The 487587-nt window shown below is 38.0% G+C and overlaps 1 protein-coding gene, 3 long non-coding RNA genes, 1 other non-coding gene and 1 pseudogene across 10 annotated transcripts; 3 read left to right on the top strand and 3 right to left on the bottom strand.

Annotated features, from left to right (window-relative positions):
* Positions 1 to 6741: 6741 nt before the first annotated feature.
* LOC123574768 (U6 spliceosomal RNA) lies at positions 6742 to 6848 on the bottom strand. Its single transcript, XR_006699968.1, has one exon. It is a non-coding gene; the product is annotated as a U6 spliceosomal RNA (small nuclear RNA).
* Positions 6849 to 11404: 4556 nt separating this feature from the next.
* WDR72 (WD repeat domain 72) lies at positions 11405 to 251453 on the top strand. 5 transcript variants are annotated; one of them, XR_012416259.1, is made up of 22 exons: positions 11405 to 11449; positions 39874 to 40038; positions 50085 to 50191; positions 56306 to 56384; positions 57615 to 57789; positions 58473 to 58549; positions 60062 to 60181; positions 61483 to 61628; positions 62010 to 62106; positions 66581 to 66722; positions 67404 to 67649; positions 70909 to 71129; positions 73261 to 73456; positions 100429 to 100625; positions 149831 to 150648; positions 151554 to 151616; positions 152417 to 152508; positions 156477 to 156547; positions 156632 to 156711; positions 169371 to 169566; positions 243243 to 243347; positions 248866 to 249305. XR_012416259.1 is itself a non-coding variant. In XM_065547944.2 (21 exons), the coding sequence occupies exons 2-21, from the start codon at positions 39886 to 39888 to the stop codon at positions 248919 to 248921; spliced, it is 3348 nt and encodes a 1115-aa protein (XP_065404016.1). In that variant the 5' UTR covers positions 11405 to 11449; positions 39874 to 39885; the 3' UTR covers positions 248922 to 251453. The 5 variants fall into 5 exon arrangements, 4 of the variants coding, with proteins under 4 accessions (XP_065404016.1, XP_015308332.3, XP_073854589.1 ...); XM_065547944.2 differs by lacking the exon at positions 156477 to 156547 and having other exon boundaries at positions 67404 to 67631; positions 248866 to 251453; XM_015452846.4 differs by lacking the exon at positions 156477 to 156547 and having other exon boundaries at positions 248866 to 251453.
* LOC123574960 (U2 spliceosomal RNA) lies at positions 114002 to 114164 on the bottom strand (annotated as a pseudogene).
* A 244-nt stretch (positions 251454 to 251697) lies between the features above and the next one.
* LOC141407382 (uncharacterized) lies at positions 251698 to 291215 on the bottom strand. The gene is made up of 4 exons (XR_012416260.1): positions 291098 to 291215; positions 257745 to 257797; positions 257099 to 257197; positions 251698 to 251809 (listed from the first exon to the last, which is right to left on the bottom strand). It is a non-coding gene; the product is annotated as an uncharacterized lncRNA (long non-coding RNA).
* LOC141407383 (uncharacterized) lies at positions 252834 to 257155 on the top strand. Of its 2 annotated transcripts, none has more exons than XR_012416262.1 (3): positions 252834 to 252943; positions 253628 to 253727; positions 256993 to 257155. It is a non-coding gene; the product is annotated as an uncharacterized lncRNA (long non-coding RNA). The 2 variants fall into 2 exon arrangements; XR_012416261.1 differs by having other exon boundaries at positions 252892 to 252998.
* Positions 291216 to 313770: 22555 nt separating the features above from the next.
* LOC135971639 (uncharacterized) lies at positions 313771 to 315684 on the top strand. Its single transcript, XR_010587885.2, has 2 exons — positions 313771 to 313812; positions 313958 to 315684. It is a non-coding gene; the product is annotated as an uncharacterized lncRNA (long non-coding RNA).
* The last annotated feature ends 171903 nt before the right edge of the window (positions 315685 to 487587 follow it).

The raw sequence follows: 487587 nt of genomic DNA, 5'->3' as shown, positions 1-487587 counted from the left end.
TTGCCTAACTCAAAGTAACAAAAAATCTCTTCTATGTTTTCTTATAGAAGATTTATAGGTTTGTGTTTTACATTTAGAACTAAGATCCATTTTGAGTTAATTTTAAGATGCAAAGTGTAGGTTAAAATGTATTCATTCATTAATTCATTTAGTGTACGGATGACAATAGTTCTAGCATCATTTATTGAAAAGACTATCCTTCATACAATTACATTAGCACCTTAAAAAATAATTAGTTGACTCTACACATTTGATCCTGTTTCAGAATGCTGTTTTGCTTCACTGATGTATATGTCTGGCTTTTTACCACCACTGCAGTGTCCTGATTACTGTGCTTGATAGTATGTTTTGAAATCAGAGAATGTGAGTTCTCCAGCATTATTCTTTTTCAAAATTGTTGACTATTTCAGTTCTTTGCCTTTTCTTATTATTTTAGAATGTCTGTCAATTTCTTTGATTTTTTAAATTGACAGATGAAATTATAAGCATTTGTCATGTACATGATGTTTTGAAATGCATAAATATTGTGGAGTGGTTAAACTTGCTAATTAACAAATGTATTACCTCGCATAGTTATCATTTGTGTGGTGAGAACATTTAACATCCACTCTACATTTTTCAAGAATATATCATCATTAACTATCATCATTGTGCTGTATAACCTCTCCCGTACTTTTTCCTCTTTTTTAATTGTAATTAGGTATACTTTTGTCAGAGGTGTTTGAACCAGAGCAACTCCATCTTGAATAGGGGCTGGGTAAAACAAGGCTGAGACCTACTGGGCCGCATTCCCAGAAGGTTAGGGATTGTAAGTCGCAGGATGAGAGAGGAGGTCAGCGCAAGGTACAGGTCATAAAGACCTTGCCTATAGAACAGGTTGTGGTAAAGAAGCCGGCTAAAACCCACCAAAACCAAGACAGTGACTAGAGTGACCTCTGGTTGTCCTCACTGCTCATTATATGCAAATCATAATACATTAGCATGCTAACAGACATGCCCACTAGTGCCATCACAGTATACAAATGCCATGGTAATGTCTGGAAGTTACCCTGTATGGTCTAAAAGTGGGAGGGATCCTAAGTTCTGGGAAGTGCTGACCCCTTTCCCGGAAAACTCATGAATAATCCACCCTTGGTTTAGCATATAATCAAGAAATAATTACAAAAATACCAACCAGTTGCCCTGGGGCTGCTGGACCTATGGAGTAGCCATTCTTTATTCCTTTACTTTCTTAATAAACTTGCTTTCACTTTATGGACTTGCCCCACAGTCTTTCTTGTGCAAGGTCCAAGAATGCTCTCTTGGGGTCTGGATCGGGACCCCTTTCTGGTAACGCTTTGGCTAACATCTCCCCGAGCTGGCTCCACTCTAACCACTGCAGCCTGTAGTAAACACTGTTCTACTTTCTACTTCTAAGATACCAGCTTTTTTAGATTCCACCTATGAGTGAGAGCATGTGGTATTTTTGTCTTTTTGTGCTCGACTTATTTTACTTCACATAATGTCCTCCAGATTCTTCTGCGGTTTTGTAAATGACAGGATTTCCTTATTTTTTTTACAGCTGAATAGTATTCCATGATGTATGTCTATCATATTTTCTTTATCCATTCATCTGCTGATAGACACATAGGATGATTACACATCTTGGCTATTGTGAATAGTGCAGCAATGAATATGGTAGTTCAGATACCTCTCTGACATACCGATTTCATTTTCTTTGGCTATGTACCCAATAACGGCATTGCTGGATGATATGGTAATTTTATTTCTGATTTTTTGAGGAAACTCCATACCGTTTTCCTTAATGGCTATACAAATTTGCAGACTTATCATAGTGAAAGCGTTCCCCTTCCTTCACATTCTCATCTGGTCTTATGTCTGGTCTTTTTGATAATAGCCATACTAATAGCAGTGAGGTGAGATCTCATTGTGGTTTTGATTTGCATTTCCCTGATGATTACTAATGTGAAGCATTGTTTCAGATACTTCTTGGCCATTTGCCAATAGACATTTGAGAAATGTCTATTCAGATTTTTTGCCCATTTTTATTGCTTTTTAAATTGTTATTAAGTTGCTTGAGTTCCTTAAATACTTTGACTATTAACCCTTTATCAGATGTAGAGTTTGCAAATATTTTCTCCCATTCAGTAGATCGTCTCTTCATTATGTTGAATGAAGTTTTTTCCTGCTCCCTAAATTATTTCTTCCCTTTTCCTTTTCTATTTGGGCATCTTGCTCTGCCTCCTCTTCCTTTTTCCTTTTCTAATTGATGTGTTTTGATCTCTTTCATATTGGAAGTTTTCTACATAATTCTGGTGATCCTTTGTTTTTTATTATAATATAAATTTAAAGTACTACAATCTGAGTTGGCATTCTTCCTGTAAGGCATGGATTGGCAGATCCTTCAGAATCATATGTATGCTTACCCATTTGCTTGAGAAACTTGCAAATGTCATGCTTTTGAGGACTTTTTCTGGAATCATTCAATTTCTTTTGAGAAAATGTCTCCAGTATCCTGTACAGGGCCTATCTGCCTAGCTGTCAGCATTCTTATAGCTGATGTCATTATAGCCCTGGGGTCCCTGTTCCATATGTAGACTTTGTCCTACTCTCCCTCTATTGGTTGGGCAGAGTCTGGGTCTTTCCATTCCTTTTGTTGGTGAAATGGGGTGAAGTCGAGCAGACAGGTAAATGAACTTAAGCATTTTATCATGGATAGAAACAGAACCCTGGGAAAGCATTAGAGGTGGATGAGAATAAATACCTTTTCCTGAGGGCTCAGAAGAGGTTGCAAAGAATAATCACCACAACATCTGAGTTTTGAAGTAACCTCCAGGCAAACTGATTAATGAGTGGGAGGCAGAGATGGACAGATAAAAGCACTTCCATGAAGAGGTATCTGTGTAAAATCAAGAAAGCTTGGAAAAGTATGGTCCATTTCTGAAGCAGCAAGGGCTTCAATGCCATAATGTTTACAATTAATAAATGGATTAGAATAGGGAACTAGCACTTTATCTAGTTTAAAGAGAAACAATTAATTTGTTTTTTTTTAAAGGATCTAAAGCTTTTGCATTTTTAATTCTAAATTTGAATATTACTTTATTTGCTTAGTTCAATCTGCACTAGTTAATGTATTTCAATTCTATCACTTGCTACTTGTATCTAACAACACATCATTTAACATCTTTGGTTCTCAATGGTCTCATCTGTAAAATGGAGCTGCCTGTATCAGTCAGGGTTTTTAGTTGTGTGCAAAATAAAGCAACATGCTAATCTAAATTGAAAAAGATTTTATGAAACAGTATTGGATCTCTCCTAGGAAATAGAAAACTAAGTTTGAATGTTATGCAATCCTGACAACATCCAAAATCATACTGCAGAACTAGTACCATCATTACTGCCACCAGCTGGGCATAGACACTGGATCCTGCGCCACTGACACTCTGCTAGTGTTCTTGGATGCAGTCACTAGACACACTGCACCATTGCCTTTGAAAACCAGATGTGGCTGTGGTGCTGCCGTCTCCCTCACAAGAATGTGTTTTGTCTAGAGCTGTGGGTCTGACTGGCAGAACCTAGAGCATGTGTTCGTGCCCTACGTATAATGGAATATTGAACAGTAAGCAATGCACTGTTCAAGAAGAAGTTGTCTTCTCCAGGAAAAAGTAGGCTCTGACTCCTAAAGAGGGAAGTGGGTTTCCAACCACAGAAAACAGGGGCAAAAATTGAATCATCAACAAGAATGACCAATGCCCACAGAGTTTAGGCTACCAAAAGGTTTTTAGAAGATACATGACATTATAATACAGAAAACTTTGAAAATGCCAGATATTATTACCATTATTGTCATCCTTAGTGCATCCTCATCAAGGAAGGTTCTTGAATAAATTCTGTATTAGTTATTTATTACTGTGTAACAAATTACCCTCAAAACTTAGTGGGGAATATGTAATAATAAAAAGGACTTTATTATTGCAGAGTATCTAGGTGACAGGGATTCGGGAGTGGTTGAGATGTGTGGTTCTGGTACAGTGTTTCTCATAAAGTTGCAGTCAAGATACCAGCTGGGACTGTCAGCCTGACTGAACCAGAGGATTTGTCCACAAGCTGGCACAGTCACAGGAGGAGACCTTGGTTTCTTGATGGATATTGGAAATAGACCTCTGTTCCTGGGCCTTTCCATAGAGTTGCTGGAGTGGCTTCCCCCAGAGAGAATGACCCAAGCAGCAGAAAGAACAAGGTGGAAGTTACATTGTCATTTTACAATCTACATTTCACAGTTGTTCTCCATTATATCTACAGTGTTCTTCTTGTTGGAAGGTAGTCACTAAGTATTGCCCACAGAGAGAATTAAGGCTTCTCCAGGAGGAGGAGTTTCAAATCATTTCTGGACATATACTAAGCCAACACGAGTTATTTTTATAATTTCACAGATTGACCAAACTAATTTCCCTAGGCATGATTTCTAGTCATTTTTGTATTACAATATGTCAGAGGATCTTTCTGATTGGAAATTACCACATCTTCTCCAAAAATATTTATTGTATCTGGCAAAAATCTTTTAGTGCTTAAAAGGAAGTCGGGTTCATACTGCATAGCATCTTAGCAGCAAAGAAACACATTTCAACTATAAATGAAATATTTGTCCTTTTGTTCAAGCATCTGAATCCTGCAGTATAGAGACTAACAGATTATAAAGCAAGATGTCATTGTCTGGCTAGCCCTACTGATGTGATGGGAGGAAAGGTAGGAGACAGTTTTTGTAAATCAAGGCACTTTTCTGGGAACCACAAAGTATTCTAGGCACACAAACTTGAGTGTCTTCAGAGGCCAAGCATGTAGTATAGATGGGTGCAGACTACAGGGAGTGGCGAGGCCTACAACATTCAAATGTCAGTTAAGAATAACAGCACCAGTCTGGGCGTGGTGGCTCACACCTGTAATCCCAGCACTTTGGGAGGCCGAGGTGGGCAGGTTACGAGGTCAGGAGATCGAGACCATCCTGCCTAACACGGTGAAACCCTGTCTCTACCGAAAATACAAAAAATTAGCCAGGCGTGGTGGTGGGCGCCTGTAGTCTCAGCTATTCTGGAGGCTGAGGCAGGAGAATGGCATGAACCCGGGAGGCGGAGCTTGCAATGAGCCGAGATTGTGCCACTGCACTCCAGCCTGGGCGACAGAGCGAGACTCCGTCTCGAAAAACAAAACAAAACAAAACAAAACAAAAAGAATAACAGCACCAATACCAGGCCAACCAAACAAGTCGCCTTCCAGTGTCCAGTTTGGCTTTCAGCTGCCAGTTTGCTCTTCCTGCTGATGTGTAAGCTCTAACTTGCTTTCCTTTGGGAGAAATAAAGATGCAAGGAACGAGCAAGTTAAGGGAATCCTTGTGGTTCCTTTCTTTTTGTTCTTCCTTCTGTCCTAAACTAAGGATTAACTGCACGTCCCCTTCCATCACCTAGAGAGAGAGACAGAGGGCAGGCTCTCTTCATCCTCTCCCAACTGTTACACTGAACACAGTCTTGCTGTCCAAGGCAGTTGGTCTCATATGCATCTCCTCTAGGGGCATGTATTAGGGGCGCTGTGTTTCTTTAAATAGGATGTCATTCCGAGTTTACTATTAGACCAGTTTTGATCATGCTGTGTTGAGGCTATCTGTGCCTCGACAGTATAGAAATTCACACACTGGAAACAAGGCCAAATAGGCACAATACTTCCCAAAAATTCTTTGTAGTTTAGGCGATAACATCAATGTCTGGGTTTGAGATATTAGTGTACTATTCATTTTTCTTTATTCAAAGGAGAAAAGGCCTTTTCAGAAACATTGCTTTAGAACCTCCAATTTTACTTAACCCCATCTTGAATGGCAATTCCAGAAGAGTTTTTAATGACCACTTCTCAGGCCAAGGATTAAGACCAAGGAAAAATCAGGAGGTTTTACGGCACTTACAAACTATGTTGGTTCCTTGCATTCCAAAATGCAGTTCGTTCAACAGTGTGATAAGATACAATTTTTCCTTCATTTAGTCTTCTATTCACTATGTACAAAATAATTACTGAGCAAGGAAGTAAGATGGTGAACAAACAGACATAGCCCCTCATGGAGTTAATAGTCAATTTAGTACATCAAATCTGAAAATACTGAGAATATGTATATTTAATCCCCAGTTAAATATTTCCTTGGTGGAGAAATTGGCTCTCACACACTGATGGAAGCATTTACTCCAACTATTAAAAATCAACTTGGAAAGATGGATGGAGAGGCATAAAAAATAGGGATACATTTTGATTTAATATTCCGCTTCTGGATATCTGTGCTAACAAAATACTCCACACAGCATATTTTAGTTAAAATTTGGAAACAAATGCCCAGCAATTGGGAAGCAGGCATATTACAAAGCATCTATTTGACGGTCTATTATGCGGCTACTAAAAAGGATGATTATGAAGACAGTGGAGCAACAAGGTAAACTTCTTATAATGTAATGTTTAAGGAAAAGGATATAAATTGTATCTGTATAACATTACAAATACATAAACAAGTACTTTTTCAAAGAGGCAAGAAAGAAATACACTGAAAAAAGGATACTAAAGGTTGTTTTAGATTGCTATAGTTTGGGATAAATATTTTTCTCTTCCTCTTCTATATATTTATTTTAATGTATATTTAATCTTGGAAAACAAATTATACTAAAAGTCCAATCCTTTGTTTTTTTAAAAAAATTATGATTTATTTCACTTTGGAAAATGGAATGCTTCATACATTTGAATGTCATCCTTGTGCAAGGCAGAGGCTGGTCTTCTCTGTATCATTCCATTTTTACTGTATGTGCTGTCGAAGCAAGCACAAAGTGAGCTCTTCTTAAAGAAGTGGGGAAATTATGAAATTTCATCTGAATGGGTGAGGTATCAAATTGCATATCATGTTGTTTTTACTTTAGAACTTATGGAGGTTTTTCAGTTATAATATCATATACTATATGAATAAGAAAACAAGAAATGGAGGGAGGAAGGGACAAACTATTGCTATAACCAATATCCACTGTGTCAGGACCCAAGAAATACATATAGGTTGGTACACAATCAAAGGTATTATTTGTGTGCTGGAACTTTCAGAAATGAAGCCTTAGAGACCTCTATTTTATCCCAAAAGGCAGGCACTGGAACAGCCCTGAGTCCAGTCAAAGAAGTAGCAATGAATAAGATGGTATAACAAATGAGGTGGGCGTGTCATTCTGTCAGTTGCTTCCTCCTGACTAACCAAGAGCACACCATAATTGTGCTTCTGAACTCATTAATTTTGGCAAAAGGTATCTTGGTCTACCTAATTCAGCTTCTCCATTTAACAGTGAGGAATCCGAGGCAGGTTCACATTATGATTTTAATGGGCATTTTTGCTTTGGGGAGGCCTCTTCATTTATAAACAATATTAAAAATTATATCTTACAATATCGAATTAAAAATACAGACTTGGGTGAGCAAGGACTTCTATTCTAAAGCAGTATTGCAATGGAGAGAAAGTGACTTTCAATAGGAGGAGGAGGACTATCACAATTGGAAGAAAACTTTAATCCTGAGATATGCAAACCTCTCAAAGGTTAGGCAGAAAAGGTCTTTTCTTTTCTAGGAAGGAATAAACAATGCTGGAAATAACAGGATGTTGAAAAGTGGGATGAGTTAGGGTGAATGATCTTACGGTAGAAAAGAGAAAATTCTACCCTATGATCACCCTATTTTCAGGAAGGGCTCTTAAGGATGGGTTGTATGATGGCTCAGGCAAAGGGCAGGTCAAAGCTCAGGGGCCAGGGGACAGAGAGAATTCTAACTAATCTTGGGTCAAGTCAAGGTAGCAGATATTTTGTCCACATTGGTCAGTGGTTGAAGCAGTTCAGCTAATCATTAATGATGCATAAGAATGAAACAGTGGAGCGTCTATGTTCAGCTTTGTCATAAAAAAAAAAACAAGGTTGGCATCAGCAAGTCTTATCGAAGTCACATGGGGAGGATCTTTCCTTGTATAAGCTGTTTTCTAGAACACTAACGGGTGGGAGGGTTCCTTTAACCCTCCATGTTTTCCAGGATCATAGGACTTGGGTAAAGTTCAACATGTTCAGTGACTACATTGGTACAAAGACCAATACATTAAAATTATATATTACAAGACTTTCTTTGACTTAAAAAATGTTCTTTTGTTCTTTTCTCTCTGCCCTCATTGTGTGGGTCCCCAAATTATCATGGATCCTGGGCACTGTCCCTAATGGATAAACCAGCCCTGATCTGAGACACAGCGAGATCAAGGGTCTCTAAGACCACTCAGATAACTACGGCAGAGCTCAGACAAGAGCAACTAGGTCTAGACCTCTTTCTACACTTGCAACTATGAAGACTACGGAGAAGGCTCTGCTCAAGAGGTAGGATGAAGGTTTGGGGATGAGGTGATATGTGGGGATATTAACTTTGATGTAAGAACCTGCAGACTTAGAAGGAAAGGATTGGTGAGGGAAATTCATTAAAGAGTTGATGGCTGGGAGTGCCTTAACCATTGACTGTCACAGGCACATCATTCAGCAACATTTATTCTGTATCTCCTGTGTGCTTGGTGCTCCTGCCTTTACAGAGCTTACAGTCAAGCAGGGGAGGCCAATGCACAAGCAATGGTAGTCAGTCGTGACAAGTGTAATGACAGAGGAAGCAAGGTCATTAGGAGTGAGTAACAAGCACACCTAACCTGCAGGAGGGAAGTGAGAATCCAGAAAAGAAATGAACCAGTCCCAGAGGATGCAGAAGGCGAGAGGAGTGCTCTAGTAGGAAACATTGCATGCAGGAAGACCCAGGATATGTGAAGTTTAAGAGATGGAAAACCAGTGATCTTCCTTGGGCCTGGCCAAATGTCCTTAATATTTTGGAAACCAGGTATCAGTGAATAAAAGGAGGAGTTAAAATCTCTCCCAACCTGCTTCTAGGAGTCTTAGAATCCAAGACTAAGGAGTCAATAGGATTTGGAGGGTAAAGTCATGTAACTGAGAAACCTTAAAAAAAAAAAAAAAGCAGTGTCTCCCCACCCCACATTTTACTAAACCACCCAGTCATTCAGTTCAGGTACTTAGTCTATCCACAGCAGGCTAGGATGCTGGTTTCATTGTTGAATTTTTCACCCACTGTTGATACTTGTAATGTCTTTTCCCTATTCAGAGGCTGCATTTTTTGTTTTGTGGGTTTTTTGCTTTTGGTTGTTTGTTTTTGATAGAGTCTTGCTCTGTGTCTCAGGCTGGAGTGCAGTGGTACAATCAGGGCTAGCTGCAGCCTTGAATTCGCAGACTCAAGTGACCCTCCTGCCTCAGCCTCCAGAGGAACCGGTACTACAGGTGCGCAGCCACCAAGCCTGGCTAATTTTTGTATTTTTTGTGGAGATGGGGGTCTCCTCCTATTGTCCGGGCTGGTCTCAAACTTTTGGGAGCAAGTAATCCATTCACCTCAGCCTCCTAAAGCGCTGGGATTACAGGCATGAGCCACCATGCCCATGCAGTCTTGAGGAAAACGTCCTTCCATCTCTTATCAAAAGATCTTGGGTATACTGATTTCTTTTGTGTATATACCCAGCAGTGGAATTGCTGGATCATATGGTAGTTTTATTTTCATTTTTTTGAGGAACCTTCAAACTACTCTCCATAGTGGTTGTACTAATTTATATTGCCACCAACAGTGTATGAGGGTTCCCTTCCCTCCACATCCTTGCCAGCATTTGTTATTGCCTGTCTTGGATATGAGCCATTTGAATTTGGGTAAGATGATATCCCATCGTAGTTATGATTTGCATTTCTCGGATGATCAATGATGTTGAGCACCTTTTCATATGCCTGTTTGTCATTTGTACGTCTTCTTTTGAAAAATATCTTTTTGGGTCTTTTGTCTATTTTTATATTTATTTATTTATTTAGAGATGGAGTTTCACTCTGTCACCCAGGTTGGAGTGCAGTGGTGTGATCTCAGCTCACTGCAGCCTCCACTTCCCGGGTTCAAGCGATTCTCCTGCCTTAGTCTCTGGAGTAGCATCGACTACAGGCACACACCACCATGCTCAGCTAATTTTTGTACTTTTAGTAGAGACAGGGTTTCACCATATTGGCCAGGCTGGTCTCGAACTCCAGGCTGGTCTTGACCTCAAGTGATTTGCCCACCTCGCCCTCCCAAAGTGCTGGAATTACAAACGTGAGCCATTGTGCCCGGCCTTTTGCCCATTTTTAAACTGAGTTATTATATTTTTTCCTATTGAGTTGTTTAAGCTCCTTAGTACATCCACTATGGAGAACAGTTTGGAGCTTTCTCAAAAAACTAAAACTAGAACTACCACATAATCCAGCAATACCGTTGCTAGGTATATATCCAAAAGAAAGAAAATCAGTGTATCAAAGAAATATCTGCACTCCCATGTTTATCGCAGCACTGTTCACAATAGCCGAGATTTTGAATCAACCTAAGTTGTCCATCAACCAATAAACGGATAAGGAAAATGTGGTACATATACAGCGTGGAGTACTATTCAGCCATAAAAAATGAGATCCTGTCATTCACAACAACATGGATGAAACTGGAGATCATTATGTTAAGTGAAATAAGTCAGGCACAGAAAGGCAAACTTCACATGTTCCCACTTATCTGTGGGAGCTAAAAATTAAAACAATTGAACTCATGGAAGATAGAGAGGAGGAGGATGGTTACCAAAGGCTGTGAAGGGTAGTCAGGGGTGGGGGAGTGGGAGGAGGTGGGAATGGTAAATGGGTAGAAAAAAATAGAAAAAAGGAGTAAGACCTACTATTTGGTGGCACAACAGGGTGAATGTAGTCAATAATAACTGTACAGTTAAAAAATAACTAAAAGTACAATTGGATTGTTTGTAACACAAAGGATAAATGCTGAGGTGATGGAAACCTCATTTAACCTGATGTAATTATTACACACTGTTTGTCTGTATCAAAATATGGCATATACCCCATAAATATATACACCTACTGTGTATCCCCAAAAACAAACAAAAAGCAAAACAAAACAAACAAAAAAGGTTGAGGCCTCGTCTCTGCTAATGCCTGGGGTCAACAGTTCACGTCATCTGGGCTCTTTTGATCTAATCCCCGCTAACTCTCTCCAGCCCTGAGAGGACAGGCAACCGCAGGCTGCTGGCCGGCCTTTCCCAGCCGCCACCGCAGGTGAGAGAAGGAGGGAGGGAGGCGGCGGGTCAGGGCAGCAGGAGGGGAGAGCGGGTGCGCCCGGCCCTCGGGCGGCTAGGGCCAGAGCTAGCCGGGTTCGCGCGCTGCGGGGGCAGGACCGGGGCGGGGCCGGCCGGGGCTGACCGGGGCGGGGGCGGGGCCGGGACCGGTGATCCCAGGGGCGAGACCCGCCAGCTGCCGGTCCGCAGCCCAGGCCTCCGCTGCTCCGCCGCCCCTCGGCTCAGGTAAGGCAGGCACCCCCAGAGCTCAGGTCGGGCTGCCGGGTCCCAGGCTGGGGGTCTTCGTTTGCCCCTGGCTGGTGCAGCGGCGCGCCTTCCCGCCCTCCGAGCCCGGCGCAGGAGGGGACGGCCCGCGCTTGGATACAGCTGGGTGGAGAAAAAGGGTGGGCGTGCGCAGCGCTGTCTCTAACCCCTTCCTTTTGCTCAAAGTTCTTGCACTTGGAAATTGGAAAAGTCCCTCTTCAAACTCTTTTCCAGATGTGGCATCAGGAGTGAACCAAGCCGCTCATCTCGCAGTATCCCTACCTGTGCTCCTGGGAGGAGTCTACCCCAGATAACGTTTAGGGACCTGCCTTTCACTGTTAGGATGATTTCTTGGAACTCGGGAATCGATTGAATTAATTTTATTTATTTATTTATTTTGTAAAACTTTAATTTTAGGTCGAATTAATTTTAAAGCTGAGTTCAGGGGCAGGGAAAACGACCGGGTGGGCCTAAGCCTGCTGGGGTGTGACTGCTTGGGGCTGTGGGGACGGAGGCTGGCAAAACTTTCCTTGCTCTGCCACTTGGGCAGAGTCCGCAGTAAAGACTGCGGGGACAAGACTTTCGCCACTTGTAAGGTTGGATGAGAGGCGGGAAGATAAAGGGGGGACTGTCTGTGCTGACAGAATCTGGAAAACGTGATGCACTGGGAATACTTCCTTTGGGAACAAGTGCTTCCTTATACCATCTTCCTCACTTATTAAAGCATTTTTGTATCCATTTCAATACAGTTAACGATGTTCTGTTAAACAAAACGTAGGTGTATGGTACATCTGTCTTTGCGCCTCCCCCCACCGCCCCCCCCCCCGGTTTTGTGCTAAGTGAGTTCAAGGTCAACGATTGGAGACTAGGTCACCTGTTGGGGATCTTTTTACCTGAAGTGTTTTCCTCCAGCCCTTCCCATTGTCACCTGCCAAAGAGCCATTCTTTTCTTTCCTGTTTAGCTCTCACCACTTACAAACCAGTGAAAAGGAAAGCGACCACTTCTGTCATGCAAGTACTTGTGGTTAAGTTGGTCTTGTGCAGCTTTTTTGTAAACATCACTTGTTCCTTTGTATTTTTTTTTTATTCCTTCAATATTAAAATGTGCCAATAGAGTCTTCTGTAAAGAATGCAAAAGACTGTAGGAGAAAGGGGAACTGCCATTGAAGGTGTCTAGTAAAGTGATTATTTTTGTAACCAAAAAAATTAATATTCTATATTGCGTTCCAATGCTTTCACTTCTTTTGGAAAAGATATTTTAAAATTATAAGTATTTTGTCAAGAAAATATTAACTAGGCTGGGCGCTGTGGCTCATGCCTGTAATTCAAACACTGTGGGAGGCCACGGAGGGTGGATCGCTTGAGCTCAGGAGTTCCAGACCAGCCTTTACAGCATAGCGAAACTTCATCTCTACAAAAATCAGCTGGGTGTGGTGCTGTGCATCCGTCTACTACATAATCCCAGCTACTAGGGAGCCTGGGGGAGTAGGATGGCTTGAGCCTGAGAGGTCGAGGTTGCAGTGAGCGATGATTGCGTGCTTCACTGCAGTCCAGCCTGGGTGAGGGAGAAAGACCGTGTGGAGAGAGGGAGAAGGGGGAAGGGGAGTGGGGAGGGGAAGGAGGGGAAGGGAGGGGAGGGGCTCTTAAGTTTCTCCCTGTGTGTAAAATCTTCCATTAACTGTCTCTACCCAATGAACTGAATGCTTTAGAAATCTGATGTTCTAGTTTACACATGCCTCCTGGAATAGAAGAGTGCATTTGACTTGTGAAATAACTTAAAGGAACCTTGAAAGTAATGGTATCAGTAATATTTTAAGATTTCAAGTTTGTTGCATTCAGATACCTTTGTAGTTTGACAATTCATGTACTCGAAATTGCTGTTATTTAATAATAATAATGTGAGTAATAATGTTGCTCACAATAGGGGGCGTCCTTTATGAATAATTCTTTTAATTTTTGTTGTTGTTGTTGTTGAGATGGAGTCGCACTCTGTCTCCCAAGTAGGAATGCAGTGGTGCTGTCTCAGCTCACTGCAACCTCCGGCCCCCGGACTCAAGCGATTCTCCTGCCTCAGCCTCTCCAGTAGCTGGAGTTCCAGGTGCCCGCCACCATGCCTGGCTAATTTTTGTATTTTTAGTAGAGATGGTGTTTTACCATGTTGACCAGGCTGGTCTCGAACTCCTGATCTCAAGTGATCCACCTGCCTCGGCCTCCCAAAGTGTTAGGATTACAGGCATCAGCCACCGTGCCCGGCCCTTTAGGAATAATTCTATCAGTATATCATAAAAGGCACCTTTCTGGAGGCCTTTTCTGTATGTATGGTTATTTTTTCCCAGTTGTTAAGCTTTGTAGATTCCGTTCTTCTGTAGGCTGAATTGGAAGCAGACAGCTGTGGTGGAGACCTGGACTAAAAGTAGCTATCTGTGCACTGAGGTCTAGCCCCAGGTCAGCTTTGAAGTCCTTGCAAGTCCTCCTCCTAATTAACTTTGGGAACCCAGGAGTTTCTTAATTTACATGTGTCATGTTTATCTTCAAAATGAGAGAGTTATCTTTAGTCTAAAAAGACATTTGGGCCCCTTTGAACTTTCCTAAAAAATGCAAATTTTCATTTACAGAGCTAGATATCATTGCTCTAGGGGAACACTGATTCTAGAATTTGCTCTCATTTCCAGAGGGTATCCTCACATGCTGACCACCACCTTTGCCCCACCTAACCAGTATAGTGCAGTGATTAAGAATGTGAGTTTTTCCATAGACTGATGGATCTGTTTGTTTCCTAGCTCTGACCTTAGGCAAGTTACTTATGTTTTCCAAGACTCATTTTCTTCATGTTTAGAATAGTGATAATAATGCATGTTGATATTATGAGGACCGCATGAAGCAATGCCTGTAATGTAAGCAGCACAGTATCTACAACTTAACATATAGTCAGTAAATGGTAGCAACTGTTTGCTTTGACACTGACTTTTCCTTTCTTTTTTTTTTTTAACAAATTTGAAATTTAACTGGGAGAAGTGTAAAGCCCTACACAATAAGTGTTTAAAACAATAAGCAAGTACAGGATGAGGGAGATGTAATTTACTGAACCAATCAACTTTTTGGTTAATTGACATTTGGTTGCTTGTGAGTGGGCAGTGAGTTGTGAAGGCCCATGTATTAGTCGTTTCTCATACTGCTCTAAGACTGGGTAATTTACAAAGAAAAGAGGTTTAACTGACTCACATTTCCACATGGCTGGGGACCCCTCAGGAACCTTACAATCATGGCAGAAAGCACCTCTTTAAAGGGGGGCAGGAGACAGAATGAGTGCCGAGCAAAGGGGGAAGCCCCTCCCTTATGAAACCATCAGATCTGGCGAGAAGTTACTATCACGAGAACAGCATGGAGGAAACCATCCCATGATTCAATTACCTCCCACTGGGTCCCTCCCACCCCTTGTGGGGATTATGGGAACTACAGTTCAAGATGCGATTTGGGTGGGGATGAAGCCAAACCATATTAGTCCTGAAAGCTCATATGATTTTAGATCGCTTTAGTATAAATGAGAATGCATATCTATAGCCAAGGATATTTTTTTTCCATCTGTCTTTTGCTCTTTGTGTATACTTCAGAGTTCCTCTCAAGATGAACATTTACAAACTGACTTGTCTGGGACAAGAAGGAGGAGCAAAGAGAGGCGGCTATTGAAGCCATACCATATTCATGCATAACGAATACGTTAAGTCTCTGGCTCCCCTTTCCACATTTTTTATGTATTGTTATATGTAAAGCTCGCTGCCAGCAGAGTGCAAAAGAGAAGAAGGGACCCCCCCCCCCACCCTGGCCTCCTGCCCTCTAAGCATACATTCATGGAATAGTTCAGGTAACAGGAATAAGTAGAGCAGAGTAATAAGTGCCCTGATAAAAGTAGCAAAGGGGAGGCTGGGAGTTGAGGAGTGCTAAACATCCACCAGGGCAAGCTTAAAGCCGTGAAAATTTAGTTCTAGTTTTGAAATTTCCAGTTTTGTGGACGTTTGCCAGGTGTAAGTACTGAGTAAAAGCACTTCAGGTCAAGGCAGAAGTTTGTGTGAAGGTATGCTGGGGAGAGAGAACATGACAACTGCAAATCATGGCAAACTGTCCCCTTGTGTCCCATCTTTTACTGACTATGGGACCTTAGCAAATTGACCTCTGAGCTATAGTTTTCTCATGTGTAAAATGGGGATCTTACTATTATTTTACATTATTAGGTAGTGATTTAATCTTCAAGCCTAGCCTATAAGAGTATCTAGCTCACAACACAGTTGGAAGACTTAGTTGTATATAAAACACTAATCTACCTGGTGCAACCAAAGTTGTGCCTTCCATCCCTCTCATTCTCTTGTTTAGAGACAGGGAAACACTACTCTAAATCTAGATGGGATTTAAGCCTTTCATGCATATTACAAAAGCAGGCCAAGAAACGTTTTAACTGTTCTGGTTGTTTAGAATGAAATATGAGATTATATGCTTCCACCACCACTAACCTTCTTTTCCAACCACCGTAAACTTTCTTTTTACTAAGGCTATGTTGTTAGCCTATGTTTTGGGGCCAGGCTCTGTGAAAGGAGTTCCTCCGTCTTTGAGTTGTTCTCTTGCTGGATAAGTCCACATTCTTACATTTACATGGTAAGATCTGTGGCCATTTTTTTGGGCCGTGTTTCCTGCTCCAGTCATTGCTTCAGTTTGAGCTATTGAACTGACTCTAAGAAAACATTTTGGTGTGGAGGGTATAGTAAAAACTGATTCATTAGTTTGGAGCCCTAACATGCAAACTGAACATTTTGGAAGGAATTGGTTATAGAATTTTACACTTTTGTGATTTTCCTTTAGTATTGTTAGCTTTTAAAATCCATCTATATTTGGAAGAACTTGCCTTGAAATTCCAACTTGATCATGCATGAGTTTTTCCTCTTGCAAAGATTGTGCCAATTTGCTGAACAATTAAATACTTAGAGTTTTCTCCTTTAGGTCATTTTCTCTACATGGATTTCAAAGAGAAGACCTTATGCAGTTTTTTTGCAATGCCCTCAAAAATGGAAAAATTCTACATTCCATGTAGGCAGTAGTAGACAGTAAGAGAATTTAATTACTTTAGGCTTTGGTCATTTGAGGTTAGGGTGCCTGGGTAGGCCTGTTGGCTATGGAAGGCCCAGATCAGGCCAGGGATTGGTTCTTCCTAGATCATGAAGACCTATCATGAGTAAGAGCTTTCTGTGGGAATTGTTCTTTTTGGTCATTCATTCATTCAGTATATTTTGCTTCAATTCATTAATTAATTTGAATATTTCATTGATCGTGTTATACATGCGGATGGGGATGCCGAGATAGATTCAAGTCTCCGAGATAGATTCAAGTTCCTTAGACTCTAATTTGAGTAAGAATTACTTTGGATAACTAGTTTAAATTTAAATTCTTGCACTTTATCCCTTAAAAGCTCGGATTCATTTCATCCAGTGCGGGGCCTAGGAATCTGCATTTTAATAAGCCTCACAGGTGATTCTGATGCTGCTGGGAGCTTTCTTCTTTTTTTAACCAATTTTTTTCCCAGCATCAGTGTACACATTTACACAGACTTTTTGGAGAACAGTGTAATCTCTCTGTCTAGGGCTTGTTATATCTGGTCAAATATCTAGACAAATCTAAACTCTGGTTCACTCTCTGCTTTTAACCAAGTCATTGTACCTTTAGGTTGCTTTATTAATTTATAAAATAGGGACTTGAACTAGATGTCTGTAAATTTCCATGCTGTTCCTTAATTTGATGCTTTTCTTTGTTTTAAATATAAATCCAGCAAAAAGTATGCTTTGAACAGTCACAAATTAAAGCCATTCTTTGAATAAATGCACTGTTGAGTGATATCTACCCAAAGTCCTGTGAAATCCATATTCTTCTTAGGGTATCAGTACCCCTACTTTCTTTGTTACCACTTTCTTATGTTAAGAGGAGTCATGAATTTTAGAATGGGGAAGTGAGAAGGTGTGGTTGATAGAGACTACCTTTTCTATTAGAGACTGAGCTATGCCTCCCACTTTATTAGACAGCATATGTAAATTACCAGCTGAATATTTCAGTAATTGGACTTCCTTGGAGAAACTCTTCTTGATCTCCTCCCAGCAGGGTTAAGTGCAGCTTCTGCTGCACTCTCTACCTGCTTTGTGGGAACCAGGCCTACCCTTTCTCTCCCTGTAGTAATGGAGGCCCCATGATCTGTCAGCATCATGGGACAGGAAGGGGGGCCTTCATCTCATTCTCAAGAGGAGAACAGAGTCAAGAACACAGTAGGTCCTTCATAAATCTGTGTTAAATGAATTAACTGCCACTTCCCAAACCACTGTTAAGACAAAATTGCTTTATTTTCTGTAATGCATTGCATAGTTTTCTCCTCTTTCTTAAATGTGCAAAACCCTGTGCTAATTCTATATGCCCGTTTTTGAGACTCTATATGCCTGCTTTTGAGAAATACAATGCATTTAGCTGTAATTATTATTTAAAATTGAAAATAAAAAGAATTTGTAATAGCATCATCAATTTTCGGTTAAGGGAAATAACGAATGTGATCCCTACTAGCCCATTATGTCACATAGGCACACTGATAATTATTTCTCCTCTTCTTGAGGAACTGGAATATAAGCATTTAAAGTATCTTCTTTATATGCATTTTGATTTCCTATTGAACAAAAAAAATATAAACAGGAAGGACTTCATTCTTTTTTCCAGTGAGATCACAGAGATAAACCAAGTTAGAGCAACTCTCTTGAATAGCTAATAGCTGTCGCCTGGGGAAGGAGAAAATTATTTTCTGCCTTCCATGTTGATGTATATAGAACATGTGTTCTGAGTAGCTGCTATTTTCACTGCCTCTTTTTCCAGTCGAGGTGCAACATAAACTATTTTAATTAATATTGTGTCACCAAAAGGGGTTGAAATAGCCAATTGAATTCTGCCAAGATAGAGTCTTTTGATGAAAACATATCTTTATTGATTGTGGATGAAGAAAATCATTCTTAAAATGAAATCCAGAGAAAAATCATATCCCTCAGAGAAAATTTCTGAGTGGCAGGCTAAGATTAACATCATAAAATTGAATTTGTGCTGCAAGCCTTTGATGCAATCAGCAGCTGGGAGATGCTGTTGCCCTTGCTGTGCTCTCTCTGATTGGGGTGAATTATTGTGTGGAATGAAATAAGTGTTTCTTGTGTCCCTCCTCCAAGAAATACAAACAAGGTATTACCAGGTAGTTTCTTGTGAGTTAAAATGGGTTGGATCGATTCCAGGCCTCTCAGGCTCTTCTACAACTATGAACTATAGGTGTTGGATATTTATTTATGCCTTAGGGACAGAATTTCTTTATATCATTGGACAGTGACATCTTTGGTCAGTAGAAATCAAGCAGAGAAGAGGGATCCCCTTTGCCAGGGTTTCTTTTTTTTCTTAGAATAAGCAGAGGCCAGGATGTTTTAGAAAGTGCTGTAGTGCCACATATTGCCTGGTTTTTATTGGCCTGTAGGTTCAGGCAAGCCCTTTCCTGTGTCCCTCTGCTACCTCTTATGTCATAAACTGCATTGAAATCACCCCAATGTGGAAATCTCACATTGTGTATTATGAATCATTTTCCATGACACTAGTATTACAATGAGCTTTGTAGTGTTTTTGTATTAAGTTCTGATGCTTCGAAAACACTCTGGCCCATGCATATACTTCCACATATATAATGAATAGGTTTTATAGATTAAGACTCTTAGACTAAAGAGTGATTGTGGATGCCATGTCACTCTTAGACTAAAGAGTTATTTGGCATCCTAACCACCCTTGTGGGTGAATTTAAGTTGTGTTTGTTTTGTTTTGTTTCATTTTCTTTAAAGAAATAGGTGGACTGGCTTGTCTGTATGGAAGTGTAAACAGATGATGAAGTCATCATTATGAACTCTTATTTTCAAGGCCTTTAAGAAGTGGGATGGGCTTTGAGGTCATACAAATCTAGGGATGTAATCCTAGCCGGGGGATTTAGATTTACCAAGTCTTCTTTTCCTAATAACAGTAATGGTAGGTGTGTAGATTACTTGAGAAAATGCATGGGAAAGCCACCAGCACAAGGTCTACAACACAGTTGGCATTCAGTAAACACTTGTTGAATTGAGCATATAACCCTGTGCCTTAACACTGAGGAAAAGAAGCAAGGACAGTGAAGACAGAAGGTGGGATGTGTTTAGGAAGAAGGGAAGTAGGAAGAGCCAGGACTAGAGAAAATTTTGAATAGTAAAGTGGTGAGATAGGGACTATGAAACAGAGGTGGGGCTTGCCTTGGCTCATGACAGAAAATCCACAAAGATGTTCACAAGGGCTACAAAGGCTACGGTTCCTTCAGATTATGAGCCTCAAATTCTGTACTTCCTCTACCACTTTTTCCAGACCACCTTGGGATTCTGCATTCATAGCCTTGCTGATGAAAGTCTGTTTTGGCCTAGCTTCTGCTAGAATCCTTTAGTGCAGAAGATGAGTTTAAAGTCTTCCCTGGCAGGTGTTCCTGGCTGGTAGGACAGAGTCAGAAAACACCAGAATTGTGGGCATTAGGGAGGCTTCTCCAAATAGGCCTTGTCCATATAGGCCTATATTCCTGCCTATGGGAGTGCCTGCCATTTGCTTATTCTGGGAGGAAAAAAGGATTGTTATAATTACAGTGGACTGACTTCCAGTGTCAACTTGTGCTGAAACTGAAAGAAGGGAAGTAGATGTCAGGGCCAAGGAAGAAGATAACTAGTCCTTGGAAGAACACAGGATTTTTCCACGAGAAGCCAAAGTGTAAGGGATGACCCATTGACAGCCATGGGAGTGAAACTTGCTTTGCTGTTGTGCCTTGGAAATGCTTCTACCAACCTCCTTTACGCTGGTTCTTTACTTACTTAGGATTTGACTTATAGGTTGTGAATTCCTAGAGGGCAGGAACTTGTGTTTTTTCGTCTTTCATTTAGTAGGGCTTTACTAGATACTAATTATCGAATTAATAAATGAATACATTCTTTTCTTAAGGAGCCGATAATGTAGATGGAAAGGAGATTTATTACACAGAGAGGTAAAGAATAGATTTTGATATATGACCAACTGTGTGATTCATACTGAAATTTAAATATATGTTTCAGGAGTTGGTACATGTGTTACTGAGATCTACATTCTGACTCAAAAGAAACAAAGTCTGTCAAATGCTGTATTACTTTTCTAGGAATGTATAACAAAGTACCACACACTGGGTGACTTACACAACAGAAATGTAGTTTCACAGTTCTGGAGGCTGGAGGTCTGAAATCACAGTGTCAGCAGGGTTGGTTCCTTCTGAGGCAGAGACGAAGATTCTGTCCCATGTCTCACTTAGCTTCCAGTGGTTTGCTGTCAATCTTTGGTGTTCCTTGGCCTGTAGAAGTCACCCCAACCTCTGCCTTCACCTTTACCTGACTTTCTCTGTGTGTGTGTCTGTCTGCACATTTCCTTGTTTTATATGACAACCAGTCAGACTGGATTAGGAGTTCATCCCAATCCAGTATTACCTCATCCTCAATTAATTATATCCACAATGAACCCCTGTCCAAATAAGGTCATACTTGGAGGTACTCCGAGTTAGGGCTTCAACATATAAATTTTGGATAGGCTCAATTCAACTTATATTAGATGAGAATGTGGTAGATTTTTGAAAAAAATCAAAAATTTTTTTAAATTTAAATTATTTTACTTTGCCAATTTGATACTTTTGAAGTTTTATCTTTATCTTTCCTACTTAATTCACTTCATAGATGGGATCTACTGTAAGTTATGAATGATAGAATGAAGAATTATAAGTGACAAGAATTTCATTTATCTTAATATTGTTTACTTAGCAGGATTTACATACAGATTTTGAGATTTTAAAAGCCTTCTGATAATAGAGTAATATTTATTGAATGCTTACTAATTAATTAATGGTTTTCAAGGATTATTTACTCACATCAACCGTATTAGATTGATATTATTTATCCTCATTTTATTGATAAAAATCCAACACAGAGTTGTAAAGTAACCTTCCCAAGGACATAGATTGGTAGAGTTGGCATTTGAATCCAGGCTCACTGACTGGAGGGCCTGACCCACTGGTACATGCTGTCTCCTTACTCATTACAGCCAGGTGCAATAGACAGTTGATCCCCTTCCATGACCAAATAAGCTCATTGGGTCACAAAACCAGCAAATGTATAAGATTTGTGATTTAAACTTAGGCGTTACAGGCATATCTTGGAGATATCATGGGTTCTATTGTAGGTTTGATTCCAAGCCTCTCTAATAAAGTGATTATTGCAGTAAAGCAAGTCACACAATTTATTTTGGATTCCCAGTGCATCTCAAAGCCTATTAAGTATGCAATAATATAATATCTAAAGTAATAATGTGCATATTGTGATTAGAAATACCTTATTGCTAAAAAGTACAAAAGATCATCTGAGCCTTCTGCAAATTGTACTTTTTGCTGGAGGAGGGTCTTGCCTCCATGTTGATGGCTGCTAATTGATTAGGGTGGTGGTTTGCTGGAGTTTGGGGGTGGTTCTGGCAATTTCTTAAAATATGACAATAATGAAGTTTGCTGCATTAATTGACTCTTCCTTTCATGAAAGCGTTTTTTTTTTTTTTTTTTTTTTTAAGGAGTCTCACTGTGTTGCCCAGGCTGGTCTCAAACTCCTGGCCTCAGGAGATCCTCATACCTCAGCCTCTTGAGTAGCTGGGATTACAGGCATATGTCACTGTGCTCAGACCTTTTGTGAAGGATTGCTCTGTAGCATGTGATGCTGTCTGATAGCATTTTACTCACAGTAGAACTTTTTCCAAAATTGGAGTCAATACTTTTAAACCCTGCTACTTTACCAGCTAAGTCTGTGTAATATTCTGAATGTTTTGTTTTCATTTCAACTATGCTCATAGCATCTTCACCAGGAGTAGATTCCATCTCAAGAAACCACTTTCTTTGCTCATTCATAAGAAGCAGCTTCTCATCCATTTACATTTTATCAAGACCTAGTAGCAATTCAGTCCCTCTTCAGACTCTACTTTTAATTCTAGTTCTCTTGCTATTTCTACCACGTCTGCAGTTACTTCCTCCACTGGAATTTTGAATCTCTCCAAGTCATCTATGAGGGTTGGAATCAAGTTCTTCTCAACTCCTGTTAATGTTAATATTTTGACCTCCTGCTGTGAATCACAAATGTTCTCAAGGCATCTAAAGTGGTGAATTCTTTCCAGAAAGTTTTCAATTGACTTTGTCCAGGCATATCGGAGGAATCTCTACCTATGGCAGTGGTAGCCTCACAAATTGTATAGCTTAAATAATAAGACTCGAAAGTCAAAATTACTCTTTGATCCATGGGCTGTGGAATGGATATTATGTTAGCGAGCATGAAAACAGCATTAATCTCTTGTGCATCTCAGAGCTCTTGGTTGACTTGGTGCATTGTCAATGAACAGTAATGTTTTGAAAGGATTTTTTTTTTTTCCTGAGCAGTGGATCTCAACAATGAGCATAAAATACTCTGTAAACTATTCTGTAAATACATGTTTTGTCATCCAGACTTTCTGGTTCCATATACAGAGCACAGGCATTATTTTTAAGGGCCCTAGAATTGTTAGAATGATAAATGAGCATTGGCCTCAACTTAAAGTCACTAGCTGCATTAGCCCCTAACAAGAGAGTCAACTTGTCCATTGAAGCTTTGAAGCCAGGCGTTGACTTCTCCATTCTAGTTAGCAAAGTCCTAGATGGCATCTTCTGCCAATAAAAAGGCATTTCATCTACATTGAAAATCTGTTGTTTAGTGTAGCTACCTTCATTAATTATCTGAGCTTGGATCTTCTAGATCACTTTCTGTAGCTTCTCCATCAGGACTTGCTGCTTCATCTTGCACTTTCATGTTATGGAGAAGGCTTCTTTCCTTCAATCTCATGAACTCAGCTAGCTTCCAGCTTTTCCACTGCAGCTTCTTCACTTCTTTTAGCCTTCGTAAAATTGAAGAGAGTTAGAGTGCTGCTCTGGATTAGTGTTTGACTTAAGGGAATGTTGTGGCTGGTTTGATCATCTTTCCTGATCATTAAAACTTTCTCCATATCAGCAATTGTTTTGGTCTCTGATCATTCATGTATTCACTGTAGTAGCACTTTCAGTTTCCATCAAGAACTTTTCCTTTGCATTCACAATTTAGCTAATGGGCTGGTGCAAAAGGCCTAGCTTTAGACCTGTCTTGACTTTCAACATGTCTTCCTCACTAAGCGTAATCATTTCTGACTTTGATTTAAAGTGAGAAAAGTGCAACTCTTCCTTTCACTTGAACACTTAGAGGCCGTTACAGAATTATTAATTGACCTAATTTTAATAGTGTTTTGTTTCAGGGAACAGAGAAGACTGAGGAGAGAGAGAGAGATAGGGGAATGGCCAGTTGGTGGAACAGTCAGAACAAAAGTTTAATTTACCAATTAAGTTTATCATCTTATATGGGTATAATTTGTGGCACCCCAAAACAATTACAGTGGTGATATTTATGATCACAGACCACCACAACAGATATAATAAAAATGACAAAGTTTGAAATATTATGAGAATTACCAAAATGTGACGCAGAGACATGAAGTGAGCACGTGCTGTTGGAAAAAATGGCGCCTATAGATTTGCTTGAGGCAGGGTGGCCACAAACCTTGAATTTGTAAAAAACACACAATTATCTGAGAAGTATAATAAAATGAAGTTTTATTCCCTCCCCTGGGGGAAATCCTTCCCAATTTTGACTTCAAGCTCTAATTGTGTTCCCTCCCTGGACACTCTTGCATATACATTAACACAGCACCTATCACACTGTGGGATGACTTAGGGCAGGCCTGCCTCCTTAGACACCAGTAAACTCCTTGAGGTTTGTGACTTTCTTTGTCTGTCTTGTCCACATCCCTAGAATCCTTGCACAGTCTCTGACATGTAGCAGATAATGAATATTTTTAAACTAAATATATGTAAACAAAGGCAAAGGGACCAAAGAAGAGAAATCAGTTGAAGTCAAAATAAATAAGTATTAATAAAGGAAGTAATTGAGTTGACAGAAGATGAAATCTGGAATAAAGGTAAAAGTGTTATCAGAAGAGACTAGTATGAATATCTCAGAAGAAAATAATCTTAAAAATAAGATAAAGTGATGGAATGTTGAAGTAATGAGGAAGCTCATGTGTGAGAGACTTGATTTTCTTGGTTAATTGAAAGAAAGGATCATCAACTAAGAGTGCTGGGATATGAGGAATTACCTGTTAGGGTGGAGTTTTGAAAGGTAGAGGAAAGGATTTGACTATGACAGAGGATGAAAGCCAAGTTTCCCAATGTGATTTTATTTAAATACCAAGTATTTATGTTAATAGATAAGTATTTCTTTTAATGTGTGTTTTGAAAAATATAACCTGTACATTAAACCTCACGATTTTATGGACACTTATGATTAAGATGATTCCAAAAAAAATATACTTATATAGCTTAATTTCTTCTTACCTAAGTTTAATTAATACATAAGGCAAGTTAATTTAAAGAGAGATATTAGGCAAACAGTTTTCCAGATTGTTTTTGGATATGGGAAAGAAAAACATGACTCGAGACCAGAAATAGGTTTGCAGAATTTATACACACACAAAACAATTGTTTTGTCTAGTAGCATGAATACTTAGTTAAAATTAATCAAAAGATGACTCCCTGGTAGATACTTTGAGGACAGGGATGGTGTTTTTCTGTTCTTTGTGTTCTCTGCAGCCCAACTCACCACGTGGCTATATTTAGTTCTCAATACATATTTGTTGAATTTAATTAAGAATGGTCTAGGACAATGGTATTTTTTGTTTTTGTTAGCCACATCTAAGTAAAAAAGAAATGACTTTCACTGTAAATAGAGGGTTAAATGTGGTGTAAGCTAAATACATATCCCCTTCTTAAAGCCTGAACTTTGAGCTTTAGACAAGGGGATTGTAGTTTCTTGAGTTTGTTTGTTCACTAATTGAATATAAATAAAATGAAGTTACCACCCAGAAAGAATTGAATTGTTCTCTCATATTTCTCTTACCACATCTAATGCTCATCTCCTTGACAATGACTAGAAGTAGACACACTTGGCCTTTCTTTGAATGTGTCAGCTCTGTTGCACTACAGCTTATTGAGAGAGGAGATGAAGTCTGAAGGTAATACTCTGAAAATCTTCAACTCATAAGTCTGGAAGAGCTGTGAACTGTGATGGAAACCTCATCCATGTAGTGAAAGAGATGTGATTTCTTGGCTGTTTTGCTTTATACATATTCCAGGTCATGAGTGTTTGGAATTCAGAGATTAATTTGCACATCTGTTTAATTCCTCCTTTGATCTGTGGGCTGTTTCAGCTTTGACTTTACCTGCTAAGGTATTCTCTATCTAAAACACGTTATTTTCTAGAGTTCACTAAGTAGCAGTTAATTACTCAGTGACAGCATTTTTGTAGGAGCTTAGCGTTGATGTTGGTTAGGAGTTAATTCTGAAATAGTCATGTTCTAGTGGGTTGACCAGACAGAATGTTATGTGTTATTTAAATATGCCTTGGACACTCTTTGACCTCGTGGAATTTTTTTTTTTTTTTTTTTTTTACCTTTTCTAAGGAGTGATCTAATTACAATCTGTTGATAAAATAATAACTTCGGCTTCAGGGGCATTTTCAAATAGATTTTGGGTGGACAGGGCTTCTGCTGAGACCCATGCCAGCTTGGACTGGCATGTTCTCATGGACTGAAGTCAGGCTCTATGGATTGCAGAGCCTGCTTGCTTCATAGTCTGCTGTGGTTAAAGTAGATCTCATTCTGGCCTACCTGAACACCCAGTTACTTTCTCCGGCTTTCTTCAGTTTCCTTGAGTTCCTTTTTCCTTCATAAAGCTCAACTTTGCCCTCTCCCAAGCTGTTTCCAATTACTAGCTAGCTGTGTGACACTGGCCAAACCATCTTACTCTTCTCTCCAATCTATTCATGTGTTTTATCAAGCTTATTAGGGTAAATTTATAATGCATTTAATAAACTGCCTACTTTTAAAGTGCACAATTCCAAATTGAGTGTACAATTTTCACACCAAAGCTCTTTTTATCTCCACCTAAACTCAAAATTTAAAAGCAAAACTCCCTCCTGGGCTAAAGAAGACCAAGGTATGTTTTCTGGAAAAAAAAAATCTTTACGTAATTCATCTTTGTCCCTCACAGTGCCTATGAGTTTTGAAGAAAGTAGGTGGGATTCTTCTCCACTTAAGAGATGGAATTCACAGAGGTCACATAACTGTAATCTCGGCAGATCCGAGATTCAAACCCAGGCCGATTTTATCTCAAAGCTCATCTTATTCACTGCTCTACTATATTTACTTTCCTCTTAGTGTTTATTCTGGTTAGGATGTTATTGTTAAAATGCATGCATTGTAACCAGGGACTTTATCCTTGTGTTTCTAGTGGGCTGTCCTCAGTCCAGGGGTTTGAGATTTGTCTGTGTTTGTGAGGTTGGTAAAACAGACTCAGTGTCTGGGTGTGTCCCTGAAGACAGCTATTTATGACAAGGGTAAACAATTCCAGTGTCCAGTAGACACCACCCACAAAACCACATTTGCATCATACTCATTATTCTGCTACCCTCAGACAAGTCAGAAAGATAAACACAAATTGTTACGGGGAAGAAGATGAAGGTGGGCTGGAGGACGGGAGCTGTGATGGCGTGTTGTTGTTCCTTATTCTTGCCAGGTATTGTGTTTATGGAGAGAGGATCAGGAAGTGTCCGTTTAGCTTTTAAAGGCTACAAAGGCCATGTTGGAGCCTGGATGAATGAGAGGTTTATTACTCTTGTTTTGTTTGACTTTTTTTTTTTTTAAGAACAACCGAAATATCAAAGGAATTTCACATTGCAAATCCCTAAGAATTTCTGATGGTCAAGACAGGGGAGGCCGGGCGCGGTGGCTCAAGCCTGTAATCCCAGCACTTTGGGAGGCCGAGGCGGGCGGATCACAAGGTCAGGAGATCGAGACCACGGTGAAACCCCGTCTCTACTAAAAATACAAAAAATTAGCCGGGCGCGGTGGCGGGCGCCTGTAGTCCCAGCTACTCAGGAGGCTGAGGCAGGAGAATGGCGTGAACCCGGGAGGCGGAGCTTGCAGTGAGCCGAGATTGCGCCACTGCACTCCAGCCTGGGCGACAGAGCGAGACTCTGTCTCAAAAAAAAAAAAAAAAAAAAAAAAAAAGACAGGGGCATCTTTGCAATCATGTGCAAGGAGCAAGTTCCAGGTGGGCTGTCGGTAGACCTGGTTCAATTTCTGTCTCAGCCACTCATTTCTTTGGTTACTGTGGCCAACTAACCAACTTCTCTGGGCCTTCATTTACTCATCTGTAGAAGGAAGGAACAGTAATTGTGATTTACAAGGCTCCCTTTTGTCTTCAGCTTAGAGATACCAGAGACCCTATTATGCCTACAGGTCCCAGTTATATTTGAATTTCAGATGAACAGTACATATTTTCTTATAAGCATGTCTCATACAATAAACAATATTTTTAGTGTGACCATGTCCCAAATATTACATAGTATATGCTATACAAAAATTATTTGTTGTTCATCTGAAATTCAAATTTTACTAGGCATTTTGTATCTTTATTTGCTAAATCTGGCAACCCTAATTTTGCTTGAAGTCATTGATCATCGTAGAGTTTAGAAGTAATAATAACAAATTGTGTATTTTCATAGCCAAATATTCCAGCATATAGCCACTGTATTTTCAAGAAAAGAAATTGTAGTGTCTTTACTGTAAAAATAAAGGAAGGAAATCTCACACTCTCAAAGGTATTTCTAGAAAGTGATAGTCATAATTTCTGTCCACAGTACAAAATTATAGTGATTCATTGCCTCATCCAGTCAATTCATTCCATATGCTGAGTGCTGATTATGAACAAGGAATAGTGATAAAAGCTATCTACACAGAGTCACCTATACTCCCATCAGTTCTCCAAGGTAGTTATTTTTTTTTCCATTTTATAGATAAGAAAACTGAGGCTCAAAGAATATTTCAAGTTTCTAAGGTGTGGGAAAGGAAGGCAAAAATTTATCTGACTCATTCTATTAACATTTTCTTGCCTTTTTTCTTTACAATAAAGTATATTTTGAATTAAAATAATACAAATAGTGGTATGCTGGATACAACCCAATGAGGAACCCAGAGTCAGAAACCTTGTATTTCTGTGTATTTTGTTAGAACACGAAGAGAGGAACTAGGGTGGTTACGTTCCCCAGAATATACCTCTCCCAGAGCAACACTATGCTGTGATCCTAGGAAGGTCACACCACATTTCTCCACTTCCTCATCAGCAAAATAAGAGTTCAGCATTACATTCTTCATGCCTCTTCCTATTTCTAGTGAACTCTTGCTTCAGTCTCCAGGTCAAACACATCATATAAGAAATATTTACTGAATGTCACCTATGTGGTAGGCAGTGTGCCAGGGACTAGGGATCAAACAGTGAAAAGACATACCCACCTTTTTCCAGCTGTAATTTACAGTTTTGCAAAGTGTCCCCACAGTGGTGATTTGAGAGGCCCTACGGTTTAGGAGGTGATTGGGAAGTTAACGTTGCTAGAGTAGGTAGCCTATTTCTATTTCTGTTTTAAAATACATGATTTAAAGAAAATTTCATGTTAAAACAGAACAGTTTGGGAGCTGGCAGGTCATCCTGTGAGTGTGCAGCAGTCAGTGGCTATCAGCAGGACTCCATCACCAGGAGGTTTATTTCTTAAATGTGGATAGGGTTTTGTGAACTCTATAATGGTTTGAACCCTCTATGACTTTAAATTATTTATATTTCTAGGCAAGTTTTACTTAATTCAATGCTTCCCATCCTTCCTCATATCAAAGCATAAACATAGAAAATGATTATTTTTGTATACCCCAGGTGGAAAGTTTCAGTTCCTCTCACCGCTATAAACTCTTCATAGCTCATTATGTACCATGGCATGCTGGTGGGAGGCCCTGATTTAGTTAATTTATATTGCAATAGAGTGTTGGTTATAGAAAGGAGCACAGGGAACTCTGTTATTAAAATCTTGTGTCAATGAGAATGAAAACAGAAACATTACTGTAGATTTACTACAAGAAGGTATTCCTTTGATCTGAAGAGAAGATTCATTTGATAAAGATTTTTTATGGGGAATATCAAGCTATCACTAGTATTTTAAAAATCAGTATTAAAACCAGAAATCCTAATGATTTGGAACATTGGATATGGCTTTTTCTAGAAAGTAAAAATATTCATGAACTTCCTGTATTTTGAATGACTAAAAATCATTTGCAAGTAACAATTTGTAACATCTCTTATTTAGAAACAAATGTGGAAATTATAAACATGAACAGTTTTACTTTATTAACTATAAAAGGTAGGAAGTCCCAAAATATATCACAAATGCTGTTTTGGTCTTATTTGATATATACCTAAATTTCAATCTATATTAAATATGTAATACTAAAATAACATGTTTAAATTTAGTATTATGCTTTTATTTCATAGTTATGTATAAATTGCAATGATCTATATATATATAATTAAACTCTATAAAATCAGCTTTATAACACTTTCATAGTTATTACACCTAAAATAAATTTTTTCTTAAAATTATTTTTTTCATTATGCCACCAAGATATGACAAAATTATATAAATATATAATGTGAAAATGGTAGGATAGATATAAATGCAACTACATAACTAGCAAGTAATTCATTACATTGTTTTTTTACCTACTGGCTGTGAGCTTCCTGAAGTCCATTCATCCTTTCATCTTGAGAATCCAGTGTGGTATCTGAGTAGGCTGCAGTCAATAATTTGTGTAGGAATTATTTGAGAGTTACTTAAGAGAAGTTTTGTGTCTGTATGTTTGGTTATTTATATAATTATTTCCATAGCTTTATTGATTATATGATAAAATATTCATTACATTGCTTATTTGTTACAAAATGCAATATCAAAATGTACTTAGTACTAAGATGTACTAAGTAATATCTATTAGTATTTACCAAGTATTTACGTACAAAATGTAATGTACTACAATGTTGTAGTTTGTCCTGTGACTAGAGATCCCCATGAGAGAAATTCATTTGACCTCTATACTATAGGCTCTAACTTTATCCCTATCTGTGGCTATGATGCTTACTTTTTTTGCTTAGCCAAAAGGCCAAGAAGTAATGCTGTGTTTCTTTCTCAGTGTTCACTCATTTTTCTCCAGAGGAAGTATTTATTTTGAATTGCCTTTAAATAGACCAGATTTAAAAATTATCCTACAAAATTCTACCAGCTTGCTTTAGACACCCAAATATTATTGAGGTACTCAAATTTAGTATACAATAATTATAAATTGAGGGCTATGATAGAGGTTTGTAATCCCTTTCCAAAGACTTCTTTAAAACTTGTCTAGACACATAATTATTTGAAACACAACAGGTGTACTTCTGTCAGGAACGTAACTTTCTCCTCCGCACCACAGAGATTCTAATGTAGAGAATTTTTAATAAAGTGATTTTTTTCCTATGAGGTTTATTTTCACTTAGAAATTTCTAGGGAATTATTAGGGATAACAGAAGACATGGATTTACTTTCTATCCTATTGATAGCAAGGCACTACGTTTCTGGGGTTACTTTTTAAATTTTACTGCGAAAAAATTAAGAGTCTGGAAAGAGTGAATTCTGATATGTGCAAGCTTTTAATCAGTTCTTTCTCCTTACTGTACAGTTCATTTGGTCTTTCTCAGAATCTCAGAATTAGAGATGATCTTAAGAATTATCTAGATCAGGCCAGGTGCGGTGGCTCACGCCTGTAATCCCAGCACTTTGGGAGGCCAAGGCTGGCAGATCACTTGAGGTCAGGAGTTTGAGACCAGGCTGGCCAACATGGTGAAACCCCATCTGTACTAAAAATACAAAAGTTAGCCAGGTGGTGGCAAGTGCCTGTAGTCACAGCTACTCGGGAGTCTGAGGCAGGAGAATCGCTTGAACCCAGGGGGCAGAGTTTGCAGTGAGCAGAGATAGTGCCATTGCACTCCGGCCTGGGTGACAGAACAAGACATTTTCTCAAAAAAAAAAAAAAATCTGGATCACATTTCTCATCATCAGCTTTCTTATAAGTGAGGGGGGGATTACATTAATGATCCAAGGCCACTTGCTCTAAATCCTATGGGAGTTTATGAGTAAAATATGCAAGGTAATATGATGATAGAATAGTGAAATGTAGGCAGCTCAGGTGATAGTAACCTAATTTTACTAATTACTCTATTTACAATGTGGTAATAAAGGTTATAAGTGGCAAAAGCAGCCCTGGAAGTACGTCTCTGAATTTCAGGTATGTTGCACTACACGTAGCAATCTGGATTGTTCAAGATGAATTCTAGTTGTGATTTGATTTCTTGTGGCTTTGGCCTTGGTCCATTTTGTTTTCTAATTTGGTTGTGTTAGGAATCCTGTGGCTATAAAGGTTTTCAACCTGTGAAATGCTTTGATTTACTTTCTCCTCCCTCAACTCCAAATTCCTTGTATTTTAACAGGTATGTAAACATTTGCAAATATTGGAATGGGGGATGTTTTATCCTACGTAAGTCTTTAGAACTATATTGAATGTTTTCATTCCTTCATTAATTCAGCACATAGTTACTGAGTGTCAGCTTTTGCTGAAACTGCTCTGGACCCTGCGATTATAGCAATAGACAAATGAGACAGAAGTCTCTGCCCTCAGAAAATTTACGATCTACTTAAAGTGAAGTTGAAGTGAGTTTAATTTTAATAAGAATAAAGCAAAAGTGTCATGGTGAAAAAGTTTGACATGTGGATTATCCAGAAGTAGGAGAGCCAAAATGAAAATGAGAGTAGTAAGTTACAAATATTACTGTCTGCTCTACATTGTGTGCATGACCTCATTTCATTCTCACAACAACCCTGTAAGGTATCTATCATTATTATTTGCATATTATAGATGAGGAAACCGAGGCTCAGAGGGACACGGTGGCTCAAATTTAAGTCTAGCCTGATTAACGTTTACACGCTTAATCCACTCCCTCTCTTTTGGTATACAGAGCTTAAAAATAATGAAAAGAGGAATTTATTCAACCAATATTTATTTTGTCCCTATCTTCAAAGCACTGTTCTTCAGGCATTGTAGGGAATAGATCAGTGATTAAGAAATGATTCCCATATTTCAGAAGGAATGTAGAAGTAAGAAGCATCAAAATCGGTTGAATCAATTTTTTCAGTAGAAAAGAATATTTTGTACTATGGGATAGGCACTATGCTATGTAAGGAATGATCTCTATCCTTGGGGGAAGTGTATCATTTCACTGAGGGAGACATCAATGCAGAGCAGATAATTTTCAGGGAGATACAAAACCAGAATACAGGTGGCCAGTTATTCTGTAGACAGTGTTGCAAAGATTCAAATAAGAGAAGCTAATTTCCCAGAGCAATAGGAATATAAATACTGCACCTCAAGAGTTATTTATCCCTTAGTGTAGTGTTAATCATTACAGATATATTAATTCCCGGCAAATGTTCCTCGGAATTTCTTTCTCCTACTGTTCTACTCAGCAGGCTAGATGAATTTCTTTGGCTAGTTTCCTAGGTAAAGTTTAAAAAAGACACAAGTCCTTGGACAAGAGCCAAAGTGCACATTGACCATAAAAAATGCCCAGTTTCCTTTGGAGCAATATGACCCAGGAGCTTTCCCTTGTGTACCACTTTTTAATTCTTGGCTAAGCACACATTAGCCAAGCCAAGAGTGAAGGTCAAATGATTTTTGTATGGTGATTTTCATAGTCTCGATACTAAAAGCTGTGGTGAAAAGAGCAATACAAAGTCAGGAGCAGTATTTCTTGGAGCAGAATGTTAAAACACGCCCATGTGTGTCCTTCTCACTACCTGCTTTGCAATCTTCACTTGTATCCCATTTATCTGGTATTCATGAGAGTGAGCTTTTCCCCAAAGGTGAATTTTCCTTGTCAATGAAACTTACTATCTATTTAACTCTTGTCTTAGAAATAGTTAAAACTGCTAGTTTCTACTTCCCCCACTTCTTATAATAGAGTATATTGGACATCTCAGCATCTTTTATTCAGACAGGTGGTGCCATCAGAGGCAGTAATTGTCCCGGGCTAGAGGACTGCGGAGCCCTCAGGAGTGATACAGATTTAGGACAATTTGCTCTTACACTAAGGGGTCCAGGACTGCCAGATTCTGTGGCTTTAATGGCAGGTTTTCTGGACTTTTTGATCTCCTTTCTCCTTGCTGATTCACTCTTTTTTGTGCTTACATCAGTTGAAAATCATTATGTTCCTACTTTCTTTACTTCATTCTCCTTCTGTCTCTCATCTGTTGATTTTAATATAAATGAGCTGTTAAATGAGCTGTCATTTTACTTAGGAGAATTTGTGTAGGTTTGCCCTATGTGCTTTCATATATAAGAATGTATCTGTTAATTCCCCAAGATTACACCTAATATGAAATTTTTGCTGAAGTAAATGTGTATGTGCATAATTTTACATATTTTATTCCATTTTAATGGTTACAGGTATTTGTGTTTCTATTTCATGTTCACTCAGATTTAGTAATCTATGTTTTCTGGCTGGGTACAGCGGCTCATGCCTGTAATCCCAGCACTTTGGGAGGCGTGGAGGGCAGATCACCTGAGGTCAGGAGTTCAAGACCAGCTTCTTCAACAAGGTGAAACACCGTCACTACTAAAAATAAAAAATTAGCTGGGCATGGTGGTGGGTGCCTGTAATCCCACTACTAGGGAGGCTGAGGCAGGGGCAGCGGCAGGAGAATTGCTTAAACCCAGGAGTGGAGGTTGCAGTGAGCCTAGATCGCGCCATTGCACTTCAGCCTAGGTGACAAGAATGAGACTCCATCTCAAAAAAAAAAAAAAGGTTTGTGATGTATATTTTCTATAAGAATTATTTCACTTACTTTTCCGAATTTTTAACATCAAGTTAATAATATTCTCATTTAAGATATTTGAGTTATACTCATTTTCTCTGTATATTATTTTTGATGTTTTTAGGGCCTTCCTTATCAAACTTGCCATAGATTTCCTCATGTTATTTCTCTTTTCAACCTGTGTTTGATTTGTAGATTATTTCTTTTCTGTTGCTGTTTTTATAGTGATGTATGGTTTTGTCTACCTTGTTTCCTTTTGCATTCTTTGTATTTACCCTGCTCTTCTTCTATATAAGATTTTAGTTTGGATGTTATTTACTTATTAATTTGCTGTCTTTTTTCTTAGTAATGTATGTATGTATGTGTTTAAGGCTGTAATTTTTTTAATACAAAACCTACATTTGGCAAGTTGTATTATACAAAGTTTTCATACTCTTGAGTCTTAACTACATCAGATTTATATTATGTTTTCTTGGTAGCCCAGGGATCATTTAGAATATTTTTTTTAGTTTCCAAACATTCAGACAGGGAATATTTCAAACTTTTGTGTTACGTGTATGTTGCAGGAGTGGGAAAGGAAGCAATTTCAGATTTTTATTGATTGTGGTTAGATAATGTTTCCTAAATGGTATTAATCCTTTTAGATGTTTTGAGACCTGTTTTGTGGTCCAGAAGGGTCACGGTTTTATAAATGTTGTATGCATGGTTTCATTGAAACGTATTTTTATTTAATTCGTAGGTGCAGGAATCCATACATTTTCATGATGTTACTAATACAAATTATGTGGTTCAAGTATTTAATATCCTTAATTTTTTTGTCTGCTTGATCTATTTATTACTGATTGAGACATGTAAAATCTCTCTCTGTCATAATTTATCAACTTTTCTTTGTAATTATGCAATATTGTATTTTACGTATTTTGAGACTCTGCTGTTGAGTATCTAGAGACTGTTATCCTTTTCTGGTGAATGACTTATTTAATCACTATATAGTGATCACCCCCCCCCCACAGTGGTTTTGCTTTAAAGCCCATTTTGTCCAATATTACATCAGTTTTGTTTTATTACCATTTGCCTGGTACATTCGTATTCACCTGTTTATTTTCAACCTTTCTGTGTTAATATTTTAGGAATCTTTTGTAAGTAAGATATAGTGGGACATATTCTAATTGAGAATTTTTGTCTTTTAACTAGTAAGTTTAATCCATGTATTCATTCATTCTGTTGCTAGCATTATTGATTTTGATGCTCAAATTGTCCATGGTTTGGCCGGTGGGAGCTCCTTCAAGCAGACTTCTGCGTTCCTTTGGTATATCCTCACTCTTTGAGCACTACCTTGTTTTAACAGCAATTTAGTCCAGTATCATCTTGTGTTTCCCTGCTCCAGGCCTGGAATCAACCAGTTTCCCAATAAAACCTGATTCCTTTTTAGTGGAGAATAGTATTTAGAGATGCTACGTAAGCTCATTGCTATTGGAGTGTTGCTTCTCCCAGGACTCCAGCCAACAGAGATGGCAAGTCTGCGTGTGTGTGTGTGTGTGTGTGTTTTACATCTACCTTTATTTTACACCAATTCCTCTAATTTGACTCCAGTATCATAGGGATCATTCAAGTGTTTTCCTTTCCATATTTCTAACTTTTTTTTCTAACGGTAAGAAATCTGGTTCTTGTTATAAATGAGCAATATAGTAATTATTTGATCAGTCTGTTATGTAACCAATTTCCTGTAAATGTGCTGCCCTGTACCCTGTGTGGATGCCCTCCTCATCATTTTACGGCTTTAACACTCCTTATGGACCTGTCAACTGCCTAATGTGTGAATATCCTGCTTACCCCTGTATTCCTTTACTATGTCTGATTACACTTTCAGGCAATAACCTTTCTGATCCTACCAGTGTTCTCAGGATGCTGAACATCACCCAGTGTGCTTGCATGCCTTCCTATCCTCCTTGGGCTTCAACACTTTGTGCCAGACCATGACTGTAAATGGATGTCCTCTTTACCCTGCCCAGGCTCTGGCTCCTCACAGCAGGGCCACTTCCTTCACTGTCCTCACCCCTGTTAGACTCATGACAATCCTTGTTGATGAACCTCATTATGTGAGCTCGTTTCTCACTTGTTCCTGCTCCAATACCCAGTGCCATACAGCCCTGTATACATTGTTCCTCTTCACCCTGCTTAGGGGCTGCAACTCACATGCGGTTGCCCCTCACATGCGGCTGCCCCCACATTTGGACACCTCACTCACCATCCCTGGGCTCTGACTCCACTGTCTTCCTATCCTGACACCCTCCTCATACTATTTGAACTCCAACACTCCACTCTTGCTCTGTTCTGTTAATACTCGATGGCTTTAGGAGTGAATTAGCAAAGAAGGGAAAAGGTTCTATCATTTTGGGAGCTTATATTAGATAAATATTGGGTCTTTTCACTTAGCATTTATATCTCTTAACATCTCTGATTAGTCTTAATGTTTCTGAATTCTTTTTACTCAACATTTTCAGGTTTTTTTGTAATGACTTCTTGCTGTATTCTGGGACATTTCCTGAACATTGTATTGAAGTTAATTATTCTCCCTTCACTTGAGCCTATTCTGACTTGTCCTTTTGAGATTTGTTGTATTTTAACGATTATGTTTTGTTTCTAGAAGTAATATTTGTTTCTTTTAAAAGTCTACCTTTTTGTAGGCTTTTTTTCTTTGGGTTTTTAATTTCATCTGTTTGTCTGTTTATTGATTTATAATAATTTATTACATTTGTTCTGGTTTTGAAATATGTTTTAGATTGTTCACTTATTATTAGTTCCTGGGGTGCTAATCTTTCTGTTTGCTCATGGTTTATCTTGAATGTTTTGTAATTTTTTATTGTAAGATTATTTGCTACTGGGGCCACTTGTTTTACAGAAATCCCATTCACTCTTGATAGTGAGAGTGTCTTTCAGAATGCCTTAAGTAAAACATTAAACAACTTTATTGAAGTATAATTGACACACACAATATTTGTGTGTATACATAAATGCATTTAAAGTATAAAATTTGATTAAGTTTTGATATATGTATACACTCATGAAACCTTTACCATAATTAAATTAATGAACTTATCTACCACCTTCAAAAGTTTTCTTACTCCCCATTGTAATCTCACTCTTCTCTGTTCTTTCTTTCCCTGAGCAATCACTGACCTCTTTCAGCCAAACCATTTTTCATTGTACATTCCCACCATCAGTGTCTGAGTTCCGGTTGCTGTATAGTCTTCTTAATACTTGTCATTTTTTTTTTTTTCCCCTGTCTTACTCTGTAGCCCAGGCTAGAGTGCAGTGGCACAATCTCAGCTCACTGCAACCTCCACCTCCTGGGTTCAAGCGATTTCCCCACCTCAGCCTCCCAAGGTGGGATTACCAGTGTGCGCCACCACGCCTGGCTAATTTTTGTATTTTTAGTAGAGAGGGAGTTTTACCATGTTGGTCAGGCTGGTCCCGAGCTCCTGGGCTCAGGTGCTCCACTAACCTCGGCTTCCCAAAGTGCTGTGATTACAGGCCTGAAACACTGCGCCTAGCCATTAACACTTGCCATGGTCTTTGAAAAAAATTTAGATATTCAAATAGGTCTGTAGTCTTTCTCACAAGCCTCCCAATAGTATCATTGAACTGGAAACAATTTTGTATGTATAATTATTCATACAAGTATTATATATAATTCCAGAATCCCCATGTGAAGAAATCCTTTCTAGAATTATCTGTAATACTTTTTTTTTTTTTTTTTTTTTCACTCCCAACCCATTTGTACTTCAGGCTTGACAGATTTTTCTTGGGAGATTTGGAAATATGCTTTCTTATCTTCCTGGGGTAGTTTTTCTGTTCCCCTTTCATCGAGCAAGGCCACTTCTGAGAGCTTTGCTTCCTATCCTTACATAGGGATTGACATTGCAAACTCCTAGCCAAAAAAGCCACACACTAATTTAGTTCCAATACTTATTGTATCGGTTTTCAGGTTTCTCTTAGTTTTTCACTGCTTGGGATTTTCTAGACTTATTTATAAGCTTGGTCATGAAGCAGCAACTTAAAAATAGGTATAATACATTTTTCTCTGTGTTTGAAGCAGAAGAAGGTCCATGTTCTGGTTACAATATTATTGAAATCAGAACTCTCTGGTTAGCTTTGTAGTATGATTAATATGTATAATCCTGGCATTCAGAATTACAATGCTCAGAACGTTTCCTATAGAAACTTTGGCTTCGTGGTGCTTGGATATGGCAGTTAGAATAATGCAAGTGTATCATAGACTAGATAGACTAACATATTGACCTAAGAAGTGAAAATGGGGAACTAGATACTGATTTCCAGACAATGGAACTACAAGGAAAATTTGGGTTCGTAGTGTCAGTGCACACCCATGTTTATGTATATTTGTGTGTGTAGACATATATAATTGAACATTAGAAATAACGTGTATCATAAGTTTTAAACATTTATAATGGTATTTACCCTTTTGGTGGTTTAGCAACAGAAATCCTGTAGGACAGAAGGCTGTCATTTTCTTGACTTTCTCAAAGCAATATGGGAAGTATGCTTGGCCCTTTTCTCCTCTCTTTTTGATATTTTTAATGGGATTAAATATATAATGCTAAATTGCCTCCCAAAATTGTTTGTGTTTCAGGAAGGAATGACCATTTGGGAAGAATATTTAACTCAGTGTTTCACAAAATGTAATGCACACATCACTGAGTGATACTTTGGGTGGTCATAGGCAATGTTTATTTATCCTTACGTATTCATTTTAACCCTTGCAAGTAACATATGAATGTAGTCATTTCATAAAGATTATTGTTTAGGAAGATACCAAATATAAAAATAGGTAAAATAAAAATTATTACTAAAATAGAATATGGCAGAAATCATGACAGTCATACATGAATCTTTGAAGACTAGGAAACACTGTTTTTATGGAAAAGATTTATTTTTTTAATAGCAAATTCACCAATTTCAGGTATTTATTACCTAGATGAGGTAACATTTCTAGGGAGAGAGAGCTTGCAAAGCTGGCTTCAAATTATGCCCTGTAGACAGCTGTATGCTGCTTGAGAGACCCAGCAGGACTTTGTAGCAAGTTAGATGTAGCCATAGGAAGAGCTGGGTGTGAAGTGAATAGACTATTCCTTTCTTTCTCTTCATCAATAATAAGGAATTAGAAGATAATTCATTCTTGTTTGATGAATTAGCATCATGCATGGTAATTTCAGTGTCTGATGACTACTTTCTCTTCTAACTGATGGGGAAGCACCCTTTTCCATAGCCCTGGGAGAACACGTCGTTGAAGTTTGGGTCATCATAAATCCACTTTGTAATATTATCAGTTTCCTCAAATTTCAAAAAGGTGACCATATATGCTTCTTTCCTTCTTTGTATTTTCAGGATTCACCCAAAATGAGGACTTCTCTGCAGGCAGTGGCACTCTGGGGACAGAAGGCCCCTCCCCACAGCATCACTGCCATCATGATCACTGATGACCAGCGAACAATTGTCACTGGAAGTCAAGAGGGTCAGCTCTGTCTGTGGAATCTCTCACATGAACTAAAGGTTAGTGAAAGCTACTGATACTGAAACAGACACCACTCACAAAATAGGCACAACTTGCATTTTCTGTCTGCAATGACAGTGGAAGGTTTGCGTGATTGTTAAAAAGATGCTTATTAAAGTAATAAATTGATTTTACTTCTGAATTTTGAGAAAATAAAGTATATGGTTGATCAAGCTCATGTTTGAAAATTATATTATGAATATTGCTAATCTTAGCTACCAGCTAAGTGTTATCATCCTTTAAGCTATGCTGAGTTTTACTGTTTTATATCCTGAATTATATGTTTAAGTAACTGAACTACAGGCATGTAAGTATAATTCTAAAAATTATGGCTCATTAATCTAAACAAAGGGCACCCTTGAAAGCCACGATTAACTAAATGAGTAATATCTTAATTATCTGGGTGTTTCTACTGGTTTGGCCTGCTTGCTATTCTTTTAGTCTCTGCCTGCCTGTGATTTTTACAGATCACATCAAAATGCTCTAAATCCAATTTACTATTGTCATCCTTCTATTTCAGAACCTGACCTCACCTAGGATTTGGCCCATTGATTAGCAATTAATTGTCCCTGTCTCAAGTCATAAACATTTAACATATCGGAATAGATATTTGCTTAACTCTAGCAGTCTCTAGACCCAATTTGAACATTTAAACTAATGATGTAGTTAAAGTATACTGCCCTCATTAAGAAGCCTTTTAAAGATCAAAGACTATTTTTAGCCTTTAAAGTTTGTCACTTTAAAACCTAAATTAACAATTAATTGTAATTCTATTTTATAGTGTAATTAATTAACATCTCCCATCACTGAACAGTTCTATTACAGGACTGCCAAGAACTGCATAGCAGACCAGCTCAGCTCAATGTTAATGAACGTTCTTGAAGGAAGGATGGGTATTATTGCAACAGTTGTGCTTTAAAAATAGTGGCCCCCTTTGAAAATTAAAACATTAATTTTCTATTATAGTTTAAACTCCGACTTCTAAGTGACTAAAATGTCTTACTTATTTTCAATGTTTAAATGTATTATTTTCTGGGTGGAATAGTTGTGTTATAATATGTAGGTTTACTATAAGCTTAAGAAATCTGGAATTCTAGCATCTTCATATTTATAAAGGCATTGCTAATATTTATTCAACATTTGTTTAGCATACATTTGTTGTTTGCATGGTGTAAATTGTGTGGTATGGTGGGTACTCATTCGTAAGTTCAAATGTGAATGATAAGACCTGGTGCTGACTGCCCAAGAAGTTACAATGCAGTACAGAAAAAAATGGGCTACTGTGGCACAGTTATGATATAAGGTACTGTAAGTAGGGAATGGTCTGCACTCCATATTCAGTGGAGAAGTTATGCCATGCATCTCCTAGGAGCAAGTCCTCTGCTTGGATTCAGAGTAGTGGTGCTTATGGGGGGCAGTTTTCCTCCCAAGAGACATCTGTTACTATCTACACACATTTTGGTTGTAACTATTGAAGGACTAGAGATACTAATGGCATGTAGTGGGTGGAGCCGGAGATACTACAAACGTCATATAGTGCACGTGACAACTCCTCACAATAAATAATTTTTCCATTCCAAATGCCAAGAGTGCTGCTACAGAGAAATCCAGGGATAGAGATATGGGCTGGGAATAGGAATTAGATTGGTGAGAGTGGAAGAAGCAAAGTTATTCTACATTAAGGAGACTGTCTGTGCTTGGAGGAAAGGGAGGAGCTGTCTGTTGCCTTAACCTAGGTGTGAAAAAGGATCAAAGAGAGGTAAATCCAGAGAGGAAGACAGGGACCTCGACCTGGAGAAGTTTAGATGACAAGTGAAGGAATTTATATTGAATTCTCGAGAGCTATTGAGGAGATCTAAGTTGGGGATGAGATCAACTTTGTGTTTTTGAAATTCACTGTGAGGACATTGTGTAAAAGTTAATTACACAAAGAAGTTATTGATTAGTATGAATGTGAGATACTCCATGTGAAAATTTTCCTGAACATTTTCTATGGCTAACCATAGAGCCAGATTGAATAAACAGCATCTCTTATTTTCCCATGAATCTTGCCCCCACTTTGCGACTGATCAACTATTAGTGGGAAAAACTCCAGACTGAAAAAAATCAAGGGCATTTTTTAGTTCTCAACAAATCCTCTTGTTATCCATAAGGTGGTCAAGTGAGTAGATTAATGGGTTAATGATTAGTGGTTTAATTTTATTTTTGTTTAAAAAATGTGTATATAAAGGAATAATTTGGGTAGGGGTAGAAAAAAAGGAGTCCTTGAGGACACAAGAGACTGTAAAAAAGGACATAACTATATGGGTGATTGAGTCACTGTAGGGCAGCATCTCAGGGAGAGGATGGTAGGAAGAAGAGAAGGAACTCAGGCATGGGATGTTGTAAAGTGAACAGGGAGCCATTTATTTTCTCTTCATATTAAATTTGGAAAGTTCTTTCCCCCTCCAAAAGTACATAGGTAAGAGAATACATCAAGTTTTGTGGTCTTAAACACTCGCTTGCCACCATGCAAAATGGAAAAACAAACCAGGGACACTTATTTGCGCTGTCTTTAGGCAAACTACACAGGTACTTTTTGTTCTAGGCACAAATCCTCATCCAAGTTTCTCAGAGTCCAGTGCGGGAGACAGATTTGTAAATCGGAAGTTGTAAGGCACTGAGACACTTTCCATCTCTATGAATTTGACTATTCTACATACCTCCTGTAAGTGGAATCATACAGTATTTGTCTGTTTGTGATTGGCTTATTTTATTTAGTGTAATGTCTTCAAGGTTCATTCATGCTGGAGCATATGACAGTATTTCCTTTCTTTTTAAGTTTGAATAATATTCCACTGTATGTATATACCACATTTTCTTTATCTGTTCATCTACAGATACATACATGGGTTGCTTCTACCTTTTGGCTATTGTGAATGATGCTGCTATATACATGGGTGCACATGTAGCTGTATCCTTGCTTTCAACTCTTTTGGGTACATACTGAGAAGTGGAATTCCTGGTTCATATAGTAATTCTATTTTTGAAATTATTTTTAATTGACACATAATTGTACATACTTACGGGGTGGTAATTCTATTGTAAATTTTTTGAGGCACTCCTAGGGTGGCTGCACACTTTGCATTCCCTCCTGCAGTGCACAGAGCAACCAGTTTCCCTGTATCCTCACCAGTGCTAGTTACTTTTTTCTCTTTTTTTTGTAATAGCCATTCTAATGGGTGTGAAGTGGTATCTTGTTATGGTTTTGAATGGAAAGCCTTTCTGAGAGTGATGCTTGAGCTGAGTTCTAAAGAATGCACAGGAATTGAAGGTGAGTTTGCAGACACAGGGAATGACAAGTGCGTGTGAAAGACATGAGCATTTTGCCTTAAGGGAACTGGTAAAAGTAGTTGAGTAGACCTGGAGCATACATAGTGAATTAGAGGTGACAGGCTCATCTGGAAAGGACAGGATGGGTCCGGCATGGAATCCCACAGGTTGAAGGGTTTATAAGTTTTGTTATGTTTTTTTCACTAGATAGAGCTAACAGCACAAGATAATTAAAAGCAGTGGTGATTTTGAGGGCTTTAGAGGATATTTTGTGTGAGAAGATGGCATAATACGATTCAATTGTATCTGGATTTTAGAAGATCACTTGCTAGCAATGTCAAGGGCATATTGGAGAAAGGGGGAGATGACATCAGGGACAGGGACTATGGCTATCAGACTTCTACTGTAATTTATTCAAGAAAGGTTTTGAGGATAAACCAACTCAGTGGCAGTGAGGATGAAGAGGAGATGAAAACTGGAAAGACGTTAAGAAGAGAGAATGGACAGAACTGAGAAACTGATTGGATGTAGGGTAAGGGAGCAGGAACAGCCAAGGATCTTTCCCAGATTTGGGGTTTGGGAGCTGGGTGGGACTGGTAGAATGATGGTATTATTCATTTGCATATGGGATAAAAGGGATTGGAGAATAGGAATGGGGAGGGAAAAAGGTGGTGTAAATTCTGCACATCTCAGAGTGCCCAAGTATTCAATAGGGGATTGAAGATGTGCCTCAGTCTTTCCTTGACCATGTGCAGTGGGATGGCAGGGTGCAGGGGAGCTAGAGAATAAGTGTCTCCCTCTCTTGGGCTTCTCACTGCATGCCTAGGTTATACATGCTGTCTTCGAGTCCAAAGTCTGACTCCCATAGCCCTCTAGTTTCCCCAAAATTTCGTGAAGTCTACCAGTGAGGAGCTTCTCCAAATCCCATGCGAGCAAATTCCTTACTTGGATTTTCTTGTATTGATTGCTGGTTTTCTTCACACCTTTAAGTGTAGAGAAAGGTGAGGTGAGTATCCTCTCAGATAGACTCCCTTAGTATTGCTATGTTCTGCTCTTCCGCCTGTCTAACACTCAGAAGGAAACAACAAAATGAAGAAGAGGACTGGGTGGAGAAAAAGAATGGAGGTCGGAGTCAAGTGCCAGCCCTGATATTTACCAATTCTGTGATATTGGGCAAAGGACTTACATTTTTTGAGCTTCAATTTCCTCACCTGTGAAATGGGGATTTAAACACTGCCCTGTGATTATGTTTTTGTCTGGAATATGGTAGATGTTCACTGATGTGGTTTTGGCTGTGTCCCCATCCAAATCTCATCTTGAATTGTATCTCCCACGATTCCCACATGTTGTGGGACGAACCCAGTGGTTGATAATTGAATCATGAGGCTGTTCTTTCCCGTGCTGTTCTCGTGAAAGTGGGTTAGTCTCACAAGATCTGATGGTTTTAAATAGTGGAGTTTCCCTGCCCAACCTCTCTCTTTTCCTGCTGCCATCCAGGTAAGATGTGACTTGCTCCTCCTTGCCTTCCACCATGATCGGGAGGCCTCCGCAGCCATATAGAACTGTAAGTCCATTAAACTTCTTTCTTTTGTAAATTGCCCAGTCTCAGGTATGTCTTTATCAGCAGTGTGAAAACAGACTAATACATTCCTCAAGTTGTGTGTTCTTCTCAGTCTCCTATTGTGCTGTTGGAAGTACCTGGAGGTGAGGGTGGTGGTCAGGAGGAACCAATGCTTCATAAAAGTAGAGCTAATGGACAACAGGAAAGGTCTCCTGGATTTCACCATGGCGATGACTAAGTGTGATTGTAGAATTTTTAAATTTTGTTATTCTTCATTGCAGTTCTACAATATGGCAAATGAGGAAATTTTAGTGAACTGTCATAGCTTATTCAAATATATATGGGGATTTAGTAATAGAATGAGGACTTTATATGAAAGGCCATGATGTTCTGTTCTGATATTTTGTCCATGGTAGATTTTCTCTGGATGAGGGAATATCCTTGATGTTCCCTCATTTATTGCTTAATTTGGCTTTTAATAGAATGGAAAGGGATTAAATCAATACGCTCCCTGAGCGTAATGACAGGGAGAGATGGTATGTTGTTCTCTGAGATGGAACCTTCTGGACTTCTCAGGTAAAAGGTAGAGCGAACTTGAATTGTGCAGGATTCTAATCAACCACAAAACACTTCCTGTAGCACTAAAAAGTTAATCTGACAAGAGACTTTTTAAGAGGGAAATATCTCTGATTATGGTAGAAATGATATAAAGGCAGAGAACAATTACGTCATGAAATAATTTGTCCGATTAATATGGGTGAGTTATCATCTATGTATGTTTGTATAGTTCAGAAAAAACATAATTCATGTTAATTCATTTGGAAAATAGATTTTTATTACTCACAAGATATTTGGTAGCTATTCAAATTCAATTTTTGGTCTTTTTATTTTTTTGAGACAGAGTCGCACTCTGTCGCCCAGGTTGGAGTGCAGTGATGAGATCCACTATACCCAGCTAATTTTTGTATTTTTAATAGAGATGGGGTTTCACTATGTTGGTTAGGCTGGTCTCGAATGTCTGATCTCAAGTGATCCACCCGCCTCAGCCTCCCAAAAGTGCTGGGATTACAGGCATGAGCCACCGACCGCACTGGGCCAATGTTTGGTTTATTAGTGACAACTCCTTCTCCATCTGAGGAGATCTTACATGTTTTCTGTTTTGTAGTTTAATTTTTGTCATCTTGTTTTACAAAATAACGAAGAATTTACTTATTTCACATATGAGATTGTGGGGGAATTAGCCCTCTGTGCCATATTTTTAAAATTTTCATGTAGGAGAAAAACATTGGGTGTTTGTTTTTTCTTGAGATGGGATCTCACTCTGTCAGCCAGGCTGGAGTGTGGTGGTATGAGCTCAGCTTGCTGCAGCCTTGGCTGTCGGAGCTCAAGTGATTCTCCCACCTTAGCCTCCTTAGTAGCTGGGCTCACAGGTGTGTGCCACCATGCCCAGCTAATTTTTTTTTTTATTATTATTTGTAGAGATGAGGTCTCACTACATTGCCCAGGCTGGTCCTGAATTTCTGGACTCAAGTGATCCTCTTGCCTCTGCCTGCCAAGGTGCTAAGATTATAAACATGAACCACCATGCTTGGCCAGCATCGGTATTTTAAAGAATCATTTTAGTTAAAATTTTGTTGTTAATGTAGAAAGGTTAATTTTAGTGTTCCTGATGCAGGAACATAAAGAAGATCTTTTTAAAAAGTATTTCAATAGACTATTTTTGAAAGCAGTTTTAGGTTTAGAGCAAAATTGACTGGAAGGTACAGGGAGTTTCTGTACATACCTGATCAGCCCTGCCCCACTCCCAACACACATGTACACACAGTCTCCTTTACCATTAATATCCCACACTAGAGCACAGCAGTATATATATTTTACAACCAGTTAACCTACATATAATCAAGTATTGGTTCACTCTTGGTATTGTACATTCTTTGGGTTTTGACAAATGTATAATGACATGTATCTTTTTTTTTTTTTTTTTTTTTCCCTGAGATGGACTTTCACTTTGTCGCCCAGGCTGTAGTAGAGTGGCGCAATCTCGGCTCACTGCAACCTCCACCTCCCAGGTTCAAGCAGATATACTGCCTCAGCCTCCCAAGTAGCTGGGATTAAGGGCCATACTACCACTCCTGGCTAATTTTTATATTTTTAATAGATATGAGGTTCGTCCTGATAGCCAGGCTCATGTATCCATTTTTATAGTATCATACAGAATAGTTTCATTGCCCTAAAAATTCTCTGTGCCCCATCTATTTATCTCCTGCTCCCCAAATACCCCTGATAACCACTAATGTTTTTATTGTTTGCTAAGTTTTGCCTTTTCCACAATGTCATATAGTTAGAATAATAAAACCTTTTCAGATGGGCTTCTTTCATTTAGTAATACACATCAACGGTTTTTCCATGTCTTTTCATGGTTTGATAGCTCATTTCTTTTTAGTGCTGAATAATATTTCATTGTATAGATGTACTATAATTTATCTGTTTGCCACTTGAAGGGTATCTTGGTTGCTATCACATTTTGGCAATTATGGATAAAGCTACTGTAAACATTTGTGTACAGATTTTTGTGTGGACACAACTTTTCAACTTATCTGGGTAAATGTCAATGAGCGTGATTGCTGTGTTGTGTGGTAAAAATATGTTTAGTTTTATATGAAACTAATGAACTCTTTTCCAAAGTGGCTGTCCTGTTTCACATTCTCACCAGCAATGAGTGAGAATTCCTGTTGCTCCACATCCCGGCCAGCATTTGATATTGCCAGTGTTCTGGATTTTGGCCATTTTGATAGTGTGCTGTGGTTTCTCATTGTTTTTTAATTTGCCCTTCTCTTATGACATATGATATGGAGTACATTTTTATGTGTTCACTTGCCGTCTGTATGTTTTCTTTGGTGAGGTGTCTGCTCAGATGTTTTGACAATATTTTAGTCAGGTTTTTAACTTTCTTATTGTTGAATTTTAAGAGTTCTTTGTGTATTTTGGATAATAGTCCTTTATCAGGTACGACTTTTGAAAATATTTCTCTCAGTCTGTGGCTTGTTTTCTTATTTTATTGATCTTTTCTTATTTTTTAATATAAATAAGAAAGGTATTTTAATTTTATAAATTTTAGGTAATATAAATAATTTAGAAGTGAAAATTGATGCCTAAAGTTTTCTCCGTGGTAACTGGTCTGATATTTAGTCTATGACTAATGGAATTTTAGTCATTTTTATATTAACTTTATTGAGCTGTAATTAACTAGTAAAATTACATAGGTTTAAGGTATACAGAGTGATGATTTGATATATGAATACGTTGTGAAATGATTACCACAAATGATATGTTTTGGCTCTGTGTCCCCACCCAAATCTCATGTTGAATTGGAATCCCCACATGTTGGGGGAGGGACCTGGTAGGAGGTGATTGGATCATGGGGACGATTTTCTGCACGCTGTTCTTGTAATAGTGAGTGAGTACTCATGAGATCCTATGATTTAAAAGTGGGTGGCACTTCCCCTGTCACTCATTCTGTCTCCTGCTCTGCCATGATAAGATGTGCTTGCTTCTCCTTCACCTTCCACCATGATTGTAAGTGTCCTGAGGTCTCTCGGTCATGCTTCCTGTTAAGCCTGTGGAACTGTGAGTCAATTAAATCTCTTTTCTTCATGAATTACCCAGTCTCAAGTAGTTCTTTATAGCAGTATGAGAATGGACTAATACAACAATCCAATTAATTAACACATCTCTTACCTCACATAATCATTTTTTTTATGTGTGTGGCAAGAACTCTTAAGACCTACTCTCTTAGCAAATTTGAAGTATACCATACAGTATTAACTAGAGTCACCATGCGTACATTAGATCCCAAAACTTATATATCTTATGTATAATTCAATGTTTGTACTCTTTGAGCAACATTACTTCATTCTTCCCTCTCCCCCAGCCATTAGCAGCCACTAATTCTATTTCTATGAGTTTGGCTTTTTAGATTCTATATAGAAGTGAGATCATATAGCATTTGTCTTTCTGTGTCTGGATTATTTTATTTAGCATCATGTCCTCTAGGTCCATCCATGTTGTCACAAATGGCAGGATTTTTTTCTCTTTTATTTTTTTGGCTGAATACTATTCCATTGTGTATATAGTCGGCCCTTCATGTCCATGGCTTCTGTATCCATGGATTCAACCAACTGTGGATTGAAAACTTGGAAAAAGAAAAGAGGATTGCATCTGTACTAAACATGTACAGACTTTTTTCCTTGTCATTATTCCCTAAATGATATAGTATAAAAGCAATTTACATAGCATTTATATTGTATTAGGTATTATAAGTAATCTAGAGCTAATTTAAAGGATATGAAAGATGTTCATAGGCTATGTGCCAATACTATGCCATTTTATATTGCATACTTGCACATCCTAGGATTTAGGTACCTATGTGGTGAGGCATGGGGTGGGGGGCAGTGGTGTCCTGGAACCAGCCCCCCCTGGATAATGAGGGATGACTGTATGTGACACATTTTATTTATCTCTGCATCCGTTGATGGACACTTAGATTGTTTCCGTATTTTGGCTGCTGTGAGTAATGCTCCAATGAACATGGGGGTACAGATACCTGAGATACTGGTTTCATTCCCTTTGGATATATACCTACAAGTGGGAATCCTGAGTCATGTGTAAGTTCTATTTTTATTTTTATTGAGGAACCTCTATACTGTTTTTAAAAATAGCTGCACCAATTTACATTCCTATGACCATATAGGGTGTTATGGTGGTTTCAAAAAGGGTAATATTTTCTCTTGTATTATTTTGTAAAGTTATTTTGAATTCTGAACTCTGTATTAATGTGCTACTATTATTGAGGGGACATTTTGTTCATAGGAAGCATCAACACAGACTTATTTGTATTCACAACCTAGCTGTTGTAAGACAGGTCTGACAGTCATGGAGGTTTCATGATGGACACCAAACCAAAACAAACAAAACCTGTCTACAACACAGTTCATCTACCTAGGAGTTTATTAGTCTGTGGATGTTGATATTCCATATATCAGTTTTCTGGAAACTTGTATACAGCAAAGACATAACAGAATTTTCTAATCAGAATTGTGAATACTATATTGTTGTGTGTTTATTCTTCAAACCGTTCACAGTTATTTAAAAGCTCACTCTCATTATTTTCAGATTTCAGCAAAAGAACTCCTGTTTGGTCATTCAGCTTCAGTAACATGTTTGGCAAGAGCAAGGGACTTCTCTAAACAGCCCTACATTGTTAGTGCTGCTGAAAATGGGTAGGTATGGTGTGTAAACTTTGTCCCCTTCTCCATGTCCTTCCCTTTTTAAAAACTACAGTGGAGTACAATTTTAGTGCTGAAGGAAACTTTTGTGATCCACATGTGCCTCTCACATATAGGAACATTTAGATCTTGAAAGTTTGAATAACTTGTGTGATGATCCCAAGGAATGTAATCAGTATTATGAACCCTCACTCAATACTCTTGTTGCTGGATTGGGACCAAGATAAGCATCTCAACATGCGTATCAGAACTTGTAGCACTCTTACTGGGTAAAGGTTAGTGACCAATGCCTAGTTTTGTAGAATCAGCAATGAAAAAGTCTAGGTGTCTGTCTTTTCTCATGTCGTAACACACTTGGAGCTCTTAAGCAAACCCATCCAAGCTTTCATAGATTTACAAAACAATTTAATAGTTACAGTCTTCATGTTGTACCCTTGTCTGATGTTATTATGAAACTAACAGGCCGGGCATGGTGGCTCATGCCTGTAATCCCAGCACTTTTGGAGGCTGAGGCAGGTGGATCACCTGAGGTCAAGAGTTCAAGACCAGCCTGGCCATCATGACGAAACCCTGACTCTATTAAAAATAGAAAAATTGGCCTGGGCATGGTGGTGCATGCCTATAATCCCAGCTACTCGGGAGGCTGAGGAGGGAGAATTACTTGAACCCGGGAGGCAGAGGTTGCAGTGAGCCAAGATGGTGCCCCTGCATTCCAGCCTGGGTGACAGTCTCAAAAAAAAAAAAAAAAGAAAAAAAATGATAAATAAATAAATAAAAATTTAAAATAAAAATAAATAAATAAATAAATCTAACAGAGGAGAGGACTCAATTATCAGTAGAATGGTGGCAGAGAGATGGAAAAGGAACATAGCTAGTGATTTGGGTGCAGTTTCATGGGAGCAAAGCTTGCCCTCATGAAATAGGACTTACCTGTAGGAAAAAGCCCCACTGATGGAAGAATTACTATGAGCTAGGCTCCTGATGAGTTACTTGCCAAAATATACTCAGGAATGTGGTATCAATTCAGTATGCATTTGTTAATAAGGGATTGGGTTGCTAGTTGAAACAAGATAAGCCTCTCTTTGTTTTTAATCCAAAGAGAAATTATACACTTCTGAATTCTGAAAACCAAAAGAATAATGAGGAATCAAGGTCCAGCTTGTATAAACAGAATAGTTTAATATGTTGGCTAGTTGAACAGATATCAAAGAGATACCTATTTTCATAGCTTATAGTAAATCATTAATTGTAATATTTAGAGGGATTGAACTTTGGCTAAGTCTAAAGTGAAATGTCCTAATACATTCCTTTTTTAACCTTTGCCTGTAGCTTTCATTCACCAGGACTGCCACAAAGTCTGCTACACATGCTGAGATATTTATTCCCAATCTAGAGAATTTTGGAGATGGTTAATTTTTTTCTGGGGCTGCATGAAAAATTGAGAAATACGTAGTAGCTAACTGAGAAAAAGATCTGAAAAATTACTGAGTTTCACCATCAGGTATTTGCCCATAGTGATCTAACTCCAAAAGAGAAACTAGGGGTTAATGGATATATTTTTGATGAAAGATGAATTCAGCTGTATGAGCCCTGTAAATATTGTTAAAGAGCCTAGGAGTCTAGTTTCAATCTAACTAGCTGTCCTCCTTCACCAAGTTGATGTGAAGTTTCTAGAACTTTGTTCTTTTGAGGTTTCTAAATCTTATGCTGTGTCTATAAGATACTTTTTAGGCAGTACCTACGTTTCAGCTACTGTGTACTTGGCAAGTCTTAACTTTATTCACTGGAAATTATTACTCCTACTAGGCTTGCCCCATTATTTTCCAAACAACAATGCATTTTTAGATTTGAGAAGTCCCAGATATTGGCTATGGACTTAGCATTTTTGCCTTCATGGTGACCAGAGGGGACGCAGAGTTGCTTTATGGCTCAGTGTTTAGTATTTTTCCCAAATTATTATTTTATTTGTAGGCATACATCCTCAGATTCAGTAATCACAGAAAATTCTAGGATAATGAAAATAAACCATTGGCGATCTGATGTTAAAACAACAGAATGCCAAAGAAAAAGAGAAGATCCTGTAGGTAGACAGTGAGAAAAAGCAGATTATTTACCAAGGAATGTTAATTAAGCAGAGAGCTGACTTCCCAACAGTAATGACAGCAGTGAAATCCCTTCAAAAAGTGGACAGAAAATATCTGTCCGCTTGGAATTGTATATCCAACAAAAACACTTTTGAAAAATTGGGGCAAAATAATAAACCTTCAGACAAACAAAAACTAAAAGTGCTCACTACGCCAACAGAGTCTGGATAAGTATAATAACACATTTCTAAATGATGTTCTTTAGTAAGAAAAACAATGATTTCAGAAGGAAGGTTTGAGATGGAAGAAGGAATATTGAACAAAAACCCGCAAAGTTGTAGAGACTTTTTAAGATATAATGATATTTATATACACCCACTCACACATACGCGATTCCGGTCAACAATAGCATATAATAATATAGTAATAAGATCCCACACATTCTGGTGTTCTAGAGGTGGGTAAAGATGTTGATTAACTTTAGACCTTAAGCTATATTTATATATTTACATTTCAAGTATTGTTTAGTAGCTACAAAAACAATAGACAAAAGAAATAAAAGATAAAAGAAAGTGTATGTAACTTTCAATTTAAAAAAGAAAAAATGTTGTTTAATTCAAAGAAAACAATTTTTTTTAAATGGGACAAATAGCACAAAATAAGCTAGTTGAATAAATCTGACTAAAACAGTCATTCCAATTACGTATTATCATATGTACACAAATCAAAATAAGGTTGGTATAATTGTATTAATATTTTATATAGAGAGAGAGTTAATAAAATTTTAAGGCAAAAAGCCTTGGCACCGATAGAAAGGTTTATTACTTACCAATGAAAGTATTAGTAACTAGCAAGAGATGGCCCCAGAGAAGTAGGGCACCAGGACTTGGAGGCTGCTAGGGGAGTGCTTCTCAATCCTGAGCATGCACCAGAATCACCTGCAGAGTTTGTTTAATTACAGATTTCTGGGCACTGCTACCAAAGATACGGATTTAGTAGATCTGGGCTGGGGTCTAGTAACTTGTATTTCCAAAGCATTCCTAGACAATGCTGATACTGCTGGCCCAGAGCCCATATTTGGAGTAGCAAGTACCCACATTTGGGCAGTAAGAGAAAATGTTGGGTCAAGAATTATGGGAAATTTATTAGTAATTATATCATCCATTGAGATAGTGAACCAAAGAGGGAAGATGCTATGCTTCATTTTGAACATGAAAGGGTGTGATCTCCTGAAAGTCATACGGGTGGAGATGTCTAAAAGCTATTTGCATATAGAAGTATAGAGCTTAAGTAAACAGGTCTGAGCTTCCAATAGCATAATAACAGTACCCAAAGCCAGGGGAGTAGGTAACTTACCCAGAAAGAGAGTGAAATGTAAGGATGTAAGAAAGTATAAGACAAATATCTGGGGAAAACCAGCACTTAAGAAACAGACAGAGGACGAAGAGGAAGCTGAGAATGCCAAAGCAAAAAAATGAAAGTATAATAAAAGACAAGGGAAAAGAGTTTGAAAAATGTAATAGACTTCCAATGCAAGATGGCAAAGCAAGCATTCATGTTTATCTCCTGTCCTTCCATACACTTCATTAAAGTTTGAGCAAAACCATAGTGTTACAAGCACACAAATATGAAAAATAAGAATGAGGTCAAGAGAAAATAATGTATTTCCAAAAGATATAAAGTGTGTGGAATAATGGTGACTGATATATTTATCCATGGAATAAATTTTTACTGACGTGCTGAGGAGGGGATGTAAAGTTGAATATGACCAAAAAATGCCCCTTTTCAAGGAATTTGTAGTGAGAATATAACAGTTTTCTAATGTTATATGTTGTAGATGCTTTCATCTGTTTTCTTTTCATTGAAATAAGAATTTAAGAATTTTTAAGCTTTTAAAAATTCTTAAGATTTTACAATTTTTTTAAAATTTAAAAAAATTTTTAAGATTTTAAGAATTCTTAAATTCAATTTTTTTATAATAGAAGGTGATTTTTGCTATGTACAAACTTAGGTGACAGTTTCAGAAAATGAAAAGAATATGCTTTTTAATAGTTCAATTTCATGTCTTAGTTTTACATAAGTAACTTATGTGGTTCCAGGTAAGATGTCAGCATTCCATTTGATACACCACAAATTTACTTTCTTTTATTAAACAAAATTGACAGGCAAAGAGCAAATTTTTTCTTTGTGACGTATTTTCAGATTTAATATAGAAAACAAAATCATAAGCAAATAAATAGGGAAAGCAAAGGGATCCAAGATGGTTTAAATACATTAATATTTTCAAAGGAACTTTTACCAGTATCCAGGTTCCAATCCTGGAAAATGTGAATTAATTGGCCTGATTTGATATCTTGCATGGTCAGCCATCAGTATTTTTGAAAGTTCTCAAATAAGTCTAATGTATAGCTAGAATTTAGAGCTACTGGTTTAGAAATAGGCTAGAAACAAGTCAACTGACCGTGCTTTTCAAAACCACACATGCCAGGATCTCAACACAGAGTCATGGAATTCGAATCTCTGAAGGTAATATTTGGAATAGTATCAGGTGGTTGTTGATGCATAGCTAGAGTCAAAACCCTTGTTAATAAGCTCAAATCCCTTAAAGAGCTAAAATTTTATAATGTTGACTGCTTAAGGTTCAATTATTTTGCCTTTGAGATGTATTTCTTGATTTTATAGATGCATTATTAGTTTGTTTACCTTTGAGATATATTATTTCAATATCTACCTTCTTCCCAATCTTATTTTTTAGTACATACACACAGACACACACACACAGATTTTTTTCCTCCTGTTTTATAGAATTATATGTCTTTTCAGGTTACCTCAAATCTTTTTGGAAAGACGTTGGATATAAACAGAGAGAAAATACTATGAATATTTCGTGTCTATTTCTGGAATATGATTTCTTAACCTCAGGGCTAATGGCATTTAGGAACAGATAATTCTTTGTCGTGGGGGACTGTTGTATGCATTGTAGGATATTTGGCAGCATCCCTTGCCTCTCCCCACTAGATGCCAGTAGTGTGTTCCTAGTTGTAACAACCAAAAATATCTCAAAATATTACCAAGTGTCCTTGGAATGTAGGCGGAATAGGGGGAAGCAAAATCGCCCCAGTCTAAGAAGCACTAATTTAGAAGATTGAGTTCCTGTGTTTGGTTAGAAAAACAAAAAAACCTGCAAATCACCAAAGGCATACAGTTGTTGACATTATTAGTCTATATATTTTGTTTCTTAATATAATAGTGGTATCTCCTTTAAGGCCTATACAACTTTTGTTTTATAGAACATGGAACATTTTGCTTATGTGTTAAAACTCTCGAGACTGAAGAATATTACCAAACAATTCTGAAACAGTCATTCTGATTTTTGGGAAGTCATATAAACTACCCTATGCTGGGTCTACTTTGTAACCGTATTTTAAAACTGTGTCTTTGTAATATGTAAACCAAGTAAGAGTTTTCAAAATAATAATATTTTTCTAAATATTAGGTGCCAAGGATGATTTCAGGATTTCAAATCAGGAGAAGCCGAGATACACTGTTATCAATGATAGACCAAATGTAACCTCTTGGTGGCACTGTTTGTTTTTACAAAAATGATACATTGGCCTCAGAAGATGCAGCACTTGATGCATTATGATTTTCAGAATATGTAGTTTAAGTTCAGTGAAATAAAGCATTTTCAAGAGGATACAGTTTCCACTGAAAGATTGTTGTCCTGTCACTAACAGGCTGTGATAGCTGTATCTCCACAATTTGTTGTAGGCCCGGTTGTCTCTACGGTAAGGTTTGTAGGCTGGCAGCAGGGTGTAATTACCCAAACAAAAAGATACAGATACAGTATGTCATCCCTGCTAATGACCACAACATTGTCTTGCCCAGTAATCTGTAACAAAAAGCCACATAAATGATCAGCCTGCACTTAAGCGCAGCACTAGAGAAAAACTTGGTGGCGTAAAAATTATTCTGGACAATTGAGTGGAAATGACAGAGAATAATACAAAGTTATCTCTGCTAGGGAGATGTGTGTTTGGAATGTCACCAGTGGACAGTGCGTGGAGAAGGCTACACTTCCTTACAGGCACACTGCAATCTGTGTAAGTACGCTCACGTCCTTCAGGGCATTTCTAGATTCTGCAACTTGTTTAGGGCATTTGCAAATACACTTCTAAAGAAACATCTTTGGAGAATATTCTTTGCTTGAATTTTTATTTTGTCATGAGGGTCAAATATCACCAGTTATCATCTGCTATTTTGGCATTTTGCTTTCCCAAAAGGTATTATTCAAGCAGATTTTTTCCCCTGATTCTTTCATTTTTGTGTCTTTCTAACAGATTTGAAAGACAATTTCCATATATTGCCTTAGTACCACAAAGCATACCCATACTTGTGCATGTGTAAAAATTCAGTTTTAATGATGTGCTGTCTTATAAAGAACAAAGTTTTTTTTCTCCCTCGTTTCCAATTTTAACCCTTATGTTTTGGTGGATAGGTTCTTAATTTCTATATATATAATTTTTACAATCACTTCCCAATCTTTAAGGCAAATCTTGGCTTTTAGTAGATGGTTTCCAAGCATATGTAGTGTGGTTGCATGATTCCAATGGTGCTGACCATGTTTTTAAACGTTTTATACTTTTAGTGTTGATGATGTGCATTTCAGCATTCACAAACTCTCCTCTATTTTTTCTGGGAATAAAACCCTGCACAGAGAGAGCTGGTTAAAAGTAGAATGCTTTACTTGATCTTTAATAAAATATTTCCACAACTTATTTGGCATAATAATCCTCAAATGCCCTTCAGACATTTTCTCTTTAACATACAGCATTGTTGCTACGGTAAGGAACTTGGGTTTTGTTGTTGCTATTAATTATTTTTCTTTAAGAGACAGGGTCTCGCTGTGTCACCCGGGCTGAAGTGCGGTGGTGCTAATGACAGCCTCAAACTCCTGGCCTCAAGTGATCTTCCCACCATAGCCTCCCAAAGCACTGGGATTATAGGCATGAACCACTGTGCCTGGCCTTGTTGTTGTTTAGTTCCAAGTTGCACTCCAGAAATAATTCAGTTATGAGCTTGCCATGATTTAGAATAGAATTACTTCTTCCAAGGGATCTCTCTTTCTCCGGAAAAATCATGAGATGCAAATGAGACTCAAGTGCCCATAGAAGTTTGGAATAACTGAACTAAGAGAAATTTTAGTTGCTGTTCAGTTCAATACCTTAATTGATCATATGCTAAAACTAAGGTCTAGAGAAATATTCAATGTAGCCAAATTATGTTAATTTCTAGTGATAATTAAATGTTTGCTTTGGTTTCCATATGCATAGTATTACCACTGCTCATTCCGGATGACAGGAGAAGGTTGGCTTCTTTGTTGTGGAGAATATCAAGATGTCCTTATAATTGACGCCAAGACTTTGGCTGTTGTTCACAGTTTTAGATCATCTCAGTTTCCCGACTGGATCAACTGCATGTGCATTGTTCACTCCGTGAGAATTCAAGGTAGTAGTTAGATATTATCTGACACTAAAGAGATTGCATATAAAAATATCTACTTTTGAATTATTTGTCGAATTATTGGGCAGGAATTCAGAAAGAATGCTTCTTTATGTTTACCTATTAATGAGGATATGTCTGTAATACACCTGATCAAGAAGAACTAAGAACACCCATGCCGGTGGTTCAAAACATTGGAAAGTCAGCGAAAGGTTAAGATGAGGGGGAAAGAGGTGAATCTGTGCTTTTATCACCAAGTTCTGCTTGTTACATTTTAAGAGTGACAAGCAGGTTTTGTTGTGGATTAGCAGGACTCCTGGAATTTTGCCCTGCTGTATCTTCTAGATGTAGTATTGATAATTCAGTTTCTGTAATGAGTGACTGCAAAGGGAAGTGGAAGTCGGCTCCTCACTTACTTCTGAAACAGGAAGGTGCTTGTTACGATGATTTGCCATGTGATTCTGCTTCTAGTGGTGCTCTTCTTATTCCTAGGAATCACTTAGAAATGTTAAAACAGATTTGGAGCACGATGTAAAATGTTTATTTTTTTCTAGTTAAAAAGTGACTCCAAAGCTGAAAATTTTCCATCTACACAGCCCTGCATAATTCTTAAATGACTATGAAATGATTTTTACCTACCCAATTATATCCATGGTAAGCTTATATCTGACTTTTTATTCTTTTCACAGAAGATTCTCTCTTGGTGGTATCAGTAGCTGGTGAGCTCAAAGTATGGGATCTTTCCTCATCTATCAACGGCATTCAGGTTGGCTTGGGAACCCTACTCTTTTTTCCCTACAATTTCAAGCATATTCATTGAAATTTATAAATTATAAGGCTATTACATGCTTATTGTCAAAAGTTCAAATAACATAGAAGTGTATAAATTCTACATCCATTTATTTCCCCCATCCATCTTCCCAAGGGTGAGCATTGGGTACAATTGGCTTGTATCCTTCCAACCTTTTCTCCATGTATATACAGATGTTTTCATTTACACACACACACACACACACACACACACACACAGAAAGATTCCATTTTTAATTTTTTAAAAATAGCAGAACATCTCTCTGTTCCTTACAGCAGAAATCCTCCTTTCTTCTAAGTATGTGTGAACAGTGGCAGGCAAATGACTCTAAAAAATTGAGGGGCATGTCCCTGGGGAGTCCAGTATATTCACCTGTTCCCTGGCATCAGGCTACAAGTTGAGATGATGGACGAAAGAACAGCCATACTATGTGTGCCGATGACAAAATTATTTAGGCTTCCCCAAGGAGCTCTGGGGTCTTTTTAGGAATTTATTGGTTGAGGAAGCCTAGAAATTGTGATGGTATGCTGAGCTCAAGAAATATACATCCAGCATTATTACAAACTTATGGAGAATGTAGTATTTTATGTCCTGTGTGTTGGCAATTCTTTCCTTTTTTTATTATTTATTTATTTATATTTTTTTAGCAATCAAAATACTAGGCCAGGCACAGTGGCTCACACCTGTAATCTCAGCACTTTGGGAAGCCAAGGCAGGCAGATCACCAGAGGTCAGGAGGTCAAGACCAGCCTGTCCAACATGGTGAAACCTCGTATCTACTAAAAGGACAAAAAAAAAAAAAATAGCTGGGAGTGGTGGCGTACCTGTAATCCTAGCTACTCAGGAGGCTGAGGAAGGAGCATCGTTTGAACCCAGGAGGTGGGGATTGCAGGGAGCCGAGATCCTGCCCCTGTGCTCCATCTTTGGTGATAGAGCAAGACTCTGTTTCAAGGAAAAAATATAAAATAAAATAAAATACTGTAGGTTTTTTTGGTCATCATTTTAGATTTTTTTGTTTGACCTTTCTGCCATATCTAACAGTCTCTAGCTTATTCTTATCTTGACATTCTTAGCATCCAGCTGTAGTTCCTCACAGAATCTTTGTTGAATGGTTGCATGTAATGAGCCCTTGAATCTAAGTGGATTTCCTGATCACAACTTTTTTTTTTCAAGAAATACATCCTATATTTCTTTAATTTTTTAAAAGACTTTCAGAGGTACATACGTAGGTTTGTTATACAGGTAAATTAAGTGTTGTGGGGGTTGGGTGTATGGATTATTTCATCACCCAGGTACACAGCTTCTATTGCAAAGTAACTTCTTAGTTCAAAACACTCAAAAGGAAACTCAAATACTTTTCATTTTATAATGTTGTGATCTACTTGAGATGCACAGGAAGTGGGTCCTCTTATGGCTGTATGTGAATTACCTGGAACTAGTACTAAAAGATTTTCTTTCCTTTTGAAGGAAAAGCGAGATGTCTATGAAAAAGAATCAAAGTTTCTTGAGTCCTTGAACTGCCAGACAATACGATTTTGCACATATACTGAGAGACTTCTGTTGGTGGTGTTTTCTAAATGTTGGAAGGTATTATAAAATCACATAATAAATACCAGTGATGTACAAGTGTAATTTGTTTTTTTTTTTTTTATTTGTACAAAAATTAGAATATGATTTAAATATGATACAAATTCTCTGTAACAGTATTACCAGAACATGGAATGATGTGTCTTTTATGACTGACATAACAGTTTTTTTTTTTGTTTTTTTTTTTGTTTTTTTTGGATACAGAGTGTCACTCTGTTGCCCAGGCTGGAGGAGTGCAGTGGCACGATCTCAGCTCACTGCAACCTCTGCCTCCTGGGTTCAAGCAATTCTCCTGCCTCAGCCTCCTGAGTAGCTGGAATTGCAAGTGCACGCCACCATACCCGGCTAATTTTTGTATTTTTAGGAGAGACTGGGTTTCACCATGTTGGTCAGGCTGGTCTCGAACTCCTGACCTCATGATCTGCCCACCTCGGCCTCCCAAAGTGCAAGGATTACAAGCATGAGCCACCGTGCCCAGCCTGACATATAAGTTTTTAACTCTTTAATAAAATTAGGATATACTACTACATATTTAATATCATGCTATATGCAACAGTTTTGTATCCCAAAATATTATATATGTAGTAGTATATCCTAATTTTATTAACAACAGACCATAATAACAATAAATATTTAGCTCTAAATTGTTTTCAAAATTTGGTGTCTATACTTTAGAACTCAAATATACTTCTCACTTATATAGTTTGATTATATTTTTAGATGTTTTACTTTTTCTACTTTGTCACTGCATTTGTTTTAAGAGGGACAAGTTCTGGTGAATATGTTCACTGACATTTCCAAGAAGAAAGAAAAGCTAAGTTGCCATCATTTCATAACATTTATTTTTCTTTAAAGTTTTGTATAACTGGCTCAGTTAACAAAACTGTACAGTCTTACTTGTATGGTGATAATGTATTTTTGAACAAAGATTTAGAAGTATATGGTCTAACAAAAGATTTATGTGATATACATTTTTTATGTGCATAATAAATTTTCAAATGTAAAACTTGGAGTACTCATTATGGAAAGAATAAAATTACTTAGAAATTTGGGGATTTGGGGTTTCTATGTTTAGTGTACACACTCTGGAATATAACCAGATGAAGTTTATCTACTGAAACCTACCCTAAGATAAATATAAGTCAATAAGTGATGGTAAAAATTATCTTAATATATGAGTACAGTATGGTCTGTTATCAATGCTTACTATGTTGTTATATTATTACTATCATAATTCATATTCATCTTATTGGCAGACTGGATTTAAACCTTTGATAATGCGCATCAATTTCATATTTTAGGTTTATGATTATTGTGATTTTTCCCTTCTGCTGACTGAAGTTAGCAGAAACGGGCAGTTCTTTGCTGGTGGAGAAATGATTGCTGCCCACAGAATCCTCATCTGGACAGAAGATGGTCACAGTTACATCTATCAGCTGCTGAACAGGTGGGCTCAGATGGGAGCGGTATACAAAACATTCAGGTAGAAAATGAACTTTGGGAGGTTTATTATGGAAAAATCCCTGCATGCTGCCCATGATCAAAAACCAGAACAAAACAACTTTGGCACTAGAAGATTTACTCTGGGCTTGGTAGGCTTCAGCCTTTGTACAAAACAGCAGGGGATGGAGGAATGAGATTAACCATGTATAACTTGTACAGCTGGTGCTGGGTTTTCAAAAAGTCACTTGTAATTATTAACCCAACAATTTCTAAGTAGAGTTTAGAAACTCGAACGGTACCATCCGGCTTTTGAAAGTGGGAGGGGGAAAAGAACGAATAAAGAACCTCAGAGTTCTAAACTTTGCTTTTTATTTTTGCCATGCAGTGGGCTTTCAAAAAGCTTATACCCTGCTGATGGAAGAGTGCTTAAAGAGTCCATTTATCCTCATTTACTGTGCTCTACTTCTGTGCAGGAAAATAAGGTAATGCAAGAAAAGAGTGACTACCTCAAAGCTGTTTCACTCAGTTTCTTGGATAAGTGTTGCTTTGTCTGTCAGAGTCAGGCTTGAAAAAATTGAATTGAAGCATCCCATCAAGTTGTTAATGAGAAAATCAAGTTTAATTGTCAATGGCTACCAAAGAGAAAACTTTGTCTCTAAAATCTACTATGTTTAAGTCTGTGTTTTAAGTTTATAATGAAACAATACATATTTACTATAGGAAAATTATAAATGTTGAAAAGAAAGGAGACATTAAAATTCATAATTTCACCACAGTAAATATTCACTGAGTTTTTTTTTTTTTTTTTTTTTACTTTGTTGTATTTATTTACTTATTTTGATTGGAAAATTTTCAAATATTTGGAAAAGTTGCAAGAGTATTGCAGTAATTATTCATATACGCTTTATCTAGATTCACCAATTGATAACATTTTGCTATATTTACTTTCTTTCTCATTCTCTCTCTGTCTCTCTGCATTTGTATGTCTGTGTGTATATGTACAAGCACATACACACACACCACACATTTTTTTCACTGACCCTTGTGATAAATGGTGTGACAAAACATTGTTAAACATTTTTATGTATCTACTCCAATTTTTAAACTTTATGGAATGTTTTATATTCTGTTTCTTTACTTAATCATATATTGATATCATTTTCAGATGTATTTAGCTATTGTTACGAATAAATTTTCTTGGTAAAACAAATATAATTACGCTTTTGGCAGAGAGTTGAGAATATAATTGTGAGCTTATTACTTGACTGAATCATACCTTTGACACTCTAGGAAGCCTGAAAATTTAAGCAGTTATTTTATTTCAGTAGTGTTATCCAAAGTGTTTTTTTTTTTTTTTTCCTAAGCCTTTGGACTTTGTCATCAGTTAATTATCCAAAAACGTATTTCATGGCGAGTGGAAGAGTTTTGAATTATTGATGTGTCAACCAGGGAAGAATGCTACTTTTAACAGAATGATGGTTTGCTTAATTAGGCAGGATAGCTGTTGGAAATCCTACAGCTCAGTGATTGTCGCTTTAACATATCTGTGAGGTTTTGTTGTGAAAACTTGATTAAGAAACTGTCAGCCAAAAATTAGAACCCCAAGTGCCACTGGGACACAAGCAAACTTTATAATTATGGCATGCATCAAAGGACTATTTCTAAAATTACCTGTGGCAGCAATAGGTTTTGCTGTTGATCACAAAACCAATACTGGGGCTTCCTTAGAAAGGCATATTTAGTTATTTTTTTAAAGGATCTGCTCTTTTCCTCCTTAGCTTTGAATGCGTTTTTACAAAGCACAGTTTGCCCTGAAAGCCAATGATCAGTTGTGCCTTTTAGGGGCTTCTTGTTCCTGAAAATTTCAATGTTATATATAACCATGAGGAAAGAGTACAACAATTAAAAAATAACTAATCTCATGGGAAGTTACCTTGCTTTGTTTCTCAAAATGCGAAGACATAAACTTACAGGTCTTTTACCAATAATTCTTGTTTAAACAACCATAGATGTTTCTGTATCTTAAAAGTGAGAAATGCCTAGAAGCCAGTGAAATGTGAATAGAATAATTGGAAACCGGAAAAAGTTGATCTGCCTGTCCTTACTTGCCTTTTATCCAGGGCATAAAGTCAGACTTTCTTCCCCTTATTCAAACATCACCAGTGTTCACTAAATATAAGAGTCCTTAGTCTCTCTTGCAGTTACCAAGTAATGAAGGCATTGTGGTAGAATGCGGAGATGAATTTGATACATTCAGTGAGCTTAGAAAGGACTGCTCTGTAAGCAGGTAGTATTGTCCGGACTCATTTTTTGGAGTGATACCATAGAATTAAATCTCCAGGTTTGACAGTAACAGGTTCTCAGAATTACTGTTTGTAATGCCCATGTACATATCTGCTGATGGAGTTGCAGTGGTAAGAATGAGGATTCGTCTTTCCTTCCAATAGCTACATGAGGATCTCCCTAGCTTCAAATCACAGCTGGTAATTGCTGAGGCCTGTGGTGCAGGGATTCTGGCTGTTGAGATAAGGAACTGGGTTTCCCAGGGTCTCAGCCACAGAGTAAGGCTGCTGTACTGAGATGGGAATAGCTGGGATAGAAACAGCCTAAGGACTGCAAACAAAAACTGTGTGTGAAAGAACTAAGAGTAATGGTGATGATGATGATGATGGTGATGACGATAAAAACTTCATTTGAGTCCTTATTATTGTCAAACATACAAACGACCTCATTTACTTTAGTTGCCACCAGGATCCCATGTTGAAACTGATGTTCAGAGAGGTGAATTCCCAGGATTTAAACTCAAGTGGTTTAACCCAAATCCAGGTATGGGTTTTGGAGTGAGTTTCTCAATTGTTCTGAGAAAAGAATAACCAGAATTGTTAAAATTGATTAAATAGGGACTAAATGTCAGGGACCATTCTGTGTACCTTATGTTTATCTACTCATTAATCCTTACACCAATCCCATATAGCAGGTGCTTTTATTAGTCTTATTTCACAGTTAGGGAAAATGAGACAGTGAGGTGTACTAAATTGCCTACAGTAACCAACTTGCTCTTTCAATAGAGCTAGGATGTGGTAAAGTCAGGATTTAAATCCAGGCAGTTAGCCCCAGGGATTTCAGTGCTAGTGGCTATGTTTTATTACCTCCTGGATGATGGAAACTCTCATGATGAACACTGTGATGGAAAATTGGAATTCACATGGTAAGGGACTATGAAGAGGTTTTCAGGTGAATAGCAGAACTACAGGGAACTGTTTGGGAGGAGGAGGAGCGAGTGACCAAGGGGTGAGTGTGAGCAATTGAGAAGCGGCAATGTGGAAGGTGAAGGCAGAGGGCATGAGAGCAACAGCGAACTTCAACTGCAGGGACAAAGCGCCAGCTGGGAGGAGTTATGCTGCCACCAACTTGAGTAACCCACCAGCCTCTTGGAGCTTCCTTTTCAAATCAGAATAAGCAGGGAGTTGGAACAATCAGTTCTAAGTGCCTACAAGGGTGGGAGAGTTTGAATAGCCAATTTAACCAAATTTTATCAACCCATTTCAAATAGCTATAAAAATCATGGCTGTAAGACACCAAAGTGCCCTCTGAGTCTTAAAAAAAATTATTTAGAAACTGACTTTATTGGAACCATTTTCTATGATGCTCTTATTTCTTGGGACTATAGGGAATTAATTACACATCTTGGTTGGATAACCTTGGATTGGTTTCTTATTTTCTGTCATAGTTTCCCTATTTTCATATCAGGATAATAGCAATGTTTACTTAACTACATAGCTTTGTTGTGAAGATTAAATGTAGCAATATCTTCGCCCTTAATAATCACTAATGAATAGAATTTTTCACTAATGTGTCTAAATCCACACCTTAAAGCATGTATTTTCTGACTAGGAAGCATCACTTTCCTGGACTTCTTTAATTCTAGCAAGCAATTGGCTTTCTTAGGATGACTTTTACTTCTGCACCAAAGAGAGTTCAGGTTTTGTTTTTGTAATTGCTTGAATGATTTTGATCCCTTAATATCTATGTACCAACCTGCCCGAAGAACAGCTATACTGCCCTGAGAAGGATCAGGGATGCTCAAGATGCATTCACTAGTGAAGGCATAGCTTTAAGAGCACTGGTGCCCAATATTCATATTCTCCTTCAGCAAGATCATAGATTATGTATAATATGTATAATATTATACATAATTTATATAATGTATAACAGTATATATGTATATACACACACATTATAAATTATGGAATCATTTTCCTTTGTGGCTGCTTGAGAAATTGGAAATCAAGTATGTTAAATCTGAAAAACAGTCAACAAAAAGTGGAAAACATGGTAACAACACAAAATTACTATACAAATATGAGTTGTTGCTGTTTTAAGTGACAATTAGAACTATAAAGGAACTATAAAGAAATTAAGCCTTCTTAGTGAACATCTTTAGCATCAAGACATGGGTTGCTGAATCAGAATGACTGGACTCAAAGCCCGTTGCTTCCTCTAATCGCCTTAGACAAATCAATCTCTTCACTTCACAGGAAAACACAAGTTTTCTTGTTTGTAAAATGAAAACAATGATAGTATCAATTTTATAGGGTTATTGTGAGGATTATTTAACTGAATATGTAGAAAACCCCTTGCAGTAATGTGTACACATAGCTATACACACACACACACACACACACACACACACACACACACACACGGTCAGTAAATGTTAGATACTTTTATTGACTTTCTGAAGTCTATGACTTTGCTTCTTGTTGTTTAAAGCCTCTTTAGTCCTAGATCACAGATTATTTCATTTAATTTACTTGGAAATTTTGAAACAGTGGGAAATAAATTGAAAATATTTACTTCAGTTATTAAGTCTTGTTTCTCCATTTAAAAACAGTGGCCATCTCTCTATAGTTAGAATATTTCCTACATAAAAGCCCACTTTTTGTTTCGTAACAGAGCCGTCCCTTTGTTATGGGCTACATGAATGAGAGGAAAGAGCCTTTTTACAAGGTGCTTTTCTCTGGAGAAGTCTCAGGAAGAATTACTTTGTGGCACATCCCTGATGTTCCTGTATCCAAGTTTGATGGTTCTCCTAGAGGTAAGTCAGTTTCCATTTCTAGTCACATGTCTTCTGAGAACAAATTTCTAATTAACTCATTGTTCTTCTAAGTTGAGCAACAAGCAAAATTTATTGTGTACTATTATGTATTAAATGACAACATAAAAGCAGGTATAAACACAAAGCTTAGGCCGGGTAAGGTGGCTCATGCCTGTAATCCTAGCACTTTGGGAAGCTGAGGCGGATGAATTGCCTGAGCGAAGGAGTTCGAGACCAGCCTGGGCAACATGGTGAAAACCATCTCTACTAAAATACAAAAAATTAGTGGGGCGTGGCGGCGTGCACTTGTAATCTGAGCTACTCGGGAGGTTGAGGCAGGTGAATTGCTTTAACCCAGGAGGCGGAGGTTGTAGTGAGCCGAGATCATGCCACTGCACTCCAGCCTGGGTGACACAGTGAGACTCGGTCTCAAAAAAAAAAAAAAATTAAAAATTAAGCACACACACACACATGAACCTTATGGATCTTATATATTAATATAACCAATATAATTCATGTTAACATCAATTGAACTTAACAAGAGATGAATGCTGGCAATATGAATCTGGGATAGGCTGTAACACTGTATTCATATTTTTGAAGGGAGGGTGCCTTGATATTTTCCATGTCTATGATGCATTGATAAACCAAATTTTCTTTTTATCTCTGTTTTCTTTTTAGAGATACCAGTAACTACCACCTGGACTCTTCAAGATAATTTTGATAAGCATGATGCTGTGTCACAAAGTATTATTGACTATTTCTCTGGGCTTAAAGATGGGGCAGGAACTGCTGTAGTCACTTCATCAGAGTATATTCCAAGTCTTGATAAACTAATATGTGGCTGTGAAGATGGGACAATTATCATTACCCAGGCTTTGAATGCTGCCAAAGCAAGACTTCTAGAAGGTGGTTCTTTAGTAAAAGGTCATTGAATTTTATTTGACCCTACTTATTTGATTTATCTAAAACTGCAATTTCAATGAACTGCACTAAAGAAGATTTAGGGGCCTAAAGAATTAGCTGGCATTTGGTGCTAAATATGTACATATTTTAATGTTGAAGTAAAACATACATATAGGTTTTTGTTTTTTGTTTTTTGTTTTTTTTTAATTCCCTGTAATCCTAGCACTTTGGGGGGCTGAGGTGGGTGGATCACGAGGTCAGGAGATTGAGACCATCCTGGCTAACACGGTGAAACCCTGTCTCTACTAAAAATACAAAAAAAAAAAAAAAAAATAGCTGGGCGTGGTGGCGGGTGCCTGTAGTCCCAGCTACTTGGGAGGCTGAGGCAGGAGAATGGCGTGAACCTGGGAGGCGGAGCTTGCAGTGAGCCGAGATCGCGCCACTGCACTCCAGCCTGGGCAACAGGGCAAGACTCCACTCCATCTCAAAAAAAAAAAAAAAAAAAAAAACAACTCAGGCAGAAGGTTATATAATAAGAAATGAGTTTTTCTCTTTACTTGATCTTCCAGTTCCTTTCTCCAAAGGCAACTGCTGATAACGGTTGATACTCTTCTTGAAATTTTCTACGTGTATACAAGCACATATCAGCATAACAATATACAGTCTTTTAATTATATTGCACAAATAAAAGTGTATTCTACACGCTTTACTAGAATGTCCTTAAACAAATCTAAATAAAATATTTTGGAGTTCATTCTTTACGAGCTGACTTTAAATAATTAGTAATAATCAAACTTTAATTGCCTATTGGTGTGTAAGTTTTCTAGTTTTTAGCTGCTATGGACAATGCAGAATTGATTATCATTGTATATACATATGAGTATATCTGTATATTAATTCCTAAGAGTAAAATTACCAGATCAACATTTGCTTGCATTTTTAATTTTGAAAATATATGTAAAATATTCTGTAAAGAACTTTCATCAATATGCATGCATTTTCACTAATAGCCTATAAAATGCCTTTTTGCCCCAAACTTTATCTACCAACTTTGTGTGCTATTAAACTTTTTAATCTTTGCTAATCAGGAGAAAAATAGTATCTTCCTGTTTTAATCTGTATTTCTTTGTGAATGAAATATACATGTGTTCTTATATATCTTTCTGCATTTATGCATTACAACAACAAATGCCTATTAAAGTAAATTGTCTTATGTAAGGGAATGAAATATAGGAGGTGATTGAGATTTAGGATGTGTATTAAAAAACTGTATACTATTTTATTATTATTATATGAATCGTATTAGAGCATAAGGTCCTTAAGGGTAAGGACTAAATCTCAATTAAAAAAAAAAAAACTTCTTATATTGCCTACTATTGTTCTCAGCTTACTTTGGCTACTTACTAAATGTTACTGACTTGGGCTTCAGTGATTGACTGAAGTGGAGGAGTAAATGGCAATGAACCAAACAGAGGTAATGTACTGGTATACAGCTAAATGGCTGCTGTTAAAAGTTAGTGAAAAAGCGAAGACCTAGAGTTTTTATCCAGGCTGATTTATCCTAATATCCAGAAAGCAAGGAAAAGTCACATTTAACTTGTAGCAGCTCAATGAACATTCATCCTGGTTTTTTAGGAGATACAAAGTGAGGATATGCCTGATGGAATAGAAGTTTCTGAAGTATAAGAATAATTCTTTGAGGTTTATTTTCAGTGTGAATAAAGAGAGTTTGTGGTTTATGGTTCTTTCCAATTTGGGGGAGTTTAGCTAGTGATGAAGGAAGAAGCAGTGTGGCTGGTGGGAAGAGTAACCCCCTAGCACAGTAGTGTGTCAGTAGTCCTGTACTCTCATACAGCTGTGATTTGAAATGCCCATATGCCTACCGAGTGCCAAGCAGAGTGCTACAAAATTATAGACATTCTCTTATTTATTCCACACAACAGTCTTGTCTGAAGTAAGAACTATTATTATCCTAAATTTTCAGATGTAACATCTGTGGTTAAGAGGGAAAAGGCAACTAGCTAGGGTAACATATCTAGTAAGTGATAGACCCAGGGAAAAAAAGACAGATTCATTTAACAGCAATGCCGTACTCTTAAACATTTTACTTTGCTTTTTCACACTTGGATGCAAGTCACTTAACCTCTCTGAGCCTCAGATGCATTATCTGTAAAGCCAAGAGGTAGAATTAGGTAATCTCTAACATCTTTCAAAGCAAAAATATTTCCTGAAACTTTTCTTTTCTTGTATACTAGACTTAGTCATTCTAATTTAAAGAATGACGGGCTGGGCACGGTGGCTACCGCCTGTAATCCCAGCACTTTGGAAGGCTGAGGCGAGTGGATCCCTTGAGCCCAGGAGTTTGAGATCAGTGTGAGCATCATGGTGACACCCTGTCCCTGCAAAAAGTACAAAAATTACCTGGGCATGGTGGTGCTCACCTGTGGTCCCAGCTATAGGGGGGCTGAGATGGAAGGATCACCCGAGCCCAGGGAGTTTGAGGAATAGAAGTTTTGTCTTATGGTGCCATGATTGCACCACTGCAGTCCAGCCTGGTCAACAGCGAGACCCTGTCTCTAAAAAAGAAGAAAAAAGAAAAAAGAATGAAAATAACAATATTCACAACTTATTTTTGTGGAGCCAAATGTATGAAGTGTTCACTCTTTTAGAACAGTGTTTACTATTCCATGACACTGGAATTGGTAATTTACTAATGTCCTTAAGAATTAATAGACTTCTTTTTCTTTCTTTCTTTTTTTTTTTTTTGACAGTCTTGCTCTGTTGCCCAGGCTGGAGTACAGTGGCATGATCTCAGCTCACTGCAACCTCCACCATCCAGGTTCAAGCAATTCTCCTGCTTCAGACTCATGAGTAGCTGGGTCTGTAGGTGCGAGCCACTACATCCAGCTAATTTTTGAATTTTTAGTAGAGATGGGGTTTCACAATGTTGGCCAGGCTGGTCTTGAACCCCAGACCTCAAGCGATCTGCCCATCTCAGCCTCCCAAAGTGCTGATATTATGGGCATGAGCCACCATGCCTGGCCTAGAATTAATAGATTTTGAACAACTAACTGTAGTGCTTCATCAAAAGCATACTCTGGCTTCTGGTGAGGCACTTGCTTTTCAAGATGATCTAAGGGTGTTCACTGGTTTTCTTAGCCAAGTGCATGCTTTAATTATATGTAATTTCCTTATGTTAAAATTTTATAAAAGAGAATCTTGGGATGATTTTCTGAACAAAAATAACATCTGTATTATTTGGTGTTTCATTGTTTTTCAGATTCTCCACCTCATAAAGTTCTTAAAGGCCACCACCAAAGTGTCACTTCATTACTTTACCCACATGGTCTCTCTTCGAAATTAGACCAAAGTTGGATGTTGTCTGGGGACCTAGACTCATGCGTCATCTTGTGGGATATCGTTACTGAAGAAATTTTGCATAAATTCTTTTTGGAAGCTGGTGCAGTAACAAGTCTTTTGATGTCACCAGAGAAGTTTAAAGTAAGACAGAGTAAAATATAACACCTAAATTTGAAAATAGAATACTTAATAAGACAAGTAAAAATGACCCATATTTCCAAAGAAAAGAAAAATATGAGTTCTGTGTACTTATAATACAACTGGATGATTCATATATATTTCTAATCTTTCTATATGAATTGTAGTATTATTATAACTTACATTATACAGATAATTTTGCTGTAAAGCAAAGATTTAGTCAATGCTTAGCTTTACAACAGCCACTTAATTCTTTCTCTTCAAGTACTTACATCTGGTTTTTTTTTCCTCTAGTTCTATATCTTCGTTTTCAATGAAATTATCTTTTAAAAATAAAAGTAGATACTCAAGGCAAAAACAAGCCGAACAATATAGGAATCTATAAATTAGAAATTAACTTTTGCCTTCAATAACTTCCATTTTGTGGTGAGCCGAGATCATGCCAGTGCATTCCAGCCTGGGCAACAAAGCAAGACCTAGTCAAGAATTTCTTTTTATAACAATATTGATAAATAGTTGCATTTGTCGTGTGTGTCTGTGACAGCATCTCACTTTGTCACCCAAGCTGGAGTACAGTGGCTTGATCATGGCTCACTGCAGCCTCAACCTCCTGGGCTCCAGGGATCCTCCTGCCTCAGCCTCCCAAGTAGGTGAGACTACAGGCATGAAGTCCAGCTACTGTTTTTTATTTTTGTTTTTGTAGAGACAGGATCTTGCTTTGTTGCTCAGGCTGGTCTCCAACTCCTGGATGCAAGGAATCTTCCCACCTCTGCCTCCCAAAGTGCTGGCATTACAGGTGTCAGCTATTGCGTCCAGCACATTTTCTTCTTAAATGGGTTTTTATTTGCTTATTCATTTATTTAACAGAGAATGAGCTTTAATAAGTTTGTGAGCATCTACCTTGTCAGGGGCAAAATGAAATCGCTTTAGGTAGAATTTTCTTATGAAATGTCAACTTAAATTCAGCTTTTATAAAGTTGACTTAAAAAAAAAAAATGAACAAACAACTTTTGCATTTCCTCTGTCGTAAAAGGACATGGTAACACAGGTAAAATGATTTTTTAAGTCAGTTAATTGGCTTATAAATATTGTTTCTTGATAGTCTATTCCTAACCATAAGATTTGTGTTCACATGGTCTGTGTGTGTATGTATGTAAGTTTCCTGGAGCACGTTGGACTGCCTGCTCTAGAAGCTGTGGGATGGGCAGGTTCTCCAGGAGATAGAATGGTTAGGGAAAAATGACATCTGATTCATTCGGCAAGTCTAGGCTCCAGATCTATCACACCTGCCATTTTGTGATTTTTTTTTCCTTACAATTTCTGGAGTCCACTTAATAAAGAGTTAGGAAAGAAAACATGTACCCTAGTACTCCCCGCATACCCGCCTCCAGAGAGGTTAATGATGAGTAATGGGTGTCTCAAGGTCTCCAAACTGATGCTTTCAACAAAACAGCCAAAATTCTGGCTAGATCATGAGAATCCACCTTGGATAGTAATTGTCCTAACCTGTTCAAGGTAACCACATGCTGACTTTTTAAAAAGTATCTTAAGGATTATTGTCCTGGGAGCCTATTTTTGGTCCTTATGTCTTTGAGGCTGTACATTCAGTTGGAGCTATCTAATGCTTACCTCTTTTAGATTGTGTCTACACTGAGTTTCCTGTTTGGATTAGAATCTGTATAGTTCTGGGAACAGCACCAAATCACATTTTGAGGCTTTAAGTGGAAAATATCAGCTCATGATACCCTTGGGCCTAAGCTTGTGTCTACAAATAGCTTCTTTTTGTGGCAACAAATTAGTTCTGGGGTTTATTTTATTCTGCATTATTTCCGATGTCTGCCTCCCTGCCTGAATTTGCTGAGTGATGGTCAAGTCCTTCATTTATCTCATAAGTAGATCTGTCCTGGATTCATCTTGTGACCTTCCTGAGAAGTTGTTGAGCTTAGACTCGACTCAGTGTTTAAAGCTCCCCTGTAGAGGTTTACATGGAAAGGTGCTGTAGAAAGCAGAAATATCCTTTTTGTAAATGGGGCTTTAACAAAACTTTTGTATGTTACTGGGAGGAAAAAATCTGACTTACTCATAAAGAAAGCATTTGACTATTTACTTATATAAGCGTGTTGTTTTTTCACAGCTAAGGGGTGAGCAGATAATTTGCTGTGTATGCAGTGACCATTCCGTGGCTCTCCTTCACCTTGAGGGAAAGAGTTGCCTCCTGCGTGCCCGGAAGCACCTTTTTCCTGTGAGGATGATAAAATGGCACCCGGTTGAGAATTTTTTAATTGTTGGATGTGCAGATGACTCAGTCTATATTTGGGAAATTGAAACAGGTAAATTGAAATTTTACCCCTTTCATTCTTTATATATTTATGATGTACAAGCATTTGACCAGATGGAAAGTTTCAGAGAAGACGCGGTGATGACCTCACTTGCTTTAACCTTTGTTTGGGTTGCATTTAATGGCTTCAGTTAAAGGCATGTGTGCAAAATAAAACACAGCAGCCTAAGTCAGATCCTGGCCAACTGATGATTAGCTGACAGGGCAGTGCACAGGAATGAGCTGGATATTTCTGGAAGCTAAAAATAAAAACATAAGTTATCTACTTTAATTATTAACAAGAGAGAAATTTAGTGTCCTACTGGTCTCAAATTATCATTAAATTATGCTTTCTTCAGCATGCTCACCATCTCAGCAACATTTTGAGCTAATTGATGATCAGTAATAATGGAATATAATTAATTATAAAACTCCAAAAAGTTGAGTCAGGAAAACTGAAAACTGAGTGGCTCAATTGAACTTTTGATATCATATCATAGAGAATGTAGAGTTTGAACTTTAAAATTAAAAAAAAAAAAAAACTACTACATAACTAAAGATTGAGAGTAATACATTCCAGAAAATGCTGGAATATATCAAATAAGGTGAGGTAATTAATGAACATGAGTCAGGGGAGTTCGTTTGAGAGTACATTTCACTGAATCTATAGCATGATTTTTATTGATTAATCAGTGGTGGTTTTATGTTGGGTGTTATTAACAGACTGGGATAGTTTATAATATTATAGTTTAGAGCCATACTTCACCAAAATAATTGCTATTTTCTTTGCATTTGACTGTTGTGTGTAAGTGATGATGACTAATGTACTAGTGTTTAGAGGGTGCAACCTCATACTGCCTTACATTTGTAAATTGTTTTATAGCTTTGATGGGCTTTCCTGCTCATTTTCCCCTTAGATTCTCACAACTTCTGAGGTAGGTTGGAGAAGTATTATTCACTATTTTATTGATGAGGAATTTGCAGATGTGATAAATAAATGTACAAGACTGTACAGCTAATAAGTGGTGAACCAGTTTGAGGATCTTGCTTGTTCTTTGCACAATATACACAAAATTAGGAGAGTTCTGGAATTCTTGATCTGAGCAATACAGTTAAGTATAATAGATAAAATAGGCCGTAAAGCCTGGGCTTGCCTCCAGAGCCTGTTAATAGGACCTCGGATCATATTACATTGCTTCTTTGCTTGTCAATCTCCTCATCTGTGAAATGGGATAATAATACTGCCTTCCTGTCAGGATTAAATGAGCTAATACCTACAATGCTTGTAAACAGTGCCTGCAGGCGGTTAGCCCTTAGTGATGGTTGACTATTGTTACTATCAACAAATGCAGCGAAGTCTTGACTTCTGCTTGTAAAATAAAGCCTGTAAATCACATATGCTTATTAATGTGCCCAATTGCATTTTCAATTGTGAACACTTGGTAACTAAACTTATTTTTCATGGGTGATAGAATCCAGCAAGAATAAATAAATATCTGGGCACCCCCCGAGTGTTCATGGTCCCCTTTTCCCATCGGGACACCCTCAGGCTATGTAACTTTTTATTTATGTATTTTTTTGGCAGAGTGGGAAGTAAAGCAAAGCCAAACCGTTAGTACTTCCTGAGATTATATTTATTCCCATTCTGTATTTTAATTTTGTTATTTCTCTTATATACTCCCTCAAATACATAACCAAATTTTGAAGAACATTTGAAAAATAGATACAAAGAAAAACAAATAATCCTATCCTACTAATTAATAAGTGCTATTAATATTTTGATCTACTTTCTGTCAGGCATTTTTCTATGTCAATAAATAGATATTTACTGTATTTTAGTCTATATTTTATTTCAGTCACAGTCCTGGCAGGAAACTGAAGTCAACCCAGATGGGTCAAATGAAGAGACTTGAATGAAAGGACTGTTTATAGAGGTGTGGGCAGGGATTAGGGGCCAGACAAGGAACGGATGGTGAGCGCTCCCAGCACCCAGGCACTGGCAGCATCAGGAAGCTCTGGCCACCTCTAGGACTGAAGCAAAAAGAGGAGAAAACATTGTTGCTGGGACCCAGTGAGAGTTGAAGCTGAGGAGGAGTGGTCACCCCATGAAGTCATAGAAAAGAAGCAGCTCCTGCCAGAGATGCAGGACTCACATAGAGAGGGGAGGGTTGGAAGAAATTCTTTCTTCTTCTGCAGTCACCTCCATTAATTAATCCACTGAAAGTGAGAGGGGAAGGGCATTCAGTTCTAGGCATCAGCCTCCCTGTGCACAAAGAAGGAAGGACACAGAGGGTAGGAAAGGTTGGAGTGGGTTGTCACATGGACAATAATCGATAGAGTTGTCATTATGGACATACTAGGCTTTAATTGAGGAATCTCCTATAGTTGGTTATTTATACTGTTTTCTATAAACAAGTTTATTTTAGAATTTCCATATCAAACAATATGCACAGGTTTAGTGCCAAAGTAACCTACAGAATATAAGTTGTTCATCTTTTGGTTATCTGTATTAATAGTTTAAAAACAATCTCAACTCATCTTAAGATGGGCTTGTAATTGGTGATGATAGTATTAGTGATTCTACCCAGACCTTCACATTTGTGATGGACCTCTTCACTTCTTAAAGCACCATCCCATTGACCACCTCCTTTGAGCCTCACAACACCCTGTGAAGGTGGCTGGTGGCCCAACTTTCTATTATCACATTCATTTCTTTTGAATAAGTTTATGTTGTTCCTTTATTCTTGTGTCTGGTGTTGCCTTTGTTGTGTTTTGCCTTTAATCTCTGCGATTTTAATTTTGGTTACAATGTAGTGAATTATGTTTTCTTTTCCAAGTCGGATTTCAGCTGGCTAAGATGCTTCCATCATGTTTACTGTCCTTGATTTCTGTTTTATTCTCTACTTGTAAAGGTTGAATGGTCTGAGATCCGGAAGTGTTTCCATTTAAATTTTCATAAAGCTAGGGGGAAAATACCAACTAAAGCCAAAACAGGCTGAAAACAGCTATTTGAAGGTGTGGAATATACTAGCTCATGGATGTGCCTGGCACACAAATGATGAATGAATGAGTGAACTAATTAATCCAAATGCTCTTGCCTCAGTAGATTGAGTATGAATGTTCACCTTAACATTGGCCAATTGTGGCTTTTAGATCCTGCCCAATTGTAAGCAGGTTCTTAGCTTTCTGCTTCAAGTCTTCCTTAGGGATTTGGAGTTCACGGGGCATGTCTCACCTCCTGAAGTGAAGGTCTGTGTATTTCGTGTTCCAGTCAATTTTTCCCGGGCCTTGGCCTTTTAGTTTTGCTATTCTCTCCATAGGGTTCACACTTAGTTCCATGTGAACAGACTTACTCCTACTTTCATTTCTCCAGCACTCTGCTCCTCTAACTACGTGAAGGAGGAATAAATTGACATAAAGGTATTTATCAGATCTTTCAGCACTAGAGCAATTCCAGAGCCCACAGAGAGAAAATAGGAGGTGTTAGTGGGATAAGAGTTTTGAGGAAAGGGGACTAGAAAGAAAAGGCAGGAAAAGGGGCTTGAAGCCAAAAGTAATTAATTCTCAACTTATCAAAAGTCTGCCTTGGTGGGCGCTTGGGAAGTATGGGGTATAGCATAAGTCCCTGTGCCACCTTTCCTTGGTTATAGAGGACAGGATGTGAGGCCTCTTCCATTTTTCACAAATACTTTATAACAGCCTATTCTCACTTTACTTATGAGTCTCTTTGGCAGAATACATAAGCATATTCGACAGTCATGTACCACTGTGCCTATTTTATCTTGGACTGAAAAGGGGTGTTTCTTTCTGTGATAGGTGGCATAGTGAGATGGATGACAGGGTAAATTTTGGGATCGTAGGTGGGCACACTTATCTCTTGGAAGTGGCAAACAACTGAGGTAAAGAAATGTTTGTGTGACACTGAGGGCCCTCATCTTCTGGCTAAAAATGTAGTGCTGCCAGTTTAGGAGTGATGAGGGCATCTAGTTTTGCTTATTGATTTGCCGGATGTCCCACGATGTTTAGACCTGATTAGGAAAGGAAAATATTGCAGATGTCATTTTGATTAATATTTGAGCTCCCACAGTGTATTTGGCACTGACAACTCTGGGCGGCTTGGTCGCCCTCATTGCTGTGAGACACAATAGGGGTAATAATGTATTACTGATTTTATTTTCCCTAAATTACATACCAGAAATAAATCTTAGCTCTGAGCTAATTATTCTTTTAAGAATTGAATTGAAAATAATTCTGAGTACTACTCTTTTCACCGTAGTGGATTTACATAGCAGATAATTTGTCTAATGAATATCTTATGCGTTATTAATGTAACTTTCTATTGAAGGTCTTCTGTTAAGTGTACAAGCTATGTTGGGAAATACGCCATATTAAGTAATTGCATTGTGTGTGTGTGGGGCGGGGACAATGAAATCTTGTTTGCTTAAAAATAATACTTTTTAAAAATATCTTAAGATGGATCAGAAACACTTTTTTTCCGTAGAGGGCTGGATAATAGATGTTTTCTGCTTTGTGGTCCATAGATCTTTGTTGCAATTACTGAACTCTCCTGTTGTAGCATAAGCGAAGCCATAGACACTACATAAAGGAGAGGGTGAGGCTGTGTTTCAATAAAATTTTACTTACAGCAACAGGCAGCAGGCTGGATTTGGCCTGCATCTATAGTTTACAGATCCCTGAGAAAGATGGTTGTTTTTTTTAAAGACATTGATTTCATAATAACTCATTCTTAAAGCAGCAGAAAACGTTTAATCCATTAGACCTCACTGTAAGCAGGACGGGCATAGTTATACCCGTTTTCCCAGTGAGGAAACGGAACACAGAGAAGTTTTGTGAGTTTGAATGTCCCCAGAGTACGTGTTGGCACAGGCACTACATTGTATGTCTCCTTCTTCCATTCTGGTGTGTCCTTCACTTATCGTGCAATAGGAACATCTCTTGCAGACGGAGGTCACCTTTTGAGACTGTCAAGCAGGGAATTAGATAAGAACAGCTTTGCAAAGAAAGGAGATGGCTGCCAGGAAACCTGCTACAAGATCTCCTAAAGGAGAGGGTCTCTGGCTGTCTTTCAGAGCTTGACTCTAAATTTACACGTAGTTCTAACGGCTCTGGTCATCTGATTTCTCAGATGACAGATTAGCCGCAGCAAATTACAAGCGGGGAGGCTGTTTGTGGCGGGCACTCTGATAGCAGAAGCGACAGCTGATGGGAAAGGAGGAGAAGCAAAAGCTATGTATCACTGCTCAGCGCTGTCTTTCTTGTGCTCATAGGAAGATATGTGCCAAAAAATAAAAATGCTGAAATTGCTCCCCCTATTCAGCAAGCTCCCACAGATCTCTGCACAGACTATGCGAAGCTGCCAGTCCACATCCCGTGACTCCTGTTGGAGAACTGGGCTGGCGTCTTCCCAGGTACTGCTGGGGCTCCAGGAAGAATATTTAAAAGTGTTATATCCATGGTGGATTCCGGACCTAAGGACATCTCAGAAGCAGCTTGGGGCTTGGGTTTAGGGGACTGAAGGCTTTGACCAATTAGTAGGTAGAAATCAGGGTCCAGGGGACTCTATTTTTGTTCATTTCTTCCAGTTCCTGCTCAGGTAATGTGGACTGTGTAACACTGAGCAGAAAGCCTCATGACTGTAGCATGGCATGAGCACCCAGCCTCTGATTATGACATGGTTTCTGTGGGAAAATACACTCCAAGTTTTAAAACAAACGTTTTTTATGCAGAGCATTGAAACAAAACCTATTCATAAGAAATTAAGGAAGTAAGGAAGAAGATTCGTTTCAGACTTATTTTCACCACGGGTGTTAAATTTTCTTTCTTTTTTGCCTTGCCAGCAGGAAGCCAAAACTTCCATCTTTTAATTTCTTTTTCTTATTAGAATTAGTAGTAGTTAGCTGGAAAATTATTCAATTCACAATACTGCGAAGTGGAGCATTTGTTCTTCCACGTTTTCAAAGTGCATAGGCTTAGAAATAACTAAATTAGAAAGTTTTTAAAAGAAAAAAGAAAAAGATAAAAGTATAAAGAAATGAGTTTTGTCAACCAATAGCTAATAGCTCATGTTTTTCAAAAATATTCAGTGTTTAATCTTGTCCTATAGATTTGAGTTTGCTTTAATAGTTTACAGTGAGGGGTATGTAGAATATGTGCAAGACACAGTTTTTCAGAATATAGCCATGTTTGCCTCAGTAGACTAGAATTGTGTAGTTAAATTCCTACTTTGCCACACCAAAATATCATACAAGTTTACTACATGGAGAAGTAATTTGCCAGTTCACAGGTTTTACTTGGTCACCTTCTTTTACGGCATATAACATCTAGTATTCCCATACATATAAAATAACACTGCAATTTACACTAGTGACCAACTATACCATTCTGAGAAACAATATTGCTTGGTTTTCTCCTCAAGGTCACCACTTTGTAGATATCAGGGCAAGGTTATGTTGTGTTGACAGTCTCGTCAGCATAACCAGTATACGATTTTCATTATAGGTATGTTAAGGGTAGGTTTGGGGTATGCCGCATCCTGCAGGTAATAGTCTCTCTAGTATGTCATTTTCTCGAAGCCACATTATTTTGTTGTGGTAGATTACAGATGGAACCCTCTTGGGATGATTGGTTTTAGAAAAGAAAAATAGGATACATTAAAGTATAGAGCGGGATTTTTCCTGTATCACCTTTTCCAGACCTCTTTCTTCTTTACTATAATAATTACTGATGTTATTACTCAACATATATTTTTAGTTTACTGACCATTTTTTGAATCTTTGTTTCTGTCTCCTTTGCCCTAGTTATCACAGTGCAAAATCACAAATGCAATTTGTGATTTTGATTCATGCAATATTGTACATGTGCACGTTTGCATGCGTATGCACATGCTTTTGTATATGAACTTTGCAGTTTAGCTACGAATATTTACACAGTTGTCAAAATTTGATCTCTTAAGTAGGTGACAATGTCCAGAGGAGTTATGTACATGAGCCCTGGGAGTCAGCTTGCCTGGGTTTGAATTCTTGTTCTACTCTTTTTATTCTATATTAAATAAATCAAGTTTGAACTCCTCAAAACACTGTCTCTTAATGGCAGCAAGGGCTGAATAAACATTAACTATTATTTATTATAAATCCTTCATGAATTACAGTACTAGTGTGTGCTAAGGATTCATTATTCCTGACTCCTTAGCTCCTTCTCTCCATTCTAGTTGTGCTCAATAATTATTTCCTGTTCTGGTGAAATGCATACCACTGTGAAGGACACTAGAAATATCGCATATGGTTTCCCTCCTTAAAGAGCTTTCAGTGTAATCAGGGAAAACTTGTACCTCTGAAACAATTTAAAAAAATATAAAGCAACATATAAGAATGTGGCATATGGAATATACTAAAGTATCCAAATGTACCGATAAGTTTTCCTGTGGGGAGTTTTATGACTTGTTCCCATAGCACAATGCACTTCCCCTCTCATACTTACACTTCTGGGGTTAACATCTGTCTTTCTCACTAATCTGAAAACATCTTGAGGGCAAGAATTCTGCCTGTATTGTTCACTGTTCTATTTCTAGAAGCTGATATGGCACCTGACACATAGGAAGAACTCAACAAATATTTATTGAATGAAAAAATATTTAGCTTCCATGAGCACAAGTAATGCCATGTGATTAATTATTCACCTTTAATCTGTCAAACTAATACTATTGCCTAGTGTTCAAAGACAAGATTTTTCCACTATTAACATGTGCAGTCTTTGGCAAATCCCTAAATTGATCAGAGACCTAGTTTCTTCATGGTAATAATGAAGATACTTAACACACAATGTTTGCAGAAAAGATGTATGAAGTTACTGTATGTGGAATACTGGCTTTATTTTTGTTAAATATCTATCTATCTATCTGTCTGTCTCTCTCTCTATCTATCTATCTATCTATCTATCTATCTATCTATCTATCTATCTATCATGTTTGCTGTAATAAAAAAGAAACCTGAGCAATGAAAGAAAAAAATGGATGAAGTTTACAAAACTTAAAAACTTTTGTGTATCAAAGGTCATTATTAGGAATGTGAAAAGACAATCTACAGAATGGGAAAAGTAATTTGCAAATTAAACATCTATTAATGGTCTAATACCCAGAATATAAAAGGAACTCTTATGGCACAGCAACAAAAGACAAGTCACTCAATTCTGCAAAGGACATAGGATTGGTCAAGGTGGCTCATGCCTGTAATTTCAGTGGTTTGGGAGGCTAAGGTGGGAGGATCACTTGAGTCCAGGAGTTTGAGACAAGATTGGGTATCATAGTGAGATCCATCTCTACAAAAAATTTAAAAAATTAGCCAGGCACAGTGGTATGTGCTAGTAGTCCTAGCTATTCTGGAGGTCGAGGTAGGAGGATCACTCGAGCCGGGCAGGTTGAGGCTGTAGTGAGCTGTAATTATGCCACTGTGCTCCAGCCTGGGTGGCAGAATGAGACCCTATAAAGGTTATCAACATCATTATTCTTCAGGGAAATGCAAATCAAAATTATAATGAAATTCCATTTCATATTCACTAGGGTACTTATAATTTAAAAAGTGGAAAACAAAGAGTATTAGCAAAAATGGGGAAAATAGGAACCCTTGTACATTGCTGGTGGGAATATAAAATGGTACCACCACTTTTGAAAACTGTATGACATTTCCTCAAAAAGTTAAAAGTAGAATTACGAAATGACCTAGCAATTCCACTCCTAGGTATATACCTAAAGGAAATAAAAACATACCCACACAGAAACTTGTATATAAATGTTTACAGTAGAATTATTTATAATGGCCAAAGTACAGAAACAACCTAAATGTCCATCAGTGGAGGAATCTCCATAGACTAATCTCCTGTTAGTCTAACAAATCATAATATACACATACAATGAAGTGTTACTCAACCCTCAAAATGAATGAAGTACTGATTCATGCTATAACTTGGATGAACCTTGAAAACATGCTAAGTGAAAGAAATCAGACATATACAAAAATGCACATATTGTATGATTCTTTTTATATGAAATATCCAAAAAGGGCAAATCCATAAAAACAGAAAGCAGATTGGTGGTTGTCAGGAGATGCGGTTGTGGGAGGGTGGAGAATGGGGAGTGATTACTTAATGGTATGGGGTATTCCTTCAGGAAGATGAAAATGTTTTGAAACTAGAGAGATGGTGGTCATACAACATTGTCAATGCACTCAATGCCACTGAATTGGGTAGTTAATGTATGTTATGTCAATGTTACCTCAGTTAAAAAAAAAAAAACAATATACAGTAAGTATAAAGACAATTCTTAAAAGTGGTAGAATCTCAACATTTGCAGAAAATGATTGTTAAAAGTTGGTCTATTATACTTTCAGTGTTTTCTTTCTTTTGTATATTAACATATGCAAAGATATGCTCATATTTATTTTCATATTGTGATTTTAAGATTTTGCTGATTTTAAAAATTAATTGATATCCTTTATAATCATATTTATTTTATTTACAAATGTTAAATCACTACTGGGAAAAAAGGGTTCATTGACATCCCCAGATTGTTGAAGGGGTTCATGGTATAAAAAAGTTAACAACTCCTGTTAGTCTAAGAGATTTTGAATTACTCGATTGGTAGCAGTACAGTGGGAAGTAATAAGTCAAAATCTGCTGTTTTATTTGTCAGGCTGTCTGTATTTGCCGTCCATATACTTTTTAAAAAAAATCAGAGCATATATATATGATAGATAGATAGATAGATAGATAGATAGATAGATAGATAGATAGATCATTGATTAGGTTCCTTCTTCCTCTTTCTCTCTCTCCTGCATGGTTCTTACCCGAGTAATTATAAATTAATATATCTTAATATTCACTGTATTGTGTGTGTGTGTGTTTAAAATCTATTTTCTATGGGGAAATAGATACATGTAAAATACATAATGTAATGTAAGAAAGAGAAAGAGCAATTTATAGTAGCCAAAGACAGTTATTTCATAGGATTCAATTAGTATAAAAATGAAAGTAAATTTTATGTCGAGAAGATACTATCCTTATTTTTTTAAATTTTGTATTGATACATATTTATTGGGTACATGTGATATTTTCTTATCTGCTGGTATGCGTAATGATCAGGTTAGGGTATTTGGGGTTTCCACCACCTTGAGTATTTATCATTTCTATGTGTCGGGAACAATCAGGTTATCCCTTCTAGCTACTATGAAATTTATAATACATTGCGGTTAACTCTAGTCACCCTATTCTGATGCCAAACATCAGAACTTATGCCTTCTAAGTATGTGTATATACCCTGATATGGTTTGGCTCTGTGTCCCCACCCAAATCTCATCTCAAATTGTAATCTCCATGTGTTGAGGGAAGGGAGGGACCTGTTGGAAGGTGGTTGGATCATGGGCGCAGTTTCCCCCATACTGTTCTCATGATACTGAGGGAGTTCTCACAAGAGCTGATGATTTTAACAGTGTTTGGAAGTTGCCCCTTTATGCTTCTCTCCTACCACTGTGTAAGGCATCCCTTGTTTCCCCTTCACCTTTTGCCATAACTGTAAGTTTCCAGAGGCTTCCACAGTCATAAAGAAATGTGAGTCAATTAAACCTCTTTCTTCCATAAACTATCAGTCTCTGTTATTTCTTTATAGCAGTGTGAAAACAGACTAATACAGAGAACTGGTACAAGTAGAGTGGAGTACTGCTATAAATATAACCTGAAAATATGAAAGCAACTTTGGAACTGAATACCAAGCGGAAGTTGGAACAGTTTACAGGGCTCAGAAGAAGACAGGAAGATATGTTAGGAACTGGAATAAAGGTGACTCTTGTTAGGCTTTAGCAAAGAGTCTGGCAGTATTTTGCCCGTGCCCTAGAGATATATGGAACTTTAAATTAGAGAGAGACAATTTAGGGTATCTGGTGGAAGAAACTTTTAAGCAGCAAAGCATTCAAGAGGTGACCTGGAATATTCTGCAAACGTTCAGTTTCATGCGTCCATGAAGAGATGGTGGGAAAAAAAAATCAGAGCAAATATACAGTAATAAGAAAGAGTTTGACCTTACTATGAACCAAATTAAATCAAACAACTATTACTGCATCACTGAAGAGCGGCATGTAAGTCTCACTGTATATATATTTTTTATTTCAATGTAGAGACAAGACCCAGTGGACATCTTTACATGCATGTGCATGCACAGACATGTGAGTGCATGCTCCCACCCCGCAGGCCCACCACAGTCATCATCTTTCATTCCATCTGGTGAATATGGATCTCTACTGTGGTGAAATTATGTAATTGTTAACTTGATCTTATAGTTTTACAAACTTTTCAAAGTAAAGACATTCCAAGGATGAAGTAGTAAAATGGTCTGCATGGAGTGGTTTCTGATATGCTTTGTAAAATTCAGGTATCACATTGAAAGGCTGTCAACAAAACAGGCACATGTAATTTTTTTCCCCAAATGTAGAGTTTTTGTCAGTCTTTGTCAGTTACAAACATTAGAAGAATTACCTACATTTTATTACAAGATTATACTTTATATAAACATATTTCTATATTGTTTTTAGGTATCCATGACTTATTTCAAAAGTTCTACATCATTTGATTCACTTTTTTTCAAGTGACCCACACACAGGTATTTGTTTGTGTGTGTGCATTTTAATTGAGATATTATTCAACTCCACCTTTTTCTGGTTCTCCTGGCATCCTAATATACATTAGGCATATTATTGTGGTATTTGCAGGATGTCTTCAGAACATTTTGTATGCTCAGAAACAAATAGGAAAATCAATACAATCTCATTCTAATGATAAAAATAAATATTGTCTGCCCTTAAAATTACTTTCACCAATTAAGTCCCACCCTTTGCTGCCTTTATTGTTTCCTTTGGCAGTTGCTATCTTCCTGGGTTTTCCTTTAGTAAAGAAAATACTGGCTGTAATCAGGTTTAGGGATTCCTGTGGTCTGATTACACTTTTGGATTGAGTTCTGGCTGAGTAGTTTGTTATGTATCTGGTATCTGCATTTAACATTTATGGGGGCTTCACCTACAACAGTAGAAAAAGAAACATATCAGGATGACTGCTCTTTGGCTCCTCCCTTAACTAGGCCCTTTTTGCAAGCATTTTATATGACACTTGGAACGTTAGTGGGTTTCACAGCTGCAACGTTCAGTGGAAATAAACCCAAAGGAGCCATCTGCCCTCCCCACGCTGCCTTTTTTCAATTTCCTAGCAACTTCCCAGTAGCCAGCTGCCACAGAAACAATTGGAAACGCAAGACTCAGTGGACTGTAATGATTGTTATTCTCTGGGAAAGTAGGTTCTCTGATTTGGCTGAGAGATAAAGGATACCGGATGCACTTGATTCATCTGACTGTATCAATAATATCCAACTCCTACCATTTACTTACCTGTTAGGATTTTATGGGAAGGGTCTTTTGTGTTTCTAGGGATGAACCAGATGAAAACAAATTCAAAGGTCAAGTCCTTGGCTTGGCAGTGGCAAGCAGAGAATTCGACTCAGGGAATGTCAGACTTTATCTTCTGTGCTGCAAATAACGTTGCCTGCTAATCTCAGCCTTGTCAATGCATCCCAGGCATAGATTGGCCCACCACTTTCCCCAGTCCTTTTCACATTTGAGGGAAGCAGGTTCCATTCCACTTAGGCCCATGTGCTGAGAAGACAAAGGACTTGTGTCAGCCCTTGGAGCGTCTGAGTACCCAGCACTCCACTGAAGGGCACACAATGTCATCTTACAGTTCATCAGCTGAGCAGATCGCAGGTTGTTTTCGTAAATTTAGTAAATGAATTGTACTTTCTGCTAATAAAAAAATTTAGAAAATGTATGGGGTTGAGGTTCTAGGAAGATAACTAAAATAAGAAAATTTGATAAAAACAATTGACTTTAACCCACGATTTGCCCTGCAGGTTAACTTTCTTTGGTCACCACATTTTTCTTACTTCTAGAAGTATCAACCGTAAGTCAAGTTTGAAAATTACAGTTACATGTTCCTTATTAGAGGTCTTTCATTTAAAAAAAAGAACTTCTCTCCTTTTCTTACAACCATGATAGTTTTCTTAAGCTTTGTCTGTTAGCAAAGTTATCTCCCATCAATAATTGTGTAAAGAAACTTGTGCTTCTTTTAAACACTGAATTTAACAGAATTGTTAGTACATTATGATCTAATCATTGAGGACATAGACAAAACAATCAGCCAAGCTTGGGGTTGGAATTGCATGACTAAGCATACTTGTATAGATATAAATAGGAGCTAAATGCATGAGTTAATATCCTATATTGTAGGAAACTGAGCATTCTATTAACCCATCTTATCTCAGAGAATATTTCTGGTTAGTTCTGGCCATCTCGCTACCATGGATATAGGCCTATATTTTCTTAGCCAAAATTTATAAATCTAAAAATCTCTGAAAATAAAAGTTTTTAGTGGTTCGTGGTAAAGCAACATAACCAAAATTTAAATTGTATAAGGTTATTTATTTCACTAAGTATAAGTATTCTTCCTTTTCTTGCTTTTTTTTTTTTTTTTGCTGCAGATATATAGCATGTTTGATTACTGTCTGCTCTGTTAGACCTTGCTCCAGTTATTATATAATATGCATATATGCATTATTTTATCTCTCCAAAATCTGAAAAATCGTGAATTCTAAATTCATATGGTCTCAAATGTTTTGGATAAGGACTTGTGGGCTTCTATTATTTTTCTCTGAGATTCTTCCTAAAGTAACTGGTGGTTTCCTACAAAATGCCATCTCTACTCTGTATCTTTGCCTCCCATTGATTTAATACAGTTTAATCTGGCCTTTGCCACACTTTTTCCATTGGAACTCTTCTTCCTATACCTCACTGCCAAGTTGAGTTGCCATGCTCTGGGTCACAGGTACTTGTCTGCAGTCACTCTGCCATCATTGTCCTTCTTTCCTCCCTCTCTCCATCCTCAGCCTCATATGACACTGCCTTCTCCTGATGGCCAATGGTCCCTCTTTCTCAGACTGCCCTACTTCTACATGGTTTCTGTATATTATTCTTTGGTTTTATTCTCAGAATTTTCTTTTTCTTTGTATTTTCTTTGGGCTATCTTATTAACACAGATGCTTTTTTATTATGATGATTGTGGTAAAATGTAAACAAAGATGTGGGATTTTTACATAACATAGAATTTACCATTTTAAACTTTTTGAAGGGTACAGTTCAGTGGCATTAAGTATACTCATATTGTTGTGCAACCATCACCACCATCCATCTCCACAACTTTTTCAACTTATTTAATGAAACTCCATACCCACTGAATGGTAATGCCCCATTTGTCCTTTTCCCCAATCCCCTGGCAACTGCTATTCTACTTTCTGTTTCTATGAATTGACCTACTCTGGATTGGGTGTTTCATATAAGTGGAATCATGCAATATTTGTTCTTTCGTGACTGGCTTATTTCACTTAGCATGATGTCTTCAAGGTTCATCCATTTTGTAGCATGTGTTAGAATTTCCTTTTTTAAGGCTGACTGATACTCCATTTTAGGTGTATACAACATTTTATTCATCCATTCATTATTTGATGGGTTGCTTCCATCTTTTGGCTGTTGTGAATAATGCTGCTATGGACATGGGTATACAAATATCTATTCATGTCCTTGTTTTCAATTACTTTTGGTATATACCCAGAAGTCAACACAGGTGCTTTTGACTATGATCTATACGTTATGAGAGGTGGGGGATAGAACCTTGTGGCATAGGATAAGCAGCCACACATACTGGGGTCTTTACCAGACAGGGAGTCTGGCAAAAGGGAGGAAGAGCAAGTTGTTCTCTAATTCAGAGTTGGGTAGGACAAAGTCTGATGCCAGAAAGTCTCTGTTATGTAAGACTCCCTCTATAGTGGAGATAAAGTATATGCACCTGTATACAAAACACCTAGAGGAAGTGGCAGCAGAGATTATAAGCTACAGAAATAAGGATGATAGTGAGAAGGGATAGGGTGGAATGCTCTGGGCAAAGAAGAAGAGGAAGGAAATGGTTCTATAGAATTAAGAACCCACCGAAGACCACTGGCTATATAGGGAACCTGTGTAGCCGTTCCATGGAAGTCTTAATCGTGCCTGTTTCTTAGCCCCAATACTATCAATAATGTCTAGTGATGGTCAGATTATTTGAAAGATAAACTCTTGCTACATTTATTTTGTAAGCCTACAGTAAAACATAAAATTATACATTTTCAGAGGTGGCAAAATTAAAAAATAAAATGTTTTAAGGGCAGATGGGTTGGGATCTTTCTAATCTTTTACATGAACTATTGAAAAATTTCCTGATTGTCTTGCCAATGAAGGTCTTTCTTCAATTCTGTTCTCTGTATTGCCAACCAAACATTCCCTGCTTTAAATCTATCCCTAAACCTGCCAGTCCCCATGGTCTCTGGTGGAAATATAACTCCACCACATAACATTATGGCCCTTCCTGTCTTTTTAGTTAAAATACTTTCCCTAATCACCCTCCCAACCACAGGACACACTAATACCCTGTCACGTATTCTTCCTGAACCTCCATTTCTTTGCATTTTACTGGATTGTTGTAAAAATTAAATGGCACTTAAAAATACTCAATTAGTGGTAGATAATGGCAATTTTGATGATGATCATGATGATGATAATTAAAGAAGAGAAGGATGAGAAAACAATATTTTATCTCTTACATGTGCTTCTGTATTCATCTGTTCTCACACTGCTAATAAAGACATACCTGAGATTGGGTAATTTACAAAGAAAGGTTTACTCGACTCACACAGTTCCACGTGGCTGGGGAGGCCTCACAATCATGGCGGAAGGCAAATGAGGAGCAAAGTCTTGTCCTCCATGGCAGCCAAAGAGAGTGTGTGCAGGGGATCTCCACTTTATAAAACCACCAGACTATTCACTATTATGAGAACAGCACAGGAAAAACCTGACCCCGTGATTCAGTTACCTCCCACTGGGTCCCTCCCAGTACACATGGAATTATGAGAGCTAAAATGTGAGATCTGAGTGGGGCCATAGCCAAACCATATCAGCTTGCTTTGGAAATAGAGTGCTTTGAAGGGAACTTTTTGATGTGGTATATGATTGTGGAATCACCAGCTATTTAGAGAATATCTGAATGGCTTATAGTACTTAGGGTGTAAGAAAGGAGAAGGAGTTATAAAAAAGTATGAAATGTCTAACTAGCCATCACACTTATGTATTTGTATGCATTTAGTTTTATATTATGTTTAAGAAGCAAGAATTTCACATATAAAGTAGTAAAGAATGACTGAAATATTTGAAGTCTAAATATGTTGTTCTGAATAAAAGTACTGCCAGAAGCCCTGGTGATGTTAATTTCCTATTGTGCGTAACAAATTAACACAAACTGAGCAGCTTAAAACAACACCTATTTATTGTCTCACAATTCTGTAAATTGAAAGTCCAGGCAAACTCAACCAGCTTCTCTACTTAGGATCTCATGAGGCAAAATAAATATGTCAGCCAACAGGGCTCTCATCTAGAGGCTCTGGGGAACAATTCACTTTCAAACTAATTCAGGTCCTTGCCAGAATTTAGTTCTTTTCACTTGTCGGTCTGAGGTCCTTGCTGGCTGTGGCCAGGTGTTGCGTTCAGCTCCTAAAGGCCATTTCCTGATCTTTATTCATGGCCTCCTCCCACTTCCAAGCTAGCAATGGCACATCAAATACTTCCAGTGCTTTAAATCTCAACTTCCTCTTGTTTGAGTGGCTGGAGAGAACTTTCTGCATTCAAAGCGCTCATCTAATTAGGCCTGGTCTATTTGAATAATCTCCTTATTATAAGGACAACTGAGTAGAAACCTTAATTACATGTGCAAAGTTCCTTTTGCTCTTTGATAATCCCTGGAGGGCTATCCCATCATATTCAAAGGGGAGGGAATCACATAAGGATGACTGTCACTGGGGATTGTTAGTATAAGTCTTCCTATTACACTGGTGGTCAGGTAGGACAGTCCTATCTTTCTGGAAGTCCTCACTGGTGAGTGAGTCTATAGAAAGGAAGTGTGAAGAGATGAGAGAGCCTTTTGAGATCACTAGCTGAGGTAATATGGTATTGAATTTTACAAGTGGCACTGGGGAGCCAGGACTATAGTTAGGGTACCCTGAGCCTTGGTGCTTTCAAAACAAATCCTGACATGCCTGCTGGAGCGTTAGTCACCCATTATTTGCCTAAGGCAAACCACTGCCATGTCCCAAGGGAAAAGTGATTACAGTTAAAATGTTTTTATACTCCCATCTCTACTATATCCTTCCTCTCCAAAAAAAAAAAAATAACCAAAACAACTCTCAAAGGACTTCACCCCTTACCCAGCACTTTATTCAGGAGACCATACCCCAATTTATCCTTTCCCAATACTCTTCCTCTTTCCAGGAAAAATTCCAAATCAACTCAGCAAGAGATTGATCTGATTAAATAAATTGACACCACAAGCGTATAAATGACAGACTCAAATCTCTTCAAGGATATTATATCCAATAAGTAACTTGACCTGCAATTGAGAGCATGAGGGACAAAATCTACTTTTGAAATATTTTAAAATGTAAAAATAACATGCCTAGTATAATAAATTTAAACAATGCAATGGGATGAATGAAATTTTGAAATACTCAGAAGCAGTATAATTTTATAGTTTTGTATATAGTAGATAATTGTAGAATTAATTAAATATATTATTCACGTTATACTTAAGAAACACTTGACTGTGAATATCTACCTCTTAATTTGGTTGTAAATTGTGTTTAGTCTTAGAGTGAGGTTAAAAATTAAAATTGAGTCTTTTTTTTTTTTTTTCCGAGACGCAGTGTCGCTCTGTCGCTAGGCTGGAGTGCAGTGGTGCAATTTCAGCTCACTGCAACATCCGCCTCCCAGGTTCCAGCAATTCCCCTGCCTCAGCCTCCTGAGTAGCTGGGACTGGGTAATTTACAAATTACCCAGGCTTGCGCCACCATGCCCAGTTAATTTTTTGTATGTTAGTAGGGAAGGGGTTTCACCATGTTGGCCAGGATGGTCTCGATCTCATGACCTCATTATGTGCCTGCCTCGTCCTCCTAAAGTCATAGTAGATGTTATGCTGCTAGCAAGTGTTTAAAAAGAGGGATTTTTTTTTTTTTTTTTTTTTTTTTTTTGAGACGGAGTCTCGCTCTGTCACCGGAATTTTTAATAAGTAGATACCTTATCAAGAAAACCCTAGTTTAAAATGTGTCGAAAATTAATGCATTCTTTGCTATCTTTATACATCTCAGCAACTCTAAACCTCCATGTGTTTCAGTTCTTTCTGTTTCTTTCAGTTGTCCCCCACCACACCTCTTTATTCCATTTTTCTGGAGGTCAGTGGTCAGGATTAGACGTGAGGGCTGAGTGTGGCCCAGCTGATGAATCCCAGCGTTGCTGTGAATGTGCTGGAGGCTGTGGCAGAGTTGGGGTTAGGGTTGTGGTGGTTAGGGACTTTTTAAAAATGTATCCTATATACCCTGCAGGTATAGAAGGTTGATGTGAAGCCAATCTAAGTTTGTTATCATATTAGGGCCTCTATATAGTACAAAATGAGCCAAGTCTTTGACATTCTATTTTATAGCTGAATTTATTGTATCAACTCCATTTAGGAATGAAGGTAGGTGCCTTTATCCCTAATGTAATGTTTTAAGACTCATTCCCTTTCCCCACCCTTCCATTATTTTCTAGTTAGCTAAATTTCATACTTCCAGGGCGCCTGTGTGTGGTGAGAACCGCTGTCAGTTATACATTTCCTGGACTCAGATGCAGTAACTGTGAAATGGTTTTGTTAGGAAGGAGGCACTAGGTCGATCTCCATACATGTTTCTGAGCAAGGCGATGAACTTCATGAGTAACTAAAGACAAATGATACATTGTACGACAGATTCGATGGTCAAATATTTTGATTTGTGGAATTTGATTATAACTGTCAGCGGTTTTGTTGAAACCTGACTTTTTTTTTTTTTTTTTTTTTTTTTTTTTTTTTTTGAGACGGGGTCTCGCTCTGTCACCCAGGCTGGAGTGCAGTGGCCGGATCTCAGCTCACTGCAAGCTCCGCCTCCCGGGTTCACGCCATTCTCCTGCCTCAGCCTCCCGAGTAGCTGGGACTACAGGCGCCCGCCACCTCGCCCGGCTAGTTTTTTGTATTTTTTAGTAGAGACGGGGTTTCACCGGGTTAGCCAGGATGGTCTCGATCTCCTGACCTTGTGATCCACCCGTCTCGGCCTCCCAAAGTGCTGGGATTACAGGCTTGAGCCACCGCGCCCGGCCTGAAACCTGACTTTTATGAATTTGATTATCAAATTTGGTAGTGAGGTCATTTTTTAAAACTTACTCTGTTTCAGAGAGAGTCACTTTGAAATATTGTGCTCTTAATCACTTGCCCAGTATCATAATGGATTCAGTTAGAAAATGCCTACCTAATATGGAAAAGATCTAATTCTATAATGTATCCACTCACGTGTTCTTGCTATTAAGCTTTGTTCATTTAAATACAATTATTTGCTAAATAATTTGTATCCTGTTATGTGATTAGTGATGAATACATATGCTTTTTTTTTTTTTTTTCTTGAAATGGAGTTTCACTCTTGTTGCCCAAGCTGGAGTACAATGGCACATTCTCATGTCACTGAAACCTCTGCCTCTGAGGTTCAAGGGATTCTCCTGTCTCAGCCTCCTGACTAGCTGGGATTACAGGTGTGCACCACCACGCCTGGCTAATTTTTTGTATTTTTAGTAAAGACGGGGTTTCACTGTGTTAGCCAGGCTGGTCTTGAACTGCTTACCTCAGGTGATCTGCCCACCTTGTCCTCCCAAAGTGCTGAGATTACAGGCATGAGCCACTGCGCCCAGCCCTATATATATATGGTTTTTCCACAATCCAATAATAAACAGAATATTTAATTTAAAATGTGTTCCTTCTCTATGAAACAAATTTGTTTGAGATTCGTTGGTTTACAATATATGTGCTTTGGATGGTCTGGGAGAATTTTATATTTCTATAGAAATGCTGTTTCTACAATGTTCTTCTTTGGAAAGACACCATGAGTTATAATAAGCTAATTAGTCTCAAATATATTTATGTATAATTTTAACATAAAGAAAATATTTCTGTACAACATGACAAAGTGTTAATCCATCTAGGTCATGTTGTTTAGTCTTAATTTCCTCTTGATCATTTGCAGATGGATTCATCAAATGACTATGATTTATTTTTAAATTATTTCTCTCCCTTTGAGGATAATAGCTATTCTTTTTTTTTTTTTTTTTTTTTCCAGAGACTTAGTGTACCTAGTTAATTTGGGAGGAAGTATGTAATTTAAAGGTATTCATAAGTTGATAGTAGGCTAGGATACTTGGATACTTTTGTTGATTTTGGAAAGTAAATGTCAATGGGAGTTGAAAAAGTTTCTTTTCTTTTCTTTTCTTTTTTTTTTTTGAGACAGTCTCATTCTGTCACCCAGGCTGGAGTGCAGTGGCATGATCATGTCTCACTGCAGCCTTGACATCCCAGGTTCAAGCAACTTTCCCACCTCAGCCCCCTGAGTAGCAGGGACTACAGGTGTATGCCACCACACCCAGCTATTTTTTGTAGAAATGGGGTTTCGCCATGTTGCCCAAGCTGGTCTTGAGCTCCTGAGCCCAAGGGATTAGTCCGCCTCAGTGTCCCAAAGTGCTGGGATTACAGGAGTGAGCCACCACTCCCAGCCAAAATAAAATATTTAAGTAGAAGACAGCAAATAATAAAAATATGCACAAATTTCAAGGAACATAAAATCAAGGAAACAACTTCTGGCTGTTTGGAAGGGAATTGAAGTGTAGAATGTGATGGCTCCTTCTTCTCCTTCAGCATCTTCTGCTCTGTAGTCCATGAAGCAAGAAATGGCTAGTTCATAGGTCAAGACAACACGTCACATTCAGAAACTGACTCGCTGTCTCCAATTACAAGTTCTTGTGCCATCAGGAGTGACCTGGCAACATAGCTGAAAGCTGGGACAGGCCTCAGGCTTGTGAATGGCACTGTTTGCAGTGTTGGCCTCTCCTGGGCTCTAGGGTCTAAGTTTATAGTGCATATTTCTGGCATTAAATCTTGTCACACTGAGACCCTAGTATGCTCTGATGCTTTACAGCCACCTCTTTTCACTGCCTCAGGGAAAGGATACAATTATTTAACTTCTTCAGTGAATATTTAAAAAGAACTGCTTTGTACCAAGCTCATGGAACACATACTTGCCAAAAAGCGTTTAGTATCTGGTGGGGAAGCAAGCAAATAAAGGACACCAATTACAAAAGTGGTAAATGCTGTAAAGTGAAGAAGCTGAGATAGAAAACAGTACAAGATACAGGAATCTATTTTAGAAAGGCTTCTCTGAGGAAGTGAGATTTTAAGCTAATACCTGAAGGATGTGCTAGAGCTAGCAGGAAAAAAATTGTTTGTTTTCAACAAAAGAAAATGAAAAAGAACAATCTAATTTGTGAATAAGGGGAGGCTGACATGGGAGAAAGCAGAGCAGGGGTGAGAATGTGACTTCTTGGTCAAGGAGTTTAGATTTCATCCCAAGTGCAGCGCCAGTTTTAAAAAAAAATCATTAGCAGGTTGTTGATGTCATATAATCTATTAAGAAGTATTATCCAGCCTTTAATTTATGCCAGACCCCATTCTGGTGTACGGAAGAGGATTAAAAAATAAGTCAAATATATAATCCTACTCTGAGTTTGATTATAACGTAGCCTGCAAGGAAAGGCTGATTGAGGAGGTTCAAGTTTCAGGTAGGAAGCCCTGGGGGCCCAAGTTGGCCATATGCCCAGTGACCTCAGGCCTAGGTGTCGGGCAGACTCTAGTGCTTGGGGGCCAAAGACGTTTGTTAATCAGCTCACCAGCAGCTGAGTGAGGACCTCTGTCATGTGACAGAGAGGGCTGTCATATAGCACAGCATTCACTGTGTGCTGAAACCTCTAAGCCCTTCTTATATCTACTCAATTTAATCCTCAAGTAACTCCATGAGGTAGGGATTATCATTATCCCCATTGTACAGATGAAGATATTGAGGCACAGAGATGTAAAGTAACTTGCTGAAGGCCACACAGCCATCAAAGGTAAAACAAGGATTTAACTACAGGACAGTCTGATGCCAGAGTCTGCTCCTAAACACCATGCTGTGATGATGTGTCCTTGTTGTCTGCCTGGACAGATAGGAAGAACATGGGCAGGGTTGTGCATGGGGTCATAGAGAAGGCTCTGGTTTTAAACGTAGTTGATTAAGTACGCTGTGGGGTATGTTGAATTGACAGGGAAAGCAGTGTGTACAAGTGAAAATCCTGTCAATACGGGTCTGGGGATCTGCAGAGATTATCTTGGCTGTTTCTTATATTTCTGTGCACTGACTTTTCGGAAACTATGCAACTTTGGAAACTGATCTTTCCTTCATTTCTTATCAAGATGTTAATTGCTTTAAGCTATCTTTTCTTATGATTAGCTCTGCTCTCTAATGCACTATTACACAGTTTAAGATTAAAACAAATTATATAAAAATCATATTAAATAAATAATAGAAAAATACAAAATATTTATTGGAAAGCATTTTATACAATAAAGATTTTACTTACAATAGATTTTATGGAATATTTTTGCACACCTACTTTGAAGGAGGAGATGTAATGTAACTTTCAGTAGTACTTAACTCGCCTATGTCTCTACACCTTTCCTTGTCATGTTCAGATTGATTCAAATGAATAATAAATATGAATTAACTCCTATTCTTGATGTACTATAATGAAATAAAATTCTAATTATCAGTGAGTTTACTTTGGAAAGAAAAGTTCTCCTGAAACTGGAAGTTGAATTAAGCAATTTTGTGAATCTTCGGTTTCTCACATTTCTTTAATATCTGGAAATAGTAGCTATTCTGTATCTTGCCCAAGGCAGTATATTAGAGTTGGAAAAGCATCGCTTGTTAGAAATCTTCCTTGTGGTCATGCCTCCTTTTTTTTTTTTTTTTTTTTTGCTATATATGTTCTCTAATAGTTTAAGTATATCTCTGAAGTGGTATAAAGTTCATAACTTTGGAGACATATTTAAGGAAACATTCTGCATCATAAGTGATGTATCGTAGTGTATTAATCAGGGTCTAATCAGGAAAGAAAAATGATGCAGTAACTTAAACAGAAAATTTAGTATAAAGAATTATTAACTAGCATAAAGAATTTGAATATGAGAGATTGACTAGTAAGAAGAGAACTCTAAAGAATATAGGAATAGCAGATGTGAAGGATGACTCCTAGCCTTAGAACTTGTGCTAGCTTGATCAAGAAACCAAGAAAGACCCCCCTTTCCACCCTCCAGGGCTAAGTTCCTGACCTTGCTAGAGAGGGTATGGTTATATGTATTGAATGGCAAAGACGCTGCTATGGTGTAGTTCTGGTGGAACTTTCTAGAAATATTCCCTCGAGGGTGCCAGAGAAAGCTGTCCACAGGGAGATGTCTTGCTGGAGGCACTGTTACAAAACTGCCCAAAGAGTATGCCAAAGACAGTGTTTGGATGCAAAGTGCTGCTGGGCCAGCTGTCATGTAGTACCGACACCTTTACTGGAGAAGCCACTAACACTACTCCAAGAAAAGTACACCAGAACCAAGAAGAAAAAGCCCTTTCTTCCTCCCCTTCCCCTCCCCCTGCCTCTTCTTCTTTCCCTTCTTCTTTCTTGCTCCTCCTCCTTTCCTCCTCCTCCTCCTCTTCCTCCTCTTCCTCCTTCTTCTCCTCCTCCTGCTTCTTCCTCTTTTTATTTTTTTTATTTTTTTTGAGACACGGTCTGACCTTGTCGCCGAGGCTGTAATACAGTGGTATGATCACAGCTCACTGCAGCCTCGACTTTCTGGCTCAAGTGATCCTCTCACCTTAGCCCCCCAAGTAGCTGTGACTACAGGCACATGCCACCATGCCCGGCTAATTTTTGTATTTTTTGTAAAGACAGGGTTTCTCCATGTTGCCCAGGCTTGTCTTGAACTCCTGTGATCCACCTGCCTCACCCTCCCAAAGTGCTAAGATTATAGTTAGGATGGGATGAGCCATCACACCTGGCCTTAACCCTTTCTTCTACTTGGTCTTTCCAGCACCCTCTGTCCCCAAAGGTTAATATTTCACCAGCTGATAAACAAGAAAATATTTATCAAGCCCATATTCATTTTCACAAAGCAGGCAGTGAAGGCTGAATTTGAATCTGAGGCAATAAATTGATAACTAGCACATGTGGGAATGCCCACCCACTGTCAGAATTTTGACCAAGGTCTTTCAAAAGCTGCCATCGTGAACCTATTGCAAAATTAAATTACTGCTTTGAACATGTAGTTTACTTGTCTGTCTATATCTTTTACAGAAATTGATTGACTCTAACCACTCCTTATGTCATGTGTATGCCTTAATCAGTTCTTTGAAACAAAATATTCATTATTTTTCTACTATTTTATAACTAATCTTGACAGAAACTCTTGTACACAAAACCAAATGTCTAACATTTTTAGAAGGGGAGATTTTTAGTTTTGGGTGGAAATAGCTTAGGTGTTACTTTAAATATTGCAGCTTATCAGTTTTCAGATGTTTCTTGCATCTGTACTACCATTAGGTTTTAAGGAAGCTCTCAGGGACCTGGACTGAGTCATTCTTATATACTGTACATTGTCATCATCTGGCATGATGGATGGTACATGGTAGCATAGTAAATACTCAGACAGATTAATTATCTGCGCGAATGAAAATGGATTACAACTACCTAAATTTGTAGATAAACTATTCTCATCATTAAAAATTACAAGAAATAGTTGTGTTTGGGTCAGACATCAGGTATACAATAAAACATGGATATATAGAATGTATACATTTTGCATAAGGCACATAACAAATGTATTAAAGTGCAGTAAGTTCTTTCCCAATCATTCCTAAAATATGGAAAAAATATCATAGCTTGAGGAGCCACAGAGAACTTGTGAGAAGAAAATATTCAGGATGATACCATTTTCAAAGAGAGACTTCTCAGAAAGACAGTAAATTTTACCAGGTAACACGGTTCCAAGTTCTGGAATGCGGTAGTTTTCAGGAAGCAGTAATAACTCTTATCTTTGGTTTCTGAAGCTTTTCTTATCATCAGTCTTGAGAGGAAGGGTTTTCTTGATGTTGCTGTCAGCTTCATTTGTTGATCTATAAATAATTTTTTCTCCCTGAAGTGTATCCTTCAGAAAATAGATCAATATTTTTTCCTAATTTATAAAAATTAAAGTCCCAGAATATCTAGCTGTTGCATACCGTTGTGACAGACTTTGTGTTTATTCTTTTTTAAGACAGAGTCTCGTTCTGTCACCCAGGCTGGAGTGCAGTGGCATGATCCTGGCTCACTGTAGCCTCAACCTTCTGGGCTCAAGAGATCCTCCTGCCTTAGCCCTGTCTAGTAGCTGGGACTGTAGGTGCTCGCCACCCTGCCTGGCTAATTTTTTTATTTTTTGTAGAGATGGGGTTTTGCCGTCTTGCCCAGGCTGGATTCAAACTCCTGGACTCAGGCAATCTGCCCACCTCGGGCTCCAAAAGTGTTGGGATTACAGGCATGAGCCACCACACCCGGCCAGATATATCAATCTTGATGGAAAAGGAAAGCTTAGAAGAATAACATGTTTATAAGTTTGTATGATAAGGATGTTTATTTATGAATGTAGAAATGTTACAATAAAATTATATTGTTAAGGGACTCGAGATTGAAGTTCTGCCTGTTATTTGAGCAAAGTAACTGTTACTGGTTCAGCATCCATGGTGCCAACTAATGGTAGTCTAGTTGTAATAAAAGAAGGCTATAGAAGAGTGGGAGAGAAATGAGAAAGGATAGAATCATCATAATCTTCAAATATATCTACCAATCTTTTTATCTAAAGACATAGTGGCCTACAATTATTATTTCTATTTTCTTATTGTAATTAATTTGATATTTTCTTAACAATATAAATAGTACATCTACTTCTTTCTCACTGGTAGGAAAGAATATGAAATAAAGTCTATATTTAGGTATTGTTTATTAAATTAGTATTCATTGGTGTCTTTATTCAGTAGGAAATAACCTATATATTTAATATAGTATGAATAATGCAAATGAACTCATAAGAGACAGAGAACATGATTAATTCATATTTATTGATATTTCACTGAGTGTATGGCATTGTATTTTATAAAAACATTGAACTATTTGTGAATTGGTTTCTGATACTTTTGGTCTATTTTATACTTTTTTTTTAACTTTAAATTGAACTTGACAGCACTCCTAAATTCTGAAACTGGAAGAATGACAGAGGCAAAGGATTTTTTTTCCCCTTCTAATAACGTAAGAAATAAAAGCCAAAGGATATAATCACAACAATCCCAACAATAAAACAACAAAGCCCTGCGGGGACGCTTGGGTGAGGGAGGCAGTACACAAAGCATCCGTGTTCTTACTTGCTCCATTCATTTAAATTATATGTTACCAATAGAAACATTTCAAGCCTAGGAACCCAAGCAAAGCACTGTGGGTTCTCTGTTGCTTGTGAGTTGGAACACTAGGGGACAGCACTAAAATATTCCATAGTTATGTGTTATTGATCACTTGCATACTGTATAATAAGTTAGAGATTTTACTATTAAAGACTATTGAATCTCCTGTTGATTTCAGTGGATGAAGAAGCACAAAGAGGAAGATGAGCTTTTCAAATCCATAAGTTCAGCCTTTATGAGCAAGTGTTTTGAATAATTTAGAAAAAGCTCCCAGGCTATTTTTCGGTTGCAAGATACTAAGGCACGATAACTTAAAGGACTGTGATTCTTCTGTTAAAGAGTGTTTTGTTCTGTCTTATTCTGTTGGGGTAAATATTTTGCTGACATTTTTACTTCTTGTTTTCCAGGCACTTTGGAAAGACATGAGACAGGAGAAAGAGCACGAATTATTCTTAATTGTTGTGATGATTCACAGCTTGTGAAGTCTGTACTTCCCATTGCCTCAGAGACACTTAAGCACAAAAGTATAGAACAGAGATCCTCCAGCCCCTACCAGCTTGGGCCATTACCTTGCCCTAGTCTGCAAGTGGAGTCTTCATGTAAGGTAAGTTCAAATCAAGCTGATATTCACAAAGAGCATTATCAACTGAATAAGAAGTTAGATGCATTCATAAATACATGGCACTTAAGTATCAGCACAAAAACAAGAACTAAGAGACTGCTACATCTACCAAGTAATCTTGGGTGAATCAGTGTAACTTTTTGAGTGACTATTATACTTATTATGGCATGATTTTTGACAAAATAGATTCTGGCTTGTCAAAATTGAGTCCATTTTATATTAACCCTTGAATCCTAGGTCGTTTTCCATAAGGAAGGGAAAACATTTATATTCTGTAGTTTGGATCTATTTTTATTTTTCGGTTAAGAGTATCTGACCTCTTAAAAATGCTGATTGAAAATAAACAAAAAAAGATCAGAAAAACTAGATCACAGTATGGATAATTATTTTGATATACCCAGTATCAGTAGGATCACTAACTCTCTAGGATTCTAAGCCTCAGTGAATACACAGTGATGGAGTTGGCATTTATTCTCATAAACCAAGCCAACCAGCTTAGCAGAAATTTGGCTAGCTTTATTGTTTTTTATGTGTAAATATGATATAGTAATTTAATCTGATTTCTGTAAGGGATTATTTTCCATCTTTTTATATTTTTACCTCCAAATTATCCCCTCAACATACTGTTGTAACAATGCCATTTATATGTACATATCAAATGTATTTTTTCATGTAAACATATTTTCATGGTATTAATATGTAATTTTTGTTTTTAATGGCTGCGTTATGCTCTATGTGGTGTTTCTATCATTGCTGGTATAGATCCTTTCTCTATGGCTTGATACATGGCTTGGTTTTTATGTTTCACTTTTTAAATAACACATCTATGAACCTAAAGCTTTTTTCATGCAGATTATTTGAAGGATATATTTTTTGAAGTGGGATTGCTAAATCAAGGTTTTGCTGATTCTTAATTACATATTGTTCATCTTTTCTGTTATTTTAATGGTATTATGAAGACTAGTAATATACTATTAATAAGGACGTAGAATAAGACCTTATTTTATCTCATGTGTATGTATATAGTTAGGCAAAAGAATATGTCATCATCAAGAAAGGCCAATGGGCCATTAAAGCCATGCCTCAAAGCAGCAGAGTTGGGGGCAGGGGTGCTAGCATGTAATCTTTAGCTTTTTAGGTTTAGAGACCTGGTTTAGATTTTTACAAGTGAGTCTAGGATTTGTCAACCTTGTGAGAACTGAGTCACACTAACTAAATACCTACAAAAATGAATATATAAACTAGAATGACAATTCTTTTATTGGCATTCTGGTTGTTGCTTGGTACATTCTCACTGCAGCAAAGCTGAGGCCAGGGGAAATTGTAACACAGGGTTTCTTCATGGGCATGGAGTCAGAGCCCAGAGAATATTCATTCATTGAGCTCTGACAGTTGAATGTAACCAATGCTCTCAGCCCAGCAGAGTACCATCTCCCTTGGCCAAGGCTGATAATGCATGGAAAAATTTCTGAATTTTGGATTTTTCTTTTTAAGACTCCATTTAGAACACCTGCTTTTGTTTGTACTTTCCTCCTTCAGATATTGAAGCTGGTGATTAGGTGACGGCTTTTTTTCTTTTCTCATTCAATCCATTGTCTTTAGGTTTTTGAAACCTATTTTTCCTATTCTTAACTTGAAAAGGTCATTTTCTAAGGACAGTTATAGAGATGCTTTGAAACTTCAACATTCACAGCTGAACATAAGGTGGGAAATTGAATCACACTGACAGTCTTAGGTATCATAAGGCTGTAGTGAATAAAGCCCAGTGAGTGAGCTGAGCCAGCTGCCAAGCATTCCCATCTTGGTGTGTCTTTGTTGCTCACCATTCATAACAGAGTTAGCATCTTATAGTGGAAATTATATGCTAGAGTAGTAGGTGAGAACTGGGGGATGTCTCCTGACCTATGCCTTTAAGATGTCTAGGGTCTGCAGGAGCAAATCTCATTCATCAAGTGTCATTTTTACTAGTTTAACTCCCAGAAGGTAAACTGACTGCTATGTATTTCACTCTCTTGAAGAGCTTCATAGTTACTCTTTAGGTACTGGTAATAATATATATAGATTTCATTTTCTTTATATAATTTTGTTTCTTCGTTGACTTCAAGAAGCAATAAAATGCCAGAATCTTGTTTTCCTACTTACAGGCTGATTTCAACTTTATTTTCTTGCTTTTGCCCCTTACCTTAGATGACTACAATTTCAAACTTTCATTCTTTACATTCGGAGATAAACTCAATTGGACAGGACTATCACCTTTTTTGTCCTATATATTATACTTCTCTTATTATTAAATTTAGTGCTAATTAGAACAATATTTTTTATGCTTCTCCTAAGTTGTATCTTTTTAAATTATGTACTGGATATCTTCATGATCTGCTATACACTTTTTCTCTTAGCATTTCATCCTGATAGAGTTAGGCTGTTGAGATTGTCTTATTTATTTATTTATTTATTTATTTTTAGAGGCAGGGTCTTATTTTTAGAGATCGTGCCACTGCACTCCAGCACAATCACAGTGCAGTGGCATGATCACAGCCCACTACAGCTTTGAACTCCTGGGCTCAAGCAATTCTCTCGGCTCAGCCTTCCATGTAGTTGGGACTACAGGTGCACAACACCATACCTGTCTAAATTTAAAAATGTTTTCGTTTAAAGGCAAGATCTCATTTTGTTGCCCAGGCTGGTCTCAAACTCCTTACCTCAGGCGATCCTCCTGCTTCAGCCTCCTGAGTCTCTGGGATGAGAGATGTGAGCCACCGTACCTGCCAAGGTTACTGTATCTTAGTCTTCTTTAATTTACAAATTTGATAAGCATGACATTTTATGGGTGCTGATACATTCCCCATTCTCCTTGTTACTAATATGGTAAAATGCTTCATGAGTTTTCATAAGAAAAAAATTAATTTTAAGAAACCAAATTTGAATCATGCTCATTGTATATGTGGGGAAAATGAGGGACAGTATGCCTGTGAAATTTAAAACTGTTAAAGGTTACTTTGTATTTCAGGATTGTTTTTGTTTGTGGATTTTAGTAAGACACAGGTGAAATATTCTCCAACAATAGAATGAACTGTTTAAACAGAAGACTAGCAGCGGAGACTTTTGTGTTTGGCAACATTTGGACTTTATTAGAATGCTGTATTTATTTTTTCTTGTTGCATTTGAAGCAAGTACATATAGATCTGGAGAAAAGTTTAAAAGAGAAAAACAAATACAACAAAACATTTTGAAAATAATTCCAATTTGAAATGCTAGAGGAGTTGAATTTGTGCTGCTAGACAAAGAATATCTCTGGCATAGGAAAGGAAGGCCAGAGTCATAAAGGATTTAAAGGAATACAATATCATATTAGTGATGGGGGACTGCTTTTCTTAGATTTATCTAAAGATAAGACAAGATAGAACCTGTTTAAATTGCAATGGAAGGAATTTAGTATCAAAGTAGAGAATAAACAACCATCCTAAAATCATCTGTAATTGCAGAAATCTTTGTAGCTTCATCGTATTTTAAGGGGAAAAAAACCCTATTTTGTTTGTTCGTTGGTTAGTTGCTTTTAAATTCTTTTTCTGCATTTCTTTTCTGTGAAATGAAAAAGGGTAATGTGGATTATTATTTGGGGCCTATTGTAGTATCCTGGAAATGTCTTTTCTTTAAAATTGATTTTCTGTAGAATGGGTCTCCCAGCAGCTCCTTCTGGTTTGCTTTTCTAGGGCTTCACTGTCTAAAATGGTAGCCATTAAACATTTGTAGCTACTGAGTATTTGAAATGTGGTTAGTACTGCATGTTAAATTCTATTTTGGATATATAGGATTAAATGAAATGTATTACTAAAATTAATCTCACCCATTTCTTTTTCCTTTTTTTAATGTATCTATTAGGCAATTTAAAATTACAAATGTGATTTGCATTCCACTTGTATCGAACAATGATGAACTAGACCAGGAATAAGTATTTTTCTTTTTTGTAAAGGACCTGCTATGATTTGGATATTTAACCCCTCCAACCTTATGTTGAAATTTGTTCCTCAGTGTTGAAGAAGGGACCTAATGAGAGGTGTTTAGGTCATAGGGCAGATCCTTCTGAATAGATTAATGTGGGGACCGGAGTGCATGAGCTCCATCAGTTTCCAGGAGCATTGGATGCTAGTAAGAGCTCCTCTCTCTCCTGCCTCTCTTGTTTCCCTTTTCACCGTGTGATCTCTGCACACATGGCTCTGGTTCACCTTCTGCCATGAGTGGAAGAAGACAGGCCTTCACCAGATGTCCTGTCTTCCAGCCAGCAGAATCGTGAGCCATCTAAAACTCCTTTCCTTATATATTACTCAGCCTCAGGTATTCCTTTATAGCAACACAAAAATAGGCTAAGAAAGGACCAGATAGTACATATTTTTGGCTTTGCAGGCCAGAGTTTTGCAGCTATGGGTACTCAACTCTGCTTTTGGAGCACAGAAGCAACCATAGACAATTCTTCAACAAGGGTGGTTGTATTCCAATAAAAACATTATTTATAAAAACAGGCAGTGGACTAGAGATGATGCACTGGTTGTCGTTTGCCAATTTATGATCCAGACAGTCTTTACTGGACCTGGAGATCATGAGGCCTGAGGAGAAATTGGCAAAATAGTCAACACCTCCCTTTTCCCTCCATGTCTGTATTTTACATGAAACAACTTATCCCAACCTCTTCTGAACTGTGTGTAATGTAATCCAAAAGAGCTTATATCAAGTCTAATCTGTGACAAAAACCAGGAACTCACATGTGTTTGGAAAACCACCCTTTGAAGAGAAACAAATTTGTAAGTAATGGCTCCCAACTTAGTTGGATTTTTTTAATGGAGTTTTCTTTAAATAATGCGCTTATATGTGCATTTTTATCTAAGCATATAAAATTGATTATAAATAAAGACTACACTGCATTATTTACATTCCAGTTGAACTTTCTAGAAATCTGGTTGTATATATTTTTAACCTTTAGCTGACCTTATGGTGATGTCTCTCTGGTACCATTTGCTGAAAATTTTTATTAGAGCTTTATTCTGATGCCTCTTGTGAAACGCAGCTGGTGTATGGGTCGACCACCAATTGAAATTTGATCCCACTACTACCTATCACCTTATCAGAATGAAAGGTTAGTTCTTTCATATTTTATGCCACAAAAAAAATAACCAAAATAGAATTAGTTTCCAAATTGTGACATTTGAAAAGATCATCTGCAAATGTACTTGTAAAGCTATTAAATAATAATTCATCATGGCAATATTACATGTTACCACGGTTTTTATTAAACTACCTTTATTTTAATATTAAACTTGTATAACTATAAAAAAGAACAAATATTTATTTTAAAACAATAAATTGCATTATATAGGGCTAAATCATCCATATAGAATGAAAATTTTCCCTTGTTGATTAGTAAATTTTTGATTTATTCTTTTTCATATAATAAGCAGCATAGAACTATTTTTCTAATATGGAAAATATTTTATACCAATTTTTTATAATTTTAAAAGAAAATAGATTTTTATTTTAAATTTCAAACACTTGATGAACAGACAGTCGTTTTCCTCTGTAAACATTGGATTAAGATTTCTGTGTTAAGTATTTTGATTTGGTGAGTCTCAACTTAAAACTGTAGTACCTAAATGATAATATCCAGCCTAGGAAGATAGAATTAAGAAATAAACGTTAGGGGAGAAATCTACAAGGTCATTTGCTTTTTGAACACATAAAGTGATGCAAGTTTTTGACAGTGTATAACTGTTTATCATAAGAATTTTATAGATAATTTTACATACTGTAGGTTAAATAAAAATTTCTGTAATAACTAATCCTTTTTTTTTAATAACTGCTTTATGAAGAATTTCCCTTTTTTCATTTTGTGGCGTGAGTTTAAACTTTTTCCGTTTTTAAAATATTACCTCAATCACGATGAAAGCTATGAGGAATATGTCACAGCTTTGTTTCAAAACAAATTTAGAAGGTCTGAGTGACTGTGAAAAGTAGGAAATGCACCATTGAATGACTCCAGCTGTCCACCTCACACCCAGAAGCAACTCCGAATTTCCTCACAGGACTTCAAAGCCTGGCTTGTATCTAAACATTCGTTGGCCATGTAAATCACAGGCACAAAGGGAGAATGCTCCTATTTCATGGTGCGAGGCTAGTTTAAGTCTGGCTTTGTGCAGCACGTGCCGGTGGGGAGTGCCAGCAACAGAAGGACTCTGTTCTGACTCGTGTGACAAATGTAGTTAACACCGGATCCATATTAATGTTGTCAAGTTCCCTCGATGTATTTAAACAGATTTTAATTATTTTCAGCGTCCAAAGGCCTGAAATATATAGCCTAATAGTTCTTCAAAGAAAGCTTACTTAATGTGTGAATGTAAAACCTCTCATAAAAATGAAACTTTTATATTGGCCTTAGTCATTGACATAGGTTATTCATCAAGTCAGCAATTTGTGTGGCAAAGTGCCATTTGAATAGTGTATTGTTAGGATACTTATGGTCCACTTGACAAGGGCTCTTGCTGTAAATAGTGCAATTTGACTCCAGCTGTTAAAGAGTGGCTTTGACAGCAGCCAGATAGAATGGAGATGGCTTACTGCACTGCCGAAAAATCAATATTGGGTTCTTGTTCATAGTAACCTGTTCTTTTCTCTTCTGCAGATTTATAAACGACTATTAAGGGTTTATAAGTGGAAGTTTAAATATTATTTTAAATGTAATTCACTTTACGTTTCAAATTAAGACTTGCGATAAAGGGTACAAATGGAGAGTTTTCAGATATTATTTCCAAACCCTGGCTCATGTTTAGTCACAATTACAGTTAAGTTTAATTTGGATTCTCTAGCCTCAATAGAAAAGAATTTGTGTAAAACATGGACTCAAAATTGTGTGCCTATTGTATATTGCCAGCCCAATGATTTCTTCTTTTTGATTTTCCTTATCAATTTGTCTTCTGTGTCCCTCCCCTCTTCTCTGTGTGTATACCTTTTTGTATAGATGGCAGAGTTCTTTGTGGCTGTGCCCATAGCAACACCCACACATGTTGACAGCCAGTCATGTCTCCAGTGTTGTTTTCCTAAAGCAGAGTCTTGCTGGTTTTGAAGAATTTTCAAAGCAGTTTTCAGCACTACAAGGTTGCTATGATACCTGACTGGCAGTAATGGATATTGAATCTGTTAATTACAATAACTACACACAGGGCTCTTTTTTGACTGGGTTTCTCTACCGTTGCGAGCTGTTATGTTTAAGATACAGAGAGGAAGTGAAGTTGTATATTTAAGATGAGAAAAAATGCTCCAAGGTAAAATCCTGAAATGTAAAAAAAAATTCCAGGTATAAAAACCTTTTAGCTGACTATTGCTTTCCCAGGACTGCCGATATAATTTATTTAAATCATTTCTAGTTTTGGCTGAGTTTGATTTTTAGTTTTTATTATTGTTCCTGAGAGGACATAAGTCCTCATCTGAAGTGTACTGAGCAGGATTTGAAAAAGCTGCATTTTTTAACATGGAAAATGCCAGTATAACGTGTACTTTCTCAAGTGCCTTTTTCAATGAAGTCAGCTGTTAAAATAGCTGTCTTTCTATTACTGATCAACTCTGCGTTTATTGAATTTATGGCTGAGATAGCAACTGAAAATTCATAAAGCTGATAATATAATTGTGAGCGAAGACCTTTAAGGCTGATTCAAGGTCGGCGTTATTATTTTTGTAATTGCTGATGGGCAACCGTGATTTCTGCCAGAGAAGGGGTTAGTTCTGCTTTGGGTTAACTGGTTTCAAAACATGTTCTCTCTACCGTTATTTCTAAAGTAAGATTTTTCACTGAATAAATATTTATATCATTTATTTAGTACTAAACTTAGCTTTAGATTTATTTCAGTTTCTCTCCCCCCACAATATTTCATTAACTCTATAGGAGACATGGAAATCTAAGATTATAACTTTCTTCTTGGATTAAATACTCTGTTTGTAGTTATCAGTTAATTTGGAAGGGGAAGTTCTAGCATAGAAACATGGAGAAAAGTTAAACATTTTAGGCATTTTAATTTTGTATTTAGCTTGATCTAGGGACTGTGTTAGCATAATTTATTAAAGCACATCTTTACATTTGCCTTCATTTACATTAATAATTTTACAGATATTTTAGAACCTATGAATTCTGTAATCATGTTCATATGATATTATGCACTCAAAACTATTTAGCTTATTTAGACTTTTTTTCTTCCTTATTTCTTTTTTCCTTTTTGCCCGGACTGGAGTGCAGTGATGTGATCTCAGCTCACTGCAGCCTGCGCCTCCCGGGTTCAAGCGATTCTCCTGCCTCAGTCTCCTGAGCAGCTGGGACTACAGGCGCCCCCCACCACAACCAGCTAATTTTTTTGTATTTTTAGTAGAGACGGGGTTTCACCGTGTTAGCCAAGATGGTCTCGATCTCTTGACCGCGTGATCCGCCCGTCTTGGCCTCCCAAAGTGCTGGGATTACAGGCATGAGCCTGTTTTTCCTTTTTAAAAACATGTAGCCTCTCAAAATTTGTTAAGATCCTGCTTCTTGTAGTACCCAAAAGATGACCCTATTCCACCTACTTAAAGAGGTTATTATCTGTTAGGGTCCAAATTCACTCCAGTGGATTTGGATGCTCTGTTATTGAGGAACTTGTTGGTTCTGATTAAAATGATTATAAATGTGACCTCTTCAAAATGTGTTTCTATTCTGTTTTTTAAATGACTAATGCACTGGATGGTATTTTCGGGAAAAAGGATGAAGTTTGTAGAATTTAGATGTTAACTCAAAGTATTAGTTGCTTATAACTGGAAAGAAATGGAGGAGAATAAAATCTTTCTTGTTGAAAGCTGGTAATATCACTTCTTGACTGAGAGTACCATCTGGACCCATTTAAAGCAATCCCAACAGGAGCACTACTTCTGTACCAGTGACTTCTGTTGAAACTGGCCCTAAGAGAGCAGCAAATGCAAAAAACTAACAGGAAGCAATTCTCAAAAAAAAAAAAGCATTTATTTTCATGGAATAGTTCCCCTATACTATTAAAAATAAAATGTATTAAGACTTTATCTTTATTTATTGGAACTAAGAGCATGAACTTATTAAAAAAATATATACAGCTACAATTCTTGTCCATTTTTCTGAATTCGGTTTTAACAGTGATGTCCTGAAGGCACCACCAGTTCTCTGCATCTCCAAATGACATTTATTTATTTGTAATTTTCTTCATACTATATAGCTCATACAGTTCTGCAGACAGCTTTAATCCTAAATTAAAATATCCTGCATAATCTTTTGGTTCAAGTGTGATTATTCCTGCCAGATATAAAAATGATCCTAACAAGCTGCCGTGAGCAGCAGGGGCTTTCTTATGCACGTATTTAACCCCATGCACAATCAAATGGGACTGAAAATGGACGTTATTCTATTTCTTCACCTATTGCCCAAAACCTGATGACTTTTAGAAAGCCATTAAGAAAGCTTACAAAGCCAGGCACCGTGGCTCATGCCTGTAATCCTAGCACTTTGGGAGGCCGAGGCAGGCGGATCACGAGGTCAGGAGTTTGAGACCAGCCTGGCCAAGATGGTGAAACCCCGTCTCTACTAAAAATGCAAAAATTAGCCAGGCGTAGTGGCGGGTGCCTGTAACCTCAGCTACTAAGGAGGCCGAAGCAGGAGAATTGCTCGAACCCAGGAGGCGGAAGTTGCAGTGAGCCGAGATTGTGCCATAGCCTGGCCGACAAAGCAAGACTCCGTCTCAAAAAAAAAAAAAAAAAGAAAGCTTACAAAATGCAAAGTCCTGCTCACCTTCATTACTTTGTGTTCCTAGCTCCCACTAGAGGTCTCTTGTCATTATATAAAACGTGGCCTTCTCCATTGATTCTCTGGTAGCAGATGTTTTGTTTTCCTTTTTGTTGTCTCTCAAGCCAATCTCTGTTTTACAACAACCATAGCATGACATTGATCATGTAATCATATGGCAAAATATGGAAAGAATAGTAGGGGTCCTGTCTCTTCATGTGTGATTATCTTGTGGCTCAAATGAGAAAATTATTTGACAGTTGACATCTCCCCAAATCTAAGAGGATACCTGAACATTGAACTGTCACATCGTTTTTATTATATGACTGTCAGTTGAAAATTGTTAATTGCCAAGGACCTATCTTTTATTAAACCAGATCAATTATAAAGTCAAGTTGATAGAAGGTAACAAATTGTCTTTAAGATCTCTTTTTTTTTTTTTTTTTTGAGATGGCATGTTGCTCTGTCACCCAGGCTGGCGTGAAGTGGCCCGATCCTTGCTCATTGCAGCCTCCGCCTCCCAGGTTCCAGTGATTCTCCTGCCTCGGCCTCCGGGGTAGCTGGGATTACAGGTGTGCACCACCATGCCCAGCTAATTTTTGTATTTTTAATAGCTATGAGGTTTCACCATGTTGGCCAGGCTGATCTTGAACTCCTGGCCTCAGGTAATCCACCCGCCTCAGCCTCCCAAAGTGCTGGGATTACAAGCGTGAGCCACTGCGCCTGGCCAAGATCTCTTTAGCATATCTTTCTTTTATGACTTTAACATTTATGTATGCTAATGATCAGCTTATAATATCTTGAGACATATTTTTAGTCATTAAATTTCTGGTGTTAACAAGAGTGGAATTAGTAAGGTAGAAGCAGAAAACTAACAGTTCTGAGTGTATTTTGTCAAAATTTTCACTTTTTATAATTCAATTAATCATGACAAATTATGCCCACAATATACATCTGATTCAAAGGATCTACCCTTCTATCTTAATCCAGATAGCACATGAGATCAGATACAGAAAATTCAATGAGTTGTGTGGCGAGGAAGTGCCCACATAACACACAGTATCTCAGATGATGGTTTGTTTCACTGTTCTTGTGCACCTACCACAAAGGCCCAGCTATGGGGCCACAGCTTGATGGTTTTTTTTGCCTTCACCTAATGTTCTATGTCCATTAATTCTAGGATCAAGTTTTTGTATTTTAAAACATTGAGTTATTATATTTTATCAGACTTCAGTTTTGTAACGAAATAATTATCAAAATCTGTTTGTCTTTCACTAATGAACAAAACCTAAGGATTTGAGCCCTTATTTCTCTATCTGTATAATGGGTATATTACATGGGTATTTAATTCACAGACAAATAATGAAGTATAATGGTACTAAGTAATATAATCTACAAAAGTCTCATTATGTATGAATGATACATCATATCTCTTAAATCGTTTGCAGCCCTCTTGCGGTTACCTGATGTCTTCTTGATAAATCATTTAGTATGGTTGCGTTTAATTCTTGTTTTCAGGATATACTGAATTTCATTCAACATGAACACATACATCATATTATAATTAAAAGTTTCTTCACTTGAGAATTAGAGCAGGATTTGTCAGTAGTTCATGAGTGATACTTGGGAAAGAACTCTAATTGATTTTTACTATCCACTGGTAATTTTGTGTTGATTTCCAGACTGGGTGTATTTATGCATAATCAAACCTAGGAAAGATCCACTTTAATATTTCAGAATGTTCATAAAATTCAAATTCTATTTAGTACTATTATTTTAAAATGTATTATATCTCCTAAACTAGGAACTCTATCTATGATTTTCTTAGCAAGAGTATCTTTGGAATTATAAATTTGATTTTAACACTTACCGTGTGGGGCAGGGGATGTCCTGTAAGGTTTACACATATTCTTCAGACATAACAATTTCCAGTCTATTGAACTTATGTAACTATTTATGAAATATTCTTTTCAACTTCCACAAGCATGATGGAAAGAAAAGAAACTAAGAATGAGCATTCCATTGTTATTAATCTGAGTTGCATTCACCCTTGTAATAAAAACCAAAATAAAAAATCATACATTAAAAAAGATGAAAAACATCAACTACAGGTTCAGTTCCATGACCCAGATATTTAATCCCCAACTATTTGGCCTCATTAAAGAAACTCATATTTCCACTGATGTTAGTCTTTTGCCAGAATGTTTTCACCCCAATTCTGTACCTTCAAGTCTAACTTCGATGTCAGTTTACCATTATGTAGGTAGCAGCCTACTTTCTGTTATTCTCTTTCTCAGCATCCTTTTTATTTCATTTTGTATCTTCCCTACTCTCTACTACAGTATAAGTTCACAGGGGACAGTTACAGTTATGATCAACCTATTTTATAACTTTATCATGAAATTCTCATCATCTAGCATATCTGGCACATGGTAGGCATTCAGAAATATTTGTGGAATAAACTCATGAACTGTAAACTACTGAAGTCTAAAACATGAAGAATAGATGGCAAGAAAGTAAAGAATGCTTCCGTTTTTGAATTGTAAGAAAAAATATATATAAATGACTGACAGAAAAAAAAAAGTGTATTTATTTTGCCAGTCAATTGTTTTGAGTCCAAATCAGGTTTACATGTGACTTGATTGTAGAGGATAGTGACCTAGCAAAAAATAGTCAGTAATAGCAAAGAGGCTGTTGAAACACAGCAGCAAGCTCCACTGATATTTAGACATGTCTCAATTAATTCAAAAGTTTATAAGAAAAAGTTTATTAAATAGTGGTGATAAAACTTAGTATGTCCAGCATTATTAGTGAGAAATGATTCACTTGGGGTAAGGTGGGCATAGAACAGAGCTGATAAATACTCAGAAAAGAAGATTGAAAGGCAATGTGGTTAAAATGGCTTGTTATACCAGCAAAGTGCATATTATTACCCCATTTACTTGCCCTTAAATCTTAGACTTCTTTTTCTCATAACAAAGTTGTCTAAAATAAGCACTCAAAAATAGCCTGAGGATTGCGTTGTATATCAGGAGCCTCTACTTCCCTGAAATAATTACTTTACTAAGCCCTCTCCTCAATACAAAACCCCTGAAGCCAGCAACAATCTAAGCAACAGGTTTGTAATAACTTTCAGAAACTTAAGCGTAATAAATATGAAGAGGCCGGATTTATGTTTCATTTCCCAGATGCAAAGACTAGTACAATTCCGCTTCCCCCAAGTAGCAAACATTGCTTCCTGCTTTTGTACATCATTTGAAAACTGCTTAACTCACCCTCTCATCAGAGGATAAGGAGGAGAGAGGGCTGATTACGTTTCAACATGTATGACATTAAATGCTTTTAGGTAGCTCGTTGTGGGAACATAGGGTGGCATACTGGATTAGCAGCCCCAGGAGAAACTGAGCTTCGTAGGATTTGTTCTTCTTCCTTGTCTCTGAAGCCCCCATTTAGATTCCCATGACAAGGCTCTTCCATAATTTCTGGTACCCCAGTGCTCTTCCACATGGGTGGTGCTGGTGACTCTATTCTCCACACTTCTTCCTGCCCAATCTCATGTACTAGAGATGTTCTCTTTACCTAGTCACATCCTACCCAGACTACAGCATGTGCATGTACAATTTACCATGAACATGTTAGTTAAACAATTTATATTAAACTGATAAGAACAGATGCTACATTTGATCTTAGCCAGAAGGCCGAGAGGTGATTGATCAATTTTTAAATTAACTATGGACTGGACGCGGTGGCTCACTCCTGTAATCTCAGCACTTTGGGAGGCAGAGGTGGGCAGATCACCTGAGGTCTGGAGTTCAAGACCAGCCTGGCCAACAGGGTGAAACTCTGTCTCTACTAAAAATACAAAAAATTAGCTGTCATGGTGTCACACACCTTTAGTCCCAGCTACTCGGGAGGCTGAGACAGGAGAATTGCTTGAACCTGGGAGGCAGAGATTTCAGTGAGCCGAGATCGTGCCACTGCACTGCAGCCTGAGCAACAGAGCAAGGCTCTGTCTCAAAAACAAAACAAAACAAAACAAACAAAAGAACAAAACTATAGATTGCCTAATTATTTTACCACTATTTATTTATTTTCTCAGTTAGGCCTAAAGCTCCTTGAGAACAAAGAATTACTGTGTCTGTATGTTATATAAGTTTTGTAGCATGGAATGCAAACAGAATACTTTATTCATTCAGCAAATATTCATTGAACATCTACTATGTGCCAGGCACTCTTCTTGATACAAGATCTTGGTGCCCATGGCACTTACATTTCTAGTGAGAGAGGATACATCACAATTAAAACAAAACAAAACAAAACAAAAACACAAGACTGTCAGGTAATGATAAAGGCTCTGCAGGGAATTATTGTTGGGCAGTTTGATAGACAGCCCTAGGGGTTTACTATAGGCTGAGTGGTCAGAGAATATCAGAGAAGGAGGTAGGATTTATCCTAAGTTTGAATTGCAAGAAGGAGCCAGAAATTCTCCCACCTTACAGAGGGGAGAATATTCTAAGCATAGCAAACAGCTACTGCAAAAGGTCTAAAGTAGGAATGAGCTTGATGTAGATAATGAAGTCAAAAAGGTCAGTGTGACTCAAGAGAAGTATGGGGGAGGGAGAATTAAGAGTCAATATTGAAAAGTGAGGGAGGGATAGAATATGTTGGGTGTAATAATCCAAAGTAAGAAGCTTGAGTTCCAGGTATTAAAGGGAGTCTTTTCACAATTTTACTCAAAAGGAGTAACATGATTTATGTTTTGAAAAGGTCATTTTGTTTGCTATGTAAAAAAAAAAAAATTGAATTAGAGAAGAGTGTGTGTCTGGAAGAGGAGTCTATTGCTTAGTTGAAGCAAGAGAAATAAATTGTTAGCTGGTGTTTGTTTTGTTTTGTTTTGTTTTAACATGAAGTTGGCAAAAACCATGGTGTGACATATGTGCTCTAGGTGACCTATATCCGGAAGTGCCAGTGGGAGGAACCCCTTTAGATGGTAAAGCTAACCCTGTCTGTGGTATGCAGGAAGTCATATTAGGACTACATCTTGATGGATGAATACGATTTTGCCATAAGGAACAGCAAGTCCAAAAACCCAGAATATGAAGATGGGGAACAAGTAGGAGGTTAATGAGAAGTTGGTATGACTGGAGATGGAATACAAAGTGAGACGCAGTGGAAGGTAACTATGACTTGTACCCCTGAAGAAAATAAAAGGAAGTCTTTGAACCTGGACTTCAACTTCTTATTTTATTTTGGTAAGAACACTTAACATGACATCTGCCCTCTTAACAAATTTTTAAGAGTGTATAATATATTATTGCTGACTCTAGGTACAATGTTGTACAGCAGATCTCTAGAGCTTACTAATTTTACTGGGCTGAAACTTTATGCCCATTGAATAATAAGCCCCTAGCAAGCACAATTCCACTCTTCAATTCTATGAATTTGACTATTTCAGATATTGCATATTGGTGTTATCAGGCAATATTTGTCTTTCTGTGACTGCTTATTTCAATTAGCATATGTCCTCAAGGTTCATCATGTTATCACATATTGCAGAACTTCCTTCTCTTGGAAGGCTAAATATTATTCCATTGTATGTATATATCACAAGGTCTCTATCCATTCATCAGCTAATGAACTTTTAGGTTATTTCCACATCTTGGTTATTGTGATGCTGCAGTAAACATAGACATGCTAATACTTCTTCAGGATCCTGATTTTAATTCTTTTGGGTAAATACCCAGAAGTCAGATTGCTGGAACATATGGTAGTTCTATTTTTAATTTTTTGAGGAACCTTCATGCTGTTTTTCATAGCAGCTACACCATTTTGCATTTTTACCCACAGTGTGCTAGGATTGCAATTTCTCTACATCCTTACAAGCACCTGACTTTTGTTTCATTTTGGTTTTGTTTTCATTTAATGATAGCCATCCTGAAAGGTGTGGGGTGGTATCTCATTGTGGTTTTGATTTGTATTTCTTTGATAATTAATGACATTGATCATTTTGCATGTATCTCTTGACCAGTTGTATATCTTCTTTGGAGAAATGTCTATTTAAATCCTTGGCTTGGTTTTTTTATTGTATTATTAGGATTTTTTGCTATAGAGTTGTAAGAATTCCTGGACTTGGACTTCTGGGAGCAATTTATATTTGTGGTGGAAAATCTCATGAGTAACAAAAACAACCAATACAGACTTAAGATAGGGTCCTCTTTTAAAGTGCAACTTAATGGAATTAAGGGAATTTAACACATACAATTGCTTTCTTTATATTTATATTGCATTTTTGCCCAGAAAGAGTATTTTGCATACATTTAAAATTCCCATTAATTTAGAATAAGCTAGGGGTTGGCAATATTTTTCTCTAAAGGATCAGATATCAAATTTCTTTTGGTTTTGTGGGCCATACAATCTCTGATACATCTACTTAGCTCTGCCTTGGTAATGCAAAAACAACCATAGCCAACGCATCAGTAAATGAGTGTTTCTGTGTTCCAGTAATATTTTGTTTACAAAAAGAAGTGGTAGGCAGGATTTGGCCTACAGGTCTAATCACAGTGCTGTGATTAGATTGTGTTATAATCGAGTATAATAGGCCACAAGAAGAGGAGTGTGGTAGCTTTCTACTGGAAAGAACTATATTTTGTTATTATCATTAACAGATTTTCTTGTAAAGCTCCCTATTTGCTGAAAATTATAACTGGTTTGCTCAATGTGGGAGCCCTGGTTTGTAAACTCTCATTTGGGTTTTCAGAGATTTTTGTCTTATTTCTTCTGCTTCTTACTTTTTTAAGGTAATCTACAAGCTTGATCTTGTCAATCAGTTGCTAGACATGTGAGAAGTTATTGTGGTATGGTTGTTTGAAAGAACTCATATCCTGAGACATTTCTTAAATTTTATATACTTTTTTTTTCAGTGAGCATACTCTCTGGGTATTGATTTCAATTTAATAAGTATGTGTTGAATTGAATTGACTGAAATATCTGGTGGCCACACAAATATATACCCAAAATAAGCATTGTGGTTGATTATTCGTTATGTGAATACACATACAAATCACTCAAAAGAGGAGAAGCACTATTTTAAAGAAAAAATTGTCCTTTGGTCTTCTTAGTGGTGAGCCAATTCTGACTAAGTTGTTTTTCCTTCAGACCTCTATCTTTACTGACCTTTTGGCCAATTATAAGCTTGTTAGTGTGATGCTTAGAAAGCCTCAACATGATACTGCTGATTTCAGTGTCATAGATGGGAAACAGAGGTGTTGGGAGTAAGTAAAATTACATGTTCATACCACATCTCTTTTAATTAGTTTTCATCTCTAGAGGGTGAGTACAGAGTAATTTAGTAACACATACTTGTTATCTTAATTGACAAAAACATATAGAGAAAGAGGTGAAAACAAATGGAAGGAAATAATTGCTATTTAAAGAACACATGAGAAGTATCTTTCCTGCTACACAAAATTTGACTTATTAATGAATTTTTAAGATTTGATATTGAGAACTTTTATTCTATTAGTGCCATTGAATTTTTATAGGATGCAGAATAGACCAAAGTTGGATTATGAAGTGTCTATTCAAACAGATGTGCCATTTGTCAGAGGTGGGGAAGTTAGGGGAAATTTGTTTCTGTGTCTTCGAGTAGTTTCCAGGGAAAGCATAATGCACATAAGCACGAGAAATCACATTTCATGTAGTGGAAGGAGCACTGGACTAGGAGTAGTCAATTTGGGTTTTAATTTCAACTTTGGCATTCCAGTATTTGGGTTGAATAAATGAGTGGCTATATGACATTGAGTCAGTCACCAAACCTCTCTTTTCTCTACCTATCTATTCATGTGTATATTGATATCAATTTGGATAATATCTATATCAGAATAGGCTACATTATGCTCTAATAAGAAACAGTGTCCCAAATCTCATTGGCTAAAACAGCTCAAGTTTATTATTTCTTTTTCATTCAATGTACCAACCTGGGGTCAGAAGGGGTCTCTGCTCTTCATTGTTACACAGAGACAAAGCTAATGAAGCAGAATCCATGTACTCGGAAAAGGTGGAGAACTGTAAGCATTTGGTAAAAATACCGATGACTGAGGAGAGGGAGCCTGAGAGAGGAAAAAAATACTAATGATTGCACAGATAATTTCTAGGGCTCTATATAAAATTATATGAAATTGGGTAGAAAAGTGTGGTTTCTCTTTAGATTCCTGCTTCAGAAAGTTAAGGATCTCCCTAGGTGTTATAATTATGGATGATCTAATTTTCTTTTGATTATCTTTATTATTGAATTCTGTGTAAACAGTATTAGTATTGTTTATTAAAGGCAAAAATAATATAACAAAAGCTATTTTTAAGTAATGAATCTCTTTCAAATGTCCCTTGCTTATCTTTTTTAAAAATTTATGAATGTATATAAATACCTTTAGTTTCTTCTATAATTCAGAATTTGGTGTCTGAGTTAATATTTCACGTTCTGTACTATTGTGATTTCATAACAATTGAACACATCTTTTCCATTTTTTACATGGAGTTATATGATTTTCTAACCTGTTTGTGCACAAAAATAATTCTGATTTTTCACATTTTATTCTTGAGATCCGGTCAGACTTACTAAGCTTTCTACTGGAGTCCCTGCCATGGGACTAATGGAGTCCTTACCTTTGCATTGTACCAAGAATACAAGGATAATCCTTTGTGTATTGTCTCTAATACAGGCAATACCCTACAATTTGGGGGAATATTTTGGCTTCAGTAATTTATCAACAAAGACCCTTCATTAGTCCCTTTTTTTTATTTTTGGTTATGAGACTTCCTTTTTATTACACCTATTTGGCCATACCTTACCTTCCTTGCCTTTTTTTTTTTTTAACTGTCCCAGAGCTTTTATTTGACGTTTTCTATCGTTTCAGTATTTCAGTTCCTAGAGAGGATATTTTGTTGTACATTTATTTCTCAGAATTATTTATAAAACCATGGAACTTTAAAGCTGGCATTTGGTTTCAATCCCTTTCCAGAAGCTGAGGATACACTTGTGATTGTGGTTCTTTTCGCTGGGGAGAATACATTGGTCCCTGGCTTTTGTCTCTTGTTTGTTAACCAGTTCTCAATACAAGGTGACCTGAAACAGTCTTCTGGCCTCTGGCAATTTTGTTTACCTTCTTTCTTTTCTTTTTCTATCCCTCACTCCCTCCCTTACCTTGGTCTTACAACGTTTTTCAAAAATGATGAGCAGTTTGTTTACCTCTGAATCCATTATTGTATTATTTCTCACTTACCTGCAACTGAATCTGCATCACAGAAATTTAGTTGATTGCTGAGAGATTATTTTGGTAATGTGATAAGAGAATACAAATTGCAGGGGTTTTATAAGCACGACATATAATAATAAAACTTTCAAACAATCTAGCAGTATTTTTATAATTAGGACTTTGGTTATTTTTCCTTTGCTATGTACATCAGAAGTTTTTTGAGAAGTAAAAATAAACTATCTGAGAGTTTAAAAAGGAACTTAGTTTCTTTGCAGTCATTTAAAAAATAGATGTACAGAGATATAGTTATGATTTACAGAACAATAGTCACATTTTAAGTGGTACAGAAACATTGATGCTTTTTAATAAGCCAAATCATCACCTTATTCCTGTAAGATAGGGTCATCATACATCCAGGTTCACTGGGACAGTTTTGGCTCATGCCTCTTGTTCCAAGGTAATTATTAATAATGCACCATTTCACTCTAAAAAGTAGCCTGGTTTGAACAATAAATTATATAATCACTTTATTTAAAAGAGACTAACCTTTAAGTTAAATGAAGAAAAATATATATGTGTGTCCTACTTAAGGTTAATCTAGCAATTTCAAAATATTCAAATAACCGTGTATGATATACTAACACAAATGAGTTAAAGAATATAAAGCTGATGCTTAATCATTTTCCTTTTACATTTAGATATGCAAAAATACTAGAATCTCCTAGCAGTTAAATGATATAGTTTAAGAGAAAAATCATGCTTAAGGCGAATAAAAATCTTAATTTTTACTTCATCCAACATTTACAGTTTTAGTTTTTCTGTGTTTGGTATATCTTTCTTAGTACATGATTTTAAAAACTAACATGCAAAAGGTTCATTGCACAGTAAATGACACCCTTCATTTTATAATGGTTTATTTATATATGCATTAAAAATGTAACTGGATAACCCTGAGAACTGCTTTACAAAATTCTGCTATTCTTCACACTTAAAACACAAAACCTATAATTAAAAAAGAAATGAGCAATTTGTCCATTAGCCAGAGTCAGATTATACACTTTAAATCTGGAGATTTTGTAAACACACTAATAATATTTTACAAGCCTAAACCAGTTTGAAGCCTGAAACACAATTTCATTTATCTTTATATTCCAAGCTTTATGATGTCACAGAAAGTGTCCATCTGTTCAGCTGAGATTGCTTCAAATAGTGAGTGGTCAGAAAGACTTAGATGATAAAGGTCAAAGGAGCCTCTTGACCCTGTGATACTTGCCAAAGCAATTGGAGCATCAGGGCTGATATATAGTTAGATACAGTTCGCTAAAGCAGGCTACACTTTAATTGGTAGTGATAGCAAGAATACACAGTAAAGTCACTGCTGAAAGAAAACAAAAAGTATCCAATATAGTAATTTATTACCAGTCAGTGGGTTTCACGCACTAGGTTGTTTTACCCCTGCAGTGGTGAGAGAAAGCAAAAAGGTACTCTAACACTTAGCTGAAAATGGATGCCCTGCTGATACCCAAGATGCGTAGTGGCCCCATGATTGCCCGTGCCATTAGCTTGGTAATGTTGTCTCTATTGTAAACTCAGCTCCCCATGTTCTTCCTGTGCATCAGCTGCAGATTGAAGGCTTTCTCCTTTGTCTTCTATTTGCCCTGCCAATCATGCTGCTCTCCACCCGACCCGATGGAAGGAGACAGTTTTACTGCCAACAACTATCTTCAGCAACCTAGGGCTCAAAGAATCTGAAAATGAATGGTTGGCACTTTCATTTACACCTTGCTGTTTGATTTACGCGTTGTTGGGATTTTTTTTTTTTTTGTTCCTATCATTCCACCAATGGTTTCCAGATTTTTCATATCTTTGCATAACTAGTATACACCTGTATGCTTATGGCTCCCTATGAAATTAAATTATTTGTTACAAATGTTGACATGTATTTGGTGCAGTATGAGCACAGCTCTTTGTGAATATTTTTTATTTAATCAGTTAAAAAATTCTTTTAAAAATAGTTACTGGTTTCTGTCAATGAAGATAAAATTCCCATGGGGAAATATGAACGAGCTCTTCAATATCTCGATTTTTTTCCTTAAACATCTTAAGAAAAACTATATAGCACCAAGAAAAGATAAACTAAAGCAGATACTTTCCTAATTGCAAGCACAGTTGCAGTAAAATAAATCTTATTTCACATTTCCAGTCATATATGGGAGGTGTAGTTTGTGTTTTTGGTTTGTGTTTGTGCTTAGTTAAAATATGGATACCTTTTCAAATATTTAAATTGACTTCAAGGATCACTCGATTTCAAGACTGATGGATACACTGTTTTTGTCAAATCACAATAGAAATATATTCCTGAAGTAATTACAGTAGAAAACAATATTAGCTTGGCATTTACAATTAAACACTAAACTTGATTTGGATTTTCTAACTGAGGGCTCAAATAGTATAGAAAAAGTATGTTACTGTATACATTTTTCATGGATAAAATAGTCTTTTATACATTTTGTTTGCATTTGTAAAGTTAAAATTAGATAATATTGTGATTCTATGAAAATGTATTTTCTTTCTTTCTTTTTTCTTTTCTTTTCTTTTCTTTTTTTTTGAGACAGGGTCTTACTCTGTCACCCAGGCTGTAGTGCAGTGGCGTGATCAGGAAATATATTTTCAATTAAAGTTTAAACACTCTAGGTTAGATCATGGAAATGGTAAGTTGTTGAAAAGTATGTTATTTTGTTTCTCTTTCTACACACACACGCGCGCGCGTGCACACACACACACACACACGTACACGTACGTTTCAGTTTTTAACTTAAGCAAACAGTATCTGGAATTTTTCTGAGACTAGCCCTAGGTATATGAGGAGTTAGAAAAGACCAGATTCAGGCTGTCCTTTACCAGCTGCTTTTATTGTGGCCAGGTTCTTAGCATTGTATTGGGTTACCCCAAGGAAAGTTTGATGAGGAGCATGTTCAAGCCAGCTCCCATCTATTTTAGAAACCATGGTGCTTTGGACATCAAAACAACTAGGGACTTTAATGTTTTAGGTTAGAATGAAGCCTTACCATCTTTTCAAGGACAGAAGGAGAGACATTTCAGAAAAAAAAAAAACTCCTCATAGCGTGTTTGTGTACTGTGAGTGATGGTTTGACTTCCTTAATAAAATTATTTATTTAGCTATTACAATATTAATTAATTGACTAATGAATTAGTTAATTTGCTGCTGGAATGGAGACTAGGCACTCATGCCTAGTCTTATGCCTTATGTCATAAATCTTCACAAACCAAGGAATTCTTAAGTCAATATCTATATGTTTTCAGTTTTATTATTTAGGCTAAATAATTCTAAGGTAAAAATTGTATGAAATAATTTTAGCACTGGATAAATATTAATCTGTCATTACATTTATGAAGAATGCTTTTGCTTTTTTTCTAACTTGTATTTTCTACTTTAGAATCTTCAAATGGACAAGGCAGCAGCAAAGGAGAAGCTTATAGATTAGGAAAATGACTAGCTTTAGGAAAGAGGACAAAAAAGAGGTAAACCAATATAGGACTCTCCATCACTAATGGAAATACATATTTTAAGGGAGGTAGCACAGTTCTCAGAATAAGTTGGATCCCAGTGGTAAACAGCCCTCAGAGACAAAAAGGTAGATAAGGAAAATAGCATTTACATTGTACTTTCCATGAAATTTTTATGTGGTTATGTGTATTAAATCAGTTAAAGTAGATGGCATGTCTTGATGTATTTGAAGGGGGAAAATTTAAAAGCATTTTCTTTTCCTGGATGTTATGCCAGTAATATATAGAGTAACTTGAGTTTTCAGGTATGGTTTATGTTGTAATTTAAGACTTTCCAAAATACGGTGTAGCAGTATCAGTTTTCATGTATCACTAATGGATTAAGGCTGAATTTTAGGAAGTGAATGCTTGACAGTACAGAGAGGATCCTGACATTTATGGACAATAAAGAAACCTCTCTCACTCTTCAAAACACAGCCTTTGTGGTAGGCTCTATTATTATGATGTTGTTGATGTGCCCCTTTCTAGACATGAAATAAACATGTGTACACATTGGTGTGTGCATGTATATAGTTTTTTTATGTAGAATTGAGATACTATAGAGCTGTTCTGCAAGTTGCTTTGTCAAGTCAAAAATATTTGGCAGACATCTTTCAATATCAGTACATGAAGATCTACCCTGGTTAGATTTTTAACTAAACTTCCAATACATACTATTTTAGTTTTACTTTTGGAAAATCCTTGATGGGGAAGCAATTTGGGACTATATGCTAATATACAATTATTACTAGTTTATGCTATTATAATGTCACTCTTCTTTCATTTACTTAATACTACTGCATATATCAATTTCGAATTACAGGGATTAAAGAAGGGCGGTTACTCACATAAATGGACCTAGAAAAACCATTTAACTTATTCAACATCAAGAAAATACATGAATCAAATGAGTTTTTAAAATAGCAACAGTAATCATATCAAGTGAAATTACAGTAACCTACCATTTCTACTATTATTTAATTTTTTTCTGACAGCTTAAGCAAATGCCAAAATATAAAAAAAAAAGATGAAGAGAAGGAAAAACATTACCTTTATTCAAATAGAGTAATAGTGGACACTGCATATAAAATATTAATAGATCAGAAAACCTAATAAAACAAAAAATAATGTTCAGCATGGTAGTTGGCTAAAAACAAAACATATGTACTTACATGAAAACACCAATTAGAATATATAATGGAATTAAAATTCCATTCATAATAGCAATAAAAAAGAAAATAAATAGGAATAGATTTCATAAGAAATGTGCAAGAGCCACATGAAACCATATTTTAAAAATTACTAAAAGACACAGAAATGCCTTAATTTAATAAAATAATATAGTCCCACAGGGAAAGCACACTAATTTAAAGGTTTCCATACTCACAACTCTATATATTTCATAACAATCCATTTCAAACTCTCCTTAGTGGGTTTCCAGGAACCAATGAGTGGATTATAAAATTCTTCTTGAAAAACAAGTATGTGAATTGAGCTAAAAAAACTTTAAAAATAGCAGAATAATGGCTGGAGCCTTCCTTCTTCCTTCTCAGATGTCAAACATATTATCTATCTTTCTACATATTTATCTACACACACAAACACACACACAGTAAAATAGTAGCACTTGGTACAAGTTCAAGAACAGAAAAAGAGATAAATGGGGGGGAAAAAATGGTCCAAGAATGAGCATGTCATAACCTACTCTTTGTTAAAGATGGCACTTAAAGTCTAAAAGGAAAGTTAATAAAAGGCTTTTGTATAATTAAGTGTGATTTTTGTATAAAATATAAAATTATATCGCTTCTCTCTACCTTTCACAAAAATAAACTTCAGATGAATAAAAATTTTAAATGTAGAGGGATAAATTATTAAAGGAAAACACTTGATAAATTATTTAGTAATCATGTTACAAAAGGCCTAAGAAGCAAAATTTCAAAAAAAAAGAAAAAAATGAATTTTCACTATGTAAAAAATTATATTGTAAAAACCTCAAAAACTTACAAGCCAACTTAAAACCTAATAACAGACTTGAAAAAAATCTTTGTAATATTCAATAAAGTATTAATATCTCCATATATAAAGGGACTCACACAAATTGAAAAGGAAAAGATAAATAGTAAATGAAGAAATTGGGCAAAGATTAACACTTAAGCCACAGAAAAATACAAATAGTCATTAAGCTTTTCTCACTAAAAGCCCACAATGCAAATTTCCTCTTGTTAATAAATATTAAAAGAAGTACTAAATTTTTTGACAGCATGACAAAATAATAACTTATATATATCCACATTTGTTGAAATGTGTTTTGAAACAGACTTGCTGGAGCAGCCTCACAATTTAGTCAATACTTTAAAGACAGCATAGCTTTTTACCCTGAAATTTCATTTTAAGGAATTTTTAAAAGAACCAGAAAGTATCCAATGATTGTATTTTTAGAAAAATAATGGAAAATGCTACTTTTCATTTGTAATCTATGGAGAAATGGCTTATGTAAGGATAACTTATGTCCTTTTCCAAATTACCCTAAATTCTGCATCAATACGATTTTTGAGGAGACTTAGTACAAAGTTAGGGCTATGGCATCCAAGCATACCAGAACCCAAGAGTGGAGGCGTCCTAACTGAAGCTCTGGGTGGACAAGAAGCCACTGATGAAAGCAATCTGTTATAGAACAAGTTGACTTTTGACTGACCTTGTAATTAGGTACTTAAATCGGCTAGCGTTGTAAGACATTTATTTTTAGGCGACAGTTTCTTAAGTGAATTTCTCTGGTCACACAGCAGTTAGAGATGGGCTAACTGAAATGTGCAGGACTCACACCCAAAGGCTATATCCCATGTTACCGTAAACAAAAGCATACTTAATTTTTAAAAGTGTGCTAGTTTTTATTATTTTTAAAAGACCTGGAATAACACCTTCAACCATGACATTTCACTATTTAATAGGTTACCAAATGGAGAATGTCATGAAATTAATATGTTGTCCTCCATGATTATATGATCCAATGTTATCTGATATTTTAGGCTCAATGAAGTCTTCTATAAAATACCTCATGTTTTATGAACTCATAACAGAACAAACTCCTGCTGATATGCACAAAGTTTGAGACATGTCCAGCTTTTAAGAGATTGGAGTGGGTGAAGAATAATGACACTTATGCATATGATGATGATGAAAGGTAAAGGTTGGAAAAGATATTAGAATGTCATGGGAAGTCCAAGGAAGGCAAGATTGCAGCTGGAAGGGCAGATTAGTAAGGGTTTAGGAAAGGTGGTCTCTTGAGGGAAATGAGCTTTCTTCAGGACTACAATTTCTGTAGATGGGTGTTAGGGCATTTTCTGCATGAAAAGAGACACAAAGGCAGAGCAATCACAAAGATCATAAGGCCAAGATTAACTATTAATAGCAGAAGAATCAGGCAGCAGTGCCAGGCACATACTGAAGTTAGGAGACGAGGCAAGAAAAGAATATTTTTATTCTATATTATTTTTAATGATCCGTAGAGACAAAGTCTTGCTATGTTGCCCAGGCTGGTCTCAAACTCTTGCACTCAGCCTCCCAAAATACTGGGATTACAGGCATGAGCAACCACACCTGGCCAGAAAAGAATTTAAGTGAGATGAATTAGGCTGCAAGCTCTGCTTCAGGAACTGTGACTGTCTGTTCTGCTCACTGTTGCGTCTTCCGCGTATAGCACATCACCCAGCACATAGGAGATACTTTTGATGAGGAGATATATTAATTAATGGTTAACAAACTATAAAGGAATTGATGTGGTAGGAAAGGCATTGAAGAAAGAGAGTGGATTCAGAGAAGGGAAAGAAAAGGTAATATCTAGATATAAACTTGGTGGACTGGGAGAATGTTGTTGCCATTACAAGGAACAAAGATGTCAGGAGATGAAGTGGACTTCCTTAGTGAGAAACTTGGTGTTGCAGTAACCATGGTTTTTTGTTTGTTTTGTTTGTTTTTGAGATGCCCAGGCTGGAGTGCAATGGCTTGATCTCAGCTCACTGCAACCCTCCCGGGTTCAAGCAATTCTCCTGCCTCTGCCTCCCAAGTAGCTGGGATTACAGGTACCCGCCATCATGCCTAGCTAATTTTTGTATTTTTAGTAAACACAGGGTTTCGCCATGTTGGTCAGGCTGTCTCGAGCTTCTGACCTCAGGTGATCTGCTCGCCTTAGCTTCCCAAAGTGCTGGGATTACAGATGTAAGCCACTGCACCTGGCTTACCATGGCTTAATAAACGTATCAGAGCACAAATAATACCTTCTTGACATTTTTAAGTTAGAAAAATTTTCCAGTTTTTCAGTATGTTTCTCTGTAATTTGGTGCAAGGCCAGTCTGTACCAAAAACAAACAAATAAACAAAAGAATGTGATTAGGAGAAAATATAAAATCTTGACTACAAATCTAGAAAGATATTTTATATGTTGAAGTACCAATAACAAAATGTCACTTTTCCTGACTTTCAGGACCATGTTTAAATAAGCCTTTGCCATGTTGCCATGGAGTAGAAATCTGTCATTGTTCTTTCTTGTGTCGTTTTTCTATTCCAGGGTAGCCCTCTGTTTTATGATTGGAAGGAAATGAAAGCCCTGCTAGATTGGATATTAGACCTGAGCATCTCTTACTTTGCTAAGGCACTGGAATATCTGGCAGTGATGGAGCTGCCCTTAGATAGCCCCATTGTGGTGTTGAACATTTTTCATTTCACCCTTGAAAAAAGACTTTGTCTAATGTTATAGCTAAGAGGTTGGACACACATTTCTTGGGAATTATTCTTAGCTCTTTTGTTGTTGAAGTGTTGATAGTAAAGTTGAAGTTTATGTTTGTTCACCTCATTCCTTGCAGTTAAAAGGAAAATATACTGCTTTCATTGGTCAGTACTATTTCATGCTTTCATTTTCCTGATTATGTAAAGGAATACAAATTTTTCATTTGATGAACTTTCTTGAGTACTACTAATTGCAAAATATTGATATGGGAAGTAACCCCTCTCCACTCCCCACCCCCCATTGAAGGAACCAGACATGAAACCTGCCCTCAAATAGTTCACACCAGAAAATATATTTCCTAGCTGGAAGGAGCCTCAGTCACACTTTCATGCATGAACAGGTTCTGTGAATGCCTAAGGCTAAAAATATGATACAGAAAGTCATTGCTAAAGAGTTGAAGGGAGAGAGAATATGGGGCTGGGGAGGACAAGAATGAAGTATTAAAGGAGGTAGGATTTGGGATAGAAGCTGAGAAGAGGGGAAGGATTGCTATTTGAGTAACAGGCACAGGGAAAAGCACACACTTGAAAATGAGTTAAACGTGTAGGGCGTCAGTCAGAGAAATCTGACCACATGAAAGAAGAGGGATGCAAAGTTACACAGGAAAGGGAAAAGGAACTTGACTGGAAGTCTGGATATGCCAACTCAATGAATTTGAACTTAATTCTACAGACACTTGGGAACTATTGAGAATTTAAAAGTAACATACTCGAAGCACTTTTTAAAATATACTCGATTACTCCAGTAAATATACTCTAAACTCCAGGCTGCTGTGCAGCCTAGGTTTGAAGCAGACAACAAGTAAAAATGTTCTGGGGAAAGCTACATTAAATGACAAAAGGTCCCCAGACTCAGTTGATGAAGATGCGGAAGGAGAGAAATGTTGTGCAAAATAAGGATTTTCACTAGTGTAAGAAGATCGTAGATCCTAATGTCAATACATTTTTATTTCTCTTCAATTATAAGATTATTTCTGCTGTATAAAGGTAATAGAGATGCAGCAATAAAAAAGAATGTAATATTGACACATGCCACAACATGAATGAATCTCAAAAACATGTTAAGTGAAAGAAGCTGAATAAAAACGTCCACATATTGAGTGATTTTATTATCATGAAATGTCCAGAAAAGGAAAATCTGTAGACATAGAAAGTAGATTAATTGTTGCCTGGAAGTGGGAGTGGTAATGGGAAATGAGAGCAAGGGATCTTTTTGTGGTGAAATAAATGGTCTAGAACTGAATTATGGTGAGGGCTGCACAACTCTGTAAATGCAGCAAAAATCATTTAATTAAACACAATGGGTTAATTTTATGCTATGCAAATGGTCATAAAGTTGTTAAGAAAAGAAATAAAACATTAAAACATGGGCTTGGAATTAGAATGACCTGGGTTTAAAAGTTACCTCTACCAGTCATTACCTGCGTGATTGTGGACCAGCACACAGAATTATCTAAGTCTATAGCCTCCTATCTTGGAACACACAAGGCGTACTCCACTGGAATTTTCTAAAGCTTAATGACTAAATTTGCCTTGCGCTTAGTCTTAGACATGGTGAGTTCTCACATAGTAGATTCTAAATGTATAATTATCTAATGAAGAATAGACAGTTGACTTAAAATTATTTTATCTCAAAGCTACATTTCTTATATAGTTTATAATATTATTGATAGTATGTGTGATGTATGAACTATGTAAAATATGGTAACAGATCTAATTGGGAGAATCTGTTCCTCCAGATTTAATTTAACTTAATTTTTAAAAAGTTTCAGTGAAGTTAGTTCGGGTATTCATTTTAAAGATTTATTTAGAAGTTGAATTTAAAAGGTTGTTTTGTCTTTACAACCACTTATCCTGTAAATAATTGTGTTTTAGCATAGCAGATCAGGTTAGGATTGACAAAGGAAACCTCAAATCTCAGGTTAGGATATTCAAACATTTTCAGCTCAGTTTCTGGAACTCCATCTTGATTGTGAAAAAGGCTTAATTAGGACATTGGCACAGAAAAAATTTACCTTTATTGACAAAGACATTAAAATTTGAATGATGCACCATGCATTTGAGACTTTAATTAAAATTGTTTACGGAATAAGGAATAGTAAAGTATAGCATAAAACCAAGCAGCATCAGTGGATGCACTGAAGCAATAAAAGAAAAATTAGCGAGCAGCCCCAACATGAGGATGAATTGTATTCCCAGTTTGCAAATGGGTTGCTTGGAGCTTCGATTGTTATTTTCCTTAGGAAACAATTGTATAAAGGGTACTTGGTTTCTAGGCTGTCTCACTAAAGTCCCTTTGACCTGTGGTGTAATTGTGTGTCTTATTAACAGCAGCATTTTATTTTTCAACTTTTATTTTAGATTTTGGGGATACATGTGCAAGTTTGCTACCCGGGTATATTGTGTGATGCTAAGGTTTGGGGTATAAATGAGCCATCACCCAGGTACTGAGAATAGTACCTAACAGCTAGTTTTTCAGCCCTTCCCCATCTCCCTCCCTCCCCACTCTAGTAGTCCCCAGTGTCTATTGTTTCCATCGTTATGTCCATGAGTGCTCAATGCTTAGCTCCCTCTTATAAGTGAGGACATGTGGTATTTGGTTTTCTGTTGCAGCTTTAATTTCCTTAAAATAATGGTTGCCACTTAACAGCAGCATTTGAAACTCCACTAAGTCACTCTTGTAGTGATTTTTTAAGAAAATAAATTTTAAACTCCCACCCAAGGAGAATAGGAATTCCCAGAGCTTTTCTATCCACATGTGTGTAGGGCTATAGATGGCTAGGCAAAAATGGCCCCAGTATGGAATTAATTTATCATTTTCATAAGTAAAGGGATCTACCTCAATTTGCTCCATAAGCTGAGTTTTTCTAAATTAAAACAACAGTCATATAGGCAAAAGTTGTGTTTCAAAAGCTGTTAAGTTTTCTACCTACGTTTGTCTTTTTTCAGTTAAAATGGCATCAGAGCTATACCAGGTAGGATGGTACGGTGATAAACTTGTATCTCCTTGAATGAGGCCTACTTACTGGTCTACTCTAGGTGCTTCTCATTGGTTCACAGAGGGTAGGGAGGAAAGAAGTTAAAGTCAGCATTGTTTCTGAAAGATCGTCACCCTCTGCAATTTCTCAAGTCACTTTAGTGACACAGTTGGGGAAGGAAAAAGCAGAGCTTCTATACCTACAAAAGCAGAGTCCCAACTTGCACCACCTTGCTCTGGCTCATTGCTGCTGTGTGAGAGCAGAAGGTCCACTCCAGGCCTCCCTGACAGGAATAGCAGAATGCAAATAGCACTGTCTTACACTACTACCTTTGCTGCCTGCTAAGGGTGGAAGTCAGCTACCCACCACTCAGTCCCCCTACCCATTCAGCCCTACTGGCACCAACTTGGTTGTGAAACTGGAAGGTCAACTTACCTTGTCTTATTGTTTCTTGATGAGACAAGAAGTTGAGCTCCTGCTTGGCCTCACTAATACCAGGATGAGAGAAGAGCAGTTTTTCCTTTGGTGCTGAGTGGAGTAGGGTGAATACTGTCTAAAGGACTTTCTATTCTGTTAGGCCCCCTTTTTCTTAGTCCTTTGGTTAGATCAGGCTTGTCCAACCTGTACCCCAGGGACTGCAGCAACCCAGGATGGCTTTGAATGGGGCCCAACACAAATTTATAAACTTTCTTAAAATGTTATGAGTTGTTTTGCAAAATTTTTTTTTAAGCTCATCAGCTATCAATAGCGTTAGTGTTTAACTAACATATAACGCTAAAATAGTGTTTATGTGTGGCCCAAGACAATTGTTTTTCTTCCAATGTGATCCAGGGAAGCCAAAAGATTTGACACCACTGGGTTAAAAGGGACAGGCTTTTCTTGGGGCCTTTCAGATCTATGCCTTCTGGCAGTTTGAGGCTACTGGTTTCACCATAACCTCTTCTGGGATATATGGGAGACAAGGTGAAAACCCAGGGAATTCACTATAGTGTTGTTTGTTCCTCAGGTCCTGAGGTTCCTTGTTAAGCAGACTTCTGTCTACCTTCCAGAGACTATGTTTGTTTGTTGTTTATGTCCAGGGTATTTTAATTGTAAGAGGGAGGACCTCAGTTTTAAACATTTTATAATTTACATTGTGATGTAGTTTTAAACCATGAATTAGGAGGGCACATAATCATTTTCAAAACTTAACTTTTTATGACTGATTTCCAAATTAAATTGCAGTATGGATAAGAATGAAGATTTGAGCAGATACTGTTTCTTTTAAATTTATTGAAGATTTTTATCTTTCTTTAAAAAAAGTTCAATGTGTGCCATAAAGAATGTATATTCTTTATATCACTGGTACATATGTTCATATTGTACATTTGTGTTTGTGTACACACAAGTGTCTGTAGCAACTTGAAAATGATGTATTCTTTCTAGTTCATAAGTGCAGGTATGTATGTTTTAGTATTTTTATACATACATGCTTTACCAAAGTTATTAATTATGTTTTGTTTCATATTTTTAATACAGAATATTTTATGCCCTTGAGTTATCTGTTTCTGATAGGCTTGTGCTAAAAACAGTATAATGACTGTAATTTTGTTAATTTATCTTTATAATTATATCCAGAGACTATGCTATTAGATACATAAACATTCATGATTTCTTGGTAGATTTTCTTTTTTGTGGTGCTATTGAGAGAAGAATTATTTTATTAATTTTATTTTTGGATTGTTTATTGCCAGAATTACAATGGAATTTTTCTGTTAGTCGGTTTTTGCACTGCTGTAAAGGAATAGCTGAGACTGGATAATTTATAAAGAAAAAAGATCTAATTGACTCACAGTTCTGCAGGCTGCACAGGAAGCATAGTGACTGCTGCTTCTGAGGAGGCCTCAGAAAACTTAATCATGGCAGAAGATGCAGGAGAAGTAGGCATGTCTAACATGGCTGTAGCAGAAGAGAGAGTTGTGGGGAGGTGCCACACACTTTTTAAACAACCATATCTCATGAGAACTCACTCACTATACAGTACCAAGGGGGCATGGTGCTAAACTACTAGAAACCACCCCCATGATCCAATCAGTTCCCACTAGGCCCAGCCTCCCGCATTGGGGATTACATTTCAACATCAGATTTGGTTGGGGACACATATTCAAACTACATCATTCCACCTTTGGCCTCTCCCAAATATCATCTCCTTCTCACATGGTAAAATAGAATCATACTTTCCCGACAGACCCCAAAGTCTTAACTTGTTTCAGCATAAACTCAAAAGTCCAAAGGCCAAAGCCTCATCTGCGACAAGGCTCTTCCCTTTCACCTATGAGCCTGTAATATCAAAAACATGTTAGTTACTTCCATGATACCATGGAGGTACAAACATTGGGTAAATACTCTCATTTCTAAGGGGAAAAAATTGGTCAGAAGAAAGGGACTATAGGTCCCATACAAGTCTGAAACCCAGCAGGGCAGTCAGTAAATCTTAATGCTCAAAAATAATCTCCTTTGACTCCATGTCTCACATCCAGGGCATACTGGTGCAAGGGATGGGCTCCAAAAGCCATGGGCAGCTTCACCCCTGTGGCTTCCCGGGATTCAGCCCCCACAGCTGCTCTCATGGGCTGTTGTTGAGTGTCTGCAGCTTTTCCAGGCTGAGGGTGCAAGCTACTGATGAATCTATCATTCTGGGGACTGGAGGACAATGGCCCTCTTCTCATAGCTACACTAAGCAGTGCCATATGTGGGGACTCATGTGGGGGCTTCAACTCCCCATTTCCCCTCCGCGGTGCTGTAGTAGAGGTTCTTCATGAGGGCTCCACCCCTGCAGCAGACTTCTGCATGGACATTCAGGAGTTTCAATACAGCCTCTGAGATCTAGGCAGAGGCTTCTAAGCCTCAACTTTTGCACTCTGCACATCTTCAGGCTTATTACCACATGGAAGCTGCCAAGGCTTACTGCTTGCACTCTCTGAATCAGTGGCCCAAGCTTATCTTGGCCCCTTTGAGCCACGACTGGTGCTAGAGTAGCAGGGATGCAAGAAGCAGTGTCCTGAGGCTGCTCAGGACAGTGGGCCCTGGTCCTGGCCCAGGAAACCATTTAGTCCTTACAGGCCTCTGGGCTTGTGATGGGAGAGGTTGCCATGAAGTTCCCAAAATGTCTTAGAAGCCTTCTCCTCATTGTCTTGGTTATTAGTACTTACCTCGTCTTTACTTGTAAAAATTTCTGCAGCCTGCTTGAATTCTTCACCTGAATATGGGCCTTTCATTTCCACCACATGGTCAGACTGCAGTTTTTCCACACTTAGTGCTCTACTTCTCTTTTACATATAAGTTCCAATTTCAGGTCATTTCTTTTCTCTACTTCTCTTTGCTCATATGAGATAAGATTTTAGAAGCAGCCAAGTCACATCTTGAATGCTTCAGTCCTTAGAACTTTTTTCCACCAGATACTGTAAATCATCACTCTCAAGTTCAAAGTCCCACAGATCCTTAGAGCAAACCCACAAAACAGCCAGGCTCTTTGCTAAAGCATAACAAAGTGACCTTTACTCCAGTTCCCAATAAGTTTCTCATTTCCATTTAAAACCTCCTCAACCTGGCCTTCACTGTCCATATCACTGTCAGCATTTTGGTTGCAACCATTTAACAATTTCCGGGAAATTTTAAATTTTCCCTCATCTTCCTGTCTTCTTCTGAGACCTCCATACTCTTTCAACCTCTGCCCTTTACCCAATTTCAAAGCTGCTTTCACATTTTCAGGTATCTTTGCAGCAATGCTCCACTCCTCAATGACAATTTTCTGTGTTAGTTATTGCGCTGCTCTAAAGAAACACCTGAGACTGGGTTATTTATAAAGAAAGGAGTTTTAATTCATTTACGGTTCTGCAGGCTATAGAGGAAGCATAGTGGCTTCTGCTTCTGAATAGGCCTCAGGAAACTTACAGTCATGGTAGAAGGCAAAGGGAAAGCAGGCCTGCTTTACATGTGGCTGGAGTAGGAGCAAGGGAGAGGGGATCCCACACACTTTTTATATGACCAGATCTCATGAGAACTCAATCACTATACAGTACCAAGCGAGGGGGATGGTGCTAAACTATTAGAAACTGCCCCAGTGATCCAATCAGCTCTCACCAGGCACCACCTCCAGCACTGGGGATTATACTTCAACATGAGATTTAGGCAGGAACACAGATCCAAAAAATATCAATTTTCTACATTGATATTGTGTACTACAATCTTGCTAAACTCATTTGTTAGTTCAAATAGTGTGTGTGTGTGTGTGTGTGTGGATACCTTAGTGTTTTATATATACAATATTATGTAATCTGCAAATATAGACAATTTTTTGCAGCATCAGGAATTATACTTCAACACGAGATTTGGGCAGGAACACAGATCCAAAAAATATTAATTTTCTACGTTGATATTGTATACTACAACTTTGCTAAACTCATTGGTTAGTTCAAATAGGTTTTGTTTTTTTTTTGTTTTTTTTTTTTTTTTGTGGATACCTAAGTGTTTTCTATATATGATATTATGTAATCTACAAATATAGACAATTTTACTTCCTTCCTTCCAATCTGGATGCTTCTCATTTATTTTTCTTTCTTAATCACCCTGTCCAGGACGTCTATTACAATGTTAAATAGAACCAACAAGAAAGGACATACTTGTCCTATTCCTGATCTTAGGAGGAAAGCATTTGGTTTTTCACCGTAAGTGTTATGTTAGGTGTGGGTTTTCCACAGATACTCTCTATCAGGTTGCAGAAGTTCTTTTCTATTCCTAGTTTGTTGGATGTTTTTAATTATGAAATTGTGTTTGATTTTTTCAAATGCTTTTTGTGTATCTATTGGGATAGTCATATGTTTTGTTTTTTATTCTATTAATATGATACATTATGTGAATGGATTTTTGTGTATTAAGTCAACTATATTTGTACGATAAATTCTAGTTGGTCATGGTGTAAAATTATTTTTAGGTTTCGCTAGATTTGCTTTGTGAGTATATTCTTGAGGATTTTTGTGTCTATAATTATAAGGGTTATGGGTCTGTAGTTTTCTTATCTTGTGATATCTCTGTTTGGTTTCAGTATTAGGGTAGTACTGGCCGCTTAGAGTGAGTTGGGAAGTGTCCCCATACCACTTGTATTTTTTTGAAGGTATTTATCAAGAACTGGTATTAACTCTGCTTTAAATGTTTGGTAGAAATTAACAGTGAAGTCATCTGGACCTGGTCTTTTCTGTATAGAAAGATATTTAACTACTAATTCAATTTCTTTACTGGTATAGGGCTGTTCTGCTTTCTATTTCTTCTTATGCCAGTTTTGGTTGTTTATGTCTTTTTAAAAATTTGTCCCTTTCATCTTGATTTCCTAATTTGCTGGCAGATAGCTATTCATAGTATTTCTCTGAGATCTTTTAAAAAACCTTTGTAAGATCAGTGATGATACCCCTCTTTCATTACTTTGATTTTTCCCCACTAATTATTTAGGAGTGTATTGTTTAATTTGCACATACTTGTAAATTTCCCAAATAATGATAAGGTTGGCAAATGGGACTTCTCAGGGAGCTGGGAGGCAGGTGAAATATTGCCAGTTTTGTGGCGATGAGGATTTTTGAGGGTCTTTAAACATATATGTCTCGTCCAGTGACTGGTAGGCTGCTGGTTTTCAGGGCCACCATGATTGCCAAACTGCTGATTTTCAAGACTGTGGAGCTAGAGAGGGGCGATGAGAAAAAGGCAAATTAAAATGCTATGACGCTCACTGTTATTACTGACATCCAGCCATTTTACTAGGGAAGATAAGATCCTTATCACAAACCTTTGGTTATTTCTAGAATTCTTTTGCCTTTTTTGAAGGAGCATGTTTTCAGTGGACTTAATTAACCCAGAAGTTCTGCCCCTACCACATTATTAATATAACTATTATACTTTTCCTAATATTTCTAAAAAACTCTTTTTCTTTTATTCATTTTATTTTTACTTTTTTTTCTTCCATAACTTCTTGGTCATTTTTATGAATGTCATTCCTCTGATTTCTCTTTGATGGTCATAAATAATACATTTTCAGTCCCTTCTATGGCACTAATTTTATCTGGAATTAACATATGTTTCAGCTTTTATATTTGTAGCTATCTTTCCAAGTATTACTTTCCCTATGTTATAGAAGTTTGGTTTGCAAGCTCATTTCTAGAGAAAAATTTTTTCTCTTGGGTTTTTTGTTTTGCTGTATTCTCTCTCTCTCTCTCTCTCTCTCTCCCTCCCCGCCCCCCCGCCCCAGCTGATATTGTCTGTTAGTTTTAGGTACGTGTCTGCATACCTTATCAAGGCCTTTAGTCTAGAATGGTACCTGGATGGCATTAATGTTGGGTGTATGTCTGTCTAATCAGTGAACTAGCTTATGGGTTGATTGAGTTAAAAGTTAGATTAGGATTTTTCTAGGTTGTCCACCTGCCAATGGCCTGACATTTAGCCTCAGAAGTTGACTCTAAGGCCTTGTTATCTGCTTATAGACTTGTTGGTAAGCAGGCCTGTGACTTTAGCTTCACTTAGCACTTTGTGTTTCTTTCCATTTGTGGTCTTCCAACATGTTTATTTTGTTTTTGAGCTTAGCTAAACATTTTAAGTTTTTTTTTTTTTAAATTAAAAAAGCTATTGTTGGTGTGAATTAAACAAAAATAGTTTACTTCAAAGTCTAAACTTTGTCATCTTGACTAGAAATCAACTCATATTTTCAAAATATTTATAATTTGTTAATTTGTCATAACACAGTTAGTTATTTGAAATTTTTAGCAGCAAAGATGTAAACATCTACTGTAATTTCTTTTTATATCTAAGTACCATATTCTCTACCTTTTTATGGCATAAGTTTTAAAGTTAACTACTTATAAGTTAGGTCATAAATTTATCTACATTGTAGACTTGTTTCTCAGAAAACTTTCTACATCAAGAAATTACACTCTCTTTTCCTGTCAAACTTATGATGTAGGCTAATCATTAAATAATTTCTCAGTAATATAGTAATATAGTACATGGATGTCAATTTTTTTGTGTGTCATCTGTACCATCTCTCACTTGAAAAACTTCCATTGTTATAAACCTATTGATGGACATTCTTTCCCTTGATTGTAGATTCATAGTTTAAATTTCCTAATTCTTTTACTTTGCATTAACTACACTCCTAATGCTTCAGCTGTGACTTATAGTTTTTATTTACCTAAAATGTAGAAGTAATTTAGAAACTTGTGGAGTAACTAGAATGCGGATTCCACAGGGTCTTTCAGATTACTAAACTTTGTCTTCTTTGAACTAAATTGTATACACAGAATTCTTCAATTTTTACCTAGCTTATTAAAATATGTAATTAATGTGATAAGCACAACTGGGAAAAGAAGGTTGAGAACAAAGAGAATTAAAATTACTGGAAAGTAAATATCTCAGTTGCTATGAGTAAAATGCAGAAAGTGGAAAGTAGTATACCAGTGGTCAGAGGGATTGGAGAGCACAGATTAATCGGATGGGTTAGCTAAGTGGAGAACTGTTAAGGGGATTTAAAAAAAATTTTTTTAACTTAAAAATGAAATTAACCATGTAAAATAATGTAACTTATTTATATTGAGCAAAATGTAAATTTATGATTGCAATTAGGCACTAATTTTTTAAATGACTATATAATGAATCAAGCGAGTTTTGTTTTGTGGTTTTTTTCCTAATTAAACTGTATGGTTCACAATATGTCATCTTTTATTTTATGTTTGAATTTCACTAAGAGTAATAAGGAGTTTTGTTCTAGAAAAGAATTTGAAAGATAATCAAGCTTTCCACAGGCCTAACTTGTACACTTTACATTAAAACATTTTTCATTTGAAGCTTCTGAGTTAGTTTTCTCAAGCTATCTGGTTTTCTCTGTTACATCCTTATTTGTCAATGGCATTGGTTATGACTCAGAGTTCTGCTGTCACTGTTAGTGTAATCCTACATCTTTAACACTATTTGCTATCTACTCTACAATTGAATTGCATCATCAGATAACCGGTCCAAGTCTAATAGATGGGGCTAAGTCTTTATGTTATAAGGCAAGGAGTGTTTAGGTACTAATGTTATATGTGACTAGTTCATTAGTGAATGTTTTCACATGATGATGACTTTTCCTTCCTTATGCAACTCAGTGACTGTGGTGTATTATAAAATGAGTGTTTAGCTAATAAAGACCCTTGTATGTTTTAAAAATAATAAATAAAAATATTATTTCATTCTTTGAAGAATCTAAGTGGATAATGTCATCAGTAGAATAGTTAGGAAAAACAGACTTGGGAATCTTGGTTGAGTTGTTTGCCAGATGGGTAACTTAGAACGAATCATTTCCCTTATCTCTCTCATTTTCCCTTAGTGTGAGGAGAGAGAGTCAAATTAGACAATTTCTAAATTCTTCATTCAGGAAGATAAGGAAATACCTAAAATGTTTTAGCAACTGCTGCCTATATTTCCTCACTTTGTATTTAAATATTTATATTAAGTGTTACTGTACGAAGTCACAAAAGTGAGAAGATGAGGGTAGCTTTAAGCATCAGTCTTATGTAATCTATTTCATGGTTGTAGTAGCTTGGGCAGGTCAAATTTTTTCGTAACAAACTCATTGGGGGATCCAAAATGTTTTGAGAAAGAAGTTACCAGAACATGTTGCTAGAAAGTGCGTTTCTACCTTCAGAAGCTAGGAGTAAAACCAGTCTTGTTTAACCATTTTGTCTTTCTGAATCAGTGAGAAAAGGAAGAAGAAAGCACAAGAGAAACATAGTAGGCTGAAGGAAAAAGAAAATAAATCAATGCACTTTTTTGTTTTTCAGATAAAAGTGTTAGACTCGTACTTTTTCACACCTATTACATTTTTTTTTTTTTTTTTGTCTGAACAGTTGGTCCTTTCTGTTTTTCCTTTTTATATGTTCTTTGGATTGCTTACAGTTTGAATTTTGTGTTGTTGGCTTTGGTTTTAATTATTCTGGGCTCTTGTGGGTAGCAGAGGAATAATTTTAGCCTGCCAGCCATCTGGGATTCTACTTGCAGACTTTCAGGCTCAGTAGCTTTTCCCAAAGTCTTTCTACTCCACACAAAGAATTCAACCCTGTGTGCCTTTGCCTACTCCCCACCTGCTGTTTATAGCATTCACATGTAGATGTATCAGCATTATTTTACTCCCAGACTCTCCGAAGTTGAGAGGTTGGAATGGATTGTCCTTTAGTGCCACCCTCTTGCTTTACCAATTATAAATAATACCTCCTCTCTTTCCTCAACCTGGGATTTCAGAGAGTAGTAGTAAAAGTGATGATTTTTGAGGAAAATACCAGGACCTTCTCTGTGATGCAGTACCTGGAAATCACATGTTGGGGAATTATCTGTCAGGCAAGCAGATAGCATTTTATAAACAACATGTAAATCAATCACTTAAAATTTGTATTCTCACATTTTTGCAGTTGCATAGATGGGATGAAATACTTCTTGCATTTAATTACTTGTTCTAGACTTTTAAAGATTGCAATCAGATTAATGAATGTTTCCAAAACACTTTCGTTAGAATGATGTTTTAGATATATTTTATCATCCTAAAATTAACATAATTACATTTGCATTTTTGCATTTAGTGTGCTACTTTTAATAGAATTTTTGTCTGTGAAATATATTGCATATAGGTAACATAAAATTAAAATTAATACTAACTACAGCCTTTGCTAAACGTTGCTGAATATTGTGTCTGCCCAATCTATAAAATGTGAAAACTCAGAAAATAATATTATGGGCATTTACTGTTATTTTTCTGGGTTATTTATTTCCAGAATGATAGTCTTACGTTTTCAAGGCCCTTTGGTAATAAGACTTTTAACATATACTTCCTAAAGTTTCAAACAGTGATGACTGGCTGGAATTATGTTTAATAATTTTAATACATTAAAACATAGCAATGATTTATACTTTGAAAATCAAGTATAAATTTTTTAACTTAAAAATGACTTAAAAATAAGTTAAAAAATAAATTTTTTATTAAAAATATTAAAAAATAACTTAAAAAAAAGTTAAAAAATAAATTTTCAAATGGAAGCCAACTCTGTTGTATGTTAATTAAATTTGGAATAACATTTACGATTTTAAAATAATGTAAAATATTCAGTTGCTTCTTTGATAAGGTGACCATATTTAAGAACAGAAATTTAGGATTTTTGTTTATGGCAGTGCAGTAGGCCTATTGTGGCTGTGTGGACCACAAAATAATAAGAGAAGAACAAGAAATATTGTTCGAATCATTGCTATAATTTTGATTGGCGCAAAAGTTGAGAAGATCTAGGTGCTGAGACAGAGGTTATAGCTTTGAGGAAGTGGAAGTGCATAGGAGCGCAGAACTCTGCCTTCAGCCTGCTTGATTAACCAGTAATCCAGAAGAAACCACAGCTATAGTTTGTGAGTAGGTGACTTCTTAGCTTAAATGCCCCTTCAAGAGTTACAACCGTTCTTAGAATACATTTAGTGGTCCGTAGAGTTTATACAGATCTATGTAATCTGTACCTCATCTCTTCTGTGTAGCTTATTCTCTACCTTCCCATATTCTTCCTTCCAGCCATTCTGAAATCTTCTCAGTTCACGCTATATGCATACCTTCTTACCCTTCTTCTAGCCATCACTTCAGAGGTCTTCTCATATTTGCAATGCACCCAACAAAGGTCTAATAGCCAGAATCTATAGGGAACTTAAACAATTGAACAAGCAAAAAATAAATAACTCCATTAAAAATGGGAAAAGACATGAGCATATACTTCTCAAAAGAAGACATACAAGTGGCCAAGAAACATATGAAAAGATGCTCAACATCACTAGTTATCATAGAAATGCAACTCCAAACCACAATGAGTTACCATCTCATGCCAGTCAGAATGGCTGTGATTAAACATCAAAAAACAACCAATGCTGGTGAGGCCACAGAGAACAGGGTATACTTATACAGTGTATATTTATGAGTGGGAATGTATACAGTGTATACTTATACTTGGTGGGAATGTAAATTAGTTTACCTACTGTGGAAAGCAGTGTGGAGATTTCTCAAAGAATTTAAAAAAGAACTACGATTTGACCCAGCAATCTCATTACTGGGTATATATCCAAAAGAAAATAAAGTTCTACCAAAAAGACACATGATCTTGTATGTTCATTGCAGCACTATTCACGAAGCAAAGACATGGAATCAACCTAGGTGCCCATCAACAATGGATTGGATAGAGAAAGTGTGATATATGTGTGTGTGTGGGGGGTGGACGCGTGTGTGTGTGTGTGTATATATATATATATGGAGAGAGAGAGAGAGAGAGAGAGAAAGCATATAATGCTACTTAGAAGTCATGTTCTTAGCAGCAACATGGATGCAGCTGGAGATAATTATCCTAAGTTAATTAACACAGGAACAGAAAGTCAAATACTGCATATTCTCACTTATCAATGGATACTAAACAATGAGTACTTGTGAACATAAAGATGACAACAATAGACACTGGGGACTACTAAGTGAAAAATGAAAGAGGACTGTGGGTTGAAAAACCAACTGTTGGGTACTATGCTCAGTACCTGGGTGTTGGGATCAATCGTATCCCAAACTACAAATCTGCAGATGTATCCCCTGAATCTAAAATAAAAGTTGAAAAAAAAAGTTAATTAAGAAAATCAAAACCAGTATAGTATACAAAATTTTATACTTTTTTGAGACTAATGATTTAAAAACTATTTCTCTCTGCAATATTTTTATCTCTTTGTTTATCTCTTGTGATGGTATGAGTATTTTACACATTAATTTATGTGAGTTCTTTATATGCCTAAAATATTAGCCTTTGATTATTGATCTTGTGAATTTTGTTCTTATGCTTTTAAGTTTAATTTCATCAATGCAACTGTTTTGGGGGAGGGTAGTACATGTTAAAAACATTTGGCTAGTCATATCGTTGACATTTTCTTTTTTCCCTAGGGTCCTTTATTTAATTTAATTTAATTATATTTTAGTTTAGTTTAATTTAGTTCCGGGATACATATGTAGGATGTACAAGTTTGTTACATAGGTAAACGTGTGCCATGGTGGTTTGCTGTGCCTGTCAAAACCCATCAACTAGGCATTAAGGCCAGCATGCATTAGCTATTTATCCTGATGCTCTCCCTCCCCCTGCTCCCTCCTCAGACTGCCCCTGGTGTGTGTGTTTTCCCCTCCCTGTGTCCATGTGTTCTCATTGTTCAGCTCCCCCTTATAAATTAGGACATGGGTGTTTGTTTTTTCTTTCCCATTAGTTTGCTGAGGATAATGGCTTGCAGCTCCATCCATTGTCCCTGTAAAGGACGCATCTTATTCTTTTTTATGGCTGTGTAGTATTCTATGGTATATATATACCACTTTCTCCTTATCCAGTCTATCATTGATGGGCATTTGGGTTGATTCCATATCTTTGCTATTGTGACTAGTGCTGCAATGAACTTGCATGTATCTTTATAATAGAATGATTTATATTCCTATGGATACATACCCAGTAATGGGATTGCTGGGTCGGATTCTATTTCTGGTTCTAGGTCTTCGAGGAATCGCTGCACTGTCTTCCACAGTGGTTGAACTAATTTACATGTCCACCAACAGTGTAAAAGTTGGTCCTGTTTTTCTAAAGCCCTGCTATTATCTGTCGTTTCTTGACTTTTTAATGATCACCATTCTGAATGTCATGAGATGGTATCTCATTGCGGTTTTGATTTGCATTTCTCTAATGATCAATGATTATGAGCTTTTTTCATATGTTAGTTGACCACATAAATGTCTTCTGTTGAACAGTGTCTATTCTTGTCCTTTTGCCCACATTTCAATGGGGTTGTTTGTTTTTTTCTTGTAAATTTGTTTAAGTTCCTTGTAGATTCTGGATATTAGGGCTTTGTCAGATGCATAGATTGCAAAATTTTCTCCCATTCTGTAGGTTGTCTCTTCACTCTGATGATAGTTTCTTTTTTAAAAAAATGTTTATTTTTCCATAGGTTATTGGGGAACAGGTGGTGTTTGATTACATGATTAAAAGCTTTAGTGGTGATTATGAGATTCTGTTGCACCCATCACCTAAGTGGTATACACTGCACACAGTTGTAGTCTTTTATTCGTCATCCCCTTCCCACCTTTTCCCGCTGTGTCCCCAAAGTTTGTTGTGTCATTCTTACGCCTTTGCATTCTCACAGCTTAGCTCCCACTTATGAGTGAAAACATACGATGTTTTCGTATATATATATATATCACAGTTTCTTTATCCACTCATTGATTGATGGGCATTTGGGTTGACTCCCCAGTTTTGCAATTGAGAATTGTACTGCTATAAACATGGTTGTACCAGTACTTTTTTCATATAATGACTTATTTTCCTCTGGATGGATACCCAGTAGTGGGATTGCTGGATCAAATGGTAGTTCTACTTTTAGTTCTTTAAGGAATCTCCACACTGTTTTCCATAGTGGTTGTGGTAGTTTGCCTTCCCACCGGCAGTGTAGAAGCACTCCCCGTTTACCGCATCCATGCCAACATCTATTTTTTTATTTTTTTATTATGGCCATTCTTACAAGAGTAAAGTAGTATTGCATTGTGGTTTTGATTTGCATTATCCTGATCATTAGTGATGTTGAACATTTTTTATATGTTTGTTGGCGATTTGTATATCTTCTTTTGATAATTTTCTATTCATGTTCTTAGCCCACTTTTTGATGGAATTGTTTGTATTTTTCTTACTGATTTGTTTGAGTTCATTGTAGATTCTGGATATCAGTCCTTTGTTAGATGTATAGATTGTGAAGTTTTCGCCCACTCTATGGGTTGTCTGTTTACTCTGCTGACTGTTCTTTTGCCATGCAGAAGCTCTTTAGTTTAATTAAGTCCCTGCTGTTTAATCTTTGTTTTTATTGCATTTGCTTTTGGGTTGTTGGTCATGAAATCCTTGTCTAGGCTGATGTCTAGAAGAGTTTTTCCAATGTTATCTTCTAGAATTTTTATATTTTCAGGTCTGAGATTTAAGTCCTTGATCCATCATGGGTTGATTTTTTGTTTAAGGTGAGGGATGAGGATCCAGTTTCATTCTCCTTCTAGTGGCTAGCCAATTATCCCAGCACCATTTGTTGCATAGGGTGTCCTTTCCTCACTTTGTTTTTGTTTGCTTTGTTGAAGATCAGTTGGCTGTAAGTATTTAGGTTTATTTCTGGGTTGGCCATTTTGATTACTATTTTTAGAAGAGCTTTTTGTTTGGCATAGTAAAATATAAGTTTTTGTAGAAATTTAAAAAATAAATATATCAAAAAAATTTTAAGAAATCTGCAATTTTATAGAAAATGGGATTATATTTTTAAAATTTTAAATATTTTCCATTGACAATATATGTGAATTTTTGGCCTATATATGTATGTCATAATGTATTTTGCATATATATATATGCCATAATGTATTCAGCCAAATCTATTGTATGGGACATTTAAGTTATTTTCAGCTTATTGAAATAGAAAAATTTTCAATGACCATTTTTTCGTATGACTTTGTGCATATTTCTAATCATACCTTTAGGATAAATTACTTTTAAAATAATTTCTACATTAAAGAGTATGTAACATTTTAAGATTATTAATACACGTTGGCAACTTGCCTTCCCTAAAATAAGTACCAGCTTACACTAATCTTGCAGTGTATAAGAATGTCTGTTTACTCCCTCCATTATCAAAACTGAATATTCAATTTTTAATGCTATTTGCAAATCCAATGTTTATCTGTTTGTTGGCTAATAGTCTGAACATCAGTCCTGTTCATTTCTCTACAAATCAAGATTACGCTCTTTTAAAATTTATCTTTGAAAATAATGCACATTTGAATTAACAAGAAATTTACAGAAGTTCTTACAGGTAAAAAGCAAAATGAGATCACAATTCCAGACAGGTTGGAGAAGGCTGAAAGAGCATTTGCTAATCCCCGGGTACTTTTAGGTTTAGTTTAAACCACTCTAAAGGTTAAAAGAGAGAATTTCCAGGTCCAGTGCAGTGATAGGAAGTTGGATAGGATACCACAGCATAAGTTCATTGTCCCCTAAGAGCTGCGTATTCAATGAAAAAGCCAACCAAGGTGAGCAATATTTTTTCACACAAGAAGAGAATGAATAAAAATATTTGTCTTTGTTGGTCTCAGCCCTAGATGGAGGGGGGAAAGTACTTTTGCTTAAGTATTAATAACCTTAATCTTGAGTCAGAATTCACACTACCTTCAAGGAATGAAAACTTTTTAAGCTGGAAATTTTGTTTAAAGAGGGCCCTATTTGGTAGTACCCCTGGGTAACTGGTATTCACAAACTAAAATCCTCTCTTAAAGAGTGCACCCTCACATATATCTCAAAGGATTCTCACTGATCATATTTCATATACACACACACACACACACAATTATAAAACATACACGGAAACAGGAAAACATCAGCAAAATAAAAAAGCAGAGCCATATCCACAAAGATTTTAGAAACTTTAATTATAGATGCAAAGTATATTAAGTATGTTTAAAAATATAAGAATGATTTTAAAATATGGTTAAGACATAACTGTCTATAAAAATGACCTTTTTTTTTTTTAAAGAACCAAATAGAACTTCTGGAAATGAAAAATGTAAAAATCAAAATTAGGAACTCAGTGCATAAGTTAAGTGATATATTAAACACAGGTGAGAAGAAAATTGGCAAACTAAAAGAAAAATTTTGAAGAGCTTGCCCCACATGAGGTACAGAGAGACAAAGAGATGAAAAAATGTAAGGGGATAGAGCCTCTGACAAATACCTGGTCAGTGTCCCATAAGGGGATAATGGTATGATGAGAGAAAATATTCAATAGGATAAGCCCAACAACTTCACAAAGTTGATGAAAGATAGGGAGGCTCAGATACAGTGGAGGACTAGGGAAAACATCCACACCTAGAAGAATCATAGTGAAGCTGTGGAATATTAAAGCCTAAAGGATCTAATCCAACAGCAGAGAGAAAAGACAGATGGTGTGACAGACTAGCAGCTGACTTCTCAACTGCATCAGAGGAAGACAGAGACTGCAGAATAATCCTTTCTTCACCAATACTGGGAGAAAATAAGTCAAGCTAAAATTGTATACTTAGCAAGACTACCTTTTAAGAAAAACATTATTCCGTTGAGAGGATAAACAAAGTCAAAAGTTGATTCTTTAAAAAGAGTATCAACATTGACAAAATTCTAGCAGGAAAAAAAAGAGGCAACAAAAGTAATAAATTTTAAGAGGGCCCATAGTTATAGGTACTGCAGAGTTAAAATAACTGATAGGCAAGTAATATAAACATATTTTTGAGTGATTATAAAACTATCAAAAGAAATTAAACATGGTCTAAATAAGTGGGAGATGTAATCGGGAATTTGGCAAACATGCAAGATTAAATAGGTCAAATAGGAATACATATTTAAGGCCGGGCGCGGTGGCTCAAGCTTGTAATCCCAGCACTTTGGGAGGCCGAGACGGGCAGATCACGAGGTCAGGAGATCGAGACCATCCTGGCTAACATGGTGAAACCCCATCTCTACTAAAAAATACAAAAAACTAGCCGGGCGAGGTGGCGGGCGCCTGTAGTCCCAGCTACTCGCGAGGCTGAGGCAGGAGAATGGTCTAAACCCGGGAGGCGGAGCTTGCAGTGAGCTGAGATCCGGCCACTGCACCCCAGCCTGGGCGACAGAGCAAGACTCTGTCTCAAAAAAAAAAAAAAAAAAAAAAAAAGGAATACATATTTAAGGTTAAGACCTAAACAAAAGCAAAGAAATTATAAGCACAAAATTCAAATACTGGTTACTTTCTGACAGTATGCAGGGGTAAAAAAAATCAGGACATAGTCTACTTTTTAGTCCAAATGGAGGCACTTTGTTAATATTCCTTAAACAGTTCATTTACATTATTTATTTACCATGAAATGTATAACACATAGAGAAAAAAGTAAACAACGCAGCACAAAAATGTACAACTCAATGGTCGTAAAGCACACACCTTCATAATCACTACATAGATCCAGAAATAAAATATGTGAGCGCCCCAGAAGCTATACTTTCCCAGTCCTCAAAAGGTAGCCTCTAGCTTTGTAGATTTATTGTTTATGAATGTATCCTTAAACCCTCTTGTTTTGTTTTCTCCTGTCTTTTGAAAATAACAGGGATGGAATTACATACAGTTAATTCTTTTATGTCTGGCTTCTTTGATGAACGTAATGTTGGTGAAATTAATAGGCCAATGAATGGTATTATTTTAATTTCATTTTTCTGGTTACTACTTGTAGTAAAAATTTTTCATATTGTAACTTTTGAATATTTGTTTTGTGAATTGTTATTACCTTTGCCCATTCATCCATCTGTAAGATCCTCTTCTTATTATTGATTTGCAAAAATTATTTGTTAATAATTACATTAACAATTATTGACAAACAAATGTGCTCTTTACAATTCGTTCTCCATTTCGTTTTTTAACACTTATAATTTGTAATGGTTTTCTTTTTAAACTTTCCTTTTGTATTATTGAAAATTAAATATATCATCTCCGTAAAAAATTTCAGGAAACCAAATCAAAAACACAACACACCGTAGTATAAATAAAGATCATTTTAATTTCTTCTTCCCAATTAATTCCTTCTTCCCAATTAAATGTTAACTGTTGGTAACATTTTGGTTCATATCCTTTGTGACTTTATTTATTTGTATTTACTTATTCTCTATATATGTACATTTTTATATATAAATGTAGATAGAGATATATGTCAAATTTTTAAATATCTATATTTGTACCTAAAATTTTACTAATGGAGAATTATTTTGTCTGCCTAATAACATGTTTTTCACCAATCGATACAATTTACACCACCATTTTAAATTATTTAAATTGTGTTCCATTGTATAAATTTGCTAATTATTAATTCAACAGACATTAATTGAGTCTCTTGATAATGCTATATAGCAGCATTGTTTTGTAGGCACTTGAGGCAACTAACATACAAAATTCCTGCAAAGGTGGGGTTGAATGCTAGTGGAGGAAACATACAATAAAGAAATAAATTTTTCATATTCTATAAGGAAATCCTAAGTCCTAGAAAGAAGAAGGAAAGCAAGGAAGAGTTTAGAGAGTAGTGGGTTGATATGAGGGAATAAGGTATTCAAGGAATGCCTCAGAAATTAGCAAGAACATAGTAGAAGTATGGGAACCCACTGTGCCAGCCTTTGGGGAAAAATCAAATGCAAGACAACAAGGTGAGTTTTTTGGGTTTTTCTTAGAGCAATATGACATTGGTCAACATTTCAATTACTTGCAATTTTAACAAATTTGGAAGCACCATTGTTATTAAAATATTTAGTTTTTGCTTGCGTTCTTACATTTGTTCTCCTCAGTTTTCAAACCAACCTTGTCCTTGTATGTCTTTATGACTATAATAGTAGAAAGATGTGAGAGTGTATATTAAAGGATGTTAATCTAGTACCATCTTACTCCAGAGACATAATTCATATTTATTTAGAGGAAAAATAAAATTTAGGAAAAAAGAAAAGAAGTTTTCAAAGAATGTTAGAATATAGAATATTTAATTTAGAAAGGAATTTTTTTATAGCTAAGACAAAAAAATTAAAATGACTTGCCTTTAGCTACTCTGCAAATTAATACTTTTTTAAAATGCCACTTTAACATCATGGAATCTTTAATAAAATAACTTAATAAGCAAGAACTTTGACACAAAATATTTTTTTGTTCACTTAGGTTGCTGATGCCAAATTTTGCCCAAGACCTTTTAACGTCTTGCCTGTGAAGACAAAATGGAGTAACGTGGGCTTTCATATTCTTCTATTTGATCTGGAAAACCTTGTTGAACTTTTACTACCAACTCCACTCAGTGATGTTGACTCTTCCAGTTCATTCTATGGTGGTGAGGTCCTGAGAAGAGCCAAGAGCACAGTGGAGAAGAAGACACTGACACTGAGAAAGAGTAAAACTGCCTGTGGTCCTCTCTCAGCAGAGGCACAAGCCAAGCCTATTACTGAAAGCCTGTCCCAAGGAGATAATACCATCAAATTCTCAGAAGAAAATGATGGAATTAAAAGGCAGAAGAAAATGAAGATCTCCAAAAAAATGCAGCCTAAGCCATCAAGAAAAGTAGATGCCAGTCTTACAGTAGACACAGCTAAATTGTTTCTGTCTTGCCTTTTGCCATGGGGAGTGGATAAAGATTTAGATTATCTTTGCATTAAGCACCTCAATATTTTAAAGCTTCAGGGTCCTATTTCTTTGGGACTTGCTTCAAATGAAGATCATTTCTCACTGATGTTGCCAGGTTGGGATGTATGCAATACTGAAATGATAAAAGACTATTCAGGAGTAAATTTATTTTCCAGGAAAGTTTTGGACTTGTCAGATAAATACAGAGCCACTCTTCCAGATCAGGTTGGAATTCCAGGAGGACTGGAAAATAATTGTGATTCTTTGCAAGAGTCAAATACTATAGTTTATTTGTTGAGCAGACTATTTTTAGTTAATAAGTTAGTTAACATGCCTTTAGAATTGGCATGTAGAGTTGGCAGGTAAGACATACCTAGAGATTTTGACTCTACTAGATTATGACATTAAAAAAAAATCATGATTTCCTCTTTGCTATATTCAGCTCTTTAACATTCCTTCCTTCTTTCCAGTGGGGGGTAAATATGCAACAACTTCTTGGTTTAAAAAACATTAAGAAAATCTCCCTTTTAATTGTTTGGATTGGAGTATAATTTGGCAATAGATCTATATGATTTAAAATTCATTCATTCAACAAATATTCAATGTTTTCATAATATGTGTCAGAAAAGACATAGTGTGGGATGCTGAATGAGTAGATAGATAGATAGATAGATAGATAGATAGATAGATAGATAGCTACATAGCTACATAGCTACATAGATACATACACATATACATACATAGACACATATACATCTTGAAATCCATTATACATGGTATGAATTAAGTATGAACAAAAACACATATACGTCTTGAAATCCATTATACATGGTATGAATTAAGTATGAACAGAAACATTTAAGTTAAGGCTTATGATGATATGTTTTTTATATCATCAGAGAAGGAAAATATTGAAAATTTCATACCTCAAATTTTACCATTTATTTTATATTTTGGCATATTAAAATAGAATAAAATAGAAGAGGCTATTTAGTAATTCATTTATACATAGTACAGTTTAGTAATAACTGTTGTTTTTGAGTGTTGAGATTACACTACTCTGTGACTTTGGGCTAGTCACTTTGCTTTTCTGGGCCTTACTTTCCTGATTTACAAAATGAGGTAGGTGGTATAGGTGACTGTGAAATTCTTAAAAGCTTAGGTTGCTAATCAATTTGATTTATTGGTCTAATCATGATCCCACAGAGCAGATGAGGGACTTAGTTGTTTGCCAGAGGTTTTCATTGTAAGTTTATTCCTGATACAGATTACAGGATGGAAATGATGTGTCTGATGTCTGGTGCACTTTAGGGAAGCTTACGGACTATTGGTATGCCTTTCATTAAACAGCCTTTCAAATGTTGTCACACATTAGTTGACTCTTTAAAGAATTCTTCATTGAAACAAATTATAGAATGAACGTGTCAGGATGAGAGACTGCTTCTCTACTGCAGCCACTCCAGATTTGATCTGCTGTCAGAGCCCAGATACTATTTTTTGAGAAATCAAAATAATGTATGTTGGATTTGTCACACCAAATCCTTCCAACAAATTTGACCATTTCACAGAAATTTTACTGTGGTTGTGAAGGTTGAGAAATCTTCATAAGCTTAACAACTGGGCACATGATTTAACTGAATTTTAAGGCAACACCTGCCTACTTATCAGAACATCCCTGGCAGTTTCAGAAGATTCCTGTGATGGGAACACTGGTGTAGGGTAAAACCCGCCTTCATAAGGCTCCAATGGTAGCTGAGGAGAATTCTTTGACAGATGTCAACATATTGAGTTTTTTTAATTTGTTGCATTAGTCAGTAGTCATGTGACCTAAAATAGCAAACCTGTCTTGTAAATGTAGGTCACAGATAATACTGGCAAACTAAGACGTGCAGGTCAATTGGGATTAAGATTTTAGATGGGAGCCTAAAAAAAAAAAAAAAAAGATTTAGGTGGGAACAAAGTGAGGAAATCAGATTCACAAAAGAAATTGATGTGAAAGATATTGCTAAAAATAATCTGTATTCAATTTCCAAATTTGCGAAAGTGGTCATGTACCCATATCTTTGATTTATTTCCTCAAATAATTTTTTGTGCTTTTTAGTAATATACTGCCAATCTTTTTTCTAACAGTTCTTTCAGAATGGAATGTGCACATAATAAGGTGAGAAGTGCTGGGAATGACATTTTAAATATGTCAAGCTTCTACGGTTGCTCACGAAATGGTAAGGGAGCTACTGACACAGATATGATCTGATTTTTTTTTTCCTATGAAAGGAAATAACTAGTCTTTCTATAACTGGTTAGCAATGTCAAAATAAATAACATTTATAAAACATAGATTTTACCTATGTTTGTGATTACACTAGCTGTGTGACTTGAGGCTAGTCATTTAGCTTTTCTGGGCCTTACTTTCTTCATTTAGAAAATGAGGTGGGTGACATTTATCAAACATTTAAAAACACAAATTGAACATTTTATAATTTTAAAACATAGACATAACATTCTAACATTTATAAAATATAGATTTCAAATGATCTTTGAAATGCCTAAAAATTTGAAACTTTTCAGCATAGGAAATACTTAGGTGTTATTTTATTATTGTGTTTTATTGGAAAGTTTATTGCATCAATATCCTTATTACCAAATAAATGATTATTATATTAGATAATGTTCTTGCAATTTTAGAAGATTATATTCTCAACTTCAGTGTTTAGATTTTCTCTTGATGCCAAATGGCAAATTTATTTCCCAAACCTGTTTTTCCAAGTTTGGGACATCTCAGTAAATGACAGTTCTATCCTTCCAATCGCCAATTGCTCAAGCCAAGAACTTTCCCTTTCTCTCACACCCCACGTCCAATCTGTTAGTAATTGTGTCAGTTCTACCTTCAGAATGTATCCCAGAATCTGACTGCTTCTCACCCACTACACCAGCAACTCCATCTCCCTCAACCTTCCTTTCCCTTACCCTCACCCCTGTGAGCGTTCCTCCTGTCCTGCCTGGATGACCACAGTAGGCACCTGATCATCTCTCTGCTCCTATTCTTGGCTGCTGCACTCTGTTCCCAACCAAGCAGCCGGAATGATTTATTCAGAACTAAGTCAGAACCTCACTCTTCTATGTATAACCTTCCAGCGGCTTCTGTTTCACTCAGAATAAAAGCCATTGTCCTTACTATAGCACACAAGGCCCTATAGGATCTGACCGCTTACGTATGTCATCACATACACACCCCCATCCAACCTTATCTCTTAGTGTTCACCCCCTGCTTAACTCATTCCAGCCACCCTAGCCTTTTTACTCTTACCCAAGCATGACAAGCAGGTCTGAGGACCTTTGCATTGGCTGTACCCTTGCCTGTGGTGTTCTTTCCCTAGACCTTCATGTGGCTCAACCTGCTCACCCTCCACCTGCTACCATCCATCAAGTCTTGCTCCAGTGCCACTTTATCACTGAAGGTGCCCTACCTCCTCCCCAGCACTCCCTACCCCTTTCGCTGTTGTACTATTTTCCATAAGCCTCTTCACTATCTGACATCTGTTACTTTTAAAAATCTCATCTGCCTCCTGCTACTAAATTGCAAGCTCCATGGAAGTTATATTTTGGTGACAGTTTTATTCATTGTTGTGTCCCCAGTTCCTAGTACAATATCTAGAAGGAATTAGCAAATAACTTTTGCATTCGTGGATGAATTAAATTAATGGACAAATAAAATTAAAGGATGAATAATGACTAGAACAATGGTTTTGGAGATAAATAAGATACATGGCTGAGATTCAAGATCCAGCTCTGCCATTGACTACTTGTGTTCTATTGGGCATGTCTTTTACTTTTTAAAAGCCCTAATTACTACATTTGTAAAATGGGAATGTGATCCCAGACACAGTGTGTGTGTTGCCTCCAAAGCTGTGCAGTATATGATCCATAGGATGGGGTGACCTGAATAACGGTACACAGTGGCCCTCACAGGACTGTTGAAAAGAGTATTTTTAAGTGAGAGTTTATTAATAGCTTCCAATTATCTAGTGCTTAGTATGTTCCAAGAATTATGTTAATGGTTTTACATATTTAATATTTTTACTCATTTAATACAAAAACAACCCTGCACAGTAGGAGGCAGCATCTCTGTTTTATGTTTAAAAAAATGGGACTCAAGGAAGTTCGATGACTTATAGGCAAACAGCTATTCAGTAGAGGGGCCTGCATTCCAATCCAAATCTGATTCCTAACCCCATTTCCTGTCCACTGTGTCAGGCCACTTCTCACGTTTATGATTACAGATAAAGTTCCCTCTAAATAGCCCCAGTCTGGGTTGCCTCCTTTCTCCTTAGATAGTTACTCTTATTAGGGTTAGCTATCCAATGTTTTTGTTGTTGTTGTTGTTTGTTTGTTTGTTTGTTTTTTAGCACTGGTAACTCGGAAGGGGATTGGAATTTAAGATTTAGTATAAGTATTTCTGCAAAGACAGGGGATTGCTAACTAGAATCAAGGAGGTCCCTGTTTTTCCTGTGGCTGCCCCAGCAAAAAAGCCTAAGCAACTACTGTTACTATAGAATCATCTCTCTGGGATTTAGGTTGGCCTTTATCGCATTTGAAATTCAGATAAGGACGAGGGAAACACGTTTTTCAAAAAAAAAAATAATAATAATAATAGGAAGATGGAAGGTTAAACAAAAGGAAGTATTGACTTCATGGTATTAATTTTATAAAGCCAAATCCTAAAGAATAAAATAATACTCTGAGGTGCTCATTCTAAAATGTTGACAGGAACCAGTATTCACTTCTGTCAGCAGGAATGGTGACTGAATAATATTGGTAAGCCTCGGATATTTTCTTTTCATCTTTCCCCCTAAAATTGCAATTAATTCTTTAACTCACTGACATTGCCATTGTAGATAAATTGGCTCTCATTTCTATCACATATTAAAATTTCAACATCACATTAAAGTGTGCTTTGAGGTACCCCATGATGTTAGTAAGTAGTTACAGTTGAGACCAATACTTAGCTTTGATGGTTGAGTCACAAGGTCAGCAAAGTGGGAGAGAGAGGAAAAACGGAGATCAAAAGAAAATGTTCTCTTACCTGCTGTGTTCATGAAGAAATGGAAAACATGTCAAAATTATAATCTTCTATCATACTTACATGTTTTATATAGTGTTCTTGGTCATTTTACATTTATATTAAGTGCTCTATCAGGAAAAAATACTATCAATAATTGGTCAGAAGTTTCTTATATATTACTTTTATGTTCTCAAATTGCATTGTATACAATACTTTTATTACATTTTCCTTGACTACTAATGTGGTCAATATATAGTCATATAGATGGATAGATAGATATCTCATATGTTAATATAAAAATAGGGATTTGATGAAAAGTGTATCAGACAAATGCTAATTTAAATAGTTGATACCACAATGTCAGACATATATCAATATATTAATTTAAGTAGACAATTATAGTAACAACTTTTCCGCTTGCGTAAGCCCTTACCATTCTTCCCTATGTCACTCTCAGGATGTGCCGCCTAGATAATAGACTTTAGCCATCAGAAAGCCTTAATTCATCGACTGTTCATTATGATTATATGTACATTTTCAATTAATGAAAAGACACTTATTAAGTATTTTTTTTGTGTGTGTGTAGGAAACTGCTGGACACTCTATGAACCAATTTACTTAAACCAAGCGCTCACTCATTCTTAAAATTTCACACTGAACATTAAGACAGATAGAAAGGACATTGGAGAGGGCAAACAGAAAAGAAACAATACATAACAGAATGAGTCAAATTAAAACAGTAGTGCTCTACCTATTGATCAGAGTGGTAGAGCTGGATAAGGACAAATCAAAGGAAGTCTTTTATTTGATTTTACATGTGATAGAGACTAATTCATGGCAGAGGAGAATTTCAGAATTTGAATAAGGAAGGAATTGTAAGATGTGGTGATCTGTCTTGGGTCAGCAAAAAGAACAAAAATGTGTTGAAACTGTAAAAATGAATCTGATTTGATGTGAATATGTGTTAGTATAATTGTTAGAATTACATATAAATGTGTGTGTGTGTGTGTATATGGGTGTGTGGGTATGTATATATATGTAGACAAATGGATGTTGACTCTGGCTGTACATGTAAATCATCTGTGGCACTTTTACAAAGCATTAATGCCTGTCCCACCTCTACCACAGGATCTGTAAAATAAAAATCTCTGGAAGATTGAATCTGGGCACTGGTGTTTATAAAAAACAAAGCTTCCCAGGTGATTCTAATATGCAGCCCATCTTAAGAGCCGCTATCCATTTTTAATACTCTCAAGATATAAATGTGTTCTGTGTATTTCTAGGTAAGAATGAATCCCATGTACCTGAGGCTGACCTTTCACTTTTGAAGCTAATTTCCTGTTGGAGAGACCAGTCTGTGCAGGTATGATATAATTCACATTCATGAAGTTACTAAAAGAGTTCCTTGCTGCTGTGGTTCATGGATACCCTCCCCTGTCTGAAAATACAAGTAGTTACTCTTGTCCTCGTAAAATGGCCTTTGAACAGGCATAGAGATGAGGGAAAACACAGGCCATAACATAAGCAAGGGTACACCATTCACCAGGGGAGCGTGAATGCCGGGGGCTGAGGAAGGGAGGTTCTTGTCATCACAGGTAATTTCTTGCTTGTTGAAGCTTCAGTCTGAAGCAGAATTGTCCATTATTTGATTTCCAAATATGACATACATTAAAGTACCTATATGTGGGAATTTGATTATGTGAAATTATAATTTTTTTTAATTTTTGATTTTTGTGGGCACATAGTGGTCATATATATTTATGGGGTACATGAAATATTTTAATACAGGCATGCAATGCCTAATTATCACCTCACAGAGAATGGGGTATCCATCACCTCAAGCATTTGTCCTTTGTGTTAGAAATAATCTGTTTATACTCTTAGTTATCTTAAAAAGTAAAATTAAATTACTATTGACTATAGTCACCCTGTTGTGGTATCAGATAGTAGGTTTTATTTATTCTTTCTGACTTTTTTTGGCACCTATTAATCATCCCCACCTACCCCTATTCCACACTACCCTTCCCAGCCTCTGCTAACCATTCTTCTACTCTCTACGTCCATGAGTTCAATGTAGTTATTTATTTATTTATTTATTTATTATTATTATTATTTTATTATTATTATTTTTTTTGAGACAGAGTCTCGCTCTGTCACCCAGACTGGAGTGCAGTGGCCGGATCTCAGCTCACTGCAAGCTCCGCCTCCCAGGTTCACACCATTCTCCTGCCTCAGCCTCCCGAGTAGCTGTGACTACGGGTGCCCGCTACCTCGCCCGGCTAGTTTTTTGTATTGTTTTAGTAGAGACGGGGTTTCCCCATGTTAGCCAGGATGGTGTCAATCTCCTGACCTCGTGGTCTGCCCGTCTCGGCCTCCCAAAGTGCTGGCATTACAGGTGTGAGCCACCGTGCCCGGCCTATCTATCTATCTATCTATTTATTTATTTATTTATTTATTCATTCATTCATTCATTCATTCATTCATTTTTGAGAAAGCATCTTGCTCTGTCACCCAGGCTGGAGTGCAGTGGTACAGTAACAGCTCACTGCAGCCTCACTCTACCAGGCTCAAGTGATCCTCCCACCTCAGCCTCCCAAGTAGCTGGAACTATAGGCATGCACCACCACACCTGGCTAATTTTTTGTATTTTTAAAGAGATGGGGTTTTGCCATATTGCTCAGGCTGGTCTGAAATTCCTGGGCTCAAGCGATCTGCCCACCTCAGCCTTCCAAAGTGCTAGGATTACAGGTGTGTGCCATCTCACCTGACCTGTTTTGATTTCGAGATTCCACACATAAGTGAAAACATGCAATATTAGTGTATCTGTGCCTGGCTTATTTCACTTAACATAATGATCTCCAGCTTATCCATGATATTGCAAATGACAGGATCTCATTTTTTTATAACTGAATAGTGCTCTATTGTGTATGTGTACCATGTTTTCTCTATCCGTTTATCTGTTGATGGATACTTAATTGCTTCCAAATACTTACGTTGCTTCCAAATGTTGGCTGTTGTGAACTGTTCTGCAACAAACATAGGAGTGCAAATTTCTCTTTGATATACTGGTTTGCTTTCTTTTGGGTTATACTGAGCAGTGGGATTGCTGTATCATATGATAGATCTATTTTTAGTTTTTTGAGGAACCTCCAAACTGTTCTCCATAGTGGTTGCACTAGTTTACATTTCCACCAACAGTGGATTTTCTTTTCTCCACATCCTTACCAGCATTTGATATTGCCTGTATTTTGGATATAAGCCATTTTAACTGGGGTGACATGATATTGCATTGTTGCTTTGATTTGCATTTCTCTGATGATAAGTGATGTTGAGTACCTTTGCATATGCCTGTTTATTCTTTGTATGTCTCCTTTTGAGAAATATCTATTCATTTATTTTGGCCATTATTTTACTGGATTGTTAGATTTTTCCTATAGAGTTGTTTGCGCTCCTTGTATACTCTGGGTATTAATCCCTCGTCAGATGGGTAGTTTGCAAATATTTTCTCTCATTCTGTGGATTGTCTCTTGATTTTGTTGATTGTTTCCTTTGCTATGCGAAGCTTTTAAATTTGATGTGATTCCATTTGTCCATTTTTGCATTGGTTGCCTGTGCTTACTCAGGAAATTTTTGCCGAGACCAATGACCTGGAGATCTCCACCAATGTTTTCTTGTAGTAGTTTGATAGTTTAATGTCTTAGATTTAAGTCTTCAATGCATTTTGATTTGACTTTTGTATATGGTAAGAGATAGGGGTCTAGTTTCATTCTTCTGCATAAGGATTTCCCAGCACCATTTATTGAAGAGGCTCTCTTTTCCCCAATGTATGTTCTTGGCACTTTTGTCAAAAATGAGTTCACTGTAGGTGTATGGATTCATTTCTGGGTTCTCTGTTCTCTTCCATTGGTCCATAGGTCTACTTTTGAGCCAGTACCATGCCTTTTGGTTACTATAGTTTTGTAGTTTAATAAATCTTTTTTTTTTACATTCTGAGAGTACCTCATCTGTGAGTTGACTTAGAGGGCTGGTTTCTTCAATGTGCAATTTAAGTCCTTCTTTCTCCTTTAAGGCTCCTTTTGGTCTCAAAATTTTACCAGTACTTTTGTGCATTGTACAATAAATAGTTGTGCATTGATTCAATGAATGTTTACTAGAAGTTTATTCTTTTTTATGAACTTGATACATTACATATCAAATTTGCAAGATTGAAATAGCAATAACTCCAATTACAAATGATTATTCTTGGTTATAAGGAAACAAAAAAAGTTAACTCGTAATATACTGTAGGGGCTGATGCTGTAATACTAAATATACACAGTTGGAATGGCTATAAAAACTAGTTGTCCTGGCCTGCAAGTATGCCTGTGATTTTTTTCCCCAGCCTGACCCCATCTGTCATCATATACCACCTCCTATCTTACCTTGATGTAGCCCCAACTGGCTTTCTTTTTATTTTCAGAAGACATAAAGCTCATCTGAACTCAGGATCCTACTGTTCTGTTGGGCTAGAATTCTCATTTCTTCATTAATCATTTAGGTCTTTGCTTAAAAATCTATCTCCTTAAAGAAGTCTTCTTTTATAACTCCAACTAATATTGTTGCCACATTCTACCCAACCCCACTCATCTAGTCATCATCACATTACCTAGTTTTTTTGCTGTGATTACTTTTAATGGAAATTATATTATTTACTGTTTTGCTTGCTTATTTTGTCTTCACACTGTTATATAAGCTTGCTGAGAGCAGTGACCTTGTTTGTCTCATTTGCCCCTCTCTTACCAATGCCCAGAAAAGCAGAAGTGACAGTACGCAGTCAATACATATTTAATGAATGAATGAGTAGCTATGCAGGCAACCTCTGTAATAATTGGAATAAACACAAGTACATGCAACTTTATCAGCACATTAGTAGTCACCCCAAAAAGGCTTATCTATTAAAAGTGAGATTTTTTTCCCCAGTAGCCAAAAAGTTCCTAAATGGGGAAAAAATTATTAAAAAGAAGGATTCAACAAAACATTTCTCTTAAATTGCTCTCGCTTGAAGATCTTTGGTAGTTGTTCATTTGACCTTAAAATAAACTTTAATGTGCTTTGAGCATGTTTGGACTAACAGACCTTTAAGGTTCTATGACTCTGTGACGGTATGTGAAATGCTGGCTGTAGACAAAGACTACCAGAGAATTTACCCACTCTACAGAAAGTCCAGCCTTCAAGATTCTCTTCTCATCTCTGCTACTGGCCTGATGCATGATCTGGAGGATAGGTTAAACTTCTTGATTATTTGTCTTGCTCATACGTAAAATGGAAATGAGTATTGCAGCCCTTCAGGAAGAATAGAGACTCTTCCAAGTATCCATTTTACTGCTTCAATAGCCGATCCTCAAATTATTATTATTATTACTTTTTCTTTCTGTCACCCAGGCTGGAGTGCAGTGGCATGATCTCGGCTCACTGCAGCCTCCGTCTTCCAGGTTCAAGCGACTCTCCTGCCTCATCCTTCCAAGTAGCTGGGATTACAGGCATGAGCCACCATGCCCAGTTAATTTTTATATTTTTAGTAGAGACAGAGTCTCACCATGTAGGTCAGGCTGGTCTCAAACTCCTGACCTCAAATGATCCTCCTGCCTTGGCCTCCCAAAGTGCTGGGATTACAAGTGTGAACCACCACGCCCAACCATCCTCAAATTATTTATAAAATCATTCATTTAAGCAGTTAGTTGAATTATGTTAGCTTGATTTTACTTTTTTGAAAACTTTTATGTTAAGTTGAGGGGTGTAAGTGCAGATTTGTTTCATAGATAAACTTGTATAATGGGGGTTTGCTGTACAGATTATTTCATCTCTCAGACATTAAGCCTAGTACCCATTAGTAGTTTTTCCTGATCCTCTCTCTCCTCCCACCTTCTGCTCTTCAGTAGGTTTCAGGGTAGGTCGTGTTCAAGTGTTCCCATCATTTAGCTCCCACTTATAAGTGAGAACATTCAGTATTTGGTTTTCTGTTCCTGTGTCAGTTTATTGGAGGATAATGGCCTCCGACTCCATCCATGTCAGTGCAAAGGACATGGTCTTGTTCTCTTTTATGGCTGCATAGTATTCCATGGTGTATATGAGCCACATTTTCTTTATCCAGTCTACCATTGATTGACATTTAGGTTTATTCCATGTCTTTGTCATTGCGAATAGATCTGCAATGAACATACGTGTGCATGTGTCTTTATAATAGAATGATTTATATTCCTTTGGGTATATATCCACTAATGGGATTGCTGGGTTGAATGGTATTTCTGTCTTTAGGTCTTTGAGGAATCACTACACTGTCTTCCACAATGGCTGAACTAATTTGCATTCCCACCAACGATGTATAAGTGTTCCTTTACTCCACAGCCTCTCCAGCATCTGTTATTTTTTTATTTTTTAATCTGTAATTTTTTGACTTCAACATTCTGACTGGTGTGAGGTGTTATCTCATTGTGGTTTTGATTTGCATTTCTCTAATGATCAGTGATGTTAACCTTTTTTTCATATGATTTTTGGCCACATGTATGTCTTCCTTTGAAAAGTGTCTGTTCATTTCCTTTGCCCATGTTTTAATAGAGTTTTCTTTTTTCTTGTAAATTTGTTTAAGTTCTTTGTAGAACCTGGATGTTAGACCTTTGTCAGATGCATAGTTTGCAAAAATTTTCTCCCATTCTGTAGGTTGCCTGTTTACTCTATTGGTAATTTCTTTCGCTGTGCAGAAGCTCTTTAGTTTAATTAGATCCCATTTGCCAATGTTTGCTTTTGTTGCAGTTGCTTTTGGCATCTTGGCCATTAAACCTTTGCCTATGCCTATGTCCTGAATGGTATTGCTTAGGTTGTCTTCCAGGGTTTTTATAATTTTGTGTTTTACATTCAAGTGTTTAATCCATCTTGAGTTAATTTTTGTATATGGTATAAGGCAGGGGTCCAGTTTTAATCTTCTGCATGTGGCTAACACTGGTTAGTTATCCCAGCACCATTTATTAAATAAGGAATCCTTTCCCTATTGCTTGTTTTTGTCAGGTTCACCAAAGATCAGATAGTTGTAGATGTGTGATCTTATTTCTGGGTTCTCGATTCTGTTCCATTGGTCCATGTGTCTGTTCTTGTACCAATATATTGCTGTTTTGGTTACTGTAGCTCTGTAGTATAGTTTGAAATCAGGTAACATGACGCCTCCAACTTTGTTTTTTTTTTTTCTTAGGATTGCCCTGGACATTCTAACTCTTTTTTGGTTCCATATGAATTTTAAGATAGTTTTTTCTAGTTATGTGAAAAATGACATTGATAGCTTGATATGAATGGCAATGTATCCGTGAATTGCTAGGCAACATGGCCATTTTAACGATATTGATTCTTCCTATTCATGAACATGGAATGTTTTTCCATTTGTTTGTGTCATCTCTGATTTATTTGAGCCATGGTTTGTTATTCTCCTTGTAGAGATCCTTCACCTTTCTAGTTGGCTGTATTCCTAGGTATTTTATTCTTCTTGTTGCAATTGTGAATGGGAGTTCATTCGTGATTTGGCTCTCAGCTTGACTGTTGTTTATAGGAATGTTAATGATTTTTGCACATTGATTTTGTATCCTGAGACTTCGCTGAAGTTACTTAACAGCTTAAGACATTTTTGGGCTGAGACGATGGGCTTTTCTAGATACATGATCATGACATCTTCAAACAGGATAGTTTGACTTCCTCTTTTCCTATTTGAATGACCTATTGGTTTCCTTTGTGGGATTGCCCTGACCAGAAATTCCATACTGTGTTGAATAGGAGTAGTGAGACAGGGCATCCTTGTCTTGTGCTGATTTTCAAGGAGGAAGGGTTCTAGCTTTTGCCTATTCAGTAAGATGTTGGCTGTGGTTTTGTCACATATGTCTCTTATTATTTCAAGATATGTTCCTTCAATGTCTTCTTTATTGAGAGTTTTTAACATGAAGTGCTGTTGAATTTTATTGAATGCCTTTTCTGCTTCTATTGAGATAATCATGTGGTTTTGTCTTCAGTTCTGTTTATGTGATGACTCATCTTTATTGATTTGCATGTGTTGAACCAAACTTGCATCCCAGAGATGAAGCATACTCGATCATGGTGGGTAAGCTTTTTGATATGCTGCTGGATTCGGTTTTCCAGTATTTTGTTGAGGATATTTTCATTGATGTTCATCAGGAATACTGACCTGAAATTTTCTTTTTTTGTCATATTTCTGCCAGGTTTTGGTATTAGGGTGGTGCTGGCCTCATAGAATGAGTTAGGGAGGAGTCCTTTCCTTTTCTAATTTTTCAGATAGTTTCAGTAGGAATGATACCAGCTCTTCTTTGTATATCTCATATAATTCATCTGTGAATCTGTCTGGTCCTGTGCTTTTTTTGGTTGGTAAGCTGTTTATTTAACTGCCTCAATTTCAGAACTCATTATTAGTCTGTTCAGGGATTCGGTTTCTTCCTGGTTCAGGTTTCAAGGGTGCATGTGTCCAGGAATTTATCCATTTCTTCTAGATTTTCTAGGCCGTGTGCATATATTACTAGTTTGTAATATTCTCCGAGGATTGTATTTCTGTTGGGTCAGTGGTAATATCTCCCTTATCATTTCTGATTGTGTTATTTGAATCTTCTCTCTTTTCTTCTTTATTAGTCTAGCGAGTGATCTATTTTATTATTTTTTTCTAAAAACCAGCTCTTGGATTTGTTGATCTTTTCAATAGTTTTTTCGTGTCTTTCTCTCCTTTAGTTCAGCTCTAATTTTGGTTATTTCTGATCTTCTGTTAGCGTTGGGATTTTTTTGCTCTTGATTCTCTAGTTCTTTTCGTTGTAATGTTAGGTTGTTAACATGAGCTCTTTCTAGTTTTTTGATCTGGGCATTTAGTGCCATTAATTACTCTCTTAACCCTGCCTTAGCTCTGTCCCAGAGATTCTGGTATGTTGTATCTTTATTCTTGGTAGTTTCGAAGATCTTTTTCATTTCTGCCTTAATTTCATTTACCCAAAAGTCATTCAGGAGTAGGTTATTCAATTTCCATGTGATTATATGGTTTTGAGTGAATTTCTTAGTCTTGAGTTCTAATTTGATTGTGCTGTGGTCCTGGTTACTGTTTGTTATGATTTCAGTTATTTTGCATTTGCTAAGGAGTGTTTTACTTCCAATTATGATCAGTTTTAGAATAGGTGTCCTGTGGTGATGAAAGAAATGTATATTCTGTTGTTTTGGGGTGGAGAGTTCTATAGACATCAGGTCCATTTGATCCACTGCTGAGTTCAGGTCCTGAATATCTTTGTTAATGTTCTGTCTCAGTTATCTGTCTAATATTGTCAGTGAGGTGTTAAAGTCTCCCATGATTATTGTGTGGGGATCTAAGTCTCTTTGTAGGTCTCTAAGAACTTGCTTTATGAATCTGTGTGCTCCTGCGTTGGTTGTATTTATATTTAGGATAGTTAGCTCCTCCTGTTGAATTGAACCCTTTACCATTATGTAATGTCTTTGTCTTTTTTGATCTTTGTTGGTTTAAAGTCTTTTGTCAGAAACTAGGATTGCAACCCCTGCTTTTTCCTTTTTTCCACTTGCTTGGTAGATTTTCCTCCAACCCTTTATTTTGAGGGTTGACATGTTATGTTGAAGACTACATACTGATAGTTTTGGTTCTTTATCTAGCTTACTACTCTATGTCATTTAATTGAGGCATTTAGTCCATTTACATTTAAGATTAGTATTGATATGTATGGATTTCATCCTGTCATCATGATGTTAGCTGGTTATTTTGCAGATGTGTTTGTGTGGTTGCTTTACAGTGTCACTGGTCTGTATGCTTCAGTGTGTTTTTGTAATGGCTGGTAACAGTCTCTCCTTTCTATATTTAGTGCTTCCTTCAGGAGCTCTTGTAAGGCAGGTCCAGTGGTAACGAATTTCCTTAACATTTGCTTGTCTGAGAAGGATCTTTTTTCTCCTTCCCTTATGAAGCTTAGTTAAACTAGGTATGAAATTCTGGGTTGCATTTCCTTTTATTTAAGAATTTTGACTATTGTCCCCTAATCTCTTCTGGCACGTAAGGTTTCCACTGAGAGGTCCACTGTTAGTCTAATGGGCTTCTCTTTGTAAGGGACCTGGCCTTTCTCTCTAGCTGTCCTTAACAATTTTTCTTTCATTTTAACCCTGGTTAAATGGAATGCTTTTGTAAAACGAGCAAAATTAGCTCCAGAAGTTGAATGTTTACCTTTAAGGTTAGTGGAAGAATGAATTAATTTTGCTGATGAATAAGTTTGTCTAGAGATTGTCTCTTTTGCTTTTGACACATTGAACAATCAACATAAAAATAAATGCTGGAAAAGAAACAGAAAAGTTTGGGGATTGCTAATTTGCATGTTTCTGGTACTGCACTAAATTTCTTTGGATTTTATAATTTAACACCACTGGGTACACATCATGACATTTAGGCCTCCAGTTAGAAATGTTGCTTTTCCAGGAGACACCGCAAAGACATGAAAGGTCAGCATGAGCAGAGTGTTGGGAAAAATGTTTTATAACAAAAAAACTAGACACTGGAACAACAACCAGGACACAGGGGTTCTTATGCATCCTCATGATGCTCTATGCTATTTTACAGTATTTTGTTCTTTCAAGGTGTTAATGGAATACCACTAAAATTTTTGGCTTGCCTAGGACTCAGTAATACCTATAGTTAATAAGCATATGTCCCAGATTTGTAGCTGACTCTTTCCAGTCAATGAGTTTGTAAACTTTATTTTTAATCTGTGCACATTGCCTCATAAAAGAATACGATTCTTTGATATCTATGTTTTGGAAGAAATTTATTTATATATGTTGGGAAGACAGCTTTATAGCCATAATGCTCAATGCTAGCTCATTATTAAAATTATGAAGTTATATAAAATGCCATATAAACATTTTATATTTTGTTGGAGAAAATTCCATTTCTATTGACTACCTGTAAAATCTATCTGCTACATTTATAGAGAGAGACTCAAGTATTGATAGTTATAAACTATCAATAAATTATACTTTCCACAGTTTATTTTTGAAAGTCTGCAGAATCTATTTCAATTCCACTAGTATTTATTTAGTGTCCACTCTATTCCAGATACTGTAATAACATTATTACATGTTTAGAAGATACAGCCTTTCTCTCATCTCACACTGAGTTGAAATATATATTTTCAGTTTCTTTCCAATTGGATGCCATTCAGTATTCGCTTTTAACTGTTGTGGCTCTGAGTACCCTACTCATCATGGTTAATCTATTTTATTCTATAGTTATTTCTGTTCCACTTGTTTTTGATGATATTCATTTCTTTATTCTTATAATATGCATTTGTGATGACGACTATGTAAAAAAATCAACAGTTAAAAAAAGTGAAGTCGTGACATGTAAATCAAATGATTAGAAATATTAAATTAAAATACATAAATTCCTGTATATTTTTAAGAAATAATGATTATCCAAGTTGTATAGGATATTATATTCAGTGGGAGAGATGACATTTTAGATCCCAACTGTGGGCATGCCTCTGGGGTGATAAGCATCCCAGGGTAAGAGGACAGCCATAAGCCCAGTGAAGGCATATGGCCAAACTACCCATTCTGAGGGGTATGATATAGTCTGGACACATTGTGGGTCTTAGAAAATTGTCCAGTATCCTTAATTTATGAGTATAGAAATTGCAATTTCCGTGCACTATTCTGTTATTGACAGCTCTTATCCTAATGTCTCTCAGTATCACAAACTCTTTTGTAAGTGAGAACATGAAGTTTCAGAGAAGTTTGTGACTTGTCAAAGGTTGGATTTGTGGTAACTGTCATAGTGGAATAGGAAATGCAAACCTTTTCACTTATGATCCTGAGTTCTTTCTGCCATATTATCCACATCATCGAACCGGTGCTATGAAATAACATGTATGACAAAGTTAAAATGAAATAACTTCAGTGTTATAAAATTGTTCATCATGAATAAGTAATACAATATATCCCATCATGTGATATACATAAATCAGCATGGTTTACCAATACTGTGGTATATATATAGCAGTATATGTTAGCAAGAAACATATATAATAATTTATATTTATATCTCAGAAGTGGTGTGATATACTGATGTGATATACTGGTGTGATATACATATATATATGTGTATATATATACACACACATATATATATATATATACCAGATTTGTCACCCAGGCTGGAGTGCAGGGGTATGATCTGGACTCACTGCATCCTCTGCCTCCTGGGTTCAAGCAATCATCCTGTCTCAGCCTCCTGAGTAGCTGGGACTACAGGTGAACACCACCAAGCCAGGCTAATTTTTGCATTTTTTTGTAAAGACGGGGTTTCACCATGTCAACCAGGCTGGTCTCATATGGTAGATATTAATATGCGTTATTTACCAGCATCATGATGTGCAGAAGTATATCTTAGATTAATGGTATATAATTGATACTCTGATGTTAAATATCTCATTACATGATATTCATGAGTAAGCACCATTCACTTGTATTGCAAATAGGCAGTACTACATGTTAGTATGCATGGTATGCAATAGTGATATTCTACTATTCATTAGCCTTTTTTCACTCCTTAATCAAACGTTTGAGTGTCTGCTGGATAAGGACAGGGAGATAATCGGCAATCAGGAAGTTGCTCCAGTATTCTCAGGAAGCTTCCTATATTTAAAAGTCAGAGGCCATCTTCTCTGTCCCAGGAATTCAGCAAGTATCTGCCATCATAATAAGCTCCTTGGATGTCCCTGGAACCTGAAAGTCTCACATGCTATCATTACATGCAAAAGAGATGGAATACATATTTACATAAATACATGTTCAGTTTTTGACCAAAGCATCTCTAGGTCACCACTCTCGGTGTTGTCCCATATCCCTAGTTCTAGACGTGCCTATGGGTAGACCGGGAGTAATGGAGGAGGACAGTGGCAATTGTGGAACATGAGTCAGCTTGACAGAGGACAGACTTCTGAGGGGAAAATATATATGCTATGGCACTGGGATGTGGCTATATGAAAAGCACTTGGATGTAGCTATATGAAATGTTTAACTATTGGCTGGAGAAGGGTAATGAGAAGGTGTACCTGGTTTGTCTATATCAACCATGTCCGTTCTTTTCTCTCCCTAATTCAGCTCCTGGCCTTCTTTTGGCTATACCTAACCTAGACCTTACCTCATCTTTTACCAGGAAGAGGTCTAGGAAACTGTCACTAGCTTTGCACTGAAGGTAGAGGATATAGAATCTTGAGTGGACATGTACTTTGAAAGACAGAATCAGGGATCAGAAGGTCTGTCCACCTAGTCTATGTAACCTTGAGGTGTCATGCCCCAGATTCTTCATTTTAAAAATGAAGAATTTGGTTGGATGTTCTGTGGCAAGTGTTCCTTTCCCCCTCCTTCGAACCATAGGTCCTTGACTGGGCACACACAGCAATTGGAAGACGTGCCTTGCAATACCTTAATATATGTAAAACCACATAGGTATACACAAAATTTAGTGAGATTTGTTATTAAAGTCATTTCTTTAATTTTCTGTGTAAAGCATAGTTTAAATGCAGTGTTTTGTTTAAATAATGCTTTGGAGCTATACATAGTTTGAGGATCTAACCATGTCTTTAAGAGCCATAGGATACATTCAAATGAATTTCCTTTATCTTCTGGTGGAAACGAAAATAGGAAAAATAATTGAAAACTCCTCTTTGTCCCATAGTGTAATGTTTGACATTCTGGACTTTAAAAAAATGCCCCTCAAGTATCCTTTTAGAATCTCTTGCATTGCCAAAGGAAAAAAAAAAAAAAGAACAGCGTGAAAGTCTGGGTGCCATTTGTTGCTACGTACATTTCAGTTGTTGTGGATGCTAATGCTAGAAGAATGAAAAGTTATTGTTTATGGAAACCTGTTCAAATTTAAATTCCGGGCTTTGGATTTTTTGCAACATACCTAAGCATTTGTAATAATACTAAAAATAATTCACTTAAAAAAATACCTTACAGGTAACTGAAGCGATACAAGCTGTTCTCTTGGCGGAAGTTCAACAACACATGAAGTGTTTGGGAAAGATACCAGTCAATAGTCAACCAGTGTCCATGGCAGAGAATGGTAACTGTGAGATGAAGCAGATGCTGCCAAAGCTGGAATGGACAGAGGAACTAGAGTTACAGTGTATTAGAAACACTTTGCCTCTGCAAAGTAAGTACAAAATTTATTGGCATACTCTTTCAACAAAACTTTTCTACTATAGAGTCTCCAACTTATGGTGGTGCAACTTAACGATTTTCGATTATATTATGGTGCAAAAGTGATAGACATTCACTAGTCTCCTTGACTTATGATGGGGTTATATCCGGATAAACCCATTGTAAGTTGAAAAGGTCATAGGATAAGTTTATCCAGAAGTAACACCATCATAACTTGAGGAGCATTGCTACTTAGAGAGTGTTGAAAATATAAGTTCACAGTATATCATTTCTGCAAGAACTGAGCCAAGTGCCCTGTTTCTGACCTATTCCGCTATCGATTTCCTCTTGTAATTGTCAAATGTTTAAAGAACTTCTGGATCCTATTATAATAATAAATATTTGCTAGAAGAACAGCTTGTATTATTTATAACAGTGTTTTGAAGTTAAGCAATTAAAAGCGAAAGCAGAATTAACAACAATAGCTTAATAGGATATATATTACAGGAATACTGTAACCATAATGGGGAAATTTGCTTTTACTTTGTACCTCGATAAAAGTCATGTGCCAATTTTCCTTTTCTGGGCAACAGAAGTATCATATAAAAATTAAACTATTTTTAGAGTTGGATCATTTGATTTTATAACAAACTTCATCACTGTCACTTCCTAATGATAACGTTTATGGTTTAGGGCCAACAAGTGAGTCTAAATTTATGTTGTAAAATGGTCTATGATTTTTATCATACTGTTAGCTGTTACTTGAAAAAAATTAAAAACTGTAAAAAAAAAGTACAACTTTAATTTTCAACTTTATTGTAAGCTTTTGATGAATACGCTAATTGATCATGTGATTAAACGTGTGTTTTTGTCAGGAAAACATGTTATAAATTTACATATTACAGGCGGTCAAATTGTTAAGTACTTCTTTTATCTCTCACAAAGGGTTTTCTTTTAATTTATTCAGGACTAGGAACAATGTTACTAAATATAAAATGTTAAATCTTAAAATGGGTGTCATTCTTGGAAATACTTAATGATTTCTTCTCATTGTTTTTATGAGATTACTGATTAGAGAGTGTTATGTAGAGAGAAATGAAAAGGCATATTTAACGAAGGCTAGAGATCAAAACAGGTAGAATATGTTTTAATGCCAGGACAGTTGCTGATTATGGTAAATTCAATTAATAATTTGATAAAGCCAGATGGTTATTTTAAGTCATTTGCATGTTTGTTTCCAAAAATTAGTTTTAGTGATCTGGTAAATTCACCTCTGTAAAAAAGCTCCTGTTTCATCATACCACATAATTATAGTTGTATTACATATTTTAAGCAAGAAGTAGAAAAAATGCTTTTTAATTAATTTTGAGTGACTACATTTGCGTTTTTGATACATATGGAAGGCCATCCGTAGTGTCATTGATAGGTTTCCTCCATCTCTCCCAAGACAACCAGTGTTATTTGTTCATTGTGTGTTAACTCTCAGTAGATGTCATTTCTGAATTTTCTCCCTAATCTTGAGAGCCTACCTTATTCATTGGCCCAGAGCCCCATTTTCCAGGTAAGAAACTGTTGGTCAGCCATCAAAGTGAAACTTTAGGTGAATTTTTCTGTCACTTGGGTTACTCATATTTGAGATTTCACCAGATTGTGCCCAATTCTGTCCCCAGTACATTCTTACAGGATAAGGATACTAGCCAGGTGCCTGCAGTCCCAGCTACTTGGGAGGCTGAGTTGGGAGAATGGTTTGAACCTAGGAGTTTGAGTCCAGCCTGGGCAACATGGCCGGACTACATCTTTAGAGAAAGAACTGTTGATAGTAGAGAATTTAGTCTTACTATGACTAAAGACATTTGGATTAAAGTGTGGTATTAATTCTCTTTCAATTAATTATTAAATAGTCCTTTCTTTGCCTATGGTAAAAGAAAATTTGTGGTTAATTTGTGATAAGAATTAGAACACCAGAATATTACAGCCACTTTATGTGTTGGTGGATGAAATTTAGAATACTTTGTTTAAAGGAACAAAACATATTCACAAAATGCTGGGCATATATTATTTTCAGAAATAATTATCTGCAGGAAAATGTTAACTACAATTGCAATTAAATGGGAGACACATAAAATACATTGAAGAGAGAACTATCCAAGTAGTATTATATTTCATATTAATATTGCCCTTTTCTTTTTGTGAAAATGCTTATTTTAAAAAACGCTATTCACAAGAACTTAGTAAAATTACAGGAAATGTTTTTAGATTTTCTTTTTAGTGGTATGTACTGCCTTAGATAGGATTTTTTTTTTTTTTTTTTTGAGGCAGGCTCTGTCGCCCAGTCTGGAGTGCAGTGACATGATCATAGCTCACTGCAACTTCCACCTCCTGGGCTAAAATGATCCTCCTGCATCAGCTTCTTGAGTAGCTGGGACTACAGGCAAGCACCACCATTATAAGCTAGTTTTTTGGGGTTTTTTAAATTTTTTTTTTTTTTTTTTTTTTTTTTTTTTTTTTTTTTTTTTTGAGACGGAGTCTCGCTCTGCCGCCCAGGCTGGAGTGCAGTGGCCGGATCTCAGCTCACTGCAAGCTCCGCCTCCCGGGTTCACGCCATTCTCCTGCCTCAGCCTCCCGAGTAGCTGGGACTACAGGCGCCCGCCACCGCGCCCGGCTAGTTTTTTGTATTTTTTAGTAGAGACGGGGTTAAATTTTTATTTTTAGTACAGATGGGATGTCACCGTGTTGCCCAGGCTGGTTGATAGAATTTCTAGAAAACATAACCTGAAAACTGTTTTCTTTATTTCTAATGTCCTGAGACAAAATGTAATATGATTATATAGGTGCTATTCACTGGGTGTGTAGTAATTCCTCAAATTTCATAGGCAGATTTACTTAGCCTAATCATTGCAACGTATGTCATTTTGCAAAATATTATTATGGCAAATTGTATATGTCATTTAATTGCATCAGCTCTTTGCTTATTTGTCCTCTGTGAGCTCCTGTCCCTCCCCTTGTTTCTTCATTTCCTTTATTCTTTCTTGGTTTCTTGGTGGTACATATTATTTATAAATCATTTGGAAAGTAAAAGATGATGGTTTTGCTATACACAGATACTCAAACTTCTTTTATGCTAAATGGAGTATATTTGATTTATTAGGATTATAGTAATATGGCAGCAATAAGTCACTGAGTTTTTAATATATTCCAATGCTTTGCTGAGTACCTTATGAAATTTAGCTCACCATTTCCTTTAATTCTGACACAATCCACATGAACCCTAAGACCCTTCTTCTGACATTTAGTTTTTAAAATGTTCTTTACCGTTTTTAAAATGTTCGTGTTCATTGAAGTGAAATTTCAAAGTACAACTGAAAAGAACTATACTCTGAGAAAGAGAGATTCCCATCATGCTAGCTAGGTTTGTCCTGAGAAATTACTTATTTTTTTATTTTATATACGAATTTTATATTTTTATCATACACATTAAAATTGTGTTGAGATACATTTTTAAAAATAAGTTTATCACCACACCAGCTATCTTTCTTTTTTTTTTTTTTCCTTTTCAACACAGTGCCTCACTCTGTCACCCAGGCTAGTGTACAATGGTGTGATCTTGGCTCACTGCAACCTCAGTCTTCCCAGCTCAGGTGATCCTCCCACCTCTGCCTCCTAAGTAGCTGAGACTACAGATGTGTACCACCACACCTAGCTAATTTTTGCATTTTTTGTAGAGATGGGGTTTCACCATGTTACTCAGGCTGGTCTCAAACTCCTGAGCTCCAGCAATCTGCCCACGTTGCCACACCAGCTGTCTTAAATACCACCGGTGGTATACATCTTACTCTTTGAGACATACTTCCTATTACTACCCCCTTTGCAAAATGAATAAACTAAGACTTAAGAGAGGTTATGTGTCTTGCCTACAGACACAAAATTACTAAAAACAGGGAAGAAAACCCAGATATTCTCTTAAAATACCGTGCTGTTATCCAGTAAGCTATATTTTCCATACTTGCAACATGGAAGAAATTTATCCTGAATCAGTTTGATATAAAAATTGAGTAATTTGTTAAGTGTTTTTCTTAGATTTTTATTCTTTTCTCATAAATCATGCTTTCTTTTGCCAAAGGAAATGCAGAGTACTTAATTATTGCCATCTCAACCCTCATAATAAAGAAAATCACCAGGTGTCTGGAAATATTTGTAGAGAATGTGTCTAGAAAGCAATGGAAATCCAATGAAGTGAGAGTTAAAGCATAATGTATATTTAAACCTATAATTTTGTCTTATTTTTCAGTGTTTTCTCCTGTTACACTTCACAGCATGTATTTTATTTGTGGTCTTAATATTTGTGTATCTGTGTTTTATGGAAAAATGGCAGATTTTATCTAAGTTTATGTTTTTATAATGATTACATTGCTATCTTCCTTGAATCTCTTTAATAAGAACTTGTACAATTAACACATTTGAGGCTTAGATTCATTGCTTTAAAAACAGCAATCGTTTCTATTATTAAATTGCATTTGAAAGTTATTTCCCTTTACTTTCTTTTGAATGTTATTTGGATCAGTTTAAACAAGTGCTCTAAATTGTTCCATTAAATAAATTGGTTGAACTAGAAATGGAGGCTTTGTAGATAAAACTGTCACCTTGGAATTATTGGCTGAATTTAAATTTCATGCTAAACCATGTGGTTTGAAAATGATGCATCAAATATGTGTATTGCAAATAATCTTTATTGCATGTATCATTTTCAAAGACTTATATAGAAAATTAAATAATAAAAATGTGTTTTTTGTTTAAATAAAACCACGCATTTATTGTAAATCAAGACAGTAAAAATCCATTCAACAGAAACATTTTGGTGATCCTGCCCTGCAGAAGTACGGGCCCAGGGCAGGCTTTCTTGGCCTGCTGAATTTTCCAGAAGGATATCTACTTGTGGAAAGGCTTTGTGACTACCCTACAGGGAAACTCTTCCCTGACTGCCATTTTTTGGAGCAAGCGCATCTTTTTTCCATTTACTCTTAAGATCTCCAGACTAAGTGAGTTCTTCTTTATGGCCACAGAAGTCATTTAGGAAGGGCCTGTGTGGTACGTGTAATCAAGGAGCAGAGAAGTAATGGAGGACACATCATAGAAGGCCTTGTATGTGATAGTGAGGTCTGGGGCTTTCTCTCTAGTGTGGTATGGGAAATCTTTTAAGCACACTAGTGGCACAAATTGTAATGGGATCACATTACCTGTGGTTTAGGGGCAAAGCACAGTGATACATGACTGACTGTGGTGTCGTGACTTGGCCCCCATGTTGGGTGGTACGTTGTTACATATGGTATTCTAGGTGTGCTAAAGATATAATGGAAGGTTGAATCCACAAAAGGAATCCTTGGCGTGTTCAGTTTCAAGTGTACCTGTTTAGGTAACCTATAGATTTTATTTTATAGTTTTTAACTAAACTAATCACCAGAAAATAGACAAGATGCTTGACAGTTCTCTGTCAAGAAACCGTGGTTTAAAGATAATAGGAATAATGCAAGCTTGAGAAAACAAGACGTAAATGGCATTGCCAAACTTAACTTATGCTACATCAGAAGGTATATATCTTTCAAAAAGCATTGTAGTCATTTGGGTTTAATATATATCCTGTCTTATTTTTAGCACCTTATAAAATTGAGAGAGAAATTTCATCATTTCCCTTTTGCCCATATAAATTCCTCTGAACTTCTTTACTCTTTCTGCCCTCTCTGTATCATCTTAAAGATCGCATCACCTTAGAAAGACTGATAAGAGTTCACTGCTCTTTTCTAAAAGTAGTTTCATCTTCCACGGAGATTGAGATTGATGATTTTCATCTTGGCATATGAAAAACTAGAGTATTTCATCATCTTTTTTCCTCATGAGCAGTCAGAATGCCAACCCGGCTCTTCCCGGAGATAGTCGGATTGAGGAACTGAGTTAAATATTTCTTTGGTAACCGTCGTGCAGCCACCACTTTATTGATTATTGTCTGCATACCCATTTAAATTATTGACAAAGAAAAAGTGATCTAGATTTTGTCACTGAAATCAATGTGTTTTGCACTATCGTTCTCCGAAGCTGAGGCTGGCCTCCCGACACTGACCCTTCAAGGACAGGGATCAGGTCTATTTATCTTTTTTCCTTCCATCACCTAAAATGGTCTCTTACCTCAAAGCTGATAATAAGTGTTTATTGAGTGAATGGATGAATGGATGGAAAGTGAGATAGTTTGTACTGAAGATTCAGCCAATTCCTAATTAGTAAGAGAAGAGGTAGTGGAGGAAAACCAGCCGATTGCTGTTCTTTAGCATCCAAACAAAGTCTTGAACACACACTGAAATTTGTGTTATCTGAGAGTCACCATCCTAGGACCATGAGATGTATACACAGCAAGCTCACAAAAAATTAAAAAATAGACATATGAATGAATCTGGTTTGTAACCCTCCAGAAGACTCTGTTAGTGATAGTTAGTTCACTCTTGACTGCTCACTCTGTCATGATCTGATTTCAGTTTGATATTTTTAGAGGCCTGAGCCTTGCCTGAAACTTGCCTCACTCCTTATTCGGTTACAGTTTATCCACAGAAGTTTCTAAGGAGCCACTGCCTCAAACATTGTTTCCTCAGTATTTAGATTCACATATTGTGTTCTAACTCATCATCTCCCTATGGACTTCTGGCTCATTCCTGATCTCTTGTAACCAATAGCCCTCATGCTGCTGACACAGAGCCGTCTTTGCAACCTGGCTGGCCTGGGTTAGCCTCCACTAATGATTCATTCTACTTCTGAGCCTGGGAATTTGTGTGACATTAGTTCCTCCATCAAATGCAATTCTGTCAGCCAATATGGATATGTATTCATAGTTCTAAAGACAGGTTTGGTAAATAGAGGGATTAAATTCCTTTAGAGAAAAACAAGTGATTTAGAGAGTTTTGTATTCTCAGCAGATAGCACAGTATCTAGTATGTGGCAATTGCTAGAGAAATGTTGGCTGAAGGAAAAATTATTCATTTGTCCCAACGCCCTTGGAATATCCCATTCCCATCAGAATGTCAATTATCTTGCTAGCTGGAGCCTTATCCTTCCATTTTAACTCTTCAATTTACCTGCCCAATTTTCAGCCTTGGAACAATTTGAATAACTTCAAAACATTTCTTTTTTAGCACTTACTATGTCTAAGGTTCAATGTTAGGTGCTGACATTTTCATTTATATTACTTTCTACACTCCTTTTATAACCTTCTAAAATACTGTATATTACCTGGAATTCTAATTGCTTATTTATTTGCCTTTCTTTCCCAACTCTGTGAACTCCTTGAGGGCAAAAGTTGGAACTTACTAATCTTGTGCTCCCAGCAGCAAGTGGACCACATGGTGCATGAGGGTGTTCATTAAATGTTTGTTGCCTGAGTGAGTGGATGTGTAATAAATGACAATGACAGACATCTGTCAAAGAACTCTGGTCCAAGACAGAATGAAAGAAATGCTAAATAATATGTTAATAGTCTGTACTAAAAAGAGAATGGAAATGATGATTATAAGGATGATGGTTTTCTTCTAAAGTGTTAATCCAGGGGCATTGCCTCAAATTTATCTACTTTGTTCAAGAGCAATTTATCTGTCTAGAGAGCCACCAGGAAAAATTAATGCTGACAAGTATTTGAAGGCAAAAACCAAGGCAGAGTATTTCATTTTCAACCCCCTGAGAATAAGCTACAAGATATGAAGACAGTTCAAAGAAGAGTTGTTAGTTCTCTCTTTTACCTGCTGCAGATGAGCATGAGCCCTTTATGTCTATCTGTGCAGAATATCTGTCCTCCAGCCAGGCAGCCCTGCCAATCTAGGGATAATGTAAAAATGCTCCTTGGTAGTTGAATATGCATAAGAACATGGTCTATATAAACTTCCAGCCTCACATGTTTCTTCTCATTAGAATGAGGTCAGTCTTGAAATTTTAGAAAAAGTAATTGTAGTGGATCTCAATGCTCTCAGTCCTAGCCAATATTTTGTAATGCTTCCTCGATAATCTTAAAATAACATTTATAAGCAATATAACCTACCTACATACGTCATTTATAGAACATTTAAAGGAAAAAAAATAGTAAGTAACTTATAGTAAAGTATTATGTGCAAAATCCTGGGCATGACTACACTAAAAGATATAGTAACATACTGTTATATAACATGCTGTGGTATACATAAGACCACTGCTATTGATGCAGATGTCTGTGTGTGTGGTGGTTCTGTCAGTGATGTGGGTATCTAAAATAGATTTTCTTTGCAAAATTTTGGACAGTAGTAGCAAAATGTGGCCATTCCTTAGTATACAGGGTAGTGGCCTTCTTAGAAAATTCAAGGTATATTAAAAGCCTTGAAAGATTCCTCCAGGGTTATATGTAAAACAAAGTTATGTTCTGGACTTGGGAAATTACACACAAAGCTTTTCTTTTCATGAATGATCAGTGGAATATTTGAAAACCGAGCAGGACAATTATTCACTGTGAAAGGCGTTCCTAAGCATTGCAGGCCATCTGGCGTCTCTGGTGCCTGACTACCAAATGCCAATAAGTGTCTCTACAATCATTGAGAAACCCAGTGCCTCACTTTGGCAGTTTCCAAAGCCTCCCCCTAGGGGGCAGTACCAACCCTACTGAGAACTGCATTAGAGAAAGGGATTCTAGAGGGATTCTAGACATTCTTAAGGACTTTGTTTCTGTCCTACTTCCCTTTAAAAGTTCAGAAGGAGATGAAACCAAAAGAGTAACTCACACTGACTCAAGAAGTTCCTTTTCTTTCTCTCCCATGTTTTCTTTTTCCCTTGTGTACCCTTTAGGTATTATAGCACTCCCCAATCCATGTAGTGAATCATCTGCTATTCTGTCTCCACCATTAGAAAGAGGGCTTCTTACCCTATTCATTCACTTTCATCTTTATGTCCTCACAGCTTAGCTTTGGGCCTAGCAGAGAGTAAACATTGTTGGCTGATTAAATGAAGAGTATATGTTACTGAACTGTTAAGCCTTGCCTAAAAAGGTCATCAAAGAAAACTCTAAAATTTACAACTGAAATTAAATTATTATTTTACAATACAGAATAAACACAGTACATCTTAGAATCTTAAAATTAGATGGACCGTTTCCCAGTCTGTAAATTGAAAGAGAAAACTGGAAGTGAGAATAATGGATGGAAAGAGATCCACAGATAGGTTCATGTAATCTGCTTATGATTGTGATTAGATTTATGATTGGGAACATAATTTCAAAACTTTGGCTTACAACATGCTAATTTTTGATACATGTTATCCTTAAAGTCCAATAGTTCATTAGTATTTAAAGTACATTGAAATTAGTTTTTAAGAACTTCCTAATACCTTTCACTTTCACATACATGAGGTATATCCCTTAGTATCTCTGGATCAACCAGTCTGGTCTGTTATACAGCTGGTAAGTCCAGCCATCAAATCACTCCCTCTTTTGAATATATTTTATTAGGTACTATGTTTCCCAAGCTATGTACTGGAAATCTGAGAAGACCATGATGTGGTTTCTACCTTCCAAAAGGCAGAGAGAAAACTGTAAAAATAGTGAGGACACAGTGTGGTATGAGAAATTAACATTCACATTGCGGTAAAGGCGTAGAGAGCCACCAACTGCCTGGGAATGAATTTTAGAGGCTTCACATAGGAATAGACATTCACATGTGTGTTAGAGAATAATTGTGTGGCAGACATGAAGAGATGTACTGCTAAAATCCCTCTTCAAGAGAGGACTCCTTTCCCAGATGTGAAGAATATGGCTATCTGACAGCTTCCAATTGTTAGTGCCTTCAACATCTGACCCAGCATTGGAGCAGAGGCCACACTCTTCTTGGGACAATGGCTGAGCAAGATGGTGATAACAGAGCCTCGCCGTTTCTGGCCCATGTTGACCTCTTTTCACAGGCATTCTTTGCTTTAGAGTTTCTGTTAGACTGATGGAGCCTGAAGGGTAAGAGAAACTTCTCTATACTCTCTGGAGCTTTGATAAGTGAGTCTGCTGAAATAGACAGACAGTAGACAAGTTAATAGGAGAAAAGGCATACCAATTTATTATATGCATGAGGGCATCACAGGAAAGTGAGTACCCAATAGCTCAATTATTTGGTTTGGCTCTGTGTCCCCACCCAAATCTCATCTCTAATTGTAATCCCCATGTGTAGAGGGAGGGACCTGTAATCTCCACATGTAAAGAGAGGGAGGTGATTGGATCACAGGGGTGGTTTCCTCCATGCTGTTCTCATGATGGTGAGGGAGTTGTCATGAGATCTAATGGTTTTATAAGCATTTGGCATTTCCCCTGCTTGCACCTCTCTCTCCTGCTGCCTTGTGAAGAAGGTGCCTGCTTCCACTTCACTTTCTGCCATGATTGTGAGTTTCCTGAGGCCTCCCCAGCCTTGCAGAACTGTGAGTCAACTAAACCTCTCTCCTTTATAAATTACCCAGTCTTGGGTATTTCTTTATAACACTGTGAAAATAGACTAATACACCCAATGAGATTTAAAAACTTATATATCCTTTTTCATAGGAGAGAAGTGGGGGATGTAGGCACTTTTAGAAGAAGAGTAAATGATTTCTAGGGGATGTGAATGAGATATTAAAGGTCACAATGTACATAATCCTACTTTTGCCCTTTTTCTTTCATGGGTGTTACTTCCCAATAAACGTTTGCATTTCTAATTTCATCTCACATCTGCTTCTGGGGAGACCCAACTGACACTAGTTGGAAAGGGCTTCATGCAAGAAGGGCATCTGAGGCAAAGGGAATAACATGGAGACAGATACCAACGCAGGGCAGTATGGCATGGTCAGGAGATGGGGTGATTTTGGTGCGGGCAGGACATGGGAATGGGGATACTCCAAGCTGGGTTCAGAAGGTGAGATACCTGGAATGAAAAGGTTCTGCTGTGGAACCTTTTTCTGAAAGAGAGAGAGACATTAAAATTATCTTAAGAGATGCAAGACACTTTCAGTGCAAAGCAGAAACTGATAAAAGCAGAAGGTAGAAAGCAACCCTGTGTCCAAATTTTGTTGGAGTATCTTTCTGTTTAGTGTTTTATTTGGAGAGCAGTATTTATTTTTCTTAATTTTTTAAATTGTCTTATAATTTTTTTTCTGCCTTCATAAATGTAGCTTATTTAGATGAACCATTAGTGCTCCATGTCCTATATGGAGAAAGAAATTTTGTTCACATTACAGAGGGGAGAGAAAGCTTGCCTCCTCGCTTTTAGACCAAACAACACCAAATGCCTATTAGGATCATCAAAGTTCAGATCTCATTAGTAACACCTTCTGAGTTGCTGTGATTCTTCAAGTCAATTTGAGGTTATTTGTCTTTCTTTGTTTGGTCGTTGTCTCAATTGCCCATCCTCTTTGAATCAGTTTTTAAATCTTTTCCAATTTGTATAAATTAATATTTGGTCTGATTTTTCATCTCCTTTGATTCATCTGTAATAATTTACCATTTATTGACAAGTTTGGGTTTCATTGTCAATTTTTCCCTTTCCTTTTTTCGTGTAATTGTTTAGACATTATTAACCTCCTGCTCTACAAAAACCCTTAACTGAAACATTAAGTAAGACCAGATTATTAGATGTTTGTTCTTAGACGTTTTCCAGGAATAGGATATATTATCTCTCTTTGTCATTTAAAAAATTTTGATTTAATAAATAGAATTTTAGCAAAGCATCTTAGAAGTGTGTTTTTCCATGTGTTTATATTAATATTCAATGAATAATTTCAAAGGTTAAGCTTCATGATCCATCTCTTCAAGCCATCTACTTAATTCTAGAGTCATTACGTCACCTACTTCCCTTATGCCATTGACTTATGTTTCTTTGAAACCGCTAAAATTTGGCAGCATCATTTATTTTTTATATAACATACCCTGCACTGTGAAACAGTGTTTCAGAAGGTAATGACAAAGTACCTGTAACACAGGACAGAATTGCCTGCTCACCTGTGGGTATCAGTAACGTATTTATTGCCCTATGCCTGGGATTCCTATAATGCTAGAAGTAAAAGAAATGTTTTAATACACCTTTTTCCCCCCCATGGTAAAAATATCAGGGAATCTCCAGGTGGTGGTAACATCAGACACCATAATGTATTTGTGTTTAACGTTGAGGAATGCAAAGGAGTTTTCAGAATTTCCTTAGGGACTTCATATTTCAAACTTTCCAAATTAAGTAAAGTTTATTCAAAATGTACTGTGAAGAAACAGCAATTTCAGAAACCTGAAATATCTATTCTACCATTATTCTTAGATACTAAAACAAATTAGATGAGTTATTTTCAAATGATTAGCATGCCTTTTCTACTTATACAACATGTTACTTTTCAAAACATTTTAGCATGTCTTTTTTGTTTATTTTTTCATATATCAAATGAAGTAATTCTTGGCCCACTTTATTGGGAGGAACACTGAGGTACACTACACTTGTCTAGCTTTACTCTGATTAAATAACTTGTTGGAGAATGGCACTAGACTGGATTACATGCTCCATCCTATTTGCCAACCCCAGATTCTTTTCTGTATATCACCCTAGTACATGAGGCATTATGTAGAGGATGGAATTTACAAGACAATAAACTCGTTTATTTATAAAAAGTGATATATTTTACTCTAGCTACATTTGGGCCTTTCCATAGGAGAATATTGCCATTTTTATATTTCCAGTGGTTCATTTTAAAGTAAAATATATTGCCCTTTTAAAAAATGAGTTAAACTATTTCTACTGTTAATGGCAATCCACTGTTATGATATTCATATTATAAAAGCCAACTATTAGTCAAAAATATAGTTTGATGAATGTACAATGTTTATAAATTGAAAATAGTCATTTCATTTCTTCGTAGTAAATTTGCTTTAAATATTAGTTTATTATATATGTTGGCTTATATTACAAATATTTCCAGTAAGCAAACACAAATCATTTTTATATTTAGCAGTTAAAATGTATCTTAACTTGACCATTAAATCATCTATTAAATATTCAATTAAAGTGGGTTTTTGATTCATTTTTTAAAATTAGTGGTCAGGTATTCGGGGAAACAAGCTCATAAGATTTTTCTAAAACACAATTCACTTCATTTCTTGTTCTGTATATTTTGTCAGAGAATGCCTTAATGTAACAGAAATCAGATTTGGTGTGTATTTTTACACCAAATCAAATTGTGCAGGCGCCACCCTCAGCTTTCTCCAAAACATTATGAAGGATAAGATTCCACCATGATATAGCTTAAGAAAGCAGTACGGCCCGGGAAGAGGTCTATGCAGGGAAAGTGAAACTACAGGAGTAGGTTTTACTGGAAAACCACGTGTCCTGTAACACCATTACAGAACTGGATTTAAAAAATAACTTTACTTAGCCAAGTTCTGTCTCTTTCTGGAAACTGTATGTAAAACATATATGGTTTTCCTAGTTATTCTGTAGGCATAAATCACAAGTATAAAAGGTACTACAAAATGTAAGAATGAAACTGCAATACAGGAGTGACTAATGGTACAAAGCACTTAGATGCTCCAGTTATAACAACTGTATGAAGAGGGTGAAGGCATCATAAGTCACTTTATATATTACAATTGGCAGATTTCCCTTCAGAGTTGCATTGAATATAGTCACACTTTCCCTGTCTTCCTTGCCCAATCCTCGTCTTCTCAAATTCACAAGCCATAATTATAAATTTTAAATGTTTTAATCTATTATTTTAATGTATAGCAGTAATTCAAAATTAGTAATTCCTTTTCTCAAATCTAGACATGGAAAAAGTCAAGTAAATCTTTATGGAGTTTTTCTAATATAACGTACAATTTTAGATCGCAAGCTCCAAAATTTTCCATTTCTTATTGCCAGAGATAAGAGCTGTGTGCTATCTCCGTACATGTTGTTGCATAATAGCAGAAAGGTATTTCAAAATAATTGCTGGTCTGCGAAGTGAGTTAGCATTTTGTCATCTTCATATGGGATCTTCTACACAGCAATAATTGAAAATTTGCAAAATATCAGAAAATTAGTGCTAAGGTTCATCAGTAACTTCTATCTTCCATCTCCTATGTAAAGTACAGAACTTTCTAAATTTTACCAATGACTAGATTCCTTTTATTGTTTATGAAAGAATCCAAATTGCTCTTTTAAAACTTTCATAAGCATCCAAACATTTTGTAAAAATGAAACAACTGGCAAAATCGACAAAACTCTATCTTGTTTAATTTTCCAATAATTTACATAGTAAATATTTTAATGAATTATGAGATTTGAAATTAAGGTAGATGGATGACAATCACATAAACTTTTGGTCTCAAGATCGACTTCATTTTGGTATATTGCTTTAGTTACATTGTAGTGAAAAAATTTTGATTCAGAAGAAAGCAGAAGAGTACTTCAATAGCGCCTGCTTACAGAATTTTACATGAGCAAAACTGCTAAGTACTAACGTTAAACACACACACACACACTTTCTCTCTCTAATCAATGATACATTCATAAATATAAGTATAAGCACAGAAATTAATCTTGAATCTGCACAAAAACTGTTGTTTGAGAGCATAAGTCAATGTGTTTATGGTTTCCAAGTTTATTAAATTTAATATACAAAATTTACATTTTTAATCACAATTATTTAACAGTAGCTAAACAATTGCTTAAAACAAATAATTAATTATAACTACTTTTTTAAAAAGAAAATTCAAATCAGGCAATTATGTCATTCCCTCAGCAATACTACAATGCCATGGAATGCAGGTTGGAAAATGCTGGGCAGCCTCATAAGAACAGAGGCTGTATTAGTTTTTCTATGCATCCCCGAACTCCCACTATAAAATTGTGGCTGTTTGGAATAAATACTCCCCATAATTACCTCAATTTTATTTTTTCCATGGCCACTTTTAGTTGTACTTTTGTTTTTTAAGGCTTATCTCGTGATTTGGATAACATGAGCTGTTGTCTTCTACCTGTTTCAAGGCTCAAGTCACAAATCGCAAACTGTATCATCCTGGAATGAGTTTCCCCATGCTCTGTAAGACGCTGTGCCTCTGTTTGGTGCCCAGTGCATACCAAGCTAGCTGCTGAAGCACAAAGAGGAATTCCAGGAAGTAGCTGGATTGGGCCATTTTCCAATAATGCTCCCTGGCATGGACTCAGTTCAGGGCTCTTTTGCAAATGGCTATTACACTGAGATCATGATGAGATTTCCTAGAAGTACACGCAATTCTTTTCTCTAAAATTTCCTACTTCAAAACTTTTTGTAAAAACAGAGGTTTTCTCCTGCATTCTCAATCAATACATTTTAGTATCCCCTCAAGATATGGAAGTGCTTAATTTTCTTGGAGACAAGCTTTTTTAAATGAAATTATTCTTTTCACTTTGCATTATTTTGTTTCAGATTTTAGGCTTAAATTATGCTGGATTTTTATGTCTGTCTTCAAGGTAGTTGAAGAATATGGGAGTCCTAAAATATTTATTATCTCTATTAATTCTGTCAATCAGCTGCAATCACTGAGAGTTTGTGGTGGGCAAATGTTACAGTAAGTACTCCAGACATGTGGGCAGCTATCTTGGGTAATTTCTGCTAGGTTATCACCTAGCAGAGCCTACCGTAGTACCAGCCACATGAGGGGTCCAAAGCACATGATAAAGTTTCAGTGATAGATGCGATTATCATGTTAAACAGGCTGACATTTGGGTGGAGAGACATTATGAAGTCCTTACTTCAACCTTAAACTAGACCTACTCCAGCCGTTGGCCCCAGCCCTTGATCTTTCTATTACAGGCATTTGATATTTACCTGATTTGGAACTTTTTTTTTTATAGGGGCAGGAGGGGTGTTAGAGCTTAGCCTAGTACTTGGCATATGAGTGGTACTCAGATTACAGGACTCATAGAGTCTTGAGTCAAAATCATCTCCAGGTCATTGAGTCTGAGTCCTTTGTTCTTTCTGCCAAGAAACCTGAGGCTCAGAGAAGTCTGATGACTTGTTTAAAGTCAAACAGCTAGTTAAGGGGTGAGATAGCATTTCACATCTGACTCTTTTCGATAGTTGCTGCTTTCTGAAAATGGCTTGGTGGTCCTTATTTAGTATTTTGCCCTTTCCCTCTGGTGGTTCCTATTTGCCAGTCCAGATTAATGTTTTCTCCATTAAGTGGCAGATGAACCACACACCAAAAGACAGGGAAAGCAGTTTGCATTCCTGTAAGTCCCACTTGATGGGCTTAGAGCCTCTAGGTTTAGGTAAAACTTAAAAGGAGGATGCTTTTTCCTCCCTTCTTTGTAGGTTTCCATTTGATTCCAGCAAGACTATTAATAATTCTGGTTAATGTGTTATTTCAGTAACCTGTCCTGGGGCATTTGCCTTCAATAGCTAAAGAAATCCTGTAAAAGTCTATTTGTATTAACTCTCCACTTAAAACCCTTCAATGATGCAGTGTTTGTCAGGGGTTCTTCTTAGGCTCACCTAAACATGCAGTTTCACAAGGTGACCATACGCCACACCTGGCACTTGTCTACTCTAAAGGGCAGAGATCGGGAACCGTAGCTCACCACAGCAGCAGGCCTTCCTCATCAGGAGTCCATGCAATAGTCTAGCAGTTCAGCTGTGGAAGTCATCTCGCTAACAGCCTTATATCTCTTGCAACAATTTCTTCCCTGCTCACAGGGAAGCCCAAAGCTATGAAATCGGGTTTTTATGGTTCATTTATAGTCTCTCCTAGTCCAGATGCATTTTACCAATGAGGGGTCATTTTTGCTATCAGCAATGTCACTTTGAGACTTAGTTGACATTCTGTCTTTATCAAGTTACCAAGGGAATCCAGGTAGTAGTTAACCAAAGGTCAAGTTGCTGAAAAAGAAACAGGGATCTGGGTTCTGTTTGTTTATTTATTTGTTTTAAGTTTTATTCATTTAAGCACATATAGCTTCTCTTTTCTCTTAGGATTAAGTGCAGATTATTTAGATGATTCATAAGACTCATTTACAGCTGGGCTTTGGATGTCTCTCTAGTCTTATTTCACCGCTTTCTACCTACCTCAAACTCTACGACTCAACCAAACCCTGGGTTCCTCCAAAGGACCGATTACCTCCCATGGCTCTCAACCTCTGCATATGCTGTCCCATCATTCATTTATTTATTTTATATATTTTCAGTACCTTCCGTGAGCCAAGCACCGAGCAAGGGCCTGAGGATACAACACTGAGAAGGGCAGCCCTATGGAGTCTGCAGCCTCCTGCCTAAAGGCCTTTCCCCTTTTCCACTGTTGCCTGAGATCTTCATGCCATGGGCAACCTCTGGAAAGCCTTCTCTGTTGCCTAGTATGTGTTAGGCGGCCTACCCTGTACTTCTATCACACCGCTGACCACCCTGTGTTTTCATTGCCTGGTTTCTTTTCTGCTGCAATGAGACTGTAAGCTCCTGAAGAGAAGAGGATATGTCTAACTTGCTCACTATTATATCTCCAGTGCCTAGGTCAGTGCCAGGTACATTTGATAAACAAATAGATGACAGGGAATTCTAGAATTGCAATATGCATTTAAAATGCAAATAACATACTTCTAAAATTAAAATTTAAAGTCCTGGTATAGGTGACGGTGAAAATATTTTGAAAGCAGATATCCACCGAAATCTATGATATGGAGAGAATTCTCTTTATGTTTAAAAATTGTATTTGTAACAAAGCAAAATAATATTATAGAAAAGGGGGAAATGCATTTTAAAAATTGTGATTACCCAGAATCCTATCACTAGAATAAAAACAAACTATTATAATTGGGTTATTCCTAATTATCTAAAACCTAAAAGCCAATGTTAACTTTAATAAACAAATAAAGGGGAAGGATTAGTAAGGACTTCAAACATTCTGAAACAAACTTCGGACTCTTATTCTCACTTAATGTAGCTTCTTAAGTTTGTCCTGGCAACTAGGGAAAAGAAATTGTTTCCCATTAAGGCATCATACATATCTAGATGCATCCATGAGGATAAACATTCTTTCCTGGAACTATTTTCCTGGAATTTATTACACTGCTTTATATATCCAATATAAAGCAGTGCTATGACACAAGGTAGAATGTGTCTCCAGCCAGTTTTCTAAAAGGTTCAAACTATGCTCTTAAACGTGACAGTTTTTTTATATTAGCCTTCTGTAAGATCAAATGACATGGTATTGAGTCATATCTCAGAAGTCTTGTCTTTGATTGACCAAGATAATGTGGTCTAAGACATTATTTTCTGATGGTCTGAGACTTCAGTGATAGAATTTGGAATAGTGCAGGTAAATGGATAGTTAACTTGCCCATTTAGGCTTTTTCTCTAAAATATCAAATATCTTAAATGAGCTTTGGAGAGGTGCTGGACCACATTCAATTTGCAATCAAATTCCCTTAATAAGCTTTTACAGTGCAGAAGTTCTTCCTTGCTGATTAAAATGAAAGTCATGATTTTGTGAGGCAGGTACTGACCAAGCCTCTTCCATATGGACGGATAGCACACCCATGAACAGCCTGGGTGCGTCCTAACTGCATCCTAGTCTTCTGGAAGAACAATGGATCTTTTCAAGCTAAGATGCACAGTAGTGATTTCTAGAGACTGCCCAGTCTTGGAGCTCTAGCGCGAAGGTTCAAACTGGTCCCTTACAAGTACATTCTGTTTGACTTACACAGTGCTTTACAGAGAACAAAAAACTAAACAAAACAAACAAAAAAACACTGAATTTCTGACATATAAAAACCAGATTTCACAAAATATTCTGGATTTCTGACTTCTCATGACAGATGGGAAGAGAAGCCACACTAAATTGCCATTTTCATGCAACAACAGTAGGCTGGAGCTGATAGCAGCTAGTGAGATAATAACCTTTTTTTGCATATGTGTGTGTTCTTCAAGTCATCCCAATACCCACCAAGCCTGTCTTGTTCAATTTTTCCTAGGTTCCCATAGGAATCTGAGTTTTTCACTTGCTTACTGTCACAGAGAGGTAGCTTTAGCTTGAAAAATTCTGTATGTGTGTATTTTTAGGGGTGGGGAAAGAAGAGAGAAAGAAAGGAATTATTTAATCTAAATTTCACCTAATAAATAATGTGCACTATACAAGTTACCATGCGTACGAAAAGGAGTAAGACACAAGGAGTACAATAGAATGTGTCATTTGCTTTAGTGCCATGGGAGTGGCTCTCCTAGACACACCTGCTTATGGAGAGTTTTGGAGGAACTGGAGGCTCTATACCTTACTTCTCTTTTCTGAACATCCTTAAAACTTAGTTTCAGAATGTTCATCTTACTGCTGACATTCTGAGGGGTCGTGAAAGATGCTAACAGCTGAAACTCCTTTCAAGTGTGATTATCTTGGAAGATATGAAGAGGCATACACTGATTAAATTGCCCCTAGGCAAACACATACTTTGAGGTACAGCCCTACAAAGGGCTAGATGGGGATTAGATGCCTGATTAACTATAACACAACATCATAAGAGCTATTTTAGGGGCGTTAGAGTACAATCGTGTAAGTGAGGTGATGGAGCAGGCTTAAAGTTGGGGTGGGGCCAGTTTGTGAATGGTTTCGTATGCCATATTGTAGGTACTAGAAAGTTTTCAGATTTATAATTTGGGTGTTTCTCAGTTTGGTAGATGAATCAAAGATCAAAGCGCCTGTAAGCAGGGTGACCAATGGTCTCAGTGGGCTCCAGTGATGTCTTCTTTTCAATCCTGCAGAAGTTGTTGACTGCCAGTTCTACCCTGTTAGACAGTGGAATGAGCTAAGTGATTGCATAGACTTGGATTAGCAATTAAATGTCTCTGTGTTACGGGCATTGACAGCAGCTGTTAAAATGCACAGGTTAACACTAATTCAATTATGGACATCAACACTCAACCTCAGATTACCATTCTCCAAATCTAGAAGCCCATGAATTCTGTGTGCTTTACACACATAATCTAATCTTTCTAATAAGTATGTGAGCTAGGAACTGTTATTTCCATTTTACAGATAAGAAAACTGAGTTCAGTTCCCCTTCTACAATATATGACCTGGTTGCCTAAAAAAAAAATACACAGACTCAGGTTTTACCATCAAAATATCAATGTTTTAAGACTTCTAAACCTTCGGTTGATCTTTATACCTGGTAGTAAAGTTGTGTTGTGGGATATACAGGGTTACCACATTTCGAAACAGGGATGTTTGTGTTATTAATTAAAACTTTATTTGCAGAACAATCATGGTTTTATTTCAGTGACAGAGCATGTAGCAAATAATATTGATTATAGCCTAACACATAAAGTGTCAGCATCCAGTTATAAAGCATCTCCTTGGTGTAATGTAAAACCTAGCCATGAATCACTTCCCATGAACATCAGAGACTAAGTCTACATTTACACATGAAAGTTTTCTTACTTGACAGTTTTCAAGTGCCATTAGTGGTGACTCTTCTGTTGAGTTCGGAACTTATGATATGGTAGTACGCATATGAAAAATAAGCTACTAATTTACTACATTGGTTTTTGAAATATGTATGTATCAAAACACATAATATATGCATATAAATTATGTATACACATGTGTGTACATACATTTTAAATATATGTGTCTGTGTGTGTATATGTGTGTGTGTGTGTGTATTGTGTTTGATTTTCAGTAGCCTCTTTAAATGTATTCTAGGGCAATGCTTGTTGGAGGATTTCCTCACTTGGAAGTGAGGGCTTGGTACAGGAGTTGTTTCAACCCTATCCAGGCTCATCATTATAGAATACCTATGTACACTCCTCCTGTCTCGCCCCACCCATATGTATTTCTCCATACATGAGCACAGAGAAAAGAAATAGACTATCCTACGAAAAGCCTCTGTTAATTTATTTTATGGAAGGAAAAAATGGAGGAAGAAAAGAAAGTCTGATGTCATTTGTTATATAAAACTGAAGTATTTGCTTTGCATTAGAAATAATATAATGAAAAAAAATTATTTCAAGGAATGTAAGTAAATGCTAAAATAGTCTCTTTAGGACAAGTTTGAATAAAATTAATTGCATTAGAAATAGCTGAATTCAAAAGTATGACAGAACCCTAAAGCTACATCATATCTTTCTTTGTTCTGAGATACATATTTTACATATTTCTCCATATTTTATCATTTCCAAAATCTGAGTGCCTCTTATAATTGAAGAACATAAGTTCAATGATGATGAAGATTTTATCTATTATATTCACCCAATTTTCTCGATACCTACGTCAATGCCTGTCATTATTAGGCCGTAAATAATATTTGTTGAATAAATGCATGAATCTAAGTTAAAAGATACTTTTGAGCACCCTAAGAGTGGCTGTCATTGTCTATGCAGGAACTTAGCCATGTATAGAAGGCATCTCTTCAGTCAATTTTCACTTCAGCTGAAATTATTAGCATTAATAGCAATGCCTACTGCTAAATTTTAAATTAAGTTTGGATTTTTAATTGTCACTTAAAATGTCTTTGGAAGGATTACATTGTAATACAGAATTGAAACAAATGCCAACTTACAAACAGAAGATTCCCTGTCATACATCAAGAGATACAGTTAAAGACAGCAGAAATGGGCAAATCTTTTATAGGAGATCATCGCATTTTCAATCTGGGTGTAGTTCTATAACATACTCAAACGTTAGAAAGAACTAAGAAGTTTCCAGCTGACTTTCCAGAGGATATGTTTAATATCCTGAGATTTGTGAATCAATTAAAGAAATAAAAACAAATACAAAACTAGGACATTAACAAATTAAAAAATGTAAATAAAGCAGTTGATGTTGGCTGGGTGCAGTGGCTCACGCCTGTAATCCCAGCACTTTGGGAGGCCAAAGGTGGCGGATCACCTGAGGTTAGGCGTTCGAGACCAGCCTGGCCAACATGGTGAAACCCCATCTCTACTAAAAATACAAAAATTAGCTAGGTGTGGTGGTGCACACCTATAGTCCCAACTACTCAGGAGGCTGAGACAGGAGAATTGCTTGAACACAGGAGGTGGAGGTTGCAGTGAGCTGAGATCGTGCCACTGCACTCCAGCCTGGATGACAGAGCGAGACTCTGTCTCCAAAAGAAAAAAGAAAAGAAAAAGAAAAGAAAGAAACAGTTGATGTTAAAATGGATAAAGGAGTTAAAATTACAAGCAAGAATCATAAAAAAAAAAAACTACATCATCAAATGACATTTATGGAACAGCAATGACTGAAATGAATCAGAAAAATTTTAGCCTTTCAATACATACAGAATTAGACCCCAAGATCATTATGATATTGGAAAAGAAAGGTACGTGTATAATATGAGTAAGCATACGCCATTGTGAATTGATGCAACATGTGAACAATTAACGTGGAATTTCCTTCTGCGTAATGACTGTTAACACACCTTAGAGTGATTCATAATGTCATGGAATGAAGGAAATAGACACACAGTCACATGCACATTTAGAGAGGTCATTTGGATAAAATGAGATACTTAGCTTAGAGGAACAAAGTTAAATCACTAGATGTTTGAATGTGACAAAAATCAAATTGACAGTTGTTTTTAACACAGTGTTTGCTATCAGAGTTGAATGGCACTATTTGGAAGCCATGACCATGAAATGAAGTCTCGTGACTGAAATGTTGACACCACTACCTCCTCCCAACCCAACTATAAGGATGCTGGTATTCAGTAAAACAACATTCTACTGCTTCCCTTGATTTTGTCATCCAATTAATGTAAAACCCAATCCCTATGGAAAACTTATATTTGTGATGAAATGATAGAAAAATGTGGTTCTCTAGAAAGGAGAACTCAAATTGCTACTGAATGCTGACTTTCTCTAAGGTTTGGGAGCATTCCCAGAGGGCAATAACTGGAGCACAACATGTATGACAACAAAGACAGCGATTTTTAAATCCAAGTATCAGTCAGCCATAGGCTGCAGTTCTCACCATTTCCAGGCATCTCTAGTCAAGTTGGCTCCTGTCTGTTTAGGAAATTCTTCAGAGAAAGGTTAAGAATTTCTTGCAGCAAGGACCCCATTATCTCCCACAAAGCAATTTTTTTTTTTTCATTTGAACGAAGTCCAATTTATCAATTTTTTTCTTTCATGGATTGTGCTTTTGGAGTCAATTCTAACAAACTTTTGCCTAGCCCTAGATCCCAAATATTTTCTTCTATTTTTTTTTTTATTTCAATGAGCTCTTTGAAAACATAAGCTTTTAATGTGAGGGGAAAATATCATAAGAGGGGCAAATATACATATATATCTCTCTCACACCGTATACAAAAAAATCAACTCAAATTGGGTTAAAGACTTAAACACAAGACCTGAAACTCTAAAACTGCTAGAAGAAAACAGAAAACTGCTAGGGGGAAAGCTGCATGATACTGGTCTGGACCGTGTTTTGTTTGTTTGTTTGTTAATACAGTCCCAAAAGCACAGTCAAAAAAAGCAAAAATAAACAAGTGGGATTACATCAAACTGAAAAGCTTCTTCACAGAAAAGAAAACCATCAACAGAGTGAAGACAACCTACAGAATGGGAGAAAATATTTGCAAATTATACATGTGATAAGGAGTTAATATTCAAAATATATAAGGTATTCAAACAACTGAATAACAAGAAAACAAATAATGCAATTTAAAAATGAGCACAGGACCCGAATACAAATTTCTCAAAAGAAGACAGAAATGGCCAACAGGTATATGAAAAAATGTTCAACATCACTGATCATCAGGGAATTGCAAGTCAAAACTACAATGAGATATCATTCTCACCTATTGGAATGGCTGTTATAAAAAGATGAACGATAACAAGTGTTGGTAAGGATGTGGACAAAAGGGAATACTCACACACTGTTGGTGAGAATGTAAATTAGTACAACCATTATGGAAAGCAGTATGAAGATTCCTAAAAAAAAAAAAAAAAAGAAAAACAGAACTGCTGTTGATTCAGCAGTCACACTGCTGGGATTAGTACCAAGGAAATGAAATCAGTATGTCAAAGAGATCTCTGCACTCCCATGTTTAGTGCAACATTGTTCACAATAGCCAGGATGTGGAATCAATCTAAGTGTCCATCAATGGATGAATAGATAAGGAAAATGTGATATATATATATGTGTGTGTTTGTGTGTGTGTGCACGTGTGTGTGTATTCGAATACCGTTCAGCCTTTAAAAAGAAGGAAATCCTAGTTTTTGCAGCAACATTAATGAACCTGGAAGACTTTATTTTGAGTGAAATAGGACAGGCACAGAAAGACGAATACCACATGATATCACTTTTATATGAAATTTTAAAAAGTTGAACTCAGCATCAGAGAATAGAATAGTGGTTCCAGGAGCTGGAGGTAAGGGTTGGGCATTGAAGAGACATTGGTCAAAGGATACAAAATTTCAATTCAATAAGAGAAATAAATTCAAAGTATCTATGTTTTGTTTGTTTTTTGTTTTTAAATTCATGTGCAGATTTGTTACATGGTTATAGTGTTTGATACTAAGTTTGGCTTCTAATGATCCTATCACACAAGTAATAAACATAGTACCCAAGAGTTCAGCACTTTCCCTCCGCTTTCCCCCACCACCCATTTTGGAATCCCCAGTGTCTATTGTTTCCATTTTTGTGTCCCTGTGTACTTACTGTCTAGCTTCCACTTACAAGTGAGAACATGCAGTATTTGGCTTTCCGTTTGAGTTAATTTGTAGTATTTGGCTCCATTTATAAGTGAGAATATTCAGTATTTGGTTTTCTGTTTGTGTTCATTTGCTTTGGATACTGGCCTCCAGCTGCATCCATGTTGCCGCAAAGGACAAGATTTCATTCTTTTTTATGGTTGCGTAGTATTCCCTGGTATACATGTACCACGTTTTCTTTATCCAGTTCACTACTAATGGGCACCTGGGTCCACCCATGTCTTTGCCATTGTGAATAGTGCTGTGATAAACATGAGTGCTGGTGTCTTTTTGGTAGAACAACTTATTTTCCTTTGGGTAAATATCTAGTAATGGTTTGATGGATCGAATGATAATTCTATTTTTGTCCTTTGAGAAACCTCCAAACTGCTTTCTACAGGAGTGAACTAATTTGATTCCCACCAACAGTGTATAAGCATTTATCTCCACAACCTTGGCAACATCTGTTATTTTCTGACTTTTTAATAATACCCATTCTGACTGATGTGAGACAGTATCTCATTGTGGCTTTGATTTGCATCTCTCTGATGGTTAGTAATGTGGAGCATTTTTTCATGTTTATTGGCCACCTGTATGTCTTCTTTTGATAAGTGTCTGTTCATGTCCTTTGCCCACTTTTGAATGGCGTTATTCATTTTTTCCTTTATCTGTTTAGTTCTCAAAGTATCTATTGTACAACATGGTGACTATAGCTAAGAACAATGTATTGTATTCTTGAAAATTGTGAAGAGGTTATATTGTAAGTGTTCTCATTACAAAAAAAAAAAATTGGTAAATGAGGTAATACATATGTTAATTAGCTCAATCTAGCCGTTCCACAATGCATACATATTTCAAAGCATCATGTTGTGCCCAATAAATATATAGAATTTTTATTTGTCAGTTAAAATAAAAAATTTAGCTTTTAAAAAAGTATGTACTGGAAAAAAGGGGAAGTGTATTCCTGCAAAAGCATGAGAAACATTCTCACCTATTAGAATGGCTATTATAAAAAGAGGAAAGACAACAAGTGTTGGTAAGAATGTGGACAAAAGGGAACGCATTTAGTGGAATATGACCTCACTCCTACTGAGTTGTTAAGTGTGAATCACCGTTACATACATTTCACCGAAGACCACAAAGGCCACCTATGTCAAGTGTTCATTGTTTTCATAGTTTGTTGTTTTTATGATTCATTGTTTATGTAAAGATAAATAAGCAAAATAAAAAGTAATGATGTATGAAATAATGCAAATTATACTTTCTCCCATCTCATACTGACATTCTAGGGGGGCATGATAAAGAAAATCATTCCTCTCATGACAGCAAACCTCAGTACTCTGAGAAGGCTTAATTAGAAGTACAGCAACTATACCTCTTTAAAGATATGCAGGTGCTTCATAGCTTCTGGTACTACATTCAACATTTGGTCTTGTGAATGCAAATAAATGCCTCATAAGCTGATGTACAGATATCAGGAGGACTTCTTATATATGGAATTCTCCTGACTTGAATGGGTGGTTCAGAGTGTAGCCATTCTATGATGGTTTCAATCTTATCTCTGTATTCAATACTGTATTTTAGCTAACAGACACATGCTTCAAAAATATGACACCTCTCAGGGTGCCCGTGCGGCTGATGCATTTTTCTCCCACAATCTTGTCCACACCCTTTCGGAGAACTTGTACCTACAGTGCATGCACATGAGCTGCTGGTCATGCAATCGTTGTCATCTCTAATATTACCTGTGATGGGTGGAGACCTAGGATAAAATGAAATAGTGTGTCCCAGGTCTTGGAAGCTGGGAGTGTAGAGGCTCAACATAGTACTTGATGTAGACCAGAATGACCACATAAAGGCAGGGATAGGCTGGCTACCTGTATTTCAAATCACGGAAGAGTGGTCTGCAGAGAAAGAGAATGATCTCATGTGCAGAAAGACCATAAGTCCTGGGAAAAGGCAAGAAAACTTTAGGTTAGTATTATGTTTTCAGTAAACTCCCTACCACACCTAAATACTTTGCATTCTTCCATTTCTCCCAATTACTCTAAGAAACACTGGTAAAATAACATTATTTTACAACCTAAATATATCATAATTAAAATTTATATTTATATTATATATATAGTATGTATCATACCATTCTTTCTGCTAAACTTCAAAAGGAAACAAATTTGTATGTATCAATGATGTGTTCAAGGTATATATGCTTATAATGTATGTTCACCTTGATAGCAGTTGAGTGTTTAACTCATGGGAAATGATAACCCTACACATAGACCTATGTTATAGTTGAAAGAAATGGTCTGTAGGCCTGCCAGAGATGATCAGTGGTCCTTTTGGAGCAGGAATTGATGAGGTACTTTTCAACCCATGATGTGGAAGAGTGACCGGAGGAAATGGAATTGTTTTACTTCAAAAAAAATAAATTATTAGCATGGAAGACATCAATAGTGACCACCTTGGTGAAAACGGGGAGCAAAGTGGGATCGTTGCAGAAGCCAGAGTGAACACCATTGCTAGATGTAGAGGGAAGCAGATTTTTGTATAATAGTTAAGGAAAATGTTTACACCCTTAAGCCTGTTGAATGAACAGGCTGCCTCATTAAGTGGTGAGCTCCCTGTCACTGTTGTTCAAATAGTGTCTCTCACAAAGTTAGAGTTACTGTTTTGAGTATTAGATTGGTTAGAAAATCCCTATTTTCTACTTCATAGAAATTGATTTCACTATTCTGAACCTCTTAAAGGTCTGTAAAAGCAAAAGCTTATGTACTTTGAAAAGCTGCTTAGTAAAGTTCTACTGTGGATCATGCATGCACTTGTATGTGATCCTCACATATGATTCCCATATTAAATGGTAAAAAATTATTTTGCATTTGATGTAATTTTTAAAAATTTACCTATTTTTAAAAATCAGATATTCATTGACTAATATTTAGAAATTAGAGTTTACTTAAAGAAATAATAATAATAAAAAAAGACAAAAAACACCTAGAATCAAATCTTGATTTGGAGCATCCTAGATAATCAATAGTCTTTATTTAAGGCAACTATGTTTGTTATGATCAGGATAATATGCAATTAATTTTTGAGATAAAACTTGATGAAATGAAGGAATATAGAATTTAAGACATTTCTAGTAAAGTTTAGAAATGATTGTTTTTTATCTTTTGATAAAATATAAAATTTGGTTTAATAATTAAAACTATTTTAAAATTAGCTATTAATTTGACTTAAAAATCTGATACACACTAGATTTTTCGTTGTTTTCAGAATATTTTAGTAACGCTACCATTTTATGTATATAATTTTCAAGGCTTTTGTTCCTATAAAGATCAGTTTAAACACACAAAAAATGTGTTTAGATTCTTTAGTTTGGTCCCGTCCTAGTTTTTAGTTTCGGTGTATTCAGAAGTGGAATTTGGTATGCTAACATAAAAGATATTGTCTTTTATTTATAAAACTGGTTATATAAACACAATAAGATCAGTCCCATCTCTCCAGGATATGCAGGATATGCAACAGACATTGGTCAGCCACATTTAAAGAACTTAGTCCCTTTGAAAAACAGGGCTTTTTGTTTGTTTGGTTTTGGGGTTTGGTTTTTTTTTTTTTTTTTTTTTTTCCTCATGAAGGAGTTGGGGAGAGTGGTGGGCCTGTTGGAGCTTCTTGAGACAATCCATCAATTGACTGACAGTACCTACATATTCTTCCCCTCAAATATATCGTATGAGCTATATTACACAGTCTAGGCAGTTTCAGAAAATCTATACTCATTTCTCGATTCCAAATGTGAAGGTCCTCCTTAAACCTAGAGGACTCCTGGAAGGATTTACAGGGAAAATATAACGAGACTGATTTTCCAACACATGTTGGACACACAGCTCGCATAAACCTTTGCGTAGCCCTCTGTAGATTTATACGAGGCGGTGTGGGAGAATTCTCCTTGCCGTTGAGTGCGGCTCTCCTGCTTCTGAGTTATGTCAGGTACATAGGAATCACTCCCAGACACTCTCCTGGGACTGCAACTATTGCCTTTAAATCCTCAATTTGACACTTTTCTGTATGGTTATTAGAGTTTAAAGAAATGTATCAAGACTCTCAGCCAGCTTCGGGAAAGCTATTTGCCCCGGACTATCACCTGTGCAAGACAGTGTTGGTGGGTATGTTCCAGTAACCTATTCTTTCCTGTGTTTGGAGACTATTTCATGAATATTACTTTTGCAGTATATAAGAATCCTTATAAATAAAAAAGTGGGTATTAATAATTTATTTGTAAAGCAGTTCAAAGTGATTTTTGAAACATTTGGTTTGGAGATAACATTTTCTTTGGGTTTTCCTTCCTGTCTTCTTGTCTCTTAGTTTATTCTTCACCTCTTTCATGTTCTCTTCATCCTTGACTATTCCTTAAATGTTGCTCCCTACATGAGCCCATCCACGCTGGTGACTTCCCCAGCACAGTGTCTGTACACTGGTGAAGTCCCATATATTCCCCAGACTAGACTGCTCTCCTGCCTCCCAGGCAGTAGATACCTCCCACTGTCACCTCAAACTCAAAGTCACCCCCCGACTCCTTGCTTTCCAGTTGTAAATCTTCTTAGATTCCCGGTCTCGACAGATATGCCAATCTGTTCCTTTTCTTTATGCTCGCATGCATTCAGTTACCAAATTCTGCCAGTTCTACCTCTGACAAATCTCAAATGTATCAACTTCTCTGCATCCCAAATAGTATTGTAGTGACTAAAACCACTTGCTCTGAGCTAATAGTAATATTTCCTTGGATCTGAATCCCAGTTTTGCCATGTACTATTACCTGCATGTACTTGGACAAGTAATTAACTATGAGCCTCTGTTTCATTTTGTCTTTGTCTGAAAGCAGTAATAACAATTAGTGTGGTTATAGGTAATAAATGTGATAATGCAGTAATAAGTGCTTAGCAGAAAATCTGACATCTAATATATGCTCAGTAAAAATCCTTGCTCTCTCACATAATCCATACCAGGTTATCTCTAATCCATCTATTCTCCACACTGCTATAAAATACAGCTTTCTAAAATGTAACCCTGATCAGAGCGTCCCTTCTCTTAAAACCCTTGATTTCTGCTCGAGTGTTCCCAAGATAAAGTCTAACTGCTTTTTTGAGAGTGAGGAAACAGTCATTCTTATACTTTGCAAATGACATTGCAAATTAGTACAGCCTCCGTGGAGAGCATTTTGTCAGAATCTACCAACATGTTAAATGCTCATACCCTTTGACTAAAAAATTCTGGGCTTTTTGGGAATTCAATGTATGCACACATGTTTGAAATGACTTAGGTACAAGCTAATTCTTTACATTTTTGCTTGTAAGAGCAAAAGATTGAAAATAACTTAATTGTCCATCAGCATGTAACTGGTAAAATAAATCATAGTGTGTGTATAATAGGGTACCATGCAGTGTTTACAAAGAAATAGGATATGTGCTCAATATCCAAAATACATTAGGCCAAAAAAGCAAGATGCAGAGCTGTGCATGGTATACCTTATTGTTTTATTTACTGGAATAGGAGTGTGGAGAGTAGGTCTTAGCACATTCTTGCATATGCATGTAACATCTCTGGAAAGACATTCAAGAAGCTGTTAACGGTGTTTTCCTTCCAAAAAGAAATGGGTGGCTGGGGAGAGGACAGAAGGAAAACTTTTCATTGTATATCCTTTTTATACTTTTTTTTTCTGTGCATATGTTCGAAAAGTAATTTATTGAAAAGAGAAAAAAAGTCCTATGTGATAGTTTCCTTTCAACTTCTTAAACTGCATCTCTTGGTTTTGCCTCTTGAACTTTCTAAACTCACCTGCCTCAAGTCCCCAAGGGCTCCCTTTCTCATGTGGTTCCCTTGCTGGGAACACTTTCCCCAATCTTACACTTACTGTACTCAGAATATGCTCCTGAAGTTTTTATTTCTCCAGCACGTTTCTCCAAAACCTTTCCAAGGCTTTTAGGATTGAATCAAGTGTTTTCTTCCTGTATACCTCGAAGCACCCAGCACTAATTCCTTTCACTTAGGACATTTTCCTGTAGCTCATGGACTACCTGCATTAGAATTATGTGGAGAACATGTTAGAAAGGTATATATCAGAGCTCAACACTAAATCTGTCAACTCAGATTCTGGGCTTGTGGTCCCAGCATTTTCATTTTTGGGTGGTTTTTCTGCACACTAAGCTTATTATTGCACTTGCCTGTTTTCTTGCCTGCTGGCAGCAAGACTAGCGCCTTCATCATTTTATGCTTACCCATGTGACCGGAAAGGAGGGATGTTCAGTAGACATGGAGGGAATAAATGTCATCCTACTGAATAAGACCTTTAATAGCTCAGAAAATACCACTCCTATAAGACCAAATGTGGATGCTAATGGTTAGAGCAGCCAAGTGGTTTATCGAAGGCCATACAGAAAATTTAGACACAGAACCTGAAGTCCAAGGTGGGCCTCCTAGTTCCTGTGCTAATATTCTCTTAGGGCTATGTAGTTGACCTGGAGATAGTTTCTTTAAAGTTTAATTTTAAATTCAAGTTATTTTAATCTTAGGAAAGGAAATAAAAAATAATAATAATACATGGCATGTTTACCAGGTAATTTGTATGCTATCTTTAGATGCTGTTCTAAGATATGAGAACATAACACACAGCTAGGAATTTTAGATAGGCATTTTAGCAAATTTAAAATTGTTTAAATGTAAAAATTTAAATTATGAGAAACAGTTGACAATTCAGGTTTATATTCCTAACAGTATATAATTATTCCTCATATAAATTTGGCTCCAAAAAAAAATCAATTATCACATTGAGCAATTCTAGCCATGCCAAGATGATAGTCATTAGACCCCTTGTTTATTAAATTATTTTGCAGATAAAGGTGCCAGAAATGACTTAATGACTGTTACAACATCTGGGCTTTCTTGGTTACAAGAAAAACACCTTGACATATTTTTTGACTCTGTGATTGGTCTGCATTTCAAGGGTATAAATTAATCTTCAGAAGATCCTAAAGAATATCTTCCCTGGACACTTCACTTATACATCAAGTTGGCCATGTTAGCAATCTAATCACAAACCTGTAATTCAGCGGACAACAATTTCTTATTGTGAACAGCATAGCAGCTTTTACTATCATTTAGGTCAGCCCAAGATTGCTGATGCACTGTATGTTTCAGGCCAGGGATGATGGATGATGAGCTCTGATGTCCATCCCTAAGTGATTGGAAAGATTGAAGACGCACAGTTCACTTAAGCTTGCTTACTATTACATCAAGTAATCAGTGTGATAGGCAAGCCTGTGCTCTTTATGTCATCCAACCAACATGCTGTAAGAACAGTATTTCAGATTTAAAAAAATCTTAAAAATTGTGTTCCATCTGACAGTCCTATTACTTGATTAATCATTTAGCAAACATCACCTCAAACCTAGTTTGAGGGTATTAATAAACATTTTTAAATGGGCTTAATACCTAGGTGATGAAATAATATGTACAACAAACCCCCATGACACGTGTTTACCTATGTACCAAACCTTCACGTGTGCCCCCAATCCTAAAAGTTAAAACATAAATAAATAAAAATATCTATTTTATAACATGCAGATCTTGCTTTCCTTTAACAGCTCAAATGAAGTACATGTCACTGAAGTTATAAGTGAAAGATGAAATTAGTTTCTTTTACATTTTACTCAGTCGCAGTAGAGAGATTTAAAATAAATTGATATTATGTACCTAATTTCCAATTTAATAAATTAGTCTGCTTGTCAGCTTTAAATCATAAAGCTCTAAGGATGTATCTTTGCTGAAACTGATTCATGTAAACACTATTCTCTCAATCATACCTTACCAATATCCAACATAAACAATTAGGACCATCTTTCTAGCTACTATTCTGTTATGTGGAAAATTTCTTTCCAAAAGTGATGAAGAAAAACCAAGTGTATATTTTAAATTGTCAGCTTTGCACTAAGAGCATAAATCACTGAGATAAATTTTTAAAAATTCTCTCACTTTTATTGTTTCAGACACTGTAATTTATAACCTCAAGCAAAACATTTCATGGAATAATTAAATGTATCTTGGTATGATTTAAGTAACTTAGAGAACACAAGGCATAGAAGACCTTGAAATTGTTCATCGTTGCTCATTTATTTTCTAAACAATGTCATAATGTAAGTTTATTTGACTTTTAGAATACCTGCATTGCCTGCCATCATATACTAAGTCTAATTATAAATTTGTGGAGAAAAGAATGCTGAAGTCCATTTATCTCTTGGGAAGGGTTTGCAGTAGGGGATAGGAAATCACTTCTTACTTGAAGTTTTATTTTTATCAATTCTTATTAACATTATTTGTATATCATCATCCCTCTCTTCTTTCCTGTTTTCACTTATACATAACTTTTCTATTTACATAAATGATTTGAGGAAATTTGTAATGAAGGCAGGTAACATCATAAGAGCCACCACAACTAATCTAGCCCACTGTTTCTTGAAACTTGGTTTTGTCCCTGGACCAGCAGCATCAGCATCACCTGGGAATTCTTTAGAATTACAAATTTGGGGGATTGCATCCAAGACCTACTGAATCAGCAACTTGTGTTTTAACAAACTTTCTAGTTGCTTCTAATTTACACTAACCTTTGAGGTCCACTTTTCATTCTGAGCCCAAACCAAAGCTAGGAATTAAGAAATAATTGGGGTAGGGGATAATTAAGAGAAAACTAGGCTACAGGTTGGAAAAAAAGCTGCAAGAATTGAATATGCAAAGTAGTAACAAGAATTTAAGAATGTAAACTCTGTAGTCAAAAACAACTGGTTTTAAGTTCTGAATGTTCTGCTGGTAAAGGTCTATCTCACCTTAATTTTTTCAACCCCTCCTGGTCTCAGGTTGCTTGTATGTAAAATAGGAAGAATAACATTGCCTTGAGCACTAAATGAGAAAATTTATTTAAAAAGAGCTTAATGCAATGACTAGCATGAGATATATATGTATTAATGTTATCTTGTTTCTTGTTCTTAATATAACACATTTATAATATAATTACCTAAAAAGATTCATGTTAACTACTTGAGCTTTCTAGTGGCTACTATAAAAAGATAAACAAAACAGGTTACATAGCTTTGATTACAGTAGTGGTCCCCATCTCTGGATGCACATTTGAATTACCTGGAGAGCTTTTAAAAAATATCAGTGCTTGAGCCCTACTGTCAAAAATTCTGATTTAATTGGTCTATAGTAGGGTGCTGGCGTCTGTATTTTCTAAGAGGTCCTCAGGTGAACCTAAAATGCAGACAGAGTTTAGAAGTACTGCATTAAAGCAGGGCTTTTGAAACTTGAATGCGCATGTGAATCACCCAGGGAACTTGTTAAAATGCTAGTTCTTACTCTTGTAGGGTGAGGTCTGAGATTCTCTAAGAATTCCCCAGGTAACAGGTACTTTGGATAACAAGGAATTCAGGTTGGGGAAATAAGTGAGTTTCTGGGGAGAAATTAATCATTTTCTTCCTTTATTTGTATGAGGAAATAGAACCAGAATGCAGCAAAGCATGCACTTAATTTTTATGTAGAGGAATACCTTCTTTGCTGACATCTTTAAGCAAAGTAAAACTACGTCAAATTTTGATTATCTTTTTAAATTACTTTGTTTTATATATTTATATTTGGGATATTAATTTGGGTTCTGGACAGAATAAAAGCTTTCAATATGTTTGCTTTTTTCCTCAGGAAGTTTAAAAATAGAGTAAAATTTCTAATTTTTTTGGAGAGAGAGAACTAATATTAGGTCTTAGTGGTGCATTTAAGTTTTAGAAATAGCTATATCCTTATCAGAATTGATTTCAAATGAAGTCCTTTTGGTTGAATGTGCTACACCAGTTGCCTCATTTATAAAGGTAAAATTCCAGGTGTTCTGAACAATGCAGTTTATGACACTCAAAATCAAATAATACAACTCTAATATGCCAATAAAAGAGTAGAATTGAAGATTTATGATGTTCTAATCTCAAACAAAGGACTGTGGTAATAATATCTTTAGGGAGAGTGAAGTCTGGGAATTAGATAAAAAGAGAGAGTGTGGAAGAATATAATGTTTTTAAAATGATTCTAGAGCAAGTCTCTTTCTTTTTTCTCCTCATTCATTCTCTCCCTGTGTTTTTTTGGGGGCCGGGGCTGGGAGGACACAAATGAATATAATGAGAAGAATGCAGTGTGGTTGTTTTTAGGTTAATAATTTTAGTTGACAAGAATCAAGCTAAAGACAAGGGTTATAACATTGTATTATTTGCTGTTAAACTCCTTAGCAAAATAAATTCCAGTCACTGAAACTACTCAAAGCAACTAAAAAGCTTAAACTAGACTTCCATAGGTATTTATGTCTTATCTAAAGTCCATTCTCTACTTTGGAGCACAAAATAAAAATAAGTACCGCATCTTAATTATTGAAAAAACAAATAACCTCGTATCGGGGTCATGACAGTGAACATCCTGGTTTGTGATGCTTTGGAGTTAAACTGCACATGAAGGAAGGGGTGGGTCGCCATGGGATCTCTAGGATAATGCTCATTCTCATCCTTTACATCTCTACAGTTAAAAGAGTTGCTGGTAAGGTCAAGTAAAGAATCTGAGCTTCTAACCAGTGCGATATTCTGTCCTTTATAGTGAACTTGTTTTGTTTTGTTGTTGCTGTTTTTTAATATGAAGATGTCAAACCCCTACGTTAAGCACAATGGCCCTCCAGTCAAGTCAACCGTGTGCGTCAGACAGTAGCAGAATATGAAGTAAGGCACAACTTCAATCTGGGCCATAATAAAGTAGCTGTTCATCTGTGGTCAGAGAGCACCATGAAAGACCTTGAGTTCTTTCACTTTATTTTGCAGAAAGCCATCGGACAGCTTTGAATCATCTAGCTATATCAATCAAGGACCTCAACCGCTGCTCACTGCTGAAAGCTTTCCTGTTTGGCTCTGTTTTTTCACAGACAGCTCAATAACTTGTCTGTGGAGTTGTGATAAATGTGCCATGTGCTTCTAAACTGTCTCTTTAACACTGGACTGCATTTCAACTTGTAATGCTTGTGACTAATTGCATGTATCAAAGGCTTTTTATTTATTTCTAATGATTATCCAATAGGCTTATCATTTCTATTTCTCACTCCTCTTCATAAAGTGGTTTTATTTTAAGTTGCACACTGCAGACTGTCAGCTGACCTCTAATGTAGCAGCTCTTGCTCAATGAATAAGCTGTCGAGTTAAGAGAACATAATTGGCAAACCCCAGTACATAACTAGAGCAAGTGCAAACTCCTAATGATTTTTCTTTCTCTTTTTGTGATCACCACACATAAGCCATAGTTTTAAACACCAACTTTATGGCCACCTACTGTGGCTGTCGGAACGGAAATTTCCTATTGGTTTTGTCCTCCTGTGTAAGAACGGTAGTCAGGATCACAAAACCTTCTTGTTTGGGCACAATTGCTAGTTTCTGGTAAGGAGGCCCCGAATAGAGCTATTATGGTAAATGAATAACTTCTCACTTTGAAAGAAGGTGGTTCTTTCAGATCAGGTTGGAGGTCAATGACAGGGCAAGGAAAGGAAGCTCATATTGCAGCTGTCTGCAAATGAGCTTTTCCTACAGCTACTGTAAGGAAAAATAAGAGTCTGTTGGGGAGGCTGGTCTTCACCTAATCTTTAAAAAACGTTTTTAGAAAACCTACATGCTTTTTCTTAAACTTTCATTGTACTTTAAAAAAATTCCACGTTTATTATCATTAAAGTTTGTGTGAATTGTGAATGAGGACTCTTTCTTCTTTCTAGTCCATGGCTAAAAGAAACCAAGCCTACTATGGCAGTAGCAAAATCCTTGTTTTCCAATCCCAAAAAAAAAAAAAAAAAAAAAAATGCTAATATTCAGGGAGAAAAGTATATTAGCAAGTTATAAGTAAATAACCATTTAAGGTTGGTGTTGCTTTTGGGCTATATTTCTGTGGACTAAAAGCTTGAGTTTGAATCATACATTGATAAACTGAAGAGATGCTTCAAGGTATGCCTGAGATTATAACTCTCCAAGAATGTGGATTTTAATAAAAATCATACACATTTTAAGTATGCACCTGGAATAAGCTAAGAAATAGAATGTCCCATTTTTAAAGGCTAAAACATTAAGTTTCATTAAGAGACTTTTATTCTGAAGCCATTTCTTGCCTCACTAAAAATCCTGTCAAACAAATGAAATCAAAAGGCAGGTGCCATTTACTGCTGTGAATCAGAATAAGCCAGCCTCAGTCATTGGCTCCACTGGAAGAAAAAAGTTACACAAAATCAAGAAATCATCTACATAAGGTTTTGGAATACATTACAGAGTTCTTTCTTAAATAGCAAGCTAGTGAGTGGACTTTAACTTTTTGAATTTATAAATTAAGAAACCAATTCAACATCGCATTAAACATACTTTAATGGGATGTTGAATTGCTAAATCATCATTTTGCAACATAATCAAATAATCTTTGCTTCTCCTTCACTCCACCCCTAAGCCATTTCCATAAAGATCAAAGATGGGGGATAGTATCTATGGAGTAATATTTAATGAAGTTTCAATTGTCTAATGTGATACATAGCATTAACTTTAGAGCACATTTTTCAGAATTCGTTTTTGTTTGTAAACATCAGGGTTACTTTTTTATGCCGTAGTTGTAAACATGTTTGGCTTGAATGGTTGGAGTCTTCTGGATCAAGGCCAAAAATCTGCCAGGTAATAGGAAGAGGCAATCTAGAATTAAAGGTGTCATGGATAATGTTTTCAATGTTGATAACTAAGGATAATTATTAAGGATAATTGCCATTAAGATTGGATAAAATGTTAAAATTAATATTGGAGTCTATAAATTCCTGCTATAGAATGTGTAATAGATTCTAGGACCCATTTATAGTAGAAGTGGAGCTGTGTCAGTCAGTGTCTATGGAAAGATAGTAACCTGGGCCTTTGCTCTGAGCCCTCTGCTCAAGGTACCCACTGCTCCAGATTCCACCAGTGCCCCTGTTTCAGCATCAACAAGGGAAGAGGTCATTTCTACCCATTATTCGCTACAATAACCATACTAATGTGCACTTCTACAGACATGCCAAATACATTGAGTGGAAACTAACATTTGAATCTCACCTCCTCAAGCTGTGTCATCCTGGCTAGCCACTTTGAGCTTTAGTTTTTTTTTCTAAAATCTAGTAATAATAATATAGGAAATTAATATATGTAAAACATTTTTTGAACTGTAATATTATTTTACAGACCTTAGATGCTATTAAATTATTCTAAGGCTAATGAGAGCCTTGGAGATTATATAGGAACACCTCCTTCATTTAACTGAGCCTCAGGATGGTCGGTGGCCACTTTTCCAGGCTCACAGGCTCATCTCTCTTGACCTCAGACAGATTTCATTACACAAGAACTCAAAAGGTGCCATGTGAGCTGTTGCTTCTCCATCCCTACCTTCTGGCAGACATTGCTCATAGATCAAGACATTGTTTCTTGCGAGATCCAGATACAACGTTAGAAATCTTCTGAACATCACCTTCCAAGCAATCACTCTATACGCTTTTTGATTATGGCATGTGAGATAAAATTCTTAGCCATCGTAATATCTGAGAGACCCTCAAGCTCACACAAAATAAGTCAACATTTGGTGCTCCTCATTTTGAATTTTCATATTATCATACTAAAGGCAGCAGCCAATTTTCTTCTCCAAGATAATCTGAAAGTTCAGGGAAATTTAGTAAATGCTGAACACAACACAGCTCCCTTCACTTAGAAAACAGGCAAGAACTTCCTAACTTTAGAAAGCTAAGTACAATGACACTGTAATTGTTCATTTTGCTCTGATGGCTATGGCACTGCTAGTTGGCCTCTAAGCTTTTTGGATAGCCTGATACACTGAGAACTAATAAAGCAAATTACCTTTAAAGTGAAGTTTCTTATTCTGGCCAACTCAACCTTGGCAGTATCTATTGTTTAATTGTCGAAGTCAAATTTCTTTCAGTAAATCTTTTATTCATCTTTTCTTTTTTATCTATTCAGGTGAAACTCGTTTCTATCATTGCTCTAATAACCTGAGTTAATTATTCATGTTATTGTATGTGTATGTGTACTATATGTGTATATATGTATTATACATGTAACATGGATTATACAACATTAGTGAGTGTGTGACCTTTCCACATGTACTCAGCATGCTTTATACTCATGATTTATATTTCTGTAAAGACCAGGTTTATGCAAGGTTTTGAACCATGTTGTAGAATGCCTATAATAGCAGTCTGTAGTTTTTTCTGAGATGACTTGATGAGTATGCTATTGTGGATTGAATCCATTCAAGATATTGCATTTTGAATCATCAAAAAGGATTCTCCATGATTTCCCAATGCAATTATATTGCTTCTTTGAACTTTTATCAGTTTGGTCAGTTTACTAGGCTGGGTCCACCAGATAATTGCCAGCTCAGTGCCAATTCAGCCTTCTTCACATGGATGATTTGGGTGATATGGGTGACAGCTGATAAGTCAGTTCCATCCATCCATGTACAGGAACACTGCTGAATGTCACCCTGCTGATTTCCAAACCTTACTGTAGGCAATCTGCTAGAAACACTTATGTGAATTCTTTGAAGTAATAGATTAGGGAAAAAGTGACTTATTTGCAACAGAATGAAGACTAAAATGAAGAAAGGAACACAAATCTTTACTTCTAACAATAGTCTAACTTAACGATTTGTTCTTATGCTAGTAAGTTTAAATGGTTTCCATCATTATAATCCATATCCTGATACTCAATTACTCAATCTCATTATTTAACTGTTGGTAAAATATTTTCTCCAAGGATGGACATTGTATTGCCTCATTTATATATTTACCTTTTTATTATGCCTTAAACTTTTACACTGGCAATTAAAATAGAGCATTATTTGTTTTCTCCATAGATAAATGATGGAATACATTCTCATCCAAACATTTATTTTCAAATAAAATGTGTTTAAAGATTTTACTGTGTATTTTGATTTTGAAACAGTGTAGTATAGCTACATATTATAGAATAATAATGTAGAAACACAGATTCAAGCCTCAGTTCATTTTGCTGTTTGTTAAACAATTACTTCATTCCTTTTGTCTTTGTTTATTTTGTAAATTAAAATTAATAGCCCTTTCTTCTGAAGGAGTGCTATAAGACTTTTTAGGTAATGGATGTGAAACCCTTTGTCTTTGCAAGGTAATACTACAGTAAAGGGCTGAGAAATATATATTTTTTTAAACTGCAGACCACTGACCCAGCAAAATAATCAAATAAGTGGTCTGAATGTAAAACAAATAAATCAAACTTCATTTTAATTTAATTGAATTACGGGTGATAGGGTGAAATAGTAGGAGAGTCGAGTGAAATATAAAACATTAGCTGGTTTGCTATTTTAACAAAACTACAAGAATACCACAAACAAAAAATATATGTATTACAACATGAAGGAGGAGAGATAAAAGTGGGAAAGAGGCAAATGAGCCAGAAGGAGAAAACTGATATAAAAGTTGAGTATTCCTTATCCAGAATGCTTACTTGCACATGTTCTCTCTCTCTCTCTCCCCCTACATTTCCCAGTTTCCCCCAGATCTATTTCTTTCTTCTTTGTCTGCATTTTTGTCTCCCAGTGTTTCTTTCCTTTGTGTCTGCCTCTGCTCTGAAGTCTTCCGTGGGTCTGCTCTGCCTCTTTCCTCCGTGAAGTGCACATGCACTTCCCGAGTTGGTGCACAGTTTCCTTACCCTTCCGGCACTTACACATCCTGCCTTTTTAAATCTTAAATGGCTTCATGTTTTAGAAAGTGGAGAAAATCTCAGAACCTGGTAATAACAGATATCTAAGTAACAGCCCTGCTATTATTTGCATCTCCATCTCAGATGAATCATTGAATCTCTCCATATCTCCATATCAGTTTCCTTGATTCCAAAATGAAGATACCAATAGCCCCTCTATACTCAGTGGTGTGATGGAGTCAGCTAGCACCAGCTCCTGACAGCCAATTGTATGCATCTCTCCTCAGCTTTGTACGTAGTGACATCATTTTGGTAGCTTGAAATTAGTTATGGTGGGAGTATTTATACCATAAAGATTGACAAATAGTACAAATCAGGGTTTTTGTTTGTTTGCATTTGTTAAACATTTACCAACACAAAACTGCATATATTCTACATGAGTTTGTAGTGAGGTTATATAAAAATAAATGTGAAGTGTGTAAACGGGACAAAGAAGTGCTCCACAAAACACATACATAAGGTGTCATTTTTCCTCACTCCCTGTAAACTCACTTCCTTTCTTCTCCTGTATCACAGTTCAGCTGATATATATCTATGTAGCAGTAGTATTCCATGTTACTAGTTAGAATGGGACCTCACCCATAAATCTAGGTCAAGTGCCTTTACTTTGGAAAAGTTGTGACTTTCTGGAAAAGTTCAATACGCACAAAGCAAAATGTTTGCATCACATCACAATGATGCTTACTAGGACTGTGCACACCAAAAGTCTTCTATAGGCATTGATTCAGTTACAGCAAATCGAATAGGCTTGAAACCAACTGAACAACAAACAGCTTTGGCTGTCATTTTGTCTTTCTCTTTTGGGAAGATAATGGGAAATTGTGACAAATAATGTGGTGAGGGTTTCTCTAAATCCTTCATTGTTAAGGTTTTTTCTTTTTCCAATTTATGGTAAATGACAAAAAATTGGTTCAAAACAGTTCTTACTCATCTGTGTGATATTACTGCAAGTAGAGATCATGTTATTTTACCAAACGACTCTTCTGCAAGTCATAAATTGGCAAGAGTTTAATATGAAGCGTGAAGAAGACTATTATGGTCAGTTGAAAGCTAAAAGAGGACCTAGCAAGAGAAATATAATTAGCTAAACTGGAATTTGGCCAGGCTCTTGAAATCTTTTATTGAAAAGAATACCAAATAAACACAAATTAAAGGCACTATACATGTTATTAAGCAAAAGTGTCAAAATTATTAGACATATGATAGGATATTTACCAAAAAGAACATAAGCATTTACCAAGTTTACTTTGCAACAGCTGATATTTTCCAAAAGCAATAATGAAAATTTTAAGGATTAAAATTGTAGGGATGGATAGTTTAGTTTAAAGCCATAGTTGTTTTCATTTTAGTTGGAAATTTTTAAAGTTTCAAATTGCATCACTGTGTTACTCAAATAAAGTTAAACATTTAAACTAATTAGTATATCACAAATATTTATATAGCTTAATACCTTGTACATCTAAATCTGTTATCTAAATACAAGGACTATTTGCTCCAAAATGAAGGGAAAGAGTCACATTTTTAAAGATAAGTAGGTTCATTCCCATTTTTAGAAAATTCTCGTAAAAGCACCTTGCTGTTAATATAAGTGAAATGCATATAGCATTTCCTTTCTTCTTTGCCAGTGCTAAAATAATCAAGGAAATCAGAGGTGGAAGAAATACCTTAACCAATGCTTAGGTTTCTACTCAACTCAACAACTAAATAGAAACATTGGGAACCCAGGAAAGAGCCTCCTTAAAAGCCACAATAGAAATATTTCTAGAAATATCACTTTACACGACACAACAGCTTCAGAAATCTGTTCTCTCCTAGGCTACATAACACGAAAACATTGCAGCACCCACTACCTGGGTTGAGGCAGCTCATTAGCCGAGCTGTCTCGGTATGTGTGTCTGCCATCAGCATCTGTGAAAGAGGAAACACTCACTCTGCCAGATTTGGGTCATGAGGTCAACAGGTCTCATTTATTATTCAAAATTGCTGTCTGACCTTTTATCTTCTAGGTCAAAGGACGCTGTATTCTAGTTGGTTGAATTTTTTAATGATGAAGCCACTATCTTGCCAGATAATAAAATTACATCTCCCTTCTACCGGGTGTTATGATTTTCTCCTCCCCTGTCTAAAAATGTAGTATTCTGAATCATTGCTGTGGGAAGGACCCTCAAGAAAGCCATTATTTTTTATTTTTATCTTTTTTTTTCCATAAGATTTCTAGAGATTTAAATGATATTGACCGTTGTCAGTGACTGAAGTTATTTTTCTTGGCTATGATTTGAACCTTTCAACCCACCTTTGGGATTCCACCACGTCCTGTAGAGCTCCTGGGCTGCACAGAAACTAATACTTTCCATGCCGATGGCCCCTGAGTGTGGGTAGTCATAGGTTTCCCAAGCCAAAGGGGATGAAATCAAATGGCATTCAATGTTGACCGGTTAATATTTGCTCCTGGATGAGAAATAAGTAACAGACAAACGTGTAACTATCTTCCAAGTCAGAGGATATTTGGGAGCAGTCTTCTGTTCTATATTATACAGGTTTTTCATTATCCAAGAAAGAATTTTTTAAGGCACTTCATTATTTTCTATGTGTCTATTCTCAATCTCATAAAACATAATGAAAGAAGAACAGTTAAAACCACTGCAATAGAGAATGCCTTTGAAAATATTCAGACATCTAGCCCTATACTATAAAATTAGCTATAAACATTTAACAAGCAATATTGAAGAAAATTGAGACTGCTTCAATAGCAGATTGGGTAGCTGTGCAAATAGACATTGTTCCTAAGAATGATTTTATCCTGTGTACAAGAAAAAGTCAAAGGTCACATTGGTCCTGCCCTTGAAGCAGACATATGAGATGTGACCATGTGCTTTGTGACACTGCATGTATTGAATAATTTTGCCAAGCTAGTAAACAAATAGTGGAGAATATGTAGCATTCATGAGCCCAGTGAGGCATTAATACACTAAACAGTTAAAGTTACAACTCTGAACTTGGATATATAGCTTTGTCACCACTATGAAATTACCTGATATTGACTCTGTGTCTTTGAGTATTTATACATACGAGTACATACATACACACACACACACACACACGATAGATGTAGAATACTTCATTTGAGGATAGTCTAAAAATGCCAGGTGACACTTGCAAGGCATTCCAAACAACCACATTTCTGTCTTTTCCCTGAATATGCTCAGCAGCAGATGGGTGAATGGTCACTTCAGTTCCTCCTTTTCCCACCCTGATCTCAAAAGACTGTTAAACTAAATAGAGACCAACTGCCAGACAGAATCAGAAGTTTCCTGCCTAGCATATTGCATGTGCGTGCGTGTGTGTGTGTGTGTGTGTGTGTGTGTGTATGTATGTCTGTGTATTCTGTCTTCTTCCATTTCTGAATTGGTTTCCTACATCTAATTTTACCACCTCTTTCATTGATACCTTTTATTGGGTTTAGCAGAATCTTCTTCAAGGGGTTTTCACCTTGGCTCCCTGCTTTCTTTATCTGGACCATCTTATGTCTGACTCTTAAAGTAATTGTTTTATATAGTGATTCTATGATTTATACATGGGAATGACTTTCGTATTTAATTTTTACACAGCATCAGAATTGTATGTTTGCATAAGGAAGCAAATTCATGGTGATAAATGTCTCCAGGTTATTTATGGACATGTAATAAACCTAAGGAAGGGAGATACGACTTTCTCCTTTTACGCATCTCCTGGTTCTGGGTCAGTTGCCAAGGGTACTTTGCCCAGAGAAGGTGCTGGAAAGAGAAAGGCTGAGAGTAGGTTTGATCAAATTTCCATTCCAAGACATATTTCATACAGTAGTCAGCACGATCTTTACATATGTAAATCTAAACATGCCACCTCTGCATAAATTATTTCAATGTCTTCTCATTGCATTTAGGATACAATACAAAATGCTTAACAAGTGCTCTTAGGCTTGTGGTTTGACCTGTCTCCTCTCCACCTTCATTTTTGCCAGTCACCTCCCCGTATTCTGACCCCCCAGTCTCACTGGCCATCCTCCATTCCCCAGACCAGGCCAAGCTCCCTCTTACCTCAGAACTTTCACAGATCTTTTCAAGTGACACCCATTTAACCTGTAATCTTTCCTATTGCCTACTCTTCACCTAATTTCTGCCCATATTTCAGTTCTTACTTTAAAGGTCGTTTCCTTAAATAGACACTCCTTGACCTCCAAGCTTCCTTAGGTTCACTCCATTATTTACTCTCATGACAAACTGTGATTTTCTTTCATATTACTCATTTTCTTTTGCAATTAATAATCATTGATGTGTTTTGTGTTTATGTACAGATTATATGTCTCCTAGCCAGATTCTAAGCTTTATAAGAGATGGAGAGCCTGTGTCTTTTGTTTGCCACTTCTCTAATATGTGTATTCCAGGACCTGTCACATTGTAGGTGCTCGATAAATATTCCTTGGATTAATGGTGCTGTCATTCTCTTGGCTGCTTCATTTATACCACTTTTAAAGTGAAGTCCTATTTATCTGAGCAAGTCTCTAATGTTATACAGCAAGTCTCTAACCATTTTTCTAACCATTCCTTGTGGAGGAAGCCAAAACACACACCTTTTTCTCTGCTGGAGCCGAGTGGTGGTTGAATGCGGCTTTAAAGGGGTAGGCAGAGCAAGCTTTTTGTTTAATGCATAATAAATAAAAGGATGGAGAGATGTTTATGTTATCATCTTAGGCTCAGAGGTTCTGATAATCTCCCATTTCATATCATGACTGTCACTGTGATATAAAAACTGGAGCTCAGCTGGTGACTTGATGCACCAACCAGAAATGGTCAAGACGAGAGGTCTGCAAACCGTTTGTAAGCTGAATTCAGCCTGCTGTCTGTTTTTGGTAAATAAAGTTTTTTTGGAACACAACCACACCCATCCATTCATGTATTGCTTTTGGTTACTTTCATGCTTCAGATGCAGAGTTGAATAGTTTTGATAGAGACTATATGGCCCACAAGTCTAAACTATTTACTATCTGAACCTTTAAGAAAACATTTGCCAATCCCTGATCAAGACTGATGAGAGTGGAAAGCAAACATAAGTGATAGACTGTGTCTTGCTAAGCTTGTTTCCTCAACACTTATCACAGTGCTTTCCACCAATCAGTGTTCAGTAAACAATGGTTGGCTTCAATTAAACAGGTTTTTCTGGTTTCATGGAACTCCTGTTTTCTGGAGCTGATATTATGAAAGGGGACACCAACAGTTCACTCAGGAAAGTATCTGCATGAATGAAAGGGAAAGCAAATAACCACAGATGGGTAAAATAACTCTGGGAAGCCCTGGGACCTAGATCTGGGGCCTTCGGTTTAGGCACTTGAATTTGGATATGTATTATAGAGTTGGACACGAACATAAGGCCAACAGATCTGTTGTAAAACCAAAGTCTAAGTTAGCCTAAGAGTAAGACTTCATTTTTATATTAATTTAACTATAAAACCAAAACAAAAGCCTACGTGACCTTAGGTGTAACGCTTCACCTTTATATTGGTGTAATTAACCATTGAAATGTTTCTACTAAAAGTGATCTCCCTTCATCAGTCTGTGTTACTTATCTTTTTTTAAAAATCCTAAAATCAGCTTGTTTTTGAAGCAGGTCCTTTTTTACAGCCTCAGCTTTTATTATGTGTGTGAAAAGGGCGTGTTACTTTAACTACCTTGAGTTTAAATTTTCTCATTGATAAATGGGAAAACACACATCTATTCGGGAGGGTCATTTTGAGGATTAAAGGATGCAAAATATGTAAAGTATATATATATGTCAACATCCAAACCTGAAAATTGACTATACAGTTTTTGAACAGAGTCTATCAGCTACATTCTAGTTCTCTCAAGAAACAAAATGGTCCAGTGTCCCCTAGCTGCTTGTTCCAAAAGCACTGTGTATCAGCCCAGCTTGACATTCATCACACGGGACTGTAATTACTTGTTCAATGTCTCTTGCCTGTCAGACCATAAGATCTGTGAGGGCACAAACCATGCCTATGTTTTATTGTTTCCTCTCCCCAGCACCTTGGACAGTACCTGACGTACTGGGTCCCCCAAATATGCATATGACTGAAAGAATAACATGCTAAAAGAAATAAAAATCCCTAAGAATAAATAAACGTCATCCATACCTAACCGTTTGAAATAGTTCCTACCTAGATGTTTGTTCTTTATACCTGGGGTACAGTTATTGGTTCTCTTTCTTCTATAAATTTCTCCAAATTCTTTCTAGAGCTTCTTGCCTATCATTCCCAGTCTTCTCTGTGTCGATATAAAGAAGATGAACAAAAAATGGAAACACTGTTTGCATTGCTGTCTATGCTAATCTCTCTCTCTCTGTTGACTCTGAATTCTAAACATGTCTCCTGTAACTGCTTATGACTTACAAGCCCCTTCTAGCAAATAGCTCTTCCATTTTAAGGGGTCAGAACTAGTTTTTTAAAAATCTTACAATCACTTATAAACTACTAAATAGTATGTAATGTTTTATAATCAAGCTATAGTTCCTCCCACCCACCTCCCGCCAAAAAAAAAAAAAAAAAAAAAAAAAAAAAAAAAAAAAAGCACAGTTCATGACATGGTCAGAAAATCATTAGCATTCACTACAGATAGTTCCCTCAGCTTTTACTTTTTAACCTCACCCCAATTCCCATTGCCTTTATAAATTAGTAAATGGAGCTTATCAAAGATTAATGCCTTGCTTTCTCCTTTTGGCAACTAACTCTCTCTTCTCAAAATCACTCTCTTTGAAGTCAGCCGAAATTCTGTACATGGTCCGGATGCACAACAGGAATTCCAATCCCAGTGCGTGGCAGAAACTAACGCTGCTGCATCTGAGAGCCCAAGCCCTCCCATCAGGCCTGCCCTGTTTATTCTGCAGGAGCATGGTGGCACTGGCTATTTCTCTTCTACTTAAGAAGTCTTACCTACAAAAGATACCTTACCACGGGTACATTTAGAAGGAAAACAGGTATAAAGTTCAGTGCTACCACACACTACTTTATTGAAAGAAAAGATGATTTAGTTAGAAGATGATCAGAGCACAGCTCTAAGTTACTATAGGGAGTAAGCAGAGTTGATGACCACTTTATATAGATTTTATACTGGTTATTTTTCACCAGGTAAGGTGGCCTCACATTCAGCATACACTTATATGGCAGACAAATCCAAGTGGTCAATTACAAAGAAGTCATTCAAGTGGTCAGTTACAAAGATGTCATCAACCATTGGAGATCAGCAACATTTATTTCTTTTCTTTTCTTTTCTTTTCTTTTCTTTTTTGCTGTACAGCATCCACTACTGCCACGAGAGCACCCTAGTTTTCTTTTGTGCATTCCTGCAGAAACAATGAATTAATTTGTCCTCTTCCTTCAGGTGCCCTAAGCACACTTGAAGTGCCTACCACCAGATCAATTCCTCTATCATTACCACAGTGTGGCCATGGGATGGGCAGATTTCTTTAGCTCAACCAATTAATCTCTTCTGAGGCCCTGAACTTAAAGCTGAATGAAGCAAAGGCAGAACAAGTGGATGAAATTCTTTTATTCCAGGTGTGGCAACCAAAAGAGGCTGGTGTAGTTCTTCCTACAAATGAATTTTAGAAGTTCCCTGTTCCTGTTACCCTGTGGTGAGTGGCCTTTGTGTACATGGTCATTATTTAACTCTTACAACCACAGAGACCTGATGAATACAAAGATTACTGATCACTGCTTTATACCCAGCACCTCCTACGTGCTCTGTCACCCAGTAGCACTCATTGTTTATAGAATGAATGATATTATAGTAGTAACAGGCCAGGTGCGGTGGCTCATGCCTGTAATTCCAGCACTTTGGAAGGCCAAAGCAGGTGGATCATCTGAGGTCAGGAGTTCGAGACCAGCCTGACCAACATGGAGAAGCCCAGTCTCTACCAAAAATACAAAATTAGCCAGGCGTGGTGGTGCATGCCTGTAATCCCAGCTACTTGGGAGGCTGAGGCAGGAGAATCGCTTAAATCCAGGAGGTGGAGTTTGCGGTGAGCCAAGATTGCAACATTGCACTCCGGCCTGGGTGACAAGAGCAAAACTCTGTCTCAAAAAAAAAAAGTCACACTTCGGTTATTTTGGAATATTAGGGCATGAAATATTACATACTTCATTTCTAAGAGAAACCATTTCCAGACATCTTGATGAAAATGCCCACTCTGCTGTTCAAATTTTATATTTTAAAACTGTACATATATATTTAATTTTATCTATCTTATGCGATAATTAAAATACTTGGGAGACTGAGTATAGCCTATTGAACACTGAATCATGAGTTCAGATCTAAGGCCACGCTCTTCCTTTAAAACAGAATCTCCATGACTTAACATTTCTGAACTTTTTTGGTTTGGTTTGTTTAATGTCATTATGCTATACTAATAGATTCAGAGAGTTAATTCAATTACTTGCTAGATAGAGTTTCTTACAAGAATAAAGTGTATCTTGTCGTTTATTCAATCTGTTTTTGTGTTTGTTAAGAGTGCTTTAGAGTTTTCCTCAGAGGTTTTAGAAAATGTTGATTATGAAAAACGACTGTAAATAGAGGCTTCTTTGTCATTACACCTTTTTAACTGGTTTTTGTTTGTATTTTTGAAGAATATTGATTTATATACCATGCTACTTCACTAACATCTTTTTCTTTGCAACATAGTTTTTGATCCTTTGAGTGTTCTAGGTGTATAATTATACCTTCCAATAAAAAATAGTTTTATTTATTTATTTATTTCAGTGTAATAGTTACATTTCCCCTAATTGTTTCCATTTGACTTAATTGCAATGGTGAATATGTTCAACTCAATGTTAAATAGTTGTTGGAAACAGTGGGCATCCTTGTTGTTTTCCTTATTTTGATGGGAAATCATTGATGTTTCTGAATTAAGTAGGTTGTTGGCTATGGAGCCAAGGCTTATGTATTTTGTCATATCAAAGAAATATCCAGCAATCCTATTTTATTAAGTATTTTTACATAAGTGGATATTTAATTTTGTCTAATGGCTTTTCTTTCCCTATTTCTACTGTAATTGTCTACTTATGCTTTCTATCACTACCAAGTTTTCCAGAAAAGTACTTATTTTATCTAGATTTTCAAATTAATTTGTATAGACTGAGCATTATAATCTCTTAAGACTTTTTGAATTTCTTCTCTGTTGATAGTCATTTTCCTTCCCCTTTCATTTTTGATTTTGTGTATTTGTGAATTTTCCCTTTGCTTCTTGATTAGATTTGTTAGTGGTTTGTTGGTTTTATTGATTACTTTGTTAAAAGTATCTTTTGTATTTCTTTCTTTGTTCTTCTCTTTTACTGTTTTCTAACTCATTGTCTTTCTTTCCTCTTGTTTTTTTTTTTTTTTTCTTTCTTTGGTTTGCTGTATTGTTATGTCTTCATTATTATAATTGTTTTAAGTTCTGCAATTTTGTATTGAATTTCTCTTTTGAGCTGAATTATTTAGTAACGTGTTTTGACATTTCCAAGTGGAAAGATCCAATTTCTAGCCTTACTGCGTTGTGATCAGAGAAGTTGTCTGTGTTAGTTCTATTCCTGGAATGTTGGAGGGGTCACTCCGGAAATTAAGATGTGGCCTATTTTGTAAATGTTTCATGTGCACTTAAATACAAGGTGTGCTGTCTACTATTGGCATTAGAGTTTGATTATTACATCTACTTTATTGACTTCTGTAGGTTTTCTATATTCTTGTCAATATTTTGTCTCCATTATCTGTCTTATATTCAGAGATATGAGCTAACGTTATCTGTTGTTAGTTTGCATTCCCTTTAGTCTCTGCCTTATTAAAGTAGCTGTGTTACTACATACACATGTATTAGTCATTGAAATACCTCCATTGTGAATTACAGTCTTTAGTATTATGAAATACTCTTCTCTGTGTCTTTATTTATTGCTCTTTGGTTTGCATTCCACCATGTTCAATAATATTGTGACCACTGCTTCTTAAAAATTTATTTATATCCTGTCTATCCTTTTATCTTTAATCTTGCTTAACTCTTTGTTTTTGATGTATCTTTTTAAAAACATCATCGTGTTAGATTTTACTTTGTTAGTCTATCTTAATATCTTTTATGCTCAGAGGTAAATTAAGTCCATTAACATTTATTGATAATGTTGATATGCTTGTATATGGACACAAATATATGAAACTATATATATTATTTTACTATGTCATCTATTTCATTGTATTTTCCTCAAAATCTCTCTCTCTCTTTTTCTGTATGTATGTATTAAGGGAGTATTTGGTAGTTTTTTTTTTTCTTAATGTTTACCTTTATGCTAAAACCATTATATATTACCTTTCTTCTCATTGCCAGGTAGCCCTCAACTATTAGCAATAATGAAATAATTTGCTACTAACATTTTTGCTTTCTCTCTTCCAGCATCTAATTTGAAATGATACTCTTTTACTCTCAGGTAATACATATACTACTAAGTATGTGTATTACTATGTAATTACTCAGCTTATCCAGCTTTTTATGCACTCTCCATATCCCTCTGATCACCTGCATTTTTCGTAGTTGTTCTATGAACTGTCAGAGAATACAGCCATATTTCTATAACCATCATTTGATTTTAGTTCTACAGGTAAATGTGTATTTAGTGCTTACTTCCTATTCTGATGTTGATGGCTTTTCAATTATTCTAGTTATCTAAAGCTCATTTTTAGTAGGTCACCCAAGAAAGGCATATTTAAACAATATTTCTTAAGTTATTGCATGTTTATATTAGCTTGCAGCCTTTCTAGTTAAAAGTCAATTTTGCTGGATAGAAAATCTTAGTTCAATTTTTTTTCTTTCTTTTAAATTTTTAAGCATGTTACTTTATTTTCTGGTGTGAATTGTTATCATCAGAATCTTTTGACAATTTTATTTTTTTCCTTGTGAGTAACTTGACCCACTTCTTATTCTATACTATTTTGAAATTTGCTCAAATATGGAATATTGCTATTATCTGTAAGTTCACATTAATGATTTTCACGGAGTATGTGTTGTAAAGACCAAAAGCAAGGCACTACTTATATCTAAATGTACTTACTGAGACCAATCATGACGTCTCTGATCCAGTTATGTCAGCCGCTTTTATAGAAGGATCAGAGCCATGCAGTGACCTGATTCATTCTGTGATCTGCTGTGTGTCTAGCGGTGGGTGAGGTGGGGCGGGTAGCAGTATAAATATTGGGTCAAACAAGATAAAAATACAGTGAAAAACTTTTTATAATAAACCAAAATAAATCTATTTTTCACCTTTAAAATTAATTAAAATGGATATAATAATGCATTCCGCATCCCCCAATGTTAACCTGGTGTTCAAGAAAAAGAAAGTTTTTTGATGCTATTTTATATGAGGTTTTATAGTGCTTTGTACCCTGGAAATGAAAAAGAAGAATGTTAATAACAAGTAAACCACTGTTTCTGTGTGTTAGATATATACTCCATCAAATGACCTCCTCCACTAATGCATTTGCCATTGATGGAGCTGAGCTGCATTAGACTTTCAGTTTCAATACTAGCGTTTCTTAAATCCTAATGTGTGAATGGAGACCAGTAAAAAAGCAGCAATCAGGAACCATGCACAAGTGATGGTGCAAGACCTGTTCTTACTTTCAAATATAAAAGATTATACACACTTGCTCATTTCAAATGTTATGATCTAATTGTATCCATAAGCTGAAATTTGTGCACATACAATAATTTAAATTTCCGAACCCAAATCAGTTCTCTAAAAGGGTAATATATATATGTAAATTATATCACCATATCATCATTTCCATTCCATTTAACTTTTATTTAATTTATCAGCAAAAAAAAAAAAAAAAAAGCTGTTTAGAATAACTTTCCAGTGAGGTTCTATGTTATCTGGTCAGCATTGTCAGAAATCACTTTTACTTCCTTCCATATTCAGCACTCTTGATATGAAAAAAGAGAATTAGAGATGACTTTGGACGGGTTTTTATTTAGTTCATAGATACCATTACATGGATACAAATGGACATGCCTCTTTAAACTGGTAAAATAAAAGGGGGCCCCTAACAATAACTTATAGATTTCTACAGTCTTCAATGAAGATCAAGATAATATAGCTATTTAAAATATTTCTTATATTACTAGGTCAGAGAAATTTTAGATATTACTACATTGCTAGTAAAATAAAATAAAGTGTCTTGACCTTAAGCCTGGACATCTTATTTACATTTATGCATATTTCTAGACAAAAAAAGATATACAAATAGTAATAATACTGAATTTACTTAGACCATCTACATTTGAGCACTTTACATGTTTTAACTCATATAATTGTAACAACAGTTTCTTGCACCTGGTAGGCACCATCATTATTGCTATTTTGTAAATGAAGAAACAGAGACAGAAAGGTAAAGTAACACGACCAAGGTCACCCAGTTTGTAGATGAGCCAGGATTGTATTTGAACTGGGCATTTTAATAGCATTTAGATACATTTCTGTAACAATAAACTACTTGTCTTTCATTTGTGAAAGCTGTCCTTTTCAGAAGAGGCCCTAAAACTCAATAATAATCTTGAACAATGTTTGCTGAAGGAAACACTCATAAGAAACCAGCCGATTAAAAAAGGAAAGCAATATATGTAATTCTCTGCACATCTAATAATTATACAATGTCATTCAATTAAACCATCACTCTTAGAAGCAGAATCCTTGTATTACCAAGTACAATCCTTGCCAAATATCCAGACACAATCATGGGCTTTAAGGATTACAAGTCACATAATAAAGGATAATGACCTAAAATTAAGCACACCAATATAGAAAGCTGGGACTGTCATGCTCAGTATAAGTCAGCAATCTATTAGATTTAATGTGAGATTAAGGAGCTATGTAACCCCTAATTACGCTGTTTTTCGTTAAGAAAAAACGTGATGATGGTGCTCAGTACAATTCTTCCTTCTATTTACCTCTGTTTAATTGGATTGTGGACTGCTTAAACATCTTTGAGTTGGAGCTTATAAGAAGATGATCCCAGCTGTTTTTCAAAGCTTAAGGCAGCAGACAGACGACACGATCATGTTAAGGCTCATGCAAAAGCCTTAATCCTACTTTTTACCATCAACCAGCTACTGCAGTCCAGTGTTTAACCTTATAAGTGCTAAATGTGCTTTGTCACTGCTTTTGTAGATTTGAATTGTCATTGTTTAAAACTTTTAGCTTCAATGCCGTTCAAAGATCTCAATTCTCTCCACCTTTGGAGGCTGACCATGTTACTGTGTGGTGGTTCACCACACTTCTAAAACGTCAACTGGAGAACAGTGACTTGTTTGTTCATACATTCATCCACCCATTTACTCATCAGATAAATATTCAGCTTTTTTGTGTCTTTCCCCAAGCTCTCTTGTAGACATAGGAGAGCAACCAGAAAGGCACCTTTCCTTTCTTTGGAGGTCGACTGACGAGCCCCATGATCATAGCGTCTCACTCATTGTTGAAAGTAAATAAAATAAGTTGAAGTTCTCTTCCACTTTTTCTAACTACATTTTGCCAGTCCAGCCATTGAACAACTTAACCTTACAACTAACAGTTGTAGTTTTACTGAAATTAACAATATCGAAGTATTTAAGGAGTAAAGGCAAATGATCAAATTAGCCTTCTCTACAGCTGCACATGCTACTTGGATGGTGACATACTTTCTTTTCTCTTTTCCTTTGGAGGGTGACTGATAAAGGAAAAAGGTGGTGGCTCTCTCATTTGTCCCAGTGATGGTGAGCAGCCAGGAGAAAAGCAGACACACTTAATGCTCAGCTGCTCTGACCAGTCAAGCAAGCCACCAAGTCCCAGCTGTGCCTCTTGATGTTTTCTGATTGCACCTACTCCTCAATCTGTGAACTGTTTTCTGGACTCAGATTCATCAAGCGCTGCTGCTTTAAACACGCATGCAGGCAGGCATCCTAGGATATGCCATTATAAGCTGCTGCCAGGGGATCTTCTAGGAGATAAATGGAATCTGTGTGAAGTAAATTAGTGTGAACCAGTCAATCTCAGTGTCAGCCTTGAGCCACTTCCATGGATAACTAGCTGGCTGACTGGAGGCCAGGATCTTGTGCCATAGGGGTTGGAAGCTCTGAGATTCTGCTGCACAGAATGAGATGATTTTGGAGGCTGTTTAGTCCTGGAATAAGGCCAATTTGATCTGTGTTTCAGATTTGTCAATGAAATGGAATTCTAAACATGTTTGTTTACCTCCTTACTCTAGCTCTACAAAATGCCTCTAAATTGGACAACTTCTTTACTGTGGAGTAGGAGAGAAATGCCCTGGAGATAACTGATTCCTCCCAGATTCAGCTGCCATTTGCAGGCTCCAACAGTGCTCTGCTAAGTTTGACCCTCCTATCTAAGACCTTTAGGGTTTTAAGACTAAATAATGGCCATAATCTGGTAAATTTATTGCAGCACTATTCACAATAGCAAAGACTTGGAATCAACCCAAATGTCCATCAGTGACAGATTGGATTAAGAAAATGTGGCACATATACACCATGGAATACTATGCAGCCATAAAAAAGGATGAGTTTGAGTCCTTTGTAGGGACTTGGATGCAGCTGGAATCCATCATTCTTAGCAAACTATCGCAAGAACAGAAAACCAAACACCGCATGTTCTCACTCATAGGTGGGAACTGAACAATGAGATCACTCGGACTCAGGAAGGGGAACATCACACACCGGGGCCTATCATGGGGAGGGGGGAGGGGGGAGGGATTGCGTTGGGAGTTATACCTGATGTAAATGACGAGTTGATGGGTGCAGTACAGCAACATGGCACAAGTATACATATGTAACAAACCTGCACGTTATGCACATGTACCCTACAACTTAAAGTATAATAATAATAAATAAATTAAAAAAAAAAAAAAAATTTTAAGCCGAATCTCTCTCCCTATTTGTTTTTGCAAATAAATCTCTGTGATCTTAAACTCATAAAGAGAAGTTCTCTGCAAAGGCTGATGATCATGGTTCCCCATAGATACTCAGCATGGGGAATAGAATTTTGATCATTAGAAGGGGGAAAGGACAATGTCTTCCATGGCAATACAATGTGGAAATATTTTAAAATAACTTGGAAAGGATTTAGAGACAAAAATGCCCTGGAAAGGATTTAGAGACAAAAATGTATATAAGCCAATAGAACCTTAAGAATTATTGTTTAATAGGATTAAATTCTATGTGTAAATGGTTCTATTATGTAAAAATCATGTTTCCATAATTCAATATTCTTTTAGAGATCATAGTCTAATATTACATTATGATCACAAGAATTCTTTTTATCTAGTTAAATTATGACAAATCCTCTTTATTCCTTTTTTCCTTTATTACATTAATAAAAATTTTTTATCACCTCCCTCTCTGCAGAATGAAATATCAGTGCGATGGTTGAACATAGAATTAAAATGTATAAAATAGAACTAGGATAATCTAGGCCTCATATTTGGTGAAATTTTTTTAAAGCATTTCCTCCCATAGCCCCAGGGAAGTATTTTACCTTTCACAAGAAGAAAAAGAAATTTATCGTGGAATAGGAACTTGGGCAAAACAACAATTATTTAAATATTTAACAAAATTAATTTTCTACTTCTGGTCACCCTACCTAGACTCATGTATCCATAATAGAACTTTTGAGTACTTTGCGTGGAAGTACCACCATTAATGGGGTCCATGGAGACACATTTTATATATAAGATACGTTTCAGTATATGGAGTGTGTCTGTGGATGTTAGGTAGCATGAATCATAGCAAAGATCAAACCAAATGCTTTAAAAATTGAGTGACCCTTTCCTTGAACTAATGAAACAAAAATGGGATGTCCTGTGAGAACAAAATTTGTTTTATGCTTGTACATTGAGTTCAGAGAAATAAAATCCCTAGGGTAAATTTAACTTTATGATTTATGAGGATAAGGAAAAGGGAGTGGAAATCCGTGAATTTCCCCTTCTGTTGTAGGGAGAAGGGTAATCTTTTGCAACGTATGACTTGTATTATTTTATAAAGTTATTTGAAGGTTAGGAAAGTGAATGTTGGGAAAATGATGCTTTGGCCTAGAGATATTGCATAATATGATCCACCCAATGCTACATAAACATTCAGTACAAATAAAGTAGACTTCTTCAGTCATCACTACCTGGAAGTAAGCTGTCCTGTGAGCATTAGACTCATCATGTTTGTGGAGCAAACATATAATCTATAAATTTCCAGGTGTCTGAGATAAGCTAAAGATGACAGAAACTGACACATTGGGTCAGGTCTCTGATTCTTCTAGCTCAGTCTTCTGATTTCGGCACCAGAGGTTCCCTTGTATAGAGGCAAAGTTATCATCATAACATCAACCTTGAAGTCTCAAAATGGGTCTAAAATGTCTGCTTCCCTATTACTGTACCCCAGTGAGGTAGTCAGAAATGAGACCCAAAGAATGGGATTAGAAGTATAACACAGGCCAAATAAAGTGCTAAGGAATACAGAAGAGAGGAGAAAAATTAATGTTAACTGGCAGATTGATGAAGATTTCACAGAAAGGTGAAATGTCAGCTAAGTCTTCAATAAAAAGTAGTATTTTAGAGAGCAGAGATTTGAAGATCGATGTTAGAGGGGATATCTCAAACTGGGAATCTGTGCAAAGGCAAAATGCAGAAAATAAATGGCATATCCAGGGGACAGTGAGCAGTCTCATCTAACTGTAGTGATGATATCAGAGGCTGAGATTGGAAGGATAAAGAGAGGGGTAGCATCTAGTGAGAAATCACTAAATGTGAGTTGAGATTATATTGCAAAAGGCCGTGAAATCCATGGCTTCAGAATCTTTCATTGGTGAGTGAACAAAGGTCCTTGTGGGTTTTCTACATAGGAAATACATGATCAGACCTTGGTTTTAGGGATATGACTTATCTTAGTTTAAAGAATGGCTGGAGGGAAAGATACCTACTATTGGATAATTAAAATAGAAGAGTGACTCTGGTAATGTCAAATAGAAGGAGAATATAATCATCTTAATGGGTTGAAGGAATGGAAGTGAGAAGATGACAGTCATAGGTATATATAACATTTTAGCAGTTTTACAAATATCAATCGTACCCTTCTTCAGATTTACTTTCAGACTAGAGTCTTTGTCTTCTTAATCTCTTCTAGAGATATTTTTATATAAATAAACTCTCCTCCCCATTACTTCCTCCCAGACCTTTGGATGGCCTCTTAAATTCCATTGTCTTCTGCATGGGCAATGGTAACTGGAGACACACACAGTGTTCCAAGTGTGGAGTCCTCATGGGCTTACTTGGTTTTCTTGTGGTTGGTTGATTGTGTTGCTCATCCTCCTTCCTAAAGCACCACCCTTCTGTTAGGCATTTGCCTACATTTTTACATTGACACAATGTCCTTGAGTCATAACAAATGATAGCTCAGTGCCATGTTCTTATTACATATACTTAGGGTTATTTTGAATTTTTTATTTGTAGTTATTACAAATACATACCACTTATACATATTTTTGGGTTACATGTGATATTTTCACATAAGTATACATGTATAATGATGAAATCAGGGTAATTGGGTTTCCATCACTTCAAGCACTTATCTGTTTGTGTTAGGAACATTCCAATTCCACTCTTTTTGTTATTTTGAAAGGTACAATAGTTATTGTTAACTATAGTCTACCAAACACTAGATCTTATTCCTTCTATCTTACTGTATTTTTGTACTCATTAACCATCCCTTCTTATCCCCCACTTCTCACTAACCTTCTTTTAGTTACCATCATTCTACTGTCTAGCTCTATGAGTTCAATATTTTCTTAGCTCTCATATATTAGTGAGAACATGCAATATTTGTTTTTCTGTACCTGACTTATTTCAGTTAATATAATGTCCCTCCAGTTCCTTCATATGGTTGCAAATGACAGAAGTTCATTATTTTATGACTGAATAATATTCCATTTTGTATAGTACCAGATTTTCTTTATTCATCCACTGATGAGCAGTTGGGTTGATTCTACATCTTGACTTTAGTGAATAGTGCTACAGTAAACATGGGAGTACAGATATCCCTTTGACATACTGATTTCCTTTGTTTTGGACATGTACCCCACAGTGGGACTGCTGGATTATATGGTAGTTCTATTTTTAGTTTTTGAGAAACCTCCATACTGTTCTCCATGGTAGCTCTACTAATTTACACTCCCACCAACAGTGTATGAGGGTTCTCCTTTCTCCACATCCTTGACAGCATTCATTATTGCCTGTCTTTTGTCTAAAAGCCATTTTGACTAGAGTGAGATGATCACTCATTGTAGTTTTAATTTGCATTTCTCTAATGATTAGTGTATCACATATACTTTGGGTTATGTTTCCTCTAAATGTTTTCCAAACTTAACTCTACTGCAATGTATGTGCAACATTTATTCTCATTCATTCTGCCTTACAATTTTTTTCTATAACTAATCTAATTAGTCTAACATTTCACAACTCAGGAACCCTCAGTCTCCTGGAGATTTACCATGCGTTCTTCCAAACAATGTGTAAAACTATATTAAGAGAGAGATTTTACGCTAATCTAGGAAACTGTATTATCTAGAAATATCTATTCATCTCCTACCCTTTGTTTCCTATTTCTTAGCTCTCCAATATGATAACATGTTTTTGTATGGAACCTAGCTTTCTGGAAGTATCATTTGATTATATTTACTAGTTTCCCTTTATACACATGCATGTTTGCTCTTTAAAACTTGGCTTTCTTTAGGTATGTTTCTCCTATCCTTTATTTATAGATGTCACTAGTTTGTATAATATCAAATGAGACTCTACTGCTTATCAAAGTCACTTTCGTATTTTCAGCAACCATCTCTTGGAGATATTAGTCCAAATACTGAGTGTTATGCAGTGAGACAGCCTGAGGATTTGAGAAGGCATCTTTCTGTTATTTATCTCTCAATAAAACTAATACTTTTAAATGAGTGGCTACATTGAGATATGTGACTGTAAGAACCAGCTGATGCCAACAGACCACCTATGCTTTCTATGTCTTGTGTAAATGCATATGGGGGGGTGTGGGGTGTGAGAAAGTGATGCTCACTACTGATTATATTATCATATTGTGGTAAAATACTTATCAACATCCAAGCATATCTTTCATTCAACCTCAATATGTTTTCAAGTACACTAACATACCACTTTGATGTCATTCAAATAAAAATAGTCACATTCAGAGTAACTCAGCCTAATGATACAAAATATGGTAACTCAGACATGTTCTTCCTTGCATCCTTCTTAATGTTGACAAAGAACTAAAAAACGGAGCCGTAGTCTAGATAATGTGATTTTCTTATTTTCCATTTCCTGTCCAGGAGATGAAAGAGCTCTGACACTTGACTAACCATCTGAGACAAACGCTTTCCCTTGAGATAGAGACGACTATCAGCTGGGAATTTGAGACTGCCTGCCAACCATTCTCCCCACACTGATGGTGTTGTCTTAGGTTCAGCGTGCGGAAAGGTTGCTGCTCTTACGAATTCCAGTGCTAGTGCCATTTAACAGTTTTCTCTCCTACTGATTGAAGAGGGGAGTGTTTTTTGGTGCTTTTCCTTGGTTTAAATTGCCCTGTGATGTGAATCCTTATCTTAAGTTCATATATAAATCATGTTTATCTCTAGTCTCAAATGTTAGCATGATGCTCTTTTGATTGAAGGGTCTTTTGTTTTCCTGGCCTCCTTCTAAATTTTCAAGTACAAGCTGGGAAGTTTACTATAAATTCCTCCCAGAGTTTTCCCTTTACTGACTGTTCTTCAATTTATGAATATGTGGGTATCTATTTGTTTTCTTCTTTGAATGTATTCCTGCTTTCAACTTAGTATTTTCTTGAACTTGTGAACAGTAAGTAAAATTAATACATTTCTGTATTTACCATAGAAAACAAATGACTTTGCAGAACCTAAATTGCATACAGAGTGCAAATTAATTTCTATACATTCTTAGCCATCATTCACCACCATACTTCTTTTAGTGATGAACAGATCCTTTCAGATATTTCTGAATCTCTTTTTCTTCATTATCTCTATAGTATCAAAAACTGGAATTGAGCTTACTGATTTGACCAATTAACTTCTTGTATCTAGAAATGCTCTTCTTTACCAAATTGTAGATAAATATAAAAAAAAGAAACATTACTTCTTATTTTTTATATTTATCTACAATTTGGTAAAGAAGAGATTTACTCAGTAATATTCAGAGACCAAAGTCATGGAAATTATTGAAATTTTCTTTAAGTATCTGCTCATCTACTCACCAGCTCTCTCCTTGGAACACTGCTTGCCACAAAAAATGGTCTTCTGAAGAAGAACATAAAGGAATCCAGGCAAACCTCCCAATGGGAACTCTTAAAATTACTCTGGTTGGGAGTGAGGAAATGTAGCAGGAGGAAGAAATGCAGTTGTACCATTCCCTGTTACTCTTTTCTGCTTCCCAACCTACACATTTCTCTTTGTAATACTCCCTCTGTCCTATATCCTTATAGTCTCTTTCAGCTTCTGAGAGTTTAGATAATTTTATTTGAGTTGGCTTTCATGCCTGGCTTCACTAGGACAAAATGACTTCATGGACCCCATCCTTACATATAAAAGAAATAGAAAGAGTTGGGAATATACTGATTCTCCCTTTGGATTGAGGAGAGTATGAGTCCACAGGAACACCACACTGCTCCATAACCTTGTCCATTTGTTCAACAAACAATCATTGAGAACCTCCTTATCGCTGGGAAACTGAAACCAAGAAGGAACACTTTCTCTTTTAGGAAAATGCCAATCTTCCTTAATTCAGAAAGGGCCTCAGAAGTCCTCATTAGTTCCCACACTAGTGTAGTGGCTATTTACCCTCTTGGTATCCTGTTCAATTGTATACTCAGTAGTTGGTTGGTCTTGGATTCTTAGTTGGCAGAATATTTGAGTCTCAAAGCTGGAAGGTATCAAAGAGGCTGTGTACTTCAACTCCCACATTTTATAAAAGAAAGAACTTGAGTTTAGGAAAGTGAAATGACATGCCCAAGATTGCACTATTAGGAGCAGAGGTAAGATTGAAACCCAGATCTTCTGGTTTAAGGATTTTTTTTTTTTTTTAACAATACAACACATTCCCTCCCTGGGAACTCATAAGTTCATCTCTTCAATGAAAATTTTTTAATATTTTTTTTAATAAATAAATATATATGGAGGCTGACCAGTGTGGAATATTATTTTCCATCCAAAAATAAGTCAGACGGGGTTTTCTTCTTTATGCAGACTTCCTGTTGGCATTAACAAGAGGTTTTTGGACATGTATGATTAAGCTTGAGTTGTAAACCCTAGCTAGACCTCAAGATTTTTCCCTTAAAACTGCAAGTGAAATTTATCATTTTTTTAAAAGTTTTTATTTGTTTTACTTCTTAGGAATCCTTGTTAGCAGTTTCACCCAGTCATTTGATAAATACTCTTGAGTACCTACCTTGTGCCTTGCATTAGGCTAGAAGTGCAGTATTGCTTATCAGCCTTACTGAGGCAGCCCTTTGCTCAAAATCCTGAATAACAGAACAATATTTGTATTTGAGAGGCATACAACCATGTTTTAAAAGATTTAGTAAGCAATTTATACCTCTTTCTCATTTGTCTTCCCTGAACTTGGCTGGGTGGTCCAGCCATATTTCTCACCTGTGGAAGTTAGCTATAGACAGATTTTTCCCCTAAGCCTAAATAGTCAATAATTTAATCCTCTCTGTGTGTATTTAAATGAATTTTTTTTGTATTTTTTAGTAGATATGGGGTTTCACCGTGTTAGCCAAGATAGTCTCGATCTCCTGACCTCGTGATCCACCTGTCTCGGCCTCCCAAAGTGCTGGGATTACAGGCTTGAGCCACCGCGCCCGGCTAGATACTCTTAAAATAAGGGTGATGTGTACATAGCTCTTTAGCCAGACACGTTTTCCTGATAAGACATCTGTCCAGAGAGATTCCACTTATAAACTGAATTTGGAGTCTGTTCAAATGACTTTGTCTTTGTTTACAAATTTGGTGTTACCCCTTAATGTTTTTTCACAGATTATGCCTCCCTATGGTTTAAAATACCTTGCAGTCTTTTGAGATCTGCCAGTTTTGCATTAATATTTTCTTCTACCTGAACTGTGTGCAGTTTTCTCACTTCCAAACTTCTAGAATGCTATATTTTAGTTTATTTTATAATGACTCTTTAAAATTGGAGAGAGATTTGAATTATAAAGCAGGATGGTATTCAACTCTTGGCTACCATATTGAGCTAGTAGTGTTGAACTCAGGTCTTAGAGTTTTCACTGCTTATTTCACAGGCCTGAGCTATCTTTTAGCGTTTCCTGACCTCTGCATCCTGTACATTATTTTTGTGCTCCTGATTAGTGTGTAATTAAGATTTTTGTTTGGATTTTGTCTGGTAACTACAGTGGTTTATTCTATTCAGTTGCCCAACATTTCAAACTGCTCTTTTTATTAATGATTTTCCTATATATATCCTCATTACGTCCAAAAAGCCACGATACAGATGATGAATGAGATCTATTTTTAAATCATTCATAAGTCATTGTATTGAAAATGTTATTTAGGACTGTAGATTTTATTCATACTGTGAATTATAGGATTTTTTTAATGGGCTCCGTCTGTCCAACAGCAGTTGCCTAGTTTGGAAGATCCAGCCACTGTTTGTGGATGTGGGTGGAAACTTTTTTCTAGTGGCCACTCTTTTGCTGGGGACGTGGAGATGTTTTTGGGGGGAGTTGTTTGCTGCCCAGGCCTAGCCCCCTTTAACAGCTAATACCATCTTTCTGCAAGTAATGAGAAAAGGGTAGAAGGGAGTTTTTAGAGGTTAACTGAAACCAAAAATAGAGAACAGAACAGGTGGAGGAGTATTACCACTGATGGCCCTGCTACCACTTTTTAAATTTTAACAACAAATCCTGCTATAGAGTCTTCCTCATACTGTCTCCTGAATTTCCTCTTACAGTGTTCTCGAATGTGATTTAAAAACTATTGATTTCATGTTGTCTTTGGTGGAACAATTCATTTCTTTAGGATCTAGAAGAATTACACTAATAGTTAAATACACCATAGTGAAACACATCCATACAAAGTTCATAGGTTCCTCTCTTATCTAGCTACCAAAGATATTGCAAAGATATTTAGAACACTGGCCCTTCAGTCATCAATATTTTGAGGCATGTGATGAGTAAATGGAATAGCCTTACATCTTTCAGTGGCAGAACTGTCAAGAAGAGTTTGTCTTTTTTGCCCCTTACCTCCAAATCTGGACTATTTCAGAATCCATTACAAAGGAAATAACAGTTGATTTTAAACTAAAGATGAGTGTAGCAACCATTTGCATTATATTGATGTCAAAAGTATCTCTCTGCCAGGCTCTGAAATGCACCTTCAAAAACTACTGAAAATATCCAAGAACTTTAGTGATGAGCTACAAATGGACTTTGGTATTGATAAATAAAAGTCAATATGTATAGTGAAAGGACAACTTACTGTGATAAATGGGCCCACCATCAGTAAAGATCAAATTATTGACTATCTAAAGCAAGGAAAAGCCTGTCTATAGCTAACTTTCACAGGTGAGAAGAATTAGCTAACAACAGCAATTTAGGAAAAGCTCAAAGAGACGTGTAAAGAGAATTCATTAAAAATGCATACCAAAGTAGGCAGCAGCTTTAACGAATATATCCGTGGCACTAGGATAATGTGTATCTTTGGTCATGCCTAGGTTCACACCCTTTTCTTTTGCCTTGAATGAGCTCCCTTTGGGTTTTCCACATTCCTACTCAAGGAGGTCTAATTCAAATTTTACCTTGAGACTACTCTGTTGTAGAAGAATTCGCCTCTGCACTACTAAAAACCATGTCCCTCTTAGAATGTTGTCTCCAGTGCTCCTACTAGTTACTCTTCATCATACTTCAACTAGAGCACAAGTTGTATGAGGGCACATTAAAAGTGCCTTCATGTCTTTACCCCTCACAGTCCAACACAGAGCTCTACCCATAATAAACACTAGATCAATATTTGTTGATTCATCATTGTTGAAGTGATTCATTAGAGAAGCCTTGGTCACATATCATGTCAGAGTTCAATGATGAAACATCACAGGAGACACCCAAAAGAACAATTGCAAGGATTAGCCTATCAAAGAAAGAAAGAAAGAAAATGTAGAATGGCAGTAATTAACCTCTCCAATGCCTGCTATTCCCAACTGGCAGAATGTAGCTCTTTCTTCTACAGTAAATTTAATTGGTTGCCCTAGGAACTACCCAGTAAAAATGACAAAGCTTGTATCATTTCAAATTTGGAAACTAATCTGTAACCAAGTACAATATCTGAAGAATAACCATCTTTATTTCCCCTCCCCGACACAAGCCAGACCCCCAAAATCAGAGGTGGAAGCAAAGTAGTAACCTGGTACCTACTAGTGTGAGTTTAATGAAGATAATGCAGCTAAAACTACACCTAACTTTCTGGCGTTTTTGAGAGGTCTGGGATGTCAGTTCATTCTTGGACCACTTTATTGCCACAAAGAATGGTTGCAGACATATACTTTGTCTAATACCATGTCCTCTTCCTCTGTGAGGTCCCTGATTTAAAACAGCATCTTCTGAATATTTATTTGGTGCTTGATAAATATTTTTTGAAGGAATGAATAAATGAATGAATGGAGGAATGTTTTAAATTATGAAAGAATAGTGTGTTGGATGGCAAGTGCAATGCATTTGCCCAAATCAATAGAGGTGCTACCTCATTGGCTTTTAGTAATAGATTTAGCTATATGATTTATTTCCTTTTACAAATACCAATGTAAATATTTCAGAAAATTATCAAGTAAGATATACAGAGATAAAAATCATTAAAGTAGGCCAGGAAATCTTGACCAACATAATGGTATTCTGAATGAAACTGATACATTTAACTATACCACTTAAACATTTCACAAAAAATCTATGGATTCAAAAATAATCTGTAAGTATGACCTAAACTGAAGAAAATTAAACTCAGCTACATCAATAATTACATAGGCCACACATCCTCTCCTTCAGTGTCACAAACTAACCCATATCACCATTTTGCAAACATGCATCCTTGGTCTCAATTTGGCCTAACAAGAAATTGAACAGACCCATTGAAAAGATAATTGAAAGCACATATCCTCTTGGATTAGGAGGACATTTAGCATGGTACCTCTGCATCATTCATGTGTTCATTCATTCATTTCACAGATCCTTCAAGAACACCTTCTATGGCTTAGACACTGTTGCATATGAAGTCCACAGAAATGTATGAATTAAAATGAAAAGATCAGATTTATTATTGAAAATAGCAATTTCGTGCTTTTCTTACATTTTGTTCCCCAAAAAAGGTTTTAGAGAAGTAGTGAATTCTAACTACGCTGGGATTTTGATAGAACAGAGAAGTCATATCTGTGTACTGAGAGAGTTGGTGAAACAATCTAGAGGGAGAATTTAAAACAGAATCGTGTTACTAGTCTTCTGTAAAGTTTGTCTATGTGGTCTTCAGGCTACAAACATCAGTGCTATGCACACTCCATTAAAATAAGTGGAGGAGTGTGCCAGGTCTGAACACTACTAATGCTGCCTGGACCTTGGGTGGGACACCGTTGTGTCATGTACCAAATGTGTGAAGGAGCACAGTCTCAGCCTCTGCCTTGCTTTCTTTTTTTTTTTTTTTTTTTTTTTTTTTTTTTTTTTTTTTTATTTTTTATTTTTTTATTTTTTTTTTTAAATTAATTTATTATTATTATACTTTAAGTTGTAGGGTACATGTGCATAACGTGCAGGTTTGTTACATATGTACACTTGTGCCATGTTGCTGTGCTGCACCCATCAACTCGTCATTTACATCAGGCATAACTCCCAATGCAATCCCTCCCCCCTCCCCCCTCCCCATGATAGGCCCCGGTGTGTGATGTTCCCCTTCCTGAGACCAAGTGATCTCATTGTTCAGTTCCCACCTATGAGTGAGAACATGCAGTGTTTGGTTTTCTGTTCTTGTGATAGTTTGCTAAGAATGATGGATTCCAGCTGCATCCAAGTCCCTACAAAGGACTCAAACTCATCCTTTTTTATGGCTGCATAGTATTCCATGGTGTATATGTGCCACATTTTCTTAATCCAATCTGTCACTGATGGACATTTGGGTTGATTCCAAGTCTTTGCTATTGTGAATAGTGCTGCAATAAACATACGTGTGCATGTGTCTTTATAGCAGCATAATTTATAATCCTTTGGGTATATACCCAGTAATGGGATGGCTGGGTCATATGGTACATCCAGTTCTAGATCCTTGAGGAATCGCCATACTGTTTTCCATAATGGTTGAACTAGTTTACAATCCCACCAACAGTGTAAAAGTGTTCCTATTTCTCCACATCCTCTCCAGCACCTGTTGTTTCCTGACTTTTGAATGATTGCCATTCTAACTGGTGTGAGATGGTATCTCATTGTGGTTTTGATTTGCATTTCTCTGACGGCCAGTGATGATGAGCATTTTTTCATGTGTCTGTTGGCTGTATGAATGTCTTCTTTTGAGAAATGTCTGTTCATGTCCTTTGCCCACTTTTTGATGGGGTTGTTTGTTTTTTTCTTGTAAATTTGTTTGAGTTCTTTGTAGGTTCTGGATATTAGCCCTTTGTCAGATGAGTAGATTGCAAAAATTTTCTCCCATTCTGTAGGTTGCCTGTTCACTCTGATGGTAGTTTCTTTTGCTGTGCAGAAGCTCTTTAGTTTAATGAGATCCCATTTGTCAATTTTGGCTTTTGCTGCCGTTGCTTTTGGTGTTTTAGACATGAAATCTTTGCCCATGCCTATGTCCTGAATGGTACTACCTAGGTTTTCCTCTAGGATTTTTATGGTATTAGGTCTAACATTTAAGTCTCTAATCCATCTTGAATTAATTTTCGTATAAGGAGTAAGGTAAGGATCCAGTTTCAGCTTTCTACTTATGGCTAGCCAATTTTCCCAGCACCATTTATTAAATAGGGAATCCTTTCCCCATTTCTTGTTTCTCTCAGGTTTGTCAAAGATCAAATGGCTGTAGATGTGTGGTATTATTTCTGAGGACTCTGTTCTGTTCCATTGGTCTATATCTCTGTTTTGGTACCAGTACCATGCTGTTTTGGTTACTGTAGCCTTGTAGTATAGTTTGAAGTCAGGTAGCGTGATGCCTCCAGCTTTGTTCTTTTGACTTAGGATTGTCTTGGAGATTCGGGCTCTTTTTTGGTTCCATATGAACTTTAAAGCAGTTTTTTCCAATTCTGTGAAGAAATTCATTGGTAGCTTGATGGGGATGGCATTGAATCTATAAATTACCTTGGGCAGTATGGCCATTTTCACAATATTGATTCTTCCTATCCATGAACATGGTATGTTCTTCCATTTGTTTGTGTCCTCTTTGATTTCACTGAGCAGTGGTTTGTAGTTCTCCTTGAAGAGGTCCTTTACATCCCTTGTAAGTTGGATTCCTAGGTATTTTATTCTCTTTGAAGCAATTGTGAATGGAAGTTCATTCCTGATTTGGCTCTCTGTTTGTCTGTTACTGGTGTATAAGAATGCTTGTGATTTTTGCACATTGATTTTGTATCCTGAGACTTTGCTGAAGTTGCTTATCAGCTTAAGGAGATTTTGGGCTGAGACAATGGGGTTTTCTAAATATACAATCATGTCATCTGCAAACAGGGACAATTTGACTTCCTCTTTTCCTAACTGAATACCCTTGATTTCTTTCTCTTGCCTGATTGCCCTAGCCAGAACTTCCAACACTATGTTGAATAGGAGTGGTGAGAGAGGGCATCCCTGTCTTGTGCCAGTTTTCAAAGGGAATTTTTCCAGTTTTTGCCCATTCAGTATGATATTGGCTGTGGGTTTGTCATAAATAGCTCTTATTATTTTGAGGTACGTTCCATCAATACCGAATTTATTGAGCGTTTTTAGCATGAAGGGCTGTTGAATTTTGTCAAAAGCCTTTTCTGCATCAATTGAGATAATCATGTGGTTCTTGTCTTTGGTTCTGTTTATATGCTGGATTATGTTTATTGATTTGCGAATGTTGAACCAGCCTTGCATCCCAGGGATGAAGCCCACTTGATCATGGTGGATAAGCTTTTTGATGTGTTGCTGAATCCGGTTTGCCAGTATTTTATTGAGGATTTTTGCATCGATGTTCATCAGGGATATTGGTCTAAAATTCTCTTTTTTTGTTGTGTCTCTGCCAGGCTTTGGTATCAGGATGATGTTGGCCTCATAAAATGAGTTAGGGAGGATTCCCTCTTTTTCTATTGATTGGAATAGTTTCAGAAGGAATGGTACCAACTCCTCTTTGTACCTCTGGTAGAATTCGGCTGTGAATCCATCTGGTCCTGGACTTTTTTTGGTTGGTAGGCTATTAATTGTTGCCTCAATTTCAGAGCCTGCTATTGGTCTATTCAGGGATTCAACTTCTTCCTGGTTTAGTCTTGGAAGAGTGTAAGTGTCCAGGAAATTATCCATTTCTTCTAGATTTTCCAGTTTATTTGCGTAGAGGTGTTTATAGTATTCTCTGATGGTAGTTTGTATTTCTGTGGGGTCGGTGGTGATATCCCCTTGATCATTTTTAATTGCGTCGATTTGATTCTTCTCTCTTTTCTTCTTTATTAGTCTGGCTAGTGGTCTGTCAATTTTGTTGATCTTTTCAAAAAACCAACTCCTGGATTCATTGATTTTTTGGAGGGTTTTTTGTGTGTCTATCTCCTTCAGTTCTGCTCTGATCTTAGTTATTTCTTGCCTTCTGCTAGCTTTCGAATGTGTTTGCTCTTGCTTCTCTAGTTCTTTTAATTGCGATGTTAGAGTGTCAATTTTACATCTTTCCTGCTTTCTCTTGTGGGCATTTAGTGCTATAAATTTCCCTCTACACACTGCTTTAAATGTGTCCCAGAGATTCTGGTATGATGTATCTTTGTTCTCATTGGTTTCCAAGAACATCTTTATTTCTGCCTTCATTTCGTTATGTACCCAGTAGTCATTCAGGAGCAGGTTGTTCAGTTTCCATGTAGTTGAGCGGTTTTGAGTGAGTTTCTTAGTCCTGAGTTCTAGTTTGATTGCACTGTGGTCTGAGAGACAGTTTGTTATAATTTCTGTTCTTGTACATTTGCTGAGGAGTGCTTTACTTCCAATTACGTGGTCAATTTTGGAGTAAGTATGATGTGGTGCTGAGAAGAATGTATATTCTGTTGATTTGGGGTGGAGAGTTCTATAGATGTCTATTAGGTCTGCTTGCTGCAGAGATGAGTTCAATTCCTGGATATCCTTGTTAACTTTCTGTCTCGTTGATCTGTCTAATGTTGACAGTGGAGTGTTGAAGTCTCCCATTATTATTGTATGGGAGTCTAAGTCTCTTTGTAAGTCTCTAAGGACTTGCTTTATGAATCTGGGTGCTCCTGTATTGGGTGCATATATATTTAGGATAGTTAGCTCTTCCTGTTGAATTGATCCCTTTACCATTATGTAATGGCCTTCTTTGTCTCTTTTGATCTTTGATGGTTTAAAGTCTGTTTTATCAGAGACTAGTATTGCAACCCCTGCTTTTTTTTGTTCTCCATTTGCTTGGTAAATCTTCCTCCATCCCTTTATTTTGAGCCTATGTATGTCTCTGCGTGTGAGATGGGTCTCCTGAATACAGCAGACTGATGGGTCTTGACTCTTTATCCAGTTTGCCAGTCTGTGTCTTTTAATTGGAGCATTTAGTCCATTTACATTTAAGGTTAATATTGTTATGTGTGAACTTGATCCTGCCATTATGATATTAACTGGTTATTTTGCTCATTAGTTGATGCAGTTTCTTCCTAGCCTCAATGGTCTTTACATTTTGGCATGTTTTTGCAATGGCTGGTACCGGTTGTTCCTTTCCATGTTTAGTGCTTCCTTCAGGATCTCTTGTAAGGCAGGCCTAGTGGTGACAAAATCTCTAAGCATTTGCTTATCTGTAAAGGATTTTATTTCTCCTTCACTTATGAAACTTAGTTTGGCTGGATATGAAATTCTGGGTTTAAAATTCTTTTCTTTAAGAATGTTGAATATTGGCCCCCACTCTCTTCTGGCTTGTAGAGTTTCTGCTGAGAGATCTGCTGTTAGTCTGATGGGCTTCCCTTTGTGGGTAACCCGACCTTTCTCTCTGGCTGCCCTTAAGATTTTTTCCTTCATTTCAACTTTGGTGAATCTGGCAATTATGTGTCTTGGAGTTGCTCTTCTCGAGGAGTATCTTTGTGGCGTTCTCTGTATTTCCTGGATTTGAATGTTGGCCTGCCCTACTAGGTTGGGGAAATTCTCCTGGATGATATCCTGAAGAGTGTTTTCCAACTTGGTTCCATTTTCCCCCTCACTTTCAGGCACTCCAATCAGACGTAGATTTGGTCTTTTTACATAATCCCATACTTCTTGCAGGCTTTGTTCATTTCTTTTTCTTCTTTTTTCTTTTGGTTTCTCTTCTCGCTTCATTTCATTCATTTGATCCTCAATCGCTGATACTCTTTCTTCCAGTTGATCGAGTCGGTTACTGAAGCTTGTGCATTTGTCACGTATTTCTCGTGTCATGGTTTTCATCTCTTTCATTTCGTTTAGGACCTTCTCTGCATTAATTACTCTAGCCATCAATTCTTCCACTTTTTTTTCAAGATTTTTAGTTTCTTTGCGCTGGGTACGTAATTCCTCCTTTAGCTCTGAGAAATTTGATGGACTGAAGCCTTCTTCTCTCATCTCGTCAAAGTCATTCTCCGTCCAGCTTTGATCCGTTGCTGGCGATGAGCTGCGCTCCTTTGCCGGGGGAGATGCGCTCTTATTTTTTGAATTTCCAGCTTTTCTGCCCTGCTTTTTCCCCATCTTTGTGGTTTTATCTGCCTCTGGTCTTTGATGATGGTGATGTACTGATGGGGTTTTGGTGTAGGTGTCCTTCCTGTTTGATAGTTTTCCTTCTAACAGTCAGGACCCTCAGCTGTAGGTCTGTTGGAGATTGCTTGAGGTCCACTCCAGACCCTGTTTGCCTGGGTATCAGCAGCAGAGGTTGCAGAAGATAGAATATTTCTGAACAGCGAGTGTACCTGTCTGATTCTTGCTTTGGAAGCTTCCTCTCAGGGGTGTACTCCTCCCTGTGAGGTGTGGGGTGTCAGACTGCCCCTAGTGGGGGATGTCTCCCAGTTACGCTACTCAGGGGTCAGGGACCCGCTTGAGCAGGGAGTCTGTCCCTTCTCAGATCTCAACCTCCGTGTTGGGAGATCCACTGCTCTCTTCAAAGCTGTCAGACAGAGTCGTTTGCGTCTGTGCTGAGGTGTCTGTGTGTCTTAGTTTACTGTGCCCTGTCCCCAGAGGTGGAGTCTACAGAGACAGGCAGGTTTCCTTGAGCTGCTGTGAGCTCCACCCAGTTCGAGCTTCCCAGCAGCTTTGTTTACCTACTTAAGCCTCAGCAATGGCGGGCGCCCCTCCCCCAGCCTCGCTGCTGCCTTGCCGGTAGATCACAGACTGCTGTGCTAGCAACGAGGGAGGCTCCGTGGGTGTGGGACCCTCCCGGCCAGGTGTGGGATATGATCTCCTGGTGTGCCTGTTTCCTAAAGCGCAGTATTGGGGTGGGAGTTACCCGATTTTCCAGGTGTTGTGTGTCTCAGTTCCCCTGGCTAGGAAAAGGGACTCCCTTCCCCCTTGCGCTTCCCAGGTGAGGCAATGCCTCGCCCTGCTTCAGCTCTCGCTGGTCGGGCTGCAGCAGCTGACCAGCTCCGATCGTCCGGCACTCCCCAGTGAGATGAACCCAGTACCTCAGTTGAAAATGCAGAAATCACCGGTCTTCTGTATCGCTCGCGCTGGGAGTTGGAGACTGGAGCTACTCCTATTCGGCCATCTTGCTCCGCCCCCTCATTGTGTTATTTCTGCCTTGCTTTCTTGTCTCCTAACAGAAGTTTAGAAACAGTGTCCAGGCCCACTCCCCTGTGCCAACAAACATCTTATGTATGATTGTAAATATATATTTTGTTTATTGCATTTATGGCTTATAAATATGTTGCATGTGTTATCAAATCAGTGGTGGTGTTTACTGCAGCAACTTACAATAAATAAAATTCCATTGTACTCAACAGTATCTATATATTTAGAACGTTTGGCTTAATTGTGACCTAATTTATGCTATTGCAGGCTTGTTTTGCTTTGTTTTTTCACTGAGCTTCTTCATGAAGACAAGGCCCACTTTTTCTGACAATTATTTTCTAGAACAAATGTAATATGGAAATATGTTACTTCCTGGAGACGACATAGAGCAAGTATTACAACTTGTGGAAAAATGTGGAAACTTGAGTCTGTTTCTCAAACAGAATCAGTGGATACCATGGGTTTATAGGAAATTTTAGACTTCTGTACTAGCTTCTGTTTCTGGTCATAATCCTACAATATCTCACGATAGTTTGGTTGTCTGGAGACCTACCATTTGAAACAACAGCCCTTCTTATTACAATTTTCAGTGTATATTCATGCTACATTTTAAAATTTACTTTTTATACTACTAGTTTTTCTGGTGTTTGGTACCATCGTTTTTAATTTAATGAAAGAGAGCCGAAATGCGCACAAAATGTTCATTAGCTGTGATTTGTGCAATGAGAGGAACCATTGCCACCAGTACAGAGCTGGTCTTCCTAATTGACTAGCCTGATGTTCTTCTCTCTGTGTTCTATTGCCGTTAATTGACTATATTGTTTTAGATTTATGCATTAAAAATACGATTTCTACTTCGAAGAGATCACTTTGTTACTTTGTAGCTTTTAAGCTGATGCCGTGAACTTATTTTTCTTCTAAGATAAAGTCACATCTATAGATTTTTCAACTAATTACATGTCTGCCAATAAATACTTAGAGGATACATTTTATTTCAATTTATTATTTGTGTTTACATAGTGTGTCCCTGGAAATATCTGTGGAACTGGAAGGAAATGTTTTAATGGTATTTGCTACTACTTTTTCATCCTCCCTCTTCTCTCTCTCTCTCTCTCTCTCTTTCTCTCTCTCTCTCTTTTAATAGCTCCAGTCAGTCCGGTCAAGCATGACAGCAACTCAAACTCGGCAAACTTCCAAGACGTGGAGGACATGCCTGACAGATGTGTCTTGGAAGAGTCTGAGAGTCCAGGTGAAAGCCATTTAAAAATAGTCAAGTATAAAATGATAAATTTGACACAGCTTTGGGGTCCTTGGAAGGGGGTGAGGGGAGAGGACATTGTAATGCTGTTTTCTCTTAGCAGCTGCACTGTCAAATTAATGGTCACCTCCAGGGGTCACAGTGTGGAGCTGTTATCTTTTCCTCTTTCATCAAGAATTCAGTTGGAGGAAGTACAAAGGCTTTATGACTGAGAAGGGAAGCTGACACTATTAGTTCATTATCATCAATTTTAGGCTAAATGGTTAATAGAGCCAGAGATTGGAAACTATAGAGAAATGGCAACATTTTCAATATTTCAAATAATGGGATCTAACAAGAGGGGAGAGGAAGTGGACAGACGGGGGTGAAAAGAGAAATTGTCATAATTACAGTTCAATTTACCTTCCTAGAAACAAACAGGACTGTAACTGGGATGAGAGGATTTTAGCATAACGGTAATGAATACTGTCAAATGTTTAGGGAAAAATAAAGTCTAGAAAATAGTAACCCTTCTCTCATGCAATAAAAGCTATTCTTTGTCAAAGTTACATATTTGTATATATCCTTTATAGAAATAAGAGAGAAATGTACTAGAAGGTTACAGCTAGAAACACTTACACATAGATTTCTGTGTCTATTTTTGTTTCGTTTTGAAGCATGCCTAGCCTTAACAACTAATGAATTAGAAGCAAAAAATCTTGTAAAAGTTGAATGAACATTCCTGGATAATTATAAAGTTATAAGGTGCTAGAAGGTACCTTATGATCATGAATGAAAGAGTTAAATATCTCCTCCACTTAATATTTGTGGTTCCTGTTTTATCTGACTCCTGTGTACCCTCTACCCTCTCACATCTTTGTGTGCTGATCCATGTATCATATTTTTGATTCATCCTCTCTGTGGCCTGTCAGCTTAGTTAAGAGATTTCCAAATCTTGTAGCCTTCGTTGACAGGGGGCAGCTGCAAACAGTCCCCTGATCCTTCCCCAAGGAGAGCTACTGAGATTTAATTTTCACTGAAAGGTGCAGCCTGCAATCTATGTCAGGTCCCCTAAGTCATCTCGGAACCCCAATAGGCACAGTGGCGATGGCATTGTATATCAGTCCTCTTCACTCCACCAAGATTCCTCCGAAGATGGACTGCTGCCGTGTGCCTGTTCTCAACCACACTTCTACGTTCAGATCCCATGGAACTGAGAAATGGCATCTTTAGCAATGACAGAAATGTTTAATGAGCAAGTTAACCCCACCCCCTGCCATAACAGCTAAAAGAAAAATGTAGATGAGTCTCATTCTAAAAGGGAGAGGGTAAATGGTAGTGTTACATTTCTATAATAAAAATTATTTATCCATTACTTTTAGTTTTGACTAATTTTGCCGAATTTTGATTAGGTTTTAAAAATGTCTTAATACACAGTTTTCCATTACTCATTTTGTCAGGCAGGTAAATCTATGAGTCAAGTTTTTACCTAACTGTCCATTGTTTTTGATAAGAATAGATCAGCTTTATATCATTTCAAAAGTAGAATAAATTTCTGTCATCGCTTAATATGAATGGAATGGGAGTGAGATTCAAATATAACATTCTCTATCTGATTGATACACGCAAAAGCATTTATCAAGAAAGAAAGATTAATTAGAAAATATAGGTGCTGATAAAAAATCTTAACTCAAAAAGTGAGTACTGTTGTATACATCGGACATCATTATACTGGTAATAAAGAATGAATTACTCTGGCTTTTTCCTCTGTCCATTCCTGCATTTTCAGACATCTTGCCTTATAGGCCTAGAAACCTCTGGAGAGTTCACTACTGGTCTCACTGCCTTCCACTGAGAATTTGTGGCTTGGTTGTCATGGAGACATCGTATTTCTCCAAGAATTGCTCATATTGATCCGTGGCCAGGAGTAAATGGCCAAGCCAGTGTGAGGAATAAAGGGGGCTGGGCAGTCCTATAAAATGACCAGGGCTTGTGGGTTGGAAATAAGCTCATAGCAAACACTTAGCTAAAAAGAAAGAAACAGTTTTATTTTGTTTTAGGATTTCTTTCTGCACTTTGGGCCATTGTCTTCTTTCGCTATGAACTGAAAGAAACTTGTTAGTCACTTGTCATGTCAGATCTTTGGTGCTTGTCCTGACACAGCTGTCAGCCTTCCAGCTCTGCGCAGTTCAGGGACACACAACAAAGAGGCAGTGACATGAATTATTTATTGCTCCTTGTGTGGATAAAATTCTGTGATAAGAAATTAAGACACTTCTGACAGAGGTGCTTGTTTAGTAAGAAAGATTTTGATGAGAGAGTGTGTTTCCTTGAAGCATGAGTATTCGATGGGCAAAATTCTTAAAATTGAACATGGAGGAAAATAAGTTTTATGTTTCTTGTGTGAATTTGGTGGCAGAGAAGGACGTTCTTGAACTATAAAAACATGACTTTCCACTTTTCAAAGCCCAAACATTAACTTCAAAATATCAAGTCTTTCAAAATGTAGGGGCTCCAAAACCATAAGCATTCCTCTAGCAGTTTAGTTACCTCTATTTACCACATGTGAGTGGTGTTTCTCTGGAAAATATTAACTACCCCAGTCAGAAGAAATATTAACTACCCCAGTCAGAAGAAGAAACAAATTTGGGATTTTTAGGTGGTGAGATTTGGGAAGATGTCCTCAAACCAGAAGAGGTGCTTCAGTAGCTAAACTTGTAGTTGCGTTAGTGTATTCTTTAGTCATTGCATGGAAAAGAGTGCCTTTGATTCTGAATGCACATTCTTACCATTTTCAACTGGAATGTTCTCACCCATTCAAAATTCCTTTTAACATTTTTATGTACATGCAAAATCCCCCAGTTACAAAGCTGAATGTGGTCAATCTTCTAACTTTAAGGGATATTGAACTTACATGGTTTTATCTATGCAATGCTAAATGACTAATGTAATTATTACATCATTTTAATGAATAGATCAGTTGTTTGAACAGCATATAGAAAATGGAAAAAAGTGTTTTTCCATGCAAGCACAGTTCAAGTATATTGCTTTATATATTGTTGATTCCACATAAATTCTCTTCTTTGCAAATCCTGTAAATATCACTTGACTTTAACTCTTCTGGTTTTGTATTGTGGATGCAAATGCACTTTCATATGCAGAAAGCAAAAGGGACTTTGAAGCACAGAAAAACTAAGTTTTTGGAAAAAGTGAAGTTGATATTTAGATGTTGATAGAGAGTCTTAAAATGTCATTAACAAAGCCAAGTTGTTTGAATGTATATAAAATAGAAAGAACCACTTCGTGTATTACCTCTGCATACAATGGGGCTTGAACTCAGTATGTAGATTGTTTATTTTTGTATTGGCATCACTCCTTCTCCAGCGCTGAATTGACTAGGATGACCCATTTGTAAATGGGCTGCAGTCTGCATGTAGGTCACAATTTAGACGCCTTGTGGAGTGGTTGTTCACCTAGTCTCTAGAGCACTCCACCTTATTCATCATGCCATTGTGATCTCTTTATGGGTTCAAGCTGTATACCCAGGTGAGTGCCTGAAGTCCATTAAGGTAGGCAAAGCACCTTTAGACCAGAGCATTCCTGTTACTTTGACCCTGCTAGTGAACCTGGAGGTCTTGTCTGATAGGGAAAAGTATCTCTCAGCAATGTCTTTTCTTTGGAATAATTCATTAGCAAAGAGTTTTGACTCACAGGTGAATCCCAGAATGAAGTTTCCGGCTCAGACTCTGTGAAGTCTGCTTGCTCCTTCACTGGCATTTATACGTTTCTGAAACCTGTGGGAATAACTTTGATGTCTAGTAATAGAAGCACTGAGACAATATCATGAACTTGCAGTTCCCTTTTTTGAGATTTTAGGGCCATTAGGCTTTCTTTCTTTGGCTCTTTAAGGCCTGGTTGCTTCTGAATCTGAAAGACGTTATCACAAAAATAGCTCAGTGGAGCCTTTTGCTGGTTAACTTCTTACTGTTTCTTTCACAGTGATTAAAGCTCGTTTTTCATTCTTCAGAATTTTTTTTTAAGGATTTCTAGCTCCTCGTCTTTAAAATCATGATGATAGAAAATTTAGTGTGACAGTCACAATTTTTTATGAAAGGGTTAATGAGAAACCTTAAGCTTTTGTCACCATATTGGCTTGGAAAATTAATAATTTTTCTTTTTAGTGCACTAGAAACAGTGCACACTCCAAAGTAGCTTCTGCTGAAAATAATAGCGACAAGAGAGAATTAGAAGTCCAACAAAATGCATTTATGTGTTTCCACATCATTCTGAAGTAGTTTATAATCAGTATGCATTCTGCCATTAATAGAACAGTTTTGTGGTTTTTATAAGGCAGGTTATGTATGTAGATCTATATACATCATTGTCAATCAATATTACATTTGCATGAGTCTGATGACCAAAACTAGATTCTCACAGAGTTTCCAGGAGATACTACATTGTGAAAAGCCAAGGTGGAGTTTTTTTGTTTTTTTGTTTTTTCCTTTTACTATTCTGGCTCATGAATCACCAGCAAAAATCAGGTAACAGAAAGTAGGACAGATTCAGGACTGGAGTGTTGGAGATGGCTGATGATGATGCATGAAGCAGAAAAAATGTGGAATGTGTGAGCAGCCCATCAATCATGGCCATCGAGAACACGCTTCTTATGGTTAGTGCTAAAAAAAAAAAAAAATCTAGAAGAATTAAGAGCAATTCCAGTAGGAAGATATAAGCACTTTCTTCAAGTTGTTTTTAACAATATCACATTATTAAAATTTACCCAAGAGCAAAATTCAAACATCAACATATTTTTTAAAGAATGTAAAAGTATACATTAATACACACACACACACACACACACACACACAGTTAGTATACAGTATTGGTTTAACTAAACCACAGTTTTTGCCAGTAGGAGTGAAAGTTACTATTCATAGACATGTCATTAATATAAATGTGTTTTGAAATAGTTATTAAGGAACAATGTTCCAATTAGTTTGGTAGTCAATTTGATTTTAAATGAGTGGCTTTTTTTAGCCTACAAAGACAATCATCCAAGTAGTCTGAGAAATAAATACTTTTTTGATTCTCTAACTCAAACAGTATTTCAACTAATAAATTTAGACCCTAAAATTGCAGTTGTGGATTTTCCTAAGAACAATTAAGCTGTTTGAAATTTATGGAAATTTACCAATTTCAAACTAAATTTTTCTTATAGAAAACTTCCATCTTCCTTGGCAGTTAAAAAAAAAAAAACCCAAGCTATTAATAATGTGTGCAATTAAAGTGTATTTATCTACTTTATAAGACAAGTAAATTTTTATTATATTGTCTTATTTTAGGATAGAAAAGACATGTAGAAATTACAAGCAATATGTTTCTTCCTTTCTTTCTTTTTTTCCTCATTCTCTCCCTTCCTCCTCTCTGTATCTGTTCTTCATTTCCTCTCTGCCTCCCCTCCTCTTGGTCTTTCTCTTTTTTCTCTTTTTGGATTTCACCATATAACCCAAGATATCTGCTTTTCTCCTAGGTGAGCCAAGGCATCATTCATGGATAGCAAAGGTCTGCCCCTGCAAGGTGTCTTAAATGGAATCTCATCAGTAGGAGCTGAATTTGGACAAATTAAGAAATCCAAATGATGCAATCTGTTTATTAGTGTATAAAAGCGTTGTTGTTATTGGTCAAGTTATTAGGCTGTAGTAGATTTGCTAATACTTTAGTGACCATGTATTAAAACTGATTTTAATACATGCTGATTAAAATGCAATACATACTGATTGAAAATATTCAAATTCATCTAATTTTAGAAAAATATTGTCTAGATCATTATCTATTCCCGCTTACTTTTTCTGTTAATATTTCCAACAGGGAATGCCAGTCCACAGACACAAATTCAATACTGCTTTAAATTTTCTCTTATCCGTTTAGTCCCTAAATTATATAATAAACAATGTTAAGACCAATGTAGTACACAATGCTTATAAATTTAATGTTGCTTCAAGGTATTTAATCTAAAATTTTACCAACTTTGATTTGTCTGGTTAGGATATTTTGTTTTAGTGGATATGCTTTAATTCAGATCAATTACTGCAGTAAATCTCATCCCTAAGCATGAAATGTTGTCAGCAAATAACCAGTTCCATTTAGTTATCAATTAGCCCAAATAAGTGATACAAAGTATAAGAGTGACAAACCTTGTACTGTTGAGTTAATTTGGACTTCTAATGACATTGAGGCTAATGTCTTTAGCTAAAGGTTGATCTTGTTGGCCATGTAGATGTGAACTAGGGAAGGAGAATCAACTTGCAGCATATCACAATTGATCCTTATTAAGTATAAACTCTTGTAGGTCTTTTCCCAGAAAGAAGCTTGACTAGCAGGAATTCTAAAACTAAAATATATCAAACAGCATAAATAGGAATAGACATAAAGTGCTCTTCTGTTAAAGCCTTCGGTGATCTGATTTTTTCACTATGATTTATATTGTACCATTCCTCAATTTACATAAAATCATCAAAATATTATTAATCTATGTATCTTATTAATATAAATATTGCCTAATCCATAGACAAAAGGATATAAAGTATTAAATATATGATATGTAGCTATATCTATCTATCTATGTATCTAATAGGGAAGTTCAAGTCACTTCAATCTAAGAAACATATTTCTGAGCATAGGAGCAGCCTCAAGTCCTATGGTGGTATGCAGGGGACAGGAGAGGGGGAAATTAGAAAAGAGAACTATGTAATTGAAAAGGGGATATAAAGCATTAAATATATGATATATAGCTATATCTATCTATGTATGTATCTAATAGAGAAGTTCAAGTCACTTCAGTTAAAGAAACATTTTCGAGCATGGGACCAGCCTCAGGTCTTATGCTGGGATACAGTAGACAGGAGATAGGGAAATTAGAAAAGTGACCTATGTAATTGAAATGACATGGGCTGTACCCTTAAGGAACTTGTAATTAATGATGACCTGAATAAACATACCAGAATAAAGATGTCAAATGAGTGTAACTCCCTTAAAGTAGATTACAGTGTGCATTGTTTCCTAAAATCTGATTTTACTGCTTGAAATTACATTTGAGTTGAACTTTAGAAACTAACATAGTGTTAATATGAATAATCATGGAAAATTATCATCTTTTGAAAACTGATAAATATATTCCCCCTCCTTTAGAAACAGTCAAAAGCCACTTCAAACAAGTTTCAAAATAAAGGAAGGCAGCAAGTTAGGCAATGGATTATATTTTCTAGCATGTTGTATACCAGCTGTCAAGGTCATTGTAAGGACTCCCAAAAGCATTTTGAATGATGGCAATATCAAATAAGTGTATGTCCTCTCAAATGAGGCATTTTTAAATGTTAAAACCTATTTGGATGCTCAAGTTATCATATGTTTATGAAAAATAAGCTTCATTATTTTTATAGCTACATCCTATTATTCCCTTTTAGAAACAAGAATAAAAATAGGTTTTAATAGTTGCCATACTTAGCATTTATCAGGTCTAATGAAATCAATATTGAATCTCTGATAAATATTTTCTGATATTACTAGCTACAGCAAATTAGAATTGGCACAACCCTGACATTAGTAAATGGAAATGTTAGGATTTTTCGACATCACATGTTAGAATCTCTGAAATTTAAACTTTCATGTTAAATGACTAATTAAAGTTTGCTTTTATCAATATGAATTCTGAAGACCAATATCATTAACTATGAAAACTTTTAATTCCTAAAAATAGAGTTTTAGAGATATTCAAGCAATGCTCTCCTAATATCCATATACAAGTGTGTTTATGACACAAATTCACTAGTCTCTTTAAAAATGGTTTCTTTATATTGACTAGCATTCAACATATTTCAGTAATTTCTGTTATGACAGAATTTGAAATAGCAAATTGTCATACAGTTAACTGGATGGACCACATACGTGGTAATCATAACCACTTGGCACTACACCCAGAAACTCAAAATTGTCTTTCACCTGATGAGATATGGGTGTCCTTTTGTACATCTAGCCCTAGGTAGCCATGAGTGATTATATTAGCAAATGTGTTTGTATCCAGAGTCTTCCTGTCATTGTAATAAATAATTTATTTAAAAATTTTATCTTGTGTTTCTTTTTTGGTAATCATCTTGGTGATATTTATGAATATATATATATAGATAGATAGATATAGATACACACACATATGTGTGTGTGTGTGTGTGTGTGTGTATGGTATATCCCCCAAAGGAATATCATATTTTCAAGATTGCAAGCCTTGATTCTTTGACTTGCTGTTGAGTTTCACATTGGCTCCATTGTATATTGCAGGAAAAAGTATCTGGAAAGCATGGAGGGTTAAGAGCAGAGGCTCCTCGACAATGTGTCCAGGCCGTGTGTGCTTGCTGTGCTTGTCAGAGCCTCATTCCCTCCGCTGTGTTGGAGAGCTTTCTCATAGGGCTCATCCAGAGGTACTAGAAAGCAATATGAACACTGTTAAACACTTCAAATATAAGGAAAAATGTATAATGCTAGAAACACACGGTTAAAAAGTAGCACCAGGTATCAAACATTCTGTTACTATTTTAGAAACTAAATTAAGTCTACTTTGAACATGATGGTATTAGAAAAATGATAGAATATGGTTTGTTAAATATTCATATTCTATCTTTAGATGATAGCTTTGGTGATTTTTATTTCTTTTCTTATACATTTTTTCCAGTGTTCTGTATTTTTAGAATCCTTTTATAATTATTATAACGAACACTTTAGAAAAGATACTATTTCTCTTTCATCCTTAGAGGGCACATTATAATAATCGAGTATTTTAAAATTAAATTTTATGCCATATGTTTAAAATGAAAGTTCAGGTTACATTAATTCCAATTGATTTTAAAGCCTTATTTTCACAGAATGGACTCATTCAATTTTTTAAGTTTTATATTCATACATTTTGATTGCTCAGTTATATAAAAGCAGTGTTATAGACTCCTTTATTCTCCACAAAATGTTGTCTTATATGTAAAATGCCAAAAATTGTGTTAAATTTCCTAAGAAAGTAATTGCTTTGTAAACATTTGCATAATACTTAGTGTTTTTTGAAATTTTAAAAAATTAGCTTAACCAAAAGAGTTGCAAAATTAAAACTTTCTTGAGTAGATATCTTTCAGATAAAGCTGCACGGCTTCGTGTACAATAGTCCCCAGATCACCTCACATTGTAATTTGCTCAACAAGGAGCCTGCAGGTAGCAGGTAGGAGAAGGTAAACTGGAAATTAACAGGTCTCTCCATAAGTGCATGCCGCTGGAAACGCCCATCCAATTTGGGGCCCCTGGAAGACAGCATGTGTCTCATGGGAGGCCTGTCCTGGTACAACTCCTTTACTCTTTTCACCTTCATCTTGACCTTCTCAGATACCATCTTTATGTAAAATGTTGATGTTGTGGAGTTTTTGCAGTAATTTAATTTTTATAAATATTGTATTAAAATATATTTCTCTTGATTACTGTTTTTTGTTTGTTTTGTTTTGCTTTGCCACCACCTACTCTTGGATCCTGCCTGTGAAGTCTAAGATAAATTCACCTATACCCCAGAAAGCACACTGCAGGTAAATGGACTGTGACAATTGCATCATTACAAGCATGATTATAACGATGCAAATGGTAAGAAATAGTTATTTTAATACTATGTGAAAATTAAAGCCGTAAACCAATGAAGATGTCTGAAATGGCTTACTTCTAGAGGTATACTGGGGGAAATTAGGCACCTATTATATGCAGGGCTTCTCACACAGCCCCCACCTCCAGCCCCACAAAGGGTGTGGGGAGGCCACTCAAGCGACCACATGAATGGTTCCCCTCTTGGCAGGGACAAAACCAGGAGGAGTTCCAGGGTGGGCGTGAAGCGGAGCATATTTTATTGTTCCTTTGACATTGTTCCTCCAAATGCCTATTTTTCATTGCACGGAGCATATTTTCCTAACATCAATCTTAGGGTCATTTTCTGTCTTCAGCATCCTGCTATTGGAAAAATAGCAATGATTTTTATTCAAGAATACAAAGCTTTTAACACTAAAGATAATTAGTCCATATTTAGGCCATAGTACACTATGCCTAAATCTGCAAAGTGCCAAATGGCAGGGAAACGCCAATATTCGTAACATTGTGTAATAGCAATAATTAGTTGGCACATGCTTCCAAAACTCATAATTTATTCACTTAGCAATCATTTTAATTGCAATTATCTGTAAAGTCATCAATCAGGTTTTCGATCTTGCATGTATATTTTCTAGGGAGAAGGTGTTTTCACACAGCCTCAGTAACAGCATCGTGGCCTTGGATGATGCCTTCCAAGATAAAAAGACAGCCCATGATGTTCTTGACATATCACAGGTTTGCTTTAGACTTTTAAAGAGGTTTCTGGTTAATTCTGTAGTGTCAAGTACATTTCTTATCAGAAATAACCCCTCTGATCAATATCAAAAGAATTGTGACGTCTATGTTATCCCCGTTAGCATCAATTTATAGTTACTGTATAATCAATTGAGGAAACAGTGTTTCATTTCATTTTCCGTTTTTTTTTTTTTTTTTTTTTTTTTGAGGTGGGGAGGTGTGTGTGTATTTTAGAATCGGCTAGGGTGGGAAATAGGGAGGACCTGTAGTACAGTGAGATTAAGAACCTTCGTCCTTTCCCTAGGACATAGCTATGGGGATCAAGTTGCACTTGAGATTTTTTTATAATGAGGAAGAATTCTTTGAATCAGCTTCTATTTCAAATAATCAGTGTATTCCCACCAATCTAAGCAAAACCATTTACTCCAATGTCTGCAAGAATTTGAGATAGAAAATGAGGTGAAACTAACAAATACTAACTCGCCTTCAGGATAGTGCAGTAAATAAACAAATTTGGAGATTTCTAAAGTACATTTTCATAGAAAGCATACCGCAGCTGATGCCTGTCTGAAAGGTGTTAGGTTTTGTTTGTAGTCTTCCCGCCATGTAGGTGGCAGCAACACTCAAGGCTAGAAATTTTCTTTCACATTCTCTTAGCTCCAGTAAAAACAGATTCTTACTAAAAAATCCTTGTGGGAGAGAAAAGGTTTAAAGTGTAGAGACAAATTTCTCTATGTCTTCACCTATCTCTAAAGCACTATTTTAAGGTTGTGCTTAACACGGTTCCCATAATGTGAAAACATTCATCATTCCCCTTAATACAGAAGTCATAGTCTGCTCTCATACATGTTGGTAGTAGTAGGTTGCTGTTTTTTTATTTACTGGGATGTTACTTCTTTACCCTTTCTCAGACTAAAGCTGTTCTCTTAAGAAAAAGGAAAAAATCTCATTTAGAGTCCTATCACCTATGTTTTTTTGGGAAAATAATACAAGGCTGTCCCCTTTTTTCTTTGTAAACATCTAAGAATCCAGAGGATTGAGTATATGTGGAGAGTTTTCTCTTCATCTTCAAAATGCAGCCATATTCTCTGATTGTCCTAACTGGAAGTGACTGCATTCAACTCGGTTGTGTGTGCAAATCAAATGAGGGCTCTGTCTGAGCAAAGAGGCTCAGTGCACCTGAGAGTGAAGGCAGAAGACCTGGACACAAGGCATGTGGGTTAAAGCTGAGAGTGTTGCCATTGTGCGGTTGAGGGTCACTGTCTTGAGAAAGCTGTTTACTCCTGTGCCTGGGTTGAAATGAAACCAGGATGTCCCCCAACCCCCTTATAGAAATAAGTTTGTTCTTCCTTAATATTGGAAACTGATGGGCAATAGGCTTTTCCTCAATTCCTGGTGTTTTGCTAGAACTAGTATATGTTATAGCAAATTCAGGCAGCCTTTCTGAAAACATCTTCAGAGTGCTCTTGTTACGTAGGATCAGTCAACATGTCCAAAACGCCAAGCAAACACACACAATTCCAGGCCCAGGTGAAACAGATAGCGGTTACATTTCCAGGCTAGGAAGAGGCCATTGAGTGGTTTGGGGAAGGTGAAGAGAGGTTTTTGCATCTACTATCTTTCAATCTTAGTTTATATTCCCCCTCATTTCTTGTGTCCTTCTACATCCTTAATCTTTCTTCCTGCATCTATGCAGTTCAGAGCAAATCTTTTGACAAACAGACCCATGCATTGAATATGGAGTCAGAGAACTGACACTGTGTCCCAGCTTCTTCACTTTCTTATTTGCTGTTTGAGATTAGAAAGAAGTTTCGTATAATATTCTGAACCTCAATTTCCTCATGTATACGTTGAGACTAATAATTCCAGTTTTGCAAGCACCCTACACATGTATTATCATTATTTAATATACTATTACAAATAATGAAATTACTATACTTACCAAAAATGCCTGGTTAGAATCTTAATTATGGCCAACCATATGGCATTCCAGTGCTTAAGCAGACTTTCTACTCAGATTGGATGAAGCAGTTTAGCATAAACAAGCTAAATTGGTTATTTGAATAAAAGTTTCCTCTTTTAAAATGTTTCATGCTAACTTGAATTTTGAGTTTCCTCAAAATCAAGGACTGCTTCCACAGTTTTTGATAACTTCTTTAGTGGTCAGGGCTTTCCTCTGCACAGTGGGTAATAATAAATAGGAAGTCGTTGTTTTTCTGGGTCCCAGAAGATAATCTTCTGGCAATGTTGTATGTGAGAGTAGGATAGGCCATAGTCCATCAGGGTTGTACAAAACAACATGCAGCTCCCCTCTCAACTTCTGCCAGTATGCATACAATCAAATGACACTACAAAGGATATTTCTGTAGCCTTAGATGAGTGTGATGAAAGAGACCAAACCATGGCCAGGCGTGATGGCTCATGCATGTAATCCCAGTACTCTGGGAGGTTGAGGAGGGTGGATCACTTGAGGCCAGGAGTTTGAGACCAGCCTGGTCAACATGGCAAAACCCTGTCTCTACTAAAAATACAAATCTTATCTGGGTGCAGTGGTACACACCTGTAATCCCAGCTACTCCAGAGGCTGAAGCACAAGAATTGCTTGAACCCAGGAGGCGGAGATTGCAATGAGATCATGCCATTGCACTCCAGCCTGGGTGACAAAGTGAGACTCTGTCAAAATAAAGAAAAAGAAAGAAAGATGGATGGAAGGAAGGAAGGAAGGAAGGGAGGGAGGGAGGGAGGAAGGGAGGGAGGGAGGGAGGGAGGGAAGGAAGGAAGGAAGGAAGGGAGGGAGGGAGGGAGGGAGGGAAGGGAGGGAGGGAGGGAAGGAAGGAAAGAAGGAAGGAAGGAAGGGGGGAGGGAGGGAGGGAAGGAAGGAAGGGAGGGAGGGAGGGAGGGAGGGAGGGAAGGAAGGAAGGAAGGAAGGAAGGAAGGAAGGAAGGAAGGAAGGAAGGAAGGAAGGAAGGGGGGAGGGAGGGAGGGAGGGAAAAGAAAGAAGAAGAGAAAAGAAAGAAAAAGAAAGAAAGAAAGAAAGAAAGAAAGAAAGAAAGAAAGAAAGAAAGAAAGAAAGAAAGAAAGAAAGAAAGAAAGAAAGAAAGAAAGAAAGAAAGAGAAAGAAATCCAAAACACCTAAGTACTTCTAAAGAGGTGTCCTAAAACTTAGAAAGTCAATGAATTCCTGAAAGGTTCTGTGTAAAGCAGATATGTATGTCAGATTCTAGCTTTGCACTGAGAATGGTTTGTATTCATGTTTTCTCACCAGACAAGAATCTGAAAATGGATGAACGGAGCAGAAAATATGAGTCAAGGAAAAGTTAAAATGGAGATCTGACTGTGTCATTGGGATGTCAAATACCAACAGAATGTACCTGGAAAGGGAAGATCATCCCTATTTTTACTTTCATAAATCTTGGTGAAATATCTCATCAGAACTCTGTCTCTGCTTCTGTCCTCTTCTTTCCTCCTATCTTTAAGTAGAAATAAAAATGCTGTTAGGAATAATAATAATAATAAAATAACTATGGGGATTTTCAACTAAAATGGTAAATGAAAGACATTCATCTCCATGCTCTCCTGAAGCCTCATTGAGATGATGGAACAAAAACCATAAACCCAGAAGAAAAATAGAGAAGAAGAAAAGAAATAATAACAGCAAAAATGTAAAAGCTGAAAGCAGAGAAGTGCCATAGGGGACAATGCCAAGAAATGAGCCTGCTGGTACTGCAGAGCTCCTTAAAGGTTTAGAAACTAGGTCAGTGACCTCTGAAAGTGGGGATACAAGTGTGGCTGAAATAGGAAAATTGTTTCAAAGAGACAGTTAACTTCCTTGAATCCCACTCCCATTTGGCAGGCAAGCAGTTACTCTTCCCTTTCCCCAGTGGACACCTGGATGTTCCCTCTCTGAACAGATTGAACAAGAGGGATTCTGGACTTAGGGACACTAGGCCAGCCAAGAGCAGAAGCATCATCCTGAAAGAGGAGGGATGGGTGAAAATCTGATGGCTACACACTTACCCCAGCTTCCTTCTGCTTTGTTCCAAAAATGCTGGTAACTGCTCTTATTAGCCCTGGAGAAAAGACAGATGATTCTTTTATGATAAAACAACCATTCTGAGGCCAATACACACATGAAAAGATGCTCAATATGACTAATCACCAGGGAAATGCAAATTAAACCCACTAGGATGGGCCACTATTAAAAAAAAAAGAAAAGAAAAGAGTAAAGGTTGATGAGGAGGTGGAAAAAATGTAACTGTTGTATACTAGTCCGTGGGAATGTAAAATGTGTGATCCATCAACTCCATTCCTAGGTATATATCCAAAATAACTGAAAGTAGGATCTCAAAAAGGTATTTATATGTCGTTGTTCATAGCAGCACTATTTATAATAGCCAAAACGTGGAGGCAACCCAAGTGTCTATTGATGGATGAATAGACAAACAAAATGTGCTATATTCATACAATGAAATAGTATTCATCATTAAACAGGAAGGAAATTTGGACACATGCTACCATATGGATGAACATTGAGAATATTATGCTAAGTGGAATAAGCCAGTTCCAAAAAACACACATACTGTATAATGCTACTTCTATGAGAAACATAGAGCAGTCAAATCATAGAGACAGAAAGTAGAATGGTGGTTGCCAGGACAGGAGGGAGGGAAGAATGGAGAGTCATTGTTTAATGGGTAGTTTTGACTTTACAGCATGAAAGAAGACATTCCAAAAGTTAAACTTATGTGACAGCATTTACTTTGTCAGTCCAACATTTTTTTTCTAATGTACTAGGCACTGTTCTAGCTATTGAGAATACCGCAGTAAACAAAACACACACACACATTCCAAGGCTAGCATTTTTTTTCAAAAAAAAAAAAAAAAAGTTTAAAAAATACAATTGAGGGCCAGGTGCAGTGTCTCACGCCTGAAATCCCAACACTTTGGGAGGCCGAGGCAGATGGATCACCTGAGGTCAGGAGTTCGAGACCAGCCTGGCCAACGTGGTGAAACTCCTATCTCTACTAAAAATATAAAATTAGCCAAGCGTGGTGGCACATACCTGTAATCCCAGCTACTCAGGAGGGTGAGGCAGGAGAATCGCTTGAACCCGGGAGGCAGAGATCACACCATTGCACTCCAGCCTGGGCAATGAGCAAGACTCCGTTCCAAAAAAAAAAAAAGAGAGAATACAATTGAAGAAATGTCTCAGAAAGTAGAAAAACTAGAGGCAGTAGGAAATTTTAAGACTAATTCAATTAGAGGCTGTCTTGTGTGAAAAATAATATTAATGAGAGCTCTACAAAGAATAAACAGAGAAATCAGGGGGAAGAAAACTATGTAAAATAAAATCAAGCAAACTTTCTAGAACTGATGAAACCAAATTTCAGATTGAAAGAACCTATTCATAAAAAAAATTCAGCAAAATTCATAAATGACCCATATCAAGGCACATTTTAGTGAAACTTCAGAATACCAAAGCAAAAGAAATGTTCTTAACTTTAGAAAAGGGAAGATAACTTTTGCTCAATACAAATAAGAATCAGAATGGCATTAGAGCTCTTAATTGCAATTCTGGATGCCAGAAGAAAATGTGGCAATGACTTAAATAACCTGATGAAAACCATCACCATGCTAGAATTCTATACTTAGGCAATCTATTTCTTCCATGTACCCTTTCTCATGAAATTACTGGAGGATATGATCCACCTACAAAATGGAGTAAACCAGGAAAGTTTAGCATATGAAACATGGGGATGAAGAAACATCCACAGAGGACAGGGAAGGCGGATGGCATGTCTACTGCTGTGCTCAAGCCTAGAAAGCAGCTGGTCTAGATTGTAGCAGAAAGTAGAAGATTCCCATAGGGATGTCTCCAGGACAACAATGAAACTGACAGATTACTCGGTAAGTCTGACTCTACTGAGAGTACTGTTAGAGTTCTGTCAATGGGTTTGGGTCATGAAGTAGTGAAGTTATTGTATGTGACAGAAAACTAAACAAATAAAAAAGAAGGAGAAATAGAAGAAATGTAATCATGGTGTATTACATGACCCAAATTTATTAATTCTAATAATAATTATTACCAAATAATTATTACTCTAACAAAAAATATAATGAAACTCTCAGGAGGATGAGGGAATAGTGTGAAGGAAATGGATGTGGGAAAGGAAAGCTAAATCCTTATTCTCTATAAATCAATAACATGAGCCGGGCACGGTGGCTCATGCCTATAATTCCAGCACTTTGGGAGGCCGAAGTAGGTGGATCACCTGAGGCCAGGAATTTGAGAACAACCTGGCCAATGTGGCAAAACTCTGTCTCTATTAAAAATACAAAAAATTAGCTGGGCGTGGTGGCAGGCGCCTGTAACCCCAGCTAGTCGGGAGGCTGAGGCAGGAGAATTTCTTCAATCTGGAAGGCAGAGGCTGCAGTGAGCCTTGATCATGCTATAAATATAATAAAATATGGTAAGGGATAGTTCAAAAATCACTAAAATTAAGAACTTTAATTAATCTGAAATAGTGGGTAAATTCCCACTTACAAATTTTCTTATAGCAAATGTTGGCATATTGAATTTATTTACAAAAATGAGTTATCTAGAATCTTTAGTATTTCGTCTCTATTAGCCTTGTTTGTGTATGGCTCTGTTGTTGCATTTTTCTGATTGTTTAGGGGCATAACTTAAGAAACTACCCAGATCTTACAGTTCCTCCAAACTCCACAGAAATGTCACCCAGTTAATGCTGTTCTACCCCAGTCTTTGGAGTAATGCAAAGCCTACTGATGTAGCTTGTAGGCAGGAATTTTCCTGCACTATGACCCTGATTGGTAATGATCCTCCTTTGTAACTTGATTAATGAGTGTTACGTGTGATTAATGAGTGGGATGATGAAACATTAAACAGCTGAATATAATATTGAGTATCTGGGTGTTCAGAAGGTCACTTTTGGATATCAGCTAAAAATATTGGTGAAAAATATTCTATGCCTGCATAGCTGTCCAGGGACCTAGAAGGCCGCCTACTTCTTTGCCTCTCAAAAAGTTATTCCAAAGTGTTGTCAGAAGAAAAGCATAATAGTATACAAAAGTAGCTCTAAAGTAGAACACTGGAGATGTGAAATTCTTTTGTCATCTTGTAGTTTATCTTCTAAAATTCATTTAAATTTTGTGTTCATACACATTTGTGTTTGTTAAATACCTACTGTTCTAATAGCTAACATTTACTGAACATTTTATGGCTGTGCTATGCCTAGTACTTTACATACAGTTTCTTAATCTTCACAGCTATTTTATAAGATAGATTTTATCCTTATTATATATAAAGGGAAACAGAAACACAGTCAGGTTGAGTAATTTGCTGAAGATCACACAGCTAGTAAATAGTGGGAAAAGGAAGTAAACATTATGGCATCGTTTCTAAGCATGCAGCCTTTGCTTTCAGACTCTTTGTAATCCTTCAGTCTTTTATAACTGCCTCTTTTATCTATGGTTCCCAGTTTTTCATAAGGGGTATTAGGACTGCATTTGAAAAATCATGAATCTGTTTCATCTACTCTCATTCATTATGACAGAAACCAATAGAATCAACGTCATCACTTTTAACAAATATTGATCAACATATTATTGATTTGATTAAAAAATCTGTAGATGTTTTATTCCTGGCATTAATACTATCAATATATTTGTATCAATTACCTGGAAGCCCTTAGTGGAGGGTCACTTTGGAAACAGTGGGCTGGATCTAGGTGTTCTTTTGCTCCATTGATAACACTCTCCACCAGCTAGACACCAAAACCCATGGAGATGACATTTATTGAGTGTATACAATGTGCCAATTACTCTGCTATCTCTGTGTGTGATATTTCACTTACTACCAGACACAAATCTTGGAGGCAGGATATATTTTATCCCCATTTGACAGATGAAAAATGTGCTTCACAGGGAAGGATACATAATTTTCTGAAGATCACCCAATTAATGAGTCATAGGACCAGGAGTCTTGCAATGTCAGATTCAGCAACCTGTGCCCTTCACCATTATGCTATATTGCTGACCACTTGCATCTTTCCGTCCTCACATTTAACAATGCGATAGTCAGATTTAATGGTCATTTTCCAGCTTCATGTTTTAGATGTCCTTGGTGGTATGTACATTCCCATCTATTCCCATGGTATTGAACTGTTATCTTTGCATTGATTGCTAGCCTACATTGCGGGGTTCACTGAGTGAATATGCCATACATTCTTGGAGCCCTCAATGTCGTGTGCTCGCAGAGTACTCCTGTGCACATAAGGGCTTTTAACCAGGGAAACATCCTTTTGAGTTGAAAGGCTAATGGAATGGACTTCCCAGCCAGAATATCAAGGTTCTTTCATGCATTACAGCGAAAGTCTTTCTCTGGTGTTTCTTGATCAGAAAAACAATTTAAGGATGATTTGAACTCTTTTTCTAAAATTTTCTAAGCTCGATCGTCTGAGGCAGGGGTTTCTCAACCTCGGCACTGTTGACATCTTGGGCCAGGGAGTCCTTTGTTTGGTGGGGGCTGTCCTGTAAGTTGCAGGATATTTAGCAGCATCCTTGGCCTCCACCACTACATGCCAGTAACTGCCTACCCCCTACCATTAAGACAAGCAGAAAAATGTCTCCAGACACTGCCAAATGTCTCCTGGAGGGACAAAATTGCACCCAGTTGAAAAACGCTGGTCTAAGGTAAATTCCAACATAAATTCTAATGCAGAACTTCATAAAGTGTTATACTGAATTTTATTTATTTCAGAATACTACCCTCTAGCCTGACTTCAATATAAAGCTTATTTCGGCAATTTTTACAGTTACTGTAAGATCAAAAGAAAGTACAGTAATCACTATATTTTTTCCTCTTTTTTCAATGCCTTCTATTTTCGTAAAATCAGATGCTTCCAAAGCACAAATCCCTCATGCACAGCTTCACGTCAAGCTCCAAGCTCACATATTCACCTGCATGACCACCATCTTCTCCTGACCATCCCCCAGGAACCTCAACCCTGTGTTCCACACTGAACTCATTCTCTGACTCAACAAATCTCTTCTTTCCTCACTCCCGGCATAAAATTTGTTTCCAAATATTTTTTATTTGATTTCCTAAATGTCTCTTGAGTCTGTCCTCTTGGCCTCCCCTTGGTCACTCCCTCAATTCAGACTCATTTTCCATCTACACTGCAGCAGCGGCCTCCTGACTGCCTCCAGTCCATCCTCCACACTGCTGCTCAAGCCAACTCTGCAACACAAACCTATTATTTGACTTCCTTGAACACCATCCAAATTCCCTTAGCAGGGCTTGTGAAGCCTTTTGTAAAGCATCCCTTGCTCTCCACCGTATTATAATAATAAATTAGTGAAGGCTGTGTTCGCTGATAGAATAAAGGCACTCTACAAAGTTGAGGGACAAATTAAGTACATAAAATATTAAAACTTTATATATCCTGTTATTTTCAAGTAATCTTAGTGAGATGGACTTGAGTATGTAAACTTCTGAGGTTTGAGTGCTTTTTAAATTAGGAAAGATTTGAAATGTCAGCACACACTATCAAGAGTGCCAAAAACAGCCTTATTTTCTCTACTAATGAATTTAATTTCCGTTTTAGATTTAACTTCTTATTTTTCCAGGTAGAAAAATCTTAACCTCAGCTGATTCAATGCTTTCCTCCTGTATTGCATCTAAGTTCTGAGACCTTAGTTAAGTCACAATAGAGTTTTTAGTGCAAACCATGACACTTTCTAGAGTGAGAAGCACTGCTGCTTAACTATTAGGCTTGAGGCAACTGGCATAAATCAGGGCTTTCCTGGGAAAACAGTGATATATGTTAGTCCAGTAACATAAGGGTGTGGGTCTTTGAGGATATTCAGTCATCAGTCTGTTTGTGCTAGATGGACAGACAGTACTATATACAGGTACATTAGAGTCCAGACGGGGAAATGTTCTGCCTCATTCCTATCTGGGTCTTTGCTCCTCTGTGGTCATCTTTGGTCATATGTCTCAGCTGCTTCCTTCCTCACTTTCATCTCTGATCTAGCTTGCTCCCCAGTCTCTCCAAGCTCCACTGAGATGGGCAGAAAAAAATGGAATCTCCGACCCTTCACAGAGATGGAACACGGCTGTCTCAGGCATTTCTACTGAACCAATTTGTTATTTATTTTAATTAATTAATTTATTTATTTAGCTTTAAGTTCTGGGATGCATGTGCTGAATGTGCAAGTTTGTTACATAGATATACATGTGCCATGGTGGTTTGCTGCACCTATCAACCTGTCATCTAGGTTTTAAGCCCCGCATACATTAGGTATTGATCCTAATGCTCTCCCTCCCCATGTCCCCCACCCCACAACGGGCCCCAGTGTGTGATGTTCCCCTCCCTGCATCCATGTGTTCTCATTGTTCAACTCCCACTTTTGAGTGAGAACATGCAGTGTTTGGTTTTCTGTTCCTGTGTTAGTTTGCTGAGGAAGATGGCTTCCAGCTTCATCCATGTCCCTGCAAAGGACATGAACTCATTCTTTTTATGGCTGCATGGTATTCTGTGGTGTGTATATACCACATTTTCTTTATCCGGTCTATCATTGATGGGCATTTGGGTTGCTGAACCACTTTTGTGTCATGGTAGATGCAGAAACATTCCATGGGGCTTGCAACTGTCTTGACCTCCGCCTCAAAACCCAAATAGAGCTCACCACTGCCCTTGGATTCTGAACTCTATCTCTGGTTTCTATTCCACACCCCACACCTAACTAGGAAATAGACTTTGGGTGAGATACAGAATTGCTTTTCAGGAATCCACCTGCATGGATTCCTAAAGACAAAGTTATTTTTCTTCTTCTCTTTGCTTTCCCTATGTAATATTTACCTCTTCTATAACAAGGTAGCCTGCTTTGCCTTTTTTCTAAGATTTGTTGTTTGTGACATAAACAGTATATCCTAGTATTATAGATTTTAAAATGAAAAATTCTAATTGAAACCCAAAGGTGATTCCTTTGTTTGTGTGTCTTATTCTATCTCCCCAGAGAAACTAAATGCTGCTGACAATAATGGGTGAAAGCCAAAGATATAAGAAACTAGAGAGAGTAATACAAGTCAAATATTTGATAAGCATAACAACATTAAATGTTTTCATCTACTGAATGCAAATATAGTACAGAGTAGAAAAAAATGTGTATGTGAGTTGCAATGGTAAATTTTACATGTCAACATGGCTAGGCTATGGTGGCCAGTTGTTTGGTCAAACACCAGTCTAGAGGTTGCTGAGAAGGTATTTTTAAAATGTGATTAATGGAGAAAAGGGACATACCTTAAGGTAATAAAAGTCGTTTATGACAAACCCACAGCCAACATTATACTGAACAGGGAAGAGTTGAAAGTATTTCCCCTGAGAACTGGAACAAGACAAGGATGCCCACTTTTACCACATCTATTCAACATAGTAGTTGAAGTTCTAGCCAGAGTAATCAGACAAGAGAAAGAAATAAAGAACATCCAAATTTGTAAAGAGGAAGTAAGACAGTTGCTGTCTGCCAATGATATGGCTGTATACCTAGAAAACCCTAAAGACTCATCCAAAAAGCTCCTAGATCTGATAAATGAATTCAGTAAAGTTTCAAGATACAAAATCTATGTGCACAAATCAGTAGCACTGTTATACATCAAAAGTGACCAAACTGAGAATCAAATCAATAACTCAACCCCTTTTAAAACAGCTGCAAAAAAAAAAAAAAAAAAAAAAAAAAAAAAAAAAAAAAACTTTAGGAATATACCTAACCAAAGAGGTGAAAAATCTCTACAAGGAAAACTACAAAACACTGCTGAAAGAAATCACAGACGACACAAACAAATGGAAACACATTCCACGCCCATGCACAGGTAGAATCAATATCGTGAAAATGATCATACTACCAAAACAATCTATAAATTCAACGCAATTCCCATCAAAATACCATCATCATTCTTCAAATAACTAGGAAAAACAATCCTAAAATTCATGGGAAACCAAAAGAGAGCCCACATAGCCAAAGCAAGACTAAACAAAAAGAACAAATCTGGAGGCATCACTTTATCCAACTTCAAACTGTACTAACAAGGCTATAGTCACTGAAAAACAGCATGGTACTGGTGTAAAAACAGGCATGTATACCAATGGAACAGAATAGAGAACCCAGAAATAAAGCCAAATACTTACAGCCGGCTGATCTTTGACAAAGCAAACAAAAACATAAAGTGGAAAAGGACACCTTATTTAACAAATGGTGCTGGGATAATTGGCTAGCCACATGTAAAAGAATGAAACTGGATCCTCATCTCTCACCTTATACAAAAATCAACTCAAGATGGATCAAAGACTTAAATCTAAGACCTGAAATCATAAAGATCCTAGAAGACAACATTGGAAAAACCCTTCCAGACATTGACTTAGGCAAAGGCTTCATGAGCAAGAATCCAAAAGCAAATGCAACAAAAAAGAAGATAAATAGATGGGACTTAATGAAACTTAGAAGCTTCTGCACAGCAAAAGAAATAATCAGCAGAATAAACAGACAATCCACAAAATAGGTGAAAAATCTTCACAAACTATGCATCTGACAAAGAACTAATATCCTGAATCTACAAGGAACTCAAGCAAATCAGCAAGAAAAAAACAATACTCATCAAAAATTGGACTAAGGACATGAATAGCCAATACCCAAAAAAAGATATACAAATGGCCAACAAACATATGAAAAAATGCTCAACATCACTAACGATCAGGGAAATACAAATCAAAATCACAGTTCAATACCACCTTACTCCTGCAAGAATGGGCATAATTAAAAAAATTTGTTTTTGTGGTATCTCTTTATTTTTATTACTTTTGAAGAAAATTATATTAATTTATAATATAATTAGATTTGAGCACAATGATTGGGATTCAAGTGAAAAACTACAGAAAAATTATAGAAATTATTTGACAAAGGGCCGGGAGTGGGGGCTCATGCCTGTAATCCCAGTACTTTGGAAGGCTGAGGTAGGCGGATCAGTGAGGTCAGGAGTTCGAGACCAGCCTGACCAACATTGAGAAACCTCTTCTCCACTAAAAATACAAAATTAGCCGGGCATGATGGTGCAGGCCTGTAATCCCAGTTACTTGGGAGGCTGAGGCAGGAGAATTGCTTGAACCTGGGAGGTGGAGGTTGCAGTGAGCTGAGATCACGCCATTGCACTCCAGCCTGGGCAACAAGAGTGAAACTCTGTCTCAAAAAAAGAAAAGAAAAAAAATTAATTGACAAAGTAAGGTCAACTAAGTAAAAGCATGAATTATTTCATGATTCTCAAGCCTGGTTATACATCAGAATCACCTGAAGAGCTTTCATAAAATGCACATATCCGGGCTCTCCTTAGACATGTTGAATCAGACTTTCCAGCCTGGGAATCTGTGTTTTAAAATCTCCTTGGTTTTGAAATTCCTGACTTTTTCTGTTCCCAGTTTCACATATTGTTATAACACAACATACTTTATACCATAGCTTGAGTTCTACAAGTAAGACTGGTCAGTGGTCAGACAAGCCAGAAGGAACCTTAGATACCAGCTTCTCTGATTTGCTTATCTAATGCTCTCTTACCCAAAGGAGACTTTGGTGATTAGATAGCAGAAAATGTTAGCATGGATGTGGTGAAAAAAGGAACACTTTTACACTGCTGGTGGGAATACAAACTAGTACAACCACTATGGAAACAGTGTGGAGATGCCTTAAAGAACTAAAAGTAGAACTACTATTTGATCCAGCAATCCCACTACTGGATATCTACCCAGAGGAAAAGAAGTCATTATACTAAAAAGACACTTGCACACACATATTTGTAGCAGTACAATTGAATTGTGAAGCTATGGAACCAGCCTAAATGCCCATCAACCAACGAGTGGTTAAGAAAAGGTGATATATATATATATATATATATATATATATATATATATATATATACACACACATATATATATACACACACACACACACACACACACATATATATATATATATATATATATATATATATATATATATATATATCCATGGATTACTACTTAGCCGTAAAAAGGAATGAAATGAAATTATGGCATTTGCAGCAACCTGGATAGAGTTGGAGACCATTATTCTAAGTGAAGTAACTCAGGAATGGAAAACTAAACATCATGTGTTCTCACTTATAAATGGGAGCTGAGCTATGAGGATACAAAAGCATAAGAATGACATAATGGACTCTGGGGACTTGGGGAAAGGCTGGGAGGGGAATGAGGGATAAAAGACTTCTCATTAGGTGCAGTATACACTGCTTGGGTGATGAGTGCACCAAAATCTCAGAAATCACCACTAAAGAACTTATCCATGTAACAAAACACCACCTGTTCCCTAAAAACTATTGAAATAATAACAAGAAAATGTGACTAATATGTAAATCAATAGACTTTGGGGAACGTTGATTACCATCCATAATGCGAGTGAACTTTATCTAATCATTTGAATGCCCTAAGAGCAAAGATGGAGGCTTCCCAAAGAAGAAGGAATTCTCAAGACTGCAATATTAGAAGGGGCTAGATTATTTCTTAACCAAGCAGCACATAGTGAGAATTCCATGACATTAATAAGAGAGGGAAATTATTTACCTCACTAATAATTTATAAAACAGAAACCAAGTGACTGCTCTTATTATAGATGACAGAAAGGCACTTAATAAAATCCAATAGCCATTCCTGATACAAAATTTTAAAACTATAACAGCAAATATAACAACAATAAAAAACTAAACCTTTTAATTAACTAAAAAGAACAATAATTTCTCAATATAATAAATAAAACTTAGAAATATATAGCAAATTTTATCCTAACAACAGTGATGTTTTTTGGCTGTGTCCCCACTCAAATCTCATCTTGAATTGTAGCTCCTGTAATCCCCACTTGTCATGGGATGGACCCAGTGGGATGTAATTGAATCATGGGGCTGGGTGTTTCCCATGCTGTTCTCATGATAGTGAATAAATCTCACAAGATCTGATGGTTTTATAAAGGGCAGTTCCCCTGCACACACTCTGTTGCCTGCCGCCATGTAAGATGTGGTTTTGCCCCTCCTTTGCCTTCCACTATGATTGTGAGGCCTCTCCAGCCATGTGGAACTATGAATCCATTAAACCTCTTTTGCTTTACAAATTACCCAGTCTCAGGTATGTTTTTATTAGCAGCATGAGAACAAACCAATACAGACACTCAAGGCATCCAGTTTAAACCAGAAACAAATAGGCTGTGGTCAGCTGTCACTACTGTTCCTCCAAATGATTTTGGTGTTCCAGCAAATGCGAAAGAACAAAATAATAAAGAACTACAAATATCGAAAAGGAAGAACACATTAACAAAATCCATAAATTATATGTCAATTCCAAGAGAACCAACCGAAATCAGAGTGTGATAAGACAGCCAAATGTAAGGTAGACATACAAAACAACAGCTTTCCCTGTACATTGAGAATAACTAATCAGAAAACTAAAAGAAGAAAAGACCTAATTCACATTACCAATGCTTATAATGAAACTAGGATAAATACAACTTAATACAACATGTTTATAAGCTATTTGACAGAAACCTATAAAATGTTATTAAATAACATAAAAGATGAATGAAAAAATGATGAGAAATGCATGCCACATTGCTGGATGGGACGAATCAAAATTATAAAGATATTAATTATCCTTAACAAGTTTCCAGTTAGTGAATTTCTATCAGAATCTTTGTGTCTATGTGTATGTGTTTGGGTGTGTGTGTAAATCTACTTATAATTTGATATACTTTAAAGTAAGTATTTAAAGTTAACTGAAGAAGAAATAAAAACTTCAATAAGCAAATAATCATAGAACAATATTTTCTTTCTTTCTTTTTTCATTTTTTTTTTGGAGATGGAGTCTCACTTTGTCACCTAGGCTAGAGTGCAGTGGCATGATCATGGCTCACTACAGTCTCAACCTCCCAGGCTCAAGTGATCATTCTCCCTGTCTCCTGAGTGGCTGGGACTACAGGCATCTGCCCCCATGCCCAGCTGATTTGTGTGTGTTTTGTTTGTTTGTTTGTTTGTTTGTTTTAGAGATGGGGTTGCACTATGTTGCCCAGGCAAGAACAGTTCTTAAAAGTTACCGGAAAAATAGTTCCTCTTCATAAAACACCAAGTCTACCAAACCATCTAGAATTTTACCAACCCTTCCAGAATTCTACCAAAACTTCCAGAAGCAGCTAAGTTGTGTACAATTTAAATACAAAAACAAAAAGCTTTCTAATTAATTCTCTGCATCTTCAATAGTGTTGTTATTGAGCCTAATAACAATAGCACATGCACATGTAACATATACTCACCACTTCAAAGCAAACTCAATTATTTATATTGAGGCAAAAATTCTAAATGAAATATTAATTGAGTTTATATTTATCAAATGTTTACAACTATGCAAATATTCTCAAGCAAAAAAAAAAAAAACAGTGTCTGGAATACATTAAGTCCAATATAGGAACTTAAGTGTAAATTAATTAATAAATAAGTAAATGTAAATTAAATCTAACAGGAATGTAAGGATTATTTCCCATTGAAATATAGTAATCACATTAGTAACTTAATGGAGAAAGATTATATGATTAAAAATGCAGATTTTTAAAAGCATATACTATGTTTATAAGCGATTGATAAGTTTGTAAATTATCTAATCTATTCAGCAATATTAAAACACTCTCATAAATAACTTCTGGGTCGAAGAAAAATTTAGAGCTGCAGCATAGCATATTTAGAAAGTAATAGCAAAATACTATATATAAAAACTTGCAAAATGCAGTCAAAATTGTACTGAGTGTTAATAGCACAAAGTAATTTTTAAAATAAAGTAAATAATGTAGTCCTTCAACTCAAGCAGTTAAAAAAACAAAGATATCTTTAAAAAAAAGAAAAAAGAAGTAAATAAAAATTGTAAAACTTAAATCAACCAATAAAAGATACAGAGTTACTGAGATAAGTACGTTGCTATTTAAGTCTTGAATGATGTCAGAGATACCAACTGTAACCCTATTCTGGCACTGGTCTGGTCCAGGGTGAGGTGACAAGTTCTATAGCACATTGTTTTAAGCACTAACTTAAATACAGTAGCAGCTAACTATCTAGTAATCTCTAGCAACCTGGTTGGATCTTCCCTGCTCATAAAATCTCTGCTGATTCTCTCTCTTTCTTTCTCTTCCTTCCTTCCTTCCTTCCTTCCTTCCTTCCTTCCTTCTTTCCTTCCTTCCTTCTTTTCTTTCTTTTCCTTCTTTTCTTTCTTTTTCTTTCTCTCTCTTTCTCTCTTCTCTCCTCTCTCTCTCTCTTTCTCTCTTTCTCTCTTCTCTCTTCTCTCTTCTCTCTCTCTCTCCCCCTGTCATTTTCATTTAAAGATATCTAGAACACAGGTCAGCAAGCTTTCTCTACAAAAGTCGAGATAGTAAATATATGAGGCTTCCAGGCCCAACTGATGCACCAGATTTGGCCTGCAGGCTACAGTTTCCTAAGTCCTGATCTAGAGTAAAAGTGTAAAATGTGAAAATTCAGTAGCTAAGTAGAAAGTCAGCAGCCTGCAGCTGCTTATATTCATAGACCTTGTGTCTAAGGCTGAGTAGGTGGTCATCTACTACATGGTATAGGCCAAAAAGGGGAAGGTAGATACTGAAGCCACATCAGTAGTCTGAGCATGGTGGGCACCAGGACACAAAGTTGAGAGTGCTTGACCTGAACAGAGCTTGCTGTAGGTGTACATTCCCTGGAAACTGCTCCTCCACCATTTGTTTCTTTGTATTGAGAGAACATCCTAATCATCAGAATCTGAATGTCTTCCACTGATGAGAAGATAAGACAAACTTGTATCTACCTGCACTTTCTCAGTATTTCAACATTTAAGAGAATTTTCTTTCAGGTTTCTATTCTACTTATGCCAAATGCCATATTCAACCTGCTTCTAGGCTGAGATTTCAGAAACTTCTTTTGTTAGAATGAGAAAATCAATTGCAATAAAAGAAAGAATAGTTATCTCTTGTCCTTGAAGTAAGGTGTAGGAGCAAATTCTGTAGGTTTTTTATTAATAAATTATTTGTTAGGGTTTAATCTAGTTTGACCTCTGTGAGAGTGCTTTTGCTGAGCTGTAGTACACACAGTACAATCTAGACCAGTACTACCCATCTGAAATATAGTAATGTGAACATAAATGCAATTATAAATCTTCTAATAGTCACATTAAAAAGTTTTTTTAAAATAGGTGAAATCAATTTAATAATATATTTTGCTTTACCCTATGTAACCAAAACTTTATCATTTCAATATATGAGCAATATAAAAATGATTAATGAGATATTTCATATTACCTTTGTTCATGCTAAGTCTTCAAAACCCTGTACATATTTTCCACTTACAGAACAACTCAACCTGGACTAGCTACATGTGGCTAATAGCTAACATATTACACAGCACAGATCTAGACTAAAATGTGTTGTGAAAAATAATTAAAAAGACATTTCTATGCATTATTGTAAATCTACAGATTATTAAAAGAAGAAAATATATTTAAGGTTTAATTTTTCTATCTGGCTCCTTCATTATACAAATGGAAACACTAAAAATTAGCAAAGTTAGATGATTCTCTGGAAATCATTCAGTTAATCAGAGTGGCAGAATCAAGACAACAATCCAACATTTCTTGTTCTCAGCTATAGCCTTTAAATAAAGTCACTAAATATATAAAGAATATCTGTTAGGATGGGAAAAAATCAAATATCCAATCAAATGGGCTTAAACAATACCTTGGATGATCTTGATACCTAACATAACAAGATTCCCACGTTGGTTGCTTCAGAATCTCAACAGAGTCATCAAAAGTTCCAGTTCTTTCCATCCTGCTCTGCCATCCTCTCTGTGTCAGCTTTGCCCTCAGCTGGCCCCTTCCTGGTTGCAAGATGGCTGCTTCTATCCCAGAAATAAACCTCCAGCAAGAAGGATGTATGGAGGAAGAAAGGAGCAGTATCTTTACACGCCTTTTTCTTAAGAGAGAGAAAACTTTTTCCAGAAGCCCGCAAGAGTAGAATTCTTCTTTTATCTTAATGACCAGAACTGGAGTTCTGCTTATCCTTAAACCAATCACTGGCAAGACAAATAGGATTACAGGATTCTCTTAGATTAATCATTTCAGAGTAGAATGAAAGCTGGAAAACACAACCACAAAGGCTACCACACCTCTGATTAAAATCAATAGCTGAAACACCATTTGTAGTGGTAATATGGTAATATCTATAACCCCCAAACTCTATAAACAGCAATCTTTTGTTTGCCCCAAATTCTATTTGAATTTAATAAACTAATGATTTCACAAACATACATGAAATGAACTAACCAATATCATCTTCATATTCCTTGATCTAAACCCCGGAATCTTAAAACAGAAAGCTCCCATTATGTTAAAACAGAGATTCAATAGTCTTATTGAAGACTATTAGAGACTAAATGTTTGTGTCCCCCAAAACTCATATGTTGAAACCTGACCCCCAACGTGAGTGTATTTGGAGGTTGGGCCTTTGAAAGATTATTATATTATGAGGACAGATACGCTGTTAATGAGATGAGTCCCTTTATAAAAGAAACCCCACAGAGCTCTTTTGCCATCTATGAACCAGGAGCCAGGAAGCAGGACCTCACCAGACACTGAATCTGCTGATGCCTTGATCTTGGACTTTCTAGCCTCCAGAACTGTAGGAAATAAATTTCTGATGTTTATAAAACAGCCTGTTTATGATATTTTTTATAGGAGCCTGAACTGGCTAAACTAAGAGCCTATTCTGTAGCAGGTACCGATTTCATCACTGCCACATGCACCACATTTGATCCTTATAAGCACCCATGAAATAACTTTTTGAATCATTTCTGTATTAGCCTGGGTCTCAGAGAAGTTAATGGTGTCCTCAAACTCACACAGCTCTGAAGTTATTAATGTATAGATCCCAATTTCAAATCCAAGATTTTTGCTCTAAGTCCAGTATTATTTCTGCTCCATAAATTGACTATTATACTGGAAAATGATGTCAGCTAGTAGCTTAGGTTACGGGGCTGCGTAGAATTATTTTGTCTTCCTTTCTAATCTTTGTAAATAAACTATGTAAAAATTTGGCCAGAAGAGGGAGTCCATAACTAAATCCCAAATGGAACAGAGTTACAAAGAAAGCGCCATATACAGTAGAGGCTGGCAAACTGTAACCCAGCAGCTGCCTGGTTTTTAAATAAAGTTTTATCAGAACACAGACATTTGTTTACATATTGTTGATGACTGCTTTCTCTCTAAAGGGCAGAGTACAGTAGTTACAACAGCCCTATGGGCTGCAAAGCTGAATATATTTAGTTCTTTACAGAAAGTGTGAAAGTGTTCTACCTCCTCACATAAAGGAAAGCTGCTAGAATTTGAAATCAAGAGGCCTGAATTTGAAATCAAGTTCTGACTTGATATAATGGTTGTGTATACTTGGGGCTTTGTATTTAACCTCTCTGAATTCAGTTTCCTTCTCTGAAAGGTAGAAATCATGTTTAATTCAAGAAATTTTGACAGTTATATGAGCTTATGTAGATGACAGTGGTGTGTAATTGAAAAGTGGTGGCCAGTACATATGAGCAGGAAGAATAGCTTTTGTCAAGGCACAGAGAAGACAGGAAAATCTCATTTCTCTGCTATATTGAGGTTTTCATAACATTAGAGCGAAAAATCCAGGATATAGCCAAAGCAAAGTGAGAAGAATAGGGATATTTTGCTGCTCGAGGTAGCACTATTTGCTTGGCTGAGCAGGAGTTGATTGTGAAGAATTCAATGACATGAAGATAAGGTGATGGGCATGTCTCTCAAGTGGCTTCCTACAGAAGCCAGAAGAATAAATAAGAGGCCGATGGGCATTGGTGGTTAGCACAATTGACCAGACCAAATAATTCAGTGACCAGACAATTGTCTTTAAAGATTTTAAAGTTAGATTAAAAATATACCAGCCTCCTATGATTGCATTATCTGCTAAAAAAGGTGCATGTTTCCAATTACAAAGGTCACACTGTCAAAAGACGGTAGCATTTACATTATAATAGGAATTTTAAAAATAAAAATATCACATTCTTATAATTTTTTAAAAACTTCCTGTGGCCTAAATTTGTTTATGATACATACTCATGTAAATTCATCCCTTGCTGTTGACCTTGACCACAATAAAAAAATAGTTATTTTTCTATTTTTAAGCTTTGTCAGCAAATATTTTTTCCCTCTTGTTCTAGGCCACCCTGGATTATAGAGGGGGAAAAAAAAACAGTAAAATATGGAGCAAAGTACAGCAAAAAAGGGCCATTTATACTGCTATTCTGACTGCTATTACTAGCAATAACTATGAACTCTAAACTGTTCAACAGTGAGTCCACACCAATAAGTGGAAACATTTTTTATAAGTGCTGTGTAATAATGTCTGACATGTATATAGCACTTTTCATCTGTAAGAATCCCAAAGCACCATGTGCAGCATCCTGGGATCACTTCATCTACTAAAAAGTATAACAGCCTCTGGAGTACAAGGTGGCAACCCTTCCATACCTGTAACAGTCCACAATTTTCAGTATTCTTGGGGAGAAGGCAAGAGGAAGTATGTGTCCATCTTATAGCCCTCCAGAGCCTGCCTAGTTTATGCTCTCCTTTCCTATGTTCAACATGTGGACTCAAAAGCTGAACTCTTCTACCTCTCTTTCTGCTTCAGTGGGAGGGCTGGTTCTTGAACAACAGTGGGGAATTGAGAAATCCTATTTAAGCACTGATTTATTTTGACTGCTTTTTATTTAGAGAAGAGTTTGTGTATTAGTCTGTTCTCATGTTGCTAATAAAGACATACCCGAGACTGGGTAATTTATCAAAGAAAGAGGTTTAATAGACTCATAGTTCCACATGGCTGGGGAGACCTCACAATCATGGTGGAGAGCAAAGTCACGTCTTATATGGCAGCGGGCAAGAGAGTGTGTACAGGGAAACTCACCTTTATAAAAACGTCAAATCTTGTGAGACTTAGTCTTTATCACAAGAACAGCATAGGAAAGACCTGCTCCCATGATTCAATTATCTCCCACCAGGTCCCTCCCATGACACATGGAAATTGTGGGAGCTACAATTCAAGATGAGATTTGGGTGGGGACACACCCAAACCATATCAGTTTGCGTGAGTTACATTAAAAATAACAACAGTAGAATTTCCTTTGAAACCACAACCATTTTTAATACCTGGTATTGCTACTTTCTAGCTGTAGATTTGGGGCAGATTTCTTAAAATTTTTAAGCCTCATATTTAAAAAAGGAGATACATTTAATACCTACTTCAAAGTAGGCTTACAAATTTAAATTTAAAGTGACTAGCAGAGTAGTCAGGATTGCATAGGCACAAAATAAATGTGTTTTCCTCCACTTCCACAGGGTATGTCTATAGGAAACAGTCTGTGTTCATTGATTAAATTGGGTGGTGGGAGGGGTTTGAGAGTGGAGTTCTATTATTTCTTAACAGAGAAGTTTACTTTAGTAATGGCAATGCTATGGATTAGGAGTCAAGGATTTGATTTAATAATCTTTGGGTGTGTCAGTTATTTGATGTCTCCAATTAACCCTGTCTATTAAAAGGAAAAAAATAATATCCCCTACTCTCCTCACTAAAGAATTACAGAATAAATTAAATAGTATTTGTAATATGGCTCTACTTCCACAGAAAATGGTGCGGAGTAATGCAACATTACTCTGGTTAAGATTGTTAATCAAGACTGAATTGGAAAGAAAATAATAAATACAAGAAAAGGATTCATAAAAATCAAAGTCAACAGATAAAAAGGAACACAAATGCTATCTAAAGATGCCTCCCATCACTCCCCTATCCCCCATTATAAAAGTTCAGAAAAATATAGAAAACAAATAGAGGGTGAACCATCTGTTTTTTCTGGATTATAGTATATTCATTTGGAAAATAGTTATTAAGAACCTACTATGTGCAAAGCACAGAGAAAGGAATGTTTCATTCTCAGAAAAAATTAAAAGGTGCTCAGTTCAACAAACGTTCCTCAATGTCTGCTATGGACAAAGCACCATGCTCACTCTCAGTACTCATGAACTTGAAAAAATGATCTTAAAAAAAAAAACCCTTCATCTTCTAAGCCAAATGTCTATATCGATAGAAATAGCTATGTCATAGAAGAGAAGGTGTAAAATGTATATGATAATTGTAAACAGCATGAGCTTTGGAATTGACTAATGGTTTAAACAAAAGAGCTCCACCATTTGCTAGCTTTGTGACTTTAAAATCTTTTTTTCCTCATACTTAATTCATAGAGTTGTTTTAAGCTTGGAACAAGTTTATGTATAAAAGTACTTTCCAAAGGGCCTGGCCTATAGTATTCACTTAATTACACTAGCTTTAAAATATTAATGATTTTGTCATGATTATTTAGTAATAACTGGGAGTATAATGGATTTAGGGCAGTGATTATTAAGTGGGGGGATTTTGCCGCCCAGTAACATATGGCAATACCTGAAGACATTTTTGGTTGTCTAACTTGATAGGGTGAACGCTACTCTCTAGTAGGTAAAGAAGGGCCAGGGATGCTGTTAAACATCCTGCCATAAACAGAACAACCTCTCAAAACAAATAGTTATCCCATCCAAAATATCAATAGTTCTAATGTTGAGAAACCATAATTTAGAGAAACTTATCTATCTGTCTGGCTATCTCTCTATCTATCTATCTGTCATCTATCCACCCATCCATCATCTGTCAATCAAAATCAGTTTTGCATCAGCTAAACCAATTTAATTGCTATTAGGTTAGCTAAGAATCAAAAAGCAAACTATGTCTCTAAAGTGAAGTCTGGAGCAAATGTGAAGCCTAGAATTTGTGAACAGAATATGGGATCCAGGAAAACCCGTGGTACTGTTGGTGATCAAGTATTGAAGCCCATTATTATTAAGGCATTAGACATAGAAACCAGGGCATTGCTGTGGGAAAGTACAATTTAGTGATACTTGCGACTCTGTCATTGAAGAGATAATAGAAGAAAATAAAGAAAAACAGTCCAAACAGAGGCCACTAAGGCCAAAGAAACTCATCTGTAGAGTAACATGCTTAAAAACCAGCCTCAGGATCCTGCTGCTTTACTAAACGAAAAATGAGAAAACTTGAAGTACCATACAAAGAATTTCTGGTCTGTCTCCTGGGGCAATGGGCCTCCTATTCAAGTAAATAACTCTTTTATGATATAGAGAGTGAGAAAGAGAAAGATGTAACAATACAATCAGTCTCCCACGGGGCAGATAGTAGGTGAAGAGACTGTGAGAGGACTGGGAGCCAAGTGTCTGGTCTTGGGAGGGCCGGCAGCCCCAAAGAAACAGCTGGGAGCAAAAGGGAACATGGTGGTGTCTAAGCTGGAAAGGAGTAAATGCACAGAGAGGAGACAGCATCAGTGGATTGTGTTTTATGAAACTGCAGCAAAGAAAATTGCAGAAGAGACAAGGAACCTAGCCAGAGTGAAGAGTGTTGGCAAAAGTTAAAGTGACCTATTTTGAAGGCCTTTTGTAGCCAGGGCCCTGAACCCTAGTAATAATACAGGATATTGGGTAAATGTAGAGGAAATTCCTAATGCAGTTACAATGCACATAGAAGAGGAAGGATCATTCCAACTAACTGAGACAGTAGGACTGAGACACTTCTAAATATCCCTGTCTTGAGACTTCTTACCCACTTTTGTGCATCTGCAACAATTGGTAGTCAGACTCAGCAGGTTTAATTGTAGTTAGTTTTCATATTTATATTTCATAAAACTGTTCAAATGCAGCAAATATTGAGCCTCTGCTATGACAAGATACAGGTCTCAGTATTTAGGGAGATTAGAGTCAGGGATACAGTGTGACGGGATACAGTGGTGGTGGTGGTGGCAACAAGTTAATAAGTACAGGCTGAATGGAGCCTGAATTCACAAACTGGAACCTGAAAAGAAGAAAATTCAGGAAAGAGACACATTATCAATATAGCATAAACGTACCCAAATCTGGACAGATACAGCAATTATCCTGATTAAATCTACCTAAAGAGAAGATAAGGTCAGGTCAGGGTTTGTTGAGTTGCTACAGAGCTAGAACCCAAGCAGGGTGTGTATGAATGAGCACTCAGGAGCTCGTCAACTTTCTTCATCAGAGAATTCTTTAGCCGTCCACTTAGATCACAGTTAGAAGAGGGCAGAGAGGCTCTGGGCGGGTCTCCCAGGAGCAACCGGGAGCAAGGGAGAAGATAGAGTTGTACATAGCTTCTGCAAATCTGCAATCTGGGGCCACTTAACACAGGGGCAAATAGACCTTTATGTCTAAAAGTCTTATTTTGTTTCATAAATTGTGAGTTAGTTAATGTTCATAATAAAGACCCTGAGTCATTATGAAAAATATATATTATATAGTAATTTCTATTCGAAAACTAGGGTAATATGTAAACCATTTCAGAAAAATAAGTAAAAGAGACATTTTGACATTTACGAAGCTAAACCTTAGCTCCAAATTGGTTCACTGAGAACAAGTCATACCTGAAGTGCTTAAGAACAGTAATTAGTAGGACAATCAACATTTGATATTAAAATATTATATAAAGCATGGATAAGTAAAACTTATTGACTCAGGAATAGATAAACAGATTAATAGAATAAACACATTTCCTAAAGGAAACCCAAATACATAGGGAAATTTATAATATGATAATATAAAATTTATAATATGATAATTTATAATATATATAATATGATAATAGTGAAACATTAAACCAGTGAGGTAAAGAGAGAAATTTTAATAAAGGGTGTTAGGATCACTGGATAGCCATTTGGAAAGGAAAACATTATATTTATACCAGTACAAACTCCAAATGCATCCAAGTTTTAAATGTAGAAATGAAATTATAAATGTATTTACAGAAAACATGCATGAACTGTTTAATAACCTGACAGTATAAAACGATGACTCATATGGCAAACAAAACAAAAACCAAATCCTTCAAAAACATACAACTAACTGGGAAAAAATATTTGCGACTCTTGGGAATCAGAAAATGAATGAGGAACAACCGAATAGAAAAATGCTTTAAAAACATTAATAGACCAAAGAAAATGAAATGTAAATGGCTCTTAAACATCTGAAACAAAAGCACAATTTCACTCATAATTAAAGACTACATTGACATTCCATTTTCTCAACTATCGAATGGCAGAAACTATCCCAAAGTTTTTACAGCATGTTTTGTTGGCCAGGCTCTGGGTAGCGGCACTGACCCGTAATGCTGGTGTGAGTACAAAATGGTACAACATCTAAAAAGAAAATATAGCCACCAAATCTGGAAACATCTACCAAGATTACTGAAGCATTTATCCATTGACCCGGAAATCCCACTTTGGAGCCTCTTTCCTCTAGCATTGTTTCAAATAAGAAAAGACTGTGCAAAAAGGGGTGGAAAATAAAAATAAATGCTCATATTTACTTGTGTTGAAATAAAGCAACAAGGAAAACATGAAGACAATAAAAATGGTGATTGATAGGAGGCAGGAGAGTGAGATTTCTCACTGTCTACTTTTTATTATTATCTTTCTTTTGTACACGTATTAATTGTGCAAACTAAATTTAACAATTCTAGCCTGTAGCAGTGTTTTCCCAATGGTCATTCAGATGCCATTCTAACCATGTTCAAAATGTTTTTAACAAAACACGAATCTGATTATGTCAGGTTAAAATTCTTGGTATTTTCTCGTTGCCTTCAGGAGAAAAATCCCAATTCCATATTTGGCATACAAGGCCCCTCCCGACTTGTTCTGTGTGTCAGGATCTGCGGACTTTTCCTCTTCTCCTTCATCTAGTGCAAACCTGTCCGTGTCAAGATAATCTGCCTTATCTTGTTGTTTTGTTATTGTTCTGTTTTGTTTTGTTTTGTTTTAGGCTTTTAGCAGCCTAAAGCCATGGGTTTTAGTTTCTGTCTCTAGTGATAAGCAGAAAAGGGGGATGAGGAAGGGGCTTTACCGGCCCAACCAGAAACAGAAACTAAGAACCCATGACTATGTTCTTTCCCTTGGATACCCCTGATAGCGGATCCCTACTCTTTTTTTTTTCGAGACGAAGTCTGGGTCTGTCGCCCAGTCTAGAGTGCAGTGGCGTGATCTCGGTTCACTGCAACTTCTGCCTCCTGGGTTCAAGTGATTCTCCTGCCTGAGTCTCCCAAGTAGTTGGGACTACAGACACGCACCACCATGCCTGGCTAACTTTTGAATTTGTAGAGACGAGGTTTCACCATGTTGCCCAGGCTAGTCTCAAACTCCTGACCTCAAGTGATCCTCCCGCCTCAGCCTCCCAAAGTGGTGGGATTACGGGCGCGAGCCACCGTGCCTGGTCCTACTCATTTTTAACATTCAGCTCTGGGCTGTTCTCTCCCCATCCGTCCTTCCTCCCAGGGCTGGATGAGGTGCTCTACTTTACGTTCTGCATTTCTCAGTCACAGTCCAAGTCACACTTTCTGTTTCCTCTACTCACCTTCTCCTTCCCTGAGTCCCTGGAGGACAAGGTAATGCTTCTTAGCCTTCAATGTTTGACACACAGTAGGTAGTCAGCGTTTATTGGGTAGTTGAAGGAGTAGATTTGAATCAGCTGCTTCCTCTCAGTTCCACACCCAGGCTTCTATACCCTGCTTTGTGTGACCCAGGAGCTGAGACCATGTAAACTTCGTTACTGCTTAGCCAGAGGCCCTTGTGAAATGCATCCAATAAGATGCACCAGAGAGAGCCTGCAAGGCTCCGGGAGGAAAAGGGACTTGCTCCTTACTGTCCCTTGTCAGTAGCACCCCTGCTTCATTTCTTCACCCCAGTAAGTGTTCTCGTGTTCTAGAAGCAGCAGTTGAATCCCATTTGACGCCAATTTTTCCAACATTTGACAAGCAGCCACATCACACCTAGTCAAAGATCTCAGCACCAGCTGAGGGATGCCCCTCCCTAGAGGCCTAAGTATGAATAATTGTAACCTCTGCTTCCCCTTGTTCCCAAGTCCACATGGACTTGAAGTTGCTTCTGGTAGTTGCTACCTCTGTAGTACCTTGGATTTCTCTCTGTTGAAATAACCAATGTGGCTTCTGTCTCTTGCCTAAAGCCAAGACAGGTCAGAGAAGGCCAGAATTCTGAGACATACTGCTGCCTGCTGGGTGCTCCATGCTCAGAATATCCACACATGTTTTCACTGGAAGTCTACACATGACTGTGGGCCACATAAATGAGTCCTGCGATCATCCTTCAGGGTTTCTGTTACCTCTGCTAAGTCCTCCATGAACTGAATAAGCTAATGGGGCCTCTACATAGGCCTGGGTAAAAAGGAGGACCAGCTTCCAGCAGTTTTAAGGGTGGCTTTGGCTCCCTGCTTCCTGCTATTATTTTGCTCTGTGTTCCAACGCAAAGGACTCAGGCCCATTCAAGTGTCCAATTATCCTTTGTTCTAGCTCATTATATCTGCCTCCTCCAGATGTCCTTTGTTCCACAAAATCTTTGCAGGTTTGAAAATTTTCTCTAATATGTAACAAGCATAGCAGAAGTACAATAATAATATTACCTAACACTTAAGCATTGACTGTAAACCACAAAGGTGAGATCCTCCTTTAATCCTCAAAACAATCTCATTTCATAGAGGAGGAAGCTTAAACACAGACATACAATCAGCTGCTCAGGGTCATCGTTATAGCCCAGATTTGGCCCCAGACAGACTGACCTATTGCTTCCTTAAGGACCATCAGAGTAACCTTAACTGGAGATCATTTCGGCTGGTTTGCAAAAGGTGATGAGACTATGGGGTCTTGTTAGAATTACATTTTGTGTGAATGTGTGTGTACACAGTGTATGTAATATAGGCTCTAGAATTTGAGGAGAAAAAATATGTAGAATTTGGTGAAGAAAATGTCGTCTGTAAAGATTTTATGTAACATACTGTAAAACCAGAGGTCAAGAGTAGGGGGAAGGGAGGCACTGTCATAGAAAAAAATATATATAACTGCCCATTTCTCTTGGCAGTACCTGGATGATTGCTGGCTCCTTGGCATTAATCACCTGTCAGAAATTACCTTCCCCACACTTGACACTCCTACCCTGACAATTTTTGCCTCCTTGCTCATGAGTGATGGGGTGATGGTTTTACCCTATCCATCATGCATTTTGATCAGACTGTCATCCCTGGGTGACACACATCTCCTGGCTGGGACTTGGCCCCAAAGATGTCAGCCCCAAAGTGATATCTTGTGATGGTTGGGTAGATGGTTCTGGGAGCAGATTGATGGCAATCAGGGTGTGCTATATGTCAGCACCAGCTCGCCTGCTGCGATACATGAGCTATGCACTCAGATAAAAGTACAGTGCAAAGACGATGCTGGCCCGGGCCTACCTCTTTAGCATAGGGATGAGCCTAATTGGATAGATACTGGCACCTTATTTGAGGTCAAGGACAGGTCAGAGAGGGCCGGAATTCTAAGCTAGTAAGGAGGCTGAGTCTCTATGTTGTCTGAGCAAATGACTGAGAATGCCTCTTGATGCCAACCTTGGGAATAAAAGAACTGGAAGCCTAAGAGGTTTCTAAAACTCAGAAGACCCAAGAATCCCAAAGTAGCAAAACTAGGGGAGTTAAATCATGAAGATCGAAGAGTAGACTCTGCTTTCAGAAGAAATACATTTGTAATTATCATTATATGCTGAGGGTAATTAGTTTCATAAATCCAGGTCAGTACAATCTTTTTTAAGTGGAGAAACTCAAAGGCTTTTTTTTGTTTTCTTTTCATGGTGTCCCAGATTTTTTTATCAGCATTTGGTACTGTTGCTTCCCCTCCTTTTTGAAATGCTCTTCTCCTCAACATCTACTGTTTACCTATCTAGAGCCACCTAAAATTCCTCCTCCAGTCCTAAATCCCTATTGAGTCATTCTTACTCAGTCTTATGTTGCACATTTGTAAAACAAATTTATGTTGGTTTTTATCACACAATTCACATATTATCATCGTCCCATACTGGGTATAAGTTAAGTTTGTATTAGCTTCCTCCAACTTGATTAGAAGATTAGAGATTATATTTTATCCATTCTGGGTTCCAAAATGGATATACTTAATACTTAACACTAGTATATACTTAACACTAGTATATATATGCTTTAGGACTGTTTTTGATTAATGGTATTTAGGCATTAACACCTAACACAGAGGGCTAGGTATATAGAAGCTAAGTAAGAGTGTACTGACAGACTCAGCTAGGGGTCGATGTCTTGTTTAGAACTGTGTCACTAAGGCAGCACACACTCTGCACCCTTTCTAGATATACAGATGCCATTCCTATTCTCAAAGTCACAACCAGCAAATTGAAAACATTTCTTGGGCCTCACTCAGTAAATGCCTTGCGGTTGAAATGGCATCTGTTTCAAACACCATTTATAAGAGCAGATAATAATACAGGGGCTTGATCTTAGCAGCAGAGATGTGTTAACTTTCCCAACGTGCCATATTTTCTGTAATTTTGAGTAAATTTCACTTGCTTTACTACCTCTACTTCAAACTCTCTCATTTGAAGAGTAATTTCTTTGGAACACTGTCCAGGTTAACAAGAGGACTCCTTTCCCATTTTGACTCCTGATGTTGTCCTTAACCTAAATGTGTAATTTCTTCTCACTTTTCTAACTCTTATCACAGTCTCTCATCAGAATTCATTCTGTTAACTCCTCAACGCTTTCACCCACACATTCATTCCACATTTATTAAACCCAGCTACTGTTATTTACTCTCCTGGTTTTACTCTTTGTTAGCTATGTGACTTTGGCTTTTTCTGTAGCTCAGTTTACTCATCTACAAAATAGGGCCAATAACAGTGTCTGCTTTATAAGGTTATTGCAAAGATTGTGTGTGTGTGTGTCTGTGTGTGTGTCTCTGTGTGTGTAGCACTTAGATTTCTGCCTGGCACAGTTTAAGGATTTATTATTATTTTTCTCTTCAGAAAGAACTGCATAAACTGCAATGAAAAGAAATGCTGAGCCTCCAGAGCACTATGTTTTTCTCCCTCCAATCTAAAATGAGTGACAACAGATTAATATTCTTCAAATACAACTTTTGTCACACTACTCTCCCCACAAAGTTTCTTGAGCAGCCAAGAAAAGAGAGCATTATGGCGGAAGGCTGGCTGATGTGAAAATCCAGAGATTTCAGAATAAAGCTCGGTTTCTATGGAAGACTGGCTCACTTATTGATCTGTCAAACCGTCCATCATCAGATAATTTATGAGTTCCTCCATTTGTGATCACGATTCCTGCTGGGTTACAGGAATAATCTAAGATGCAGAAGGATGTAAGGAAACAAAACATCCACAAAATGAATAAATTCTGAGCCAGCACTTCCCAAACTGAGACCTGAAGAATTTTTGGAAATTATGTAAGGAAGGAAAAGTCCCATAATCACAATGTTCGGGAAACCTTAAATTTATCAGGTTAGCCTTCCCTACTGCTACCATCCTATTCCAGATTTTAAATCATTTGACATGGATTATTGCTGTAACCATCTGGTGAAACTGCCTCGCATTTGTTTCTTCCTCTGGTCCAAAACTTTCTATTTATTCAGGAAGGATTGTTCTAAAACATAAACTTGATCATACCATTCCCCTGTTTGAAATCACTGATAGGTCTCTTTGCCTACAGTTAGAATCCAATTTCTTAGTGTGACGTATAAAACCCTTCAGGATCTGGGCCACAAACTGTGTTTCCAATTGCCCCTCCAATCTTCCTATTGAAACACACCCTGTATTTTGTTCACACCAGAGGTTTTGCTCTTCTTTGACATTCCAGGGACATCTATCACCTCTGTGCATACTATTCCCAGTGGAATGACCTTTCCAGGCACATAGGTACTAACTTATTTAATTCTCACAGCAACACTCTGTGATATGTTTTATTATTATCCTATTTTACAGTTGAGTAAACTGAGGTGAAGAGTAGTTAAATAACTGGCAGATTATAACCCAGACTATCTAGCTCTGGTGCTAAAGATCTTAAACCTTGGGCTTTCCTGCCTCTGGGAAGTTGACAGAGAGAGACTGATAACAAACTCTTACCGACCCAAGTCAAGTTAAGCTTCTCCCTGAATAAATACACACTTTTTTCTTTCTCCTAGAGGAATGAATAAATTATCCCATTATTTTTTTCTCTCACCAGGGGTGTGTGTGTGTATACATACAGTGTTATACACACACACACACACATATATATACATACTGTATGTATACACACACACACATATATATACACACACACATATACAGTCACACATTGCTTAACGACAAGGATGCATTCTGAGAAATGTAGTGTTAGACAATTTTGTCATTGTGCAAACATCAACAAACCTAGGCAGTATAGCCCAAAAAACACACTATAATGGCATACTATTGCTCCAGGCTACAAACCATGTCACTATACTGAATACTGTAGGCCATTGTAACACAGTGGTAAGTTTCTGTGTACCTAAATATGTAAAAGGTAATATGTTGCACTAGGATGTTATGACAGCTACAACATCACTAGGTAATGGGGATTTTTCAGCTCCGTTATAATCTTATGGGGCCACCATCATATATGTGGTCCTTTGTTGACTGGTGCATGACTGTACATGGATAAATACATATACATATATCTATCCTCAATTACAAGTGTTTATTTAGTTGTTTAGAGACCTGTGGATTCTCAGGAACAGAGACCCTTTATAAATACCCTGACATTCAGCCCTACCGCAACAGCCAGGCACCTGGTGCTTGTTAGACACTTAAATCTACATGGAGGTGAATTAAAAGGAATCTGCTTGAAGGTAATGGGAGGCTGTGGTGACAGCTTGATTATGATTTCTGTCCAACAGCTCTCAGAAACACAACTGATAAATGCAAACCCTTGTCAAAAATGACAGCATGTCTGCTGAGCTATATGTTCCAAGCAAGTGTTTCTGAACTGTAATTGTTGCAGCAGGGTTTAGAAATGGAACTCAAAGTACTTGCAAGAGAGTCCACCTCAGTCAAGAACTCCTTCCTCTGAAATGGCTTTGGAAAAATCAATTTGTCTTCCTATCTGAGATTTCTTGGTCACTTCTCACGGACGTAGGTGTCCTTGGTATGCAGTCGCTCTTCCACAGGCCTTTCAATATCAGAATCAATCCCAAAGCCCTGGGTCTGGCTCCCACTCAGGGGTTCGTGTCTTGTGAAGAGCTCTCCAGCAGGCCAGAGGGCACAATTCACCCATGTGCCTACCAGCTATTGAGCTCCTCTTATGCACCGGCTCTGTGCTCGGGCTGGAGATGCAGACAAGGACAAGATATAGCCTCTGTCCTAACAAAGTTCACAGTCTTATAGAAGGCAGACAAGCAAGTCAATATTATGCTATGTCACATTGTGGAGGCCTGATACAGGCTACTTAGAAAACAGGAGACAGCCTCCAATCCTTTGAGGATTGAAGTGCCTTAGAAATAGCTTTGCAGGGGAGGTGATGCTTGGTCTGAGCCTTCAAGGAAGTAGGAATTACTCAAAGACAAAACTTCAAATGCATTGTTAATTCCACTTCCATAGTCTCTTGAGTCCATTCACTATCATCCCTCTTCTTGTCTTCCAGAATAGCCTTCTAAATAAAGGCTCCACCTATTTTCTCTTGATTGATTTATCATACAGCTGCCACAGCAATTGTTTAAAAATGTAAATTAAATCATATTGCTTCTCTGCTCAAATCCAACCCATGACTTCTAATTGCACTTGCTGTGAGCTACAAGGCCCTGCATGATCTGATGCCTGGCTCCGACTTCATCCTCACCTTGTGCTGTGTCCCCTACACCTACCACACTCCAGCTGCACTGGCCTTTGTTCAATTCTGTGAGCCTGAAAAAGCCTTTTTCACATTAGGACTTGCACATGCTGTTTCCTCTGTCTGGAAGTCTTTGCCATAGATTTTCACCTGGTACACTCTAAATGTCACCACCTTCCTCTCCTCCCTGATTGTCTCTATGTCAACACTCAAGTTTTTTCCTTCCCAGCAGCTGTCACAATGTTTTTATTTTACTCATGTTTATTTTTTGTTTTGGCAAAGGTAGGGATTGTTATTTTTCTTTGTTAGCTCCACCAGGCCATAAATTGCACAAGCCTTTGGATCGTGTTGACTCCTCATCTTTTGGTCTTATCTGGCATGTAGTAGGTACCCAGGAAATATGTAAAGAATGAGTTAAAGAAAGGAAAACTTGGGGACATAGTTCACTTAGGACCTACAGTAATTGATGGTGATACACCTATGGTGATTGGCGGACGTGTGGGTGTCAGGATATGAGACTGGAGAGACAGAGCAAGGGCCCGGCTGTGAAGTGTCTTGCATGCCACTCAGAATGATAAGAGTGTCATATTCAAACGATGGAGCACTACTGAAGAATTTTAAAGCAGTGAACGTTTTGACATATAATAAGGTTTTTGCGTTTTGTCCAGGGCCATCCATGTGAGAAATATGACCTTGAGAACTAAGAATGTCCAGTGATTGTCCAGTCCCTGCCCTGTGTCCTTCTATAAGATTCTGAAAGGAGCTGCATTTTACCATTGGCCTAAACACAGAAACTGCCTCATGTTCCTTGAAAATTGCTACCTATATTATGGCTTTTATTTTTTCTTTCACTGAGGGACAGCTTTGGATAAAAAAGAGCAAACAGGGTAATTACTGATCTTATTGGTTAAACGGTGACAAGAATTTAAGTGTGACCATTGCACACCATTCCTCTGCCTTCTATTCCCATCTGAAACATAAGAAAATATTTATATGTAATCATTTGTCATTTTCACACTCTGACAAACCCTTTCCATATTTTTATTACCAAAACCCTGTAAAGTGTACAAAATGCACATGATATAGTGAAGATTTTATGTCACTTTCCAGACCAACTCTATTGCAAAAGAACCGAGCAGGCTGTCTCCCAAGATATATTTGTACAAGGACTGGTGTAACACGCAATATATTCTGGATTCTCCCTCTGCCCAACCTTCAATTATTTGACCAATGGGTAGCTTTTCATTATTTGAACTGAAAATGTCCTTTTGATAAATTTGTACACATTTCAGCTTTACTTAGGAAAGGCATCTGCTTCGAGTATTTTCTGGGAAAAGCAATATATTGAATCTGAAAAAAAAATTTCACTGGGCAATATTTATCAAAAAGTAAATCACAAGAGGTTCATATATTATGATCTAAACTGAGTCTCTTTCTAGCCTTAAAATATAACTAGCATAGAGTAATTGAGAAGTGCTATCTGAAAAACCACCTGTTTAAACAAACACCATAAAATAATAAATATTCTACTACCTGCCTATCTAATTCCTGGCAATGAATTATATTTTTATTGGTTTCACCTTTTATCTTCATTTTTTAAAAGAATTCTACTAATAGTTACTTTTTCTATTAAACTTAAATGACATGGAATTCCAAAGTATTAAACGAAGATTTGATTTTTAGTTAGATTTTTATTAGCTACAAACAGCTTTTATACTGTAGAAATCCCTAATATCTCTACTTTCCACATCAGAATCTGAATAGTCTCAGCTCTACCAATGTCTTCCAACTTAGTCCCCAAAGTCAAGGACTTACAGTTGTTGTTTGAGGGAAATTTCTTTTTAGGAGATTATCTAGATAGTTTTTTTTTTTTTTTTTTGGAATATCACAATACACTTTTGTTTCTGATTATCTTTTTTTGGGCGAGGGGAGGCGGGGGAGGTGGTGACGGAGTCTTGCTCTGTCACCCAGGCTGGAGTACAGAGGCGTAATTTCAACTCACTGCAACCTCCACCTCCCGGGTTCAAGTGATTCTCCTGCCTCAGCCTCCCAAGTAGCTGGGATTACAGGCACTCGCCACCATGCCTGGTTAATTTTTGTATTTTTAGTAGAGACAGGGTTTCTCCATTTTGGCCAGGCTGGACTCAAACTCTTGACCTCAGGTAACCCGCCTGCTTCGGCCTCCCAAAATGCTGGGATTGCAGGCATGAGCCACTGCGCATTGTCTGTTTCTGATTATCTTATCCAGATCCTCTAGCCAGATGAATGACAAAGAAAACCCTCCTATATGCAATGCTAGAACATCCAGGATCAAAATATGAGGCTACCTCATGGCCTATTTGTATATATTGCATTTGAGTTCAAATGCATCTTAGATCTTTCAGGAGCTTGAATATATGAATCCACAAGAGTATGCAAGCTTTAATGTTTTTAGTGCTATGAATTTCTCTGGGTGATTTGGGCATTTCTGCTACAGTAAACATTTAAATGCACTAAAGCGTTTCCACAAGGTAGCTCACTGCGTTTCCATCAACACTGAGCATGTTCTTTACTCTGGAAGAGGCTGAAAGTCCTCAGCAGGGTAAGTGGGATGGGGGTGGGGCTGGGGGAATCCAGACTTCACTCTCCATTTTCATTTTTCAAGAGCAAACCTGTTATTGTCAAGTAACTCTGAAATTCCACTTTGAGATGAAACTGAAATTGAGCTCTGAAAACCTCCATTGAAGAGCACCAAATTACAGAAGAATTTATGTTTAAATACCAGACTCACTAGTTTTCTGATAATTCCTCTGGGTGAGGAGGAGGAAATATGTACACAGAATCTGGGATGTCCATTGAGCCCATCCCCCTATATGCAGGCATAGCCACATTGATTGCCCCAACACTGCGGTATTTCACATCCCATAAACAGAGTATGCTTTTTCTATTGGCAACTTGTTATGGGCTCTGCCACCAATACTGAAACTGTCTTCCTTACATGTAATCCTATCTGATAAAATGAAATGTTTTTATTGTAAAAGCAATGCAATGTTTTATCGAATATGAGCATTTAGAATAAAATTAGAAAGTACAGCACAGATTTCACATGAAAGACAGTACAACATGGCTGTGGGAGAAAGAGACAATAAGAAGCTTGTGGCTTCCTTGAGAGAAGGAGTCATTCAATTCTGGTAAAGCTATTTGGGAAATAGGAGTATCAGAAAATCTTCCTTTGTAAAACCCTTTCTTAAATGGACCCAAATATGATTGCCATGAAAATATTTATTGTTGATATTTTTTTTTTAGTTTCTATAATCAGGAGATAAAACTTCTTTGAAAACAATGGTTGCTTTTAATCCTGTTTTAGAATCAATTACAAGACTTAGTCAATTACAGAGACTCTGCAGAGAGGTCCATACCAGGCTATAAGTATAACAGATAATAAATGGGTACCTGAATTTCTGCTATGGGAAACGACAGTGCTGGATACTTTCCACTTGCCTCTCCATATTTACTCTCCACCCTATCCCATGCTCTGTATGTTTCAGGGCATGAGGACAGCACCAATAGGTGCTCTTGCCTGCCAGCTTCCGGTTGACTCTGCCCATAGGAGGTGCTAGTAAGTGACAGAGGCCGGGAGGAAACTGAAGGAATGTTTTCCTCAGCTCCTTCCCTGCAAGATCATAGTGGACTGGCTGGGTTCCTCTACCAACGACCCCGCTTCAGACAGTCCTCCTTTCCATACGAGGACCCTCAGCGGATTTTGAAAACTGCTCCTTCCTTTACTTCTTCAGGAAGAGAATGGTAATTGCATCCACTACTATGAGACCCTACGTTCTGCACAATTTATTTTCCTAAACCCTGTTCATATCTTCGAAAGCATTTCCTGTATTACACTCGGTTCAGTTATGAAGTTTGACGTACCATTTCTTGCCTGCTGATAAAAAATACTGGAAAAACTCATGAAAGAGTAACGCAATCCCCTTCCTAGAAACGTGGCAGGGTCAGGGTCCTTTTGCACAAACTATGTTTGCTTGTTTGTTTGATAGACTTTTTCTTTTTTTTTTTAAGGGCAGTTTTAGGTTCGCAGTACAATTGAGAGGAAGGTACAGAGACTTCTCATATACTTTCTACCCCCCCACATTCACATTCATAATGTTTCCCACTATCTCCCACCAGGGTGACACTGTTTTCTATAAAAAGAAAAACTGAAAGTTTCTCTTCAATTTAAAGAGTTTACAAGCAATTTGAGGATGTCTACATTTCCACTGTGGAATACATTTTTTCCTCTTAAATGGGAGGAAATTAAAAAAAAATTGGGAATAAACCCAAATAAATATCCCAAAACAACAAATTCCTGGTTGCTTGTTGGTGGAGGTGTTTAAGAAAGCTGGTTTAAAGGATCTAAAAATAAGAGATGCCTCTGAGCAAGTTGTTCTGCCATGAATTTCTGGAGAACATTTTGAGAACATCTGGAATAAAAGGGATCTGAGACATTATTTCCTTCTGTCTCCTTCTGGTGCCTGAATACTTGCAGTGACAACTCTGCCAAAACATGGCTCAGTCTTTGCTTGCACATTTCTGGTACCTGGGAGTTTCCTGCCTCCCGGGGCAACTCACTCCAGCATGAACTGATCGCATAATGTGGAAAGCTCCACATTCCACAGAGCCCCAGCCCGCCTCCCTCTAGCTTCCACCCACTGACCCTAGTTTGGCTCTGGAGGGCAGAACACAGTGAGCCTAATCTGTTTTCTCTCTGATAGCCTTTCCCAACGTGAAGGCAGCAATCATGTTCTCCCTAAGCCCAAATCCCTAGTTCCTAGTGGTGGAGACACAACCCTCTGAACACAGACACTATTTTATTTTATCAATGTCCTGAAGTAAAAGTTGTGTTTGAGGTGTGATCTAATCAGCATACACTAGCACTGCCCGCTTCTACATTCCAAACACTGTATTTCTATCAATGGAAACTCAGAGTGCACTCCTTGTAGAATAGCCCCATCACATTGTTACAAGCCCAGGGATTGGGAAGGTACAGTTTTTCATATGATGGGCCAAGAGAACTTAGAAATTTGACAATATATCAAGATATGTAGTGTACCCTGTCAAGGTCCACCAAGTGCCTACATGATAAGGACAGTAATAAATAAGTTGTGAAGTTTTGGAATTTTTTCATGAATTTCCATAAATGAAATTGATGATAAGATGACTCACATAGAGCACCAAGGTGACAATATGTCTATTACCCAGTGCTAGGTTCACATTCCTGGCTGAACAAGGTGGTTCGGAAAGTCACCAGCAAAGTCCTGGGAGTCAAAACACTTGAATTCCAATACAACCGACTGAGCCCCTGAGAATCAATTCATCCTTTGGAATTATCCTGTGTAAACTGGGGATAATAGACCTCATGTAGTTATTGTGATTATGAAATGGGAGCGTTCCAGAGACAATGTTCTGTAAACTCTAAAGCTCAGTAAGGACAAGCATGTCACATGTGAGGGGAGAGCATTGGATCAGGAGAGAAGTCCTTTATTTATCTGGTGATATTTCCGGCCATTACCTTGTCCAGGTCCTAAGAGATGTATGTTTATTTGACTTTATGTATACACTGAAAACATAGTACAGTAAGTCGTCACTTGATATTGACAGACTCTTAGAAACTGACTTTAAGCAAAATGACCTACAACAAATCCTCAAATAACATCCTTTTGTTATAACATTGGTGAGAAAAAAAGTTGGTTTTGTTATGCATTGTTTCACTTAAAAGTTGCAGTTTCCAAGAACCTACTGATGGTAAGATGTAGAAGACTTACTATAATGGGGTTAAAAATTATTCCACATAGTTATGGGACTTTTTTCTGCCTCCAAAATAGCCCATTTACATGCAGGAAGGAGATTGGTCACTGATGAAAAACTAAGCCAAACAAAGAAGAAAAGATAGTTAAACATCTAAATTCTCCCATTCTTCAAGAAACCACCAAAGAGTGAAGAAGTAAGAGAACGTACCTTCTTCCATCTTTGGGCCAGAAATATGCATGTGCTTATATGCTGGCTATTCTAACAATTGAGTTTACAACTGCCAAGCAATGTTTTCTTAAAAACAGGCCCTTTTACAGGAAAGGAAGGAACTGGTAGGCATCCTTATAAAGCATGTTGAATGTTGGCACCTGGGAAAGGTGTACTTTGAATCCACCTGGACACAAATGGAGAAGACAGGGCTTTCGGGAAGACAGAGGTAGTATCTGCACAAAAAAGCAGTCCACCACAGCCTTCTCTACCACCATCTGGATATGTTTATGAGCAACAGAAGCCTTCTCTTTTTCTTCATTTTTTTCCATGTGATAAATTTTCAATCTGATATTTCTATTTAGATGAGTAAAAAGATCAATGGAATCAGATGAATCCCAATTGGTATTTGACAGTTTTCAAGTAACATTGAACCACATATGGAGTGTGCTGAAAGCACATAGAATAGATGATTGAGCACTGCTCATAGTTTCAATAGTGGCTTAGAAGATCAAAAGATGATTTCTGCAGATGTAGTGCCAAGATAATTACTACATTTCTGGGGCCAGATTTAAATAAGTTAAACAAACTTATGTCAGTTGTATTTATAGTTTAATTGCTTTTCACATTATCTCATCAGATTCTTTGTAGACCTTATAAGGTTGTCAATATAAGGATTATTATCCTTATTTTGCAGATGAGTAATCTGAATTCCAGAAGTCTGAGACATTTGCTTAAGCTCACTTTAAGCCTGAAGCCTAAATAGGTTTTTAAACGTTTTGTTGGAATGATTGAATGAATACATGAAAAAAATAAATGAACAGATAGCAATAGGCATGAGTAGGTCCAAGGTCAAGTTTCCTGACCTTGGGTTCAAATGTTTTCCAGTATACCAGCAATATTCAAACTTGAGCAATATGTGTGTTGCTCAAGAAAAGAATCTCCATTGTAATTATATTTATTATAATATTCTAATGGGCAGCATAATTCTGGTATTAACTTTTCAACTCTTATCAGTAAAAGACTGGGGCATCTAGTTTGAATTTCCTTTGTCATTAAGGTTTCACATTGTGTGCCTGCTCTGTGTCCTCTGATTTTGTTTCATGCCACGCTGAACTGTGCTCACGGTTTCCTCTTATCATTGACTTTTCATACCAATTGTAGAGAATTCACAGCTTTTCCTTCAGCAATTGTGCTGGGCTCAGATTTTAAATTGATTTTTGGCTATTCCACAGCTCTGACTGCTGGTGTTTCTACTTCCACAATCCATGATACCAGAACAGAAACATGGGCTTTTAAAAATACGCACTCTAGGAACCTTATTTATCTGTTGTTCCAGTGTTCGAATTTTAGTTTCCTCCTTTGCATTTTGTGAGCTCTATTTCTGTATATTTGCTACTCTATGGAATGCTGCAGGTAAGGGAATACAATACTCTGCCCCTTTAGTAGGGGACATTAAGAACAGATCTTAGAATAAAATAGCTACTTTCCTGTATATGAGTCATTGGCACCACTGACACTAGCAGAATCCTCCTCTGCCGCCCATCCCAAGCCCAACCTTTGACAGTAGATGCCCTGGGTTTGCCCTACATAACTAGCTCACAACCACTGTCCTCCCAGCTACATTAAAACTGCAAAGAATGCGGAAATGTATCATAAGATGTAAATCTTTCCCTCAAGAAGTTTATCCCATACTTGGATTTTAGGACTAAACACATATAACATATATGGAGAACAATCAAGTGTCACACCATGTTTTCGTATTAACCATAATTAAAGAGGGATTTGAAAAATGGAGAAAATTCTGTGGGCTAAAATGATTGGAAAATGATTCTTGAACCCTCAAGGGGCAATGCAAGATCTTAAAAGTACATAGAATTTATAAAGGGATGAGAGCAATAAGGGTATTACAAGTGGGAGAACAGCACTAATAATGAGTGCATGGGAAGAACACATGCTCCAGTGAACACTATCTCCTGGCTAGGTGACAAATTGGGAATTGGAAATAAAATGTGAAAAAGAAAGTCAGAAAGGAAAGATAAGGACTAAAAAGGGTAGACAATAGGGAGGAGCCATTGACGGTCCTGGAGCAATGAAACAACATAAGATCTGCACTTAAAAGTTCCATCTGGAAGCTATACTCACATAAGCTCTGTAGTCAACAGAGGATAACATCTAAACTTGAACAGATAACACAAAATGCATGACTGTTCACAATCTGCCCCAACCTTCATCATTGCTTTCTTCCCATCCTAATATTTGAGATACAAAGAGCCACTTGGCATCCCAAACATTTCATGAATTTTAATGCCTCTCTGCCTTTGCTTTCCTCTCATCTTCTTTCCTCCTGATTTCTAATTCATTCTTCAAGGCCCCCTCAAATTTCTACCATCTGTGATTTATTAGTAGTTATTTATTGAGCTTACCCTGCAATGTATTAAGTGCAAGGGACCAGGCATTTCAAAAATTATCTATCTATCTGTTGAGAGGGAAAACAGAAAGAGTGAGAGAGCAAGAGAGAGAGGAAGAGAGGGAGAGACTGAGATAATACATTCCTAGTTTTGCAATTGGCACAGCATCCCTTCCAATGTATTTAATTGATCAAAGCATGTCGCAAGCTCCACCAGGGAAATACGCTTTGCCTTTTGAAGGAAACAGTGGCATAAGTATTATGGGTTAGAAGGATTATTGGTGGCCTTCTTTGCAGAAAATCTATGAAAGCCCCTGATAGGTCAATAATATGGTAGAGAATTAACCATTGGATTTGGCCACATAGAGGTCATAAGTGGTTCTGTATCAGTCAAGCAGTTATGTCAGAGCTTGAATGGAGCATGTGCAAGAAATAATGGGAGGACAGGAATAAAAGGCATCAAGTTGACCGGGCACGGTGGCTCACGCCTGTAATCCCAGCACTTTGGGAGGCCGAGGCAGATGGATTAGGAGGTCAGGAGATCAACACCATCCTGGCTAACACGGTAAAACCCCGTCTCTACTAAAAATACAAAAAATTAGCCAGGCAAGGTGGCGGGCGCCGGTAGTCCCAGCTACTCGGGAGGCTGAGGCAGGAGAATGGCGTAAACCCGGGAGGCGGAGCTTGCAGTGAGCCAAGATCGCGCCACCGCACTCCAGCCTGGGCGACACAGCGAGACTCCGTCTCAAAAAAAAAAAAAAAAAAAAAAAAAAAGCCTCAAGTAAACGGCAGTGGGGAAACTATGTAACAGTGGAGAGAGTTTGTGGCAAGAAACCAAGAAAGTGTAATTTTTTTAGTTTTTAAGCCGAGAAAAATGGTACGTTTATTTGGTGATGGGAATTATTCAATAGGTTGGATGAAATAGAAGAATTTGGGATAATTGTTGGATTGAGGTCTTTGTATAGGCAAGAGAGGAAAAGATGCCATGCATGAGTGGAGGAATTTTGCCTTAACAAGAAACAAAGACAGTTTAAACAGAGTAACAGGCAAGAATATGAAGAATATGGATTCAAACGCAAGCATATGGATAGATGTGGAGGGGTAATGTGTGAAAGCTCTATTCTGGTTTTTTCTGCCTCCTTAGTTAAAACGGGAAGCCAGGTTATCTTAAGAGTGTGCAGAGAAGAAAGATTGGAAGTTTTGAGAAAGAAGAAAAGGTATGAAGCCGTCGTGTAGGAGAGAAAGAATGTATAAGGAAAGTGTAGAAGAATTGGTGGACAGCACCAAGCATCTACATAAAGTTAGAAGCTGTGAATTGAAAGTGAAATCAGGCTGTGTGAATGTTTCACAAAACTTTCAATTTTATGCATTCAGCCACAAAGTAAAAAGAAGATTGGAGTTAACCCGAGCTAGGGTTTCTAAGGGAGCATGAAAAAGGGAGAGTGGAACAAGGGAAAATGGGGTGACGGTAAGAGACATCATTAAGGACTGATCATGGAATTTAAGTTGGGTAAGGAGGGAAGTAACAAGATGAGATCGGTGCAGGACAGGGTAAAAGTAGGGTTGACGGGATCAATGGATTGGAAGTCGTGAGGTAGTTGAAGGTCTGCAGGAATGAGAGTTTGGAGAGAATTACTTGGAAAAAGTAAGGGAACTGCTTGAAATTGACATTATGAAGGGAGTGTAGTTGCTGGAAATAACAAATCTAGGATGTAATCGTGAGAATGAGTGACTGAAGTAAGGTGGAAAACAAGATTATTGAAAGACAAGAGGTTAACAAACTTAGAGGGAACACTGAGGTGAAAATTGACATCACCAAAAATTTCATATAGATTGTGTGTTGAAGGGAGTGGCAGTGATGCAGATGCTAAAAAGTCCTTAAGAAATGAAGGTAAGTAGACTATGGGCTTGTAGATGGAAGTCACAAAGAGAACCAGCAGGGATTACAGACCCCGGGCTTAAGCTTTGAAGATGGCCAAGGGAGGGGACTTTCTGGAAGTGGCAATGAGGAGCAAGGAAGACACTCAGCCCATCCTCAAGAAGTGCAAGATAGAAAACAAGCGCCTCCTGAGAGGGCTGCAGGGAGCAGTTTCCTCAAGGAAGCAAGATCAGGAAGGAAAGGGTGGGTACCTCTCTCATGCCTGCACAAGCAAAGCTCCTGTCCTGGGTCACACAGCAGAGGACTCTGCTCTTGTGTTTCACTGCCTGCACCCCAGCACATGAAGTGATGGGTAAGTGGGATCATGGAGTTGCACTCACTTGAAGACAGCGCACCCCTTCTAGAGCACACTATAGGTACCAGGGCTCCAGAATTTCCTGCTGAAACATCTCTGAGCCAGATCCCTGTGCCCATATGTGCTCTTCTCCCATCCATCCTCTGAAGGACCGAACAGTTTTCAGTGTTCTGTGAACACAGAGACCCTTCATAATGCAGGATGGAGCCAGAGTGTGGCTGGAAGATGGATTGGCTGTAAGGAAGGAGCCAGGAACTGCGGCCTGCTCACCCCATGACATCACATGAACTCCTAAAAGTTTCAAACTTGGCCTTCCAGGTGAGATTAAGTTCTATTTGTCAATGTATGGAGGTGAGATATAATTTATTTCTCAGTCTGTTAGCTTGATTTTTAATTTTTAAAGACTTAGACTATGGAACACGGGCCTCTATTTCTACTGTTGTCAGGGGTTTGTGGGGCTGAGGAAAAGCTTGAGAAAGTAGTGAATTTGGGTGATGACACAGAGTTCAAGAACTTTTTCCCATTTCTGGAAGCAGGGTTGATGACACACTCAAGAATTCAGTTACATGGAGATTATAATCCAATTGACAACATGGCCCTTAGTCTACTGTGTCATAGTTAAATTTATGTTATCTTTCCACTAGACGATGAACTCCATGCGGGGAGAGATGGTCTGCATCACCTCTATGGCCTCAGCCTTTGGACACAATGCTTGGTACATAATGGTCACTAAAAAAGAAAAAAACATTCATTAAGAAATTAATGGGAACAGAGTCCAGAAACATCTAAGAGTCTAGCCAAAGTGTGTTTCTGCTTTCCAGATGATGGTGATGAAACAGCTCAAAAATATACACTCATGTCCATATATACATTTGGTTCTGAATATCATTCTTCAGCTTTTCTGGACACTGGAACGTAAAGCTACCTTAATTGCTGCTTTCAATTTTAATAGCAGGTACAATTTTTAAAAAGGAAAACCCTTTGAGTGATTGAGAATAAGTCCCTGGAATGTTGCCTTCCTTGAAGCCTCTGATGCATGTTGCCCTTTCTGTGGGTATCCCCTGCTGTGGCACTTTTGTAGGTAATTGATGTTGGCATTTCAGATTAAGATGAAATTTTAGGTGTCAGTTTTGGACTGCTTCAATGGCCATGATCAGTTAGCTCTCAGTTTACCAATTTGTGTTCCACTGAGTTGAACAGTAAAAATCCTTGGTAGTTTACCTGAAAGGCCGTGAAGATGACTTATGGGCCGCAGCACACAATATTTCTTTTCTGTACTTTATCTAGACAAATAAGTGCTTATAACTCTGGATTCAGGAAAGACTGTTTATTCTTCAGAACTGACATCCCCATTAAAAAGAAAATAAAGTAAGCATCAGGATTAGTCCCCTAAGCTTCCATCAAGTCTCTTGCCATGAATGTCTGTGTGTTTTTCCCCTGTCAGTTCCTGACCCCCAAAACACATTTCTCTACAGAAGATAATATCGTGTTACTCTTTCTCTCTCCTCAATATTTGCCAATCTTCACCCACCTTTCTCACAAAAATCAAGCCGGAGCTCTTTAAAATAATTATAAAGGAATAACTAATAAATGAAGGCTCTTGTGGAGTAAAGGTGATGTTAATAACTTTGGCAAAGAACTCCCTCCACCCTCAAGAACAATCCATCCATTGCTATTAGGAAAGAGGGGCATGGGATGCATTTAGGCTAAGTACAATGTCACAGGGACTTTAGAAAGCCATGGAGAGACAAGAGTTGATGGAAAAACAAAGGAAGTGGTAGACCACTATTTTACTGTGCTCAATGGATTTTACTGGAGTAGGCAGCTTCTTTTCCAATGTCTCTTACCTATCACTCTGTCAAATGAAGTCAGAGAACAAGAATATATTTTGGTCAAGTAACTATAATGCAATATGTCTAAGTCCTATCTTGTAGGAGAAAAGAGACCTTGGAAAACCAAATGGCCTGTTCTTGCAGGTAGGTCACCAGCAAGGACCTGGGGGGATAGAATGACCATTATAGCTCTGGGTCTCATCTTCAATGACCAGAAATTCACCCTCTGGTTTCCTTGAGGTTCTTTAGTAGAAAACAGAACACTCTCCTTTCCATCAGTCAAAGAAAGACAGGGCTTGTTGTGATTTTAAGGAGAGAAGCACTTAGGGATTTTGTATTTTGGTGGAGACTTCTTTGGAGTGAGACAATGTTAGTTATCCAGCAATGATTGGCATCTGGAAAGCAACTGGTATAGTGTTTATAAAGCAACTAGCAATGAGATTGGAGGTTGTTTACATACCTAGCTACACCCAGCCCACACCCCTCCAATTCTCACTAGTCATGGAGGAAGCTGGCAAGTGACTTTCTCTCTTTTATACATGTTACCTGTTTTAACTTCTTAGACTGAGACATAGCATTCTCAGACTAGAATGAACCCTAGTCACCATCTGTGTGAGCACCTCCACTTTTACAGTGAGTTAACTGAGGCACTAAAAGGGGACACTGCTGGTTAGAATCAAATCACACAAACTTGTTCTTTCCACTAAACAACACATGGTTGACGGACACATTTGTTTCTGTTTACAGACTGAACTTCATGCTTGTTTTTACCTAATAACACTTGGATTAAAATGTTTGAATTGGGAGACTTGCCTTCTCCAGCACTGTATTTATGGTTCATAGTCCAAAGAATGGCCTTATTGGATCCTGTTGGATAATCATAAAGAGAGATCTTGTCTTATTTTTGACTCTAAGAAGGAGTATTTATTGAGCCTCAGGAAGGTGAATTGGAAGGTGAATTGAATCCTCTTTTTTGGGGAAACAGAATATAAACTTTATTATAGCAAAGGATGTCGCAGAACAGAGGCAGGAATTTCTGGTTGGCCTGATTTCAAATGATTTAAATACATTTGTTGTATTTGTTCTTGTTCTGTTTTACACCATATTTTTATGCAGTAAACATATATATCTTCTGTTATTAAAAAGAAAAATCCAAATGGATATTTTGAAAGGTGTATATAATGCTTCAGTATTAGTGTCCAGTAGGGGAAAATAACTCTCTGTTATGACTCAATGATAAGTCATCCTGATATGCTAAGGAAAGTGCTGCCAAAAGAGCCAAAAACCTGAGTTTGAGACCTGGCTCTGTTACCTTTTGGTAAATTCGCAGACAATACTGAGCATCTGTAGTGTAATGGGTACTTCACTGAGTCCTGGGAAGATGATGAACATATGTAGGCATAGTCCTCCATACATTTACAGGAGTCTGAACCCATTCATCATTCATTTCTCTGAGCACCAGTTTCCTCATTTGTAACATGGAAATAGCCACACTTTAGTATGTCATTATGAAGATTAAATTATATCATGTATGTGATTCTCCACGTGCAGAGGAACAACTCAATTAAGTGTAGGATTTGAGAGTGTCGGAACACAAAGATGAGCCATTAGAGTTTCAGCAGACAAATATTAGCTCGCTAATCATAGATATCTCAATGTCTGTTATCAAACCCGTGTTTCTATGTTACTTATTATGAGTTTAAGAGAAAACACATTAACTTGTTCAAATATAAGCTGTTGAATGTAGCTCTGGCTTTGATTTACCTTTCCCACCAAGCTGCTGTACACAAGATCTGAGTGATAGAACGCCCCTAATGCTCACTTCCTCTTGTCACCTGAGGGGCAAGTTTCTAGACATTCAAACTGTGTGTGGCTCTATCTAAAAGACCAATTCAATGGGGTGGAAAAACGAAAGTGTACTTAAATTAATGAACCATTCAACTGATGCATTCTCATAATTTTAACCACAGACTCCTTTTTCATGACACTTTCCAGAAGCTTGTCACAGCAATTTCAAATACATTTTCCTCAGCACCTCAGCACTCACTGTGTCTATACAGAGCCATGCTCACAGCAGACCATGAATAAATGAATGAGAGAATGAAGGCATTTTAAGAAAGTGAGCCTATGAATGGTAGCTATGAAGAAAGGAGGTTCAGATTTCCCCATGTTGACAACACATTTTAATTTCCCCAAATGGCTAAGTGAGTCTACCCCAGGAAATTCTCTGCCATTTTTCCCTCTGAAGGTTCCTTTGAAAAAGTCTTTAAAGAGAAAATTTTTAAAAATCATCTTTCTTAAACCGACTTGGATATATTCGCCATCAAAACCTTCCTTCTCCACATCTCTTCTCACAACTATATTCCCCAGGTAGGGGTTGTTTCCTAGCACCCAAGAAATTCTGCCAATTCCTCTGCAGGCTGAAAGGCCCCTTCTCCAACGTCAGTAAGGCTTCAGGACTCAGTCAGGTATGAAGGCTGAGGCAACAACAGCGGTGGGTCAGTGTGGTGCAGGACCGAGTAGATGGATCTGAGGTTTTAATTCAGGGGTCATAAACATATGTAGGAGTACTATAAAGCCTTCTTTAAATTCTTGCAACTTCATGTTCTACAGTCTGTAAAATTGATTATTGTCTACCTCCTAAGGCTGTGGATAGGATTACATTTAAAAATACATGAAGGTAGCAAGCATGGATAATCACTAATTTTTAAAATCTTAATATTGCCTGATACTATGGACTAAACTGTGTCTCTCCAAAATTCATATGTTGGAACTAACCCCTAATGTGACTGTATTTGGAGATAGAGCTATTGGAAGGTAACTAAGGTTAAATGAGGTCATCGGGTAGGGTCCTAACCCAATAGGATTAGTGGCCTTATAAGAAGTGCCTGAAAAAGGCCATGTGAGTACACAACAAGAAGGCAGCTGGCTGCAAACCAGGAAGACAGCCTCACCAAGACTGAACCATGCTGGCATCCTGACTTTGAACTGTGAGAAATAAATGTTTGCTGTTTAAGCCATCCAGTCTACGGTATTGTGTCATGGCAGCCTGAGTTGACTATGATGACTGTTCTCTGCAGTCTTACAATTGCCCCTCACTAACTCCCCTTGACCAAAACACACTCCTTGAAATTTTCATCCTTCAGCTCTTGCAACTAATGGAATGCAGTGATTAAAAGCAACTCTAGATATTTACCAGATGTGTGACCTTGGGCAATATGTTTCCCCTCCCTATGCCTCAAATTTCCTATTTTGTCCAAGCAGGCTAAAAATAGTGCTTATCTCATGGGGTTGTTTTAAATATTAAATTAGTGCATGAACACTAAGCACCAATGGCAGATAATAGTGGGTTGTCATCCCTAGACCACAAATTTTATAAGAGAAATGTTGATCTATTTTGGATATATCCGAAGCACCTAAAACTATATCCAGCACATAGTCACACTCTCTGTTACTGCAATGGTTGAATAAATCCTCCTCCCACCATTTCTGACTGGCTTTCCAACCCCTCTATAATTTGACTATGCCCAACCTTTCCAGTCTTCTTTTTCCTCTACAACCAGCTCAGGAATGTAGGTACCAGTCATACAACTGGCTGGATTTTTATTGTTGTTGTTGTTGCAAGTCTTGCATTTTCTTTTTTTTTTTTTTTTGGCTCCAGCTATTTCTTGTACTTCTAGAAGATTCCTTAGCTCCCCTTCATAAATGCCATCTCTTAACAAAGGTGACTGTGCACCATACACATGCACACACACGCACACACACACACACACAGAGAGAGAGAGAGAGAGAGAGAGAGAGAACTAAGACACACAATCCCAAAGGTTCCTTGAGAGATAGGAAGTAGGATTCTCATGGTTTTCCCATCTCAGACTCTTACAGTCCTCTGCATACCAAAATTGAAACATCTTATAGGGGTGGTTTGGATTCATTGAGTACCTCCTCACAATTTCTCCAAGGAGTAGTACCTGACTGAGAGGGAATAGCGATATCTAGACAGAATTATCACACATTAGAATTCACTCTGCTTCAGTTTGGAGGGAACTTTTCCAATACCATTTGAGATGACCAGATGACCTGCTAGAGTGATGTAAGGTCAGGACTGATTCTCGATGTGGTGGAAGCAATGCTTACAGATGAAGAGAATGCTCTTGAAAACTTCCTTCTTTTCTCCCCACACCCCGGTGTAAATGAACTCTTGACTGCCTATCCCCCCTCTAGAAAATAAGCAGGGCTTTTCCACCCACAAAGTCATTAGATATTATGTCAAGATTTGGTAAGGAAGGGGTAACAGGGCAGAAAATGTGCCTGAGAGCCTCTGATCCCTGAAGCAACTTGGTCTCCTACAGAATTTGGATGGAAAGTCCTTTTTGAGTTTTATGTATTTCCATGTTCTTCTCTCTCCAGTCAGAAGATGCTATCTACCCTCCATCCCTGAGGCAGTCTCTTCCCTATAAAAATAGGTTTGTTTGATCAAATCCTGATTGTACTTTCACAAATGAGTTGGAGGGTAAGTGTGGCTGTGTTTGGTTTTCCGGAGAGACTAGAAACTTTTCCCCTGACAGTGTTCCCCAAGGTGAAGGGGAACAATGGCACCATCTCTGAGTTCCTAGAGTCTTTATAGTTCCTCGCAATCATAAATGGATACATCCTGAGAGCACAAGTCCTAGCTGCTGCTGATGCACATGGCTTTTTACCATGGTGAGGGGATTGGAGTGCACTCTCGTAGTATCGGAGACCTGAGGCTGTGGCTGCACAGTCAACCAATTCCCTCTTATCTCTGCCTGTTTTGTTCTTCTATTTCTGCACTAATTATTGCCTTGGCTAAGGATTTGATGAGTATCCTAATTAAGGCATCTGAAATTTTTTCTACCAAAATATTCATGTCAATACTCTGTTAACTTCCAGAGAAGGTGAACATGGTGCATAATTAGAAACACTGCAGCAATGCCAACCTACATCGATCTCATATATTCTAGTGTACAAGGCACATTCACACCTATTACTTCAGATTATATTCATGATAACTAACCCCATGAGGAGAGCTGGGAGATTATAATTAGTCCTTTTACACATAAAGATTCTCAGACAGGTCGGCTAAGTGATTCTGGCTTATAAGTGACAGAATCCAATTCTCTATTAAATAAATGGAGGGAAAGGGCTATTAGGAAGCGAGTGGGAAAAGGTAAACAGGCCCCACTAAGAAAAAGTATGTGATGTGTCAGACAAAAACCAGGATCTCATATGTATCAAGCTTATTTAATTAATGTATGGAATAACCTCTACCTCTGGTCTCTTTCAGCCTCTTGATAGCTTGTCTACTCTTCTGTTCTTGCCATAACCAACATGCTGCAGCCAGAGAAATCCCACCTGATCAAATCACATCATATCATATCGTATCGTATCATTTCATATCATATCATATATCACATCACAGCATTCTCATGTGTAAAACTCTTCAATGGTTTTCCATTGCTCTTAGGACAAAGCCCACCACAGCTTCTCATGTCTAAACGATGGCTTCCGTGACCCAGTCCCTAATGGTCTGTTTCTGCTTTGTCTTACCTCCCAGTCATCCTAGCTCTCTCCAATCCAGCCATACCTTCGGTTCCTTAGATGCACCATGCCTGCCTGCAGAGCCATTGTCCACTGTATTCCTGCTGCTCGAATGTTCTTCCTTCACCTGGTTTTAAGTACTGTTTCTTCTTTACATCCAAGTTCAAGCAACACTTCCTCAGGTAAGTGTTCTTGATCTCTGATCTTCCTGGCTAGGCCAAATAACACTTTTATTTGCCTAGTCCCATGCCTTTCTTGTTGGAGGGTTTAGTAATTTTATGTTTATTTGTGTGATTAGTTGATAAATGTGTCTTTCCTTATGTCCCAGGAGAGATAGAGACGCCTTGTTTGGCTCACCATTGTGTTCCCAGTACCTACTGCCACACCTGGTGTATAGTTGGCCCTCAATAATTAATATTGACTGAACAAATCAGCAAATGGAAACATGAAGGTGATTCTTCAAACGAATTAGTCCTCATTTATATTTAAAGTTCAGTGCAAAGCTATGTCCCTCATGGCAAGTGTCTCACAGATGAAATGGACAGTGAGTAGATATGGCCTATTTCTGTGTTTCTAAGAATGAAATTTCAACACACTGACTGTTAAAGATTACATTGGCTTTTGTTAGCAATTTATGAACCAGGCATCACTCGGCGTATGCAATAGACAGGAGTTCCATCAGGTGTGGCAAAACAGTTGGCTTTTGTGAGGCAGCTTGGTCAGGAGCAAGGAAGCAGCACAGTACAGAAAGCGGGTTAGTTGATCTCAGGTTGCTTCAGGTTACTTTCCTTGTATGGGTGAAAGCAGAGGGGGCTTCTTTGTCATGCCAGCTCAGGTTGACTGGGCTCCTTTTGATTGGGCGCTATGAATCTACTATGTTGTTTTTGGTTTTCGTTTTTGGAAAACTGGCCTATTTGGGGATTTGGCTATCATCTCCTGATTTCTGGGAAGGTCAGATCTTATAAATGAACAATTAAATTTTCAGTTTGGTGATGTGGAACTTTGACACATGTGACTCCATTTTGGGTTGTTCTGTTGGGGCCTACTACAGGAGCTCAGTTCAAGGAATGGCCTTCCTTAAATTTTCTTTAACATATGTTTTGTTGCAAAATGTGTGATCAAGATTTTAGTCTTAAAGAACTACTGAGGAGTTCTTGTGTAAATGCTTCTTCTTTTCCTTTTCATTGGGAAAGATCTTCCCTGTCTTTTTTTCCTCTCCACTCCTTATCCCACATTATCTTTTTAAAAGGCAGTTCAATGCTAGTGGTGAGTAACTCCCTGGAACGAAGCTTTTGATGGTCAGAAGCCCCGGTTAAGTGCCTGGTGTGTGAGCTACAGTCTCTCATCCTAACCCATCCACGGGCACTGTCCCTTAGAGGGGACAGGATGCAGAGTTCTGTCTACATGAATAGCCATCCTCCTCTTTCACCTCCTCAGCCTTTTGCTAAGAGCCCCACCTTGAGCTTATTTACATCGAGAACAGCTTTTGAAGCAGATATACACCTGCTCCTGCACATCCCCAGGGTGAGCTGTGGGGTTTCTTGATGAAAGGGTTTGTTTATGTTTGTTCATACAGAGCTCAGTGCCTCTGAGTCAGAAAGAAGAATGAATAAAAAGAGCTTTTCTGAAAAACAGCTCTGTGAAAAGGAAAGTACTGGGAGAAGAGAGTTTTAAGGCAAAAGAGGCAAAACAAATAAGAAGTCATCATCAAGAAACCATGTTGAACAGTTTAATTTCCTGAAGGAGAAATGAATGTCTATTTTCCTCTGTAGCAGATTGCTTCAGAGAAAGAAATACAGTTCGGTAGATTAAACTGGCATTTGCACCATGGTCTTTAAGTCACTAATTCTTGCTGGGGGAACAAGGGGCAGGTGGAAGTGAAGACTTGAAATTGGCTAATTTGAGGTCATTGTTGGTTAACACCGATATATTTATGTCAAAAGTCAGGAAAGGATTTAGCCCTCTACTTGATCTGTGGAAGTGCCTGAGGGGCAGTGAAGTTTTGAAGGAAACAAACCAACGGAGGATTTGCGTTTCACTCCATCAGTTTGGACCTGAGAATCTGAGAAGACGCTTGTAGCACTGCCTTCTCTCTTAGCAGATTTTTTTCTCTGAATCATCACAACATGTAAAGCTCTGACACCTAGGATATCCTGAGGGGGAAAGCAAGAGAGAAGGATGTAATTGTGCCAATTCATCTGGCCAGGAGACTGAGGGCACAATGTCCTTTGGGCAGAATAAATTGTTATTTTGGGACCTTGTGTTGATCATTTTGGCAGTAGTATCCTGGAGGGACAAATCCAGAGTTGCAGAAAGATGTTTGGGTGCCTGGGGCAGGGAGCCAATTAGTTATAGGACTCTCCTTTTTCACACCCATATTTATACAGAGTGAATATCCATTAATACTCCAATTTAATAAAGTGATAACTGACTTATATTGTATAGCCTTATTTTAAAAGCTTACGATAGTCTTTATTAATTCGTCATAATAAAAATAAACAAACACATTTTATAACTTGCAATATTTAACACACAGCAGAATGCGGAAATTAAAAAATAAAAGTACATACACCTGTATGTCTTATGATATTTAAGGTTTGGGTCTCTTTACCCCTCAATTTCTCTTCTCATAGTTAATAAAAAATATTTATGTATTATCTTTTAAGAGGAAATATTTTCTGTTCTCTTTCTGTAAGAGTATCTGGACCTTATTACCAATTACCCTTGCAGCCTTGAATTGGCAGCAGCCATCTATATCAATGTAGAATTAAATACAGTTCTCAGACTTAAGGGCTAAGAAATTAGCAATAACCTTTATTAAATGTATAAGAAAATTGAAAGTAAAAATTTTGTCAAGCATGTGTACATACGTATATATGTATATACACATTTTCAACTCTTGAAACAAATAAACAAATGCCCTACCAACAGAATCTACTTTAAAACATTTTCTTGATTGGAAAGTGCTATTCCATTGTTCTAAGCCTCTCAGACCACTCTAGCCACTTTCCAGTTTTGACTAAGACCCGGCCCTCACATGTGGCCCAGAAGGGAAGGACAGGGAAGACAGGAGCATGCAGAGGCCAGGTTAGGACTGAGCAGCAGTCTCTTGGACCATTTAATTCACCAGATAAAGGGAAAATGTGGAAATTGCAGGGTTAGGGTCATTAAATTCACCAGATAAAGGGAAAACGTGGAGATTGGGGTGTTAGGGCTTAGTGGCTCCCTTTTTCAGCTAATACCCTTCTTTTTTCTTCTTTAAGATTGTCACTTATCACTTTATGTTTCCCCTCTCCGCCTCTTCCTCCTCATCTTTCTTTTCTTTGACCTTCTCTAATTAATAGAATACAGGATCTGCTATAATGAAGGTAGCTCTGGGGGCTGTTGACTGGGTAAGCCCTATACAGAGGTAAAGTGCCCAGGGGACTGTGGAGGGAGAAAGATAAATGAATTTCTGCCCCTTTAGAATCTGGAGAAGTGCCACCACTGACAACAAAAGAAGAACGGAGTTGACAGCAAGAAGAAGGGACTATTGCTTTGGTGTGTGCTTTAGTACACAGCTTTCATATGTAATCAACTGAAGTAAATAATATTTGTCTCACATTTTCCATTATATAATAGTTTTTTTTTCAATGTTCATTTAGAAAATGTGTGTCCTTCCTTGAGTGGCATAACCTGCCTAATGCAATCTCTTTCATCTGTGTTGATATTGACCTTTCACATGAGATACATTCCTCCTTGTGTGACCCATTCCACGTGTCACTAGAGCATCTCAATAGTTAAATTTTTACATGATGGAGAATGCATCATTGAAAAGCAAACATTTTTGAGATGTTTCTGCATCTGTTTTAAAACGCAGCTTGGATATTATCAGATTCATACGTTTACACAGTGCTGTGTCCCACGCAACTTGTAAATATTTGATAAATGTTACTTTTTAATTCCTGATAACATTATGAAAGTGTTAAGAAATGTTATGGCCGATAACCTCTTTCCGAGCCTAAGACTCACATTTACCATGTAAAGTTATTGATTGACTAGAGCAAAATGATTTTGTTTTCAGGGAAACAAAGTCCCTCAGAGGCCACATTCAAACTTTCCCTTCATTTAATTGTACGTTGTTCAAGGACAGAGATAAGAGATTTTTTTTCCTGCTGTTTCTCAAGCAGGTCAACCTGGGTCTACCAAGACCAAATATTTATGGACATATGTGAGTATGCAGTTCCCTAATGACAAATGTGTGATAATATGTCAGAATGAAAGATTTTTGAGACAGTAATGTTGACTGTCTGCGTTGGGCATTTACTTAAGCTGTGTTGCTGGGAAGCAAGTACCTGGCCTTCAATCAAATAAAGCATTTTCTAATGAATGAGTTCACATTCTGAAATGTAACCTCCAAGATCAGGACATCCAGGCACAAAGGCATCGTCCTGTGCAGAAAGAGTCAGCGATTTTTACGCAAGCTTGAGAATCCTTCACTTCAAGCATATGCTTCACAGTGGAGCAAACTTCACTGGTTTAAGTTTAATGAACAAAGCATCAAAAAATACTCTGAAATTTGATAGGAAAATAGTTTTAAATCTGCATACTATATGATGCTGTTTACACAAAACATAAATTTATTTTATGCTAATAAAATACAAGATGTTGGTTACCCTAAGGGGCAGTGACTAGAAGGGGTGTGATGGAGGGATTTGGAAGGTACACATAATGTTTTGTTTCTTTTTTTTTTTTTTTTCTTTTTGGGACGGAGTCTTGCTCTGTCGCCCAGGCTGGAATGCAGTGGCCGGATCTCGGCTCACTGCAAGCTCCGCCTCCCGGGTTTACACCATTCTCCTGCCTCAGCCTCCCGAGTAGCTGGGACTACAGGCGCCTGCCACCTCGCCCGACTAGTTTTTTGTATTTTTTTAGTAGAGACGGGGTTTCACCGTGTTAGCCAGGATGGTCTCGATCTCCTGACCTCGTGATCCGCCCACCTCGGCCTCCGAAAGTGCTGGGATTACAGGCTTGAGCCACCGCGCCCGGCATGTTTTGTTTCTTAATCCATGTACTGATTACATGTGTCTGGTTTGTGAAAATTCCTTAAACTCTATTTTATTTATTTATATATACATATATATTTGAAAACATTTTCACTTTCAATTTTCGTATACATTTAATAAAAGTTGTGCACACACATTTCACAAGTCTGCATATATTCTTGTTTAGTCTTACTTTACTTTTTAAAAAGATGCATTCTCTTTCTTTCAAGTTCAAAGGCATCTTTTGAGAAAATACTTTGTATTTTCCTTGAACTTGGCATGTACACACCTACATATATTTCTTCAAGGAATCTCTAGCATATCCAACTTAGGTTTTGAGTCATTGTTCTTATAAGTGAAAACTTGTTCTCATGGCAGCACCGGGCTCTGAGCTCCCTGAGGCAGGAGTCATGTCATGTTTATGCCCTAGGAAGCTGGCCTATGGTAGGTAATCAATAATTATTGAATAAGATGCAAAAGATCAGGTAGTACAGGAGTCCTGATAGTCCCCAACTCTGACCCCCGAGTCCCTTCAGTTTCTTTCTACTTGACAGTTTGTAACACTGGGCATAAAAGGGAGACAGAGAGAACAAACCACTTCTGCTGTGACCAGGTTACATGATCTGCAGGAATCCAGCCTCCGATCAGGAACCATTGCACAAGGGCTAGCAAGTAGTCAAGGACAAAAACCAGGTAACTTCATCAGTTAAGTAAACAGCGGCTAGCACAATGGTTGTGCTAAACAGGACAAGCTCAAAGTGCAGTGTCATGGCCAAATGTCTGCTTTCAATGGAATGGACATAGGTGCCTCTTAGAGACCTGCCTTGCAGGAATGATTACAATATTTATCAAGTAAATGACAGCTTATGTACTTTGTCATGTGCTTTTTTTTTCAATCTTACAATAACTCTGTGGTAGAGGTAATGTTATTCTCTTTTCATAGATAAGGAGACTGAACCAAGCAGTTAAGCAATTTACTCTTGGTTACAAAGTTAAGTGACAGAATTGCAGCTCAAACCTAGGTCTGTATGGCTGACTCCAAATCCCATGAACTCATGGCGTGACATATTTTAAAAGAGAAAAAAAATCTGTGAAATGTCAGGATTATTCTGATTAAATTCAGGACTCAAAAAAAAAAAAAAGGTGGGGGATACTGGCATCTTCTACATTATTATTTTCTGGATGATAATAATACAACTGAACAGAAGATCTGTAAGGTTAAGTAACTTGCCTAGGGCTGCTCAGCTAATAAGTGGAACCAGCAGGATTGGGAACTAAAGTCTCTTCGACTCCATAACCTATGCACTTCTCACTCTACTGAGGATCCTGAATAGCTTTCTTCTCTAGAGTCAACACTCATCAGTGGGCAGTGGCTGCCTGGAGTTCTGTGCTGAAATAGATCAGGAGCCACTGCAGAGCTCCATGGGAAAGAAGCCTGGGATAAATTAGCCATGCTGCTTGTTCGCCATCCCTGTGCTAGACTGCTCCCAAAACCCACTGCCCTTTGACCCCTGGGGATGCATCAGTACTTAATTATCACAAGCCTTGTTATGCTTCTCAATATGCAAGGCACACACATGAATACCACATTCTACTAAGCCTTCTTTATATTTGCATGCTCTAAAGACACCATATCTATTCTATTAGCAAGCAGCAGGTTTGGACGGTGGTAATATTTCTACTTAGGCTCTAATTCCAAGTAAGGAGACATCTAAATGGCTAAAGCAGACATGGACTACAATTATTCTTAGCATAATTTCACTTCACTTAAAACCACTTATTAAATGGCTCACTATTTTGTGAAAGTGGGAGTATACCAGGACAGAAAAAAGGGAACTAGATTGAAATTAGAATTATCAGGCCCACGTTCCAACTTGACCCCCCCACCGGTTCTACACCTCTGGGCTAATCACTCAAAGGCATGGGTTTTGGGGTCAGACCTTAATTTGATTTCTGGCCCTGACATTTACAAGTGCTGCAATTACCTTATGCAATTTTCTGTATTTCCTAAAACTTCAGTTTTCTCATATTTAATGTGTGAATAATAATGACTTCCTCATTGGGTTGTTATGAAATTTATGGAGATGTTGCATGCTACCTGCTGAGCATGGTTCTGATAACATTGAGGTCCCTAGTAAATGCAGCTGTCATCATTATTCCTTGTCATTACATTTCCTCATCTATAAAAGTTGGTTACAATGCAAACCTCCTGATCCTTCATAAAGTTCACTGACAAGTTCAGGCTTTACAACAACATAAAATTTCTTTTATTGTGTATCTCACCTCAAGGTGTATCCCATCTGTTAAGAAATGGAACCCCCCCAAAAAAAGAAAAAGTAAGAGATAACGCGTAATATACATTTATAAAACAAATGAGGAGTAATACATGGATATGGGGAAAATGGAATAAATCAAATAATTAGGACTGAAAAGTTTAGTTAAAATGTGGATTTTGGAGGAAGAAAAAGGCATGCCTTGCCACAGAGCACATAAAATAGGGTCATAGACTCATGGATTGGAAATTCTGCTCAGGTTTAGAAGAATTGATATTCAGTTCTAACTCTGATGCTCCCTAACTTTTTAATTTTTCTCAAGATTTTTAGAATTTCTCATTCTGTAAAATGGGAAAAATAATAACATTGGCCTTTCTAAGGGCTGAGAGGATACAATTAGATCATACATACAAATAATTTTTTGTTGCGTTTTGTTTATGGTATAAAGGCCAAAACTAGAACAGGGCAAGTGAGCCACGTATGGTATAGCATTTAAGGAGACACACAATGAAGGGCTCTGGAGTATGCCTCTTTTGACTTGCACCCTTGTGTTCTCACTTGCCTTAACCTCATCCTGGACCTGGGACGAAAAGACAGCAAACAGGTCTCTCCACTGGAGTAACAATGTTCATATAAATAAAGAGACATGAGAACATGTGACAAATCCAACTAATAATGGATCATAAAGCACAAGGCAATGAGTCTGGGGCCAATGAGACAGTGGAGCTACTGCAGGTTTTGGAGAAGGGGTGTGGCATGTGTTTTCATAGTTTGATCATAGAATGCAGCGGTTCAACTGGATTCTGGAACATAGGCCAGTTGGATCTATGGAAGAGGTCAGTATTGTTCTATTTTATTATGGATTTGGGAGGAAAATAAAATTACATATATAATGGTATGACAACTACTAAAATTATAAATTATGAATTAATTAAATTAATAAAGAATTGATAATGCATGCCCTCTTACTGTGATTTATAGATGGTTGTGGTGGAGATTGCCAGGTGTCTCATGCCAGCCAAAGAAACATTTGCTATCTGCCATCTGTACAAATTGACTACTAAAAAAGGAAGCAGCATTTGGAATAAGCTGGTACTTTCAGCACAGTAACTCTTGAAACACGGAACTTCTTGGATGTACATTTTGAGGAAAGTTGATCTGGAGCCTATGGAGTGTCATTGGAGCTGGGTGTTCACAAAGCTAATGGAAAACATATTAATTTTGTTCTATGGAGGGTTGGAAAAGAGCTTCTAGGGTCATGGTGGGTCACAAACCTAGGAATTCATTTTGGACTGTAATGGAAAAGTTTTATCCGTTACATCTAAACTTATCATTTAATAATGGCTGCCAGGAACACTGTCAAATGAAGGATTCTGAGCCCTCAGCCAGGCTCCGCAGGTAAGGGCCACCATTGATTAGCAATGTCTGTTACAAGAGCGGCAGAAATGAGAGGTGGGACGTGTGTCTGATCTGGTTCAATTATTTGATTTTCCTGTTGTTAAAGCCAAGGCTCTAGGAGGGGAAAAGTTACTCAGAGCAACACAGGTCAATTAATAAGTGAAGAATCAAACTCAAGTTCTCCAACCCACTGTAATTTGTTCACAATCCACTTCTCAATAAACCACAGCACATTTTTATCTATGGCATTTATTAAGGAATATTTTCCCCTTCTTTCAAAAGCCACATTCTAACTAAACTTTTTGCTTCTAATTATTTCTTTTATTCCAAAATTTTTTACATTCCTGTGTATCACTCGTTTGTTTTACAAATATCTATTGTGTGTCATCTCTTACTCGTTACTCATTTTAAAATTTTGTATCTGAGATTATCTTTGCTTCACATTTTAGTCCACAGTGGAAGATTCTGATGACAGAGTAATGCTTTTATTCGAGATACTTTATTCTAGCTGAAACCACATCTTTTCTGTGCTAGTCTGTCAGAAATGCAGCATAATGGGAGTCTTTGCTGAATATGAAGCAGATTCCTAGAAAACAAGTGGGCATTGATTTATTTTTATTGATGTGCTTTTACTAACTGATAGGAAGTGTTCTTTGAACACCTCTCTTCCTACCATTCCACTCCAATAAGCCACTGAGTTTGATCATTCCCAACACATGGTCCATGCCGCTGTCTAGAGGGTTGAGAGCCTCTCCAGCCACAGTGCTAAGTGGGCCAACAGCCACCCAGGTCTCCTCAATTCAGATGTGGCCTTTTCCTGTTGTGGGACTTACATCCTGACCTGATATAACCTTTCAGTTTGGGACTATGAGCTGGGATATGGATACCTTGGACAACTCTTGGTCTTCAAAAAAAGAGAAAACTAACTAGGAGTAAACCTTCAGATGAACTATGCATATATCCAGTGTACAAGAGAAAGTAGGTTTTTGAGGTGGGAAAGAAAGGTTATAAAATAAAGGGACAAAAATCACCTCTTTTTTCTCTTTGAGTCCAGATGTTTTTGATGTCATTGAGCATCAGGCATTGTCTAGAGTCTCCAAATTTTATGTCACGTTCTCTGTGGAAATTGCAGCACACAGGCACACGATGTTTTGAAGGTGAGTGGGAAAAGGTGCTGGGACATTGCTGTTGGGAGCAGAGTACCTCCTTTGGGCTAGAAAGAGCCCACTGGGCCTTTTTAGTCTCAATTTACCATGTAAATATTGGAGAACTGTGATGTTAAGTTCTAATAAAACTCTGGGAAAAAGTTGTACAACTTCTTTTTGAATGATGTTCTCACACACCAAAAAGGGCTTCTTAGGGCTTATTTCTGCCTACTCTTTGTTTGTTTCTTTTGTTTGTTCGTTTCTAAATCAATACAGCATCCAATTCTCTACCAATTAGAATAAAAGAAAAAAACATACTTCACTCGTAATACTGCTGTCCTAACACAACCATAACATTCTGGTGTATTTGTTTTTGGTGTATTTTGCTGAGGATGCATTTTTCCATAGCTATAACTTTATTATTATTATTTTACTTAAATCCACAAAGTGTTTGTCTATATCTTTGGTGTTATTTCTCTTTTCTAAAACGATTGTCTTTAGTAGCTTCATAATATGTATATGCCACAGTTTATCTTTTTAAATTAATTATTGCTAGAGAGTAGGTTCTTTCCAATTCTTAATAATACTTCTATGAACATCTTTGTGCATGCCACATTTATCATATCTGTGAGAGTCCTTAGCTTAGGTTTCTTTGGTCCCTAGCTTGAATTTCTTTTTTCTACTGCTCGTTCTCATTTGTATTCCGAAACAAGCAGCATTCTTTTGCAAATGGTTGAATTATTGAAAATATTTGATATTTTGCCAAGATTCTGCCTGCTGTTTCCTCAGTAATGACCTTGGCCTAAATAAATGCCATTTTGGTTTCCCACATTTACATGTGGGGGCCAACTTTCCTACAAAGAGAAAGACAGTACTTAGATCTTCTTTGAAGGGCTCCAATGACACTGTAGGTACACCACTGTGCTGTTGGCCCCAGCAGGGACATGACTGAGAGGCCTGCCTGAAATAAAAATGGCACTTTTATGGCTATGGATGTGTTTGTCCAAAAAACATTTAATCACTGTGAAGGTTTTTTTTCCCTTGTCTGTAGTAAGCAGCATTTTGTAACTGTAGAGTTCTGCTAATGCACACTTCTGCCGGGAAGCTTCCCAGGGTGGGGCACAAAAGATGCTAAGTGGCAGGGGGGAGACGGGGAGAAAGCCATTAACACTCCAGCAGCGAGGTCAGATCTGATGTTTCCTTTTGTTTGCAGGATCCAAATTAAGAAGCTGCTTCTGTACTTTCCCTGTTGCCTCCCACCTAAACACACTCTAGGGTCATCTCAGTCTGGTCACATCTTTTGACAATTAGCCACCCATTAACAGGGTGATTGAAAAGGAGCCAGAGTGGTTTACACATAAAGTGCTTACTCTTTTCCAGGAAGAATGCATATCTCTACAGTTTCATTAATGCTTTGGCCGATTAGTCCCCACAAGAAAATAAAATACTTACACTCTAGAAAGCACGAGCAAAGGGAAGAAAGTGAGGTGGAAGGAGGAAAATTAAAGAGCGAAAATAACCCTTAGAGATCTTTCTTTTCTTTTCTTCTTTTTGCAAACATGCTTTAAAGGAGGGGTGGGGATGAGGGGGTGTTATCTTCCTTCTATCTTTTTCTACCTTTAAAGCCAGTATTACCAGCCATTTTACTTGTACTTTACTATTATTATCTGGGTGATGGCTGTGACATGTTGATCATATATGGCAGTGAGAAAATTGATTTCCCTCAACAGAAATGCTTCCAATTTTCCCAGGGCCATAATTTTATGTCCACAACAAAATAAAAGGGTCATTTTCCTTAAGATGAGGGGAATTGAAATCTTTGATAAAAGCTATGGTAAATGCTGTACTTTTGAATTGTGGAAACGGCAGTTTTCACAAACATCTGGCCTGTCTGATTTGGGGGTGTGGGTTGGGGGCAGAGGAGAGAGGTTTGAAGGCAAAGAATTGTTGTTATTTTTCTTTAAAGAGTTGAATTTGCTTTAAGAAAGCTCTGTAAGTCCGCAGCTTCACTCTCAGTGTTCATATTCCCATTAAAGGGAAGCTATAGGCTGCTGCTTTGGCTTACCTGCCAACAACAAGAGCACTAAAAAAAAGCCACAGTCACATGGACTGAGCCTTCTCAAAGAATGAACACCTGTGCAGGCCTTCAGTACATAGTGAGCCTGCCACAGAATGCATTGATAACCTCACAGATGTTGCTTTGCAAGCCAAAGACATTTCATACCAAAGAAGGAGGTAGGAGGATTGAGGCAAGGGACAAACAGACTTTGTATGAGTACAAGAAGAATAAAAACAGAGGCTGTCTTCTGAGGCCTAATTGCTGCTTTGTTTGGTTAGCAGGCTTTACCCAATCTGATGGAAACTGATTTCCAAATAGCTGATGAAGCAACGTTTACCAACAAATATTTAGAATTAGAGACCTTTGCTTCACCCTGAATCCACACGCAAGGTTAAACCCAGTTTTCTAGCCAAATAGCCGAGTGTTTTATTCAACATCTGATTCACCAGTGGAAATATTTTTATATCATGACTGCAGTTGCAGTTACGGATGCATGAGAGAGGATAAAACAATTTCTTGCTTTTAAATAGTAATTTTCCCTGAGCTAAAAGTAATCTGCGATCTTATACATTTTTCATGTAGTCTAAAATAAAGAAATGCAACTTTTGTAATCAGAAAAAGTAATTTTATTAGGATTATTTATAAATATGAATAATGAATATTCGTTTGTTAGAAAAGAAAAGTTACAATCCATTAGAAATTTGGAAGTACATTCCCCTGGGAAAAATTTAACTCAATGAGTCCTGAAATTACAAGAAAAAACACAGCAATCTAAGGAAAATAGTCTGGATGCTTCTTGCTTTTTTTTTCTTCTTGAATATTCTCCTTCTAACTCTACCAAAGTAAAATCTGAAATTACTAGTATTTACACACTGCAGCAGTTGTTTTTTGTATTTTCATGCTTCCACTGATCTTCATGAGTTCTTGTTGATAAAGTACTCGAAAACGAAATGTAAGCAAAGAGGTTATATGTCTTATTTTCAAAAGTACAGGTTAAAACAGGAGTCAGTAAACTGTGGGCAATGGGCCAAATCCAGCTGCCACCTGTTTCACTATGACCCTGCCAGTGAAAAATGTTTTTTACATTTTTAAATCACAGAGAAAAAAATCAAAAGAATAATACTGTTTTGTGACATGTAAAAATTATATGAAAATCAAATTGCAGTGCAGTCCATAGCAAAAATTGATTGGAATACGGTTGCACACATTCATTTACATATTGCCTATGGCTGCTTTGATACAATAATGGCAGATTTGAGTAGCTGCAACAGGCCATATGACCCACAAAGCCTAAAGTATTTACTATCTGGTCATTAACTTACCTTCTCCTTTACCTACAGAAATAGCTTATTAGATGATTATGCCACATCACTTTGTGTGGATGAGTCATCACATAAACACACCAATACATTTCACTTTCTATATAGGCATGAACTTTACTTTCTGACATGAATAAAGTTTATTGGTAGGTGTAACGTCATCAAAAAATATCTTGCCTTTCCGACTCACAATTTGGATGAAGTTGAAATGTAGCTTTTATATCTGTGGTACAAATAATGTTTCAATGTCACTGAAGAGTCAGTCTTGAAAAGTGAGGCATTTTCAAGGAGACCCTTCAAATAATAGAAATTTTTAAAGCACTTAGAAAAATGTCTGTGCCCAGAAGAAATCTAAGTGCTCACATTTTGCCAGCTCAGAGCATTTATGATGCAGTGCAGGTAATAGGGGAAGAAAACTCACTTTGTTTCTTGGGAGCTGTGCTCTTTGAATGTCCAGTTCTTTTCAGTGCAGTTTAGATTACAGCAATTATAAATGGCTTTGGCCTAGCAAGGGTGAGTGACAAGCCGTAAGTGACTGATGCTCATTTGAATCCATTGCCCCGCCTCTTCAATGTGAAAAGGTCCCTGCATTTAGAATAGTAACGATGAATTAGAGTAACTTGCCTGCCTCATTAACATGTGGTCTGATCTAGGTAAATCAATTTGGAGGATGTCAGCGTATCTAATCCTTCCCAAGGGTGAATTGTGGCTTTTTCCAATTTGTTGACCTTACAGCTACACCCAAAAGAGTTTCCTTATTTCATCTCCAGCCTATGTTGGATACTGAGTGTGCCTAGGCTGAACCTGGAACGTGACTGAATCCCTTTGCAATTTATTCTGGCAAACACAGTGGATTAGTGCATGTTGGAATATCAAGGAAGATGTGGGTTTTTGTTCAGGAAATTCCCCACGCCACACTGAGAACACCCATCCTTAGAGTAACAGTGCTGCTCTTCGCTGTTATAGAATCAGCCTCCTTGTGTGAATTGCACTTCTTAAGGGTCAGCATCTGAGAAATTGCAGAGCGTGGCTATGTCTTCAGGACAGAAAGATTTGCAACTAAACTGTAATTTGGGGGGTCAAATGGATTTTTCAGGATTGCTGCAATGTCCTGAATTTGGTTCAGTGAGTATGTGATTTGCATGGGCGACCACATCTCAAAATCATTCAGAGTATCATGCACATCTATTCAGCTTCAGCTTCCACTTGAGGATGAATATATAATGCCTTCAATAACCAGTAGAAGGTGGTGCTCTTGAAACTCCTACTCCCTTGGCTGCTCTGTGTTTTGAGTGGTGAAGGAAAAGGGATAGCATATGGCAGGTATGCCAGGTGAAGCTTACTGGGGAAGCAGCAGCCAGTCATTAAGGATATGTCGATAGGAACTTAGTTACAAACTCTTGAAGGATTTTAAGCAGAGAAGCAACACAATCACCATGTCTTTCTAATGATCAACCTAAACCTGATAAGAATTGGGTTTGGCGGGTATGAGAGGACTCACTAGAGAAAGAACAATTAGAGATCATCAGTAATCCAGAGGAAAGATCATTTAATCTGGGAATGGTGGGACTGGAGAGAAATGGACAGATTTTACAGATAGTTAGAAGGTAAACTCAAGAACACATAGCAATTGTTTGGGTGATAAATTGAGAGGCAGAGGTAAGGGTTAAGGACAGTGTCCAGGTCTCTGCCTTGGGCACATTTTTGGATGGTACTGTCATTTACTGAGCTAGGCATCAGGAGAGGAAGAACAGGTGTTTCCTTTGGGATGGGATGTGGTGAAGTTAGAGAACGCAATCTGGTTATTTTTGTCTTTAACTTTTTTGTCTTTAATGTTTTAACCCAATCATTTCTAGAATATTTGAATGTAGGATTTTTCAGAGGTAGAGAAATTCTAAGTGATAAAATAGCCCTGAGTGTGCCCTTGGGAATTAATGGCTGGAGTGGAGAGGAGGCAAAGGCTACTGCAGTGTAAGAGATCAAGAAATGCAATGACTAGGACAAAACATTCTTAAGAATTCTCAAATCTCCCAAAATGACAGCAGAGCTTGGCACAGTGATCCAGTTAAGTGATCCAGGTTTAAAATCCTCAATAAATAAGAGGGGAGTTACCATGAGGCTATGAGAGTGACAAGAAATCAAGAGTGATATGGCCAAATATCATGAGTGGTCTATAAGGAGCCACAAGGGGAGAAGTGTGATGTTTTGGAAGCAGTACATTTTTGTGAGGCAGATACTTGGGATGTAAGAAAAACAAAGGCATCTTCTTGAGGGACTTTCAAGGATATTCAAGGTGTTCTCAGGAACGAGCATATTACAGCTAAAGCCAGCACTTAGGAGAAGCATTTGGTGGAGAGTTTGAGAACACAGGGGAGTTTGTGTGCAACTTAAGAGAAAGCCTAGAACACTCAGTGGGAAGTTTTGGAGAGAAGAGGATCAGTAGGAGTTTAGGGCAACAGAGGGAGCACAGAGCAGCCCAGCAGTGAGAGTCTAGGGGGAGACTGATGAACAGAAAGTGAATTTTAGGTAATAAGGGGTGAGAAATGGTTGATTTAGGGGATTTTCTGATTCATATAGCTGCTGTAACAAATCACCACAAACTTACAGGCTTAAAACAACACAAATTTATTATCTTACAGTTCTAGAGGTTAGAAGTCCAAAACCGGGACTTAGGAGGCTAACATCAATGTGCCGAGAGGACTACATCTTCCTCCTGGAAGCTCTAGGGGACAGTCAGCTTCATGCCTTTTCCAGATTCTACAGGCTGCCCTCATTTTGGGATTTGTAGCCCCCTTCTGGCAATGGATCCCTCCAAATTCCGCTTCCATCATCACATCTCCTTCTCTGACCTTCTTGCCTCCCACTTTCCTTTATAAAGACACCTGTGCTTACTACATTGGCCCCACCTGGTTAATCTGGGACATTCTCCCATCTCAACACCTTTAACTTACATCTGTGAAGTTCTTTTGCCATGTAACCTAGCACATTCACAGGCTATGGGATGAGGATATGAATATCTTTTGGGGGTCATTAGTCTGCCTACCACAGGGGCCACAAAATGTCCTAGTAGAGGAGAGAGTAGAGCTGGAAGTGGCAGCAGAATTGACCACATCCTGGAATAATTGTGCTTCCAGCAGAGTTCTGATGCAGATTGGATGAAAGCGTCATGTAGATTTTAGATTCTCACTACCAATCAGTTAACAACAATGGCCTTCAGAAGTTATCAGGAGGGAACTGAGACAATGAAGATTCAAGCTGCTAGTAGCCACTGGGAGGTCACATCAGTCTCCTTAGAAAAGAGTAAAAATGGGCCGGGCGCGGTGGCTCACGCCCGTAATCCCAGCACTTTGGGAGGCCGAGGCGGGTGGATCACAAGGTCAGGAGATCGAGACCACGGTGAAACCCCGTCTCTACTAAAAATACAAAAAATTAGCTGGGCGCGGTTGTGGGCGCCTGTAGTCCCAGCTACTCGGGAGGCTGAGGCAGGAGAATGACGTGAACCCAGGAGGCGGAGCTTGCAGTGAGCCGAGATCGCGCCACCGCACTCCAGCCTGGGCGACAGAGCGAGACTCCGTCTCAAAAGAAAAAAAAAAAAAAAAAAAAAAAGTAAAAATGGGATTCATTCGTCTCATTTATTCATTCTTTTAACAAATCTTTATTTAGTCTATAGCTACGGTGGCCTTGAGAACAAAAATAAGAGCAGTTAAAACACTTTGGCTAGTTGGGGAAAGGATAAGGCAGGAACAAAGAATGGAGTCAGAAGTTATCTGGAGCCTGCTTAGGCTAATGGCAGTGTATCTTTGAATCATCCCTTACATCTTGCCAGCCATTAAATCCCATATTTATTCCTTGAGAAGTTCTTGCAAGTACATTACTTTCTCGTTGTTTCGCCTGCTACCACATTAGTCCACATCCATCTATACTTTACACCTTAAAAAAACAAACAAACAAACAAAAAAACCCAGAAAAATGTATTTTGGAGAAAATGATGGATTAGATTTAGTATATGCTGACCTTTTAAAAAGGCAGAATAAGGGATACAGGACTGAGCTGGTGAGGTAGATTCGAAAGTCATCCTTATAATTATAGTATTGAAACCCATGACAGGCTAAATACCCGTATAGTGAGATTTTGGAGAAATAAGAGCTGATAGTCAAGGACTGAGGACCTAGAAGAAGAAAAAGAATCGAGGAAATCGAGGAGAACAGGAGAGAGAAGCATGGGGGAATCAATTATTTATTGGGGAAAGTTTCATCAAAAGATTCAAATGAATGGTCTTCAGGGTTAAGAGCTACAAAGAGAGGAGACAGAGACTAAAGGCTAAATGACTGGATTCAGCCAGAAGGAGGTCATTAGAAACCTTGAAGAAAATTGCTATGGCATATAATTAAGCATCATTGGCAATACAAAACTTTAGTTTTCTTGAAGATGGTGGTATTAGTTTCCCATAGTCCACACTCTTAAAGCTGTTCGAATGATATGGCAAGTTGTTGGAAGCCATGGACCTTCCAGTCTAGGTGAGCTACAAGAAGAATTTTCGACCTGTCTTCCCATTAGTCAAAAAGCCTAATGGCTTGCAGAGGAGATAAATTTTAAATGTAAGAAAGAAGAAAACAAATGGAAGCATCTAGACCTAGGTTTTGGTTTTAAGTTGAGAGAGGAAATGTAGAAGGATATTTTGGCCTTCGGTTTGTTGTGCAAACGAGCAGCAATGCTGATTCCAGTATAATATTTAGCCTTTTAGGAAGTAACTCATGATAGCATCCTTAGTGCTGTGCTAGGAGGTTCAGGAGGACAAGTGTCATAATGGTGAGACTCAGAAACCTGGTTTTGCTCTGCTCAATTTGACACTTGGATCAAGAAATTTTACCTATAATCTGATATCTCCGGGTGAGAATGCGTTAAGTTCCTGATCTCATTTGATGTTTCCCCCAATTTTTGCTCGTTAAAGAAGATGAGCATGAAGGAGATATTAAGGACACTTTCTGAATCAAAAGCCCCGTCACTGTCTTTGGCATCAGTGAGCAGGGCGGATATGAAGCCTGTATGGCTAGCACAAGGCAGAGAGAACAGTCATATTAACTGAGAAGCCTGATTTCCAGGCAGATGAGACCTTGGATAAGAAAATCATGGCTCACTGGATGGAAAGATGCACGGAAGTTCCCAGAAAAGATTTTGATACATTAGTAATGATAACCAGGCAACTGGAAAGTGTGGTTTACACGGGCTAGCCTGTCCAAGTTGGATAATATCCTTGAATGGACAAACACTTAGGTGTTACCAGGATACAGACAGAGAACAGTACTGAGTGAATGGGGCATGAAAAAGGCCTATTCCATCTTATAAAATATAAATCCACTCCAGAACACGTTACTTCCTAATTGAACACCAACCGGTCTGTAACAATGCAGTGGGGAGGAGGGGAAAGCTTTAATTTTACAGGAGCAAGAGTTGCATTCATACAATGGTGAAATCATAAATTTAGAAATGTAAATTGTTACTTTGGAAAAAAAAAATAATGTCCACACATACCTATTTCTTTCACCCATTCTCTTTCCCATCATCTCCCGCTTTCTCCATAGTATCTCTCATAAAAAGCAGTACTGCATTGTGGTTAAGCACTTTTGCATGGTTTCAGAATCCATCTTTTTTTCTTAACTATTTAGTTTTGTCACATTGACACAAGTTACCCAAGCTCTCTAAGCCTAAGGTTATTCATCTATCAAATGACACTAATAGTACTGTCTCCTTCAAAAGTGGTTGTGAGGATTAAATGAAATAATGTAGGTAAAGTACTTAGCACAGGGCATAGAATACAATTGTTGTTCAATAAATAATAATAATAATTTTACTGGCTAATTATTTATTATAATAAGAATCATTTATTAGCTAACATCACAATGCAATAGAAAGAAAATTGAACCAGAGAATGAGTGAACGTATGCTCTATTTAAAATAAATCACTCCCCAAATCATAAAAACCCTAGAGGAAAACCTAGGCAATACCATTCAGGACACAGATATGGGCAAAGATTTTTTGACGAAATCGCCAAAAGCAACTGCAACAAAAGCTAAAATTGACAAATGGGATCTAATTAAACTAAAGAGCTTCTGCACAGCAAAAGAAACTATCATCAGAACTAACAGGCAACCTACAGAATGGGAGAAAATTTTGCAGTCTACCCATCTGACAGAGGTCTAATATCCAGAATTTACAAGGAACTTAAACAAATTTACGAGAAAAAAAAAACTCCATCAAAAAGTGGGTAAAGGATATGAACAGACACTTTTCAAAAGAAGACATTTATGTGGCCAACAAATATATGAAAAATAGCTCAACATCACTGATCATTAGAGAAATGCAAATCAAAACCACAATGAGATACCATCTCATGCCAGTCAGAATGGCAATTATTAAAATGTCAAGAAACAACAGATGCTGGTGAGGATGTGGAGAAACAGGAACGCTTTTACACTGTTGGTGGGACTATAAATTAGTTCAACCATTGTGGAAGACACTGTGGCTATTCCTCAAGGATCTAGAACCAGAAATACCATTTGATCCAGCAATCACATTACTGGGTATATACCCAAATATAAGTCATTCTACTATAAAGATACATGCACAAGTATGTTCACTGCAGCACTATTCACAATAGCAAAGACATGGAACCGACCCAAATGCCCATCAATGATAGACTGGATAAAGAAAATGTAGTACATATATACCATGGAATATTATGCAGCTGCAAAAAGGGATGAGATCATGTCCTGTGCAGGGACACAGATGAGTCTGGAAACCATCATCCTCAGCAAACTAACACAGGAACAGAAAATCAAACACTGCATGTTCTCACTCACAAGCAGGAATTGAGCAATGAGAACCCATGGACACAGGGAGGGCAGCAACACATATGGGGACCCATTGTGGGCTGGGGGGCAAGGGAAGAGAGAGCATCAGGACAAATAGCTAATGCATGTGGGGCTTAAAGCCTAGCTTATGGGTAGATAGGTGCAGCAAACCACCGTGGTTTATATATACCTATGTAACAAACCTACAGGTTCTACACGTGTATTCTGGAACTTAAAATTAAAAAAAAAAAAAAAGAATAGCAAAAATAAATAAATCACTTCTAACCTTTTGACCTCTGTCTTTGAAACAGGAATAACTATCTATACTAACATATTCTCCTAGACTTATTCTGTGAATGAATAGAATTATGAATATTTGCACTTTGTAAAAGATATGTAAGTATAAGATAGGGAAAATAAATAAAAATGTACTGCTACAGTTCTATTTCTGCTTTCACAACTTGCATAAAGGCAAGTAAATATGATATTTAGTTAGTTGAGACTTAATCTGGCTGCTATCATTTATCTAGCAGAAACATAATGGTTATTTTTCAGCTGGAGATTTTCAAACCAGTTGAATGTGTCTATCTTAAGTCAGTCTTTGGTTTTAAAAAAGTCTTGAAGCTGCATTTTATTTAATTGACTATTGATAATATAATAAAGCTCAATGGATATTTTTAAAAACCTACTATGTACTATGCATAATCTAGAAGTAAATGTTAGATACGAAGAGTTAGGACCCTTGAATTGTACCTCTTGTAATAATTTGCAGTGACATTGACCTTATAATGTATGTGTTTCCGTCGAGTCATCTATTAAAAGACTATTATGATACTTATCTACTATGCAAAGGAATTATAAATTGGTTTGAATGTTAAGCTTCACTCAGGAAAAACACTGTCTAAGCAAAAGCCTCACCATTGTGTCATTCCTGCATTTGGTGCCATGGTTAATAGATGCAAAGTACAAACCACTGAATTATGCATTTGCCAGTACATTTCTGCCCCAGAGCAAGGTACTGTTGGAAGCCAGCCCAGTGGAAGGCAGCAGAAAAAAATGCCTGGTTTTGAAAAACTGATGACAAGAAGACATGATAAGAGATGGCCAGCAGGTTTAAAGAGGCACACTGTGAGGTTGTGTCCACTAACACAGCCCCTGTCACTGGTCCAAGGCCAATATTGTAACCAAATTGATTGATTGACTCAGAATGTTAAGCAAGAGTCTCACAGGAAATGGACACAGACAAGCCCCTTCATGGAAAGATGGTTTGACCAAAGGTAAGCAATCCATGTATGGGACAGAGCACAAGAGAGGGTTCAGTTTTGTTTACAGAAGTCTCTGCTGCATGAATGTGAGTCCTGACACAATGAACAACACTGATACATCACTTTGTGGCTTATAAAGCCCTCACACATGCACACAGTCCCATCTCCCTCTTATTGGTCCAAAGGTTCCTGGATTTTTGTATCTGTCTACATTCTGGGTCAGCAGAGTGTAAAAGAAAAGAACAGCCTCTTTTCTTCTTAGGCTGCAGGTTCACCCTGGTTTAAAGTCAATATAAACTTCTATATGAGCTGCCACCTTTCTTGCCAGCCTGAAATGTCCAGGGTCATGGCCGTCTGCTCTTGTTAGCAGACAAGGTCACAGTATTCAGACACAGGCTATCCTAGGGCTGCATCCTTAGGACCTTCAATTTATCCGTATGTCCTTTTTTAGCCTGGACTTTTTCTTATATGCCACAGGCCTATACAATTCAGCTCCCTAAAATCTTCAGAGTACCTGGGTTCCACTGTTGTTTCTATAGCCTCATAGAATCTGAGAGATGCAAGAGACCTTGAAGGTCATTTAGTCGAAATTTCTGTTCATATTAGGAATCCCCTCTGCAACCCTCCTGACTGCTAGTCATTCATCCTCACTGTGAATGACCGCAGTAGAAAGGAGTTCACTGTTTTGCAAGGCAGTCCATTCTAGCAGATTGCATTTTCCTAAATGACTACAATATTTTCCATCCCACTTGCTCTTCTTATACAATGTGACTTTGAGGCTTTCTCATTGAGAGTAGAGCTTAGGGCTTCTCCACTTGTATCTTGACAGAGCTTAGGAAGGCTTCAACCAATGGAGTGCAGCAGAGTGATGCTGTGTATCTTCTGAAGCCAGCTCATAAAAAGACTACAGCTTCCAGCTGGCTCACTCTTTAGAATGTTTGTTCTAGGGAAGCCAGTCATTGTGCTGTAAGGAAGCCCAAATAAACTACACAAAGAGAACATATGGAAGGGTTCACCTAGAGAAAAACTGGGACTCCTAGCCAAGATCCAGCACCAGTTATAGACGTGCAAGTGAGGGATACTTCAGATGCTTCCAGCCCCCAGGCTGGGAGCTGCCCTATCTGACAAGTGGAGCAGACATGAGCTATCCGTGTGGATCCTCGTCTCTGTAGTTCACAGGGCTTCATATGAAAAAGACCAGTGTTCCAGGATCTGAAGCCAAGGGTCCTCCATGTCATCAGGACCTGATTTAGATGATGAGATCCTGGACTTTAAGCTGATGGCTCATTGGGATGAGACTTGGGGCACTGAAGCGAAGGCATGTATATATTTAGCACATGGGAGGGATTTGAATTGCTGTAGCCAGAAGGCAAATTATAGCAGATTGTATTTTCTTGAATGCAACCATATCTCCTTTCCATCCTACAATGTGAAATAGAGGCTCCTCCTACTGAGAGGTGAGGTCTATGTTCTCTCCCCTTGAATCTGGGCAGCGGCTTGTGAATCAACTGATAGATTAAGGCAAAAGAGATGCTATGTGACTCCCAAGGCTAGACGTTTTTGGGATGCTTGCTCTACTCCAAGAAAGCCTACCATCATGTTGTGAGGAAGTTGAATCACCAGGTGGAGAGAACACATGGGAGGCCCCCATGGAGAAGAACCGAGGCCTCAGCCAATGTCTTGCACCAGCCACCAGACCTGTGAATAAAGGAGCCTCCAGATGATTCAGGATGCCCCTGCTGATGCCACATGGTGCAGAGATAAGCTATCTACCTCAAGCTTAGTCCAAACTGTCATTTATGAGCAAATACATGCTGTTAGTGTTTTGAGTCACTAAATTTCGGGGCAACTTGTTATGCGACATTAAATCACAAGAACAGAAATAAATTCCTGCATGGGAGATCAGAGCCCCACAGTAGGAACAGAGACCTATTGTATTAGAGTAAAGCCCTGTATTGGAGCAGAACCCTTCGTTGTGCTAAAACTCTGTATGAGGGATAGAGTCCTGCATCAGGGGTTGGAGGTCGGTATTACAGGAGAATCCTGTAACGAGGACGTAGCCTTATATGAAGGTAAAACCCTGTATCAAGAGACAGCAATGTAGAATTGCAGTCAATTGTGTATTGCTGGTAGGTAGGCCTTGGACAGGATGTGTAAATGTCTCAGGATCTTAGACACTGAAAAACTGAGATCATAACCTTATTCATCTAGAGGAAAACACTGGATAATAGGTTAGCTCCTGCTCTAGACTTTATGATTCTGAACAGCCATTTATGCATCCAGATACTCATTGTGACTTGCCATTATGATCAAAAGTGGGGTGTATTTCCAAACTGAAAACCTTCACTCAGCAGGAGAAAAGTCCTTATCACTTACATTTTTGTATCTTCTAAATCACTCCCTTACCAATCCTCACCAATCCCTGTTCATATCTAGATCTTTCCCTGAGGCTATTTCTGTAGGATCAGAGCAAATGTGGTTCTTGCAGTACCTACAAACAAAATAGGGGGTTGTGTGTGTATTTTCCTGTCAAAATAAAGTACTGTCAAAGAGCAAGATTTATACTTCTTCTTTGCAATTAGTTTCTGGGTTGCCAAAAGCACCCTAACTTTCCAGAATTCCTTTGTGTGTGTGTGTGTGTGTGTGTGTGTGTGTGTGTGTGTGTTTGGTTTTGTTTTTTTGTTTTTGTTTTTGTTTTTGTTTTTTGTTTTTTTTTTTTTTTTGAGACAGAGTCTTGCCCAGTCACCCAGGCTGGAGTGCAATGGCACAATCTTGGCTCACTGCAACCTCCGCCTCACAGGCTCAAGTGATTCTCCTGCCTCAGCCTCCTGAGTAGCTGGGAATTACAGGTGCACGCCACCACACCCGGCTATTTTTTTTTTTTTTTTGGTATCTTTACAGAAATGGGATTTTATCATGTTGGCCGGGCTGGTCTTGAGCTCCTGACCTTGTGATCCACCCGCCTCAACCTCCCAAAGTGCTGGGATTGCAGGCATGAGCCATCACGCCTGGCCCAGAATTCTTGCAAATAATATCCTTTGCCAGCAGCAACCTTCTTCCAAGCACAAAGCAATATTCTCAACAAACTAATTTTCCATCTGGAGATTTCAAGTGTGATGTTGTTTCACTTCAAATCTCTGTTATGCAGTAATACGAAGACAAGGGACTGGCTAAGTGGTTTGTCAAAAATACAACAGAGAATCACCCCCTACAACCTCAAATATAGCCCAGTGATCTAAATTGTGAAGCAAAACTACCAAACATCATAGAAATACTGGACTCTAGAAAGTTCTTTCGCTGTTGTTCCTGAATAAGGGGTTTAGATAAAGATGTGGATTATCATATACTGAACTTACTTTTCAAATAAAAGAAATCCCACTTTCCTGGGCCATGTGGCTTCAGATTTGCACATGAAGGTGGCACTCAGATTCCAGATGAAAAGGGGCTCTTGGGGCCTTCTCCTCCTCCCCTCGACCCAAATCTCTTTTCATTTTCTCCCACTTTTTGCACACCCTTAACCTTCTTCCCAAAGACAGATCTTTAAGGTGCTTTTTCCCCCCCTAAATTGATCATTTTGATGTCAGGTCATTTTGGAACCAGTGATTAGTGAATATGATAAATTACCAGTAGCAGGTTTGCTTTAGTGGGTTTGAAGTTTTGATGCATTAGTTATTGCCACCCAGGAAAATTATAACTCTGAACAACAGCAACTTGTACATCTCCAGATAGAAAACTGGTTTGTTAAGGATATTGTTCTGTGTTTGGAAATGGAGGTTCTTCATATTGACAAGATCTAAAAGTCACCTGCTGTCTTTTAAAATATTTCCAAACATGTTCTCTGAAATCTGTCTTATTGAGCCCAGAGGTATTTCTTAGAGTTTAAATCAGGTTGATTTTACCAATTTTGTGTCTCATAAAAATTGCAAGACATAGGGACAGAAGAGTCTATCCTTTTGTTAGAGGTGTGTGCATGACACAGGATTATCTCTTAGAGGTGTGCTTTGGAATTGGCAGGTCGTCTGTCTCTTTGTCCTCATCTATTTTTCCTCCCTCTGAAAGGGCCTTTTAACCAATGGAGTTCACAAACTGCACCTAAAGCAAATGCCTAGATGTTTATATTCCTAGGTGGTTGTTTATACAATTTTTTTTAGTGTTTGTGATTATGGGTGTCGCTCTCTGAGATGTGAGGGGCTGAGGCAGGCTTGTTTACATGAATTCCTCTCTGGGAATGCACATGGATTCACATTCGAAGCAGCAGGAGGATTTCCAGGGGAGAGAATTTCAGGACAGTGTACAGAATCGGAGCCGGGGGGTCATGACCTTGCCTATTGATCCAGTCTCTCTAATTTCCACAGCTTGCTGAGGCTTGTTCTTCCAGCCTGCTGGTGTACATTAGAGCAGAAATCCATAACATGGCCATGTTCATCCAAGCACAGGAAGAAACTAAATTAAATGTTAAAAAACAATCTGAGGCTAGAGTTGGAGACAATTCATCATGATCCTAGACGCCAGGCAGGTGGGATGACCAAGGATTCCTCAGCCAATAGCCCCCCAAACAGAATATGGAAGGGCCTTGGTGCCTCATTTGTCAGGTACACAGCAGAGAGTCTGAAAATGCACCAAGGTCAGCTCTTTTGGCTGCAACATATTTTTCTCAAAAATGAGATATTACATATCTGAAAAGTGTAACTGAAGTAAATTAGCAGAAAGTATTGGGAGAAATAAATGGGATTCCTTAGGAAAAGCATATTTGGAGTAGCGTTTGGCAAATTCTCCAAGGCAGCGATGCTCCTGCTCTGGTCTTGGCATTTTCGTGCCACTGTATTATTCTGGGGCTGGTTGCTTAGATTTATATTGGAGGAAGGAGAACATTTTGCCAGAGTCATGACTTTTCTTCTGGGTGACAGAGGTTCAGGACAATAAAACCTTTGCACCCCAAAATGAAGTCCATGTGTTAAAACAAAAGGCGCCAGACACTCTGATGTTCTAAAGCATCTCTGGATATTCAGCCAAAGTAGGCAGAGAAGGCAGCACTTCCTAAGGCGTGTTGGATGGTGCCAAAAGTGCCCTTTTCTGCCTCTTCAGTTGATCTCATTTATATTGAACATGGGGCTCATGCCATTTATTTGCCATTTACTTATTGATTAATCTAAAATGTTTAACCTGAAGAAGGCATCACAAATGGCAGGTTGTTCTGCTGGGAGTTGCCTCAAATGCTGGGATGCATTCCTCAAAATGCCTTTTGCATTATCCAGGTAAAATCTTATTCAAATGAGCAGGGCCGCAGCACAGGAATGCCTTGTTTAGAGAAACTAGCCCCTGTATGGGTGGGGCCTGCACCAACGATGACTTCGAAGTTGATGGGATTGTATTAAACAATAGCAACTGCAACATAACCGTAGAACAGATTCAGACAGCCCTTGCACAGGTAGCACTCCACCTACCTGCAAAGGAAGAACAAAAAATGGTTCTGCAATTGGACTTCAGACTAAAGTTCTCTTTGTATGCTAACATCTCACTCGGCTATAACAAGAGTTTTTTTTTTTTTTTTTTTTTTTTTTTTTTAAGGGGAAGGCCACAGGGAGAAAAAGAGAAATAAAGAGATGCATGAACTTGTTAATCAATTCAGATTGAACTATAATGTGAGAGCTGAAGGAAGCAGAGAGGAAACTGAGGCTCCAGGACAATGAAGAACTCACCCTCAGACACACTAGTCCAGACAGAGCCCACTATTTTCTGTAGCTCCGTGGTTCAGAGCACGTGCTGTGCATTCAAAAGTCTGTGTTTTGTGACCTGTCTCTATTACTTACTACCTGCGTGGACCTTGGACAAGTTAATTTCGCTACTGTATTGCAGTTTTTTCATCAGTGAACTGGGGATAATAATAGTATTCTAATAGTGTTGTGAGAATTAAATGAGATAATGTATCCACAAACCTTCTATCCGAGCCTGGTACATGGTAAACACTCAACAGATAACGTTGTTATTCTGTGCTGCCTTTCCCTGTGAAGGCATTGAGCCCAGCATACCTTTTATTTATGTGTCCATTTTAAGTAAACACAACCATACAGCAAAGTATTCAGATCATAAGTGTATAGTATGATAAATTTTCCCAAAGTGTACAAAATCACACGGTCTCCACCCAGATAAAGAAACAGAACTGTACCAGAACACCAGAAACCCTTCTTGCCTCCCTCCCAGTCATAATGCCCCCAATAAATGGAGCTACGAATCGAATTTCTTTCATGGTGTATCAATTTTGCCTGTTTTTCAACTTTATATGAATGGAATCATGCCATATTTATTCTTTTGTATCTGATTCTTTTTCTTTTGAAGTACTATGTTTGTGAGATCCATTACTTGTAACAGCAATTTATTAATTATCATTGCTGAGACACTGCATTTTCTTATTATAGACACAAAACACTAGTGTCTTCTAAACAGGTATAAGGAATGTACGAAGTAAGTTGTTAATTAAAATTGATACCAAAGTTGGGTAATGTTTACTTTAAAATTTTATTTAAATTAGAGATCATTCACTGAGCAAGTCTCAAATTCTCATTATCCAGATGGGAAAACTGAGTTCCAGAGAAAGTAAATTGTCAAGTCCAGGATCATGGAGTTAGTAAGTAAAAATTTAAGACTGAATGGAAAGATAAAAGAATAGAGGAGTCTGGATGTTGGTTTTAGCTGGAGCAAAACAAAGCTATTGCAACAATGGCATAGCCATCTTAATTTTTGCCTCTTTGATCCACTGCTTGTTCTGTGTAAGAACCAGTTACTTGGCAGCTCAAGCATTCCTTCAACAGTGTTAAGTGTTCCAGAGCCTGTTGCTATTCACAATTACAGAGCAAAATGGAGCCCTTCTTTTACTTAACCACCATTTTATATTCTGAAGACTATAAATATCAGTTGCCACTTAAATGTAATTTGACTTTTCGAAAGAAAAAGGGGTCTAGTCAAACAAAAGAGTTACTTTTTCCCCATATAAATGTTATCTGATGACAGCACCAGCGTTTGTCACCTCCACAATGACATAAGATGTTCAGCATTTCATCAAGCATCTGAATTTCATCCCTGTGGCCAACTTTAACTCAGTTGGTTCATTAAGTAGTTGTCATGTAATTTCAGTCATTAAGTTTGATCATATCATGTTCATGGCATCACAGTTGCTCTTCAGTATTATTGAGTTTACTTGATACTACATAATCTAGTCTTAGAAAATACCACACGGCAGAATTGAAAAAAAACAAAACAGAAAAACGTTCTCAGTCCTGGCCAAAGATGAAGCACACTTGGACAGCTGTCAATGAAATGAAGTCCTGCACCTCTGCTAGTTAAGCAGAAATCAAATCCCTCATATAGAAATAATCTTCCTTGCAGAGGGTCAAGAGAAATGTGCAGAGCTCACCAGGGATGGGAAAAGCTGTGCTCTGAACCTAGATTTATCAATGACACAACCTCTAACGAAAAAGACTAAGTACAATATACATGGGCTCCTTTGCTTTCTTCACTCTATATAATCTGATTAAAATTCTCTATAACCGCGAAACCCAAACTGGAAAAATATATTATCTGAAAATATGTTTATTACTGATGTAATAATTTAGTTTCTGTGTTGCAAGTAAGGAAATCATTTATGCATTCACACTTCAATGCTGTTAAGTGTTTTTACTTCGTATGTTTTCATTTTCATGCTTTCTGTACTTAGTCTGCAACTCTCATTCTATAAAAATTTTCTTTTTCATACAAATGGCTTTTTTGTATGGCTTTCTCCTATATTTTTCTATGAATTTGATGTGGCAATGTAATTTCAGATTTTGAAACTCCTTTGTTCTTAAAAATGTATAATTTAGTTCCTACCTGTTTCCAAAAATAATATGAAGTATATTTTGGAACTTCTGGTATAAAATACTTTCCCCCTCTCTGATTGGGTAGTGGACCATATTTGCTCATTTCTATTCAAACAAGAAATTAATTAATGCAACCAGATAAATACAAAGAATACAACACACACACACATATTTTGAATACATTATGTGTATATGTCTGTGTGTGTGTGCGCGTGTGTGTGTGGATGGAGGAACAGATGGATAGATGGATGGATGGATGGATGGATGGATGGATGGATGGATGGATGGATGGTTAGACAGATAACTACAAAATTGCTACTTGAAGCAAAATGAAGAATAAACAAATTGCGAACAATTAGCTTGCATTAATCAGCTTATATGTGTCTAATTTAATGTAGTTGTTAAAATTATGAAATAGCCCAAATGCCATTGCCACCATCTCTAAATTTGGGAGAACAGGTCTGTGTGAAAAATGAAACGACTATAGAGTTCACAGCAATTACAAGGATTAAAACTAGGGATAGCCCTTTTGGTTATGATCAAAGAAGGAGCCTCATGTGTGCTCACTAAGAAAAGAATTGTGGATCCTATAGTCACAACGTGCTCTGCCCCTTTCCCTTTCACACACATGCCATTTTCTGATTATAATTTGAATTAAGAACAATCAGTTTTTGGAGTTAAGGAAAGGAAAAGTCCCCTAATACCCACCTAGGACATATCTATAAAGCATGATTATGATTCTATTGATAATTTCCCAATCAAATAGGTTTTTCTGGCCTGTCATCATAAGGGCTGATTGCCATTAATGTCAAAGCAATCAATGGGATTGATGTTATTGCAGGCATCTTAACAACTGAATTGGATCAACCATGCATGCGTGTTCATAGATAGCTCATTGACTGGCTGTTATTGTGGCTGATAAAACCAAGTCAGCTGGAAAAGAGCTCTTTCAGTCCGGTCTTGTACACAAACTTAAAGTCTTTACTGCGGAACCATCGAAGATGATTGGCCCTTTGAATCACTAACTGGCCTAGAGGGATTATGGCCACAACAAGAGGCTGAAGCACAGAGATTCAAGTAAGAGAGCAAATACACACTCAAAAGGATTCAATGATTGGCTAACTAGGGCTAAATTAGTTAAATTCATGGACATTTTCATACTCTTTCGGTGGCGTGGTAGTCAAGAGAGAGAATGGTCTTTCATTCTCTTACAGGAATGAAGCACATCAAGGAAGCATATCAATCCAAGTTAGTGGAAGAAATTTTGCTAAATGCCCAGGTCCAAGCCTTGTCCTACTGCAGAAGCACCTGGTAGGGACAGAGATAGGTATTGAACTGTTTAAGTCAAAACAGATAAGATACACTATAGCTGCCATCCCCAGAATGCTGTCAGACTATTCAGGATGAGGAGGCATTTGGATATGTGCCAGGCCACTCACACTTAGTCCTAGATATTGGAAATGGACTTCTCTATATAAGGAAACATGTGTATCATAGTTATACAAGGGAGTAGTCTGCCGTTTTCACACCAGTGCACCTTTGTGTCTACCAATCATCCCAACAGAAGTCCTAAGTATTTGAGCTAATGCAGAGATTGAAGAGATTAAGTAGAGGGTTGTGCACAGACACATTAAGGGGGCAAGATCTACCAGACTGGGTGACAGACTGGATGGGGGTACAATGGAGAAAATGTGTCTATACTATTAATTACAAAATTTCTTGAGTGTGCTTCTACTGAATCAAATAAATGTTTAAAAATACAACTAAGTTGCCTTCACCTTTTTTGAAATTTGACATTTAAAAACTGACTTTAGTGAAATCATGGGTGAGAAGAGATAGTATTGTTTTGTATGCCTTTCATTCATTTATTTTTCATGTATTCCTTCATCAGATAATTACTGAACACCTATAATGCACCAAGCATAATGCTGGATGGACACCCCAGATTTATTTTGAATGGATGATACCAGTTTGGTCTCTACCCTCACAGTGACGTGGATCAGAGTCATTTGATGTGACAGAGATACAGACATAAATAGTACATGCACCTGTGCCATTTTCATGATTACCTACAATGATTACCTACAAGAAATCATATCTAAAATTTTATTTTATTTCCAATGCCCCGAGTTCAACACCTCAATATGAAGGAGCTACGATATGCCAGAATCTGTGCCAGAGATGAAGCAACGATAAATAAACAAGATACTTTTGAACATTAATGAGTGCTGAGAAGGCAGCAAGACAGGATGAAGCAACATCAGTGGCAGGGCAGGCAGCAAGGGACGCTGGTGTGAAGGGTCATCGGGGTAGAGGTGACACAAAACAGAGACCTGAGCAACAAGAAGAGAGAGGCACTCGCTAAGCATCTGGGGGCAGAACGTTCCAGGCAGAGGGCACAGTAAGTGCTGAGGCCCTAAGCTGGAAATGAGCATGGAGCCTGTGAGATACCAACGGTCAGTATGAGCAAGCAAGAGCAGGGTGAGAGCGGAAGTCAAAGAGGAAGCCAGAGGCCAGAGCATTTCGAGTTTCTCGGGACATGGTTAGGAAGGCAGATTTCTATTTAACACACTACTTTTAGAGCAGTTTTAAGTTTACAGAAAAATTGAACAGAAAGTACAGAGCTCTCATATACCCCCTCTCTTCCCACAGGCAGTCTCCCCATGATGAACATCTTGCATCACAGTGATACATTCATTGCAACTGATGAACCAATATTCCTACATTACTATTAAATGAAAGTTGTTTGTTTACACGAGGGTTCACTCTGTGTGTTGTACACTCTGTGGATGTTGACAGCAGTATGATGACGTATATCCACCATTATGGTATCACACAGAGTCACTGCCCAAAAAGTCCTCTGTGTCCCGCCTATTCATCCCTCCTTCCCTTCTCCCTGATGCCTGGAAACTACTTATCTCTTTATTGTCTCCACAGGTTTGCCTACCTTTTTGGCACCAGGTGCCAGTTTTGTGGAAAACAATTTTTTCATGGATGGGGGTAGTGGGGGATGAAACTGTTCCACCTCAGATCATCAGGCATTATATTCTCATAAGGAACATGCAACCCAGATCCCTCAAATGCACTGTTCACAATAGGGTTCATGCTCCAACAGAATCGAATGCTGCCACTGATCTGACAGGAGGTGGAGCTCTGGTGGTAATGCTGGCTCACCCACCACTCACCTCCCCCGGTTCCTAACAGGTCACAGACTGGTACCGGTCCCTGGCTCAGGGCTTGAGGACCCCTGTCATAAAGTTGGAATCATATGGGATCATGTAGAATGTAGCTTTTTCTTACTGGCTTGTATGAGATGGGGAGGCACTGGAAGATTTTAAACGTGATGCGGACTTACAGTTTTAAAAGATCCCTCTGTCTGCTGTATGGAGAAAGTACTAAAGGAGAGCAAAAGCAGGAAGCAGGTCATTGTTGAGGGCCACTGTAGTTACCCAGAGTTGCCAGATGGTGCAGTCTAGGACAAGCATGGTGGCAGTGAAAATAAAGAAATTGGACAGACTTGAGATATATTTTGCAGATGGACAGGATTTGCTGATAAATTTGATGTATAAATAAAGGAAAAAGGTGAATTTAGGTATTCAACTTGAGGAGGTGGGTGTATGGTAGTGCCATTTATGAAAATGAGAAGATTCAAGGCAGAACAACAAACCAGGGTTGGGAGGGAAAGTTAAGAACTCTGTTCGACCACATTTTAAACGTTGAAATGTTTGCTGGCTATCCAAGTGGAGAAATCAACTAGGCTGTCAAACATACAAGTCTAGAGCATAGTAGAAACGTCTGGCTAGAGATACAAATGGGGGTGTCATTGACATATAGGTGGTAGTTAGAGCAATGAGTAAAGGCAGCACCTGTGGAGAAAAGTGGAGAAGATGAAGAGGACTGAGGGCCAAGCTTCAGAGAAGGAAGCTTCTGTAAATGCTTTTAGGAGGAGGTAGGATTCAACAAATTAAAGAGTGCAGAAGCAATTACTTGAAGCCTTGTTTTGTCTTGCAAATATATTAATAGTTTTGTAACCCATGCATCATTTGCAATAGAATATTTTAATTTTGTGATTTGACCTTCTGGAAGGTGTCAGAAGCTCACAAATACACCTCTAACTGAATCCCGGTATAAAACCATGTCAGAGCTTGAGCTGGAGTCCAGTGTCCTTTTATTAAATTATAGTTTTGCTCTTTAGCTACTAAGTGATGTAAAAAGAGGGGCTGGCCCATGCTTCAGCTGTGCATCTGTTTCTGTTGTTCTTCAACAGGCACTAAGGGTGTCATAGCCCCTTGACCAGAGACAAAAAGGCTAGAACAATCAAAGCTAATAAAAAAGAGGCTATGCTATTTAACTGCTTTCCTGCCTACCCTGGACTTTGAGTTTCCCTCCTGCTATGGAGTTCAGCAGTAAGCATTTTAATTTAGTCTCTGACTCTCATTTCATCCAGATCTGTTTCTGGCTTCCACTGTAGTGTGTCACACAAATGATCAACTCTTTCCCCTATATTGCAGCTAGAATTAGACAAATGCACTCACTGTGCTCCCTCACGTGGGTGGTTTCTGCCCTTCTGCTGTGGTTCCTACGAGGATGTCTATTAATACCCAACAGAGGAGTCAATTTGACAGTTAGATAGTTAAATCTGAAACTCAGTGTCGAGTTATCCCCTCATTCCTGGGTGTGTATCCTCTCAAAACCTCCACCACGATCTTAACCCCTGTGGGCTCTGACTCTCTACAACACAGGATGTCTCAGATTGGGCCCTCTCAATGAGCTCCCCGTGGTTCAAGTAAACTAATTTACCTCGTGGGAGTCTCAGCTGACTTCAATCTCAAGGTTCCTCTTTACTCGCTACTGAAATTGGTTACACTAGGGAATTCTCTCACACTGCACTTTAGGGATCATAGAGAAGTTGAAATGTGTCTACTCAACAGATCTTTTCAAATGGCTCTTATTTGAGTTTTCTCTCTCTCCTATACTTTCTTACCATTTTGTACCTCTTCAAGTTCTCCCCTAAAGGGAACTTATATTATAGTTATTCTTTCCTTTATCTTTATCCTTGGAGAAAAAAATATCTTACTATCTTTGTAATTTAATGAATAATAACTCAATAATATATCTACGTAGTACATTATACATTGTCTCCACTTTTAAAGTTTAATAAAGGGAAATACCACTTAAAGAGAAACTAAAGAAATGAAAGTAATTAAAAAATCTTTTGAATGCTAATTGCCAATGCAAAAGACAGATTTTTATTTGTAATATAAATGATATAATTTATAATACACAAAAATACTTTTAAGTATTGTATTGAAAATGAATATACAAAAGTAAGAAAATGTTATGGAATCCCTGGGCTTGTGATTATGACTCCTGGGGGCCCTCACCCCACAGTGTGAGGAGAACTGCCTGACCCTGAGGGACCTCATCTGTGGATTCCCAAGGACCCTTAACTCACACTGGGCCTTCCCAGTGTGAGAGGAACCATGAATATGGACTCTAAGGGAGCTTCATCCCCAGTTCCAGGAGAACTACCGAGAAGTGAAGTCAGCAGAGGACCTGGGTCTGTAGACTCCTAGGGTTATATCAGGAATAGCAAGAACAGGACTATTAGGAAGAAATTAGACTTAGGTTAGTGCTTCCCAAATTTCTGCCAATTGCTGTGTTAGGTTCTGAAACTGCTGAAGTGAATCACATATATCATGGACTTTGACTTCATGGAGAATGTGGTCTAGAACACTGTTTCTTCAAATGTGTTCCCAACTTAAAAGTCTGGCCTATAAAAATATTTATCTTTGTTTAACGAAGTCTTTTCCAAATGCGTTCAGTCAAGTAACACCTCTTTCTACCTCTTTACTTTGTAGCATCACCTTCACAGTTTTTGTTGTATTGATATGGTTTGGCTGTGTCCCCACCCAAATTTCATCTTGAATGGTAGCTCCCATAATTTCCTCTATTGTGGGAGGGACCCAGTGGAAGATAATTGAATCATGGGGGTGGTTCCCCCATACCGTTCTCATGGTAGTGAATAAGTCTCATGAGATCTGATGTTTTTTATAAGGGGTTTCCCCTTGGCTATCATTCTTCTTGCCTGCTGCCATGTAAGATGTGCCTTTGGTTTTCCTTCACCTTCTGCCATGATTGAGAGGCCTCCCCAGCCATGTGGAACTGTGAGTTGATCAAACCTCTTTTCTTTATAAATTACTCAGTCTTGGGGATGTCTTATTAACAGCATGAGAACAGACTATTACAGTGAGTAAGTTCTCCCGAGATCTGATGGTTTTATAAGGGATTTCTCCCTTTGCTTGGGTCTCATTCTTCCCTCTCCTGCCACCATGTGAAGAAGGACTTGTTTGCTTTCCCTTCTGCCGTGATTATAAGTTTCCTGAGGTCTCCCCAGCCGTGCTGAACTGTGAGTCAATTAAACCTCATTCTTTTATAAATCATCCAGTCTTGAGGATGTCTTATTATCATCATGAGAATGGATGAATACATGTATCAACAGACCTTTATTGTTATTATTATTGTTTAAGTCTACATATTTTTATTACTGAAATAAATTGTATTTCAAAAGAAATTGTCTTAATATAAGTTAAGCGTACATGTTTCTAATATTCACTCTAATGAACATATGTTTAAAATGTTCATTATTCTATTAAAGTCAGCTTAAGTAAATCACTTTGGGAAACCGTGGCTTAATGACAATAGGCTTGGACTTTGGAATGAGACAGGACTGAGTTCAATATTTGTCTTTACAATTTATTAATTGAGTGTCCTTGAAAATTTACTTAACTACTGTAATCTCTAGGTTTCTCATCTGTAAAATGGAAATACTAAAATCTATCTCAGAAGACTCATTGAAGGTCAAAGGAGATGTTGTATGTAAGGCAGTTGCCACACTGCCCACTACAAGAAAAGGCCTAATCCTGTGGTCACCACTGCATTTTTTAATGATTCAGTTATATTATTTGAATAGGGATGGTAAATGAAGCTCCATCTGGCCAGTGCTGGGATCCACAATTGAATAGGGAGAAAGTGCCCAGAGATGCAGAATCCCTGGGGGCCGTCTCCCAGGAAGGGTCTCAAAGGAAAATCATTCGTTATATCCGTGTTCTTAATTTTTCCCCAGAACTTGAGTCTGAAGGATTTTAATATGAATTACTACAAAAGGGGGTGGGACAGGGTCTCTCTTGGCTAAATACATTTGGCGAAGACTGGGTTAAACAAAGAGATATTTCTATCAGACTTTTTGGAACCTTTACAACTAATGTACAATGAGAATCTTTAAGAGGGACAATTAATACATAGTACTTCACTTTCCAATGCATTTTTTTTTTAAAGAAACCCCTATGAGATTAGGTTGTGAGGAACACATTTGAAGAAACAGTGTTCTAGACAAAATCCTCCATGAGGCTAATGTCTATATATGATTCACGTTGAGCAGTTTTAGTACCTAGCCTGTGCTTGGGACCTGCAACAGTTTTGTGGAGTGAATTAAAGGAGAAACAGATGAATAAATATATGAATGAATAAAAACTTTACCAATACTTTACAACTGTATCAAGGGAAAGCCTTGATTCATGCAAATAGGAAAGTACCCCCACTACTTTCCTAAACCAAACTGAGAAGATTCCCCAGTTTTGCAACAAAGCTGATTTCCAGATCAGAGGACACCTATTAGAGATTTTCACAGAGGTGTCAGAGTCAAACCCAGCAAAAAAAAAGTGAGCATTAAAAACACAACATTGAAGGAAAATGTGACCTAAATCACGAAGCAAGAGAAGGACTATGATAAACTAATAGTAGACTTAGATGGGCCTCCGCACCCGATAGACGGACTTAAACAGGTGAGGGTGGGAACAGGGGCAGCCTGAAGCAAGGTTCACCTCAAAGGCTTCATGGAGGTTTTCTCAGTGAGAAGGGCTGAGAAGGAAGTCAGTTTGCAGCAGGCTTACAGTGAATTTAAATTTTATCATATTTCTTGGCCTAGAATCTTGCTCCCCTATTGCATTGCTGTTTGAAAACATCTTGTCAAGAGATGGTTTGGGGTTTCATCTCTAGCATTTCCTAACTCAAAAAAAAAAAAAAAAAAAAGGAAAAGGAAGAGGTAAAGAAAAAAAGAAGAAAAGATCAATGATATACAAAGCAAAAATGTAGATTACTCCCAGTCTGTAAATTTTACCTACCAGTTGCCCTACAGATGTAATAAAAGTGTCCAGAATTCACAGGAAAGTCACCAAGAACATGAGGATCTGCCCTCTGAGAGGACAAGCTCTTTGTTTTCTTTGTTTTCATCTGATAGAAGCATATGGCATCTAAATGATTGTCAGAAGCTCTGAGTGTAAGTCTTAGTTCTGTAAAGTTCAAGCTGTGAGGTCTTAGACCATTCGACCTCACTAGGCCTCTGATTCCTTGCTAGTGAAAGAGAATATGGACTGCCTGCCCTGCTGTCTTCACGTGTTCACTGTACACATTACACAATCTCTTTGTACATACTTCTCTTAGAGAACATGCCACACTGGATCATTAGTATTTGTGCCCTTGTCAGTCTGTGTGATTAGATTCTGAGAATGTGGAGATTAGGGTTGGAGCTTTGGTTAGCTCTGAAATCCCAGTGCTCAGTAATTGTTTATAAGATAAAAGTCAGGGTATCAGTCAAGTTATTTAAAAGCTGGGTATCTGTCTTAGTCTATTTGGGCTGCTATAACAAAATGCCATAAAGTAGGCAACTGATAAGTGACAGAAATTTATTTCTCTCAGTTCTGGAGACTTGGAAGTTCAAGATCAAGGCACCTGCAGATTCAGTGTCTGGTGAGGTCCCACTTCCTGTTTCATAGAGGGCACCTTCTCACTGTGTCTTCACATGGTAGAAAGGGAGAGCTATAATAGTTTCCTGGGATCTCTTTTATAAAGGTTCTAATCCCAATCATGAATGATCTGCCCTCATGTCTAATCACCTCCCAAACTCCCCACCTCCAAATACCATCACCTTCAGCATGAGGTTTTAACATATAGATTTTGGGGGAACACAAGCATTTAGAATGTAGCAGCATTTGTGCACTTTTAATAATATCCCTTAACCTCCTGCCATCCCTATGCTAAAAGCTGGAGCTGGCAGAGAGAACTTTGAGTGCACACTGTGGTGGGTCAAATGGTGGTCCCCAAAAAGATATGTCCAAGTCCTGACTCCAGTCCCCATGAATGTATTTTTGTTTAGAAAAAGAGTCTTTGGCTGGGCGCGGTGGCTCATGCCTGTAATCCCAGCATTTTGGGAGGCCAAGGCAGGCAGATCACCTGAGATCAGGAGTTTGAGACCAGCCTGCCCAAAATGGTGAAACCCCGTCTCCTCTAAAAATACAGAAAATTAGCTGAGCATGGTGGCAGGTGCCTGTAATCCCAGCTACTCGGGAGGCTGAGGCAGCAGAATCGCTTGAACCTGGGAGGGCAGAGGTTGTAGTGAGCCAAGATTGCACCATTGCACTCCAGCCTAGGCCACAAGAGTGAGACTCTGTCTCAAAAAATAAAAAATAAAAGAAAAAGAAAGAAAGAAAAGAAAAGAAAAGAAAAAAGAAGGCCAGGTGCGGTGGCTCACATCTGTAATCCCAGCACTTTGGGAGGCCAAGGCAGGTGGATCAGAAGGTCAGGAGTTCAAGATCAGCCTGGCCAAGATGGTGAAACCCCATGTCTACTAAAAATACAAAAATTAGCTGGGTGTAGTGGCAGGTGCCTGTAATCCCAGGTACTCGGGAGGCTGAGGCAGGAGAATTGCTTGAACCCAAGAGGTGGAGGTTGCAGTGAGCCGAGATAGTGCCACTGCACTCCAGACTGGGCAACAGAGCAAGACTCCAAACAAAACAAAACAACCCACAAAGAAAAGAAAAAGAGTCTTTGCAAATATAATTAAGAATCTCAAGATGAGATCATCCTGGATTAACCGGGTGGGCTCTAAATCCAATAACCAATGTCCTTGTAAAAGGCGGAAGAAGAGAAGGCCATGTGAAGACAGAGGCAGAGAATGGAGTTACGCAGTCACAAACCAAGGAAGACGTGGAGCTGCTGGAGGTCAAAAGAGGCAAGGAAGGTTCTCCCCTAGAGCCTCCAGAGGGAGCACAGCCCTGCTAACACCTTGATTTTGGACTTCTAGCCTCCAGAACCCACACAAAACATAAGCATTCATTCAAATATTTGTTGAATGAATGAATGAAACTTAATCTCCAGAGGTGAATAACACACAACATGAATGACCATGCCCCAGGTATAAAGAATAAACTTCTATTGCTTTAAGCTACTAAGTCTGTGGTAATTTGTTTTGATAGCCACAGAAAACTAACACAGCCCCAAACCTTCAAGGTCGGTCCCTGCCTGATCTGAGTCACTGCAGCAGCTCCGCGGAGCGCAGGCCTTCAGAGGCCATGGGGCCTTGTCACCAGGCAACCGGGGCCTTTGGAAGCCCAGTTTCCCTGTTGTGAACACAGGTGATCAAAGTTTCATTTGTTGCTTTCGACCACCAGCCTTGGAGAGAGTTAGAAAGCAATGGGGGAATTCAGAGTAATGTGATTTGTCATCCAGGGAAGTGACCAGATGAGAAGTCACCAATTATTGGCTTGCTCAGCAGAGGGAAATGAAAAATAATTGTTGAAAACATGAAGGCCTCCCGAAACAGAAGGGCTCTCATTTGTGAGACACCAGCCTCTGAGGGAATTTCTGGTGTGAAATTGCTTCCCTGAATATTATTAGAAAGGTCCGTGTTCATTATAATTTAAAAATGGCAAAGGAAAATTACGTTATATGCATTTTGTGTGACTGCCTTTTGGTTTACATTTAACATTATCCAAACAGCTCATGAGTGGTTAGTTGAGTCCCTCTAAGCCTCAGTTTCTCCATATGTAAGAGAGAGACAACAGTAGTACTTATTTCACAGGTTTTCGGTAGAAAGAAGCAAGATGATTTTTATAAGTGGTTAGCACAGTAATAAGAGCATAGTATTCAGTAAGAATAGTCATTATTATCACTACTGCTGTTGTTGTTTTCTATGCCGGCATACAGTGAAGCAAAAGAGCAAAGTGGTTAAGGCTCAAGCTATGAGGTCAAACAGTCATGGGTCTGAATGCCGGCTGACTCTAGCACAGACAAATAATGTAATATTTATAGAAAAAAATCACTAGGCCTCTATATTCTCTTCTGTACAATGGAGATAACAATAGAGTTATTCATCCAAGCCATAGATTTGCTAAGAAATAAAGTGATAGGTGTAAAGCATCTAACATAACAGCTGGTTGCATGGTCCTTCATGTTGTATGTCTTTCACCCTTAGGGATTACACTTCATCCATTCACTGATTCGACAAATATTTTAATGAGTGCTTATGCTTTATGTCTGACAAGAACTAGAGGTTTAGCAATGAACAAGACAGTCACACTGCCTACTCTTCAGGAGCTTACCTGCAAGTAGGGGAGACAGGCATTAGCTAACCATGAAATAGGTGGAGATGATTGCATATCACAAACCCTTTAGAGACAGTGCTGTGTTTTTTCAAGAGGAAGTTAATAGCATGCCTGCCTGCCAGAGGTATATTGTATAAACTAAATGAACCTGAATGTTGGCAGGACCATTTGCCATCTCGTCTGCCCCCACAAAAGGGAAGACATTAACTGTAAACTCGAGTGGCAGGAAGGGAGGAAGAGAGATGATAGGGTTGCACCAGGGAGCCATTAGGCATCTGCTGCCTTCCGTGAGATGCTCAGATCTTTAATGAGGTTCTAGACATAGGAACTATCTGAGGGCAAGCGAATTTTCTTTTGATGGAAACCAGAGAAGAAGCAGCTTACATCTTTACATCTAGGTTATGAGATACTGGGGGACAGAATGCAGAATCTTGACTGCACACTCCAGCCTGGGAACAGACAGGCAGAGGGCACAAGAAGAGAAAGAGTGCAATTAGGGGTTAGCCCAAGTTTAGCCAGGTCTTCCTGAACCAAGATGGATTCTAACCCCATAAATGAGTTTCAGGCAATTAATTCTTTAAATATCACAGTGATCAAAGTAGGAAAATAGAGAGCTGACATGGCAAGAAGTGAAGGAAAAGCCCCTAAGGAGGTGACACGTGAGTCACGTTGTGAATGCTAAGACAGGGCCAGCCCCACAGAAGCCTCCCAGGCAGCAGGAGTAGCAGCAATAGCTCAGGGACCAGAAGGAATGTGTTGTATTAGAGGAACTTTGCAGAGACCAGAGTGAGGATGGGGTGAGCAAAAGACAGTGTGATATGGAAGGAAACTGGAGGGATAAGCAGGGGTTTCTGATGAATAGACTCTAAGGGAGGACTTCTTTGAGATCTATAGAGGCCTGTGCTCTTTGGACATTTAACAATGATGACATGTCAGAATAGGGTTATAAGTCATGATAAACTGCAATATTTACCTTTAACAAATTAACTCTTTTGTCACCCTAAGATTACAATGATATGCAAATGTGCTATTTACAAAATAATAGAAAGATTTATTTTTAAAAGTTGATTAATGCATACTGCACTATAGGTTGCATGGTCTGGTAATGGGACACATGTTTCAAGATAGATCGTAAATGCTTTTCCTCAATCTCATTATTATCTCTAAAATCTTATTTTAAGATAAAGTTAAAAATCTACATTTAAAGGCCTTGGCCACATGGCCTTCTCAGGGAGTCCCTCCACCCCTGTTCCTGGCCTTTTGATGGCTTAAGGGTTTGCAGAAAGAGATATAGTTGCCTAAAGAGACTCTGTGTGGCAGCCCCTAGCATAGTCCCCATGGGGGACAGGATGCAGAATCTACAGGGCATATCCCAAAGGAGACGCTCACTAAGTGTTTGATGAGTGGGTGAGTAAGTATTCACAAATGACTGCATGCTAACACACCACTTTCCTTTTCAAAGTTCCAATCCATAAGACATAATTGACTTCCCAGGAACAAAAAAGACAAAAAACAAACTGAAACTCAGAGAAAATAAGTTGAGATGCCCTAGACATGTTTTTGAATTAAGTCAATTTCTCCAACACTTTGATGCTGCAGTTTGGTTTGGAGAATGCGGTAGACTTTAAGCACTAGCAAAATAGCCACATGATTCCATTTGGTGTCTGCTCTGCCTCCAGTCCTGCTAACTTAGGATAGCAACCCCAGGCTTCTCACATTACAGGCAGAAGGTAGCTTTGAAAGGACATGATATTACTCAATGCTGTGTTCTCATATTCACTGTCTGGAGAGGAAATGAAAAGTCTCCAAAGTATAATCTTGGATAATTTATAAGAATATCTCATCTCTGCTTTGAAATTAATTTATAGAAGTTGTATCTTTATTAACTTGCTGTGTGACCTTGAGCAAGTCAGCTAACCTCTCTGGGACTCTTGATAAAGTCCAAATTATGTAGAATTTACCTCATAAAACTATTATGAAGCTTCCATGGAAAAAGCATTTAGGAAAAGATCCAAATTTGGGGGTGGGGGAAATGAAGCCAGTACAAATAGGAGGGCCCTCTTTTAAAAAAAAGGAACTTAAAATTATTAGGTACAAGGTCTTAGAAGGTATCCAGACAAGTGAGAGTCCGTCCACCTTAAGCTTCATGGCAATTCTGTCTCAGGGAAAGTGATAATCAGACAGTAATTATTGTAAGAATAATTAGCACAGACACCTTTGGTCTTACTAGATAGGGGTGGGCTAGAAGGAACAATTTCTGACCATGCTGCAGTTGCTCAGAAAAAGGAAAGTTTGCATTTCCTGTGAAAGGCTAGGTGTCCTGTGAAAGGCTAGATCTTTGCCCAAAGATGGCATTTTCCTTGAGCTGACCTCAGACCTCACATTCTCTCCTGTGTGGACAAGCCCAGCACAAATGCCTCAGGGTGTGACTTAATTCAATTTGAATCAATCCAGTGCATGTCTCTGGCATACACCCCAAGAAGACGTTGATTCAAAAAGAACTTGAGACAGGGTTTCCATGTTCAAAATGTTGAAGTCTAGCTGAGGAGATAACCCCGACACACATTGAATAAGTAGAGAATGTGATGTTGTAGCATTGTGGCAAACTTGAATCTTATCTAATTCTCACTCTTCTCTTAGGACAAGCTTCAATCACTCTTGTAAATTGTGTCCTGACCACCCAGCCTGCAGACTCTTACTCCACTCTGCTCATCCCACACTTAGATCTGAGAGCACTCATTTGGCATTTATGGTATGTTGTCGTGTACAACTTTTGCATCATCGTCTTGCTATATAATTGAGTGTGTGTGAGGGGGTGGTGATGGTAGCGTTCATGATGATGCTGATGATGATGATGATGTCTCCCAAATAAGATCATAAGCTTTTTGACGGCAAGAACCAGGTTATTAACTTCCATATGATCCTGCAAGCTCCTTTCTGTCCTGTTGAATGAAAGAGTATGTATCAAATGTTAAAATATGACATTCAGAGTTAGCTCATAATGTGTGCCATGGGCTGTTAGAAGAGGGACTGGTTGGAGGCAATAAAAGAGGGTTTCTGGAGGGAGGTTGAGCTCACCAGTTTGGACTTCCACAAATAATTTGAAAGAGAGGCAGTAGGGTAATTTGCCACCCTGAAGAGGGAAATTGTTCAAATCAGGATTCGACTGCATGAGAGCAACAGAGGTAGATACTGGAAGAGAATATAAATATATCACAACCTAATTTGCAACTTCTTGGGAGAAGTGAGGATCGGCCAGGGATCCAGGAGTGATGAGAGCCCAGGGAGTCAGTCTGGGGAAGGCCAATGTGGACTCTATGACTGGAGACTTAAGGGCACGCAGTTGTGGGGAGTCATCACCACACGAGCAGAGAGGAAAGGGCAAAGCATGTGGCAATAAAGTTAAGGACTGACAGTAGAAGAGCAGTGCTCTACTAAAAACAACCACAGCCACCCATACACTCGATAAACACTGCAAATGGGAAGGCTTGCCCAGCAATTCTTCCTGCTCACTGCCAACAGGATCCTACCTCTCCAGGCAAAGCAGTGTCCTGCTTCTCTGTGGGCCCTGCTGCTGCAGCCTGGGTACTTCCTGAAGTCAGTACCAGGAACGCCTACCTGCCCTCGGGCCTTCTCACCTTTGGAAGTCAAGCTTACAGCACCTGAGACACTTCCCTGATGTGCCAAGCAGGTGTCTTAAAAATCTAAGTCCCGCACCTTTGGAGTTCCAGCAGGGAAGCACAACTCCCATAACCTCTACCTAGGAATGTCCCTTTTCTGTCATGGAATGGCACCCTCTTTGACCAATGGAGCAATGGAAGGAAGAAAGGGCCATGAAGCCAGCCAGTGATACCAGCTGAATAATCAACTCTGGCAAACATTGCATGATGAAGAACTCTACAAGATGGGCCTTCTTCCCAGCCCAGCCCAAGGGTGTCTGTACCCCTCATAGTTACAATTAGTACTCTACTCCTTGGCATTGCTGTCTAAATATCTCAAGATTTGGACAGAAAGTAGGTGCTCACCAAATTCTTACTGAATACATTAAAACCCTTTGGTTTTAATTTGAAAGTCAGGGAAGGCTTTGTGCCCAGAGTTTCAGTTTCCCAGGGTTCCATTAATCACAAAAGGTGACCTTGTCATCCAATGCACTCTGTCTCTTACATCCCATTAGCTTTTTCCCAACAATAAGACCCTAGAGGTTGGATACAGGATGGAAGTTTCCCCTGCTGTGGGAAGGATCCAGTTTCTCAGCAGGTTGATTTCTTTCTGGGTACAGAAAATCCTGCAGCTGAGACAGAGCCTCTTCTCATAACCAGGGCGGGCAAAACTAAACACCACTTCATACAATCCATCCCCACAAGGACAAAGCTGTTCTGTAATGAACCCCCACTTGGCACTAGGTAGCCCTGGACATTCCCCTTGCAGCATCTTCCTGTCCTGATAGTCTCTTCCAAAGGGACCACTGGGGACTGCAGGAGACCACTGTCGACAACCGATAAATGCAGTCTTCAAAGCCACTCATCCATTCTTAATGGACAGCCCGTTAATTTGAGGTCTAGGTCATGAATTTGAATGCTATGCACTGAACACCTCTTCAGCAAGAAAACCTGGTTTTGCCTCAGGGTAAATGGTGATTCATTAATTGTAATTAAATTAGGCTGGTGGCTTAAACTGGATGTGACAAAACGAAAATCCCCATATAAAACCTGCGATGCATATCACAGGCCTTCTGTCAATAACATCTAGTTTTTGTCTAAGTGGATTTAAAGGGAACAAGATGCCTCTTCTTCAAGAAAGAAAATAAACTACCTTAGTTAAATAGGGAAATAAATAAGTCCTGAACGTTTCTCATTTCTTTTTCATTCAGGTCCTGCTACAGAGACCTGGAAGGACTAATAATAAGGGTTTTAAGCGTCCCTTGCATATCTGGGAGAAAATGAGCAGCATCTTAGGAAGCCCCTTTAGGGTGGCTCTGAAGCCAATCTACCCACATCCCACTGGCCTTGGAGTGTAATTTGAATTATCTTGGCAGAAACAGCACAATTCTCTCTTAGCGCAGTCGGTGAATGGGCTGAATCCTTGGATGGAAACCCGCGGTCCTGAGATCTCACTCAGCAGTTAGCTGTTAACTTTGGGGCTCTTTGTCCCTGAAGTCCCTTAACGGAAATAAGGGGGTTAGACAAGGTTCCTGTTTTAAAGCAAAAGAAAGCTAAACAGAAACACAAAATGAAACAGGTAAACATGAGGTTTCGCTGGTTTAACGGAGTGGAGGAGTCTTACCTGCTGTGACCCACCATCTACCTTTGAGCCCAGAAGAATCTCAGGAAAACCTAGAAGACAGTGGAGGAAAGTTTGAAACCCATTCAACTGGGTATTGTCCCAAGTCTTTTCCAGAACCAAAGCTTGTGAAAAGCATAATTTGTTCCATCATGCTATGAACCAGAATATGATTTTAAATAAAAAATGAAATCATAGTGCATTAGGGAGCATTTATTCAGAGAAGCAGAACCACTATGAGTGATATAGAATAAAGGATCATTAATAGGAATAGACTTTTCACCATTGTGGGATGTGGTGAAGAAATCCATGCAAGGCTGTTGAACCTGGTGTTGGGCTGAAGCCACTCTACATCAGCTGCAAAAACTGTTGGAAAAGAAAACCAGATATGAAGTAAGAGAGACCATAGCAGATTGGAATCTATGACTGTCTCTCAATGACTCTTAGCAAGATGACGCAGGTGACCTGCAAAGGCTGACACCTTCTGCCATGGATCTGCACTTATACCTGGCCCAGGAAGATGAAGGGGATCTGACGGGAGCTGGAGGAATGGCAAGGCTGGTGCTGCCTCACCCTCACAGGTGAGCCAGCAGCTCAGCAACAATGTGCACGACCTGTCAAGTGCCTACAGCCACCTTCAGAGCAGGAAAAGGCTGGTGCTTAACTCCCATTTCCCAAGTCTTATACTAATATCTTTTGTGGCCAAACCCAGTCCAGAGTCATATGGGAAAGGGAATTCTGGGAAACACAGTTCCAGCTTAGCAAAGATGACAAAATACAAAGCCATCGCAGCCCAGCCCTGGTCACATGGCTTCCGTATGCACTTCTGTTAACCATACTGAACTTCCAAATAAAGACAAAAATAAAATCTCATTTACACCAAACATAACGCATCCATCCTCCAATCCAAATACGCTATCCCTCTCCACAAAAGAGAACACATCATTTTACACATACTGGCTGATGTTATTTTTGTTTCTAAGTCATATTCCATTTTGGATAGCTTGCAATTTGCATACTGAGTTTTAGGTGTAACAACTATTAACACATCTCACATTAGTGGAATGGGAAAGGGAAAGACAGAACTGACTGATATTAGGTAAATTATTTAGATCAAAATATGGAAGAAATGCTGATAACTACTACAATCTTTGTTTCTGCAACTTGTCACCTAATTATATGTGGTATTTATAACTACCTTCTTCTATTACCCATTCCATACTCCTTTACCCTTTGCAAGTATATTGCCTAGAGGCATTCCTTGGGTGGTGGGGTAACCTAAATCTTTATTTCTGAAGTGTCTGGGCCATTAACAGTCTTGCATGTGGTGGCCATTATTTCCCACTAACATTCATCACAGAGGAATCTAGGAGGGGGATTTACAGTGTACATTTTTGACAGTGTAGCAAGATCCTTCCTTGAGGGGACACGAACTCCACTCCATTCCAAGGGCTCTAGGTCTTCTTCTGGCTCGGGTCTGGGGCTTGGTGGGTTTGTAACTCTCTATTGTGGTGATTCAATGAGGCTTCCGGTCACCAAACATAGAATGCTTCCATTCACACAAAGTAAGGAGACTGTGCATCTAGTTCAGTATGAGAGACACGATCATCAATTAGCCAAAGTCAAAGATACTGTGTTTTCTGTATTTACAAATAATGTAATGATAAAAATCCCTGCATATATATCTTTGCATATTGATGCAAGCTTATAATACATTTCTAAACAGAGAATTATGGAGCATTTTCTTTTAGGACCTCTTGGTTTCTGATTATTTGTTCACGCATTAGTTCATCGATGGTTCTTCTGGGTCTATGGGTAGTAATTAACATAATTATTCACTGCTATTTTTAGCACTTACTGTTTGCTAAGTGCTTTCCCTATAACATCTCATTTAATTCCTACAACTAGATAAATGTTATTATTCCCATTTTACAGATAAGGAAATGCTCACAATTGCAGGAGCATATACAGGCATGAGAATAAGATTTTCATGAGAGTAAGGAATGTAAAAGCCTTAAGGCAGATCCCACAGTTAATGGGTTGGTAGAGCCAAATTAAAACTTTCTCCTCCCCAAAATGATGTTCCCTATATTATGGCCTAGAAAAAGATAAATAACAAACACATCTATTTAATTATTTAATATTTAAATAATTCTTATTTAAATATTAAATACTCAAATATTTAAATATTTATTAGATTTCATAAATTAAATAAATATTAATATTAAACATTAAATATTTAATGTTTAGATATTTAAATAACTTTTAAAATTAGTTTAATGAATGAGTATAAAATCTGGATCGATCACTGGTCAGAGACAAGATGAGGGAATCTTGAAAACACGTGGAGCAGACAGTTCAGTCAAATGATTGTCCAAATTTGTTGAAAGTGTTCAGGAACTGGGAGGTCTTTGGGAATAGGGGCAACCATAATATGGTAGAATAGAGTGCGGCTGTTTACTATTTGTATAATTTTAGCACATCAATATACCTCCATTGCCTCATCTGTAAGATGGGGAAATAATAAAATCTATTTCATAGGTATGATGAAAGAAGTCAATAGCATATATAAGCACCTGATAGACTGTGAGCTGTTGTTGAATTAAATATTATAATTATTACCTTAGGATAGTCACACATCAAATCAGCAATAATTAGGGTGACAATTCCTAGCTTAGGAATGCCCTAGACAAACCAGGACATACACTTAGTAACACTGTTGGGAGACAGTCCCATTCAGTTTAATACTTAGGCTTAGGAATACAGTTGACAGAGTGTCCCACTCAGTTTAATACGACTGGACTCTCAAATGTTGCCTGGATTTGAACAATAAATTGTAGGAGAACCGAAGTATCAGGAGTAGAGCAATCCAGCCATTCACCAGGTGCAGGTTACTGGGTAGCATAGTTTCTACTCCCTGTTATTCCTGTTTCCCTGGAGAGAACTATAGCTAGGTGAGTCCAACCAAGGATATGGATTTGAGAAAGCATGCAAGGCTGAGAAGGATTTTCCTGACAGTCTGGCTGATTTCTCAACATTCATTGATAAGCCAGACCTGGCAAATTATGTGCATTACAAAGTAGCAAGAGCTTCTGTGGTACTAATTATGTGGCAGGCACAGTTCAGGGTGTCTTATATTGCCAATACTTTTAATCCTATTTTAAAATGCAGTTGATAACCTACAAAGCAGGTTATCATCTGCATTTTACAGATAGGAAATTGAGGCACAGAGAGTAAGGTACTTTCTCTAAGATCACACAGCTATTATGTGCAAGACCAAGTTTTGAACATGTGTTAATGGGCTTCAGAGTCCACACTCACACATTCAGTTCTGCTGCCTCCCATCCTCCTGAGTCTACAGGAGCAGAAAAACAAGGTCCATTGTCAGACTAAGAGTACTCTCATGTCAGATGCCACCAGCAAGTCTTGTTCACATGTTCTTCTGATGGACCAGCTATAAAGTTGGGGGGATTCCCTTCAACCTTGTTCTCAGGTTCAATAATTTACTAGAATGGCTCACAGAACTCAGGAAAGCTTTTTATTTACTATAAGCAGTTTCTACTTGATCAAAATCCATCTCCAGCCTCTCTCCCCTCCTAGTAAGTCAGGGGATGGGACTGAAAGTTCCAACCCTCCAATCACATGGTTGGTTCCTCTGGCAACCAGCCCCCTTCCTGAGGCCATCTAGGGCCCACCAAGAATCACGTCATTAGCCTAAAGCTCATTGCTACAAATACTAAAAGATGCTTCTATCCCTCCTACCACTCAAGAAATTCCAAGGGTTTTAGAAGTTCTCTTTCAGGAACTGGAGACGAAGATTGAATATATATTTCTTATTATATCAAATGGTTCATTGCTCGGTGTTTACGAGGTCTTTTGAACAGGAATTTCTTGGGTGAGATGGATCGGGAAAGAGATGAGAAAGGTAGCGTGGTCCAGTTAAATTTAGATCCTGAAAGTCAGGACATTTAGGGCAACTGGGAACATTTGGGATATGAGGCGTCTGGGTTCTACTGCTGTTCTGAGTCAGCCATGTGACATCAGATATCCTGTGTCATTCACGCTCTGTGAACTTTGTAGCCCACAGGAATTTTCTGAGGAACAAGGAGAGAATAGATCCAAAAAGACTTGGAACAGTTTTGTGTTGCTGTTGTTTTTTATGTCCTAGAAATGTAAATGTCCTGGGTCAGACTTTGGAAAAGAAAAGCATGAAAGATAAACTGATAGGAATTGTGTTCAAATGGATCCGAAGGAACTGGAAATTCCACAGCTGGCCTGGCCTTTGTAAAACACATATAGTCAACTTCAAATCTGGAATGACATTGTTACAGGGGTTTGTTTCTTTTTGCTTTTTTGGGAAACATGGTCTCACTCTGTCACCCAGGCTGGGGTGCAGTGGCACGATCTCAGCTCACTGCAAGCTCCACCTCCCGGGCTCAAGCGATCCTCCAGCCTCAGCCTCCTGTGTAGCTGAGACTATAGGCGTGTGCCACCAACGCCTGGCTAATTTTTGTATATTTTATAGAGATGGGGTTTTGCCATGTTGCCCAGGATGGTCTGGAACTCCTGAGCTCAAAGCGATCTGCTGGCCTCAACCTGCCGAAGTGCTGGGATTACAGGTGTGAGCCACCATGCCTGGCCATGAATTTGTTTGTTTAAATGTTTATTTTATTACTCATGCTTGGTGTGAAGGAACTGAAACTCCAGTGGTCTCAGAAGAGTTCTACTCACAGACCATCTTGCTCTGCCTCCCAGGACAGTCTCATGCCTCAGGTTTGCAGCTGCACCTCTCACACAGGTGACCATTAACTCTGCCCTCTCATGTCCTCAGACCCTAAGGAAGCCCAGTCCTACAGCAGGCATTATTGACTTCTGTTAAAACAGTCAAGCTGGCCTTCCTGCTGAGAACTCCTCCCACTCCAGATCCTCATCTGCCTTTACCTCAGAATGAAGCATGAGCAAAAGTGCTACCTGACGACCTGTGAGAATGAAGGACACGGCAAAATGCAGCAGTATCTCGGGCACCGTCATCCTGGATGTGAGCAGCAGCATCAGCGGGCCGCTCTGGGGGGTGCGTGTGAAAGGGCTATGAGCGTGCTGACAGCCAGCTGATCACCCCAGATCTATGTTCCCTCCTCATAGTATCAGTTTGTTGCTGGGAAGTGGCTGCCCAGCCAGGGACTACATGTCACAGTCACCTGTCATCTAGGTGTGGCCATGCAAAGTAATTTTCATGAATGAAACATAGCCAGAAGTGATCTGTGTCCCCTCTGGGTCTGAGTGAATAAAAAGCAGATGTGCCTTCTCCTTACTTTGTTCCCTGTCTTTCAGTGACAGGAGAGGACTCTGTGGCTCCAAAAGAGGCAAGAGCCACAAAGTAGAAGAGGCCTGGGTCCTTGAATGACCATGTGGAGGAAAGCCACCTGCCAGTCAGAAACATCTGCACTGGACTTCCACATGCATGAGAAAAGTGTATATATATTGTGATAAGCCACTGTGACTTGGAGGTTTGTTTGTTATAGCGCTGAGCCAATATAGTCACTAACACCGTTAGGAATTGCACAATTGTAGGCCCAACATAGTTCTTATTTTTACCTATGAACAAAAGAATTCTGGAAATTTAAAATGCAGCATAAGACTGCCTAGCCACACAGAAACGACAGGTGCTTACATTAGAAAATTCTATTTCTTCTAGGCCAATATAGTGCTCCTTCTCTCAGGCCTCTGTGAAAATCTTTAACCCCTTCCATGCTACACAGTTCAAAGGGCAGAGAAGAACCAGGAATCCTCACACAGGAAATCTCCAAGAACAGCTGGAGCCTTCCTGATCACCAGGGTCCGGCTGAAGTTGATAGTGCATGCTCCTGAGAAATCTGAAGGGACTGCCCCTCACTGAGAGAAAGCTGGGTGCAAGTCATCCCATTCTCACCAAATTAGTGGGTTTGGTTCCCTGACATTTGGATTATCTAATAGGAAGTAGAATAGCCACCATTAGATTTGTCACTTGATTTGGATAAAAACTGAGCCTGAATGGATGAGCATCTAGAGGTGGCGGGGAGAGAATATTATTCCTCTGCGCTAATTTTGATTTTGAAAAATGTCCCCACTTGGGAAGATGCGTAAGCATCATCCTACTGGTTTCACCTGCAGCCCTTGCACGGAGTAAAGAAGTAATCAGCCTCCTTCCAGATCCTTTGTGGCACAGGCCTCTGCAGCACATGCCAGAATTCTGGGTACTGGACCCTGAGCCCTACAGGGGCCAGCACGGGCTGCGTGTGCCCAGGTGTGTGTGGTGCCCTCTCATCGCAGCTGCTGTGACACCCGGGGAAGAGCAGCTGCCTGCCTTTTCCTTGCTAATTTCTCTTCCCTGCTGAGCTACATAGGGGAGAATAATTGCCTTCACTCTGAGCTCTGACATTCCCACATTCAAGCACCTGCTCTACCACTGTTCTCCCAACAGGAAGACAATTTCTGCCACACTTGGTGTTTCCTTCATAGCAAGCCAGCTGATTAGAGAAACACACTTTAAAAGAGATGACCGGGAGCCTGTGAATGAGGCCAGGACCAAAGCAGCATTTTGGAAGTGTGGTCGGCATTTTCCCTTGATGAAATACAAACTGCGGTGGCAATTCCCCCAGAGTGACTGGGCAAAAGGTAGACTCCTCTGGAGCTGCTCAGCCCATCTCACTCTCCTACAAGGTCCCAGCCCTGTGAGCAGAAACAAATCAGGAAAACCTAAATCTAAGGAAAAGGAAAACCAAGTCATGGTCATTCAATGATACCCTATTGAATTTATCAGAAGCTTTCTCTAAGATATTCAGATTTATTCTCTGACTCCTAGAGGGCTGGGATCAATTGATTTTTTTTAGGATGTGCATTCTTATTCTAGATTATAAATTGTGATACTGTAGCAGTTATTAATTTTGGCAAGGTCAGAGGGCCAATGTCACAGCATCTCATGGTGGATGGGCAGGATAATCTAGGACTCAAAGACTTTCCCTCTGTAAGTAAGTAGGCCGTAGCTAGGAAACCATAGCTAGCAAGAAAGACAGCTCTCATCATCTCCTTTTATCATCTCCCAAAGAGCCAAACATTAGGTGTGTGTTAGTCAACCATTAGGTCTTAATCTTAATTAAGATTACAATGTGTCCCAATTTTTTAACTATTATAAATGTTTATATTTCTTAATCATGCAAATAACAGGCTGTGATACAGAAACATTAGATCAGGAGTTGGCAAACTGTTACCTGCAGGCCAAATCTAACCCTCTGCCTAATTTTTTAAGTATAATTTTATTGGAATATGTCCATTTGTTTGTGTGTTTTCTCTGGCTGTTTTCACACTAAGAGTCGAGTGTTGAGTCGTTGTAACTGCATAGCCCAGAAAGCCTAAAATATGTACTATATGGTCCTCTCCAGAAAAAGTTTGCAGACATTTGCATTAGAGTAAACTGATAAGTAAAAGAAAAAAATCATTCTCTCATAATCACATTGCTCAGAAATCATAAATGCTAATATTACCCATTCCTCATTTTATTCCTATGGAAGTCACTCTTTAGAAAGAGGACCCTCACCCCAAATTTAGTTCATGCGTTAAGACTTACCATGTTACACACATGCCAACAGAGTATAAAACGTTTTTTATGACATGGTTAAGGTTTTTCTGGGAAGAGCAGGAAAGGCCTCCCAAACTGGCCTGAGGATGTCTTGAAAGAGCCGGGAAAGGAGACTGACCTGGGGCTGTGAGGAGGGTTAGGATGTGGGGCAGACTGAGAGCTTCTGCATGAGGGCAGGGGCGTATATCATTTTAATCTTACACTGTTGCCAAAGGAGGGAGCACCCTGGTTTTCTCATCAGCTTCCCAGGTATACGGTTTGGCTGTGTCCCCACCCAAATCTCATCTTGAATTGTAGTTTCCATAATCCCACATCTCGTGGGTGGGAGATAATTTAATCATGGGAGCGGTTACCCTCTAGCTGTTCTCATGATAGTGAGTAAGTTCTCCTGAGATCTGATGGTTTTATAAGAGGCATCCCTCTTCACTTGGTTCTCATTCTTCTTGCTGTCGCCATGTGAAGAAGGATGTGTTTGCTTCCTCTTCTGCCATGATTGTAGGTTTCCTGAGGCCTCCCCAGCCAAACTGAACTGTGAGTTAATTAAACCTCTTTCCTTTATAAATTACCCAGTCTTGGGTATGTCTTTATTAGCAGCATGAGAATGGACTAATATACCAGGGCTGGAGCAGAAGGGGCAGAGAGAGGGGTGAGGTTTAAACAGGGTTATCTGTCAATCATCAAGAAATGGAGGCACCCTCCTTATACAATAACACAGTTTCTATATCACCGCTCCTTTTAATCTACCTAGTATCTTCCCTCCCTGACTCCGGACAGAAAGCAAATCTATGGTTTTACCCTAAGATTAATTTTTTCTGGGATGAATTCATGCCTCTATCCAATACTCCCAATTCCTTCTTCTCTCTTCTATCCCCCCACCCCATTCCCATGGCTTGTGTTCTGCTTCTTCCTAGGAAGAGAGTATCAAGAATTTCTTGGACCATAACAAAGAGGAGTGAGGAAAGGAGGGACTAAACCTCTTGAAGAGTTCTCTCTTTTCCTCTTTGGGGCTCACGGTCTGCCATTTTCTGGCTTCTTCCTTAAGAGCCCTGGTCCCTAATAAGAGCCAGGCACCTTCCCCTATTGAGGGGGAGGGGACATCTCTGTGGCATCCTGTAGTGAGTAGTTGTGACTAGCTCTGCCTTAGGCTCTGAGGAAACATTTTCTCTTTCCCTTCCATTTACTTTTTCTCATTACAAGAATCGAAGTATCTACAAATGCAAAATTAGGATGAGTCCAAAGAAAGAATCAGGGTCTCTCACCTTGGACAAAGGAGTCCTGCAGATCCTATAGTGTGGCTGGGCTCACAGGGTGCCTACCCTGTGGTCTGGACTTTGAGGCTCAGAAAACAAGGCCTCCTTTGCCTGATGGCATTCACCTTGCTGGATCTCCCCTGGGAGCCTCAACAAGAAGCAGCTGAGGGTGGAGGCAGGCATCCTGGGCTCCTAGTGAGCCTTCAAATACTCCCTGTCTGTGACACACTTAACTGAAGGGCAGGAGTGAATACCAGACACACTCTGAGGAGGAAGAAGAGAGTGAAGATTGGTACAGAAGGAAAGCAGGGGGAGAAGGGTGTTCTCTACTATGTGCTAGGTGCTTTATAGACCATATATTTTATGAAAAGATTTTTATTGTGGAAATACCCAAGCACACACCAAAACAGAAAGACTAGTACAAGGAACCCAGGTCGTCATGAATCATTTGAAACAATGACCATTCAATCTTGCCTTATAAACTGTACAATAACCCTGAGAGGTAGATGTCATTCTTACCACTGCTAGACAGGTTTGAGGACTTTAGGTTACTTGCCTAAGGCCACAGAGCTACGACATGGCAGAAGAAATGGCAGTTCCCTCTGGCTCTAAATCCCACCCTCTTTCAATAGCATGCTGCCTCCATGGAGGGTTTTATGAAGAAAGGAGACTTAAACTGGACCAGAAGTGTCAGGGAAGCAGCAAGAGGACATTTTGGGAAGAGGAGAGAGAGCGTGAGCTCACATCCAATGGCAGAGATGAAGAGAGAGCATTAAAAAAAAAAATCCCATTAGTCTTCTGCTGCCAGCAGTATTTTAACATTTTCAGTGTGTTTAAGTCAGTTTCTATATGGAAAATCTACAAACAAATTTAGTCAAGTACAGAAATGTGCATTTAGAGGAAAGGATGCCTGTCATTTCCAGGTGAGAGTCACCTCTACCGCCATATCCCAGGGAATGTTAGCTGTACAGATGCGGGGCAAGTGCCCATTTAGTGACAGAACTTTGGGCCTAAGATGAAAGAGACACACATGGAAGGCATAGACACTGGCTGTGAGTCTCAGGAAGAATGTTTTGGGCCTCATCCCCTTCCCTAGCCACCATAAAGGCATCCAACCTTCATGTAGGAGCTGCGAGTGGCGTTCTTCAGCCCACACCTCCGTGTTGCATGGCTGCTTACTAAGTAGAGCTAACCCTTCCTTTTAGACAGAAAGAGACATTAATATGTGCCTTGTTATAAGGTCCCAGAGTGGATGGCCTTTCTCTGCTTCCTGAGTATAGATGTAAGTGATGTCTCATCACCAGCATAATTTTATTTATTTATTTATTTTTTTGCCACCAGATTGAATACTGCTCAGCCATTTCAGAGGGGCCCTGCGTTGGCCACTTCCTGCTTTGTTTATTATTGAGTGCTTCCAAATAAGGAACACGAGTCTACGGAAAGGGAAATGATTCTTTGAATCTGCAAGAGGATGCTAAAGGACGTCTTCAGCAATTTTAATAATAGCTTTGGAATAGATGCCTCTGTGGTCTTGAAATGATGACAAGTGAAACCCAAAAAAGCTTTAGTATCTCAGGGAAGGTAGAGTCAAAACTGGGGAAGATGAACCTTAGACACATAGAATGAGAACTTGAATGCCTACTTTTGTATTGGCTTTGTTAGTTTGTTAAAAAAAATTGAACATTAAATAAATATATGTGTACTTTTTATCCCGTTATGTATCTCTTACATATATTTTGTGTGTAATTTATATCTAATTTTGTAATTTATAACTCATTTTGAAAAAAATCATATTTATAATATCCTAAATATGTCTGTACTTTTAATACACATATGATAAAATGTGCAACCAAACATTATTTTGCTTTTTAAATTCTGGGACAAAATTGTGTGACATGTAGCTCCTTGGCCCATATTTTTAACCAGATCCAGTTGCTTAAGGACACCAAAAAAATCCTGTTAGTCATCTGTTGTCAGTATTTTAAGATTTTCAGTGTGTTTAAGTCAGTTTCTATTTGGAAAATCTACAAACAAATTTAGTCATGTATGGAAATGTGCATTTAGAGGAAAGGATGCCCGTCATTTCCAGAAGGTGAGAGTCACCTCTACTGCCATATCCCAGGGAATGTTAGCTGTACAGATGCGGGGCAAGTGCCCATTTAGAAACAGGACTTTGGACCTAGGATGGATGAGACACACATGGAAGGGAAGACATACAGTAACAGGAGAAAAGAGGAGGATAATTTCAGCTCCAAAGTTTTCTTCCCTTATGTTTTTGATAAACTAGAAACTTGTGAGCTTCCAGGCATAGTTTATTGCCCATCTTTTCACTCTAGTTGGAGAGGAGGTATATGGATAAAGGATGATGTTTTTTATGGCAGAGTTTTGATGTTGCTGGGATATTTAGGGATTGTGTTTGTCCTTCGAGAGGGCCTTTTCATATGTTCCTCTAAGGACAGAAAAGGAAGGAAGACAGGCTGAGCAAAGTCATATGAGCCAAAATGACACACAGGAGACAACTTAGCATCAGGCTTATAAGTTTTCTGGTGGGATCGAGAGATTTGAACAATCTATACCAGACACAGAGCCACATGGGACTAGCGTAAATGAGTTTCCCTGCCACTGCTCCCAAATTGGCAGAAAGCCACAGTTCGAGAGAGATTGAGCCTTTTCTTCCCTGGCAGTCAATAGGCATATCTGGCAACACGCAAACTCCCAAGCACATCCAGAATGCAGGAGTGTGAGGGCTCAGTGTCTTGAGTACAGCATTCTTGAAGAAATGGCATCCCAGCTGCTCCCATTTACATGAACTATTTAATCTCACTCCAAATAGCGCTGGTGTCATCTCCCTGCTGTTTCAGTACTGCTATGACCTTGCCGTCAAGTCTGAGAATCGTGGAGATTGTGCTAAACTTAAAAGGCTGAATTGAAGTGGATTTGTGAAGTCAGAATGCAATAATTCTTGGAAAATATACTGCTACTATCAAATGACTAATATAATGCTGTTTTACTGTGTAAATGTGTACTTTTCATTTCTGGGAAATAAATACTCTACAATTGTATGCCTTCTACATTGAATTTTTCAATATGCGCCAATGTGGGAAACTGTAGATTTCATAATAAATGTTTAAAAATATTATTCCACCACAGTAGAAAAATGAGCAAAAGACAAGAACAAGCAGTGCACATACACACACACAAAATACAAATCACTAATGTGTACCTACAATGATGTCTAACCTTAATAGAAATCAAAGAAATGTGTATCAAGACAATGATGAAATGCAAATTTTTCCTTGTCATATTGGCAAACATAAGAAAGAATGATAATACTAAGAGTCGGTAGGTATAGGAGGAAGTGCATATTTTTCTTTCTCTGGTGTTAGTACAAATTGTTTGCTCCTGGAGGTGATTTGAAAATATTTATCAAAATATAAATGTGCATGTTGTCTAACCTAGTGAGTTTATCTTCAAAAAATAATACCCAAGATAAAATGAGATACATATGTAAAGACACTTGTATACAAGGGCTCAACATAACATTGTCTATAGTACAAAACAATGCAAACAACTTAACCGTTTATCAATAAGAATTGCTTAAATAATTTATGGTATAAGCCAAACAATAGTATGCTATGTAACCATAAATATGAAGCTATATTATAGAATGGATATGCAATGTATTGTTAAGTAAAAAAAGAAAAAAGCTGTTTGTGAAACAGAAGGCATCGGATAACAGACTTGCAAATTTTTGTGACTGAAAGGATATCCACCACAATGAGCATGGTCATAAGTGGCTCGTGTGGGCAGAGGGAGAGGGTCTATGAATGTTTTCTTTCTCTTCTTTGTAGCTTTCTTTATCGTGCAGGTTTGGTTCCTTGTTTGTTTATTTCTGACTCATTCATTCACCAAATTTACTGAGTACCTATTGCATACCAGATACTGTTCTAGACCCTTGACACAACGGTAAACGGACAACACTGGATAACAATCCCTATCTTCATGACACTTGCATTATGTTGCAGGGGAAGACACAGAATAAGGAAAGTAAAAAATAAGCCAAATGGTATGTTAGATAATATCAGATGCCCAGGAGAATAAGGCTTCGCTTATACAAACCAAGGAAAGGGACTGGTCAGGGAGCTCATCCATCTTCTCCCATACTCGCTGCGGGCCTAGCATACTATATGATCCAGAGAAATGCTCAATCTCTTTTGGCGAATGAATTTAAGAAGGAGAATTCACTCAGAGCACTCTTTGGCCATTCTACAAGACTTTCATTCCCGGGTTCTCCTCTCTTACCTACAGAAAGGTGATCTACTTCCTTCAAACCACACATTCTTTTCTCCAGACCCAGTAACATTCAGCTGATCTCTTTCTACCTTTCTTTGTCCAATTACATCCTGGCTAGGCCTTCTTGAGATGAACGTGTTTCCTTGGACTAAACTTAATTCTTTATCACGCAGTTTTTTTTCCCAATTATTTTGTAGGGTTGCTTATCTCCATGCATAGCTGATCCCATTTATTATACGTTGATGTCTCACAATGACACATTGCCTTCATACTTTGGGGAAGTATTCTTAAGTTTTTCCACATAACTGCCACAAATCAGAACACATCTGGCAATGACAAATATGTTATTGCTGAGTGCCCTCCTTTATTTCCCTCTTTAGTTTGTATTTCTTTGAATTTGTTCTTGTTAATGCCCCATGACTTCTGGTACCAGGAAAAATTAGTCAGATTATAGAAACAGAATGAAGTAAATTAGAAAGGCAGCAGGCACAATAAATAATGAGTCTCCCTTCATATATATTATTTCAACTATTAATAAAAATGTTTTCTTGTGCACAGAGATGAATGTCAAGGGCAATTGGGATCTTGAAGCATGACAATGAAATTTAGGATACAGAGGACAAAGAAATACATATTCAGCAATTATCTTCCACCTGTCTTCACAAATGAAGTGGGTGAGGACTTAACAAGGGATTCAATTGCTAAGAGTGGCAGATGAGGAATTAGCACATACATAGATTAATATCAGAAATGGACATAATAAGCTTAAAGTGTTATTAATTATCACTGCCTAATGCCATTTTTAAGTAGATAAACACAAATACACTTTTGAAATTGGCATAATAAAGGCCATTTATGGATATCCTCACAGGAAGTTTGTTGCTTGAACATTTGAGCTTACTGCTAAAACAAAAAGAACAAATACTTTATCAGATCTCACAGTCACACTATTAAATAATCTATCAGTTGTCATTGCAACAATCACAGGTCCTTCCAATAAACTTAAACAAGTCTGGCATTTTGCCTCAAATTCTCTATAGTCTCATTTTCCAATGTGACACTGTTATTTGGGTTTTGAGTTTTATTTATCTCGAGAAACTGCTTCCTCATCAGGAAAATGGATGTATTAACATTTGTCACCAAATCAGCTCTCAGAAATTAGCCAGAGAGGATTCTTACAAAATTCTTTGAGTTTCCTTGTATTATGAAAATTCTATTTAAGTAGCATATGTGGTCAGCTTCTTGATAGATTTTTTGACAGGAAAATAAGCATCAGTTATGAAGACACTAAGCCCTTTCCTTAAGTCTCAATAAAGGACAAAAGGATTCCATTGTTCCATGCCCTCGTTGTACAAATTATCTTATTTAATCCTTACTAGTCTGTAAGAAAAGTTATAATTATTATAATTTTACAAATACAATTAAGACTCAGAGACATCAAATAACTTGTTCAAGGTCACACGGCCAGTACATGGCAGAGTCAAAATTCAAACCCATATTTTATTGACTCTACCTTATACTTTTTTTCCCAAAAGGACAAAGTTTTCTCTTCCTAGAATCTGCCCAAAATGCATGTTCTTTTTGGCCATCTTCCCACACTCCTGTCCCGAAAATATAAGTAAGGTATTTCTATCAGTACAATCTTTGAGGCTTCCAGTTAGTTTTTTAGGTTATTAGTATAACTCTTAGCCTATCTCAGCACATCTACTGATTCATTTTGCAGGTATTTTTCTACTGTTTGTGCTTGAATATCCTGTTTTCTCTATTAGGGCTAAGAGTTATAAAGATATGCACCGTAACTAACCTCCAGCACCCACTGAACCTCAAAGAACCATGTCAGTAATGCATGGAATGAATGGCACAGTGTCCCCTAAACTTGAGAGGTTAGCTCTGATTTGGACACAACATTAAATACATCTCATTCTGTTTTTTGAGGTTTCAAAAAGCAAAAGTTCACTGAAACCACTTCCAAACAAAGAGGGAGATTTATGCATTTTCAGAGCGGTTTCATGGGACTCAGTAAAGCTGTACAACTGTGCTTCTGGAAAGCACAGAGCTGGGGCTGCTCCCAAGACCCGCTTCTCTCTCTTTCACTCATAACATCTCCTCCCTGGTTGCTACACTTTCTTCTTTTTCTGATGATAAGCTGCCTCATCTTACACATAGCCAGTAATTGTTGCCCCAGCCAGATTCCTATAAAAGCTTTTACTTCTAGCAACCTCCCACCCCCACAACTGGCAACTTTTCATTCTATTTATGGAAGAAAATCTGATTTACCCAGCTCATCTTTTCATGCATGGACACACAGTCCTAGGTCGCTGACTAGTTTATGGATGGGCATCTCTAGGTTAGCGGTACCCACAGTCCAATGCACTGCAGGGGGAGGGATGCAGATCTCCTAGTTCACCACCTACTCTTTCTAAAAGGAGATATGCTGATGAGCAGATATCAAGAACTTTGTTGAATGCTCATATATTCAATTTCAGGTCTCTATCTTCATGAGGTTTGCCTTCCCATCTTTTTTCCAAAGCACAAAGAGAGATTAGGTCCTCGACCTCAGTCTGACTTCTAATTAAATTTCAGCCATTCTCAGTGAGGATGTTGATAGAGGAAATGGGGTCACTTCATATAATAAATGGTAGTCATGGAACCTAAATGTAAAGGTACAAATTAAAGAGATTGTTTGAGAGGCAATGACTGTTACATGACATTAGTTTCAGCCTTGTTCTGGCAAAAGGAATTTCAGGCCATAATCTACACAGAGTCACTCAACTGAGCATTTGGAGAACAGTTTGGAGTTTTTAGTTTGGCTCAGCTTGAGACTTGATAAATGAATTGATCGCTCATAGGTTGAATTCCGTAAAGAAAATGCTTGAAAAAGTCTAGCTACCAAGCTAGGATTTGGGGTTATTTTAGCAACTACATTTGATGAACAACGTGGTCATCTGTTAATATCCGGAGATTTATATAAAGACACTGAATTAGCCTCTAGCACGTGAACCATTAATACTTTATCAATATAGAAGTGGAATAGAGAGGACTTAAAACATGTTACTGTAACCCAAAAGGCACGTCTCACATCCTTTTCAATATTCGCTTTGCAATTTCGTTACTGATTGTCTCTGACAGCAGATGTAGTCCAACTTTATGGGCAGTCTTTTCGTTTTATGGAGCTTTTCATGTGAAATATTAGAGAGTTGGTATTAGCGATTTCATAGACACAAGTTCTATCATTCATCAATCTTTTATCTTAAAATTGAAAGCATTTATTTTAAATGTGTTCTACAAATCTTTCATGGGAATTTCAGAAGGTCATTTATGCACTATATGTGAGGGGACTGGACGAAGTATATTTTATGAAGTTTTTGGACCATTAACTCTAGATTTTTATTTTTCTTCATTAAAAAAAAAGATACCTTTGAATGTTTTAATAGTATGATGGGAAAATCAGCTTCAGTGAATTTTCTCTTTGTGGTCACTGAGGTAGGTCTTGAAGGTGATTGAAGTCTCCCAGCAGACTTTTAAATACTTGAAACTGAAAATATTTAAGGGCGTACCAAATAACTAGTGCTTTAATTTTTATTTATATTCTATTTTTGCTGTGGTTGTGATTATAGCCTCACCAAGGCGGGTGATCAGTAATGAATGTGTCCTGTTGGCAGATCCCTCCAGGGCTCTGATTCAATCTTTTGAGTTATGGGATGAGGACAAAATGAACTATTTTTCAAGCTTGTAAATATGTGACAAATGACAGTGCAAGAACTATTGATTCCAATCACAGTGATACAATGTTTCATAGTCAAGACTGACTCTGGCTTTACAAATTACTTGCAAGTTGAACAGTAAACCCATGCACAACATGCTTCAAACTGGATCAATCTTCAAGAATATTCGTGTCACTATTCACAAATTCCCAAATTGAAATGGACTTTTCTTCTATTTTTACATTAAAAGGGTGCTGTTGAGTTTTCCCTCAATCTTAAAAAAGGATGAGAAAAGCAGAACCTTTATAAAATTTCCAGTGACACTATGCACGTTTATCTGTGTTAATCCTTATTAGTTAAATGGGCATAAGCCAAATATAATCCAGAAAGGCCTGTTAAGAATATGAATGGTAAAACAGCTAACAATTCATAGGTACTGCCTAGTTCAGCACTCAAATCCTATTTATCTGGAGACAAAAAGAAATTCAACGATTGGAATATGAGATACCCCAGTAGCCAGCCATTGTGTTCCTGTTTGGGACAATTGGATTTGATTCTTTTTGAAAAAGTCCCTAACACAGCAGGCATTTATATGTAAAGATGGACTCTCTTAAAAACGTCTTCCCTTGGATCCTGAGCTCTTCTGTCTTGAAGAAAACTTTTCCAATATCCCCACTATACAAACCCAGTAAAGTACACTTTTGGGGGGGCGAGGTTGGGGAGCAGAAGTCATTTTCGCAGCAATTGCTCAAAGGCAGCATCTGTACATCCCCCCAGCACTCCCACCCCCCACTCCCACTGTGGAGCACCATTTTAAACTTGCCCTCAGGTTGTCATGGCATATTTTATGCAGGACTGACCTTAGCGGAGACTCTGCATGCTGATGTATTATTGACCTTCTTCCCCACTGCTTACTCAAACAGGCCATCTGGGTACCAGGACGGTACAGGGAATATGTCCAACTTTCCAGACCAAGATAAAAATAAATAAAACGGAGTGGGGTGAGGGAAGGAAGGTTCTTTAGCTCACACTGTGGATTCATTTATTCAGACATAATTGGCGTGGATCTGGCCAAGGCACAGTTTCCTTCTTTGTCTAACCCACTGGCCCCCGAGCCCCTCCCCTCATTGTTCATCTCCATCAAAGTGTGATGAGCCACTAAGCAAGAAAGGAGGGCAGAGACGCGGCAAGACCACCATCAGCCCCTCATTACAGTCACGCTTCTTGAGAGGCTGGAATTATCTAGGGTGTGTGTGGCCGCTGAGTCCAGCAGATGACCCGATCTCAGCCCAGTCCACCCTCGGGGGGCCTGCTTCTTCCTTCAGCTCTTTCCTCTGCCTCCAGTAGGTGCTGGGTATCTGAGACCCAAGAGCCAGGTTATTGTGGCTGGGGTTTTGACAGTAGAACAGCCCTCAGCTCTCACCCAGTTGAGTCACAAAGGACTCAGCCCTGCCAGGCCAGGCCAGGACATCTACAGCCTCCCCAGGGAATTTTTCCCAGGCTGGAATCCATTTTTAGCAGCTTCCCTTGGTTGATCAATGGCTTCCATTCAATGGGAATATTGACTTAGGAAACTAGCTCAGAATGTCAGATGAAGTTCATACCCTACCGCTGTCTAGGCCCCACAGAGAATCATGAGTTCCCTGCAGCACAGGAACACCACCAAGGGCAGGGGGATTCTGTGTAACCTCATTTTCTGGTCTTCAGAAGGCTTTGTTCACTCTCTTTTTCTGGAGGAAAGTTCTGTTTGTTTACAATTTAGTTAAGGAGACTAAAAGGCATTGGACACAATATTCAGCACAGTTTGTTTTTCCCAGCATGGAAGTGCAGTAGCCATTAGCCAAGAGCAAGACTTTGAAGCCTTCTCTGCCCCCTGTCCCCACCTACTCCCTCTCCTCTCCTTTGTTCTTCTGTGACACTTCATAGACACCATTATAATAGCCTCCTTACTAGAATTTGTTTTTCATCTATGTCTACCCTTTTGAAAGTACAAAGGACTGAGACTGTACTTTAATCATCTATGCCAAGTCAGCCTTATGCCTGGTATACAGGACAAACTCAATAAATATTTGCTGAATAAATGACTAGTCACTATTTAGAATATAGCAGTGTACCAAGAAGTTAAGTTCATCTAAACAGGTATATACTACCCTTACCCCCATTGTACAGACTAGAAAATTGAGGTCCAAGAGGCTAACTAGTAGCTAGAAGAGTCACGATTGTCATTTGGTCAGTATGATTACACAGCCGTCTGAATGTTTGAATATCTTTGAATACCTATTCAAATCAATAAACATTACCAAGGATAACACAGGCAAGATAATGCACAAAACATAAAAGAGATAAAAATATCTGTCTAATGCACACTGAACTACACACTTAAAAATGATGAAAATAGCAAATGTTATGTTATGTACAATAAGTAAAAAATAAAAAACTCAGCCTGCATCAATCCTATAAAAACCTCACAATAAAACCTCAGCATACATCAATGCAAAAACAAAAACAAAAACAAAACAAAAAACCCAAAACAAAACTGCTAATGCTGCGGAAAATTCTAAACATGCAAACTGATATGTGTTTTTGTTGTTGTTAACATTTAATGCTGCTAAACTTTTCAATTAAAATCTTTGTGTGCTAAGTAATGAGAACATTTAACCAAATTTTTCTTATATTGCTTGGACTCTTTCATATTCTCTTTGCATTGCCAAGAACTAAATAGGTGGTCAAGGAGGTTTTTATTAGTATACATTTTAGCACGTTTAATGTTTTCAAAGCACATATTTTATGACATTTTCTTCTCGACTAACGGAAGTTAATGTCTCTCATGGTCTGGGACAAGGGGTGAGTTTGGTGCAATGCCTTACTGAGGGTCTGTGGTTGCCTGTCTAGAAAAGCCTGACTTACCAGGCTTAGGAGAACAAGGGCAGAGTTTCGCACTGAAAGCCTAGACAAGGCAGTGCACTGGCTGCTTCCAACCTGTGGCTATCAGGTCCCCATTTCACATACCCAGCCTGCTTCTCCCTTAACACACTTAATTGTCTCACAAATAGTAGCGTTTGCCATCCTGACACCTCTGTTATCTGAAATCAGGACATGTGACCTAACTTTGGTTTGGTCTGACGCTATCTGAGGAATGGTAAGAAGGATCAAGAAAGCTTCCAATACCTCCAAGGTTAAGACCAAGGGATGAGATGGAATACGGTGGGAAGAAGGGTGAAGTGGTAGCCTTGCAGGATGTTAGAAGCCCTCCCTGTGTCCAAGAAGACATATCTAGCCTTAGATTGCAAAGTGACCAGCACTCAGCAATGTCAAGAGTCTTCTTTGCAGAGATTTAAGGCAAGCACAGGACCTAAAATTTCAGGTGGGCCAAATAATCACTGATCTAGAATGCTGCTGCAAGGAGTTAAGTGATGGAGGCAGAGTTTCCTGGGCTGTCGAACACAGGGTGAAAGCTATGTGTTGGAGAATATTTATCTGAAAGCCATACATCAGATGGAATTGGGTGGGGGTGGTGGACGTCAACCTGAGGTAGTAAATGTGGCCATATTTAAAAGATCTCCAGCCAGACTCCTTCATCCCCGAATTTACAATTTACTTCCACGCTACCACTTGGGGGGTCTGCATTTATCTACTCCCCTCCCTTCATCCAAGCTGAACATGGCAATGGCCTCTGTCTTTCAGACTTGAGATTTCAATATCATCTTCCACTGTTTCTTATCCCACGGTAGCCATATCTATCCGATTGCCGTTTACATAGACAGTCTTGCTAATCCATTTAATTTTAACACTGTGCTTAACATCATATGATGAACACCTATCATCTGTGTGCTGTCGTCTCCAACCACACTGCCAAACCCCTCATCTAGACCCAGATTACTTCTCATCTGGTTGACTTCTGCCTCTTCCCTTTTTCTCTTTGGGCCTGCATTCATCAAATATCACCACCCTTCTAGCAAACGTACAAAGCACAGAGAACTGGAATATTAGTAGCAGGCAGGGCCTTGAAACTCATCTAGTCCAACACTTTTTGTTTATTAAAGAGGAAACTGAGGCTCTGAGAGGTAAAGCCACATAGGAAGGGGGATGAGCTTTAAAGGCAGACCTTCTGATCCCCACAGGGGGACTCTCATATTGCTCTGTTGTCCTATGTGAGTATAACCTACCACAATCGTGCCAGCCAACAAAGCACAAAACCAGGACCCACAGAGCTGGAACAAATAGTCTAAACTTGCTGCTTAGGAAAAATAAGAAAGTAAAATTTTGTATAATATGTATCCATACCTAGGTAGATACTCCTTGGCTTCCTTCCATTAGAGCCTAGGGTCACCATCTAAAGAACCTCTTGACACATTAAAGAGGGTTGACAAACTACTGTCCATAAGCCAAACCAGCCAGCTGCCTGTTTTTGTAAATAAAATCTCCTTGGAGCACAGTCATGCCCACTTGCTGCTATACTGTCTCTGGTTGCTCTTGAGCTACAATGGTGGTGTTGGGCAGTTGTGACAGAGACTGTGTAACTGCAAAATCTAAAATATTTTATCTCTGGCCTTTTACGGAAGATGTTCGTGGAACTTGTATTCATTGTAGCTTTATGCAGAGCCAAAATGGATTCTACCTCCTGTGTAAGGGAATTCTGTGAAACTTATCCAAGGTGGCGGCTGGTTGGCCTTGGAGTTTGTGGCCACAGCTGGTTGTCATCCTTATCTTCACATCTTTTCTTCCTAATTTATGAGTTCCTTTGATGCCAGTTCATTCCAAGTCTTTTTAACTCTGCAGGCAGAAGCTCACAAATATGATTCCACCTGCCAGTGCTCCACCACTATGTAGTAGTCTTCTAACAGCCTCTCTGTCTCCAGTCTTAAGCCTCCAAGTTGCCTCCAGCTTCCTGCATGCCTCTTTATGTACTAACTCTCCAGGACATACACCCAGCCAGGTCACCCTGCCCCATGCTGAACGTTCCTGTGAACATTCTTACCCCACTGCCTCAGGTAAGCCCGCTTCACCCAGCTGCTCATCAGAATCTCGGGAAGCTTTTTAAAAGCATGTATGTCTAGGTCTCACCTCAAAAGCACTAAATCTGAAAAGCACATATTCTTTTGCATGTCACTTCCTTAGAGAGATCTACCCTGCTTGTTCCATCTGAAGGAGAGTCCCCAGTGCCCTCTATTTTATTCAATGTTATTTCTTTGTTTTGTTTCCTTATTACCATGTTTCAGTACCTGACAGATTAGAATATTTGTTTACTTCTTTATTGTCTGTCTTTTCACCAAATAACATGAGCGTCATGAGAGTATGGACTGTATCCTGAGCACCAAGAAGAGTATGGCCCATAGTAAGGCCTCTAACCCATCTGTCCAATCTGTTTGGGTACTTTTCCCTGATGTGGCTCCACGCAGCATTATCTCTGGCTTACCTATCCAGCTTTAACTTCTCCTGTCTCCATGCGCAGGTTCCCCCTATACCACCCACTTAGAGTGGCCCAAGTGCACAGCGCCACCTGCAGGTTGCTAGGCTGCCAGGCTGCCACGCCCTGGTCCTATCACCTCCTGTCTTTAATATCCTCTCCTCCACATCAGCCTGGGAAGCCCATAAATGCTCCTTAACAAGCCACTCCAAAGTCACTCCTTCCCTGACCCACGTAAGCAGATGTGATCACCTCCACCTCGGAGCCAGCAAAGTGCCCCTTACAGAAAATCCCATTGCTGTGACTGTTTAGTACATGAAGACCTGTTGTCACTAAACCGGAGGCTCCCTGAGGGCTTTCGCTTTTGTATTCCCAGAGCCTAATGGTATACTTGGCAACATTGAATCCTAAATAAATGTTTTTTGAATAAAATAAGAGATGGGTGAAAAAAGAAGGTAACGAAGTAAGGGAGGAAGGGGAGAGGGAGGTGGAAGAGATGAAAGAAGGGACAGAGAGAGGAAGGAGAGAAGGGAAGGTGAAGAAACCAACTTCTCCCACGGAATCTCCTGCCTCAGTGCTCATGGTTTGGTGCTGCCCTGCTAAACTGGCTGGCTGATGTTGTAAAACTAAGACAGCAGCCCCAGGGACAGGATCTGTTCAGGGGTTTCTTTTGAACACTCTACAGTTGGTCTCTGCAAAGTCTTCTTGAAGATGTGGCCAAGAGGAAGAAGGGATGGGTCTTCTTAAGCAGACTGTGATGTTTCAAAAACCATTTCCTTGTGTGCCTCCAAATCACAGGCTTGATAACATGGTAAAGAAAGAGAGCAGCAAAGAACACCGCCAGTGGAGGCCAGGCAGCCTCAAAATTAACTGGCTTCCAATGCTTTTACAGGTCGTTTGCTCTTCTCCAAGGTGTATCAAGATGTCATTTGTGGCATTGATGTGGTTTGTAGGTTTTTCCTCTCCAAATCTCATGTTGAAATGTGATTCCCAGTGTTGTAGGTGGCGCCTGGCAGGAGGTGATTAGATCATGAGAGCAGATCCCTCTTGAATGTTTTAGCACCATCCCCTTGGTGATGAGTGAGTCCCTCCAAAGTTAGTTCACACCAGATCTGGTTGTTTAAAAGAGTCTGGGGCTCCCCTCTCCTCTCTCTCTTGCCTCTGCTCTCACCATGTGAGATGCTGTCTCCTCATTGCCTTCTCCCATGATTGTACATTTCCTGAGGCCTCACCAGAAGCAGATGCTGGCACATGCTTCCTGTACAGCCTGTAGAACCATGAGCCAATCAATCATCTTTTCTTTATAAATTAACTCATCTCAGATATTTCTCTATAACGATGCAAGAACAGAGTAACATATGCATTGAGTGTTTTAATTAAATATTTTATGACACCCTTAGGATGGATCAAAATGAGAAACGAATACAGGAATTTTTTCTCAGATGGAAAAGTAGTGGAAATTGTTTTTCTCTATATCGAAACATGGCCTTCTCCAGTAAATAGGAATTTTCACTTAGGTCAAGGATGCACACAAGAGAGAACAGAGAGCCGCTAGTGAGGAACTTGCATGCACTCTGAAGGGCATTTTGCATATGGCTATTTCTGATAATATACCTTTGAAAATATAGCTATATTATGGATGCATTTCATTAGTGAAAAGGGTGACATTTCTCCATATTAATGAAATAGAGGTAAGTTCCAATCAGATGAACCTGCCATAAATATACAGTTCTAACTGATAGAGTTTTTACACTTTCATTGATGATAAAAAATGGCTTCCTGATTAAAAGAGAAATTCTAGCTGCTTCTTAGCAGAACAGTTGGGAGGAAAAGGAACATAAAATAAAGATGTATTGCAGAGGATAGCAGAGCTATGCAAGTTTCACATTTTTCTTAAATGCACATGACAGGGCTCCAGTAGAAAGTCCTCTGGGAAATAATTTACAGTGGGTGAAACCAAGGCTCAGACAAGTTAATTGAACTTGCCCTGAGTCATTCTACAGATTTGTGGTGGGAATAAGATTTGAACCCAGAGCTACTGAGTTACGATGCTTTTGCTCACCTTAGAAACATCCACATTATACAGAGATATCAGGAACACGATTGCATCAGAAAACCTGGCTGCTGGAGTTGAATTCTACTGCTAATTCTGCTGGGCCATCTCTCACAGCACCCTGGTCGTGTATTGAGTTGTACTGTTGACTGGTCAGTGTCATTCTCCTTTCAGATGTGCAGTAAATCTGCAGTCATTTATTTATGCAGTTTGTTTGGTTTTTTTTTTTTTTTTTTTTTTTTTTTTGCTTTAATGCTATGTTTTGTTTCTTTTTAATTTAAAAAGAAATTTTAAAAGAAAACCTTGTTATATAGAGTTAAATTTTTCTAATTTGGGCCCCATTAAATTCAGGACTTGTAGTAACTGTACCCAAATTGAAGCCGAGTTTTGTATTGTTTTTGAAGAAAAGATGAACTAAGCAAATTGATAGCATAAAGGACATATTTAAGTTATTTAAATATAACCACGTATTTTTTTAAATGTCGGCTGGGGATAGTTTGCAATGAATATGCCACATAATAATAATAACTGCCATATACCAAGTGTCTGTTCCAAAGCAAGAAGGAGAGATAACGTAATGTATCATCAACTTTGGTCTCTACAACAAGCCTGTAAGGTAGTCCAATTTTATAGATAGGAAAACTAAGGAAGAGATTAATTGACTCGTCCAAGGTCCTTCATCAAGGATTCAGACCCAGGTGTGGCTGGCTCCAAAGCCCATCTTCTCCTCTGGATGCTGCATTGCAGTAATTTCTGATCTTCTGGGGGTCCTGGATCCTTACAAGAATCTAATAAAAGGTGAGAAACAGAACACACTCATAATGTTGCATGATTTCAAGAGGTTTTCCGACTCAAGAACCCTTGCATTACTGCCGATTTATAAACATCTCCCTTTCTGTTCATAAAAACTCATCATCCAGCACAAATGACTTTGTTAATCTTATGTTTTCTAGATAGCTGTGTATTGGAAGGCAACACCCATTTATATTTACAAATAGATTAATTCTGACTTTTAATTCCTTCTTAGTTGATATTAATAAACTTGTATTCTACAAAGATAGAGTTTAGTATTCCCTACACAATAATTGATAATTTACCCAACTATGTTATTTTAGGCCATATCCTGATTGTGCCTTGAACTGATCCAATGCAAAGCTGGTTCATTGTGACAGTAGAGTGGCTGCTGTATGTTCCAGATCACAGGCTGCAAACTAGAGGCTGAACGCAGTGCTGGCCGTACTGGAGCCTGAGGAAAAAAAAAAAAAAAAAATGCTAATACTGATTCCATCTTCATTTTAAGATTTTGATATTTTTTCAAAATGAAGTTTTTGCTTTAATTTTGGTTTTTAAAGTATTGCATTAAGATATTATTTATCTCGATTGCTAAATTTTGGGGTGCTCCCTTAAATTTTACACCTGAGATGAGCACCTCACTTCCCTCACCCTAATCCCCATCGTGGGTGAAGGAAGGGCTAAATGTGGCCACAGGAGTGTTCTTAAAAGCAGGACATTTCCCATGAAAATCAGTATTTCTGGCATCCCTTGTAAAAATCACAATTCCTGGCAATATCGGACTTGCATTTGCACAGGGCAAACCTCAACTATGGCTTCCTGTCAATGGCAGCTGCCTCCAATGGCGAGGGTAGGGGCAGGGGTGAGGGCCCTCCTGTTCTCTGAAGCCCCCCGGCTCCCTCTCAGTTCAGTTACCTGGTCCCTGTAGGCATTTGAATTGAGCATTCTGGGGCTAGACCAGGTGGAGAATGTATAAATGTTCATCTCTAGCCTTCATAAAACTTGCTCAGCCATAGCCTGTAACATTCTTTCAGGATTACCAATGTGCCACCCTTGACATTAAATCAGAAGATAAGATCACTGCCAGCAAGACCCTAGGGAAAACACCATTGACCAGCACTGAAGCATCATAAACCACAGTACTGAGGGTGCATGTAACATGTTTTTCATGCAAAGTAAGTGTTATTTTTTCATATTAAGGACTTAAGCTACTTGTATTATCCCTAAGATTTTTTGAGTGCTTACAACATGCCTAACTCTGTGCTGAAAGCTTTACATATATGATATTATTTAATTATTATAAGAATAGCATGAGATGCAGTAATATCCCCATTTTATAGATTCAGAAACTGAATTACTAACAGGTTAAGAAAATTGCCCAAGGACACATAGGCAATGGGCAGAGGAACCTGAACTCAAACCCAAGAGGGATGACACCAAAACTCTACGCTTGTTCCCACTATGAATGCTGCCTGTCTGTGCCCTGCTGTTGTCTTTAATAATAGACAACCTGCCTCCTAACTTCACTAATTGCTCTTTGCTGTCAGTGATGTTAACGTTTCACAAGCACATGGAATTTGATCCAAGTGCATACAACAGCTGCCTATTGTATTAAATTCACTTTAAGAGCCTATGTTCCTTGTTTTTGTGCCTTTTTTTATACCAGATTAATTTTTCAGAGGTTAATCACATGGCACTTATTTTAATTATGCCTTTCTAGTCACGACAAATGACAGCATTTGACTTCTTGTAGCCTTCCTTTGTATTGTGTGACCAATGAGATTATTAATAAATGCTTTTTTATTATGTAGTCATGCTGTAGGTGCCCACGGGGTATGGGCTGGCCTCATGTATTTTATTCCGGGTGCAGTGTCAGCAGGGCCTTGCGGATTTGCTAATGAGCTAAATCCGGTTAGTGCCACATGCCCTGGACTGCCAGAGATCTTTTAAATACATCATTGCTCTCAGAGACTCAGCTGGGTTCAGTTTGAGAGAGATTAACTTCTCATTCCAATTAACAGAGAGTCATACTATTGGAGAGAGGGTTGCTTATGTGGCCCCAAACCTAGGATCTTCTGACTGATGAACTACTGACCAGTCAACAACAAACCCGGACTTGTGAAAGGATGGCCTCAAGAAAGGATTTTTGTATTATCATTATTTGTTTTGCGTCTGCCTTAGAGGCCACCATCTCCTTAATAGGGTGGGCAGTGGGGAGGGGGAGAGGCCGTTTTGTTTCCCATGTGGACGGCAACCGAGCAGGAAAAATATATTGACTTCTATCTAGAATAATGGAGGGTTAAAAAGCAAGGGAGTGGCGCATTTAAAATCAACTTGAAATCTGGTATTTATAATCCTTCACCAGATTCCTCCCACCAAATAGTGGGTGTCAATGCTCTTTTAAATTCTATCTTTTATTTTTTCAGAGAACAGTAACGCCAGCTAACAATGATTGAGCACTTACAGAGTCCAGCACTCTTAGAACTGCTTTATGTATATTAATTAATTTAATGCTCACAACAACCCTTGGACAGAGATACAATTATCCTTCTACACTGCACTGCTCCAAACAAAATTCGTGAGATAATGTCTTCGTTCATCTTGTGTTTTTGTCTCTTGTCACGTCTTGTTCTCGCGTTGAATTAACATGTAAGCTACGCGAATCGCTCTTCCCTGTTTTTGTTCAGAGGGTAAATAAATAACTATTTTAAAAGGAAATGCTTTTTAGAGTGAAAGTCAACCCCTCATCAGGAACCTACAAAGATAGCACAGATGTGCAGAAAAATAGGAAATTTCCACAGATGCAGGGAAGAAAGGAAAAGATGTGCTTTTTATAGAATATAATTTCTGATAAGAAAAAGAGGTGCAACATAATCAGCTTGGAAATCAAGAAAAGAGCAGAAATGCACATTTTCCTTTCGTTTAAGATTAAGAATGATTCAGAAAAATATAATCTAAAACATGCTCGATAATAAAGTAAAAATATCCTGTTTAGATTTAAATTATCTCACCGTAGCTCTATTGGTAAGACAAGCACACTGGCCCATGTAAAGAGAGCTCCAGAGGTATTCCTGAATAGAAATCAATGTGTGTACCCTAACCACAAGCCCATCTAAAAATCAATGTTTTTTTTTTTTTTTTTTTTTTTTTCTCCTAACTTGTTTTACAAGAGAATGTATTCTTTGCAAGCCATAAAAACCCAAAGAGTTTTATTTGGGAGGTTTGATGAATCTTTTTTCAAAAGTAATATCCCACTTTTAAAGATCAGAGTATCACAATTGTTGTTTGTTTTAACAGAAGGCAAAGCTAAGAAAGGATTCTAAATGTGCAAGTGTATTTTGAAGCTACAATTGAACACACACACACACACACACAATGGCTTTAAACTGGCTTCCCTGCCGGGTGCGGTGGCTCACGCCTGTAATCCCAGCACTTTGGGAGGCCGAGGCGGGCGGATCACAAGGTCAGGAGAGTGAGACCACGGTGAAACCCCGTCTCTACTAAAAATACAAAAAATTAGCCGGGCGCGGTGGCGGGCGCCTGTAGTCCCAGCTACTCAGGAGGCTGAGGCAGGAGAATGGCAGGAACCCGGGAGGCGGAGCTTGCAGTGAGCCGAGATCGCGCCACTGCACTCCAGCCAGGGGGACAGAGCGAGACTCCGTCGCAAAAAAATAAAAATAAACTGGCTTCCCTATCTAGAGGCAGCCAAAGGCAAGACTTGCTGGGGGAAGGGTTTAAATGTGCATGTAAAGTGCCTATAAATGTGCTTTTTCCAGACTGCAATTACTTCCTTTTCCTTAATATTTGCAGGGAAGTAAGTGACACTGACACTGGGGTGCACAGCAGAGCAAACAAAGGATCCACTTGAAAAAATTCCAGGAGGGAACTCGATGGGTATGTGATGCATAAACGTGGAGGGAAGTTGGATGGTTTGTGTGGTGTTTGGGGTTGGGGGATACAGGCACAGACCAACCAACAAAAATCCCGAGGGTCCCAGAGTCTCACTTTTCAGCCTCACGAAATAACAGCTGCATTTTATGAAGGAAATATATTGGTTCCTTGTGTTTCTTAAATGGGACTTTCTCATCATTTGGATCCTAAGAAGCCTCCTTTTCATTTTTCTTTATTAAAAAGCATCCTTAGAAGCATTCACCCAGTGAAGAGGAAAACTGTCTACTTTCTATGGTTGGACCTCTTCTGTCCCCACTTGTTGCCCCACCTTTCTCCTGGCCTCCCCTTACACTGCTCTAAATAGCGCAGGTGATTGAAAACCACTTTCAGCCCCTACCAAGCTTAGGTGACCTTTGGGCTCTGGGGGACCAGGTCTGGCTCTTACTTATCCATGTATTCCCTGACTTGATGCTTTGTGGGTTGGACACAGATGCTGCATGGTCGGTAATGCTTTGCTAAATGAAAAAGTTTCTGGTTAACTCCTAAAAACATGTTTATTGAACCTGGTAGAGAGGAAAGCAGGAATGTTTGTGATATCTGTTAGGCTGTGTAACGTTATTTTAAAAATCAGGACAAAGTTTTTCCATCCACCTTTCCAAAACCTCATTGTCCAACTAAATAATAAAAATCCAAGATATAAATAGTTTGCCTGCAATGAGTGGTTAGAAAAAAAAATAGTGCTGATAGATGTATCTCTGATGTCTTTAAAATGGAGAGTACAGTGCAGTTGATGAAAACAGTTGAGCTGTTTGGTTTTCAGGCTGAGTCTCTTGAGCAATGAGATTCACTCTTGTTGCCCAGGCTGGAGGGCAATGGCATGATCTTGGCTCACTGCAACCTCCACCTCCTGGATTCAAATGATTTTCCTGCCTCAACCTCCCAAGTAGCTGGGATTACAGGCATGTGCCACCACACCCGGCTAATTTTTTTGTATTTTTAGTAGAGATGGGGTTTCTGCATGTTGATCAGACTGGTCTTGAATTCCTGACCTCAGGTGATTCGCCCACTTCAGCCTCCCAAAGTGCTGGGATTGCAGGTGTGAGCCACCACACTTGGCCAAGATCTGGTCTGTGATCAGATCAGATCAGATCAGATCAGTCTGGTCTAGCTCCTATCCCACTCCTGCTGGGTCCAGAAACTCTGGAACAAGGACCCAATAATTCATAGTTTAACAAGCCCTCCAGGTGATTCTGATGCACATTAATGTTTGAGAGCCAGTGGCCTAAAGACCAATTATATGCCGTGGTATTCAACGCTAGTTGCGTATCAGAATCACCTGATGCATTACTCTCCCAGCCCCCTGTCAATTAAAACAGAATCTCTATTCACTACCATCCTCCTCTTTAGTCACTGTCTTATTAACCTGGTTGTCTTCTCACTATTAACTATGACCACATCATAGATGCGATTAGCAACATTTACAATGTCCAGTGATTATGAAATTTGTCCTATTTGATTTTTCTTAGATGCTTTTTGTTAGCTCACAGGCTAATTGAAGCTCTAACTTCATAGCTTTATAGAAGTTCTTTTAGATGCCCAAGAAGTTCCAAATGCTCCAAGAGATCTTTCCCTAGCAACTGCTATATTTCCCCTTTTAAGTTTTCTCTCTCTCACTTGAAGCTTTTTTCTTCTGTTCACATAAACTCCCTCTGAGAAGAGAAACAATAATCAGTAGTTGTAACTTACCAGGAAAGATTCCAATATTAAAAAGCTGAATGGAGGCCGGGCGCCGTGGCTCAAGCCTGTAATCCCAGCACTTTGGGAGGCCGAGACGGGCGGATCACAAGGTCAAGAGATCGAGACCATCCTGGCTAACACGGTGAAACCCCGTCTCTACTAAAAAAAATACAGAAAACTAGCCGGGCGAGGTGGCGGGTGCCTGTAGTCCCAGCTACTCGGGAGGCTGAGGCAGGAGAATGGCATAAACCCGGGAGGCGGAGCTTGCAGTGAGCTGAGATCCGGCCACTGCACTCCAGGCTGGGCCGCAACAGAGCGAGACTCCCTCTCAAAAAAAAAAAAAAAAAAAAAAAGCTGAATGGAAAATATTGATAAGGTTACAAAAGCAGACTATAATTTAAGTTTCTTTGCTTTTGCCTGGTATGATGACATCAAGTCAGTGTGGTAAGTGCGGTTATCTCGTACTAATAAAACCTGATTGGCATTTGTGTATGTATTTGATGAATGAAGAAATCTAAAAATGGATTAATAATAAAGCTTGGTAAAGAAAAATCTCAAAATATTACATCTATGTAGAGTAAGTAAGTAATAAATAGGGTCCTTGGTGATTAAAAAGGTTAAGAGCCACCATGTAGAATTATCAGTCATGTGTACCAGAGAGATAAGGGCAGTTCTGAGAGCAGCAGGCACGTACGAGGGAAGGAAGAAAGTAAGTACTGGTTAAATACTAAGCCAGGGAGAAGAAAAGGACCCTTCTAGTCTGTTCCTCCTACCCTAACAGACGGAGGTTGCAGCTTATGTGCACCTGTCCAAAGCAAAGTTGATGAGCTGGGCTCCTGTTTGTGCAGTCTATTGTCCAGGGGTTTCATGGGAGGTTTCATGGAGTTCTTACTGGGACCAAGATTCTATGGGAGTTCAAGGTCAGAACCAGGAAGATAGTGTGAAATCAGGTCACAAGTTTATATATGGATAGAGCGAGAGTGAGAGCACCCAGAAATGAGGCCAAACAAGACAGATAATAAAATAAGTTTAAGTTGACTCTCAGAATGGGCAGAGCTGACAACTCTCTTAGAGGAAAAGGTAGAGGAACACTGGATCCTCAAAGCAAGCTTCTCAGCTTCATTTTCATTTACCAGTTAACCTGAATGGCCAAATAAGAAATTTTAGCTCAGAAAAGCCCTCCTCAATCCGGGAAAGATAATGTACATGGCTGTAGGCCCCTTTTAAAACAGCCATGGACAGACGGACATTCTAAGATGTGAGCTTTGCCTCTGAATGGACACTGTTACTCACCAGTGATTTTGCTGAAATGATCAGATACATTTTGCTTGGGTTTGCAATGGCAATAATGACATTAAAAATACCACCCATAAAACAGCTATAATTATCTGATTCTTTTTTTGACATGTACTTATGTTTTGTGGTGGTTTGAAGAAATAGCAGTGAAGTTAATGCCTCATTACTTAGACCCTCTAAGGTTAGAGCATCCAACCTAAATTGAATCGCAAAAATACATTTACAGCTAATTCACATATTAGAACTTCTATCAATCATCATTTGTGCACTTAGGGATTTGCATACACCTCGTCTACTCTCCAAATCCCTCTCCTTAACAGTCATCCAATTTTTTACAAATCCATCATAGTTGCAGGGCCAAAGTACAGGGCTGGAAACCGATGGGGAAAAGGGAATGCCCTGACTTCACTGGCGATACTATCTCAACCACAAAACGAGAGTAAGAATAATGTGAAGCTCTTCAAATCTAATGACCCAAGGTACACAATTTAACTTTTCTGCACCTCAACTTTCACATCTGTAACGTAGGAGTAATAAGACTTCCCTGTGTATGTCAGAGGCTTGTTAAAGATTAAGAAAGAATTGTCACAATGCTGCCCGATGGCGGATAGTGCATCTTCAGCATAGGCTCAAGCAGAAAGTCCTTTAGCCTAAAAGATTTTAAAATGCTCTTTTCAATTGTAATGCTATGTGAAAGAATGCTGGCTCTGTTTGAGAGAACTCAGCAGACAACACGCATGGACAGAAACTTTTGGGCTAGAGAACCAGAACGCCCACATTTTGCAGGGTGTACTAAAAAGAAACATGATCTCCTACAGAAATCTCATCTAAAGTCTGAGCAAATATGAATGCAAAACCTAATAACTTAGAAATAAGGCATCATGGAAGAGATTGTATGCAACCCATGTGGGAAACTATATACAGTTTTTTATTATAGGTAACCCTACAGGAAGGACTAGCCTTTATTCAATGTTCACTATGTGACATTCATTTGATCCTTCCATCCAGTTCAAGAGGTAAGTGTATTAGTCCATTTTCACACTGCTATAAAAAACTACCTGACACCGGATAATTTACAAAGAAAAGACATTTAATTGACTCACAGTTCCACATGGCCAGGGAGGACTCAGGAAACTTACAATCTTGGCAAAAGGCAACAGGGAGGCAATGCACATCTTATATGGAAGCAGGAGAGAAAGAGAGATGGGGTCAAGGGGAACTGCCAAACACTTTTAAACCATCATATCTCATAAGAACTCACTTACTGTCATGAGAACTGCATGGGGGAAACCACACCCATGATCCAATCACCTCCTACCAGGCCCCACCCTCGACACGTGGTGATTACAATTCAAGATGAGATTTGGGTGTGGACACAAAGCCGAACCATATCAGTAAGTTATGGATATGGGTATGCCATTTTAAAAATTAGGAAAGTAAGACTCAGAGAGGTGATGTGATTTACCTAAGGTTGGTATAAAACAGATCAGGCTTCAACTTCTAGAAATATGTTAGACTGAAAATTTGAAAAGCCTTTCCTCTGCAAATGTATAAATGCAGATGATGTATGAAACACAGCACATTTACTTATGCATCGTGATGCTCACTACAAAGCAAGAGAAATTTCTAAAAGAGAGTTCAAACTAGAGTGTTAAGAAGAGAGCCATAGGGATTACCCTCACGGGAAATGCCATTGACCAAATCCTAGAAGTTGGGGATAAATGGTAGTATATGAAATGAAAGACTTAGACTTGTGCAAGGTGGGAGCTACACCTTAAAATTCCATATAAAGCTAAGACACGTGAAGGTGCTGCAGATTCATGATGATGGCTAAACAAAAATCTACATGGGCAAAGTAAGCCAACAAGAAATCTTGTCTTCACAAGAAAATAAGATTTCAAAGAAAAAACTTCAATAGAAAATTAGAGAATAAAATAAACAGCTTCACATCAACAAATTTAAAATGTGTACAATTTGAAAATACACAAAAAAACTTTTAGAAAAATATACTTAACAAAAAGTACTGAAGAAAAAATTTTAAAAATTAATATTAACATTCCCATTAAAGAAGCTCTAGGCCCAAAACATATTACAAATAAGCTTTAAAAACTTTTAATAAACAGATTCTTGTAGCCATATGCAAATTCCTCCCAAAATTAGAAAATAGAGTGAAAACTAACTCCTCATCTTATTTTGTGAAAATGATATAGTCTTAATATCAAAACTAGTTAAGGACATTTCAAGAGAGAATGGTTACAGGCCAATTTCATTTATAAAACATAGATCTAAGAATCATAAACAAAATATTGGGAAACCGAGTATGGCAATATATTAAAAATATAATAGATCATTACCAAGTTGAGTTTGTTCCAGTAATTCAAGATTGGTTTAACTTTAGAAAAAAATTGTGTAATTCACTATATTAATAGATAAGTAAGAATAAATGATTTGAGTAGGTGCATAAACATTTTATAAGATTCATGATAAAATTATTTTTAGTCAATTAGAAATATAAGGGAACTCTGTTAACCTCACTAACAGAAAACTGCAAATATCATCCTAAGAATTCCCTTGAATATCAGAAATAAGATGTATGTCCAGAGACCCTGCTTCCATTCACCATTGTCTTCAAGATCCTAGCAAATACGATAAAACACGAGAAAAAATTGGAAATAAAACCGAGAGACAAAATTCTCATTATGCACAGATAATATAATTGCCAATAGAAGCTCCAAAAAATCTACAAAAATTGTTATTATGAACAAGAGAGCTTAACTAGTTGGGTAGACATAAATTACTACATAAAACAATTATAAGTTCATATACTAGCAACAATATACATATATAATTTATAATAGCAACAAAAAGGGCACCTAAGAATAAATATAATGAAAGATTTCCAAACTATTAGAATATGTAATAGTATTTTATTTTAAAATGTTAGCTTATTCTATGTTTTTCTAATCTGCCCATAGTGGTTACCATAGAAGATATATATATATGTGTGTGTGTGTATATATATACACATATATATGTGTGTGTGTATATATATACATATATATGTGTGTGTGTGTATATATATGTGTGTATATATATATCAGTTACCACATATCCATATAAGATATTAAAATTATTTTGTACAATAACTATTCATTTAGATTCACCCACAGGTTTATCCCTTTTAGTGTTCTTCAGTTTTTCCCATATATTCATGTTTTCCTCTGAGACCATTTTTCTTCTACCAAAAGAATTCCTTTTAGTAGTTTCTTTTTCTTTTTAATTAGATTTATTGATATATAATTTTATACAATAAATTTTTACAAAGTTTAAGCATGTTTTTTCAAAATGATAAATGCTCTCAATTTTTTATTCTGCAAAAACATCTTTATTCACATTATGTGTGAAGGATATTTTCATTGGCTATATAATTTTAGGTTGGCAGTTACCTTCAGAACTATAAACTTTTTTCTTGCTTCCATGATTTATTTGGAAAAGTCAAGTATCCGTTTTATTGTTGCTCCTTTGAAAGTAATGTCATTTTGTTTTGCTCTGTCAGCTTTAATTATTTTTTTCTTTTCATTGCTTATTTAGCAATTTGTCAAGTCTATTTTGGTATGCTTTTCTTGTAGTTATACAGCTTGGAGTTTGTAGAGCTTCTTAAATCTGAGAATTGATGTTTTTCTGTTTTTTGAAAATGTATAGCTAGTATCTCTACCAATATTGCTTCTGCACAGTTTATTTTTCTCTCATTCTAAGGCTCCAATTATACATTTGTTAGACATAGATACTGTGGCATTTTTTAAATACTCTTGTTAGTTTCTCTATACAAAATTTTTTCCTCTTTGTCCTTAAGTATGGATATTTTACATTGATTTACCTTCTGATTTTATAAATCTGTCTTCTTCTGTGTCTAATCTCCTGTTAAACTCACCTATTCAGTCCATAATTTCAATTATATTACTACAATTATATATATTATATTTTAATTCTAGAATTGTCATTTTTAATAGATTCAAGATCTTTGGAGAATTTATCTTGTCATTTCTTGAGTTATGAATCATAGTCACTTCAATGTCTGTGTCTGAATTATCTGATATCTCTATCTATTATCTCTATCACCTATTGACCTACTTCTGTTTTCTCTTCATTTTTTGGTCATTTGATCCTGTATTCTTCCATACCTGTTAATTCTTTTATTGAATACCAGACATATACAAAATTATAGTGATAACAAGGCTCTGGTTGCTATTATCTTTTCTCAGAGAAGCTTTTTACTTTTAAAAGAGTGGTAAATAAGAACAGATTGCCTTATTCCATGAGTGGGACTGACGGAGCTTGTTTGAAGTTTGATGGTGCTCTTTTGTGTGTGCCAGTCTACTAGTAAAATATACCTTTTGAAGGATTCCTAACTGGAAGTCTAGAACTAATAATAGCACTCTTCCTCTTTATCCCACCCTAACCTCCCATTTGTGTTTCCCCAGCACCATAATACTGAAAAAACTGCATCTCAGCTTCCTAACCACTGACTATTACTTTTTGCTCTGCTTTTCTCTCACTCCCAAATCCCTTAAAATCAGCAAATTCCTCAAAAGACACAATACTGTAGAATATCTCACTTTGCGAGCTTTCCTACTCTCTGAAATTTTTTCTTCTTAAGTCCTGGCACTTTTGAAAGCTCTCTGATGTCTTCTCTTTGAATGGATGTTCTCAATATTTTGTCTAACTTTTCTATTTGTTATTGATAAGAATATTGGTTCCTGAAAAGTGAATCTGTCATTAGTGGAAGTCATTAAGAAATATGTATATTTTAATAAAGCTGGAATCATCACAAATTCATATTGATACTTCTAATTCAAATTCAGGAATACAGACAGTACTTTTACTTAACCTCACTGATGTTACATATATATCTCCTTTATCCAATGTCAAAAGCCACAGTTTTCAGGGACACTCAAATAATTACTCATTTGTTTTAGCAAATACATATACCATATAAAACAGTCAGATAATAAAAAAAACTGAAGCTATCAATAAAAATGATTATGAAAAACAGTTTAAGGTTTTTTAAAAGACGTTTCTTATAACTTAGTTATGTTTTAATATTTATGTAAAGAGTTTAACAGATTCTAAAGTAAAATTCCTCAAGAAAAATCCCTCTTATTCCTGTCGATTCTACCTTATTCTGTTCTTTCCCCATGTTTAATGGCTTGCCCTTCCATTGTTTTTTTAAATAAATTTATTAAAGTACATGTGTATTTTTGTAAGCCCTTCTTCCTTAAATAGTAGCATAGTATACACACATTTTTTACCTCGATTTATTTTACCTGTAACTATATCCTAAAGATTGTTCCATAGTAGTATATGCAGCCAGTTCCAACTTAGATGGTTCAACTCATGCTAGTTTAACTTCACGATGATGCAAAAGCAATACACATTCATTACACTTACATCCAGATAAACTACCATAAGTTGATTTACATTAGGTTTAGCTGGATATAACAGTATTGTAAGATAAGGAGCATCTGTAATGATAGTCTGTATTCATTTTTACAGTTGAATATTACTCCTTTGTTAAATTTCTCAATAGCTTCTTCCCAACTTTATTCATTATTTAAATATTTGTCATTTTATTATTTGTTGTTGTTACATTTAAATATGTATCATTTTTGTTTCCTTACTTTTACTTACCTTGGTTTTTGCTCTTCTTCATTTAGATTCTTACGGTATGACTTTGGGTCATTGAGTTTAGAAGATGCCCAAAGTCTTAGGGAGATTGGAATGCTAGAGCGTATTTATTACCTGAGAACTTCACTTGCCCTCTCACTATGCCGCCTGGGAAGTTCCAGACTATATTCCCTTTACCAAGCCTGTGAGAACTACATTTATGAAAGAAGTCCTAGCATCTTCGGAAGTGTTTTGTTGTGCTATTCTCTGTAGCTCAGAGGGTAGTAGGAAGTGCTGCCATCAAACTAGAATCTCTGAATACCATGGAGATGATGGTGAGCATGGTTAGTAGAAAGAGCAACAGAACCAAAACAGCAATCAGAATAGTTTGACCCACAGAAATTAGGGTTGGGTAGCTAATCTTGATATCTCTAGAACTGAAAGAGATAGGAGACAACTAAAGCCTAACTTGATTGGCGTAAACGAAAAAGCTCTAGGTTTGGTAAACAGGAAGTCAGACTTGAATTACCACAATAGAGAGTTGCACATTCCCGGTATTGGGAGAGTTTGCAGACCCAAAACCCTTGAATGAAGGTGGGGGCTGTATCCTTTGAAGAAAGGCCCTATGACACCAATATATACTGTGCATTGTGCCTTTCAGTCTTCTGCAAGGCGGCTGTGGCCATTTAACAGGGTGACTGTGCATTGAGGAAGGGGATTACTGGACAATGGCTCTGGACTGACACTAATTCCTGGAGACCCAAAATGCCAGTCTATGGGACACTTATTAAAGTAGGTGCTTATGGAGGTCAGATGATCTATGGAGTCCGGGCTCAGGTCCATATCACTGTAGATGCATAGTGATCCACCTGCTTGCCACAACCAATAGTGTGTGTGTGTGTGTGTGTGTGTGTGTGTGTGTGTGTGTGTTGAAGCTATTTTGTGTTGTGAGCTGGTGGAGGTATCCACAGTAAAAGCACAATTTTTTTTAAAATAAGAAGAGCATAAATAAAGCATAGAAAACATTGTTATGATATGACAATAGATAACATTAAACTTAGTCAAACATTCACAGTTCCAATAATCTGAATGTAATCTGAATGATGGATTTGGTATTAGAAAAATCTATGTGAGTAATGTGCTGCATTTTTCACCTCCCACCAGACCTCATGGCAATGGGAGGCATGTTAATTGATAAAAGCTCTCTTTCAGGGAGCGAAGGAAAAGCATCAGAAATCAAAATTTCAAAGTTTCACCTATATTTCATTGTCACAAGGATACTAAAATATGCCAAGGATAGAAAATTAGATTCCAACTCCTCAATGAAATATAATGTGGAAGACGAAAGTTGCTCCCTCCTCTTCAATAATTGCAGAACTACCATGCCTAACAGTATGATTCCCAGTGATGCTTTCCAAATATGATGGTACTTTTCATTTTAAAGTCGTTTGAAAATTTACTTTGTTTCCTCAATATGTTTCTCTCTATAATGACTAGAATACCCATATATCCTGGTTTGCTCAGTGAAGTCTCACTTTATGACTATGTCCTGACATCTCATCCAAATTGAACACCTAATACTTTATAAAAAGTACCACTGTTTGGGGCATAAATTAAGTGATCACTCAATCTATAACTTGAGGGAGTCTATTTATGTGACATTTCATAATCTCTTTTGAAAAAAGGAAAATAAAAGATTTGAGAGTCTTTACTATGAAATGGATAGAAGAGCAAATGTCTTTTTGGTCAAATAAGATAAGGTGAAAAACTCTTACTCTCATGATTTTGAGCCCATAAAATGTAACACGGGGCAAGATTCTCACCCCAGTTGTCCATACGAGTGATTTCTTATTGCAAACGATGGACTTCAACCTCATGGCAAATTAGAAAAAAGAAATGCTAAAGTCTGTTTTTGATCTCACTTTTAAACCAGTTTGGCAATAAATTACTCCCATGCTTGGCCTTCTGGTAAGTTATCTCCAAGTCAGAAGAGTTAGGGCTCGTAAGTACTGCAGAGGTGCTGGAGGTCCATGTTCAAAGGTCTCCTTTCACTAATCTGTTGTAGGTCTCGAAGTGACATTACACACCACCCATCCCTGCCTGTGCCACAAACTGTCATATATCAACATCTGGAGGAGAAGCAGTGAGGTCAGATGCTTCTGATGAAAAGGCAGTCACTAGGTTCAGACTGGAACACTTGTCAGCACAAAAGAGCCATTGCATGAGATGGGGACTTTCAAACTGAGAGTAACTGGAGAGTGGTCTTTTCAAACTTGGCTTTGTTTTTCTTTCATAACAATGTGTCCTTCTTTTTCATTTTCCTACTCAGTCTGTGAAATCCCTAACCAAGCTTCATGGCTCAGAGAATGCTACCCATCCAGTAAGCCTTCTCTGTTTTCTCATTTATGTCCCTGCACTATTTTATGCCTCTCTCTTAGCTCCTACCTTCTCATATTTAAAGATGCTTAGCTCCATGTATACCTGCACCCCACAACCAGCAAGCGAAAGCATCTTGAGAACAGGAGTGTGTGTGTCCTGCTCATCTCTGAATCACCTCAGCTCCTACAATGCTATCTACCGTAGCAGTAAATATTTAATTTGATCGCTTGAGGTTCACTCTCTGATGTTGTTCCTTTTAGTAATTATTCTTTCATGTGTAAGTGGAACTAACTAGCCTACTCTTGAATCATTTGGAAAGATTCTCTCAGGTATCTATTTGCATACTCAAGCCATAAGCATGACTTAACATACAGAGCAGCTCTTACTAGATGTTCTCTGCAGTGTCTTATGGACTTCCAAACATGACCCATAAGACATCAGAAGAAGTAGAGTCACTGGAAGGGAACATCTAGTACATTAAAAACAAGTAAAATGATCAGGGTCTGCTGCATTCACTGCCTAGGACATATCAATTTTTTGCTTTTTTCTACTATTGGTGTATTATACCACAATAAAGTCCACGATTAATTGTATAAATGGAGGAATTTTTACATATGTATACACTCACGTAACCATAACTCAGATCAACATGGAGAATATTTCCAACATTGCCGAGGTCCCCCCTTGAGTTCTTTCACCGTTAAGAGCCACCTTCCCACAAATAAAGCCACTATTCTAATGCTTATCACCAAAGATTAGTTTTATCTTTCCCTAGACATGAATTAACAGTATGCACTCTTTTGTTTCCGGCTTCTTTCATTTAACATTATGTCTGCAAAATTCATTCATGTTGTTGTGTGTAGCTGACATTAATTCTTTCTCACTGCTGTGTAATACTTCATTAATGAATATACCAAAACGTTCTGTCTTCTAATATTTTTGTAAGCATACTAACATTTGAGTAGTTCCTTATTGATGACCATTTAGCTGTTTCTAATCTTTCTATAACAAAAATACTGTAGTTAATATCTTTATACAAACATCATTTCCCCCATATAAAAATATGTTTGTTGAATAACTTCCTAAAAGCGAAGATACTGCTTCACAGGATGTGTGCATTTATAATTTCAGTAAATAATACCAAATTTTCTTCCATTGGCTTTTTACCAATTTGCATTCTCATTAACAGTATACAAGAGAAGATTATAGAAGTTTTTAATCTTGAGTTTACAGTCCCTAAAATTTTATGCAATCACGTTTTCATGTGTTTCATTGATTTTTCAGCTTTAACAAAGTATAATTGACAAATTGAAATCATGTATGCTAAAGGTGTACAATGAGATGCTTTGATATACATATACATTATGAAATGAAGACCACAATCAAGCTATTAACACATATATGGATCACCTCACATAGTTTTCTTTTGTGTATGAGTGTATGGTGAGCATACTTAAGATCCACTCTCTTAACAAATCTCTTCTACTGTTGATGACTACTTTCATTACTTCCATCTGAGTACTGTTATAAATAAAGCTGCAATCAACATTCTTGTACGTGTATTTTGGTGAAAATATTCACCTGTGATATATTCAGGGGTAGAAATTTCTGGGTCATGGGTTATGGGTGTTTCCCATGAGTATTTTTTATATACATTAGTGAAGAGTACCAAACAGTTTTTCAAAGTAATTTTTTACCACTTTACACCTTCTCTAGCAGTGTATAAGGACCGCCCCCCAGCAGTGGTGTATGAGGGTTCAATTTTCCCCCATTAACTTGCTAGTGTGGTAACCCTGGTTACTGTCAATTCTTTTTATTTTAGCCATTCTAATGGGTGATACAGCTATTTCATTGTGGTTTTAGTTTGTAGTTCCTTTGTGAATAATGGAGTAATTAATAATAACTTCCTAATAATAGTAATTTACTAATTAAGTTTTCTAATTATTGATCCATTTTTGTTTGTAAATTAGCCATCTGGATATCTCTGTTTGTGAAGTGCCCATTCAAGAAACAGAAGATTAAAGTTGAGGGGTGGGAGGCCACAGAAAGCACAGGGAGGAAATAAAGGGAATTCAGGAAGGGATGAGAGAAGCAGCTAAGACTGCTGACTACCTCCTTCACTGCACAGATCCATTAGAAGCAAGTATTTGACTGTTGAATTTATCTTGACTTTTGTAAGGACAAACAAGCATGACCACTTGTACATAAAGTTCCTGACAAAACAAACAACTTAAGAAAACTTTAAGAAAAACTTAAGAAATGTTCCTGGATATACAAAGGTGGAGGAAGGAGAAGAAATCTTCAAGAAAACATTGTGGATAAGCTTTTAGCAAAAGTAGAGGAAGAGAGGTTGGGACAAATAATTGTGCATGATTTGATATGAGCAGGTGAAAATGAGTCACCAGTGAGCCATTCCATAGAGGAGAACAGGTTGGTGCGAATACGGGACCTTATTGTGTAATTCTTAGTTAAATATTTCCCCTCTAGCCCAGCAAGGGTTTGTCTGTGCTAACTGGAAACTCAGAATGTGATTTCTTGCCAGTCATAAGTGCTATTTACTAATTTCAGGCTGTAAGGAGCATGAACATTGGAAGTAAAGCAATAAACAGTATAGACTAGCAAACTGCTTTTCTAATTATTGAGGGAAGAAAAATAAATCTGTGCTGGGAGAACAATAGGTTTGATTTCTAAGCCTGAGCTACATAAAATAGAGCCTGTCCAAAATCTTGTTCTGCATGTCTGTGTGTGGATGTGTGGTGGGCGGGGGCCGGGGGGGGGTGTCAGGGAGCAGGGGGCAGGGGGCGGTATTTCCCTTGCACAGACCTTCTGCCTCTTTGGCCCTGACTTGCTCACAAGCTGCCTGTGCTTCCTCTTTCAATGGGATCTCTTCCCCAGAATTCCATTGCTTTTTGGAAGTTAGTGATAATTTCCTACAGACCTGCTGTCTGTTTCCTAAAACGGCCCCTTGCCCAGGCCTCTGTCACCTCCCTGGGGTTGCAGTTACTTGCTTTCCCTGTTTCATGAGGATGAACTTTTGTGTTGAGGGATTGCTCAGGTTGTACTCCTTCTCTGCTTTTATAGGATTGCTCTTCTTCCACAGAAATGTAGAATGTTAGAGCCAGTAGGACTTGATTGCTCATCTGGTCCAAGACCCTCATTTTGCAAATGGAGAAACCAAGGCCAGCTGAACCGCCTGGAAGTTAGTGGCAGAGGTAGGACTGGCATGTAGATCTCCAGGCTCCCTGAGTCTCTACACTTGCCCACCATTCTGTGGCTGCATTTATTTTGCTATTCTACTTCTCTCACTCCTCTAAGTCTAACAACTTATTTGTAGAAAGTAAATATGGATTGGAGTAATCACGTTATGGTCTAGAGGCTGTTAGGTAAGTATGAGTGAATCTGATCCACGCCAGCAAATGAGGAAGTATCTCTAAAAATTTGCTCCCTTTCTGGAATGAGAGTTTTAGTCTTCTATGTGGCTGCAGAAAAAACGCTTTAAGACATTTGTGACTTTGGGCACAAAATTCAATGCATATTTTGCTGAGTTACTCCTTGAGTTTGCTTTGGATTCCTAAGCACACAGTACTATCTTTGAATTCTGAATTGGACAATTAATAAAAATGGCAGTTCTGAAGATGAAGTCTAAAGTCCACCAGGAAATAAATGGCTTCTCTTCAAATCTGGGGATGATTTCAAGTGGTCAAAGAATTCAGCCCTTCTTTGAGATTTTATGTGTAACAGCAAAGCCCACAAAGATCATTGCCGCCATTTTTTGTTTAATCACTGTTTACTTGCCCTGGTATTGAAACTACTGCAGGGGAATAAAATATGGCTTCAGAAGTAGAGTTATTTTTAATAGCTAAACTCGTTCTTAGGTTCTCTAGCAAAATAATATGAGTCTTCATAAGTAGAATCCAAGGACTGACACCGTAGGGAAGGTGACAGCTAAAGTGAGAAAGAACAAAGAGAAAGAAAAAGTCACGATATTGAAATGAGGTTCAGTTCATCTCATTATCAAAGCTACATGAGATGTTTTAAATGTATAGTTACAAACACTTCTGCCCCTCAGTATTTTTCCTAATATGACAAATAAGTGTAAAGGAGGCAATATAGTATAAAGTGACTCTCAACTGGGAAAACAGCTGTTGGCTTGTGTATGAGTAATTAGGCTGATAACTCCCTTAAACAAAGACAGGGTAGACACTAAGTTCTTGAAAGCTCAGGAAGGCTGGGCCCACAAGGGGAACCATTATCTCCCCCTTTGGATGGATTGTATTTCCCACAGATAGCTCCACATCTGGATGTTCCACAATAGTTCAGCACAGCTGTTAAATTAAGGCTGTTGGTAGCTATTTATTGAAACCCTTTAAAGAGCTGTTCCCTAGTGAACAGGGCAAATGTCACCGATAGCAGATCAGGCAATAGGTTACTATTCCTTCCTCAATTAAATACAGACTGTCCTCCCACTCCAGCCTCATAATGCACCCTGGGTGGTGGGAGAAACCCCAGGTCTCTCAAGCAAAGAGACAAGTAAATATCACTCCCCACTGCTCCTGAATTAAATTTTGAATGCGTTCATTGGATTTCTTTACCTCTATAAAAAATGTGTTGGCCAGTTACCATAACATTGTTTCTGTTTTCAAGATTATTGGTTGTAACTTTAAAAATGAAGCAAGTTGTCTCTCAAACAAATGGACAAATGAGATAGGCCCAGTTGATTCTTTCTTTTAACAATAAAAAATGAGTAAAAATTGCTAAGAAGCAAGTTTGACCACTATTGTGTTGGGGTGTTTTTCTAAATATTGTTTTGATAGGCCTAACTGATGTCCTGGCCTTCCCATGTGTGGAGCTGCATACCTGTTGCTGTATTAATGCTCTCATTACCTTTATCTCAGTGGCCAATACATCTGAGAAAGCCTCCTCTACTCCATTCATTTAAATGGACATACGTGCAGCTTTGTACAGGACAGACTTCTGATGACTGCTACAGTTTTCTCCATTTAAGAATTGAGTCATTGGCATTTTAAATGTAATACACAATCTCTGTGATAGTATAGCCTGGAGCACAGGAATGAGCATAGGATTGGGAAATAGAATTTAAATTCCTGATTAGTTACTACCACATGAACCTTGAATATGACTCAAGTACTCCAAGCCTCAGTTCCCTGATTTATGAAATGCAGGTAAAAAAATATCTTTGAGAATTCAGTATGTATGTAGCAATGCATTCTAAAGCTCAGAGTTCTACAGAAAGGAAGTATTATAATTTTATTACAATTAGCATAATTGAAGTTCCCAGGGATTATAGTCTTCCAATTCTCACTTGTATAACATTTTTTCCTTTAACAATAAAAAAAAGAGTAAAAATTGCTAGGCAATTTTTATTGCCTAGCCCAATTTTATTGCTCAAATGCTAGGGGAACCCAGGCATCCCAGGAGGCATATATGGCTTATAAAGATTGTACTCTAAGAAGGTCTCAGGCTCAGATGGACAGAGGGACTTCAGACTTTCTTCCAGGATTCTGATTGATCGAGTGAGTCTCAGTGAGAAAGCCACTTGTATAAGTGGAAACCATGAGGTCTCATAGCCAGTGATATCTGGAGAATTGACAAACAATACTCAAAAGCAAGCCCTGAGACCCTAATCTATAGTTTTCAGAAGCCAGGCCGGATTGGAAAAAGGGGGAAGATGGAGGTAAGGAAACCAGATGGATGGCTGTGGAGGGTAGGGTGATCCAGGAGATAGCTGATGGTGGTCTAAGTTAGGATAATGGCAGTGGGGATGGAGAAAAGTAGGTAAAGTGAGAGACAGAATGGAAAGTCAAATTAACAGAACTTCTAATCAATTGGGTGTGAGTGTAGAGAGGAAGAGAAAGGTGGGATATAATAAGCCTTCACTGAGATGCTGTGGTGGACTGAGTGTGTGCCCCCAAATTCATATGTTGAAATTCTAACCCCCAATGCGATAGTATCAGAAGTGGGGCCTTTGGGAGATAATTAGGTCATAAGGGTGAAGCCCTCATGATTGGGATTAATGCCTTGTCAAAGAGACCCCAGAGAGCTCTCCTCCTCTCTTTTCCTGCCATTTGAGACTATGGTAAGAACACAGCCATCTGGAAACCAGGAAGAGGGCCCTCACCAGACACTGAATCTGTCTCTGCCTTGATCTTGGACTTCTCAGCCTACAACTGCGAGAAAAAAAATTGTGGTCTGTAAGCTACCCAGTTTATGGTATTTTATTATAGCGGCCCTGACTAAGACAGTAGGTGATAGTAAAGGGGAGGTATGGAGAGTGGCTAAGCTGAATGACACATTTATCAGTAAGCAGGGATTTTATCAGGAGGGTGTTGGTCCTGTCACCTGATTTGAGGCACTTGGGGTGTGAAAAAAGCTACTGCCCCTTGAGAGGCTGAGTGGGGAGTGAACTCCTATAGGAGAAGCTAAGATTTTTTTGCGGGAAAGGAAGTAAAAGGAATGTTCAGTGAAGAAGTCATAGGAGCTTGTTAACAAGATAACAAGTTTCCCAAGGTTAGAGTGTAAAGATTGGGACAGAGGAAGATCGGGTGAAGAAACATGGAAGGTACTGGGGAGAACTGGTGGCTAGAAGACCTACGTTCACGGTAGCCAACTGGCATTGAGGGATGGGAATATGGTGGGTGCAGCCAGCCCAAGATTGCCAAGAGAATGCACCCACTACTCCTTTGGTGGACACCGGGGAACCCAGGCATCCTAGAAGGCATATACGGCTTGTAAAGATTGTACTCTAAGAAGGTCTCAGGCTCAGATGGATAGAGTGACTTCAGGTTTTCTTCCAGGATTCTGATTGATCAAGTGAGTGCCAGTGAGAAAGCCTCAGCCTCACTCAAGGGAACTGACATCTTCACAGTGGTGAGCAGCCTGGCCTGGGAGTAAAGAAGCTAGGGAGACAAGATCTCAGTGGTCACAGACCAGTTAGTTGCTAAAAGCCGGCAAGAAAGTTGAGTCTAAGTTACTGAAGAACAAAACCAAAAAGGTAAACATGATCAATTAAAAATTTACACATAATGATCACAAAAAAGTTACTTAGGAAAAATGCAACTGTTCCCAATACTATGGCGAGATAAGAATATTTCTCATGTGTGTTCTCAGAATGAGAGGAGTATGTGATGTGCAGGTGCGGTCATGTATCTCATGGGGCTCTTTGTTAGGTCATCTTTAATGTTGGTAGGTTACTTGTTCCTTCAGGTGATACAAAGAAGCACTTTCTAGAAATCAGAAGCCAAGAGGGCTATATCTTGAAGCAGTGAGTTCCCTATCAGAGGCAGCGCATGTCAGCCTGTAGGAGTTTAATATATAGAGTAAGTTCCTCTATGTGTGTACATATAGTCATATATATATATATTTTTACATAGTCATATACATATATTTACAGACCATTTCTTGCCTAAAATAATAGGAGGAAGAGACTTTAGCTTAAATCTTAGAAACCATTTTAAGTCATCTTTGGAACAAGTAATAATATTCTTATTACAAATAAGTGAATGAATAGATTAAATGTCAGTCAAGTGACAATCAATTAGAATGAATGAAAATGACACCATACCTCAGTTTAAAGGAAAAAGGAATTTATCACACTTCACCAGTTCAAAGTTGTGTGTTGTTTTCAAACTTTAAAATCTCTGACTGCCTCGTAAAATCAGTGAAGTCTTGCAAGCGCTGTGAGCCTGGCAGTGGTTTGGTTGAGATTTCTTATTCCAACAATTTTAAAGGTTTCTGCTTCTCCCCCATCAGCAGCATCTACATCATCTAGGAATCTGCTAAAAGTACAAATTCATGGGTCTAACCCCAGGCATAGCAAAACAGAAAATCTGATTCAGCAGTGTGGGTTTTAACAAGCCCACCAAGTGATTCTGATACACACTCAAGTTTTAGAACTACTGGCTTGCATGCTGGAAAGAACATAAAAACACTAAAATTAAACCTGCAGAATAGGAGTATTAGTCAGGATTCTTCAAAGAAACAGAACCACGGTGTGTGTGTGTATAGAGAGAGAGAGAGAGAGAGAGAGAGAAAGATTTGTTTTAAAGTATTGGCTTACACGCTTATGGAGGCTGAGAAGTCCCACAACCTGCCGTCTGCAAGCTGGAGACCCAGGAAAGCTTTTTGTGTAGTTTCAAGGAGAGCCAATGATGTAGATTTCAGTCTGAGTTTGAAGGCCTGAGAATGAGAAGTCCTGAGGGAAGAGAAGATTCATGTTCCAGCTCAAGCAGTCAGGCCAAGAATGAATTCAACCTTCCTCCACCTTTTGCTGTATTCAACCCCTCAATGTATCAAAGGATGCCCATCCACACAGGGAGCACAACTGGTCTTACTTATTCCACCAATTCAAATGCTGGTTCCTTCCAGAAACACCCTCCTAGACACATCCAGAAATAATGTTTATCTGAGCATTCCATGGCCCAGTCAAGTTGGCACATAAAATTAACCATCACAACAGGTATCAGTCTTGGAAGAAAATCTAAGGGTCAATAACAATGCATTCTTTTAACTTCGAAAAACCAAATGGTTGTGGGAAAGGAGTAAGAAGGAGGGTAAACCAGGCATGTATAGCAACATTTCCAAAGCTAGGCTACCTCTACGTGACCGCAAAGTCAGCCTAGGAGTCCAAAACAAAGGACTTTTCATTTATTTATGAATTTCTGCAAGAACTTCTGCATCTTCCGCACACTTGAAGTCAGGGGATAATATTGTGTGGAAAAGCATAGTCAGGGCTGACCGTGAGAAAGGAAGAAACTCACAAGAGTAAAGCTCCAAAGTTGAGGAAGTTTTAGAAATATATCCACTTAAGGATATTTTTAATGTATGTATGAGAATGATAAACTATAAAAACTGTTTCATGCCTGTAATCCCAGCATTTTGGGAGGCCGAGACGGGCAGATCACGAGGTCAGGAGATCGAGACCATCCTGGCTAACCCGGTGAAACCCCGTCTCTACTAAAAAATATAAAAAACTAGCCAGGCGAGGTGGCGGGCACCTGTAGTCCCAGCTACTGGGGAGGCTGAGGCAGGAGAATGGCTTCTGCGGGAGGCGGAGCTTGCAGTGAGTTGAGATCCGGCCACTGCACTCCAGCCTGGGTGACAGAACGAGACTCCGTCTCAAAAAGAAAAAAAAAAACAAACTGTTTCATGAAGTCTAAGCTTTTTCAAGAGGTTTAAAATAAAAATTCTGCATGATAAGAAAACACTGTGTCAATTTAATTTGGTGTCCCTTTTCTTTTTCGTAGCATATATAAACTAATGATACATCTCACAATCAATGCATTTTAGTTTGATGAAATATGGTAATTCACCAGCCCTTACTTGTCAGGTACTTGTCTTTGCCAAGATACACTTGGTATTTTAGGAAGGGTTCAAATTTTAGAAACTGTAGCCTCCTGATTTGCTCAGCTCCAGAAAGGGAGTGACCTGGCTCAAAGATTGCGTGATAAAAATTCTTAGGGAAGCAGAACAGATTTTCCAGGTCTCTAAATGCGATCACATTGCCCTATACCGGAAGTAAGTACAGTATATTGGCTAAGAGTACATGTTTTAGATTCTAATTAACCTTCATTCAAATCTTGGCTCTGACATTAGTAAGCTATGAAGCTTTGGACAAATCATGGAACCTCTCTGAGACGCAATATCATCTCCCTAAAATGGGATGATGTTCATAGGATTACTGTGAGGATTGAGGTAAATAATACATATGAAGTGCTTACAAAATGCCTGGAGCATAATAAACACTCAGGGATTGGGAGCTAATATAATAATTGCCTGCAGTCTGCAATGCAACCTCCCTTGCAGTTTTTAGGGCAGCCATCCAAGGGAGCTCTACCCAAAAGAACAAAGGGAGGCCCTTGGTGCCTGGCTTAACCATTTGAACCTACACAGGAAGGGTTGCCTCTGCTTGTATTCTGATGAATGAAAGTCTGCTCTCTGAGAAAAATTTTAAAACCTCCAGAAAGTAAGTCAATTAAAGAGTCTTACTAATCACATGCTACATTATCAAAATGAAAATACTTTTTCATTAGGGAAAAGCATTTCAGAGGTTATAATTCTTATTGATGGCGGGGATCTTTGAAGAAAATCACTAGTGGTAAGAGACAAACATATTTCAAAGTGACTCATCCATCCTTGATTGAATCAACAAGGAAATTCTTTTTCTTTCCTGAACCAGTGTCCAGATCATCACAAAAAAACACTTGCATCAACTCCTCAGAGAGTCTCTTTCTTGATAAATAATGTAGGCACAGAAAGATTAAGAGACTGTCTGAAAGCGTGATGTCACACAGGTTTAGGATTTATTATTTTTCTCTGTAGAATGTTGAACATTGTCATGAAGTTAGGAAATCAGAGTCCCAGGCCCAGATCTAAAAGACAGGACATATACCTCCCTTTATCCAAACAATATCTGCCTCTTGAATTTTCTGTTTTTTTAATTAATGTACCAGAACCTCTGAACTATAATTTGAAGTCCATGAAGTCTAAAAGAAATAAGATACACACATAGATAGATAGATAGATAGATAGATAGATAGATAGATAGATAGACAGACAGACAGACCAATGATGGATAGATAGACGGATGAATATAACTCACTGACACTCTTTTTGAGTGTTACCAGGTTTGTGGATTATCTGGGATTAATTTTTCTTTCAAAACAGAGTCCCCTGATCCCATCACTTCCTGTGTTGTTTCTTCATTCTCTTTTGGTTAATAATGAATAATAGTCACTATGGAAAAATAATTTCATTATAAATGTAAGCCATGTTTCCCTCCAAGTTAAAATGGCTTTTATCCAAAAGGCAGGCAACAACAAATGCTGGTGAGGATGTGGAGAAAAGCAAACCCTTATACACTCTTAGTGGGAATGTAAATTATTACAACCACTATGGAGAACAGTTTGGAGGTTCCTCATAAAACTAAAAATAGAGCTACCATATGATCCAGCAATCCCACTGCTGGTAGATAAACAAAATAAAGGAAATCAGGATATTGAAGAGATATCTGTACTCCCATCTTATTGCAGCGTTATTCACAATAGCCAATATTTGGAAGCAACCTAAGTGTCCATCAACGGATGAATAAAGAAAATGTTGTATATATACACAATGGAGTACTTTTAAGCCATAAAAAAGAAAGAATGAGATCTAGTCATTTGCAAAAATATGGATGGAACTGGAGGTCTTTAGGTTAAGTGAAATAAGACAAGGACAGAAAAAAAAAACTTCACATGGTTCTCACTTATATGTGAGAGCTAAAAATTAAAGCAGTTGAACTCATGGAGATAGAGAGTAGAAGGATGGTTACCAGAGGATGGGAAGGGTAGTGGGGTGGAGGGGGGTGGGGAAGTGGGGAGGGTTAATGGGTACAAAAACTAGTTAGAAAGACTAAATAATGGCCGGGCGCGGTGGCTCAAGCCTGTAATCCCAGCACTTTGGGAGGCCGAGACGGGTGGATCACGAGGTCAGGAGATCGAGACCATCCTGGCTAATGCGGTGAAACCCCGTCTCTACTAAAAAATACAAAAAACTAGCCGGGCGAGGTGGTGGGCGCCTGTAGTCCCGGCTACTCGGGAGGCTGAGGCAGGAGAATGGCGTGAACCCGGGAAGCGGAGCTTGCAGTGAGCTGAGATCCGGCCACTGCACTCCAGCCTGGGCGACAGAGCGAGACTCCGTCTCAAAAAAAAAGAAAAAAAAAGAAAGACTGAATAATACATAGTATTTGCTAGCACAAGAGGATGACTGCAGATAATTTCATTGTACATTTTAAAGTAACTAAAATAGTATAATTGGATTGTTTGTAACACAAAAGATAAATGCTTGAGGTGATGGATATACCATTTACTCTGATGTGATTATTATGCATTGTATACCTATATCAAAACAACTCATGTACCCCACAAATATGTAGACTACCCACAGAAATTAAAAATAAAATTAAAAGTAAGTTTCAACTATGACAAAATCTACTCTCCAGAATGTTAATATTATTCCAAAGTCAAATACAGACATAATGGAGAGAGATAACTTTTTGGGCTTAATGACACTACTGAAGATGAAGCTACCATCATTATTATTATTATGCTGTACAGTGACATTAAAGAGTAAGGTTAGTTTGCCACCCCAAGGTGAGCTCCGAATGTGCCTATACCTTTAATGCAGTCAACATGAGTCCAAGAGCTCAACTCAGCTTTTCAGGTTCAAAAACTTGTTCTAGTCTGTTCCATCAAGAATGACCACATCTTAGTGCCTGACTGATGTTAACCAAACCCACAAGTGTCTAATTTATAAACCAAAATCGTTTCTAATGTAGGACATCTTCTCAGTGGCCAAAACCCTGTGCCAGTTCTCCATAGTTTCGCATTTTCTGTATTAGGGTATCTCACTTGTGGAATAATTAACTGGTAGTTTGTTTCTTTATTTTGGAATCAGAGCAAGGATCATCAAATGACATCAAGGCATTTTACACCTTCTTATCCCCACAGTGCCTTGTTCAATATCAATGAATGCTCAGTTAATTAAAGTCGTTTTAGTTTATTCACAGTGTAGTCTACCTAACAACACACCTGTCTATTGATCAAAACACATATTTACATTTCTTTTAGAAGTTTCTGGGCAATAGAATAGGATATATATTGGTTTCTGGTCCCATCTACAAATTGTCTTCCAATAAAGGTCACCTCTGTTGACCCCTGACATTCTTATCTATGTGCTCTATTTTCACCAGTTTCAATGTCAAAATATTACCTTTTCCTGACCTTGCCTCAAATTTCAGTTCAGATCTACCATGATGCTGAATTTTATGTGTCAACTTGACTGGACTAAGGGATACTCAGTGGGCAAAACATAATATCTGGGTGTGCCTGTGAGGGTGTTTCCAGAAGAGACATACGTTTGAATCAATAGACTGAGTAAAGAAGATCTGCTTTCACCAATGTGCTTAGGCATCATCCAACCCACCATGGGCCCAAATAGTTCAAAAAGGCAGAGGAAGGGGAAATTTGATCTCTCTTCTTGAGCTGGGACATCCACCTTCTCCTGCCCTCGGACATCAGAGCCCTTGTTTCTCCAGCCTTAAGACTACTAGACTTACACCATGGTCCCAGCCCTCACCTTTCAAACCCCTTACTTCCCAACGCTAGTTCTCAGGCCTTCAGCCTCAGAGCAGGAGTTACACCATCAGCTTCCCTGGTTCTCAGCCCTTCAGACTGGGACTGAAGTACACAACCGGCCTTTCTGGTTCTACAGCTTGCAGATGGCATGTTGCAGGACTTCTTGGCCTCCACAATTTCATGAGATAATTCCCATAATTCCCATAGCAAATATCTCTCTCTTGATAGATATAGATATAGATATAGATATAGATAGAGAGAGATATAGAAATAGATATATAGATATAGATATATCTCCTATTGGTTCTGTTTTTCTGAAGAACCCTGACTAATACATATACCATATGATATCTCGACTACAGATTACACAGAATCTTAGAATCAGGTCTCCTTTTGTTGGAAGGGACCTAATTTAAAGACCATTTAGTCCAACTTCTCACCCTTACGCTTGAATCCACTGTGTCATGTCAGCCTTTGAGGACAGTTGGAGATTATTTATTTATGTATGCTTATAAGTAAGCATCATTATGATTTGATATTTCTGATATACATGAAATTCAACAAAGACATAACTTCCCTGCAAAATTAATTGCCTTTTTAAAATGGTAATCTCACCGTGAAGCTTCTGTATATTCAGCCAGATGACAGAGGAAAAACTGTCTTTTGAGCTACCTGTTTTGGTTTTCTGGGTTTGGCAGCTGTTCTAAAATTAAGAGTGTCCTACTGCCAGTATTTTCTTCATGAAATTCACTGCTTTTGATGGGAAAGTCAGTGCCGACATTTGAATCAGCACTGACCCCCATCAATCAGGCAGTCTGGTCAGCTCATTAGGTCTTGAGGGAAGTTTGAATTGAGGATAAACAACACAGATTAACTAGCAGAAGAGTCTTGTGCCCAGAGAGACACTAAAGTGATCATTTGAACGGCACCTCTGAGAGCTCCCAGTCTGAAGGCTCACCTAAGTAAGAGACATTGGAAATGGAGCAGAACAGCTCAAGGAAGAAGTACTTAGATGTTGGGAATATGGATTATTTAGAACCACTTTGATTTGTTAAATTGACATTCTGTTAGAGCAGACAGAAGCAAATGCAGATGAAAAGGGAGATGAAAGTGTCAAAATCAGAAACCCACTGCTCAGTGGGAAAAAATAATAATAAGACAGAAGGTTTTAGGATAGGGAAACACGACTGACTCGCTTACTATCTTTTTTTCTCTTAGGTTCCAACTAAAAAAGCACTTTGAAGACTCAAAAATAAGATTCAGTCATACTTAACATATATCCAACTCTCTGGCTTACTAATATCGGACAAGGGAAATTGAAGTTACACAAAGCAGACACACGAACTACTATTTAACGTGTGTTTCCATTTCTGTTATTAATTAACATGAGACAAGCACTGGAGATACAAAAATAAATATAGTCTGATTCCTTTATTTAAGGAGATGATGATCTCATCAAGGAGGAACAGGATTAAACCGTGATGGAACATATGAGAGAATAGGATCAAGACAAAGGTGATCCGCAAACTCAGAAGCTACCTGACTTAGTTTGGATGGGATCTGGGAAGAGAGCTTGTGGAAGATGCAATGCTTTCTCCACCATCTCCGTAAAAAACTTTATTTATTTATTTATTTACTTATTTATTTTTGAGACGGAATCTTGTCCTGTCACCCAGGCTAGAGTGCAATGGCACAATCTCAGCTCGCTGCAACCTCCGCCTCCCAGGTTCAAGTGATTCCCCTGCCTCAGCCTCCTGAGTAGGTGGGATTACAGGCACGCGCCACCACATCGGGCTAATTTTTTGTGTCTTATTAGAGACAGGGTTTTACCATGTTGGCCAGGCTGGTCTCCAACTCCTGACCTCATGATCCACCCGCTTCGGCCTCCCAAAGTGCTGGGATCACAGGCATGAGCCACCGTGCCTGGCAAAAATCATTTTTTTAAGAACAATTTTAGATTTGTAGAAAAAAAATGTAGCGATAATACAGAGAGTTCTCATATATCCTGTACCCACTTCCCCTATTATTAATATCTTACACTAATATGGTATATTTGTTACAATTAATAAAATAATATTGATACATGATCAGTAACCAAAGTCCACCATTTATTGAGGTTTTCTTAGTTTGTACCAAATGTTCTCTCTCTATTCCAGGATCCTGTCTAAGACATAGCATTACGTGGAGTTGTCACGTCTCCTTAGGCTCTTCTTGCATCTGACAGTTTCTCAGGCTTTTCTTACTGTTGATGACCTTGAAAGTTTTCAGGTGTACTGATGAAGTATTTTATAAAATGTCTCTTACTGGGATTTGTCTGGTGTTTTCTTTATGATTTGATTGGGCTTGGTTAAGGGGTTTTGGGGAGAAAGGCAAAAATGCCATTTTCATCACATAGAATCAAGGATATGTACAATTAACATGACTCATTACTGTGTTAATGCTGACCTTGAACACCTGGCTGAGGTACTACCTGTGAGGTTTCTCCACTGTAAAGTTGACCACCCAGCCCCCACCCCCACTTTTCATGCTGTACTCTGGAAGGAATTCACTAGGCACAGCTCACACATAAGGAGTGGGGAATAAAAAGTGATGCTCCCTTTCCTTGAGGGAGGAATATCTATCAACATAAATTATTTAGAATTCTTCTGCATAGTAGGATTGTTTCTTCTGTCCCACTTCTTTATTTATTCCATCACTTATTTATATTAGTATGAACTCATAGGTATTTATTTTATACTTTGAGTGTTAATCCAATACTACTTTATTTTATTGCTCAGATTGTTCCAGCTTTTGCCATTGAGAGCTCTTTCAGTTGCTTCCTATATCTCTGTGACATGCCCTCATCATTGTGGGCCTTTTCCATTTTCTGTTCTTTTCCTATTTTGTGTTGTTTTGAGCACTTTTTTACTGACTGGCACTCCAAGATGCCCCAAGCTCATTTTGCTTATTTCCTGTCCTTCCTCCATCTTTTGAAAGATAGGCATAGTCAGTTTTGCTACAAGGCTTGTTTTAAAGACATGAATTTGTTCCAGCATGATTGATATATTAGGGAATAATTCGAGCATGACACCAATTTAGCATTTGCTTATAAACAAGAAACACTGTGGTGAATGCAGAAAACTGCTGCTTGCTGGAATGAGCTGCGTAAGAATAATAACACCAGCACATGCACACACCACAAATGTCTGACAGCTACCCCAGTTCCCTGGGAGTGCGAGGAGCCACACCCAACCACACCAGGTGCTGTAGTTTTTTATGTGATCTGACCTAACCTTTCTGCTGCCACTTCACAATCACCCCTAGACCGCAGCCCTTCTGCTGCCCATGTCCACCAGCAAGCTTAAAGTCTTTTTCAAGGTGAAGTGACATATTTGTTGCAGCATTTGTGTTTTTCTGAACCATTTAACATATGTCAAGCAATGCTACTGGTTTTGTTAGGATCATATCTTATTTTTATATGCACCAGAGATTTTTTGAATGCTGTACTTCTAACCCCATGGTGGGGGTTATTGTACCTATTTGCAAAGCACAGTGATCATGGATCATTCCAGTGTCATGGAAGAGCAGAATTTACTGTAGGTATCACTGATTGAAAAGAGAAAAAAGAGTGTTTGGGCAGAGATGGCATGGAGGTATGAAACAATGATATGCATGGTGTGCTTTACCTCATTTTGTATTGTTGGAGTATAAAGGATGATGATGAGTTGAGGCCAAAGTGATACCTGGAAGCAAAAGGAAGAGCAAGCATTTGCTAGAAGAAATTTGGACATTAATCATCTAGCTATTAGGACATCATTCAAAAGTTATGAGAATTGCAGTGACAGGCACAAATCTGTATTTTATGTGGATCACTCTCTTCTGGCCATTAAGAAGAGGATGAATTGGAGAAGGAGAGGGATGTAGGCTGGAAGACTAGAAGGCTCATAATTAAGGCCAAGAGTATGGCCATAGTAACTGGAATGAATTGAAATAGAAAGGTTAATGACATATTCAGGAGATACATTTGACAAGCTGGTTAATTTTTTTAACATGATCTAGACACAGTGTCACTTAGGTGTGAAGTTAGATCTCAAATGCATAATTTTAAACAAAATTTCAAAAACCAGTTTTGAGACTCTAGGATTCCTCAAGAGATGGATGATTTTAAAAAGATATAATTATTTTTATTAATGAATATACATTATTTACATATGAAATAGTAATTTAATAAATACAGCTTAAAAGGCAATTGCTATAAAATTAAAGTAAAACGGAATACATGAATAAATCTATATATGAAGTTGGGGGTACAACCATACAGATAGAACTATGTCAAGTGATTTTTTTATATATACTTTAAGTTCTAGGGTACATGTGCACAATGTGCAGGTTTGTTACATATGTATACATGTGCCATGTTGGTGTGCTGCACCCATTAACTCGTCATTTACATTAGGTACATCTCCTAATGCTATCCCTTCCCACTCCCCCCACCCCATGACGGGCCCTGGTGTGTGATGTTCCCCGTCCTGTGTCCAGGTGTTCTCATTTTTCAATTCCTACCTATGAGTAAGAACATGCGGTTTTTTTTTTTTTTTTTTTTTGCCCCTGCAATAACTTGCTGAGAATGATGGTTTCCAGCTTCCTCCATGTCCCTACAAAGGACATGAACTCATCCTTTTTTATGGCTGCATAGTATTCCATGGTGTATATGTGTCACATTTTCTTAATCCAGTCTATCATTGATGGACATTTGGGTTGGTTCCAAGTCTTTGCTATTGTGAATAGTGCTGCAATAAACATACATGTGCATGTGTCTTTATAGCAGCATGATTTATAATCCTTTGAGATGAATGATTTTTTAAAAGTTACAGTGTGAAAAGAGAGAGAGAGACAGGGGAGAGAGAGAGAGAGAAGAGAATTTTATGAGGGGCCTGTCTCCAGAGAAAATGGAGCTGCAAGACCCATCTCCCTACCCCCATCTGAGTGAGGGTGTGTGTGTGTGTGTGTGTGTGTGTGGTGTGTATGTGTACGTGTGTGCACATGCCCTTTCCTCTCTTACCTAATGAAGAAAATTTCACACAATACATAAAGAAATTTGAAAAGTCTTCTTAAGAGGACTTCATTGAGAAAGCTAAGGGCCTGTCATCTGGGGTGTGACTTCCACCCCCAAATCTAGAGAATTTGAAAAAGGTTGACAGGGCCAGAGCAGAGCAAAGAGTGCTATTGCATCAGGGTGGGGCTGCTCTGCCTGAGTTCCGCAGGGCAAGGCATGTGGGGTACAGATGTAGGGTGATCTAGATCTCGCTCAAAGAGTCACCGTGAGTTGGCCTTAACAACAACAACAAAAGGCCAGAAAATAGCACCAGATTTCCAGTGACTCAGGAAGGAGCCACCAGCCTGGAATACAGCTGTATCTACATGGGTCAGGAGACCGAGAGAGAGGGCTTCAACAGGGAGCCTCCAAAGAGCCTGCCATTGCTATTTCCAAAGAGAGAGTAAGCTTCAACCATCTCCCTGGCTCACAAAGTGAGATGCGACCTAGGCGGTGGCTGCCCCCCATGCCACTCCACCCCTATACTTCTCCCTCTAACTCCTCCATGCACACAGACAGGGAGCAAAATAGCACTGGCTATTGCTGAGAAAGAAGTGAGCAGGGAGGAGGACCTTCCCTCTCCTCATCCACTTCGGGCATTCAGGCCAAGGCTCACCCCTGAAGAGGGAACAGTAACTTGCATTTGGATGTTTTATTATTATATGTTCTTGGACATTCTGCTTTCTGATTCGAGACTGTGTGATTTAAATAGACTCTGGGTCTACTACTTTAGAGTGAGTCATAAAGTCAGGAACTTGTTCCAGTTTCTTTTGGGGGCAGAGACAAGTTACTCACATTTAATAAAATGTATGTAAAGTAGAGCAGAAAGAAAGAAGTGAAGTTATATTTTGGTTACATCCAGAGTTGTGTTCGTTGAAAATACTTGTTTCACATCCATGAGATTCTTGGTCTAGATGATGTAAAAGTGTTTGCCAAAGAGGCTAAAGACCACTCGACATGAAAACAATATAAAATGGAAGCATCTCCCCCATGGTGCTTAACTTTTGTTTTATGTAAGAAGTCCATGGTTCAGTAGATGGCCTCATTGTAAAATAGCATGTGTCCATATTTTGATGATCAGCACGGCCATGGAACAGAACACATTTCATGTTGTTAGCTTAGATGCCACCTCTGTCAGGAACTTTCCTAAGAGCCCACTGCTAACACTTCCCTGAGATTCCCTCTATGACTTCCCCTTTCCAAGGCAAGCTATAAGTTCCTCCTCAGAAACTCATGTTTCCAAAGCACCTGAAACCTTCCCTTATCAAAATTCATATCATGTTGTATTATAATTGCCTGTTTTCTTGTCTGCCTTTCTTAACGACCTGGGAGTTCCTTGAGGGCAAAGAGCATATCTTGTTCACTGATATATCATAGCATGGTGCGTGACATAGAGTAAGTATTTAATCAATATTTATTTAAATCAAATATTGCTTAATTAACTAATTCATGGTCAAATGAGGTATAATTAGGTGTAGCCACTGGCTTACCCCTGCAAAGGTCCCCCAGATTGACTGTAATGCAACCCGGGGGGGGAAGTGAGAGAATACGGACCAAGCGGCACAAATCTACTGCTTTCCCTGAAAGCCAGAAGGTGGCTCATTAGAACCCTCCTTGCAGTTGACGTATCGACGGACAATGGATCGGCATACTTCATATCCTGTTGAAAGTCACACAAAATCCTTTTCCCCTTTAGCTGCTCCTATATATCTGAACTGAAGTTGGATGAAGCGACTTCTCCGTATGCCTTTGAGCGGCTTTAATTGATGTGGATCACTGACCGATTGATGTGGATGCAGCAATCAGTATCAATTGGGAGGCCGTGGAGTAAGAGGATCAGCCATGCTGCATTCTGGTTTGCCAGCCCCATCTAGCTAGAGCCTGGACAATTGATCTTTCCTGCTTTAAATGATCAAACTGCAACCTATTCAAGATGCATATGGTTTCAAAGGCTCCCAAATGCTGATGTCGGACACTGCTAAAAGGGGAATAATGAACCTAGCACCATTAAAGTTGGAGTCAATTAGCAGAGTCAGGAGACTGACATTGTGTGTTTCTAAGTATAATTTGAATCCTTTGTATCTATAATAAAACCTTAGTGATTTTCCTGTAGATGGTCATTCCCTGGGGAACCACATTTGTGGCTAGGTGGAGTGGTGTGTGGGGTCACAGGAGCAGAACCATGAATTTTTTGCCCCCCGAGGTTTAATGCCATCCCTAAACTTGATCTAGTCAAGGGTCCAAACTAAGGATTGCTTTCTCTGGGCCAGTTTTCCTGGGGTGTATTTGAAGAATATTATTTCCACAAGAGGTTGTATATTATTTGAGAAAGAAGTTCACATGGTCAAAATGTGTAAAACCCCTTAGATAAAGAGGTCTCTTGATTTCACCATACTTCATAGTCTATTGGAAGTCATACAAACACCCTTTAGTTGCTCCTATATATCTAGCACTTGTATTACGTGCTGTATTTTATATATACTTATTAGGAATTTCTAAGGGAGGAATAGTGTTACCCAATCATTTTACCAATGAACATTTTATCACAAAACATCTAAAGGATTGTATTCTGAGAACTATACTTTGGGGAATGCTGCCTTAGGGAAATGCTCTACAGATGGCTTCACATTGAATCCACAGAGCCCTACTGTGAAAGAATTTGCTAAGTACTTTCCCCACATTTTTTTTGTTTTGTTTTAAACAATGTTAACTTATTTTAAAATAAAATGTTCATTTTAGAATAGTTTTAGATTTACAAAAGTGTTGCAAAGGCAATACAGAATTCTCCTACATCATACAGTTTCCTATGTTTTTAACATCTTACATTACTGTTATATATTTATCACAACTAAGAAATCAACATCAGTACCTTACTATCCATAAACCCAACCCGTTATTTGGACTTTTAATAGTTTTTCCTTAATATCCCTTTTCTGTATTCCATCCGAGATACCATTTTACATTTAGTCATTGTATCTCTTCAGCCTCCTCTGGTCTGTGACAATTTCTCAGAATTTCCTTGGTTTTGAGAAAGCTGTTTTCAATAACAAGAGAGATCAAGGAAGCAAAATGAAATGGTAAATCTTGTGGAATAAAAGGAGATGCAGGAAATTTGAAAGGGCAGAAAAAATGCAAGAAAATAAAAAGATAGGAGACAAAGTTTATTGACTCCTCAGTTTTACAAGATCAACGCTGCCCATAAATGAATTTTGTAGAGTGTATGTATGGAAAAGATGGATGCAAATCACATTTTTAAAATTTACATCATTCACTTATATCAAATCATATCATTTTCTCCTAAAATGCTGTTTGGTATAGTTCAAAGGGGAAAAAAAGCAAATATCAAACCAAAAGATAAAGCCTAATAAAATTTAGGACTAGGAAAGACAAAAGTGGCTTGAGATGACCAGAAGAAAGAGTTTGAAGGTTACAAGTGTCAAAAGATTTTTCCATCAGGATGATAGCCCTTTAACTCGAGTTGGTAGCTTTTGAAGCACTACCTTTTGTTCTGTATGTCTTTGTTCTCAGAATGGGATAGTTTTGAAAGTGGGAAAAAAGGAAAATTCTTAGAAGGATTGGCTCCTCATTTCCTGGGCTTGGGTTAAGGAGGGAGAGGCAATGGTTCCTAGAGACTGTTTTTCCTTTCCCCAAACCAAGAAAGTACATTTTCCCTTCTCTTATACTGACCAGACTGAACAGACTCTGGGAAACCCGTAGGTAAAGAAGAGGAGAGAGATGTTGTCATCTGCTGGGTTTAGCATAATCAAAGCTACTTAAACAGAGTGTCCTGTTTTTAAAAGCTTTTTTTCTTTCTCTCTCCTGCCCATTTCTTTTCTTGCCTTTAATAATGAGATAAAAGTCTTTGCTCACTTTCTTTCTACCAGGCACCCCCTTGAAAATTGTTTTCCTTATCTGATTATGTGTTTGTTTAGAAGTTCCGAGACTAACTATTTAAATAATTCAAGACACTGTGGGATTCTCCCCTACCTGGAGATCTTCAAGGCTTTGGTTAATTTACAACCTGGCTATACCTGAGATAGTGCCAACCCATTCACCAGATGGGGCAACAGCTCAAGATAGTCATTGGAACAAGTCATGTAGACTGGCACCTCCTCATCGCTCCTGCGTGCCGATCATGCAAAACTCCCCTTTTTAAATCAATACCCTCAACCCAAAAAGCTGAAATGCTTTCTTTACGGCACAAGCCTTGGTCATTTCCCTATGACTAGCTCTGAAATAAAACCACTTTCCTTCCACTGCACCTCATTCTTGTTATTGGTTTTGCAAGCAGTGAGCAACCAAGCCTGCATTTGGCTACACGACCATAGCCATGGTGAGCAGCATGACCAGGGAGATCACTGTGTCATGGTCAGTGGCCAGACAGAGTTTCTTAGGGCACGTGATGGACTAAATATGGTGTAGATGAGGCGGCACGTATTATTAGTTGCTGTGATGGTTAGGGGACAAGCTAAGCTGCTATAACAAAGCCTAAAAATACAGTCACCCACCCAAAATGAAGAATGATCTATTTCTCTCTCTGTAATAGTCCAAGGGTGGGAAGGCCCTTGAAAGCTAGTGGTCATTTCTGCCATTCTCAACACTGGATCCAAGGCAGCTATCCAAGTGCTTGTTATTCCCCAGCTAACTGGAAGAGGACAAAAAGCTAGGTAAGTATACAATCGATCATTTTATGGGAAAGACCTGAAAAAGATACACATCATATCTGCCGAAATGCCATCAGCCAGAGCATAGCCACGTGGCCACATATAACAGCAAGGAAGTCTGGGAAACGTAGCCTTTAGTTAGCCATCTGCTCAGCTAATATTCTATTACTATAGTAGAAAGCAAGAACAGATATGGTGGAACCACTTGCAATCTACCATAGTTGTTTGCCCATTCTCTATGCCTCCTTTGTTCTAGTTAATAGAAGCCCAATATTGTTTAAGGAAGCTACGTGCCTAGTTAATTGTTCATTTTTCAGCCTCCACTGCAGTTAGGAGATGCTGTGTGACACAGACACGGACAGTGAGAATAAAAGCAGAAATTGGCTGGAGGTTTTAGATAAATCCTTTGCTTTACTACTAAAGGAGGATAGATACAGCTGGTATTGTGTCATTCCTAATTCTGCTTCCCTGGAATGCAGATGTGATGGTTAGAGCTACAGCTGTTTAACTGTGCCCGTGAGGAAAGGTCAAGAGAATAACACAAATATCTGTCCTGACATCAGTGAACTGCTAGACTCCTACTAACAACTACTACTTCTAGATTTGTGGAAGTCAGAAAAAACACACGCCCCCTTCTTTTAAGCTTTTGTTAGTTAGGTTTTCTATTATTAATGCTTGTAGCGATTATATACTTAGCTGATTGATTCAGAAGATAAGATTCAGAAGGTAAGTGGCCAGAAAAAGAGAAAGCTTGATGGCAGATAAGTAGACAACTCAGCTGAGAGGATCACATAAGAAGGTCTTCCTCGGCCGGGCGCGGTGGTTCACGCCTGTAATCCCAGCACTTTGGGAGGCCGAGGCGGGCGGATCACGAGGTCAGGAGATCAAGACCATATACTGGCTAACACGGTGAAACCCCATCTCTACTTAAAAAATACAAAAAAAAAAAAAAATTAGCCGGGCGTGGTGGCAGGCGCCAGTAGTCCCAGCTACTCGGGAGGCTGAGGCAGGAAAATGGCGTGAACTCGGGAGGCGGAGCTTGCAGTGAGCCAAGATGGCGCCACTGCACTCCAGCTTGGGCGACAGCGCAAGACTCCGTCTCAAAAAAAAATAAATAAATAAATTAAAAAATAAAAAAAAATTTTAAAAAGGTATGACTGACACAGAGTGGCATTACGCACTGAGAGCTTGAATTCAAAGAACAAAAAAGAACAGAGAAGAAAAATAATCAAACAGCCACAGTAGAAAAGATCTCAGAGTATTACAGCTATGGCAGTAAAGATCTAGAAATATCATGATGGGGTGTTAAGAAAATGCAGACAGAATCTGTAAATCTCTTTGTGTATGTGTGTATATATATACACACACACACACACTATACCTTCTCTATATATAAAGTATACACATATACTATATTAAAGTATGTATAGTATACTCTATATATAAAGTATATAAAGTATAGTATAGTATACTCTCTATATATAGTATATATAGTATACTCTCTATATAAAGTATATATAGTATAGCACACTGTATATATACACATATATATACTTTAGTATATATGTATACTTTATATATACACTATATACAGTATACTATATATAAAGTATATATACTTTATATACAGAGAAAGCATAGTATATATACATAAAGTATACATATGTTATATAGTATATGTACTATATATGTATACTTTACTGTATAAAAAGTATATATGTATACATTATACAGAGAAAATATAGTATAAATACACTATTATATATAGTATATATACATAAAGTATACATACATAATACACTGTACTTTCTATATATATAAATTATACGTGTACAAAATATACACATATATGCTTATACATATATATGAAGTATACATATATAAATTATATATGTGTGTGTGTATATATATACTGAGTAAAGAAGTAAATAGAAGTAAGCAGTAAATTTATGTACCAAGGAACAGAAATAGAGCTACACATGTGATTAGAAAACTATGAATATAAATTTCTAGTGAGAAAGAATTGATTAACAATGAATACAATGCAAAATTCATGAGCCACAGAATGAAAGTTACATTACAAAGCTATTATTAACAGAATTGTTAACCAAAATAATCTAGGAAACCCTGATTAATGTTTATCCTTGGTAGTTCTGAGTTTCTTCCAAATAACATCTTTGTTCCTAAAGTCACATTTTAAAACTTCATTCAGATGAGATCTTGTGTACGTCTGTAGAGTAGTAGAGTGGTTAGAAGTCCAGATTTAGGCATTAGTATGTCTGGATTTGAATCCTGGGCTGATTATTTCCTCTTTGTACAATAGTGAGCAAACTAACCTTTCTGTGGTTCAGTTTTATCTAAAGAATTATGATGACGGTTTTTTCAATCTACCTATCTGACAAAGGGCTAATATCCAGAATCTAAAAGGAACTTAAACAAATTTACAAGAAAAAAACAAACAACCCCATCAAAAAGTGGGCAAAGGATATGAACAGACGCTTCTCAAAAGAAGATATTTATGCAGCCAACAAACATGAATAAAAGCTCATTATCACTAGTCATTAAAGAAATGGAAATCAAAACCACAATGAGATACCATCTCACACCAGTTAGAATGGCGATCATTAAAAAGTCAGAAAACAACAGATGCTGGAGACGATGTGGAGATATAGGAATGCTTTTACACTGTTGGTGGGAGTGTAAATTAGTTCAACCATTGTGGAAGACAGTATGGCGATCCCTGAAGGATCTAGAACCAGAAATGCCATTTGACCCAGCCATTCCATTGCTAGGTATATACCCAAAGGATTATAAATCATTCTACTATAAAGACACATGCACACATATGTTTATTGCAGCACTATTCACAATAGCAAATGCTTGGAACGAACCCAAGTGTCCATCAATGATAGACTGGATAAAGAAAATGTGGCACATATACACCATGGAATACCATGCAGCCACAAAAAATGATGAGTTCATGTTCTTTGGAGAGACATGGATGAAGCTAGAAACCATCATTCTCAGCAAACTAACACAGGAACAGAAAACCAAATACCACATGTTCTCATTCATAAGTGGGAGTTGAACAATGAGAACACAGGGAGGGGAACATCACACACCAGGGCCTGTCAGGGCGTAGGGGACTAGGAGAGGGATAGCATTAGGAGAAATACTAATGTATATGATGGGTTGATGGGTACAGCAAACCACCATGGCACATGTATACCTATGTAACACCCTGCATGTTCTGCACATGTATCTCAGAACTTAAACTATAATAAAATAATAATAATAAAAAGAATTTACCTCGAAGATTGTTGTGAGGACCAAGTGACAAATGTAAAGTAACTGAGACACAGTGAGTGCTGAATACGTATTACCATTGTTATTGCTATAGAAGTACCTCGATCCAAATCAAGTATTTCGTCTCTACACTGGGTGAGTACCAGGAGTGGAAAGCAATACTCCTTAAGTTCTGGAAGCACAGGCAACACAGCAAATCCCCCTCAAGCCTCCTCTGTCTGGCAATATTTGGGAGCAGAGGTTCATGTGAGCACCTAGGCATGGATGCCACAGCTATACAGATGTGGTCACCTCATTCTCAAATCTTCTGGCTTGGAGGTTTGATTTCTGCTTTCTTGTGATTGATAGTCTCACACCCCTCAAGCTTTTTCCTTCTACAGATCCTGTGTCTTTAGGGACTTTAACATGTAAACACCTAGAGGTGATGGTTGAAATACTAACATGGAAAGAGCAGAAGGTTGAAAGGTAGTTTTTCTTAACAGCAGAAAAAAAAATCTCTCACTTTTCTCTGTTGTCAGAAAATGGTAATTGTCTTGTTGATAAAAGAGGTACTAAAAGTTTCTTATGGATTCCCCCTATTTCTAAGTAGGAAACCAAAATGATATACCTGGTAGGGCAGATCATACTAGGTAAGCTAGGTCAGAGATCCAATGAGTGTGATTGGTTCAAACGTATCTATTTATCCATACCAAGTGAGATTTAAATAACTAGGTGATGCCATTACTTCTCTTCACACCTACATACACACAAAACCAATTAAAATACACACAGTTCACGTAACTTTTACTTTCATGCATCCTTGTGCATACTTCAGCAAGATTGGTATACATGATGCTATTGCCCGAAATGGTCCACATTATGTCAAGTACCACAAGATTCCTTGGGGAATTGAATTACATAAGAACACATATTCCATTAAAGGAAAAACATTCAACAGAAGTTGTACTTTTTACAAGCATATTTTTCTGTCCTGCAATTATAATTCTTTGAAAGGGAACTGAAGAAATATTGCCACTGAATACCCAGAACATTTCAATAAACTACATCACTGAAAGATTTTTCACTGGCCCCAAAATGAGTAATTTATTTTTCTTGTCCAGCAAATGAGCATCATAATAATAAAATTCTCTACAAATTTGCTTTGACCCTCTATTACCCTGTGCTCAATGTTTTCTTGCACACCAAGGAAATGACGTGCTCAGGGATCCCATAGTTCCATGTCAACAAGACATGTAATATGGAAGAGAATGCAAATTATCCGCTGCATGGAAATTGTGTAATCTGCTTTTTTAAAAAAACAGCTCCCAGATCTTCATATAACTGGAAGGTTACTTAGAAAACTTGTATGTCACAAAACCACTTTAAAGAATAATCATTGGCAATAGCTTGTAGAACACTGCAGCTCCTCATCTAACTCAATAGGCAAGTCAGTCATAGGGAAACCACTTCAGCAAAGCCAGCTGGGGAGCAGAGAGATCTGGGGATGTGTCAGCTCCACACTGCAGAGTGTGATGGTCAAGCCCCAGCTCAGAAGTCACAGATAACTGGTTGTCAGTCTGACTCTGTGACTTGGTCTAGGTATTTGGCAACTCAGATATCTCAAGTAGAAAATGCAATGTCTGCCTCAGAAGATTCTAGTAAGGAGTAAATGTGTTGATCTATATGTTCAGCACTGCTACATAGCCAGTTGGTAAATCATTGGTCATTCCTGGAGGGATAGGAGCAGTCCCCATATCCCATGAATGCAGACAGAAGAAAGCCTTCCTTCCAGGGGTAAGAGGGACAGAGAGACCATGCCTGGAGAAAGACGTATCAGAGAGAATTTATGCCCTGGAATGAAGTTCTAGAACTCAGGCAACTATGACTCATGGAAACAACTCCAGGTTTATACACAGAAGCTTGAAATGTAAGCTCCACAAGGGCAGGGGCTTTATTGAACTTGTTCACCACTCTATCCCCTAAAATAGAGCCTGGACTACATACGTATTTATTTATTGAATGAATGGATTAATTGTGCCGTCACCCCGTCTCATATTAGCTGTGTGATCTTGGACAAGTTACTTAACTTCTCTGAACTTCTATTTTATTACATATAAAATTGGAATAAAAATAATACATACTTCACAGGACTACTCAAGCGTAAAGAGAAGTAGCATTTCATGGAAATGCTATTTGTGATCAGGAAGATTCTGATGACAGTGTATATCTCTAACACAAAAAGAACTATTTTAGCTATATCATAAAAGTGACAAAATGCCCTAGTGGCTCTCATTCCTATGGAGACTCCCTCCAGCAACTCAGCAGTCCCTTTGAAGTCACAGCAGAGTGGAAGTCAGGGTCTTCACAGCCAGCTCCCTCCAGAGAGTAAGGGCTACTGCTACGGACTGAATTGTATTCTCCCAAATGCACAATTGAACCCCCAACCTCCCATATGACTGCATATGAAGATAGAGTCTATAAGGAGGTAACTGCAATTAAATGAGGTCATAAGGGTTGGGTCCTAATCTTATAGGATTGGGGGCCTTCTAACAAAAGGAAAACGAAGAGATCTTTCTTTCTGTGTACACAAAGAGGTCATGTGAAGACCCAATGAGAAGGTGGCCATTGACAAGTCAGAAAGAGAGCCCACACCATAAACTGGTCATACAGGCACTCTGATTTCAGAATTCCAGCCTCCAGAACTGTGAGAAAATACATTTCTGTTGTTTCAGTCACCTAGTCTATAGTATTTTGTTATAACAGCCTCAATAGACTGATACAGACTTTGGTATCAAAAAAGTGGGGCATTCATGTAAAAAACACCTATGAATGATGCAGCAGTTTGGGGACTGGGTAATAGTAGAAGTAGAAGGAGTTTTGAGGTGCTTACTAGAAAAAGTCTAGGTTGCCATGCATAGAGTATTTGTAGAAATATGGGTGTTAAAGGCCGTTCTGCTGAGTTCTCAGTTGGCAATAAGGAACAAGTTACTAAAAACTGGAGGACAACGGATCCTTCTTATAAGTTGGCCAAGAAATTCCCTGAATTGTGTTCTGTTGTTCTGTGGAAAACAAAGCTTATGAGGCATGAAATTGCATATTAAGACGAGGAGACTTCTAAACAAAATGTTGAAGGTGCAGCTTGGGTACTCCTGAATGCTTATAGTAAATTGCTAAGGAGATGAATGAAGAAGACATTATTAAGCAAAAAGGAACCAGAACTTAAAGATTTGGAAAATTCTCAGCCTGTCCATATTGCAAAAAATTAGAAAGTGTCCAGCAAATGAACACTTTCCCATGTAGAAACTGTGTTTGGAAAATGATAAGGGTGTGGCTGTTATGGCAGAAATGCTGCCACTTTAAACTGAAGGGGATAGTAATGCAATGAAATGAAGTAAAGCTGTTGTAGTTCTAAGATTCTATGGGACAGAATAAACTTATCAGGCTATTACATATCTTATCCTTCAGCAAGAGGGAAGAATGACCCTAAGAGTGATTCAGAAATCATTAGGGCTGCCACAAGCCCAGGGGACAGGGTTGGTTCTACTTCAGTCTTCCCTTCATTTCAGTAGGCCAGAATGACTCCACTCAGGGCCTCAGGGTTGGGCGCACAGCTCTACAATGGTGGCGCTGTCACCCCAGTGGGCCTAGAGGGCAAAATATTGAATCAAAGAGGATTATTCTCAAGACTAATGATCTAATGGAATTTGCCTTGCAAGGTTTTGGACTTGCTTGGGACCCATCACTCCTTCCTTCTTTCCTATTTCTTCCTTTTGGAATGGCAACATCTATGCCTATCCTGCCATTGTAATTTGGAAGCCCATAACTTGTCTGGTTTCATGGGTTCACAGCTGGAGAGAATTTGCCCCAGGATGAATCGTACTTCGAGTCTCCCCTATATCCGATTTAGCTCCCTCTGAAACACTGGTTCCACCATGATTTGCTCCTCTCTTACGGTGACCACTCTGAAGGGAACCTCACACATTTACAGGTGGCTGTCCTGGTGTTTGGTAAATACGTCTTAATATATTGTCATTAGATATTCTGTACAGACCTACGCAGGATAATAAGCCACTTACTTCAGCCATTTTTCTTTATCTCATTTTCCTCTGCCTTTCTTCATTTTCTTGATCTGAATCTCCTTCGCTGTCCGCCACTCCAGATCGTCTCTGCCCAGTCTTCCTGGCCTGGTAGGGTAGAAAGAGCACCCAATTAGTGCTTAGAATTTCTGCATTCTGGCCTTGGCTTTGCTACATCCAATCTACATGTATCTGAGCAAGTTCATTTCACTGGTTGAAATCTCAGATTCTCACCTGCAAAGTGAAGACACTGATACTAACACTGGCTTAAAGGCTCAACTGAAATCGTATACGTAAGAACATGTTGTGAAGCACTCTACGCATTTAATCCATCATGGTTCATTCACTTGTTTATACATTCCTCCTCATTGTGCTTAAGCACCAATTACAAGGGATTATTTTTATTAATATTCTACCTAGTCTCTGCCTACGTTGGCTGATGAAAAATGTGAACTGCTGATGTGACTGTCAAATCATAGAAGAATAATAACTCAGTGCCAGAAGCACAAGGAGTGAGAACTGAGTGAATCTCAATAAGGGAAGCTGTGATTTGGGGCCCATAGTCTTCTACGTCAATGTGGTTTCAAACTCTCTTTTGCTTCATCTCATTATGCTATTTTGATGTTAGCACTACAGAAGTCCAAACTTCACTGCAGAGCCACCGCAAATCAATCAATCTCAGCCTTGTTACCAAGGCTTCAGGGGCCTAGGCCCTTGTGAACTACGTGTTTGAGTAATTAATCTTCTCCATCCTGAAGCCCTTATATGTGGGCAGCCGCCACCAAAGCCAGGAGTGATGTTGCAGATTAGTTGCTTAAGTGCAGCCTGGAAGCTGCCTTCTGAGTGAAGTGGTGCTAATTAAACCCTGCACCCTCACCAGGACCACTGCTTGTAAGACAAACTAGTTGTTAATTATGACCTGGGCACTATTTTGGAATTTGCTGATGAACTCCTGAGGGGTTGATTAGTCCTTAACACAAAAGCATCAATTTATTCTGGGGAAGCCCATAAGTCAAGAATTCTATCTTGATTTTAGGTCCTTTTATTTGAATTAGGTCATAAGAAAATTATGTGAAGTTAAATGAAGAATTCCAAACAATTAAGCAGTGTGACATTTTTCAATAGCAATTATTATTTGTATTATTTATTATTCCTAAAAACTCAGATACAGGAAATTAAAAGAGTACAGCAAAATTATTTTACATTATAAATAGAAAGAGAGGCATAGTGTCACTGACAGTTTCAGACATTAATTTTATTCTTTTTGAATTAGAATAGAATGTAAGTGAGATAATTTTACTTAAATTTGATTTTTCCTCTCTCAACACATTTAATATAATAATTTAACTAACTGTGTGGCTGATAACAGCTATAGTAAATGTACAGATTATGTAAAACCATTTCATTATGACCTGAATAGTGGTGATGACTTAAGCTAGAGTCATTATTTAAGTTCTTGTGAAAGCTCCATTAACATTTCTTTCCTATACCAAATTTACTGTTGTCACACTTAAAAATCATAAGAAATGAGGAAACAAGCATCATGAGATAGGAAAAAATCATATGCTCTGCAAGCAATATTTTAACAAAGTCTATTACCACATGTTTACTCTGATCAGTTTTTAGTATATTTATTTATTTTGGGCAGATTTGCCGACCAAATTCTGCAGAGGCTGGGCACAGTGGTCCATACCTGTAATCCCAGCACCTGGGGAGACTGAGGTGGGAAGATCGCTTAGCCCAGGAGTTCAAGGCCAGCCTGGACAACATAGTGAGACTTCATCTCTACAAAAAATAAAACAAAATTAGCTGGGCATAGTAGTGCACCTGTAGTCCCAGCTAGTTAGGAAGCTGAGTGGGGAGGATCACTTAAGCCTGAAACTTAGAGGCTGCAGTGAGCTGAGATCACACCACTGCCCTCCAGCCTAGGCAACCAAATGAGACCCTGTCTCAAAAAAAAAAAAAAATACATATTTAAAAAACAAACAAACATACACAAAAGTCTGTAGAACCGTTGTTATTGAAACAGTTCTAAATTTTGGCCTTCTCTGCGTATTTTTGTGTGTATATGTACACACATGAAAACAGAGTTTTGTTTTCTAACACTACCACTCAATGATTCAATAACATGTTATTGTTTTAAGATCTTAGAAATACAGAGAAACAAGAAAGAACAAGGAAAAACAAATCATTGCAATCCAATGAAAGTCCAGCTTCATAAAATTTAAGCTGGTAAGACTGAAAGGAAAGGATAACTATAGTACAAACCCTAGTCTTTGATCTAGATAAAGAGAGAAAAACTTGGAGACAACAAAAGGAAAAAATAATCCTATTAATGCTCATTTCTGTCAATTTGTACTAAAGAATGATGATTTAGATACAGTGAGCACTTACTAATTGGCAGGCACTTTATGTTACTTTATCTTCCCAAACAGTCTATAATGTAGGGGACTACTGTTCTCACCATTTTAGAGTTGAGAGTATTGAGCCTTTATAGAAAAGCTAAAGCAAGTTCTCCATTTCTAAAAAGTAGTAAAGTCAGGATACAAACTCACTATGGTCTTACGGAGATCATATTATCAGCTACCATGCTACTTGCCTATCTTCTAGTTTCAGAGATTCTAAGATTATTGCAAATTACTGTAAAATTTCATGCAAAAATTAGAAAGCAGAAACTCTGTAATATGTGAAACTCTGTAATATGTCATAGTAATATGTGAAAACTTTCAGGTAAATTTTGAGATTTGCATTTAAAATGCCAAAAAACCAAGAAGACTTAAATGCCTGTCCTATATCTGATTTCCTATCACCAAAGGTGACTAGGAATAACCTCAAAATGTTTTACTCATGGCAAAGAGACGAAGATGTGGGGCTGAAATCTCCAAGCAATGGTTTCATTAGTCATCATATTATTTTTATACGTGAAAATGCAGTTCTTCATTCATACGAAATGCATAGTTTTATGCATTTCACCAAATAAAACATTTATTATTTTCTTATTCTAAGATGTATTTTTTTGCAATTTCACATTTCTGATATAGTGGCTTACCTTATAATCACTGCTTACCTTTACTCAAGGTTTTCTCCAAAAGCTTTTATAAACCTTCAGTGCAGTTTACAATCCAGGGAATACTATGTTCATTGGCTCCTCCTCCTCCCAGTGCCCCATTCTCACTGTGAACACTCATGCCCAGGTCAGCCAGCATGGCTGCATTACCTCGTGTCAGGCAACCAGGAAGCACAGTCTGCCCATGAAACGCATTAATCACCAATCTGACAGTAGGAGAATACCTCTCAATAAATATCAGAAATAAGCATCATGGGCCAGGCACGGTGGAATCTGCCAGTAATCCCAGTGCTTTGGGAGGCCAAGGCAGGATTTCTTGCTGCCAGGAATTTGAGATCAGCCTAGGCAACATAACGAGGTCTTGCCTCTACAAAAACTAAAAGTTAGCTGGGGGTGGTGGCATGCACCTGTAGTCCCAGCTACTCCGGAGGCTGAGGTGGGAGGATCGCTTGAGCCCAGGAGTTCGAGGCTGCAGTGAGCTACGATAGCACCACTGCACTCTAACCTGGGTGCCAGAACAAGACCTGTTCTAGAAATAAATACATAAATAAATAAATGTAAATCTTTACAATGAGCTCCCAAGTTAAGACACAAAAGCTGCTACAGCAAACCACGTATCCCTGTGTGTCACATTACAGAACTCACAAACACGTGGAATTGCATTCTTCGTTACAAGTTTTGATTACTGGAACTATACCTACATAGGTATTTGTAAGTAAGACTGTCCATAACAGCAATCTGAAAATTATGTACAAGTAAAGTATCACATTGTATAATGTTGCTGCTAATTTTAAGATTCCAAACTATTTGTGTCAATTACAGTTCATTCTATGTAGCAAAAACATTTCCTGCATGATCACAGGTACTGCCAAGTACAGTAGATTTAAAACTAAAATGGCTTACTAGTTTCTAAATAATCCCCTAGGAAACAGTTTAGTCTAAACCATTATCTTGATAGTTCATAATTAGGTTCAATAATAAAGCTTGTTTTGCTGACCTAGGTCAGATCGGCCTGTCCACAGCATCTGGGCGCAGTGACCTTGCTTTGAGAGGGTATTGTTAGAAAATCCATTATTATCATCACACACACTTCAGAGAAGTGGCTGTTTTGTGAATTGATGGTGTGATGTTGCCACTTTAGATAAAAGAGTCCATGAATTATTGACTTAATGAGTTAATGTTGCTTGATTTCACAACGAAGTCTTTACAGTCTTGATGCAATTTACTGAACACATAATCACAGCATATGAAGGAAAGCACAGGTGATAGGCTGTGCTGTGCATTTATGAGCCGCGTCAAATCTGGAAAAGACATGAACCTCAGAGGTGTCACTGTCTCTCTCCTGAAGGCGTGACACCTTGGTCAGTGTGTCTTACGGCCAATTCGTGAACAGTCGCTTGAGATGGCTTTCTTACCATTATTTTTGTCTTAAACACAGAGCAGTTAATTGCTTTTTCCCCTCCCCCAGAGTTCATTTTGGTCCCCAGACGAAGCCTTGAGGTCAGTCCCGTGTAATCATCCTGGCAGTGTGGTATGGGTGCAGCCCACAGAGAAAACCTATCACAGGGGAAATATGCCGGTAGCCTGGAGCTTGCCACAGCAAAAAGGAAGCAAAATCTCTAATCTGATGATGTTTTCCTTCAGAGTACACCAAACATGGGGGAGATGATAAAAACCCAGGCACAAGGCAGTTAACAGGTTCTCCGGAGAAGCTGGTGAGCGGGCGAGACCCAATTATTCAGTGAGCTAGTCCTAATTTGGGTTTTGCTACCATTCATGGGGGGCTTATTATCTGCCAAGACATTTCTGTACAAATCCGCCCAACAAACTTACAAAGTACATGTTATTTTTCCCACGTTACAGATAAGGAAATTGAGGCCCAAAGAGAAAATAACTTGCTACAGAGCTAGCAGGGGAGGGGTCAGGATCCAAGTGGGTCTGGCTGACTCCCAGGCGTGTGTGAATAGCCACTGCACAGAACCGTGGCCTGCTGACTGCCATGTCTAGCATCTGTTTGCTGTTTAAAAGTCTATAAATCTCTCTGGCTACGGGATCTCACTTGTAGATACCTCCTGTCATCCTCCAAGTAAAGTTAAATGTCCACAATATTCAAGATGGCCCACATTTCAGTCCCAGCATGATGTTGCAGCCTTACCTTCCTCAATTCCCACTCACATGTCCTTTACTGCCAGTTTCCCAGCACGCCATTTGTTTATTTATCAAGACCATGGCTCAAATCATTTCTTCGTGTCTCTCCTGAAATCTGGTAAATTTTTTCAAAACACAATTTTTTGTGTGTGTTTTTGTTTTCATGATGTTTTTGCAGATCCTCCACCTCCACTAAAAATTATTTCCTATTTCCGTCTTCAAATCCCGTATCATTTTGCTTGTGCCTGCCTCTCTTAGGGTATTTCATCACAGTATGAACGTGATCATTTCTTGTGGGCTTATCTAACTGCTTCTTGTGATAACTGGAAGCCCTTCAAGGGTAGAAACCATATCCTAGTCATCACTGTATCTCCAGCGTTTAGCATCATATTTAGAATGAGGGATACTCAATAAATGCTTGTGAGATGAATAATTAGATAAATGAATAATTGTGAAGAAACAGCTGGGTAAGTTAGTTGGGTCATGATTCAGAGGCACTCCATTCAATTTCTTGGTGAAAGGACTACTATGAAAGAATAGAGAGGCCAGGTGCAGTGGCTCACGCCTGTAATCCTAGAACTTTGGGAAACCAAGGTGGGTGGATCACCTGAGGTCAGGAGTTTGAGACCAGCCAGACGGGGTGAAACTCCATCTCTACTAAAAATACAAAAACTTAGTCAAGTGTGGTGGTGGGCACCTGTAATCCCAGCTACTCGGGAGGCTGAGGCAGGAGAATTACTTGAATCCAGGAAGTGGAGGTTGCAGTGAGTCGAGATGGTGCATTTGCACTCCAGCCTGGGCAACAGGGCAAGATTCTGTCTCCTGTCTCAAAAAAAAAAAAAGAAGAGAAGAAAAGAAAAGAAAGAGTAGAGAAAGTTGACTTTGCTCATTCATCCCTGCATCCCAATCTACAATTTTGTTTGTATATTAGAATTCAGGTATGGAATGGGAAAAAAATAAGCTGCGATATGTAACAGCACCTTAGCCCCTTCTCACCGGCCCTACTTTCTTTGCCTGAAAGGAGTTTTACGCCAAACTGGGAAAAATTCCAGCCCCCTCTTGGCCAAGTTTCCTGATAGTACCATAGCTCAATTTCCTCATCTGTATGATGGGGGTATCATAGTACCTATTATTATTTACCTCATTTCTGGATACACTGTATGTCCCTGCTTGTGATTTTCCTTTGCACGTTCACATACAATGGGCTACTCTGTTAGAAAGCTCTTTCTTGCATTAAGCTAAAATTGGTGTCTACCTGTTAGAAAATATGGAACAAGTCTAACCTCATTTCTATATAATACTTTTGGGGGTGGCAAAAATACCCATCGAGAGTGTACACATGCACTTTATTTGCAACATAAGCATAGCACAGGTGCTCAGAGTCATAGTCAACCATTTTGAGAACTTAAGGGAGAAGCAGCCCAATTCATGGCTCCATCCCTGACTGTCTCTGCTACAGCAGTCAGTGTGACATAGTGGAAAGAAAACAGATGTTTAAGTCAGAAGTTCCTGGAGGCAACTTCTGACCTACTGCTGAATGTGAGGTGAGTCACTTAACTTCTTTGGACCTCAAACTCAAATAATCTCATCCATAAAATGATCAGGGGCTCCAACTGAAAAAAAATGAGGTAACAGTAACTATTTGAATGTCCACACTAAAATATTTTTACCAGAGTTTCAAACATTTAAACAAAAGCATCCAATAAAATAACATCAAAGACTTTTCAAATATTTCAACAAATGGCCATTGCTGATCCATTAAATGTGAATAACTTCGCTTTTTTTATATCATTTAACTTAATTTTCAAATTTGAAAAATAACAATAATGGTGACAATGCTTTTAGATCATGTCACCTGGGAGGGGTTGTTATATGGAATCAGAAGAAAAGCTGAAAGTGTTCTGTGATTCATAAAAGGTTCCTAAAACGACCAGATAAGGCTTCAAGGAATGGGAAAATGGAGCTGGAAGCCCAGGGAGGAGGTGTTCTTATGTCCACTCAGGGTCCCCCAGTCCTCAATCCTACAGACAGGAAATTGTGGGAGAGGGGAGAGAAGGCAGCCCAAGGCCTATAGGGATTTGCACTCCTTGACTAGGGAGAAGCCCCAGTACTTCCCTTGCACTGGATTTTCCCAGCCACCTCACTTTCAAGTCATAGCTGCTGGGATCCTCTATCTTCAGGACCTTGGACAAGTTCTCCCAGTGGCACACCAGAGAAATGTCTCTGCTCAACTGTTCATCATCCATGGAGTTAGACAACCTTTGTGTTGAGTGGAACCCCAGAGGAGACCATTGAATGTGTTAAAAGAAACAGACTCTTTGACACTCAAGAGGCACCATGCTTTGTCATATATCAGCACCTTTGCTCTGGCTGTACCCCAGCCTCCATTCCTAGCGAAACGTTATTTCCCCACATCTTGACCTGTGTCTAAGCGAGAGGCAGTCTTCTGTGTAAAGTTTTCTCATACCAGTCTCTCTGATTTCCTATACCTCTTAATGAGCATATTCCTATGGAAAGAGTATACGAGAAGCTGTTTTTGTCTATCTCATATGCTTGGGCCGGTGTATCTGTTTATTCTTTTTCTACCTTTGTCACCCCTATCTGTGTCCTACCCCAGACCCTGATATTGTCCTCCTTTCTCCTTCTCTACCTCACAAAACCACTCTTAGGGTTTCTCTGGACTTGCTCTTCCACTTCCTTTCTCACCTCCTACCCTACATCCCTTTCTATCCTAAGTTGTGTAAGTTGTGTGTTTCTTACTCCTGATGAAACTGAACCCTTAAAGGCATACCACGACTTCTAAATCTCCTACCCGCCAAGAAACTCAGTGCTAAATGTAGTGCTCAGCTGCAGCACTTAACTCACTTCTAGTGCCACCTTCTAGTTCACTTTTGAGCTGTCTTCTTCAAATGTTTATTTCAGTTGTCCTGCTTAATGTGTGTTATAATCTTTTAAGTATCTTCAAATACATTTTGGAAAAAGGCAAGAAATAACTACTTGTTACCAAAGTCACTGAGTCTGTGGTTCCTTCTCAGCTCACACCCATCTCCGTCCTTCTCTGACTTTTGATGCTGCTGCTGACTGTCACATGGAAACATCCTCCTTGTTCCATCTCTGTCATGCTCTGTCTCTACTTTCTTTGCAGTCTCCTTGTCCTGCCCAAGGCAAACACAGTTCCTGCCGTTTGCCCTAGTCATCTCTTCCCCTTGTTTCTACTTTCTTTCATCCCCACCCCATTCTCTCTCCATTGGGTGGCCCACTCAGTGCCATGGCTCAACTAGGACTGAGATGTCAATGACATGGGTGCCAGTTCAGGCTCAAGCCCCAGAACTACATTTCCAGTGGCCTCTTCAACAGTTCTTGGAAATATTATGGGTACCCCAGACTTGATAAATCTAAAATTTTCTTTTATCTTCCTTCCATCTTCTTCATTTTTATTAATGACATCACCAGATCCTTGGTCTTCTAGATTTCACATTTCAGAGCCATCTTATACTCCTTGCTTTCCATTATTCCATAATCCATTAATAGGCCAGATGCTGCCAGATCAGCATCCTCTATGTCCCACATTTGTCTCCTCATTTCTATCCCCTCTGCCTCTGTCCTAGCTCCAACCCTCATTCATGCTTCCTTCCCTATACCCCTGCTGCAGTCCTCTATTTGGCTTCCCTGCTTCTAGTCCTTCCCAATGCCAATATGGTTTCACACTGTGCCAGAATCATCTTCCATAAACACCTCTCTGACTGTGACCCCCTGTTCCTGTACCTCTGATGCCTGCCCAGTGCCTAGAGAACAAAGGCCAGATGACTTGGCATTCCAGTCAAGACCCTACAGGATTTGAACCCCAAGATCCTTTTGCTTACTGTCATCTATTTCCCCTGCCTTTTAGTTCCAGAAAACTCCTTGTCCTTTCTCTCGTCCTTGCCTTAATTCATACTCCTCCCATCTCTTCTTCAATACCTAACCAAGTTTTCAAATGCTTCCCTGTCTAAGTCTTTCCTAATCTCTCTGGCTAGACCCATCTTTCTCATCTGTATTTTGCTAAAACTTTATTAACATTTGGTATCAGTCTTAGAGGGAACTCATTTTTAAAAAAATATTCCTATATGCTGAGCTATGTGTTTCACATTTTATCCTTTTCAATCTTTACTATTCCATGAAATGGGTTTATTAAAACCATTTTGTAGATGGAATAACGGGTTCATAAAGCCAAGCCACATGGGTGGTGAAGCACAGTGACTCTTCAGACCATACTCCCCACACTCTTCACACACCAGATAACCTCTTTCAAATAACTATTCTACTTTGTCCTCCCTTAAGAGCCACAGAAATCTAAGAGAACTGATATGACTACTTCATAGTGACAGAGTAGCTCTGTCTTTGGACTGTCCTAGTCCCAGTTCTTTGTGTGGCTTTTCTCTTTTTAGACCCTCTTCTGATATTGGTTACTATTGCCGTTAAGATTTCATTATTATGCATAATGTATTCATTGAAGGGCAGCATTTCCTGTAATTTATGTCTCTTTATTTTACTACTCAGCAATTCCTCAGTATTTAACCTCATAAAGTTCCAGTTATTGTCCTATATTTACACATTGCATCTGCTGGAGAAGTCTGTGCAATTTAATACTACGTGGAAGCTAAAGGGACATTTACAAGGAGGGCGAATCTGCTGCTTATGCCCGTACTATCTAAGTCAGATCGCTCATGACTAGGAGCAAATAGTCTAACCTACCCCCACCCTTCTGCATTTATCTTATTAAATAACATAAGGGGCTAATTTCCTTGACTTTCCAAAATCATCTCCGTCCATCCCTGGGAGCCTGAACTGCTGGCCTCAAAGCCCCTTTGAGCTGTAAGGCATTTCCTATGCTGTACCTCTCAGTCTCCTGGGCTGCCAGATCCTCCTCCTCTGAAAGGCCAAACAGTACTAAAACCTCACCTCATCTGGCTCTCAGTCCCCTTTGTTTCTCTTATATTGTTCTGCCATTGCCCTAAGGCCAAAAGATCTTTGGGGCAGTGGCCCTGTTTGGTGTTCGGCACAATTTCATTTACTGAACATCTCCACGTACATTTATGATGCCATATAACTAATAATAAAAACAGGACGGCCTAGGGCATCGTTTTTTATTGTCAGCTCCGTGGCAGCTGTGGGGGGTGGGGAGGCAGAGGATAGAGAGTGCAGGAATGGTGCAGGACTCCCCAGGAGAGGCCAGCCCTTGCTGAGCCCGTTCTGCAAGCCACATTCCTTCCCAAATGATCCAAACCTTGTCCAGACCCTCTCAAAGAGCCATTCCAAGCTTTCTGAACTCTCTGCAACTGTGCAGAAGGCCAGATCAGAGGCTTTTGTGCACTATCAGGAAACTGCCTAAGCTGTGCACCCCACTATTTTTCAGATGGCAGGTTTGCCCACCTTTAGGCATGTGCAGAATAGATGACAGCAGAGTTCACGCTGAACATCACTGCCTGTTGCTAAATTGATGTGGCTCTCCTCAGATGCCATCAGCTGTGCAGTAATCCATATTGATAGCTGGGCTTCAAAGCAGCCATTTGTACACTTTGCCTTTCTCTGTGGCTGTCTACTCTTTGTGAATATGGCCTGGATGGTATACGCGCCCCCATCCTCTGACTTGGACCTCAGCATATTGAAAAGGCTATTACTAGGTTTTAGAGGCAAAAACTTGCCCTTTGAAAGCATTATTAGAAGGCAGCATAGAATAATGGAAAGAGCCTTGACTCTGAAATTAAATGGCCTGCCTTGTGTTTCAGGTCTGCCCTTTACTAGCTGTGTGACTTTGGGTAAATTACTCAACCTTTCTGAGCCTCAGTTTTCTGTAAGTAGAGAGAAGAGAATAATGCTACCTCACAAGGTTGTTTAAAAAATTCTGTGTAGTCTCTTTGTATATTAAAATAAATATATACATTATTTGCTGAAAAGTGCTACGTAAGAGGTCATTATTATTATTACTATCATTTTAAAAAGAAAAGTACAGAAAGAACTCTTGCGCTACGTAACTCTTACATTATTACTATGCAGGTATAGTGAAGTGAATGATAAATGTTGAAGCCTATACTGAAGGGAGAAGGAGAAATAAACTGCAATTTCTGCCCTAGATGATTCCCGCTATTTCAGATGCCTTGGCTGATCCGGAACACTTGGCACAGTTCTGCCACAAGTGCAATTATTGACAGCATCCGCTACAGAAAGAGTAAGTGAACCCTTTCTGAGCTTAAAGTAAAAATCAATGCTGATTTTTACATCTATTCAGAGTGTGTGGCTTGTAAACAGTTAAAGGACTTGTGCTGTGGCGATTCATGGATTAAAAAGTGGAGAGCACACGGGTGGGATGTACTGGAAAAACGAATCCTGTCCACCTGACTGCATTGACCGTGGAAACACATGGTTAGCTGGAAGCAGCTCTTGAAATCTGCCAGAGCCAAAAGGACTGAATCTAGGTTACAAAATTTGTCTCAGTGAAAAACAGATTCATTTTGGGTGGGTTGTTAAGACATGGTGCCAAAGCAAAGACAAACTCAAACACACAAAGGAAAGAGAATTGACCACCTGGGATGAGGGCTAGTGTGCATCCTCTTCTGAAATTTCCTTAATGATCTCAGCTGTTTCTGCCCCACATGCTGTTTGTGAAGGGACCAATTCTCATTATCTTCTGAAATGATCTCTTCTCACTACAGGCAAACCCTCGTCCGCACATGGCGCATGCTATTTGGGGGGTTATTACAGATGAGTTAACAATGATCTCTGAGCTGCACATGCTAAAGCTGTACTGACTGGGCCCTATGGAAGAAAGGGGTCAAGTCCCTTATATGTTCTGAGGACCCAACAGATGTTTCAGAAACAGAAGGTTAATGAAAAAGGAAGGGATAATCTGATTTGGAGAATATTTTCTTTCATTCAGGAAAGAATATGCCCTGTAGTACTTTCTTTGACTTCCCAGTATGCTATTTTTAAAAAGAAAGTTGAACAAGCATCTTAGCTGTCTACTTTTACCTATAACTAAGAAATCCATCCGGCCTATAAAAAGGACAAGACCATAAGGAGGTGCTTCCTCAACTGCAGGCGAAGGAAGGAAAAGTCAGTGGCTGGCTTGGATTTGTTTCTGCCTCTTCTCTGTTGGTTTGGACTCCCAGTTTTTGCACATTGGAAGATGCGTCTACCCACTGGCCCCCTAACCCAGTACTTCAGGTTTCTTCAGTCAATAGCAGGAAGGAAGGAAGGGGATCAGGGCAGACACTCACAGCCATTTATCTTCTTCTTCAAGTGCTGCATTCTTTGTAAATGAAAGAGGCCAATCAATAGGGCAATAAGGAAGGAGGACAAGTAGCTGGGAGGGACCTACTGCATGGTGAGGTCTATTCACAGCCAGGGCCCCTTGCCTCGTTCACTCCATCCCAGAGGCATGGCTCATTAGCATTCCAGAGAGGTTTGTTATTTAAAATTAGCCCTCTCTTACACAGAACAAGATGATCACAGTGAATATTTTCATTGCTGGCCTCTGTAGAATAAATGTACACATCTGTTTAACACGTGGAGTTATTGAAATCAGACCCGTTGTACATTTGCCATCTATTAAGAGGCAGTGCTATAAAGGGGAAAGTCCCAGACCAGCAGTGAGACAGACTAGGGTTCAAATCCAGGCTTTACCTCTTATCAGCTCTGTCCACTCATACAGCTACTTTGCTCCTCTGGACTTCAGTTTCCTCATCTGTGCAATTGGAATGATAACAATACCTACCTTACAAACTATAATGATCTAAGATAATCTATATTAAAGTAATTCATATAATGCATACAGCAAGTGCTCAAAAATATCAATTCTGTTAGTATTGTATGAAAACTGAAATACTAAAGGTTTGAGGAGAGGAAATAGGCAACTCTTTGAGAACCCGTAAGGCCCTTTGAAGCTGTCCTGCCATACAGGTATATTTGTAATTTCTTTGAGGAGGAGGCATTTCCTTAACTGTGAGGCTTCCCTAGTCACAAGGAGATGATATATATGACATGCCAATATGGGGAGATACTAAACATCACCACTTCAAATCTCATGTTTTGATCATATAACTTTTGATTGAGACTGAACCCTAGAGCACACGCAGCTTCATCCACTCATTTTGTAGAAGCCCTGAAAAAGGTTAAGTGACTTGCTCAGGGTCACATGTTGAGTTAATGGGTTGAGCCATATTTCTCTTTCATTCCATCTAGGTAATTTCCCAGAACTCTTTATAAAAGAGTATATCAATATTAAGAAGGAATGAAATGGTCTTTCCAGCAATAACAGTAATATTCAAATACCCTAGGGAAAAAAAATATATAAAGTCTAAAGCTCTTCATTTGAGAGATCTACCAGGATCTTATTAGAATTCTCCCTTAAAACTCAAGCTTGAGTTCTTCGCTCAAGTCTGTGCAGTTTACCCTTTGACCAGATGGTAGCTCTGGAATTCCCTGGGTTTTCTTATGGTGATCCTTATTGTCTTTATAACCAGTGAAAATACGGGGGATGTTTATTCACACATTACTCACTAAATAATAATAATTATTCAGCAGACTGGGTGCAGTGGCTCATGCCTGTAATTCCAGCACTTTGGAAGCTGAGGTGGGTGGATCACCTGAGGTCAGGAGATTGAGAACAGCCTGGCCGACATGATGAAATCCTGTCTCTACTAAAAATACAAAAAATTAGCCGGGTGCAGTGGCACATGCCTGTAACCCCAGCTACTCAGGAGGTTGAGGCAGGAGAATTGCTTAAACCCAGGGGGCGGAGATTACAGTGAGCTGAGATCGCACCACTGCACTCCAGCCTGGGCAACAAGAGTAAAACTCTGTCTCAAAAAAAAAAAAAAATTCAGTAATAGTTTTTAAAGCACAGTAAGGAAGACTTTATTCAGGACCATCGATATAAGTACAGGAACAACTGCAATAGAATTTTGCAGTGTGGGAGAGATATAAGCCACAACTCTGAATATAGCATGGGCAAGTGGGAATTTATGGCTAAGAAGCAGGGCAGAAGTCAGTGGACAGAAAATCACCAAGAGAAAATATCAAGGGCAGGGGGAATTCTGGCTAAACTGAACTGTCACAATTCTTGCTGAAGACAGTCCAAGATAATCACACATTACCCGGGGGATGTTGGGGGCTGAGAAACCTGATCAGATATGGAGAGTGGGAGGTATTTGCTAAGCTGACTTAGCAGGGTTCTTACTAAAACTGGATATTACAAGGAAATACACAGATGGGCCCAGGAGAAGGTTCAGGAGCTTGACTAAAGTTTGGCCAAGCAAAGAATCGTTGTCACTGGCTAAATATATAAAATAAGGGGTTGATGAAAGCTAGATTTTCAAACACAATACACTTGATTTTTCTATCGTCCTTGGATTAAAAAATGTAAGTAATAGATTTTTCCCCTTACCTCACTGGCTCTAATTATTGCAGACTTTAACTTTGCACATTAAGGTCCTCTCCATAATTGCATTTGCATATAGCTCTCAGTCATAGCCCCATGTACACAAAGAGAAATATTGTTTTCCTTCCAACCTTGCTGCCAGCTGTGACACGCATTCTTCCTAAGCTCCTTTCCTCCCCCATCAGCACCACGTCCCAGAGACCAGTAAGGAGGTCTTGACTACTGAAGAGATGTTGAATTGACTCCACATACTGAATCTTGGCTGCAGGATCCTTTTGCAGATGAAGATGTCAAAAGGCAATCTGCAGTGAGAATGACAGTGTGATTAGCCAGAATGAGGCCGAAGTCAGAAGTAGCATGGACCACTGGGAAATTAAGGCACCAATTTTCACCGTCAAGATCAGCTGTGATAGGGCGGTATATCCTAGCAACAGCAGAAGTCTTAACCTTGCCATCACAGCAAAAACTAATTTTGTGGTGTTATCTGTTCCAATATCTTTTAATCCAAAAAGTCTTTAAACAGAAAGTAAATACTCACACATTTCTTTTCCTGGATCTGCCTTTTGCCTCTAATTGGGAAATCCTTAATTCGGTGAATTAAAAGGTTATTGAGTCTGAACACAAATTTCATTTGCTTTCCTTCTTGATGCAACCATGGGAAACCTCATTGGAGAGACAGAGAGGGATTGTAATAGTTAACGTTAACTGCATTCATGAAGAAAATGATGCTTAAAATCACCCTGGTGTATCTTAAACCAAACATAGAATATTTTATTATCCAGCTGAGCAGTGTTAGAGCACGCCCTTGCTATTATGTTGATTCAGATTTACCAAAGGGCAGTGCCATCTCTTAAAATACAACTTCATGTAAAATGCTCACCCAATTAGAATGGAGACTTTTCTGTCCCTTGATACCAGTTCTTTAAAGAGGCTTGGCTATGATATATTTATATTTACAAAAATACGCATCATAGAACTTTAGCTGCCAGATCTGTTCTTGAGACAAGATAAATCAGCAATTTCAGCCACGATATTGAAATAATCAAAGTCAGAATGGGTAGTTTCTTTTTTTTTGAAAAATAAGCAAAAATAAAATTGCTCTTTCATAAGCCTAATCTTCCAAGCAAAGGTAAAACTGTGCCAGAGGGCAGATTATTCTGCATGTTCCTTCCTATAGTTCTGATTCAGAGGTCCTTACCCAAGTTCTCTAAGCTGTCCGAGACTCCCAGAAACCCTCCCTGAAGCATTCTGCTTTGCTTCCCTCTTCGTGGTGGAATCCAATGCTCAATTGAGAACTAAGCCTTGTGCATAGGACACAATGATGGAAAGGAAAAGTCCACAAAGGAGCTAGAGTAGACACAGCTAGAGAGTTAAGAGAAGAAGAACCCATGCCAAATGGATTCAAGAAAGCCAGGGGAGAAGACAGCTTTAAGAAGGAGCTGGTGAGAAACCATGTTGAATATAGCATAGACACTACAAAGCTTGAGAACTAAAGGGAGATTGAAGGATTCTGAGGTCACCAATGACCTTGAGGAGATCTCTTCCTTTGGCTTTATAGAGGCAAAGTACGGGTATTAAGGAATGAGAAGGTTAATGGTGAGCAAAAGGGAAAAAACTATGGTAGTTCATCCAAGTGTTCAAAACTCCACCCACCAGGTAGAACGGGGCCCCCTTCTTGATGTGATTGCAGGATGTTGGAAAGCTGACCAAATGCTTGCCCCGTGGGCCTCACAGGATCCCTAATTCAGGAGCAGGGTAAGTCTTTATGTTGGTAGATAGGAAACCTTCCCGATCCCAGAAATTCCTGCTTGGGATAGAATGTTACAGTTGAGTCTACAGCCCAACTCTCATGTCAATTTCCTAGTGGCGAGAAAAAGACAGACAAGGAAACTCCAGAGGAAGCAGCAAAATAAAGGATCTATTTGCATGATTCTCTCAAATTCAGGCAAAGGATAGATTCAATTAAAGCATGATTGAATATAGGAGGAGGCTTCTCTTCTTGTGTGGCTACCTGGGGGAGACATTTTATTGGCAAGGGGGTGACTTGGATTCTACACACCAGTGGCTCTTACTCTCCCTGGTCTTTGCAGCACACATTTGGCTTGGTGAGACTAAGGGCAGGCCTCAGAGATCTCAGAGGTCTCTAAAATGTATTAGGATTTTACATAAGAATGCCAGGACAAGTTTGCTCATGTCTTCTATTTGGCAATGCATTGCTGTTCTTTCATGGATGTGAAGCTGCCTCTTAAAAATCTGAAGTTTGCCCAGTGACCTCTTGCTTCCAGACACCCATTATTTCAGTGTGTCACCTCACCAGCCACGTGTAGGTCTTGTTTCTGAAGAGCAACTTATGCATATCTCAGGCTATCTGTGCTGCTGCTGGGTTTCTCTTGCTAAAAATAAGCCACACTTCTCCACTCTGCTGCCTCCCAATATGGACTGGCAGCTTTCCTGGTCCCCCCTTCCCCATAGCTCCCTGTCAGTGCTCAGAGCTGAGTATCACGGTGCCTTTCTGCATATTTCTCCTGCCCCACAGGTTCTGACTTGTCAATAACTCACCTCACTTTCACCTCCTCTCCTCCTCTCCTGTAGATGCAGTACAGTGAATATTACATGCATGGATTTTGAGACAGACTTCCTGAACTGAATCCCAGCTCCAACACTTACTAACTGTGTGACTGCAAACAAGTTACATAACCTCTCTGGACCTTTTCCAAAATGTCAAATGAATGGTATCATACAATATGTAGCTGTGATGGTTGAGTTTATGTGTTGACTTCATTAGGCTAAGAGGTGCTCAGAGAACTGGTAAAATATTATTTCTGGGTATGTCTGTGAGGTGTTTCTGGAAGACATTAGCATTTGAATCCGTAGACCAAGTAAAGAAGATCTGCCCCTGGGAGGCCGAGGCAGGTGGATCACAAGGTCAAGAGATCGAGACCATCCTGGCCAAAATGGTGAAACCCCATCTGTATTAAAACACACACACACATACACACACACACACACACACATTAGCCGGGTGTGGTGGCAGGTGCCTGTAATCCCAGCTACTTGAGAGGCTGAGGCAGGAGAATCGCTTGAACCCAAGAGGCAGAGGTTGCAGTGAGCTGAGATCGTGTCATTGCACTCCAACCTGGGCAAAAAGAGTGAAACTCTGTCTCAAAAAAAAAAAAAATCTGCCCTTAGCAATGTGAGCAGGGATCATTCAATCCACTGAGGGCTCAGACAAATAAAACAGAGGAAGGGTGAATTCACACTCTTTCCTTGAGCTGGGACATTCATCTTCTCCTGCCTGCTGATATCTCTTTGAACTTGGGGACTTATACCAATGCGCCGCTCCTGCACCCCAGCCTTTAGCCTGGGAATGGTAGTTACACCATTGGCCTTCCTGGTTTTCAGGCTTTTGGACTCGAACTAAATTACACCACTGGCTTTCCTGGCTCTCCAGCTTGCAGATGGCATATTGTAGGAATTCTCTGCCTCTATAATCATATGTGCCAATTCCCAAAATAAATCTCCTCATATACATATACAGGATACATATATCCTATTGGTTCTGTTCTTCTGGAGAACCCAACCAGTACAGTAACCTTTTGAATCTGGTTTCTTCCACCTTAGCAAAATGAATGTATCAAATTGGTGCAAAAGTAAAAGTAATAGCCAAAACTGCAATTACCTTTGCAGCAACCTAACCTAATAGAATTCATCGACATTGTGTGATAGCTCACTCCTTTTTATTATCAAAAAACATTCTATTGTATGGATACACCATGATTTGTTTATCCATTCACTTATTGAAGGATATCTTGGTTACTTTCGGTTTTGGCATTTATGGATAAATCTTCTAAAAACATTCATGTGCGACTTTTTGTATGGACATACGTTTCTTTAGCTAGGTAAATACTTAGGAGTACATTGTTAGGTCATATGATAAATCTATGTTTAACTTTATAAGAAACTGTCACCTGACTTCCAAAGTGGCTATACTATTTTGCATTCCCCCCAGCAATAAACGAGAGTCCTTGTTGTTCCAAATTCTCATCAGTACTTTGGATTGTCAGGTTTCTTTTCTTTTCTTTTCTTTTTTTTTTTTTTTTTTGGCTTTAGCCTTTCTGTTAGGTATACAGTAGTATCTCAGTGTTGTTGTAATTTCTATTTCCCTGATGCAAACAAAGTTGAGCATCTTTTCTTTTCTTTCTTTTTTTTTTTTTTTGAGACTGAGTCTCACTCTGTCGCCCACGCTGGAGTGCAGTGGCGCGATCTGGGCTCACTGCAAGCTCCACCTCCCGGGTTCACGCCATTCTCCTGCCTCAGCCTCCCGACGAGCTGGGACTACAGGCGCCAGCCACCACACCCGGCTAATTTTGTTTTTGTATTTTTAGTAGAGACGGGATTTCACCGTGTTAGCCAGGATGGTCTTGATCTCCTGACCTTGTGGTCCGCCCACCTCGGCCTCCCAAAGTGCTGGAATTACAGGCATGAACCACCACGCCCGGCCGAACATCTTTTCTTATACTTATTTGCCATCTATATATCTTCTGTGGTGAGGTATTTGTTCGGATATTTTACCCTGTTTTTTGTGGGGGAATGTTCGTTATCTTATTGCTGAGTTTTAAGAGTTCTTTTTATTTAATGAACAGAAGTCCTTTATGAGATATGTGGCTTGCAAATTTATCTCAAATCTGTGGCTTGTCTTTTTATTCTCTAGTGGTGTCTTTCAAAGAGCAGAAATTTTTGATTTTTATGAAAACCTATTTATCAATTTGTTATTTTACAGATGGTGCTTTCGGTGTCACACTTAAGAAATCTTTGCTTAACCCAAGTTCACAGAGACTTTCTCCTGTTTTCCGTTAGAAGATTTTTAGTTTTAGGTGTTATACATCGGGCAATGAATGGTTCATCTTAAGTTAATATTTTTACATGTGGCAAGGTATAGATTGAAGTCCTTTTTTTTTTTTTGCAAAAAACCAATGTTCCAGCATGACTGTTGAAAAGTTTCCTTTTTCTACTTTTACTTTTGCACCAATCTAATAAATAAAAAAGGCCTTTGCACCTTTGTCACACATCATTTGCTCATATGTACATGGGTCTATTTCTAGATTCTCTAGTCTGGGGAGAAATACACTGATTACCGAAACTTATTGTGGAATGCTTTAAAAATTAAGATGGATTGGTGGATAAAAAAGGGATAAATGGGCCAGGCACAGTGGCTCACACTGTAATCCCAGCATTTTGGGAGGCCAAGGAGGGTGGATCACAAAGTCAGGAGTTCAAGACCAGCCTGATCAACATGGTGAAACCCCATCCCTACTAAAAATACAAAACTTAGCAGGGCATGGTGGTGCATGCCTGTAATCCCAGCTACTCAGGAGGCTGAGGCAGGAGAATCGCTTGAACCTGGGAGGCAGAGGTTGCAGTGAGCCGAGATCATGCCATTGCACTCCAGCCTGGGCAACAGAGCATGACTCCATCTCAAAAAGAAAAAAAAAAAAGGATAAATATGATGGATGTGGTCAACACACTATAGTAAAATATTAATGGCAAATCTAGGTGGTGAGCATATGGGTGCTTACTGTAAACTTTTATTTTTGTGTGTTTGAAATTTTTCATAGTCAAAGTGTTAAAAGAAGACTCCTCTAAGGATTTTGAAGCACTAGCATGCTATCAGTCTTTAAGAACAGGTTCCTACATAACTATTTCAGTCAAGCTTTTGGTATCCGAATTGTACAAATCCGGGTAAGAAACATCCTCTTCCAAAAAAATCTTCCTAAGACTTAATTCTATCTGGCTGTGCTTCCCATAATGGTCAATTACTACTGCTTTTTAAAAACGTATCAGTCTTTGCAATGAGTTTCTTCATCAATCTATTATTGTTGGAGTATCGGTTTTGTATTATTATTATTTATTATTATTGTAATATGCTAAAATATATTGTATGACATGGCTCTTTCCTGTTTGACAAGAGTGCTTTCACACACAATATATCATTTGATCCTAAACAACCCTGTAAGGTAAAAATTGTGATAGGATATTATCTGCATTTTTCTAATGCTGAAACTCAATTCAGAGGGAATCCTTTTTTCCCAAACCTAGCAAGTGGCAGTTAGCACTCCACACAGCGCAACATCATGTCACATTAAAATAAGCAAGCAGATTTCACTCCCACTTGCCACTTCAAATGTTTGTGGCTTTTACCAGTCCCCTCAGTGATTTCACAGTTAAGTTTGGTTGTATTTTAATTCGTGCCTTGGAAAGTTTCCAACAAGGATAGTAAACGTCAGCCCCTGTCAAAAGAATTGCTGATTTGATGCAAAGTGATGTGTGAGCACCAACAGGATGCTGTTAATTGATTCGTCAATGCTCCTATGTGTGAACAGGTGTGATGAAGTGTAAAGACGTATGTGACGTGGATGTGGCAGAGCTGTCACATAGACAGGACTGTGACTATCAGAGAAGATGACTCTTCAACTACCTTCTATCTTCCTGTACAAACACCTGTCCCAAACCATTCTCCTTTGGCAACTTCAAGAAGTGGTAAAGTGGTGTGCCCCATCTTGATGTACACCTGACTAGGATGGGCATATATGGACCACATTGAAACTTGGAGGTGGATTTTCCTAGAGGGGGTGGATCACCTTTGACCTATAGTTAAGGACAAAGCTTATTTCTAGGAGTAGGAATTTTTTTAACTGAAAAAGCACATCTTCACCAAAATCCATATTTAATCTAAGAAAACTGCACCTAAAGAGCCCTTCCATCGGTTATATATTATTCTCACCAAATTGCAGCCACAAAGAAAAGCCTAGGTAGGAAGAGCCTAGCCAGGCAGCTGACGCCAGAGGGTGACAAAAACATCCCTGCCAAGAAAAGAGAAAATATTTGCATAAATGTTTGCACAACTTGGTGTTGCTCATCACTCCTTGCACTCTTCCAGGTGTCTCTGGTTACCTGTAATCTATTTCCTTTCCTCTCTGTTAGCAAGTCAAAATATCCTCAGCGAGGCTCTGTGTACCAATTGACTTTTACAGTTGAATAGTCTCTGTGTCTGAGAGTGAAAATGTCAGATGCTCTGCCCTCATTCTTTCCCACATACAATAGCCCTTTCTGCCTGGGGTTCTTGATTGTTGGGGTTCTTCTTCATTCTTCCAGGACACTGAAGCTCTATGGTTGTGGAGGTTTTCAGGAGTTGTCTTGGAAGGAAAAGTTAGAATCTAATGGGCATGGTATTTATCAGGGGTCAATACCTACGGAAGGGAGGGAAAAAAGAAAACAGGATAAGACAGAGAGAGAAACAGGACTGTGATGAAGGTCAGAGGTCAGACACAGACTTACCAACCCAGTGGGAAGCTGTGGAGTAAATAGAGCCCATCAGTGTTGTCATATGTTGACTAACTTGTCCTGGGTTGCCAGATTTTCCTTGTTTTAGCACTGAAGATCTCATATTCTGTAAGCCCCGTCATCCTGGGCAAAGCAGGACAACTGGTCTCACTAGCACCTGTCTCATATTGGGCTTTGTGTCTCATTGAGGTTCATATTTTGACACCAAGGCTGACTTGAATGAGCTGCGGGTAGAAGCCGTCTGCTTACCCCATTACAGAAACTGAATAGCCAGTCCCTGCCAGAAGGGAGGTCTGAGTGCTGCATCCCTGCTTCCACCACAGGGAGGTAGGATGCTGTAGGACCCAAAGGACCTAGCTCTCTTCCTTTTTTTTTTTCCTCCTGTCTCTGGTCCTCCTGCCGCTGTGTTTGACAATCAGCATGGCCTTTGGAGATAGGCATGAATTTAAATCCTAGTTGGGTCAATCACTAGTTACGCAATCTTGGGCAAGGCCAGCTTCTGAAGCCCCAGTTTCCCATCTTGTGGGGGTAATAGTAGAAATTCAGTGAGGTCATATACGTGTAGAACCGGCACAAAGTAGGTCTTGGGTAAGGATGAGCCAGTGTTATTTTTGAGGGGAAAATCTCTCACCCTGGAAAATGGCAGAGAAAAGTACCTCAAATAGCCCCCACTCTGAGCAGCTTCCTGCCTCCCTGCCTGCCCTTTCATCCCCTTATTAAAGGTACCTCTCACTTTCCCCACTCACTGAAGAGTTTCCGCGACTGTGTAATCCCATGAAAACAGCAGCCATCCCCACCTGACAACCAGGAATTCTGAAATATATGAAATACACAGTGGCAGCCAGAACAGAATGGCTTTTACTTAGGGCTGCTGGCTCTGGTATAAATCCGAGTCAAAGAAGGAATGGAAGGCATCAACAGCCTGTGTTCTTTGAGGTCCCTGTAATTCCGAACTGTGGGCAAGGAAAGGGTAATGCTGACTGAGCTTGAAAAAGTGCAGTGGAAGGCAAACAAATAAATGATTTAAGGTTTTGGAAGAAAGACTTTTGAAGAAAGCTTGACCTTAACCTTTGGAGCTTAGAGCAAAGCTCCACTGAGTGAAGGTGGGTTGCAGTAGTAAATTGGTCTGGACAAAACACATAGAGAGTCATTATGAGAGGAGAAAACCCTCCTCACCTTGTTGGGGCAGTGACTGCTGATAAGACACGTCCTGAAAGGGCAGCCTGCTGAGAAGAATCGAGCTAAATTCAAGGACAATAGCAATCCTCATTAGGGCCAAAAGCCAGGGGCTGTGATATGGGGGTCAGCTTACCAGGCTATTTCAGGAGCTGCTTGCCTATGGCTAGTTGGCTCAGTTGGATGGAGCAGTGAGTTAATGAGGCCAAGGGCAGGAGGCTGACTTTCTGCAAAAGCCAGCTAGCTTTATACGTTTCCGCGGCCATGGATTCCACCACTAAGCCAGATCATGCAGCTCACACCTGGGTGCTTAATTGCTGTCAGTGTCTCAAGTTTACACTCTGGAGATTTCACAGAATTCTTAGCCAATATGCGGATATGCTATTTTGTTGGAGGCTCCACCAATGATCTAGCCTAGCAGTAAGATGTTAATTCAATTACACGTTTATTCATTCTGTCAGTCAGCAAATACTTGAGTGCATACACTGCTGTTCTGCAAAGATAATGTGCCAGGTGCTTTGTATGGCAGTAAATATGAAGAAAGAAAGACAAAAAACTAAAGAAACAGAAAATTCAACATGGGAGACAGGCAAAGAGAATACCCAGGTTGATATGAATGGAAGTTCCAAGATGACAACTGACAATTGTGTGGCAATACTAAGGGGAAAAAAAAAGGATTCCTGATTAGAAAGAGAGGACAAGGCCAGGCACAGTGGCTCACGCCTGTAATCCCAGCACTTTGGGAGGCTGAGGCAGGTGGATCACCTAAGGTCAGGAGTTCAAGACCACCCTGGCCAACATGATGAAAAATTGTCTCTACTAAAAATACAAAAATTAGCTGGGCATGGTGGCGTGCACCTGTAATCCTAGCTACTCAAGAGGCTGAGATAGGAGAATCACTTGAACCTGGGAGGCAGATGTTGCAGTGAGCCAAGATCGTGCCAATGCACTCCAGCCTAGGTGACAGAGCAAGACTCCATAAAAGAGAGAAAGAGAGAAAGAAAGAAAGAAGGAAGGAAGGAAGGAAGGAAGGAAGGAAGGAAGGAAGGAAGGAAGGAAGGAAGGAAGGAAGGAAGGAAGGAAGGAAGGAAGGAAGGAAGGAAAGAAAGAGAGAGAGAGAGAGAGAGAAAGAAAGAAAGAAAGAAAGAAAGAAAGAAAGAAAGAAAGAAAGAAAGAAAGAAAGAAAGAGATAAGACAAAAATCTATAGAAGATATCTCCAAGAGAAAAAGAGAAAGAAATGTTGAGATGACCAAAGAGTTTGAAAGTATAAAATTACTATTGATTAAGTTCAGGGTAACTAACTGAAATATACATGGAAAATCAAGAAAATGAATAAATAATACAAAAATTCCAGAGAAAATAAGAAATTGTACAGGAAAAAAATGAGATCACACTACGGGTAGCAGAGTTGAAAGAAGTTCCATGTGAAGAGACAAAACTGAGAATGTGGCATGGGAGAGCAAAAGACTGCCTTTTCATCATAAACCTAACAGTGCTATTTGATTTTTAAAAAGCTGTTTATTTATTGCTTAGAAATTTATTTTTTTCTTGAGACAGGGTATCACTCTGTCACCCAGGCTGGAGTGCAGTGGTGTAATCACAGCTCACTGCAACCTCAACCTCCTAGGCTCAGGCAGTCCTCCCACCTTAGCCCCCACCTTTTTGACTGCTGTAGCTCTAAAAGCAATGGTCAGCAGGCATTTAAAAATGTTTGAACATGTACATAGATATACCTAGAAGACTATTCATTGAAGCACATAATCTGTAACAACAAAAATGTTAAAAATTTAAGTGTTCATCAATAGGATTGGCTAAACAAATATGAGTAAATTCATAAAATAAATGAACTATTTCACAGCCTTTGAAAATAGAGGGTAGGCTGATTTGTATTGACGTGGAGTAATCTCTCCATATATTGTTAAGATCAAGTTGCAGAATAGTATGTACCAAAGCAAGCATGTGTGTGTGTATGTGTGCATGCATTTATATCTTTGTATGTGTTTATATGTACATAGGAAAATGCATGAAAGGATACAACATAACTGTTAACTGTGGCTATCTCTAGGGAGTGATTAGAGTAGGGTCTGGAGGACTTCCACTTTTTCTTTCTAAATATTTATTGTCTGTATTTTTTACAGTGAGCAAGTACTACTTCTATTATTAAAGTCCACAAAGATAGTTTTTTTTTTTTTTTAACTAAAACACAAGGGAGAGGTAGACCCAACTGCACCTGGAGAGGCAGAGGGCAGGCAGGCCCATCAGGAGGCATACTGGTCCTGGCCAGAGTGCTGAAATATGGCACCAGCGGGGAGGATAGAAAAGTGGAGAGATTCGGAGGCAGAAAAGTGTGGCACATGCTTTCATTAATTTGCTAGTAATGATGAGAAATTTGTTTTGATAGTTTGTATTTTGTTGTAGAATGGAATGAAGAGATGGCCAGGATGTAGAACTTCCAAAGCTGTGAATACTCATGTGAAGCACCAGGTATTTCTTCTCAAAGAATTAGCCCAGCAGCTGACAGCAGCTGGGTATCAAGTGAGCTCTAGTTCCCAAACCCCTTTGTGGTCAGCAGCTGCCCTGGTTTAACCCTAATGGCCTATGGTCATCAGCCAGGCCTCCTGGGCCCCCTTTTTCTGATTAGTCAGTGCCTTCAAGGCTTTTCCATACCCACGGTGAGAAGAAGCAAAGAAAGGTAATGCAAACTGGAATGCGGAGGGTGTGTGCAGAGGGTGTGTGTGGAGGGTTGGAGATATTTAAATCCGACATTGTCTGTGCCTGCTTTTGTATTCTGAAGGTGACCAGGGAGGGGTGGGGCTGTAGAGGAAGGCGTGGGGGTACGCTGACACAATCCATGCAATATGGATGTAACTGTGAAGCTCCTGCCCACTGTGGAAACAGGTTTCCTGGGGTCTCCCCCAAAGCTGAGCAGATGCCAGCACCATGCTTCCTGTGCAGTCTGCAAAATTATGAGCCTATTACACGTTCTTTATAAATTACCCAGTCTCAGATATTTCTCTATAGAAGTGTAAAACTGGCCTAATACAGTGACAACAATCCTTAAAGTGCCCTGACTATGCAGCCTATAAGGATCAGCCTCCCATGTATGGGGTGGTGGAGAAGAGTAGGAATGTACCTCAGGGGCCCAGAGAATTCCCAGCACACAGGGACACCTCAATTTCAAGAAGGAGCAGAGAAATGCAATTATCTCATGTGCCCCAAAGGCAGAAGGTGAAAACACTTGTTGAATAGTGACAGTGACAACCACAGTAGGTTCACTGAGGAAATTTCTTGAATTGTTTAGAAACCAGTGCAGAAATTATGGGGCTTGTGTGGGTTATGGGGCCACTAATACAAAGTCCTCTTTAACCAATGCTCTACACTTCCCAGTGTATTATTCACTCCTCAAAAATACGCTATGAGGGAGGATTTCCCAGTCCTCATGTTACCAGGGAGCCAGACCAGTTTGTCTATATGGGTATATTTGAGAAGTGATTATAAAAAATGTGGTGTTTTTTTTTAACTTCCTTTACATTTATATAATACTTTGGAGTTTACAAAGCTTGTTTATAAGACTCGTCTCATTTTGTGCTCGAAATGATCACCTTTTAGACAGGGAAAATGTCGTTGAGAGAGGTCAAGCATCCAAAACGACAGAGTGAGTTAGCAGCATTCGCAAGCTGTCATTGTGAGGCAGACCCTGCACCAGGCCCTAGTGGCACAGCTGCGGGGAACATCAGATCCTTTGCCACTGGGCCTCCCTGCCTTGTGGCCATAGGAGGGCCTTTCATTTAGGGATGGAAAAAGCTGGCACAAGATGCATAGCTTAAGACAGTGCTAAAGCTGGTAAGTTCCTGGAGCAGCTGCTCCTGAGCATTCTCGGATGCTCATGCTAGGAGCTACTCAGGGGTATCTTGATGCCTGAAAGTCTGAGTTGATGCATGGAAAGCAAAGATGGTCTTGTCCTTGCTTGTTTTGACTCAGCCATCCCAGTGGGGAGCTTTGGGAACAATCGATTTTAAAATACAAGACTAGTGGTTGATCTGGGAAAATGCGCAGCCCCACCCGCCCCCACCCCAATGCATATATTAATTAGCTTGATTTTGCCATTTCATGGTTTCTAAGTATTTCAGAACATCATGTTATACAAGATAAACATATATAATTTTTTATTTGTAAGTTAAAATAGCCAATTAATTTTGAAAAATCACCCCACTCCCATCCCCAGTGAAACCTCTCATCTGAAAATATGAGTGCCAGGTTTATTGAGTCATGTGTGACTCATCCAAACCTAGAAGCAAACAAAATGATCCTTTTTGCTCTTTTCTTTCTTCAAATCTAGAGTGCTTCCAAAATACAGAACTCCTGGTTTCCCCTTTTTTGGGTTTTACTCAGGGGCATTTCCAGACCAAAGTGTGCCGGGAGAACAAATCTTACCCTCAAAAGCAAGTTTGCATGGGGAGAAAAATCTCTCTTCTGGCTTTGGCAAATCTCTGCACTCCCCCATCCCCTGGGAAAGTCAGAGAGAGGACCACCCCTGTTTTACAGAAGAGACTCCAGCTGAGGCCCAGGAGCTTCATGTGGAACTGCTCTGATGTGGATGGTCACCTGCAGAGCTGGGGTTCACTTCAGCTCCTCAGTACCCCCCACCCCTTGCTCAACATGTGCTGTGCCTGCAGATGGTCTTGCTGGCCATGCTGGATCTGCCACTAGTATCCATGTGACCTTGGGCAAAATTCTCATTTTCTCTGTGATTCAGTTCAGAGGTGGACTGAAACGGGGATGATAATAGTAACTCCCTCACAGGGTAATACATGTTAATGTCTGAAAAATGTTAACTACTACTATTGTCGTTATAATTTTATTGCACAGAGAGAGTTCCAGCTCCACCCCAGGTTTCCAAAATAAAATTATTCTAATTTCTGAAAAGGATTTTATCCCAAAAGAAAGCCTAGAGAAACACAAGAAGTTTACTTTCAGATATCCTCCTTACCTGGTAGGAGACAGATTATGTCGGGACACATCAGCTGTCCCAAGCAGAGGCTCAGGGACATGGAAAGAGCTTGGGCTTTTGTGCCCAGGCTTTGAATCTGAGCTCTGCTGCTCACCACCTGTTTGAGCTTAGGCAAGTTGTTGAACCTCTCCAAGCTCCATTTCTTCCTATAGGCCAGGAACACTATGTAACCCCAAGAGCAGTTGCGAGGATGAAAGATCACACATACAAAGAGCCTTGCATGGTGCCTGCCTTATGGTAGGTTCTCAATAATTGTAGCTAGTATTTTGATTCTTATTATTTCATTGCATCAGTGGCTAATTCCTGTGACCCATGACAGAAGTGCACATGCACACATATACACAGACCCTGACACATTCCCCTTTCAGGCCTGGGATGGCCATGCCTGTGGATGTGGCCTTCTTCTCTTGGAAGAAATTGGTCCAGCTATTGATATTAAGAGCAATGAGGAATAGGTGAGCAAATCGACATGGTAGGGTGAAATGGAAGAATAGCCACAATGAGAATGATTGCATTTCACATTACAGTTTACAAAAAGCTCTAAGACTGCCAAGATGCTGTCACCCAAATTGTCTCAGGTCAAGTTTGAACAGGTGATCTAAACTGACACCTCCAACAAGACCTGTGTTTCTGAACAAACAACCCTTATTGTAGACCACAAGCAATTTTTTGAATCTTCTCTCCCTACTCCTTGGTTAATTTGCATACCTAGATCGTTGGGCAAAGATTATAGTTTGTACCAGTGGACTTCCATTTCAAGCATTAGCCTTGTGCAGTAAATCCTAACCTAAACCCCAATCTCAAAGCTTCCTAAGTGAATAGACAGTAGCCACTTCACCATGATCTACTGGTGTTTTACTTTTTTTTTTAAACCTTGTTATAGAGCTGGTCTCAGATGCCAAATATATGAGACATTTTTTTAAAAAATACAGTAAAATTTGATTCTTAATCATTATACTATCTCTTGGACTATTGCCTTTCTCTTGAAGTGAATTCAGATTAAGACTAATTGGTATTGATTTTTAAAATCTAAATTGTATGTTCCTCTAACTACATTCAAAAAACAGAACCAAATTTTATATTATTGTTTAAGCCCTTTGGAAAACTTAAGCAAATAGTATTTATAGGTGATCCCAGTCTGCACTGAGAAAGATCGTATTACTTTTAGTGCTTTACATTGGATGTGGTACCCTAGGAATTAGATGGTCCCTTTACATATGTATTACTTGAAACCCTACCTGGCCGGGCGCGGTGGCTCAAGCCTGTAATCCCAGCACTTTGGGAGGCCGAGACGGGCGGATCACTAGGTCAGGAGATCGAGACCATCCTGGTTAACACGGTGAAACCCCGTCTCTACTAAAAAAAAAAAAAATACAAAACACTAGCCAGGTGAGGTGGCGGGCGCCTGTAGTCCCAGCTACTCAGGAGGCTGAGACAGGAGAATGGCCCGAACCCGGGAGGCGGAGCTTGCAGTGAGCTGAGATCCGGCCACTGCACTCCAACCTGGGTGACAGAGTGAGACTCCGTCTCAAAAAAAAAAAAAAAAAAAAAAAAAAGAAACCCTACCTTTCCTCATCTCCCACACCACACCAGAACAAAAGGAGTGGAGAGAGGGAAAAAATGTGCTTGGGTAAGATTAAAGATTTGAAATTGTTCACAGGCAAGTTCTGGTTATTACATTGGTGCCTAGAAGAGCATTCAGCACAGAATAGACACAATAAATATTGATTAATAATATTGGTAATCTACACTAATGGAGGGAATTGTGACATGGTTAACCAACGTTTATGAATATTTTGACATGAACACATTAGCTATTTCTATCTGCACGTTTTCAAGGAAGCTTCCCTAGCATTTTGAGAATTCTCTGATACAGCCCAGGTGCCTCAAGGAAAAGTGGCCCATCATCCCCAGCTCCAGAGACAGATTCCGATTAATCTTGACTAGGAGTTAGCAAACTTTTTCTTACAAGACCAGGTGGTAAATATTTTAGGCTTTGCTTTGCAGACCAAGAAGCAACACAGAAAGTATTATTTAAATATGTAAATGATCACGTAAAACATAACCACTTCACAAGGTCAAAACCATCATTAGCTCTTGGGCTGTAATGAAAAGATGGCTGGCTGGATTTGGCTTGTGGGCCACAGTTTGCAGACCCTTGGTATAGGCCACCATGACAATCCCATGCTCTTTGCCAACGATAATCAGAAACTCAGTTTAAGTCAATAAAAACATGGCTGTTCCCTGAGAAGAGTTATTGGTCTAAGGGTGGGTACATGACTTGAGTTGATCCAGTAAGATCAAAGACCAATATCCTATGACTGGAAGAGCAGTTCTTTCTCTCTTTTGCTTTCTCTCACGCCTTTTTTTTTAATCATCCCTTTCCCCTTCCCTTTCTCTCGCTGGGAATGAACAGTTAAGCATATTATAACAATTGCTGCTGACAGCTGTCTTGTGATGGTTAGAAAAGTCAACCCGAAAACAAAGCATCTACATGGAAGAGCGTAGAGCTGAGAGAATCACAGAGGAACAGAAGCAAAACCCTGATTGTACATTGCCTGATGCCCATTTCTCTTTGGTGCTTCTTATTATATAAAATAATAAATGTACCTATTGTTTAAGCTAACTTGACTATTTCTTGCAGAAAAAGCATTCTAATACAAAGTATAAATTAACTATTATTTTAAAACATTAGTATTTCAAAACGTCTAGCTTGCAGTCTTTGTTTGCTTATGTATAAACCAATGGCTCTCTTGAACACTGAAGTCTTTCTGTTTATTTCTGAAAGTCTCTAGGAGTGCCTCACCTGTGCTAAAAGCATGTAGGTCCATATTTTTTTGCTCCAGCCTGAAAGTCTGTTGTCTGGAGACTTTGCCACTGCTAGATAGAGTTACCTGTCAATAATTTCTGTGAAGATCTACTTACTCAGCCATCCCCAATACTCTCAGTACCCCCATTGTCATACTGACAGAGCCAAGTTGTGCTCTGAGCAGAAGTGTGGGAAATTTTCTGTTTCCTGTTTTACAATAGGCTAAGCTAACGCATCAAAGAGACCCCAGGATTCAGAAGCTTGAAAGATAAAGAAACTTTTATTTCTCACACATAGTAGTAAAAAACAAGTGTCCAGTTCAGTGGGGGAAGATCTTGGAGTGGGAGGCTCAGTTCTTCATAGTCTTGCAAGGACTGGTGATAGCTCTCCCATCTTCAATAGATAGCTTCTAGCTCACTCTACTAGTCTCCCTTCCAGGGAGAAAAAGAGAAGAGAATGGGGGAGCAAGCATGGAGAAGGACAAGAGTGAAAGCAGCACACATCGCTTCTGCTCACTTTCCATCAGAGAGAATTGCTCACAGTGCCCCACCCAGAAAGGAAGCCTGGGAAATGGAGTGTCTCTGGGAAGTCAGATGCCAAATTATGACTCGAATGCTATGGAAGAAGGGAAGAATGGAATTGGTGGATGACCAGCAATCTCTGCCACATTCTTCTATGTGTTGTCATCCAGATCTCCACTGTGCACACTTGTGCACCACAAATCTCAAATTCCTTACTAAAAACAGCCCATTTGGTTTCCACCATAGTAGCAGGGCATATCTTCCCACATTGCCTTGAAAGCTTGTTTTTAACCATCAATCCATTTGATCTTTGAACTTCGATGAGACAGACTTAGACATGACTTGCCTAAGGTTACTTATATTTTTGGCAGAACTGGGACCTGACAAAGACTCTCCTGGACCAAATGCTACTTAGTCTTCTCTGAGAGGCCCTACTCTTGGGCATGTCCACAAAGGGTCCGTTTAGCAAGAATCCTGATAAGTCAGTTTAATCAGAATCCCATACCCTTGACATCTGACCAAATCCCTTATTCCTTACCATGCCTGATTACCCTGGCCTGCCTTCAGCAAGAATCCTATTAGGCTGCAATAGCCAGAATCCCTCTGCATTAGTCCATTCTCACATTGCTATAAGGAACTACCTGAGACTGGGTAATTCATAAAGAAAAGAAGTTTAATTAACTCATAGTTCCACAGACTATACAGGAGGCATGGCTCGGGAGGCCTCAGGAAACTTGCAATCATGGCAGAAGGGTGAAGGGGAAGCAAGCATGTCTTCACATGATGGCAGGAGAGAGAGAGCATGAAAAGGGAAGAGCTACACACTTTCAAACAGCCAGATCTCGTGAGAACTCACTCACTATCATGAGAACAGCAAGGGGGAACACCCCCCATGTTTCAATCACCCCCCATGTTTCAATCACCAGGCCCCTCCTCCAACTCGTGGAGATTACAATTAGACATGAGATTTGGGTGGAGACAGAGCCAAACCATATCACCACCCCCATACTTGATGTTTCTTCTTAGTAGTCTTTCATCAATAGCTCCTCCCCCTTAACTATGAATTCTCAATTTTTCTTGGTCCATTTGGAGTTGAGCCCTATCTCACTCCCCTACTGCAAAACCTCATTGCATTAGTCCATATCCCTATTTCAGTAGTCCTCAATAAAAACTACTTTACCACTTTCCAACTGGATTCAGCCAATGGGACACTCCATAAGAAATCAGAGGGTGGGAGGCACAAGAGATGGGGTATCTCAATCTTGCTGCTTTCCTAATTCTCTGAAACTAGCTGCATCAATCCATGATTCCCCCTTGCCAGGCAGCCCTTTCTCCTTGGCCCCAGCTCTCTCAGTGCCCCAGTCATACTCTTTTCTCCCCTTACCCCTTCAGTATTTGGAGGTCAGAAACAAAGTATTTGTGGCAATGACAGTTTCCACTACTTCTAGTCTCTGGCTGCCTCATTATCCCTTAATGATTTTCTTAACTTTGGCTTAATCTTGCCTCCTCCTTATATTAATATTTTCTCATTTTAACTCTCTGGGACTAATTATTTCCTTCTAGGACCCTGACTGACACAGAATACAAGTCGGGCATCAGAACTCTAACTAGAGCAAGTATGGTTATGTATCATCCTTACCTCTGCAATAAGCATGCCGCAGTCCCAACATATCCATCACAATAACCCTATCTTCTCCCAATTCAGGGTGTAGGCATCATCAGGGAAACCTAGCCAGCCTGTGGTTGTAGAGTTATTTCTTTATTCCTCTCTGTCTTTTGAAGAAGCAGATTTTGTTCAATGCTTTGTGGCTTGTGGTTCACCTGCTGGTGATGCACTCAGAAGCAGTGGGGAGGTTAGTCAATCCCTCTGAAAGCACGTAGAACACTGGGATGCTGGTTTATGCAGATCAGAATGTCTTTCCAGAGCCGCCATTGTCTAAACAAATTCTTACCAGTGAACATGAGGGATTACTATCCATAAAGAAAGATTAAACCCAGTCTAAGATGCATTTGGTAGTATTAACAACGATGTAATAGCTAACATTCATTGAGCATGTATTTTGTGCCAAGCCCTGTTCTCAGGCGTCACATGTGTTTCCTCATGTAATCTTCATGAGCAAGTAAGGAAATATATCTTGGGAAAACGATAACACGTTTTGTTCTGACTTTATAATCAGAGAGCCCTGAAATAGAAGAGAACTTGCAAGTCACTGAGTTTACCTTTCTTTCTGTAGATGAGGGAAGTGACATGATGTGGCTTTTCTACATTTGTATGGCAAAATGGCAGTGGTGACAAGAGGACACCCCAGACGCCTCTTTGTTTGCCTCCAAACATATTAAATCTGCGAGCCGACATGAAGCCTTAAGTTATCAGCTCAGCAACTGATGAGCCAATTAATCTGACAGAAAGAAAGGAAGAGTAGTCTCAGTAAAAGATATTCCACGTTCTTGCCATTTACACATTAGCTGCATCAATAGTTGTAGAGAAAACAGACGTAGTAGGTAAGCCCTGAGTTTCGTGAAGTTCATAGGCACTTTTAAGGCTAAGTGGTTCCCCATAACCGAAAGGAAAGGCACCCTCCCTCCCCAGGACACACTGAGATTCTGAAGATGAACTTGCTACCATCCCTATTCTGGCTTCATGGAGGGGTCAAAAGCAACTCTCTAGATAAGGGCTTAGCAAACTTTTTCAGTAACAGGCCTGGTAATACTTCAGGCTTTGTGGGCCATGCAGTCTCTGTCACAACTACTCAACTTTAATATTCCTTCAGGCTCTAATCTGCTATGTCTTTATTTAATTTAACTTTTATCAGTCACAGTTTGGATGTCATTGTTTTCCACACTGGGAAAAGGAAAAATCAGACACTCTTTTAGTACCTGACTTCTGTTTCTGGCATTATTGCAACCTAAATTCAAAGGATCCCCTGCTAATACAACACAATTAAAAACACCGAATAAAATATTTTTAAAGTAAAGCATTGGCTATGCTGATAGAGAATTTCTTGGCAGTCAGGAGGAAAATGTGGAAAGTGCCAATCCACAGGAGGAAGTTATGGAACCAGCGTTTACCCTGGAGAAATATGTCAATTCTGGCTGTCTATAATCAGGGTTTTAATAGACCTCTACAGAAACAGGAGACATAGCCTAGGGCCCAAGTAAAGAAAGAAGTTGTATTGAAGACTCACCTAAAGCCAGGATATTCAAGGGATAATACTTTCATTGGGAAAAACAGAAAAAAAATCACCCAACAAAGGAAAGTAGTTGAAATACATGCTTGTCTTAGCCTTGGCTCTAGATAATTGAAAATAAAAACAAAAAATTCCTTGTAACTTCATTCATGAGCAACAACTACCTAGACCAAAAGAAACAAAACATTTTAGTTTAAATTAGTCCTGGATCAGTAATGCCAGCAAAACTGGGAGATGTACAAGTTTTTTACGGAGGAAAAACTTTAAAACCAGACCTCAGATAATTTCCACAAATAATGACTATGGTGTAGCCTGAATAATGGCCCCTCAAGCTGTCCATGTTCTAATCCCTAGAACCTGCAATTGTTACCTTAAATAGCAAAGGAGACTGCAGCTGTGATTAAGTAAAGAACTTTAATATGAAAAAATTATCCTAGATTATCTGTATGGGCTCTAAATAGAATCACAATTGTCCTAATAATAGGGAGACAGAGGGATATTTGACACAGACAGAAGGCAATGTGAAGATACTGTAGGAGGAAATTTGAAGATGTTACACTTCTAGCCCTGAAAATGGAAAAAGAAACCATGAAGTTAAGAAGAGCAAAAAAAATCCAGCTCTAGAAGCTGGAAGAGGCAAAGGAATTATTTTTGAGATGGCAAGCGGGAGTGCAGCCTTGCTAACAGTTTGGTTTAAGTCCATTAAAACCCTTTCCGGACTTCTAACTTTCAAAACTATAAAATAATAAATTTATGTTGTTTTAAGCCACGAAGTATGTGGTTGGTTGTTACAGAAGCAACAGGAAACTCCAAGGAATAGGAAGTCCAAGGAATATGAGCTCATAATTTTTTCTTAAAAATGTCACTAACTACACAAGGAAATAAACTATCATGAGAAGGAACATGCAGAAACAACATACCATTAAATCAAACCTGTAAATAAGCAGATATTATGTTTAATGAAAGCAGAATATAAAATAGGATTGATTAATATATTTGAACAACTAAAAGAGAAAATTAATAGTACAACAAAGGAATGAAAGCATAAAATATATCAGGCAAATTTTTTTAAAAAAACAGAATTTCTAAATGTGAAAAGTATAGTAACTAAAATTAGAAATTTAATATGTTTTAGACACAGCTAAATAAAAAAAATGAACTAGAAGATAAATATAAATAAATTACCAGATAGAATATAATGCAGTACAAGAGGGAGATGAAAAATATGAGAGAGAAAATAAAAAGCATGGAAGATAGAGACTGTCTAATATATATCTAATAAAATACATAGAAAAAGAATGACAAGAACGAAAATGAGACTCGGGGCAATAAAGTTCTCAATGAGATGATGACTGAGAATTTTTCAAATAGAGTGTAGAACACCAAATCCTCAAATTTAGGAATCTCAACATATCCAAAGCAGAGTAAATTTTTTTAAAATTCACGCCTAGACACAGTGGATAACACTACAGGACACCAGAGATGAAAATCATCTAGGGGAGAAAGAAATAGGGTCAGATTACCTAAAAATGAAATGTTAACAACTGGTTTAGTAAAAATAAAAGTCCAAATTCAGTTTGTTCGGTCTATACTAGTCCACCCAGCAAAACTATTTCAAAGAGGAAAGGAGTAAAAATTTTAAAGCATTTTTAGATAAACAAAAACTGAGAGAATTTATACCAATACAAGCGAGTAAAAGAAATTCTAAAGGCAAAATTCACGTGATACTAAGTTTTTAGATATTTATTTTATTTTTTATTATTATTTTTTAATTTTTTATTATACTTTAAGTTCTAGGGTACATGTGCACAACATGCAGGTTTGTTACATATGTATACATGTGCCATGTTGGTGTGCTGCACCCATTAACTCGTCATTTACATTAGGTATATCTCCTAATGCTATCCCTCCCCCATCCCCCAACCCCACGACAGGCCCCAGTGTGTGATGTTCCCCTTCCTGTGTCCAAGTGTTCTCATTGTTCAATTCCCACCTATGAGTGAGAACATGTGGTATTTGGTTTTCTGTTCTTGCGATAGTTTGCTGAGAATGACGGTTTCCAGCTGCATCCATGTCCTTACAAAGGACATGAACTCATCCTTTTGTATAGCTGCAAAGTGTTTCATGGTATATATGTGTCACATTTTCTTAATCCAGTCTGTCACTGATGGACATTTGGTTGGTTCCAAGTCTTTGTTATTATGAATAGTACTGCAATAAATATACGTGTGCATGTGTTTTTATAGCAGCATGATTTATAATCCTTTGGGTATATACCCAGTAATGGGATGGCTGGGTCAAATGGTATTTCTAGTTCTAGATCCTTGAGGAATCGCCACACTGTCTTCCACAATGATTGAACTAGTTTACAGTCTCACCAACAGCATAAAAGTGTTCCTATTTCTCCACACCCTCTCCAGCACCTGTTGTTTCCTGACTTTTTAATGATTGCCATTCTAACTGGTATGAGATGGTATCTCATTGTGGTTTTGATTTGCATTTCTCTGATGGCGAGTGATGATGAGCATTTTTTCATGTGTCTGTTGGCTGCATAAATGTCTTCTTTTGAAAAGTATCTGTTCATATCCTTCGCCCACTTTTTGATGGACTTGTTTTTTTCTTGTAAATTTGTTTGAGTTCTTTGTAGGTTCTGGATATTAGCCCTTTGTCAGATGAGTAGATTGGAAAATTTTCTCCCATTCTGTAGGTTGCCTGTTTACTCTGATGGTAGTTTATTTTGCTGTACAGAAGCTCTGTAGTTTAATTAGATCCCATTTGTCAATTTTGGCTTTTGTTGCCATTGCTTTTGGTGTTTTAGACATGAAGTCCTTGCTCATGCCTATGTACTGAATGGTATTGCCTAGGTTTTCTTCTAGGGTTTTTATGGTTTTAGGTCTAACATTTAAGTCTCTAATCCCTCTTGAATTAATTTTCATATAAGGTGTAAGGAAGGGATCCAGTTTTCTACATATGGTTACCGGTTTTCCCAGCACCATTTATTAAATAGGAAATCCTTTCCCCATTTCTTGTTTTTGTCAGGTTTGTCAAAGATAAGAAGGTTGTAGATGTGTGGTATTATTTCTGAGGGCTCTGTTCTGTTCCATTGGTCTATATCTCTGTTTTGGTATCAGTACCATGCTGTTTTGGTTACTGTAGCCTTGTAGTATAGTTTGAAGTCAGGTAGCATGATGCCTCCAGCTTTGTTCTTTTGGCTTAGGATTGTCTTGGCAATGTGGGCTCTTTTTTGGTTCCATATGAACTTTAAAGTAGTTTTTCCCAATTCTGTGAAGAAAGTCATTGGTAGCTTAATGGGGATGGCATTGAATCTCTAAATTACCTTGGGCAGTATCACCATTTTTGCGATACTGATTCTTCCTATCCATGAGTATGGAATGTTCTTCCATTTATTTGTGTCCTCTTTTATTTTATGGAGCAGTGGTTTGTAGTTCTCCTTGAAGAGGTCCTTCACATGCCTTGTAAGTTGGATTCCTAGGTATTTTATTCTCTTTGAAGCAATTGTGGATGGGAGTTCACTCATGATTTGGCTCTCCGTTTGTGTGGTGTATAAGAATGTTGGTGACTTTTGCACATTAATTTTGTATCCTGAGACTTTGCTGAAGTTGCTTATCAGGTTAAGGAGATTTTGGGCTGAGATGATGGGGTTTTCTAAATATACAATCACATCATCTGCAAACGGGGACAATTTGGCTCCCTCTTTTCCTAATTGAATGCCCTTTATTTCTTTCTCCTGCCTGATTGCCCCGGCCAGAACTTCCAACACTATGTTGGAGTGGTGAGAGAATAGGAGTGGTGAGAGAGGGCATCACTGTCTTGTGCCAGTTTCCAAAGGGAATGCTTCCAGATTTTGCCCATTCAGTATGATATTGGCTATGGGTTTGTCATAAATAGCTCGTATCATTTTGAGATATGTTCCATCAATTCCAAATTTATTGAGAGTTTTTAGCATGAAGGGCTGTTGAAATTTGTCAAAGGTCTTTTCTGCATCTGTTGAGATAATCATGTGGTTTTTGTCTTTGGTTCTGTTTATATGCTGGATTACGTTTATTGATTTGCGTATGTTGCACCAGCCTTGCATCCCAGGAATGAAACTCACTTGATCATGGTGGATAAGCTTTTTGATATGCTGCTGGATTCAGTTTGCCAGTATTTTACTGAGAATTTTTGCATCAATGTTCATCAGGGACATTGGTCTAAAATTCTCTTTTTTTGTTGTTTCTCTACCAGGCTTTGGTATCAGGATGATGTTGGCCTCATAAAATGAGTTAGGGAGGATTCCTTCTTTTTTCTATTGATTAGAATAGTTTCAGAAGGAATGGTACCAGCTCCTCCTTGTACCTCTGCTAGAATTCAGCTGTGAGTCCATCTGGTCCTGGAGTTTTTTTTGGTTGGTAGGCTATTAATTATTGCCTCAATTTCAGAGCCTGTTATTGGTCTATTCAGGGATTCAACTTCTTCCTGGTTTAGTCTTGGGAGAGTGTACGTGTCCAGGAATTTATCCATTTCTTCTAGGTTTTCTAGTTTATTTGCGTAGAGGTGTTTATAGTATTCTCTGATGGTAGTTTGTATTTCTGTGGGGCTCATTATTGTCTCATTAAAGACAATAATAGCAAATAAATAGTCAAGAGAGGAGGAGGTTAAACTTTTTTTTATCCTTATGTTATCTGAGACAAAGGTAAAGACATAAATAAATTCAGACTTTTCAGAATAAATGTTAAACTTTTTAGGGAACGGCAAAAATAATATAAGTAGAATTAAGACTTTCAAATTAGTAGAGAAAAATGTAATGAGGAAGAAAATATTTCACTTAATCAGACAAACTTTAAGAAAAGGAGGAATTAAAGTCTACAAAGGGCAGGGCAAAGATAAAGTATAAAAGAATGTTACATATAAAAATATATCAATAAACACAAATGCAAATAGTATAAGTTGGCTACAGTCTCCAGTAAAAGACAATGATTTTTAGAATTTTTTTAAAATATGAGATTCTACATTGTTACTTTCACAAGACATGTCCAAAACCTATGGCACAGAAAAATTGAAAGGAATGGAAAACGATACCAGTAAAATTCTTATCCAGCTGACATCTGGGTTATATGCATATCAGAAAAATGTGTTGTAAAAAAAGCATTACTAGAGATAAAATCATCTTTGACTATTGATTAAAGGTGTAATTTATAAGGAAGCTAAAACAGATGTAAATTTGTACCTAATAATACGAATCTAAAAAATATGTATGTAAATGACAGAAGTAAAAGACGAAATTAATACGTCTACCTCATAGCAAAATCCTTTAAGACACCTCTGTAATTAATTGACAAATCAAGCAGTGAAAAAAATCTCATAGGAATACAGATTTGAACCACATGATTTACAAGGCTGTACCCAACTGTACCCAACTGCTTCACATTATACCACATGTCTAAGCATAAGTAGAACATTTATGAAATTTGGTCATTTAGCAAGCCATAAAGCAAGCTTCAATAACTTCCAAAGTATCAGTATGGAAACATATTCTTCAATCACAATGAGATTTAAATTTTATAATCAAATGATAACTAAATAGGACCGTATTCCTGCCTCCAAGAAGTTTATACTCTGTAGGCAGAAACATAGCAAGAAGCAACTAATTAGAATAAAAGGCAGGATGAAATAACTACATATAGAAATGTGAAATGCATTGTAAGGGAACATAAAGAAAGATGAGCGGATTCTGACTGGTGGAGTCTGGAGCAACCTAGAGGATGTGGTAACATCCAGACTCTGCACTGAAATGTAAAGATGATGAAGCTTGGAAGTAACAGCTTTTCTGGCAAAGGCCCGGGATTAGAATGGAATGCCAGGAGTTTGGGGATGGTCCTCAAGTTAGTGTTTGCTTTTTTGTTTGTTTTGTTTGTTTGCTTGTTGGTTTTTTTGACAGAGTCTCTCTATATTGCCCAGACTGGAGTGCAGTGGCGTGATCTCAGCTCACCTCAACCTCCGCCTCTCAGGTTCAAGCAATTCTCCTACCTCAGCCCCACAAGTAGCTGGGATTACAAGCACCTGCCACCACACCCGGCTAATTTTTTGTATTTTTACTAGGGGTTTCCTCTTGTTGGACAGGCTGGTATCAAACTCCTGACCTCAGGTGATCCATCAGCATCAGTATCCCAAAGTGCTGGGATTACAGGCGTGAGCCGCTGCACCCAGCCTCAAGTTAGCTTTGCTAAAGTAGAGATTATTAACTTTTCTTGTGCTGTGGACCTCTTTGACAATATGGTGATGTCTGGGGAGCACCTCTCAAATTTGTTTATAATGCACAAAATAAAACATATAGATTTGCAAAGGAAGCCAAATATACTGAAATCATTATCAAAATATTCAAAAATATAATTTGTGTTGTATAATAATAATAATATGTATGGGTCTAATAACAAACAATTTCAAAGCAATAATGAGCTATGAACAATCTACTTCAAGAGATCTGCAGCAACTGTAATGTGATATGAAAATATCTGCAATTTCTACTGGTCACAAAGGCACTTTATTGCTAATACTATTGTGCCACATTTGTAATCAAAGAAAATGTCAAACTTCAGTTAAAAGTGAGCAAAAATTAAGATGTAATTTTCTCCCAGAATTTCATCTATAAAAATGTTATAGGAAATAAATTATACTGATCATGGAGTACTTTCAGTGTTAGATTAAAGAAATTTCAACATCTCTTTTCCTGTGCTCAGTAGGAATTGTGAAATTTTTGACTCAATATTTAAAGTTTTGTGTTATTTTGTTGTGCTTTATTTTCTCTTGCAATAACGAACTATTAAGTGAGACTTATACTTCCCCTCAACCTAATTATTTTGGGAAATGTCCCATAAAAATTCATACTACTTAAAGTGCAATAAAAATGACGGAGGATTTTAGCATGGAGTTGCAGATGTGGAAAAAGGACCATGGAGAAATCCTGCCAGTCTAGCAGTAAGCATCTGTGTATAATGGTCTTTGCACAGGTCCTAAAATTGAAGGTGTCGCTGTGACCTTCTACTGCGTATTGTGGAGGCTGAACTATGATCACTTTTCTAACCATCACGTTCAAGTCTTCATCTACCACCTCATGTTTGCATAGCAAGTCTGTTTTAGTTGCCTGAAGTACACATGCCTCATTTTCGTAATCTACTTTAGTCTATTTCTGTACGCTGAAAGACAGTCCAATTCAGTATTCCACACTTCAATATTAATTTGTCTTTTCAGCTATTTCAACAGAGGATGTGTGTCCTCTGTTACAACTTGGCTGAAATCCATCCGTCATTTTATTGACCTACTGGAAACAATGTCCGATGCATTCCGGCTCACAGATTCAGATTGCTTTAGCCACGTATGAAACCAGTACACAGCTGAGTATCTTTAAAAAAAAAAAAAAAAAAAAAAAAAAAAAAAAAAAAAACGTTCACAATGACAGATGTTTTCTGCCTAAGAATGAATATACAGTAGGTCCTCCATATCTGTGGTTTTACATCTGTGGATTCAACCAATGGCCGATTGAAAATATTTGGGAAAAAAAAAATGGGTGATTGCATCTCTATGAGCATATACAGATTTTGTTCTTATCATTATTCTCTAAACAATATAGTATAACAACTCTTTACATAGCATTTACATTGTATTAGGTATTATAAGCAATCTGGAGATGATATAAAATGTACAAGAGGATGTGCCTTAGGTTATATGCAAATACTATGCCATTTTATTTAAGAGACTTGAGTATCCATGGATTTTGGCATTTGCAGGGGTTAGAGAGGGTCCTGGCACCAATCCCCCATGGAAAGCAAAGGACAACTGTACGTCATAAAAATTAGCATACAGAACAATGGATTAGGAGCTTTCAAAATTTCAAAGGTTAAGCAAATCACTCAAAATTACAATCGTAAGCGGATGGATATGCATTTACTGTCGACCCAAGAACATTCCATACATTTTCTTTAAATTTTGATTTACAAACAGCATTTCCCCCAGCAGTTTTAAAAGAAATAGTGAGCAACATATGTCGATCATTTTGAAATAGAGTATCTGTTTGCTACAAAGACGAAATGAGCCATTTTGGAAGGACAGGAACAAATTATTTTCCAATATAAAATTTTCCTTCAGTAAACACATTTCTGAGACCAAGAGAGGAGGGTGAAAGGGTTTTTTGTTTTGTTTTGCTTTTGTTTTAAAATTTCCTTAAGGGTACATGATCCTTACTGAAATTGTACACAGAAAAATCCACTGTAATTTTAATCCTTCTTACCTGTGATGCAGTTAATTGCATTATAAGAAAGGGTTGCTGCGATTTATTTGCTATTTGCATCATCCCAAACAAATAGGAAACTGGCAAATAGTCGTTTCATAAATGTGAAGTGGGCAGGAGGATTGGGGTTTTTCTTCAATTGCTAACCAGGACGAATGCAGTATCTTATTTATCAGGTGAAGAGGGACTCCACTGACAGGACAAACAGAAAAGCCCCATCGGAAAGCGGCTGTGCTCTTCACACTGTTTACAAATGCCTCATCTTTCTCTAGGCAAGAAGTAAATTGTTCAGTCTGGTTCCCAGGATTGCTTTGCCCGCAATAGCTACATAACATGTTCTATGTTACCGTGAACTGTGATTTTATTTAAAATGATGTCTTTGCTGGATTCAAAGAGTGGAAATAATTCCTAAAGTAGATCTCTTTCAAGGACTTCTAAGAATAAAAGAGTCTCTCCTCTTCTCTCAAATATTAATATGCATTTTGAAAAGTAGTTATTTTGAAAATCCATACTTCACAGACTGCTTTATAGATTTTCAATTGCATTTCAATTTCAAATCAATGCTTACATTTGCCAGAAACACTGGTCCTAAAAATGGACTCTTTTCTTTTGCTAATTCAAAAATGTATGCATGTGTATGTGTATATGTATATGCATATGTATAGATGTATATATGGTGGGTGTATATAAAACTTACAATCACAGAATATTTAACACGTGTGATTTTAAAAACTAAAAAAATTAGATAATTGTGGAGAATGTTGTATATAACCTGAAATACGAGCCAAACTTTTGACAATAATTATCTTTAGAAATTGTTAGATTTGTAAACTTCAATTATTGGCTATAATACGCTTCTACAAAATTAAGATTTTTTTTCATTCACAAATTAGCCAGCGATTTTTTCTGTTATATAGATTGCTAATTCGGGTTCAAGTCCCAGCTTTTCTACTTTCTAGCTGCCTGACCTTGTAAATCACAATCACTCAGAAACAGTAAAATGAGGATAAAATTATCTCCCTCTAAGGTTTTGAGGATGAAATCAGATAATGAATGAGAACATGCTTTGTAAGCTATAAAGTGTTATTGAAAGATTAAGTATCACCAGTGCTTTTTAAAGTACAAACTGAGATATCATTACTCATATTTGATATATTGTAAAATGTCTCTCTCAACCCTTTTGTCTTCCTGAACCTCTCTCCCTTTCTGAATTGGCATGGGAACTTATTGTTTCTGCCAAATGAGTCTGCATGTGAACAGTCATTGATTTGAAGACATGTGTCAACGTTACCGGAAAAAAAAAAAAAAGCCGCCACATACCATTACAAAATTCACTGGGCATTTTATTACCTCAATAGGGAATACAGAAAGAATTAAGTATAGTGCATGGAGATGCCACTGTGTTCATCAAAAAAAGCAAAATAGGGTCAAATTCATGTGGTTCAACCTATTGTCTATTGAAATATGGACACAAAAAGACTTCAACTCCACAGGACATATTTAAATGAAATAAAGGATTATTAGTTGTCTTGAACACACACAAGAAGAAACAAAAAGCAAATGATCAAAATGAACAATAAATGCTTGATGACTATTGCCTGACCATAGAAAAAGGGGAGTTGAATTATATTATCTGTATGGCTTTTCAACTAAATACACATAGGTAATTTTTTTTCTTATTGTGGTAGCTTGTCTCTAGTTAGTCATTATGTGTCCCATCTCTCCCTGTCTGCCCATGCCATTCTTTCCTTGAAAGGTAGAGTCTATGCCAGAAGAATCAAGAAGATCTCCACCTATTTGCTAATAAAATGGTATGAAAGTAACACTCTGTGAGGCTAGGTCACAAGAAGCTTTGCAGTTTCTCCCTGATCTTCCTGGAGAGATCACTCTCGAGGAGGTAAGCTGCCAGGTAAGTAGTCCAGTTCTTGAGACTGCCACGCTATAGAAGCCCAAGCCACATGGAAAGACCCTGAAGGAAGGCACATCACATGGAGAGAGAAAGAGAGAGACGAGAGAGAGAGAGAGAGAGAGAGAGACCAAGGAGCGCTGAGGTGACAGTGCCACTTCATGCAAGTGATGAAACCATTTTGGAAGCAAATCCTCCTGCTACTACTGTCCAGGTTAATGCCACTAGACCAGAAATGAATCACCCCCTTGAGTCCTTCCTACATTCCTCACCCAGAAAAATCACAAGCAAAATAGAATGATTACTGTTTTCACCTACTGTAGGGGTAGTTTGTTACTCAGCAATAGGGAACCAGACCATCTAAATTGGGACGTGGCTTCTAATAGCACAGAAACTTTAATGCAGGAAAGACAGACATTTCTAAAAGCGACTTGAACCTGAAAATAATGTTTAGCCATGTCACATCTAGTTCCCAGGAGTTTTGTTAGATAATTGCATAGATGTTTGGGGGCCTTTTATTTCATTCGACAAACATGGGCTGTCTAGTAATTGGCAGAGCACTCCCGTAAGGAGTAGTGGAAGATCCTTGAATTAGTATAATAACAGAGGTGGACAGCTCCGAGATTCTACAAAAGCTTCACAAAACGTGTGGTATGCGCTGATGATCTTGAAGGATTTTTAAAAATATTTTGGTTTTGCCAAAAGCCACATTATTTTCTAAACCACTTCATTACTCATTCCTCTTATTCACTATTGTAGGGAGCTTAAATCAAAAAGAATTAGAAAAAGGTAGTATATTTTGTTTAAATACTTATCTTGAAAACACTATCTTCCTGGGACAGGGAATAATGATTTGAAAGAAATATCATCTTTCAATTTCTTCTCCTGAGACATTTCCGAAGTGCAAATAAAAGAACTGAGAAGAATCCTGAACAATATAAAGACGATATAGTATTAAATGTCCAGCTAATAGTGAATCATATGATTCAATTCAACAGAGAAGGCTCCACTAAGTCTGTAATAAAAAAAGTAATGAGGTTTTATAACAAAACTGAAAAGCCCTCTCTGAAATGCAGATAGAAATCTTTTCAGTACAAAGATGAGAAGGATTTGCAATTGAACGCTGAAAATGCACACAAGTGTGAAAACCATGACTGATGAATTTTAAATATGTAACAAATCTTTAGTTAAATACATTAATCAAAATACACAGTAGCATAATAATGGCATCTCATCACCCTTACCTCTTCGCAATTGCAGTGTTAAACAAGGAGAGCACAGAGAGGAAGAGAAAGCACTTTCAAGCTGGAAAGAACCTTGAAGAACAGAGTTCACCTTCCTTTTTTTACAGTTAAGGAAGCAAGATCCTCAGTGAGAGGTAGTTTGCTCAAGGACACCTAACAAGTTTGTGCCAGAAACAAGGCAAGAATCCTGATATTCTGACCCTGGACTAACAATCAGGTGTCTTCCTCTATTGTTACTTAAATCCCTCAAATTAATTATTTTTATAAGTGTTTCTAAAAATATGCATTGAAAGTATAATATGTGAATTTACTTGAAATAAACAACTTTGTCAAAACATAATTGGCTTGCTACTAACAGGACAAGGAAAGCCAAAATCAAGCTTCGTCAGGACTAACAATGGAACATCTTATGTTATAAAATACTAGGCGCTTTGCTTTTTTTTTTTTTTTTTTTAAATAGAGTCTCACTCTGTCACCAGGCCTGAGTGCAGCGGCGCCGTCTCAGCTCACTGCAACCTCCCCCTCCTGGGTTCAAGCAATTCTTCTGCCTCAGCCTCCCAAGTAGCTGGGACTACAGGCGCCTGCCACCACAGCCAGTTAATTTTTTAACTTTTTTTTCTTTTTATTTTTATTTTTTTTTTTTTTTTAGTAGAAAGGGGGTTTCACCATGCTGGCCAGGATGGTCTCAATCTGTTGACTTCATGATCCGCCTGCCTTGGCCTCCCAAAGTGCTTGAATTACAGGTGTGAGCCACCGTACCCGGCCTGCACTCTTTTATCCTTCTTGTCTTCTTCAAGAAAACAAATAAAATCGTATCACACTCTTTCTTCACATCAGACCCCGTGCCAGGTGTTAAAGGAGATTACAAAAAATAAATAAAATATAATCCCTGCCCTCAAGGAGCACAAAGTCTAGTCTATAACTTTTCAATAAATATAAAATTATTCTGAAATAAAAAGGTTAAAACAAAACGAACATAAAAGAGATTCTCTGATTTGATCAGTTATCTCATTTGACCTTCAAAAGCAAAAGAGCAAATATTTCTTGCCAAAAATAAAAAAATTAAATCATTCAAACACCCTAGGTTTAAAGCGGCAGACCCATTTTGCCATGAACTTGCATAGCGGCAGTTGAATGCACGTTGAATCAAATCTAAAATCTGTCTGTTAGTGGAACCAGCTCTTGAAAAATGTGTAATTACTTTTTCATAGTAAGACATCACATTCCCCCAAAGCTCTCTTTCTTCTCCTATAAATGCAATCTGCCATCCCAGTATGTATGAGTTTTGGGTTACAAAGTCCTTTGGATTTAAAGGTCAGTTAGTTTGGTTCCACTTTAATTAGAAGCCATCATAATAGTGCTGTGTGAGTAATTTACAGAAGCATAAATATTGACATCAATTTTTGTCAGATATTCTGATATCATAAACATCATGTAAATCTAAGCATCAGCAATCAATTTGCACATAATAGACTAATTTTATTAGAACTGTATGACTGCACTATTTGGTTTTTAGAGTCCCTCTCCTCTTGCTACATTAAATCATCGTTTTAAATCATGTCATAGTGTTCCTCACAGCAAGCAATCAAAAACAGAAAATTTAAGTCTATTGGATCTTTGCCTAATTTAATGATTTTTCTCTAGAGTTGTGCTCTCTCAGAGCCCTGCAATGAAGTTTGGCCCTGTGCCTAGAAACACCTCCATGTTACTTCAGAACCGGGTAAGTCACAAACCAAAGCAAGAGCAAGAAAAGTCCTGTGTTGCTATTCGCGTATGGTGAAACTTCCATTAAAACGGTTTCTGCTCATTTGGGCTCCTGGGTGGAGACACTCTCTGCTGGCCACTCACTCTGAAAAAGGTGACTGGTGGGGGTGGTCACTGAATCTGGGACAATCCTCTAGGGTTCGTCTGACAGGTGTTTCTCAAGCTGCAATCCTCGGATGTATTTGTAGGGGTCCTTGATTCCCTATGAAAGTGTTTTGAATTTTTTTATCCAAAATTAATTTTATTTATTATCTATATTGTTTATACTTTATTTGTCTATGCTAGAATATAAGCTCCACTGGGGCAATGATCTTGTCCCTGATATATCTGGATATATCCAAAATGCCTAGAATAGTGAAACACAGAATAGAAACTTGATGAATGGACTAGTTAAGACAAGCACATTTTGAGCCATCTGGTTGACCACTATATACCAGACAGCAATCTCAGGGTTTCACACCAGCATTTGGGCTGATATAATCACACCGCACTACTTGAGCATTACTTTAAGACAGTATTCCTCAAACCCAGATCCGGGGACCGCCGGGTTCTATGAAAATGTTCACAGAGGTAGGTACATTCGGAAGATGGAGAAACACTGGTCAAGCCCAATTTCCTCACTGCACATATAAGAAGACTAAAACCCAAAGATGGGACATGGCTTTCTCAAGGCCACTTAGTGAGCGATAGAGCCAACATTAACATCCATGTGTGTTATTTCTTAGTTCTGAGCCTCTCCCATTATGCTTCACTAATTTCTCTTTTGTTCTTCTTGATCTTACACTCAGAGAGTTCTAACTATAGAATCCAAAGCCTGAATCAATCATTTGAATAAGAAAAGGAAGACATTTTATGTCAGAAGCTTTTTTGTTTTGCTGTGCGGTATGCTATTATTTTATGATGTTTAAATATAGTCAAACCTTAAAATATTTTTAGTTTTTATGTGTTTACTGTCATGGTTGCTTCTTACTCTATTTTATCTTGTTTGGACTATGGATAATCTGAGAGCCTGAACTATGTTTTTACCATGTTATTTACCAACATCCAGTTTCCAGTGGGTTTCACTTAGAATAAAACAAAAATGTAAAAGAAATACTTCCTTTATATCAAGAACATCAAACCAACCTCAACTTATACCTGTTCCGAAAACTGGGAAAAACTCCCAGAAGCTGAGAATTACCCCTTCCCATCACAACCCTCAAATAGCTGTTTTTTCTGCCTTTTCTCAGATCTTTACTTTATTATTTTCCATATACATGCCCAGTCCTAGAATGTATATCATACCACTTGCTTAAAGAGAAACGTAGCCCAGTGTGGTAAAACAGGATCAAACAAAAAGCTTGTCTCAGAATGTTAGTGTCTTCTTCAGTCATCTTTTTTTCTGTTTATTTATGTTACTTAATTAAATTCATAGACTTTTCACTTATGTAAAATTATAAAATAAAGTTTAAGAAAATCTTTGGGATGTTTTATTTGAAGATTGTGTAAATTATCCAGCCAGGAGCAGTGCCCCACCAGGGGATCTGTAGACTGTTTTTTCACAGCATCATAGAGTCATAGAGCTATAATTGGAAAAAAAAAATAGGATTATCTGGCCCAACACATGCAATAAAGAAACTGAGGCCCAGCAAAGGGAAATGATTTGCACAAGCTCACCCAGCTAGTCAGTGTGAGAATGGGATATGGAAAAGGTTTCCAAACTCCCCTTTCAACATTTCTCATGTTGATGGCATACAAGTAATTTATATCCAACAAATATTTCTGATGCAGAAAATTCCTGATATAGAACCTATTATATTTCAGAAGGAGTTGATAATTGAGCCACATTAGGTCACAGGTGCATTTGAGGGCATTTATAGCTTTGCCCTAAATTATTTCTGATATGCCAATTAGTGCTCTTCCTGATAACAAAAAGAGAACTATGACCAAGATCATACCTCCGTGGAGTTTATAATATAGGCATATATAGAGATAGCAGTAGAAGTGAAAAGAGAGTTAGCAGCAGAGAATGTCAGGAAATTAGAGGAGAAGCCTCATGATGTGTGGAGGGGTGTGGTAGCAGAGTCAAGAATGGTTTGGAGTCTAGGGCCACATCTCAATGTCATCAAAGACTAAGTTGATTTGGAGCATATGAGCTGTTTTTGTCTCCACCCTGGCAGTAGCTGAACATCTAGGTTGTATGAGCAATAAGACTTCAGAATTAGATTAGTCATTTGGGGTTTGATTAATTGCTTCATGATCAATCAATGTGGAAATAACGACTCCGGCAATATTATAGAGTCAGTCTCAAAATTTGAATTGTAAACAGACTCTACAAAATTCATGTGGAAAGTGGACCTCCAAAGCAGAAGACAGTCTTTGCAAACTCTTGCTTCAAAAGGGGCAATGGACCACGGGTTCATCTTTGCAGTCACGCTCACAACTAGTGCAAATAGTATCAATTTCTAACAGGTAAAGACAAAACACAGACCAACAAATACCAAAAAAAAAAAAAAAAAAAAAAGATTTGTACATTCAGATGCTGAATATTCTTTACCTTATATATCCAGTTACTAAGTATTGTCAAGTTTACTACTAAGTCTTTATTTTCTATTCCTTAATATCCACTCTAACTCCATAATAATCCAAGTCATTCTTCACATTGCAGACATACAGAACTACTCAATGTGTAGATCTGAATTTCTAATTCTCTTGCTTAAGGATTATCTGGCCTTCATTAACACTCTGTAGTAGGTCCTCATTGCCCATCACGTAGGCTTCAGGTTCTTGAACATACTATTCAAAACATGTCTTTCCCCTAAGTTCCTTTTCCTTCCCCTTAAATACACCCAATCTGTAAACATCACTTCCTTAATATGTCATGCTGGTTCCTGTGTCCATAACTTTTTAAATGCTGTTCCCCATGCTTAAAATTCCCTTTCCTTATGTCTACCCAGAAAATGTCTAATCATTCCTCAAGACTCTTCTCAATTACCACCACACACATGAAGCTATTTTCTAGGCAGAGCTATTGCTCTGCTCTTGATGACCATTAATTATTTGTACATACCTGTATTAGTATGTATTTTTCTTCATTATAATAATGTGTTTGTATGCCTGACTGATTTCATTGGGTGTAGGAACTCTCTTTTTCATCTTAACACTCCATAGCATTAATCAATTTGCAGAATGAATAAAAGTCAAGCATTTGTTACATAGGGTAAGACTTTATGCTTTTTCTACAAATTTGATTAAAAATAGAAAAGAGGTTAGCTGAGCTGGGATCCCTGGATATTAAGTGAAAATCAAAGGTGCTGGTGAGAAATCAAATCATTTTTATATGAGGATGATCACTAATACCCTTAAGCAGAGTAGAACATTTTGTTTTAAAACGAGTGATTGATCTTGATAACAGCAAGGCAAGCCAAAGGACAAAGTCCTTTCACTAGCTCCTTGAAAGCAGGGACTCTCTTTTCTAGTTCTTTCTTATCACATGCAGCACCTTGTAAAATACGGGACACATAGCATAGCCTTAATACATGTGAAGAGAACGAATAGTGTTAGAAAGCTGTGGATGAAATTTTATATTCTAAACTTGCCTCTCACTTTTCCCTTGCCTCTGACCTTGATTTAAGCTAGTTAATATAAAATTAGTCAGCAATGTTAATTAATCTCAACATTAGCTACTGTGATTGCCTTTGGAGAAGTTTCTCACTATCTTAGTGTCTTAAACCGTATATATTTAACTTTAACCTATTTTTCTCCATACAGTTTTGGATCCCAGCCAGTTATCTGAGTGATCACTTGGAGGCCAAGGATGATCTTGACCAGCATGAGCAGTTCTGCATGTGCGTTTGCAATGCTGTGCACACAGGAGGTTCTCAACAAATGTTTGCTGAAATGAAAGAGCAAAATAGATATCTACATTATTGAGGTGCAGAATTTAGCTGTAACACTATATACAAATATACACAAATACATGGCATTCTGAAAAACAGAGGAAAAAATATTTATCTGAAATAAGAATCATTTAAGCTAAGCACCAAGAAGAAAGGTGAGCATTTTAGAGATTTGGACAAGTGGAATAGTAGAAGTATGAGTTAGGGAATCGGCCAGACCAGGGTTCAATTTTCAGTTCTGTAACTTACCTGCTCAGTGACCTTGGGTAAAGATTTATGCCTCAGTTTCCTCCTCCCACGACCCTGGGCTAATGCCATCTTTTTTAAAGACTGTGGTTAAAACTAAATAAACTAATACATCTAAAAGCATCTGCCACCGTGCCTGGCACAAATCAGTCACTCCGTGATAGTTTTTTGGGGTTGGTCTTAACCGTGATGGCTGCTTAAGCCTTCTTCACTGTTTCTGGAGTAGTGGTTGCTACTGATGATCTGCAGCTAAAGAATGCTGACCCTTTTGGGCTGTGCTACTCAAACTTCAACATGCAACAGAATACCCTGGAGGGCTTGTTAAGAAACAAAGTGCTAGGTAGGTTCCACTGCTGTAGTTTTTGATTTCTTAGGTCCAGGGTGATGCCAAGAATTAGCATTTCTAACAAGCTCCCAGATGATACTGATGATGCAAGTCCTTGGACACAGTTGAAGAACTGCTGCTTTTGAGTAATTGTATCTGCTATAATGAGAATTATGGTAGGAAAAAAAAGACAATTGTCATTTCTTAGTTTAGATATTCAGAGGCATCCTCCCAGGGGTTTGAATATACAGGAAAGAAGTACTATCTCACCTGCCATGTCTACACAAGGAAAGACTGAAATCATTTCAGATTTGCCCACAATTCTCAATGAAGAACCCCAGAGCAACTACCAGATGCTCCAAGTGGCAGTCACAGGGCAGAGGGTAAAGGACAGAAATTCTCATGGCCCCAAACCACCTGAGTGCTGTCATTTTTCAAAAGCTTTCTTTTACTGACTCTATTTGAAAAAAGAAAAAAAAGAAAAGAAAGAACCCCTTTGAAAAATTACATGCACTAAATGTCTATTCAATCCCAAAATTGTACTCATTTTGGGAATTGTACTCATTCCCAAAATGACCAATATATGTGCTGGGACAGAATCAAAGAACTTAGAATTAGTGAGGTTGACAAGAATGTTGAATTTTTTTTTTTTAAAGGTACTTCTGAAAAGCCAAACATGTGGACATTCCTGGAGGGTGGCATGAGCAGGGAGGGCATAGAAGCTCTGCACCCTTTCTCCCATGCTTCGCTCTACACATGTCTTCTTCATATCCTTTGCAATATCCTTTATAATAAACAGTCAAGAGAACTGCACAGTAAGATTCTACTGCAGAAACTTCCCAGGAGACTTGAATTGAAGCATCAGCAAAACTGAAGGAGTAATGCCTGTCCGCACATCCACGAATAGATCCATCCTGAATCTATTCTGACAAGTCAGCCAGCGGTCAAGAAACTCAGTGTGTGATCCATGTACCTGGCAAAGCCTCCCATCAAAACATGACCCGGGCTCCTTCTCACCTTATGGATATCTAAAGGAGGTGGGAGGTGGATTTGCTGATTGGCCTTATGCTGCACCCAAGCACTTGGGCCAGGACTCAACCCTCATTGCCAAGCAATGAGGCTTGAAGTTTGTTCCCATGATGTACCCTAGCCTGTCACCAAGACACTCATCCTGGCCACTTTGACCTCTGGCTCATGGTTGTGCTGGTGTGAATGCAAACCCGGCTGTCTGCCTGTCAAACATCTATGTGGTCAGGACAGCAAATCGAGCATTCAGGAACCCGGCAAGAGGCCTTCCCAGATTATCGAGCAGACTTTCCAAAATTTCCCAAAGATACCATGACTTTCAGATTCCACCTTCAAAGAGAATCAGAGATGGAACCTGGAGCCACCCAGATTCCCCAGCTTCCTCTGTAGTGAAAATGGACTTGGACCCAACCCACAAGGACACCATTCCAGATGCTGAGCATGCACCTCCTGCCTCCCCATGAGCAGGCTTGGCCCGGGTCCCAGGAAGTGTCTCCTAAAAGGACATTCTGCTCTGTTCTTCCTCTGAAGAGAGTGCCCAAGAATGAGACCCTCTATCCTAGGGAATACATAGCCTCCACTCTCATATGACTTGATTGACTGATGAACTGATGCTGTAAGAAAGGAAAAGATGCAGGGAACATCCTGTGTCTCGAGCATTATGTTTTTCAGCCATGGTGACTGTGCGAATGGTGGAATCCCAAAGAATAATGGATGGTAGACACACAGAAACTGCCTAATACAATTACGTCAGTTCAAGTTTAATATACATGGAGCTTATAATGTCATATAAAAATGTTATTACTTAAGTTTATAAGAAAAACGAGTTAAATCTTGTAAGGGCATTAAAATATAATTTTAATAAAGAGACACAAAAATTATCTGTACTTTGATGTGTAAATGATTGAATTTTGGATAAACCTGTAAAAACCACCTATGGGTGTGAAAAGGGATCTGCTATTTACTTATAAGACGTCTCCTTCCAAATCTTTGCTGTTTTTAACCAAAGCCTTCTCATGATACTAAAATGTTTTATTCTGAAGAAGCATTTCCATGGAAACCTTAGAGAGATTTTGCTAATTTTGGATTCAAATCACTATAAAACTCTTTGGTTGTTTTGTGTCATTGTTAACCAAACGCTCCTACAGGTAGCATATTGCACATGTGTTTTGATTTCCTCTTTTACCTGAGGTCAATTTTCTTTCATTTAATTCATGAACTTTTGTTTACTTTAGACAAACTCTTTTAGTTTAACTCCCTTGTAGTTACCAGGTGCTCCAGGGTTCTGTACGCTGTTCAAAATACAAATTCTCAGGCAAAACCCAGATCTACTTTATCAAAATCTGGATGTTAAATATTTCCAAGTGATTCACGTGCACATTAATGAGTTTTAATTGGGGTAATTCTATTCTTAAAAGGAGAAAAGATTATATGGGTATATTGATTTATCAAAAAGTTACAGTTAAAATTATACATTTCAATGCATATACATCTTATCTCACAAAAATACCTTAAAAGAGGCCGGGCGCTGTGGCTCAAGCCTGTAATCCCAGCACTTTGGGAGGCCGAGACGGGCGGATTACGAGGTCAGGAGATCGAGACCATCCTGGCTAACACGGTGAAAACCCGTCTCTACTAAAAAACACAAAAAACTAGCCAGGCGAGGTGGCAGGCGTCTGCAGTCCCAGCTACTCGGGAGGCTGAGGCAGGAGAATGGCGTAAACCCGGGGAGGTGGAGCTTGCAGTGAGCTGAGATCCGACCACTGCACTCCAGCCTGGGTGACAGAGCGAGACTCCATCTCGGAAAAAAAAAAAAAAAAAAAAAAAAAATCTTAAAATAATAATAAAATGGGGGTGGTGGGGAATGGGTTGACGTATAGATGAAACAAAAATGGCAAATGATTAATAGTTGTTGAGACTGGGTGTCATGTCTATTATACTACTTTGTTTATTTTGTATATGGTTAAAATGTTCTCTAGAAAAACACTTGTGTAAAATGATAAAGTTTTTCTACAATATTAGCACTTAAGATTGTGGCTGCCTTTGGGGAGAAAGAACAGAGTAAGTGGTTGTCAGGGGCATGAAAAAGGCTGGTCCAATGCCATGGTTGCACAAATGTATTTGCCTTGTAATAATTCATTGAGCTCTGCATTAATGCTTTGTGCATTTATTTCTGTATGCATGTTATTCACCGATAAAAATTGAAATAAAGTAAAGAAAAAAATGATGACCTAATGCTAGTGCTATAATAGAAATCCAAGTGAAAGGGGATGTAGAAACACATAACAGAAAGACTAATAATAAAAAGCCAAGGCTTTCGTGGTACTTACTGTAAAAGTGGCACTGCTCTATTCACTCATTTAATCCTTACGACAACCCTATTAGGTAAGCAGTATGACTATTCCCATTTTACATATGAGAAAAATTGAGGCACAGAAAGGTTAAGTGAGCTGCTCAAGGTCACACGGCTAAAGTGTAGCAGAGCCAGGACTTAAACTCAAAAATCCTGTTCAACACCTTTGCTCTTCATTATGCTATCTGGAGCACTGCACAGAAAGACAAAATTTTAAAAAAGCAGATGGGGGTAAAACGTGATTTAAGAGAGTAGTTCGAATTATCAACAAGAGATCCACCTCCCTTCTTTCTTAAATCCCTGAACTCATCTTGGTACTGAACTTTTCCTGTTCTAGAAGTTGAACAGGTAAAACTATTACTGCATTGCCATTTCCTAAATTAAGATAATCTAAACAGCCACACTGATTAGGTGCACTCACTTCTGTTATATTGCACGACTTCCCTAAATATCCCACAGCACAGAGAAAGAGTCTCATAATAAATTATGTCTAAGTCTTGTGCATTAGTGTTGGCCACTCTCCCACAAACAATGTCAAAATTGTAAGCAACTGGCACAGAGTCAGTGACAATATGTAAATTACTTGTAAAGTGAACTTGATCTTGTATAATAAATGCTATTTGAATCTTAATTTGCTTACAATATTTTAATGCGGTAATTGAGGTCATGGAAGACGTGGTCTAAAGATGAAACCATCTATAACTGTCAATTTTAAGCAGGACTGCATTACCCAGATTTATAAAATACTCCAAGGAATTAAAAGGCAAATGCAATGCTCTATATATTCTATGAACACGCACTGAAATATAAGTGTAAAAAGTATTGCGGGGCCATAAGAGGAATTTGGAAGAGGATATCAAATGTTCTAAAATTCCTTGGTTCTAGAATCAGTGACCCCTGACCCAGCGAGCCTTTCTTTAATGAAATAAAAGAGCATTTCATTAGATGATTACATGGCCCCGGTTTAGTTCTTAACAATTTGGGGCACCTCCTCATCTCCATGCTTTCATAATTAATCATCAGGCCTCTTTTGTCTTCTCAAAAAAACCTTCCATCAATTGCCTACCCAATCTTCTTTTTCCTCTTTTCATTCCAAATCTCAGATTAAAATCAGGTTCAGCTTCTGTGAAATTGACCCTCCACTGTGAAATATTTTTCAACGATGAAGTGCCAAAAGTGTTCTGCAAGTATGCAAGTATAAGCTATTAGCTGAGTATTAAAATTATTACTATCCAACTCCTGCCACAGTGATGGCCTTTGTTCTCCTCCACCTCTCCCTCATCTGCTCTGTTTTATGGTCTGTCTTTTTTGAGGGTTTAAAGACTCTCTTCTTTTCAAGGACGTGAACGTCTGGTGTTCTTGTTCTACCCAGTTCTGCCTTCTGTGAACTAGGCAAATCCTTCTCCAAACCCAGCATATCCTGTGGGGAAACAGCCAGACTGGGCTCTGAATCAAGACATGTGTCATAATTCCCCCTCCCACAGGTGGCCAAATGAAACCCTATTGATTGACTCCCACTTACATAGCTTAGCTAACCTCATGAGCAGGAAGATCTTCTGAAGGAAACCCAGCAACCAGAAAAGGGTTGAAAACAAAACTTTATGTTATGCCCTTGGCTCAGAAACCTAAAATGTTGTCCTTTATCATATCAAGTCATAAGTCCTTTTTTCAAGGCCTATGGTCTCCTTAATATAACATGTCCTATCACTACTCATTATTTCTAGCTTCTCCTCTCTTAAGGTATGTGCTCCATTGTTCCATCCTTCTCTGCATCCCTTCCTGACCCCCACTTCTCAAATGAGTAATGACCATCCTTCTTCCTGCCATCTTGGCCCTAGCCAGCTTTCCAAACCAAGTTCAAGTCCTACCTTTGCAAATGGATCTTTGGACCACGTCACTGGTCTCAGGTATTTCTTCACTTCTTGATTCAAATCCCTGCTCAAAATTTATCTCTTCTACAGTTACTTTTTTCTTCTTCTGGGCTTTCAAAACACTTTGCTGATAATTCTGTAAAAATACTATATGGCACTGCAAGTATTGTTTATGTCTCTTTCTGACCATATTGTATATTCCTCATGGAAGAAGCTGTATTTTGTTCATTTTTATAATTTAAAAAGTATCAATAAACTCCATTTATAGCAGATGCTTGATAGACAGTTGCTGAATAAAGTAGTAAATGATTCCCAAAGCTGTGCATGCATATTTGTGTGTGCGTGTGTGCATGTGTGTGTATGATGTGTGCAAATGACGCCTACTATGCAAGTATAAGAGTTTATCTTGAGAATATACCTCAAAGTGGAATTTCTGAGTTGTATGTACAAATCAGCTTCGGTATAAAATGCCAAACTGCTTTCCCAAATGGTTATACTATATTTGATTCCCACCAGCCCTGTGTAATAATTCCTGTAGAACCATTTTCTCTTTAACTTTGGTGATCGCCAGGCAGGCTAATATTTTGCAAATTAAGTATAAAAGAGTTTAGTTTTCATTTCCCTGAGGACATGATGTTGCACTTCTCTTCATATATTTATTTATATCTTTGTCCGTTTTTCCATTACTTATTTTGTTTATGTATCCACAAGTGTCTTTATATATTCTTCACACCAATCTCTTGTTGGTTGTATGTATTGAAAATATTTTCTCCCTGTTTGTAGCTTGGCTTCTCACTTTAAGTTTCACTTATTAACATGTTAATGTTAATTTTAATGTGGTCAAATCTGTAAGTATTTTATTTTACATTAAACATCTTTTGTGTTTTATTTAAAAAATCTTTTCCTACTCAAGATGTAAGAGGGCATAAGATGCAGACTCAGAAAACCTAGGCGTGTGCTTATATTCTGCTATTTGTTTTCTGTGTGATCCTGGTCAAGTGACTTAATTTCCATAGCCCCCTAGTTTTCATTTTATAAACAAGGATATTATGATACCTGTATATAGGCTTGTCTTAAAGATTAAGTGAGCATGAGCTTTGTATGTAAAGTGCTAGATGGTTGTGAGTTGTGATGAAGATTAGATTAGTTTTGTGTCAGGTGGGATGGCATGGAATTTCCAAAGTGAAAAGAATACTAAAACTGCCCAGTGCGGTGGCTCACACCTGTTATCCCAGTACTTTGTGAGGCCGAGGCAGGCAGATTGCTCGAGCTCAGGAGGTCAAGACCAGCCCGGGAAACATGGCGAAACCCCGTCTCTACCCAAAATACAAACAATTAGCGGAGTATGGTGGCGTGCACCTGTGCACCTGTGGTCTCAGCTATTCAGTAGGCTGAGGCAGGAGAATTGCTTGAACCTGAGAGGCAGAGGTTGCAGTGAGCCGAGATCACGAGACTCTGTCCAAAAAAAAAAAAATGTTTTTGACCCATTTCTGCCGTGGTCTTTCTGAATATCCTCAGACAAGATTTTGAACCTTCATCAGCCTCAGTTGTCCTCTGCAAATGTCTATCTCACTGTGATACAGTGAGCATGTGGTAATGTTTAACACACAGGCCTGGGACTAGAGTGAAGCAAAGGAATTTCTTACCTCAGGTGCACAATTTCAGGTGGTGCCAAAATACCTCAGTAATCAAGACAAACAATATATACTTTTTTCTTCAACTTTTATTTTAAGTTCAGGAGTACATGTGTAGGATGTGCAGGTTTGTTACATAGGTAAACGTGTGCCATAGTGGTTTGCTGCATAGATCATTCCATCACCTAGGTATTAAGCCTAGCATCCATTAGCTATTCTTCCTGAAGCGCTCCTTCCCCCAAGTCCAGCAACAGGCCCCAGTGTGTGTTGTTGCTCCCCGATGTGTCCATGTGTTCTCATTGTTCAGCTCCCACTTATAAGTGAGAACATTTGGTGTTTGCTTTTCTGTTCCTGCATTAGTTTGCTGAGGACAATGGCTTCCAACTTCATCAATATCCCTGCAAAGGATGTGACCTTGTTCCTTTTTATGGCTGCCTAGTAGTTCATGTTGTATATGTACCACATTTTCTTTATCCAGTCTATCATCAATGGGCATTTGGTTTGACTCCATGTCTTTGCTGTTGTGGATAGTGCTGCAGTGAACATATGCATGCATGTATGTTTATAATAGAATGATTTATATTCCTTCGGGTAAATACCCATTAATGGGATTGCTGGGTCAAATGGTATTTCTGTCTCTAGGTCTTTGAAGAATCACCACACTGTCTTCCACAATGGTGGAACAAATTTACACTCCCACCAACAGTGTAAAAGTGTTCCTTTTTCTCCACAACTTCTCAAGCATCTGTTATTTTTGGACCTTTTTAATAATAGCGATTCTTGTCAAGAGACGACAGATGCTGGTGAGCCTATGGAGAAATAATAATGCTTTTACACTGTTGGTGGGAGTGTAAATTAGTTCAACTATTGTGGAAGACAGTGTGACGATTCCTCAAGGATCTAGAACCAGAAATACCATTTGATGCAGTCATCCCATTACTGGATATATACCCAAAGGATTATAAATCATTCTACTCTAAAGACACATGCACACGTATGTTTATTGCAGCACTATTTACAATAGCAAAGACCTGGAACCAACCCAAATGCCCATCAATGATAGACTGGATAAAGAAAATGTGGCACATATATACCATGGAATACTATGCAGCCATAAAAAAGAATGAGTTCACGTCGTCTGCAGAGACATGGATGAAGCCATCATTTCAGCAAACTAACACAGGAACAGGAAACCAAATACCCCATGTTCTCACTCATAAGTGGGAGTTGAACAATGAGAACACATGGACACAGAGTGGAACATCACACACCAGGGCCTGTCGGGGGGTAGGGGGAAAGGGGAGGAAGAGCACTAGGACAAATACCTAATGCATGCAGGGCTTAAATTCTAGATGATGGATTGATAGGAACAGCAAACCACCATGGCATACATATACCTATGTAACAAACCTGCATATTCTGCACAATGTATCCCAGAACTTAAAGTTATAATAATAATAATAGCCATTGTGATTGGTATCTCATTGTGGTTTTGATTTGTATTTCTCTAATGATCAGTAATGTTGAGTTTTGTTTCATATACTTGTTATCTGCGTGTATGTTTTCTTTTGAGAAGTGTCTGTTCATGTCCTTTGACCACTTTTTAAGGGGGTTGTTTGTTTTCTTCTTGTAAATTTGTTTAAGTTCCTTGCAGATTCTGGATATTAGAAATTTTCACCCATTCTCTAGGTTATCTGTTCACTCTGATGATAGTTTCTTTTGCTGTGCTGCAGCTCTTTAGTTTAACTGGATCCCACTTGTCAATTTTTACTTTTGTTGCAATTGCTTTTGGCATTTTCATCACAAAATCTTTGCCCATTTCTCTGACCTGAATGGTATTGCCTAGGTTTTCTTGTAGGGTTTTTATAGTTTTGGGTTTTATATTTAAGTTTTTAATCCATATTGAGTTAATTTTTGTATATGGTATAAGGAAGGGGTCTAGTTTCAATTTTCTGCGTATGGCTAGCCAGTTCTCCTAGCACCATTTATTAAACAGGGAATCCTTTCCCCATTGCATGTTTTTATCAGGTTTGTCGAAGATCAGAGGGTTATGGGTGTGCAATCTTATTTCTGAGTTCTCTATTCTGTTGCGTTGGTCTATGTGTCTGTCCTTGTACCAGTACCATGTTGTTTTAGTTACTGTAGCCTTGTGGTATAGTTTGAAGTAAGGTAGCATGATGCCTCCGCTTTGTTCTTTTTGCTTAGGATTGTCTTGGCAAGCTATTCAAGTTCCTTTTTTGGTTCCACATAAATTTTAAAATAGTTTTTTTCTAATTCTGTAGAGAATGTCAATAGTAGTTTAATGGGAATAACATTGAATCTATAAATTACTTTGGTCAGTATGGCCATTTTTCGATAATATTGATTCTTCCTATCCATGAGCATGGAATGTTTTTCCATTTGTTTGTGTCATCTCTGATTTCTTTGAGCAGTGGTTTGTTGTTCTCCTTGAAGAGGTCCTTCACTTCCCTTGTTAGCTGTATTCCTAGGTATCTTATTCTTTTTGTAGCAATTGTGAATGGGAGTTCAATCATGATTTGTCTCTCTGCTTGTCTATTGTTGGTGTATAGGAATGCTAGTGATTCTTGCACATTGATTTTGTATCCTGAGACTTTGCTGAAGTTGCTTATCCGCTTAAGAAGCTTTGAGGCCGAGACAATTAGATTTTCTATATATAAGATTATGCCATTTGCAAGCAAAGATAGTTCGACTTCCTTTCTTTCTAATTGAATACCTTTATTTCTTTCTCTTGCCTGTTTGCCCTGGCCAGATCTTTCAATACTGTGTTGAATGGGAGTGGAGAGAGAGAGAGCACCTTTGCCTTGTGCTGGCTTTCAAGGGGAATGTTTCTAGTTTTTGCCTGTTTGGTAAGACATTGACTGTGGGTTTGTCTTATATGGCTCTTATTGTTTTGAGATATGTTCCTTCAATACCTAATATATTGAGAGTTTTTAACATGAAGGGATGTTGAATTTTATCAAACGTCTTTTCTGCATCTATTCAAATAATAATGTGGTTTTTGTCTTTAGTTCTACTTATATGATGAATCACATTTATTGATTTGCATATGTTGAACCAACCTTTCATCCTGGGGATGAATGCAACTTCCATGGTGGAGGATAAGTTTTTGGATATGTTGCTGGATTTGGTTTGCCAGTATTTTATTGAGGATTTTTGTATCGGTGTTCATCAAGAATATTGGCCTGAACATTTCTTTGTTTGTGGTATCTCTGCTCGATTTTAGTATAAGGACAATGCTGGGCTCACAGAATGAAGTAGGGAGGAGTCCCATCATTTCAATTTTTTGGAATAGTTTCAGTAGAAATGGTAACAGCTCTTCTTTGTACCTCTGGTAGAATGCAACTGTTACTCCATCTGGTTCTGGGCTCTTTTTTGGCTGGTAGGCTATTTATTACTGCCTCAATTTCAGAACTCATTATTGGTCTATTCAGGGATTAAATTTCTTCCTGGTTCATTCTTGGGAGGGTGTATGTGTCCAGGAATTTACCCATTTCTCTAGATTTTCTAGTTTATGTGCATAGAAGTATTTGTAGTATTCTCTGATGGTTGTTTGTATTTCTGTGGGATCAGTGGTGATGTTCCCCCTTATCATATCTGATTGTGTTTATTTGATTCCTCTCTCTTTTTTTCTTTATTAGTCAAGGTATCAGTGTATCTATTTTATTAAGTTTTTTCAAAAAACCAGCTCCTGGATTTGTTGATTTTTTGAATTATTTTTTATGTCTCTATCTCCATCAGTTCAGCTTTGATCTTGGTTATTTTCTGTCTTCTGCTAGCTTTGGGGTTTGTTTGCTCTTGGTTTTCTAGTTCTTTTTGTTGTGATGTTAGATTGCTAAATTAAGATCTTTCTAACTTTTCAATGTGGGTGTTTATTTCTATAAATTTCCCTATTAATATTGCTTTAGCCACATCCAACAGATTCTAATACGTTGTCTCTTTGTTCTCATTAGTTTCAAAGAACTTCATTTCCGCTTTCATTTCATTCTTTACCCAGGAGTCATTCGGGAGCATGTTGTTCAATTTTCATGTAGTTGTATGATTTTTGAGTGAATTTCTTAATGTTGAGTTCTAATTTGATTGTGCTATGGTCTATGAGACTCCTTGTTATTACTTCATTTCTTTTGCATTTGCTATGAAGTGTTTTATTTCCCATATGTGATCAGTTTTAGAGTATGTGCTCTGTGACAATGAGAAGAATGTATATTCTGTTGTTTTGGATGGAGAGTTCTGTATTCATCTATCAGGTCTGTTTGATCCAGAGCTGAGTTCAGGTCCTCAATATCTTTGTTAATTTTCCGTCTTGATGATCTGTCTAATATTGTCAGTGGGGTGTTGATGTCTCTCACTATTTTTGTGTGGGAGTCTAAGTCTCTTCGTAGGTCTCTGAGAACTTGCTTTATGAATCTGGGTGCTCCTGTGTTGGGTGCATATATATTTAAGCTAGTTAGCTCTTCTTGTTAAATTGAACACTTTATCATTATGGAATGCCCTTTGTCATTATCATTATTATTATTATTATTATTACTGAGACAGAGTTTCACTCTTGTTGCCCAGGCTGGACTGCAGTGGGGCAATCTCAGCTCACTGCAACCTCCACCTCCCAGGTTCAAGCAATTCTCCTGCCTCACCCTCCTGAGTAGCTGGGATTACAGGCACCCACCAGCATACCTGGTTAATTTTTTGTATTTTTTAAAATAGAAACAGGTTTTCATCATGTTGGCCAGGATGGTCTCGAACTCCTGACCTCAGATGGATTGGCCTCCCCAAGTGCTGAGATTACAGGCGAGAGCCACAACCCCTGGCCTCTTTATCTTTCTTCATCTTTGTTAGTTGAAGTCTGTTTTGTCAGAAACTAGAATTGTGACCTCTGCCTTTCTGTTTTGTTTTGTTTTCCATTTGCTTGGTAAATTTTCTTCTGTTCATTTATTTTGAATCTATCTTAGGAAAAACAATATTTTATGTATTTGTTTTTAAAATCAAAACTAGTGCAAAAAGACAATGATGATCCAAATATCAAAAATAGCATTTTATTCTTAAAAGGGTATTTGTTTCTCCAGATTTGAGAAATTATTACTAACACAGTTAATTATTTTAGAATCACCAACGGTGGAACCAGACATGGGGTGGGGGAGGAGTCATCATTGGCAGCTTTTTAAGAGTGCTTGCCCATACTTGATCTTTATTCTCATCAGCAACAATAGATGGTGAATGGTAGCTGCTCAGATGGCAGGTGACTGTGTCTTGAAAGCTTTGGAAGCCTGTTTCCAGCTGATTGGCTATTTTCACTATTGGTAAGTTACTCTGTCTTAATCACAGCTGACTGATCTCAGCTGGCCAGAGAAATGCTGCATTCTTTGGCCCTGTACATAGTACCCCACAAAGCTGATGCTAATAGCAAAGGTGTCACTTTCCCAGGAACTGCTGAAGCCTCCCTCTGCCTAGGGATCAGCAAGGCCAGCAAACGAGCTGTCTCACAAACAGAGGGCTTCTAGGACATGGTAAATAATAAACTGAATCTCTCACCTAGCCAGTGAGAGGACTAGCAGGAGGAAAGGAACAGTTTGGGGAGTGGGGATTGTTTTAACATATTATCAACACTCACCATCTTCCAGCTCTACATCCTTGGAATTCCCTGATAAGTAATAAGCTGGATAGGATTTATGCTTTGGAAACCCCTCATGATGAGATTTACCGAAGAGGCAGAAAAGACGCCCAGATCTTTAATGCACATTCAGTGGTATGATAGAGGAGGATAAAGGGACTGTATATAATAGTCTAACATACCCCCTGTTTTTACTCTTGTGAATATTGACTTCCAAATGGATTTAATCGAAATCAATAACAAAATGTACAGTAATGAAGTAATGTAAAATGTAGTAAGGTATAGGCCAAGAGGTTGACTATGGAATATATTAACAGAAAAGAATCTTTACAACAATAACTCATCCCTCTTTTATAATCTTTCCTCACCTAATCTAAGACAATAAGAAGGAGAGGCAAGCCTCCAGAGCTAGACCACAAAATGGGTCCTTTACAGAATTTTAAAATTTATCTATTTAACAAATTTAGTGACACAGGATGGGATTCTAGCTGAAAAGACAAATTAAATAAATCAGTTTACAAAAGATCAACCAGAAGGTAGACCTACAGATAGATGGTTAAAGCCTTGTCCTTTCAAGTTGGCTTATAAAGTGTAATAAAATACTTTTAATAATAATAATACTTTAATAATTTTCTAAAAGCTTAATAATCCAAAAGGTTTTACATATTTTTGGAGCATGTACATGCATGCTAAAGCTAAGTGTAAAAGGCACAATTGTTAAGATTTGTCTCCTTATTAAATTTATAACCTGAGAGGCCAAAGAAAGAAATGCATTATGAACTAGCCAGAAAGGCCCAACGTGATTTTTGAATAATCAATATTTTCCAGTACACACTACAGCTTTAAAACAGA

The sequence above is a fragment of the Macaca fascicularis genome, chromosome 7 (assembly GCF_037993035.2).
Source record: "Macaca fascicularis isolate 582-1 chromosome 7, T2T-MFA8v1.1".
In the NCBI taxonomy this organism is placed as follows: domain Eukaryota; kingdom Metazoa; phylum Chordata; class Mammalia; order Primates; family Cercopithecidae; genus Macaca; species Macaca fascicularis.
Note: the sequence above shows the minus strand (reverse complement) of the source record. Positions and strands in the feature narration are given on the sequence as shown.

Excerpts from the sequence above, each read along its gene's own strand:
- WDR72 (XM_015452846.4), top strand. The coding sequence starts at position 39,886 with ATGAGGACTTCTCTGCAGGCAGTGGCACTCTGGGGACAGAAGGCCCCT. Across the intron at positions 152,509-156,631 it reads CTACGGTTGCTCACGAAATG|GTAAGAATGAATCCCATGTA; the intron begins GTAAGGGAGCTA and ends GTGTATTTCTAG. Across the intron at positions 156,712-169,370 it reads GGAGAGACCAGTCTGTGCAG|GTAACTGAAGCGATACAAGC; the intron begins GTATGATATAAT and ends AATACCTTACAG.